At 45.4% G+C, this 573,146-nt stretch overlaps 4 protein-coding genes across 5 annotated transcripts; 3 read left to right on the plus strand and 1 right to left on the minus strand.

The window, feature by feature from the left end:
- Window positions 1–41,217: 41,217 nt before the first annotated feature.
- Window positions 41,218–77,890, plus strand: LOC128348981 (vomeronasal type-2 receptor 1-like). 2 transcript variants are annotated; one of them, XM_053304797.1, is made up of 6 exons: window positions 41,218–41,414; window positions 50,617–50,908; window positions 54,851–55,726; window positions 67,213–67,440; window positions 73,319–73,442; window positions 75,864–77,890. In XM_053304797.1, exons 1-6 carry the CDS (start codon window positions 41,335–41,337, stop codon window positions 76,853–76,855), a joined length of 2,592 nt encoding a protein of 863 aa, XP_053160772.1. In that variant the 5' UTR covers window positions 41,218–41,334; the 3' UTR covers window positions 76,856–77,890. The 2 variants fall into 2 exon arrangements, with proteins under 2 accessions (XP_053160772.1, XP_053160773.1); XM_053304798.1 differs by lacking the exons at window positions 41,218–41,414; window positions 50,617–50,908; window positions 54,851–55,726 and adding an exon at window positions 60,579–61,344.
- Window positions 77,891–186,978: 109,088 nt separating this feature from the next.
- Window positions 186,979–446,255, plus strand: KCNAB1 (potassium voltage-gated channel subfamily A regulatory beta subunit 1). The gene is made up of 14 exons (XM_053307497.1): window positions 186,979–188,088; window positions 322,211–322,254; window positions 349,232–349,269; window positions 365,437–365,516; window positions 372,230–372,274; window positions 375,319–375,363; window positions 387,237–387,280; window positions 398,892–398,978; window positions 420,798–420,883; window positions 424,001–424,121; window positions 426,883–426,977; window positions 432,697–432,817; window positions 440,470–440,558; window positions 441,503–446,255. Exons 1-14 carry the CDS (start codon window positions 187,868–187,870, stop codon window positions 441,590–441,592), a joined length of 1,206 nt encoding a protein of 401 aa, XP_053163472.1. The 5' UTR covers window positions 186,979–187,867; the 3' UTR covers window positions 441,593–446,255.
- Window positions 446,256–447,829: 1,574 nt separating this feature from the next.
- On the minus strand, window positions 447,830–455,829 carry SSR3 (signal sequence receptor subunit 3). The gene is made up of 5 exons (XM_053307498.1): window positions 455,601–455,829; window positions 451,839–451,965; window positions 450,977–451,075; window positions 449,738–449,869; window positions 447,830–448,277 (listed from the first exon to the last, which is right to left on the minus strand). The coding sequence occupies exons 1-5, from the start codon at window positions 455,746–455,748 to the stop codon at window positions 448,211–448,213; spliced, it is 573 nt and encodes a 190-aa protein (XP_053163473.1). The 5' UTR covers window positions 455,749–455,829; the 3' UTR covers window positions 447,830–448,210.
- A 57,038-nt stretch (window positions 455,830–512,867) lies between these two features.
- Window positions 512,868–546,882, plus strand: TIPARP (TCDD inducible poly(ADP-ribose) polymerase). The gene is made up of 6 exons (XM_053311146.1): window positions 512,868–513,368; window positions 516,100–517,085; window positions 539,691–539,865; window positions 540,827–541,008; window positions 543,703–543,978; window positions 546,156–546,882. Exons 2-6 carry the CDS (start codon window positions 516,175–516,177, stop codon window positions 546,601–546,603), a joined length of 1,992 nt encoding a protein of 663 aa, XP_053167121.1. The 5' UTR covers window positions 512,868–513,368; window positions 516,100–516,174; the 3' UTR covers window positions 546,604–546,882.
- Window positions 546,883–573,146: the final 26,264 nt, after the last annotated feature.

Here is a 573,146-nt window from a genome sequence, read left to right on the forward strand (position 1 = left end):
GGAGAGCGGCTTAACCCGCTCTCCCTTCTCACTCTTACGAACTGGGTCTCACTGATCGTGAGACCCAGCTCAGTATGTACTTACTCTGGTGGACTATGCCACTAGGTGGCCAGAGCTGGTGGCCCTAAGAAGGATAGATGCAAAGACCAATACACACCATTGCCAGGGTCGCCTGGCCTCTGGAAATCCTGACAGATGCAGGCATCAATTTCTTATCTGGGGTGATGGAGAAACTATGGAACACCCATGCAGTGAAGCATCTTGCTTCTGTGCCTTATCATCATGATCAGACAAATGGCTTAGTGGGAAAATTCCAAGGGACTTTGAGGACTATGATCCGGAAATTCATTAATGAACATTCCAATAACTGGGACTTGGTGCTCCCACAGTTACTGTTTGCCTACAGAGCTGTGCCACATCCGAGCCTGGGATATTCTCTCTTTGAGCTAATCTATGGGAGAGATGTCAGAGGGCCTCTGGAACTAGTTCGACACCAGTGGGAGGGAGAAGAAGCCACACGGGGGGGGGGACATATTGGACTTTGTAGACAAGCTCCAAAACACACTGAAAGAGACCCTATGCCTTGCAGAGGAGAATCTGCGGAAGGCCCCACCAAAGCAAAAGGCCTAGTATGACAAACATGCCAGGGAGCGAGTCTTTGAGCTCAGAGACCAGGTGTTGGTCATCAGACCGGTCAGAACCCACAAAACCCAAGCGGTGAGGACCCTTATCGTATTAAAGGTGGGCACGATGAACTATGTGATGGAGTTCCCGGGAACTGAGCTCTGACCCAGGGTGCATCATGTGAACATGCTAAAGCCATACCACTCCAGTTAGGCCTTCGTGTTCAACATCACCCTTGATCTCATGGAGGGGCTGGAGGTTGCTGAGGACACATGCCTAGAAGCTCAGCATGGGGGAGGGATAGAGGAAATACCTTGGGCACCTACCCTAACTCAGCAGTAGCGGGAGGAGGCCTGGAGGTTGTGCCATATGTTTGGGGGACTACTGCCCAGCCAGGGTGCTCCCAACTGGCTACCCACTCCATAGACACTGGGGGGAGTAGCCCGATCTGTTGCAGGTACTACTTGGCTGCCCCTTGGCAGAGGCAAGCTATTGAGAAGGAGATGCTGGCGATGGGAGCATCTGGGCCTCTCCTGTAGCCCTGGTCCCTAAGCCTGAAGGGGTAACCAGGTTTTGCGTGGATTACAGGGAGTTGAACAAGAAGACCATGCCCCACAGGTTCCCCATGCCGTGCACTGAGGACCTACTGGAGCAGTTGGGGGGCACCAAGTACATTACTACATTGGACCTGACAAAAGGGTACTGGCAGGTGCCTGTGACAGAACAGGACAAAGAAAAGTCAGCGTTCATTACCCACCATGGTCTGTATGAGTTTAATGTAGTGCCATTCGGGCTTTGCAATGCACCAGCTACCTTCCAGAGGCTGGTTAATGAGCTTCTTGGGGGCTTGAGTTGGTTTACCACTGCTTATCTGGTTGATGTGGCAATATACGCTGACACCTGGAACACTTGGAGGTGGTATTCCAGCATATCCAGGAGGCTGGGCTTACCATTAAGGCCAAAAAGTGTCAAATTGGCCTGAACTGGGTAACCTATTTGGGGCATCAGGCAGGCCAAAGTTCCATTTCACCCCTGGAGGCCGAGGTTCAGGCTATCCTGGAGTAGCCGGTACCAAAAAAGAAAGTGCAGGCTCGATCCTTCCTGGGGTTGGCAGGGTATTATCAAAAGTTTGTCCCAAACTATAGCAGCATCACCACCCCACTCTCGGACCTGACTAAGAAAAACTAACCCAATGTGGTGGTGTGGCCGTGGGAGTGTCAGATTGCTTTTGAGGAGCTAAAGGCAGCCCTCAGTAAGGGTCCCATCCTCCAAGCCCCAGACTTTGAGAAAACATTCACACTGATCACAGATGTTTCTGAGAGGGGCACTGGGGCAGTGATAACACAATTGAGCCCAGACCAGGTCCGTCAACCCATTGTGTTCCTGAGCAAGAAACTGTCAGAGAGGGTGGCCCACTGGTTGGTGTTGGAAAAATGATATGTTATTGTTTATGCCCTGGAGAAGTTGCATCACTATCTGTGGGGGCACATATTTGAACTCTGGACTGACCATGCTGCTCTAAATTGGTTACAGAAGGCTCAACACAAAAAGAAGAAGTTTGTGCATTGGAGTCTGGCCCTCCAAGAGTATGACTTCAACATAGAACATATCCAGGGGAAAACAAATATTGTGGCAGAGGCATTGTCATGAGGTCCCTTTGAAGACTCCATTGCAGTGTTCCCTCTAAGAGGGATTCCCAGATGTTGTTGACTACAACTCCCAGAATCCCCAGCTGCAATGGCTTTACTTGAGGATTATGGGAGTTGTAGTGAACAACATCTGGGAACCCCTGTAAGAGGGAACACTGCTCCACTGGACCCTAAAGGACCCTTGGGGAGGGTGGAGGAAACTAGACAAGAGACTGAAAATGTTGTTTTGACATGGAATTGTTTATTATTGTTTTGTATTTAGATAGTAAGTTAGGAAATTAAGCTTTGTGTTCCCAACCTGTTTGAGACAGGAGCTGTCAACTCCTGTTTCCAGCCACCTGTCTCAATTTAAGGGGGGGGGGGTTGTAGTTATCAGCTCCCCTCCCTCTAAAGAGTTAAGAGGGAGGGACCAAAAGTCCAACTTTTGGTCCGCAGAAGTTGTGGAACTACAACTTCCATTATGTCCAGCCACAATGGCCAAAGGCCATGGGAGCTGTAGTCCAACATCTGGAATCCTTGGGTTAACCAATGCAAAACATTCCATTCCAGTTCTGTTTAAACCAGGGGTTCCTAACCTGTGGTACTCCCGATGTTGCTGAAGTACAACTCCCATCATCCCTAGCTATAATTTAATATGGTTGAAGATGATGGGAGTTGTAGTTCAGCAGTGTCTGGAGTACCACAGGTTGGGAACTCCTGGTTTAAACCAAGTGAAATAATTATAAACGTTCAAATCCAATCTTTTACTGTGTAGAACTATTTCTCTTCCTCACTCCCTGCAAAGGCTAACCCCAAACAAAACAGTCAAAGGCAGTAGCCCTATTCAGATATTATGTTGTACCCAAGTTCAGATGTCTATACAGCCATACATGTTTTTGTGCAAATGACTGTACCCCTATTAATCGTAAACATGAACCTAGATACAGGCCCCCTGATATAAATAGGAAGTATACTGCTGTACCTGCGTTCAGCATAACATGTGTTTTTGTACAGCCAGGCACTGTACAGACTACTGTAATACCTGTGGTTTTGTTGTTTTAATGCAACTGTTTTAATAAAGATTTTTAAACCAACTTTAACTCTCCCCTTCCTACTCCCTGATTCACTTTCCCATTTCATAACTCTGCTCTGTTTTCTGTTTCACCAGCAACCTAAAATATTGATTTAGAAATCTATTGATTTAGAAATTTTTCTAAACTAAAGATTGATCAGTCTGGCAAAAGAAACAGAGAGAAAAGGAGGAAGCAGAAACAGCACATGCTTGCCCCAACTGGCAATTAGATCGCTCTTTTTCTAAAGCTGCACTGGAATGTTCCTGAGGGCCACATCCACCTGAAATGAGTCAAAATGAAGTTAACCCCAAAGAAATAATCTTTCACTTCAAATTAAAACTGTAATGAGAAAAGATCCAAGACTTCTGCCTTCGTTGGCTCAGTCCCCTGATACCTGCTATGGGTTTCATAACCTTCTGGGTTCAGGTGTTTTGCATTGCTAGAAGCTAAAGACAAGTAGTGACAAGTCATATAGTGTTTATATAGATTTTTAACAAACACTTCCCCAAAGGAAGTCAGGGCAACACACAGCATTGTCCCATTTTATCCTCAAAACAACCCAGTTATGCAGTGTAACCCATGTTGTTACTACCAGTTCTTATTATTAATGGTAGGGAATAAAGACAGAAAACCCATTATTAATTTTGTAAATAAAGGGTGTAATGCTTCCCCCTCCCCCTTTCCTTAACTAACAAGTGGAGCATGCTCTTTAGGGTCTTCAGAAGCTTATGGGAGCTTGTTACAAAAACAAGAAAGGAGCTACCCAGATCAGATGTAGAAGGAGGCCTACAAACATTTCATTTTAGGGGTCTGTCTCTATTTATTACAGGCAATAAAGAGAGTGGCCGGGTTCTGATATAACACCAAACTGGAGTTGAACAGGGCAGAGGTTGGAACTCCCATGTGTCTGAATGTGTGAAACTGTGGTTTTGGGCTGAAAGTAGCCTTGCCACCTGAAGAGCTGAAAAATAAAGAACACATTGAGATTGTTCACATGACCGGGTGGGAGGAGTGGCAGGTAGGCCAGTGGGTGGGTGGGGGGAAGGCTGCTTAAATTCACCTCCCCCCCCCAGACGAGCAACTTTATATTCCTGGGAGTGTGGAATGTGCTCCCAGACAAGCAGCACTGCGTGGTGTAGCATGCAGCTCTAGAGGCAGGGATGACACGTCCCAGCCTCTGGGAATCCCAAATTTCCCATTTTCCCCAATAATGTGGGGAAATGTAGTCGGGTGGTCCTAGAAGCCAAATTGAGGCCAATAGGTAGCATTTTGAAGTCCAGGACCCCCAAGGTAGCATTCTCAGAAATGCGACCTGTTCCACAAGCAGGTTCAGCAAGACAGGCAGAGCTGAGGGATCTCAATGTGTAGATGAGACGTTGGTGCCAGGAGGAAGGGTTTAGATTTGTTAGGCAGTGGGATACATTTTGGGGCAAGCAAGGCCTGTACAAAAGGGACAGGCTGCTCTTGAACCAAGATGGAACCAGACTGCTGGTGCTTAAAATAAAAAAAGGTCACAGAGCAGCTTTTAAAAGGACACCTGGGAAATAGCTGACAGGAGCTGGGCAGTATCTGGTTTGGCAAATGCCATCCCGTAAGGTTCTAGGGTGTAAACGATTCAGATAAAACAGAAGGGGCAGAGCAGAACCACATAAAGAACAGACAGGAGGCTATACTAGCTGGTCAAAGAGCCAAAAGAAAGATAGCATACACCAGGTAAAAGATTCAGCATAAAGGTGCTTATATGCCAATGCCAGAAGCCTCCAAGCCAAGATGGGTGAGCTGCAGTGCTTGGCTGCTAACGAAGAAATAGATATAGTGGGCATAACAGAAACATGGTGGAACAGTGAGAACCAGTGGGACACTGTTATTCCTGGATATAAATTCTATAGAGAGCACAGGGAGGGGTGCCTTGGAGGTGGAGTAGCACTGTCTGTTAAGGAAGGGATAGAATCTAACAAGGTAGAAAACCTAGGAGGACCAGAGTCCTCCACAGAAACCCTGTGGGTGACAATACAAGGCCTGAAAGAAAATGATCGCCTTCCAGATCAAAATGGATCAAAATGCTGACAGTAACTGGGAGTTGCAGAAGGAAATCAGGGAGACGTCAAGGAGAGGCAGGGCAGTAATAATGAGTGACTTCAATTACCCACACATAGACTGGGTAAATTCACAGTCAGGTCAGGACAAAGAGGTCAAATTTCTAGGTACATTGAATGACTGTGCCCTAGAACAGTTGGTCTTGGAACCAACCAGAGAGAAAATGACCTTGGATCCTGAGTGGCACCCAGGACCTGGTGTGTCATGTCAGTGTCATCGACCCCTTAAGGAACAGTGACCATAGTGTGATCAAATTTAGCATACATGCGGGGAGAGAATCACCAAGGAAGTCTAACATAGACATGTTTAATTTCTGAAGATAAAACTTCTCCAAAATGAGGAGTATGGTGAAAAGAAAACTGAAAGGGAAAATCAGGAGAGTCACTTCACTCCAGAATGCATGGAGTTTACCAAAAAACACAATACTAGAAGGACAGTTAGAATGTATACCCAAAAGGAGGAAAGGTATCACTAAGTCCAGGAGGATGCCAACATGGCTAACAGGTAAAGTCAAGAAAGCCATAAAGGAAAAGAAGACTTCCTTCTGAAATTGGAAGGCCTGTCCAAATGAAGAGAACAGAAAGGAACACAAACTCTGGCAAAAGAAATGACAATAAGGGAGGTGAAAAGAGAGTTTGAAGAACATTTAGCTAAAAGCATCAAGGGGAATAACAAAAACTTCTTTAAATATATAAGATTTTAAATATGCCAGGGAGGTGGTTGAACCATTAGACAATGGGGGAGTGAAAGGGATACTTTACTGTAGGAGGATATGGAGGTTGCATAGAAGTTAAATGAGTTCTTCGCATCTGTTTTCACGGCAGAGGATATTGAGCATATACCTGTTCTTGAACCAGGCTTTTGGGGATGGAGGCTAAAGAACTGAGTCAAATAGAAGTGACAGGAATTGATGTTCTAAACTGTCTGGAAAAATTGAAGACTAGCAAATCGCCAGGGTCAGATGGCATCCATCCAAGAGTCCTCAAAGTATTCAAATGTGAAATTGCCAACCTCCTTGCTAAAATATATAACTTATCCCTGCAACTGGGCTCTGTACCGGAGGACTGGAAAATAGCAAATGTAACACCGATTTTCAAAAAGGGATCCAGGGGCGGTCCAGGAAATTACAGGCCGGTTAGCTTAACATCCGTTCCAGGCAAATTGATGGAAAGCATTCTCAAGGATAAAATGGTTAAGCACAAAGAAAAGCACGCCCTGCTGGGGGAGAACCAGCATGGCTTCTGCAAAGGTAAATCTTTCCTCACAAACCTTTTGGAGTTCTTTGAGAGTGTTAACAAGTGTGTGGATAAAGGTGATCCAGTTGACATAATCTACCTAGACTTCCAAAAAGCTTTTGACAAAGTTCCTCATCAAAGACTCTTGAGGATAAGAGGACAAGTACATGTTTGGATTGCTAACTGATTGAAGGACAGGAAACAGAGGATAGGTATAAATGGAGAGTTTTCACAATGTAGGGAAGAAAGAAGTGGGGTCCCTCAGGGATCTGTACTGGGACTGGTGCTTTTCAATTTATTCATAAATGATCTAGAAGTAGGGGTAAGCAGCGAGGTGGCCAAATTAGCAGATGATACCAAACTCTTTTGGGTAGTGGAATCCAAAGCAGATTGTGAGGAGCTCCAAGAGGATCTCTCCAAACTGGGTGAGTAGGCGACAAAATGGCAAATGTGGTTCAGTGTTGGCAAGAGTAAAGTGATGCACATTGGGATGAAAAACCCCATATTATAATGCCCTTATACAAAACTATGGTGCATCCACACTTGGAATACTGAGTACAATTCTGGTCACCACATCTAAAGAAGGATACTGTAGAACTGGAAAAGGTGCAGAAGAGGGCAACCAAGATGATCAGGGGCCTAGAGCACCTTTCTTATGAGGCAAGGCTACAATACCTAGGGCTTTTTAGTTTAGAAAAAAAATGACTGTGGGGAGACATGAGAGAGGTCTATAAAATCATGTGTAGTGTTGAGAAAGAGGATAGAGAAAAATTCTTCTCCCTCTCACATAACACTAGAACCAGGGGTCATCCCATGAAATTGATTGCCATGAAAATTAGGATCAACAAATGGAAGTACTTTTTCACACAACACATAATCCACTTGTGGAATTCTCTGCCACAAGTTGTGGTGACAGCCAACAACCTGGATGGCTTTAAGAGGAGTTTGGATAACTTCATGGAGGAGAGGTCTATCAACGGCTACTAGTTGGAGGGCTATAGGCCACCGCCAGCCTCAGAGGCAGGATGCCTCTGAGTACCAGTTGCAAGGGAGTAACAGCAGGAGAGAGGGCATGCACTCAACTCCTGCCTGTAGGCTCCCAGTGGCATCTGGTGGGCCACAGGGTGAAACAGGATGCTGGACTAGATGGGCCATGGGCCTGATCCCGCAGAGCTGTTCTTATGTTTTTATGTTCAAATTGCACCACAATGCATTGGAGGATTCCTATGAGAGATGGACGTTCTAGGCAACCATCGGTGTGTGTGGTGGGCTGGAAGCAGCCCGTGTTTGTACACGAGCAGGAAGCTGGGGTTAACTCGCTTGATCCTGGCAGTTCTCACACGCAGCTTAACTCAAGCCGGGCATCCCTAGCCTGCGTTAGGTTGCATTAAGAACAGCTTCACTGTAAGACTTTAATAACATGACATTATGTCTGTCTGTCAGAACATGAAGAAGAATTTATTAGTAGTGCGATATATATCAACGTATTAAATTTATCTTATATATTTATATACTGTTTTTCTAAACAAGCTAGAATTCACGAATAGCATTCAGACTGTTAGCTACAACTAAGTCAGGAACATAGGAACATTGGTCTCTCTAGCTCAGTATTGTCTTCACAGATTGGCAGCGGCTTCTCCAAGGTTGCAGGCAGGAATCCCTCTCACCCCTATCTTGGAGAAGCCAGGGAGGGAACTTGAAACCTTCTGCTCTTCCCAGAGTGGCTCTATCCCCTGAGAGGAATATCTTACAGTGCTCACACTTCTAGTATCCCATTTACGCCTTATCAATGAAGCTTGTGGCTGTTGGTAGATATTCCCACGCCTTGAGGATATTTTATGATGGCACTGCTTAAAAGTATGTCTCAACGGGGAGGGGAAACCAAGGCCACAAGCCAGATGTCTTGAGAGTGTAAATGGGAAATATAACACTTGTAGGCAAATTGGAACCTTTGGGGTTAAAGTAACACTTCAGCTTGTAAACGATGCACAGGTGCGAAAGTTGTTTACTCAAGGGTATAAAAAAGGGAGTGGCCTGCCAGACTAGGCAGGTGGCTGTACCCCAAAGCTTTTGCTAGCACTGAAATAAAGCTTTGTTTGAAACTTTGATACTGGTGCAATACCTAACCAAGAGATGAGCGGGATACAGGGAGTAATCTCTCATCTGACAATATGCAACCAGGGCAGACCTTGCTTAGCTAAGAGGACAAGTCATGTTTGCTACCACAAGCCCAGCTCTTATGGGCCTTAAGGTAATAAAGATAATTCTCAGTGATTTCAGTGGTGCTTCTTATGAGTAACTTTTTCTGAATGCTACCCAATAATAAACAATAGCAATTTTGAAAAGCAGCATTATAAGAAAAACCATAGCTTCAAAAAATACAATCTCAACCTATTTAAACTAATCTCTTCTTTCCCATGCGTATTTTAGTTACTCCATATTTGTACAATTTTGGTATTGTAAGTTGCCTTGAATAACTTGCTAGAAAGCAAAGGTACACAAATTTTAACAGACAAATTAAATAAGGAAGTTTGTTGCAACCACCCAGACTCAGCAATATACACATTAGCAGTATAGAAGAAATACTAGTGTCCTTAACGTTTTTCATATAAAGTGAGAAAAGCTTTGTCACCAGAGAGAGCCCCTCAAATCTCTTTCACTCTATCATTTAACTGGTACAAGAGATGGTAAACAGAGATACCTTGTTGGCTTCTGATGAATTTGTATTAAATAGAAACTTGGCTTGATTTTGGCCCCTCATTCAAATGTGAACATGACCTTCTCCAGTTGCATGTTTCATCTCACACACTCAGCATAAGAAATTAACAAGTCTCTGTTGCTTATATTGCAATGAGCTTTCAAAGCATGGCCATGATCTTTAGACAACCAAAAAAACTCCTTTCCCCATTCTTCATGATATTCTTGCATTCACCAACCCTTTTTTGCTGGAGGTTGGGTGATCCAGAAGATGCCATGATGATAGACAGGCTGTTCAACTCCAGGGAGAGATTTTTGCAGAAGAGGCCACGCCTTCACAGGCCTGGCTGCTCTCTGCTCCACAAGGCTCCGCCTCCTCCCAGCGCCTGCAGGGGCAAAGGTGAATTTTTGTCTCCAAGAACAAGCTTCATCATGTGAGTTGTAGTACCAGAATGCAATCTGCTATCTAGCCTGCAGGGCTGAAGAAGACTGCTTTCTAGAGGCCTGCAACATGAAGCCAGCCTCTTCACTGTGTGTACTGCAGTAGGGATGTGTATGGTTCGGCGCCGGGGGGTGTGTGTCTCGCTTTAAGGGCAGGGGAGTTGTACTTACCCCTCCCACTGCTTTTCCCCCTACGGTGCTCTGTTTTACTACAAAGTATTGGGGGTGGCAACGTTCTTCCATGCCACCCCTGCCCCCATCGTTGGCAGGAAATGGCGGAAGTAGCTGCCGTCCATGTGCTCACCGCCATGCATGCATCTGCCGTGCACGTCGCACATAATGTACGAGGTGCGCAGGGGATGGTGGCTACTTCCACCATTTCCTGCCAACGACGGGGGCAGGGGCGGCAGGGAAGAATGCTGCCGCCCCCAAAACTTTGCAGTAAAATGGAGAGCCGGAGGGGAGAAAGCGGCAGGAGGGGTAAGTACAACCCCCTGCCCTTAAAGCGAGACTCCCCCCGGCACCAAACCGCTGGACCGGGCCACGTCCGAACCAGTTCGGAGGCCTCTAAAATGGCCTCTGGACCAGTTCGGGCACATCTCTACACTGCAGTCAGTGAGTGGCCTACTTCCGAGTGCTGAAAACACAGAACAAGCTGAGTTCTTTATTAACTTGGAAAAGAACAGCTACATGTTAATTCTAAATAAAGAACTGTTCTTTGAAATAAAGAACAGGTGGCAAGCTGTGTTCCCTCTAAGAGGGATTCTAGATGTTGTTAACTACAATTCCCATAACCCCCAAGCAAAAGCCATTGCAGATTCTGGAAGTTGTAGTCAACAATATCTGGGAATCTCTGTTAGAGGGAACACTGGTGGCAAGCCTAGCTGAAAATGACCTGCGGTTTGCCTTGCTAAACTCCAGTCTGAACCTTCGGTATGCGCAAAAGTTCACTGCCAAGACCTCTGGTTTGTCCACTGAAGGGTTATGTCTGAACCCGTGCGTTACCATGACTGTGGTTTTGTGCTGATTTTGAAACCACAATCATAGAGTTGGTGGTGTGGATGCACCCAGGATCACGTCTGCTCCATGCCTGTGGTTCTTCATGCTGGTTGCCTCTCTGAGTACCAGCCCCACCCCTCCTGTCACCTATCCAGCTAAGGAGTTGCCCGGCAACAGAGATGCCAGCCATCACGTCCTCTAACGGGCTTGTCAGCCTATCTAGTGGCACAGCTGCACAGGAGCATTCCCTCTTCCCACTCTCTCCCTTGCTCCCCCCACCTGGCAAGCAGGAGGGAAAGGGGGCGGGATGACAGGGTGGGCACTAAGTGCTTTGTTCCCCAAGAAGGAAGTGGCAACGATGTATGTTCACAAGCACAAACACACCAGGAGACAACGCAAGCAGGTTGTGTTTTTAAAGGTAAAAAACCTTTAAAGCAAATGGCTTGGGACTGGGTTACTTGAGAGAGCTCCTTGCCCCATATGTCCCTACCTGTGCCTGAAGATCTTCTTCAGAGGCCCTCCTCTGGGTGCTGCTGCCAAATGAGGTGAAGCGGATGGCTACCAGGGAGAGGGCCTTTTCAGTGGTTGCACCCCGTTTAAGGAATAGCCTCCCCAGTGAGTTTCGCCCGGCTTCATCACTTTGTTCTTTTAGACACCAGGTAAAGACCTTTTTGTTGACACAGGCATTTTAAATCCAGGTTTTTAAATCTGGGTTTTCAGATTTGTTCTGATTTTTAACTAATTTTAAAATGAGTTTTTAAGCTGTTTTAAATCTTTTTTTGTATTTTCTTTTACCTTTTTTTTTTTGGTCTTGTGGCTTAATGTGTGATGTGTTTTTATTGTATGTTTTAATCCTCTGTTGTGAGCTGCCCAGAGAACATGGGGCGGCTAACAAATTTGTTTTATTATTATTTCTTGTTTGCACAGTCAGACAGGTGTTATTGACTGGTTTGTTTTATCCAGACATCGAGTCCCTCCCAAGGACCTGGGATGGCTGAATTTTATTATCAATGTTGTTGCTGTTATTATAGATATTGTAGCAGAATATAGGCTGTTCCCAGTAAAGTTGCTTTTTGTAATTGGCTGATGGTGATTTCTGTGGCCCGTATGGTGTTGAGGTGCTTTTCAAGTTGTTTTGGAATGGCACCTAGGGCGCCAGTTACCACTAGGATTATTTTGGTCTTCTTCTGCCACAACCTTTCAATTTCAATTTGTAGATCTTTGTATATGGTGATTTTTTTCTATTTCTTTTTCTTCTATTCTGCTATCTCCTGGTATTGCTATGTTGATTATTTTCACTTGTTTTTCTTTCTTCTCGACTACAGTTATATCTGGTGTATTGTGTGGCAGATGTTTGTCTGTTTGTAGTCGGAAGTCCCATATTGTTGCTTCTTCTTTTTCTACCACTTTTCCAATTTTATGATCCCACCAATTTTTGGCTACAGGTAGCTTGTATTTTTTGAAGATGTTCCAGTGTATCATCCCTGCTACCTTGTCATGCCTTTCTTTGTAGTCAGTCTGTGCAATCTTTTTACAACAGCTGATTAGGTTGTCCACTGTTTCATCTGCTTCTTTACAAAGGCGGCACGTGCTGTTTGTTGTTGACTTTTCAACTTTTTCTCTTATTGCATTTGTTCTTAGTGCCTGTTCTTGTACAGCCAGTATTAAACCCTGTGTTTCTTTCTTCAAGTTGCCATTCTTAAGCCATTGCCAGGTCTTGGTGATGTCTGATTTTCCACTTATATTGTGCAAATATTGACCATGCAGTGGCTTATTTTTCCATTTTTCTGCTTTTGTTCCTTCTTGTAGGCCTGCTTTGTTTCATTGGTGTTGAATAGTTTCGCGTTCCTGACCATTTGAAGTGCATCTTCTTCACTGTCCTTGATATATTCTTCAAGGCCTCTTTTCTCCTCCTCTAATGTTTGATGGACTTGCAGCATTCCTCTTCCACCTGAGCTGCGGGGGAGGTATAGCCTATCTATATCACTGCGGGGGTGCAGAGCATGATTGATGGTCATTATTTTCCTGGTCTTACGATCTAGCGTCTCTAGCTCTGCCTGGGTCCAGTCTATTATTCCTGCACTGTATCTGATAACAGGTATAGCCCAGGTGTTTATGGCTTGTATGGTGTTCCCGCCATTGATTTTGGACTTTAGGATTTTTCTAACTCTCTTGATGTATTCATTTCCAATTTTTCTTTTAACTTCAGTGTGTGTAATGTTATCAGCCTAGAGAATGCCCAAGTATTTGTAATGTTCTTTCTCTTCCAGGTTCTTGATGTTGCTTCCATTGGGCAGTTCTATTCCTTCTGTTTTTCTTATTTTTCCTCTGTTCATTATTATTGCAGCACACGTCTAGTTAACTCCATTGCTATATCGCTACTGAATATACGGACAGTGTTTAGCAGTGATTCAATTTCTGACTGGGACTTTCCATACAACTTCAGATCGTCCATGTACAGCAGATGGTTGATTTTACTTGATGTTTTAGATGTTTGGTATCCGAGGCCTGTTTTGTTTAGTATTTGTGAAAGTGGAGTCATTGATTACAAACAACAGAGGGGATAGTGAGTCCCCTTGGAAAATGCCTCTTCTAATGCTGACCTGTCCAAGTATCTCGCCATTGATTGTTAACTGTGTACTCCACATGCTCATTGCTTTTTAATAAATATCTGAATGTTTTTGCTGACATCAGTTGTTTCTAAACATTTTAGTATCCAGTGTGAGGCAATGAGTCGAAGGCTTTCTTGTAGTCAATCCAGGCAACACTTAAATTTGTTTTTCTTCTCTTGCAATTTTCTAAAATCATTTTGTCAATCAGCAGCTGGTCTTTTGTGCCTCTGGTGTTCAGGCAATTTCCTTTCTGTCCAACTGGAAGCTGTTTGTTAGTTAATAAATGTTGCATCACTTCATCTGCTATTATTCCAGTTAATAATTTGAACATGGTTGGCAGGCAGGTTATTGGTCTATAATTACTTGGAACTGCGCCTTTTGCTGAGTCATTCATTATGAGATGAGTTTTCCCAGTTGTTAGCCATTGTTCAATATCACCTCCTTGCAAAATGTGATTGAACTGTTTTGATAGTTGTTTATGAAGGCTTGTTAGGTGTTTAAGCCAAAAGCCATGCAGTTCATCGTCACCTGGTGCAGTCCAATTTTTAATTTTCTTTGCTCTTTCACTTATTAATTCTGGTGTTATTATTAGATCTTGCATTTGTTGGTTACATTTTTCGACCTCTTTCACTCAGCCTGCTTTTTTATTATAATCTATTAGATTGTCCCATAATTTCCCCCAGAATTGCACTGTTTCTTCTTTATTTGGTGTTTCTATGTTTCTTGCAGTTTCTCCTTCTATGCTTTGGTAGAAACGTCTCTGATTCAACTGGAACTGGAGATTCTGCCTGTGTTGTGTAATTCTGGTTTCGTATCTGCTAATCTTCTTTGACAATGCTGTTATTTGCTGTTTTATTATTTCCAGGACTTCTCTAATTTTCCTTGAATCTAGGTGGTATTTTTGGATCAGATACTGTTTGGTGTTTTCATTCTTCAGCTTCTTGTATTTCATATCTTTCAATTTACTAGCATCTGATCTAAGCCTGGTGATTTTATTTTCTAATCTAATCTTCCATTTAGGTGATGTACTGCTTTCTTTTTTTACAGGTCCACCGACCTTATATCCGAGCTCTTGTGTTATTATTGTTGCTGCACTGTACATTAGTTGGTTTGTTTCTTGCAAATTATTCGTTGTTATTTCTGCAAGTGCAGCACTGACATCTTTTAATGCCTGAGCAAGTTGTTTTTTGGCAACTGTTTTTAGAACTGGAAGTCGAACCCTGGTGGGTTTTTGGTTCATGTGCTCCGTTATTTTTTGCTTTAGTTCTTGTTGCTTTTCTGTTAAATGGCATTCAGGTTTTTGAGGTGAAGGCAAAGGGGAGGTTGCCTGGTTTTGATTTTGAAACAGTTCATTAACAGTGGCATCCTCTATTTCCAACACCACCTCCACCTGCGCCCGAGCAACTTCTTCATTTGGTGGTAATTCTTCTTCCATATCTTGAGCCTGTGTTGCTCTTTGCAGTTCTTCCAGCTCAACTTCTGTGAATACGTTATTTCTTATTGTGAATCTTCTCTGGTCTGCCAGCCTTTGTTCTGTTATTTCTGTATCTGGATGCTTCTTTTCCCAAATCTGGTACATTCTTTTTAAATAACCTCTTCTGGTTGGACTAGACTTGTAATAGCAGATCATTATTTCCTTGTTGGCATTTTTCGTATATTTTTTCCAGTTATGCGACGTTTCTTCCAGTAACCTTGCAGTCTCCAGCCCTGGTTGCTCAACTGAAGATCCTGAGTCCTGTAGCCCACTTGCCACCAGATGTCCAGGGACTCCTGGACCTGGCGCTGTCCTTGTTGACCCGGGTGACAACCAATCCGGTATAGATTTATTAAAGTTACGTCTCACCATATTGTTGATGGGAGAGGCACTCTTCATCTGGCTCCTCTGGTGAGACCTGTCCAGTATGGTTGGACCTCTGGCATAGCTCTCACCTTCCTCAGAGCACGCAAGCCCCACAACCACGCCAAGGTAGTGCCTCACTGGGGGTTGTTGTTGTTGTTGTTGTTGTTGTTATGCTATCCACACACCAGATGTTATTGACTAGATTTGGTACTTAATTATTGAGCCCTTCCCAAGGGTCTATGATAACTAAAGAAGAATTAAAGATATTGTCATAATATTCGTGCTGTCCCGAGTAGCATGGCCTTCTGTAGCTGATGTGTTGTAATTTTATTGATGCCCAAGGTGTCAAGATGGTGTTCAAGTTCTTTTTGTACTGCACCAAGGGCACCAACAATCACTGGCACCACTATTGTTTTCTTTTTCCAGAGCTGCTCAGTTTCAATTGGAAGGTCCTTGTATTTGGTCATTTTCTCCAGTTGTTTTGTGTCGACTTGTCTATCTTCTGGGATTGCAATATCAATTATCAGAACCTGATTCTTCTTGATGACTGTCAGATCAGATATATTGTGTGCTAAATGCCTATCAGTTTGCATTGAAAATTCCAAAGGATTTTTACCTCTTCATTTTCTGTGACCTTCTCAATTGTATGGTTCCACCAGTTCTTGCTTGCTGAGCAGCAGGGGAGAGAGAAATTGGCAACTCTTAAGGGGTAAAAGCCCAAACGATGGGCAGAAACCCTTGGAAGCTAGCGGTTCTTCAGATATCCAGGGCCCTAATCATTAAAGGCTTTAAAGTTGATAACCAGTAGCTTAAATTGGATCCAGTACAACTCTTTCAAAATAGGTGTAATATGCTCTCAACAAGTGGTTCCAGAAAGGAGCCTAGTCACTGCATTCTGCACCAACTGAAATTTATGAGTATTATTCAAGGGCAGCCCCATGTAGAGCGAACTGCAGTAATCCAGCCATGACGTGACTAAGGCATGGGTAACTAAACTGTGATGTGACATTGTGGCAATCAGGGAAATGATTAAACACAACAACACAAAAAGGCAAGGAACAGAGATAAGGAGCAACCAAGTACAATTCAGGAAGCATATTGTTTTTGATAACGAAAAACACCACTATTCACACTCAGCAATAAGCAAGCTTTTGCAGATGTGCAATATTCTGTACACCCACATGAGCTTTTCTTGATATAATATTTGAATTGGATGTTTTTGATATTTCAAATAATTATAGTAAAATATGTTTTTTTTTTAAAAAAATAGCAAGCTTTGATATCACTTCGACTCAAGGAAAGAATTATTGACCCCTTTATTTGATCAGTTTCCAGGCAGGCCTGACTCATTTTATCTTAATTTATGTCTTGCTGATGTTAATGTGGGTATTACTAAACTGGTTGCTAAATTTTTATATGGGGCTTTGAAACTGACCTCTCGTCATGGGGTTTTATGAGGCTGATTGTGTATCTTTTAGTTATTTTATGCTGTATATTTATCCATGGTAACAATCTAAAGATTTTAATTTTGTTTGGCTTATGGCCGTAAATAAAATGATTGATTGATTGATTGATTGATTGATTGATATCACTAGAATAATGTTCATCTTCATGTTAAGTAGTCAGATGGTAATGCTGACACAATGACAACATTCAGGGCCTCTAGTGATTTATCAACACAAACAGCAAAAACTGGTGCGACTGGTTTCAAAAAAAGGACAACAAATCTACAAAGAATCCAATGATATTACTATCTTAATTCAATATACCTAAATACACAATTACATTGAACAATTACAGACCTGTTTCTAACCCTCCCTTTTTGGGCAAAGTGATAGTATGTGGTGACGTCTCAGCTGCAGAGGGTCTCAGATTATTTAAATTATCTAGATCTCTTTCAATCTGGTTTCTGTCCTAGCTATGGGGCTGAAACTGCCCTGGTCAACTAGTGGATTACCTATTCCGGGAGCTTGATGGGGAGTGTGTTCTTGCTGGTGCTGCTGGACCTCTCAGTGGCGTTCGATAGTATCGACCATGGTTTGATATCATTGACCGCTTCTCGAGTATGTGGACTGGAGGCACTGCTTTTGATTGGCTTTGGTGCTTTCTTGTGGGGAGGATCCAGAAGGTGGTGCTGGGGGACTAATACTCGACTCATTGGCCATTGGCTTGTGGGGCCCCGCAGGGTTTGGTCTTGTCCCCCATGCTGTTCAATGTCTACATGAAACCACTGGGAGAGGTCAACCGGGGACTTGGACTATATTGTCAGCAATGGGCTGGATGTCGGCTAGTAAACTAAGATTGAATCCAGACAAGACAGAGGTGCTGTCATTTGATCAGTAGGAGAGCCAATTGGGATGAAGGGATTCAACCAGTTCTGGATGGGGTTGCACTCCCCTTGAAATAGCAAGTGCATAGCTTGGGAGTACTGCTGGGTTCCGCTCTGCTTTTGGAAGCTCAGGTGGAGGCAGTGGACAGAGGTGCTTTTGCACAGCTTTGGCTGGTGTGCCAGCTGTGTCCCTTTCTCAAGAAGGCAGATCTGGCCACAGTTACCTGGTTAGAGTGTTGGACTAGGACTGAGAAGACCTGAGTTCGAATCCCCATTCAACCATGAAACTCACTGAGTGACTTTGGGCCAGTCATGTATTTCTCAGCCTAACTTACCTCACAAGGTTGTTGTGAGGATAAAAATAACCATGTACACCGCTCTGAGCTCCTCGGTGGAAAAGTGGGATATAAGTATGAAAATAAATAAATTACTGTAACACAATCTAAGTGGGTCTGCCCATGAAGGATATTTGGAAACTGGAGCTAGTGCTAAATGCAGCAGCTAGGATTTTACCTAGAGCTGCCTGTTGGGATAATATTATACCCGTTCTGAAAGAACGGCACTGGCTACCAGTTTGTGTTTCTAGGTCCAATTCAAGCAGGGGCGTAACTATAATAGGGCAAGGGGAGACAGTTGTCTGGGGGCCCACTGCCTTGGGGAGCCCCCCAGAGGCAAGTCACATGACTGACTCCGCCAGCCATGCACCCGCCCGGGCTTCCTTCAGTTGTATTCATCCTCCGAAATTGATGTGAGTGTTAAGACCTGCAGCAACCAGAACAGCATGTCTTTCTCTAGGACCATTAAATGACTTGCATTGTCCACAATTTACAAAACCTTTAAAACAATAATTTAGGATGATGTTCTATTGTGGCACATAGGAGATATAGATATAATTTTACTTCAGTGAGGGTGGGGTCTCTGGGCCCACTCTTGTCTCTGGGCCCACTCCAACCTTGCTATGCCCCTGAATTCAAGGTGCTGGTTTTGACCTTGAAAGACCTTAACGGTTTGGGCCCTGGATACCTTAGGGACTGCCCGCTCCCAAGGGTTTCTGCCCGCTTGACGAGGTCATTGGAGCAGGCTCTGCTCCATGGGCCGATGGTGAGAGAGGCTCAGCTGTCGAATATGTGGGACAGGGCCTTCTCAGTCATTGCCCCCAGGATTTGGAATGCTCTCCTGGCTGGCATCCACTGCTCAGTTTCCATGACAGTTTTTAGGAGGCATGTAAAGACGTGGCTCTTCACCCAAGCTTTTAAATGAAAGTAATGTTTTTTGCTGCTGCTGCTTTGTGTTTTATGTATTACTATTTTTATATGTTTTTAAATTTTTTAGAGATATTATTTTATATTATCTGTACTTTTGTATTTTAATTGTGCATTGTTTTAATTATATTGTAAACCTCTTTGAGATTATTTTAATAAAACTGGTATATAAATTGAACAATAAATAAACAAATAAATTTTGTAAATGGTTTTTAAAGTATTGTAATTAGTTTTAAATGGTTTTTAATTATTTTGTTTTTATATTGTTTTAGCACTGTGTTTTAAATGGTGTGCGTTTATATGTCTTTTTAAATTTGTTGTAGACTGCCCAGAGCCTTTGGATGGGGCGGTTTATAAATGTAATGAATAAAAATAATAAACAATAATAAACAAACAAACATATAAATAAATAAATGTGGTGGAGTCCTATAGTTTTTAGCGGGATGTGTCCAAAATCCAATCTCAGCAATATCCAGAATTGTATTAAGATTCCAAAAGGAAATGATTCATTTATGCAAGGAAGGCAATGGATATCCACAATGGATGTCCACTAGATCCAATTAATGAAGTTGTACTCAATAATTTCACCAATCCAGAGGAAAGAGATGGAGCCACGTAACTATCTTATTGCCATGGTACAATTCAAACTGGGCTCGGTGTGATTCAAACTCTGAGTGTCCCCCTCTTTTCAGGGGCTGGTCCAGTTCAAACTTGAACTGCTCGAACTAGGCCGACTGGAACCCTTTTTGCATGCTTCTGAAACAAATAGCATGCCAGACTATGAAGCTATTCACACAAGCTGGCAAAACTGGGCTGCGGAAGCCCAGCCTGGTTCTGCCTGCACGTGTGCACTGCTGGAATTGGGCCCGATCCTGGCAGCGCCTCGGTGGCAAACATGCCTAAGCAGCCACCCTCCAAAACGAGAGTAGGAGATTGAGTGCTTGTTATTGGAGCTCGGGGGGGTTGGGGTTGGGGCAACACGGGATGATGCCTCAAAGCACCCTGGCCCTCCAAGTCGTCTGGGCAGGCGATCCACCCACTGAAGAGGACACCCTCAATCATCTGTGGGGAGGTAAGCTCTTTAGGGCTTCCTCCCAGCTAACCCTCTTGTCCTTTCTCACTGCTCGTGAGAAAGGACTCTATATCTATGGCTGTCGTAAGCACTATAGAATGGAAACAGGAATAACAAATGAAACCTGTGACAAAAATGTTGTGTCAGATCTGAAATCTCCCCACATACTTCTAAGTTGTTGGCTCTGCCCTGTTGACTGACAGGAGGAGAAGAACCTCCTTTCAGAACCTTTGTTCAAGCATTCTCTGCAGCTGCAAAGCATATGTGTTCTCTGCTTCTTCAGGAGTGTTTTTGGTACTGGGGGAAGATCTGGTCTCCCAACCCAAAAGCAACAACAACAACAAAAACAATGGATGGAGCCAGCGTGGTGTAGTGGTTAGAGTGCTGGACTAGTACCAGGGAGACCCGAGTTCAAATCCCCATTCAGCCATGATACTTGCTGGGTGACTCTGGGCCAGTCACTTCTCTCTCAGCCTAACCTACTTCACAGGGTTGTTGTGAGGAGAAACCTAAGTATGTAGTACACTGCTCTGGGCTCCTTAGGAACATAGGAAGCTGCCATATACTGAGTCAGACCATTGGTCTATCTAGCTCAGTATTGAGCTAGATAGGACAGGCAGATAGGACAGGCAGCAGCAGATAGGACAGGAGCTAGATAGGACAGGCAGCAGCTTCTCCAAGGTTGAAGGCAGGAATCTGTCTCAACCCTATCTTGGAGAAGCCAGGGAGGGAACTTGAAACCTTCTGCTCTTCCCAGAGCTGCTCAATCCCCTGAGGGGAATATCTTACAGTGCTCACACTTTTAGTCTCCCTTTCATATGCAACCAGGGTAGACCCTGCTTAGCTAAAGGGACAAGTCATGCTTGCTACCACAAGACCAGCTCTCCTCTTCCTTGGAGGAAGAGTGGGATATAAAATGTAAACAACAGCAACAACAACAACAAAACATTTTTGGGTATGCCTTGTGGTCCTCACCAACACACCCCAATTCCTCCAGCCCTTAACTGGAGCATGCAGAGGTTCTGTGCCTGTCCACACATACTCAGCTGACAGTAATTTATATACTACAAATTGCAGAAATTTGAGATCCTTGTGGACGGAGAACCAAAGCGCTTGCGGGCAAGTGGGAGGTACTGGCAGAGTGCCTCAGATATGTCAGTGTTCAAACATATTGAAGGGGGAAAAACTTGAAGGAACTTCCAGCCCCCCAGCCCCCCCCCCCAACTGCCCACATGTTAGCCAATGGGATGGGATGTTTGTGAACTCAGACAATATGTGAGTGTAGGTGGGTAAATGTGATGGAACTGTGGTGAGAGGGAGGAAAGCTTGAAGAAAAACAGCAGGAAATGTATCAGCTTAAAGAGCATTCCCTCAAGACAGTCACAACCCATTCTACTTCTCAGGAGGAAAGGTGTATAAAACTCTTGTTTTCTCATTTTACCACTTTGTGTTTGTGAAGGGGAAAGTGTTTGAAAAGGAGCTGGGACTGACCTCCAGTGCCCCTCCCCATCAAAGCACCCAGAAAACAGTAAACGTTCTGAGGGGGAAAGATGTCTAAAACTCTTGTTTCCCCCCCACTAGCATTTCACAGCTTTGTGTTTCTGAAGGAGAAGGAATTTGAAAAGGAACTAGGTCTGAGCACCTAGTCTTGTACGCCATGGACATACTGCAACATTCTGTTGTGGATCCAACTTGTATATTAATAGATACATTCCTACATGGTTTTTCATCATGTGCTAGGTGTGCGGTGTTTGATCATGAGCTAGCAATATTCAACTAAAGCACGAAGCTCTTGCAGAAAATTCAGAGTTAGGTGATAAAGTTTCAATGATCCATATAGGAAACAAGTTTTTTTGTTTTTAAAAAAAGTTTATTCAATGACCCACAGGGCAAACAAGATGGTGTAGCAGGAATTCCTCTGGAACCTTGCCCTCCCTTCCTGATCCAGTACTGACCCAAAAAGGATTGACCAGGTTCCCGCAAAAAGGCTTGCTGTCCAACAACTGAAGCAAACAGCAAGGATGTGTGTGCTAAACATTAGTCTTTATTCACGTACCGTGAAGTCACAGCACACGTCAAGAATTTGGCACACACTGTGTACAGAAGTTTTCTTACTCTTCAGTTTTATAGGTTACAAACAAGCAAGCAGGCAAGTCAAAAACAAATCAGACAGGCTCTACATACATATTTTTGTCATAAAATAGATATATACATACATTGCCAGCCAATCTTGGCACATGCTATTATTTTTCTCTTTCTTATCAGTCTGGGTGAATAGACAGTGTATTCATAAGGTGCCAACTAGCCTTGGCTACATGAGCCTATGAGTTTGGCCTATCTGCCCTCCCTACTTCCTTATCGGTATTTTCTGGTATCTTCGTGTGCCAAAAATGTTTCTTCTGTTGCTGAGTGGAGTTTTCTCATACCCTCTGGCTACATTCAGTACTTCCTTTGTATTTACTATCTCTTTAGCTGAAAGCCTCACATTTTTAAAACTTGTACAGCAAACTTCATTCTGGCCTGTCAGCTTTTGCTAAAAACTTGAATCAACTTTTTTACATTTATTGATTATTGATGAGCTGAACTAGACAATTCCCTATCAATGGTACAGTTGCAGCGGAAGAATCCTTCATCCATATTATGAATGGGGCACACAACGATGAGACTCTACACCTGTGCATGCATCTCTAGAGAGGGGGAGTTATGTGTGTGAAGAGGCTGTCCTTGAAGCCAAAGTGAGTTCTGGAAGCCTATGTCCTGTGCTGTGTGTGAGGAGCGATTCTGAAGACAAGGCCTTTGATAATAAATATATAAATAACACTTTGTTTCTCTCAAACTGAATCACTCTTGAATAATCTGTCTGTCCGAGCTACTGGAGGAGACCACAAAGCAAAGCTACATAACACTCTGCATATCCAAAATCAATTGCTCGTGAGTAAATAGCAGGCCTCTTGCCTTCCTTCAGCTTAACCGCCAGCCTTGGCCAGCTGTGAGTTTATGCCGAAGCACTACTCTAATTCCCTGGCAGAAGAAATGAAGCATGGATGAGCAACTTAGTATTTGGGGTGTGGAAATTGTTGTATTCATAAAACTGCAGTTTTCTTGCATACCTCAAGGGTTTGTGAACCCCTCCTGGCCTTTCTTTTGTTTCCCCCCTATCCACCCCCAGCACAGTACCTCCAGTGACTGTTGCTGGTGTCTATCTTATGTTTCTTTTTAGTTTGTGAGCCCTTTGGGGACAGGGATCCATCTTATTTATTTATTATTTCTCTGTGTAAACTGCCCTGAGCCATTTTTTGGAAGGATGGTATAGAAATAAAATAAATACATACATACATACATACATACATACATACTGCATTCACATGCAGAATACCCGCTTTGGGGGAGGGGGGAAGAGGGCATAATAATAATAATTACAGGGTTGTATAAAGATTATGAAATAATGTGTGCAAAATACCCTTAGCACTTGGAAAAAATGTTATATAAATGGAGACTCTTATGTTGTCAGAACTTGGGATCACTCAATAAAATTGACTGGCAGGGTTGCCAACATTTCATTGCCAGAATGAGGGACACAAATTGAGGGGGGGCTGGCTGGGGCCCCCGGGAGGTGTATGCAGTGGTAATCAAGAGCCTGAGTGTCATTGACGTATATGTAATTGAATTAGATGCTATTGAATAATGCCAGCATTGTTGTTATTTAGAACATATTCAAGTTACACCACTTTTCAACCAAAAACTTCTCAAAATAAGAAGCTGCTTGCCCCGCCACCAATATGGTTAATAAAAGAAAAGCAGGTGAAATAGCATTTCTTTAACATATCAGGATAATATTTCTTGGCCTTTCAGTACTTTACAAATGAGACTGTCTCAACAGCTGTGCAGCAAGGAGAAGCACTTTGTATATCCCTCGGGAACTCACCTGCTCCTTCATAGGCTGGTGAATAATAAACATGCAAGAGCCTTATAAAAACCTCAGATCTTTTTTTGAAAGAGCTATTATTTCCTTCCAGCAGTTCGGAGTTAAAATGGCCTACATGAAGTTGTGGTTGCTCATAGGATTATCTGCATATGCTCTGGAGCATGTATCCACCGAAGAAGCAGAGGAGGAGGAGGAGGTTGGAGAAGAAGAATGCAGACTGCTTGGGAAATTTGATTTGCGTGGCTATGTGGAAGCAGAAAACCACATGCATGTTATAGGAGGGATGTTCCCAATACACTTCAGGACCATCCTTGAAGATGATCCAACTAGCACACCTCCTAATTCCCCTAAATGTGAAGGGTAAGCTCTTTTTCCTCTGACACTATTGGTTCTTGAAAAATAATGGTGACAATGGGTGTATTATAACTGGGATCTGGAAACCAAGCCCTGTGAGGAACTGTTGAAGCAACGGGGTATGTTTAGCCTGGAGCAGAGACGACTAAATGCGGGGTGGGTTAGTGGATGTATGGTAGCCATCTTAAATATGTGAAGAGCTGCCTCATTCATAAAAGAAAGAGCAGATCTGTTCTCTGTTGCTCCAGAGGGCAGCTCTCGAACCAAGGGGTTGAAATGGCAAGGAGGCAGATTTAGGCTAGACATTAGGAATAATGTCCTAACTGTAAGAGCTGTTCGACTGTGCAACCATATGCCTTGTTCAGTGGCATGCTGTCTTTCTCAAGAGGTTTTCAGACAGAGGTTGGACAATCATCTGTCAGGGATGCTGCATCCAACTCTAACATTCTATGATTCTACGATATACAAAAAGCATTTTTGTATACAAAAAGCAGACAGGCAATATTGTTTGAGAGACATAAGGCTAGGCAATATTGTTTGGTCCAATTTGGGCACCCCTGTTTTGTGGCCGACATGCGTTTGAGCCACTATCATCCCTGATCAAACAGATTTAGAAGGTTTTTGAAATCTTTTACAAAAGCTGTGGATAGGGCAAAGTGTGGGGTGAGTCTGTACATCGGAGGCAATACTACATCTCTTGTACTAACTTCAGCTCACTGGGGAAAAGGCTTATTTTTGGTCTCCAGCCTGAGAAGTACCAGTACTTCTCAAGTAAAATGAATATGAATCAAAATAAGCCAAGGAGGTGAACCAAGAGTAACAAAGGAAGAGGAATGGAGGAGATGGGTGAGATTCACTTTGTACAGCAATCCACCTTTGACTTGTCTGACAAGAGCAAATGCTTTGGACAGCATGGTTTATTATTTTTACTTGTTATCTGCACTTCCTCTAGGAAGCGCAAGGCAGCTTATATGGTCTCCTCTTTTATCCTCATAACAACCCTGTGTGGTGGGTTAGGCAGAGAGAAATCTATTGGCCAAAGGTCACCCAGTGGACTTCATGGCTGAGCAGCCGGGCTTTTTGAAGTATGCAGCCAGACACAAAATATGAAGCTCTTTTTTTAAAAAACTGCATTTGTAAAAGAGCATTTGTGCAGTTCAAAGATGCAAGTTGTACAAAAGTTGAAGTGTGTTAGATGATGCAAGAAGTGACTGATAACAACGAGAAAAGTAAAATGAGCAGTCTTGTCTCCTCTGGAACCCAGACCATGATCAAGCGTCAGGGGTGTAGCTACAATTGAAAAGGGGGTGGGGATGTCCCTGGGCCCCTGAGAAAGAAGGGACCTTGCATCTGAGCAATAGTTTGTTCTTTGCTTCTGCATCTCTGAAGAAGAAGGCGGGAAGGTGGAGAGGACAGAAGTCCATCTTCAATTTTTGTCCCAGGGTCCACTGCAATCTTGTTATACCCCTGTCGAGTGCAACAATTTCTCCTCCCTTTGCCAGGGATGCTTTCCAAAGACTCTACTGTTACTCCCCACCAGGCCTGTCCTTAGGGCAGGGCCACTGGGGTGATTGCCCTGGGCCCCATGCCTGGATGGGCCCCAGAGCGGTGGCAGGCCCGCCCCCACCATAGGTGTCATGATGGGAGCTGAGGCAGGGCACAAGGCTGCCAGTGCCGACCCAAGCGGAGAGGCAGGCTGCACGCCACAGTCCTCACAGAGTCTTCACCAATGAATATAGCATTCTTCTGCAACAGTGTGGTCAAATTCCCAGTTCTGAGGTAGACTTCTAAATGTCATGGAATGTGAATCAAGGTGACGAAAGATGTGTGCACTAAGGAAAAAGCACGATTGTGTGTTGTATGCTGGATGTACAAATTTACTCACACACCATTGTGCATTTCAACATTTTTGTTTTTTGTTTTAAAAAACACGCTACTGAGCAGGGATTTGAACCCAAGTCTAACCAGTCCTAGAAGCTATTCTCACAAGAAGCGAAAACCAGGGTAGGGAGGCCCAGCCCAGTTCTTCCGGCATGTGAGAACCTCTGGGAGTGGCGGTGGCATGGCAGCAAGCCCTCTAAAGTAGCCCGCCACTTAACCTGGGTTTTGGGTGAGAGCGTGCCCCCCAAACGGGCTAACTGATTGTGTGTCAGTCACAGCTTCCTGCAGCCATGGCTGGCACACTCGGGGAGGAAGGGGACTTCCAGTAATGCACTGTGCACTTACGTGGGGCATTATTGGGGCTCCGGGGGCGGGGCGCTTCCCTGCACAGGGGTGCAGTAAGTCTTTTGCTGCCCATAGGTGGCCAAGGATTTGCTGCCGCTGCAGCGATGGTAGGGTGGTGGGAGAAAGCCCCCCTTTTTTCTCCTTAAAAACTGGCTCTGTGTGCGGCGGGATTAGGTCAGCGAAGTCGGGGAGGGGCTGAGGGGAATGTCCCCCCTTTACCTTTAAAACACCGTGCAGGTGACGGGGCTTCAGCAGCTGCAGCAGGATGGGTGGTAGTAGACCCAGGAGAAAGTCTCCCTTTTTAGCAATGCCGCTGCATAATGCCGCTGCACGGGCGGCAAGGGCAGCGAGGGAGAGCTCCTTCCATGCCCCTCCTTCCCTCCCTCCCTCCCTTCCCAATGACTGCATGGCCTGTCTGCAGTCCCTTAGGGATGAGAAGTCTCCCAGTTTTTGATTGTATGTGAGCAAACAACTAGATAAGAGCAGGGGCATAGCTAGGGGAGAGGGGACCCATGTTCACCCCTCTCCCCTGGGGCCCCTTGGAGTGAGGTAGATAATGAAGAAAATAGGGAGGGGTGGAGCTGAGGGGCTGAGGCTCTTTGAACCCATTCGCTCAATTATAGCTACATCCCTCAGTAAGAGAAATGGGGAGTGATTGTGTGTGAGGCTGAAGCTGGGTAGAACAGAGCCATCCTATCCAGCTCTTGTACCCAGCACTTTAACAAGATAGGAGGAAAAGCCATCCTACCCAGCTCCTGCCTCACACATGATCACTCCTCTTATCTTGTCGTTTGCTCACACATGATTGGAAACCGGGAGTGCAAATAGCTCCCTAAGCTGGATAGGGCACTTGTTTACAATCATGTGAACCTGCCTAGTTTCTGAATAGGATTACAAATGCTGCCTTCCAACCAAATAATACTGGTTAGGATGCAGTAGCTATTATGATGACGAGGGTCATTGAATTACATTTTTGCTGACAAATTCTAGAAGAGTAGCTATGTTAGGTTGGATCTATCCATGCATCAGAATGAACTGGTAGAATGCACTGCACCACTTGAGATCACAGGTAGGAGAATCACATCACTGAATGGGTTCCAATGATAAGAAGTGAACTCCCCATAAATAGAGGGAACAGCACAGTAAGCAAAGGGCAGAAATGTTTTCCCTGATGTATTGGTTTTCTACATGTAGGGACTCTAACACTTCAGCTTTCTGCCATCTCCTTTCCACCTCATTCTACTGTATTTATTATTCTGCTGGGGATTAAGCTGCCCCAACCTCAATCCATAGCTAGGGATGTGCAAACAGGTTTGATGTTGAATGGATTCAATTTGACAGTTCGCGGTCGAAATGAACCACCGCCTGTTTGGACTGACCCTGGATTGACCCCACCACTGGCCGTTCAGGGGGATTGCAAGTCATTTTTAAAAAAAAGTACTTACCCCCGGGAGGGGGGTTTTCTGAGGCTGCAGTGGGGTCCACGGAGGTTCCCCCACCCCACGTCAACCTCCATTATGCAGCAAATAACCCGGTTCGGGCATTCTTCAGCCTGTTCAGGTCTCACCCCATTTTGGAGGCCACCGTGCATGCCCAATGGGACTCTGGGTCCTGGCCCAGGCCATGCAGAAGCCCATTGGGCATGCCCGATGGCCTACAAAATGGCCACCATGACAGGAGCGAGGCCCAGAACAGGCCGAAGACTGCCTGAACAGGGTGATTTGCTGCATAATGTAGGCCGGAGAGGGGAGGGGCAATCTCCGAAGACCCCTGCAGCCTCAGATAAGGCCCCCGTATGGGATGAGTACAATTTTTAAAAAATCTTTTAATTAATTTATTTTTAAAAATAAATAAATAAGTTTGTGTGTTTCGGTCTGATGCTGAACTGAACTGGGGTGGGTGGGGTTCAGTTCGATAACTGACCATTGAACCTGTTTGCACAAAGGGGGTGTGGCCTGATTGCCTGAAGGCCTTCTCCAGTCCTCCCCCCTTTAATTTCCAGGCAGCCTTTTCCTCTCCAGTGAGGGAGAGGAAGGGAAATAAATGCTGTCAGGCAGCAAACACTACTTGAAATGAGATGGGGAGAGCTTGCACACACGCACGGGGCAAAAATGGCAGGGCCACCGGGCGTGCCAAACATAGGCCGCCGTTTGCATCAATGATGCAGTGTACACTGTCACAAGATCTGGTGATGGCCACTAGCTCATAGTGTTAGAAAGGGAATTGATGTAAGATAGGGCTGTTAATGGCTACTGATCATGGTGACTGTGTGCTACCTCCAGGTTCAAAGGCACTATGTATACCAGTTGCTGGGGAGCAATTGTGGGAGAAGGCCTTTGCCTTCATCTCCTGCTTGTAGGCCTCCCAGAAGCATCTGGTTAGCCAGTTTGGGAAACAGGATGCCAGATTAGATGGGCCTTTGGTCTGATCCGGCAGGAGGACTCTTCTTCTGAGAAGAGTCTGCCAGTTTTGCATGCCAGAAGAAACAAATGACTTAGGCCATGAGGCTGCTTTGAAAAGAGGGATTGACTCCAAAAGGTACTACATACAAGAAGTCATGATTATAATTACCTCTCTTTGGAGAACGGTTTCAAATTAACGGATCCTGCACATTTCGAACCAAACAAAGAGCCTCCTTGTCAGGGAATTTCAATTCCTCTCAAGTGCCCTTGCAGGATTGCCCTGATTGTGTGGGAGCTGGTGCAGCAGGGAAATGACTTGACTAGCAAACCAGAGGTTGCCGGTTCGAATCCCCACTGGTATGTTTCCAGACTATGGGAATCACCTATATCAGGCAGCAACGACATAGGAAAGATGCTGAAAGGCATCATCTCATATTGCGTGTGAGATGGAAATGGTGAACCCCTCCTGTATGCTACCAAAGACAACCACATGGCTCTGTGGTTGCCAGAAGTTGACATTGACTTGACGACACACTTTACCTTTAATATAATGCATACATAAAGTATGCAGTACTTTTCGGATCAGTCCTTCTTGTTTGCCTGACAGCATAAATCCACAACTGCTGAAGGCACTAGAACTGAATGCCATCATTTGCTGCTTGGCCATCTCCTTTTGTTAAGCAGATTCCAAATGGATGTTTCTCAAGTGGTTTTCTAATGGCTCTCATCCTGGATGGAAGAAACTACAGATGGATAAAGAAAACCACAAATAATGAGATCTTATGAGGATTGGGTGGTTAGGTTCCTTGAGCTTAAAAAAAAAACACCACTAAAAAGCAGGGATGGCAGAAATAAGGGCATAGTACCTTGTTCTCCACGAATGCCCCCCACAATTCCCCAAATCTTATTTTTCTTTTTTTTTTAAGAGCCACAAAAAAAGAGCCGCTCTTTGCTTGGAGGAAAGAGCGGGATATAAATGTAATAACAAACAAACAAACAAACAATAAAATGGCTCTGTGCTTCGAAATTGCAGCCAGAAATGACATTGAAGTCATTTCTGTCCACTTAGGAAAGAAAAAATAGATGAAAATTGCCTATATTTCATGCCATGGATAAAGAAAATGGGTCTCTATGACCCATCTGCAGATATATGAAACTGCAATCCACGAAACTGCAGATAACAAGGTTCTCCTGTATGAAGAATCTTGTAAGATTCAGGTATCCAACCAGAGGGGAGGGACTGAAGATGACAACATCCTGTCCCCCTTGCCTTTCCACCCCCTGTGGAAGTTGTCTTTGTAAAGAAAGAACAGTTTGGAAACAGCTGCTGCGTGAAAGAGATGTATAGTCTGATTTTGGGGAAGAGTGTGGAATGCAGATGCCAGGAAGGAGGCTAGGAGGACCTTATAGGGTGCAGAGATGTCTTTCTGGGAACCTGATATAACATATTGCTGACACTTAGAAATGTTCTGCTCTCTTCCAACTTCATCCAGTGCTCAGCTTGTATATTTCTGTAAATAAACCAAATACTACATGATCTCTCCTTCATAGGAAGTCGGAATTTCAAGTAACTCCTGAAACCTCTCACTGCTCAGAGAAGTGGAGTTGGAGGGCATGTAATAATAGGTCTGTTCATACGACTGTTAAGTGGGTAGGACAAGCATCCTATCCAACTCCAGCTGCTGTGTGTGCTCCCAATTTTTGGTTGTGTGCAAGTGAAAATCAAGGTAGAAAAGTGGGGAGCATGATCGTCTGCTAAGCCCTAGCTGGATACCCATATTCTATCTCCAGCTTCTGAACAAGGTAGAAGAAAAAAACGTCCTACCCAAGTGAGGCTTAGCAGATGATAATGCTCCCCACCTTCTACCTTGATTTTTACTTGCACACAAGAGAAAATTTGGAGTGTCTGCAGCTCCTGAAGGTAAGTAGGACACTTGACCTACTTACTTAATGTATGAACAAGCCAGATATATGTATCATGGCTTCCAAGTTGCATGTGTCTGTCTCTCTGCTTGTCAGTGTGATGGGATGTCCTGATCACTGGTGGTTTACAACTTCTTATTTATTTATTTATTTATTTATTTTCTATACTGCCTAATATAGAAATCTCTAGGAGGCGTACAGATTAAAATATTAAAATATTATATAAAATATAAAACATTAAAAATTCATTAAAAAGATAAAAATCACAATAGATAACAACACCTTAAAATTATAATTTAAATTTCAGTTAAAAGCCTGGGGAAACATATCTATCTATCTGGTGTGGCAGTGAGCCCTCTTAAGTGGCTCACCACTTAACCTAGGTTTCAGGTGCAAGAGTGCCCGAAAACTGGGTCAACGGATTGTGTGTCAATGCTGCGCGGCTCCATGCTGCAGCAACTCACAAGTAGCCCCCCAATGGGGAGGCTACAACGAGACTCTTGGCTTTGGGAGGTTCCCCAGAATGCCTCGCACACTCACGTGGGGCATTCTGGGGTCGAGGAGGCCCTCAAACCCCACCGCCCCAACTGGCTCCGTCATGGAGATGGTAATAATCTGGGTGGCCATCCGATCCCGCCACCCAGAGCAGGCTAGCCAATCATCTGTGGGGAGAGAGGGTCAAACCCACTCTCCCTTCTAACTTCTTTTAGGCTCTCCACACTGCTCATGAGGAGAGCCTTTCTGTGTTTTCTGAAGCTTTAGGTTTTCTTTAAAGTAAAAGATTTTCAGAGCTCTCTCAATCTGTGATATATTTCCCCTCAGGCTAGAGAGGAAGTGAGAGTTGCCTCAGGTGCAGCCCTTCCATGAGGTGGGGTGGTAGCCTCAGGCAGGTGATTACTGGGGCACCAATAAAGCAGAAGATGCCCTCCCCCCTTTAAAAAAGAGAGAAATAAGGAGAGTGCATGCAGGGGGGAGTTTTGGCACCCTGGCTCATGCTCACAGATGTCTTGAGCTGCCACTGAATTGCCCTTAACTTGTTCTTGGTTCTTCCCAGGAAATATGACACAATCAGCCAGTAACAACCAGTGAGGCCGACTACAGGAGGACGGCGCGGGTGGTGGGATATAGTTTTAAGCGAAGGCAAGCTTAGCTGCTCTAAACCCAGCATCCCATGGAGAGGATGCTTCACCCCCACTGCTCAGCTAGCTTTGAGGCAAGTTTTTCTGACCCCTCAAATAGCCATCACAAACTAGCTGAGTGGTGGGATGGGACACCCGCACTGCAGGATGCTGGGTCAGTTGCCACCAGTTCCCATAGAATTTTGGGTGCTGGTGAGTTTGCCTTTACTTAAAGCTGTCAGCAATCTGGCCACCCGGAAGGGAAATCCAGGAAGATAGTCCACAATACAAACTGGGCTGCAGAAGCAAAACACAGCTTGGAATAGTTCTCTATATCTGGCTTGGGCTGAAAGCTGTCGATGCAAGGGTTGACAAATGTTGTCTTCCAGCAGCTAACAGAAAGCTGTTGACGTGCTTTATAGTCCAAGCTGATAACTCCCAGCTGGCAGGGATTCAATACTTATCAGCCCTCTGCAAGAGGCGTTTACTCCTCCTGATAGTTTCCAGCTGTGCTCTTTGCCTTGTAATATGCTTTTGCTGTGGAGTCAGTGGGGGTTGCCTGCACAGCTCATCTTCCAGTCTGTCCGTCGCTGTCTCTGCTGCCTCAGACTGCAGTGCCTGCTCTGAAACATCAGCTGGACCTTCCTCAGCCGTCTCTTGGGAACTGACAGCCAGGTGCTGCCCCTCAGGCACCCCTACATTGGCTGAAAGGCTGTCAGCTTCCCCTTCCTCCTCGCTATCTGAGATTGAGGGCATGACAAAAGCTGTATCCCACCACAGCCTCCCACCCCCATGGCAGGCCTTAGCAGCTTCTACTGTAATCAGCCAGCATCTAGTGGCTCTGTTCATATTGCTTCAGCTACTAGAGAGAGGGCCTTTTTCTTTGATAGCACCTAAATTGTGAAACTCCTCCTCCATTCATGTCCTCCTGGGACTTTTACACACAGCCGACTTTACCACGAGTTTACTAGGAGGCTTTACTGCGAACTCGAAGTTGTCCCCCAAAAGTGACACAAATAGTGGATTTTTTTTTACCCCGGATATAAATCAGGCTACATGTGCTGTGGAAAACTGAGATTGTGTGTGAACTCCTCCCCAATAACTCGCAGGGACTTCGGGGTAAATCTTCTTGATATGTGAATGCACCCTCTCCATTCTGGAGGAGATGAGAGTTAAAGGGCTTTAAAAGCCCTGTGTGAAAAACTTCCTGGCACCTTTGCTGTTAATTTTTAGGACCAGGCTAAGCCAATCTTGTTCTATTGGATGTTTAATGGCCCTTAAATGTATTTCTGTCATTTGGTTTTTGCTTTCTGTTATATTTGAAGTTTTCAGGCTGTGCCTATTATTATTATTTTTAATCTGCTTCTTTTGGTCTGTGTTTTACTGTGTTAAATACTGCATGTTCTCACATGCTGGCACAACCACGCAAAGGAAGCTTAGCCTGGTCTTGCCCACGCCTGATTCCTGTGGCACCTCGGCAGCAAACCCACCTGCTTAAACGAGGTGATGGTAGTGAGTGCTCTCTTAGCCCTGTTTTGCTAATTGTGTGGCAGCGTTGGCTGCTTCCAGCAGACGCGATGACCCTGATGGGTGGCTGCCCATTGTGAGGTGCATTGTGGGAATTCTGGGGCCTGACCTGGGCCCCGACCTTCTGCACTGCCAGGGGCAGCAGGCAATAGTCGGGGGGGGGGGATCTGCCCGCTGAGCAAAGACCAGGGGATCATCTGCAGGGGACGTAATCTTTTCAAGGCTTCTTCCCCTTGCCCCTTCAAGCCCTTTCTCACCGATTGTGAGAAAGGGCCCACTGATCGTCATGCCTTGAGATGCTTTGGTGAGAAGGTAGGATATAAATTTCTAAAGAACACAAACAAACAAAATGCGTTGTTCATGAAGTCGTCCCAAGGCACTGCAGAAGTGTTTGTCTCTTTGACATCTTGAGGGACCAGTTCCCACAGCCAGATTCCACAGTGTGGGGGGACATGGACAGCTGCCTCTTCTCTTTTTCTTCTGCCTTTGGGACTTATGCTACTTGGGGCTTGTCTTTTACCTCAGGCTTCACAGAAACGTTTCCCCTCCCCTGCTGGCCTCTAGGGCCTCGCAGGGACTATTTGAGCATGTGCGGTGGCCATTTTTAAAAATATCTTCTTCTTTTTTTAAATGGCTGCTGAAATCAAAATGGCCACCATGCATGCTCAAATGACCTCTGCAAGGCCTGGCATGGTCTAGGGCCTCACAGAGGCCATTTGACCATTTTGGCGGCCATTTATTAAAAAAAATTAATTTTAAAAAATGGCACCCCCCTTCAAATGGTGTCCGGGGCACATGCCCTGCCTGCACCACCATAGATACTCCCTGCCTTCAAGCCCTTTCTCATGGATCGTGAAAAAGGGCTCAGTGTCTTTGGTGCCCCCTCCAGTGGTTAAACCTTTGAATACACTGCTTAGATAATATGCAGCATTATGTCCTTCTTCTCTGGGGCTGCTGGAGATCTCCATCCTGGGGTTGCTGCAGATTCCTAAGCAGCCCTAATGCTGCTCTGAATGCGCAATTGTATAAACAGCACTATTTCAGTTTCCCCCATTTGCTGCAATGGGGAAATCTGTGGGAGGGCTGCACGCGCAACCACTTCTTAAGAGCAGTGTCAAGGCTGCTTAGGAGTCTGAAGCAGCCCCCGGGTGGAATGTTATGGAGACATAATGCCATGCATCATGTAAGCCATTTAAAAAATATCACCTACAGCTTCTTTCACTACTCTGATGCAGAATTTGCATGTATGATTTATCCCTTGCCCATACATTTATGATTTATCCTTTAGCCATATAAGATGATGAATTTGCAAGTCCGGATCTGAAAAGCTAAGTTTGTTCATGCCCTAAATAAACAAATAGAAACACATTTATTTCCTCTGATATTATAGAAGCATTTTAATTTCCATAATAATTGAAATGGCCAGTGATGTCCCAAACAGCCACCTTGGTTGTCCACTCTTAAATCTAGCCCATTCAGAGGTGGTCCACCTCTTGGTTGTCCACTCGTAAATCTAGCCCCATTCAGAGGGCAGCTTCAACATGGCTCTTTCCTGCACTATTGGATGCTGCCCAAAATCAAAATATAAGGAATTCCTCCTTATACCAGTTTCTGGGAGGGGTGATGCTGGGATGGGTAAGAGCCACAGCACAATGTCTTCCCCAAGTGGTTTCAGACTTCTGATGTTGCTGAGTATAGTGGAAAGAAGCCACTCCATGGCACAGCGGGGAAGTAACTTGCCTAGGGAGCAAGAGGTTGCTCGTTCAAATCCCCTCTGGGGATTTGTTTCCCAGACTATGGTAAACACCTATATCAGGCAGCAGCAATATAGGAAGATGCTGAAAGGCATCATCTCATACTGCATGGTAGATGGCAATGGTAAATCCCTCCTGTATTCTACCAAAGACAATCACAAGGCTCTGTGGGTGCCAGGAGTCAACACCGACTCCACGGCACAACTTTACTTTTAAAGATAACCCCAGAAAGACCCTTAGGCCAAATTAGCTGCAACATTAAATGCATCATCTTTAAATGCATCATCATTAAATGCATTACTGTTGTGAGCTGACCCGAGCAGTATTGTACCAGAGGAGTGGAATATTTTAAACAAATACATTTAAATAATCCTTGCCTAGTTCGGATTTTATTTTATTTTTTAAGCAAAAAGAGCAGCTGTGTGGTGGCCAAAGCTGGGTCAGGAATGTGTTGGGGAATACAAAATGTTTAACTCTTTACCCTTGTGCCATTTTCCTTCCTGCTGAAAATCTGCCCCTTGCTCCCCCCCAAAAAGATGCTATGGACCCTCAAATTTGCCATTGAAAGAAGTAGCATCTTTAAGGTTTAGTTACTCTGGGGGAGGATTTCTTGGTAGGAAGTCTCTGTACTTCAGTCTCATTCCAGATTGGGTCAGTGCACAGCTGCTCTTTTTATTTTACAGTTCCCACTGGTAGTATACCGGGCAGCAATGATACAGGAAGATGCTGAAAGGCATCATCTCATACTGCACGGGAGGAGGCAATGGTAAACCCCTCCTGTATACTACCAAAGAAAACCACAGGGCTCTGTGGGCACCAGGAGTCAAAATCGACTTGATGGCACACTTTACCTTTACCTTACAGCTACTCTTTTTATTTTACAGAATCACAAACTAGACAATTACATATCTTTCATCTCATCTAGCTTGACCTTTAGTGACTGCAAATAAAAAAGTGTGTGTATATGTGGTGGTGGGGCAACTAATCAAGAACAATTAATCCAGATTTGAAAGGAGTGATCGAGTTTGCATATCTGCAGAAATGTATTGTTTGTTGCAGAAATGTGAGGTGGCTGTTTGGACCACAATACTGCTGCTGTGCCTGCTAGAATCCTCTTATAGGAACAGAGATGGGAAAGGATGTGAATTAAACAGAAGGAATGGAAGCTACCATTATTCTCAAGCAACCCCTGAAAAAAAGGCATTAACAAATTATAGTGGCACAGTTGTGTAACCACTTTTTCAAGTTCCTTCCAGATAGAGCAAGCAGGAACCATATACGGCTCCTGTACCTTTAACAGATGTATAGAAGAGGAACACTCAGCAAGTATACCTTTTCTTATCCCTGCATGACAAGCTGCATCAGCAGCTGCCCAAGTCCCCTGTATTGCTCACCTGGTTACCCTACATCGGAATCTGTGATTTGATCAGACAGCTAACGAGAGGGGCAGAACCACTATTCTCTGCTGAGCTTTGCTAGTTGGGTTCCTTTCCCACCCTGTTTCATTGTATTTCAGTGCAGCTGTTCCTAATAAAGCTCATTTCATTAATTGTAATCACTGATTAGCATCTAGGGAGAATGGATTAGGAGGTAGAGACAAAACATTTAAAAATAGTTACAAGAAACTCATGACATTAAGAACGTTAAAGGTTTTAGGAAGCTTAATACTGTGTGTGTGTGTGTGTGTGTGTGTGTGTGTGTGTGTGTGTGTGTGTGTGTGAGAGAGAGAGAGAGAGAGAGAGAGAGAGAGAGAGAGAGAGAGAGAGAGAGATCTGTGTTGTGTACATGAGAGAAAGTACTTCCAGGGGAATTGCACAGCCATTGCTACATTTTCCCATCTGCCACACTTTAGCATATTCAAAGCAATGCAATACAATGAAGCAGCCTAACAGCACTTCCAAACTAACTGCTCCAATGCAGTGAGGAAGGTGCAATTTTTGATACCCTACCCTTCCCCAGGAAGCCTACTGTGCCACCCAAAAATATGTCCCTGAGGGCTGCGCAGCCGGTGGAGACATTTTTTCAGCTGACAAAGAGGGTTTCTTGGAAGTTTTGTTAATCTTCTCTCTCGCTGCACCAGCGCTTCATTGTTCTGGGTGTCAGTCAATAATTTATGCTCCAACGTCCTGCATTTACCAGGAATAGCACCCCTTTCCCGGCCTCACTTTTTGCTGAATTCTTGTCCCTATTTTTGTCTTCTGCCAAGCTTTTATTAGTGTAAGGAAGGCTCTGATGAGATTTGATGGTAATCAGTAATTGACTTGTGCATGTTTGGTTTTTCAACTAGAAAGAGTAAATACAGGATTGGAATCAAAATCAGGACTGGCAATGAGGGAAGACCTTTTAAAAAGTGTTATTGCCATGCCACAGTCCCAACAAAAAGCCTCAGCTTCCTTCCTGAGGAAAATAGCAGCTGTGTGAGGGGCATTTTTCTTGGGACTGTCATGCAGAAGTAAAGGTGAGAGGAGAAGGTGCTGTAATGGTTGAAAATAAAATCTAAAAATCATTTTTTTAAAAAAGACCATCCCCTCTCACCACATCCTGTGACTGATACTTCTGTTTGAGGAAAGAAACCTGCAAGGACCAATGACATAAGTAAGGCCACATCTACTTTGGCCCTTCGTTGCTACCAGATGCATCCACCCACCCAGCGATTTAACTTTTAGAGATTCTAGAGCTGGTCTGCAGAACTTCAGCCCTCCATCTGTGGTTGAACTACAACTCCCATTATCCCTGACTATTGAGCACTGAGGCTGTGGATAATGGGAGTTGTAGTGCAACAGCAGCTATAGGGCTAAAGTTGTGCTGTCCCGTGCTAGAGTCTCTAGAAGTTAAATCTCTGGGTGGATGGATGCATCTGGTCTCTAGTTCACATTTAAGTTAATGGCCTGGTCCTCCAGGATTTTTAACTATTTAAAATGTTTCAATTGTTAATTGGTTTTATGTTGTTTTTATAGTTTTTGTTTCTAACTGTTAATTGATTTTAATTGTTTTTATTTTTGATGTAAATCGCCCTGAGCCATTTTTGGAAGGGTGATATATAAATCGAATGAATGAATAAATGTGTACCCACAAAATGCAGGGTGCACAGCCTACCATATCACATGCTGGCAGCTGCTGGGGTACATTTCAAACAGTTGATAACATACTGCAGGACAGTAATGGTTTGCTTCCATATCTTTAACTCAAGGAACAAGCACACATCTGGCTTTTAAATCAGTGGAAAACAGGCTGAGGCTGCTGCAGAACAAAGAAATGCATCAGGCAAGATGAAACCTATAGCAATATATAATGATGGTGGTGGTGGTAAGGATGGGGTTCAGACAGTAGTCCAGTAGGTATGAGATCAGTATGGTCTGTACTAAGTATGCTGTCAAGTCAGTGTCGACTCCTGGCAACCCCAGAGCTCTGTGGTTGTCTTTGGTAGAATACAGGAGGGGCTTACAATTGCCTCCTCCCAAGCAGTGTGAAATGATGCCTTTCAGCATCTTCCTATATCGCTGCTGCCCAATACAGGTGTTTCTCATAGTCTGGGAAACATACTAGTGGGGATTCGAACTGGAAACCTCTGACTTGCTAGTCAAGTCATTTTCCCACTGTGCCATTAGGTGGCTGGCACAGTACTGTACTGGAGGACCCTAAAGGACCAGATAAGGAATCTGAATCTCTTGTTTGTATTTTAAAAAGCCTCTAGCATCGCATTTATTCCAAAGTCATTCCATAACCCATTCCAGCAATGGCTGCTTGTCTCCACTGTTAAAACATTGTAAACTGCCCAGAGACGCAAGTTTTGGGCAGTATAGAAATATTTTAAATAAATAACAAATTTTAAAAAACAAAAACAAAAAACAAAACCCTATATTTGGATACTCATGCATCCAAATATATCTGTCAACTAAGAATACCACTTCATGCATTTAATGAACAAAGCTGCTTTATACCAAGTCACAACCTTGGCCCATCTAGCTCAATACTCTGGCCACCTTCAGATATAACGGCAAACCAGAGACAAATGTGGCAGAGGTTCAGAACTGTGGTAGTCAGAAGGGTAAAAACCACGTTTTCGTCACCAAACTGCGGGTTGGTTAATGATGCCAAACCTGAATTTGTACCTTAGGTCTGCTTTGAGTTTTGAACCCGAGACCTCAGGTTTGAAGGTGGCATTGTGGCATCCGGATGCTGCTGCCATGTCCTCTAGTTCTTGCACAAACCAGAGTTAAGGGTAGGAAGCTCCTCCCTCTCGCCTACTCTATGGGCTGCCACAGCTTTCCTTCATGCGGAGGAGGGAGCCAACACAGCCATTTCCTCCCCCTTTGCTGGCTCCTAGACCACAGATTGTGATAATCAGGGAGTGCACCAGGGGAATGGAGGCAAACTGTGGGTCCATTGGACCTGCAATTTTCTGCTGTGTCTGAAGGGGGCCTATGTATACTGACTGGCAGTGGCTTTCCAAGTTTTCAGGCAGGAGTTTTTCCCAGCCCTACCTGGAGATGCCAGGGATTGAAGCTAGGACCTTCTGAATGGAAAGCAGATGTTGCAAGATATGGCCCCACCCCATTACAAAATGGGCTGAGGCAAACAGCCTGAAATTCTGGAGAACTGCTTCCAGTTGGTGTGGACAGTACTAAACTGGATGGACTAATGCCTTGACTCAGCATAAGGCAGCTTGAGCTTCCTATGTTCAAGCTTGTGCCACAATTGGTTTGTTTAAATGTGCAACAAGGCTCTTTTTTGTGTGAACTTTAGCAATGGCATCATTCCCATCCAACAGGACTACATCTCTACCCCCTTATTTCAATCTTCCTCTGAAGTAAAGGTGACTTTGGCACAATGCTGAAAACAAGGGTAACGTGTACCGTTGAGTCGGTGTTGACTCTTGGCACCCACAGAGCCCTGTGGTTGTCTTTGGTAGAATACAGGAGGGGTTTACCATTGCCTCCTCCCGCACAGTGTGAGATGATGCCTTTCAGCATCTTCCTATATCGCTGCTGCCCGATATAGGTGTTTCCCATGGTCTGGAAAACATACCAGCGGGGATTTGAACCAGCAACCTCTGGCTTGCTAGTCAAGTCATTTTCCCACTGTGCCATTAGGTGGCTGAAGACAAAGGTAGGATTAAGAAAACAACAGAAGTATCATAACAATGAGAGATGGTGCCCAAATATGTCCATTACAACAGCCATTTTCTTCTACTAATGTTTTAACTAATGGTGCATTTTAGCAGTATTTTCTGCAACAGGCAAGCAAACTTCACTTATACGCCACTTTCCTTCAATTCCTCGAGACTTTATGATCACAGTTTTAGAGAACGTTTTCATCTTCTTCTATTGCACTACATTTTTTCAGTCAATCAATCTTTCTGCTGGCCCACTGACCATGAAAGCATTGCATTTATTAGTTGGTCCAGGCCTGAAAAGTGTTGAGAGCGGGCAACTCGCAAATAATTCACTGTGGTTTAAATAACAATAAAGCATCTGGCACCAATGACTGTAAGAAACAGCAGCCGTCTTGCTGGGAATAATATCACATGATGGCATGTGTTGCTGGGAAGGGGCGTATGCACACTGAATGCAAAACAGGACACAGACATTATGCTGTTGGTCTTTCTACTGACTGCTGTGTAAACTGGGAGAGGAGTAGGTTTGCTCACTTCAGGGATTTCTTTGGCTGCTGTACAGTAAACAGAGGATATTTAAACAGTATGTTGCAATTACTGCCTCAGAGACAGGGACATTTATGTTCCGCTGCAATATGGTGAATAATTCATAGAACACTGTTTATATGTTTGAATTCATCGCACTCTTTTCTAGTGGCCAAACTGTCTCAAACATGGTTTTTTAAAATAATAATAATAATAATGATGATGATGATGATGATGATAATAATAATAATAATAATTATTATTATTATTATTACAGTATTCACTATGAATAGAAATTGGAAAATTGTGTATGAGAATATTCTTAGATGTGCTATTTCCAAACAAAGAAACAAACAATCTGTTTGCGCTGATTTCAAAGCACTGAGCTCATGGATTTTTGTTCCCAGTTTGTGTTGGCTGGCCTGGCAGAGAGGATTTGTGAGGGCCAGGGGACACATGACTTTAGATGCACTGTTTCAGCCTTCCGCGGTTTGATCCAGAAACCAAAATAGCATTTGTACCCTGTCCCAGTTCCAGATCAGAACTGCAGCACAAATGGAGAGAGGAACTTTAACTCGTCTTCTTCTGACCATTGTACATGCCTGTCCATGTGTGGAGGAAGTAATATATGAAAAGTAGGCATCTGCTCAATATCTGTGATCTTTTTTCACCCAAGGGGCGCAAATCAGGCAGGCCATTATATAGTCAGATATGCAGCTCTCATGTGGCTTCCTTTGTAGTTGGAGCCAATGTGATCCCAAGGTCCCTTTTCCCCATCCCACCCTGCATTGTAGATTATCATCCTAAATTATTTTTTAAAAGGTTTTGTAAATTGTGGACGATGCAAGTCATTTAATGGTACTAGAGAAAGACATGCTGTTAGCTCCAGGTCTTAACACTCACATCAATTTCGGAGGATGAATACAACTGAAGGAAGCCCGGGCAGGTGCGCGGCTGGGGGAGTCAGTCATGTGACTTGCCTCTGGGGGGCCCCCCAAAGGCAGTGGGCCCCCAGACAACTATCTCCCCTTGCCCAATTATAGTTATGCCCCTGGGAAGGAGCATGAGGCATATTCAAATATATTAGTTTTGGGGGAAGCCTGGATCTCTCCCCCAGGACAAATAATACCCCCAGAGAGCACATATGCTTTACAGCCACAGAATGCTTGAATAAAGGTTCTGAAAGGAGGTCCTTCTCCTCCTGTCAATCAGCAGGGCAGAGCCAACAACACTGTTAGTTTGTAGGGAGGAAGGTGAGAGAGAGAATTCCATTTCAACAAGACCCTCCCAACCCTGTATTTCACCTTCCTGTTGCCCATCAGCGACCTATTCTGTCTCTTCCTCATCAATATAAGGCATTTGATTTCAGATTTGCCATGACTTTTTTTGGTGTGGCTTCCACTTGCTAATATTTAAAATGATCCATACTCAAAGTGAATTCCTACTAACTCATTTAAAATTGTAAAGTATTCTCAAAATGTTTAGCTTCTAGTTCAGATGTTTATCAAAGGATCTGCATTTTCAAATATAATTAGTAAATGTGAAAAGTCTTATTAGCGTCAGCTACATTTGTGGCAAATCAAACTGACTACAGTATTCACTCCGGAGAATCCCTGTGTGCCAACAACCTATAATTAAATCCCAGTTAGATGGAATAACGATAAAATAGATCCTGATAATTTCTTTTAGGGACCTTAGCTGGTCCATATTTCCTTAGGGCTGAGAGCTGGACTGGTGGTAGCAAGCATGAATTGTCACCTTTTCTAAGCAGGGTCTGCCCTGGTTTGCATTTGAATGGGAGACTACATGTATGAGCACTGCAAGATATTCCCCTTAGGGGATGGGACCACTCTCAGAAGAGCATCTGCATGCTTGCATGTAGAAGGTTCCAAGTTCCCTGGCTGGCATCTCCAAGATAGGGCCGAGAGAGATTCCTGCCTGTAACCTTGGAGAAGATGCTGCCAGTCTGGGTAGACAAAACTGAGCTAGATGGACCAGTGGTCTGATTCAGTATAAGGCCTCTTCCTATGTTCCTATGTAGCTTAAGACCAACATGCTGTATATTCTCATGATGGCCATTATTTTTCAAGTGGATTTTTCACTTTGACAAAAACCAAAAACCAAAAACCACCCTTCAACATTAGAGCCATTTCCTATTGCGTTGACCACCTTGGAGTGCTGCACTTTCCTCAGAGCTGGGGAGGGTCCTCTAAGACAGGGATTCTCAACCCTGGGTCCCCAGATGTTATTGGACTTCAGCTCCCATAATCCCCAGCCCCAGTGACCCTTGGTCGGGGATTATGGGAGTTGAAGTTCAATAACATCTGGGGACCCAATGCTGAGAATCCCTGCTCTAAGAGAAACAGAGCCCTATTGAGCCCCAGTGCCGTTTTTGAAGGTGTGCAGGGAATGCTGGAAAGTATCACTTCACAGCTTCCTCCCTAGAACTCTGAGAAAGCATTCCACCTGTGTGTCCGGTGAGGCCGGCTGTCCTTACCTCTGAGGACGGAGTGGTGAGAGGCTCCAAGGCAACAGAGATGGGTGGCAGCTAGAGAGAGACAGAGGAAAGACTGCCAGCGGGTAGGGACTCAGCTCCAGTGGAGGAGAAGCAGAGCCCTGATAGGAACGAAGGGGAAAGAATGGGACAACTCGCTATGGCCAACTAAGGGGAGTTGTGCGAGGATAACATCAGCAGCAAGCCTCCCAAAGGGAGGCGGTCTGAGCAGGAGGAGGGAGAAGGGGAGAGGCATTGGCAACAGCTGTAAGGGGTAATCAATTACAGGTAATAAAGAGGGGCATTGGCCCCATAATTGGGGGAGGGTGAGGCATAGCCTGTGAGGAGGCACATAAAGAGCCAGCCAGGGATGAGAAGGAGGCTGGTGGAGAGTGTTAGGGGTCCCCAGAGAAGGGCAAACACAAGGAACAAGCAGGCTGGGACAGAGGAGGCACAGGGTGATGCTCAATCCCCTCCCTGTCTCTGCTCTGAGGCCTGTCCCGATAAGCCTAGCCAGGCCGGGTAAAGGAAACAAGAGGCGTGTAGCTGGACCCTGTGCCTTCCCTATAGAGTGCTGGGACATAGGGCTTTGTTCCCCTTCAAGGAACCCCGCTGGTGCAGCACTGCATGGTGGGAATGGCCTCCTCCACTCAGTGCCAAGCGGCTTGTGCAGAGTATTTTATTTTGTAATAAATAATTAGGGAGCTGCACTGCGGGTCAATGGGAGATACCACCGGCTCCTGGACCTGGCAATGGAGAGCACTGAGCTATGGACTGCAGCAGTGCCTTTGTTGTACAGCAGACGCTTGCTGTCTGAGGCTTTGACACCTGCAGATTTGCATATTCGTGGTCGGGTAATTGACACCCATCCTCAGCATCTGCAATTAGAAAAGGGCAAGAAAAGGGTTAATTCTGCATATCTGCGGGTCAGGGGTGGCCAGAAATGACCGTGGAGGTCATTTCTGGCTGCCAATTTAAGTGGGGGGAAACCATTTTGTGGCTCAATTTTCTGCAATTTTCCACAGAAAAATTGGGGACTGGGGCATTCCTGGACAGCTGGAAGACTAAAGAGCATGACCGGGCACTTCCCCCCTTTTGGTGGGGGGTGTTTTTGGTTGATTTGCCCTTTTCTCCACCTTCCTGGAACCAAAGCCCCCCCATTCCCACTGATTTAATGCCTCGGTACCTGGGGTTTCAGTATTTGTGGTAGTAGTGGAGAATGGATCCCATGTGGATACCGAGGTCCACCTTATTAAAGCAGGGCTGCACAACTTAAACGCTCCTGCAGATGTGGGCCTACAACTCACATCATTCATGTGGCGGCAGATTTGTCATGAGTCCGGTCCTCACAAGTGAATCTGTGCTGGATCCTGAAAAAGCTCACCAGATCCTGCCCTGGGCACTGAGAGTAGCCAAGAGCTGGAGTAAACCCCAGAGTATGGCCCCAAAGAGGCAAAGTCAGCACTGTCCCCAGCCCCAGTGATGTCCTCGAGCCTGAGAGAGCCCCCAAGGTTAACCCTGTGGAGGTAGGACCCACACTGGGCCTAGCCCATGACCCAACACCAGAATGGAGCTGGTGGGAGCTCCAGGAATGGGGCTCCTTAAAATGGCACCAATGGATCCTGGGGCCCCTGAGATGACATCTTTGGAGCCTAAGCCTGTGTGTGTGTGTGTGTGTGTGTGTGTGTGTGTGTGTGTGTGTGTGTGCACAAGAACTGGACAAAGCAGGATCAATTGGAGAAGAGGAGCAATGTCAGGCTTGGAGCCAGGAGGCTGGCCCTTTAAGAAAGTTGTTTGCTAGTCAGAGAGGCAAAGCCCAGCAGGGGCAGACTGGACTCAGGACTAGTTCAGGGCTTAGTCTGCCTCTGCTTGCTGTTGAGTCAACATGTCTCGTGGCTCTGGCAATGGTGCTACACGACTTGCTGCCTGAAACTTGCCATGTTTTCAGAGCTCTGCCATGCCATTTTGCTGCTTGACTACATTGGTTGGCCACCAGACCTTGTGGACCTTGCAATATGGGAGGGGACAATGGCAGGTGCTCTAGTCCAACACCAGTTGGAGGGCCAAAGTTGTGCAGCTCTGTATTAGAACCTTATCTGAAAGCCTCTAAATGTGAGGTACGAGAAATAACACAATATACGTTTCCCCTATGCTTTCTCATATTATGTCAGTGCTGAGCAGGAGGGCTTTGAACAAAGTGTGATTTCACTCGCAGTCCTCAATAAGTCATAGTATCTCGAAGACTGGAAAATAATGCACACATCCACAAAGGCAAAATTCACAATTTATAAGCTCAGAGCAAGTTCAAGCAAAGACAGTCAGCTACAGGAAGGCAAAAACACATGCTGCTGAGATGTGGCCACTGGACAGAAGAAAAGCCTTGCTGATTTCTTGTAGTTTACATTCAGATTCTCATTCTCCTATCAGTATCAAACCTCTCAGAATGAACACACACACACACCCATGTCACAGTTTTGCGATTATGGACTAGTGACATATTAAGATGCTTTATACTGTATCATCCTAATAGTCCATCTAGCCCAGTACTTTCTACTCTGCAGGTCAAACATGGAATTAAATGTCCCATTATCTTTCGAGTTTAACACTTCAAATAATCAAACAGCAACCACAATATAGGAGGATGAACACAGTGAGATGATTCTCACGATCGCCCAAAAGCGGGCTAAGGGAGCCCTCAAAAATACCCCTCCCCTAAGACGAGATTAATGGAACAAGTGCTCTGTTAACCGCAGCTTTTTGCTTGTGTGTTTTCGCTGCACACAGCAACACATGAGTAGACCCCTGACTGGGAGGCTGCAAGCAGCCTCCCGGGCTTAGGGGTCTCTCCAGGATGCCCCACACACTTGCGGGGGGGGGCACGGCTCCCCCATGATGGAGCCAGCAGTCTTGTGGGCGGCCGATCCATCCGCCCAGGGCTGCCTTCCGATAATCTGCGGGGAAAGCAGGCTAAGACCACAATCCCCACACAACCCCCTTCCGGCGAGTCTCACTGATCGCAAGACTCGCTTCAGTGTGTGGGGAAAGGGGGTTTAACTCTTTCCTCTCATGCCATAGTCACAATCTGGCCCAAAGTGTCCCTGGATGTGTCTATTACACTTATTCAGGTATATGTTTATATTTTATCTTATGATCATAGCTTTTAATAGACTCCTAACCTTAGGGTCTACATCCGCATCCCAAGTCCACTGCTAACTGAGCAAAGAGGTACCTTTTTAAAGTGGCAATTCTCTTTATTTAGCAGGGAGAAAGCAACTGGCCCTATCCAGCCCCAGCACAGCATCTCTCCAGTGGCTGTTGCTGGTGTCTATTTTATGCTTCTTTTTTAGATTGTGAGCCCTTTGGGGACAGGAAACCATTTTATTTATTGATATATATCTATGTAAATCACTTTGAGAACTTTTGTTGAAAAGCGGTATATAAATATTCTCTATATTCGTAAGCCCCAAAACTCAGTCACAAAACAACTGCCCTCAAATCCCAATGGATTTCCCAAACATCCCACCCTCCAAGCATTCTCCCCTCTCTCTCATTCAACATTCCATGCTCCAAACAATCCCCTCCATCCAGGCAAGCCTCAGACCAAAGGTCATTGCAGTACATTGCATTCATCCACATAAATGCATGCACGAGGACACTTAGACTGAAACGCTGGAGAGCCGTTGCCATTCTGTGTAGATAATACTGCACTAGATGGACCAATGATCTATCTGGTCCAATGATCTATCTGGTCCAATGATCTGTCTGAATGTATGAGGTACATTCACAAATTTATTTGTACAATTGATTTGGGCAATTTGCTTTACACAACAACATAAGAACAGCCCTGCTAGATCAGGCCCAAGGCCTATCTATCCCAGCATGCTCTTTCACACAGTAGTCCATCAGATGCTTCTGAGAATCCCACAGGCAAGAGGTGAGGGCATGCCCTCTCTCTTGCTATTGCTTCCCTGCAATTGGTATTGAGAGGCGTTGTGACTCTGAAGCTGGAGGTGGCCTATAGCCATCAGACTAGTAGCCATTGATAGACCTGTCCTCCATGAATTTGCTTAAGCCCCTTTCAAAGCCATCCAAGCTGGTGACCATCGCCACATCATCTGGCAGAGAATTCCATAGATTAATTATGTGCTGTGTGAAAAAGTACTTCCTTTTGTTGGTCCTAAATTTCCTGGCCTTCCGTTTCAAGGGATGGCCCCTGGATCTAGTGTTGTGAGAGAGGGAGAAAAATTTCTCTCTGTTCACTCTTTCTACTCCACACATAATTTTATACACCTCTATCATGTCTCCCCATAGTCACCTCTTTTCCAAACTAAAAAGCCCCAGATGCTGTAGCCTTGCCTCATAAGGAAGATGTACCAGGCTTCTGATCATCTTGGTTGCCTTCTTCTGTACCTTTTCCAGTTCTGCAATGTCTTTCTTAAGATAAAGTGACCAGAACTGTACACAATACTCCAAATGTGGCAGTACCATAGATTTGTATAAGGGCATTATGATATTAGCATTTTTGTTTTCGACCCGCTTCCTAATGATTCCTAGCATGGGATTTCCTTTTTTCACAGCTGTCATGCACTGAGTTGACACTTTCAATGAGCTGTCCACCATGACCACATAATCTCTCTCCTGGTCAGTCACTGACCTCATCAGTATATATATGAAGTTAGGTTTTTTGCGCCAATATGCACCACTTTGCACTTGCTTACATTGAAATGTATTAGCCATTTTGTCACCCAGTTTAGAGAGATCCTTTTGGAGCTCCTCAGAATCTGTTGTGGATTTCAATACCCTAAATTGTTTAGTGTCATCTGCAAATTTGGCCACTTCACTGCTTACCTCAACTTCTAGATCATTTCTGAACAAGTTAAATAGCACTGGTCCCAGGACAGATTTATTTTATTTATTGTTTTTATTTATTGTTAAATTTATATACCGCATTTCATTAAAAACAATCCCAAGGCGGTTTACAAAAGTGGGGGACCCCACTTCTTATTTCCCTCCATTGTGAAAACTGTCCATTTATTCCTACCCTCTGTTGCCTGTCCTTCAACCAGTTACCAATCCACATATGAACTTGTCCCCTTATACCGTGACTACTAAATTTACTCAAGAGCCTTTGGTGGGAGGCACCCAGGCCAGGGGAGAGCATAACATCGGGCCCCATAAAGACCAGCTCTGGCCTGTGAGGACTGTTGGGGAAGCCCCTCCCTCACCTTCCCAGGAGTACAGAAAGACCAGTGTGCCCTGAGAGGAAGGCATGAAAGGATGCACCCAGGCCAGGGAGCTCTTGTCCTCAGCTCTCCAAAAACCCAACAGCTGGAGATAACATTTTATTATGTTATTTGCTTCTTTTAATATTTTAAACTGCTTTAGGTGCCTTTGTCAAGGCAGAAAGGCTGTATATAAATATATAAAAGTAAATAAATATAAAAAGTTAATAATAATAATAATAATAATAATAAATATATAAACTTTGTCAAAAAAATTTTTTAAGTCTAAGTATACTTTATCGACTAGATCATCTTTATCCACATGCCTGCTGACACTCTCAAAGAACTCCAAAAGATTAATGAGGCAAGACTTGCCCCTGCAGGAGCCATGCTGGATGTCCTTCAGCAAGGACTGTTCTATATATTTAACAATGTTGTCCATAAGTATGCTTTCCATAAATTACCCAGCAGAGACGTTAAGATAACCAGCCTGTAGTTTCCCAGATCCTCGCTGGATCCCTTTTTGAAAATTAGAGTTACATTAGCTTTTTTCCAATCCTCTGGTACAAAGCCTGATTGTAGGGACAAGTGACATATTTTTTGCTAGGAAATCAGCAATTTCACATGTGAGTTCCTTCAGAACTCTTGGGTGGATGCCATCTTGCCTGGAGATTTGTTAATTTTTAGTTTTTAAAGACAGTTTAGAACATCACCTTAAACTGGCCTAGTTCTTCAGCCTCCAAGCCTGAGAAGCCCAGTTCCAGAGAGGGTATATGGTCAGTATCTTCCTCCATGAAGACAGATACAAAGAACTCATTCATCTTCTCTGCAATCTCCTTATCCTCCTTAATAATCCCTTTCACACCCTCATCATCTAAGACTCCAGCCACCTCCCTGTCAGGGAGATACTCCTGACATGTTTAAAGAGGTTTTTGTTATTCCCCTTGACACTTCTAGCTATATGCTCATCAAACTCTCTTTTTGTTTCTCTTATTGTCTCCTTGCATTTCTTTTGCCAGAGTTTATTTTATTCTCTTATTTATTTATTTATTTATTACATTTATATCCCACTCTTCTTCCAAGGAGCCCAGAGCCGTGTACTACATACTTGAGTTTCTTCTCACAACAACCCTGTGAAGTAGGTTAGGCTGAGAGAGAGGTGACTGGCCCAGAGTCACCCAGCTAGTATCATGGCTGAATGGGGATTTGAACTCAGATCTCCCCGGTCCTAGTCCAGCACTCTAACCACTACACCACGCTGGCTCTTCATTTGGGCAGGACTTCAATTTTCTGAAGGACGTCTTCTTCCCTTTTATAGCGTTCTTGATTCTACTTGTTGCCATGCTGGCGGCCTCCTTAATGTTGTGGTATCTTTCCTCCTTCTTGGTATACATTCCAACTGAGCTTCTGTTATTGTGATTTTAAATAGGTTCCATGCTTTGTAGAATGAGTGATCTGACCTTCCTGACTTTCCCTTTCAGCATCCTTTTTACCAGTCCCCTCATTTTTGAGAAGTTTCCTCTTCTGAAGTCTAATGCATCTGTGTTGGACCTTCTTGGCAATGTTCCACTCACATATAAGATGAATTGGATCACACTATGGGAATTGGATCATGCTTTGAGAATAGACTTTGAATTTTACCTGATGCAAATTTGGATTATTATTTTTGGTTCAGAATGTGAACATTCCTAGCTATATGCTTTATGTAATCCTAACCAATTTATGACGAAGCCAAGTTTCATGGGTCATTAATATGTTCAGATGATGGAGAAAGGTTCTCCTATATATGCACTGGCTGAGATACCATGCATTATTCTGTTAGCCTAAAGTGAGCATTTTCACAGTTCTGCAATTTCACACCTGCGCAAAACACTAAAATTGCACATCTGCAGTTGTGCAATAGAGGAGCATTATTTCCAATGTCCCTCTATTGCCTATATATGAAATTATAGCATCTTGCACAAGTCAGAAAGCTCTTGCGTAACTGCCAGACAGAGCATTGCATGGTACATCAGCCATTCACCTGTATGAATGAACACTGATGAATATGTAGAATGCCACTCTTCTTTTAGCCTTTTCTTAAATAAGTAACCATGCATCCCAATTCCTTTTTCTCTGCAGGTTTAATTTTCGGGGTTACCGCTGGGTCAAAGCCATGATACACGCCATACATGATGTTAACAAAAGAGATGATATCCTACCAAACATAACGCTGGGCTACCAAATCTATGACACGTGTTTTACAATGTCCAAAACAGTTGAGAATTCTTTGGCATTCCTTACTGGTCAGAATGAAACAACTCCTGTCTTTCGATGCAGTAGTGGTGCTCCTTTGGCAGCTATTGTCGGAGCTGGTGGATCGACCCTCTCCATTGCTTCCTCGAGAATCCTTGGTCTTTACTATTTTCCTCAGGTATTATAAATCCCATAACATTTTAGATTTAAGGAGCACATGCAATATGCCAGAAGGGTCCATATTACTTGTTAGGGATACATGCAGAAAACATGAGCAGTAGAACCAGGACAGGAATCTTTACTCTCCAACTATTAGCTATGCTCCCTCTCTTTGTGGTGGGTTTGAAAGGACTGCTGCAGGGCCCTGCCTGCCTTTGCTCTTCATGTGGTCTTCCATTAGAGTTCTATGGCATACTCCTTTAATAACATATGGCTGGGTATCCACTCGGGGGCAAGTGGGTTGGTTAGTTCTGGACCTATGACTTGAGTTGAGACAATGGGTGGGTTGTCATAATTCCAGATTCAGGAACCACCCCTCCAAAATTGGGAAATGATGCAGAAGGTTCAGGGGATGAGACAGGGTAGCTTGAACTTATGATCCAGACCAGTGTTCCTTCTGACAGGGATTCCCAGATGTTGTTGACTACAACTCCTAGCATCCCCAGCTGCAAAGGCCTTTGCTTGGGGATTGTGGGAGTTGTAGTCAACAAAATCTGGGAATAATCCAGACCCTAGGTAACCCTGTGCTACTATGACCCCCACACCAGGAGAATCAAGGGAATCTGAATCAGCACCCCCATCATGACCCATGCCTTCATTTTCCAACTCAGGGGAATCTCCATAGGACCTACCAGTCTTAGTAGAGGCCTCCCCCTTTTCTCTGGAGTGCACTTATGAAACCGGGCAACGCCCTTTAAAAACAGAGCCTTTCCTAGTGAAGGAGTGTGCACGCACACACAATTCAATCTGCCCGTGCAGCAGATATAAAAATTCGCCATTTACTGCAAGTGTTGCAGTACCCAGCTCTTGTTTCCCTGCTCAGTGCTGGTTGAGGTCCTGAATCTTGACCTCAGAGTTGTCCTAGTTCTGTTGCTTCCTGGATCCTTGCCTGACTCAGCCTGGAACAAAATAGAGTTTTAGGCATCGTGCAGAACCATGGATTATTTCATCTAACGGTGGTTAATTTGTATGTGTGGACCTGGGCCAGTCAACAAACCATGGTTTATTTCAGGCAGCCAAACCATGATCTGAACCCAGGCTTTGGTTTGTTAAAAAACCCTAACCCTAGCTTAACCCTCTCAGGGCTTTTAATAGAAAGAGACAAGCATGGATTTTGGGTAGTAAGGAGAAGGGATGAAGCCCAAACAAACCATGATAAGACAAAGCAAACCACGATTTCATGATTGTCTGTGGCACAGTCCAGGTTTGTTAAACCCTAGTTAAAATCAACCATGGCTCCATGTGATGTCTGAACCCACCCAATGTGATTTTTCTTTCCCCCCCCCCCCTCCTGCTACCCCCTCAGCTTCTGGCCCCTTGTCACATACAAAAAGCCAAGTTCCATCAGCTTTGTATATCTGTACTGCAAATCTGAGAGTATATCATAGTCTAAGGGAGCCACACACATTGTCACTGCCCCACTAACATTATTACTCAGCAGTAATAATCTGCCCAGTCCTGATGACATACTTCCTGCACCATCTGTAAACTTTCACCCCACCATCTGTGAACTCTGATGGTCATTTGCGCCACTCCAGGATGAAAATTACCACTTCTGAAATTACCTTACCTTTTTTTAAAAAAAAGTACAAAAGATGAAGTATGTCATCTGCATTGGGTGAGGATCAGCGAAAACAACTTCTATTTTCAAATGGAATATTTCTCCATTGGGAAACACCTGGACTTGCTAAGTCAAACCCTACAGTATTAGGGCTTTAACAAATGTAATAGTGGGCTAGTTCAGATGATACTGCTTGCATATCTATATAATCTATATCTATAACTATATCTGAGTTTGAAATATGATACACGAGATAAGGAATGTATGTGCGGCGCATATCCCACAGGTCCCATTCCTCCCATGTGTTCTGCTGTTGCATAATCCCTTGGAGACAGAATATCCAAACCGAGTACAATTTAAATCACATGGTGAGGGGCAGTTCAGTAGTTCTGTCCCCCATATAAATATAGAGTGGGGAGCAAAGTATGATTCAGCAAGATGGTTGGGTGGTATTTTCTGAACTAGTCCAGAAATCCCTCCTCACCTCCCCAAGAACATCTGGGTTTATCTCTCCCTCCTTCTCTCCCTCTCTTTCCACCCTTCCCTCTTTTGCTGTAGGCTATAGGGGTTCTGCGATAGAGAATTCTCATTAGCACCATCAAATTGAAATTCACAGGATGCTTTGGGAGAAGCCAGGAGAATTAAACTGAGATACATTTGCAGTGTAGAGATACTCTACAGATGCTCTGGGAGGTTTTGGTTGACACTGAAATACTTCAAACTGCTGCAAAATTATATATACTGTACCAAAGAGAAGCAATAATAGATAGGGCTTGTTATTTTGAATTACTATGGAGAAACCGGACAGGGCCTAAAGTATGAAATCTGAGAAGACTGGAGTCAGAATTGGGATGGAATACTGGTGCAGATCCCACCAGAGGGCTGAAGCACACCTTGGAAAGTGGGACCCAATCAGCAAAGCACTGGAGGCACAGCCAATCACAGGCTGGTATCTGAAGCAAGGATTCTGGCCAACAGAAACTGGAAACGTGGCTCTGGGGAGCCGAGGTAGATTGGCAGGCAGCTGGATGAGAAAGCTGGAAGGGAAGCGAAGCAAGCACACAGACAGGGAGACTAAAGGGAAATCAGCAAGCTGAGAATCAAAGCCATGGCTGGATTCTGGTTATGTCCCAGGGTTGACAGAAGCATTTGCAGCTAAGGCCAGGGCTAAGAAAGCATGTGGGCTGCTTGGGGAGGGTGTCATGCTGGAGTCTGGGAACAAGAATGACCTTCTTGCCTTTACTCTGCAGCAGATATCCCCAGTTTAGGCTCGCTGTGGGCCTTTAAGAGAGCCCTAAAAACTTGTTTGGCCTGGCCTTCCAAGGCTTGAAAATTGTTTTAAAGTATTTTAATTGGTTCTTAATGGTTTTGAATGGTTTTAAAATTGTTTTCAGCAGTGTGTTTTAAATGGTGTTTGTTTGTATGTCTTTTTAAACTTCTTGTGCCCTGCCCAGACCCTTTGGATGGGGTGGTCTAGAAATGTAATAAATACATATATAATAATAGATACGTTGCAGACTGGAGTCTCAGCACAGTGTAGATTCCTAGATGGCATCCTGGCAGAGCCTGACAAAATAAGTCCTCCTTTCCTCTCCACACCCCTTCCCACACCAAATGCACAGTCCCTCCTGTCCTGATGTGGGGGTTATTTCCCATCTCCCCATTGTTTTTTGCCACTTTGCCCCCCTTGGCTCCCTTGATATTATGCCCTAGCACTCAGTCGCTCCAGAGCCATCCTGTCCCAGGCCTTATCTTAGTTCTCCCCCACACCTGCCTCCTGCTGGGCCCACAGCTCCTGGCTCCTAGCCACCTCACCTTAGGAACACAGGAAACTGCTTTATACTGAGCCACACCATTGGTCCAACTAACTCAGTATTGTCTACAGAGACTGGCAGTGACTTCTCCAAGGTTTGTTTGTTTGATCATTCATTCATTCATTCATTGTTAAATGTATATACTGCTTTTCATTAAAACAATCCCAGGCTTGCAGAAAGGAGTCTCTCTCTGCCAAGTCTTGGAGACGCCAGGAAGGGAACATGGGACCTCCTGCAAGCAAACATGCAAGTGCACTTCCCAGAGCAGCCCCCTCCTTTGAGAGATATATCTTACAATGCTTTCATAAGTAGTCTCCCATTCAAATGTAAACCAGGGTGGACCCTACTTAGCAAAGGGGACAATTCATGCTGCTACCACAAGGCATGCACACTGTCTCCATTGCCTCTCTCTGCCAAGAGTGATGTCCAACTGTGGCAGACAACTGGCAGAAACAAACAAAGAGCACATGGGCTGGTGGAAATATTGTCTTCAATTCTGTACTGATATCTTCTTTCTTGATTTTAGGTTGGCTATGCCTCCTCTTCCTCGCTTCTCTCTGACAAATATCAGTTCCCTACCTATCTTCGCACCATCCCAAGTGATGCTGCACAGTCTTGGGGGATGGCACGCTTGGTTCACCATTTTGGTTGGAGATGGGTTGGAACCATAGCTGCAGATGATGATTATGGCAAATATGGCGTAAAAGCCTTTAAAGAGAGGGTTGAGAAACACAACCCAACCTGCATTGCTTTCTCAGAAACAATTCCAAAAATATATAACCGCGAAAAAATACAGAAAGTAGTTATGATTGTCAAACAGACCAATGCCACAGTCATTGTGGTCTATTCGGCTGATATCGACTTCCACCCTTTAGTGGAAGAGCTTATAATTAGCAACATCACTGGGAAAACCTGGATAGCAAGTGAGGCATGGGTCACATCAGCTTTAATGGCAAAGCCTGAATATTTTCCACTCCTTGGCGGGGCCATTGGTTTTGGAGTGAAAAGAGGGGAAATCCCAGGCCTCAAAGAATTTCTCCTAGACATCCATCCAGGTAAAGATCCTGAGGATGACCTGGCCATTGAATTTTGGCAAAGTGCCTTCAACTGTACTTGGCCTAATGCCAGCATACCTTACAATACAGACAACAGAAAAAATGTCACAGGCCACGAGAACATTGTTGATTTCGCTTCTGAAAACTTCTGCACTGGAGAGGAGAAACTTGAAGATCTTGATAACACCTACCTGGATGTTTCGGAACTTAGAATAACATATAATGTTTACAAGGCTGTATTTGCTGTTGCTTATGGTCTTGACCAATTACGCCTCTGTGAAGAAGGCAGCGGACCATTTGTTCCTGGGTCCTATTGTGCCCAAATAGATGAGTTTGAACCCTGGCAGGTATGTACCAATTTAGGAGTGATTACATATATTTTGACTGCGTGTATAGAAGTGACAGCATATTTTTCATATGGATGGACAATGAGGCACAAACTTCAAAACCAGAAGGAAGGGAAAGTGCCATTAAAGAGTTGCAGTAGGCAAATGCCCTCGTTCCCCAGACTCACTGTGCTACAGCTCATCACCCCATCAGGTTTAAGCCAGAGGTGCTTTTTATCGGCTTCAGCAGATACGCCAGCTGCATCCATTTCTTGAGATGAATGACCTCAATATGTCAGTACATATGCTGGTAACCTCTAGGTTGTATCACTGTAATGCACTCTATGTGGGGCTGCCATTGTACTGCAGTTGGTCCAGAATGTGGCAGCCAGGTTGCTCTCTGGGTCATCTAGGAGAGACCTGTGTTGAAAGAGCTACACTGGCTGCTGATATGTTTCCGGGCAAAATACAAGGTGCTGATTATTACCTATAAAGCCCTAAACAGCTTAGGCCCTAAGTATTTAAGAGAACGTCTTCTTTGCCATAAGCCAAACCGCCTGTTAAGATAATCTGAAGAGGTCCGTCTGCAGTTGCTGCCAACTCGTCTGGTGGCTATTTGGGAACGGGCCTTCTCCGTTGTAGACCCTGGACTTTGGAAAATGCTCCCTGTTGAAATAAGAGCCTCCCCATCTCTGGCAACTTTTAAAAAGGCACTGAAGACACATTTATTCACCCAGGCTTTTAATTAGATTTATAGTTTAAAATTTTTTAATACTGGGTTTTAATTTTTTTTAAGTTTTAAATGATTTTAATTGTTAATTGATTTAATGTTTTAAATGATTTTAATTGTAAACCGGCTAGAGATGTAAGTTTTGGGTGGTATAGAAATATTTTAAACAAATAAATTATCAGGGTTCACATAATCACTCTGATGTTGTTAACCCACATCAAATCTAGATTTGAATGGTTGTGTGAATCAGACCTAGATCTCAGATAAGAGACCTATCTGAAACAGATGGAATGGTGGATTGTAGCACAGTGAGTCAGGCCCTAGTCTAGCTTAGCAGGTTAGCTAGGAATCAGGAACTCTCTAACAATCTTGCCTGTGCTATCAGCTACTACATGGCTTTAGGCAAGTCATTAGGCTTGTTTAAAGACTTGTTTGAATCTAGGTTTAATATGGGTTACCAGCATTAGAGTGGTTGTGTGAACCCATGCCAAGGTGGGAATCTTGGGCCATAAATCACCTTGGCATGGGTTCACACACTAAGGTCATTTACACAACCGTTTCTGGAGTGGGGAGGGTGGAGAGGGGAAAGGCAGGGTTGAACCTACCTCCCCCCCCAGATGATTACCGATCTGCTGTGTGGCACATGGCTCACATGCCCACACGATCCATGCTGCTCTGAGCAGCGCAGATCTCTGGAGGCTGGGAAAATGAAGCCTGGCCTCCAGATATCCCTTAATGCACTGTACGATGAGGGATTTCCCCTCAAGCTGGGTGCTCTAGGCACCCAGCTCTGTGTCTGCTTGGGCTGCCTGCCTGTACTGGGTAAAACAGTACAACCACACCCTTTTACTCAGGTAAAATCCTGAGTAAAAACCTCCAGGCTACCCAGGGATCAGCCTCGATCCTTGTTCAGCCTCAGTGCTTCACACGAGCAGCCCTATCCAGGTAGGGCTGCCCAGGCCTTGGTAGGGTTGTTTGTGTGAATAGCCTCACTCGCTTCAGTGATGGTAACCCACAATGATGGTAAACCTAGATTAAAACAAATGTGTGAACAAGCCTATTATCTCTCAATCTCTGTCCCCACCTGCTATGACCAGCTATCCTTTTGTAAAGATTCCTGAGCAGAGGCGTATCTAGGGAAAATAGCACCTGGGGCAAGCACTGAAATTGCGCCCCTGTCCAAACATCTGAAACCCATCTTTCAGATAATTTTACCATACTATCAGCTCAAAAATACAAGTCAAGCTCATATTTCGCTTTCCTTTCACTGTCTCTACATCTGGACTAAATTTGGTGCAAATCGAGGTCCACAAGTTAGATCTCTTGCACCTCAAATGTTCATGTGTCCATCATCTTGAATTGGGGTGGATGTCATCATTACAAACTAAATCACTGAGTTATCCCTGTCGAGTGATCTCATAAGCCTACTGGAAAGTAGGCTAAAAAATAATAAAGTTAAAAATAGCAGCAGCTTAAGCACCCTGTTTAAAAAGCAGTTATTTAAATAAGCGCTTGCTGGAACAAAACAGTTTTCACTGTCCATGAAAGGAGAGCAGTAATGGTGCCAGGGGGGTTTCATACAACAGACTTTACTACAAGTTTGAAGTTGCCCAAAAAACCCAATGCAGAAAGTGGATTTTTTTTTTACCATGGATACCTATTGGGCTACACTCTGGACCAGGTCTCACGATCAGTGAGACCCAGTATGGGGCAGTGAGCGGGAAGAGCGGGCTAAGCCTGCTCTCCCCGCTCACGAGCAGGCAGGGAGCCCTGGGCAGCCGGATCAGCCGCCCACATGATGGCCAGCTCCGTGACGGAGCTGGTGGGGGGAGTGGGGGCCGCGTGGCCCCCGCAAGCCCCAGTATGCCATGCGCGAGTGCGCAGGGCATACTGGGGAGACCCCCCGAGCCAGGAGGCAGCTTTTCGCCTCCCGGCCTGGGGTCTACTCGTGAGTAGACGCGGCGCGAAGGCACGCCGTGGCTACTCATGATCCTAAAAAGCAGGTTTGCTGGAGCGCTCACTCTGCAAACCTGCTTTTTAGCAGGGGTTCTCGAGCGGGTTACCCGCTCGAGAACCACTGGGCTCGGCTGCGAGCCCAGTGGTTCTTACGGTCAACAAAAATCGGCTGATTTTTGTTGATCGTGAGAATTGCCCCTCTAACACACAATGAAAAACCTGAATCATTTGTGGAATAATAATAATAATAATAATAATAATAATAATAATAATAATTCAATTTCTATACCGCCCTTCCAAAAATGGCTCAGGGCGGTTTACAAAGAGAAATAACAAATAAGATGGCTCCCTGTCCCCAAAGGTCTCACATTCTAAAAAAGAAACATAAGACACACACCAGCAACAGTCACTGGAAGTACTGTGCTGGGGGTGGATAGGGCCAGTTACTCTCCCGCTGCTAAATAAAGAGAATCACCATGGTAAAAGGTGCCTCTTTGCCCAGTTAGCAGGGGTAATGCTCCCTGAGAGCTTGCAGGGACTTTGAGGTAAATCTAGCTAAGATGTGAACACACCCCCTCCATTCTGGAGGAGATGCGAGCTAAAAACCCTGTGTGAAAAACACGCTGGTGTTCTCAGGTTCATATGGGACGAGGTCGTTCTGGAAAGGAGAGCTGGTCTTGTGGTAGGGAGCATGGTAGTCATAGTGAGCACTACTTGTGGTAGTGACCTTTTGTTAAGCAGGGTCCATCTTGGTTTTCATTTGGATGGGCAAATGCTAGCTTGCCCATCTGCTATTTACTACTATTTACTACTATTTACTACTACTAGCTAGCTTGCCCATCTACTACTACTACTATTTATATACCACTTTTCAACAAAAGTTCCCAAAGTGATTTACATAGAGATATAATACAATCAAAGGAAGAAAGAGAGGTGGCATTAGCAGTGCACAGCTAGGGAGGCAATAAAGACAAGTAAGTGCATTGTGATTTGTACTCACTAATTATAATGACCTTACTCCAGGCCTCTACTCCATTACTAGCTATGGATACTAGCATTTATTATATTGCTCATCTGAAGTACACAAAGTGCTCCAGGTCCATGATCTAAGTACAATATTGTGGAGTAGCAGACTTGATACATGTTTGCAAGGCTCCCTTTATTTTAAAAAAACAAAACAACAAAACAGTAACTTTTCCTTCCTTCCCACACATACACACACCCACTTACTTTGCAAGGCAAATAGCATGTGTAAACAACAATTCTCTCTGGCAGGAAAAAAGGCAAGACGTGCTTAAAGATGCAAGAGGGTTTCCCATGGCTACAATTCAAGCTTAAAGATGCTTTCAGGCAGCAAGCCTGCCTGAAATGCATGCTTGCTTAGGCTCTTCGGAGCTTGAGGCCACACCCCTTTGACATCACATGTAAAGGGGAGTGGCCTCAAGCTCCGAAGGGCCTGAGCAAGCTCTTCGGAGTCATTTCAGGCAGGGCTTCCTGCCTGAAAGCAGGGGCATAACTACTATTAGGTAAGGGGATGCAGTTGCCTGGGGCCCCCACTGCCTTGGGGGCCCCCCAGAGATACCTCACATGACTCCCCATTGCCCCTGCCCAGCCCCAAGTCCCCTCAGCCACTTGCCCTGTTTGCCCTCTCTCCTGCTTTTTCTCCTGGCCGGCAATCCAGGCAGCAGACAAGCTGCCTGCAAAGAGCTTCTTTTCTCCCTGCCAATCAGCTGATTGGCGGGTGGGCGGGGCTTCCAGGGATGCCTCCATGTAGGCCTCAGTGAAGCCTGAACTGGAGTAGGCTTGTAGGGAGGCCCCAAGCAAGCAAGGAAGGAGGCAGGCAGGCAGGCAGGCAGAGTGGCCCCCACAGCTCTCTGCAGCAGACCCTCTGCCCAGCCGAGCATTTGCCAGGTAGAATGTGAACTCCTTTTTGTGGTCACCCCCCCCCCGCCCATATATAGGGATCTGCTTGCCATAGGGCTTTGATATGGGGGGGGGGGAGAGACTGATAAGTCTCTGAATATTTAATTTAAAACAGCTTGGAAAATTTGCTGGCTTAAAGAAAACCTATCTAAAAAGTCCTACAGGTGGCTTGTTTCATGGCAGAAAATCATAAAAACTTCTGGAACAAACAATATAATATTTTTTTATTCATTCATCCTATATAATAAGATGCTTGGTGTCTGCGTCCGTGTCTTTTTTGGGTGTTCTGCGCATGCAGAACACGGACGCAGGTGCCGGCCACCATGTTGGCCGGGTGGAGGAGAAGCGGCGGGCCGAGAAGAAGCGGCCACCACCGACGCCGGGTGTGGGGAGGAGCAGCGGCAGACCGAGGAGAAGCGGCCAACATGGCGGCCGGCTCCTCCACCCGGCCAACATGGCGGACGGCGCCTGCCGGTACTTGGCCCAGCCCTCTCTGCCTGCCTCCGTTGTCCCACCTTGCCCTCCTCAGCCGCCACCCGCTGGGCAGCGTGTGCTCCCTCCTCCCTTCTCCATCGGCTCCCCTCAGGCGGCAGCAGCGGCAGCAGCAGCGCCCAGACTCCGGAGGAAGGGCAGGCAGGGAGGGAGGGAAAGACGGAGGAGGGAGCCCGCCGGGTGGGCAGGAAAGGAAGGCGAGGGGGTGAAAGAATGCCGGGTGGTGGAGGAGGAGGGGGGAGTGCGCGCCAGAGGGGGAAGGAGAGGGAGCCGAGCCCCGAGTGTGCCTGAGAGGATGGGGGGATTCCCTGAGGAAGAGGGGAGTGGCCCCTGCCCTGCTCGGTGTCACCTTTCGCCGCCACACACGCACATGGAGGGGCTGGCTCAGGAGCTGCTTGGGCGGGCTGCTGCCTGCTCCGCCAGCGCCGGATCGAGCTGTCAAGCAGGCGAGAGCGAGGCATCCTCGCCTCAGATGCTGCCGCCGCCCCCCACTCGCGCGCGCAAGAGAGAGAGAGGAGCTGGCCTGCTGGCGGGGTCGGTGAGTAGTACGTGCGATGGCCGAAGGGCCAGGCCCTGCCCGACCAGGAGCCCACGTGGCCCCAGGTCCGCGGCTGTGGCTTCTGTGGCTGCTGCTGCTCCCCCCGCCCATCCCGCCTTGGCACACGAGGGCAAGGCGCCGCTCAGGCCTCTCTGGCACACCTGCCCTGGCTGGGTCGAGCTCTCTCTGGTTGCTGCTCCTGCCCTGCTGCACTCCTTCCTCCCCACCCTCCTCTCTCCCACCACCCCACCGTTTGCCTTGCATGCCCACCCACCCCTGCTGCACCAAGCATGGCCAGCCCAGAAGATATGTCAGGGCAGCCCTGGAAAGGGTGTGTTTGTGTGTGTCTCTCTCTCCCATGCCTCTTGATAGGGACATAACGGCCAAGCTGCTAGCCACAGGGAGTTAAGGACAATGGGGGTGCTGCTGAGGAGGGTGTGTGTGCAATGCATGTTCTCCATCTCTCTGAGACACAGACACACACATCCACACATTCAGGCTACCAGCTAGCCATTATTTGCGGTTGCCACCAATGCTCTCTCTTCCCTCACTGGGCCTTCCTCTCCTGGAGCCCCTCCATGCACGCCCGTGGGAGGCAAACAAAATGCCCCAGGACATGGAGGCTCCATTCCGCACAGAAGAGGGGAAAGGAAGGAAGGAGAGAGAGGGAGAAAGAGAGATAGAGAGAGAAAGAAGGAAGGAAGGAAAGAGGGAAAGAGAGAAATAAAAAAGAAAGAAGGGAGGGAGAAGAGGGAGAAGAAAGGAAGGAAGGAAAGGAGAGAGAGGGAGAGGGAGAGAGAAGGAAGGAAGGAAAGAGGGAGAGAGAGAAAGAAAAAAGAAAGAAGGGAGGGAGGGAGAAGAGGGAGAAGAAAGGAAGGAAGGAGGGAGAGGGAGAGAGAAGGAGGGAAGGAAAGAGGGAAAGAGAGAAATAAAAAAGAAGGGAGGGAGAAGAGGGAGAAGGAAGGAAGGAAGGAAAGGAGAGAGAGGGAGAGGGAGAGAGAAGGAAGGAAGGAAAGAGGGAGAGAGAAAGAAAGAAGGAAGGAAAGGAGGGCAAAAAGGAGGGAGAAGGAAGGAAGGAAGGAAAGAAAGAAAGAAAGAAAGAAAGAAAGAAAGAAAGAAAGAAAGAAAGAAAGAAAGAAAGAAAGAAACCCTTGAAGAAAGACTGTTCTTGCAAACAATTCTCCACAACTCTTCTAGCGCCCGTTAATGTAACGGGCTTAATGACTAGTTCATTTATAAATGCACTTATGCTCAAGTTGTTTTGCAACCCAGAAGGTCTGAGTGAGAACTATGAAGCATGTGTTGTGCTTTTATTTTATTTTATTTTTCTTGTGTGTGAACTGCTCCCCAGTAACTTGCAGGGACTTCAGGGTAAATCTGGCCAACATGTGAATGCAGCACCTCCATTCCAGAGGAGATGTGTGTTAAAGGGCTTTAAAAGCCTCCTGTGAAAAACCTCCTGCAATCAAACTTTACTGAATTTGTTCAGAATTCTGAGAAAACATACATAGGCTCACACTGCATGGTTGAAAGTCTCCTTTGCTAATCTGCAGTGAGGGGCCCATTTTAATAATTAGTGTTTCTAGTGTGTTCTAGGCATTAAAAGTAGCACAAATATATAATACTCAATGTATATCACGATATATTGTGAAGTGTGTGTGTGTGTATTCAGTGAAATGTATTTCTAGGCAGCATACTTATTTTGAAATATCAGACTTAAATCCTTGGGGGCCTGGGGTGCGCAGAGGCCCTGGACTTTGGGGGGGGGGGCATTTTAAAATCTCATCTCTGGGCCCACTCCAACCTTGCTACTCCCCTGCCTGAAAGCATCTTATTATTCCTTTCTCTCCCTCTCTGAAGGAAGAGAAAGGGGAATAGATGCTTCCAGGCAGCGAACGCTCGCTGGAGTCACCTCTCCAGATGGCAGTTGGGAGTTGGGGCGGGGCAGGCATGTTGCACCCCCCCTGGAATGGTGCCCAAGGCACGTGCCCTGCCTGCCCCACCCTCGTTACGCCCCTGTTCCTGAGACAATCTACATGAAACACACTAAATACTCTAAAATGCAATATAAACAATATAAACAATGAGGATGATCATAATCATCAACAAGATTCCTGGCCAGCTTACCAGTTCTACACACTACATTATTTTAAACTTCAGCCCTCCAGCTGTCGTTCGACTACAACTCCCATCATCGTCAGCCATGGTGGCTACTCCCTGGATGATCAGGGAACAGCCCTGTTTTAAACCATTACAGGTGGCCTATGTACCGAGCATGCATGCCAAAGACACACTTTGCTAAAAAATATATGCATAGCTAGGTTGCCACCTGTGGTGTGCCACCCACTGCCACCTGTGGTATGTCTTGAGGAGGGATTTTAAAAAATCACATCAAATGCTCTTAAAATATACTCCTTTTGCCATTTCACTTTGAATGTATCCAAGTGGCCCTTTGGACTTGCTGAATCTTGCTTCAGTCCTTTCCAATCTGGTTCTTGAAGCTGCATGTCTTATATTTAGCAGCAGCAGCACCAGGGCCACAGGGGGCTATGCTGTGGGGCTGGATGGCGTGTCCATGAGGAGTGACTGGGATGCTTGAGGGGTTCAGCCAGGGTGCTGAACACCTTATGGCTTGTGGGCTAGGCCGTGAGGCTGCTGGAAAGCTACTTCAGAGAAGCCTGGGAGCTGGCAGTCACTGCCATAGGAACATAGGAAACTGCCATATACTGAGTCAGACCATTGATCTATCTAGCTCAGTATTGTCTTCACAGACTGGCAGCGGCTTCCCCAAGGTTGCAGGCAGGAATCTCTCTCAGCCCTATCTTGGAGGAGCCAGGGAGGGAACTTGAAACCTTCTGCTCTTCCCAGAGGCAGCTCCATCCTCTGAGGGGAATATCTTACAGTGCTCACACATCAAGTCTCCCATTCATATGCAACCAGGGCAGACCCTGCTTAGCTATGGGGACAAGTCATGCTTGCTACCACAAGACCAGCTCTCCTCTCCTCTGCCGAGCTATATCGTGCCCATCCTTGTTCTAGAGCACATTCTCAATTCTCACGGGGTAATGGGGAGGCTCAACAGGGCCCTAGGTGAACTAAATGTGCCCACTAGAACATGAACTGGGATCCTTTGCAACATTCATGGATTTATTTATATATTTTAACCATAGGCCTTGGGATTGGAGGGCCCTGTGTTGGGGGACTGAGCTTGGCCCAGTAGCTTGCTCTTGCTGACACTGCTATGAGTGATGCACTGGATAAGAGGGATTAGAGAGGATGGCAGTCCTCGCCATGGCACCCAAGTGGTTTGGGTGTGCTGCTGGGGCAGGAATGCTACTTGCACCAGCACCCTGTCCTGCAGGGTGCTGGTGCTTGATGCTGCATCCCTTGTGGTCCTCCGCTACTGCTAGGTCCTCCTTGGTGGCTCTGCTGTGGGGGTGGAGGGCACACCTGTGAGGAGTGACTGGGATGCTTGAGGAGGACCAGTCTGAGTGCCAGAGACCTTATGCATGGCCAGCCGGTTGGCTGAGGTAGGTGCTTTGGCTGGAGCAGCGCCAGTGGGGGTGTCCTTGCCCATGGGTAGGGTCACCCGGTTGTTGTGCCTCTATTCCTGGTGGGGCCACTGCCACCTGTGTTGTGTCCAGATGTGACATGCCTGCAACGTAGGAGTCCTGCCACAAGCTTGTCGTAGTAGGCAGGCATGGTGTGAGGTCTCACACTTGGCAGTATGTTGTGCGACGTGACTTCCTTGACTGTCAAGGAAGCTGTGAGTGGAAAGATTCACTTCTTGCACTGCAGGCGTAGCCCCAGTGTGCCTTCTCCCTAGTGATGCCACGGTAGACAGTGCCACTATGATGTTGGGCCTTCAGCTTCTCTTGAGTCCCCCTCATCCACCCACAGCTTCCTCGGGGCAGCAGTTTTGACGTTGCTCCAGTCAGTGGCTCTGAGCTTCTTTGGGGGCAGTTGTCCAGGGCTCCGAGTGGCCCTCTGTGATTCTCCTAGCGTAGACATGCTGGCAGCATTTTGTAGGGAAGCCATGGGTTTGCTGTGTGCCAGGGACTGAGGGGGCTCTATTTGGCTGGCAGAAGCAGGGGTTGGAGTGGCGGGTGTGTGTGTGTGTGGGTGTCCCCATATTGCTGGACACCACAGCATTTATTTATTTATTATGACACTAGTATTTTCAGGCCCGTTGAAATAACGGGCGCTAGCACCTCCCCCCCCCGACTTGCCTCCGCGTCCGGCCCTGCAAGCACCAACTGTCGCCGCCGCTGGCAGCCTCCATGCCGCAGCCGGTCTCCCCGGCCAGGCAAGGGCCCCAAATTCTCCCTCCCGCCTGGCTCCGGCGGTGCCGCCAGGCCTCGGCGGCGGCTCCGCCACCACCTCAGCTGCCTTCCCCCGCCGCCTCTTCCCCCTGCCCGGCTTCAGCGGCGCAGCCAGGCCTTGGCCGCGCCTCGGCCAGTTTCCCCCGCTGCCGCATACCCGGCTTCTTCGGGACGGCCGCTTCTGGCCACCCAAGATGGCCGCTGGGTGCTGGCGGTCGTGTCTCCCTTGCTCTGTTCTGGTCGTGCTCCCTTGCTTCGCGCATGCCCAGAACAGCCCAGGGAGGCACGAACACACGCCTTGGTGTCCGTCCACGGACAGACATCAAGGCTTTTATTAGAGAGGATTTCTATATGGCCCGGTCCATCCAAAGGCTCTGTGGGAGCCATGAGGCCTGCACCTGGCTGTTGTTTTGTCCTAACAGTTATCTGCCTTGCCCGGTCCTTGAGGCCTTTGAGGGCAATAGGGAACGGCTCTTGGCAGCTGCAGAGTGCCAGGTTCCTGGCCAACTGTTGGCTGTAGGACTGATTGCATTGTGTTGATGCCCTTGGAGTGGGGTCATGCTGCTTTGAGGAGTGGGGTGGGAGTGAGGGCATGCCAAAGATGGTGTTGCTAGGTGGTGCAGGTGGCTGTGACATGTGTTGTCGCCAGGCCAAGTGGAGACAATGATGTTTGGGCTGTGATCATGGAGTGGGGAGACAGGCAACTGGCTGCTCCTTTTTAGCTGCAGGAGTCTATGGGCAGGTGAAAGCGCAGTGCCTGTAGGTATGTGTGATGGCGAGGTGCTTGAATACACAGGACGGGTGGACCGGGGATCAAAGCACCCATGACCTTGATGAGTTCTAAGATGATTGATGCTGGCTGGTGGCACAGGATTGATGGAGGATTGACACCACGGCGCAGGCCAACATGAGGAAGCCAGTTCCAGTAGTGGGCATTTAACCTGGATTGCAGTGAACAAGCCCAGGGAATATTTTATAGGGATGTAAAATATTCTGTGAATATTTGGCAAATATGCAAACATTCAGAGACTATCTTGAGAAAATTCGGCATCCAGTACACAAAGGAGAATTAGAGTTTAATTGTGTATTTTCTTCTGCACACAGGGGGCAGAATTACAGAGGAAGAATGTGGAATCACTGGGAGTGGAAGGAGTGCCCCCTTTCCACTTTTGTCACTCATTTGCACTCATATCTAATACACCCTTAGGTTTTCTCCATAAAGATCAATTTGTCTACCCCATCCTATTTCCTAGACAACTCTCCACCTAAGGCATTTGAGGATGGGGCTATAGCTCAGTGGTAGTGTGTCTGCTTTGCATGAGGAAGGCCCCAGTTTCAATCCCTGGCATCTCCAGGTAGGGCTGGGAAAGACTCCTTCCTGAAACCTTAGAGAGCTGCTGCCAATCCGTGTAGACAATACTGAACTAGATGGACCAAGGGTCTGACTCAGTACAAGGCAACTTCTGGTGTTCCTTTGCAAAAATAGATTTATATTATGCATGAATGATCTGCCTGACTTAACTTGTTTTTGCTTTCCGATTCATAGTTAATGTACTACATGAAGAATAAGATGCAATTCGATGTTCTTGATGAGTATGTAGACATAAACGATAAGGGAGATGTGTATACTCCGTATGACATAATAAATTGGCAGATGAATGACACCGGTGGGATCTCCTTTGTCAGAGTTGGACTCTATAATTGTACTTCAGAAACTGATGATGACTTTCGTATAAATAATGATTCCATATATTGGAACACTCCAACACAAACAGTAAGTGACCCATTACGTTAACAATCTGTGCTTTCATGACCACCAATTTTACATTTATCTCTGTTTTCCCAATGTGTGTGTATGGCTGCCACCCACTCATAGTTTTTATAGACTCTTCATATTGTGAAAGCATAGTTAAGTAAAATGCATGGACAGAAACTGATAATATTTTCCCGTAAGGAGCAAATTGCGTTGGTAAGTTTCAGATCATTGAAAAGATACTATAATAAAGGGTGCATTCACCCAGGGCCGGCTCATCCACCAAGTGGACCTAGGTGATCACCTAGGGCACCATTTCATGGGGTGCCACAGCTCCCTGGTTTAAGTGAGTGGGCAGCGTCTGCCTCCTGGCTGGTTCTGGCTTACTTCTTTCCTCTCCTCCCCTCTCAGCATGCTCTGTCCCGCCCCTCCCTGCCTTGCTCTACCCTGTTACTGCTGCAGCTGCTCCGGTGGGAGTCTCCATCCTGGTTTCTCAAGTGTCCAGATCCAAAATAAGAAGCGGTGTGCACGATGTTTGGCTTAGCTACAGTTGGGCCTGGTTGGTTGCAGAGGGAAGCTCCTTGCAGTGCTGTTAAATGCTGCCTCTCAGGGAGACAGAGAGGTTGGTGGGCGCTGAGGATTGCAGAGCCTGCACTGCTGAGGGAGGGAGGTGACAGCAATAGAGAAAGGGCAGGCATCAGGGAGGCCATATTTGCATGTAACACGAAACCCCAGTTAAAAGGGGCGGAGATTGGAAGCACCTGCCCTTGCCATGCAAATTAAAAGGCTGCTAGTTTATTGCTGTCATAGGAACATAGGAAGCTGCCATATCCTGAGCCAGACCATTCGTCTATCTAGCTCAGTACTGTCTTCACAGACTGGCAGCGGCTTCTCCAAGGTTGCAGGCAGGAATCTCTCTCTGCCCTATCTTGGAGATGTCAGGGAGGGAACTTGGAACCTATCTGCTCTTCCCAGAGCGGCTCCATCCGGGGAATATCTTACAGTGCTCACATGTAGCCTCCCATTCATATGCAACCAGGGTGGACCCTGCTTAGCTAAAGGGACAAAGTCATGCTTGCTACCACAAGACCAGCTCTCCTCTCCTAATGACCAGCTCTCAAATACAGTCAAAGGAGACTTAAATAAACCGCTGTGTTTCTTTCCAAATGTAAATGCACAATTCACCCCTAAGACCTGGCCAGTGGGAGGGAGGGCAGTGTGCAGTTTAGGTGGTTGGATGCAGCAGAGGAAGACATATTCCACCCCACCCCATCCATCCCACCCCTCTACTTGCTGCGTACTGAATGGATAGTGCTGGAAGTATATGGTGTGCATGGAGCCTTTCTTTTAATGAACCAGGAGGTGTGTCAGTTCATGGATCATTTGGGTCTGAAACTAGAGGCTGTGGTGGAAGGGTAGGCTGGATTAGTTGGCAACCATGTAGAGAGTGGTAAACAGGCTTCCGTGGGACCCCCACCCCAACGCTGCCTGCATCCAGGCAAATTCCTAGGGGTTTAAAGAATAAAGCTCCCCCGCCTCAGTAAGTGCCCCCCTAAACCCTCCAGCATGTGAATGTGCTCCTCTGCAGTTGCCCCTATCAAAAGGTTGGTGCATGATTCAATGCTGTGCTGCAGATTTATAGCAAGGACATAGCTGAGTACAGTGAAGAAGGGTTAAACTATCATCAGCAGGACAAAGCCGGCCTGCAAAGCCGGAACAAGCCACACGCTTGACATGGCCCATTGGGGATCGTGGCCAATGGTGGCTGTCTGGATGATGTGTTGATGCCCTGCCCTCAGTCTGGCAGTGTAAGTGGGGCACAGGTGGCTGGGACATGGCCTTGGCAGCTGAGGAGGAGGGAGGGGACACCCTGCCCTGAAACGGGAGGCTGCCGAACCACGATTGGATAAACGCCCGCGCTGCAATTCATGGTATCAAATATTTACCGCAGGTTCATCAACCTCCAGTTTGGGGTTCTGTGCGAATGAGGCCACAGGCGCTGAACTCCTCAGTTCTTTTCCCTCTCCTACTGCATCTGCAAACAAGCGTGGGCTAGTCATTCACTGGGGATCTGCAGGGGCTGGTCATGGTCATTCTGCTCAGTGAATGAGCAGCTTGTGAGGCTCTTTCTTGGGCGTGGTGGGAGGGACACCAAAGGAAAATGTTGCTCAGGGCACCAAAAACCCTAGGGCTGGCCTTGCATCCACTGCCTCATTGGAGGACTGAATTGAATGAAGCATCTTCTGTCAGAAGATCCCAGGTTTAGTTCCTGATCAAACAACATGTGGTGAGAGAAACTCCTTCCTGAGACGCTGAAGAACCGTTGCCAGTCAGAGCGGACAATAGTGGGCTAGCTGGACCAATGTTCTGACTTGGGATAAGGCAGCCTAATATTTTCATAAAAGATACAGGTTCATTCACATAACCACAAGGATTCCGAGGACTAGTGAGTCCAGTGGACCTGATGGTATGAATGCAGAATTTTAGGGCAGTCCTGGTCAAACTGCTCCGGCTTACCAGCATCTAACCAGGATTAAAAAAACCAGGATTGAACTGAATTGTATTGATTAATGACCTTTGATGGCTGGTGGCTACTTGAAGCTACTGGAATTTGCAGGTGGGATGAGGGCTGATGACAGTGGCTGACAGGATGCACAGTGTAACGGACCTGTAATGTGGCAGCCCATGGCTGCTATGGATTCCTCAGGCAGCTCCAATGCTGTTAAGTATGGGCAGTAGCCCAAGCAGCACTACTGCCATTTCCCACATTGTCACAAAATGGTGGTCGTTGCTTGCACCACCACTCATTCAGAGTGTCATCAGGGCTGTCTTTGGAGTCCACAGCAGCCTTGGGTGCAGCATCATAGCTCTATAAAGCTGTCTATCACGTGGGCCACTCTTCTGTTGGGGTGGGGGAGAGAAACAGCTTGAATTGGGCTGGGGGGGGAAACTAACACTTAGTATTTGTGTATCTATTTGCTGTCCCCACCCCCTGTTCAGTTTATATGTTTATTAACAGATTGCCATAAGCTTCCAGTTCTCTCTGCTAACAAGGGGATTGACTCTTGATGGATTATGATCTATACACCCTATGCAGTATCACACATACAGTAGCAATCTGTGGATGGATGCTTGCATCTGGTAATCAGGGCTGGGTGCATGGCGGCAGGGCGGGATAGAAGGGCCATTTCGTCCGGGCCTCAAGTTCGAAGGGGAGCTCAGATTGAGACACTTGTTAATTTTTTGGATGCCTTGTTTTGTTTTCACATATCTTCATTTTTTAATTTTGATTATGGGCAGGGGCCTCAAAAGCTGGTAGTGGCCTAAGTTGGCGGGGGGTGAGGTTCAGGGGTGCACAAAACCGAACATGCCCAGTCCGGTTCGAGTCCAGTCCAGACTCGAACCAAACCAGGCAAACCGGTTTTGTGCACACCCTAGCCTGAGCCTCTTTGGACCTCTGAGAGGGCCTGGTCCATGGTTCCCTTTTCTAGATCAGGAACCATGTATATATGCAAGAAATGGAGACTGGGATCAGATGTTGATCTGAATGTGATCTAGCTAGCTGATGCAATCTTTATATTGTCTGGATAGTAACGTGCCTTCCTATCTATTGTGGTACAAATGAGAACACACAACACTATTTGCATGTAGTTATTACTCTGTATATGCTTGCATTTGTTTAACATGGGCCCTCTTTCTGCAATCTTGCATTTAAGGCGGGGAGAAGAAATTTAAAAAAAAATGAGTGCGGAAATAAATAGCCACACCCAAATGCCACCACTATGGTCCTCCAATTTTTCACAGAAATTGAGAGAAGGAAGTGGCAGATAAACAAACCAATAGTGTACAATGAACAGGACAGATGAATAAAACAACTGAATAAAATGCATACCTGCACCCCATCCAAAAGCAGCATTTTTTCATCCATATTCTGTCCAATAGGTTTTGTTGATTTGTACCAGAACACAACAAACACATCCTGTTGCACAGAGTGTTTCTAGAGGTACACTTTTGATCCAGTTGATATCACTAGAAAAATAATTAAATCACGAGACAAAGCACTTTAAAAAAAATAGTTTCTTCTGGAAGACAGTGTGGCTAATAGTGAGTTTGCCACCTGCCTGTCTCTTTGAAATTGGTTTAGCTAGTTTTAAAAATACCAAACAGCTCTCTTAATTTAAAATACCCTCCTCTCCTAAGGATTGTTCTTCAAAGAACAAAAAGTGACTATCCTATCTAGCAGGAAAAAAGGTTCCAATCCCACCTTAGCTCTGGCTCACCAGATGCCTTTGGAAAAATCGCTACCAGATTTCCATGCTGCTCCCTGTCCATCAGCCATTAGTCTTCAGCTCACAAGCATGAATTGTCCCCTTTGCTGAGCAGGGCCCACCCTCCTTTGAATTTGAATGGAAGACTACATGTGTGACCACAGTAAGATATTCCAGTTAGGCAATGGGGCCACGCGGGGAAGAGTGTGCAACAGCTTTTCTTCATGTAGTACAGCTGGCCATAGAATCCAAGGGAAAGGGTTGTTGTACGCAAGGACAAGGCAGTGGAGTTGAATCAGGAATATTAACCGTTTAATGAAATACATATTATGTACAGAGAGGCAAGTGCAGACTGCTTTTCAGTGCTCTTACCTCTACTCCAGGTAAAGTTGGTGTTGACTCCTGGCAACCACAGAGCCCGGTAGTTTTCTTTGGTAGAATACAGGAGGGTTTTACCATTGCCTCCTCCTGCAAAGAATGAGTTGATGCCTTTCAGCATCTTCCTATATCGCTGCAACCCAATATAGGTGTTTCCCATAGTCTGGGAAACATACCAGAGGGGATTCGAACCAGCAACCTCTTGCTCCCTAGGCAAGTTACTACTTCCCCATTGCACCATTAGGTGGCTTACCTACTCCAGGTAGCAAGCATGAATTTGTCCCCTTTGCTAAGCAGAGCCTGCCCTGGTTTGCATTTGAATGGGAGACTACATGTGCAACCACTGTGAGATGTTCCCCTGAGGGGATAGGGCCGCTCTGGGGAGAGCATCTACATGCTTGCATGTAGAAGGTTCCAAGTTCACTCCCTGACATCTCCAAGGTAGGGCTGAGAGAGACTCCTGCCTGCAACCTTGAAGAAGCTACTGCCAGTCTGTGAAGACAATACTGAGCTAGATGGACCAATGGCCTGACTCGGGATAAGGCAGCCTCCTATGTTCTTAATCCATAGTCCAACAGCTGTGTAGTTTAATCCATAGTCAGCACTGGCTGTGTAGTTTTTGCCTGACTGACTGCCAAAGTTGCAGGTTCCAGGAGACAATCTATTCTATTCTATTCTATTCTATTCTATTCTATTCTATTCTATTCTATTCTATTTATTAGGAGATTTAATATACCACCCAATCCACAGACTCAGGGAGGTGTACAAACAACAACAGCATCTGCCGACAGCTGGAGCTCTGTAATAGAATGACCCAACTTTTTTAAAAAAATGTATATGGTACATATAAATATGGTACATACAAACTGCAGGAGCAAATGGCAGCTATGAGAAGGGATTTTTTTGCTGGGAAAACAGGATGGGGGAAGTGTTAACCCCCACTCCTCCACAGCAATGTGTTTATCTACCCCCATGGCTGCTAATCAGTTGCTTTAGGATATTCTGCCATGGATCTTCCACTGTCATGTATAATTGTGCCCTAAGGAAATCCACATTTTTGTCTGAAGAGCCCTTCACATGCTCTACCCTCCATTCAATTTAGCTCTACAGCACCAAAGATGGATGTTTTCTGGCTGCTTCCTTACACGTCTTCCAAGCACAAATCAGGGATTGTAATGTCGGGCTGGATCTCATTCTTATAGGAGTCCTGGCAGGTACTATAGAAATATAACAATATATTCTGTGCCTTTCAGCGCCCACGCTCTGCATGTAATGATAATTGCCAACCCGGTTATCGGAAAGGGATCCAGCAAGGAAAGCCCGCGTGCTGCTATGACTGCATAAAGTGTGCGGAGGGACAGATCAGTAACGAAACAGGTACAAATACCTCGGACCATTTTAGCCAATGCAAGAAAGAACAGACAGAGAATCGGGGCAACTTCTTTTTAACCAATCAAACTGTGGCTGGTGATGATGGGAAATGTAGACCAATAACATCTGGAGACCCACGTTGAGAACTCCTGTACTAGAGCATGGCTGAACTAAGTCTCCCAGATCCTCATGCAGACTGAACAAGAGATGGTAACATTAGATCACTAGCTTAGTAATCGGGAAATATTATAGCATCTTCTTTATGGCTTGGAGGCACTACACAGCAAGTCACCACACAAGTGAAAATTCGGCACACGGAGTCCTTTCTTTTGCATATATGTTAATGCAATATATTTTTGCATATATGTTAATTTTTGCACATATATACTTTGCATATATAATTTTTGCATATATGTTAATTTTTGCACATATGTTTTGCATATATGTTAATGTGCTAGCCAATGACACCTACCCCCCCCCAAATCATGTGCACATCATAGGAAGCTGCCTTATAGTGAGTCAGATCATCGGTCCATCTGGCTCAGTATTGTCTACACTGGCTAGCAGCAGCTCCCGAAGGTTTTAGGCAGGAGTTTTTCCCAGCCCTACCTGGAGATGCTGCCAGGAACTGAACCTGGGATCTTTTGCATGCAAAGCAGATGTTCTTCCACCGAGCAAGGCAGATATGTGCTTTGTACTTGGATATGCACACCAGAATACAAACATAAAATATCATTGCATCTCTGTAATTAGGAGCACTGGAAGCAATATACAGCAGCAGGCAAACCTGTTCCATTCTTAGACTGGAAACAGGCAATAATTTCAAAGAGAACTCGTGGTTGTATGAGAAAGGCAAAGATAGCCCGCCCCAAAGCACTATGGATCTGACACTGCCATCTTATGCATCAGCTTTGTTCATACTCCGCCCTTGTTTGGGAGTACCTGTAGCTCCGTGAAAGAGCTTCTGCCCTGGTTCAACCCCTGGCATCTCCAGGTAGGGCTGGGAAAGACTCCTGCCTAAAACCCTGGAGGGATGTAGCGAGTCAAAGTAGACAATCCTGGGCTAAATGGACCAACAGTCTGGCTTGATATGACAGCTTTGCAAGCCTGTTTACTCTGAAGTCAGGCTCACTGAATTCTTCAGAATTTACTCTTAAGTATATGTAGGATGGCAGCTTGAGACAAAAAAATTGTCACTCCCTTGGTGTTTAAAAACCGCCCTGAGCCTTTTTTGGAAGGGCGGTATATAAATAGAATAAATAAATAAATTTTAAAAAACATAATAGTAAACTAAATGATTGACTACTTGCTGCCTCTTAACATGGGAAACATAAGGAGCTTAAACAAAGAGGTCTAAAGAGGCTAGAAGACAGTCCTCCAGTTTTGCAAAAGAGACAGAGCATTTCTTTGTCAGACAAGGAATTGGGGAGCAAGTGTGTTATATGTGTGAACCAAGCCCAGAGAAATGATGCTTGGGCAATGAAGAGAGCTGGTCTTGTGGTAGCAAGTGTGACTTGTCCCCTTAGCTAAGCAGGGTCTGCCCTGGTTGCATTTGAATGGGAGACTACATGTGAGCACTGGAAGATATTCCCCTGAGGGGATAGAGCCGCTCTGGGAAGAGCAGAAGGTTTCAAGTTTCCTCCCTGGCAGCATCTCCAAGATAGGGCTGAAAAGATTCCTACCTGCAACCTTGGAGAAGCCGCTGCCAGTCTGTGTAGACAATACTGAGCTAGATAGACCAATGGTCTGACTCAGTATATGGCACATTCCTATGTTCTTATGCTGTCATAATATTTGACTATGATCATTTGTCTATGATTTCTAAGGAAAACAGGAGTCAAATCTGTCTGAAAACAATACCCTTTGATATGGAGCCTTTCCCTTGATCCCTGAGATGTGGGGACTCTCTGTAGTTATACAGTGGTGAGGGAAGTGCACTCTGCGCATGTTCGGGGACCCTTTATTCTATTCTTAGTGCACACATGCCAGGGCTGAGCCCTTTCATTGAAAACAGATGGCAGAGATAAGCCATGGCACCAGGGGCGTAGCAAGGTTGGTGTGGGCCCAAAGACAAGATTTTAAAATGGACCCCCCCTCACTGAAGCTCAATTATTTTTAGAAAGGTTTTGTAAATTGTGGACGATGCAAGTCATTTAATGGTACTAGAGAAAGACATGCTGTTCTGGTAGCTCCAGGTCTTAACACTCACATCTGTTTCGGAGGATGAATACAACTGAAGGAAGCCCGGGTGGGTGCACGGTTGGAGGAGTCAGTCATATGACTTGCCTTTGGGGGGTCCCCCAAGGCAGTGGGCCCCCAGACAATGATCTCCCCTTGCCCTATTATAGTTACGCCCCTGCATGGCACACCCTAGCACAATGGAAGATCTACGGCATTTAAAATGGTTTCTGGTTGTTTCTTCTCCAGATGCAAGAGAATGTACTTCATGTCAAGAGGATTACTGGTCCAATATACCTCGAAATGAATGTGTACACAAGGATGTGGAATTCCTGGCTTATGAAGATGCTTTGGGAATGACGCTGATTGCTCTGTCCGTATTTGGTGCTATGGTTGTCCTGGCAGTGACAGGCGTCTATATCAAGTTTAGGGGCACAGCTCTTGTGAAAGCAAATGACCGAGAGCTGAGCTTCCTCATTCAGTTTTCCCTTGTCACCACCTTATTGACTTCCATCCTCTTTGTTGGAAAGCCGGAAAACTGGTCGTGTCAGGCCCGGCAGGTGACACTTGCACTGGGATTTTCTGTTTGCCTGTCCTGTGTCTTGGGAAAGACTGTTATGCTTTTCCTGACACACCTGGCCAAAAACTCAAAGGTTGCAGAGAAAGTCCGAATGTCCATGAGGCCGATATTCCAGAAAATTATTGTCCTCAACTCTGTCCTAACAGAAGTGGGCATTTGTGCTGCCTATCTGGTCCTCGATCCTCCCAAAATGCTTAAAAACACCCAGTTTCTGAATGTGAAAATCATTTTTGAATGCGACGAGGGCTCCATATTGTTCTTGTGCGTCATGTTTGGCTTTGACGTGTTCCTCGCCATCCTGTGCTTCCTCACCGCTTTTGTTGCTCGCAAGCTCCCCAATAACTTTAACGAAGCAAAGTTTGTCACATTTGGAATGCTGGTCTTCTTCATCGTCTGGATATCGTTCGTCCCAGCTTACTTAAGCACAAAAGGGAAATTCAAAGTGGCTGTGGAGATATTTGCCATTTTGGCCTCCAGCTTCGGTTTGCTAGGGTGCATCTTTGTGCCTAAGTGTTACATTATCTTGCTGAAACCTCTCAGGAATACAGAAGAAATAGTGGGTGGCAAAGCAGCCATGAATGACAAGAGCGCACCACCGACCTCTGCCTCTTGCACCAGCGAAGTCGTCAACACCACGGTCTCCACGGTTCTTGAAGATTAGACCTTTTCAGCTCCTGCCTATCGCAATTCTACTAGTTTACTTACACCTTTTCCTCCACTGTCCTGAGAGAAAGCAGATACCTGGTTCCTATGGAAGTTGCACTTACTGCTTCTTGGGGAATAGCACAGATAAAGCATACCTAATTGCTTGCTGACTAGGGGTGTGCATGGAACTGGCTGGTCCAGTCCGGTTCGAGTCCGAACTGGACCCAAACTGGACTGGGCCAGTTCGGTTCAGCACCCTCTCCAACCCCCCTGGTCTGGTCCGGAGTGGTTCACGAACTTTAAAAAAAAATATTTTTTTAAATTTACCGCCTCTGGGGGTGTTCTCCAAGGTGGTAGGGGTCTGCACAGACCTCCACCGCTCTGCTACCTTGGAGAACACTCCCAAAGAGAGTAAGTTTAAAAACATTTTCATTTTTTTAAAAAAAGACTCAACACTTGCAAACCTCCCAAACGGGTCGAGGGTGGGGGTCAGTCTGGGGCTGGACCAAATGGGGTGGTTCAGTTTGACCACAAACTGTCGAACCAAACTGGTTTGACGTTGAACACATTCGACATCGAACCTGTTTGCACATCCCTATTGCTGATGAGATAATGAGAGGCACTCCTTGAGAAGCTTTTTATTTTCATTGTTTGACTTGTATCCAACAGCACCTTGTGTGAGCAGAAATGAACTCCTAATCACACAAGGGAGGGATTCCCTTTTCCCATCAACTCCTCCCTCTGCAACATCCCTCACCACCTCCAGAGTCATTCCAGAGAGTGCCTTAATCCTCAGTAATGGATTTCTGGGGTGTGTGTTCAGAGGATTGCAGCAGGAAGAAGGCAGGGAAGCCCCGCTTCCTTGAATGGAAGTCCACTGGTGGTTCATAGGACCCAGTTCTATGATTCTGGTTGTAATAAACCCACAGTTTAATGCAATAGAGTCAACTACACTTTTGTAAAAAAGTAATTATCTCATCATAACTCAGTGTCAACTAATTGCATGAGAGTGCCTGTAATATTTTCCAATAAATCAAATGATTTACAGCTGCTTCATGTATTGTTTTTGTATTGGTGCTTCAATGGAACATTATTTTTCAGCTGATGGTCTACTACTAATCTTTTGAACAAAATTTAATTTCAACCAGAACGATTGCTTTCTTTTGTAACCATCTCTTGAAGGGCTTCCTTTCATAAGGAAGAGCATCTAGGTTCCAGGTTTCCTCCCTGGCATCTCCAAGATGGGGCGGAGAGATTCCTGCCTGCAACCTTGGAGAAGCTGCTGCCAGTCTGTGCAGACAATACTGAACTAGATGGACCAATGGTCTGGCTCAGTATATGGCAGCTTTCTACGTTCCTATGATATATACTGACATATTTCAGCCTGTATGGATTGCTTAGTAGTGGGGAATGCAAAGATATAGGGCTGGTAGATAGCCCTGCCTTTGAGCAGCAGTTGAAGTAGATGCTCTTTGCCCCTTCCACCTTTATGAACTAAAGCATCCGTATCTTCTGGAAATGGATAGCCATCATGTTAGGACCAATATGCCACGCCAGGATGATTATGTAACATGGCAGTGCTGGCTCAAGGATTGGCACCCCGGGCAAAGCCTGGCTTTGGCACCCCCAGTCCCTTTGCCCACTTGTATCCTCAGTGCCTCTGCCTGCTGCTCCTGCCATTGCTGACTGCTTCTGCGACATTATAAGGATGTAGCTGCATGATGCGGCAACAGGATTATAGTGTGCTGCAGCAGGGACAGAAGCAGCCAGCAGCAGCAGGGACAGCAGGTGGAGTCAGCCAGGTGACGGGGATGGGGACAGCCCGCTCAGTTGCTCCCCACTTAATTTGGCAATGGGAGGTGCACATGCATGTTTGTGTGGGGTGGCACATGACCCAGACCATCGGCGCCCCTCCCCACTTGGCACCCTAGGCAACTGCCTAGTTTGCTTAAGGGATGCCAGAGAAGTGACAGGGAAGCTACAGGTTACTACAGCTGTGAACTCAGCCAAACAGTTGTGGCAGGGACCGGGTAGACCTGCCTCCTGAAGATGTGCACTAGACAAATGCTTGTTTGCAAACATCAGGACTGTATTTGAACTGTATGACAGGATATTTTATTTTTGGTATTCTGTGGAAAGGGCAAACATTCCAACAAGGGCTTTTATGTAGATTATTTTACTCGCACTCATGCTGTTGATTGCTAACTGTAATAGACTGATCATGATGCCTAACAAATGTGTCTTTTTAAGAAAGAAAGAAAGAAAAGCCCGTTCTCACAATTTGTGAGAAGGGCTCAAAAAGCTTACCTCCCCTGCAGACTACCCTTCCTTGTTGCTGGGCAGGCAGATCACCCACCCAGTCAATTGCCAACTTCTGCCTGCAGCAGTGAGGTTTGGGGGCCAGGAGCCCCCCGGAACTCCCATAATAGTGTGCAGTGCATTATAGGGAGCCCCCCGATGCCAGCTGGGAGGCTGTTGGTGTGTGGGTGCCACATGTGCGGCACCGACACATGGCCGGTTAGCCGCAGGATTGAGGATATGCCCTCACCTCCTGCTTGAGTCATTCCCAGAGGCATCTGGTGGGCTATTGTGTGAAAGAGGATGCTGGACTAGATAGGGCTTGGGTCTGATCCAGCAGGGCTGTTCTTATGTTCTATTCCCCCACCTCCAATAAGACTGAACAAAAACTGTAACTAATCTAGAACCTGGCCTGGATCAAGGAATGGATTCCCTATAAACGCAGCAGTAAATTTATACAGGAAAAAAGAGAGCAGTGAATTGCAATACCATTGCCTTTGCTAGAGTGAAGCATTCCATCACCTCCAGTGTTGCTTCTCCCATGTTATGGAGGCTGTATTCCCTGGCTGCTTTCCCAGTTCCATTTATTTCCGTTTCTGTTGATGTAATTACAAAGAAGAAAGACCGTGTTTCCTGAGATGCCTAGCAGCACTGGTGCGTGTCTTGTTTCTTATATGCTTTCCATTGTAGGCTCCTTTGCTCCTCGATGAGCCAAGTTATTTAGAGAGGTGGAAAGAAACAACTATTGATTTGCTTATAAAGAGATTTCCCCCCCACCTAGAATGGTTTAATCAGTAGTAGCAGATTGTCTGGCAGCTGGAATGATGCTCATGCCCACCTCACGTAGCTTCAGGAGCATTCTGTTTTCCAGAGCTGGACAAAAGTCAAGGAGGGTTGCACCCACCAAGAGAAAGGACCAAGATTTTCTTCTGTTTGGTTTACATTTTACATTTACATTTATATCCCACTCTTCCTGAAAGAAGAGGAGATGTAAATTGAAGATTAAAACAATTAAGATTAAAGATTTAAAACATACTGAAAACAGATAGAGAATAAAAAATGAAAAGCCTCCAAAGAGATATATGTTTAAGTAAATGACATGGGGTCTTGTGGCGGGCGCTTGCATTGAACCTCCTATCTCTGACTAGGGTTGCCAACTAGGGACATTTACAAATACGACTACAACAAATATTTATATAGAACAACAACAAATACTTATATACCACTTTTCAACAAAAGTTTCCCAAGTGGTTTACATAGAAGTAAAGTAAATAAATAAATAAAATGGCTAAAACGGCTCCCTGTCCCCAGAAGGCTCACAATCTTAAAAAACAAAATGCAACCCAAGATAGACACCAGCAACAGCCACTGGGGATGGATAGGGCCTGTTGCTCTCCCTCTGCTCAAAAAAGAGAATCACTTCTTTAAAAAGGTGCCTCTTTGCTCAGTTAAGAGTGGACAGGGTTAGGACGTGGTTATTTTGGAGGTCAAACAACTTCTTTTTTTTTGAATTTGTCGTGGTGTCCGCAGTTCTGGAACATTCTGTTGGCTCAGAACACTCTGCTCTCGTGGGCAGCTTCTCTTCCTTTGTCTCCCTCCCCTGCCAGCATCCTACTGACCATCCATCCAATGGGGAAGCCAGAGGGGAGGTTCTGCTTCAGTGGCACGTTGCAGAGCCATGGGATACAGGAGCACAGCTAGGTAGGCCCGGCAGGTGCAGCTTGCTTTCTTCATGTGGTGGTGTTGGTGTTGGCAGCAGTAGTGAGAAGTTAGCAGTTAGCTAGCTAACTTTACTCAATTATCAGATCCCCCTGTTAACTGAGTGAAAAGGTACCTTTTTAAGTGGTGAATCTCTTCTATTTATCATGGAGAGAGCAACTGGCCCTATCCAACCCCAGCAAAACATCCTTCAGTGGCTGATCATGCTGGTGTTACCTTGGGTTACCTTGCTACCACAAGACCAGAGGAGAGCTGGTCTTGTGGTAGCAAGCATGGCTTGTCCCCTTAGCTAAGCAGGGGCCACCTTGGTTGCAAATGAATGGGAGACTAGAAGTGTGAGCACTGTCAGATATTGCCCTCAGGGGATGAAGCCGCTCTGGGAAGAGCATCTAGGTTCCAAGTTCCCTCCCTGGCTTCTCCATGATAGGGCTGAGAGAGATTCCTGCCTGCAGCCTTGGAGAAGCTGCTGCCAGTCTGTGAAGACAATACTGAGCTAGATAGACCAATGGTCTGACTCAGTATATGGCAGCTTCCTATGTTCTTTGTAGATTGTGAGCCCTTTGAGGACAGGGGAACATCTTATTATTTATTGTTCTTTGAAAACCACTGTGAAGCCATCTGTTGGAGTGGTATATAATTGTTTGTAATTGTAGAGAACTGCAAGCGAGTGGGAGACTATTCACACACCATTGTGCCAGGATTCCAAGAGGATGACTCGGTGGCTAGCTGGCTGCCCTGCCTCAAGCCAAAGTTGCTGGCTTGGCTGGGGAGAGCAGGCTGGGTGACCCATGGGGGAGCACAGAAGACTGTGTGTGTGTCAGGGCTGCTCTTACAGGCCAATATGTAAACACTCCCCCCTCCATTCTGGAGGAGATGCAAGTTAAAGGGCTTTAAAGCCCCATGTGAAAACCTTCCAGGAGATGAATTTACAGTTAAGAAGCAGGGACCTTGAGAACTCTGGACCTAGAGAACGGACTGAGCAGACATACAGCTCACCTGGTCATCAGCTTCACAGTGTATTTAGTCTCAAATTATCCATTTTTAAAATCAAAATATTTATATATAATACCAATAAACATATGCAATTTTTTTTTGCAAAATAGAGATCTTTCTGGTGAAAAGCATCCTCTACTTCCATTTTTTTGGTGATGGATATCTTTTGGCTAACTTTTTTCACCATCTGGACCCGGCAACCCCATCTCTGTCTCAAAAAACCACATTCCATCAGTCCTGTGCAGCAATTATTCAAGCATGTACAGTCAGTGTATGGAGGGGGAAATCAGGATCACTGAACCTGCTCCACATGTCCGCTGGATCTTCTGCACAAAGTGTCCTATACATGCAAACTGTGCGTGCACAGGCTCTGTACACAGGATTGAGATCCTGCTAGATCTTGCATACAGACCCTCTATGCATGTCTGTGCACAAGGTCTGATCAAGAGTCTGGGAAAGCCTTCTGCCAGGAGCCCTGCTGCCAGCCAGAGTAGTCAGTACTGGGAAAGAAAGACCCACCATCGGACTCAATAGCTGTTTTCAGACATTTAGAGAACATGTACGTTTATGGAACTGTCATGACACTGGTCTCTCCATGGCCAGTTCTCTTGTTTACTTCTCCTTCTCACCTCCCCCCAGGCAGGGCCTCAGAGTTTTTGAGGAGAAGGGGTTTGGTTCACCTGAGTCCTCCTTGTCCAGGCTCCTCGGGGTCACTGTGGCAGTCTCTCTCCAGAGGCCTCCACCACTCACCCTCCAACTGCCCCTCGTCTCTGGCTGAGCCTGCCTTAAATCCCTCCTGACCACTGACACATCCCATGCCCCTGCTAACTGGACCTCCGCCCTGCTACTTCAGGCTGCCCTCACCCTTTTTACCCTCAGCTGTGCCTCTGTTTGCTGCTGCCTCCTCCCTCCCTCACCCCATCCTTCCCCCAGCCCCTCTAGCCCAGCTCCTTGGTCCCACAGTGTCTTGGCCGCCCGCTTGTGGGGCTGCTCTGCCTGGCCGCCCGCCCGGCCTGGGGTCTCTCTGGCCTCGGCTGCCGAGGGAATGTCGGAGCCAGTAAGGCCAGTGGGGGCCCCCGCCATACAGGGACGTAGAAATCAAGACTGTGCCCCCAACATATTGCTCACTGAATGAAGAATATGCCAGGATGTGGGGCGGGGAACAAACGGAGCTGCCAGGAACCAGAGGTCACTGTGCCTCATTTGGCAGCCCCCTTACTTATTAGGACAAGCCACTACTATCATTAGCAGAGACTTTCTGTGTGTGGGGAGGGAGGGGGTGACTTCAAACTGCTTCCCACATATTCCCAATTTCCTGCCTTCAAAGGGATAGCGCTGTGGTACTAGCAAGCAACTAGGATGGTCATGCACAACACACCAGGTCCCAGCATGGTTAATGTTTGCATAGCCAGTGTGAAATACACTCTTTGGTATGACTTTTTAAAAGCCATCGCCAATTTTTCTTCATCTTGCCCCTCACATGCTTTGTCATCCCACCAAAGAATCATGAAACAGAAAAGTAATAACCAAGTTTGCATTGAAAGCAGGTGGAAAATGTAGCCCTTGTTTGCAAAAGCATCATTAAAGAAAGCTGTTTGGCCAGTGAAAAGATGTTACAGGACCCATGGATGTACATCTGCTTTGGCTCTTTGCCTTCAGCATCCCCAGGGGAAATTTGCCAACAATACTGTGAAGCCTCATGAGGCCAAGATCTTTTTCTTGACCTCATATGCACCCAGCAACAAAATGCATCTTCTTCTTTCACTCAATTGAACCTTAACAAAGGACAGCGGTGACTCCGACCTGGAATTCTATTTCTTGGAGTTTTGGGGGGGGTGCAAACAGTGACACTTCAAGTCTTAAGCAGCATGCAAACCACTTTCTTTACAGACTTGCTTTAAATGGCTTCTGTGTCTGTTATTGTGTGCATGGAGGCATGCATTAAGATAGGGGTTCCCAATCTTGACTCTCCAGATGTTGTTGGACTACAACCTCCATCATCCCCAGGCCACAGGATATTGGGGTTTTTAGCCCAACAGCATCAGGAGAGCCAAGGTTGGGAACCCCTGATTTAAAGAAGTGTCACTCAGTGGCCCAGTTCAGATGACAGTTTTGCCACACCAGTTGCCAATGAACTATGGCTGCTCCACTTGATGCCTTATATGACTTATTCCCATTCCAACCTACACTGGATGATTCTAGCACTTTTCTGCATTGGGTGTATTCAATTACACCCGATGCAAAGATACTCAGAACTATCCATATCCAGAGGAGACGGCTAGCTTGCTGTGTCTACATGCAAAACACCACTATGCACTTGCCTCCTTCCAACCAGGAGGCATACTCAGCGAGCAGAAACACAGGGGCTGGCAGAAGTTTGGAACATAATAAGAATTGTAATATGAACTTGAAAGCCCTCCAAAAATCTACCAACATTCTCTACAAGCTGCACTGCCATAGCTCTGCATCTGAGAACCTCAGCTGGAGCTACTGAGAGGGCTAAGAAGAGACTCAGCTTGGTGTTGTCGATTAATCCTTGGTTACTGAATTCAGGCTCCACACAGGTGTTGGTAACATAACTGTGGTTATGTTAGCAAGGTTCTATACACACCTACCCTGCTACCAGGATCTTAACACAGGTCCACACAGCAGGGTTTCTCTTACGGCTTAACTGCATGTTACGTTCAGCCCATTATTAGAGCTGGTGGGCTTGTTTCTTACTCACTGAATAGGGATAGCAGCTGCCCTTTGATGAGGCAAGGTGAGGCAGTCACCTCAGGTGGCAGATTATTGGGGCACCATCAGAGTGGCGAGATGCCCCCTGCTGTAGCTGATATTGGAGCAACTCTTTGGGATCTAACCCTTGCAGACCTTGCAAGGAGAGCTTCTCCTTGCAAAGCTTGCAAGAAGCATGAGGGGCTGCTGGGAGAGGGTCTCCTCCCCATTCCCTGCTTGAAGTGATGGTTTTGAAATGGAGCTGGCCCACACCAGGGTTGTGGGGCAAGAGAGTATTTGGTGCCTTGCACTCCTGCTCAGGGGGCTGATGGGAGAGTATATCCTGATCTATAGTAGGCCCACAGCAGGGGTTACAAGTTGCCTTATGCCAAATCAGACCACTGGCTCATCTAGATCAGTAGTAACTACAGTCTACACTGACTAGGAGCAGATCTCCAGGGTAGAGATGTACGTGGACCCACGGCTGGGCAGTTTGGAAGTGGCGGGGTTGGCGCTTTAAGGGCAGGCGGAGGGTCCACATCTCCCCCTCCTGCTGCTTTCCCCCCGCCAGCGTCATTTTTTCATAAAATCCTTCAGGACGGCAGTGTACCTCCCTGCCGCCACATTGCCCTCCTCGGCCGGAAGGGGCCGGAAATACCTGGCACACGCACACCCAGTACTTCCGGCTGCTTCTGGCTGAGGAGGGCAACGGGGCAGCTGGGAGGTTTTTACGAAAAAAGGTTTTTACGAAAAAATGATGCCAGTGGGTAAGTGCACCTCACCCTCCCCTTAAAGCGCTAACCCCGGGGCCTTCGAACTTCGAACCAGCCCCATCTTCGAATCTGTTCGGAGGCCTGTAAAAGGGAGCACACCCCAGGAATGGAGGGGGTGCATTCACATATTGGGCAGATTTACCCCAAAGTCCCTGTGAGCTATCGGGGAGCACTTCACACACAATCCGGGTTTTTCACTGCATTACATTGTCGCCCGATTTATATCTGAGGTAAAAAAAAAAAATCCTCTTTTTGCATTGTTTTTTGGGGGACAACTTTGCATGTAAAGCTTTGCAGTAAACCCATGGTAAGACCTGCTGTGTGAAGAACACCCTGGGGAGTGACCAGGGAGTTTCTGCATGCAAAGCAGTTGCTCTAGCCCAGGGGTTCTCAACATTGGGTCTCCAGATGTTATTGGACTTTGACTCCCATAATTCCCTGCTCCAGTGGTCTTTGGCTGGGGGTTATGGGAGTTGAAGCCCAATAACATCTGGGGACTCAACGCTGAGAATCCCTGCTCTAGCCCTGAGCTACAACTCCATTGCCAATGTTGGGGGAGGGGGCCAAAACACATTGGATTGGGGTCCCCATAGCTGTTGTTTGCCCCAAAGGAAATCCTCCCAGGGCAAATAGCAACTGTGGGTGTTGAGATTGAGACTGAAACCATGGAAGTGGCAAATATCCCCTTTCCCCATATCATGGTCCTCATAAGGATCCCCCCTCCACAGCTACTAATCACTGAGTAGAAAAGCAAGCCCATCAGTCTCAAGAAAACAGTAGTTTGCCCGAGACCAAGGGAAGGGAGGGAAGCAGAAGACTGTCTTGTACTTAAGGGGACACTGCACAGTTAATTCACTGCACTTAAGAACATAAGAACAGCCCTGCCGGATTAGGCCCAAGGCCCATCTAGTCCAGCATCCTGTTTCACACAGTGGCCTACCAGACAGTGCATTTAAATGCACTACAACCCAGGGCCCATCAAAACCAAAAGTAAGTCAGATTTGAAGCACACCAGCATTAAACCCTAGCAGAGAAGAAAAGGGCTCAAACCATGCAGCCGGGCAAATAATTCTTACTGCAGTTTTTAAATGGAAACCTATTGATTTGTTTTCACTAGAGCACTGCACATCTGATCAACTTTACTGTGACAATCCAGATCTGGAAAAACGTTCCTGGATACAGCTTGCTGAATTTTCGGTTATGACGGCCCAACTTTACTTTACCTTTACAAACTGGTAGACCTGCAGTGATAGGCACATTGCTAATACACACAAGCGGCCTGTCTCGCCTTCACAAAGAAATCTGCTGCCGCTCCTTCTCCTTTTCTCTTTCTTTTTGTTCTCCTCTTGCTGCTGATTGCATGGGTCTTTCAGTAAGGCACAGCAACTCCCAATGGGAGCAACCACACAACAAATGGTAAATTGCTGTAATAAGCAACTGACTGGTTTTAATGAGCTTACTCTACTTCTCTAATTCCACAGGCCATCAAGAGATTCGTTTACTAGCAGTGCTGTTTGTTACACAGCGCAATGTTCAGCTAAGGATCTGTGTGCAGGATGTCACAACTGCGACAGCCTTTCTTCATGTAGTACACCTGGCTGTAGAATCCAAGGGAAAGAGTTGTGGTACGCAAGGACAAGGCAATGGAGTTGAATCAGGAATATTAACAGTTTAATGAAATACATATTATGTTCAGAGAGGCAAGTGCAGACTGCTTTTCGGTGCTCTTGCTGCTGGCTGTTTACTCCAGCTAGCAAGCATGAATTGTCCTCGTTGCTAAGCCCTGGTTTGCATGTTAATGGGAGACTACATGTGTGACCACTGTAAGATATTCCCCTTAGGGAATGGGGCCACTCTGGGAAGAGCATCTGTATGCTTGTGTGCAGAAGTCTCCAAGTTCCCTCCCTGTCTGTGTATGCAGTACTGAGCTAGATGGACCAATGGTCTGACTCGGTATAAGGCAACTTCCTATGTAAGTAACTAAAGTCCCATTCAAAAGCTGGCCTGGATCAAGGAACGGATTAACCAAAAATACCACACTGGCTACTTGCAATTACAAAATGCAAAAATACCACACAGGCTACTTGCAATTACATAGGACACCTGGGAACTTCCGCCGGAGGCCCGGTCTGGTAGACCGGGCCTCCGGCGGAAGTTCCCAGGTGTCCTATGCGGCGCGCGCGCGCCCAAGGCCCCAGTTGGGGCCGAGACTTTGCTGAGAGAGGAGCTCTGTTTGTGAGCTCCTCTCTTTTTTGGAACACCATGCGGTGAGGACTTGGGCGGGTGGCTGGGAGGGAGGGAGGGAGGGCGACGGTGGCAGTAGCTTACTTTTGGCCCTAATCCGCTCGCAGGGGGGGCGGCGGGGGCGGCTGGTTTCCAGCGCCCCAATTACACAGTGAAATACGGGCCCTGGAGGGGGCAAAAAGGCGGGAAGGGTAAGTAAGCCCTCCCGCCCTTAAAGGAAGACCCCCCACCCGGACCCGGACCTGCCAGGTCCGAACCGGTCCGGACAGTTCGGAGGCCTTTCGAATGGCCTCCAGACTGGTTCGGACACACCCCTAGGCAGAAGTTGAGGGCATGCCCTCTCTCCTGCTGTTACTCCCCTGCAACTGGTGCAGAGTTTAGTTGACACGCATGGAGATCACTATGGAGTCTAAACAAAATTGATTTATTGGTGAAGTACATTTGAGATAGGAGTGAAAACAGGGGTCACAGAGTAGAAAAAAGCAGGGACAGGTAAAGGAGACCTTCACTAGCTTCCTCTACTCCCAATGCCCCTCGTGGTCATTAGGGCAGTCGATTTAAAAGGTCAATGCACTGGAACTCCATATCCAACACCCCATTGTCATTGCCTGTCACACCGGCTCATGACTCCCATCTTCTCACGAAGCATCTGGAATCTGTCTCTGGGCAGTGGCTTAGTCAATCCATCTGCCACCATCTCTTCTGTTAGGCAGTACTCCAACTGGACTACCCTCCCTTTTTGCATGTCTCGAACTTAGTGATACTTTATGGAAATGTGCTTAGTTTGAGACTTCATCTTCTCCAGCTGGGAGATCTGGATACAACTTTGGTTATCCTCAGACATCACTGTGGGCTTTGGTTCCTCGATCCCAAAGTCCAATAGTAGTTGGTGTATCCAAACTATTTCTTTGCATGCTTCATTTGCAGAAATATACTCTGCTTCTGTAGATGACTGCGTGACCAGTGACTGCTTGCAGCTACTCCAGTTTATGGCTTCATCTCCATACAGGAACAGGTGTCCACTGGTGGACTTGCAGTCTGTTCTGTCTTCATCCCAGGCTAAATCCATGTATCCCACCAGTCTCAGATTTCTGCTTGCTGGAATCTCCAACATGTAGTGTGCAGTACCCTTTAGGTATCTACCCAGTCTTTTGACTGCAATCCAATCATTATTAGTTGGTGCACTTTTCTGCTCAGGATTCCCACTGCTGAAGCACTATCTGGCCTTGCCACTGTGGCTATATACAGAAGCTTTCCAACTGCCTTTCTGTATTGATTGGGAAGAGAAAGAGCAGGACAAAAATGTAAAAATAAATAGACATTATTCTGCTCTCAGGGAAGGCTCTTGAAGGCTGCTCCACATGTTAAGTTTTGAGTTCGCTCATGCAGTGAACTGAGAGGTCACTAATAGAGGCTTTGTATTTTCTAAGGAAGCAAGGAGAGAGGAAGCATGAACGATGAAGGGCACAACCCTATACTGAAAAAAGAGCCCTGGGTTGGACAGCAGAGGATCTGGGATAAGCCCCCTTCTGCCAGCAGAACTCACGAAACAGCTCTGTTGACTCTGCTGCACTGGCACAACTATGCAACTGTGCTGGCAGAATGACATGACCGCGGTTAGAGTGCTGGACTAGGACTGGGGAGACCCGAGTTCAAATCTCCATTCAGCCATGATACTAGCTGGGTGACTCTGGGCCAGTCACTTCTCTCTCAGCCTAACCTACTTCACAGGGTTGTTGTGAAAGAGAAACTTAAGTATGTAGTACACCACTCTGGGCTCCTTAGAGGAAGAGCGGGATATAAATGTAATAATAATAATAATAATAATAATAATAATACCTGCACCACTGGTTTAACTCCAGCTGACAGAAACCCCAAAGTGGGGCAGGGACATAGGCAGAATGGAGGTGACTTATGTTACACATGATACTAACTCAAAACATGCCCTCAACAATGGTTTAACATTATGCCAACTCTATAGGTGGAAGTTCAAAAACATCCACTGAAACAGATTCATACTAACCCTCCACGAACTAGGGTGGATGGCATCATCACAAACTATGCCACTGAGGTGTCCCTGTGTGTCACTCACTACAACTGTACCAAATTTGGTTCAAATTGGTTTGGCCGTCCACAAGTTAGCCCACTTGCACCTCAAACATTTACACATCTGCTATCTTGAATTGGGTTGGATGGCATCACCACAAACTATGCCATTGAAGTGTCCCTATGGGTCCCGACAACTGTATCTGATTTGGTTCATATTGTTCCAGGCATTGCGAAGTTGATGGGGATGGGGGAACACAGACGGACACGCACATGGAATGCCGGACAATCTCATAAACCTAATGGAAAGTAGGCCAAAAATACTCACAAACCTGAACAGGACCTTAACCCACAATTTTAATGGATTAACTGCTAGCATTAGGGGTTCCTTCCAAGTCTATTATTGATGCCAACACAAGAATACCTGTCTGGGTGATTTTAGATTGTTGCACTGAAAACATATGAATCAGCCTACCAGGGACAGCCTAAGAGATCTCGCTGCCTGTCCTGAGGCAGAGGAGAACACGATGCTCCCCGCACCTGTGGGTAGATCTTCAGCATTCCCAAGCTGTCCTGCTGAGGCACTGAGTGCCCATGAGCACTCTCGGAATATGGCACCAAACCAGGCAATGGGGACAGAGATGTTCCTAGCTCAAGTTGGCTGGGGTAGGTGAAGAGGCGTATCTCAGCAGGGCAAAGAAGGGAAAATGAACAGCGTGCCTCAGTGAGGTGAGGAAGCGCAGTGGTAGTGGGCAGAAGGGCGGCACCCATGGCGGCAGGGCCCTGGCCCTTCCCGTAGCTGTGCGCCCTTGCCTGCACCTGCACATGACACAGCCACTCCACACTGCCCCAGGGAAGTTCAGTTCAGTTTACTACGATCAAAGATCAGCACACAGATCGAATCCAGATACAAGAGTCCCCAAAAGCAAACATCAATAACAGTGCATGCATACACACACACACACACATACACACACAAAATATACAATTAAGAACGCTTACACGAAATATAAAAGGTATAAGATAACAAAATAAAAACAAAATGAATTAAGAGCCTGAATTAACCATCTCCGACACACCGTATGCGGGTCTTAATTGCAGCTGTACAGAATTTGGCCACCAGATTCGAGACATCGGTATACGTATCAAGAAGAAATAAGTTTATATAAAACTCATCAGAATTATTTCATCTAATACCACAGAGGGCAACACATCCATCCGGGCTAGTGTCAGGGCTCTTCTGTGGGTTGGATATGTCAGATTATACAGATAGTTGGCTGGTTTTTGCAAGGGCTTAACTGCTCCAAACCACCTGTAGCTTGATGCCCGACCTAAATCTATCTAGTGTCCCATATCGATAATACGCTGCTTAAGGATCACTTATCACTCACATTATCATAGCCCAGCGGGAACCCCAGGGAAGTGCTGCCCTTGTGCCCCACACCAATTGCCATAGTCTGAAACTTTGAATTGCTGCACCAAATAGGATGAGTGGCTGAGGAGATGAAGCACCCGGACTCTACGAAGCTTTAAAGATTTCAAATGAGAACTCTTTTAACCCCAAGCAAGAGATTACATTAGATAAAGGGCCGTGTGCCTTCTACCCACCATGCTCTAACACAGTTTTAGGGTTATTTGTAATGCTGCAAAGTGCAGATGCCCAGGACAAATGTTCAAATTTCAGACTGACTGGGCAAGTAAATCTCTCTTTGCATTCCAGAAAAATAAGTCCATGGGAGGTCAACTTGAGATATCAAGGCCTCTGCTTATAAATGTCTTGCCCTCTGCTAGGCTCTGAGAATTAAAGGAGGGGAGCTTATTTATGGCCCTGTGGGCACAAACAAAGTGATAAATAGTGCACTGGAGTGACTGCAGCAGCCGTGTGTGGTGGTCTGGCATCATTTTTCTCACTGTCACTTAGGCAAAACTTGGCACTTTCCAGATTAGCCCCTACAACAGTGTCACAACATATCTGCTAAGTGTGCTTTAGGGATGTGCAAACAGGTTCGGGGGTTTGCAGTTTTGGTTCGGGGGCTTGATGTTTGAGGGTTGAACCACACACACACACCCCGGTTCGGTCCAGACCCGAACCAAACCTCTCCCAAAGTTTGGGGGTTTGTGGACTGGAAATTGTTTTCTAAGAAAAATTTTTTTTAACCTTCTACTCCCCTCGGGGGAGTTCCTGGATATGGCAGCGATGGGGAGGGGGTATCCGCAGAGGTTCCCCCTCCTCTGCTGGCCTTCTAAATCACCCCCTTGCCCCATTCAGGAGCTCTTTGGCCAGTTTTTGGCCTTGGCCCGGCAGCCCGGTGGCCATGTTGGGGGCTGGGCACCTGTGCACATGGCCTAGGCACCCAGCCCCCAACATTGCCACCGCGTGAAAGTTGAAAACTGGCTGAAGGGTGCCCGAATGGGGCGAGGTGGTAATTTAGAAAGCTGGCAGGGGGAGGGGGAACCTCTGCAGACCCCCCCTCTCCCCCGCCTACAGGAACTCCCGAGGGGAGTAGAAGATAATTTTAAAAATACACACCCATTTTTGGTCCATGAACCCCCCAAACCCGAACCAAACCTGGAGGCGGTTGAGGGGCTGCTGGACCAAACCGGCGCAGTTGGGTTCAAGGCTGGTTTGGCCTCAAACCAAACCAGGCCAGCTGGTTTTGTGCACACCCCTAGTGTGCTTCCATACTTCCTGTGTTGTGACACCGCATTCCTACACTGTCAGCTGGGTGCCATTCACATTTTGGATGCCTTGTTTCAGATTTTATCACTGCGATTTAGTGCTATAACGTATGTCCATTGCAAAAAAGTAGCTGTATTATCCATTGTAGATTCTGGGGATCACTTTCAATTTGATCCTGCCAAGCCGAAGCATTTTACCACGGTTGTAGCAGCTAATCTAGAAAGCACCCTGCTCTCGTTGTTAGTGTTGGAGATTACTATCCATCCAGGAATAGGTTAATGCTTGCTCAGTGCCCGCAATCCTACAGATTTCATGTGGGTGGTAGAATATCCCACCCATTTATTTTGCTCAGTTGAGGCTTCTGGTGCATATTAACTAGCATTTTGTGTATTTGTATTTCTACCATGTTCAGCTCAATCCTAAACATGTTTATACAGAAGTAACTCCCACTAAGTTCAGTAGAGCTTACTTCTAGGTGAGGCTTACAGCCTTATTTCGGTTTTAGACATCCAAACACAAGTAGATTTTGTAGTTTTGCTGCCTGAATTCCACTCACTATAATGCCAATATGCTCTGCTGGTATACTTGTGGATATAACAAAGAGATGAGAATTCTCTGATGCTCTCTTGTTGGAAGAAATGGACCCAAGAAAGAGGCCTCCCTTGGAGCCTCCAAGCATTTGGGGAAGTGGAATGAGCCACACCTTTCTTGTAAAACTGAGTCAGAAACCCCAAACAAACACTGATTTGCCAAACCAGTGATGAGCACACCAATGGAATTCTAGCAAGGAGGGGTGATGATGGATGTGACAGGTCTCCTTGCTGCACTTGCTGGGTGATGCTGAGAGCCAGATGCTGTCTGTTTAATTTGTTCAGCACTGTTTGTGGCAAGAACAATACAGGAGTTGCTTTTCACAAGGGAGAAGGAAATGCTTGTTCAAGCTGTTACAGTTAATAGCCAGCACTCCTTTGGGACTGGGGTGCAACACCAATGAAACTGTTTGTTCTACCTTCACACACTCACCTTTCTTTCCTCTGTGCCTCACCTATATCTTTTCAGTCTATGCACTTACCTCTTTTCTGCTGGGATTGTGAAAATCATTGAGAAAAAAAGCAAGATATTAAAGAATATTGTCGAGGACTTTGACAGCAGTTAAGGAGTCTTCAGTCACATCTTTGGCTGGAGCGAATGGATTCAGCTGCATGCAGGACCCAGAGGCAGCAAGCGCCCACGCTTACCTTGTTTTCTCAGAGTAATTGCATAGGATCTTGTTGCCATGGTAACTACTTTGCTTTTGTTTTGTTTGACTGGTGCAATTCCAGGGCCGGCCCAAGTCATCTTGCTGCCCCAAGCGACTGCACGGCACAAAATGGCTCACAACGTTGCAGAGAACATGGTTGCCTCATTGGTGCCCTATATATTTATTTTTTAAAAATATATAGAAAACTTTTTGCACTAGCACCAGAGCAGCGTACAACATATGACAACATACAATACATGCGATAAAACAACAGAGTATTTAAAAAATACACTCCGTATCATGTTGCATACAATACATCACAGGAAGTTTGCCAGGTTGAAAATCATAGAATTTTATTGCTGGAAGGGACCTTGGAGGTCTTCTGATCCAACTCTCTTGCTCAGTGCACAAAGTTCCAGCATGGTAAACATTCCTCTCCCCTCCAGTCAGGTTGAGGGCCAAGAAAGCCCAAGAAGTGAAGTGGGCTAGCTGCAGGAGTGCTTGACAAAGGTTAGCAGCAGCAGCACCAATCTTATCTGAATACGACAAATATTTATATTCTGCTTTCCAATAAGTTCCCCAAACGGTCTACATAAACAAACAAACAGAAAGATGTTTGCTATTTTAATTTCCTTTTTTACAAAAAGGCATAAAGATATAAGTTGGGTTCAGAGGTCTAGTGCAAGATGCATTGCATATAGCTATCAATGTCAACAAGCATTAGCGACATTCAAGAAGGAATTATAGGTACATCCTTCACATGATTTTAGGCTATTAAGTTATATTTTAATACAACTGTGGCATGTTTATACACACACATTGGTTTCTGTCTCTTTAGTCTCTTTATTCCGCTGCTGCCCACAAAGTAGTATGTTTTAAAAGGTATTAATAGGGGGTAAGCCTCTGAGCATATACAGAATGCATTTATCTTAACTAGATCCTGTGAGGAACCGGGTACAAAGGCTGCTGCTTACTGATATCTATAGACAGTACAGAAATAAAGGCAGAAAGTACTATGTTGTAAAATGCTGTCAAAGGAAACATTCTCTGAGCACACACAGAGTATTTTTCTCTCCTTTAAAGTACAGGCTCTTGCTTAAGGATTACCACTTCTTTCTTGCTATAGAGTTTACCAAGTAGGAGGAGGATTCTTGGCATTCCTTTAAAAACAAACAAACTTCTAAATTCCATTCCCTTCATTCTTCAAAACTTGCTCCCTCCCACTCTGCTGTCAAATTCCTCCTGTGATCTCTGCCCTTAATTAAGCTACTATTACAAAGACTTCAGAGGTTAGTAACTCCACGAACACTAATTAGATTTTTTAAAAAATACAAAAGTCACCGCTAGAACATGGACCTGAATATGAAGAGTATCTTCATATAGTTTAATGTACAGTGGTGTTGGGTATATTCGGTATATTTTTGTGGTAGTATATTTTTACTGATCAATTTTCAGTCTTGAATTACACAGATATTTTCAAACAGCACTCTCTCAACCATTTCCCATTGGAACTGCATCAGATTTGGAGAGGTGGTGTTACTTGTCACTTAGCTGATGTGTGCAAATTTTCAGAAGGTTTGAGCTAATTGTGTAGATTTTAGGATCAATTGGACATTCTGGGCTTTATAATGGTTAGAATATTGACTGACATCCAGACTAAGTTACTCAATAGTGCTACTCTGGCATTACAGTACTCTAAAAGACTACTCAGTTTCAAGAAGACTTCTGTTGAATAATTTAGTCAGGATGTTAGCCACTGATTGGTATCCTCACCTTAAATATAGGAGCACTAGCAAGTCCTTACAATTTCAAATTCCAACACCATCTGCACTCACACTGTAGCAATCACAGCAATCAGCAATCAGAGCTGCCATTTAACTGCTCATACTGATGATGTAGCTTAACATGACTAGTTTAAGGCATTCCAGAGGAAAGAGGTGTAAAAAGATGTTGAAGATGATAATCCTGGACAGGTAACATTTGTCCAGGTCTCTACCACTTCAGGCTGCAAATTCAGTGTATGTTCGAAAACATCTTCATGGATAAACGCGCACTCTCTCTTTCTGTCTCTGTCTCTCATTTGTAGACCACCCCAAACTTTCATCTCTGGGTGATTTCCAACAACATAAAGCAAATTAAAGCAAAAATGAAAACCTCGAAACAATTAAAAACCACGGTCAACTTAAAGAGCTTGAGTGACAAATAAGTCTTTAGGGACTTTTTAAAAGTTGTCAGAGATGGGAAGGCTCTTCAGCAGGGAGCGCATTCCAGAGTCTCAGGACAGCAATAGAAAAGGCCCAGCCCTGCAGACAAACCTCTCTGGATGATCTCAGTGGGCAAAGGGGCTCATGGCGAAGAAGACGTTCTCTTAAATACCCAGGGCTGAAGTTATTTAGGGCTTTATATTGTTCATTTATTTAATTAATTTATATACTGCCTGACTCCCAAGGCTCCAGGTGGTTCACAAAAACAAACAAAACCAGTTATTAAAACAGGAATTAAAAAATTTAAAACATTCATAAATCATAGCAATTAAAAATTTAAGACAGTCAAAGATTACTAAAAGCCTGACTAAAAAAATTGTGTCTTAAGGGCTCTTTTGAAGGCTGGTAAAGAAAGATGTTAAACCACAAATGTCTATAGGGAGCACATTCCACAGCCCAGGAGCAACCACAGAGAAGGCCTGATCTTGAGTCACAACCAGATGAGCTGTCGTATATAGAGACTGACCTTTCTCGATGATCTTAATTTGTGGTGGGGATCATACAGAAGGAAGTGCTCTCCCAGGTAACCCGGTCCTAAGCTATTTAGGGCTTTAAAGGTAATTACAAGCATTTTGTATTTTCCCCAGAAACCTATTGGCAGCCAATGCAATTGCTTTAAAACAGGCATAATATATGGTATCTCTGAGACACCCTGGAGAGCAATCTAGCCACTGCATTGTGAACCAACTGAAGTTTCTGTACTACATAAAAAAGCAGCCCCAAGTAGAGCACATTGCAGTAGTCAAGCCTAGATATTACCACAGAGTGCACCACAGTTCTGAGATCACTATTTTCAAGGAACAGATACAGTTGTCGTATCAACCGAAGTTGATAGAAAGCACTCCCGGCCATAGCCTCAACCTGAGAAACCTGAGTGAGGCCTGGGTCCAGAAGCACTCCCAAGCTACATACCTGTTCCTTCAGGGGGAGTGCAACCCTATTGAGAACAGGGAGATCTATCACGTCTCTCAAAGTATGATCCTTTACTATGGGATCCTCAATCTTGCTTGGATTCAGCTTCAATTTATTATTCCTCATCCAGTTCATTACTGCCTGTAGGCAGGCATTTAGCAGGGCTATACCATTTCCTGATGATGATGATGTCATGGAGAAATAGCTTTGGGTGCCATCTGCATATTGATAACACCCTGCTCCAAATATCCTGATTATCTCACCAAGTGGTTTCATGTAGATGTTAAAAAGCATCAGAGATAGGATGGAGCCCTGAGGGACCAACCTTAACCAGTTGGTGGTCCATCCATGAAAGTGAAGACACTCTAGGAGTTTCCACCCATGGAACACTGCCCTGATCTGAGCAAAAAACCAAATCGAGAGTGTTACCAGTGTTGGCCCCATGACCAATTAGGATAGGCCCATAGTTGTCATGACCGCTATGAACTCCCGAGCTGCACTAGACAAGCAGGCCCCGAAGTGAACATTGAAGTCACCCAACACCAAAAGCTTCGGCGACCCCATCATCAACTCTGTGACTAGCTCCATCAGCTCAGTTAGGGACTCCATTGGGCAGCAGGGTGCGCGTTACAACAATAGAATCCCCAATCTATCTTGAGTCCCCAGGCCAAAATATACACAATATGGTCCAGTTGTCTCACAAGGATCCTGGTAAGGGAGATGTTATTCTAATGGATCACAGCCACTCCACCCTTCTTTCCCTTTCCCCTAACCTGCTCAACCACTGAGTACTGGGGTGTGCATGGAACCGTGGAGCTGTGGTCCGGCACTGGGGTGGGGGGTTCCATTAAGGGCGGGGGGGGGCTTTACTTACCCCTCCCGCGTTTTCCCAACTCCGGCGCCATATTTAGTGTAGGAATCCAGCAGCAGGATATCTCCTTGCCGCCCGCTTCAATCTCCACTTGGCTCCTCTGTGGTTAACAATCGAGCGGCAGGATACCTCCCTGCCGCCCCCTTCAATCCCGCTCCACTTGCTCATTAGAAATGGGCGGCAGGTTACCTCCCTGCCGCCCCTTTCCCTGCTGGGCTGCAAAAGGCTTTAAAAAGGGGGATTGAAGGGGGCGGCAGGGAGGTATCCTGCCGCCCGATTGTTAACCACAGAGGAGCCAAGCGGCGATTGATGCGGGCGGCAAGGAGGTATCCTGCCGCCGGATTTCTACACTAAATATGGCGCCGGAGTTGGGAAAACGTGGGAGGGGTAAGTAAAGCCCCCCCCTGCCCTTAATGGAACCCCTCACCCTAACCCTTCCAAATCGAACCACCCCGTGTCCGGACCGGTCCGGAGGCCAGTAGCATGGCCTCCGAACCGGTCCGTGCACATCCCTAATGAGTACCCAGTAGGGATGAGCCGAGCCCACTAGCCTCCCCCAACCAGGTCTCAGCGATACAAGCCAAGTCGGCTCCCTCATCCATGATCAAATAATGGATGATTTGGTCTTATTTTGAACTGACCTGGTATTGCAAAGGAGCAAGGTCAGATTCTGAGGGTGCTTTGAATTTCTCACTAGGCATGGGAGCTGACAGGACAGCCAGAAGGGGAAACAGCTATTAAATTTCTCATCCCACTTCCCCTGTAATGGCTTGCTGACCTGCCAACACCAAATCTTTATAGGTTATAACCAGCACATGGGCCACATGTACTGCTGGGACAGGGGTCATGGTCCAGGGTGACTGCGTATAGGCCCATGGAATGTTCGTTCCACCATTGGACTATCCATGGCTTACTTTTTCAAATGGGCCAAAGCAGAAAACAGCCCTAATTTAATTCCCATTAAAGGGTGTGTCCAGACGGCCAGGTTTTGTGGGAGATGTGGTCTATGAATCATCCATAACAATCCAGAACTACATGGAAGTAAGTGCCCTTGAATTCAGTGGGACTTACTTCTTGGTAGACATGCATAGGATTGAGCTGTTAGGGTTCCAATTCCAGATTGAACAGAAGGGTCATTGAGAGTTAGAGTTACCAAAGCAGAAACCTAAATTAAGGACTGGAGGACAAGGCAGATTTCAGTTGCCAGCTGCAATGTTTTTGAGTCTTCATGCCAGTAGAGGGCTGGATAACTCCAAAGAAATGATTAATATTCATCAGATGATTCAGATGGGACACCAGGAGGCATATTGCGAAGAAATATTTCGATGTTTACATTGTTACATTGTTATTATTATAATATATCAACTAGTATTTGTAAGCCCGTTGTAATAACGGGCTCTAGTGGGGGGGGGTGCTGCTCTTGGAGGCCAAGACCCAATGGGGAGAGTGGAGAAGGGGAGGCTGCCGCAGCTCACCGTGTACCGTATTGTTGCCGCCGCGGCGGCCGCCGCCATCGGGGCCAGTCGCCCCGCCGCGGCCACCGCCACCTAGGCCCGCACTCTCCTTTGGCGTTGGCGGCGGCCGCTTCTCCTCGGCCTGCCACTCCTCCTCCTCCTGGCCCTCTCGCCGTGGCGGCGGTGGCCGCCATCGGGGCCAGTCGCCCTGCCACCGCCTCGCCAACACTCTTTTCCCGTTGGTGGCGGCCGCTTCTCCTAGGCCGCCGCTTCCCCTGTTCCAACATGGCCACCCGTCTCTGGGCGGCCGTGTCTTTTTGGCCCAAAGAATGGCCCAAAAAGACACGGGCAGCACGGCTGCACACCTAACCATTTTATGGTATAGGATGAACAGTTGGGGCTTTTTATTTTTAGAAGGGCAACATCATGTATACCTGTTAGAGAATAATAAATCTCAGATGACAAAATTATTTCAAAAAAGGAACAGTGAATGCCATCAGCCTATTGGTTGGAAAGAGTGTATTAAAGCACCCATATAAGCTATTTCCTACAAGGTATAAGGATGGAAAAGCTAGCAATACCTCCTTAAGAGGGATTTTATGAGTTGTTTTATTTTTGCTTGAATGCCAAGAAACAAGTGGCACATGATCTGTTTGTTGAAAGGTTGTGCAGTCGAGTTGGTGTCAACTCCTGGTGACCACAGAGCCATGTGGTTGTCTTTGGTAGGCTACAGGAGAGGTTTACCATTGTCATCTCCTGAGCAGTATGGATTTGGGAAATCCATAGGTCAGCGGAGATTTGAACTGGCAAGCTCTGGCTTGGTAGTCAAGCCATTTCCCCCCTGCGCCATTAGGTGGCTTATAGTGCCATATACAGCCCACATATTATAGCAGAGTGGTAGGCCTGTGTGAACAGGCAAGTATTTAATTCAGATTTGGATATTTGGAGGATGTCTTATTTTATTTGGTGCTTTGGGGAGCCTTCCTTATTTTGACTTAAACATTTGGTTCATATGAATATTTATCCATAATGGAGCAACACTAAAATATCTATAATTTCTTCTTCTTCTTCTTCTTCTTCTTTTTGCAGAATGGGATAAAAGCAGCAGGGGATGTAGCCAAGGTGCTGGAGAGAAGAGCTGGTCTTGTGGTCGCAAGCATGACTTACTCTTAGCTAAGCAGGGTCTGCCTTGGTTACATAGGAATGGGAGACTAGAAGTGTGAGCTCTGTAAGATGGAGCCACTCTGGGAAGAGCAGAAGGTTTCAAGTTCCCTCCCTGGCTTCTCCAAGATAGGGCTGAGATTCCTGCCTGCAACTTTGGAGAAGCCGCTGCCAGTCTGTGAAGACAATACTGAGCTAGATAGACCAATGGTCTGACTCAGTATACGACAGCTTCCTATGTTCCTATGTTCCAGTTAAGTGGGCACAAAGCCTGCAAAATTTCAAGTAGACAAATACAGGGCTTTCCATTTAAAAAAAATTGTAGTGGTGGGAGGAATCTTATAATTCATTTTTGTTATTTACCAGTGGGATGAGAACAGTAGCAAAGGGTAGCCCCTTCTGAGGGTATTATGCCTGTAACATTCCAAGGTAATAGACACAATATTCTTCTATAGAAGTAAACTTTAACTTTTGAGGGGTTTTAATCTTTTTTTTTTAAATGGAGAAAGATGCAAGACAAAAAACAAAATCTTTGGCCAGCTTGAGATGTCAACTTCAAAGACTATTTCACCCCCTCCATGTTTCTAAGAATTGCCTCCCTCTTGTCAATTCAACAAGTTATAATATTTGCCATTGGAAAAATATATAGAAAAAAGGCTTCTGAATATACGGATAGGATCCCACTCTCTCCGAATATATTCAGACATTGCTGCTTCTCTTCAGAAGTCTTCTCTTCAGAAGTCAAATCAGATATAGATATTCAGTGGGATATTTGGACTGAAGATTTGCACCACCCTACTTGCTAGTAAATAACCATCACAGGAATATATCCAGCTATGAATGCACATAAAGCATCGGAAGAATATACTGTCTTGTGGTTGGTATCCATAATATATTTTGTTTCCTCAGAAAATAGGGCCTTGGCCATTTTTTTAAAATTTCAGCTTGACAGCAAAATTCCAAGTGTATAATGCCCTTATCCAAAACTATGGTGCAGCCACACCTGGAGTACTGCATACAATTCTGGTCACCACATCTGAAAAAAGACATTGTCAAACTGGAAAAGGTGCAGAAGAGGGCAACCAAGTTTATCAGGGGTGTAGAGCACCTTTCTTATGAGGCAAGGGTACAACACCTGGAGCTATTTAGTTTAGAAAAAAGATGACTGCGGGGAGACATGATAGAGGTCTATAAAATCATGCATGGTGTGGAGAAAGTGGATAGGGAGAAATTCTTCTCCCTCTCAGAACCGGGGGTCATCCCATGAAACTGATAGCACGGAAATCTAGGACCAACAAACGGAAGTACTTTTTCACACAACACACAATCAACTTGTGGAATTCTCTGCCACAAGATATGGTAACAGCCAACAACCAGGATGGCATTAAGAAGGGTTTGGATAACTTCATGGAGGAGAGTTCTATCAATGGCTACTAGTTGGAGGGCTGTGGGCCACCTCCAGCCTCAAAGGCAGGATGCTTCTGAGTACCAGTTGCAGGGGAGTAACAGAAGGAGAGAGGGCATGCCCTCAACTCCTGCCTGTAGGCTTTCAGCAGCATCTGGTGGGCCACTGTGTGAAACAGGATGCTGGACTAGATGGGCCTTGAGGCTGATCCAGCAGGGCTGTTCATATGTTCTTACTGTATGTTCTTATCTCTACACCAGGAGCTTTCCCAGACAGCAGGCTTTACTGTGGGTTTTCTGTGAGGAGTTGCCCCAAAAACCTGATGCAAAAAGTGGATTTTATTTTTAACCCCAGATATAAATCAGGCTACACTCTAATGCACGACGAAAAACCCAAATTGTGTGTGAAGTATTCCCCAATAGCTCAGAGGGACAGGTAAATTTTGGCCGATATGTGAGCACACACCTCAATTCTGGATGAGTTGCAAACTAAAAGCCGGATGTGAAAATCTTCCAGCAGAGGGCAATCCAAGCATTATTTTCTGCTCCAAGTGTTTGACAAATCACAGGACAAATGACTATGAAGGCAAGCACAGCTGTTGTTTGTTCTTGGTCACTACAAGACTTCACTCTGTTGTGTCAGATTGTACATAAACCCGGGGCTGATGAAACAGCATATCTCCACGAGAACAGAGAAAACACAGAAATTCATGTACTTGCTCTTGTGGCACTTTCTACACATATTGGACTAGGAATATATTGGAATCCCAAGTGAAGGACAGAGACTGCTAGCCTGCTCTCTTTCCCTCTAGGTTCAAACTAGTGGTCCTAGATCAGGGGTGAGAAACCTTGGCCCTCCAGCTGTTTTTAAACTACAACTCCCTAATTGTGGCTGGGGATGATGGGAGTTGTAGTTCAACAACAGCTGGAGAGCCAAGGTTCCCCACCCCTGTCCTAGATAATAGAGAGATATAAGACACAGGGCTATTCACACAATTGTAGAAAATCTGGCTAGCCTCCACTAGCCCGATTTTCTACAATTGTGAGAACCACCGGGCTCGGCTGCGAGCCCGGTGGTTCTTGAGCGGGTAACCCGCTCAAGTAGCCTGCCCCTTAAACTGGGTTTGCGGAGCGAGTGCTCCCCAAACCCAGTTTTTAAAAATCATGAGTAGCCATGGTGTGGCTCCGCGTCACGGTTACTCATGAGTAGATCCCTGGCGGAAGGCTGAAAAGCAGCCTCCCAGCTCAGGGGTCTCCCCAGTATGCCCTGCACACTCACTCAGGGCATACTGGTGCTTCCGAGGGCTGCATGGCCCCCGAACTCCCCAGCCCCTGCTGGCTCTGTCACGGAGCTGGCAATCAGCTCCCACCCTGATCGTCTGCTGATCGTCTGACTGATCATCTGACCCCACCCTGATTGGCTTAGCCCACTCTCCCCGCTGAGCTTCCCAAACCGGGTCTCACTGATCGTGATCAGCCCTGAACTCCAGGGATAAGAGTGCCACTGTTGGCACCAACAGCTACTGTTTCTTATATGTGGGCTTCTAGAGATAGTTCTTGGCGGGCAATTGAGTTGTTGAAATTATTGTTCACTTGGTCTTACTTAACAGAAAGATAATTATGCTTCTCTAGTCTTAACTACTTTTGAGGTACCAGAAAGAAAATAGATGGGCATTCTCAAAAGACCTTCAAAAGTATAGGATTCAGTATAGGATTATTTAGCTCCTCCAAGTTTTGAATTTAACATTTGATGTTTACAGGTGAAACTCAGAAAATTAGAATATTGTGCAAAAGTCCATTAATTTCAGTAATGCAAATTAAAAGGTGAAACTGATATATGAGACAGACGCATTACATGCAAAGCGAGATAAGTCAAGCCTTAATTTGTTATAATTGTGATGATCATGGCGTACAGCTCATGAAAACCCCAAATCCACAATCTCAGAAAATTAGAATATTGCATGGAACCAAGAAGACAAGGATTGTAGAATAGAACAATATCGGACCTCTGAAAAGTATAAGCATGCATATGTATTCAGTACTTGGTTTGGGCCCCTTTTGCAGCAATTACTGCCTCAATGCGGCGTGGCATGGATGCTATCAGCCTGTGGGACTGATGAGGTATTATGGAAGACCAGGATGCTTCATTAGCGGCCTTCAGCTCTTCTGCATTGTTTGGTCTCATGTCTCTCATCCTTCTCTTGGCAATGCCCCATAGATTCTCTATGGGGTCAGGTCAGGCGAGTTTGCTGGCCAATCAAGCACAGTACACTGCATACTTTTCAGAGGTCCGATATTGTTCTATTCTACAATCCTTGTCTTCTTGGTTCCATGTAATATTCTAATTTTCTGGGATTGTGGATTTGGGGTTTTCATGAGCTGTACGCCATGATCATCACAATGATAACAAATTAAGGCTTGACTTATCTCGCTTTGCATGTAATGCGTCTGTCTCATATATCAGTTTCACCTTTTAATTTGCATTACTGAAATTAATGGACTTTTGCACGATATTCTAATTTTCCGAGTTTCACCTGTATATGTATAATGTTTGCATATATACTATTTGCATATATGTGTGCTTTTAATAGATCTTTTGGAGTTTTTGCTGTAGGAACTATCATATGAAATTTGCAAAGCTTTATTGGTGCTGATATAGATAGATAGATAGATAGATAGATAGATAGATAGATAGATAGATATAGATATATTCATTCAAATTTTCTTATATACCACCTCCTCCAAAGAGTCTAGGCAGTGAACAACAATACCAATACCAATTAATTAAAATAATAATAACAATAACAACAATAATAATAATAATTAAAGGGCAAATGCCTGGAAACAGGTGGGTCCTACGAGGGGCCTTAAAAGCAGCCAAGGAGGAGGCTGAATGAATCTGGTGGGGAAGCGTGTTCTAAAGAAGAGGGATGGCCACAGAGAAGGCCAGGAGTGTAATGTGGCTGACAGTGGCCTGTGTGCAGCCTAGGCCACGGCTCCCTGGTCCCGCCCCCGTGTCTGATGTCAGACGCAAGGGCCCGGCTAGCCACACCCCCACAGCTGACGACAGACAGGGGTGTGTGGTCTCCCACCCAATGGGGCCACGCAGCCCCATTTGAAATGGAGATCATCCCGCGCTGTGTTGGGCAGGCAGGCCATGCGGCCCCATTTGGGAGGGAGATTGATCGGCCCCACTGCGTTGGCAGCGAGACCAGGAGCAGGTCTCCCAGCCTTTAAGGCAGGGAGAGTCACTCCGCCCACGCTGCCAATGCAGTACAAGCCAATTTCAGCTTGCAATGGGGCCACACAGCCCCATGTAGGACTGAAATAACACCCCCATGTCTGATGTCTGATTGGTGGCAGCCCGGGTTCTTTGAACCCATTCGCTCAATAGTGGCTCCACCCACGAGAAGGCCATCCTATAGGCCCAGGCACCACGCACTACATGTGGGCCTGGGACACTAAGGAGGGCCAGCTGAGAAGACCTCACAGGTCGGGATACAACTGGCTGAGAGAGGTGATCCTGGAGATATATAGATGCTAAGCCCATAAGGGTTTTGTAGGTGAGAACGAGCACTTTGGTATTATATACCAAACAACAGTATTATATACCATATTTTACAGAGTATAAGATGCACTTTTTCCCTTGAAAAACAACCGCCCAAATTCAGGTGTGTCTTGTACTCCGGGGAGAAGTTGGAAGTTGGGCTTGTCGGGAAAGAGAGGGGGGAGGAGGAGGAGGAGGAGGAAGGGAAAGCAGGGAGGATTCGCTTCCCACCTCCCTTCCTCTCTCACTGGGGCCTGCCGGGAGCGTCCTAGTCAGCCCGCCCACCGCCCCCTTCCCCAGGCTCCCTCCGGTTGCCGCTCCGATGCTTCTGCAGTGAGGGAGGCTGCTGCCCGCCGGCAGCCGCGATGAACAACAACCAGCGGCTGCCACCGCCGCGGGTCACCAACATGGGTTCGCTGCTGCTCACCCCGCAAGAGAACGAAAGCAAGAGGACAGAGCGGGGCGTGGTGGAAGGGCTTGGAGGGGAGATGGAGGCGAGAGGAGAAGGAAAGCTTAGAGAAGGAAAGCTCAGAGAAGGAAAGCTCAGAAGCAAAGCTCAGAGAAGGAAAACTCAGAAGGAAAGCTCAGAGAAGGAAAACTCAGAAGGAAAACTCAGAGAAGGAAAGCTCAGAGAAGGAAAACTCAGAAGGAAAGCTCAGAGAAGGAAAACTCTCAAAAACTGGATTAAATTTAAGGTGCGTCGTATAGTCTGTAGCGTCTTATAGTCCGTAAAATATGGTACTGTTTCTCTGTTTATATATACAGTTTCCCTGCTCATTTTAAATTGTTTTCTTTGACTTTAAAAATGTTAAGCTTGGGATTAGTAATTCTGGATGACTCCTGCTTTGTAAGGCTGATAGTTCAGGAGGCCAGCTGATGTTTCTTAATGTGAGTGCAAATTGAGAAATTGTCCTGGAATATCCTGAAAGGGGGTGGTTGAGAATTTGCCGACACCTCTCTCTATGGGGGAAGCCATCAAAGGCAACTCATCCCTGGAATCTCCCCAAAGGGGGTGATTTAATGGCTGAGAATTTGCAGAGATCTCTCTATATGGGGGAAGCCTCAGGGTGACGTCCAGGAGTGGATGTGTGTCAGTGTGAACAAAAACAGCAGCCTGGAAAAAATTAATCAGTTTATGAAACGCGCAGAAAGACTGAGATGAAAGCTGATGGGCGGAACCTTAGGGTGCCTCTCTAGGTATCTCATGTGACCTGTTGTTGCTTGTAGAAATGCACTACTATTTGCCTTCATCTGGGCGTTTTCTGGACTACAAGATTTGCAATGGGTAAAGTGTTGCAAAGTGTGATGGAATAGTGTAATGGTTTAAAACCGAGAGTAAAGTGTTGTTCACTGCTTCATTGTAGGCTGGTGGCCATTCATATTTTCTGTCCATTGCAACATGTTTTCAAGGCAGGGACTGTCCATATTCTCCTTGGAACGCGTTTATCTGCCCCTCCTCCTGCTCCATTTGGGCCAATGGAGTTGTGAGGGGTTGACATGAATTTTTTTTTTTTTGGTAACTTCTTGACAGCCTTGTGCAAATCTGCCATCGGGGGAAGCGCTGATCCAAAACAAAAATCTAACTGTGTCTTGCATCATTGCAGTTTCATGCAAGCAATAACCGAGGGGGAGTGGGGTGCATGAGGAGTTCCTTTGGAGTGACAAAACAAGGGAACGGCCTATTGCAGGGGGAGAGCGAAAGGGAATCCTGTGGCGAGCCAGGAAGGCGGAAAGGAACTGACATGCATCCAGAAAAATAAACAAACAAACAAATAAATAAAATAGGAGGGAGCAGGTAGAGAGTAGGCGAGTACTCCTCCAGTGAGGGCTGTGGGATTGCATGATTGAAATGAATCATGATTCAGTTCAATGGGCTTCCTTTTAAGTAAGTGACTGTTCTCTCCCGCTCCCCTTTGCCTTGTAGTAAGCAAGTGGGACTGCACAGAAGTAAATGATTTAGTTCAATGGGCTTCCTCTTCAGTAAAAGTGCATGAGAAAGGGTTGGATTCAGAAATCTGCTCAGCTGCACCAGTATGAGTCCCTGGCCAAAATAGCAAATAAAAGGGGAACACACAAAAGAACCCCAGTGGAAAATAATAATAATAATAATAATAATAATAATAATAATAATAATAATAATAATATTGAATAATATTATTGAAATAATATTATTGAATATTATTAATAATAAAACTGAAAGGCTGTGGCAGAAAAAGACCAAAATAATCCCAGTGGTAATTGGCGCCCTGGGTGCAGTCCCAAAAGACCTTGAAGAGCACCTCAACACCATAGGGGCCACAGAAATCACCATCAGCCAATTACAAAAGCAGCTTTACTGGGAACAGCCTATATTCTGCGGCGATATCTATAACAATTGACAATAAAATCCAGCCATCCCAGGAAGGACTCGATGTCTGGATAAAACAAACCAGTCAATAACACCTGTCTGACTGTGTAAACAAGAAATAATAATAATAATAATAATAATAATAATAAAATAATACTCCCCCTCTGTCTCTCCCCTCCCCTTCAGTGTTGACAAGCTCAAGTTATATTGGAAGCAAGTGGAGGAGGAGGGAGGTGTGGGGTTTGGGATCTGTGGAGAGGAAAGGAGGGAAAAGCTGAGATTTCTTCCTGCCGGTTTCTCTCCCCACGGTGAGGGGGCAGACGAAGCAAGCACGGGCAGCGAGAGGGGTGTGTGTGATGACAAAGAACTGTCCATACTGCCACACACTGCAATGCATAAACTTCTTTGCAAACCTCCCTACCACGGAAAAATACAGCTACTTTCCTGCAACACTATTACCATGTCATAGGGCCATAAAACATCATTAAAATTTGAAAAAAGGCATCGGAAATATGGACGGCACCCTGCTGACAGCGCAGTGAGCGTGATGTCAAAATACTGGCAATATAGAGGGGCACTCACGGGACACATGACAGCATGTAATCTGGAAAACACCCTGGTGTTCAACCTGTACATCTGTAACTAAATGAATTAATGAAATGTTCCAAAGACACTGTCCAGTAATCTGTCTTCTATCAATGGATGTTCTCACCACTCAGGGCATTAGAGCATGTGTAACTTTTTAATGTAAATGATGTAGATGTTCCCATGTGTGTTCATTCTCTCTCTCTCTCTCTCTCTCTCTCTCTCTCTCTCTCTCTCATAACACACACACACACACACACATCACACACACACACACACGGATTTTGTAATCTGCCAATTTAATATACCTGGTGAAGTGGGTTTTAGTCCAAAAAGATCTTAAAGGTGCCACAAGACTCATTGATGTGTTTGATCTGCTGATGGTGAGTAAACTAAACTGGTTATGGAAAGACGGTTGTAGAATTCTGCTATCAATATTTAAAGAACACTAGATCACTACTCTGTGTGCAAAGTAATCCACTGGGCCTCAATTCTACATTGTCATGGTCTGGTTTGAGATTACCTTTGGTAGCTGAGGAAGTATTGCAGACCTGTCAACCTGTCCCTATTTTCCCATTCAGGTGAATGGGAAAAGAGGGACATGTTGGCAGGTATGGCATTGCCACCTGAATGCTTATACATACTATGACATTACCTATCTAAATACATGCATTAAAGAAACCTCTGCTTTGACAATGGCCTGTTACAAACGGAATAATGACTGTTTTGGATTTAAACTAGCTGTAAGTGTGTTTACTTAATGTTTGAAGTACTGTTCACAGTCTTTTAAAGACTTCTCTGCGTTGGGAAGCTAACTCTATTCTGAATTTCAGAAAACAGAGTATGAAACCGAATACTAATTTTGTTTTGCATAAGTTCTCCTGAATTTGTACAAGCTGTATGCAACCACCTGACATACCTGTAAGCCGGGTGGTTGTGAGGATGGCATACCAAATCAGGTATTACTGCAGTGTTTCTGAAAATCTGGAAGCTTGGGGTGCTTCTTTCATTAAACTGGTTAGAAAAACCTACTTGCTTTAAGCAGAGTGGTTTGCAATTTCTTTTGGGGGAAGTATGCATTGCCAAAAATCCAATGGAAATTTATATTTCCATGAAAGACGTAAATGAAATAGTATTGACCCCTGTGACCTTATGTGCTGTGTGAAACAGTATTTCCTTTTGTTGGTCCTAAAATTCCCAGCCTTCAGTTTCATGGGATGACTCCTGGTTGTAGTGTGAAAGAGGGAGAAAAAATTATCTCTGTCCATTTTCTCTACTCCATGCATAATTTTATACACCTCTAGCATGTCTCCCTGTGGTCCCCTCTTTTCCAAACTAAAAAGCCCCAGACTGGATCCTTGCCTCAAAAGGAAGGTGCTCCAGGCCCCTGATTGTCTTGGTCTAGGAAAAATCCTGTCTGTGTTTAAGAACCCCAGCAGAGAACTCTATCTAAACACATTTAAACAACCTGTTAGGCATTCTCATCTATGCAGAGCCAGGATCGCTAGAGTAGGTTCAATAGTCACCACAGCATATGAGCATGCATGTGCACACACTTCCCTTCCCAATGAGTTAATGCTGTTGAGATTCCCCCTGAAGATAAACAGATTATCAAAATCAGTTTAAAGAGCCCAGTCTGGAAAATTACTCTTTACTAGCATAATGTTATTGCACTACTAGCATAAGAGTGTTCTTACATTAGCAACAGGAATGAGAGAAAATGGTTCCTAATCCTTAAGACACAATCTAAAGAGAAGCACAAGGAAGACACCAACAAGTCACTGTTTCTTCCCTGCTGAGTACAAGACAAATACTACTTTAAAAAGTGCCTCTTTGCTCAGTTGGCAGGACCTCAATGGTAGATCATTGGGTACTGTAGAAGTTAAGACAAAAGCAGAGAGAGCTAGAACAGTCAGCTCAGATATAAGGAGCAAGGAAAATGGTCCTTAAGATTGCAAAAAGACAGATCTTGCAAAGGACAACCAGAGAACTTTAAAATGTTCCCTTAAAGAGAACATTGGTAGGGGGTAAACACCACCCCAGGTTTCTTGGAGGAAGGGTGAGTTAAAAATGAAGTGGCTTCTTTTTAGGCAATGCCTGAATTAATGAATTTGTTCTTGAATTTTTTCCTATTTAACTGCTGTTGGTTAGAAACATGGAGGGTCTGTGATCTCCTGCAGTCCTGGACTTAATCTGTGTCAGGGATTACCACTTTTGGAATTCATTTTCAGTGCTAGCACTGAGTCCTGAAATACAGGAGAGTAACAAGTTTGGAGCGGCCCCTGGGACAACAAGTGAAGATGAGTCCTTGCCCCCCTTCTTCTTCATGGAGGCATGAGCAGGATAGCAGAAAGCAAGTGATTGCCCAGTAGGTGGGGCCCCTCCATTGGGGGTCCAGGGACATTTGTCCCCACTTTGTCCAATGCTGCGCTTCTGCTAAAATATGTTTCAGAGAAGTGATTCTGAGCATGTGCAGAATGCTCTCCAAATGTGAGAACCTACATCCTGTTTTCATTCAGAATTTAGGGACGAGACTTACAAGGCAGACAGGTTGGCTTAAGCCAGCCCAGCCTTCCCTCTCTTTCCTCTCAAGAAATTAAAGAACTGATGCACTACTTTGCAAGGTAGAAAGCTGCTACCAGATGTGCTTATGGAAAGGTTACGGCTCTGTTTTCTGGTTTAAGTCCTTAGACGTGTATCTGATTACAGCTTTCTGATCAGGATAAGGTTATAGAGGGATGAAAGTGCTGGCTGGGGGAAAAAAAAATCAGTTTATATGACTTCAGGCCAGCAGGACTTAAGTCCTAAGCAGTGGTTGGTTTTTTGTACAGGCGCATCGCCAGGATGTTTGCAGCCCGCTCTGGTGGGACAGTGAGGAAGAAAAATCCAGAGTCAAAGAAGCAATCGAACCTTCCAAAGGTCTCTCCAGAAAAGGAGAACAGGCGCAGTGCCTTTGTGCAGATGCAGCAAAGGGCTCAAAAGCTGCTCCTTCTGCGTGAACTGGAGATGAACTTGTACCTAAAGACGTGTGAATTATCCTATGAATATACTGTAGCTTATGCAAGTGGGATGCCACACAGGTAAGTTCATTAAGCATGCACTCTCTGAGAGACGGCTATCTGAAATGACTCCATTCAGATCTACAAATGAATAATAGTTATGTTCTAGGTGATATTCAGACATTTTTTGCAAGGTATTTGTTTTTTTTTGTTCACTCTCAGAAACATGAAATAAGTTTCCTTTTGCATTCAGTGCATTGTATGTTAGATTGGTGACAAGTTGATTGCTTTGTCAGTGAGATTTGTGGCTTGGTCAGAAGGGGCTTCTAAAAATGAAGGATATTTGCTAACGGAGCAAAGAGGCACCTTTTAAAAGTGGTGGTTCTTTTTATCGAGCAGGGGGAGAGCAACTGGCCCTATCGAGCCCCAGCACAACATCCCTTCAATGGCTGATGCTGGTCTCTCTATTATGTTTCTTTTTTAGATTGTGAGCCCTTTGGGGACAGGGATCCATTTTATTTATTTCTATCTATGTAAACTGCTTTGGGAACTAGGGAAGTCCTGTTGCTAAATTACTATATTGAAAACGACTGAACAGTTGAGAACAGCAGCATGCAGATACCACTTCCAATAACTTGGCTATTTATGGCTAGTAACTCATTTGAAAAAGCCCAGTGACTTGAGTGTCCTTAGATTGGGGTGGGAGGGCACAACCATATCTGCAGACTTTCTGCAGCAGCAGTTCTTGGCTTTGGATTCACAATTATTGCTAGACAACAACTCCCATCATACAATTCCCTTTGGCCACTGTGGCTGAGGATGAGGAGAGTTAGTCTAACAACTTCTGAGGGGCCAGAAAAGTGCAAGTAACTGAAGAAATCATGCAGGCCCAACCAGTCACATAGACTTCTGATGCAAAACTGCAAAGTCTCCCTCCACACCTGGTTTTCTTATGTGGTTTTCTCATCTTGAGGCTTTTTGGGCTTGTTTATTGCCTTGTTGTCGTGTCAGCTGCAATAGCAGCCTAGTTGCTGGAGCACTGGATATTTCCAGCTCTGCTTGTTAATGGATGGTGAAAAATACAGTCATTGCTTGCCAACCACGGTTTTACCAACCACGGTTTTGAGTATATGCAAATGGGAAATTGTGACAGGTCTTGCCAACCACGACTTGAGTATCAGTGTTTGGCAAGGTTTTTCAAGTGTTTCTGGAGAGGTTTCAGCTATTTTGTGGGGTTCAGAAGTTCGATCTGCTCATTCCTCTTGGTGACCCTTGCTAACCCTTGCTGAGCATGCTGTCCCTTGCCAATTTAAAATGCCTTTGAGTGATTTTGGGGGGTTCAAAATATGTCCAGAGGTTCCATCTGCACATTCTTCTTGGTGACTCTTGGCGATATTACAGGATTTTTTGTGATTTTTAACCATTTTTTCTGTATCCCTTCCCCTTTATTTTTAAATCTTTTTGCGGTCGTTGTCCCCCTAACCCCATTTCCCATAGACTTTAATGCCTCGCCAACCATGAATTTGCCAACAGCAAGATTTTGCCAGAATGGAACTCTAACAGTTGGCGAGGGATGACTGTACCTTCTGGACACTATGGAAATATGTATCAGATTTCCAAAGCAGATGTTAAAAATAGGTTTTGACCTTTTAAATTATAAGCGAGAATTGCTTGAATCTGGAGATAAGTCCCCGATGAAGCATTACAACAACTGGTGCTGGCAAGGTCACAGGAATTCCACAGGTCTACTGTTTGCAAGAGTAATCCAAACATCCCTGCCAGAAATTTCGTGCACACTCTCTTTCTGCAACACAGAATTATAACCTTTTCCAAAGCATGTTCTCTTTTGCAGATCAATCTTGGCTGATCTGCTTTTGAAAGATTTAAGGATTAGTTGAGCCTGTGAGACATCATCAAATGAGTTGATTATCTAATCGCATTCTACTTGATGGATTAGTGACGGGGAGAAAATGACTTGAGGTTAGGGATGGTTTGGTTATGACAACAGCTCTCCAAAAATGCAGTTTCCTGAGATGAACTTATAACTTCTGTGGCTGTTTAGGAACATAGGAAGCTGCCATATTCTGAGTCAGACCATTGGTCTATCTTGCTCAGTATTGTCTACACAGACTGGCAGTGGCTTCTCCAAGGTTGCAGGTAGGAGTCTCTCTCAGTCCTATCTTGGAGATACTGCCAGGGAGGAAACTTTGAACCTTCTGCTCTTCTCAGAGCGGCTCCACCCCATGAGGGAAATATCTTACAGTGCTCACACATCAAGTCGCCCATTCATATGCAACCAGGGTGGACCATGCTTGCTACCACAAGACCAGCTCTCCTCCTTATGCTAGGGAAGTGAGCACTCAGTCATAACGGAATGCTCTGCGAACTGGGCAAAGTGGCACTTTCTCAAGTGGTGGTTCTCTTATATTTAGCAGGAGGAGAGCAACCAGCCCTATTCAGCACAGCATAGTATCCAGTGTCTGTTGCTCATGTCTCTCTTTTGTTTCTGTTTAGATTGTGAGCCTCTTTGGGGCAGGGAACCATTTTCTCATTCTTCTTGCTAAGTAAACTACTTTGTGAACACCTCTGTTGAGAAGTGATATATACTAAATACTAACAGTACTTGACATATGTTAGAACACTTATTGAATGAGCAAAGTGCTTGTGCTTGACATATATTAAGCCTGTTCACACAACCATCAGCATCAGGGTAGAAGGCCTTGTATCCTGGTTTCCATGGTTGTGTGAACTCATGGAAATTCCGCCAACTCAGGTTGCTCAAAACGGTTGTCCAGTTTTTGTACCCTGCTCTTAACCAAGGTAATAGGGGAAGAGTGCTCTTCTACCTTGCTTTTCTGGTCATGTGGATGGCCCACAAGGGGATGGCCTTGTACTCCTTGGACACCGCTCTGGGCTCCTTGGAGAAAGAGAGGGATATAATTTTATTATTATTATTATTATTATTATTATTATTATTATTATTATTATTACTTGGTGGCTGGATATTATAAAAAATGACACTGGAATGACCATGGCAAAATTAAAGGAAGCTGTCTGAGATAGGACGGCATGGAGTGCAGTGATCCATAGAGTGATCGAGAGTCAGACATGACTGAATGGATAGAGAGAAAGAGAGGGATACACAGACCTTTTTATATCAGCAACAGGCCTAGAAACAATAGAGTTGTGAGCACAGGTGCTGCCATCTGTGAATGTGCCATGCTGCAAAGTGCACACTTTGATTCTATACTTGCAGTGGCTTCAGCAGGACTGGGTCAACTTCCTGCCCCTTCGTGGCCAATCAAAGGGCAGCTGCTGATGTAATTTATTTATTTATCAAATTTGTACACCGCCCCAAACTTTCATCTAATTAGGCTTTCGGTCCACTGGCAGCTCAAAACATGCATGATTTCAGCAATGGATGCCTCACCTGGCTTACTCATATGTTTCATATCAGGCTGCACAAGTTGTCCTCTCAGATGGCATAGAGGGGAAATGTCCAGCCCTTGCAGAATTAAAAAAAAACCCCAAACAAATCCTAGAAATAGGGATTGCTATAATGGCAAAATAATGTTAACGGATCACTAATGATGACACAGGTCCTGACTAATAGGTCTCTGTAATATACTTCAACAAATGCACTGTTGGCAATTAGAAATGCACTTTTTCCAGCAACAAAACTAATTTTTTGAGTACTGGAGAAAATGCCACATTGTCACAAGATAAGAGATACCTTGAGGAACAGACATCTCGTTTCTGTGCAACAAGGAACAACTGTGCATATATTTGAGAGAGAGAGAACGAACTTCTGGAATGGCCACAGTTCTGGAATGGCCACAGCCCATGGCTTTAAATAAACTCTGTGGGAGCACACAGATATTGGTCTTGGGCTGAATTCCAAACAAATATATTTTTCTTTACCTAAATATAATTGCATGAGAAACTGGTTTGGTATTCTGTCCCCGTGGTAGTGTCCAGCCCCTTTTATCCGTACATGGCCATGTGAGGTTTGAATGAAATGAAAACACTAAGTTCCGTCTGAGGAGTTAAAATGAGCCAGTAAGCTGAAGCAGTGGGGGTGTCTTGGTAGAAAAAACGAGGCTGTGTTCTCTAGTGGGTAAATAGTGTCTGCTGCTAATGGAAGCATAATTGGAAAAGGCTGCCAGAGAAGCCGAGAATATGGCAGTCTGAAATCTGAGAAGTGGATTTTAGTTCTTGGCTTTTACCCTGGAGAATGAATCTATATAAGCCAGTTTTTACAGATATCCCACCCCCCAGACCAAGTGTGCAAAAGACCAGTGAAGTGCCTTTGAAGGTCAAAGGACAAAGGATGGTTCCTAAAATCCACTTTCCAGTAAAGTGCTGCCCTGGAGGATTAAGCGGCCAAACGGAACAGAAGCTACTAGAGAAGTTTCTGCTTGTACACAGTCTGTCGATACAGGAAACTGTCAAAGCTGCAACAGGAATGAAGTACAGGTACTGAGAGATGCTGTCCATAGCAGTATGCGTGTGTGCTAACAACCTGATGAGATTGCTAGCTAATCAGTCATGTCTTGGTTTGCATATTCTTACATTGGACAGTTCGGCAGCTTTTATATTTGTGGCACATCACACCTTGGGAGTTTGTGACTCTTAGCTGGCCACAGAAGGACCATGGAACTCTTGCTGCATTCTGGCTTTGGAGCAAATATGTCAAATCACATCTTGATTGTTGCACCCTATCTAGTTTCCGTGTAAGGATTGTGGGAAGGCTAGTCTTGCTACAGAAGGGGTTAGTTTCATACTCTTTCTTCTTCTTTTTTTAAAAAAAAGTATTGCAGTGGCGGCAAGAGAGCAACTGGGTCTTGGAGCACCAGTTCTACAAATGGAATAGATGGGTTAGATTCCTCTAATCTGACTTTAAAAAAAAACTGATTCTTGTTTCTAGGGAATGGAATGTGAAGGCTCAAATGTAGCATTTTCCCCAACTTCTACTGGAACTTGTAAAACACTTCTGGGATGGGAACAGGACACGGGTTAAAAAACAAACTTGGATCTCTGAGGAAGGACTGGTACTTGGATGAATTCATGGCCTACCCAGATTTTGTCTATTTCGTACTCAGTCACTGAAAACCGCCGCCTCTTTGTTTTTCCTTCTACCATGAACATAGAAATATGCATTTTCAAAAAGGAAAGGTGTGAGTTGGGTAGGGGTGTGCACAAAACTGGTTAGCCCGGTTTGGTTTGAGTCTGAACTGGACTCGAACCGGAATGGACACGTTCAGTTTTGTGAACCACCAAACAGCCCCCCCTTCCGGTTTGGCTTGAGTTCAAACTGGTCCGGGGTTTGAAATTTAACTTTAAAAAAAACACCTCACTGCCAGGCCCAGGTCAATTTTGCTGCCTCCAGGGGGTGTTGCTGTGACCTCAGGGGGGTCTCTAAAGCTTCCCCCTCCCCCTGTTGACATCCCCCCAGTCTTTACGGAGCTGGTTCAGCCCATTTGGGGGCCTTTCCAGCCCTCCCCCAGCTTGCTGTGGCCATTTTGAAGGGTACCGCGCATGCATATAAGCTATTTACATGCCCAGGTCATGACTGACAGTGAGTTATAATACTTTTTAAAAAACATTTCAAACCCTGGACCGGCTCCAAGCTGGCCTGGGGGATTCGGCTCGAGGTCGAACCAAACTGGGCCCAGTCTGGCTTGTGGCGAACCCTCAAGCTGAGCCGGATCATACATCGCTAGCTTACTCTTCTGGTCAGCTGACATTCCCCCAGTGCTGAGTGTTCTGTCAGACTCTTTTATGAGGGCGTTGTGTGTGATTCCCCTACATGTTGAGCGCTATGCCTGCCAGCCCTGAATTTAGCCAGCCCATGCTGATTTCATCTCTCACCACAAGCTAAACTAGTGGTGCACATCATAACCACATGGTAAAGTTGGTCTAGATTGGCTTTTGGCATTCAACTGCAACTGACACAACCCCTCCCCACCACCACCTAGGACAGGGAGGTTGAGAGACAGAAGAGGAGGTTCGAACACAGTGCAATGTGCTAAAGTTACTTCTAAGGGATATGTTGGCCACTTTTGGATGCAGAATGCTGGACTAAATGGAGAGCAGGGCAGTTCACATCGACAGCCATAGAAAATCTGATGCAGCAAGGCAGTTCTTATGGACCAGTAATGTTTCTAAAGTCCCAGTGCCTGCAGATGATGGGGACTGGATGCATGGAATGCTCACATCTCTTCCCATTTATTTATTTTTGCATTTTTATACCGCCTTTCATTAAAAGAAAGCCCCAAGGCGGTTTAAAAAAGTTTAAAACATACAATAAAAACACAACAAAAACATCATGCTAAAAGTATAAAAACATATAAAAACAAGCATAAAAAATACAACAGATAAAAACACCCAGAAGCAGCAGTAAAAACGATTATGTAAAAGCCTGGGTAAAAAGCCAAGTCTTTACAAGCTTTCTAAAAGCCGTGATGGAGTCTGAGGAATGAATGGCCACCGGGAGAGCATTCCAGAGTATGGGGGCAGCAACAGAGAAGGCCCTGTCCCGAGTGCACGACAGCCGGGCCTCTCTCATTGTCGGCACCCGGAGCAGGGCCCCCTCAGATGTCCTCATCAAGCGGTCAGGAACCCTTGGTAGCAGGCGGTCCCTCAAATACCCCGGGCCCAAACCGTTTAGGGCTTTAAAGGTCAAAACCAGCACCTTGAATTGGACCCAGAAATGAACCGGTAGCCAGTGCAGCTCTTTCCAAATGGGGGTGATATGTTTCCAATGGGCAGCTCCGGATAAAACCCTCGCTGCTGCATTTTGCACTAGCTGCAGTTTCCGGATATTCTTCAAGGGCAGCCCCACGTAGAGCGCGTTACAGTAATCCAGCCGCGACGTGACTAAGGCGTGGGTAACCGTGGCCAGATCTGCCTTCTCGAGAAAGGGACGCAGCTGGTGCACCAGCCGAAGCCATGCAAAGGCACCCCTGGCCACCGCCTCCACCTGAGCTTCTAAAAGCAGAGCCGGGTCCAGTAGTACCCCCAAGCTGTGTACTTGCTCCTTCAAGGGGAGTGCAACCCCATCCAGAACCGGTAAAATCTCCTCATCCCGATTGGCTCTCCTACTGCCCAACAGTACCTCCGTCTTGTCCGGATTCAATTTCAGTTTGTTAGCCCACATCCAACCCATCACGGCCTCCAGCCCCCGATTCAGGACATCTACCGCCTCCATAGGATCAGATGACAAGGAGAGATAGAGCTGAGTGTCATCCGCATATTGCTGACAACTCAGTCCAAATCCCCGGATGACCTCTCCCAACGGCTTCATGTAGATGTTAAACAGCATGGGGGACAAGACCGAACCCTGCGGGACCCCACAGGCCAACAGCCACGGGGCCGAGCAGTAGTCCCCCAGCACCACCTTCTGGACCCTCCCCTCAAGAAATGACCAGAACCACTGCAACGCAGTGCCTCCGATTCCCATACTCGAGAGGCGGCCCAGAAGGATACCGTGGTCGATGGTATCGAATGCCGCCGAGAGGTCCAGCAGAACCAACAGGGACGTACTGCCCCTCGCTAGTTCCTGGCCTAGGTCATCCACTAGAGCGACCAAGGCAGTCTCAGTCCCATACCCGGGGCAGAAGCCAGATTGAAAAGGGTCCAGATAATCTGTATCATCCAAGACCCTCTGCAGCTGGGACGCCACCACACGCTTATCACCTTGCCCAAAAAGGGAAGGTTAGATACAGGTCTATAGTTGTCCAGGTTGGAGGGATCAAGGGAGGGCTTTTTTAATAGAGGTCTTACCACCGCCTCCTTGAGGCACGATGGCATCCTGCCCTCCCTTAATGAAGCATTAATGATCACCTCCAACCATCTGCCTGTCCCCTCCCTGGCAGCTTTTATTAGCCATGAAGGGCAAGGGTCAAGAGCGCACGAAGTTGCCCGCACACTGCCCAGGATCTTGTCCACATCCTCAGGCTGCACCAACCGAAAAGAATCCAACACAATGGGACCAGGTGGTACCAAAGGCACGTCTGCCGGAACTGCCAAAACTCTGGAGTCCAGGTCAGCACGGATGCAAGCGACTTTATCTGAAAAGCGACAGGCAAACCGATCACAAAGAGCTGTAGATGACTCCTCCCCCATTGTCTGGGGGGATGTGTGGAGCAAGGTTTTCACCACACGAAACAGCTCTGTTTGTCTGCACTGAGCAGATGCAATGGAGGCGGAGAAAAAGCATTTCTTTGCCGCCCCAACCGCCACGGCATAGTCCCTAAAATGGGCTCTCGCCCGTGTTTGGTCGGATTCGTGACGACTCTTCCTCCAGCGTCATTCCAGCCATCGTCTGAGTTGCTTCATCGCCCTAAGCTCCGAGGAAAACCAAGGAGCAGAACGGGCTCCACCAAGGCAGAGAGGGCGTTTGGGGGCAACCGTGTCAACAGCCCGGGCCATCTCTCCATTCCAGAGATCAACCAAGGCCTCTACAGGGTCACCAGCTCTGGACACTGGAAACTCCCCGAGGGCCGTCTGAAATCCAAGCGGATCCATAAGCCTCTGGGGGCAGACCATCTTAATCGGCCCACCACCCCTGCAGAGGGCAGACAGAGCAGTCAAACTAAACCCCACCAGGTGATGATCTGTCCATGACAAGGGAGTTGTCTCAAATTCCTCCACCTCCAGATCATTTATTTCCCAGTCGGCCAAAACCAGATCTAGAGTGTGTCCCGCCATGTGGGTAGGGCCCGATACCAATTGAGACAGGCCCATGGTTGCCATGGAGGCCATGAAATCCTGAGCCGCACCCACTAGGGGGGTCTCAGCGTGGACATTGAAATCCCCCAAAATAATAAGCCTGGGGGAACCCAAGGCCACCTCTGAGACCACCCCCGCCAGCTCAGGTAGGGAGACTGAAGTGCAGCGGGGTGGTCGGTACACCAACAGAATCCCCAGCCTATCTCGGAGGCCCACCCTCAAGGACTAACACTCGAAATTCTGAGATTGCCTGCCTGGGCACCTGGAAACGGGGAGGGTCTCTCGAAAGATGACTGCAATGCCTCCTCCCCGACCCTCGAGGCGGGGCTGCTGCACGATCTGGAAACCTGGAGGACAAAGCTGAGAGAGACCAACCCCGCCCAGCGCATCCAACCAGGTCTCCGTCACGCATACCAGGTCAGCACGCTCATCCACAATCAGATTGTGGATGAGAGATGTTTTTGCATTAACTGACCTGGCATTCAGCAGCAGCACCCTAATCCTTGAAGGAGTATTCTCAGAGCTCCCTAGGGTCAGAGGGTTGGGAGAAGGGCCGGAAAAAGGAACAGGCCTCAATTGCCTGGACCGTTTTCCACTGTAACGGCCTGCCCAACTCCCACCGCCATACCTCCCTCTGCCCGCTACCCCTGATATTGCTGCCCCCACTCCATACCCACTTTTTCGCTCTCCCAGACACATCTCCCCAGACTAACCCACCACGGCCTCTTGGCTTATTAAAAACCAGAACCAGACTCGCGTAAACTGCTGCTGACTTCTTAATTGAGGGAAGACGGATCTTCAAGGCAGAAAGGAGAGAAATCTTCTCGGCCCCCAGGCAGCTCACCCCATGGCAGCCCTTCGGCTCGCGCCAAGAGGCTCGCGCCCTTGGGCTAGTCTGCCCTATATAGCAGTAGCAGCAGCAGCAGCAGCCCAAGGAGATGTAGCACACACACCCGAGGAAAGGCGGGGCAGAGGCAAAGACAGCAGTCAGTCAGTGCCCCACCCAAACTGTTCCCCTTCTGTCTTCTTCCCCCAGGCCCTTGGGCTAGCCTGCCCTATATAGCAATAGCAGCAGCAGCAGCAGCAGCAGCCCAAGGAGATGTTGTAAACACAACACAAGCAGCCCAAGGAGATGTTGTAAACACTGTAAACATTGTAAACACTGCAGATGTTCACCAGAAATTAATTTGGAAAGTCTTTTGTCTAGGCAATTCAACAGTCCCTTCTGACTCTGTGCATGAAAATAAAATGGAAATAATATTTTCTCCCCCCCGTAAGAGGGCATATGATGATCATAAGCCAAAACTACTCCAAATCTTAGTGTGAATGTATGGAGACTCCAAGTTTTCCTTGTCATTTCCAGTTTAACCCATGCACACCACCAGTTAATATATGGAAATTCATGGAAACGCTTGGTTCTAAACTTGACAGAGTAGAACTTAAGCCTGAAGAAAGCAAACCTGGAAAACATCAGAGGCTTTTTGCCTAGGCTTGAATCCCAGCAGCCTTGCATAAAAACAAGCTATAGAGATGTAGTATATAAAGAACACTGGAGGGTTTTTATGAACAAAAGCTAGCCAAGAGGAATTAGCAGTAGCATTAATGTAATTTTCAGCTATTCAACAATAGCTGAATTAACAGCATCTGTTAATGTTACAAGAGGCATTTGTTAATGTTACAAGAGGAAAAAGCTAATCATTTATCGTATAAATTAACCACTACCAGCTTATGAATATTTAATTAGTGTTCCCTATTAACAATTCATTATTTTCCATACTAAATTAAACAGCATGTAATAATGCATGGCTTTTCTTACAACCTGTACTTAAACGAGATAAGCATTATCTTTAGTGTAAATATCTCAAAACTGATGTGATGGGTGAACAACCAGACATACTTGGGGGATCTGAACTCAGAAGGAGTTCAACCTTGAAGGCTTGGTTGTAAGTATCGATCAGTAAGGAATGGAAGTGTTTTAAAATACAGCAAAAGCAAGGTTCATTTTCAAAACATCTCTGCTGCCTGGCAGGTGTTTCTTCTTCATCCTAAGGAAGCAAATGTACAGGCCATTCCCCAGGGTATAAGTCTAATTTGTTTTGCATCCATGGTGAAGCTCAACAGCAACCATGTCTTCACTTAGTGGAGAGCCGGTCTTGCAGTAGTGAACATGAATGGTCCCCTTTGCTAAGCAGAGTCTACCTTGGTTTGCATTTGGATGTGATCACTGTCTGCTGTACGATATTCCCCTTAGGGTAGACTTCCTCAACCTGCGGCCCTCCAGATGTTGCTGAACTACAATTCCCATCACCCCCAGTTACAACTTATTGTGGCTGGGATGATGGGAATTGTAGTTCAGCAACATCTGGAGGGCCACAGGATGGAGAAGCCTGCCTTAGGGGACGGAGCTGTAGCGCAGTGGTAGAACATCTGCTTGCATGCAGAAGGTCCCAGGTTCAATCCTGGTGTGTCCAAGTAAGGCTGGGAAAGACTCCGGCCTGAACCCTTGAGGAGCTACTGCTAGTCGGTGAAAATACTGACCTAGATGGAGATAGGAACATAGGAAGCTGCCATATACTGATTCAGACCATAGGTCTGAGGAGAGGAGAGATGGTCTTGTGGTAGCAAGCATGACTTGTCCCCTTAACTAAGAAGTGTCTGCCCCGGTTGCTTATGAATGGGAGACTTCATGTGTGAGCACTGTAAGATATTCCCCTTAGGGGATGGAGCTGCTCTGGGAAGAGCAGAAAGTTCCAACTTCCCTCCCTGGCATCTCCAAGACAGGGCTGAGAGAGACTCCTGCCTGCAACCTTGGAGAAGCCACTGCCAGTGTGTGTAGACCATACTCTGTAGACCAATGGTCCGACAGCTGCTTCCTATGGCAGCTTCCTATGTTACTATGTCCATCCAGCTCAGTATTGTCTACACACACTGGCAGTGGCTTCTCCAAGGTTGCAAGCAGTCTAACCGCGTCATAAACACCATTGGTACTCTGAGAGATCCTCACCTCTTCTTCAATAGCATGTTGAGTACCATCTGACCTGAGGGGCCCGTTATCCAGCACTATATCGACAATCAGGGACATAACTACTATTAGGCAAGGGGAGGCAGCTGCCTGGAGGCCCCAACGCATCGAGGGCCCCCCCAGAGGCAAGTCACATGACTATATATTGTGAAGTGTGTGTGTGTGTGTGTGTGTGTGTGTGTGTGTGTGTGTGTGTGTGTATCAGTGAGGGGCCCATTTTAAAATTTTGTCTCCGGGCCCACTCCAGCCTTGTTACGCCCCTGTCGACAATCATTCCATTTTGTCTATCCATGTGGTTTTCTTGGTAAAATACTGGAGTGGTTTACCATTGCCATCTCCCAAACAGTATGAAATGATGCCTTTGTTGTTGTCACTGAACGGATCATCCGCCTCCAGCACCTTCCTATATCACTGCTGCCCGATATAGGTGCCTGCTTGTTTTAGCTGGGCAGCTGGGATGACCTTCGTGCTTTGGGTCACCCTGCTGGGAGTATACCTCCCGGCATACTTCACTCATCCTTCCCAGGAACACACACACCCCGCACCACAATGAGGCAGCATAGTAGGACTTGGGGAGGGGGGTCAAAAGCATGGGTAGAGTGGGTGGGAGGGGAGTAAGTTACTACTTACATTGGGGGGATGTGGCAGCTACCCCCGCCATCCACCAGAGTAGCTAGGGCAGGTGGCGGCATGGTTTGGGCCTTTGCACACATGCAGAGGCCATTTTAGTGACCTTCACTTATGCTCAGAGGCTATTTGCATGATCACAATTTGCATTACCGAACTGGGCCACTGCCAGCCCTGGCTACTTTGGGGGGAGCCAGTGGGGGTGGGTGGGGAAGCCACTGCTCCCCACTCCCTCTCACCATACCTCAAAGGCTAGAGGCATACATGACACAACCTCCTTGGAAGATTGTAAAAATTGGATGAGAGAAGGTGCTCCTTAAAGTTACTGGGGCCCAAAGCCTTTTTGCAAGCCTGGAGTCTCTTGTCCAACATTAGCACCATACTGCATGTTCTTTGTCCATGCGCACCTTCTCATTTCTTTATCCTTCACAAATCAGAAGCAAGGATGTGCCAGGACTAGTGCCCAGGAGTTCAGTAGGCTTAGGTAGGGCTTCCAAGAGGTCTGTAGCTTGGGAGAAGGCTCAGCAGGGACACATTCAAACGTACCACTGCCACAGGCAAACCAGAGGTTGGGACAATGAAACCTAAATATAACTGAAGGTGACAAATGGAGTTTGGGGAGGGAAAATGTGGGTCCATTTCCCCCTCTCACTGTAGTTCCCCAGGTTCGGACATTCAGTTAGTGAAACCAGAGGTAAAGGAATCTCTGGTTTAGTATTTTGTCTGAACCCAGCCTTTAATGCGTCTGCCTCCAGTGGCTCTTTTAATATTGCTACTATGTCCCATGTGGCCCACAGGTAGTCCCCGTGGTTTTGAAGCACTGCACTGTACTGCCTTGCCTTCAGGGACCTGAAGAGGCTCTTCTGGTCACGACTATTGAGAGAGTGGTATGGTGCAGATGTAATACAAGCCATGGCAGATCTAATTGATTTACTTGTTTATAAAGACGTTTTCTTGAAAAATAGCTTGACTCAAGACACACTGGAGGCAAATGGAAATAAAAGAGACCTGCTGCTGCTGTTGCTTTCTTGCACTTTTCGGCACCAATCCTGCACAGTTGGAAATGGCTCATCAGCTACCTTACTCCTTATGTTCTTAGGATAATGTTCTGCTTTGGAATTCAGTTTCAAAAATGCATCTCGCTTACTTCCCCCAACAAAAGAGCACCAGAACACATATGCATTATTGCTTTTATTCATGAGACCAATTAAACAAAAGCTTTTGTCTTGGTTAGCTAGCAGAACTAGATGAACAGTTTTGTACTATAATGTATAATTGCTTTATTAAAACAATGAACTTCATAGGTGCCCACACTGGGCATTTACTAGGAGTAAAAATATATATAAAATGATAATTATCTATTATTTTTCCAGAAAAAGACTTTAATTAGAGGATTTAATTAGTTCAGTGCAATTAACTCTAACACTAGGACCTAGCTCAGGGCTAGCCTTGCCATGTCCCCTGGAATTTAGGGTAACACCTGGATTTGGGATCCTTCACCCACCTGCTAAATTCCACCCTGATTTACACAGATTTCAAATGAGCTGCCTGGATTGCCCAGATTTTACTCTGGATCAGTCACATGGGAGGGCAGAGAAGTAGGGGAAAGTATACAAATCTGTCAAATAAATAAATAAAATGCAAATTAGTCGCTACATAATTTGCATTATATGCAAATTAGGCCACCTGGATTTGGGAAGTTTGAATATGGCAACCCTACTCAGGGCAGGTTTGCAGTGTGGGAGAGGGGGCAGAGCCAATCTCCAAGACCACCAAAGTGCCCACAGTATTTGTGCAGTTGTGGTGGAGCAATTCACAGAATCATAGATTTCTAGGATTGGAAGGGACCTTGGAAGTCTTCTGGTCCAGCCCCTGTTTGAAACCCTGCAGCAAGGGAGAGCCCCCCACTGCATGAGGCAGACTGTTCCATTGTCCAATAGCTCTTACAGTACATTCTTCTGAATGTCTAACTTCAATCTGCTTCCTTGCAACTTCCATCCATTGGTTCTCATCCTGCCATCAGGAGCAACAGAAAACAAGGCTGCTGCTGCTGCTCTTCCTCTGTGACATGCACATGTCAAGGATTAGGGGGAGGGCTTCAACATAAAATAAGCTCTACGTGGGGCTGCCCTTGAAGAGTATTCAGAAACTGTAGCTAGTGCAAAATGCAGCAGCTAGGATTTTATCTGGAGCTGCCCACTGGGATCACATCACACCCATTTTGAAAGAGCTGCACTCACTACCAGTTTGTTTCCGGGTCCATTTCAAGGTGCTGGTTTTGACCTTTAAAGCCCTTAATGGTTTGGGCCTGGGATACCTGCTCCCAAGGGTTGCTGCGTGCTTGACGAGGTCATCTGAGGGGGCTCTGTTCCAGGTGCCGACAATGAGGGAGGCTCGGCTGTCGTGCATTCGGAACAGGGCCTTCTCCCCAGACTCTGGAATGCTCTCCTGGTGGCTATTCATTCCTCTGTCTCCATCACAGTTTTTAGAAAGTGTGTTAAATCTTGGCTTTTTACCCAGGCATTTATATGATTGTCTCTACTGCTGCTTCTTTGTATTTAGTACAGTTCTTATGCTTGTATTTTAAATCTTTTTAGTCAAACTTGGTTTTATATTTTAGCTTAATATTTTAATTGTGTCATTTTCAGAGTCTTGTTTTTAATTTCCGCGTGAACCGCCTTGGGATTCTCTTAATGAAGGGCAGCATACAACTTTAACAATAAATAAATAAATAAAATGAGACGTGTGGGCTGCTTTCCAGAGGGGCTGGCACCCTGCCATGGATCCCACCAGGCTGCCACTCTGTGTCACGACCCAGTCTCAACCAGCTGCACGAACTCCAGCTTCACTGCTGCCACCAAGTAGACTTTTGTATTTTTTCTGGCTGTGTCTACTAAGGCAACCTTCCAAACTTCTGTCTCCTTCAAAGTTAGGTAGGGTGGAAAGGCTTCAAAGTGTGGGGTGGGGAAACAGACAGAAGGTACAAGTTTTTAAATTCAAAACAAGAAAACCTTACTTTAAAATAATTCAGTTCAAAACAATAGTTCTTTTGGAAAATTTAGTACCAAACAGCAACTACACGAGCACAAGGAAAAAATAAAATATGAGAAAAGCACACCCAACCAATCCTACACTAATACTGGGCCCTGACTCAGAGTCCTTACCAAGACCACCACCTCTTGCACTCATCCCGAGTCAGCTTCTGCAGCAAGCGGGGCCCGTTGCTTACTTAGCCTTGGGTCCTGCTCTTCCTTTCCAGTGCTGGGGGTTCAATCCCAGACTGTTCTTTCAGCTGCTTTGGGAGTGATTCAGTCCTCCAGAGAGCCACAACTCTCCCAGTGATTTCTCAGCTCTCTTTCCAGCACTAGCTCTGATTTTTGAGACTTGCGTTTATACAAATATGTTAAACAAACAAGATTTCTCTCTGCTTCTGACTCTGACTGTAACTTGCAATACCTTGAATTTCTTCACTTGAACTCTTCAGCTCTCCAACTTGCACTAAAACTCTGCGGAAGGTAAAGGTAAAGTGTGCTGTCGAGTTGGTGTTGACTCCTGGCAACCACAGAGCCCTGTGGTTTTCTTTGGTAGAATACAGGAGGGGTTTACCGTTGCCATCTCCCGCGCAGTATGAGATGATGCCTTTCAGCATCTTCCTGTATCGCTGCTGCCTGATATAGGTGTTTCCCATAGTCTGGGAAACATACTATTGGGGATTCAAATTGGCAACCTCTGGCTTGCTAGGCAAGTCATTTCCTGCTGTGCCATTAGGTAGGCTCTGTATATTCTACTTTTAGGGGTGTGCACGGAACTGGCTGGTCTGGTTTGGTTCGAGTCCAAACCAGACCCGAACCAGACCTGGCCACTTCGGCCCAGCACCCCCTCAAACCCGCCCTCCCCCCCAGTTCAGTTTGAGGTGTGTGTGTCATGAATGAATTTTTTTTAAAATTAACTTACCCCCTCTGGGGAGTTCTCGGAGGTTCCCCCCCATCAGCCTCCCCACCTTCAAAAATGGCCCAGTTCAACCATTCTTCAGCCCGTTTGGGCCTTTCCCCCAGTGCGGTGGCCATTTCGGAGGCTGCAGCACCTGCACGATTGGCCTCTGCAGTCCCACTGCACAGGCACAATGGCCTCCAAAATGTCCACAGCACCAGTGGGGGACAGACCCAAGCGGGCTGAAGAACGTCCGAACGAGGCCATTTTTTAAGGCAGGAATTCCGGAGGGGGGAGGGGGAACCTCTGCGGACCCCCCCCCACCTTGGAGAACCCCCCTGGAGGGAGTAAGTTTATTTTTTATTTCAAAACTAGCAGACCTGGCACAGAGCACCTACGGCCCTAGTTCTCCGGGTCTCTCCTCTCATTTCGTTCTCCCCCTTCAGCCCCATTTTGTCGTCCCCCCCACCAGCCCCAGTCCATTCTCCCTTGGCAGATGGTCTGACTGTTGCTTCTCCTCTGCGGCTGGCCAGTCAGGCTGCTGTTCCTCTGCGGCTGGGCGGCTGGCTGCTCGTCCCCATTGCTAATTGGCAGCTGCTTGCAAACTCTCACGAGAGCTGCCACACATAGGATTAGTGCCGGGAACCCCCCCAATGGGCCATGGGGGTTCGGTCCGGGGTCAAGCCAAACTGGGGATGGTTCGGCTTGACCCTGAGCCTTCGAACCAAACCGGTTCAACTTTGAACTGGTTCAGTTTCAAACTGTTTGCACATCCCTATCTACTTTCCCCATCTGGTTTTCCACCCTCAAACAAACCAGTCAAAACAACCCAGGTTACCTTCCCTTTTTAAAAACAACAACTACCCAATCAAATCAAACCCTCTCTTCCCTTCAGAATTAAACCAGTATCATTCTTCTCCCTCCAAAACCAAACTGTAGAACAGGAGCTGTGAATCTTTGACTCCTGCACAGCTTTTTAACATAGGGAATAAGCAAAGCAATTACAATACTCTTCTTCACACACCCTGATATCTCCCCCCGCACACATAATGTATCATGACATAACCATGTAGGTAATACAGAATAGCAATTATCCATGTTTTTGTTCCCTTGCTTACTGTACCAGGCCAGACCCATAGCCAGCTTAAGGTTTATTTTATTTTTTAATTATTTATTGCTGAATTTATATACCGCCTTTCATTAAAAACAATCTCAAGGCAGTTTACAAAAGTTAAAACACATACAATAAAATGACAATAAAAATATTAAGCTAAAAATATAAAAACAAACCAAATTTAAAATCTATAAAATACAAGCATAAAAACTATACATGGGTAAAAACACATAGAAGCAGCAATAAAAACAATCATGTAAAAGCCTGGATAAAAAGCCAAGACTTAACAAGCTTTCTAAAAACTGTGATGGAGTCTGAGGAGCAAATGGCCACTGGGAGAGCATTCCAGAGTCTGGGGGCAGCAACAGAGAAGGCCCTGTCCCGAGTGCACGACAGCTGAGCCTCCCTCATTGTCAGCACCCAGAGCAGAGCTCCCTCAGATGACCTCATCAAGCGGGCAGCAACCCTTGGGAGCAGGCGGTCCCTCAGGTACCCCGGGCCCAAACCATTAAGGGCTTTAAAGGTCAAACCCAGCACCTTGAATTGGACCCAGAAACGAACTGACAGCCAGTGCAACTCTTTCAGAATATGTGTGATGTGCTCCCACCGGGCAACTCCAGATAAAACCCTAGGTGCCGTGTTTTGCACTAGCTGCAGTTTCAGGATATTCTTCAAGGGCAGCCCCACATAAAGCATGTTACAGTAATCCAGCAATGACGTGACTAAGGCATGGGTAACCATGGCCAGATCTGCCTTCTTGAGAAAGGGAGGCAGCTGGCGCACTAGCTGAAGCTGTGCAAAGGCACCCCTGGCCACCGCCTCCACCTGAGCTTCTAAAAGCAGAGCCGGGTCCAGTAGTACCCCCAAGCTGTGTACTTGCTCCTTCAAGGGGAGTGCAACCCCATCCAGAACCGGTAAAATCTCCTCATCCCGACTGGCTCTCCTACTGACCAACAGTACCTCCATCTTGTCCGGATTCAATTTCAGTTTATTCGCCCACATCCACCTCATCACGGCCTCCAGCCCCCGATTCAGGACATCTACCGCCTCCCTAGGATCAGGTGACAAGGAGAGATAGAGCTGAGTGTCATCCGCATATTGCTGACAACTCAGTCCAAGTCCCTGGATGACCTCTCCCAGCGGCTTCATGTAGATGTTAAAAAGCATGGGGGACAAGACCGAAACCTGCGGGACCACACAGGCCAATGGCCACGGGGCCAAGCAGTAGTCCCCCAGCACCACCTTCTGGACCCTCCACCCAAGAAAGGACTGGAAACACTGCAACGTAGTACCTCTGATTCCCATACTCGAGAGGCAGCCCAGAAGGATACCATGGTCGATGGTATCAAACGCAGCCGAGAGGTCCAGCAGAACCAACAGGGACGTACTCCCCCTGTCTAGTTCCCGGCGTAGGTCATCGACTAGAGCGACCAAGGCAGTCTCAATCCCATATCTGGGGTGGAAGTCAGATTGAAAAGGGTCCAGATAATCCATATCATCCAAGACCCTCTGCAGCTGGTTTACCACACGCTTATCACCCTGCCCAAAAAGGGAAGGTTAGATACAGGTCTATAGTTGTCCAGGTTGGAGGGATCAAGGGAGGGCTTTTTTAATAGTGGTCTTACCACCACCTCCTTGAGGCACGATGGCATCCTGCCCTCCCTTAATGAAGCATTAATGATCACCTCCAACCATCTGCCTGTATCCTCCCTGGCAGCTTTTATTAGCCATTAAGGGCAAGGGCCAAGAGCACACAATGTCACCCATACACTGCCCAGGATCTTGTTCACATCCTCAGGACGCACCAACTGAAAAGAATCCAACACAACAGGACCAGATGGTACCAAAGGCACATCTGCCAGAACTGCCAAAACTCTGGAGTCCAGGTCAGCACGGATGCAAGCAAATTTATCTGCAAAGTGGCAGGCAAACTGATCACAGTGAGCTGTAGATGATTCCTCCCCCATTACCTGGGGGGATGTGTGGAGCAATGTTTTTACCACACGAAACAGCTCTGTTTGTCAGCACTGAGCAGATGCAATGGAGGCAGAGAAAAAACATTTCTTCGCCGCCCCCATCACTACAGAGTAGTCCGTAAAATGGACTCTAGCCCGTGTTCGGTCGGATTCATCACGACTCTTCCTCCAGCGTCATTCCAGCCATTGCCCGAGTTGCTTCATCATCCTAAGCTCAGAGGAAAACCAAGGAGCAGATCAGGCTCCACCAAGCCAGAGAGGGTGTTTAGGAGCAACTGTGTCGACGGCCTGGGCAGTCTCTCTATTCCAGAGATCAACCAGGGCCTCAACAGGGTCACCAGCTCTGGACACTGGAAACTCCCCTAGGGCCGACTGGAATCCAAGTGGATTCATAAGCCTCTGGGGGCAGACCATCCTAATCGGTCCACTACCCCTGCAGAGGGCAGATGTAGCAGTCAAAGTAAACACCACCAAATGATGATCTGTCCATGACAAGGGAGTTGTCTCAAATTTCCCCACTGCCAGATCATTTATTTCCCAGTCAGCAAAAACCAGATCCAGAGTATGTCCTGCCATGTGGGTAGGGCCCGATACTGAGACAGGCCCATGGTTGCCATGGAGGCCATGAAATCCTGAGCCGCACCCACTAGGGGGGCCTCAGCGTGGACATTGAAATCCCCCAAAACAATAAACTTGGGGGAACCCAAGTCCACCTCTGAGACCACTCCCACCAACTCAGGTAGGGAGACTGAAGTGCAGCGAGGTGGTCAGTACACCAGCAGAATCCCCAGCCTATCTCATAGGCCCACTCTCAAGGACAAACACTCAGAATTCTGAGAATGCCTGACCGGGCACCTAGAAATGGGGAAGATCTCTCGAAAGATGACTGCAGCGCCCCCTCCCCAACTCTTGAGGCGGGGCTGTTGCACAATCTGGAGGACAGATCTGAAAGAGACAAACCCCACCCAGCTCATCCAACCAGGTCTCTGTCACACATACTAGGTCAGCATGCTCATCCACAATCAATTCATAGATGAGAGAGGTTTTTGCATTGACTGACCTGGCATTCAGCAGCAGCACCCTAATCCTCGAGGGAGTGTTCTCAGAGCTCCCTGAGGTCAGAGGGTTGGGAGAAGAGCTGGGAAAAGGAACAGGCCTCAATTGCCTGGACTGTTTTCCCCTGTAATGGCCGGCCCAACTCCCACCCCCATACCTCCCTCTGCCCTCTACCTGTGATATTGCTGCCCCCACTCCATCCCGGCTTTTCTGCTCTTCCAGGCACATCTCCTCAGCCTAACCAACCACAGCTCCTGGGCTTGATAAAAAACCAAATCCAGACTTATGCAGTCTCTTGTTCAAACTCTTGCTGACTTTTTGGTAGCAGGAAGGAAGGTCTTCCGGGCCCCCAGCAGCTTGCCACAAGGACAAAAGCCCTTTGGCTCGTGCCCTTGGGCCAGCCTGCCCTATATAGGAGCAGAGCCCCAGCAGCAGCAGCCGCCCAGAGGAGATCCAACACACCTGGAGGAAAGGTGGGGCAGAGGCAAAAACAGCACAGTCAGTGCCCCACCCAAGCTGTTCCCCTCTTCCTTCTCTTTTATGGAGGAGGGGTGCCTCCATAAAAGGCGCCAAAAAACTAGCTTATCTGACTCCCCTCAGTCCTAACTGCAAGCAATATTCAGTTATTCAACAAGAAGTAAAAACTAATCTGCCTACTTTCATTTCACTAGAATCTTAATTGATAATTACCATCTTCACAGGTTAGCCCACTTCCGGCTCAAACATTCACACATCCCACATCTTGAATTGGAGTGGATGACATAATCACAAAATATGCCATTGAGGTGTCCTTACAACTGTACTGAATTTGATTCAAATTGGTCCAGGCATTGTGAAGTTGATAGGGAAACACACACACATGGACAAACATAGAAATATGGGTGCTCTCATAAGCTTATCTTCCTTAAGGAAAGTAGTCTAAAAAGTATTGGGGGGGGCAGAGAAAAAATAAGGGAGATCAGACTTACCCTAGCCTCCCCGGCAACAGATCTGCCCTTGGCTGTGACAATTTAAATTCAGAAAATTCAAACAAGCTGTCCCCTGACTAAGGCAAAGACAAGAACAGCAGTTAACAATTTGGCGCTAGATGGGGGAGGATGTCTTACATTTGTCTCAAGCAACAAAATGTCTGGCCCTGTCAAAGGAGAGCCATTTGGCCATTTTGAGAGCCATGCCCTCCCCCCCACCCCCATGATCATTCACTGTTTGTCTGCAGAGAGATGAGTGCACACAAGGTTAATCTGTGCAATTTGGAACTATGATTGGTCAGTAAGTATACCTAGTAGGGTAAAGGTAAAGTGTGCCATCGAGTCGACGTCGACTCCTGGTGACCACAGAGCCCCGTGGTTGTTTTTGGTAGAATATAGGAAGGGTTTACCATTGCCATCTCCCGTGCAGTATGAGATGATGCCTTTCAGCATCTTCCTATATCGCTGCTGTCCGATATAGGTGTTTCCCATAGTCTGGGAAACATACCAGCGGGAATTTTGAACCGGCAACCTCATGCTTGCTAGGCAAGTCATTTCCCCGCGGTGCAATTAGGTGGCTTATAACTAGTAGGGAGGGAAGTTTAAATATTTCCGACTCTTTTCTGCTAGCAAAATCAAGAGATGTGAACTATGGAAGCTTCCATGGCTCTGACAGAGAGTCAAGAAATCCAATTGGTCTGAAAGGGGGTTCTTCAATTACTTTTAAAGTTGCCAGCTCGTTTGCCAAGATGCTGTGTTGTCCTATGCTTCAGTATTTGCTGCCAGAGCGAGTGGGAAACTGCAGATATGTGCTTTTCTCCAACCCACCCACCCTACAAGATATTATGCCAATAGAAAGTGGAATTGCTGCCAAGGGAACGGCACCATAAGGAATCCAAAAGTCTGAGGGAATAATTGCTGCTTTTAATATGGTGTACTTTTAGGGTGTATTTTCCCCCTTAATGGCTTACATTAATTTAGTTAGCAATCTGTGTTAGACCGCTGGCTCTCTGAATGTAAATGGAAAATCAGCCCATATGTCTAAATGCCATGGACAGAACAAATTGCTGATGAGTTGCCAGGTCTATGGAAAATGTTATGTGGCTGGTTAGAGAGTGTTTCTGTGTACTAATGATAATAGAACTTTAATCAAGACAAATACAGGCACCAGGGACAATAACATAATCGGCGGGGGGAGGGGAGCAGTAATCGGCAACAAACTGCAGAGCATTCTGTATACTTGAGTGGTAAATATAATCTAAGCAGATGACTAGAGGTCTGCAGCTGAATACTGTCTTTGGCTAGCGATTGGAAATGGGTATGTAAACTTTAGCCTTGCACACCTCCACATAGGGTGGCCAACATTTCATTGCCAGAATGAGGGACACAAGTTTGGGGGACGGGAGGGGCTGGCTGGGTTGTGTGTGTATGCAGGGGTAATCAAGAGCCTGAGTATAATCGACGTATATGTAATTGAATTATATGCTATTGAATAATGCCAGCATTGTTATTATTTAGAACATATTCGAGTTATGCAACTTTTCAACCAAAAACTTCTCAAAAGAAGAAGCTGCTCTTCCCTCCACCGAAATGAGGGACAAATGCTGTGCCTGTAGGGACCAACATTTCATCCCTGAAATGAGGGATAATGAGGGACAGTTGGCAATGGCAACCCTACCTCCACAGCTCCTGGCCACACATTCACTTCACCCTCTCTGCTCCCCCACTCGCAGTCTCCCTTCTCCAATGACTCCTCCCTTTTTAGCTTTCGCCTCTTTCTCCCTCATTCCTCTGGGCCGCTCCCAGATCCTCCTTCCAGTGGCTTATTGCCTTGACTGCTGCCTTCTTTTCTAGGTCTCTGTTCCTTCTTCTTCCCTGGGCCCTTCTGCTTGGTGGCAGGTGGCAGGAGGCCCTGGAACAAAGCCCTGCACTGAACCCCCAATGGCATTCTCCCCAGCATGTCCCCCAGCTTACCAGAGAATCGAAAATGGGGCTTGACAGACTGGTGACGGTTCCTTCTACCCACCTCCTCAGCTAACATTGGGGGTGTTGTGGTGGCAGCAGCGGAAGCATTTTCTCTTCTAACTCTAAGGATGGGAGGTGAAAGTTGTCACTGTCACTCAGAGGTGCTCTTACCCCTGGACTTCGGGGCCAAAGTCCAGGGCCTCCACACCCCCTGGGGCCCCCCAAATTCTCTTTAGTCTGTTCTGAGTGGTGTGGCTTGTGCCCTCAAGAAACTACCTGTTTAAAAATGATGTGTAACTTCCAGTGGAGGGAGGCCTCCTACGGTCCCAATGGGGGTGGGGGGTGCCAAAGGACCTTTTAGGTCCAGGCTCCAAAATTACCTAGGTGCACCTCTGCCCTCACTTGCGTGCGCACCCCCCCCCTAAAAACCACATCTTTGCTAGAAGAGTTGCTGCTGTGTGTATTAGAGGCTTCTTCCCAAATTGGCTTTCATTCTAGAGGCCTCTGCATCATCACAAGGGGCTTTGGGAGAACGTTAATTTGCCAGGAAAGGGGTGGGAGGAAGCCGTGTGGTGTTGTATGCTGCAGAAGCACATGGTAAGATCAAAAACATGATTTAGCAGCAGGGCCAGTGATGTATATGCGATCTTACAATGCACTTCCAGAGCATGGGCAGTGCTCCAGACTCTTAGGGCTCTGGCGCAATGCCGTGCATGCAGGGGGAGTTGTGTGGGTGCTCACAGTCTCTTGAAGCACACACACTTTGTTAGGAGATCAACCACTGATTGGTATACTGAATGAATGAGCTTTTAAACTTGGGGGTATAACTTGTAACATTCAGTCTCCTGATTCAATCTTTTTCTTTCCTGGAATCATTTCTTTCTCTGGTTCTCCTGTTTCACCCACCTGCTCCCTCCCGTTTAGGTATAAAAGGTTTCAGATGGATTCCAAGTTATTCTAAAAGGCGGTGTTTATATTCCTTCTAGACCTGTGATTCTCTAGGCATATGTGTATAAAAATTGTTGAGTATTTGTTCTTTAAGCACCCTGACCCCTAATATGCATCAATATACTGCCAGTCATAAATAAAATACTGTAATTGTGTTTAAAGTAAGACAGTTACACACTGCTAGGTATCAGTTATTTCAAGTGTATGGTTAAGCTTGCAGTAGGAGGAGCTCTTTAGCTGTGTGCACTGTGCTTGGTTAAAAGCTGGGCCCTACAGTGACAGTTCTATGAGTATTGAAGCCAGGATATACCCCAGTCACATAGAAAGCAAAAGAGGAGGGTCTGATTTAAAAACCAAAAGGATGTGTGGGCAGTTCTTCTGCTACTTTTCTCCTAGTGAAACATAACTTGCCAAATCTCAGTGGGTAATGCCATGACCAGATTTCATTGATATTAATGGGACTTAAGTTAGTCATGGCTAACCTGTCTTGTTGGTTTCTGTGGTGCTTAGCCATGACTAACTTAGTCTGGAAGCTACCCATAAATTCTTGGGCTTCCATAAAATGGACATTCTCCAACTGCCCTCTTCAGAGTTGAAATCCTACTTTCGGCATGTTTTATATGGGAGTGAACACAATCAAATCTAACCTAGATAAAGTATTTGCCAGTTTCTTGGAAGCGACTTGGCTAAGTGAAGCAATCATATTAATTGAGCCATTACATTTTAGGCTGACAAGAATTGAAGGAATTTAAATGAAGGTATCATTTTAAGCTGGTTTGGTTAATTAAATGTAAGCCCTCAAACGTATACTGCTCTTTCTACTCGGGTAAGTCATGATTATGAAACCATGACTTAGCATGTCATGCATGAGCCATGGCAGACCTTTCTGGTTAGTGAGACCGCACCCCCGCAATTGATGCATGAGAAGAGAAGATTTAAAGCTTCTTTTTGCAGTTTGCAACAAGCTGCAGTTTCTTTTGTATCCAGTATTGGGTAACTGTGGCTTGTTCAGAGGAGGGAGGAAGAGGGTGATAGAATGAGCCTAAGTCGCCAGACACACAACATTAATTAGTTTTGCATTATGTTAGAACCAGGCTTAAGATTTCTTTCATTTTAGGGCCTTTTGTAGCTACTGAGGCATTGCTTTACTTCAGTCAGCTAGAGCTGGAGTTAAAGTGCCCCACTAATGTTCAATTGGGCTTAAAATTTCATGCAGCACAAGATAGTGCCGTATTATTTGGTAATGTCCATCCCTGTGACCAAGATACTATAAGATACCCCTGCTAACGGAGCAAAGAGAACCCTTTTAAAACGGTGATTCTCTTATATTTATCAGGTGGAGAGCAACAGGCCCTATCCAACCCCTGCACAGCATCCCTCCAGTGACTATTGCTGGTATCTGCCTTATAGATTGTAAGTCCTTTGGGGAAGGGGACTTCTTATTTATGTATTATTTATTTTTCTATGTAAACTACTTTGGGAACTTTGGTTGAAGAGTGGTATATACATAGCCATAGTAGTTTACTCAGAAGTAAAGCCTGATAGGAGAAGCTCCTCTGCAACTTTAATTAGAAGATCCCTTTTTGTGGCTTCTGCTTCCAATTGTTTCTTGTTCAGCAGGCCCACAGCATTCCTGATGAACTGCCCCCAACCCCAAATTAACCAGTTCTTGTGCCATATGGGATGTGTGTGGGTTAATTGTTGGTTTCTTCTCTCCTTTTATTGTGATACAGTGCTACTTTGCTATAAAAACTTCTGACAAGAAAACAGAAGTTAAAGTTCTCCCTGCCCTCCAGAGAACAGAAAACTAACTGTGCTGCAATCCTCCTGAACAGGGAGCAGTTAAAGGGAACAGAAGCTGTTCCTTCCAGAGGAGGACGCTTCTAATTAAAAGGACATTCTTGTGCTGTGCCATTACACCAGCACAACAGCATTTACATTGGTGCAAGATTAGTCTGAATGTTGCCCATTATATTTGGCTGTCCCAGAAAATCTTTAGTAGCACTTTGGCATTGCCCACTGGACATTTTAAAGCCATCAAATTGCTGCATCAGTCTGACTAGAGACAGGAGGGCAATACAGAAAATACAGAGATGTAACAAGCTGGCAACAGTGATACAAGGAGACTTGTGCAAGGACTTGTTGTGATGCTCTGCAATGTTTCAGTACCCCTAGCAGAGCGGGAAGCGTCTCGGGGACAACGTACAAACTTATGCAGCAGGTAGCTGAGCAATATGTTGCACACAACAGTGCACTTGCCTGTTGCACTACTGCTAGTGCAATATTTCCTGCTAGCTCAAGAACTAGTCTGGAACAGCGATTACTTTCTTCATGCAACAACCTTGCACGTTTTTATGCTTGCACAGGACTGATCTCATGGTGCATTTTTCTATGTAATAAGTGTACGGATTTATATCAACGGTACATGGAGAAATTCAGCAGCTTGATCTGGCCCTCAGAGAATTCCTTTGTTTAGCTGAATAATGTTTGAGTGTGGAAGCAAGCTTTTGAGCTAGAAAAATAAAATATAGTGTGCGATGTACTGGCTGATGCTAGAGCTGAATGATCTTTGAAAGAAAGAAGCTGAAAGGTTTAAGCAAGCCAAGGTCATTTGGCTATCTGTTGCTGCGCTTGCCTCTCCCTTGTGACTCCCCCCACCTCAATTATTGTTTTATTATTTTTTGTTTTATGAGGAGTGTTGAAGATTGGAACTTTTAATTTCATATATATGCTGGAAAGTTCATACAACTTAGGAACATAGGAAGCTGTCATATACTGAGACAGAACATTGGTCTATCTAGCTCAGTATTGCCTACACAGAGTGGCAGCGGCTTTTCCAAGGTTGCAGATCGGAATCTCACATTCAAATGTGGTCTCCCATTCAAATGCAACCAGGGTGGACCCTGCTTAGCTAATGGGATAAGTCATGCTTGCTACCACAAGACCAGCTCTCCTCTTAGAGTCTTGAGGTTTCACTGGGGCTTCGGAAACACACCCAGGTAGTTTCTATTCCATCACAGCAGTGTCACTGCAATGTAGAAAGGGATCTGGAATGGTCTTCGGTTCTCGAGCTGATGTTGGACTTCAGTTCTCATCACCCCTACCCACAGTGGCCAGTAATCAAGGATAATGGTCAAACAATAGCTGGGGGGCGTAGGTCAAGGTTGTGCAGTCCTGCTTTAGGGATGAGAGATCAAAAGTTGCTGGGAGAATGAGGGCCACCAGAAAAATTAATACTTACAGTAGGTTGGTGGGATGTCAATGTTAGTATATATAAATACTATAAATCTGAATTCATCATTCAAGACTGGTTGACTGGGATTACCAATAGTCCACTTTTGCCAGTGGGTTACAAAACTCTGATCTTCTCGCATTTTCAACAAGATAAAAGGGTAAAATTTAATACATAATTTAATAGAGATAACATCCAGTTCTGAGACAGAAATATATGGCTTAACCACAGGAAATGGTTACTAGCTAAGTTGTAAACATCAAGGTGTAAGCAGATAATATACATTTAGCTAAATGTGTCTTTCCAAAAAGATTGATGTACTCAGGTCTGGGGTCTGGGAACAGGTGAGTCATGCTTAACATACATTGTAAAAGGGTACCAAATAGCATAGAAGTTAGCCAGTTTGACTAAGCCTCTGGTAGCTGAGTCTGGTTGGTCAGTTTCTCCAGTAGAGCTAGGCACCTGCTTTAAGGTAAACATAAAAGCATCAGAAGATCTCATTGTCATTCTTTCGCATTGCACTTAATTTGGCCCTGAGAGGATTAACCAGGACTGTGGGAAAGATGCTTCTCCCCTTTGGACTATGCTTTAAATTAAAGATGACTTGGTCATAATGGAAAGTGTCTAGATCTAATTGCTGAAGAGCAAAGCCTGATAATCTCTGTTCATTGAGTTGATTCTTGCAAGCTTGTGTATGTAATTTGCATATGGAATTTTAAAGATGCCTCATATTCTAAATTTGTATCTAAATGGGTGCCAAAATATGGAAATGAATTGCTTTGATTAAGACACCCAGATACAAGTTTGCCTGCCTGCCTCTTTCTATGGAGGTTTAGGAATATGCAGACTCTTTGGAATCTCTATTCATGAGGCTGGAAGCCCTTAAGAGGCTGGTTTCAGGTGTCTCCCAGAATATGAACCATTATTGACTGGAAGACAATTGACCATAGTTGACATCTTGTCAAGATCAGCACATGCCATATCCATTCCCAGATGAGATTTCTTCTGAAGAACGCTTTGCCACACTCTTTAGCACATCCTAGGACAGGGGTGGGCAAACTTGGCCCTCCAACTATTTTTGAACTACAATTCCCATCATCCCCAGCCATTGTGTCTGGGGATGATGGGAGCTGTAGTTCAACAACAGCTGGGGGGCTGTTTACCCACCCCTCTCCTAGAACCAAGGGAAGCCTGCATACTCTGAACACCCCAGGGCTGCTACTCTGAAAAATGTCCTGCCTGGGGGAGTCTACAAAGCTGGGGGACTCAGAGCCTCCAATAGATCATATATCCAGGCCCAGACCCTCCACATTCACCCTGAGATCCCCAGGAGCTGAGACAGCAGTGCACCGGTCGAAGCACACAGACCAGGAGGTGTAGTGAATGTCTGGTAGCTGGTGGTTTGTGAACCGCCTTGAGACTTATGTAATAGCTGGTATATAAATGTATTAAATAAAATAAATACTTGGGAGGAGGAAGCAGGAACCTAAGCATATCCTGGACCAGAGCCCCTTTTGATGCTCAAGAGAAAGCTATGAAACCTTTTGCTTGCTGCCTAGCTGCTGCAAGTGCAACACCTCCTTCTGCCCAGCTACTTGTGCAGCTGCTTCGGCACACCTTGAGCCTCTTCTCACTATTGGTGAGAAGGGCTAGAGGGCGGTCGTCAGGGAAGGTAGGTTAAACTTACCTTCCCTGCAGATGAACACAACGGCGTTACTGGGTGTGCTCCCCATGTGCCCAGGCAATTACCCGCACACCGGGGCAGCAGGGAGGGTCAGGGACCAGGATGTGTCATCCTGGCCCTCAGTAGTACCGTGATGCACCAAGCGAGTGTGCGGTACATCATGGGGATCACCCCTCCCCCGCCCAGGCTCCCTGCAGTATGGTGGCTGCAAGCAGCCACAGCTGCCACACTCTTAAAAAAAAAAAGAGGTTAAGGGAGCGCTCATTCCCTTAACCTCATTTTGAAGGGTGGCTATTTGGGTGGGTTTGCTGCTGTGGAGCTGCCAGGATCGGCCTGATCCTGGCGGTCCACACGTGTGTGCAAAAACTAGGCTCCCTAGCCCGGGTTTGCATGTGCATGTGAATAGCCTCCTTGTCTTGCTTCTACTCTTGCCTAGCTGGACAAGCTCCCAAGCTTCCCTGGTACAATGGGGAATCAAGCTATGTCACTTGAGTGGTGCCAATGGTGTACCTGTGAATCACTGGCCAGTTTTCCAGTGGCCCTCATAGTAGGGATGTGCAAGCTCCTGTGTTTGGTCAGTTCGGCAGCAGAGGGTTACCTTTTTAAGGAGCAGAGAGGGTATCCTTACCCCGCCACCAAGTTCCCCGCCCCCCAGCACTCTCATCAAAATAGCTGGCGTGGGGTGACAGTGTACCTCCTTGCCTCCCAGGTCAGCTTCAAACCAGAAGTGCCGGTAACCCCTGGCACTTAAAGTTAACCCCTGCCCCCCGGGCTGAATCCTGGACTGCTTTGGAGGTTCAGAAAAGGACATCCGAACTGGTTTATGCACATCCCTACCTCATAGTACCTGCTGGTTGTGATTTTAACAAAGAATGCTGAACTAGGTAGCCTCTGGATCAGACTAAAATCACTTACGTTCTTAAACCTAAGATCTTGAGTATATATGCTCAACCTGGATTACTTATGCCTTAACTGTGAAGCAATCTTGATATACAGATTTGCTTTCAAAGTTTAAAATGCATTGGTAGAATCCACGAATATTCTAGTAAATGAAGTGTAGCATGCAAGACTGAAATCAGTCCACCTCTTGTGTTGATCATTCAATCACCTAGTGAATTTACAAGCAGTTCTATGCAATATAAATATATATTGCATTCAATGTAAATGTACACGCATTCAAAGTAAATTGAATCCTTATACAGCCCAGCTGAAGTTTTAAAACACATGCGTTGCTTTGGTTTGGCACGGCACAAATTTACTGTTAATCTTTCTCTGTTTCTCAGAATTAAATCACATAGACATTTTAAAAGCTGAATATCTGTCACTGGAAAGTCAGGCCAGTTACACACTCCAATTCTAGGTTTGAAAACGGAGTATGTGAAACTCTTTTTAACAAGGTCTCTGTACAGTATCATTTGAAAACATTGCCTTTTTAAAGGCCGCCTTTCTCTGCTCATCCTTTGAGAAGCCTGGTAAGGAACTGTTCCTTGTAGATAAGGTTTGTCACGGTTTTGCCTTTGGATCACACCCGTTTCATATTATCCTCAAGCAAACGTGACCTCCACGTTTGGAGACTATTTCAGGAATCTGTGTGATTCGAATAACACAGATGGTGTTTCTTAAGGCTTCCTTGTACTATTGTAATGAGTCTTTGAGGTTCTTCTATACTCTCTCTCCAGTGGTGGGGATGCAAGAGGCTTCCTCTCTGAGACAGGTCTTGCATTGGTTTCTGTTTTAATCCTGGTGTTTTGTATTTGCTTCTTACTGCTTGGCTCAGCTTGACCCTTGACTTGTCACTGAACAACGGCTTTCTGCCTCATCCCTGGCTTCCAGTTCATCTGCTTGGCTTGAACCCTTGACTTGTTCTTGACATCTGGCTTGCTGATTTTCTCATCTTTGAGCCCTGTGCCATGTACAGGTACATAGGAACATAGGAAGCTGCCATATACTGAGTCAGACCATTGGTCTATCTAGCTCAATATTGTCTTCACAGACTGGCAGCGGCTTCTCCAAGGTTGCAGGCAGGAATCTCTCTCAGCCCTCTCCTGGAGATGCCAGGGAAGGAACTTGGAGCCTAGATGCTCTTCCCAGAGCGGCTCCATCCTCTGAGGGGAATATCTTGCAGTGCTCACACATCAAGTCTCCCATTCATATGCAACCAGGGCAGACCCTGCTTAGCTAAGGGGACAAGTCATGCTTGCGACCACAAGACCAGCTCTCCTCCTTAGGTAGCTTGCCCACAGCTCAGCTTCACAGAAAGCAAGCAACTTTCCCCAGCCCTTTTGACATTATATTTACTAATGCACACTTTGTGGAATCTATGTAAGGTAGGGCAGGCCACCCATTAACAGGTTTGGCATCAGAGTGAATGGAGAGCTACTAGAGAAAGGAAGTAGATGCACTCAAGGGCACAACTTCTGGTGAAGGTCACAACCACTCCCTACCCTTGAGTGACCCCAGCCATTGAGAATCCGGGAAGGACCTAACACCCCTCCCTCTATAGACAGCAGCAGTGCTGTTAAACCTAGGGATGGTATTTTCCTATCCCCGCAGTGGAAAATCAGTGTCGAGTGGAAGAACATCACGTGATTCAGAAAGTGCCAGATCTTATTGTTTCAGGAACAGTTTCTGGGGTTTTGTTTTGTTTTTATTCCCAACATGCAAGCTGTGTGAACAGAACTGTAGCACCCCAATTTTCCAAATGCAGTATCTCAAAATTAATGTTGAATTAATAAGTAGATGTACATTCTTTGGGAGTTTCTGCTTTCCTCCCTATTAATGATTTACCTTGATGGCAGGCAAGCAACATTAAAAACTGATTCCATCACTGTGCAAGGGGATTCAGTTACCTGTATGTTCACTTTTCTTCTGATTAGATTAAAATATGAAGAGAGGAACTGTGGAAAACTTTGAACACAGAGTGTTTATAAGGAAAACTAATCACCTGTCCAAGATAGTGCAGTTATATACAAATATAGCCTAGTGCAGAAATGGCTGACCAAAAATGATGATTTTGTTACCAATGCATTTTAAACATTCCAAACACTATATGTAAGGGATTTTTAATTTATCTGTATCAAGGGTGCACAACTCAAAAACCCCAGTGGGCTGAAACTTCCCCTGACTTGGTGTGTGGAGGCTGAGATCAATTTTTAAGGCACTGATTATTAAATTAACACTTAATATTAATTAATTAAATCAAATTTATTAAAATGAATTTAATTAAAATTAAACTTTTAAAGTTTTGGCAGGCCAAGATTAATTACATTAAATTGAATTGAATCAAAATGCATTCTAATAAAATAGGATTTTGTACAAAATGCATACAATAAATACATTGCTCTTTCTCCGCCGCTGCCACACACCTCCCATGGGTGGCAGGAACAGTGGCGAGGTGGGGTGCTGCAACTGGGCCAGCCCTGCCAGTCACCTGCTCCTGGCTCTTGAGCCCCTCTGCCGCCACTGTGGCCAGTTGCTTCCTGGAAATTGAGATCATCAGGAGAGGTCTGTCTGCAGTTGCCACCGGCTTGTCTGGTGGGTACTTGGGGAGGGCCTTCTCCGTGGCTGCCTCAAGGCTTTGGAACGTGCTCCCTGCTGAAACAAGAGCCTCCCTATCTCTTGACAATTTTTTTAAAAAAATCTTTAAAGACACATTTGTTCACCCAGGCTTTTAATTAAATACCGTTTGAATAGTTTTAACATTGCTTTAAACTATTGTTTTAAGGTTTTAAATCATTGTAATGTTTTTAACTTTTTGCTGTCATTTATTTTAACCAATGTTTTAATTTCTTGATTGTCATTTATCTGTTTTTAAACTGTTTTAACTCTGCTGTTTTTGTTGTAAACCGCCCAGAGATGTAAGTTTTGGGTGGTCTAAAAATATATTTAAATAAACACACAAACACAAACAAACAAACAAACAAAGGCACGTTGTTTGGCTTACAGCCGTAAATAAAAGATTGCTTGCTTGCTTGCTTGAAATAAGGGCACACATGCACCCTGATGGAGATACGGGGCACATGTGTGTCTTCATTCCGAGCACTCTGCCAGCCCTTATGGAGTTGGAGGGCCTGGGAGCCCAAGCGGGGGCAGCAGGAGGAGACAAGCAGCATGCTTTGCCACCGTTCCTGCTGCCCACCCTTGCTCCCATGCCCTCCGCCTCTATCGGGGCCAGGAGCGTGCTCAGAGATGACGACACACATATACCCTGTATCTGCATCAGGGTGCACGCGTGCCCTCATTTCTCGGGCCGGGCCCAATGTCAGCAGAGGAACTGGGGAGCCAGCGGGAGGCAAGCAGGGAGAAGTGAGTGGGGAGAAGTGGAGGGAGCCAGGAACAGGCGAGCAGCAGCCTTGCCACCGCTCCTGCTGCCAGCCCACGGGAGGTGGGTGGCAGCAGCCTGCATCCCACCATGGGTCAGCAAAAACGTGCCTGTGGGTTGGGTTTGCTCCACGGGCCAGATGTTGTGCAGCCCTTTATCTATCGATCTGGTCTAATCTATCTATCCATCCTTCATAGTAGGAGATGTCCTCTTGCTTGTGGGTATATACAATATCAACTAAAAAATTTGCTCATGGCTACAGTTACCCTTGAAAATGTCCAAGTGCCCCCCAAATTCAACATTTTCCTTTGCTCAGTAGAACTGAATGGTTGTCATTCTCTTTAAATGTAAGAAAGTAAAGGGGACGTGGGTTGAAGTATGGGCATCTGCAGGGGGGCAAGGGACCAGTTACCCACCTGGATTCATGACTGGATTAATGTGAAGCAGCAGATGCTTTTATTTAAATGTATATGCTTCCTGCTCCCCAAAAGAAGATTCTGTGAACTATCATGGGGTTGAAGGCGAAACTTTGGCCACTGCGATTGCAGCCTTCTCTTTGCATATCCCTGCCCTTCCACCTGCATTCTGGTTCTGTTTCTTGGTCATGATCTTTGAAACCCTACAGGGAAACAGGGAGAGGAGAGCTGGTCTTGTAGTAACAGGCATGAATTGTTCTCTTTGCTAACCAGGTTCTGCCCTGTTTTGCATTTGAATGGGAGGCTACATGTGAGCACTGTAAGATATTCCCCTCAGGGGATGAGGCGCTCTGGGAAGAACACCTGCCTACTTGCATGCAGAAGGTTCCAAGTTCCCTCCCTGGCAGCTCCAAGATATGACTGAGAGAGACTCCTGTCTGTAACCTTGGAGAAGCCGCTACCAGTCTGTGTAGACAATACTGAGCTAGATGGACCAATGGTCTCTCACAGAGTATAAGGCACTATGTTTCTAAACAGAAAGTGGAGGAACGGGCCTCTCTCCTGCCCCTTTTATGTTTTCCATCACACCCTCTTGGAATAGCTTTTAAAGCAAAGCCGGGGGTGAGTGGGAGCTGTTGGGCTGCAATTTTATTGCATATTAGCTTGCAATGTGCAGTTTGGCCCATTTTATACAGAGATAAGCAGACAGTGATGCTTGAATCAGTTATAACTGTGCTGCAGCAGGAGAAGTATTATCCATGGGGCATTTTAGATGATTCTTTTCTACAATAGTCTATTCTAGGAACACTAGGATTCTTTTATTATATTGCTGGCCTTGTATTCGTGCAGCGAAGCTTTATCATCTTGGCAGCATGAGTTCTGCTTTGAACACTGAAGTGCTTGCTCAGCAGGAAATGAAGAATTAGGTTATGACACTTGTTCCTTGGGCTGCAGTGCTTGAACTACCCTGGCTCTTTTCATAGGTTTTCTCTATGCAAGCCTATGAATTAGCTATTATCGTGAGATAATGAGGTTTATTTTAAAACTGTGTAACCCAGGACGAAAGGATATACTATCAAGCATTTTTTTCCCCTGTGGGGGGTAGGACCTTTGAAATGTTTCCATGTCCACGTGTTTGATATTCCTGATCTTCAAAAACTGCTCTTTGGACTTTTGTTGTAGAACACTGTTTTCATTTGCAGAGACCTAGGCAAGGTGTCTCATTTGATTTGTGTGCAGACTTTGTAATATACAACTGGCGCACACGACTAGTAGGAGAAATGGGATGAACCCTGATGTATGTTGGATGTGTAATGACTGCCTGGGGAAGTTTAGTAACTTGTTTTGAATCCCATGCAGGGGTGTTGCCACCATTGAGCAAGGGTGGACAAACGTCTCCAGGCCACTAGTGTTTGGGGACCACCTAAGAGCCCCCCTCGCCTCCCTAGATTGAAGGCAGGGGCGGAGCCACCATTGGATGAACGGGTTCAAAGAACCCGCACCACAACCAATCAGGGGCTGCGCCTCCCGGCCCCAACATGCCTCCCACTTCTGATGTCAGATGCGTGGCCCTTTATTTCACTCCCAAATGGGGCCATGCAGCTTTGGGAATGAAATTGGCCCATGCTGCATTGGCAGCATGGACGGGAGCAACTCTCTCTGCCTTTAAAGGCAGCGAGAGCCGCTCCTGGCCTCGCTGCCAACGCAGCGGGGCCAATCTCCCCCCCCAATGGAGTCACACATCCCTGTTTGGGAGGGAGGGAGGGAGATCGGCCCATCCTGCATTGGCCGCGCATCCAGAATAGCTCTCCCTGCCTTTAAAGCCAGGGAGAGTTGCTCCGGCCCACACAACCCAGGCCAGTCTCCCTTCTAAATGGGGCTGGGTGACCCTGTTTGGGAGGGAGGACACGCCCACGCATCTGACACAGGGGCATGGCTAGCCAGCCCCATGCATCTGACGTCAGATTGCAAGGTGGGTCCAGGGGGCCACGGTGGCGGACCAACACAGGCCGCCGCCAGCCTTGCTCCGTAGCTGATTGGAGGTCTTTTGCACCGCCTGCATCAGAAACCTCATCCATTGCTGCCCAATCTATTTGTTTCCCTCCCCAGCGCACCCCCTTATATCTGTCCTCTTCCTTACTATTATTGTGGCCACACCCCTCCTAGGCTTCTATCCAATCACAGCCGGAGGATTCTCTTCCCCACTCTCACACATGTTTCTCCCCCTTTAGTCCCAGCAAGAAGGGACTGGAGCAGCAAGTATTTCAAGCCTTTCTGTGATAGAAGCAGAGCAGTGCCTGGCATGGCTTTGCCCCGTCGAGAACTGCCTCCCCGAGAGCCCCCAGTTCTTCTCCCAGAGCTGCCTCCTAGCAGATTTCAGAACAGGGGAGGACTGCTGCTGGTGATTTGTTTTTTGCTTCAGAAGTGAGGCAGGAGGGCTGTGAGTCACTCCGTAGACGCAGGGGAGGGGGCGTTGGAGCTCTCCTTGAGCAGATTAAAAGTGCGGCTGGTGGCAGTGCCAAATGCTGTCTTTTACAAGCATTTCACTGCATTGTACTGTAAAGTTCCCCCCTGAATGCACTTCTCCCCCTCCCCTCCTTCCACTGAGCTAACTCCCAGCCTCCTCCCAGCCTCCTGTTCTCACATTCAGAGGTGGAAAACAATGGGCAGTCCTCAACCTAGGAGAGGAGAGCTGGTCTTGTGGTAGCAAGCATGACTTGTCCCCATAGCTAAGCAGAGTCTGCCCTGGTTGCATCTGAATGGGAGACTTGATGTGTGAGCACTGCAAGATATTCCCCTCATGGGATGGAGCCGCTCTGGGAAGAGCAGAAGGTTTCAAGTTCCCTCCCTGGCTTCTCCAGGATAGGGCTGAGAGAGATTCCTGCCTGCAACCTTGGAGAAGCTGCTGCCAGTCTGTGTAGACAATACTGAGCTAGATAGACCAATGGTCTGACTCAGTATATGGCAGTTTCCTGTGTTCCTAACCTCCTCTTCCATAACCAGCTAGGAGAGGGATGAGAGCTCAACAGCAAATTCCAGCTCTGGGAGAGGAACTGGGGGCTTGCTATGTCTTGGAGGTGTATTTGGGGGAGGACGGCTTTGGAGAAGACCCAGGAACCCTATCTGGCTTTTCTGGCTTCACTTTTTCTCTCTTCTCCACCCCTTCTTATATCAATTTCCCTGTGATTTCCTCCACTCCCCATTCATACTTAGCTCCTGCATTGGGGCTCTAAGGGGAGAAGGAAGCTGGGCTGTTGCTTTGGCGGGTGTGTTGTTCTAGCACTACCTCCTCCAACTATTCTTACCCCTGGACTTTGAGGCCGAAGTCCAGGGCCTCCACACCCCCTGGGGGTCCCCAACTCCTCCTTAGTCTGTCCTGGATGGTGTGGTCACTGCTGGCTCACACTGCTCAAGGCAGCCAGGGGTGATTATGACCTGTGCCGAGTGCTTTAGAGACAGAGCGGGGAGTGGGGCAAGAAATATTTATTATTTATTTACTTATTTATGCGGGATGGGAATATGTTAAGTTGCATGTTGAAATGTTTCTGCTAATTCATATTTGCATTAATATACCTGTTGTATATTCTTACATGCTTGTGAGTTCAGTTGCTGTTTGTGCCCTCAAGAACCCATGTGTTAAAAATACTGCATGTGTCATGGTGTGTGTGTGTGTGCATGTGTGTGTGTGTGTGTAGCGGGATGATGTTCAACTTGCAGTGGGAGGTGTGGGGCTCCAGTGGGGAGGTGGGCTCCAAAGGCCTTTAGGTCCAGGCTCCAAAATTCTCTAAGGGCACCTCTGCCCCGACCCTTTGCTTTGGCTTCCCTTTACACATTTCTCTCTCTCTTCTCTTGCTCTCTTACTTCTCCCTCAGTGATTTGGAACAGGTGGGATGAGAGACTAAGGTATTTGGGACTGGGGAGACAGTTTTGAAGCAAAAAAAGGATGCTTGTCAGCTCTTTGCTGAAGAGTGGTCTTTGCTGAAGAAGGGAAATGATCAAACTTTCTTTCCTTCACTCCTGGCTGCTGTGCACTGAATTAGCTAGTGAAGCTGCATTCCAAGCATAGGTTGATCATCTGCTTGGTATTATTACTCACAGGCTTAAGTAGCCTGTTGGGAGTCTGCAGGGAAATTAAAATTCTCTTTTTTTGCGTAAGGGGTAGCCTTGGTTACGACTGTTGAGTTCTACTTGCAAACCAGGGTTATATTCATACACTAATCAACTCAAAATCTATGGTTATTCCTCAATCATCCCAGCAGGCAGGGCTGTGAGAGTACATAACGAGGCCATTTGCACGACCTGCCGGGTGGGCCGGGTGGGTTGAGGCTTTGCAAACCTTTCCTTCCCTCCAGATGATTGTCCGTCCTTTGTGGGGAGCGTGGAGCATACTCCCACACAATCAGCACTGTTCCGTGCAGTGTGGAGCTACGTGGATCACTCTGAGGCTGGAACCCGTTATCCTGGCCTCTGATATCTCACAGTCAAGCACAAGCACAGTGCACTGGGAAATTTCCCCATTTGCCCGTCTCACACACAATCCCGGGAACCAGGTTAAGGGCACATTTGCACCCTTAAACTTGGCTAAGAGCCGGGCTTCAGCACTGGATTTCACACCATGGGACTGACAGGAACTGCACGGATCCTGGCAGTTCTCATGGGCAGCCAAGCTCAGGCTGTCCACTTTAAAAGGTGCCTCTTTGCATGGGTTATGCAGGGGTTGTGGGAGAAGGAAATATATGGGGAGCAAGGATATACTGTTGTAGTCTATTATATGGTCTCAGACTGTATAACCAAGGTATTTAACGTTTTGCTGGATAATGCAAAATGAATCTTAAAGGCTTTCATTGGGTGGACTGCGCTATGATTGTCTGTGTGGTTTTATTTGTATGTTGAACGTTTTGAGTGCTTGGAAAAGAACTACTATAAAATAGTGCCAAATCAATAGTTGGGAGTCTAAAAAGTAGAGGAAACACTTGAATGAATGAAATGCTCACCCTCCTGAGAGTCCACTTATGCAAACAAAAGTTCAAAATTTTACACATTCAGTAGGAAATGTTAGTTATTCACATCTAATTAATCATTTACTATAAGCCTCTTGAACTCCTGGTCAAAGGGATACCTCTGGTGATGGGGCTTTCTTTCTTTACTGAGTTTCACAGTTCAGGGCTAGTTAATTTTTTTAAAAGAGTGTGTGTATATAATATCTTTGATCTACCATTTTTGTTGGTCATTCATGCCAAACGTGGCTGGAATAATTGAGACAACATAGTCGTAACACGAATTGCTGATGAGAAAAGGTTCCAGAGGGCAGCTTAGTACACATCGAGCATTACAACAGATCATTATGTTTTGGCATATATTGTAATTCAGTGATTAATTTTGTCAAATTGATGCTTTTAATTGGTGCTAAACATCTGGTATACTTGTTTGATTGATCTGGTATCCTCCTTGAAGCTATAGAATACTAGCTGAGCAGAATACTAGGCGCTGTTGAATATTACTCTTGTATCTGACTGATTGGATTCTGAATTAATTTTTGCATAGAGTCATTGCTGCAAGTGATTTCATTCCTTTACAGAATGCGGCTGAGAAGACTGACAGATCAAATGTATTGAGGCAGGATCTATACAGGGGCGTAGCTATAATTGAGCGAAAGGGTTCAAAGAACACGGGCCCCCAGCTCCTGAGGGACCTCCAGTTCCACCCCTCCCTATTTTCCTCATTATCTCCCACACTCTGGGAGGCCGCCAGAGAGAGGGATGAACACAGGGCCCCTCTGCCCTAGCTACACCCCTGGATCTATATATCAGAGCAAGAGTGGTGTTATCCAAAAGTATTTTTACACATGGTTTTGAAACATGGTCATCCGATTTGGGTACACATGTAACTGTTGTTAATACAGAATAGACCACAGGAGAGTGCCATTTTTGTTATTTTGTAGTAACAACTGGAGGCTGTGGGCCAAGCTACATGGTATGTGCATCAGTGTGTACCTTTTTTTCAGTGTTCTGTTTTCAGTTAAAAGTAATCTCTGAGGCTGTGAGTTTCAGCAAAGGAATAACGGTGGCAGGCAGGGGAACGACTAAGGCCTTTCTCTAGTAGATTATCAGGGGCACCATTAGGGCACCCAGATGCCCCCTGCTGTCGCTGCCATTGGAGCCACACTTGAAGACCAATCTGACCAGGCAGATAGCGAGGTTCCTTCTCGATGGCTTGCTGCTCAGGGCTTTGGCATCTACTCCCTGCCCAAATAAGAGCTTCTCCATCTCTGGCTGCTTTTTAAAAGACCGTTAAGAAAACACCTGTTTTCTCAGGCTTTTACTTTAAAATATTTTAAACCATTTTAACTGTTGTTTTTATTCTGCAAAATTGTTTTGATCGTTTTTATTCTGTTGTATTTTAAAACCATGTACACCACTAGAAGCCACCTAATGGCACAGCAGGGAAGTAACTTGCCTAAGGAGCAAGAGGTTGCTGGTTAGAATCCCTGCTGGTGTGCTTCCCAGACTATAGGAAACACCTATATCGGGCAGCAGCAATATAGGAAGATGCTGAAAGGCATCATCTCATACTGGGTGGGAGATGGCAATGGTAACGCCCTCCTGTATTCTACCAAAGAAAACCACATGGCCGACAGGAGTAGACACCCATTTGAAGGCACAACTTTACCTTTACACCACCTAGAGATGTGTGTGTTAGGTGGTCTATAAATGTGATACATTGGGTTGGTGTGAACCCTGGGGCAAAAAGTGAATATGGGCCTGTTGAAACTGGCTAATAAACACAGTCAATCAAGAGGAATTTAAACTTAAGAACCTCCTCTGGAGAGAATTCCTAGGGGAGGATCTTTGGAGTAGAGTGGCCATGTAGTTCAGTTGGAGCTTTTTCACAGGTGGCTTTCAGCTCTGGGAGTATCCGATGAGCAAAGCCACTTTGAATAAGAATCGTGGCATTATGCTCCCTCTTTTAAGTTGAAGTGAAACAAGGGAAGAAGCAGCAACGGGGTGAGGGCAGTGGTGCAACAGCTGCAAACTCTCTGGTCCAGCTCTCTACTCCATGCAGCAGGGTCAGATCTGTAAGGAGGGACTTTGGAGCCGGGATCCCTCTGAGGGTGTGTGTGTGTGTGTGTGCGCGTGCTCATGCAAAGCAATCCCATCAGAGGGCTCTTTATTATGTTAATGTGATTGCTGGCAGCCGCTCCTGGTTTATCCAGAAAAAACCTCACTAAACTGCAGGAGGATGATGATGATTACATTTATATCCCGCTCTTCCTCCAAGGAGCCCAGAGCAGTGTACTACATACTTGAGTTTCATCTCACAACAACCCTGTGAAGTAGGTTAGACTGAGAGAGAAGTGACTGGCCCAGAGTCCAGCACTCTAACCACTACACCACGCTGGACAGAAACCTTGCACTGACTTTGGCAGAAATCTGGCTGCTGTGTGAATACACACACTCCTGGGGGAGATTCGGGGTAAAAGTACAGTGCGAAAAACCTCCTGGAGTTAATCGACAGATTCAGATAGGGACAGTTAGGGCTAGGGCTAGGATCTCTGGTTAGGGTCTCTAGGGCTGGACTGAGGATGGAATTGGGAGGTTGGTGGGTAGGCTTTACACACCAGGCAAGACCTCTGAAGAGCAAGCTGGATTGCAAAATGTAAATGCTGGGAGTGTATGGTTGATTACACAGGATATACAGCCAGGGAAGTTGTATCCCAGTAAAGGTGCTGAAACCTTTACTTCCTGTAAAGGTACGGAGGGGCTGCTCTCTTTCTCCACCCCTGCTGCTCCCACACCTTTAGCTTCAAGATTAGGGATTCTCCCTTTACTTTACTTACAAGTATACCCAAGCTGGTGTGCAAACTGGTTCTTAGAACTGAGGTGTGGTCTGGTTCAAACTCAGACTGCCCAAACAAGGCTGGTTTGATGTTGAGCCTGGCTTGAATTGAGCCAGCTCCCACATCCCTTCTTGGGCCACCCCTGGAGAAAAGGCTGGAGAGAAAATTCTGATGACCATAAGCACTATAACTGAAAATGCTTTCTCTCTCTCTCAACAAGCAACAACAAGCCTAATTTAATCTAATATACCACCCTGTACTGCAGACTCTCATATTCTAGCACAGCTATTGTACAATATATCACAGTACAGTTCTGAATTGCTTATGATATGCCATCCAAAATTGTACAAAGAGACCCAAAGTCAAATAAAAGTGTGTGTGTGTGTGTGTGTGTGTGTGTGTGTGTGTGTGTGTGTGTGTAACCATTCTTATTGGTTGACTTTTTTTTATTTTATTTTATGAATTGAATTTGTGCCATAGATCCTGTGCATTGTGACTTTTAAAATATAATTGATAACATGCATGGTGTTTTATCATATCGGTATTGTAATGTCTGTGATGGTTGGAATGATAAAAACTACATTTACTAATGAACTGTGTGCAGTTACTAAGGGATCATTCCACGAACCCACTTAAGATTAAGTACTCACATTTAAGAGGATTGAATTCCTTGGCTTAAATTCAAGCCTGTCAGCTTAACTGGTTTATAATTTGGGCTGTAAATAACTTCCAGCACAACGTCAACACTAAGAACTTGTCTACATGAATGCCTTGTTTGCATTTAAAGCTAATTTTGTCTGTGCCTTTGGTGTGACACAGAGACCAGACTCCACGGACTAGCTAAATTACTAGTTTAACCCCCTGCAACAGATGAGGCTCTAAAATTTAATGAAGCACTTGTTTCTCTAGAGAAGCCTTCTCTACATGTCAAAGTCTGGTTAAAAACTTCAGTTCCCTGAGACGGTTGGGTGTGACTCATGGTAGTGTAAGCCCAGAAGACAATGGATAAAAAGGCCATAAGAGTGAACTGTGTCAGTTTAGCAGCAGAAGCCAGTGTCATCTCCTCAGGGGCCTAAACAGTCCTCGATCAGATGTACAAGAAACAGTTCTCTGTTGGCTGTGTTGGTTTTTTGTTTTTAAGTGTACTTTTCCCCCGTCCCTTCTAAAACTCTATGCACTGGACTTTTCCAGTAAGTTGTTAACAATAAATGGTTGAGTTCTTAGAAGTGGAATGCTATGTGCTTCTTGCAGTAACTAGTGCTACTTGTTCTTAATGGTTTCATATTTTGTGATTTGTTATGGGCCTTTTAATGGAAATGTGATTTTATAAATACAAAAAAAAGCTGCTCCAAAGAGGATTATATCTTGCATTTATATTTAACCACTGTGTGTTATAATCGTGGTTGTTCCACAGGAGTGTGGAGCACTGTTTCCTCTAAGTTTTTGGATGTCTGCTCAGTTCATTTTAGATACCGCTCAGGTTGAATCAGGAAGGCCCCATTCTGAGTGCACATGTGTGAACACTTCCTTGATACTGCCGCCCAGAACAAAATTCATTCCACACAGAGATGGGGGGGGGGGGAAGAGGGACCACTGGTGCGGAGTGGGGTGTGGGCAGTGGGAGTTTGATGAGGGGCCAAAGGGGTGAAATCAGAGTGGTGTAGTGGTTAGAGTGCCTGACTAGGAGCAGGGAGATCCATGTTTGAATCTACACTTCGCCATGAAGGTCACTGGGTAATCCGGAGGCAGTCCCACTATCTCAGCCTAACCTACCTCACAAGCAGGGCTTGGGCCAGGTTGCACTGTGCTCTGGAACAGGCCTTCCTCACTGGGTGGCAGTGAATGAAGGGGGAAGAACTGCTGTTGGAATTCCTTGGCAGTGGTAGCTCTTCTGGTTGGAAAAAGAGAAGCTACCGCCACCATCTTGGGGAGTAATGGTGGTAGCCTCTCTGTCTTTTCCCACCATAAAAGAAAGTCCTGCTTCTTCTCCCAAGTTCTTCAGCAACTCTTTCTTCTTCCATGGGCCTATGGATTTAGGCAGTACTTCCATGAGGCAGGGTGAGGTGGTCCCTTCAGTCATGTGCAGAGAGCAGCGGTGCTCCTGCCACCATAAGCACCACCCCACAGGCCTCCCTGACACCTGCTGGCATTTGCCTTCCTTACTTCACTGGGCCACACCTCATCTTTTCCCTTCCCCATCTTCACTAGGAACACTATTCTGTGACTGCTGGCTTGGTGCCATAGGGGGAAGAGGGGACAGAAGAGGTGTGCACCAGTGGGGCAAAGAAGGGCAGTGCCAGGATGTGTAGCAGGGTGGCCAGTGGGCAAAATGTCTTCGACGGCCCCTGCTTTCTCCCTAAAAGCTTCTGTGAAGAGGCACAGATTCAAGGCACAGCCAAGGAACTCCACTTCCGGCTTCCCAGCAGCTTCTTCCTACTGCTTTTCAGAGGAGCTGCTGGGAGGCTGGAGCCAAAGAAAGCAGGGAAGCTAAAGAGGACTCAGGTGAGTTTGAATCCAAAGGCAAGATGTGACTGACAAGCTATTCCTGCCACTTGCATCAACCTTGCTGCATCAGTCAACCTGGTTTCTCCTCTCTTCCTCCCACCAGTCATAGCTTTTCTTCCTCTTCCTTTACTGTAAAGGGGTATGTAATTGCAGAGGTGTATCTAGGGAAAATAGCGCCTAGGACAAGCACTGAAATTGTGCCCCTGTCCAAACATCTGACACCCATCTTTCAGATAACCTTACCATAATATCAAATGAAAAATACAAGTCAAGTTTGTTCATCTTTTAATATTTCAAAAACTATTTAGCCGTGGATGTAGCCAGAACAAAAAAATGCTGGAAAACTACAAATTTCAGTATGCTGGGGCTCATGAAATACCCAAATACTATGTAGAGGTGTACACAGTACTAAACAGAACTAAACAGAAGTGCCTGTCTAATTCTCTACTGTGTATTGTAGCATCACTATTACATAAGTTTTAAAAATAAATGGAGAATTTGACTTTCCCATATACTCTGAAAATTAAAAGATATGCAGAGTAAATTGTGTCACTGCTTGGAATATATTCTAGTATTTCAGAAAGACAGTTAAAATGAGAGAAAGAGGAAGAAATTTCCAGTGGGCCTTAATAATAAGGATTTCACACTAATTCAAAGACAAACTCACCATTACGAGTCATATTCTTTAGACATCACATTTAACTCACTTATCACAAGAAGCAAAGTAAGAGCAAATGAATACAATCCTTGCTCATCAGTTCACTAATCACAAGCCCTGATTCTCTGTACATAGTGCCAAACTGAATATGTGTACAGTGACATATATATATATATATATATATATATATATATATATATATATATATATATATATAAACCTGTAGCCCCTTTGGGGTGCTTCCTAAAGGCTGTGGGGGTGGGTTTGCAAAGGTTCCCTCTCCCCCCACCAGCCTCTTAATTCACCACCACAGCCCATCCAGGGCTTATTTTTGGGCCTGTTAGGGCCTACAAAGATCAAAGTGGTAGCCATTTTGGAGGCTGATACACATGCTCAAATGGCCTTTGCAAGGCCTGGAAAGGCCTAGGGCCTCGCAGGGACCATTTGAGCATGTGTGGTGGCTGTATAATAATATTTAATAAAATAATAATAATTTTTTTTAAAGGGGGCAAAAAAGGGCCATCGCGCATGCTCAAATGGCCTCTGTGAGGTCTGACATGGCCTAGGGGCTTGCAGAGGCCACTTGAGCATGCGTGGTGGCCATCTTGTTTTCTGTGGCCATTTAAAAAAAAAATTAAAAATGGTGCCCCCCTTTCAGGTGGTGCCCGGGGACGTGCCCTGCCTGCCCCACCATAGATACGCCTCTATGTATTGTATAGTTTTCAAGAGACTTAAAAGTGCAAACTGAGATTGAAGTCGAGCAATCCTTGCCTAATATTTATGCGGGTAAGCTTCCCCTGACACAAATGAATGTGTGACGAGTGAGGCAGGGTGCGTAGATGCAGGAACACATAAGAAAGTTGATGGTGCTAGATAGGAAAGTGTGCTGTAAGCAATACAAAGCAAAACCACACAAAATGGAACTGGGACATTTTGCAGGGTTGATAGGAACTGAGGAGGGTGCCAATTGTTTTGCTGTTATCCATCTTCCCCATATTTGCCTCTTGTCAACAGAATGCCATTGTACTTGTTTGGAAATGCAAGTCTGTGGTATGTGTCAAATAGTCAGGGTAATTTGACATAATGGAAACACCACTTCAATATCAAGACAACAGTATAACTATGCAAGAGTGAGTCAGATGGAGCGATAATATGCTATCGCCAGTTTCTAGAGATGTGATATCTCTGTTAAATATGACAACAAAATGGATGTGAAACGGTAGAAATCTGTTCTTTTCTTTTCTTGACAACACATTATTTTTAGGGGGGAAATACTTGATGGAATATGCTGTATAACATCATTGTCCTTTTGCTAGTGGAAGACACCACTGAAGTCTGCATTGATAATGTCTGCTTTCCCCAGCATTTGGGGTTGTGAATTGTATGTCTTGCTCTGTGTAGCAGTGGTTAGCTAGCTACTTCTAATCACCTGGCCAGAAGGTTGATACCTGATTGATGAATATGGTGAGATGAGTGGTTTGTGTGGCATAGGTACCAGTGCAGGGGTGGCTTGCTCATGAAGCAGGGTGAGACGACAGCCTTAGGCGACACTTGCACTATGGGATGGTGAGTGCGGGCAGGGCTGTCCTTAGGGCATGGCAAACAGGGTGACCTCCCCAGGCCCCACTCTTTTAACTCCCATTAGAATTAACTGGAAGGGGGCCCTGCACTGGCTGATTTGCCCTGGGCTCCGCACCCCACCAGGGCTCTCTAAGAGGGCATCCTGCCCCTCATGGGTGTCTCCTCACCTGCCTGTCACTGCTGCCTCCGACTCCTTGCCACCCTCACTTGTGTCCTGGCCCAGCCTCCTGATGCTGACACCTGCATCAGGAAGCGGTGCCAAGCCAACCACTTCTCATAGGACCATAGGAAGTTGCTTTTATACTGAGTCCGACTCTTGGTCCATCTAGCTCAGCATTGTCTACACAGACTAGCAGTGGCTTCTTCAAGGTTACAGGCAGGAGTCTCTCCCAGCCCTATCTGTAGATGGCAGGGAGGGAACCCGAAACCTACTGCATGCAGATGTTCTTCCCAGAGCAGCCCCATCCCCTAAAGGGAATATCTTACAGTGCACACATGTCTCCCATTCAAATGCAAACCAGGGTAGACCCTGCTTAGCAAAGCAGACCATTCATGCTTGCAACCACAAGACCAGACATCCTTCTGCCCTTCCCTATCTCCCAGCCGCCTTACCACTCTGTGCTAGAATTGTCTTCCTTGCTCCACCTCCATCGCTGACTCCTTGCTCAAAATCCCAGCCTGTCCAGAAAGCCAGGCAGTTAGGAAGCTGGGAAAGGAGGTGGGGCTAGTCTGCCTATCTGTCTTTGGCATTTGGCTCAGCGTTGGGCAAGGGGGACATTGTTGGAGATGGAGTTCCAGTGCATCGACCTTTTTGCACCAACTATCCTAATGACCACTAGGGGCACTGGGAGTAGAGGCAGTGAGTGAGGGTCTCCTTACCTGTCTCTAATCTGTGACCCCAGGACTGACTCTTCAGCACTTCCTGTGCTGAGTTGTAATCCTTCCCTTCCTCCTAGAGAGCAGATGGAAACATCTCTCTCTCTCTCCTTACCTATCCACTATGTAGTCCTTTAGATTAGTTTCGGGTCTTTCCTATTCAAGTGTACTTAACCAATAATTACTTAGTATTTAGTTCTATAAGGATCTCCCTGTGTATTTTCTCTAAAAAGTTGCAACAACTAAACCATCCTCTGCTACCCACTCTGTAACTGGAGTGTGTGCCCATTCCTCAATGCTTTGCTGTTTTACCCACTGAGGTAAAAATTAATAACCTCTAACAGACATAGCCAGTAGTGTTCTGGTGTCAGCCAGTGCTGAACTAGTGCACTCAAAGAGCAGGATGAACTTTACTTTAGTATTTAGTAAGATGCCCAAGGTTACACACTCTAGATGCATCTCATGGATTGTTAAAGTTTCCTTTGCAGGAGAGAACTTAATGCTTCTGCATGCTGAATACAGCTTATGGTAGATAGTGTTCTGAAAGATTGTTGTTAGGTGGTGTCGCATAATGGGGTGCACAGCCAGGGCTGGATTATGTCATGCTGTAGCCCTAAGCGAATGTCAAGCTTAAAAGGCCCCATTGCGCTACAGAAAATTATTGTTCTAAGAAAATGTACAATGAAAATAAAGCTTGGGAAAGATGCAATGGAAAACTAATAATCTAAGTGTTGTTCTTCAGCTCAGTGCCAGGAGGGAGCAAGAGGGGAGAGGGATTGAATCCCCTTCCCTCCATATCTGAAGCCATAGCAGAAGCTATGAGGGTGGACCATGGATGGGTTCAGTGCCTCTTCCGTTGCAGTTATGCGGATGCCCAAAGCACCTCCATTCCATTTCTGTCTTCTACCAGTTCTCTGCTCACCCACCCTCACAAAAAAGAATTGCAGGATGCATTTGTCATTAGGTTTGGGTTGATGATAGTATCCTTTGAGACTGGGGGCTCCTGCTAAAAGTGTGTGGATTTACTCCTTCAGCATGTCTGAATAATGAGAGCCTGTTAATGTAAACATCATGAAAACTAGAAATTGCTTCATCATTTTGCAGAAACCGCTGCCACCTAGTTCTAATCCATTTTTACTGGATTACCAGGGATCAAGAAAATAGGCCATACAGAGACACACTATGAAACAAATTAGGAGTGCCAGCAGTAGTTATTGTTATGTTCCGTCAGAGCAGAGAAGATGTGTTCAGTTTGCAACAATTTATTGGGCATTCTTCTGGCCATAAGCCTACAGTGTACTATAGGCCAAATCATACTTGATGTGAGAGATCCATTATCAGACCTCCCATACTTTTCAAGCATAAAAGCAGCTGTGGGGTGGGGGAGTGTGCTTGGGACAGCTGGAAGAGGGTGTGTGTCAGGATCGGACCTCCAAGAGGTCAGGCTTATGTACTAAAGGTAGGGATTTTTGACTATGAAGTGCTCCTGAGAACAGATAGCAGATCCAAAAGTGGTTTTATTGCCAGGTAAATGAGGTTATAGCGCTACCTTGCTACCAACATGCAACAGCTTCTGACCACTAAGTGTTCTCATTTGATACAGACTCTGGTCAAAAGAGCTTGCTGGCCTCTGACTCACAGGGATGCTCTTCATCCCAGCCAGAGGTGCTCTTACCCCTGGACTTCCAGGCTAAAGTCCAGGGCCTCCACCCCCTGGGCCCCCCCCAAATCCTCTTTAGTCTGTCCTGGGTGGTGTTGCTGTGCCGTGCCACGTTGCCATGCGGCCAAGCATGACCTCTGCTTTAGAGACAGAGGGGGGAGTGGGGAAAGAAATATGTGGGATGGAAATATGTTAAGTTGCATATTGAAAGGTTTCTGCTAATGCATATTTGCATAAATGTAGCTGTTTTATTTTCTTACATTCATGTGAGTCCAGTTGCTGTTTCTGCCCTCAAGAACCTACATGTTAAAAATATTGTGTGTGTGTGTGTGTGTGTGTGTGTGTGTGTGTGTGTGTGTGTAGGGGGGTGACACTTAACTTGCAGTGGGGCATGGGGCGGGGGCTCCAAAGGCCTTTAGGCCCAGGCTACAAAATTACCTAGGTGCATCTCTGATCCCAGCCATGGTTCCTCCAGGAGATGCCCTTCAGACGTCTCACAATCTCCCACTGAATCTCTTCTGGCCCAAGGACTTTCTAGTCCAGCATCCTGTTTCACACAGTGGCCCACCAGATACCTCTGGGAAGCCCACAAGCAAGAGGCAATTGGTGAGGGCATGCCCTCTCTCCTGCTGTTGCTCCCCTGTAACTGGTATTTAGAGGCATCTTGCCTCTGAGGCTGGAGGTGACCTATAACCCCGAGACCTATAATAACCCCCATTGAATCTCATAGGGATTCCTAGGAGATAGGGATTCCCAGCCCTGGAATCTCATAAGGGCAGGCCCCTGACCAGGTGCAAGATAGCCATGACTGCCCCCCACAACTCCACCTCTGGTTCCAAGCATAGACCCAACTGATGCATTGACACTGGGCCAGCCATTAGCTCTGCTAAAGTGGCTAACTCTGTGTGTGTTCTACAAACACATTTTAGCACAGAGCAACAAAATAAAACTCATCCACATAACAGCAGGCAGAAACAACATTATCAGCAATTAGATCATTAAAAGCATCATAAAACCATCTGTGCAAAAATATTCTCTGCATTTGGTTTGCTTTAAAAAAGCCACCCAAAGCTCTAGGCAAATTAAAAGATTTTAACTTGGTGCCTAATGATAACAGGAAGTACCAAGTGGGCCTTCCTGGGGAGCACATCCATAAATGAGGTGCCACCACAAGAAGGCCCTCTTTCCCCACCGCCATCACCTCTTATATTGGGGTCATTCAGAACAGGACTTCTGAGGAAGATCTCTGAGCAGGTTGGTCTGGGAATATTACACTGTGTCAAATGATTCTGCTAGTAATGTGGAGATGAAGTCAACATTAAATCTATAGTTGCAAATGGAGACAGAAACCATTGGATGCAACCAACCGATTCCTGATATTTCAGAATTCAAGTTCTTTCTTGGGATGGGGTATTAACCTGGTTTGAAGGGTTGTCGCTTTTCTAATCAGCAAATTATCTAGCAGGATGCAGTGTTCATATGTGTTCTGCTGTTGAATAAGTGATTTTTCTATGTTGGAGTAACTTGGAGAATAACAATTTAATGATGATGTTATTGGATCTTTTTAGATTATTCCTTCCCATCACCAAAAAAGCAAAACTCTCTGTTGGATTATATGTTGGCAATCTGTTTGGCATTGAAACTACAGCTTTTCATCCTGTAGTGTCTGCCATCTGCATACTGAAATTAGTAATCGGAGACGAACGTTTCAGCACATAAATTCAAGCCATGTCCAGAAACTGCTGTCAAGAAGTGCAAAAGTTATCATGTGAAACTGCCCATAGCTCAGCCCAGGGGCATAGCAAGGTTGGAGTGGGCCCAGAGACAAGATTTTAAAATTGTCCCCCCACCCGCACTGAAGCTCAGCTCATGAAGTAAAGAAATCTTAAATGAGGCTGAATAGTGGTAACAAAAAGCATAGTAAAATGATAGATAGATAGATAGAGATAAACACCTATGTGCCACAATAGAACATCATCCTACATTATTTTTTAAAAGGTTTTGTAAATTGTGGATGATGCAAGTCATTTAATGGTACTAGAGAAAGACATGCTGTTCTGGTAGCTCCAGGTCTTAACACTCACATCAGTTTTGGAGGATGAATACAACTGAAGGAAGCCCAAGCAGGTGCGCAGCTGGGGGAGTCAGTCATGTGACTTGCCTCGGGGTCAGTCATGTGACTTGCCTCGGGGTCAGTCATGTGACTTGCCTCGGGGTCAGTCATGTGACTTGCCAAGGCAGTGGGCCCCCGGGCAACTGTCTCCCCTTGCCCTATCATAGTTATGCCCCTGGCTCAGCCAAACCAATAGCTTTTCACACTGTTCAGTTAGAAGTTGAACTCACAGGACAGACTACAGTCTTCAGGAATATGCAACTGGTCCAGAAAAATTAATCTTTATGTCCTAGAACAGAGTACTGTTTGGTTGTGTTGCAGGTCATGGCTATGGCTATTGTATTTTTGAGTGAATCTGCAGTATATTGTTCATTATCTTGAGTGCAATTAACAAAGGCCTCCAATCTATAACTGGGTGAACGGAGTAACAGTAAACTACTGAATTTAATTGGTCTCTGTGCATAGTTCATTTCAATTGATTATATTTTATTCTATCATGGTTCTGAGATGTGAATTCTTTGTACTGTTATTGCATGTTGTACTGTTGTATCTATGGTCTGTGCGTCCTACTGTTGCCTCACATCTGGTGTTGTATTATCACTTTGTTGCTTTGCATCTGGTCAGAGACCATAATAAAGGATTTACTTACTTACTTAGAGTGCTCTTTTTGAATTGGAAAGATAGGAGAGGAATTGCTTAAATAAAACAATAAAATGTCCTTTCTGAAAAGGTAGATGGCATCAGAGATATAAAGTGAATCTAAGTTAGTTCTGACCCAAATACATTTGTGAAAAATGCTTGTGGTGAATATATTGATCTTTGGTAGAGTGTGAAGGCAGGAAGCAGGTTGAAGCAAGGTGGTTTTGTGGGCTGCCCATAAGACTACCTCAGTCTTCAAAGCATGAGGTGTGCAGAGGGCTTACCAATAAATATCTTCTTGCTTGACACAGGAACTTAGGAAGCTGCCTTATACAGAGTCAGACCATTGGTCAATCTGGGTCAGTATTGTCTACACCAGGGATTCTCAACATTGGGTCCCCAGATGTTATTGGACTTCGACTCCCATGATCCCCAGTCCCATTGGCCTTTGGTTGGGAATTATGGGAGTTGAAGTCCAATAACATCTGGGGACCCAACGTTGAGAATCCCTGGTCTATACAGACAGTAGCGGCTTCTCCAAGGTTGCAGGCAAGAGTCGCTCTCAGCCTTATCTTGGAGATGCCAGGGAGGGAACCTGGAACCTTTTTGCATGCTAGCAAGCAGATGCTCTTCCCAGAGTAGCCCCCATCCCCTGAAGGGGATATCTTATAGGGCTTGCACATGTTTCCCATTCAAATGCAAACCAGGGTGGACCCTGCTTAGCAAAGGGGACAATTCATGCTTGCTACCACAAGACCAGCTCTCCTCCCATAGACCAGCTCTCATCTCCTCTCCTGACCAAGTGGCACCTCAGTAGTGGTTGCTCTTTGCTGTGGGCATCTCTTGCTATGCACCATTTTCCCCCCTTCCCAAAAATGCATTCATGAAAAATGGGGAGCCCCTTGGCCTCTCAGGGGACCACCAGAAAGCACCAGGGGAGGATGTGGTGTCCATCACTCCCCAGTACTCTTTTAGGGTGGTTAAAAATGGTGCCCAGCAAGAGCTGAGTGCTCCAAAGTGTGGCAGCACTTGTAAAACTGGTGCCACTGCCCACAGAGGCATGACTTTGCCAAGCAGGAGTTCTTGCATTTGTAAGGCCTTTCATGCCTTTTAGGGTAGCTTTTGAAGTACTTTCATGGGCTTTCCACAAAAACTACTTCAATTCCATTTTTGTTGCTGACAAAAAAAGTCTTGCAAGAATTGGGCAGGGGATGAGTTTTGGAATAGCACCAATCAAAAAGGAATGGATATTTTGACAGCATTTAAAGAGTAGAATTGATCAGAGCTGATGCATGCCAGAAGAGAGATTCCCATTCATTTGATAGTTCTTGGTGCGAAGTCAAGCTGTGCAGTTTGCTATGAGCGTTAGAAGAATTTCAGGAATCAGACAAGGCAACAAACCACATTAGCAGTATCTGGCAGTCCAGCACATATGAATAAGATCTTAACAGACAAAATGAGGCCCCGTGTGATGTACTTGTTTCCGTGCTGCGTAATTTCAGACCACAGGTGGGAAGTCAAGTGTTTTGAACGCTCCCCTATGTAATGCACAGGCTTTCTGAGCATATTGGACAAAAAGCTAGTCTTGAACTTTGTCACTGATGTGCTAACTTATTATGTGTAGAGAGTGCATTATGCAGGGGAGCACTGAAATGTTTAAGCTCTCCACTGTTGGCTGATATGGTATAGCCAGGCAGTGGGTACATCATGTAGGGCTTCTGTTTGCCTGTTCAGCTCTTATTCATATGTGCTGGATAGGAACATAGGAACATAGGAAGCTGAGTCAGACCATTGGAATACTGATTCAGACCATTGGTCTATCTAGCTCAGTATTGTCTTCACAGACTGGCAGCAGCTTCTCCAAGGTTGCAGGCAGGCGTCTCTCTCAGCCCTATCTTGGAGAAGCCAGGGAGGGAACTTGGAACCTTCTGCTCTTCCTAGAGTGGCTCCATCCCCTAAGGGGAATATCTTACAGTGCTCACACTTCTAGTCTCCCATTCATATGCAACCAGGGTGGACCTTGCTTAGTTAAGGGGACAAGTCATGCTTGCTACCACAAGACCAGCTTTCCTCTCCTCTTGCACATGAATTATCTGTTTGTTAGCCCACCTTAAGTGGCTCAGCAGGGAAATGCTTGACTAACAAGCAGAAAGTTGCTGGTTCAAATCCCCACTGGTACTATATCGGGCAGCAGCAATATAGGAAAATGCTGAAAGGCATCATCTCATACTGCATGGGAGGAGGCAATGGTAAACACCTCCTCTATTCTACCAAAGAAAACCACAGGGCTCTGTGGGTGCCAGGAGTCGAAATCAACCCAATGAAACAGTTTACCTTTACTTTTAAGGAATGATAAATGTGATTCATGAATGCATGATGCTGCATTTGGTACTGGTAGCTGCTGCCAGCACAATAGCACTTATCCATGCCATTTTCTGATCCTGGAATGGCAGAGCCGACGGGCAATCAGGGCTTCAGAAAGCCCAGTAAGTGGGATGGATGTAGAGGTGTTCTTACCCTTGGACTTCTGGGCTGAAGTCCAAGGCCTCCACCCCCTGGGGCCTTCCCCAAATCCTCTTTAGTCTGTCCTGGGTGGTGTTACTGCATCACACCATGCTGCCAGGTGGCCAGATGTGACCTCTGCTTTAGAGACAGAGGGGGGAGTGGGGAAAGAAATATGTGGGATGGGAATATGTTAAGTGGTATGTTGAAATGTTTCTGCTAATGCATATTTGCTAGGGATGTACAAAATGTTTCGGATACAAAATGTTTTGTACCCAAAACAGCCTTTTTCGGGTGTTTTGTAGACAAAACAAAACACCCATTTTCCAGATCCCAAAGTTTTGTATACAAAACAAAACAGCCCTGTTTCGGCTAAAAAACGTTTTGTTGTTTCGGACCTCCATTTTGTAGTGATCTCTGAGTCAGTCTCTATTTTGTGTTTGACATCTCTTTGAATTTCCCACCCTTCCAGCCTTCTGATCGGTGACCTAAATCATGGGCTGACCTGCTGACAATTCCCTCCTTGTTCCCCATTGGCTCTTTTGCTTCTTCCCACGCTTTACTGACCCCACATTGGCCAGGGGAAGGGTTGCTAACCCATGGGGTGCTGGGTTCTGTTGTTTCTGTGGTGTTCTGAGTGTAGATTCTCTGGTAGCATATGAGAGTGGATACTTGTTTTTCACTGAAAATCTCATATGCTACCAGAGAATCTATAATGAACACCTCAGAAACACAAAACCCAGTACCCCAAGGGCTTGTGGGTATGGAGGTGGTTGGCACCCTATGTGCACTACACAACCCCTCGCTCTGGGAAACCCCAGTGCCCCCCAAGTGGAATTATGGGGCTGCTGAAACCTCCATTATTCCCTATGGGAGAAATCTTAAAAGACACGTAAACTTCAACAATTCACAAAAGATCAGCCCTTTGCCCAATGGAGAAGAGAACTGGTCTTGTGGCTGAGCATGACTTGTCTCCATAGCTAAGCAGGATCTGCCCAGGTTGCATATGAATGGGAGACTTGATGTGTGAGCACTGCAAGATATTCCCCTCAGGGGATGAAGCCGCTCTGGGAAGAGCAGATGGTTTCAAGTTCCCTCCCTGGCTTCTCCAAGATAGGGCTGAGAGAGATTCCTGCCTGCAACCTTGGAGAAGCTGCTGCCAGTCTGTGAAGACAATACTGAGCTAGATAGACCAATGGTCTGACTCAATATATGGCAGTTTCCTATGTTCCTAATTCTTTTGAGATAATTCTGGAAGTTTCCTTGCCCCCATTGGGCACTACCACCCACCACACTCCGCTCTGGGTCATTCCTTTCCCCTTGATTTGAAGTGATACATTTGCTGGAATCCCCATTATTCCCTATGGGAAAATTCTTAAAGATGTGTAAACTTAAAAAATTCACAAAAAATCAGCCCTTTGCCTAATTCCATTGAAATTTGGGTGGTAGCTTCCACCCATTGGACACTACCACCACAACCCACTCTTTTTGCCCTTGGACCCTTTTTAAAAATCCAAATCGATTCAGATTCGGAAAATTCAGCTACAAAACAAAACAGGGCTGATCTGGTTTCAGAAAATTTGGGTACAAAACAAAACGGGGGTGTTTCAATTCGGATACAAATCGAAACAAGAAAATTCCAAAATGCACACCCCTAATATTTGCATAAATATAGCTGTTTTATATTCTTACATTCTTGTGAGTCCAGTTGCTGTTTGTGCCCTCAAGAACCTACCTGTTAAAAATATTCAGTATATCACAGTGTATGTATGTAGGGGGATGACACTGAACTTGCAGTGGGGCATGTGGCATGGGGTGGGGTGGCTCCAAAGGCCTTTAGGTTCAGGCTCCAAAATTACCTGGGTGCACCTCTGGGTGGATGGTGAGGACAGCAACCAGTGAGGCAGGTAGTCCAAGCTGCAGAGTCTAGAGCAGGGGTTCTCAACATTGGGTCCCCAGATATTATTGGACTTCAACTCCCATAATTCCCAGCCCCAGTGGTCTTTGGTTGGTGATTATGGGAGTTGAAGTGCAACAACATCTGGGGACCCAACGTTGAGAACCCCTGGTCTAGAGAACCAGGAAGGCCAGTTGCACGGCTTTCAGAAACCTTGTCTATCTAGATCAGGGGTAGGCAACTATGGCTCTCCAGCTGTTGTTGAACTACAACTCCCATCATCCTCAGCCACAATAAATTGCAGCTGGGGATGATGGGAGTTGTAGTTCAACAAAAGTTGGAGAGCCAAGGTTTCCTGCCTCTGGTCCAAAAGGGAACTTATTCTAGCTTCAACACAAATTCCATTGGAAGATGTTATGGGGTGGCTACTCAGCTTTTAAACATGTCTTGTAGCTTCTTAGCACCATCATCTGATAATCCACGAAAAAGACATGTCTTTTCAATACTACTTTCATTCTGACTTGAAAAAGAAATGACTTTTTCATAGATTGTCAACAGACAGCATTAGGAAGTTACACAACACATTTAAACGTCATGTACTGTAGATGTCCTCTAACTTCTCCCATCAAAATTTGTGTTGAAGTTGGAAAAATTACCCTCTAGATGAACTCCAGATGGCTCACTGGAAACGTGTTCAAACAGAAGCCCTATTCAGTCATGTATCTCCCCAGAAATATGGGGAGAGGGAAATGGGAGTGTGAAGCCTATGCAGAAGTGATTGCTGGTCACACCTCCAGTCTTTTGAACATTTGGTACTTGTCTGCAGAAGACAGCATCAAATGCAGCAATGGTTTTGCCATGCAGTGAGAACCTGGAAACCCCAGAGTTTTACATCATAGGGAGGAACCTTCCCTTTGTTTGGTGCTGCCCGCTAGAGACAAGTGCTGAATGTACAGAGACTTGGGAGCTTGGCCAATGAGTGTGACATGAGCATGGCTGGTCCACACCAGTAGCATGGAACAGGGATGTAAGAAAAATATAAAAGCACCTTTAAAAAGCTTACAGAGTCTTCTGCAACACCCTGGCTGGATGGGTGCAGGCTATTGTCCCTATTATCCCCTGCTAACTTGGCAAAGAGGCACCTTTTAATGTGGTGATTCTCTTTATTTAGCAGTGGGAGAGCAACTGGCCCTATCCACTCCCAGCACAGTACTTTCAGTGACCGTTGCTGGTGTCTATCTTATGTTTATTTTTAGATTGTGAGCCCTTTGAGGACAGAGATCCATTTTATTTATCTTATTTATTTGTTATTTCTCTGTGTGAATCACCCTGAGCCATTTTTGGAAGGGCGGCATAGAAATCGAATAAATAAATAAATGAATAATTAATAAGTAAGTAAATAAATAAATAAATAAAATATTGTTTCTTAGTGTAGTTACAGGTAAGCAATAATAGACCAGTATCAGGAATATGCAAAACACACAAAAGAAAACAAAAGTCTAATGCAAAATCTAACTAAACAAACTTTCCCTAGACTAAACTTCCAAAAGCCAAAAGCCCTGACTTCCTTCTTGAACTCACCAAACCATGGTAGAGGATGCAAGTTTCCTGCCCTCCTGGCTTTCCTTGGACTTGCAGCGGCATTTTACTGCAGCCAGACCTCATGGCCACATTTCCCTCCTCTCTGCCCTCCCACCCACCTAGTGTGCTGACTGGCTGAGTCCTGGAGTTCACCAGCCTGTCAGTCAGGACAGTGTTCACTTCCGGTTAACTTTTTAGGGGAGGGGTGGCTGGTCACTACATAGCCCTTATATTCTTCTTGGGCAACAATACCTCTTGTAAACATTCCTCCATTAAGTAGAGAGCCCTAAAGAGACAACCCTCAGGTGTAGGACTCGGCCCTTAGTCATATCTGTCAGTTCCTGCCCAATGTGTTGTCTACAGCAAGCAAGTCCTGAGGAGTAACATTTTTTGCTAGGACACTCAGGGTGAGGGTCAGGACACTTGGGGTAAGGGCTGTTTCTGAGAGACCCAGTCTGGGGGATCCGAGACATTTTACTACCTATGGCAAAGGACAATATGATGGCTTCTCATCACAAACTCCAGGTCAGTGCTCAGCATCTCGGGCCATGCTGATGAGGCAGTGGTGGTGACATGTGGGCACTGAGACTGTGCCACCAAGCCAGGCAGTGATGCCAGGGGCGTTCCTAGCTCAGGTTGTGGAGGGAACAAAGAAGAAGTGCCACCTCATCAGGGCAAGGAGAAGAAATGAACAGTGTCCCAGCAGAGTGAGGATGAGCAGCAGATGGCAGGATGGCACCCATCGTGGTGAGGGCTCAGCCTTTGCCATCTCCTCACCCTGCCTCATGGAAGGACCACCCCTGGTCCCAGTTAAGCTGTTTAGAGTTTCAAGGGCTGCTGGTTCATGGATTCAGGCTTGGTGTTGGGTCTTGAGTCCAGCGCCTTCGGCAGTGGTGCTGACTCTTCCACCTGGTTGGCTGCTCTGTATTTGTGTCTGGCTGCTATTTGAGGTCCAGATCATGATGTATGACCTGTGTGATATCCTGTGTTGCTCCTGTGTGATATCCTTGCCATGCTGGAGCAGTGGCTCAACTTGTGACTTTGCCTTTGTGGCACATCGCTTACTGTGACCCATTTTAAACATAGGTGTGGCTGATCAAGGGATCAAATGATAACACCCATTTGCCATGGCAGTTGTTTATAATCAGCTTATAGAAAAGGAACTTAGATATTCATTATAAGAAGAAGCCAGTTACCTTCTCCTTCAGGACAAAATCACTGCTTGATAGATTTGGGGGAAGTTTATACTGTACAATGTTTAGAAAATGTATTTAAGAATCCTTTTGAAATGTAAAATGCTAGATCTCTGTGATCTGTGTAGCTTTAGTCATCAAGGTATCTCAGTTGAAAACACGTACAAAATACATAAATTACTATACTATTTTCAGGCCTTCCTTCAAGGTGTAGGAAGCATAGCCAATTCAATTAAATTGTAGCTGAAACCATGCCAAGTTCCTCCTGTGTTTTGTAGTTTTAAGCTATAGTTCAATATGGAACTCAAAAGAGGAGAACCTCATTAATTGTGGGTCTAGCACCTATGATTTCACGTATCCACAGTTGGGTAATGGACACCTGACCTTGGTGTATGCAATAAAAACATCCCACCCCAGCATAAAAGGGTTAAATTTGCATATCCTTGGGTCGGGTTGCCTTGAGGGGGCCCCCAGAGGCAAGTCCCAGCTCCCCATCTATCTAGCTCATGATATCTTAGCATCTATCTAGCTAAGCAGCATAAATACTCTTACCTCTAGTGTTTCTAGTGTGTTCTAGGCATTAAAAGTAGCACAAATATATAGTATTCAATGTATATCGCTATATATTGTGAAGTGTGCATTTGTGTATTCAGTGAAATGTATTTCCAGGCAGCATACTTATTTTGAAATATCAGACTTAAATCCTTGTATTAGTTGGTTCTTCTGTTATTTACACCTTGTAACTAGTTGGGATAGTCAGCAGAGACATTGGGCCAGGAGAAGGAGAGGAAAGTAGTGGGGGGGGACATTTAAAAAACTTGTGTCTGGGCCCACTCCAACCTTGCTACGCCCCTGATTAGGACTGCCAATTATGTGTAATTAAAGAGCCTAGAAGGCGGCACTGCAGGAAAACAAGGAAATCTTCAGTAGATCTGGCTGTTCAATTGGTCTCTAGTAGTTTTAATCAAAATACATGTTACATGAGATTGTAAGAAGTGGCACCGAGCTTGAGGAGAAGATGCTCATGCTGCCTCCTGTTCCAATCAAGAGCCACAAAACCCAAGAGGTGTCTGGGAGAAATCTCTTTGTGGTGTCTCCTAGTCAACATTTTCAGAACTATGGATCTGGACCAGGACTGTACAACTTCAGCCCTCCAGCTGTTGTTGGACTACAACTCCCATTACTCCGCCACAGTGGCAAATTGCCAGGGACAATGGAAGCAGTAGTCCAACAACAGTTGAAGCGCCAAAGTTGTGCAGCCCTGATCTAAACTTGCTCACTGCCTAAGCCAAACAAGTTTCCTTCCTGACCTGCATCTCTGACACAAGATATGGTGATGATGGCCACCAGGGTTGATGGCTTTGAAACTTGATCAGCATGGTTACAGAATTTATAATCCAGTTTTCCACTTTATATTCAGATTTCCAAAGCATTTTTCCAAAACAGCTAAGGCTGCAGACCTAAGCACATCTATTTGGAAGAAAGCCCCGTTGAGTTCAATACGACATGCATCCAAAGTATACTTGCACAGGATCAGACTGAAAAATAAACCAAAATGTAACGAACTTTAAAAGCAAAAGCAGTAAAGGATAAAAAATACCAGCTAAAACAGCAAGTGCACCTAATGGCGCAGGGAAGGGGGGAATGATTTGACTAACAAGCCAGAGGTTGCTGGTTCAAATCCCTTCTGGTATGTTTCCCAGACTATGGGAAAGACCTATATCAGGCAGTAGCAATATAGGAAGGTGCTGAAAGGCATCTTCTCATACTGCGTGGGGGATGGAGATGGTAAACCCCTCCTGTATCTACCAAAAATAACCACAGGGCTCTGTGGGTGCCAGGAGTTGACACTAACTCGACAGCACACTTTACCTTTGCATGATCTATATAAAAGTCCTCTGTGGGGGGGGGGGGAGTAAGTTACTGTTGTTTTTCAAAAATTGGTTAAATAAACAACTTAACCTGTTGCCTATAACTTATTGGGGTGGGGGGCTGGAAGAGCCAGCCAGACATGTCTAGTAACAAATTCATGGAAGACAGTCGCAATAGCTAGAACCTTCACATTCAGAGGCAGTATACCATTAACTGTTTGTTAGATTCTAGGAATAAGCAAAGAGGTCTATGTCTGTCATGCCTTCCTGAGGGTTTCCTAGAGGTATTTGACTGGCCCTTGTGGGACATAGAATACTGGATCTGCATCACATTTAAGCCCAATCCAGACATTATGCTGTATGAGTGTACATATGTCTGTACACTTTTACATGTGTCTGTGTGATTGACTGTACCTGTTTCATGTTAAAAATGAACCTGCATGATACAGATAGGAAGTGTATTGTTGTACCTGTGCTCAACATAAAGTGTGAATGACTGCACCTATGTACAGATCTGTACCTGTCCTGTTGAACATAACGTGTGAATGGGTCTTCTGTCTAGCCAATCAAGTCTCTTTTTGTATTGTGATTTGTTTTTAATGTCGGAATTCTGAAATGTGGAAGATAGCTGGAATACTGCTGAAACTATTGCATGTCTTCCATCCCAATAATTATTTTGTATTCATATACAAACCTCTCATGTAAAACAAAAGCCAAATGAATGATAAATAGAGCTGACAACATAGGTTGAGGAAGGATGTGTGTCACCCTTACTCCTGTCAAATGGATTGTGAATTACAGTTGGAATCCCGAGCTTGTCATCGTGCAATGTGGCAGCTGATTTACAAACTCTGGCAGGACTGTGTGCATGTATCTTTATGCATCTAAGATGAAGTGATATCCAATCCAGTATGATTTCAGATTGCATACCACTGATGTGAAATGATCCTTCAAAAACTGCTTCCTGCGATGTTCCCTTGGACATGCTATTTAAGCTTACAAATATGTTACTAAACCTCACTGTGGAAACAGGAAATTGTCTTTGAGTCAATCAAGGAAGTGGTTCAAGCATCTTATTTAAAGTTATGTGTACTTAATGCAGCAGTTGTGTGCATATAAGATTATAATGAGAGCCAGCGTGCTTAGAGTGGAGCTATTCAGTTTTGGCCTTCCTGTAGAAGTTGGCTCACAACTCCCATAATCTCTGAATATTGGCCATTGTGGCTGAAGATTATGGGAGTTGTAGTTGAAGAACAGCTGGGGGACTGAATTTGACATGCATCCAACTGCCCTGGATTGGAGTGTTGGACTAGAACTGGGGAGATCTTGGTTCAAATCCCCATTCAGCCATGAAACTCACTAGGTGTCTCTGGGCCAGTTACATCTCTCAGCCTAACCTACCTCTCACAGGATTATTGTTGGGGACAGATATAACCTTGTAGAATGCTCTGGGCTCCTTGGAGGAAGAGTGAGATGTAAATGTAAAAATAAATAAATAGCACAGGAGTACAGACTTCAATTGCATGATGAATTTCCAAATTGGAATAGCTGTATTTGTATGATTGGCATGCCTACAGTAGTGCAATATGGTTACGTAATCATTCAAACCCAATGGTGGCTTGTGAGCTTTTGCTTTGTATTGACAGGCAAGGAGAGCTTCTTTTCTATCACTTTGACCTGTTTGTGTAACCCTGCCTTCCCTTCTGCCCAGATATTGCAAGGGGTCAGTTCAAGGGAGGTCGTGTTTCAGCAGCAAGCAGGTTCTATGAAAAGCTTCCAGCCACAACTCTGAGATGCCGTGACATTAAATGTGTGCATTTTGGTTGGGGAGTGTGTGAGGAATAGAGTGTGACTAGCTGTCTATACACTATTATTGAGTGAAGAGATGTAATGGCAGGTCATTTATTGCAGAGTATCTCAACCTCTTATATAACAATTACCCCCTAACCTCTGAAAGATTTAAGCACCACCTCCATTTTTCCAGAGGATTTCATATTTACAGTAAAGTTTTGCATGCATTAGAAGAAAGGCTGTGTATATAGGACTGTGATGTGACAGATATTCAGTCTAGTGTGGATGGGGTTGCCACTTGGTATATCAGAGGTGCAAAACTCAAGTATATACGAGAGAGAGAGAGAGAGAGAGAGAGATTGAGATTGAGAGAGAGGAGAATGGTTGGAAAAAATCTAAGAGGGCTCAACCCAAGGCCATGAAAGGCACAGCACTATGATTGCTGGGAAATATAAAGTGCTACAGATTGTGAGGTAAACCAGATTTTTTTGCCACTGTTTTGAGAGGAGAAAGTGGCTAGAGTGGAACAGGGAGAGAAGCTGCACTCACCTGTAACGCGAAACTGGAGTTAGAGGTGCCAAACCTGTATGTCTTAATGCAGGAAACTCCGGTTCTGCATGGAGAGCAAGCCGAGGTTTTGTTCTCCAAACTCCAACTTGAACCCTCCGGTTATACCGGGTTTTGCCGCCCCAACCCAAGGGTAATAGTGGCCTGTGTTACATGTGAATTCTGAACTGTGGGCTCGGCTGTCTCTGGCTGTGATTGGCTGTGCGGGCTGTCCTTCATGCAAGCAGAAAGCCCGCACAGCCAGGTCCCTCTCCTATATGCCGTCTTCCTGACTGCAGAGAGACTGCTCTCTATTATGTCTGAATTCGGACAAGAGAGCAGGGGTGAGGCAGGGAGCAGAGCGGAGTGGGACCACGGGCCCATTTGACCTGCAGTTCTGCGTTACGTGTGAATGCAGCCATTAAGACAGACAAATTCTAGTCAGTAACTAGAAGCAAAGGCAAGCAGACCCTCTTCTCTCCATCTTCTTGGCTAGGCTCTTTTCCCTTCTCCCCCATGTCCTGTATCCCCTGCTTGTGTCTCACATACCCCCAGGGGTCCACATACCAAATGTTGAGAAGTTATTACTTAGTGGAGCGATGTATGTATGGCCAATGGCTTCAAGGAAAACACTCTGTATTTAGTTGTGCTGAAAACTGAGATGGAAGAAAGAAGGAAATGCCTTAACTGAAAATTCAATGCATGTATACTGTGACCCAGAGGATTCGGCTGATGCAGTTCTGTCTTATTAGGGGAATTCTCACTCCTCTCCCCAGCTGTAGCTATCCAGGGTTGACATGCATGGTGTTTCTGGGTGTGTTTTTCTGGCTCAGTAAAAATTAGTTTTTCCCACTGGGGAAAAACTACTTATTTCCACTTTGAGGCTTTATTACTGTTCTGTCAATGCATGCCATCTTGTTTTATGTTACAGTTCAGCTTTAGTTACATGTTTACATTGTGACAGTATAAAACAAGAGCTTCATAACAAGGTGCAGGTCTCCTCCCCCAAGCATTTGAGTACCCCGCCCCTCATTTTACTGAACTACCCCCACCACCAATCCTTATAACCCATATCTCCCCCCACCAAACACACAATTAAGTGAGGAGTTACTCCTCAAGCTCCCCTCTGTCTGCACCCCTGCTTCTTAGATTAAGGTGTGGACATAAAAAAATGAAATGGGTCAAAATATTTACATGTAGTTTACATGCTGAACTCTTAACATCTGCCAGTCTATATTAATTTGGTGCTTTTAAAATAATAATAATAATAATAAAACTTCTGCACTTTGCTGTCTTTGTCATACTCTGTGTGTAAATGCTTAACACGTTATCTGTGCTTCTTGTGTGTGTCTTTCTTTTGCATCCTGCAGAACTTTCCCTTCTACGATCGATGCCCCTACTCTTTATTTTTCCATATCTAAGGATGTGCTGACACAATGGCTAGTTCATGGCTGCTGCTACCTAATTACACCAATGCATGAACATTCCACTAGGATGCAGATCAAGAGATCTTGCTCAAGTCCCCTCACCTAATATCAAAACTATTCTACGGATTTGGCTAAAATTATTTATTTCATCCAAAATGGATACCTAGAGTATCTAATTAAGCTTTTTATGCCAACAGAAAGTAACAGACATTTTTGAGGTAAAGTGATGGCAGAACTGTTATCACTTTTTATGAAAGAGTGGCTGACGTCCAGACCCCCCTTCCCTCTGCAGCCCTCTGTGCCTTCCAAGAATATGTCCCTGAGGTGCAAGTGAGTATAGGTAGGGGATGGAAAGCTGGACACATGTGGCCTTCTCTTGCCACCATTGCTGCACCAGCTACTGACTTGTTCTCTTCTGGTATGCCTGAGTTGTGTTTACAAGTTTTAATAGATTGATAAGTGTCTTGTGTGCACAGTCTGAATGAGCATTTGAAAGAGCAGAAGGAAGCAAAGAAGCAGCAATGCTCAGGTATGTCACCCTCAATGAAGAATGCATTCCACTCTTTGTGAATGCAAGCTGAAATGAAATTAACCATCCTCACTATACTAGATATTTCAGGAAATAATGTGAGAAATCACTGTTTGTTCCCGCTCACAAACAAAGGGGGAGTTCAGTCTCTTCGAATAATTGATTGTTTGCTCATATGACCGAGGAGCCACATTAGTCACAGTTGGATCCTGGCCTTTCTTTTGATGGTACATGGATATGCATTTCCCTTGACTCAGGTGGAACTGACAGATAAAAGAAGTGCAGCCCATGGAGAAGGGTAACTCCAGAGGCTTAAAGGTTGGCATCTGAGCATTTCTTGGAGATTAAATGAAGCCTTTTCTATTCAGGTCCTCATCCCATCACTGTAGCTACCTTTAGTGCCTTCTGCTAGAGCAGCTGTTATCACACTGAGGGGGCACATTGTCTGGAAAGATCACAGGACCATTATCCGAGTACCCAGGGGACCTGAATGGTTAAGACCAGCTTTATTCTTTCTCAGTAACTTCATTGGGGGGCCTTTAAAATCTCTTCACATAGTGTGGCACTGTGGGCTGCCAGCATGTAGAAAAAGAAATATACGAGCTTCCTGGTGGTGACTTGTACAAACAGAATTGGAGAAAGAATGTGCTGTTGTGCTCATGTGCACAGCCACTGGGCATAGGCGTGTGGTCCTGTTGGCTCAGAACAGTACTTCCTTCATGCCACTGTCAGCACAGGACCATTCAGTGGTGGGCCATATTGAGTGCATATGAACTGAGCCTTAGCAGCTTGTTTTAATTCCTTAATCTTGACCAACCAAAATGACAAAGTCATGATGACCAGCATGCTTCTCAGTTCTCCAGAACTCTTCAGCCTTGTTCAGGCATTCTGTGATATGAGCTGTGCAAATGACTATACCTGTGTTCATTTAAAAAGTCAGCCTGGGAACAGCCCCGCAAGTGGATGGCACAAATAGGAAGGAAGCTGCTCAGTGGCGGCCAGTGAGGGCAGTGAAGGGAACGGTGAGAGATACCTCTTTAAAAAGTCTTTTAAATACCTTTAAAAGTCTTTAAACAGGTGATACTACTGGCACCTGCATGCTGCAGGAAGCAGCGGCACCCTGCCCGAAACCCTGCCTGGTGGCTGCCCTGCCTACAGTACTCCCATGGCCTCTGGCGCATGTGCAGCAGCCATTTGAGTGGTCAGCATGGTATCGCCCATTAAGACTTTTCAAGGTGTCTCTCACTGTTGCCCTCACTGGCCATCACTGGTACTGCTGTACCTGCAGAGATGTGGGTTTTCTGGAAATGTTTAACTGGAAAATTTCCTGGAAAGTTTCCCCATGCAAGTTTCCTTCAGTATTCATTCCTGATGCCATAAATAGTTTGTGATCTGATGTGGCATGTTGTTTGACCTATGTATAGTGTTTTTGTTTTGTTTTGTTTTTTAAACCCAAACACCTCCACCCTATTAATTTCCCCTCATTATATCTGAAAAGCTTTTCAAGTAGCCAGGTAGAAATTTTAGAAGTGGAAACTTTTCTGTGGAAAAATTTAAGTATGGGCAAAATTTCCACTGAAAAATTTCCAGTACACATCACTGTGTACCTGTGTTCAACCTGAGCCTTTGGAGTCAGGCGCTATATTTATTAAATTAAGTGTGAATAACTGTATCTGTGTACAATAAACACTCTATTGTAGCGTGTTGAACATAACGTGTGAATAGGACTTCTATCAGGCTGGATGTTCAGCAAAGCAAAATGTGAGGAGAGGGAACTGGACATGCAATAGCTGTAAAGGCCTGCAGTTTATAATAATGTGAAGATGGAATATAGGAGGAAGGTTATAGGCAGAAGGTTAAGCAGCTGCGAGAAGAACATGGAAGGGAGACAACAGAGAATGGAGCTGGGCACTTTTTCTCTCCTCTTCCCAGCCTTAGGACATCGGCAGATGGAAGGAACCGGAAGAGAGCGAGAGTGAAGGTGTCCAGCTTTGCGCCTTCCATTGCCTCCCTCATGTGAGTGGCAGCCCTGCCTCTGTCGCACCACCCTTCTGCATCCTCCAGCTGCCTAACCTTCTGGGCAGCTGGGCTGCTAAAACTGCAGATTGGTTCCCTGCTGCCAATTTCCATTTTAAGAGCCCAACTGCCCAGAAGGTTAGGCAGTTGGGAGTTGTGGAGGCGGGCCTGACGCCACTTGCTGGTGGGTGGGGTGGGAATGGGAAGAGAACAGCAGCAGCAAGCAGGTGAGGTGTTGCTCAGAGGGGTGGGTGGGGGCAGGATGCCTGCGATTGCTGCTCCGGGGCACAGGCACCACCGGAGGCCCTCCCCTCATGGATGAGCCACCCCTGCCATCAGGAGAAGCCGGGGTGGTTTCTTCCAACAGCCTGGATGGCTCTAAGTGAGGTTTAGGTAAATTCATGGAGGACAGGTCTATCAATGGCTACTAGTCTGAGGGCTATAGGCCACCTCCAGCCTCAGAGGCAGGATGCCTCTAAAATACCAGTTGTAGGGGAGTAGCAGTAGGAGAGAGGGCATGCCCTCAGCTCTTGCCTGTGAGCTTCCCAGAGGCATCTGGTGGCCCACTGTGTGAAGCAGGATGATGGACTAGATGGGCCTTGGGCTGGATCCAGCAGGGCTGTTCTTATGCTCTCTTGAGAAGGGCTTGTGAAGCAATGGCCCCCTCTTGCTGTAGAGACAAGGAGCATCTGTGAAGGTTCGAAAGCTCAGGCACTGTCTGGAGCAAGCCTCTGCCCTAAGTGCTTCTCCTATTGCCTGTGCTCACCTCCATTAACTGCAGCCTGGAGGCTGTTCATTTATACAGAGTTGCCCAGTCCTTGCAAAGTATCCTCCTCCTTGGGATGAGGATTTCCAGCCTGCACAGGTCAGCTTTCCAGCCTGCACAGGTGGAATTGGGTTGCAACCGGCCTACAGGAGGCAAAGCAGGCACTGGTGAATCCAAGAGTACCAAGTCCGACTGGCACTTCTGTTGTTGAATTCTGTCCAGCCACTTGGGTGGTGTAAGGTGCCAGAAGGCTTGAATGAGGGACTCAAGCAGCAGGAAGGTTTACATGCACCACCAGGACAGCTATTGGGATGAAATGACTATTGACCTGATTTTTGCTGTGCTGCAGTGCCACCCAGATAATGGCCAGAGGCAGGTACTGCAGCTCTTCAATCCAGCTGGACTAAGTGATGTGGGGAACCAACAGCCAGTGTGTGTCCATTGCTTCAAGCTGGGCAACTCAGTCTCAGCAACTTGTTGTTTAGAGGACTCCTCTGCCTCTCCTTCTGCCTTCTGGGCCCTGGCCATCTGCCGGAACTTTTACGATGTTCTTGCCTCTGATTTTCGTTTGCTGCTCTGAACATTGACTAGCCTAACTCAGACTACACATTTGCCTCTGACTCTTCAAGCTGCCAGACTCATCCTGCAAGGCTCTGAGAAGTGGCAGCTAAATGCTATACAAATAGGACATGCATCATAGAGATGTGGGGGGTAGAGTAACTCCCCTGATGTGTGCTATGGTCCTACCATGCTATTGAAGTTTTTCAATTTGGTGTTGATTGTTCAGAGCTGTGTGTTACTCTGTGGCAAAGCTGGAAACCAGGGATTTAGTTGGTTCTGGGAAAAGTTTATCCACTACACTTTTCTCTACAGGGAAAATGACCTTTTCTGTCCAGTACGGTGCTGAGACTGTGTTCAAATTACTCTTGCATTTGTAGCTCCTTCTGCATCCTCTCTTTTTGACTCTGTGCATTCCTGTCTTCAGTGTGATAAGCACAGCATCATGTGTAACAAAAGATACATAATTATAGCAGCTGCAGGAATGGAAGATGGAACAAGAACACAGGGAGATATATTTATCTTGTGGACAACTTATGGATGTATCCTTCTGAACTTGCAGCTTGGTCGATGGTTGGCTTTCCCCCAGGAACACTGTGCCCAAATTGTGTCCTTTTCCCTATCCACCCCACCCACCCACCCCCCGCAAAAGAAAGAAAGAAAGAATGTCAAGTATACACAATTAAGCTGAACCTGGGTGTTTGAAGCTCCATCCTTGGATGAGCTCTTTGTGTCTTAAGTACTGCAGAAGAATTTGGCACTGCGCTTCGACAGAACACAAAGAGCTTTTTAAAGCAACTGTGGACTCTTGCTGCTGTCAATGCAGCAGTTCCGCTGGCTTATTTTGAGACAGTCTTGCTCTGGTGAGCGTGAATGAGATTCTTAAAGGACTTGTGCATGTGACAAGTTTGAGGGACTGTTTGGAGAGGAGGGATTAGCTTGCTTTATTTGTAGTGCAGAGAGACTTTAGGGAAATGAGGACTGCATTTCATGTTACCCTTAAAAGAGGCACACAGGTTCCTGAAAATATCACATCAGAGTACACGCCTCCTATACTTTGGGGGCTCGTTACCGCTGTCTGCCACAGGATCAGATTGGGAACTGCTGTCTGATTGCAAATCTGCTGGTTATATATGCTCCATGGTGGATACACTGAATTTGTGCGTGAGCAGTATGCTGTTATAATTGCATTCATCCCCGATACGTTTGGTCTCATCCCTCTAGGATTGTACTGTCCTCTTCTGAATAGAAAATGATTACAGATGCAAGTATTCTCCGTCCTTCTGAAATCCTATTAAAAATGGAATATCTGGGTGCCATAATTTTGGCTATTGTATTTTTAGAGAGGATTCAGGGCCAGGCTATACTTTATGTCTATTGTGTGAATGCAGTCTGCATGTTTGACTTTCCTGTCGCATATAGTATGCAAGGGGGTCTTACCCAGATGAGGACTGTGGGGAAACAAAGAGTTAAAGCCCTTCTTAGTGCTAATCCAGATTTGCCCCCTCCCAGTGCTATCTGTGTTAGGAAAATCAAGCACACAGTCCCCAGTTGCTGAATAGGTTGTCTATTTTGACCTTTAGAAGCCTGATACCTTGCTAGTAATGCAATATCTGAGCCAGTCCTTTGTGTTGGTAGCTCTTGTTGGAGAAGCAGCTCCTGATGGCATCAACTCTTAGCACCAACAACCATATTGACCACTAGGGACATTACTAGGGTAGAGACAGCCAGTAGTGGCATTCCCTCTCTGACTACTCTACTCTACTCCCCCTTTGTTAGACTGATTTCATTCTCAGATTTCATTCTGTCACACCCTCGATCTCCGACAGCGAGGAGGAAGCCGGCTGTCAGCGTTCATGAAACGGCTGTGGTAGATCCAACTAATGATTTAGAGCAGGCACAACAACCTGAGTCAGCAGAAAGTGTGAGGGACCAATCCGAAGAAGAGCTATGCAATGAAACACCACTGACTCCACAACAGCGCAGGCTCACGAGACGTAGAACCCAATTAGAGGCCGTTAGGAGGAGCAAACGCCTCTTGCTGAGGGCTGACAAGCCTTGAATTCCTACCAGCTGGGAGCTCTCGGCTTGCTCTATAAATCACATCACCAGCCTCCTACTCATTGCTGAGAATCAACGTTCGTCAAACATCCTTGTCGACAGCGTTCAGCCAAGCCGTATCCGATTTCAGCAGCTCCGCTTGCCTCATGAACTTCCCTAGCAGCTGGCCAGAACTTGACACATTCTCTCACTTGGAGAGAGAGAGACTTCCTTCTTCCCCCGCTTCCTGTATGTAGCTAGCAGCAAGGCATGTAGGCCTTATCTATCTCCCTGATGGATTTCCTAAATAAACTACTTTATTTAGTACTTTAACTCCATGTCTCCAGGCAATATTAATTAGCAGTGCTTCTTCCTTACCTCTGTACTTCTGCTGCAGCTGGGGTAGATAAAGAAATCTTCCCTCCAAGTTCTTTAACATATCTTAGCATTACTGTACGGCAGGGTTCTCAGCGTTGGCCCTCCTGCAGATGTTATCCTACAATGCCCATAATCCCTGGCTATTGGCCACTGTGGCTGGGGATTATGGGAGGAGTAGTCCAAAAACAGCTGGGGTGGGGCAAAGTTGAGCAGGCCTGCTCTACAGAAATATTATAGCCAGGCATTATTCTGTGCAAGCTCAGAAAAAGCTAAGAATTTGGTCATGCATACAGAAGTCGGAATCCTGGTAACGCTTTTTTTAAAATGAAGTTTCTCGCCCTGAGGGCTGTGATGATGGGCTTCAATGCATGTGAGCATTGAAGCCAGAGCATTCTCAGTAAGATTTGCTGTGGCTGAGGGCAGGGCTTCAGTGCCTTTGGCCATTTCTGCAGCTTGCACAGGGCAAATAAATTATATTAAATGCAGGGCTGCTGAATTTGCATAAGGCTGCAGAACCTTTTTTTCTCTGGTGCAGAATTTGAGGTTTTAAGGTTGAATTTGGTTTGGAAAGGGCACTGCATATGTCTACAACTCTGATGTATTCATCAAGGTGAAGCTATGGCATCTTGTCATTCACCCACACCTATTGCCCTTCCAAACGTTCTGCAGCACTGTGTACTTGTTGTCATCACTCCCCTCAAAGATTCTGCTGCTAGATCTTCCCATTCTTCAGCACTCAGCAAGCCTTCACTTTCCTCTGTTGTTATATGCCTGGGCTTATCACTGGGAACCCCTCCCCCCCGGCTTTACTTTATTCTTTCGGGAGCTGTTTTGTAGAGATGTGCACAGAACCGGCGGGGGCTGGTTCGATGCTGGGTGGGGGGATAACTTTAAAGGCAGGGGAGGGTGCACTTCTCCCTGCCACCGTGTTTTCCCCACACCACATTTTTCCCACTGGTGCTCGCTGAAAAACCGGTCTAGCGTACCTCCCTGTTGCCCTGTCTGCTCCTTGGACCGCAAGTGACAGGACGTAGTGCATGTGCACACCTGATGTGCACACGAGCGAGTGCAACATGTGCATGCATGCGCTGACATACACTCGTGTGCACGCTTCTTCCTGTCACTTCCGCTCCAAGGGGCGGCAGGGAGGTATGCTGTCGCCCCGCCGGACCGGTTTTCCATCAAGTGCCAGCAGGGGGAATGTGGCGGGGGAGGGGGCTAAGTGCATCTTCCCCTGCCCTTAAAGTTACCCCCCTGCCGCCATTGAATCATCGAACCTCCCAGTGTTCGAACCTGTTTGGAGGTCCGTAAAAGGAGCTCCAAACAGGTTCATGCAAATCTCTACAGTTTTGCTTATGTTGCTGGATGCGTGATGGTATTGGAGGTGTTTGGCTGACTGGCCCTTTTATATCTCTGCGATAGTGCTGCAGCCACAAATCCATATTCTGAGCTCACTGCTATTGCAAAGCCTCCTGCCACCTTTGAGATGTTGCCTCCCTTTTTGCATGTGGAGCTGCTTGGAAAGTCCTTCTTTCAGCCTTTTATTCAACAGCAACAAAAATTCCCCTTTCATCTGCATTTGGGGGAAAGCATCTGCACTTCTGACACAGAGCGTTGGTGAAGGACATGGCCCCCCTCCCACACTTTTATTTTGGGTACTTCACCTGTGACGAAGCTCAGTCAGGGCTGGCCTTGCTCCAGGCTCCTAGGTTGTATTTTATATGTGAACTCAAGCAAGCTAGAGGCTGGTTTCTGAGGAGGCAACAGAACTCACACTGTTCTCTGGAAGACAACCATCCCCCTCCTTGCTAAACAGAAGCGTCTCTCTGTGTTTCTTGAATTCATATGGTACAAAATTGATGTCAACACCAATTATGGTGTGTAAGTCCAATGACACCCATGAAAGTACCAGGGCTGGATTAATGACTGTGCTCAGTAAGTGGGAAGGTGTCACCATTCAGTGGGTAGAGCACATGTTTTGCATGCAGAAGATCACAGGTTGACTCTCTGGCATCTCCAGGTCTGCGAAAGACTCCTGTCTGAAGTGCTGGAGAGCTGCTGCCAGTCCGTGAAGACAGTACTGTGGGCCAATGGTCTGACTCTCTATAAGGCAGGATCATAAGTGGAACTAAATGAATAAATGGTTTTTCAGACCAAACGTGGCAGCTGCTGCAAGTTAGAGTGGTTTTTAAAAAGTACTTAGCACTCTCTAACATCTTAAATGCTCACACTAAGCCCAATTCCTACATTGCCACACCAGTCATGACAGATAAACCAATTTTCCATGCTCAGTCTCCATTCCTGTGGAATTTCCAGTTGCTTAGGTTATTGAAATAATGCAGTTCATTTCTATTACAGGTGGACCCTCACTATACACAGTTCTATTTACGGTTTCACATATTTGTGGTCCACAAATAGCCACCCAACCTCAGCATATGTGGGTATACAAAGGGTTAATATCCACATGTTGCAGTTGCTAGGTGGCCGGAAATGACCTCTGAGGTCATTTCTGGCCGCCATTTTGTACAAAGAAGGAGCCATTCGGGGGCTTGTCCATTGGGGGCAGGAAATGATTTTGCTGAAAAATGGCCAGACTCATGGTTTTGTGGGGCAGTGCTGGACAAGATGGAGACCTGCGGAAGATGGTACAGTACCGTCTTTCAAGAAATTTTACCATTTTTCACTCTTTACTCATAGCTGTAGGCGAGGAACAGGACCCCTGCAAATAATGAAGTGCACCTGTATTGTCCTTAGACCCCCATGACCACCACTGAAGTGGGAATTAATCATGCGATGGCAGCTTCCCTTAGAGGCTGCAAAGAGAAAACGTTATGGGTAATCATGATTGGGTCTCTCTCTCTTTTTTTTTAAGGGCAGATACAGATATGAAGGAGAAGGGACAATTTGGACCAGTGTCATTGTGGGTAACTCTTCCCTCTCCCCTCAGCATCATTTTCCCAACCTAAATCCTACCCCTGGAGCTGTGATGTGCCCCAATAGGGGAAATTTATGTATAGACCTGAGCAAATGGGGGAAGAATTTGAATTGAGAAAAACAATCAGGAAGAAAGGGTTTAGCCCTTTTTTCCAGCACAGGGCCTTGATCCCGCCTCTCCTCTTATGATGGCATTTGCCCTTTCAAAAAGCTGTGGGAGAGCCAGGCACAGATCTCTTGTCATCGCATCTAGTTTGGTCCTGATTATGACAAGGTACCCCAAGCAGCTTCATCACTGACTGCCACGTTCTTACCAGTGGCAGTGGTGGTTCAAGAGCTCTGTGCACCTGAGGCAGGGCAACAAATGCTGCTCCCTGTGTGTGCACCTTCTATTTCTCCCCCTTAAAAAAAATTAGGTTCAAGAGGGCACCTTGCCACTTCATTGATGCCCCAGTAATCTGCTGCCTGAGGCGACCAACTCACCTTGCCTCATGGAAGGGCCACCAGCCATTGGTAAGGTGTAGAATTGGCTTCACCAACAGTCCACGTCCAGAAGAAGCAGAGGTGTGGGTTCCTCGTTAAAGAGAAATAATAACATCTTGACTCCTGCACACTTTCCTCTCATGAACGTTGCAAGAATAGCACAGGTAATGTGGGGCAACATTGCCCCTCTGAAATGCACTTTGCCCCTCCTTTGCTCCCCCAATATATATTTTTTTTCTGGTGCCACCTCTGAAAAGTAGGACAAGCAGCCCAGCGGCTTCCTTTCAAAATTAGAGCCCCCACCCCCTAACACAGGGATTCCCAGTTTGGGGAGATTACAACTCCAATCATCCTCAGCAACAGTGGCCTTTGACCCTGACAATCTCTCTACAGTGCCAGGAAGTTGTTTTTCCTCAGGCCCAAAACCTGATTGAAAGCATTTCCTTCCTTTGCCTTGTCCCTCTTTGCCCCCAGCACCCAGTTTGCGACTAACCCACCAACTTAAGGGTGCACGTTTGAACTGTAGCGCCTTAAATAATCCTTCTGATGCTTGAGCAGAATATATTACTGTAGCCTCCCTTTCCTTCCCTTCCCTTGGCTTTTATCCCAAACTCGAATGCACAGCCTACCAGAGTGACCTGTGCATTGCGGAACAGAGTCTGGAATACTGCAGCTGAGGGATCTACCAGGAAGGAACCAATTGTATGCATCCGTTCAGTTATGCTGTGTTTGTGTCTTTTAGTTTGAATGTTGGCATCCAGTGCTTGCTTTGCTATCAACTTGAGCCGTTCTTTTAGGCAGCGAATACTGGAGGGAGGAGGGTTTTCCTGCCATAGCCCATCTTGACATTTTAATGAGAACACCAACCCAGTCCAGGGAGCTGTTTATCCAAACTTTTTGTTTTGTTTTGCAAAGATGTGCCCCAGCCTATTTGCAACCCCCCCCCCAAAAAAAAACCGTAATGGCAATTCACACCATTATTGGAACTAAGAATCTTGCTCATGGGGAGTTGTTTGCCTTTGGTCAGCCACTGTTGTGTGCACAATGACACTTTTTATGCACCTCAGCAGGCATTTTTAGATTTTGGAGCATTTGCAGTGGCATTCTGAAAGCTTAACCCTACACACAGTGGCTGCTGCATGTGAGCGAAAAGAAGCCAGTGCATGCAGTGTGTGTGTGTGTGTGTGTGTGTGTGTGTGTGTGTGGCTTTCTCCGTAGCCCCCGTGCGCCCAGCAGCCATGTGGATCACTGCCCATTCACCACTTCTGAGTCTCCACAGTCCTTGGGTATAATCTGATTTTACAGCAAGTTTTGAGACGCAAATCAAAGGGCAGGCACAGGGTATCTATTTTACCTGGGAAGTGTGTGGATCCGGAGAAGAGATTAACCCTGGCACTACTGACAACACATGGGTTTAAGGCTGGGTCTTAGCATGCCAGATGCAAGGGATTAATGAGTTAATACGGCAGCGCGCAAGAGCAGAGTAGGAATTCTTCCTCCCACATCACTTAAAGTCATTGGCACGCTTTAACCATCAGTTTGTCCAGTCAGTCTGAGGGATCTTCGACTCGTTTAGCCGGGCTGCCAATTATTGGGACAGCCAGCATCCACTGAAAGTGCCTGTCTCTATGCTGCTGCTGCACACAAAGGAAGCCAGCCAGCCTCTCTCGCGCTTTCTGCAAGCTCCTTAAAGGGAGTGCTGCACGTTCCACCGTACAGCTGCTGCATCGCTGGTATCTCGGCGCAGAGTCGCCTCCACCGGGCTTTCGAGCTGTCGGGGAAAGAGAACGAGGGGGATCCTGATGAGGCGTCGCGTTTTGCAGGTGATGGCTCGATGGAGCTCCTCCTCGGTCTTTTGAGACTTGCGCCTGAGATTCAACGCTTCCTGGGCTGGCAAGCTTTGCGTGCTCAGCATTTCATGGTCCGGAGGGTGTTCGAGACGCATCTTGCAGTCTGCCTGCATTGATTTAAATCCAGCAAGCAGAGGCAAGCCAGCCTTAAGCCAGAGTGGATGCTCCTCGTTGGGCTTCACCAGGGAGATGCAGGCGTCTCTTTCGGAAAGCAATTGACCAAGTGGAGGGGTCTCTCTCGAAGTGCTGGGGGTCAAAAACCTCTCCTCAAATCACGGAGAAGCATGTGGTCTGCTCTCTTCTTTCCCGGTGTGTTTTAGCAAGTTGGGGGTCTGCCTCCTTGTATCTCGGGGAGAGTCTCGCTCGCTTCTGTCCTGCACCAGACCCCGGGACTTGAGTTGGAGGAGCGCATCTCTTGAAGGCTCCTAAGCAGCATCGGCAGACGGGTCTCTTCCGCTCACCGCACAGGCCTGCCGTGCCGCCTCTGATCTCGAGGAAGTTCTCTCTCTCTCTCTCTCTCTCTCCTGCGCGCAAAAGCTGGGAGGGGGACAAAATGCAAGTCTCCATCGCGTGCACGGAGCACAACCTCAAGAACCGGAATGGGGAAGACAGACTAATCAGCAAGCAGAACACCACCACGCCAAATGCAGTCAATGCAGCCCGGGCAAAATTCCGGACGGTGGCAATTATCGCACGCAGTTTGGGCACCTTTACTCCACAGCACCACATATCTTTAAAAGAGTCCACTGCCAAGCAGACTGGCATGAAATATAGGTATGGGCAAAATCTTCCTTCTCCATAGTGTTAAGATGTCGCTTCTCAATGTCTTCTTTAAAAGATGCCCCCCCCCCCAAACCCCACGCCTTATTCTCCTTTTCTAGAAATGGAACAATCAGGGAAAGTGTGAAGGCTCTGGAAAGTTAACTTGGATGCTATTTTGGTTGCAGCCTTTCTGGAACCCTATATATTTGGTATTGCACTTTTTTAGAAAAATCCTTTTGAATTCTAGAGAATAAGTATTTGTGTGAGTCTCCCTGTAGCGAACGTCTGATGTAGATCTAGTAGAATTCAGAACTTTGAATTAGCACATGTCACTCTAATCTCTGCTCAGGAGAAAGTTTTTCCTCTCAAAGCACCTGCTGGGCAGTACAAAAAAAGCTGCATCTGTTCAATCAAGTTGGGTGCTCTTTCATGTTCTAATTGCCACTCATAGGCCTGTAATCTGAGACTGTCTAAGGACAGGGAGGGATTTGCCTCAAGTGAAATGCTGGCAAAGTAATAAGTGTGTTCTTAGAAAATGTCATTTGTTATACTCCATTATCTCCTTCACAAAAGAAGCGAAGAGAGTGAAAAGGAGACTGTAGCTAATGTCTCCTTTGCAGACTGGACACTCATCGTGATAAAGGACTTATTAAGAGGGGCTTTTGGCTCGATTAATCAATCTGTTGCAAGTAATCTTGTGCTTGATTCTCAAATGCTGCCTTTCTACCAAATCTTGGACACTTCATTCCTTTGAAGTCAGAATGGCTGCTTTCCATTAAAAGGTGATGGCAAGAGGAACGTTCTGGTACCCGCTTATGAGCAGAGTTCAGAATTGCTAGTCAAGTAACCCCTTAAACTTAACTGCATTGATGTAGTGAGAGTGGGCTGGACTTTGCATCCCAGGGTCAGGGTTTCAGTCGGATGCCAGGGCCAGCTGGGTGTTTTTAGCAAAGTCCCTTGTACAGCATAATCTGCATGTGCAGCTATTTTTTCTGAAAGCTGTGACTTGTCCAGCTTTTGTTTAAAGAGATAAACTCTAGAACTATGATGCTATTTTAACAGATGTGGCAGGAGTGGAATATTAGTGAGTTAAAGTAAAGTTGCGCTATTGAGTTGATGTCAACTCCTGGCAACCACAGAGCCCTGTGGTTGTCTATGGTAGAATACAGGAGGAGTTTACCATTGCCTCCTCCTACGCTGTATGAGATGATGGCCTTTCAGCATCTTCCTATATCACTGCTGCCCAATATAGGTGTTTATACCAGTGGAGATTTGAACCGGCAACCTCTTGCTCACTAGGCAAGTTACTTCCCCGCTACGCCAATAGGTGGCTGGGATATTAGTAGGTATTCCTTAGTGGAATGGGACCTAACCCTCCCCTTCTGTTATGATCCCAGTGTCTAAAACAAAGGAACACACACACCCCAATAGTTTATTTGACTCTTCATCTCTGTTCCCCCACTTTCTTATTTGTCCTCTGCATTTGCTGTCTAAATCACTTCCCTATGCTGGCCATGGACCGTAATAAAGATGATTAATGGAAATCACTTCCCCAGCATTGGTTGCAATTGGGAGAACATCCTGGGTGCCATGAATAACATTCTGGTTAGTGAATAACAGGTTAGCAGGACATCCAGTCCTTCCGTCAGCATGGATGTTGGATGTTGCAGTGTCCTGCCTCGATTCCCCACAAAGGAGATGGAATCACATCGAAGTGGGAGCAGGGCTGCCATAGTGAGAGGCAGGTGGTGTGAGGCCAGGGAGCAGGCTGTAGACTCACTGCAGCCGGAAGACACATGGAAGCAAAAGGAGAAGGCCTAAATCAGCAGTGTGGAGGTTCGTTCGGGATTGTGCATGGAACCAGTTTCCCCAGAATCCCAGACCAGATTTGAGCCACCCCAGGAGACTCGGGCATGATCCAGCCCGGCCGTTGAGTTGCCTTGCAAGCTGGCTCAATGGGTATACTTGTAAAGAGGAATCTGGCAAGGGCTTTTCTGATAGTAAATGTGGGCAGCGGGAGTGGGGAGGTAGTCTTTACCTATAAATACAAGCTGCTACCAGCGGGGACAGGGGAGGCTCCCACCGCCCTACCACCGGCCTCCCAAATACAGGCCAGGCAGGCTGTGGTTTGTTCCAGGCCTCTGCACATGTGCAGACACCATTAGAGTGACTGCGCGTGTGCAGGCGCTATTTGCATGCATGGTGACACAAATGACCTCTACGCATGCACAGAAGTCACTCTAATTGTGGCCGCACATGCACAGAGACCCGAAACAGGCCGCAGCCTGCCTGGCCTGTCATTTGGGAGACTAGCAGGGGGAGGAGCCATGGCTATCACAGCCGTCCCCGGCACCAGTGACAGCTTGTTTGTAAAGGTAAAGACTCACACACACCCTGCATTTATTATCGGGAAAACCCTTTACTTGTAAAGGGGAATCCTTGCCGTGTTTCCCTTTACAAGTATACCCGTCAAGCCCCTTGAGCCAACTCGCAAGGTGGGTTTTTGAGCTGGGCTTGGCTTGTCTCGGACTTGGACCGGCTCCTCTTTCTATGGGGCCAGTTCAGTTCGAGTGCAAGCCTTCGAGCTGAACCGACTTGATTCTGAGCCTGCCCGAACACCTCCAAGGTTCATCCAGATGGCAATAAACTGAGGGACATTGAAAGCTTTTGCACCAGTTCCAAATAAGATCTTATGCCTCATAAACATGTTGCAGCGAGTTTCCATGCTACTTCCTAGTGTGATCTTATTCTCTGTACACATGCCAAGTTGGGACCTCACACATTGTTCACAGCGCCACCTGCTGGCCAGCTCTAGCATTCCAAGAAGAATCCAGCACTTTGCCCAGTTAAAAAAGTAATAATGAAAAATGGTGGATTCTCCCCAAAATATAGGAGCTGGCCAGCAAGCAGCACTGCAAAAATTGTGCAGGGTCCCTGCTTTACAATGCAATCATGCTAGGAAGTAGCGTTGAAATTTGCTGCAACATATGTATGGGGAGTAAGATCATGCTTGGAACTTGCACAAACTTTGCACATCCCACAGTTTGTTGCTGTCTGGAATAGCTCTTGGTGAGGTGGGATAGTAAGTTTTTGAGAAACTTCTTCTCAGAGGCTGCATAACACCACTTCCCCCTGTTTGAGCCTGGTCACTATTTGCATTGGTCGGTGCTCTTTGTTCAATAATTGTCATTTTGTGAAGAAGAAAGAGCATCTTCAGCTAAGAACAGCACTCACTGGGGAATAATCTCCATGACAATGTTAATGTTTTTCTTCCCTGCTTGCCTTTCAAAAGGGGTGTAATATGCACCTCTTTTGAAATGCATTTTCAAGCGTATTCTGGTGAAATTATTATTATTATTATTATTATTAATAATAATAATAATAATAATAATAATAAAATTTAAATTTATATCCCGCTCTTCCAAGGAGCCCAGAGCAGTGTACTACATACTTGTTTTCTTTCACAACAACCCTGTGAAGTAGGTTAGGCTGAGAGAGAAGTGACTGGCCCAGAGTCACCCAGCTAGTTTCATGGCTGAATGGAGATTTGAACTCGGGTCTCCTCGGTCCTAGTCCAGCACTCTAACCACTATACCATGCTGGCTCTCAAGTGGTTGCTAGTGCTGCTCATTTTAGAGTCCTATTGTAACAGGCATGTATTTCCTAGAACATAATCTTATTTAGAACTGATTTATTTTTGTAAAATTCTTTCAAAGTTTTGAGATGAGGTTAAAAAAAATGTTAATATAAATATCCAGAAAAGTGCCTGAGATCACAGAGGTGCAGGGAAAATGTGTTTAGTACAGTGGGGTGTTTGATATGTTCTTGGTCTCTTTTAAAATGGCATATTATTCTAGAACTAGTTAATTTAGGGGGTCACCATAAGTGGCACAGTGGGGAAATGTTTGTCTAACAAGCAGAAGGTTGCCGGTTTGAATCCCCACTGGTATGTTTCCCAGACTATGGGAAACACCTATTTTGGGCAGCAGCGATACAGGAAGATGCTGAAAGGCATCATCTCATACTGTGTGGGAGGAGGCAATGGTAAACCCATCCTGTATTCTGCCAAAAGAAAATCACAGGGCTCTGTGGGCACCAGGAGTCGAAATCGACTTGACAGCACACTTTACCTTAACTTTAGTTAATCTAGACTGTTACTAGTCTAATATAAGAGTGTTGTGCACTAGAGCAATCTTTACAGTCTTGTATAAAGTTCCTTGTAAATCGGCTGGGTGACTCCACTGAATTCATGCACAGCCACTTGGCAAAAAATTAATCACTTCTGTGCATTTGGATTTTTATTATACATCATTCTGATTGTACAGTTGCAGGCTTCTGATATTAAAGTTGTAGAGGCTCCAAAGGCATCTAAGTCCAGGCTCCAAAATTATCTAGATGCACCTCTGACTGAGGATAAACTCTTCCACTTTCTCAGACCAAATTGAAAGTGATTATGACAAGATATTAGAGTGAAGTTAATAAGGAGTCTATACCCATATGACTCCTGCCTATCTTCATTCAGACTGTAACCCTATGTTTATTTACTAGGTTAGTAAGTTCCCATTCAGTGAGACTTCTGAGAAAACATGTTTGGGATTGCTCTGTGATTTGTTTACAGTCCAAATGGAGTAAAGTCTCATCATAATCTGAATCTCCAATGCTCAATGGTACTTGGTTGGCTTCTGTCCTCTTTCTTGAGGATCTCTGTTATAAATGTGGTTTTCGACCCTATCCAAGCTCCTTCAACTTGGTAGAATTTGGGGAAGCAGCCATTGATGCAATACAAGCACCTGCATTTGGGGAAGGGAGGATTCTGGTACATACATAAGAGCTGTTTGCACAACCTTAAGAGGCCCTTTAGAGCTGTGCCCTTCATCAGCTCATATCAATAGCCCTATTCAGACATTATGTTGGACATTTTTTGAATGAGTGTACAGCATGTACAGGTACATATCTGTACACCAGTACAGTTATTCACACATTATGTTGAACACAGGTATAGCAGAACCCTTCCTAAAATTAACCCAAGTACAATCATCCACACAAAAACATGTACAAGTGTACAGACATCTGTACACTCATCCAGTATAATGCCTCAATAGGGTTCCTTTCTTTTTATTGTGATGTTTGATCATTTGAATGTTTTAGGTCTCCTTTGAATATTGGTGATATATTGGTGATATATTGGTGATATATTGGTGATATATTGGCTTGGTGGTGGCTTGGTTAAAAGAGTGGGGAGTGTGCTTAGAGTGGCCAGTGGCGGCGCCGGCAGTCACATAGGGACGTAGAAAACTGCCATATACTGAGTCAGACCCTTGTTCTATCTAGCTCAGTATTGTCTTCACAGACTGGCAGCGGCTTCTCCAAGGTTGCAGGCAGGAATCTCTCTCAGCCCTATCTTGGAGAAGTCAGGAAGGGAACTTGAAACCTTCTGCTCTTCCCAGAGCGGCTTCATCCCCTGAGGGGAATATCTTGCAGTCCTCACACATCAAGTCTCCTATTCATATGCAACCAGGGCAGACCCTGCTTAGCTATGGGGACAATTCATGTTTGCTACCACAAGACCAGCTCTCAGCAAAGTAAGCATATCTTTGCATCTCTTGCTACTTCTTGCCTTTCAGAACTGGTTTGCCCGAACCGGGCTTGGTTCAGTTCGGTCATGGACCAAACCGCCCCCAGTTCAGTCAACGACTGAACCTTTGAATCGGCCCTGGTTCGAGGCGAGCCAGTTCTGCACGAACTGTTTATGCACACCCCTAATGGAAACAGCAAAACATAGCCCTGTCTGTAGTGTGGGAAGTTGAGAGACAGAACTGACTGGTCATAAAACATTCTTCTCAATCTCATTCAGGAGAGTAAATGTACAGTTTTGGTTTATCTCAACCCCACGGGTGGTATGCTTCTGGCTACAGTAGGTCTTCCAATTGTCCCCATAGGTGATAAGGACCACCAGGCAACACAGTATATGCACACAGTGTAATCTGCAGTTGTACAGAGCTTTGTACTGACTACATCATTCAGAATATGAGGATCTCGACTCTTTCAGTTCTTTAAAAAGCAAGTTTTTAGTCCTTAACACTTTGATAAGCTATGCTGTGTGAAATATTTAGACAATAGCTAGGAGACAGAGACTGTACAGACTTTTGGTAGTTAGAGGCCAGCGTTTCCATATACTGTGTAAGTTTTTTGCATCTCTCCATGACCAATAAAAATAGACTAGGATCATAGGAAGCTGCCTTATTCTAAGTCAGACCATTGGTCCATCTTGCTCAGTAGTGTCTACACAGAATGGCAATGACTTTCCAAGGTTTCAGGCTGGAGTCTTTCCCAGACCTACCTGGAGATGCCAGTGATTGAACCTGGGACCTTCTGCACACAAAACAGATACTCTATCACTGAGCTACGACTCCATTGCTGGATTAGATATATACAAAATAAGCAAATATGTCATGGAGCCATGGAGTGGATGTAGATTCACACAAGTAGAATTATCAAATACTCAGAGTTTGGGTTAGGGAGCTCTACAGTCCTTTGAAGCTTCTTGTTCCTCCTCCTTCCTTTTTAGTTATGTCAGAAAATTTAGATGTGATTTAGAATAACTTAGTAGGAATAATGCCCTTTCGTTCTTGCTGAAGATGGAACACCTCCACTCTTTTAAGTCTTTCTAAGATCTGATATCTAGGCATGGATGTTTTTCAGCATACTTTTGTAATGCTTCATTTTAATGTTTTATTCTTTTTCTCAGTACTTTGCCTCCTACGTTTGGTAGGCAGCTTTTGAAGGATACAGCTGAAGAGAGTAGTCCTGTCAGTGGTTTATATAAAGGCAAAGTGAACGAAAGAAAACGAATGTGCATGATGCAAAACTGAGCAGATAGGGAAGAGAAAGTGTGTTGCGCACGTAACAAGGTTTTGTCATTCATTCCAGATCATAGACTAGCTTTACATTTAAAAGGAAAAATATACCACATTTAAGAAGGGATGCAATTAATATCCAGCTGCAATCAATGACAAAATGCATGCAGATCTTAATAAATTTGAACTCCATTTTGCTCAAGCTTTAATATTTTTTTATAGTATATCCCACCCTTCAACATAAACATTTCCAAGACTGTCAACAATAAAATCTAAAAACAACCAATAATAATACACATATACAAATAACAAGGAATAAAACAGCAGGATCAACAAAGCAGTAATTTAAAACACTCCATCACAGATTTAAAAGCTTGGGATAAAAATAGCCTTTGCCTGGCAAAGGCTATTTTTGCCAGGTACAATGGAAGCACATCAGAGTAGGTGCTAGTTGAGTCTCTTGGGACACCACAGCTGGGAGGACCCACTTTTCAGTCACAGATGGTGGTGTCAACTGATAAAGCAACACGTACCATCTTGTACGGTGGGAAGGTTTTGGAAGTTGACCATGAAAGCTGATTCCCAACTTGGAGGTTCCAGATGCACATGTGCTTTTTGTAAACACATCTGGAGCTTCAAGAGGGCAAGGAGAAGCAGTCTGGGGAAATGATTCTCAGCAGAAAAATTGCCAGTAGGGAAAGGGTTAAAGGCTGTGTACGTGTGCGTATGCATGCACTCATACCACCACTATCATCAACAACAACACCATTTGTTCATTGTAAATAGCTTCCCCTCCCAAAATTCCTTAAAAAATTTCCATCAGGGCACAGCTGCACATATTAGTATCCACCATTTAATTGGTTCCTTAGTCTTTAGGAGAAGGGGTGGCCCCAGACATTCTGCTGCTGGAGGTGAATAACAGTATGACACCCCCAGGGGCGTAGTGAGCTTCCTGGGGGCTGGGGGACAAAGTATAGCCAAGGAGGCTCCATCACATGTGTGAAGCATGCACATGTCCCAAAGCACGCCCTAAGGCACACCCTCGGAGTCTGACATCAGATGCAAGGGGGCGGGCAACCTAACCCACCCAAGCCAAGGGATGCTGCCTCTGGGGCCAGCAGCAGCACCGGCTCAATGGTGCAGAGCGGAGCCGGGCATGGGGCCACCGAGTGTCGCCATCCTTTGCCGGGGGCAGTGGTGGCAGAGAGGGGCCGGGCAGCCCTCCTCTAGTAGCTCCTGCATGGCTGTGGCGGCCTCTCTCTGCCTCTCTTCCCAGCTTGGTTCAGCTGTCCGCCCCATCCCCCTCAGCACCTCGTGCCTTGCACCCTCTCTCTTTTGGGCGGATGCAGGCACAGAAGGCAGAAGCAGCTGCTCGGCAGGCAGGAGGAAGCGCTGCAGCAGGCTCCTAGCTCGCGGTTTGCCCAGGCAAGCAAGAGAAGAGGGCAACTCATGAGGGCAAGGGGGGACTGGCCTTGGGGGCCCCTCAGACTCTGTGAGCCAGGGGACATTTGTCCCCCCATCCAATGGATGCTACACCTATGGACACCCCATCTGCGGATGGCTGCACCGGTGTTGGTGGGGCAATGCTTGGACCACTCATCACACCAGCGCCTGAGGCAACTGCCTTACCCTGCTTCATGGAAGGGCCGCCTCGCTTTCAGAACCATCAAAATAAATGCTCCCATAGGCAGGGGTGGCCCGACTGCTCATACAACCATGTCGTTGCCCGGAGCAGCCGGTGATCTGAGGGGTTCTGCATTCCACAAGTCCTAGCGGTATTGCAGAGGAACCTAGGCACAATTCTTACATGCTGAGTGTGATGGTTGCAGCTGAGCATGCCCTGTGACATTGCAAAGGGGTCCTGGGTTCTGCCGCTCAGCTCATGCACGCAGCCACCTGCAGCAGCAAAATGTCTTGCATGGCCCTCCTCACAGAATCAAAAGGACAGGTGCTTCTACTTCTTGACTGCGCCGACAGATGGAACTTGATCATACATCAGGCCTGTGGCAATGCCTTCTCTAAGAACACACCATGTTACCTTGTCTAAAGGGGCATTAAAGCCTGCAGGAGTCTCCCATTTCACTCTGTGTGAAATGGCAGCAATCTGACAAGCTAGTAAAAATATTTTCATTCCTCCTAACTCCATTCATATTATGATTCATTAACTCTGTGGCCCAGAAACAGTCCATATGCTCCAATGTTGTTCTACCGGGTGCTGCAAATCTTTGAAAAAGATTTAGGCAAAATGCCTGGCTGGGGAAAAAACCCTGTCACCTCCTATTTTATGTGTCCCTTAAAAAACAAAAACAAAAACAACTCATGAAATAACTCTTCTCCCATTCAGAGACTCTCTCATTAGGAAGGAACCTTCCGTAAAGCAAGGCTTGACAAACTTTGGACACCAGCTCACTGCTGCACCTAGAAATGTAATCCTGGCACCAAGAGAAAACTATCTCGGTGATTGCTTCACAGTAACTCTGCTCCTAGGCCTGATCCCTCTCCTTCTCTTTACTGTTGTGCTTGGCCCCCTTTCCCTGCTCCTCTTTCTTTCTCCTGGGTGTGCCACCCTCCTCCCCCAGCTTCATCATGTAGGCAAGCAGTCCCTCCTCCTTGTTTGCCTGGAACGGTATTTCAAGAAGAGGCAGGATTGTTAGAGGGACAGCTGCTGCTTGGTGTAGGCAAGGAAGGTTCTGTGCTGAAGGAGACAATGGCAGGTGAGAGGCACTGAATGCCGCAGCTCTGGAGGGGTTGTCTACCATGTGCATGCTGGCCAAGAAGGAAGTAAGGAGGCTGACCGTATGGACAGCTGGGCTTACAGGTTCTGTGTGGACAAAAGCACATTCTGGGTTGTGTATTCCTTCCCCACTGGGAGGCGGCCCATTGCCTGCTTGCTCATGGATACATCCATCGCTGCCATTTTCTCCCCAGCACCACGCTTCCTTGGTTTTTTCTCTTAGGAAAGTACAGTGCTGGGAGAAAATGGTGGTGATGGATGGGCCAGTGAGTGAATGAGATGGTTGCTGCTGATTGGGCCAGCACTGATGGATCATGGAATGCACAAAGCTGGATCAGTAGCAGCCATGGCGGTGGTAGCAGCAGCAATTGTTAAGGCACACTTGGGAATAGGAGGCAGAAGGGAGAAAGCGGGGACTTCTCACCCAATATCATGTGTTTACCAGCACTTCAAGCAATAATTTTTTGTTGGAGCTAAGACAGAGATGTGAACAGTTTCCCTATGGACAGAAGATGCCTCTCTCCCACCATTCCCACAGTGGTGGTCTCCCAGCATTCCCTCTCTCCCACCATTCCCACACTGGCGAGCTGGTCTTGTGGTAGCAAGCATGACTTGCCCCCTGAGCTAAGCAGGGTCCACCCTGGTTGCATATGAATGGGAGAATAGAAGTGTGAGCACTGTGAGATATTCCCCTCAGGGGATGGAGCTGCTCTGGGAAGAGCAGAAGGTTCCAAGTTCCCTCTCTGGCTTCTCCAAGATAGGGCTAAGAGAGATTCCTGCCTGCAATCTTGGAGAAGACGCTGCCATACTTATAAAGGGGACAAAGAGAAACCCATTATCCTTCCCTCCCCCCGCCCCCACCGGTTATCAGTAAATCAGTTACTTTTGCCTTTTGTCCATTGGCTGACTCTTAGAGCCAAGTAAAATTTGTCAAGGTGTCCCCAATATATGTGTCCAAGGAGTTGCCCATTTAATAGCTTCTATGCTAAGCAGGTCCTTTTTTGTTCTGGACTCTCCTCTCTAGTGACCAAAATTTACCATCCCCACTGAGCCCATTCTAGGTGACAGGTTCTACTGTATCATGTTTATGCCTTTTGTTGAGTTTGATGTAGAATACAGAAAGGCAGAGGTTTTCACTGTTGCTGAAGTAAACTGGAAACTCAGATAACAAGCCTGTAGAATACAAGTGGATCATTCAACCAGCATTTGCTCCTAGCCTCAAGGCTCTTTCTGTGCTCCACTTAAAATAATATAGACATGCTCTCAGGAGTTGAGCTGCGCCTCAAGATTGTGAAAGTATAATCTTGGATGGGTAAAGATGTTTTTCTTAAGATGTGCTTTGATCTTAAGAACAGTCCAGTGAGTACATTTCCATGGCAGCTTTGAAGGGAGTTGGGTGTGCCTAATGGGTTTTTTTTAATGGTGCTAGTTCAAGTGGTTTTCACAAATGCTGGGGAAACCCAGAATCCCTGGACGCCAAATTACACACACACACACACACACACACACACACACACACACACACACACACACCCTTTGGAGCCTGGTTCAGTTACAGCATAAAGAGCCTCCATCCTCCTCCTCCTCCAGCACCACCACCACCACCATCTCCTCCTCCTCCTCCTCCTCCGCATGCTGTATATTGAAATGGAGAAGCAGAAGAGGAGAATGGTGGGGAGATGCTGTAGTCACCTCTCCTCTTCACTTCTCCTCTTGCTCAGTCTCCACCAGCCTTTACAAACCAAATGCACAGAGGACGAGGAGGAACAACAACACAACTTCACACTGCTGCCAACTCTGGCACCCTTTGACCCTTCATAACCCTTCATAACCATCACCTGAGGCAGCTAACTCGGTTCACCTCAATATGAGGCTGGCTCTGACAAGTTCTGGGGGATGGATTTTTTAAATTTTATTTACTTATTAATTACATTTGTGTATCACCACTCAGTGACTCTTGTGGCAGTTCATAACAAAATGATATAAATAAAACAGCTAAAAGCAATTATGGACAACTTTTAAAATAGCATTTCTCATGTCTGCAACTAGAGTACAAAAATCTGTATTGACTAAAATGTGCATTTGTTTTAAAGCTAGCTCTTTTACATTCTATTCCATATTAACAGTGGCTGATATAATGCAATGTGTACTGTGGGTGTCTAAAACAACACCAGCACTGTTGTGTATGAATGTGCTTGCACTGCGTCAAATTGTGCAACTGCACTTGTGTGATACTACAACCATTGGAAATAATGGCTGTAGTGTTGAAAAATAATGTGAGACATGGCCTATGTTTAATGTAGGTTATTGCTATTGCCATCAGAGTCAATCCACATGATTCTGGCTTCTTTACTGGCTTCTCCTCCACTGCTGAAGTCTGAGTAGAGTGAAAACAAAAGTAATTTGAAGCTGTTCCAGACTAGCAACATGAGTGTGTGGAGAGGGGATTTGAAAAGGGCAGATATGATTGTGCATACTCTGAGGGGGAACCTTTTTTGGTATTGCAGATATTCCAGAGTTGGAAACATCTTCTGTTCCCTGAGGTGTCTGTAAACCTGCTATTCTGCTGTATGGAACAACATAACCTGTCCCCTTTCTAGTCTTACTTCAACATTTTATATACAAACAGATTTGAGCAAAACATAAAGCCAGAGCTGGACAGTGTGGTGTAGTGGTTAGAGTGCTGGACTAGGACCGGGGAGACCCGAGTTCAAATCCCCATTCAACCATGGTACTAGCTGGGTGACTCTGGGCCAGTCACTTCTCTCTCAGCCTAACCTACTTCACAGGGTTGTTGTGAGGAGAAACTCAAGTATGTAGTACACCACTCTGGGCTCCTTGGAGGACGAGCGGGATATAAAATGTAATAATAATAATAATAATAATAATAATTTACCAGACAACTTTCTCTTTAAAACCTGAAAAATGTTTCTGTTTAGGGATGTGCAGAACATTCCAAGCTCAGAAATGTTCCAACTTGAAATGGGCTGTTTTGAATATGCTGAGCTCGAAACAGAATGCCCTTCAAATGAAGGGCCTGTTTTGAGCTCAGAATGGAACAACCCCATTCTGAGTCAGAATGTTCTGAGCATTCCAAGCACCATTTGGGTGGGCAGTTTCCCCCTTGCTTCTTGTTTTGGGTAGTGGCTTCCGATTGGCTTGCAATCTCCTTGCTTCTTGGTTGGCTTGTTATCATACAAATCAAGTAGATTTGTATGATAACAAGCCAACTAAAGAGCAAGGAGATTGCAAGTCGATGATAAAAAGCAACAATCAAGCAAAAAAAGCCCACCAAAATGTTGGAGTTTGTAATTATTTAGCAAAGCACCAAAAGAAGCTACCCACTCCAGTTACAGAGCAGAGAGCTGAGTTTAGTTGCAGTTATTTAAAGAACATGCGTGGAGATTGTTGTACAATGGAAGCGAAATAGATTTATTGAAGTACATTTGAGATAAGAAAGACCTAGTCCTGTCTATAACCTACATAATGAATAGGTAAGGAGAGAGAGATGTTTCCATCTACTCTTTAAGAGGAAAGGGAGAGGACTGACTCATTAAAGGAAGTACCTGAGGAGTCAAGGCAGGGGTCATAGAGTAGAGGCAAGCAGGGAGAGGTAAGGAGACCCTCACTAACTACCTTTACTCCCAATGCTACCTAGTGGCCATTAGGATAGTCGGAGCAAAAGGTCAATGCACTGTAACTCCATCTCCAAAATGGTGCTCGGAACACTCGAAACGTTCTGAGCTTGTTCTGTTGTTCTGACCGAATGTTCTGGGGATTTTCATTCCATTCTGAGCTTGAAATGGAACTCAAATCATGTTCTGTACGCATCCTGTTAGAAGAGAGGATATTGCATTAAATAAATAAATAAATAAATAAATAAATAATATTTATGTCTTTATCAACACACAGAGAGAAATGAAAAAGGAAACATTAATAGTTTGGGAATCTGTGGTTTTCTTTTAAAAATAACATCAGTATAGCTGTGTGTAATGTTTAAGGTTATCTGATCTGACTGAAATGTTCAGCATGAAAGCATGTGCTGATATTTTTGGGCTCATTTTCTGACATCATCCCTGTGGCTGCAGGCATAGGCCTGTTAGCCTTTCTGAAATGTTCTCTAGCAAGATGAAATTCTGAATGAAACCTGACATTAAATGCCTATTCCAAACAGTTAGATTTCCTCATAGCAACTGCATAAACCCATCATTTCTCCTACTTCCACTTCTTGGCTGTGCTTTCTTTTAAGGTTTCAGGATCTTCTCTATAAAATGTTCTGAGGTATATTAGAACATAAGAACAGCCCTGCTGGATCAGGCCCAAGGCCTATCTAGTCCAGCATCCTATTTCACACAGTGGCCCACCAGATGCCTCTGAGGAGCCCACAGGCAAGAAGTGAGGGCATGAACTCTCTGCTGCTGTTGCTCCTTTCATGTACACTCATGAAAAGATAAATATTTCATTCAAGGGATTAAATTAGACCAATTCATTTGTATTTTGAGTCTTCCCAAACTCAAGACATTGAGGGCTTTGCAGAATTTGATTGGGTTCCAGTAGTGGCTTAGTAGAGAGGATATTTGTAGGAAAGGGGAACTAACATTACTGAGAGGTGAGGAGGGGTTCAGGAGATTCATTGTGGAGAAAGAATGACTTATCTGATGCTTTTAGTTTATGAAAAAGATTTGAGGTGTTAGCAATATGATATTAACAAATTATTGTGTACTAGTATTTTTAAGCCCATTAAAATAACGGGCGCTAGTACCTTTTTGTTGTTGTTGTTTCCTTGTTCCTCCCCCTCCCCCACTCCCTCTTGCCTTTCAGGCTTTTCACTCTCAAAAGTCACTTCCAGAAAGTAGAAATAGTTAACTTTTGTTGTTTTGCTCCCTTTACTCCTGGTCGCTTAGTACTTAACTCTTTGTCGTTCTTGTTGTTGCAAGTGATTATTCTGCTCACCAGTCATTGCTTTAGTAAAGCGGGATAGAATTTTGCTCTTTACTTAGCTGGTTCAGCTTCCGGTTCCTTTCCCTTACTGTTCTCCGAGCTACCCTCCCATGCCACAGGCTAGTTTTGAAGACATAAAATACGCACTGCCAGCCAAACAGCAGTAGAAAAGGTGGTGGTGGAGGAGGAGGAGACTACCCGAGAGATCCCCACGGCGTGATGCAAGAACTCCACATGCGCAATGCAAAAGTTACACAACCCGGCAAAGCTGCCCTCATGACGGGGACCTAAAGCTGCCTGGCAAACAGGGGCATGATGTCATACAGGGTAGCGACGGAGGGGTTTGACGGGGATCTCGACCCAGTTCCCCCAACCCATATTTATCCCTGGCTCTCAAGAGCCGGAGGCACGTGGGCAAGGGAGTGAGCACTGAGAAGAAGGCGACCGAAGCAGCCCGAGAAGCAAAGGGAAGTGCTTCCTCCGCTCCCGGCGATAACAGCTGACACAGACATAGACCTCTCTCTCTCTCCCCACCTCCCATCTCCCCCCCGCACGCGTGGCGGGGACAGGCTGGAGGAGCCCTGCCCTCAGAAAGCCAAGCTAACCCGCGCCCTCTTCCCGCCGACTTACACACGATCTTACGGGAACTCAAACCCACCACCAACTGCCCACACCAGCACGCGAGATGCTCCCGGCCGTTAATCTGCGAAGCCTCCGCTGCCAGCCTGTCGTGTTGAAGCTACTACCGCCGCCGTCACCACAGCCTGCGAGGATGACAGTGTTAAAGGGAGGCGGAGGATTTGAAAGCCGGCAGTTTTGTTTCCTGGGCTATGATTCGTTCCTTAGCCTCTTGGTCTTTTGCGCTTGCGCAAGCGGCTCCCTCTCACACAGCCCGGCAAGGGCCCTAAGGTTTCTCAGCCGCCCGGCTTTGGCGGCGGCGCCAGGCCTCGGCGGCGGCTCTGCCACCACCTCGGCCGGCTTTCCCTGCCTCCTCCTCCCCCCGCCCGGCTTCGGCGGTGCGGCCAGGCCTCGGCCATGGCTCCGCCGCCGCCTCAGCCGCGCCTCGGCCAGTGTCCCCCACTGCCACTTACCTGGCTTCTTCGGGACGGCCGCTTCTGGCCGCCCAAGGTGGCCGCCGGGTGCTGGCGGTCGTGTCTCCCTGGCTCTGTTCTGGGCATGCGCTTCGCGCATGCCCAGAACAGGGAGGCACGAACGCACGCTTGGTGTCCATCCACGGACGGACACCAAGCGTTTTATTAGAGAGGATAAGTACAGTAAAGAAGTCTTTCTCCGTCTTTCGTAATGCTAGAATAGGGTTGGCTAATACAGGGTTTGACAAATCCCAGGCACCAGAGAACCATGGTGCCTAGAAATTTAACTGTGGTACCCAGATTAGGATTTTTTATTTTTATTTTTTATATCCGGCTCTTCCTCCAAGGAGCCCAGAGCGGTGTACTACCTACTTAAGTGTCTCCTCACAACAACTCTGTGTAGTAGGTTAGGCTGAGAGAGAAATGACTGGCCCAGAGTCACCCAGCAAGTATCATGGCTGAATGGGGATTTGAACTCGGGTCTCCCTGGTCCTAGTCCAGCACTCTAGCCACTACACCACACTGGCTCTATTTAGAGGCAAAGTTGTGAAGTAAAAGCTTTGCTTGTCCCAGGCAGCCCTGTTTCTCTTCTAAGAATGTTACTTGTAAAGGCGATAAAGAGAAGCCCATTTATGCCTCAAGTCTGGTAATGTTATCAAGTGTCCATTGTTTGGCTCCTGGATTTTGTGGCTGGCTCCTAGAGCCAAAGAAAAACGGTCAAGGCCTGGCTTAATGAATTTTATTGGCAGTAGATTTGCCACACGGTTCCATTTTTGAGACGCTTCAGCCAGTGCTGGGTTCCCGGTCTGGCTGGGAATGCATTTCTCTGCCTTTGCAAGCAGGAAGAGGCAATCCCGGCCGTGCTGCAAATGCGGCGCTGGCCGAAGTTTACTTGCAAATGGGGCGTGTGGCCCCTTTTGCAAATGTTGCCACACCCTTGTTCATCTGATGTCAGGCGCAGGGGGCATAGCTGGGGCACCAGCCATGCCCCTGGAATGTGGTGGCCCGGGTTCTCTGAACCGCCCTGCACAATGGTGGCTGTGCCCCTGAGCTCAGTGTCTTTTGTCTCTAATGCCCATCTGAATATCAATGTAGTATATTTCTTTCTCAGATCCTGTGGCTTTTTTCACCTCCTTAGGACCATTTCCTTCTTCTTTGGCTCCTTGAGAGAACTACAGGGCACCAGGAGAAAAATTCTCTTTGCTGGTCTGTTCTCATATCTTTAGATTTCATCTGTTCCAAACAGCTTGCATCCAGAGTTTTCTTCTCTACATTGCTCAGGGCATCTGGGAAATTGCTGCATCATATGTTAATGCCAGAGGTGGTAGCATGGAGCATGACCCAGTGTGCAGCATCTGCTCCAGCCTTTCTTTAGTTTATTGAATGGGAATTGCAATATACTAGAGAAAATTGCTGGCAATACTTTGAGAAATCCCATAAGAAGCCAAATAAGCAGTTCAGATAACCTGGTATGAGGAACGTATATGTTTTTATGAAACATGCACTTTTGTTGTTGTTGTTAAAAGCACATCTACAATTGCAGGAGTTAGAGTCTGTCCTAAGAGCCAGAGAATCCCCACCCCCGCCCCAAGAATGTTTCCTGTGTGAGGAATTTCATAACGCAACATGCAGCAATGAAAACAGATGATAAAGGGTTTTTTGAATGGTCCGTCACAATTCTGTGTTCACTCAACTCATAATAAATATATGTATTTTGAGCCAGTGAGTAGGTTCTGTTAACATTTTGCAACCACACATACACACACACACAAATTAGAAATGGGGATGAAATTGGAGCTAGTTATGCAATAAAACATGTATCGGTCCTGGAACTGTGTATGAATGCAAAATAGGACTGCTGTTTTTCTTTTTGAGGGAAGTTCTTTAACCCCCTCTATCGTGGGTGGGAATCCTTGAAATGTGTGGGCAATATCTGGTGAAGGCGCAGAAACCAGAGCCACTGCTCCACAATTTCTCATTGGCAGGGAGTGGGATCTTATACTGTATAAGGTTAGAAGGAGCTGCCTTTATGGGGATTCAGCCCGAGTTCAGAACTGTCGAGTGAGAAATATGAACTTCTTGAGTCTGGAACTTTTGGTACAATTGCGACCTAAGCCCAAACCCCTTCAAATTCAGGGTTCAGCTCATTATAAACCAGCGTGGTGTAGTGGTTAGAGTGCTGGACTAGGACCGGGGAGACCCGAGTTCAAATCCCCATTCAGCCATGAAACTAGCTGGGTGACCCTGGGCCAGTCACTTCTCTCTCAGCCTAACCTACTTCACAGGGTTGTTGTGAAAGAGAAACTTAAGTATGTAGTACACCGCTCTGGGCTCCTTGGAGAAAGAGTGGGATATAAATGTAAAAATAAATAAATAAATAAATAAAAATAATAATACAAACCAGTCAATAACACCTGTCTGACTGTGTAAATAAATAATAATAATATAAGACAGTCCTAGCTGCAACACCAGCCTTTCTACTGCCACAGCCATGCCCTCTTTTACTGCTGAAGGCTTCTTGTCAGCAAGTATTGCTGCTTTAGCTTCATAGGCAATGATGGCAGCAGTGAAGAGCATCTGGTGTGCGTGCAGAAGGTCTCAGGTAAAATCCCTGGCATCTCCAGGTAAGGATGAGAAATATCTGTCTGAATTTCTTGCTGCGTAGTCTGACTTGGTATAAGGCAGCTTCCTATGTAATTCCACACTGTCAAGAAACCTACCCCTCTGAGGAGAGCTGGTCTTGTGGTAGCAAGCATGACTTGACCCCTTAGCTAAGCAGGGTCCACCCTGTTTGCATATGAATGGGAGACTTGATGTGTTAGCACTGTGAGATATTTCCCTCAAGGGATGGAGCCGCACTAGGAAGAGCAGAAGGTTCCAAGTTCCCTCCCTGGCTTCTCCAAGAGAGGGTTGAGAGAGATTCCTGCCTGCAACCTTGGAGAAGCCGCTGCCAGTCTGTGAAGACAATACTGAGCTAGATGGACCTATGGTCTGATTCAGTATATGGCAGCTTCCTATGTACAAAATTTGGTCTTCTATAGTTTCTGATTCCTTTCTGAGGGGTCCTAGGATACTACAATTCCAAGAGATCCCAGGGTATTTCTGTAAGAATGCTACAACAGCACAATAGACATCAGAATTCCTGGGAATTGTGGCTAGTTGGGACCCAAAGCCCCAAGAAACTACACTTTCTAGAAGTCTTGGCACTGACAGTGCTGCTGCTGCTATCTAACAAAGGCCACAGAAGCAGTCCTTTTCACTGCCCATATGTTTTGGAGGGCAGCAATTAGAGGGTCTGCAAGGGGAGAAGGCCTGGACCTTGAAGGGAAGATTTTAAACTGTATGCAGCAAATGGAAATTACATGTACACCTCATCCTTACATGTCTCTGCCAAATGTTAGGTCAACATGCCTGATGCATTTGTAGCAGTGATCATTTTGTATGTGTCTGAGGAAAATGAGAAGGCCATGAGATTGGCAGTTAATGATAGAGATGCCCCCTCTCCCTTCTTGCTTTATAGTATTTCATTTGGAGTTGGCTTCTTACTTTTAACACCTAACCTGCATTCACAAAGCTTGTGTTGTGGAATATGGCATAAAAAGCTTCTACAAGCACAGTTAAGGGCAACTGCTGTTTTGAGTCTATATTTGCAGGCAGCTCTGGAACTGTGGTCTAGCCTGGATATGTGCCAATGAAGCTGAACATTGACAGGGCCTCTTGTGATGTTGCATCATAAACAAACCCAACTTAACCCCAAGGGTGTGCTACGGAGCAGGCCTTGTTTTCCCTAGAGACACAAGAGCAGCTGGCTTCAAGTAGCACCTCTGTAAAGTAAAGTATGCAGCCGAGTCAGTGTCGACTCCTGGCGCCCACAGAGCCCTGTGGTTGTCTTTGGTAGAATACAGGAGGGGTTTACCATTGCCATCTCTCACACAGTGTGAGGTGATGCCTTTCAGCATCTTCCTATGTCACTGCTGCCCGATATAGGTGTTTCCCATAGTCTGGGCAACATAACAGCGGGGATTCAAACTGGCAACCTCTGGTTTGCTAGTCAAGTCATTTCCTATGCACCATTAGGTGGCTAGCACCTCATTTTTATTATTATTTCTTGTTTACACAGTCAGACAGGTGTTATTGACTGGTTTGTTTTATCCACACATCAAGTCCTTCCCAAGGACCTAGGATGGCTGAATTTTATCATCAATGCTGTTGGTTATTATACAGTGTAGATATCGTCGCAGAATATAGGCTGTTCCCAGTAAAGTTGCTTTTTGTAATTGGCTGGTGGTGATTTCTGTGGCCTCTATGGTGTTGAGGTGTTCTTCAAGGTCTTTTGGAACTACACCCAGGGTGCCAATTACCACTGGGATTATTTGGGTCTTCTTCTGCCACAGCCTTTCAATTTCAATTTGTAGATCTTTGTATTTGGTGATTTTTTCTATTTCTTTTTCTTCTATTCTGCTATCCCCTAGTATTGCTATGTCGATTATTTTGACTTGTTTTTCTTTCTTCTTGACTACAGTTATATCTGGTGTATTGTGTGGCAGATGTTTGTCTGTAGTCGGAAGTCCCATAATATTTTTACATCTTCATTTTCTTCAACTTTTTCAATTTGATGGTCCCAGTGTATCATCCTTGCGACCACCTTGTCATGCCTTTGTTTGTAGTCAGTGTGTGCGATCATTTTACAACAGCTGATTAGGTGGTCCACGGTTTCATCTGCTTTTTTACAAAGGCAGCACTTGCTGTTTGTTGTGGATTTCTTGGCTTTTGCTCTTATTGCATTTGTTCTTAGTGCCTGTTCTTGTGCAGCCAGTATTAAACCCTCTCTTTCTTTCTTCAAGTTGCCATTCTTAAGCCATTGCCAGGTCTTGGTGATGTCTGATTTCCCCCTTATATTGTGCAAATATTGACCATGCAATGGCTTATTTTTCCATTTTTTGCTCGGTTCTTGACTTGTTCTTTCTTGTAGGCCTGCTTTATTTCATTGGTGTTGAATAGTTTCGCGTTCTTGACCATTTTAAGTGCATCTTCTTCACTGTCCTTTATATGTTCTTCAAGGCCTCTTTTCTCTTCCTCTGCTGTTTGATGGACTTGCAGCATTCCTCTTCCACCTGAGCTGTGAGGGAGGTATAGCCTATCGACATCACTGCGGGGGTGCAGAGCATGATTGATGGTCATGATTTTCCTGGTCTTACGATCTAGCGTCTCTAGCTCTGCCTGGGTCCAGACTATTATTCCTGCAGTGTATCTGATAACAGGTATAGCCCAGGTGTTTATGGCTTGTATGGTGTTCCCGCCATTGAGTTTGGACTTGAGGATTTTTCTAACTCTCCTGATGTATTCACTTCCAATTTTTCTTTTAACTTCAGTGTGTGCAATGTTATCAGCCTGGAGACTGCCCAAGTATTTGTAATGTTCTTTCTCTTCCAGGTTCTTGATCTTGCTTCCATTGGGCAGTTCTATTCCTTCTGTTTTTCTTATTTTCCCTCTGTTCATTATTAATGCAGCACACTTGTCTAGTCCAAACTCCCTTGCTATATCGCTACTGAATATATGGACAGTGTTTAACAGTGATTCAGTTTCTGACTGGGACTTTCCATACAACTTCAGATCGTCTATGTACAGCAGATGGTTGATTTGACTTGATGTTTTAGGTGTTTGGTATCCGAGGCCTGTTTTGTTTAGCATTTGTTAAAGTGGGGTCATGGCAATTACAAACAACAGAGGGGATAGTGAGTCCCCTTGGAAAATGCCTCTTCTAAGGCTAACCTGTCCAAGTGTCTCGCCATTGATTGTTAACTGTGTACTCCACATGCTCATTGCTTTTTGAATAAATATCTGAATGTTTTTGCTGACACCAGTTGTTTCTAAACATTTTAGTATCCATGTGTGAGGCAATGAGTCGAAGGCTTTCTTATAGTTAATCCATGCAACACTTAGACTTGTTTTTCTTCTCTTGCAATTTTCTAAAATCATTTTGTCAATCAGCAGCTGGTCTTTTGTGCCTCTGGTGTTTGGGCAATTTCCTTTCTGTTCAACTGGAAGCTGTTTGTTAGTTGATAAGTGTTGCATTACTTCATCTGCTATTATTCCAGTTAATAATTTGAACATGATTGGCAGGCAGGTTATCGGTCTATAATTACTTGGAACTGCACCTTTTGCTGGGTCATTCATTATGAGATGATTTTCCCCAGTTGTTAGCCATTGTTCAATATCACCTCCTTGCAAAATGTGATTGAACTGTTGCTTTCAGCTCTACTGCAATCCATCTCCAGCCATAATTTCACAACATTAAAATCCCAAGGCCTTAGAAAGGGTGCTTGTAATAAAATAATAATCCTATATAATAAGAACCCAGGGTGTGCACCCATGTCTCTGGTGTCTGCACAGAGCGCATGCCCAGAACGCGCCGAGGGAGACACGACCGCAGGCACCAGGCGGCCATGTTGGCCAGTTGGCCACCCGGCTGCGGGGAGGCCGGAGGCAGTGACGTGGGACCGGCCAGGCTGTGGGGAGGGCAGAGGCGGCGGCGGTGGGACCAGCCCTGCCGCAGGGAAAGCCAAGGCAGCGGCAGCGAGTCTGGGCCGGCCGCGGGGAGGGGAGAAACGGCGGCAGCGTGTCCGGCCCGACCGCAGGAAAGGGAAAGGCGACGGCGGCAGGATCGGACCGGCCGCGGGGAGGGGAACTGCGGCAGCAGCGGGACCGGACCTGACCTGGAAGGGAGAGAAACGGCGGCGGCAGGACCGGCCTACTAGCGCCCATTATTTTAACGGGCTTAAAAATACTAGTAATAATAATAATAGTCCTTTCAATTTATTAGATCAGATGCTAGTAATTTGAAAGGACTATTATTATTATTTTATTACAAGCACCCTTTCTAAGGCCTTGGGATTTTAATGTTGTGAAATTATGGCTGGAGATGGATTGCAGTAGAGCTGAAAGCAGTATTGTTTCGCACTCTCTGATCTTCTTGGGCAACAGAAAGTTTCAGGAGCAGCCTCTTATCACCTTCCTTGTGAGGCAAGAGTAGAGGAGACTTAGGGTGGTTACTGCAATATCTGTTTGTTTACAAATATACAAGCTGGGTGAATGGCTGTCCCCCATGCTTAGACAGATGGTGCTACATTTTAAAGACTCGTCATCTCCCTCAAAGCAACAGCATGACCTTAGTGTCCACAAGGCTCCTTCTTGCCAACTTGCTGCAAAATAACAGTCTTCCATTTGCTTTCTTGGCTACGTTCCATCTGCCAAAGAGTTCTTCTCCCAAGTAGGTGGAGTGCGCCCAGTAAGCAGCCATTGGTTAGCAATGTAATTTTAAGCAAGCATCTTCTAGCCATCTGGTCTCTTTGAAGAAGCATCTTCAGCTTGTAAGCTAAGTAAAAGCCTAGAGAAAAGCTTGTCTTCCCCATTCAAAGAGGAAATATATGTACAATGTTATGAAAGAAGCAGGGGCGTAGCTATAATTGAACGAAAGGGTTCAAAGAACATGGGCCCCAGCTCCTGAGGGCCCTCCAGCTCCATCCCTCCCTATTTTCTTCATTGTCTCCCTCACTCTGGGGGCCGCCCGAGAGAGGGATGAACCCGGGCCCCCTCTCCCCTAGCTACGCCCCTGGAAAGGAGCATTCATAGGAACAAAGGAAACTGCCTTGTACTGAGTCACACTGTTGGACCATCTAGCTCAACATTGTCCTTTCTGCCTGGCAGTGGCTCTCCAGGATTTCAGGCAGGAGTCTTTCCCAGCTCAGCTGGAGATGCCAGGGATTGAACCTGTGTATAAAAAATCTGTTTGGCCAGAGATGATAGCATTACACACACATTATGTGAGACCATGAACAATGATGGCGCTTTCCACTTTCCCAAAAGACCATCAAAGTTCTGCTTCGTTGGCTGATATCCAGCCTAGGCCATGATTCCAAAGCTGCCAGCAAATATGGGCTTGATCTGTGCTTTAGGTCTTCACCAAAACCCAGCTTTTTCAACTGGCATCCTTTAGCACATGTGTCCTTGAGCAGCATGTAATGCATATGCAGTTTAGTGCACAGGGTTAACTGGTAGGCTGTTGAGCCTTTCATCCTGAACTGGCATGCCATCTTGTCTTTGAAGGCCACAGCCAGTTTGCATCATTGCCTGCTACTTACACAATGAGGCTGGTTCAATATTAGATGGTGAAACAAGCGATAGAGAGGTTACACCAGACAAGGCAAGTAATGGCTCCACATATAAAGAGGATGCTTTGCTGCTGCCTTCCAGATGAGATGCAAAAGAGAGGTCCTGACCAGCTGCAATATTGAATTCTCCCCAGGGACACACCTTTTTTGTGCCAGCAAAGGTGTAAACGCTGATGGCCAGTGGCCAGATTCCAACCTGGATAATTACATTTTTGTGTACTTCAATTCCATCGACACTTTAAGTGGCTGTGGTGATTTCCTTCTTCTTCACTGCTTGCCCTTAACTGCTGGCTAATTCTGCTGTGAATTTCTAAACAGATGCTATGTTCCACCTTGCTGTCAGCAGCCTCTCCCTGGTGGTTAGAGTGATTTCTCTGTTAGGTTTACAAAATGTTTTAGTTTCATTGGTTTTGTAAAGGCGTCGGTGCCCCTGCTCTATATTCTGGATTCCTATTACATACCACGATAAGACATCACAAAAGGGAGGAGGGGAAGCCAGATTGTGGGGAAATACGTTTATTCCACTGTAAGGAAATATTGATGCGGAAGCATTGTTAGCATAATATAGTAAATCAGACTCTTGAGTTACTCTGAAAATGGAGCAAGCAGAAGTGTGGGCCCTGCTAGTATGACAGATGATTCTAAGAATTGAGGGATGGCTCAGACATCACATGGAACCATGAGTAAAGAGGAGTGCACCGTTGTGCAAACCTGGGGAGTGTGCACTCCTCTTGTCATAACCCTGAGTCCAAAAAACCCTCAGGGGCAGGCTGGGGGTGAAACAGAGTGGGAAGCTTCAGTGCCAATGAACCCTCCCACCTCCACTACACTCAGAAGAAGCAGCCCTATCTCAAGGGATTCAAGGGACTGCTCTGATAAACAGCCTGCCAGGGTAGAGGCCCCCCCCAACCTTGTTGAAGCCAGTGCCTAAGGAGCAGGGCTTTGCCCCTTTAAGTTCTGACAACTCAGAGTGGGTGGAACTAGAGGGCGGCATTTGGGGGCAGGTTTGTGTCAAGACTCAGTTGTGAACTGTTTCTCACAGAAACAACATCCTCCTGTACCTGTGTGGATTAGGGATGTGCAAATTGATTCGGATACAAATCAATTTGTACCCGAATCTAGTTGTTTTGGGTGGTTCAGAGACAAAACGAATCACCCCTGTGGTCCATTGGCTATTTTCGGGTACAAATAGAATCGTGGCTGATTCAATTTGAATCAGTTCGGGTTTCGGATCTGTCCTATTAATTCCCCCAGATTCCCAGCTTTCATTTTTTAAAAAAAAGCTAAGCTCTAGCCCTTATAGAAGTGGAGTTATGGAGCAAAATGTGTGGCCACTGTTTTTCAAGTGTTCTGATTCTTTGGTGTATAATAACTTTCACTCAATGAATCCTTATGTGGATTCATTACACACCTTCATTTCTTCTATCCATGTTTTCGACAGCGTCAGCTGTCAACTGCCATGTGCCAACTACACCCCACTCCCACCCACAAGACAGTGGGGTACTACTCAGTTTAAGTTAAGTGCCTTATGGGTAGAGGCTACCACCCAAACTGCAGAGGAATTGGGCAAAGGGCTGATTTTTGGTGAATTGTTGAAGGTTTAGTGTCTTTGGGGCAGATTTGGGGCATAAAGCAGGATCTGTGGTGGTAAAGTGGGGTGAGGTGGTGGTGCCTAATGGGTAGAGGCTACCACCCAAATTGCAGAGGAATTGGGCAAAGGGCTGATTTTTGGGGAATTGATGGAGTTTATGCATCTTTAAGGTTTTTCCCCATAAGGTATAATGGAGGTGTATTGCTTCACATCGGGGGTAAAGGTGTGGCCTAGAGCGGCATGGGGTTGGTGGTAGTGCCCAAGGGGGGCAAGGAAGCTACCAGAATTTTTTCAAAGGATTTGGGCAGAGGGCTGATTTTTGGTGATTTGTTGAAGTTTATGCATCTTTAAGGTTTTTCTCCATAGGAAATCATGTAGGTTTCAGCAGGCCCATAAATGCACTTGGGGGGTGCTTCTGTGGCCCAGAGTGAGTGGTGGTGTAGTGAACAGAGGGTTCCAACCAATCCCATGGGTTGCTAACCCATGGGGTTCAGGGTTCTGTTGTTTCTGAGGTGTTCTGAGTGTAGATTCTCTGGTAGCAAATGAGATTTTCAATACAAACCATGAATCCACTCTCATTTGCTACCATAGACTCTACACTCAAACCACCTCAGAAACAACAGAACCCTGTACCTCATGGGTTAGCAACCCATGGGAGTGGCTGGAACCCTATGTGCACTACACCACCACTAGCTCTGGGCCACCCCAGTGCACCTCAAGTGCACTTCTGGGGCTGCTGAAACCACCATTATACCTTATAGAGAAAAACCTTAAAGATGCGTAAACTTCAACAATTCACCAAAAATCAAATGAAAGTTGGGAATCTGGGAGAATTAATAGGACAGATCTGAAACCTGAATTGATTCGAATTGAATCAGCTGCGATTCAGATCCGAATCAAATCAGGGGTGATTCGGATGGGTTAGATTTGGATCCAAATCGAATCGGGGCTGTTTTGATTCGGTTACAAATCGAAACACAGAAAATCCAAATTGCACACCCCTAGTGTGGATGCCCTGTATTCAGCCACATAGCTGCTATACTGGGAGCTCTCCAAATCCTGAAATCTGAGATATAGTCCTTGGTACTGTTTAGGGGAGTGCAGAACCTTTTTGAATCAAACTGGGTTCAATTCAAACTGGACCAGTTCAACCAGTTAGAGCTCAGACTGCCCTCCCCCAAAGGCAGCTGTTCTGAGTTTGAAGCAGACTGGGCCCAGTCCAATATGGACTGGTTCAACCCGTTTCAAGGGCTATGCTTGTAAAGGGGAATCCAGTGAGGATCCCTGTTTACAAGTAAAAGGGTGGGGGAATCCTTTAAAAGTGTTTTAAGGATGGCCAGAGTGGTGGCAAGAGGACACCTTACCAGCTTTTGTGGTAGCGGCTCCCCTAAGTAGCTGGCATTGACCTGGTTCTGGCCTCCACGGATGCATGGAGGTCAAGCAAATGGCCTCTGTGTCTACCCAGTTCAAAATGGACCAGAGTGCTGGCTGGTTCAACTGAACCGGCTCACTGACCGGAAGTTCAGTTCGAATGTGAACCAAACTGCCTGAACCAGTTCCATGCACACCTTTAGTGCTCTTTCCTGCTGGCGTCCTGCTTGGGCCTCATCTCCTGGCACCTCTGTCCCTGGGCTCCTTGGAATCTAGTCAGCCTCAGTTTGGAATGTAACGTGTGAAAAACATACCTGAAACCAGTTCTGTACCTCTGCGCACTGTGCACAGATTGTACAAGTGTTGAACATCATGTGCGAATAAGGCTTATAACACAGCTTCATATGTTCATTATGAAGAATATTTTGTAGAAGCTCTAGATCAGGGTTCCCAACCTGTGGTCCTCTAGATGTTGCTGAACTACAACTCCCATCATCCCCAGTCACAATAAATGCTCTAGATCATTTTAGTGCTCCATTTTAAGGACTGCTATTGAATATATAGATTGCATGTGGAAAGTCCATCTCAAGTACCCTAACTGCAAAGTGCAACCTACACATAAAAACCAGATATTCCAGAATTTTCATGTAATAACCTCCTAATAAGAAAGTGCAATCTGCTTCAATTTCTAACTAGTCTTGCTGAGGGGTAAACAAATGTTGGACCATGCAAATGCCAATGTTACTTGCTTGCATGTAGAAACTCCAATAATGGTCATTCTTATTCACCAGGTGCTGATCAAAAAGTATTCCTGTCCTGTCCAAAAAATGTTCCTCTCCAAAACTATCAACTATCAACTGATTGATTGATTGATGCCATCAAGTCGGTGCCAACTCTTAGCAACCACATAGATAGATTCTCTCCAGGATGATCTGTCCTCAACATGGCCTTTAAGGTCTCTCAGCGGTACATTCATTGCTGTTGTAATCAAGTCTACCTTGCTGCTAGTCATCATCTTCTTCCCTTGACATTTCCCAGCATTATGGACTTCTCAAGAGAGCTTAAGTCTTATGGGAAATAATCTGGAATTTAGCAAATACCACCATTTTTGACATAAGGGTATAATGTGGGAATGGCTGCACAAAGATTTGATATGCTTCCAAATCACCAGTATCCTGCTTTGGGTGAAGTTGCTTGCGTGGATGGTTGTTGCCCAACTCCAGGCACTTCTGGGTACAACTGATTGTCTGGATTTATCAATTTATTCCTGTCTGGTTTCAGGCCTGACTTTGGCAGAAATTGTCTTGATTGCCCTGATGGATGCCCTATGCAGGAAAGAAGAACAGGGGGGAAACAACTCTTCTGATTTTCTTAACCTTTGCTACTCAGACCTGGTTCATGCAATCACTTGAATCTAGGTTCAATATGTGTTACCAACATTAGCATGATTGTGTGAACCCACCCCAAAGTGGTTTGTGGCCAGATATGGATCTGAAATTCCCACCTTGGTGTGAATGCTGGGACTGCACATTAAACCTTAGCATAAATGATTGTGTGAAACAAGCCTCCATAGCCTTTAGTATCATCAACCATGGTGTCCTTCTGGATAGGCTTTCTGAGATGGAAATTAAAGGCATCGTATTCAGAGGGTTCAATTCCTGTGCAGAATGGACAGAATAACTGTCTGGCCAGAATATCCAGTCTGGTTGAGATAGAGGAGGCTTCTTCCATATATTTTTAAAGCATATTCAGATATTAATATCATACAGCACTTTTCATTGATTTGCTTCAGACTTTAGTTTTTAAGATGCTTACTGAAATAATATACAAATCACTTTGTTTTTTAGGAGTAAGTTGAAAAAACATGAGCAAAAAGCTCATAAATTAAAAAAAAATCTTTTTATTGTGAGAAAAGAGAAGTGTATGAATATATAAATATTTTAGAAACGAATATTATTAAAAAACTATTTAAAATCACCACCTTACAATAAATGAATCAAATCATAGAAAATAACAGAAGGTCATGTAAAATTTTAAATGTTTCCCCTGCCAAACTCCTGGAGGTGGACTATAAACTGGCTTGTCTTCAGTAATTAAGGACAGATGCCATCTGTCTACATAATTTGAAATCTGGGGGAATGAAATTAAATGAAACTGCTGAATTTTTTTAGCTTCTCTGCAAACATCAGATTTATTTACAGTTTGTTTTCTAAGAAGGCCAGTATGGAAAGTATGTGTGCTCTCCAATACATTTTATAGGCATGAGGGGGGAAAGATCAGGGTGCTTGTCCAAGGAAAATTTGGTATTTTATGTTGAAATTATAAACATGATTTGGGCACAATCCACCTGGAAGTTTTGCTAGCCTCTTTCCTGTGACACATCTCCCATTTGTGTCAAAAAGTCTTGTGCATACTTTCCCAGTTAATTGTGTGCTTAGCATTTTTTAGAGTGGGTTCAGATGACCCTCTGCAAGTAAGTAGGAAGGAAGGAGCAGTTCCTGGGGAGGCCACCACTTGCCAGTACTTCTACCACTTTCCATGTCATCTGAACCTGCCAATGGTGGGTGAACAGTGTGAGGTCCATTTCCACCTACTGACATTCTCTGCCCAACTTAAGATGTTGGTTACAAATGCCTGAAGCAGAAGGAGTTCAGGAGTTCAGAAGGAGTTCAATGTTGAGTTCAAAACTCAACATTGGCGGGTTCAGATACGAAAAGTGATGGAAGTACTGGCAAGCAGGAGAGAACTAGGGTTGGGCACGGCATGGATTTAGTGTTCCATTCTGAGCTCGGAACAGAAAGCAACTGCCCCGGATCATTCAGCTGGAACAACCAGTCGAACCGGTTATTCTGATGGAACAAGCTCAGAACACTCGAAACATTCTGAGCACTATTTTGGACTCCAAAACAGCACTCTTCAGGCCTCTGCACATGTGCTGCAGCCATTTGCGTGATGGTGCTGATCACACAAATGTCTTCCATGCATGTGCAGAGGCCAGAAGAGCACCATTTTTGAGTCCAAAATTGTGCTCAAGATGTTTAGAGGGTATTCTGTTCTGAGCTTGGTACACTTGAAATGGCTCAGTTCATGGTCAGAATCATCATCATCATCATCATACTTTATTTACGGTCTTTGACCAAAAGAGAAATAAAAATCTTTACATAGTTAAAAAGAAAAATGTAAATAGAAAATCAATTACACATAAATGGAAAACGGCTTTGGAATAATTATATTCCGACCATGAACCATTTTGCATATTCATAGTGCAATATTTGTGGCTCAGCTTGTTCCAGCAATATCTAGCAGGGTGTGGTTATGCTGTGGTGGTGAATAACATTCACATACCAATTACATAATGATTATCCTGCAGTTTGGTTTAGCACTCGGATGTAAGTACCTTCTTCAGGATGAAGGTATTAATTGACATTTAATCATCTGAGTTATATTTTAAAACAGAGTAAAGTCAGTGAAGCCAATTACTTTACATGAAATCACTACAATGATGGCATCGTTAGAGGCGAGATGATAAATGTGTGTCAGGCTAGGGCAAGCAGAGGTATTTTATTTTACAGTAGAAAAAGTTATTCTAAAACCAATTCTGCCTAATCACTCCAAATCCCTTGATTTGGATACGGAAGGGTTCAGAGTGGATTTATATTACCATTTGCTTCCATGAGGACTGCTGCTGTCACAGCATTACTTGAAACTAACATTGCATGTCCTGCAGCCTTTTCATCATGACTTGCGTGACCTTGCAGACTTTTCCTCATGTGCAAGACATTACTCCTGTGGGGCTTTTGGAATGATGGCAACTGTATGGACTAAATTATGAACCCAGCTTTCATTGATTAAGACAGTTGCCTTGGTCCTCCTTCCCCATCACTCACTGGCTATGCAGGTGCCTCAGACATCCTTAAGAATCCTAGATTGTCCTCCTAACAGTTGCATTGCCCCACTTGGCTATGTGTAAAGTCTGTTCTCATGCCTGGAGTTTATGCCAGTCTCTCTGTGATGTTCAATGAGATTGGTTTCATTAAATCCCTATGCTTTAAATGTGTCAAAACTATGAAAAGCCTTAATATCTGCTTCTCTTTATTTTCCAAATGTATTTCCACTTTTTGAATAATATCATTATTGTTATCATTACTGTTCTTATTAATAAGAGAAGTTTACATCAAGCCCTACAAAAGAATATGCACACCATGGACCGGGTCTCACGATCCATGAGACCCGGTTTTGGGAAGTGAGCGGGAAGAGCGGGCTAAGCCTGCTCTCCCCGCTCACGAGCGGGCAGGGAGCCCTGGGCAGCCGGATCATCCGCCCACACGATGGCCAGCTCCGTGACGGAGCTGGCGGGGGGTGTGGGAGCGGGGGCCACACGGCCACTGCAAGCCCCAGTATGCCCTGCGTGAGCGCGCAGGGCATAATGGGGAGACCCCTGAGCTGGGAGGCAACTTTTCGCCTCCCAGCCGGGCGTCTACTCATAAGTAGGCGTGGCACGAAGCCACGCACGGCTACTCACAAGCCTAAAAAGCAGGTTTGCTGGAGCGCTCGCTCTGCAAACCTGCTTTTTAGCAGGAGTTCCAGAGCGGGTTTGCCGCTCCAGAACCACCGGGCTCGTTCTAACGATCAGGAAAATCGGGCTAGCAGAGGCTAGCCTGATTTTTGCTGATCGTCAGAATCGCCCTGATCTCTGGGACCAAACATCCTTTTCCATCAATATGCCAAACACATTCTAACTGCAACTAACACATTCTGAACCTACCTTTCATCATTAATAGGGATCCATGTGTGAATACAACTGCCACAAGGATGCTCATGGGTGCAAGTCGCTTCACAAGTCTTACACCCATCTTGCGGCAGCTTGATTGGCTACTGGTTCGCTTCTGGGCTAGATTCAAGGTGTTGGTCCTGACCTTTAAAGCTCTGCATGGCTTGGGGCCGGGGCACCTTCAGACTGCATTCACCCATATGAACCTGCCAGGGCTCTCCGCTCATCTTCTCAGGCCCTGCTCATGGCCCCACCACTGACAGAGATCCAGTTGGCGGGAACTGGGGCCTTTTTGGTTGTGGCCCCTCTGTTCTGGAACACCCTCCCTATAGAGCTTCGTCATGCTCTCTCCCTCCGTGTTTTTTAAAAAACAACTAAAACATCTTTTTAAAGAGGCCTTTTAATGTTTCACCTGTTGCTTATATCTGATAGGTTCTTTAGTTTTTACAATTCTTAGTTTTTAATTTGAAATTTTAAAACCTGTAATTCTGATTGTGGTGTTAGCTTGGATTTTTAACTGGTTTAGCTTAATTTGGTTAATTTTATTAGTCTGATTTTACATGGTAACTATTTTATAAATATTGTGATCCGCCCCGAGCAGTAGTGTACAGGAGGGGTGGGGGTATAAATATTTTAAATAAATAAATACTGCAGCTTTTATCAGTTGGAAGAAAACACTTGTGGCAGTGCCATCCCATAATGCATTGCTTCCTGAAGCAGAGCACCAACTGGTACGCCTTCCCTTCTCTTCCCCCCCCCCCCAGTTAAAATTGCAAACTCGGGGCCAGCTCATTGTGTTTCACCACTAGTAGGAAAGGCAATGGGCTGGCCTGCCCTCCCTTGCTGACCCTCGCCTGGGTCAGAGCCTCCCTGCCTCTCCTGGCCCCTGCTGCCTGCCACACCAACACTGCTCCTCTTCGCTCCTCACTGGCCTTACCTTCAGGGGGCACACCACTGCTTGCAGTTGCAGGCCAACCAGCTGGGCAGCATGCATCCAGCTTCACCTGCCAGCCCCACGGTCTCTCAGGACTGTACTGCTGATCCAGCACCAGCTCACACTCTCTCTTGCTGTGTCTCCTCTCCAGCACCAAACTTGTCTGTTTTGTCTCCTCTCAGAATGGAAGAGACAAGGAAAACCTTGGTGCTAGAGGGGAGAGACACCAGAAGAGAGCAAGCTGGTGCTGGAGCAGCGGCAATGAGGAGAGGACAGTGGGCAAAGTAGCTGCTGGATGTAGAGGTGCACCTAGGTCATTTTGGAGCCTGGACCTAAAGGCCTTTGGAGGCCCCTCTCTCCTGAAAATGAAGCATCATCGTGTTCCGCCGGGTGACCACACCACCCGGGACAGACTAAAGAGGATTTGTGGGGGCCCAGGGGCTGTGGAGGCCCTGGACTTCAGCCCTAAAGTCCAGGGGTAAGAGCACCTCTGGCTGCATGTGTGCTGCCTGGCTTGTTAACTGAGCAAAGAGGCATCTTTTTAAAGTGGTGATTCTCTTTATTTAGCAGGGGAAGAGCAACTGGCCCTATCCAACCCCAGCACAGCATCCCCTCCAGTGGGCAGACAAAAATAATTCTTTGTAAATTTGAAAATCTAAAAATTCTGAATGTATTTACATGATTTCCCTAGGATCCTTTCTAACCTTTCAGCCAGAACCTATATATGGTTACTTGGAAATACAGTCATCCCTTGCCAACCATGGTTTTACCAACTGCGGTGTTGAGTATTTGCGAATGGGAAATTCTTATAGGTCTTTCCAACTGTGACCTGAGTCTCCATGTTTGACGAGGTTTTTTTAGTGATTTTGGAGAGGTTTCAGCAATTTGGGGGGGGAGTGTCAGAGGTTCATGCTGCTCATTTTTCTTGGTGTCTCTTGGCGATATTACAGGAGTTTTTGTGATTTCTAGTAAAAATAATTGGTATTTTCTCCTTTATTTTTTAGATCTTTTTATGGTTGTGGTCCCCCTAACCCCCTGTTAGCCATAGACTTTAATGCCTTGCCAACTGTGAATTTGCCAACAGCGAGGTTTTGCCAGAACAGAACTCTAGTGTTTGGCGAGGGACTGCTGTGCTCAATTGGACTTAAATCCAAGAAAAGGTGCTTAGGATTGCAGCCCTAGAGCTCTCAAAAATAATAAGTTTTGTAGCATATTGTAACAGGCTCTCAGTTTATTGTGGCAGAAGCATTCATGGATTGCACCCCACTTCATCAGGTGCCTGAAGCATTTCAGAGATGCAAAAGGGAATTCTTGGATGTGTACAATCTGCCATATGTTTTCTGACTGAGCTGAATATAGGTATCTGTGTGGCACTCATCCTTCAGCAAATAAAGTATTTACAACTGACAACACAGCTGGGTACTGGGGAGCACACTGCAATGTATCTTCCTGCATGTCTCTCATTACTAAAAAGGAATTATAAGATGAAGGTCTTGGGAAAGATGGCATGGTTGATGTCTCAACTGTCTTATTTAAATTCAAGGGGCAAATTAAGGCACCTTGTTTTGGATATTCAAAAAGGTTTCAGATTGCAATCTAGGCACAGCTACCCTTCTGCTGTGCCTACCTGACATGGCTTGGTTTACATAGCTATGTTTAGAATATTCTGAGATGAAAGAATTCCAGCTCTTGAAATATATCTATCACACTAACCTAATTGTATTGTCTCAGAATAGGATCTAGTCAGTGCATAGTGCAGGTGTCAGTTGGGATGGTTGGTACCATCCAGGGGGAAGAATGCTCATTGTGATTTTTGACAAAGCCAGCACCCCTAGATGGGAAATAGGTGATAGCATTGCAATCCTATCAGCTTTCAGTGTGAATCATGCTTTCATTGTCCTGAACTTCAGACCTGCAAAGGCCAAATTTGCACTGGTGTGCTAAAAGCTTGTAAAAGTTTTTAAAACACAAAACTACTATAAAATTTTATCAGTGTTGTCGGAGGAATGGGAATGAAAATTGACAGGAATGTCCTCCAAAGATTACTCTATTGAAAGAGTACAACAATTTGTTTGTTATCCTGATCCTGACCTTAACCTTTTCCTCTGTGCAAAAATGACTGTACTTTCACCCTAATTATTTAGGAGTGAGGATAAAAAGGGGGTGATAACACAGAGAAAGCTGTGGGCCCTGTGGTCGCTACGAGTCAACACTGACTCGACAGCACACTTTACCTTTACATGCTGTAATGACTATATTACCGTAGTAGACAAGATCAGATTTTCATATCTGCCACAGCACCCACATGCTTGATATTTCAGTTACAGAAACTGGAAGACACCATCATGAGTGAAATGTTCTGGTGTCTTTGACTGACTAATGGCTTAGTGATTTTTTTCTTCTTCCTTTGGTTGTATTAGGACTGAAAGTCTCAATGCATTTCCTAGGCAAAAAGTTCCATGGAATACAGTGCAACTTACTTCTAAATAAACTTGCTGTAAGTGTTGTGATTTTTGTTCCATTAAAGAATCTCACTTGTAAAATGCAGAGAGATAAATGAGTGTCCAGCTGCACAAAAGATGAACCCTTTTAAACCAGGGGTTCTTAATGCTTTTGCACCTATGGACCTCTACACCAGTGTTTCTCAACCACCGGTCCCTGGACCGCTGCCGGTCCCCGAAGGCTTGAGTGCCGGTCCCTGACTGGGAGTCAACCCCCCCCCCCAAACTGAAATCAAGGCACTCACTTCCTCAATTTTGCACATGGCACGGAAGAGGAAGAGTATCACGGAGGCATGGGACCCTTCTTGTGCCTTGCCTCCATGTGCTGCTGAGATCTTCCTACAGCTATCTTATTCCCTATCTTTACAGCTTCAAACTGTATGCGGTGCGGGGGCATGGAGGAAAAAGTATGGCAGTGGGCACCACTTGAAGGGCTGCTGGTTCTTGCATGCTCATTATTTGCAGCCAAAGGTTGGTTGATTGAAACCCAGCTGCCTGTTGTGGTCAAGGCGCCTTGAGAGGGAACGCTGTTTCCCTCTTGCATCAGTGGGGCTTGCTTGTATGTTGTTTTCATTGGCCCCATGTAGCTTTTGAATTTTTCTAATGGCCCAACATACCCTCTCCACTGAGTAATCAGAAGCACCTCCACCCCCACCCCGCACATACTGAAGACATACTGGAGACAAATTTGTTCACCCAGGCTTTTAGATTCAGGGGTTCTCAACCTTGGGTACCCAGACATTGGTGGACTTCTACTCCCATAATCCCCAGCCATAATGGCCAAATGCCATTGTTGTTGGGGGTTATGGGAGTTTAACTGAGAGACCCAAGGTTAAGAACCCCTAATATTCCATGTTTGCAAAAGATTCCAAATTTAATTATTTTAATGCTTATATTATTTTCATTCTAAACTGCCCAGAGATGCATGTTTGGGGCAGTATAGAAGTCTGATAGAGAGATAGATAGACAGACTTGAAACCCCTTTACTAACTGCTGGTCCGGGAAACTGCGCATGAAGAATGTAGCGGTCCTTGAAACTCTGCACGAAGAATTTAGCGGTCCTTGACTCCAAAAAGTTTGAGAAACACTGCTCTACACCATTTATATATTTTCATAAGGCTCCAAAAAAATTAGAGGGGAAAATAGCTACTCAGGATACTTATTTTCAACAGTGCAATTCATTCTCAGTAGGAAGTAAGTTAAATTCCATGCAGAAAAGATTTTCCATGAATAACCTGGACCTATCCCATTCACCCCAAGTTAAGAACCCCTGATATAAACAGCCAGAGGGTGGAAAAGCGTAGGTTATTCTTTGAGCTACAGTAGTGCCCAGTAGCCACCTAATGGCACAGCAGGGAAATGACTTGACAAGCAAGCCAGAGGTTGCTGGTTCAAATCCCCACTGGTATGTTTCTCAGACTATGGGAAGCACCTATATCGAGGAGTAGCAATATAGGAAGATGCTGAAAGGCATCATCATCTCATACTGTGGGAGACTGAAATGGTAAAGCCCTCCTGGATTCTACCAAAGACAACCACAGGGCTCTGTGGTCGCCAGGAATCAACATCGACTCGATGGCGCACTTTAACTTTAGTGGCCAGTACCTTTACTTAATATGTTTTGCTTCAAGTGTCTGAACTGGGATCCAGTTTTGTTTAGACAGAGAATACTCAGGGATTTCTCAGCATGAATGGGTGTGGCGGGGGGCGATATGGGTCTGGTAAACTGGGCAGGGACATAGCTATAATTAATAAGGAGAGGACACAAATGTTCCTGGGTCCATGAGGGAGGGGTCCCCTCTGGCTGAGAAACAGGCTGGCTGCTCTTTGCTCTTCCCTCCCACCTTCCTGACTTATTGGCAAGCTGTTGACTCCTGAATGGAGTGTGAGATGTGTGTGGTATTATTTGCATTGGAGAGGGAGGGAGGGAGGCATGCTGAGAATGTTTTGTTTTTCACCATGATCATATAGTTCTTCTGAAGCACAGACACATGGGGAGGAGGAGAGAAGAAGGCAGGGGGTCCAGGAGCCCAATTTGACTTCTTGTCCCAGAGTCCATATTAACCTTGCTTTGCCCCTGACACTGGGAGCTGGAAAGTTCCCAGTTCAAACCTCAGCCATGAGCTGAATAGGTCACCCTCAAGGCTCAGCTTCCTCAGGGCTCTGCTTCCCCCCACCCACCCCCACCCACCCACAATCTATGGCATGAGACAGGAGCAGTGGCCTTCCTTGTATGCAGTAGGATTGTAGGAATTATTAAGGGTCTGCTTTGGGCACTTTGGGAAAGCAATGTGTTGTGAGTCATAGAGTTGGAGGCTTGGAGATGGGCAGCGGGGGCCTCTGAAAGGGATTGGAAGCGTCTGCTGAATGAAAAGGTTCCACCTGAAGCCTTTCTGGGCTTTATGGTTTTATCAGCAGTTGCCCACACATTTTCTCAGTGTTTCCTTGCAGGCAGCATAAGTGTGGGGGAAAGTGCAATTTTTCCTTTATTATGTAGCGTCATTCTGATTGACTTGGAAACAGCACAGGGAGTAGCAACCTGAGGAACCACAAAGCCTAGCACAAAAAGACCCTTGAATTGCACGAAACCTCTTCTCACTCATGATCCACTCAGAGCTGGGGCTGGCATCTTTTGCCTGTACAACCAGCCTCAGGAATCCAAGGGCCAAACTAGCTGATGTATGATTGGAGCCTGCATGCTTAATTCTTGAAAAATGTAATTAACAGTCGCACAAGGGTCTCGGTCTAGATCAGGACCATGTTGAGGGGAGAGGAGTTCGACCACTTGCCCCCACCATCATCCAGGTCTAGATCTCCCACCCTTGTGCCTCTTTGGCCTAGGAGAGATGCTTCCATTGTTGACACCATTGGGAGTTGTTTTCCTGGGACAAACAGCAGCTGTGGGGGTGATCTGTCTTGGGACCACAGGGAAGACAGAGTTATAGTCCTCCAGATATATAGTCCTCCAGATATGGTCCCAGTCTGGATCAGGGCCCTCTGCACTTGGGGGGAAACAAACACTTGGGCCCCAATAATGAAATAGGGATATCATCTAGTTTGGCTTACCATGTGGGCCTCTCTTTCTCACCAGGTCCGTATCACTAAATCATTTGAATGTCTTTGCTTGCTGCAGGGTTTTGCCTTGGTTTCCATGGTGGTTTCTGCTACTGCTGCTTGAGTCCTGAGTAGACATTCTGAAGCCTACACGGCTTGGGGCTGGGGTACCTGTCAGACCACATTCACCCATATGAATCTGCCAGGTCCCTCGGCTCAGCATCTCAGGCCCTGCTCATGACCCCGCCACTAACAGAGATCCAGCTGGTGGAGACTTTTCAGTTGTGGCCCCTCAGCTTTGGAACACCTGCCCTGAAGAGCTTCACCATGCTCCCTCCCTCAGTGTTTTTAAAAAACATCTCAAAACGTGCCTTTTTAAGGAGGCTTTTTAATGCTCCATTATTGTTTTGTTATATCTGGTAGGTTCTTTCGCTTCTTTAGCTTTTTATAATTTTCAGTTTTAATTTGAACCTAATAATTGTGGTTTTTAATTTGACTTTTTCGAAATAAAAAAAATTAGTTAATTTTATTACTTTTATTGTATCTGTGTCTATCTTATTGTTGTGAGCCACCCCGTGGGGCGGGGCATATCTATAAACAAACAAACAAGCAAGCAACTTGGGCACTCCCCTTTCCCTCCCCAAGCAACCAGGGACTTGCTGGGGTTGCCAGTTCGCTCTCCTTTGTGCAGGGGGAGTGGGGTGTGTGTGGATAAAGAGCAGGTGAGCCAAGCCAACTTCGCCTTATTTCACTCTCTCTCTCCTTTCACTGAGCCATGCAGGCTGTTTCTTTCAAGCAAATGAGCAGCCTGTGCTGCTCAAGTGAAAGGCGGGGTTCTGACTTCTGGCTGGTGGGAGGCAGGGGCAGGCCGTCCAAGTCAGACTTTGCCTAGGGCACCCCAAACCCTAGGGCTGGCCCTGTTCCTCTTACTAGCTACATAAACAGAAATGTGTGAGGTGACATCTTTGTGCTGTGTATTATCCCTCCCAATAGTGTTGCCAGATGGTGACATTTACCCCGGATTCCCGACTATTGTCAACCCCCTCCGACTAGTTCCGTGTGATGGTTGGCAGCAGCTCCAGGCCTGTCAATCACCTTTTGAAGCCCAAGGAACCACCCTCCAGATGGGATTCCTAAGGGAGGGGCTTTAGAATGGAGCAGAGAGTGGCAGTTAAACTGTCTTACCATAAGCTCAGATAGGGTTTAGAGAAGCCAGGAGTGACGAGGACTGATGTGGCTAGACACATAGGGTCTGTTCTGGGTGTTGGAAATTCTCTGTGGTGAGAGAATCCCTTTTTCATTATAGCAGAGTGCACAGAGGCACAACACAGCGGAATTTGCTTAGGCATGCGTGCATGCTGAGAGTAAAGTAACTTGGAGCCAATTCATAGTTTCGAATCAATATATAAGGCATTTATTAAGGAACTCCATTCTAGATAGGAAAGTGAGGAGTTAGGATCTCTAATCTATCTATCTAGCTGGATGCAGATGGATTCTGTGTCTTCTCTGCACACATGGTGCAGGGAGAGGAGCTTGCCATGTTGCAAGGTAGAAGGACAGGTAGCGAAGAGAGAGAGGAAGGAAGTTAATCCCTGAGATTAGCAATCTACATATCCAAAGGGATAATGTCAGAGCAGTGGAGAAGGGATGACCAATGTCTTGACCCTCTAGCCCTTAGACTCACTAGTCTGTCCTCCACTGTCTGAGACAAGAGACAGCGCAAAGTCCTTTAACTTCCAACACTGGGACTGGTGGAGATTCCAGGGAGGAACTGGGTAGGACAGGATCTGTGCCTATAGGCGACAGGTGATCCAACTGTGGCCACCTCAGTCAGATTGTTATATATCTGTCTATGCACACAGTGCAGAATGTCTGCCAGTGGGTGAAATCTATGTGTCATAAATCTTAACATCATACTATCTATACACTGTAGCCAAGCCTTGTTATTTTTGTTATAGAAACCATTATGCTTGTGTAGCCCTACTTTGGCAGATAGAAACTTATAAGATGCTTGTACCTAAATAAACTTGTGGTTTTTTTATTTAAAAGTTTATCTTGTGTCCAGCACATTATACTTTCTTCTCACGCAGCCTTCAGCTTCTCTGCTAGTTGTTGTCAGGATAAAAACCGAAGCAGGAAGAGCTAGGGGTGTGCACGGAACCGCACAGCTGCGGTCCGCCACTGTGGAGGGGGTTCCTTTAAGGGTGGGGAGGGTTTACTTACCCCTCCCGCCGCTTTGCCCCCTCCAGCACTCGTATTTACTGTAGAAATTGGGGCAGCAGGATACCTCCCTGCCACCCCTTGCCCCTCCGCAATGCAAAAGGCTCTGGCAAGCCTTTTGCGCACGCGCACGTCGCGCGCAAGCTTCACGTCTCTCCGACGCCGGAGGCCCGGTCTACCCACCGGGTTGGGTAGCTGGCGCACGATGTGTGCATGTGCAAAAGGCTTGCCAGAGCCTTTTGCATTGCGGAGGGGAAAGGGGCGGCAGGGAGGTATCCTGCCGCCCCAATTTCTACAGTAAATACGAGCGCTGGAGGGGGCAAAGCGGCGGGAGGGGTAAGTAAACCCTCCCCGCCCTTAAAGGAACCCCCTCCACCCGGACCGGACCGGCCAGGTTCGAACCGGTCCGGACGGTCCAGATGGCCTCCGGACCGGTCCGGACCCATCCCTAGGAAGAGCTTGGTGGTGGCTAGGGGTATGTACAAAACCATCTGGCCCAGTTCAGTTCGAGTTTGAACCAGACCCGAACCAGACCAGGCCAGTTTGGTTTTGCCCCTCATCAAACCCCACCCTTGTTTGGTTAGGTTCGGGGGGGGGCGTTGATTGAGCCTTAAAAGTTTTTTTTTCTTTTTTCTTTTTAACTTACCCCCTCCAGGGGGCTTCTCTGAGGGGGTGGTGGGGTCCTCGGAGATTGGACCTTCCTTTTTGTCATGACCCAGCCCTGCAGGGTCCCACTGTGCAGGTGTGGCAGCCTCCAAAATGGCCACTACATTCGGGAATAGGCCCGGAAAGGGCTGAAGACACCCGAACTGGGTGATTTTTACAAAAAGGAAGGCTGGTGGGGGGAGAGGGAACCTCCGTGTACCCCACCACCACCTCCAAGATTCCCGGGGGGGGTAAGTTAAAAAAAAATTTTAAGGCTCAAAGAGCCGTGTGTGTGTGTGTGTGTGTGTGTGTGTGTGTTCGATCCAGGGTTGAGCTGAACCGGGGATGGTTTGGCTTGATCCTGAACATTCGAACCAAAACAGTTCGACATCGAACTGGTTCGGAATCTAACCTGTTTGCACACCCCTAGTAGTGGTAGCAAAGATTAGATAATGAGAAGTTGAAATAAACACACATTTCCTGATAATATTGGTCCATATCGGTATAAAGTTGTTAACCTATCCAGTTTTGAGTACAGGTGCCCCTCACTAGCAGTGTCTCAGGTTGATGAACAAGGTGCCACTTATCACAGAGAGGGTGTCCAGAGTCTGGGCCATCCTGCCACCAGATAGCTGAGCTGTAATTTAACTTTTATGGTGGTGCAGACCGCCAGTGGAGGCTCTCCCATGTGTGTACACGGGAAGCCCCGCTCCTTCTCTGACCCAGCTGAACCAGCAGCTTCAGGGCCATGGCCAATGGTGTGCACTTGTGTGCTGAGCAGCCAGCCAGCAGCCTGCCTGCCATACCATGCCACCGTGCTGCCACCACCAATCAGAAGCACTCCTGCCCTGATGTGACAGCAAGGGAAGCTGCCTCTGTTAGGGTGTGGTGGGTGGATTGGCTGGTTAAGAGAGAGCATGTGCTCTCGCCCTGAGAGCATGTGCAACCGCCCTGAGCCATTTTTGAAGGGCAGTATACAAGTCAAATAAACAAATACAAATCAAATAAATAAATAAATAAAATGTGCGTGGCCGGCAGCAGGAGGCAGTGAGCCGTCCATGACTACTAAGTGACTGCTCACTTAGTCAACCAAGTGTTTTGTAGCAGGCAGCAGCAGCAACAGCAGCTTCATCCTCTCAACCTCTCCTCTCTGATTCAGTCTCACTGGCCCCAGCCAGTGGCCCAATGAAAGACTTTTCCTCTTTTCTGCCTGCCTCCCTCTTCCAGGTCAGGACTCATGAAACTTGTCTCCCCCACCCACCCCTATATTCACTACTGTGGAGGGGAGTGTTGTATTCTATCCAGAAGTCTTTTGTATTTTGTTGTTTGGACATTTGTCCCAGTGGGGACTTAGGGATCCTGTAGAGAGTGGGGCGGGGGCGAGAGTCAGAAAGAAAAGGGAGGGGAAAGGGAGAAGGGGGAAATGGAGTTGTTTCTGGGCTCCTTGGAGAAAGAGCGGGATATAAATGCAAAATAATAATAATAATAATAATAATAATAATAATAATAATAATAATTAATAATAATAATAAAGCAGAAAAAGACCAAAATAATCCCAAGAACAGGCACTACAAACAAATGCAATAAGAGCAAAAGTCGAAAAATCAACCACAAACAGCAAGTGCTGCCTTTGTAAAGAAGCAGATGAAACCGTGGACCACCTAATCAGCTGTTGTAAAAAGATCACACAGACTGACTACAAACAAAGGCATGACAAGGTAGCAGGGATGATACACTGGAACATCTGCAAAAAATACAAGCTACCTGTAGCCAAACATTGGTGGGACCATAAAATTGAAAAAGCTGAAGAAAAGGAAGATATAAAAATATTATGGGACTTCCGATTACAAACAGACAAACATCTGCCACACAATACACCAGATATAACTGTAGTCGAGAAGAAAGAAAAACAAGTCAAAATAATCGACATAGCAATACTAGGGGATAGCAGAATGGAAGAAAAAGAAATAGAAAAAATCACCAAATACAAAGATCTACAAATTGAAATTGAAAGGCTGTGGCAGAAGAAGACCAAAATAATCCCAGTGGTAATTGGTGCCCTTGGTGCAATTCCAAAATAACTTGAAGAGCACCTCAACACCATAGGGGCCACAGAAATCACCATCAGCCAATTACAAAAAGCAGCTTTACTGGGAACAGCCTATATTCTGCGACGATATCTATAACCATTGACAATAAAATTCTGGCATCCCAGGCCCTTGGGAAGGACTCGATGTCTGGATAAAACAAACCAGTCAATAACACCTGTCTGACTGTGTAAACAAGAAATAATAATAAAGCTTAGTTAAACAAACAAGATTGCTTTGAGTTTATGAGGGAAGCAGCTATAAAACAGGGAGGCTGGTGTTTCAACTGTCTGTGTGGAGAAGGGGTTCATTGCTCCCCGCCGCAATACACACACTGAAAAGAAGATGCACCATTTGTCCCATGGGATTCTGTGATCTGGAGGAGGTTGGTGTTCGAACTGTGTGGAGAAGGGATTCAGTGGTGGTTTCCTTCCCCCCTCAAATTATCCTATTTTAGCAAAGCATGCATATATTATATAAATTAGCATATGCAATTTTTTATGCAAAGTGGAGACTTTTTGGAGACTTTTTTTAGTGATCAAAACAAACTATTTTCACTTTTTTGGTGATGTATTTTGACTGTTTTCACCATTTGGACCTGGCAGCCCTACCACCCAGCCTTGTGGCTAACTGTCAGTGACATGAAGGGGTGAGACAATATGGATGTACACGGACATTATGGGGAAGAGGGGACATGGAGTGGCAGCAGCTCTGTGTCTTTGGATACATCTAGTTAAGCCCTTAGAAAAGACGACTAGAAGGAGTGTTGCAATGCAGCAGAACAAACTCAACAAAACGTGAAGGGGCTGCGGCTGTAGCACCTAGTGCAAGAACATCATTAGTATATCACACTAAAACTTCCTCAGATTCTGTTCTGGCAGTCATGGCTGGCAGAAACAAGTATGTGGCAGCAGTGCTCTGTGAATGTACCACACCACCCTGCCCCTTCAAGCTAGTTCCATAAGGCTGCATCCTCAGTAGCTAGGCCCAGCTTGCTCCTGCTGTTTTAACAAAAGGTAAGATCTCTGAATATTATTCCATCACTTGGTTAAGGTTGTTAAATTAAAGTACTGTTTTAAATTAGCTCTTAATCTCAGTTTAGAGGTCAACGCAGAACTGTACATCTCCTGTTCCCTCTTTGCTCTGCCTTCCTCCTCCTATGGCTCTCGGGCAAGAAATCCTTAATTTCACACTACACTGCAAAGGACCTTTTGTTAATTCCTTGCCCTTCCATCCAGAGAGCTCACACGAGCATATTTGGACCCTTCTAAACAACGGCAGTCTTTCCATGAGGCGAGGCGAGCCAGTTGCCTCAAGCAGATTACTGAGGCATGGCAGCAAGAGGTCTTCCTGCCCCCACTCTAAAAAAAAGGAGGCCTCTTGCTGCCTTGCTAATGCCTCAGTGATCTTCTGCTGATTACTGCTGAAACAAGGATGAGGGAGAAGGGTATGCACAAGGGAATGGCATTTGGCACCCTGCCTCAGGTACACAGGGGACCTGAGCCACCATTGCTTCTAAGCAATACCCATCAATCAATACCCATTAGCCCCAGTTCAGCTTCAGAAATAGAACTACTTGAAGCACCTTCAGAATCTGCAGTTCTAGCAGATTAGCAGCTGTGGGGAGGGAGATATCAGTCCGAGTTCACTTGAGAGGCAATTGGGTGGCAGATGGCAAGTTAGTCCACGAACAGTCTACCTGATGAAGGCATTTTTTGAAAGGCCAACCTGCAAAGATCAAGAAGCAGAGCAAGGTTTGGGTGCACAGAACCAAGGACAGCTCCCAGGTAGCAGACGACGTACTCTAATGAGTTGTGGATCTGAACTGAGCCCTTCTCTCTCCATAGCAGCCTGTCCATAGCCTGGCTGTCCTAGGTTCTGCCTCCTCCATGAGTCTTGGGAATTTTAAAGTATTAACACCCTATTCTGGAATCTTATACTTAGTAATTATTCAGAAGTTTTCTCACAGATCGGTTGGCATTTTTGGTGAAATGGAGGGGAGATTGTGAAGCTCTGGTTAGTGACATGGCAGTTTCTTGGAGGGTTCAGGAGGCCTGCGTACAGGTTCTCGACTACTCTTCCTGGATCAGTAAGCCAAAAGATCTCTTCAGTCATTTCCTGGCCTCTTTACAGACAGAATTGTGAGACTATAATCTTTCAAGAATCCCAACATTCCCTCTTTGGAGTCTGGGTCATAATACACACTGTTCCCTAGATTAATAATATTTTCTTACCAATTTTCATGACAACTGAGGTAAGTGAAAATTACTTTCATTTCACAAGTACAGTCCTGCGAGTTTGTGTTTAGCCTGTTGCTTGTCAGGGAAATTTTATGTCTCAACTGTGATTTCCATTCTGCCAGCCCAAGCCTCACCCTCCCTATTGAACACACTGGTATATTAAATCCAGTATAGTGATTAGACCTCTTATGGGTCCAATAATAAAGATAATTTTTGCCACAACCTTCTGGTATGTGGTAGTAAACTCCAGCACTCTTTGTTTAGCTGTCAACATTTTCTGAAATTTCTTTTTTGTTCAATCAGGGGATTGTTTGTTTGATTGATTGATTAGAAAATATGCCTTTTGTGTTGGTCTGTGTGTGTGTGTGTGTGTGTGTGTGTGTGTGTGTGTGTGTGTGTGTGGTGGGAAGCTGCTAGTCTGGGTTCAGTTTTGGATGCCAGATGGGGGGGGTCTCTTGCTTGGATCCTCAAGGCTACAGCTATGGGGTGGGAAATTTATGATTTCCCCTATCTAAATTGCCACACCCTACTTGGGCAGCTATTCCCCTGTATCATTGTTTTGGGGAACTATTTTAGCTTGGAAAATAACATGGTAGGAAAGGTTAAAGAGTCCTCCCCTAACAGTGCTGTTCCAATCAAAATCAGGGTCCCCAATGACAACTTTAAAGTTTTTTTTAAAAAGTTCAGGAGAGCCATTCTGGGATCTCCCACGTCACATCTGTTTTGGCCCAAGACTCTTCCAATTTGCTTTAATTACTCAGAAGCACACTCCTCTCTGAGCGTGATCCCTGCCAGGAGAGAACCATCAAAGCCTTCTCAACTCCTTTGAATTAAACTCCTCTCTGAGCATGTTTATCTATCCCTCCTGAGATCCAAGGCCAGCTCAAACTGCTCTTTAATACTCAGACTCCCCTCAACCAATCAGCACATGATCACACAATGTTGCTGGTTCAGACAAAGATGAAGATGCAATTGTCAACAAGAATTTATTCTCTTATATGGAACTACATTAAAACCCAATTGTGCAAAACAGAACTATTGTGCCTGCATGAGGGATGCTTGAGCATCCTTTGGCTCTCCCTGCTTGAGGATTTGTGAGCTCTCAGTGTGATTGTTCGGAAAGCATCCACCTCCACTGTCTTCTCTTCTCCTTGCCCCATAAGCATCCAGGAGCTTACCTTGGAGCAGGAGAACGGCAGTGTAGCAGAGGAGGCTGCAGACACACCAGCCCACCTTCCCTTCCCCGAGAAACTTACCTTGGGAAAGGGAGACAGTAGTTGCAGGTATTTCAGGCCTAATTGGAGCATCTGCTTCTTTTTCTGAAACTGGGGGGACCAGGGGCGTAGCAAGGTTGGAGTGGGCCCAGAGACAAGATTTTAAAATGGGCCCCTCACTGCCTTCCTTCTTGTCCTGGCCCAATGTCTCTGCTAACTATCCCAACTAGTTACAAGGTGTAAATAACAGCAGAACTAACTAATACAACAGAATCAGGGATGTAGGATCATAACCATGCCCATGCCCAGTATGTTTAGAAAGGGTTAATCTCCTTTGTGATTAGAAACACACTGAAGCTAGTGCTTATGTAACAGCATCCCTGGGGGAGTTAATCAGAATACTGGTCATAGTAATCACATATCCATTAAGTGAATCCCATTTTGGCACTGCCTTCATCAACTTCCAAGACATCTCACAGTGTCAAAATATAATGCAGCTTCTAGCCTACCTTACTTAAGCAATGAGCCCACCATATCAAATAGTAGCCATATGGGACTTCTCATCACCAAACGACATGGCTTTGAGATTTTTGCAACATTAAACTGTTTCACCAACCTTGATGAGAGCTTGGAGGCACTATTTACATCAAACTCAAAAGTTGCACTTGCTATTTAAGCCTTTAGCATAAAGCAGCCCACCCCCTCATTCTGAGCAAAGACCCTTCTTGTAACACTTATTTTGGGACTACAGTACAAATATCAAGCTCAACTCAATAGAAAATAAAGGCAAAATTGCAGGGCTCCCAGCTGGAGCCTAGTGGAAAGTCCACTAAGGGGAACACAATCTCCCTCACTTGAAGGTCCTTGAAAAACCCTGAAGATAATAATAAATAATAATTATAACAGCAACAGTAGTAGTGATATAATGATAGTGTTCTTTGCCCAGCATTAGACATTAACATTCCTACAATAGTATAAAAGAAGCTGAAATCAAGACAATCTCTGCATTAAGAATGCATTTTTGTGTGGGAGGAGGAGGGTGCTGGGGAAGAAAAAAATTAGGGAGCGCATGTACTGTAACAAAAAGCACTTGAGGGAATAGCCTCCTCCCGTCTGTTTGCAGGACGCCTCCGCCAGTTAATTAATGGGGGTGGGGGGGACTATTCTGGTCATCTCAATGCAAGTCTGCAGCAGAAGAGCAGCCCCTCTTTCCTGGAGCCAGCTATTTGTAATTTCACTACCAAGTTGCAGGGAGTGAAGGAGAGGGGCGAGTGGCTTTGAAGGAGAAGGGCGAATGTCTCAACAAGCCGGCTGCCTCTGCGCTGGGTAGCTGCTTACCTTGGTCCCCGGCCACAACCTGCCTTTCCTTGGTTCTCCCTTCAGCAGTGGCGCCAGGCTGAGGCAGGACAGGGCAGAAGTTGGCAACAAAGGAGAAAATTCTTAGTCTTAGACTAAGGTGTCTGACTCACAATTCCCCATACTGAGAGTGCGAGTTTATTCTCCGAGGAGTCTCTGGACAGATTTACTTGTATATAAATGTCACACTTCCCCATGGCGCTTATTTCGATGCAAGGCTGCAAAATCTTCGACGCACTTCTTGGAAGTCTATTGAGTTTCCCTAACAAAAGCAGGTACGTTACACACCATGTTAGGGCAGGAAGTGACAGTGGGCAAATGGGAAGCCTGGATCTACCAGTAGACAGGGAAATACAAACTCTCTTTAGACCATGCAGTTTATAACCACTTGTTCTCAGACTGGAGACCAATACAAGTACTTTTGCAGCTCTCCCAACTGCACTCGAGAATCGGGCTGGGACTTTGAAAATTGCGATTGCTCAGCAGAATTCTTTGGAAGCAAACCCCTCACCGATTGGTGACGGGACAAGGCTTCCTCCCTCGCCCCTTGCAGAAATTGTGCTTAAGTTAGGAGTGCAGTGTTAACTCACAATCCACCATGTACTTCAGTGGAGTCCAAGGGTGCAGTGGAGTGGGGCGGCAGTGGTTGTGCTTGGGTGGGCAGCTGGCAGCAAGCACGCCAGCACAGTGAGCAGCTGGCTGGGGCGGGGAGGCTGCGCGGGCGCCCAATGGGAAAGTTTGACTACTGCAAAGCACTGCAGAGGAGGGGGGTGGGGAAGCCTTTGCTTTAGAAGGGAAGGACGATCAGCAGCCCACAAGTAAATGTTTTACTTACTGCGCCCTACCCTCATCAACATACAAACTCTGGCGCCAAATCTCACCAACACACACACGCTGCTCTGTCCTTCTGCTTTGTCCGATCCCTTGCCTCCCCCGCCCCAATTCTTCTCTCAATGAGTAGTTCAAGACACGCAGCAGCACACACCAGCAAGTGCGTTGGGCGCACCGTGCCCACCACCCATTCCCACTCGAGTCATTCAAGACAGTAGCAGCAGCACTGCAGGGGAGATTTGCAGGCATTTGGGGAGAAATGGCGCTTGCCGCTGGCTGGGTTGAGTTGCTTCCGTGGGTGGCTGCGGCAGCAGTGGGGTGGAGTGGACAAACACTGGCCTTAGGACAGCAGCAGGAGGAATTAGCAGTTGGCCCTCGTCTCGGTGGTCCCTCCCCTGTTGTTATAATATAATATAAGGCTACCGGTAGCCTAGCCCCTACTCAGCGGCGGCGGGAATGCCAACTACCTGAGGAGGAGGAGGACTCCATGTGTTCTTTTGTGTTGTCTGTGTCATATCGTCGCGCTCTCACTGTCTCCCTCATAGTTTAGCAGGCTGCGGCAGCAGCAAGGCAGGGAAGGAACAAACAACGAAGTGCAAAGACTAAGAGAGCAGCCTCGAAATTTTTCTCTGTGTTGCTCGCTGGCTTCCCGCCTTCCTGCACTGAGGATGGGATCATATGCCACTCACGTGCAGCACCCAACCAATGAAAGGGAAGGGGAAGGAGGAGGAGGCCCCTTCGGCAATGAAGTGAAAGGGTGTGGAGGAAGGAGGAGGGAAGGTCAGATATGGCGGCATGGCCACGCGGCACAAAAAGAACCCCCACCAATTAAACAGTAAATAACGAAATGAAGCCCGGGTGGGCAGGGGAGTCATGTGACTTGCCTCTGGGGTGCCCCCCAAGGCAGTGGGCCCCCAGACGACTGTCTCCCCTTGCCCGATTATAGTTACGCCCCTGGGGGGGACTACAGCTTCCAGAATCCCCAGCAGGAAAATGATGCTTTGAGTGTGATTCTCAGCAACAAGAAGGCCCTGGCTGGGAACAGTGCATAGAGCATACTGTTTCCAGTAGGATGATGGGACTTGAAGTCACTGTCCATTCCTGGGTGGGTTAAAGATGCTCTGCTGAGACATGGAGCTCTTCTAACCCCTGCCCCAAGGCATGTTTCTTAGGGCAAGGGAAGGGGAAGCAGCAGCTGTCTCAACTGTGGCAGAAACAGGCCTATTTGCCCAAATTCTGATTGCAAGCATTCCAGCTGGAGTGTTTGCTTTCTTGAGTGCCCCAGATGAATATTTGTGACTCCACTACTCCAAGCTCCTGGAGAACTGAAGCACCTTTCTGTACTGATAGGACTCAGCACTCTACCACTGGTTTGGACCCAAAGGTATTTTGTGAGTGTAACGCACTTCGGCTCCTGCAGGCGGGCCCCCCAGTTTCCCCAAAGGCATGGGGCGGGGGGGGGGGGTCTTGCCTCTGGCCTCATGCTTCCAGCTGAAACGTGATACATTTGTATAGGATAGTTAGCTAAGAGGCAGTGTTATCCTAAACATTTATTTTATTTGTTATTTATTTATTTAACATGTTTCTATACCACCCCAAACCTGCATCTCTGGGTGGTTTACAACGAAATCATTTAGTCATTAATCATTTAAACATTAAAATCATTAACATTAAAATCATTTAAAACCCAACATTAAAAGTATTAAAACTATAAATCTAATTAATGATTTATTGGATGAATAAATATGCCTTCAGTGCCTTTTAAAAAGTTGTCAGAGACAGGGAGGCTCTTATATCAACAGGGAGCACCTTCCAAAGCCCAGGGGCAGCAACAGAGAAGGCCCATCCCCAAATAGCCACCAAATGAGCTGGTGGCAACTGCAAATGATCTTAACACACTATGGGGTTCATGGTAAAGAAGACATTTTCTTAAATACACAAGGCCTAAACTGTTTAGAGATGGGGATGAAATGAAACATGGGAATGAAATGTGATGCTGATATTATAATCTTACTGGATTATATTTTATTCAGTGAGAGGAGAAGAGAGCTGGTCTTGTGGTAGCAAGCATGACTTGTCCCCTTAGCTAAGCAGGGTCTGCCCTGGTTACATCTGAATGGGAGACTAGGAGCACTGTAAGGTATTCCTCTCGGGATGGAGCTGCTTGAGGAAGAGCAGAAGGTTTCAAGTTCCCTTCCCTGGGTTCTCCAAGATAGGGCTGAGAGAGATTCCTGCCTGCAATCTTGGAGAAGCTGCTGCCAGTCTGTGAAGACAATACTGAGCTAGATAGACCAATGGTCTGACTCAGTATATGGCAGCTTCCTATGTTCCTATGACCCAATGCAGCTGAAAGTAACTAAATGCAAATTACCATTTCTGTTTCTCAACTTGGGCATAAGCTGGAAAATATGCCAATCTCCCCTAAATTTTATCTTTATCTTGCCTTTCTTTCATGATGGAATGCAAGGAGCCATTTGAATTCCCAGGTAGTCTACTATGCGGACACCAGTCAGACCCAGACCTGCTTAGCTTCAGCAAGATTGTTGCCTCTTGATGTCCTAGGTCATGGTCTCTAAAGGCACTTGATGCTGCAGCTTTGTTAAAGTGAAGAACTGCATGTCTGGGGCTGGTCAGCGCTTCATAGAAACGTTATGTGTGATGCCTTGAGTCTATCATAGGAGAAAGATGGGCTATATATAATTTTGCCTTCAGACCATCCCCAGGACCCAAGTTGTTAGTAAGAATCACTTTGGATTGACTACTAGAGAAACACACAGCACATCTGGTGTAACTCTAGCCTGTGGGACATCCAAAACATTTGGGTGCCCAGCAGGGACAAATCTATAATAGAGCAAATGTGTGCTTATGCCATTGCCCTCTGTGTCCCCTGCTTGCTGCTGCTGTCACTGGTTTGCCTCCCTTTGCCAGCCAAGACTTGGTAAAATGGTACCACTGCCCCAGCATCTGTTATTGGTGGGGTGGGCTTGTGCCAGGCCAGTGATGTCATTATACCACATTGCAGCTGGCAAAGGGAGGCAAGCTGTTGGAGACAGCTGGTGAGTGGAGATCATGGAAGTGTGTGGGAGATGGGTCACAGAGGCCAGCAGTGGGTGGGGGGGCAGCAGATGAGCAGGGCCTACAGAGGTCAGTGGGGCGGAGCAGTGAGGTGGCACCATAAAATCTAGCTATGAGTGACCACCAGTGTCGCTGCACCGCCAGTGCCCAGTGAAGTGGTTCTTTCCACTTGGAGAAGCCTGGGAGAGGCTGAGCTTGCATAGGGAAGCCTAATTGATGAGAGATGCACCATATTCTCTAAGAGCCACAACCACTTGGAAAACAGCAACAAGAAAGAGAGAGTCAGTTTTTTCCCCCTCAGAAAGTGACTGCAGAGCCTTGTTTATTGTGCTTTCAGAGCAGAGCTTGGCTGTGGGGAGAGGAGCTGAGCAACAGAGCTAATATGTGGGGAGGAAAGGGGGAGAGAGAGAGAGAGAGAGAGAGAGAGAGAGAGAGAGAGAGAGAGAGAGAGAGAGGAGATGGTTGAAATTCAGAGTAAAGATATGACAGTGGGTGCCTCTGGACGTAACTTCAAACTGCTGGTTCAACCTTACTCCTTTCCTGCCAACATGTCCCTATTTTCCCATTCAGGTGAATGGGGAAATAGGGACATGTTGGCAAGTATGTTACTCCCAGGTAAAGTGTGCAAAGGCCACACTGGAACACTCCATAACTGAATTCCATGTGTTCGGTAAATTTTATCATGCTCAACTATTGGCTCTTAGATTTTGTTTCCTTTATTTAATTCAGCTGTATGTACAATTGTGATAAGTTTATTTTAATGAATGTGATAGATGATAACCTTATTGTTTGCTCATTAAATAAGCAAATGTTTAAATGTGCCTGAAAAACTAGGGAATGTTCCTCATGTCCTGACCCCAGTACAAATATGTTTTCAGAGCTCCTGAGTACTTTTCATAGTGAATCCCCTATTAAATTCTCTGTTTTGTGCCCAATTATCTTTCCTCAAAAGTTCATAGCTAAAATACAACATATGAATATGTGGAAATGGTGCAAATTTAATTATTGGAGCAGTAATAGTTTTCAGTGTATATCAGATGTATCTTGCTAGATTAGAATGTCTGCTTGTGCCTCCATTTTGAACACATTAACTTTTCTACTGCTGATTTGTGATATTACATTTTTAAAAAGCAATTTTGGGAAGATAAAATTAATACTTCCATTGAGAAGGCAAAATAGGCCAACATGAAACTTCAATTTGGATCTCAGTTAATAATAATAATAATAATAATAATAATAATAATAATAGGACTCGATGTCTGGATAAAACAAACCAGTCAATAACACCTGTCTGACTGTGTAAACAAGAAATAATAATAACAACAACAATAATAATTCAATTTCAGTTATTCAGTTTGTAGAGGCAAAGCTAATTTAAACTATATATGCAGTCTTTGTGTTGTAAGAAGATCACACAGACTGACTACAAACAAAGGCATGACAAGGTAGCAGGGATGATACACTGGAACATCTGCAAAAAATACAAGCTACCTGTAGCCAAGAATTGGTGGGACCATAAAATTGAAAAAGTTGAAGAAAATGAAGATGTAAAAATATTATGGGACTTCCGATTACAAACAGACAAACATCTGCCACACAATACACCAGGTATCACTGTAGTCAAGAAGAAAGAAAAACAAGTTAAAATAATCGACATAGCAATACCCGGGGATAGCAGAATAGAAGAAAAAGAAATAGAAAAAATCACCAAATACAAAGATCTACAAATTGAAATTGAAAGGCTGTGGCAGAAGAAGACCAAAATAATCCCAGTGGTAACTGGCGCCCTGGGTGCAGTTCCAAAAGACCTTGAAGAGCACCTCAACACCATAGGGGCCACAGAAATCACCATCAGCCAATTACAAAAAGCAGCTTTACTGGGAACAGCCTATATTCTGCGACGATATCTATAACCATTGACAATAAAATTCTGGCATCCCAGGTCCTTGGGAAGGACTCAATGTCTGGATAAAACAAACCAGTCAATAACACCTGTCTGACTGTGTAAACAAGAAATAATTCGATTTGAGTTGTTCAGTCTGTAGAGGCAAAGCTAATTTAAACTATATATGCAGTCTTTGTGGTGATAGCCAATATCCTGATTAGATGTAAAATAGACTCCCATTCAGTTTATATTTGTTGATGAAGTGAGATTCGTTAGTTCTTTCTCTTTACAAACACTGATCTGTTACCTAATTGGTACTGCTTATATACATGAGGGTATTGTTTCATCGTAATAAGAGTGAAGAAGAAGAGGTCTTTGGCCTCTAACCATAGCCATGAACTGACTACGTAGCCTTATGGAAGCCACTGTTGCTTAGCTTCATATTCTGTTTTACATTTAGTAACGATAATACAGGCCTACCTGAGAGGGCTGTTTGTGAGAATTACTGAAATAATACATGTGAAGTGCTTTAAATGCTTTAAATATGCTATATATATGCTAATTGGTGTTGCATTACAATACCTTTAAACTATAAAAGCATGAGAACTCTCTCCTTTGTTGTTTTTACACAGCAGGCACTAGGGATGTGCACAAAACCGGTTCGCCCGGTTCGGTTCGGATCCGAACCGGGTCCGAACCAGGAGGGGGTGGTTTGGTTTTGGTTTTGTCCGAACCACCCTCTGGTTCGGTTCGGATCCGAACCGAACTGGTTCAGATCTCGAAAAGTAGCTAGGATGGTAGATGACATGCAGGGGTACCTGTCACCCAAACCCCAAAGCGATCGGACACTCATACGATTTTTTTTATGAATTTTTGGAAAATATTTTTATTTTTTTCTCATAGGATATAATGGGATTCGAACCAGACCATTATTCCTTATTGTGTAGCACCCATGGGTGCCAACAACCATGCAAACCCTGAAGCAATCAGACACCCCTATGATTTTTTATGAATATTTGAAATATTTTTAATTATTTTTCTCATCGAGTATAATGGGACCCGAACCAGTCCATATCCCATATTGTGGAGCACCTAGGGGCACAAAAGCGGGGTGGGTGGTAGACAGATAGGGGTGCCTACCACCCAAAAAATCCAAAGGCAATTGGACACTCCTCTGATTATTGGTGAATTGTTAAAGTATTTTTGAATTCCTCATAGAGAATAATGAGGATTGCAGCAAATGTATCACTTCACGTCGGGGGGAAAGGGGTGTCGTAGAGTGCAGTGTGGTGGCTGGTAGTTCCTAGGGTGGGCAAGGAAGCTACCTGAATTATTTGAAAGGAATTGGGCAAAGGGGTGATTTTTAAGTGATTTTTGAAGTTTACGCGTCTTTAAGGTTTTTCTCCATAAAGAAGCATGGAGGTGTCAGCAAATGTATAGCTTCACGTTGGGGGAAAATAGCACTTACATTTATATACCGCTCTATAGCTGGAAGCTCTCTAAGCGGTTTACAATGATTTAGCATATTGCCCCCCAACATTCTGGGTACTCATTTTACCGACCTCAGAAGGATGGAAGGCTGAGTCAACCTTGAGCCCCTTCGTCAGGATCGAACTTGCAACCTTCTGGTTACAGGGCGGCAGTTTTACCACTGCGCCACCAGGGGCTCTGGAAAGGGGTGGCCTAGAGCGGTGTGGGGTTGGTGGTAGTGCCGGTTAGGGGCAGGGAAGCTACCTGAATTTTTTCAATTCAGACGGATCCGGATAAATTGGTCACTATGTAGTGTCCCATGTAGTGACCAAGACCCACAGTGCACAGCACCTAGTGGGTGAAATCCAGTCTTCAGTAGTGTACAATAGTTGGTAGAGGGCTTGGGCAGTCATCCTTAGTACGAGAATTGCTTGTTACACGTGTCACCTTCGCTTCACCCTTGAAATGGAGGGTATGTCACCATAATGGCCTTCCCTTTGGGGGCAAGGTGATAGAGTGTGTGGTGGTGTCCCGGCTGCAGTGGGTCTTGAATGATACAGATTATCTAGACTCCTTTCATTCTGGCTTCCATCCTGGATATGGGACTGAAACTGCTTTGGTCACTCTAGCGGATGACCTACATTGGGAACTTGACAGGGGGAGTCCATCCCTGTTGGTTTTGCTGGACCTCTCAGCAGTGTTCAGTACCATCAACCATGGTATCCTTCTGGGCCGCCTCTCGAGTCTAGTGATTGGAGGTAATGCTTTTCAGTAATTTCAGTCCTTTCTGAGGGGGAGGATCCAGAGGGTGCTGGGGGACTATTGCTCGACTCCTTGGCCATTGGCCTGTGGGGTCCCAAAGGGTTTGGTTTTGTCCCCCATGCTGTTTAACATCTACATGAAACTGCTGGGAGAGGTTATCCGGGAACTTGGACTGAGTTGTGAGCAATATGCAGATGACACTCAGCTCTATCTCTCCGTTTCACCTGATCCTATGGAGGCAGTAGATGTCCTGAGTTGGGGGCTTGGAAACAGTGATGTGTTGGATGTGGGCTAATAAGCTGAGGTTGAATCCAGGCAAGATGGAGGTGCTGATGGTCAGTAGGAGAGCCAATCAGGATGAGGGGATTCAACTGGTTCTGCTCTGGAAAGAGCAGGTGCACAGCTTGAGGGTATTGCTGGATCCAGCTCTGCTTTTGGAAGCTCAGGTGGCCTTTCTCAAGAAGGCAGATCTGGCCACAGTTACCCATGCCTTAGTAATGTCACAGCTGGATTACTGTAATGTGCTCTATGTGGGGCATCCCTTGAAGAATATTCAGAAATTGTAGCTAGTTCAAAATGCAGCAGCTAGGATTTTATTTGGAGCTCCCCGCTGGGATCATATTACATCCATGAAAGAGCTACATTGGCTGCCAGTTTGTTTCTGGGTACAATTCAAGGTGCTGCTCTTGATCTTTAAAGCCTTTAATGGTTTGGGCCCTGGATACCTGAGAGAGCGCCTGTTCCCAAGGGTTTCTGCCCACTTGATGAGATCATCAGAAGAGGCTCTGCTTTGCATGTTGACAATAAGGGAGGCTCAGATGTTGTGCATGCAGGTCAGGACCTTCTCAGTAATTGCCCCCAGACTTTGGAATCTCCCAGTGGGCATCCGCTCCTCAGTCTCCAACACAGTTTTTAGAAAGCAAGTGAAATCTGGGCTTTTTACCCAGGCCTTTATATGAGTGTTGTTTTTGTTGCTGCTGCTCTATATTTTATGGCCATATTGTGTATGTTCTTTAAACTTTTAATTTAGATTTATATTTTTATATTCCAATTTAATATTTTATTGTGTAACTTTTATAGTCTTATATTGTTAAACATTTTGTAAACCGCCTTGAGACTGTTTTAATGAAAGATAGTATAGAAATTTAACAATAAAATAAATAAATAAAATTAGTCACAGCTGACATACAATTATCTGCTCTCTTTAGGCCTTTCCTCATGAACATTCAAAGCCACATTAATTTAATCTCTTCTAAGAGACTTCTGAAAGTTCATTTTCAATTAGAACAGTACAAGATCTTTCCTACATTTAATAGATGAGAGAAGGGGATGTTTGTATCTGTTTACCATTTGTGTGAGTGTTTAAGTTTGGCTAAATGTGCACTCAAAAAGGAGAGAAAGAGTGCACAACCTGCAAAAATCTAGAACTAAAATGTAAAAAGCTCACCAATTAATGGGTCTTGGTTATTAGGAACATAGGAAGCTGCCTTATACTAAGTCAGACCAGTGGTCCATCTAGCTCCGTATTGTCTACACAGACTGACAGTGGCTTTGCCGTAGGCAGCAGGAGTTAGGGAAGTGCAAGCTAGCTAGGAACATCCCTAACACACTTGAGCTGGCTCGACCCGAAGCTTGTTCTTGAGCCGAAGGCTCACTCTCAATCCAAGATGACCACCATCTTGGATCGGCGTGCATGACATCATCACAAACCATGCTGTTCAGGTGTCCTTATGTGGCCCAACATCTGTACCAAATTTGGTGCAGGCATTGTGAAGTTGTTAGTGGGGAGTGGGGCACACACACAGACAGCAAGGTGATGAAGGGTAGGTTCCATGAGAAAAGAGGGCTAAAAAAAAATCTGTGGGCTTACACTGAACTTGTGCAATGTGGGCGTACTTAAAACCCTAAAATAAAAAGATTTACAACATTTTGTAAGCATAAAGAGTTTTAGAATTGTTAGCTTGCCACTAATTGTATTACAAAAATGTCAGGTAGGTAATCTCACATTGCTGTATTGCACACAGCCATCAGAATAGCTGTGAATGTGGTACCTGGGAGAAGTAGCTCATTTCCCCAGGTACGACACTTTTACACACTTTGAACATGCATAGAAAAGAATAATTGCAAACAAAAGCACATGGCCAGCTAAAGCAAGATGTGGGAGGATTTCCACTTCTGTTTCTGAACAAGTACAAAGAAAGGTAGTAATAAAAGAGGATCTTTTGGAAATGATATTGACTATATGCCAGTGCTAATGCATGAGGGCCATCTCCCATAAGACTCTTTTGGACAACATGATAAAAGATAACTTCCTGTGAATGCAGAGGTTGGTTTGTTTTTACGGCAGTGGAACACCTATATCGGGCAGTAGCGATATCGGAAGATGCTGAAATGCATCATCTCATACCACACAGGAGATGGCAATGGTCAACCCCTCCTGTATTCTACCAAAGAAAATCACATGGCTCTGTGGTCACCAGGAGTTGACACCAACTCAACAGCACAACTTTACTTTAGGCCAAAATATGTTGAAGTGAGAAAAATAATGAGGTGGTTCAGTTGATACTTTCCTTCACAAAACTGGCCCATGCAGTTAAGAACGGAGGTATGCCAAGAGCATGCTTGTCTTGATGTCTTCCCTAGACATCATGATGCCCTATTGGCGTGTTTGTTCATGGTGTGTGCAGTTCTTCTGAATATAAGCTAGTTTAAATGGGGCGAATCCTCTTCCATGTGATAAAGCAGTGCTCTTCCCTATTTTTCAAGTGGGAGCCACTTTGGCTCACCAAAACAAAACAAAACAACCCCCCCCCCAAAAAAAAACCCAATGAAACCAAAACCTTTCAATGTGAGAACCAGCTATGTTTTTCTCAGTGCTGGGAAGGTCCCTCAAGAGAGATGAAGTGCTCTTCAAGAACTCTAGGAGGAAAGCACTGGGAAGTGCTACACTTTCCAGAACTCTGTGCATGCCTTCCAAGATGGTGGAGGGGCTCAAGAGGACCCCTTAAATGACACCCCCTTGTTGGGCAAAGGGCAGTACTGCACAGTGGGAACAGTCACCTCCACATGGAGCCAGGGGGACAGTGCAGAGTATTCCACTTTGACCAGAGCTTTATACAGGCCCAACAAACAAGCGTTAGGGAGCCACACTTAAACTTGCTGGGCCCTGGGTCTATGCACTTGGCCCCCGGGCATTGGGACCTCCTAGAAAGATTTCAGGATGGGTGGCTCTCAGTGTGTCCCCCTTCTCAATCACATGCGCTGGTCTGGCAGAGCGAAAAGTATAATCTGAACTGGCACTTAGTGACACTTCTAGAAATCACTGCCTTGCGTGCAAAGAGTTGCTGTTCCTCCACCACCTCCTCCTCATGCGGCATTTGAAAAGGAAGAGAGGGATAGAGGAGAAGTATAAATGGAGAGGAGAGTGCTCAACGATGTAAATGGAGAGGAGGAGCTCTTAACGATGCTACTGAGTGGTGGTGGCAGCAGGCAGGAGGCCAGCTATGGTGGAGATGGTGGGTGCAGGTGTGGCAGGGGCTGCAACCACTGTGGCCAACCCATGATAATCTGTTGCCTGAGGTGAGCAGTTCACCTCATGAAGAGGCTGGCCCTGAAAACCTCACAGGATGCACATGTCCCTCCCATGGAACTTATGAAGCCATAAATATCTATTTGTTTCCATGGGAACAAAACTAACAATTTGATTTGGAGTTGCTTTCTTAGAAGCCACACTTAAAATATGCATGCATCCTACTGTGCGAGGTGTCATTTTATAGATTATTTCACAGTTTTCTTTTGTATTAAAGTGGCAGAACCATTGATTAAAAACTAAAGAATGGTAATTTGCCTGCTATTTAACCAAAATGCAGGGCCAGTTTTATGCTGGAAAGTGTTGCTGTAAAAAATTGCACATATTTCAGCTCTCTTTTAACAAAGGCATTTATGCAGAACCAGGAATCTGAGTGTTGTGATAATTCTCACTTCCAGAAATTTGGATATCTGGGGATGCCATTTCCTTACTTCTCTGTCTTGATTTCAGAACTGAGTATGAGATTATTGAAAGTTTTGAATAAGCGGAATAGACTAAATTTCCATAGCTTTTGCTGTGCTTTGAATGGTAAGAGGTAGGGATGTGCACGGAACTGGCGTTGACCGGTTCGATGGGGGGGTACCTTAAAGGAGCAGAAAGGGTACTCTTCCCCCTCCCCCACCACATTTCCCCCACTGGCGCTGTGCTTAAAAATGGTCCAGCAGGGCAGCAGCGTACCTCCTTGTCGTTCCTTGTCGCTTCGGACCAGAAGTGCCCAGTGCACGTGTGTATGCGTGATGTGTATGCGACGTGCACTTCCGGTCCAACGTGCCAATTGGGGAGAGCAAAGCAGAACTACTTCTCCATTTTGCCTGATGTGGCCACCTCAACTTGCCACCTGGTTGAAGAAAAAGTTGGAGGGGAGGGGGAGCAGAGTGTCTTGTTCTCCTAGGCCTTTTACCATTGGAGACATATCTGTCCATTTTTTTTCTGAGTCTTTTTTTGTACTTGGGGGCCTACCTTACTTTATTTTTGTTGTTTGGGGACCTACTTTACTTCCCTCCCATGTGCAGACACAGCACAATTGACCCAGAAATGACTCGGGGGGGGGGGGGCTGCATAGCAGCTACTTAATGACCTGCAATCCTATGCACTTACCCAGGAGGAAGCCCCACTGAACTCATTAGCACTTCTAAGTAAATATGCACACAGTCAGTCAGATTAGGTACAGCCTGCACAGGTTGTAAATGGGTCCAATTAGATTAAAAAAGATGAATTCAAAGGGGATCTCTGCTGAACCAAAAAGACACTGTGGACTTGTGAATGTTAATGCGATAGTATAACTAGTTTGGTACCTTACTCTTCAGGACCCTTTGGCCTCTGCTCTCAACCTCGTCTCTCCCACATACATACACTCTCTCTCTCTCTCTGCACACACTGAGCTTGGCTCAACTAGGCTCCTCCCTCCACAGCAAAGCTTTGCTCTGTTCCCAGACAGAGCAAGCAAGGCTCTGCAGTTGCCTGCTGGGTCCTAGAAAATTGACTGCGCATCTCCTTTATCAATACGCCTGTCATCTTTGACTATAGATTAACTACATGACTACTGATGTTTTTAATTTATGTTTTTCGGGTGTGTGTGTATTGATCCCTGTAGGCTCAGCACCCACTGGCTAGTCTTTGATGAGCCTCTAGACCCCACTTTCCCCACAATTCCAGGGTGGACTCTTTTTAAGTCACTCAGAGGCCCAGGAGCTAAATAGCCATTTGAGCCCCCACCCCTTCCTTCTCTTCAGAGTGTTCTGTTAAAGTTGATGCAGTCCCTCCATGTATGAGGCCTTCATGAATGCCATGATTTGTATTCTGTGTGGTGCGTTCTGCAGCCACATTGCACATATCGCCAGCTTCAAGGTGGCTTCACCCATAAGATTCATAGGAGCATTGTCTTAGATTTGGTTACACATGCACAACCTATACCTGGAATCACCTTGAATTTAATTTCTATAAGAATACTACAGCTGCAAATTGACAGAAAAATTCCAAGATGTGCCACTTGCTGTGACAAGGAGTTTGAGAGCCAGCCAGCTGAACCAGGAATTATGATGGGATTTCTGACATTTCTTTTGTATGATGATGATCAATGCAGAGCGGCTTTAAGGACTCACTGAATGATCTTAAACCATTGCCTACAATCCCCCCAAAACCATGTTAGATAACGGCAGCATTAAGCTTTCTTGGAAATGCCAAGGTGTGCTATGGATATCTTCTTGGCAGATCCTCAAAATCCCAGTTGCAAATTTGTTGAAGGATTGCTTCTGAAAAGCAAAGGTCAGTGTCTGTGAAATGCCATTTTTCTTGGCTATTCTTGGAAAACATACCATACTTACATTCTGAGCTGTCTGTTCCCAAGAAACACTCTGCTTAGTCTTTTTAACCACAACTGTGGACTTTTTAAAAACTTTTATTTAGCACTGAAGGTGTTGTGCATGCTACATAGAAGATAGTGGTGATTTACAGCCCCATTCTGTGTTTACTCAGAAGTCCCACTGTGTTTGATGAGGCTTGCGCTGAAGTAGCTGTGCATAAGATTGCAGTACAATCTTAAACATCTTTTATTCACAAGTAAAGTCCTATTCACATATTCAATGCGGGTATAACTTGTGTACAGTGTATAGATGTACAGATATGTACACATGTGCATTCACACATTACACTCAATGAACTACAGTAGCACCCTTTTTCCTCTCTGTATCCTGCATTTGAGGGGGCCAATACCCAGTGTGTTCTCTCTAAGGTGTGTGCACATGTGTGCACTCACAAGTTTTTTTGATATCCCCTTAGTTAATTTTAGATCCCTCTCAGGTTGAATCAGGAAGGCCCCACTCTGAATGCACATGCACACACACTGCCTTGATACTGGCACCCAGAACAAAACTAATTTTGCACATAGATGAAATAAATTAGAGAGAACACTGCCTGTACCCAGATTCGCTTCTAAAATGAGCACATGTAGAATCATTCACTTAAACCCTATTCAGACATTATGTAATGTGTGCCCAGGTGTCTGTATACACATACACGTTTTTGTGTCAATGCGTTCATTTTTAAAATGAACCTGGTTTCCTTGAAATGCATCATATAGATAGAAAGTAAACTACATAACATGTGTATACCTGTGAATATATAAGAACAGCCCTACTGGATCAGGCCCAAGACCTATCTAGTCCAGCATCCTGTTTTGCACAATGGCTCACCAGATGCCCCTGAGAAGCCCACAGGCAAGAGGTGAGGGCATGCCCCTCCCTCTTGATATTGCTCTCCTGCCACTGGTATTTAGAGGCATCTTGTCTCTGAGGCTGGAGGAGGCCTATAGCCACCAGACAATACCTGTATGTGCATACAGATTTGTACATATGTACACTCTATAGAGATTGTATGTGCATTGAACATAACATGTGAATAGGGCTACAAAAACACATACGTGTGGTACAGACATCTGTATTTATGTATAATGAATAGGGCTTGAGTCTCATGTAGCTGAATAGAATTTAAGAATGGAGCTTGGGATAGCAGCCAAAGTTTCTGCACAGGGAAGGCTCCTTGGATTTTCCAGACAATATTCCCAAAATGTTCTTTTCTCTTTGTGCCGGCTGCAATAATATGCTGTAATATAAGTGTGGTAAATTTTTGGATTGGAGGATTGCGTGTGAGCAATATTCACATGCATGCTTGTATCTTGTATGGTTCTTTATATGGAGTGTTCTTTGTTAATTTGTGTGTGCATTTCTAAGAAAAAAATTAAAATTAGAAACTGCAAAACCTTGCAAAATGTTATTTATGTAGAAGATTTCTAGTAAAAGATGAAAGTAATCCTTATGTTGATTATTTTCATGAAAGGTGGTTACCGTTTCTTAGGTTGATTCTGCAAAAGCATTGCGTAAGAGACCGTTCAGTTCAATATTTATTTTGTGAAATGAAAATGTGAAGTTCAATGTAATTGAATATCAATGTAATGAGAAACGGGTTGCTTTGGGGACATTTAAAAAAAAGAACACTTCATAAAATGTATTTAAAACTGCAATAATGGGGAAAAAATCTATATTAAGCAGGAAAAAGGTTACAGAGGAGAGCAGGATTTGGCTTTTTAAAAGTCTCAGGAATGTGGTAGGGGACAGAAAGCTCAGAATAGTGAAAGTTATAATATTTTGGGAAAGGTTTTATTGAAAAAATGGTTTGGAGAACCCATGCTAACTGAGCAAAGAGGCACCTTTTTAAAATGCTTGTTCTATTTATTAAGCAGGGGGAGAGCAACTGGCCCTATCCAGCCCCAGCACAGCATCCCTCCAGTGGCTGTTGCTGTGCTGTTTCTTTTTAGATTGTGAGCCCTTTGGGGGACAGGGATCCATCCTTATTTATTTTTCTCTATGTAAACTGTTTTGGGAACTTTTGTTGAAAAGCAGTATTTAAATAAACATCATCGTCATCATTGGAAAACAAAGGAGATATGAGGAATGGAAAGGGAGGGCTATTTGCATGACAGAAGAGATAAAGGCAAGTATAGAAGAAGAGGGGAAAGATACAGCACAGTAGGTACAGGATATAGGATCCAGCATTCCCGAATATAAATATTCATCGTAGTCGTTGTAGGCTTGACCTGATGCCATAATCAGATGGGTGGGCCTACCTATTGCTTTCTAGGGGTGCCATTAGTGTAGAAGAGGTTTCCACCCAGGCCAGACATACAACCTGCTTAGCTTCACCAGGTTGCTGGGACATTTGGCCTCAGACCATGCCCAGGACCCTTCTGTGCATAGAGTCGGGTGGGGTGGGGTGTAGATTGCATTCACATTTCTGAAAATTCTAATTGTGTTAGGCTTTCCAGTCAAACCATTGATACTGATGTTTTTGATTGATATGTTGGGGTAATGGTCCAGCTGCTACAGCAGCGTATGCCACATATGGCTAAGTTCTCCCTGAAGTGGTAAATCTGAGTCTGGGCTGTACCACTTCAGTTTGCAGATGGGGACTTAACATGACTGAATGCTCATCTGCAAACAAAAATGTCTTGCGTATAAAAAAACTAACATGGCAGGAAAAAGGCTGGGCTAGATTGCTTCTCCCTGACAGCTAGTTATCTATGATGGAGAAGCATTCAGTCATGTTGGGTAAGCACTCACCTACAGTCTGAAATGATACAGCCCAGACACAGGCTTACCATTTCGGAGAAAACTAGACCTTCATTTGTGGTGATATAATAGTGCAGTTACCAATATGCCTAGTTCTACACACTATGGTGACTTCAGCCATGATTCAGTAGCAAGTCACATTTTGCCATCAAGTCCATTTTTACCTGGGAATCATGGCCAATCTCAGATTTTTGATGAGTGTACCATCACCTTAAGTGGTGCAGCATGAAAATGCTTGACTAACAAGCAGAGGGTTGCCAGTTTGAATCCCCATTGGTACTATATTGGGCAGCAGTGATATAGGAAGATGCTGAAAGGCATCATCTCATACTGCGCGGGAGGAGGCAATGGTAAACCCCTTCTGTATTCTACCAAAGAAAACCACAGGGCTTTGTGGGCGCCAGGAGTTGAAATTGACTTGGTGGCACATTTAACCTTTACCACCATTATTACATCAGTTTGTCTTATCCATATGTCTCATGTGTGTGCAGGGGCATATCTAGGGTAGGGCAGGCAGGGCACATGCCCTGGGCGCTACTTGAAGGGGGGCGCAAATCCCTAAAACTATTTTTTTTAAATGGCCACCAAAAACAAAATGGCAACTGCACATGCTCAAATGGCCTCTGTGAGGCCCTAGGCCATGCCAGGCCTCACAGAGGCCATTTGAGCATGCTCGGTGGCCATGTTGTTTTCAGCGGCCATTAAATTTTTTTTTTTTAAATGGCCACTGCACATGCTCAAATGGTCTCTGCGAGGCCCTAGAGGCCAGCAGTGGGAGGGGTAACCTTTGCACATGCCCCCCTCCCATGGCCTATAGGAAGCGCCCCGAAGGGGCTACAGGTTAAAATTAATAATTTAATATAATATGTCACTGTACACATTTTCAGTTTAGCACTATGTACAGAGAATCAGGGCTTGTGAATACTGAGCTGAAGTTTATGAGCTAAGACTGTATTCATTTGCTCTTACTTTGCTTCTTCTGATAAGTGAGTTAAATGTGATGTCTTAATAATATGGCTATTAATGGTGAGTTTGTCTTTGAATCAGTGTGAAATCCTTAGGATTAAGGCCCACTGGGAATTTCTTGCTCTCTTTCTCTCATTTTAACTATCTTTCTGAAATACTAGAATAAATTCCAAGCAGTGACACAGTCTACTCTGAATAGCCTTTAATTATTTTCAGAGTATCTGGGAAAAGCCAAATTCTCCATTTATTTTTAAAACTTATGTAATAGTGATGCTACAATGCATAGTAAAGAATTAGACAGGCACTTCTGTTTACTTTTCCAAGTACACCTCCAGATAGTATTTGGGTATTTCATGAGCCCCAGAATACTGAAATTTGTAGTTTTCCAGCATTTTTTGGTCTGGCTACATCCACTGCTAATTAGTTTTTGAAATTTTAAAAGATTAACGAGCTTGACTTATATTTTTCAGCTGATATTATGGTAAAGTTATCTGAAAGATGGGTGTCAGATGTTTGGACAGGGGGCGCAATTTCAGTGCTTGCCCTAGGCGCTATTTTCCCTAGATACTCTCTCTGTGTGTGTAGCATTATATGGGTACATCTTAAAAGGGTTATATGTGAAATTGCTCCTTCTGGGTGGCACATCACAAATTTCTATTCGGGTCACAAGATCATAGCTCTCCCCCTCCCCTCCAGACTTGATGTTCTTGTTTTCTGTTGCCTTATCCAAGAATTTCAGTGATCACATACAAACTTTTGTGTCCTCTGTTCCATTCCATGACCCAAATACTTGACAGCCAGCAAACTTCTTCATGGCGTTTCTCTCTGACAATCCAGCTGTGGCTGCCCATAAGCTCTTGTTTTTGCTCTTATTTCCTATATGTACAGTTTCCTCAGTTTCATTTGCGGTAGTTTCAGGCATCCACAAAATCTTTGTTCCCTAGAACCTTCTCAGACTGATTCTTACTGTGCTACTGGGATTGTGCATTGCAATGGCTCTTTATTTCCTGCAAAAGCTCCAGTGCAAATATTTAGCTGTCTCATTACATCTATGTGGGGTTTGTGCATGCGTATGTGTTGCATAACATACCAACGTCCCCAGCTTTTCCAGCTTGTTCCATGTCTTACAAGCAAACCTGTCCAAAATCTTCAGAGAGAAGTCCAAAGACTGCTTATGAGGTTCGGCAATATTTGCCTTTGCACTGAGCAAATGTCTAAAGGTCAAACTGTCTGAATGAGTCACTGTCGAAGGAAGGCAACTAGTAGTTTGTATGTTGCTGCGGCTGCTACTAGTTTGCATACCTTCACAAAAATAGAAAATACAGTTGCCCCAGCAACCAAGCTAATCATCAGTCTCCACTAAAAATCTAGTGATCTGATTATTCTTTCATGAATAACCACTTTTCAAGGCAGCCCTACAACACCCACAAAAGGCCCCTCTTGGAAGCCACTGCCTGGATAAAAGTTCTCACACTGAGAACTGAGCTCCTCTGCAGATATTAGGGCTGTTTTTTGTATTTCCTTAATCAGAGTGCCCATTATGGAAGGTAGGAAGGTTTTACTCAAAAGGCCATGGAGATTGACCTTAAGCAATCTGGAGGCAGTGCCAGCTTCATGTAGACAGACCAGGAAGTCTTAGTTTTCACTTAACTGCCAAAGTGCCGATCAGTCTCTGGGCTGTCTTTCCTTGCTCCTCATAAAAGTAGCTTCTGTGTGAGAAACTGTAATTGGGCTGCAACTGGCAACATTATTCAGGCAGGTATCAACTTTAAAAATGAAATTTCAAAAGCAGGATTTGAAGTGAATTTGGGGATTGTTTCTCAAGTGAAGCATCCAAATAAGGTTGAAGGAAGCCCAAAGCATTTTGCTAGTAGATGAGTAGCAACCAGAAAGAGGTCTCTTTCAGGGGTGGCACACAACTATGGAATATTCTTCTTTAGACATGATTCTATTTTTATGTTTTTATTTTTTGGCTTTTAAGTGTCTGGTTAAATCATCCTACACTCTTGTGCCTTTAATTATATTTGAGAGCCTTTTAATTGCTTTAGCTGTTATGCTTGTTTACTGGTTTGCCATTTATCTCTATGGTTTTACTGTTAACTGGTTTTTTTATTGTATGCTGTGGTCAGTTTTATAAGCTGCTCTGATATGTTTTACACAGAGAATAACAAGATATAAATCCCACATATAAATAAAAGCATGCAAGCATGAAATGAAAGGATTCCAGAAATCCAAATTTCGAAGGGAATTTGGGTTTACATCTAAAGACTTCTGAGTTAAGTCAAAAGGCTTTCAGTGAGATTAATGACACTTTTGCACCCCACATGGCAGGGGCAAAAGTGCTAAGCTTGGGGTCAAGAATGTCCAAGGAAGGGATTATGTTTTGTTCTCACCTCCATCATTACTTCCTCCCATAATATTGAGCGTGTCTCCCATTGACCAGTATAAGACATAAGATCTGCCTTTCTGGATTGTCCAACATTCACAAGTAATAAGTTTACAAGTAGGGCACGCAGGTGAGGGTTGGAAGAAGGAGCTGCAATGGAGAGGCATGACTGAAAAGATAACTGAAGTGAGAATCCATGTTGATGAAGTAAGAAAGTCTTTAGGAACATAGGAACATAGGAAGCTGCCATGTACTGAGTCAGACCACTGGTCTATCTAGCTCAGTATTGTCTTCACAGACTGGCAGCGGCTTCTCCAAGGTTACAGGCAGGAATCTCTCTCAGCCCTTTCTTGGAGATGCCAGGGAGGGAACTTGAAACCTTCTGCTCTTCCCAGAGCGGCTCCATCCCCTGAGGGGAATATCTTGCAGTGCTCACACATCAAGTCTCCCATTCATATGCAACCAGGGCGGACCCTGCTTAGCTATGGGGACAAGTCATGCTTGCTACCACAAGACCAGCTCTCCTCTCCAGCTTCAAAAACAGCTATTTGATGATTATGGGAGAAGAAGAGGGTGGCGGATGAAAAGTATGAGGGCCTCACACTAGGGCTGGAATGGAGGCAATGGTGTACTCTATTTCTACCTCCCTTTCCCCAAATCCTGGTTATGCTGGTCATCCAATGTGGACAGAGGAAATGCAATGCATTCCACTGGCAATCAAGTGAGACAAAGAGACAGAATCTGGGAACTAAGAAAGCACTGGCCCTATCCAAAGAAGCTAGTGATGAACAAACCAAAGAACAATTAGGCCATTGTGGGCAGTGTTGAATGCAAGACCCAGCATTTTTGTGAGAACACAGAACTATATGAATATTAAACCTATGCTCCTCAAAATATGGTGCAGCTGGTGTGGAGAATTGAAAGGAGGAGGCACAAGCCTTGCTCTGATCCTTCCTCTGGCAGGAGCCTTCTTTCTGCCTGCCTGTCTTGATTAGATGGCAGTTTTATACCTTGCTTGTTGACAAGATAGCTCAGCAACAGCTGAAGAGACCCCTGTTACGTTAGGCTTTTGCACTAGCCAAATCTGTCTGCCTTTGTCAAGCATAATTAGATATACAGGTATTGATTTGCATGTAATCCAGCTAAGTGACTTCTTAGTGTTCTTAGTGACTTCTTATAATACTTTATAAATAAAATTGGCCAGCAACCTTTTTGGAGATTGTGACTACATGGAGTTGGCAGCAAACTGGACTCAATCGCATACAGAGACATTGGGCAGAATGCAATGGACTTTAGAAAGCTGTGCATATGACTGCTTCGCCTTTTTAATGCTATGTTTTGCAGAAAATCAGTTGGCTCTCTTGACCCCTTTGGCTTTAGAATATATATACAGTATAAAATGATTCTAGGGAAAGCAGTGTTTTGTTTTCTTTCCTGCAAAAAGCAAACAGCCCAATTTAGAAAGGGGAAAATGACTTCTCCATTTATATTCCATGTTCTGGTCTCCTGCCAAAATAAGAAACCTGCCATCATCAAGGCTAGAAATCCATCTTACCCCTGTCGGCACCCACCCTGAAACTTTGCAACACTCACAGCATGGTATCACAGAGTATTCCAATACGACTGAGATCTAATATTCCAGCCTGGATCATCCTGGGCATTAATCTTGTGCTGACATAAAATGCTGCTGAGAGAGAACTGGCAGATAAGCAAAGCAGTTCTTCATTCTTCTGCCTGCTGTTGGTTCTAGCTCATTTATGCCACTTCCTCTGCATTTTAGTGTCACCTGTGACCTTCCTGAGAATAAAGCCAAAAAAAATCTAAGTGGAGATTAGGTGGATCTTCATACAAACTACCTACCCATGTAGGTATGAAGAAGGAGGGTAGCCCCACCCCTGACATATGCAGATTCAGTGGAATGTCAGGAAGGATTTATACACATACCTCTGTGTGTACATAGATTCTCTGCCCTCTTGGGAGCCCTGCCTGATTGGGGTTCCCAGCTGCATAGATGTACAGATGTACAATGTCCTTTGCAATGTATCCCAGAGGGCTAGTATGGACGATACCATCCCTACTGGTATTTGTAGCATTTAAAATGCTCCACTTCTCTAACCCAATTCTCTGGAACTCCCTTCCCCTTCAGATTCATTTAGCTCCTTCCTTATTGATTTTTAAATCTCTATTGAAGACTTTTCTTTTTCGCCAGGCATTTGCCCTGTAGTTTACCTATTTGGTTTTTTTCTTTTGTTAGTTACTTTAGTTTTTAATTTAGAATGTAATTTTAATGCTGTCTTGCTTTGCATGTTTTTGTACACCGCCCAGCGTCTTCGGAGTGGGCGGTATATTAAATGTTTCAAATAAATAAATAAATAGGACCCATTTGTCTAAGCAGTCCCACCACCTGATAAAGGGACATGCCAGGAGGACATCACAATGGCACACCTCGTGCATCCTCTAATCACGTGAGAGAAAAACTATTGTCAGAACTGGCCCAGAATGAGCAGATGTTATGAGCAGCAGGGCTGGGAGACCTGGGCCTGGGTCAGTGCAGGGGCGTAGCAAGGTTGGAGTGGGCCCAGAGACAAGATTTTAAAATGCCCCCCCCCCCACTGAAGCTCAGCTCATGAAGTAAAGAAATCTTAAATGAGGTTGAATTGTGGTAACAAAAAGCATAGCAAATAAATAAATATAGATAGATAGATAGATAGATATAGATAGATATAGATATAGATATAGATATAGATATAGATATAGATATAGATATAGATATAGATATCTCCTATGTGCCACAATAGAACATCATCCTAAATTATTTTTTAAAAGGTTTTGTAAATGGTGGATGATGCAAGTCATTTAATGGTACTAGAGAAAGACATGCTGTTCTGGTAGCTCCAGGCCTTAACACTCAATTTCAGAGGATGAATACAACTCAAGGAAGCCTGGGTGGGTGCACAACTGGGGGAGTCAGTCATGTGACTTCCCTCTGAGGGGGCCCCCAAGGCAGTGGGCCCCCAGACAACTGTCTCCCCTTGCCCTATTATAGTTACACCCCTGGGTCAGTGAGTGTATCTTTGTACTTTGTACTTGTCGTTGTACAAGTTGAGTATATACATGGAGCACCAGTTGTTCTGGAAAGGGCTGAGGAGGAAGCCAGTTCTGTGTCTCAGAGGCAGAAGCCCGCTCTGTGCTGTACTGATAGGCTAAGGGCTTGTGACATCACAATACTAAAAGTAAAGTTTCAGCTACTTTAACGGCGGTGCTGCTGATGCATGGAGTGAGAGAGTGCATGAGAGACGTGGTGATAGCCAATAGACAAATGGGTGAATAGGGTCTATCACTAGCTATTCATGCTGGCTGTGTGGAACCTCCATGCTGTGAGGCAGTATGCCTCTGAATCCCAGTTGCTGGTGGGGCAACAGCAGGAGAGGGCTAATACCTTCATGCCACTTGTGGGTTTTCCAAAAGTATCTGGTTGGCCATGTAAAAAACTGGATGTTAGACATCATGAACATCTGATCTGATCCAGCAGGGCTACTCTTACATTTTTTGGAATGTTCCTTGCATTGCTAGTTGGGTGCCATTTGCTGAACTAGGGATATATCTGTGCAGAAGAGTCTCTATAGAATTCTACTGATTCACTGGAAACTAAGAGAGTTACATCATATTGGGCACATTGATACTATAATCCTAAAATGGTTAATGCTGCTGCTCCCTTCCCAGAAAACCCTGGGAACTGTAGTTCTGTGCTAGAGACAGGGATCTTGGCACCCTCACCAAAGTATATTTCTCAGAGTTGTTTGGGATAAACCATGGCAGTTAAACTGGTGCAAAACATTAGTGGTGTTGATCTGGCCATGTGTTCTGAAATGAAAGCAGGGATTCACCAAAATCTGTAGCCCTATTCAGACATAATGTGTATGAATGTACAGATCTCTGTACAATCATATGTTTTTGTGTGAATGTGTGAACCTACAAAAGTAGGTTTTGTGTGAACCTACATTTGTTTTAACAGTGAACCTGGGTGCAGGCCCCTCAGTAGCATTATAGAGATAGAAAGTGTTCTGTTGTACCTGTGTTCAACGTAAGCTGTGAAAAACTGTCTATATATGTGTACACTGTACACTCATACAATAGTTCAACATAATGAGCCAGTTCATACGTAACATGGAACTGTGGGTCCGATTGACACACCCCTCACTCTCCCATCTGCCTTCAGATGTTGGAGGGAGCATCTCTCTTCAGTCAGCAAAACTGCAGAGATGTGGGGAAGCTGGCTGTGCAGGCTTCCTTCTTCACAGGACAGCCTGCACAGCCAATCGGGCCAGAGTGAGGGAGGAGCTTCCTCCTTAACTCCAGCTCTGTGGGATCTAAATTGCGGTGCCAGTGTTTGTACGTAACGCTGGCACTGCAGAAATGGAGTTTGCGGTAGTGAAACTTCACTCTGACCGAAGGTTCAGAGTGGAGTTTGGCAAGGAAAACCATGGCTCGCTTTCCCCCGCAAACTCCCTTTCCCCAGGTTCAGACGTTCAGGTTTGGAAACCAGAGGTGAAGGGACCATGTGAGCCGGGCCAGAGACTGAATAGGGCTTGTGTACTGCAGGAATTGTATGCTTTAAAAATAATCCAAATATCTTTAAAACTCAGGACTTGCCAAGAAATTACTGAAAGCCTCTAACACTGTTTCCTGGCACTCCTCATTATGCCATTTGTCACATTTCTCATTGCATCAGTTAGTTACTGAAGCAACTATTAATTTTAAAATGTAATGTTGTCAGTACATGGAATGATGCTGGAATGCATTATGGATGATGAAAGGGGCTCTTGCACTAGAACCAAAGCTGCAATTCATGGTAAGCTAAGGGTGAAGCTCTGAGGATGAGGGCAGCCTTTTTGACCATAAATTACAGCTACACAGATCTTTGCAAACTAACTTAGTTCTTCTAAGTAGGTTTTGTTTTAGTTGTAAGGAAGAGTTCTTGACTGCTTTCTGGGTGAAAGGGCCACCCTGTTATCAGTGTCATGAGTGCAGTGAACTACATGAATCCAAGACTAGGTTTTTACCAAGTTCTTTGATATTATATATTTGGAGGTTGTCTTAAATTCAGAGTCCTGTTCTTTTTGTGTAAATGCAGATATAAACTGAATTTAACCACCTATTTTTAAAAGGGGACCGTCAAATTCAGGATCACCTTCTATTTGGTAAATATGGGAAGCACCATTTTGCTATAAAAGGAAGGAAGAGGAAAGCAGCAATTAAAGCCACTCCTTCTCTGTGCGAACAGGAACTGAGATTGGGCTGGTTTGGACAATACTGTCTGACTGGCCCACTGAATCGCATGGGGAGAAGAACATTTTTATTTACTTTATTAGCTGCATTTATATAATGCTCTATATAAAATCTCAGGGCGGTTTACAATCCAGTCAAATAAAACCTACAAATCATATAAACAGATTAAAATCACCATAAATAAAACTGTAAAACATCATAAACTAAAAGCGTGATAAAGCAAGTGTGTTTTCAAAAGTTGTTTAAAAACAACCAGAGATGGGGAGATTCTTATTTCATTTGGGAGTGTGTTCCAGAGCCTCGGCTCCACCCATCAAGTGAGCCGGTGGTAACTGCAACCAGACCTCCCCCAATGATCTTAATAGGCGGTGGGGTTCACAAAGAAGAAGGCGCTCTCTTAAAAACCCTGGGCCCAAGCCATTCAGGGCTTTACAGGTAATAGCCAGCACTTCGTATGTGGTACGTCTCTCCTCCCTACCCAACCACCATATAATTGCATGGGTGATGGAACATCCAAAATGCCCCACACTGTGCAATCTAATGCCGGCACCAAGATACACTACCAATTATATGGTACATCTGATGGGTAGGAGATGCAAGTCTCCAAAAGAATTCTGGGAAGTATCCTTTGGTGAAGAGGCCAAGATCCCTACCACTATTCACAGAACTGCAGTGCCTTCTCACTTGGTGGAGAGAAGGAATTGGTTGGAAATATTGTCCGAACTGGTTGAGGGTTGTTGTTTTTTTAATGGAAGATTCCGAATTGCACAATGTAATGTGAATGTCATTCATATCCATAGCATGCACCACCACAACACATACTTGTGCATTTTCCTTGTACTATGCATGAATATTTTGTTTAACTAGTCACACTCCATGACTCCTATGTTAGAAGCCTACATAGGTTGGGGAAATCCTCAGAACTAGGAATTTGACAACACTATTGCAGAAGAGTATTACATTCCATGATGAAGACTCTGTGGGGAGTAGCAGTGGAGTCTAAAGGAAGCATCTTTAGCAGGGGCAGGAGAAATGGATATGCTTGATCAGGGTCTCGGTTCTTGAGGAGCCTGGACTATTCACCTTATTTTCTCATTGTTCTCAGTCACTTTTTACATCATTTTGCATAATACAACATGACTTGAGTGTCTGGTTGCACATTTTGATAAAATTGGCCCATTAGGGGACAGCAAAGAGAGGCTATTCTAAGGTCGATTAGCACACTATTCACCAGTAACCCCCTAGCTGTGCTGGACAACAACCAATAAAAGGGCCAGAAGCTGACAGCTTTCCGTGTATGTCATATGGGACCTTTTCTTTAGTTTTTAGTTTTTATAATTCTCAGTCTTTAGTTTTTAAAAGAGCTTTGAATTTGAAACTTAATTCTGATTGTGGTTTTAGCCTGGACTTTTAACTTGTTTACTTAATTGGGTTAATTTTATTAGTTTTATTTTACATTGTATCTATTTTATTATTGTGAGTCGCCTCGAGCAATAGTGTACTGGAGGGGGCAGAGTATAAATATTTTAAATAAATAAATAAATCCTGAATGGGAGCTCATAGGAGATTCTTGTCAATGGGGAAGGACATTGCTGGATACAACAGTGTTGTATGAAGTTGGGTGGAGACACCCTTTTAATTCTACTTCCAGCAGACTGCAAATAAGCAGTGTCACAGCAGCACTGGAGGGCCCTAATGTAGAAGCCCCTTAAGTGTAAAGCAGCTCCCTGTATGTTTGAAGATGAAATAGGTGACGATCATGACTTATCTCACAGAATCGGCTTGTTTGCAAATGAGAAATGGGGCTCAAGCTCCGTCTCAGAGGAATCTTCTATGCAGCACAGCTGTTATGGGGAGGCTGCTTGAACTATGTGGGACCGAACAAATGCTTAGAATTAATTTGTTCATTGAAATAAATCCATGGAAAGGGAATAAACCCAGGTGTGGTATTTCAGACTTCAGGAGGTATTGTGGTGGCAGCAAAGAGATTTTAGTAGCAGGGGACAAAGCCCAAGGCCCCACACTTGGCTAATCTCAGATGAAATTGCAAAAAAGCAGTGTTTTGTTTAAAAGGGCATTTGCTGGAATTTCTTTGTCATAATTTGTCAGAGGGGGCTCTTTGTCAGAGCCCCTGGTGGCGCAGTGGTAAAACTGCCGCCCTGTAACCAGAAGGTTACAAGTTCGATCCTGACCAGGGGCTCAAGGTTGACTCAGCCTTTCATCCTTCCGAGGTCGGTAAAATGAGTACCCAGAATGTTGGGGGCAATATGCTAAAATCATTGTAAGCCGCTTAAAGAGCCCCGGCTATAAAGCGGTATATAAATGTAAGTGCTATTGCTATTGCTATAATGACTATAAGCTATACAGGTGGACCTCATTATCCGCGGGGGTTTTGTTCTCACAGATTACTACAGGTAACGAAACAATGGATAATGAGTAATTGAGTCCATGGGAACGTGGGGTTTGGACTCCCAGACTCAACCCCCCCCACCAAAAAACCATCAAAACAGGCCAAATAAAGTGCCCTACCATGCTCTGTGGGTCTCCAGGAATCCAACAATGTCCCCCAAATGTCCCCCCGAAGTCCAAAAAGGTCCCCCAAATCATGGATATTTTCTATTTTTTGCTGAAATGAGCCACAAAATGGCTCCCACAAAATGGTGGCTAGAAGTGACCTCTGCAGTCCCTACTGGCCCTCTAGGAACCATGATACATGGGTTTTCACCCTTTCATATTTACAGATACTGAAATCAGGTGTCAATTAGACACCCATGAATACGTGGAACTGTGGATGTAGAATCCACATATAATGAGGTTCTCCTGTATTATCCTTAACAGTATAGCACAGTCCCCCTTTTTATGTTGCTAAAGGATTTATGCTATTGTAACACTAGTTACTTGGTCCAGTTTAATTGTTTTATAATAATAAGAGTCATAATAAGTTATAAGAAGTCACCTGTGTTTCAGACCACGTTCACTTAATCCTCAGGAGCAAATCACTCCAGTGTAAAATGGGCAGTGCAGACCCTCCTGCACTGCTGCGGGGCTCTAAATCATCCAGCAACAGTGCAACACAAGGGGGCAGTACGATACTGCTGGCCCTTGCAGAATCACACATTGCACGCTGCTTCCATGTGCCCTCTTGTGCAGCGCCATCTCTGGGTCATGATTTAGAGCCTTGCAGTGGCATGGGCAGATCTATATCGCCCGCGCTATGCTGCAAAACATGTTGGCCACAGGTTCTGTATAGAGGTCTGGTTCAGATGAAACATTACTTATTTCTAAGCCGTGGTTTGGCATTTGGAAACATGCTGCAGGCTTGTGTATGTTTGCTCAACATCTAGCTTGCACAAGAATACCCCCCTCCATTCCAGGATTTGCTGTAGATGAGCATTATATTCTCATCAAGACTGATTGTGGTTAGGATTAACCAGTATTGCCAAAACCATGGTTTGCAGACCTACAAAGGGGCCTACTAATGAGACCAGGGTTGCCCACCAGCCACCTCCACTGGTCTGCCACCTCTGGTCACCAGGTTCAGACTGGCCCACAGGGCATATTCCCGGTGCGCCCCACCCGCAGAGCGCCCCTATGCCCCGCTGCACTCAGCAGCAGTGAATACTCTCACCCTTAAGTACCCATTCTGCTCAAAACCTGGCACCCTCCCCACATACATTCCACTGCCCTCTCATTGCCCCCAGTCTGGCCCTGCTGATCACCACAATTGCTCTGTAACAGGCAAACCTCGCCATTCACTTACCCGACACCTGCGGTTCCACATATCTACAGTCAGGTACTTGACACCCAACCTTGAAATACACAGGAAAAAAGGGTTAAGGGGGTCTAATTTCTGCATATCTATGATTTTGGGGTGGCTGGAAATTACCTCCACCATTTTAAGGAAAGGAGCCATTTTGTGGCTAATTTGTTGTTTAAAAAACAACTTTTTCCATGGGGGAAAAATATTTATTTATTTATTTGAAACATTTAATATACCGCCCACTCCGAAGACTCTGGGCGGTGTACAAAAACATGCACAGCAAGACAGCATTAAAAATTACATTCTAAATTAAAAACTAAAGTAACTATAACAAAAAAGGGGGGGAAACCAAATAGGTAAACTACAGGGCAAAAACCTGGCGAAAAAGAAAAGTCTTCGACAGATGACAGAAAATGACAGATTTTGGGGGAGCATTGTGGGACAGCTGCAGCCCCATGAAGTGTGGATACAGCACTTCATTTCCATTATTTTCTACTTTTTTCTCTGTTTTTTTCTTTATTTTTTTGCAGCCTCTGGGAACCTACCCCCACCAATTCCAATTGACTTAATGCCCCATTATCCATGGTTCCATTATCCACAATTGTAGCAGAGAATGGAACCCCTGTGGATAACTGGGTTCGCCTGTACTTCCAAACTTTACTTGGTGCCTGCCTGCCTCCCTCCCTTCCTTCCTCACTGAAAGCAAAAAGCTAGAGCATGGGCTAATAATGTCACTGCCCAGTGCACAGGCAACTGGTCATTAGCTCGTGTACTGACCCTTTGCTGGAGGAGGGAAGGAGGTAGATGAGCGGCTGCAGAAGCAGGCATGTCACCAGACAGTGGTGCCATTAGCTCACATGCTGATTCTTTGCCAGCAGGAATGAGGGTGGAGGGAGGGAGCAGGCAGGCAGGTGGAGGGTGGCAGAAGCTGCCAAAAAGTCTGTCCACGAGCCCCTGCCCACATTGTATGCTAGGGTCCAGTTAATTTTCTCAATGCATCTTTAAGGTCTTGAGATCCATTTAAGGTCTTGAGATGCATTTCTCAATGCATCTTTGGAGAGGAGAGCTGGTCTTGTGGTAGCAAGCATGACTTGTCCCCTTAGCTAAGTAGGGTCCACCCTGGTTGCATATGAATGGGAGACTAGTAGTGTGAGCACTGTAAGATATTCCCCTCAGGGAATGGAGCAGCTGCTCTGGGAAGAACAGAAGGTTTCAAGTTCCCTCCCTGGCTTCTCCAAGATAGGGCTGAGAGAGATTCCTGCCTGCAACCTTGGAGAAGCCACTGCCAGTCTGTGAAGACAATACTGAGCTAGATCGACCAATGGTCTGACTCAGTATATGGCAGCTTCCTATGTTCCTGTGTTCCTATGTATGGTCTTTGTTGTTCTTCTGCTGGTGCCTTCCCTTCTTTCTGTCCATGTTAGTTAATTCTCAAAATATCAGGACTTTTTGTGCCAAACTTATTTTCTACACAACATGAGCTTTCAAGAAGAAAGCAGGGGGAATTATATGGCTTGCTATTCAGACTAAGCAAGGCCCATACTATTCCTAGACAAATGTTTCACCAAGGAATGGATTGCGTAGATATCAGGTGTAATAAATCTGAAAATTGTAGCAGTTTCAAGAGTGTTTGAATAAAACTGTGATATTCTGGTATAAATAACTTCCAGTTTCTCTGTTATGAAATGAACAAAACGTTAACTATTTATATAGTTGAAGAGTCCATGTTATACCTAGAGGGAAATATTAGGTCTGCACTGGTTGCCAGTTCAACGCTAACTGAGGGGTTGTGGAGTCACTTGTCAAATAATCTTTCAAGTCCAATCCTCTTAAAGAGAGAGTATCCTCACAACAACTATAATCTGAAAGTTGAGGTAACAGTGCCCTAGACATGATTGCTAGATCAGATTTCAAAGAACAACTCTCAGCAAAAATTTCCTTTTGAAGTAATCTGTTTGAACATATTCCAGCAAAAGGAAACACCGCTGTACAAATAATCTTAGGAGAGCTGGTGGGAGATGGAGGGCAAAACCCACTTCTATAAGTGTACAGATGGCTGAATCACAGCTAAGAGTATTAAAAGCAGATGGTGCAATTCTCCTCGATTCATAAATGGGTTACAGTAAATTGCCACCTTGAGATCCCACTACTGGTTTGCTGTCCTGACCTGTAATAAAAACGTGTTCATAGCTGTGATTTAAAAATAAAATGTAACAAATAAAAAGAGTTGTGTTTGCTACAGTGCAGACACAGTTTTATTAAAAGAAAAATTGGCAGGCATCTAATTCCCTGCTTTCTAGATAGCAACTTGTTGCAAACATGTTTAGTCGAAGAGTAAAGCCAGCTCAGAAAAGGCTACTCCAATAAATGGATTTATAATGGGAGACTGGTTTTAAAAGCACTACCTGAACTGAAGCCATACCAATGTGGCACAGTGGAGAGATGCTTGACTAACAAGCAGAAGGTTGCCGGTTCGAATCCCTGCTGGTATGTTTCCCAGACTATGGAAAACACCTATATCGGGCAGCAGCAATATAGGAAGATGCTGAAAGGCATCATCTCATACTGCGCAGCAGGAGGCAATAGTAAACCCCTCCTGTATTCTACCAAAGAAAACCGCAGGGCTCTATGGTCGCCAGGAGTCTAAATCAACTTGACGGCACATTTTACTTTACCTGAAGCCATAGAGCTGTGTGGCTAGTTCAAATCAATGTATGAAAATCAGCTCCATCCCACTGCTTCTCAGCACTACCAGCCCTCTCCAATGGTTTCAAAAAGAGATTAGACAAATTCATGGAGCCTGGGTGTATCTGTGACTTTGAGCCATGGTAGCTAAATGTGTTCAGAGGCAGTATATCTCTGAATGCTTATCACTAGGGTGGGGGCAACTGCAGAGGATAGCTGTTGCCTTCAAGACACAATTGTGGGCTTCTTTGCAACATCTGGTTGGCTACTGTGGAAAACAAGATGCTAGATTAGATGGAAGCTGCTTTTGGTCCTGAAGAACTATTATGATTGGCAGCAGAGCCATCCTTAGTGGGGGTGGAGCTGAGGGCAATGGAAGAGGAGTGGCAACAGCAGCATGGAGTTACGAGTCTCCGGTGGCGGTGGAGAGTGGGGCTGGCGGGGGCCGGTGATTGCAGCAAGCCGCTTGAGCAGAAGTGAGCTGCCTCAAGCAGTACTGTAGTGGAGAGGTGTTATACAAATATTTTAAATCCAAGGCTGGAAACACCTGTCTACATGCATGCTCTGTGCCAATTTCTACACAAGTGTAGAAATATATAGGAAGCATATAAGAATTTTGTCTTGTATTGATTAAGTAGCTTCACATGATGGGAACCCAGTAGAGCTGCTTTGTTTGAAACAGGAAGAACCACTAGCCCTATTATCCAATGGTGCCATTTTAGTAGATAACAGTCTGTTGATTCATCTTTTGCATCTGAATAATCTTGTCAAAGCCACCTCTCCCCACATCATAGTCTGTACAATATTTATCTTGTACCTGGCCAACTGTCCTTCCACTGCCAAATTGGCACCCTTCCTTGAACCCTGCATCCTGGTCTGTTTGGATGATGCGATCATCCAGGTGGGTGCCACTGATGAACCACATAGAATACAACTTTTGACAGCCCTTCCCCTTCCCCAGGAAGCCCTCTGTGGCACTTGAAAATATGTCCCTGATGGCTTTTCAGCTTCCTGGGGAAGGGGAAGTGGTCAGAAATTGCTCCTTCCCTGGTGCACCAGTGCAGTTATGTATTGCATTTTTATCCTGCCCTTCTTCTAAAGAACTCAAAATGGCATAGGTGGTCCCTCTCATTTTATCCTGATCACAATTCTATAAGGTAGGCAAGCTAGAGAGAGCGATTGACCCAAGGTCAGTGAGTTTCATGGCTGAGTGGGGATTTGAACCTGGGTCTCACAAGTCCTAATCAGACACTCTAACCATTATACCTCACTGGTTCCTGCACCCCAACATAAGCATTGGCCTATCCCACACTATACACCTCAATCACCAGGAGAAGTTTCCTTTGATATGCACCACCATGTTCTCCAGCCCAAAGTGTTGTTTTTCTCTAGCTTTTTTAAACAGAGGATTATCTTGCTAAGGCAACAATACTGGGGTGTTTGTGGAAGGCTCTTTCCTGGTGGTGTGTGTGTATCAGTTGTTGAGGCATGCCCTCAGCTCCTGCTGTAGGCTTCCAGTGGTATCTGGTGGGCCACTGTGTGAAACAGGATGCTGGAGTAGATGGGCCTTGGGTCTGATCCAGCAGGGCTGTTCTTATGTTCTTAGAGGCTCACCTAGGTAATTTTGGAGCCTGGATGTAAAGACTTTTGGAGGGGAGGGCATCCCCACACACAGTATTTAAATTTTTATTGGCTTTTATAATAACTTTTACATTCAAATTACATTCATTTATTTGATTCTACACATAAGTAAATATTGACTTCCCGCTTACCTATCTGCGCGGTTCACAATAACTATACATATAAACCATTGCTATAATAATTCAAAACATACATACTCCACAATACTACTCAATTTTACCCAACGCAACCTGCTGTTATTACTATATTTCAAACCCTGCTGAAAAGTCCGTATTAGGAAAATAATTCTTTAAGTAAAGCAAAAATGGTTCCCAATCTTCTTTAAAACATTCCACATTTTTGTCTCTTATAAGTGCTGTAAGCTTTGCCATCTCAGCATATTCCAAAACATAAAAAATGTTAAATTTCTTCTGGAGAACTCTCTTTCAGTTATTCCCAGCAGGAAGGATTCTGGCCTCTTAGGAAATGTAACTTTAAAATTTTTCTTCAACTCATTGTATATCATATCCCAAAAAACCTTTGCCTTCCTGCATGACCACCACATATGGAAAAAGGTTCCTTCACATTGTCCACATTTCCAACATTTGTTTGAAACATTTTTATACATTATATATACCACCTATACATCATCTTATAGTAATTTTCTTTTAAAGTATAACATGCCGTAAACTTTAAGTCAGTTTTCCATATCTATATTATGACCCACATCTTGAGCCCATTTTATCATAGTCGTTTTAATCACTTCATCTCTTGTCTCCTCCAAAAGCAACAACTTATACATCTTAGAGACTAATCTTTCCCTACACATAGTATTTCTAACACATTTTTAACATGGCGGCTAGAAGTGACCTCTGCAGTCCCACATTTTTAACATGACCACACCACCCAGGACAGACTAAAAAGGATTTGTGGTGTGTGTGTGGAGGCCCTGGACTTTGACCCGGAAGTCCAGGGATAAGAACGCCTCCGGTATCAGTTGGGGTGTTCCTGCACATTTAGTCAAACACCTTCTTGCTACTTGCTTTAGTATTTATTGTGTGGGTAGAATTCAATTTGCCTATTGAAATCCATCCAAGGAGAGTATGAACAAGTCGAGGAAGATTTCTCAGCTGGCTTTTTAGAGCAGGTCATTAGAGTTCCATTTATGCTCCCACCTCTCCATCTTAATTGTTAAGGTACATTTCCCTCCTGTGGCTCTTTTCTCTCTGCCTGCCTGTTGTCTCTCTTTGAAAGTCACACACATCAAAATCTGACTCTGAATCTGTTTATACCTCCCCAAAACATTGCCTTCTATTGAGCTGTCATCAGCCTAGCTTCTCTCACATACTTGGTGTGCATTTGCAATGCAGATGTGGTGTTGTCATTTTGAGGCAAACAGTGCCTTCCATTTTGGTAGCCCCTCGGGCCCCTTCACTGTGGTGTCTTCCGTACAAGGGTATTATCTCCCTGTGGCTAAATGTTGTTGAGGTTCATTACACATGGCAATTTATTTATAATGCAATTCTTGCGATTCAAACTGAGACTCCCCATAAAGCAAGGGATTGTGGGTTTAGGTTTGGTGGTGTTGGTGGCAGAATTTGCACCCATCCAGTTGGAGTTCTATAGAGAATATTTAACCCTCAATATGTGTCATGAAATGGAAATTATTCTTGCGGCCGTGGGATATTTATGTATCCACATCATGGGAGGAGAGCTGTGCTTGTGGTGGCAAGCATGATTTGTACCCTTTTGCTGAGCAGGGTCTGCTTCGCTTTGCATTTAGATGGCAGTCTACATATGAGCACTGTAATATAGAGCCACAGAAGGTTCCAGGTTCACTACCTGGCATCTCCAGGTAGGACTGGGAGAGACTCCTGCCTCTTACCTTGGAGAGCCACTACCAGTCAGTGTAGACAATACTGAGCTAGATGAACCAATGGTTTGACTTGGTAAGGCAGTATCCTTTGTTCTTAATCTGCTCTGCTGATCCTTCTGTGTTCCTTATGTGTTGTGCCTTGTACCAAAGGAACCACAAAAGCTCATATTTATATGCCAAGGGCAGAGGGGGCCATGGGGCATCCCAGCCCCCCCCCCCAAAAGAACAAAAGGGAACAGGGATGCAGATCTCTCCCCTCTCAAGTATTTGAGGAGTCATCTCCTTGTTTTGCTGAATGCTCCCTGCAAAACTTAATAGTATGGTAATCTGTACACCGCCTAGATAATCTGTAGATAATCTGTATACCGCCTAGATAATCTGTACACCGCCTAGAGGTTTCTATACTAGGTGGTATAGAATTGCAATGAATGAATGAATGAAAGCCCATATCTTCATTCCTGAAAATGTATTTTTACTCTCTCCAGAAAACATTTAAGTGAAGAGTTGCTCCTCAAGGTTTCCTTCTGTGTGCACCCCTGAAGGTGAAGCAGGCAGGTGAGATGTCATGACATGCTGGAAACAAAAAGGTCACCAAAGGCATACGTTGCAAAAGCAGGATGTGAGATGGGGCCATCTAGATGATACCAAGGGCACCAGAACAGGTGTGGATGAATTTTGAATGCACTCTGCAAGGCCAGCCAGCGGGGAGGAGGGCAAGAGGGATATTTGGTCCGTCCCTAAAGCTCAAAGGGGGACTCAAATATAAATATTCACTATAGGCCTCACTCTTTTGTGTGTGTGTGTGTGTGTGTGTGCTTTTATTTTGTTTTCATGTGTTGTCATTTATTATGGCTAGGAGTCTCAAAATCTGGAAGTGGCCCAGGCCTGGTACCCGAAGTTACATTTTCAAACATTGGTCAAACTTGTCCAGGCAGGTCCTGTAAGCAGATATTAGTCCATTTATTACAGTGGGACAGGGATACCTCTGTATCCAAATCGGGGAAAGCCATTATACATTGTAGTCCAACTGCAGCTGGAGGGCCAGGTTGGACATCCCTGGTTTGGGCTCTCTTTAGCTTCCTCAAAAAGGATAACAAAGAAATTCTGTTCCAAAGGCAGAAATTTGCAAAACAGATATTATTAAATCTGAATCTTTCCTGAAGGGACGTAATTGTGGTATTCATTTGTTCTTAGGATATTTATACATTCCATTTTCAAAAACTTTTTCTAATATACTTGGTAACCCATTTACATATACTTCAGTGTAGATTAGCTGTAACAACTGCGTTTTCCAGCCAAAAGGTTAATTCCAACCCTACATCATCTCCTGGTTGTCATAGAAACCGTATATTACCAACCTTTCACATGAACGGCTGGAGTTAACTTCCAGTTTTGTCCTAGTTACCATAGTACTGCCTCACCTCATTAGTTGATTTAATGTATGGTTTTCTGTTTTCTTTTTTAAAATTATATATATTATGCTATTATTTTCTTGTATGTTTTGTTACCTTCTCCAGTTTTGCTTTCTCTTGGTATCAGCCAAGGATAACAATTGAAGCATAACAATTAAACAAATGTAGCGTGTCCTTCCTTCTGGGCAGCTTCCTGAAAATTCAAAGCTGCAACTTTGTTTTCCTTCTTCATTAAGATAGGGCATCTTATATATATTGTAATATCAAATACCTGTAACAGTATTGAAAGTTAGCCATTTGATTGGTTTGTACTGTGCAGTTGGAACAAAAAGAATGCAACACTTCTACTTTTTATACAAAAACTAACACAACTCATTGAGGAATGTCAGTGACATTCCCTGGCAGAACCTTGATTGAATTTGATTCATTGCAGTTTTTCCCCAAAAGACGCAGAATACTTGTGATGTGTTTAAAGGAGTTTGCATTGCATTTATATTTGACCATGTGTGTTTAAACCATTTAAATTCCCACACAAATGGAAGATAGCCACTGTCCAAGTCATGTCTGAATTGTGAGAGATCTTTAAAAAAACAACGTGGCTAAAGAGGCAGGGTATACAGCATGCTTTCTGAACAGAGCCATTCTCCAGGTGCATATGAAGCTACCTTATACCAAGTCAGACCATTGGTATATCTAGCCCAGAATTGTCTACTCTGACCGGCAGCGGCTTGCGAACGTTTTCCTGTCTTGCTACCTTAAGATCCTTAACTGCAGTTGCTGGGGACTGAACCTATGGCCTAATGCAGGGCTGTACAACGCTGTCCCCCCAACTGTTGTCAGACTACAACTCCCAGAATCCCCAGCTACAGTGATCAATAGTCAGAGACTATGGGAGTTGTTGTCCAACATCTGCAAGAGGGCCAAAGTTGTGCAGCCCTGGCCTAGTGTATCCAAAACATATGCCTTGCTGTGAGCCGTGGGTGTAGAGTACAGGATGGGCACCTCCTTTGGCTGGGACCCCCCCCACTCTATAGCACAGGGGTGGGCAAACTTGGCCCTCCAGCTGTTTTTGCACGACAATTCCCATCTTCCCCAGCCACAATTTATTGAGAGCCAGCGTGGTGTAGTGGTTAGAGTGCTGGACTAGGACCGGGAAGACCCGAGTTCAAATCCTCATTCAGCCATGATACTAGCTGGGTGACTCTGGGCCAGTCACTTTTCTCTCAGCCTAACCTACTTCTTATTTATTTATTTATTTATTTATTTATTTGATTTTTATACCGCTCTTCCAAAAATGGCTCAGGGTGGTTTATAAAGAGAAATAATAAATAAATAAATAAGATGGATCCCTGTCCCCATAAGGCTCACAATCTGAAAAGAAACACAAGACAGACACCAGCAACAGTCACTGGAGGTACTGTGCTGGGGGTAGAGAGGGCCAATTACTCTCTCCCTGCTAAATAAAGAGAATCACCATGTTCAAAGGTGCCTCTTTGTCAAGTTAGCAGGGGTAACTTCACAGGGTTGTTGAGAGGAGAAACTCAAGTATGTAGTACACCGCTCTGGGCTCCTTGGAGGAAGAGTGGGATATAAATGTAAAAATAAAAATAAATAAATAAAATAAATAGTTCAACATCATCTGGAGGGCCAGGTTTGCCCACCCCTGCTATAGCATCTTTAGCCTTGCTGTTAAGTTTCGCCTCTCGTATGCTAGCTGCAGAGTTGAGCTCATATCTGCATGACTAAGTCTGGTGCCCCTTTGTTTCTGTGTAAGTGGAGGGGGCAACATTTTCTCTTGTGCATTTCATATATGACTAATACATTTTAGTTATATTCATTATTGCTGACAAGTACCTCCAATTCACGCGTTCACTGTGTCACCTATGTTAACTTACACAGACATCATACCCTTAAAATAACTCTACTATCTAGCAACAGGATTCAGTGCATTGCTGTTACCTGGAGACGGCTCTAAATTTAAGTTCCCGTCATTTGCAAGTTGTTTTACGGATTCAAATATTGTAGAATTAATTAAAAAGGAATAATTATCACAATTTCCTAACCCGGCATCTGTGGGGACAATTATGTGCCATCTCTGCCATATAGTGCAAAATTGCACCCTCCTTTGGCACATGCACAGTTGGCTTACTTGTTATGCTAATTCCTCTAACCAACCACACAGAGCTTTGGGAGGATAAACTTGGATCATGACCTCCACGAATTCCCAGGATAGAAGTCTTCCCTCAGCATTCCATGGAGTTCTACAAGATAAGGTCCACATTTGATGCAGTGCTATGATATGATTTCTCTGTGTGTGTAGGAAATGCAAATGTACATCATTCTAACTGCTGGCTGACATTCAGGGTAGATGTGTTCAAAGGACATGAGCCGCCCACATCCTGGGAGCCACCTGGCTTGCCCCTCTCCCCTCTCCCCAACCTCATTTCCCAGACAGCTTTGTTGTCACTATTTGTTGTCTTCATTCTCTCCATGAACTGGACTGAGAATGAAGTTAAAATGTAGCCAGTGCTTCGTTGCTGGCTGAGAAATGAGCTCCAGAGGGCTGCACAGACCCTTGCAGGTGTGTGTAGGTGATATTACCTGCAGGGGCATGGCTGGTGCGCATGAGAGGCCACCAGGGAGAGGGGCAACACAAGGCCACCCTCCCCTAGCTATGTGCCTCGCTGATATAACAGAGCAAGGAAGTACTGGTGCAGCAAGGAGCAGGCTAACAGTACTTTCCAACTAACCGCATCGGTGCAGCAGGGAAGCAGCAACTTTTGACAGCCCTTCCCCTTCCCGAGGAAGCCCTCTGTGGCACCTGAGAATATGTCCCTGAGGGCTGCTTCCTCAAATATGTCCAGCTTCCTGGGGAAGGGGAAGTAATCAGAAATTGCTCCTTCCCTGGTGCACCGGTGCAGTTTGTTGGAAAGTGCTGTTAGCCTGCTCCTCTTGCTGCACTGGTGCTGCCTTGCTCTGTATGTCACTCACTTCTCATGATCAAAGTGAAGCGCCTAGAGGTGGTTTGCGGGGAGAGTAAGCTTAGCCTCCTCTCCCGGCACACGAGCAGGGAGCTGTCCCTGGGCGGCCAGATCAGCCACCCACATGACTACTGGCTCCATCATGGAGCCAGTAGGGGCGGCGGGGATTGGGGGCCACCCCAGAAGTCCAAGGATGCCCCGCACAAGTGAACGGGGCATTCTGGGGAGACCCCCAAGGCAGGGAGGCTTTTTGGAGCCTCCCAGCAGGGGGTCTACTCGTGTGTCGCCGTGCCGCAGAGCCACAGCAACTCATGATCGCCAAAATGAGGTTTGCAGAGCACTCACTCAGCTAATCTCGTTTAAGAGGGGGATTAAGTGGGCTAGCCACCGGGAACTGCACAGCTCCCAGCAGTTTTCATAGCCACTCAAAAATGGGCTGGGCTCCCTTAGCCCACTTTTGAGTGGTCATGTGAATAGCCTCACTAACTACTCACCCACAGTAGTGGATGCAGATCTACATCACTCTAACTACTAACCACCTCTGAGTTTTTAAAAACAACAGCAGCTAAAGATCAATCTTTTCAGAGTGGCTAGTGGATTTAAACTTTTTAACTCTCTAACTTGCAACTTTTAAATTGGGGTTTAACTGGTTCTTGTTTTTAGTTAATTTCTTTTAATCTTAAATTGTTTTATCTGTTTTACTAATTTTGTGAGCCACCCTGAGCAGCAGTGCTCTGAAGGGGCAGGAGTTAAATATTTTAAATAAAAAAAACTACTTACCACTAAATCACCAGATCTCCTCAACCCTATTCAGACATTGATTGATTGATTGATTGATTGATTTAAAACATTTATACCCCACCCCTCCAGTACATTACTGCTCAGGGCGGCTCACAACATTTATAAAACAGTTACAATATAAAATCAGACTAATACAATTAACCCAATTAAACAAGTTAAAAATCCAAGCATCCACAATCAAAGTTAGCTTTTAAAATTCCAAGAACTAAGAATTATAAAAACTAAAGAACACATTGTGTTGTACAAGTGTACAGATGTCTATACACTCATATTTCTGTTTGTGTGAATGAGTGAATCTGTATTCATTTTAAAAGTGAACCTGAGTAGAGGCCCCTCAAAGGTATGATACAGATAGGAAGTGCACTGCTGTACCTGTGTTCAGCAACCTGATGTGTAAATCATTGTCCCTGTGTGCACTGTACACTCATTGTATAAGTGTTCAACATAGTGTCTGAATAGGGCTCCTCTCTCATGACATTAGAACCAGTGGTCATCCCATGAAACTGATTGCCAGGAAATTTAGGAATGACAAAAAGAAGTGCTTTTTTACACAGTGCATGACTAATCAATGGAATTCTCTGCCAAGGAATGTGATGATGGCCACCAGCATGGATGGCTTTAAAAGGGGTTTAGACAATTCATGGAGGACAGGTGTATCTACTAATCTGAGGGTGGTGGGCCTCTTTCAAGTGGTATTTGGAGGCATCTTGCCCCTAAGACTGGAGGAGAGCACCAGCAGGAGAAGGGCCTGCCTTTATCTCTTACCTGTGGGCTTCCCTGAGGTATCTGGTGGGCTGCTGTGAGAAGAAGGATGCTGGACTAGGTAAGCCTTAGGACTGATCCAGCAGGGGCTGTTCTTGTGTTCTTAGCAATGCATCAGCCAATCCATCTGTGGGAGTTCTCTTTCACAGTCCAACTTTTCCATTTATGACTTGATTCTGAATGTAATGCAAGTGGAACTATATTAACCTCAATAACACTATTCTTGATTTACCTGTGGTGTAATTGAGAGTGGTGTCATACAGTCTGATTCAAGGCAATGAACTCTCACTGCATCCCTTGACATTTCATTCAGCCATTTCTGCTTTGTTAGCACTTTGCCTAACCACTTAAGCCATCATTTAAATGATAGCAATCGTTTCAAATGCTAGACTGCGATTAGTTGTATGCACATGGCATTGTCATTTTTCAGACCTTAACATAATCCAGGATGATAAATGACGTTTATGTCGTTGCCAGGCTAAAAAGTATTTCATTCGCACTAACAGCAGCACATTTTTCATGTCACGTAGTTTTTTCTTCTACTTAGAAAGCTTTTTCTTACCACAAACGAGGTGAACCTTTTTAATGGGCTGCAGATTAAACTCAGCTATACGTGGTAGACATCATGAGTTAATTGGGGGAACAGTGAAAAGACAGTTCGTCTGAAGCAAAAGCAATTCAGGAATGTTCCTGATCAGATATAAGAGCACTGGTAAAAAAATTGCTTTGGCCTAAGTGTCTTTTGACATCTTATCAAAAATAGCAGAATGATATTGGAATGGCAGAAAAACTGCAGATACACACCTATGATCCATGTTTTCAGAATCAGTATATTTTTCAGGCACTTACCATAAAGCAGAGACACTTTGTGGATTCACCACAGGGCCCATGATTGCCCCACAATTACATGACAATGATTGACATATACTGGCTGCCAATATGTTTCTGGGCAAAATACAAAGTGCTGGTTATTACCTTTAAAGCCCTGAACAGCTTAGGTCCAGGTTACCTTAGAGAGCACCTTCTTCTGCTTGAACCCCACAGCACATTAAGGTCATCTGAGGAGGTCCGTATCCAGTTACCACCGATACATCCGGTGGTGACCCAGAGGTGGGCCTTCTCTGTAGCTGCTCCTGGGCTGTGGAATGTACTCCCAGCAGAAATCTGTAGCTTGAATTCCTTGTTGGCCTTCAGGAGAGTCCTTAAAAGCTCTCTGTTTGGCCTGGCCTTCTGGGGTTTTTAAACTGTTTTAAAATGTTTTAATTGTTATGGTTTTAAACCATTTTTAAATTGTTTTGGAATGATTGTTTCTGAATGTCTGATTCATGGGTTTTATTTTTGTTACTGTGCACTGCCCAGAGCCGTTTGGATGGAGCAGTATATAAATGTAATAAATAATAAAATAAAAAATTATCCACAGCCATGGAGAGGAGGACTGCAGGTCCACAAGGCATCTCCTTCCACTGATCTGTGGGAATTTGTGGATCAGGCAAAAGCCTAGAGGAACAGCCACTGCTTAATAGTAATTCTAAATTAGTTCAGGGTCAGTCAATTGCAGGATATCCTCCAGCTGTTGTTGGAATACAGCTCCCATCATCCCCAGTGGCAATTTATTGCGGCAGGGATGATGGGAGCTGTAATCCAACAACCACTGGAGAGTTTCAGGCTGGCCACCCCTGAAGTAACTGAACTACAACTACAACTACCTAGAAAGTGGTTTTAACTATTAGTTGATCACATTTTAGTAAAAGTTTAGTCGTTAAAACTTCTTCTTTTGTACTACTTTGAAGCAATTAAGTAATTTCAAGTACTTTCCCCCTCTCTAAAACTACTCTCCCCCCCGCCTCTGGGTTGAACTTTTAAAACAATTTTAGATGTTCTTTAGCTATTTATTTTGCCCATGTAATTTTAACTTCAGGCATTTACAGTACTTTATCCCCCCAATTTTTACTCAATCTTATTCACTCAGATGACAACCTTCTTTCTTGGACATTTGAGATTTGTAAATAGCCAAAGCAGACCTTTAAACTGCCAGCCATACAAGCCTTCCTCTCCCCTTTAGCTCTCTTCCTGGGCTAGGCTGAACTGCTAGAATGCTCCAAGTGCAGCCAGTCCCCTTAGAAATGCTTCACACTGAGCACGGTGCAATCTAGTTGTAGGAATGGAAGGAGGTTGCTATGCCCTCTGCTTGTAACTGAAGACATTCCCATCTTCTTCTTAGTATGCTTGTTGGTATCTCTATGAAATTTTCCAAATATTAAAGAATCATTTAAATAGTTGTTTTCCTATTGGCTGAAAACTATTAACTATTAGCTAACTTGGCAAAGAGGCACCTTTTAACATGGTGATCCTTTTTATTTAGCAGGGGGAGAGCAACTGGCCCTATCCACCCCCAGCACAGTACCTCTAGTGACTGTTGCTGGTGTCTATCATGTTTCTTTTCAGATTGTGAGCCCTTTGGGGACAGGGATCCATCTTATTTATTTATTATTTCTCTGTGTAAACTGCCCTGAGACATTTTTGGAAGGGCGGTATAGAAATTGAATTATTATTATTATTATTATTATTATTATTATTATTATTTAATATGGGACCATAAAATTGAAAAAGTTGTAGAAAATGAAGATGCAAATATATTATGGGACTTCTGACTACAAACAGACAAACGTCTGCCACACAATACACCAGATATAACTGTAGGCGAGAAGAAAGAAAAACAAGTGAAAATAATCGACATAGCAATACCAGGGGATAGCAGAATAGAAGAAAAAGAAATAGAAAAAATCACCAAATACAAAGATCTACAAATTGAAATTGAAGGCTGTGGCAGAAAAAGACCAAAATAATCCCAGTGGTAATTGGCGCCCTAGGTGCAATTCCAAAACAACTTGAAGTGCACCTCAACACCATAGGGGCCACAGAAATCACCATCAGCCAATTACAAAAAACAACATTACTGGGAACAGCCTATATTCTGCGATGATATCTATTATAATAACAGCAGCAACACTGATAATAAAATTCAGCCATCCCAGGTCCTTGGGAAGGACTCAATGTCTGGATAAAACAAGCCAGTCAATAACACCTGTCTGACTGTGTAAACAATAATGATAATACTAACTATGGGACACACCTATATCGGGCAGCAGCGATATAGGAAGAAAGGCATCATATCATACTGCGCGGGAGATGACAATGGTAAACCCCTCCTGTATGCTACCAAAGACAACCACATGTCTCTGTGGTCACCAGGAGTCGAAACCGTCTCGATGGCACAATAAATAGTTAACTATGTAGTTAACTGATACTTAACTATGTAGTTTGAACTACATTTTTCATACCGTTAAACTATGAAAAGTTGCTGCATATAAAGGCTGCTCTCACGAGCATCCTAGCCCAGGCTAGGGCAGCCTTGCCTGGGCTAGGCTGCTTGTGTGGAGCTCTGAGCTGCACATGGATCTCGGTGCTCCCACCCAGCCAAACCTTACTCTTAAGCCCAGCTCTTAGCTGAGATTAAGGGAGCGAGGGCTCCCTTAACCCAGCTGCCAGAATCATGTGTTTCCTCGGGTTGCACACAGCCCAAGGAGACACAAAGATGGGTGCCTAGAGCACCCGTCTAATGGGGGAATCCCCCAATGCCCTGCACTTGGCACATGGTGCATTGTGGGATACCTGAAGGCCAGGATGCTTCATTCTGGCCTCCAGAGCTCCGCACTGCCTGGCATAGTGGTGCTCATCTGGGTGTGTGGTCCACACTCCCAGCAAAGTTTGAAGGATTGTCTGGGAGGAAAGGTAAGGTTTTGCAGCTTTCCCCCTGCCTGCCCGCCCGTACGGTCGTGTGCATAACTCCATAGTTTAACTATGGTCTTCAGTGCTTGACAGATTTGAAGAAGAATTAACAAGTAAAAGATGCAAATCTACTGAAGGGAAGCCAGAAAAGAAATTGGCACATAGACCTAACCTGGTTTACCAGTCATTCTTAAGGAACCCAACAGTGGTCAGGAGTTAAAAAGACTGCCCATTTGCTTCTTTACTTAAAATGGCATTATCTAGAAGCCCAAGCAAACAGGACCATTGTGAACCACATGAAACATGTCAGCTCAAACAACGCTTTCTTTCTGCTGCATGCAACAGTAATTTCAGTTAGATTGAGCTGTTGATGAACAAGCATCCCCCATGCAGTGATCCATGCCTCTTCATGTGAGTGACAAGCTGGCATTCCAACCTGGCAAAGATCACAATATGGCTGTTACTTCTACCATGTGCTCTGTGGGATGTGTCCGTGTGGTTTGTGTGCCTTTAGAATGCAAAGCGGTCGTTCGGGGATGGATTTTCTAGGTGATGATGTGATTTGTAAAGTGCATGTGGTAGTCTGATGTTTCCGTAGGGAAAGTCATCTAATTAGAAGGCAGGCTACTGATTCTTCTTGAGTTATTTTTGTTTCTACTATGTAATTTAGGGAGAAAAAAGTAATACAACTAATGAACATTAGCTGGAAATGTGAACATTTCATTCAATCTACTCCTGTTTGGCATGAAAGCTGGGTTTGCTAAATGATACAGGATAGATCATTCATAATCCTGGAAGAGCAAGCTTGTGGAATGAAGCCAACATTACTTCAAATGGGAATCCGACCCTTAGAGCGTATTTAACTAGGGATGTGCAAACAGGTTCGACATTGAACGTGTTCAACGTCGAACCTGTTTGGTTCAATGGTTTGGGGTCAAACCAAACCATCCCCTGTTTGGTCCGACCCTGGACCAAACACTCCCCAACTGTTTGGGGGTTTGCGGACCTTAAATTTTTTAAAATTACCTTATCCCCTTTGGGGGAGTTGTTGGGGGCAGTGGCGGGGGACTATGGAGGTTCCCCCTCCGCCTGCCGGCACCCCTTGCAGCCCATACCGGCCTGTTTGGCTGGTTCAGGCCTTCCCCCTCTGGCGCGGTGGCCATTTTGGAGGCTGCCATGCCTGTGCAATTGGCCGCTGCATGATCTGGGTCACACAGAGGCCAATTGCAGGCGTGGCGACCTCCAAAATGCCCACTGTGCCAGAGGGGGATGGCCCGAACAGGCCGAATGGGCCAGCTGAATGGGCCAATTTGCGCTGCAAGGGAGGCCTGCGGCGGGAGGGGGAATCTCTGTGGACCTTTGCTGCCTCCAAAAACCCAAAGAGGGTAAGGTAAAAAAAATTTTTTAATGTCCACAACCCGCCCCCCACCGAACCAAACCCGGGGGGGGGGTCGAGGGGGTGCCAGACCAAACTGGCCTGAGCCAGCTGGATCCATGCACACCCCTATGTTTAACCAAAGAGAACATCTTCCACATGCCTGATGAACAATGCACCATTGTTTGAGCTACTTGCAAATCCATACCTTTTGAATGTGCAAGTGTTTGAAGGCAAAAAATGTCCCTCACATTGTGCAATGAGAGAGGAGTGGCATAGTTTTGTGGGGATGCTGTGCATTCAGATGGCCCCTGCTTCAATCCCTGGAGTGTCCAGTTAAATGATCCAGTTAAATGTGTTGGGTTCTGGGAAGACCTTTGCCAGAGGTCCTGGAGGCTTTACACACAGGACTTCTGCTCTGAATCTCCTTCGGGAGATAGTGTGTGTGTTCACACACCACCCAAACTTACCCCGAAGTCCATCAAGGTCACTCATGGCATTGAGGGATGCAGCCCCTCAATGCCACGAGTGTAGTTCGAAGTGGCTTTGCTCAACATTTACCCCCTAAGCCTGAAGCCAAGTGCGAATAACTCCTTGGAGAGCCAGTGCCTCTAGAGCAGGCAATCCAGGGCAAGGTGGGCCAGTATAAGACCAGTAAGGGTCAGTGTTATATATTTAAATGTCACTTGATGCTTTGGAGTAGCAAGTGGGGACTGACTGACTGTAAGGATTCCCTTTGGTTTGACTGCAGGGCAATAGTTGGGGAGACCTAGTGGATCTCCTAGTACACTGAAGCAGAACAATGAGGCTCAGGAAGAGGGGTGAGGAAGGAGGATTCCAGGGACTTGTGGGATTTCCCTACTTATGGAGGGAAATTGATAACATTGCAACTGAGCATTCTTGTCCACTTGCTATTTTTCCATAATCCATGCAATGGCATAAAGCACAGCAGCAGTTGGACATGCTGCCACATGCAATATAGACTAGCAGTCTCCCCACCTGTTGTGTTCCGGTAGGAGAGAGTTCAGACACCATTTCTTTGGCCATTCACCTTATCCCCTGACAGCCTATTCTGGCACTATATATTTATTTATTTATTTTTATTTCTTAAATTTATATACTGCCTGATTCCAAAGGCTCCAGGTGGTTATATTCTTAGATATATACACATAAAAATATGAAGCTTGAATGTGACAAACACAGCTTTGCAAGCATGCTTATCTTTACGGGTTTGCTCATGAAGCAGTTGAGATTGGCTCAAGCTCCCAGCTGAGCGGACACTAACTTGATTGCACAAGTTTCCCCTGGAGAATGAGTGAAAGAGCATAAAGATTATCAAGAGGCAAAAAAAAGAAAAATTAAAAATGTCATGATGATATTTTAAATTTGATACTTATAAGCTCTTAAGTGGCTGGAGACTGGACGGGAACTCTCCACTCACTTTAAGCAAAGGTTACCAAAGGCTACAGGCAGATGGCGAAGATCTGGTACACATTCTTTTGTAGTTTGGGCCTTAAGCCTTGTTCTCAAATGAATTTAGAACTCATTTGCATAACCTAAATCTGATGACAAGTCATTGGTGGGGAAAAGTCATCTGATTAGTCCATCTTGCAGCCAGATCAGTTTTCAGCATGTGAGAAGGGTTGTAATTGTTTCCTACTCTTTGCATTGCTCACTTGAAAATTGATCTGGCCACAAGATGACTCGTGATCAAATGACTTCATCACTGTGAGGGCAGTTGCAACACTCTTTGAGTTCACACACACCCAGGGCTGATTTTGGGGTCATCTGAATGGGTCCTTAAGGTTGCCATTTCTTCCAGGGAGAGGGGAAAGAAATCTCACTGTACAGGAATGTAGCAAGGTTGGAGAGGGCCCCAGGACAAAGGGCCCCTGCCCTCCCACGCTACTTCTCCTTCCCGCAACCCCTGACTTAGCTGCAGAAGAAGTGTAAGAACATGGTGGGAAACAGAATGTTTTCAGCAGACCCTTTCTCTCACTCGTATGCAAATATCACACACTCCCCACGTGCACACTTTCACGCGCATGTTCCTGGCTCAGAAACTTTTTTAATTAAAAAAAAAAACATATATACCTACTATCTAAATATATAGCTCCTGGAGAGAGTCCGTCATTTTTTAAGCAAAGGTGAATCCTCAGATGGGAGGGGAAGAATGGAGAGTCATCTGTCACCCTCAGGGGCCCAGGGACAAATGTGGCACACCAGGTAGTCCGACATGAGCTTGAGCTTGACAAACAGCCCACCCCCACTCATTTTTAACTTCACAGGGGTTACAAACAGGAGGCTTATCATGTCTCCCCCTTGTTTGGTTAGGGTTAACCCTTGCCATTGTATGTGGAATACGAGCAGCTCTGCATGATGGTTTGCCAGGCACATGACAAACCTCCTGTTTGCAGCCCCTGTGAAGTTAGGAAAAAAGAGTGAGGGCTGTTTGTCAAGCTCATGGCAGACTACCCGGTATGCCACTTTTGGACTGGACCCCACAAGTTTATAAAAATATTAAGTGAAATCAAACGGAGGCAAATGCCGAGTAGGGATGTGCATGAGGGATGTGTTCCTCTGGGACAGAGGCGTAACTAGGGAAAATGGCGCCCGGGGCAAGCACTGAAATGGCGCCCCCCCATTGCCCCCCCCAACATACTACATTATACTTAGGTTTTTCCTCACAAGCGCCTGCCGCTGCCGCAAAGCCAGGCCACTGACTGGCCGCCAGGCGCCAGCAAAGCAATGGGGGGGGGCGCAGGCAGCGCAGAAGGGACCGCTCGTGGGGAAGGGGGCACTGACGTGCTCCCTTGACTGCTGCAGCGCTGCTGCACTGAGCAGGAAACATTTGTATTAACAAAAATTTAAAAAAAAATTTTAAAAATTGGTCATGGCGGCGCCCCCCATGTGACCAGAAAAGATGGCGCCCGGGGCACGTGCCCCCCCTGCCCCCCCTATAGTTACGCCTCTGTCTGGGAAGCGCCAAACCAGCTCAGGCCTTGGCGACTGAGCCGGCTCAACAGGGTGGGGAGAAGTTCCCTTAAGGAGCTGGCAAGGAGCTCCTTACCTGCTCCTCCCCACCCCACTGCTTTTCCAGGCACGGCACCCAGTCCCCAAACTGCTGTGTGGGGCTGCAGCGCTGTTCTTGCAGCCTCCGCGTGGTGTCGGCACGCACATGGCTGCCATGCATGCGCGTTGGCCATTTGCATGAGCAGCATAGTGTTCCTGACCATGCAAATGGCCAGCGCGTGTGCGGCGCCATGTGCAGGGATCCGTGTCACAGCCCCGCATGGCTATTTGGAGACCGGCGCCATGCCTGGAAAAGTGGCGGGGTGGGGAAGAGCAGGTAAGGAGCTCCTTACCAGCTCCTTAAGGGAACCTCTCCCCACCCCACCAGCCTGTGCATGAACAGCTCGTGCACATCTCTAATGCCTAGTTAAACATTTCAGTTCATGTCTATTCTCACTTTTCCTAACCAGCTTGAGCTTGACAGGAGTCTTCTACATAGGGATGCATTCTATACCTCTAATAACCACAGTAAAGATTAGGAATTATGTAATTCTAGGCCTGTAGCCAGCTGGTGGCATGGTGTGTACATGCTACACCACAAGATTCTCTTTCCTCCCCAGCCCTCACTGACTGTCTTCACTGAACATTTTATAAGCTGCCTCCCCTGACTTCTGCAATCCCCCCCCCCCATTTTTTTTTAGGCTGGTTACAGGCCTGGTTGGATCAGGGTTTCCCCCCTTAAGGTTCACACTGCAGTATGCTTTAATAACTCTACTTGTTTCATTAAGATTTGTGCATTGAAATCCTGCAAAGACAGCTAAAAAAAAAAAAAAAGAAGTAGAGAAAATACAGTGTCGGAGGGTTTTTTTTAACATGAGATGCATAACAATTTTAATTCACCATTGTTTCAGAGTTACTATATAATATAGCACAGTGCACACGCATCTTGACATCTGATGACAAAGTGCATGTATTATTTCAAAGTATTATTGAGTTCTTTCCTGCCTAATGGTGAGACTACAATAATAGTTGAAACTTCATTTAAATGCCTAACAGAATTGTTTTAATTTTTCTTTTCTTTTCCCTAACGGTGTGGGTGTATAATGTACCAAGTCAGAACTTCATCTCATCAGCTGAGAATTTGGCCCATTAAGCTCTGGTTAAAAGAAATATTAAGGGGAGCTTCTTGCAAACAAAGGAGAGCAAGAATCATTAGTGTCTAAATAAATACATCAGTTTCAAGTTCAAGCAAACACATAATTGACTTGCAACATTTCCGTTAATAGCTGTAGTTCCGCTCTTACAGAATTGAAGTCCAGCACTACAACTAGGGACCAATTTCAGGAGCTAATGCAACTGACCAATCCATCCAGAGCGTCATCAGATTTTAAAGCAATCAACCCCGAGCAGTTTTGCTCGCCACCCCCTCCCCCTACTGCTGATTCGTTGCCCAGTTTGGCTGTTGAGCTGACAGGGGGTGGGCAAACATGAGGCTTCTGGGAAGCTACCTTTTAATTATTTTGCCAATGCATGAGAGCTACCAGCAGGAAATAGCAGTTTGGGGAGGCAAAGCCAGTCACAACATGGCAGAAGTTTTAACCGCAAAACTCCAGGAGAATTTTGCTGTAAGGGGAGCAAGAGAAGTTGCTTGGTGGGAGCAGAAACTGGAGATAAATTAATGGCAGCTAAAGTAAAGGCAAACTGAGGGGGGGGGGTTACAGCCAGGCCCACACGTATCCAGCCAATCAGACTTGTGGCAGTGGCTGGAAAGGAAAGAAAGGAGAAGCAGGCCCAAAAGCCCAGAGAGCTTCTTCAGATATGCCCAGCAGCTACCAGTAGCTCCTGAGCTCCCTAATGCCCACCCCTAACGTATCATACAGGAGACAAGTTTCACCCAAGCCTGTAAAGCATAGGAACATAGGAAGCTGCCATATACTGAGTCAGACCATAGGTCCATCTAGCTCAGTATTGTCTTCACAGACTGGCAGAGGCTTCTTCCAGGTTGCAGGCAGGAATCTCTCTCAGCCCTCTCTTGGAGAAGCCAGGGAGGGAACTTGGAACCTTCTGCTTTTCCCAGAGTAGGGTTAGGGTTAGGGGACAAGTCATGCTTGCTACAACAAGACCAGCGAAAGGTAACATCTCAGCCTAAGATGTTCTCGAGGAGTGCCTCAGCTGACCACCACCACCACTGTCTGTGATCTTACAGCGTATTTGGTGCAATAGCTAGCTTTGTTGGCTCTCCCTGTCCTGATGCAAATGCCTCAGCCATGTGTTTTCTGCATTATGGCAACAGAAGCCCAAAGTGCTGGCATCCTACGGCACATATCCTTGCTGCCATTCTTATCCTTGATGACAATATGATAGCAAAATACAGGTTGTGATAACTGTAGAAGAAACTGCATGGTGGGAAAATACCCTAAGGTGACAGGAAAATACCAGAAACAAAGTCAAATCATAGGGTGAAATGTCTTAGTAGGACACTACAATCATTTTGCCTGAAGGAGTTTGTCACCAAAGATTTCCTTGGCCGAAGAGATCTTCCTCAGGTACTATCAGTGCCTTGTTCTCTTCTCACTCACATCAGTGGAAATTGAGAGTAACTGTCTGGCGGTCACTGACACAGCACTAATGGGGAACCAGCGTGACAGGAGACATGGGCACTGAATTTGTCCAATCTTCTGCTGGAGCTTTCCCAGATGGGCAGCTGTAGCATGGCAGGAAGTGCCTAAAGTTAAGGTGCTTTGAGCACTGCATCAAAGTGCTACTTTTTTAGGACACATATAATGTGCAGTAACCACGAATCATTAGGAGCAAAGCTGGATAATTCCATTGACTGAATGAATGGCATCTTCTGTCGCCATCCTGACATCTCTGTAAATGGTTCCCTCGTATGAACTCCCCCCCCCCCAAGCCTAAGTGTTGTAAAGGTGCATTAAATCCCTGTTTGGAAAAGCTCCTGTTGATAGGATGTTAACAGTAGTTAGAACAACAAGGACAAAGGTTGCCTTTCCACCAGTGCCTCTGAGATTGTGTCGGTGGTGTTGTGCTCCCTCTTTGAGTTTATCCAAATGACACTAGCTTTGAGGGTCAGAAGCTGATAGGGTCTGGCACTGGTTCTGCAGTCTGCATTGCTTATTGACTTCCACTGCTGTCAACAGGACAATCCTAGGGGGAAAGCTATCTATCTGTGTACAACAGTGTTTAATCCCAGCGGTGTACTACAATGTTAATCAGGAGCCTGAGAATCCAAATGCCTTCTGTTTTCCACACTGTCAGTTTTGATGTTCAGATCCTTGGGGTCCTGGGGTCGGTCTGTTTTCTGCTTATGAAACCCCGTAAAGTGTCATTTACACTGATGGCCCTGTGATAAACAAACAAATTACAACCCTCAAATTGTTCTTCCCACTTCAGCTGTGTACATTTTTCACTGGGGCATCTTGGAACACTTTAGCAATCCGATCACATCTCTCCAACTCTGAACTCTCTGAGCTCTCCAGTGGAACACAAATCTTTCATTGCTGTCAATACATTTTAAAATAAACAACATATAACACCACAGTTTTTCGGAGGAAGCTGTCCATTCCCAAGGAAGTGTAAGAATCAGAGTTAGCAAGAACAAGCAAAAATAAAATCCATTCTTTTTTGCCATGAGGAGCAGGGTCCCCCCACTCCTGGCTGCTTTTGGAGATAAGAAGCTGACCTGTGCAGAGTTCCTACTGAGCTCAATAGGAACTCTGCACAGGTCAGCTTCTTATCCCCAAAAGCAGCCAGGAGTGGGGTCAGTCTCTGGTGCGTATCAAGCTAAATGATGCCACCCTGAATCTAATTTATTTAATGAGCTGGGCTTCCCCCCACCCCTCTGAGATGCAGTTGTTGTGCAAGAATGTTGTTAATTAGTCCATTTAGCACCTTTATCCACAAAATGAATGACCCAAGCAGAAACATGCAGGAGCTGTTGTCAGCCAACTTCACTCTATGCAGCCAAAGTGCAAAAAAAAAAAAAAAAGATCTCATCAAGGGACATGTGAAATCATCTTGATTGTTGCCATATTTAAACTATAAACTTGGGTAGGTCTTGAAACCTTTTGTGCTGATCAACAAGGATGCCTTGGTTGAGAAACCTTCAGGTATTTTAAACCTTTGGCATTGGGGGGCTCAAAACATGCAATATGGAAACTGGAGAATGCTTAAAATGAATTGCCCCAATTTCTTGCCCTGGTCTACTAAACCCATCCCCTCTTGTGCCCCAAACAGTCAGACTCCATCCCATGATGTAGCAAGAGCTTCCCAGTTCCATTACCTGCCATGCCAAAAGACCCACCAAGTTCTGGCCCCCAAACCAGTCAAACCCAACTGACTCTGCAGTGGGTCTTGCTCCACAAGAGGACTGCTGGAGATGGCGAAAATGTAGGTCTGATGGTGCTGTCACTACACTGCACACTTCTATTACCATTTACCACCCTGCGGCCGCTTGCTCTCATTCCCACCTTGGCTGGCAACTGGCAACTAAACCAGGTAAGATCTGTGATGGGAGTTCTGGACTGATCTTCACTGAGCCCAAAACTCTCTCCCACTTTCCCACCTGGCTTGCCTCCCCAGCAGGAGATGGAAACATTAGTGTCAAGCCACAGTATAAGCACGCTTGTGAAATTCAGTCCTTCTAAGATTGCCAGGTTAAGGGGATCCCAACCCCTGAGGTTCAAGGGTGGGGCTGATGATGGTACATGGTCACCATCTCATGAAAGACAAAATAAAATCTGGTCCTGGGCCCTGTGGGAAAGGGGCAGGGATGGACCCATGAAGACTAGGGGAAAGTTGGAACAATTAAAATATTTTCCTAATTTGAAGAAGATTTTTTTTCACTTTTATTTGGGGAAGTGGAAATTTTGCTGCACTTACTAACAATGGCAGGGAACCCTTTGGGCTTCCCATAGGAATCTGGTGGGCCTCTATAAGAAACAGGATGCTGATAAGGATGTGCAGAACCAGTTCAGGGGTTCGCGGTTCGCAGTTTTGGTTTTGGGGGTTCAGTGGTTCGGGGTTGAACCCAACCCCCTTCCCACATCTGTCTAGACCAGAACCGAACCCCACTGCTGCGTTCGCAAACTTTTTTTTTGAAAATTTTAAAAAACCTTTTAGCCCCTTTGGGGGGCTTCATCGGGGGGTGGGGGGTCTGTGAAGGTTCCCCCTCCCCCGCCAGCCTACCTCATCACCGCCGCGGCCTGTTCAGACGCTTTATTAGGCCCATTCGGGCCTCCGTAGACTTGCACGGTGGCCATTTTGGATGCTACCACGCATGCGCAAATGGCCACCAAAACAACTGAACCGAACCAGGGGGGTTCGAGGGGGTGCAGAACCAAACCAGGCCAGCCGGTTCCATGCACACCCCTAGATGCTGGACTAGATGGGCCTTGGGCCTGATCCAGCAAGGCTGTTCTTACACAAAGAGTGCATAATTAATCTATGGAATTCCTTGCCATGGGATGCAGTGATGACCTCCAGCTTGGATGGCTTTAAAAGGGGTTTAGAAAGATTCATGAAAGACAGGTCTATCAATGGCTACTAGTCTGATGGCTCTAAGCCATCTCCAGCCTCAGAGGCACGATGCTTCTCAATACTAGTTGCAGGGGAGCAGCAGCAGGAGAGAGGGCATGCACATATCTCTTGCCTGTGGGCTCCCCAGAGGCATCTGGTGGGCCACTGTGTGAATCAGGATGCTGGACTAGATGGGCCTTGTGCCTGATCCAGCAGGGCTGTTCTTATGTTCTTATGTTCTTGTATAGGGTGTGTGAGAGAATGAAGCCATATTCACACATGTTCAGCACATGTACAATTTGGGAACAGTATATGCATGTATGGATACAGTTATTCACACACTATGTTCAGTGCATGTACAGTAGTACGTTTCTTATCTGTGCCTACATTTGAGGAGCCTGTACTTTTATGCATGCAGTCATTCACACGAAAACATCTACATGTTTCTAGACACCTGTATACACATCAAACATAATGTCTGAATAAGGCCAGAGTGAGTGAATGAAATGTGTCTATGTGGCTCTGTGTGTGGGCAGGCTCGTTTATGTTTAGCATCATATGTTCAGTTTAATTCACTGCCCTTTATTTGTCAGCTTCTATCCTCCTCCACTGTGAAAGAGTAGTGATTAAAGGATGCTTTTGTTTCTGTTTGAGTTCTCTTTCATGAATGTGTTGCTTTGTCCTTGGGACTAGTATGTGTTTTCTAGAATGTCTTCTATATCAGATCTTCTCAAATTGTGGGCCGGGACTCTCCAGAGATCCCAAACTTTAAAGGGGTCCCAAACAGCTCGGGAGAGAGCTATCAGGAGGACAGGAACATTATCTCCACGAGCAAATTTGCATGGTCATGCAAATGGCCTCTGTGGAGGCTGGAAGCCGGCCGCTGCCACCCTGTGCTGCTGGGGGTTGCGCCCGTGGGGCTTAGAGAAGCCACTGCCACCTTTCTGCTGCTTCAGAAGAGAGCGTGTGTGAACACACACACCAGCCAAACTTACCCCAAAGTCCCTTCGAGATCCTTGGACCCACTCCGCACACAAATTGGGCTTTGTCTTGCGAATTCTAGCTTATCTCGAGTTATTTCCAGTTTTTTTAAATGCTGGTTTTAAGTGACTTTTTTTGAAAACAATGGAGCAAATAGGGAGAGGCACTGTCATAGAATCATTAGCATGATAAGAGGGATACTCTCTTTAGAAATGCAGAAATAGCTCTTTAGAAACCTCCCTGCCCCCATTGGCCAGAAGGAAAACACAGAGGCATGCCATGTGAACTTGCAAAAACAAAACCCGAGAGCAGAGGGGAGGGGCTGCTTCCCTCAATGCTGCGAGTGTAATTCGAAGTGGCTTCACTCAACATTTACCCCGCAGCATGAAGCCATGTGTGAATAACTCCCTGGCCGCCTTTAGAGCACTTAAAAAGTATTGCCCCACCCCTTTGCTTGTAAAGGGAATCCTCACTGGACCCCCCCTTACGAGCATAGCTCTCGAACTGGGTTGAACCAGTTCAACCCAATGGAATGGACAGCTGGCTGGTTCAATCAAACTGGCTCGCGGACCAGCAGTTTGGTTCAAATTCAGTTTGAATTCAAACCAAACTGCTTGAACTAGTTCCATGCACACCCCTGGATAGGGCTGTATACAACTATAATAAATTCTCCAACCAACTCAGTAAAATTATGTGGACCATTTTGGAGAAAATGACTGGGAAATTATAGCTTCATCCCTTCCTCCCATCCCCAAGAACTGTTTAGTCTTCCAAAGATGCATTGCAGTTCCATATTTGCACCCCAAATGAGGCACTAAAGTTCTGCACTTTACCATCTTCTTGTATTTATTTTTGCCTCGTTCACACAACACAATCCTGATTAATTCCTAGACATTGCAAGAACAGAACTGGACTGAAGGGTAGTGGAGATGATGAGCATTGGGAAGGGAAGTGTGCTTCAGGGATATGACAGAGGCTGTGGCATTCAAAGCATTTGTGCCCAAATTATGTATTTTATTTTATTTATTATTTTTCTGTGCTGCCCCATCTGTCTGCTCTGGGTGGTTCACGACAGATAAAACACCAACATAATCCATTAAAAACAATGAACAATTAAAAAAAAGTAAAGCAATATAAAACAGATTAGCAGGATTTGGAAGCAACAGTGATAGAATTAAGCCCTTTCTGTTTAACAATAAGGGCCACATTTTCGAATCTTTCCTGCAAATCATTATCTGCAGCCCCAGAGGGAAAACTCCCGTTTGAATGGAATTTATCACACTTGATTAATTTCTTGGAGAATTGTGGTGTGACATTGTGTGACTTCTTGCTGGTATTTTCAGCTCACTAGTACTTGCAGCTGAAAAAAATCCTTCCTTCCTTGTGATTCTTTATTTGGACATTTCAGTTCTATTGTTGGGCCATTTCACTCAGACATTGAAAGGCACCAGGGGGCTTGAACCAGGGAATCTGGCAGCAGAGCCCAGTTACCCAACTCCCTGTGCCATCAGGGCACTTTTCGGGCAGAAGAAATGATTAGTTTGTCCCTTGCTGTCCTGCAGCACTGCTTAGATAAAGGTGTGCAGAAAGGTCAGCGGGAGCTCATCAGCCCAGCTAGACCAGATGATCGGGGGAGCCAGATCTTATATAACTGCTGCTCTAGGCAGAGCAATTTGTCAGACAGAATAGCTACTCTACAGCCTACTTGCTCTCTTTCAGAACCTGACCATCTGCCTGTCTGTCTTGGACATGCTACCTGCCCCGGCCCCCTTGACTGTGGTTCCTTCCAGACAGCAATAAGAAGCACTATGTGAGAAGCTTTGGTGCAAGATCCAGTTGTGAGTTTACTCACCCACCACACATTAGTGCTGGCTTCCATCTTTATTCCTAGTGCGAATTCACATGGTGTTCAAAGAGCAGGGCCCTTTCACAGTTTTTGCAGTGCCATCTGCTGGCCAGCTCTTGCTTTCCATGGAATACCAATTACTGCTTTTCTGAAAAAAATGGTTCTTCTTGGAAAGCAAGAGCTGGTCAGCAGGTGGCCCTGCAAAATTCACGTGAGGACCCTTTTCTATGTCTGAACACAGTGTGTATTGGCACTAGGAAGAAAGATGGAAGCCAGTGTTTGTGTGTGGAAAGTGAGTAAACCTGGAGCTTGGGTGAAAGTTTATCATGTGGTGCTTCTTATTGCCTTTGGAAAAACCCTGTGTTAATTCCCCCCATGAACATGCTACCTGACTGCTTGCCCTGACACTCATTTCATATGTGGTGCTTGGCTGTTTGTTTATATAAATGAACATGAAAACTTTAGCATTGGTGTTTTGTGAATTTGTGCAGTGGTGCAGTATGTTTTGCACCACTGGCAAAGTGCAGGCATTCAAACAGCATCAAATGTGGTCCCATGCACATCCGACTAGCCATTTGCATCATCTGTGGTGGTGGTTATGTGCCATGTGCCTGCTGACACATCCTTTGAATGCTCCAGTGTGTGCTGTGATCCTGTTTCATAGCCTCCTAGTTCAACCCATCTGTGGCTGGGGATTATGGGAGTTGTAGTTCAAAAACATCTGGGGGGCCTAAATTGAGCAGGCCTGCGGCTGTTGCTGGTACGTCCCTTATACTTCTTTTTCAATTGCCAGCCCTTTAGGACAGGGAACCATTTTCTCATTCTCTTTCTAATTGGTTTTGTGACGTAAGCCACTCTGGGCATTTATTTATTTTTGTCGAAAAGCAGCATATAAATAGTAATACATATTTATAAAATTAAGAATACTATAGACCACTTTGAGGGTTGGGGTGTTGTTGTTGTTGTTTGGTTTTTTGCTGAAAAGCAGCATATAAATATAAATATTAATGATGCCATAGTCATAATGTAGGAATGTATTGAGCCACATAATGGTGTAGCAGGGAAATGGCTTGACTACCAAGCCAGAGGTTGCCAGTTCGAATCCCCTCTGGTACTTATATCAGGCAGCAGTGATACAGGAAGATGCTGAAAGGCATCCTGATACTGCGCAGGAGATGGCAATGGTCAACCCCTCCTGTATTCTACCAAGTACAACCACAGGGCTCTATGGTCGCCAGGCATCGACACCAACTCGATGGCACACTTTACCTTTTACTCACAACTAGAGATGCTTACTGGCAAGGCTCTTGCTGAACTGAATGTTTACTGAAGGCCCCTAAATCACAAAAACATGCTTATGTATATTGCTAGATTCATTCTATGACAATTGTTCTGGGAGTGTTAGCTCAAGGGCCCAATCCAGCAAGGGGTTAGTTGTATGCTCAAACACATGCAAAGGGGGCCTAATCCAGGAATCTGCACCTGCGGCCACACTTGCAGAGGCTTTTATTCCCCGCCCCATGAGAAAAAGAAGTGCAGTCTCCTTTATCTTCTTTCTCCTCTTTATCCTTCGGCCAATGTTGCCTGTTTGATAGGAGTGGAAGGGAAGAGATCTATGAGCCCAATTGTGTACTGTGGATTAGGGTGAGAACTGTGAATGTGCTCAGAGAAAAAGTGAGAGTTACAATAAGTGTGAGGTTTTTTGTATGGATGTCATGAATGGTCTCTTAATAATTTGCACTCCTATGACACCTTTTGCTCAGGGGTGCCCATGTGCCTTATTATTCATCCATGTGCTGGCATATATTTAACAGCTGTACCATGAATGGCAGCTGAGCTGCCAGGGATTTTTATTTTTATTTTTATTTTAAAAAAAACATTTTTATTGTTTTTCAACAGAATAACAGGAATAAACAAGAAACAAAAAACAGTAGAAGAGAAAGAGAAAGAAAAGAAAAGTAATTCTACAATTAGCAGTTCTTAGACATCTCATGATTACATACATCATTCGGGAGGTCCAGCAGCCCTCTGTTCTCCACCTTGCAAAGAAACACCCACCCACACAAATCCACCCTTGCCAAGAATTATTAGACAATAAGAGAAACACACAAAAAAAAACCCAACAACACTGAGATAACAATGTATTCTAGAAAGAAAAACCAAATCTTGGATGAGGGTATTGACCCTGTGCTAAATTGTAAATTATGAAAGGCTCCCACGTAGAAATAAATGTTTCATCTGAAGTATTCTGTAAATAAGCAGCAGTAAATATGCCTCTTGGCCATAGAGGCATATTTCCATAATTTGAATAACCACTCATCTTCTGTCGGGGTTATTTGTTGTCTCCATTTAGTTGCATTTAAGATCCTGGCTGCAGTAATTGTATACAAAGACAGCCCAGAATAGCCTCCAGGGATTTTCATGTTTCTGGAGACTTTTCAGTAACTTTTTTGTTGGTTGGGCTGGCCTGATGAATTGATTCCCAGATCCACGGCTTACCGTATATTCTGAAAAGTGGATTTGAGTGACACTGTGACAGGTGTTTGAGGCATTCACAAAACCAGCACTGCTTACCAAAATCCATTGAAAAAGCCAAAATCCATTGAAAAAGCCAAGCTGTGTTGATGTTATCAGAAAAATGTCTCTGAATCTACCGCAATGCAGGGGTGGCCTGAGTATTGCAGTGCCTGAGGCGGGGCGCCAAATGCTGCCTTGCCCCACAGCTCTGGTGGGGTCAGCCCCCTTTCAAACCCAATCCTTGTAAGCATTGAAAGTGACAGGATCGAGGGGGAGAGAAGTTTGGCTGCAGCCTCATTTTCTCTCCTTCTGCTTCAAACATCTGTATACTCATAGAACACAGTTTCTGAATAGGACTTGTGTTATTTATATAACACTTTTCAATGAGAAAGTTCTTAAAGCACTTTGCATAGCAAAAGAATCATAAGAAGGAGATAGTTCCCTGTCCTCAAAGGAATGACAGTCTTTTGTCACTGAGAAAAGAAACACAGAGGCAGTGGGAACTGCCGAAATGGGGTCTGTGGGTCCCCGCAGACGAGCAGTCAGTCTGCTCTGGGCAGCTGAACCAGCCGCCTACACGACTGTCGGCTCTGTTATGGAGCCGGCAGGGACTGGGGGGATCGGGGGCTGTGTGGCCCCCGGAAGCTCAAGCAGGCCCTGTGCGAGTGCACAGGGCATGCTGGAGAGAACCCCAAGCCGGGAGGCTGCTTTTAAGCCTCCCAGTCGGGGGTCTACTTGTGAATTGCCGCGGTGCGGAGTCGCGCCACGGCAACACACAATTTTAAAAACCGGGTCTGCGGAGCACTCGCTCCACAAACCTGGTTTAAGCACCGGGCAACTTAAGCGGGCGACCCACTTAAGAACCACTGGGCTTGCAGCCGGGCCCGGTGGTTCTCACGATGGGAGAAAATTGGGCTAGCCTCCGCTAGCCCGATTTTCTCCCATCATGTGAATAGCCTCATAAAATAGACACCAGCAAAGGCCACTGGAGGGAAGCTATGCTGGAGTTTCATAGGGACAATGGAATATATTCAAGACTATATTATTATTATTATTATTATTGCATTTATATCCCACTCTTCCTTCAAGGAGCCTAGATCAGTGTACTACATACTTAGGTTTCTCCTCACAACAACCCTGTGAAGTAGGTTGGCCTGAGAGAGAAGTGACTGGCCCAGAATCACCCAGCTAGTATCATGGCTGAATGGGGATTTGAACTCAGGTCTCCCCGGTCCAGCACTCTAACCACTACACCACACTGGCTCTCATTGCAAATTGCAAAAAAGCAGAGAATTAAGAGTGTGTGTTGTAGCTACTCTTTATATCTACTGTAATGTTTAATTCCTCTGAACAATTCCTGTTCAAATAGAGAATTTCCAAACTAAGTGTGGTACCATTCTCAGCTAGGGTCGAGAAGAAAAGAAAATTCAGTGGGAGTTGGAAAGATCTCAGCAAGGTTAAGCCTCAATCTGAAATATATTTGACTAAATTGCAAAAAACAAACAAAAAACCCAGAGAATTTTATGAATGTTGTAGCTACTCATTCCATCTCATCATATGAACAGCAAGACAAACGCACACACCATTTTAAAAGCCAAGTGGATGCCCTGGAACCATTGTCTCAGGTTTGAGCTGGATGTTACAGAGCAGGGATTCCCATCCTTGAGTCTCCAGATGATGTTGGACTATAGCTCCCCTTATCTCAGCCACAATGGCCTTCAGTGATGGAGCTGTAGATAAACAATATCTGGGGACCCAAGACAGGAAACCCTTATATACAGAATATGTGGCTGCCCCTTGCGTTGCCTGTTGAATTCGAATACTAATTTTGGGCTCCAAAAGGTTGTCTGTAATGTTACAAGTTTATTAACATGGGCCATATGCAGCTCGGTGGTGCGACCCTTAGTGCAGGCTAGCAGTAGGGTTCCCTTTTAACCCTAGAGACCAGAGGCAGGGCAAGTCAGAGTGCTGGAGGTACTTAAGAGGACAGTGGGCAGTTCATTCCTTGAGCCTGAATACAGCAAACCTCTGACTTGAATCTCCCATGCACATTTCCTTGGTAACAGCTAGGGAAAGTAAAACATGTGATGCCCTCATATGTAGTGTTGCCTGGCCTCCTACAAAACATTAGCCAGTGAACTGAAGTGAGGGCAGAAAAGCACGGAGTCCGATAACGTCTAGTAAATGAAACATATGATTTGACATTCCTGAGGTAAGGCGTAGGAGAGAGTTGAGTCATCAGCTGGCCTGCATGCCTCATAAAGTCTAGTTAGACCCTCAGGCCTATATTTGCCACCCAAGATTATGTCTTTGATCCCAACAAAATAGTGCTCTGTACAATATATACAGTAAACATTACCAAATTTTAGTCAGAAGGGAGTTTTTCCCCCTTTACGTTGTGATCTCAGGCTTTAGAGCCCCGAAATATCAGTAGTGTTGATGCCGCAGAGCGGCCAGATGGATTTTTAATCATAATGTATGTTTCTAAACTGAAGTATAATAGACTAGGCAATGCAGGCAACATGTTAAGATTAAATAACAAATTTCATCAGCCCTCTAATGTTGTTACACAAGAATAAGTCACCCAAGACCATCCTGTGTGTGAGTAAATAGACTGTCTAAAAGACAACAGGATGCCAAATTTCATTCAGTTTCACAAATGCCACTTAAGCTAAATATATCTGCATTTTTAGCCTACTTTCGTTGAGGAAAGTAAACATATGAGATCAGCTAATGTGTGTGTGTGTGTGTGTGTGTGTGTGTGTGTGTGTGTGTGTGTGTGTGTGTGTGTGTCCCTATCAACTTGGCAATGTCTGGACCAATATGAACCAAATTGGGTACAATTGTAGGGACATATAGGGACACCTCAACTCAGAGTTTGTAATGATGTCATCCACCCCAATTCAAGATGATGGCCGCTTAAAGGTTCGAGCACAATTGGGCTAAATTGTGGACCATCTAACTGATTCGAACCAAAATTGGTACAATTGCAATAAGTGACGCATAGTGACTCCTCAACAGAGTAGTTTTTGATGATGTCATCAACCCCAATTCAAGATGGCAGATGCGTAAATGTTTGAGGCACAAGTGGGCTAACTTGTGAACTGCCTAACCAATTTGAACCAAATTCGGTACAGTTGTAGTGAGTAACATAGGGACACCTCAATGGTGTTTGTGATGATGACATCCACCCCAATTCAAGATGGCGGAGATCTGTGAATGTTTAAGACTGCAGTGGACTAAATTGTGAAGATGCTCATTATCAATTAAGATTATAATGAAATGAAATCAGGCAGATTAGTTCTTTACCAAGACAACTTGATAAATATAGCTACTATATTTCCAGTGTACTTGTGACTCAAGCATGTTGTAGACATGGTTTGTATTTCCACCCTCTTAATTAGGACAGGTAGCTGAGTGATGTAAGCCCTGTGCAGATGGTCAAAGTGGATAGAAAGGTATGCAGATGGGGTGGGGCTCCGTACCATGCCTGCTGGTTACACCCCCAACCTCCAGGATAGCAACTTCTTTCAGCGGCCTATGCATGTACATGCATGTACATGTGTGTAGGCACGGAACATACTGCTTGTTCTAGGGGTGGGCAAACTTGGCCCTCCAGCTGTTGTTAAGCTACAACTCCCATCATTCCCAGCAGCAATTTCAATAGCAGCTGGAGGACCAAGCTTGCCCACCCTGGGTCTACACCCTCAGTTTTTGCAGAGTACCAATCATGTGTTCAAAGCTTATCAGAACTGGGGTGTAGACATGTAGACCCCTGCACAAAGAATTACAATTAGCACACAGTGGTTTATAGGTGGGGCCAACAGGCATGATCTCAATCTCCTGGGACACACAAAAACAAAGGGACTGCGCAAGCTGAGAACCAGAAGAAGAGTGCAGGGGCATACCCTTGGAGTCAACCCTCCCATATGTCACCACCTGTGCAGGTATATCTGTCCACACCTTTTCCTCCTTGCACAATATTTTGCACTGCACATTCATGTGAAAGAGAAATAGTATTGAAAAAGTACTCTTTCTCCACCTGCCCTGACCCCATAAATTGGATGGCTAATCGTTACCCAAAACCCCAGCAGGTGTGCAATGACTGCTGATCTTGTGATATTTGTGCTGCCTCAACAGCATCACGGGTTTAAATGACTTGCTGCTTTGTAAAGGTAAAGTGTGCCCTCGATTCGGTGTCGACTCCTGGCGACCACAGAGCCCAGTGATTGTTTTTGGTAGAATACAGGAGGGGTTTACCATTGCCTCCTCCCACGCAGTATGAGATTATGCTTTTCAGCATCTTCCTATATTGCTGTTGCCCGATATAGGTGTTTCCCATAGTCTGGGAAACATACCAACGGGGGTTTTAACCGGCAGCCTCTGGCTTGCTAATCAAGTCATTTCTCCTCTGCACCATTAGGTGATGTGCATACTAAATCCTCTACTAGACATTCTCTGTTTACTACTACTGCTACTGCTGCTGCTGCTCTTCAACCCAAGTTCTCAAAGTGGTTTACATAGAAGAATAAATAATACATAAATAAGATGGCTCCTTATCACCAAAGGGCTCATAATCTAAAAAGAAACTTAAGGCAGTTACCAGCAACAGCCACTGGAGGGATGCTGTGCTTGGGTTGGATAGGGCCAGTTGCTCTCCCCCTGCTAAATATAACACCACTTTAAAAGGTGTCTCTTTGCTCAGTTAGCAGGGGTAGTTAGCAGGGTTTACAGGATCAGAGTAGCTTCTAGTTAATTCTATGACACACAGACCAAGTAATTCTAGAGTTACAGAAACCAAAAGGAAGACTAACTGTATTAACATAGCTTGCTGCTTTGCATGCATACCAAACCGATGATGCTGTTGAGGTAGCATGATATTTGCTGGCTATATTTATGCCTTCATAGTGTGTGTGTGTGTGTGCGTGCGCGTGCGCGCATGCCACAAATGGTTCTTGTGCTTCTTATCTTCAGATAATAAAGACTATCCTATTATTATTTGTAAACAGGCAATGTTTTATTCATTTTTCAAACACTGTGGACGTAAGTTACACAGCTCTGGGATTCTTAAACTGTTTCTTCTGATCAGAGGGTTGGCCCATTAAGTATTTTATACAGCAGCAACCTACTGCAGAGTCTGGGCATTACCAAAGTCCTTTGCCACCTTTATCTCTGCCTTGTGTATTCTGACTTATGCTGCTCTCAGTTGTTCTCTGCTCTCACATCCAGCAAACTGCTTTACTATAAGCAGCTGGAGTAAAGCTTACGACAGCATTTTGTTTAAAAATGTCAACTCTGCAAAGAAGCTCAGTCACACAGTGAATATGCATTAGCTTTAGCTCTGCAAATGCGTTTAGTGCAACATGGGTAGAAAAAAAGGGAGGCTATAATAGTCACCTTGCTTTCTCCCTCTTATTTGTTCATTTCAGCCCTCTTGTACAGAGACAATGATGCAGTCCTAGGGGATGGGCTGGGAGCACATGATGCAGGAACCTTGCTAAAGCTAAGCAGGTTTGGGGCCAGTCAGTTCCTGGATGGGAGACTGCCTAGGAACCCACGTGTGAAACAGGATGCTGGACTAGATAGGCCTTGGGCCTGATCCAGCAGGGCTGTTCTTATGTTCTTATGAAGTCGAGTGGGTAGCACCTGACTCCTGGCTGGTCTCTTGCTTGCTTTCCTCCTCCTCCCTCCTCAGCATGCTCTGACCTTGTCCGCACTCCCTGCCTCATTCTGCTCTGTTACTGCTATGAACGCTCAGGCAGGAGCCTCCATCTTGGTTTCTCAAAGTGCCCAGACTGGGGCGGAGCTATCATTAGGCGGATAGGTTCAAGGAGCCGCTCAGCTCCCATGAGCGGCCTAATCGGTGCTCCCTGCCCCCCTCCCCCCGTTAGTGCCCTAGAAGGGCTATGCAAGCCCTCCAGAGCTCATTCCCTGATGGCATTTGCTCGCTGGGTGCACATTTTGTTTGTTCTCTGCATGAGGGAGAGAAAGAACAAAACATCCACTCAGGCAGCAAATGCTGGCTGAGAATGAGCCCTGTGGGGGCTCGCGTGGCCCTCTTGGGGCTCTAGCCACACCCCCTTCCATGTGACATCATGGGCAAGGGGGCGTGACATGAGCTCCAGAGGGAGAGAAAGGAAAATAAATGCACCCAGCCAGCAAATGCTGGCTAGGAATGAGCCCTGGAAGGCTTGCGCGGCCCCTCTGGGGCACTAGCCACACCCCCTTGTGCATAACATGTGCAAGAGGCATCACTGGTGCACACCAGGTGGGGCCACCAGGGATGGGGGAGAGCCAGGGCCCCCATTTCCCTGGCTCTGCCACTGGCCCGAAACTAAAAGGAGAATTAAGTGGTTTGCATGATGTTTGGCTTGGCTGCAGTCAGGCCTGGTTAGCTGTGGAGGGAATCTCTTCACAGCACCATTATAAGCTGCCTGCCTCTCAGGGATACACAAAGTTTGGTGGCTCTGAGGACTGCAGGGTCTGCTCTGCTGAGGGGAGGGAGGTGGCAGCAATAAAGGAAAGCCACCTAATGGCGCAGTGGGGAAATGACTTGGCTAGCAAGCCAAAGGTTGCTGGTACAAATCCCTGCTGGAATGTTTCTCAGACTATGGGAAACACCTGTTATGAGCAGCAGCAATATAGGAAGATGCTGAAAAGCATCATCTCATACTGTGTGGGAGGAGGCAATGGTAAACCCCTCCTATATCCTACCAAAGACAACCACAGGGCTCTATGGTTGCCAGGAGTCGACACCAACTCAACACTACAGCACACTTTACCTTTAGGCACTGGGCAGGCTCTGAGCTCTTCAGCTCTTTCCCCTCTCTCACGGCATCCACAAATCAGCATGGGCTAGTCATTCACTGGTCATCCACATGGGCCGGTCGTTTGACCAAGAAGTCTGGTCTTCTCAGAGTGAGTGTGTGTGTGCCAAAGTGAAATGTCACCGGGGGTGCAAAAAGCCCTAGGAACCCCATGTATGCTGCCTTGAGTTCAGTGATGGAAGAAAGGCTTGGCTATAAATACATATTTATGTATTTATATCCAAGGGAGGGAGGGAGGCCCCCAAACATTGGGGGCCTCCCTCCCCCAATGCTTCCATTATAGGGGGAATTGTAAGGAGGACCCTTAATAAAATTCACATGCCCCAAGCCCTCACAATTGCAACCAAATCAAATCTCCAATTTTAGCCTTATACAAACAGTAGCTAATAGGACCATCACAAAATATAAGGGAACACCGCCCCCGCCCCCCAGTCCTTTTGTAACATGAGCACTGCCCCTCTCCCTGTCCTTCATGTAAATTACTCAGGATCACCTTTACCTCCGGTTATTATGAGGAATTTTAAAAAAGTAACCCATACTCCTAAAATATACTCTCTCTCTCTTTGCTGTTTTGCAGTGCTAAGAAGCTAGCTGTGAATGTTGTCTCCCTCCTCTCACATACATGCATACTTCATGCACACACAGTGAAACCTGAGGAGCCTTTTCCGCTAGCTAAGGCACATATAATCTTGTAGCCCAGCTGAGAGAAAAATGGCAGAAGGAGGGATGGGGTGGGTGAAGCAGAGCTGAACTCCACTATCTCCTTCACTTGAAATTACCCCCTCTCACCAGTTTACACCTATTCAGCAGAACCCATTTTCTAAGGCATGTGATGTCTCTCTTGCTCAGCTCTCAGAGTGGCGTTTTTGAGCTCATAAGCATGTGGGAAAGGCAGAGTTCTTTGAGCTCAGAGGGCCCCCAAACTGTGAATCAGCCTGGCTTGGCCCCCGTGCCTGGAATGATTGACTTGGTTAAGTATGTGGTGAACCATTGTAGTGACTCATTCTCAGGGAGTTGGAGATTTCCTGACAGGATTCACTGTACAAAATTCCTGCACTTTGCTTAATTTTTAATATATGGGGGAATCTTTTGAAGTTTAGTTTGTGTTTTGTGTTTAAAATGAGAACAGATGAGTTTTTCTGGGCTGCCAAGGCAACACTAATCTTCACCTGCAAAAATAAAATAAAAATATGCCACTTGCAATGCAATCATCCTATAGCTGATGATAAAGTCTTTATTAGGAGTATATGATCTGTCAAATGTTCTCTCGATAGCATGCTAAGTGAAAAGCAAGAGAGCCTGGCAAAAAGAAGAAATCAAACATGTCTTTTCTCCTTTGGGGTTTCTATGAGGTGAATCTAAATTCTTAACAGCTGTTTTGTGGCTTGGAAGAAATGTTATTCCATTAAAACAATGACATAGAAACATTAAAGGTGGCATTGCTTGTCAGATTCATGGTTCAAAAGAAGGTTGGTGCATCTCCACTTTCCCAGGCAGATATTTTGTTAAGAGAGCAGTGTTGTAGTTTAGACCAGGGATTCAAAATCTCTTTTTGCAAATCTCTCATGTAGAGGGTCAATATCTTAATGCTTCCAGCACATGAAGGGTAGAAGCCCAACACTTTCTAAAGAAGCATTTTACAACTGATTGCCATACTGACATATGGGTACATACTCCCCATACTCATATATGGGGAGAGGTAGTCATTTCATGGAAGAGCATCTCCTTTGTATTTAGAAGGACCCAGGCGTACCCTGGTATCTCCTGGTAGGGCTAGGAAAGACCCCTGTCTGAGCCCTAGTGCTTTTCCAGTAGGCCATTTGTCTCAGGTTTTATTTTTCTTTAATGCCTGCATTACTTACTCACCAACTCTTGTGCAGGATCCAGATGCTAAGTAGTGGAACATAGGAACATAGGAAGCTGCCATGTACTGAGTCAGACCATAGGTCCATCTTGCTCAGTATTGTCTTCACAGACTGGTAGTGGCTTCTCCAAGGTTGCAAGTCTCTCTCAGCCCTATCTTGGAGAACCCAGTGAGGGAACTTGGAACCTTCTGCTCTTCCCAGAGCAGCTCCATCCCCTGAGGGGAATATCTTACAGTTCTCACACTTCGAGTCTCCCTTTCATATGCAACCAGGGCGGATTTGTCATGCTTGCTACCCCGAGACCAGCTCTCCTCTCCTCTAGTGCCTTAGCACTATTTTTACAGTGCCACCTGCTGGCAGGGGCATATCTAGGGTGGGGCAGGCAGGGCACATGCCCTGGGCGCCACTTAAAGGGGGCGCCATTATAAAAATTTTTTAAAATTTTTAAAAATGGCCACCAAAAACAAAATGGCCACTGTGCATGCTCAAATGGCCCCTGTGAGGCCCTAGGGCATGCCAGGCCTCACAGAGGCCATTTGAGCATGCACGGTGGCCATTTTGTTTGCAGTGGCCATTTTTTAAAAAAAACACTCTTAAAAATGGCCACTGCACATGCTCAAATGGTCCCTGCGAGGCCCTAGAGGCCAGTGGGGGAGGGGGAACCTTTGAAGACCCCCCCACGGCCATTGGAAAGCCCCCCAAAGGGGCTACAGGTTAAAAAAATAAAAAAAATATATATAATATAAGACACTGTACACATATTGGCACTATGGCACTATGTACAGAGAATCAGGTCTTCTGAATACTGAGCTGAAGCTTATGAGCTAGGATTGTATTCATTTGCACTTACTTTGCTTCTTGTGATAAGTGAGTTAAATGTGATGTCTTAATAATATGACTATTAATGGTGAGCTTGTCTTTGAATCAGTGTGAAATCCTTAGTATTAAGGCCCACTGGGAGTTTTTTGCTCTCTTTCTCTCATTTTAACTGTCTTTCTGGAATACTAGAATATATTCCAAGCAGTGACACAGTTTACTCTGCACATCCTTTAATTATTTTCAGAGTATCTGGGAAAAGTCAAATTCTCCATTTATTTTTAAAACTTATGTAATAGTGATGCTACAATGCATAGTAGAGAATTAGACAGGCACTTCTGTTTAGTTTTCCAAGTACACCTCCACATAGTATTTGGGTATTTCATGAGCCCCAGCATACTGGAATTTGTAGTTTTCCAGCAATTTTTGGTCTGGCTACATCCCCTGCTATATAGTTTTTGAAATATTAAAAGATGATATTAAAAGATTAACGAGCTTGAGTTGTATTTATTCATACTGGGTGTCAAATCCTCCCTGAAAGTGTTCCTGCAGAAGGTTCACAATGCACTCCACTCCACCAGGATCCTTGCAATTTACGAGCCTTCCCTCCACACACACCCCACCCATCACAATGCAAGTTCCTCTTTACCTCTTGGCACCAACTGAATCTCTTCTTGTTTATTGCTTCCACATTTAGGAGCTAAGAAGGGAGCTGTAAAGTTAAATTACTATTTAAGGAAGTTCTAAGTGGTAACGGAAGATGATCATCCTCTGGTCTAGGCAGCATTTCAAATTATTTATAAGCAAGTGGATTATGCATTTATGAAGACAAACAAGCTATGGGAAGGATCTTTGTGTCTCTCTGCAATGCAACAGGATGAAGAGCATCAGTGCCAACTGGCAAAATGCCCACCAAACAGTGGGAACGTTTATGGAGTATCTGCTGCTGCTTGCTTACCTCTGTATACTCATGTGTAATCTTTTAGGCCATTCCAGGTCTTCACTGCAAGGCCTGGGAGCCAGTGGTAGCTTCCACCCACCCCAAGTGTGCTCCCCCAGCTAATTGCTTGTTAGGCCCATGAGAAACTTTGGCTGAAGCGGAAAACTTCCTCTGGAAGTTTTACACACTGAGCTTTTAAAGCCCTTTAACTGGCATCTCCTCCAGAATGGAGTGGGTGCGTTCACGTATCGGCAAGATTTACCTCAAAGTCCCTGTGAGTTATCGGGGAGCAGTTCACACACACAATTCAGGTTTTTTACTGCGCATTAGAGTGTAGCCCAATTTATATCCAGGGTTTAAAAAATCCACTATTTCTGTCGGTTTTTTGAGACAACTTCGAGTTCATAGTAAAGCCTCCAGCACAATAAAGCCTGCTGTGTGTAAAAGTCCCTGGCACCACTCGAGGGGTTCCCAGCATGCAGTGCTGCACTTTGTCCAACACCAGTGGGGCTCCTTTAAAGAAAAATGGAGCTCTGTTAAGCCCCTGTGCCATCTTGGAAAGCACACAGAGGCCGCCTTCAGACATCACGCCAAACTGGAGGCAAACTGACCTCTTGTTCAGCTCCCAAGTTGTCCGAATTATCAGTACTGTGGTTCCCACAGTCACTTTAACTAGAAGAAGGCGGTCACTGGAGGAAGGCACTGGACGAAGGCAGGAACTGGACGAAGGCAGTCCCACGGTCATTTTAACTGGAGGAAGGCAAGTTTTACTTGCCCCTCCATTGCTCCTCCACCGCCCCTATCTGCTCCAGCGTGGTGCTGTTTGTATTAAGCAGTGGGCTGTCTGTCTGAAAAAGCCATGCTGCTCCTGCTGCATCAGTTCCCTGTTCCCAGCAGCCTTTGGGCGGCGTCTGGAAGGAAATGGTGTCTGAGCATGTGCAGATGCCATCTTGAGTGGTCTGCATGGTGTTGCAGACCACTGCTCTCTGCCTCCCCCGCCCCGCTTCGTGCATATCCCTATTGGGTTTCCCCCTTTCCCGGAGTGTCACTAGGCATTCCTTTTTAAAGTGACTATACATTAACAATCAATACCAGCCAAGCCTTAACCAGACTGGATTGCATTTCTGGGTTCCAGGGGAAGGTCTTTCCCAGCCCAGCCTAGAGATGCCAGGAATTGAACCTTAAACTGTTTGTGTAAAAAGCAGATGCTCTTCTACTGAACTGTGGCCTTTCCTTCCCCGCTACAGAGCTGTGCAATTTATAAGCCCTCTCTCCAGTACATAGTTGTCCTGTCATAATGGCAGGCATTTACTTCACTAGAAAATAATGAATCAAATTTAGCCCTCTGTTTTATGATTATTGTAATGAAGGGTTTTTTTAAAAAGTCACAACAGCATCTATACATGTTTTAAAAGGCAAACTGAATTTGAGTTCCCTAAAGAACACGTTGTAGTGGGTGGAACATTTTCATGAAGAAACGTAGGATTCTGTTATCATCCCATGAGATCAATCCTGATGATGTCTCTTGCCAGAAATGTTTCGTCATTGATTTGAATCCATGTAGACAGTTGTAAGATTGCTGCACTTAAATGTTTTAAACATTATGCATGATAATGGATGAATAATGGGTGTGAGAGGCTTCCTTCATTTCTAGAGTTCATTGTAATTCTGGGTTTGGGTTTGTATAGTTTCAGAATCTCTCCTGATCACCTTGCCTTAAGAAATGTTATGTATAATGTTATGTATAAATGCTGATTTTCCTGTACATGGGCTCAGCTTTTAGCAAGGAAAATTGATATAGCTGAGGAATAAAGAAAAGTGAGTGCTTTTATGACTCTCACACACAATAAAAATACTCAGTATATATTAAATACTTCAGGTGGACAAGACATAATAGTGAGCCCCTTGTGGAAGTATACTCACAGTATATTTAAAGAGTGAGCCCCTTGTGGAAGTATACTTACAGATATACAGCCTTTTTGACAGGATTGGGCTCAAAGGAATCTACTCTGGTTTTCTGTAGAAACCCTGTTTGTACAGCACTGATTGGCCAGCTCTTGACCACCACAACACTACTCCCCCCCCCATTCCACATATTAGAGGAGGGCTGTCTGTGCCAATGCCATTTGGCCAGCCCTTGTGTCAACCACTAAGCCAACTTCTTCCCCACTGCAGACAATTTTTAAAACAAGGTGAAAAAATGTTTAAAATTAGGAAGTGCCAGACTACGATCTGATGCCAAGCACTTAAAGAAAAGAGCTGGCAGCTCACCTAAAACATGGGAGCAGGATTGGGGAGGTGAAAAAGAAGTAAATTCAATTCACAGGCTGTGCATGCATCTTTTCAAGAGTAAGGGTTAGAAGCGGAAAGCAAAGCTCACATTTGCTGCCAAAAAATCTGCATCTACTTCTATTCATGTCTGTCTTCCTCCTTAGTGTATTCAAACCACTTCACGTACATTAGCTCAGTAATCCTCATAACAACCAATAAAGTGTAGAATTCTCTATATGTTGCCTATTGGCTGGAGCCGACAGGGTGATGTCTTGTCTAAGGCCACCAAGAAAATTCATGGCAGAAACAAAATCTGAAGTGCACAGGAGGAGAAAGCATCATGCCACCAAACAGAAAGGAAGGAAATGGGAATGGTGCAGTAGCAGTTTATTAAAGACTAGATCCCAATGCGTTTCGAGTAGAACCCTTCTTCAGGGGAAGTACTTTACAGAGCAGAATACCCAGCCTCTAAGCAGCTGAGAAGCTGCTTTATGCTTTGTAAATCACTTCCCCTGAAGAAGAGTTCTATTCGAAACGCATCGGGATCTACCCTTTAATAAACCACTCCTGCACCATTCCAGAAACAAAATCCAGACCAGACGTTCTTCAACAGCTCAGCCCCTTGACTCTTCTTGGTGGTGTGAGAGATAATGGCAAGTGTGGCATGTTGCTTCATTCACATCATTTACACAAGCCACAGAATTTGGCTCAGAGTTCAGGTTTTCTTGGCACAGAATGAAGACCCCTAGTACAGAAAACACACAAGCCTGACTCAGTCTGTTTCAGTAACAGGACGTGAATCCAGGATGGGAATTGGCCTGGGTCTAGCTGATAACTAGCACCATTTCTGTCCCAAAGCAGAACTGTGGGCCAAGACCCCAGCATCCCTTCTGTATTAGCAGCCTGTGTTCCGGTGAAGGCTAATCTTCTACACAGTGCAGCAGACCAATAATACATTTCTAAGCCCTGGAAACAAATGCCTTCTTGACACCGGCTACAGTCAGCCTTGCATTCAAAAGCCGTGAGAGGATGCCAAATAATTCCTTGTTGGAGTGCCAGCTTTGCATGAAATCCCTCTGACATGATTCTGACCAAGATTCTTGATCCTAGCCAAGAATTCTTTGGCTAGTCTCTGAAAATGCAGTGCTTGAGCAGATTGAAAGAGCTTCTCCTGTACTGAACAAAACTGAAGCAAGCTGACACTCACAAATTTGATGAAGCATGTCAGAGGCACTCTTACCCCTGGACTTTGGGGCCAAAGTCCAGGGCCTCCATAACCCCTGGGGGGGGGCAAATCCTCTTTAGTCTGCCCTGGGTGCTGTGGTCACCCAGTGGAGCATGATGATGCTTAATTTGCAAGGGAAGCGGGGCCTCCAAAGGCCTTTAGGGCCCGACTCCAAAATTACCTAGGTGCACCTCTGATCATGATTGCCTCTTACTGTTACCATAGATGCTTTCTCGGGAGCAGCATGTAGTTAGGTTCTGAAGAGAGAAGTTGGGTGGCCAGAGGCGACTCCAGAACAACTCATTTGAGGGAGCAAATCGGTGACAAAGAACATAAGAACAGGCCTGCTGGATCAAGCCCTGACTAGTCCAGCTTCCTATTACACACAGTGGTCCACCAGATGCCTCTGGGAAGCCCACAGACAAGAGGTCAGGGTATGCCCTCTCTCCTGCTATTGCTCCCTTGCAGCTGGTATTTGGAGGCATCTTGCCTCTGAGGCTGGAGGTGGCCTATAGCCACCAGGCTAGTAGCCATTGATAAACCTGTCCTCCGTTAATTTGTATAAGCCTCTTTTAAAGTCATCCAAGCTCGTGGCCATCACTGCCATATCCTGTGGCAGAGAATTCCATCGACTAATTATGTGCTGTATGAAGAAGTACTTCCTTTGTCAGTCCTAAATTTCCCGGGGATTTATTATTAGGGGAGTGAGGATTGTGCTATACATTAAATATATAAATGTGCTATACATTAAATATTTACAGGGGTAAGGTAATTAATGCTATTGGTTTATTTATCTTATTAATGCAGCGTGCTTACATTTTCAAACTTATTCAGAAAACTGGCCAGATTCCTCTTAGAAAATATTGTCTTTTTGGATTAAGCCAGAGTGGGGGATTCTCTTTTTCATCAGACACAGGTGAGGGGTTAACTGTCCTGAATCAGTGCCTAGATGCAATGGACTGGATGAGGGTGAATAAGCTGAGACGCAGTCCAGACAAGATAGAAGTACAGTTGGTCGGTGGTTCCTCCGCCCCGGTGAATGGTGTTCAGCCTGTTCTAGATAGGGTTGCACTCCCACTGAAGGACCAAGTCTGCAGTCTGGGGGTGCTTATTGATCCAGCACTGCAGCTAGAGGGTCGTGACCTCCATGGCTCAGAGTACCTTTTATCAGCTTCGGCTGATACTCCAACTGCGACTGTACCTGGACAGAGATAGCTTGGCCACAGTTACTCATGTTCTGGTAACCTCTAGCTTAGATTACTGCAATGTATTGTACATGGGGCTACCTTTGAAAATGGTCCGGAAACTGCAGTTGGTACAAAATAGGGCTGCATGATTATTAACTGGGACTGGGCACTTTGATCATATTACCCTAACAGTTTGGGCCCTGGATACCAGAAGGACCACCTGCTCCCAAGGGTTTCTTCCCACCCAACAAGGTCGTCAAGGGGGCCTTTGCTCCACGTGCCGACGTTGAGAGAGGCTAAATTGGCATGCCGACATTGAGAGAGGTTAAATTGTCGTGGGACAGGTCTGGTTTTGCCCCCAGGTTCTGGAATGCTCTCCCAGTGAACATCCCCTCCGTGGATGTTCCACATCTGTGGCTGCTTTTTTTTTTTTTTAACTAAAGAGCTTTTTATTTGTTCAAGGTTTTATCCCTTAGAGGCTGCCCCCACCCCCCACCCAGGGAGTTATAATTAAGGCTGGTGAAATCCCCATTATTCCCTATGGGGAAAAGCTTAAAGACACGTGGACTTCAAAAATATTTTAAAAATCACCCCTTTGCCCAATTTCTTTGAAGTATGGTAGTAGCTTCCTTGAACCCATTGGGCATTACCACCCACCACAACCCTCTCTGGGCCACACTGGTGCCCTCCACATGGAGCTATAAGGTTGCTGAAATCCCCATTATTCCCTATGGGAAAAAGCATAAAGATGCACCAACTTCAACAATTATTTAAAAATCACCCCTTTGCCCAATTTCTTGGAAAATTGGGTGGTAGCTTCCATCCATTGGGCACTACCACCCACTCCACTCTTTTGTACCCAGAACCCCATTTTTTGCCCTGAATTGATTCAGATTCAGACAATTCAGGTACAAATTGAATCTGGGGTGATTCAGAGGAGCAGATTTAGACCCCAAACAAATTGGGGGTAATTCAATTGGGGTACAAATCAAATTTTAAAAACCGATTATTGGACATCCCTATAGTTGCTGTTATCTTAAGGACTAACAGATTTATTGCAGCAATACATTCATTAGCCTTTAAAGCCCCTGCTAACTAAGCAAAGAGGCATCTTTCAAAGTGGTGATTCTCTTATATTTAGCAGGGGGAGAGAAACTGGCCCTATCCAACATGAGCACAGCATCCCTCCAGTGGCTGTTGCTGGTATCTGCTTTATATTTCTTTTTAGATTGTGAGCCCTTTGGGGACAGGGGACCATCTTCTTGATGTATTATTTATTTTTCTATGTAAACTGCTTTGAGAACTTTGGTTGACGAGCAGTATATAAATATTGTAGTAGTAGTGGTAGTAGTAGTAAAGTGTCACATGCAGGGGCATTGCTAGGTACTTAAAATATCCGGGCCCTGGGCTCACAGCCCCCCTTTTGACAATTAAGTTCAGTCATATTCCACCAATAGTAATTACATATTTTAAGAGTCTCTGATATTATAACATAGCACCTATGAAGGTGGAAGAAGCAGAGAGCTAGGTGAGGCTCTCTCCCCCCTGCTCTGGGCAGGTGCCTCCTCCACTGCTGACTTCCCTTCTGGAAGATGTCATGGAGGAAGAAGGTGGCTGAGGAGATTCAGGGCTCTAAGCCATTCCTGAGGGGCCCACTTCTCATGGGCCACTCCCTAATGAGACGCCTAGTCACAGACTCTTAGCTATTTTTATAAACACATGTGAGGATCAAGACTGTAGGGAGAAGGAACTCTGATATTAGGTTACATGATTCCATGCCTGTCTCTCCATTTTAAAAAAAGACGGTGCCAGTTGCATAGCAAGCATTAATGCACTTTGCTTATTGATGTAATTAGCAGTTGCTGAAAGAAGCACCATTGTTTTAAAAACAGAGAGTTGCCATCTGCTAACATGGAATCAACTCTTGTTCTTTTTAGAGCTCCGATGCATGGAGGCATTGTACATTTGCTGTAAGATTGCCATAATTTTTAGCCTACTTTCCAAAAGGAGGATATCACCAAATCTGTGCATGTCTATCCATGTGCATCTGTCCCCCTCTAATAATATTTGAGTATTAAGTGGCATAGTGGGGAAATGCTTGACTAAGAAGCAGAAGGTTGCCGGTTTGAATCCCTGCTGATTTGAATCCCTGCTGGTGCTATATTGAGCAGCAGCGATACAGGAAGATGCTGAAAGGCATCATCTCATACTGTGTGTGCGGGAGGAGGCAATGGTGTATTCTCCTGTATTCTACCAAAGAAAACCACAGGGCTCTGTGGTCTCTGTCAAAATCAGCTTCACGGCACACTTTACGACAGAAACAAGTCCACAGCACATGGGAGGGGGTCCTAGGAGATCCTGATAGGGTATATTTTTGTTGGTATGCCATCTTGTTTCAAGATGTAGCCACTCAAAGTATAGTCAACATGCTTCAGTGGTGTTCACAGTTGGATACCATCAGGACTTTTTAAAATGTGCAACCAGACACAAAACATGTACAGGTGGCCCTCAATATTTGCAGGTGTTCCGTTCTTGCCTATAGGCATGAATACAGAAATAGTGAAGTGCCTATCAGCATGAATGAGTGAAGTGCCTATAAGCATTTCTGTATTCATGCCTATAGGCATGAATACAGAAATAGTGCTAGGTTCCTAACAAAAAAGGGGCGGGGGGGGGCCAAAAAAGCAAGCAGGGCAGAAATACGAGGAGAGACGCACAATACCTCCAGGTCTCCAGCAATGCCCAACAAACCCCTCAAAATGGTTGAATTTGGGCAAATATTCACCAAAAAATTAAGAACCACAAAATGATGTTCTGCTATAAAATGGCAGCCAAAAATGACATCAGAAGTAATTTCTGCGTCATTTCCGGCCACTAAAAACCATGGAAAGGCGAATTTTGCCTATTTTTCTACCCGTGGATAAAGAAACTGGGTCTCTAAGAGCCAACTGTGGGTATGGTGAAATGGTGATTAATGAGTTCGCAGATAAGAATGGCTGCATGTAGTTCTTAAAACTGAAAAAAGAGTGCAGTGCTAAAAGATTTGTCTATTCAAATATTCAAGTCATGCAAAAGTTGTGTTATGATAGATGATGTAAAAAGTGACTGATAACAAGGAGAAAAGTAAAGTGAGTGGTCCAGCCTCCTCTAGAACCTTGATCCTGATCAAGTGTACCCATTTCTCCCACGACCCTGTCAAAGAAGCTTTCCACATATTCTAGTGCTACTTCTCAAATAGTCTTCATTAGTGAATATCTTCTGTAATAGTGCTGTCAGATTCCCTGTGTAGGATTCTCAGTGTCATGGAATCTGATTCTAGGCAACAGCGTGGTGTAGTGGTTAGAGTGCTGGACTAGGACTGGGGAGACCTGAGTTCAAATCCTCATTCAGCCATGATACTTGCTGGGTGACTCTGGACCAGTCACTTCTCTCTCAGCCTAATCTACAGGGTTGTTGTGAGGAGAAACCTAAATATGCAGTACACTGCTCTGGGCTCCTTGGAGGAGGAGCAAGATATAAAATGTAATAATAATAATAATAATAAATAAATAATAGGCAACAAAGCATGTGTGCACAGACAAGGAAAATGCACACGTGTGTGTTTTAGTGGTGAAGTTTCTCAGTTAGTGGAAGCAGAAGGTGAATTACTAGACCGCTGTGGTTCCAATATGTCAATGTTCCATTGACACTTGTAGAGTCTCTTTTTCTCTTGCTATTCTAGAACTCTGAAAAAGAAAGGGACCATTCTAGATAAGGAGATGCCAACCCTACCATCACGCAATATGATCACAGAAATTTAGAGTTGGATGGGACCGTGGACATCTTCTAGTCCAATCCTCTGCTTGATGAAATAAACTGCTACAGCATCCCCCAAAAGATGGCTGTCCAGTCTTTGTTTGAAAACCTCCAGGGAAGGAGAGCCTGCCACAGCACAAAGCAGACAGTTCCACTATCACACAGCCCTTACTGTTAAGAATTTCTTCCTAACATCAAGCCTAAATCATCTGCTTCCTTGTAATTCCAACCCATTGATTCTAGTCCAGCCCTCAAGAGCAACAGGGAACAAATTAGCTTCTGCTTCTATTATATGCGACAACCCTTCAGATATTTGGCTGTCATATTCCCTCTCAGTCTTCTCTTATCCAGGCTAAGCAGATAACAGATTCATGAATGCCAAGTGGCTTAGGAGTATGAGCAGCAGTAGTCTGATTTCCTCAGCTTGGTCTGCAGTGGAAGAAAGAGGGACAATTTGGGGCTGTTTAAAAATATATATTATATCTGTCCAGGTTAAAGCTGCCTGTGTTGTCATCTACAGACTGTGAAGAATCCTCAGTAGTTCACCTCAAGCAGAATGTCCCTTCATGCCTATACAGTCATTCCTAGCCAACCACAGTTTTGAGTATCCGCAAATGGGAAATTGTGTCTGGTCTCGCCAACCATGACCCAAGTATCCACAGATGGTGAGGTTTCTTGGTGATTTGGGGGGGGGGGGTAGCCATTTTCAGAGGTTCAATCCACTCATGCCTCTTGCTGACCCTTGTGGTGATCCTTGCTGACCCTTGCCCACTCCTCACGATTTATAGTGCCTTTGAGTGATTTGGGGGGGGTTCAAAAAATTTCCTGAGGATCAATCTGCTCATTCCTCTGGGTGACTCATGGTGACAAGGGATTGTAGGGGTGGGGGGGAGTTTAGCTGATTTTTTTTAAAAAAAATTCCTTTATTTTTTGTTCTTTTCATGATCTCCGTTCCGCTAACCCCATTTCCCATTCATTTCAGAGGCTCGCCACCCATTAATTTGCCAGTCGTGTGGCTTCATGGTTGGCAAGGGATGACTGTACTGAACTCTGTGTCTCTGTTACACCTTAGCCATGTTGATAGCTATGGGGGTTGATGGCTAAGGTTGGTTTCCAAAGGAAATGAACCATGTTAGACAACAACCTTTAGGGGTGTGCACAAAACCGGAAAACCCGGTATGGCTCGAATTGAACCAGACTCAAGCCAAACTGGGTCAGTTTTGTGCACAGTGGGCTAGGCCCCATTTTGGCTTGAGTATGAACTGGTTCTGGCCCAGCATGAGGGGAGCAGGGGGCCAATTAAAAAAAACCCCAAACTTACTGCTTCAGCAGCCCTGTAGGGTGTTGCTGTGGGGATGTCTCCAGTGGCTTCCCCTTCCCCTGCCAGCCAGTCTCCGAAGGGCTGTTTTGACCCATTTGGGGGCTGATTCAGCCTTTTGAGTATTTGTGGCAGCCATTTAAGAGGTCACCATGCATGCACCCTGGCGATTCGCATGGCCAGTTCATGCAAATGGCTGCCGCACAAACTCAAAGGGCCAAATTGGCACTGAACTGGCCCGAACCAGCCCCTTAGACTGCGTAAGGCCAGCGGGGGAGAGGAAGCAGTCAGAGACCTCCCCCGGGCCACCAAGGTGGTAAGTTTAAAAACATCATCATCATCATCATCATCATCATCATCATCATCATCATTATTTTAATGTAGAACCCCCAAACCGGCCCTTAGCAGGTTCAGCTCATCCTCGAGTGGAACCAGACCGGTTTGATGTCGAACTGGCTCAAGGTTGAGCCAGTTCACACATTCCTAACAACTTTACTGCTTTACTTTTAAAATTACTCATGCTTACAGCTGCGTATAAATGTTCAGAGTAATTGTTTAAAGACCAGAGCTGCTGGAAGATTCTTAAGCAAAAGGTGGAGAGATGGTTAGCAAATTATACCTTTTAACTTAGCAAAACAGGGAGAAAAAAGCACAATTGCTATTGATAAAGTTGATAATGTAAGTGCTCATGTAGAAAGGTATAATTAAAAGGGAGTTATATGCTACAACCATCACTTTGAGGAGGGATCCATGTTTAATGTAGCCTGCGCATTAGCCCTACAGATAACTATCTTTCCTGACATCTTGCTGTATTCATTCTGCTGTCATTCCATTGTAGCCACTCACAATAAGAGAAATCACACTGTATCCCAGATACATCCAGGCTAGTTTATTCTAAAGGATTGTACACAATGTTTCCTTTAATCCCAAAGCTTCAACTGGTGCAGAAAGCAGTGGCCAGATCCTTCTTCATTGGTACTGACCACTACAGGCATATTATGACCAGTATTGGAAGATCTTCACTGCTTGCCAGTTGGCTTCTGGTTGGTGGCCCTGCCTTCAGGATTTCCATGGATGGTTGCTTACTGTTGTTCTTCCAGAGGGCAGCAAGCAGAACTTCGAAAAGAGCTTGTGAGAGAGTTGGATTGCTTACTCCATATACACCTGCACTCATAGTCTTCTCACAGTCTTCTGCCAGATTTTCCAGCAGACTCTGAGGTGCAGGTCTGCAGGGACCTTGTACTATTCCCGCAGTTCCACCTGCTGGCCAGCTCTTGCTTTCTATGATAAGCCACCACTTTTCAGTACTACTTTTCTGACAAGAAGGGGAAGGGGTGGGTTAATAACAGAAAGCAAGAACTGGATGGCAGTTAGTGCTGTGGAAATTGTGTGAGGCCTCTGCTGCACGCCCCGCCCCCAAAGCAGCCCGTCCAAAAATGGGCTGCTTCCAGGTGTGCACTCATTTGAGAGGGAGGAGGGGAGCTGGAAGGATCTCTCCCTTGCTGCTGCAGTTCATTCCTCCACGCAGCAGTGGAAGCCCAAGATGCAGGTCATCACATGTCTTTAATAGTTCTTACTGGTATTGGAATCTTTCCTATTTGCCTTTTATCTGCTATTTTCTTCTGGTTTTACAGCTCGCTTTATTGGCCTTCCTTATTGTATTGCTTTTTATCCTCTGTGTTTATTTTTTCTCTTTTATATTTTATGCTATTTCTGTGGTTTTTATTGTAAACCGTCATGGGTCATCTTTCTGAAAGGTGGGGTAACAATATCCTAAATAAATGTATGCTCTGCTATTCCTATATGGTTCAGAATCTTTGATCCAAAAAAGGATTTCCCAAAGAGAAACTTGGTGTTACCATGTTGCTATCCCACATGTAGACATCATAATTTGACATCACAGTCAGCATTAAGGAATGGTTAATGAACTCACCTTCAGACTATGAGAAACTAAGGGACAAGGTCTGAAATAAGAGGACAGGACCAAGGAGAATTACGGAGAATTGCAGTCTTTCCCGACTGCACCTTGTCCAATAAATGGTGAAGGATGACTCCCACAACCACATTTCTTGTGTTCCTAGGAGATCATGTACAATTCACATATCTAGAAGAACACGTTCCTCATGGCTAAATTCCAAGCTCATGAATAACTGCTAGAAGTGGCAGGAAGATAATATGGATGGAACGTAACCATGTTGGCCTCACTGTCCCCCAGTGTACTATTGCTATAGATGATGAGTGGTGTCTTGTCTTGGTTGCCTGCTGGCCAGGCCAGTCTGTAAAAGGTCAGAAAGCTCCAAAGGAACAAATTGATCCAACAGCAGTCAGAGGTAGGCTGCATTCTTAAATACCTCTGAGCTCCAGTATAGGGAGCTCCACCTTCCTGCCTGGACAGTGGAAGCCTTAAAGGGGCGGCCATCAGGATTCTCACACTCCTTCTCCACTTGATCTGATCCTGCCAAGCTTGTTGCCAGTGCCAGTGTGTAGATATTGGGGCATGCAATGGTGTGGAAGGTGCCAATTCTTCAGGGGTTCGTTCCAGAGGGTGCCATTTCAGGAATGTCAGGCTCTGAGGGTGCTGTTTGGACTCCTATTCTGGGGCTCTTTCAGGCCTTAGTCCAGCGTCAAGGCCTGGGGGTGAATCAAGAGTCTGCCTCCTCAAGGGGAAATTGGAGTCACTTCCCCAGGCAGTGCTTCTGTCAGTCTGGATCATTTCTAGTCCAGTCACCCCATTACTAGGGGTTACTGACAGTCTACACTAGGGTTTCCTAACCTTGGGCCCCTAGAAGCTGTTGGACTACAACTCCCATCATTCCCAGACATGGGTGCCAGCTACCACCCCACCCACTTTTGGAGTGCTAAACCGAACCAGAGGGTGGTCCGAGCAAAACCAAAACTGAACCACCCCCTCCTGGTTCGAACCCAGTTTGAATTCGAACTGAATCAGGCAAACCGGTTTTATGCATATCCCTAATTACTGGCTAAGATTCTTCTGATAAATAGCTTGCCCTTTAGACTTTGCTCAGGGAAGTGAGGCGCACTCAATAAAAATCTAGTTATAGGTCTGGGCACAAGTACTGAAAAACCAGCAGAAAAGGATGTAACAGACTGTAGTACGTCAGCAACTGCTCCTATGCCTGAAAGTATGTTTTTTAAAAAAGAAAAAAGAGAGAAAAGCTACCACTGCTCAGCATCACAGTGTGTACCTTTTCTTTTCAGAAAAAAACATTAGATGATGCTGTTTGTTGTTGTGATGGATCCATCTCTTTTGATAAATGCTGAGGTGATTGCACCAAGCGAAGGCATTTTGTTACGAATATTGCTAATGCATTAATCAGTGTTACTACAGCACATGCTAAATGATCGCTGAACTAGCTCAAAACCAAGATGGGCTGTGCACCACACTTCCTGATGCATGCCTCTAAATATATCCTCTTTATTTTTATGCCAGCTACAAAATGTGAGTTCTTGAGAAGCTTCTCTTATGTTGAGTGATAATATATCCTTGCTGAAAGTGTCCAAGTTAGCAGATCTGTGCAACAGCATGCCATTACAACGTCATCCCAAAAGCATGGAGAAGATCTCATGCCTCTTCTGCTTCACACATTCCAGTGTTCCCATTTCTACAGAAATGAAGGAGTCATCCATGATTGCCTGCTGAGTAGTATTTAGCACTACAGACGCTCACAGAAATTAGCATATCTGGCTGTATAAGGAGGAGCCCATGCAAAAGACTGCAGGCTTTGAAGTAAAAAAAAAAAAGCTCTGTGACGATCAAAAGTCTCACCTGGTTCTCAGAGTAGCATGAAAAAATATGCATAAAATAGGTGAGCTTGGAGCCCAGAAAGAATGGAGAGTTTTCTATATTTTCAGCCTGACTTCTTCCTAGTGCAGGGCATTTCTACCTTTCTAAGTGGGCAAAGAGGACCCTTTTAAAATGATGGCTCTCTTCTATTTAGCAGGAGCGGAGAGCAACCCTCCCTGTTGGGAGGAGAGCAACCCTCCTTAGGCCCAGCATAGCTTCCCTCCCAGTGGCTGTTCCTGGCATCTCCCTTGTATTTTGTCTTAAATTGCGAGCTCTTTGGGGGCAAGGAACCATTTTCTCATTCCATTTCCCATGTAAGCCACTTTGAGCTGAATCGTGTGTGTAAAGCAGGATACAGATATTTTCAAGAATAATGCATTTTCCTGTAGTAATACTCTTAGCCCCAACCAAATGTGTCACCAACAGTTCTGTGTGTTTAAAACCGGTGGCTGGCTCCTATTTGACAGCAAAAGGGACATGTCAAGGAGGGATCCTACATTGCACCCTCCCTGGGCTTGCTGCTTCCTTTGCTACAGTCCTTTCCCCCAAGAGCATTTCACCCAGCAAATTACACTTCCAGTATTGACCTTTAACTCGGGAGAACAGTGTTTGGTAACTTAGAAAGGGTTGAATGATACCAAGGCAGCTGCCTTAAACTGAATCAGACCCTTGGTCCATCTAATCCAATATTGTCTACAGCTAGCAGCAGTTCTCCAGTCTCATGCAGGAATCTTTCCCCAGCATTAGAGATGCCAGGGAATGAATCTGGGCCTTTTGCATGCAGCGCATATACTCTTCCACTGAGCTATGGCCCCATCCTTATGCATGAGCCTCATGTAGGTAAAATAAGCCATGAATGAGGATCAGGTTCTGCACTCCTCACACCCATGGCCCATTTGCTGTTAAGAGTAGACCCCTGTGACTCTGGGCCATCCATGTATCTCTCAGCCTAACCTACCTCACAGGGTTGTTGTGAGGAAAAACATAAAAGCATGGACACCCACTCCGAGCTCCTCAGAGAAAGAGCGGGATATAAGTATTAAAATAAATAAAATGATTGGGACTGTTCCATGTTCAAACACATAGTATTGCTGCCATTATGTCTAGTTTGGCTCTCTCAGAAGTCTTGAGGGGGCCAGTTCACACATCACCAAATCCCTCCATGGAAGGCACTAATGTGAAAAGACTGTGTGGATCATATGACGAACCTACATATTGTAGTGGTGTGCTTTTTTCACTTCGTACACATGGCATGCATGCATGCATCACGCAGCTGTCCAGAAAGGTGTAAGAAGGCAAAAAGGCCATGTACAAGACAGGCATGTAGGGAGCCTGCCGGCAGCCATGGAATTAAGGTCCTGCCAGCAGCTCCCTTCTTCAGTGACTACTGTGCACAGATTAGTGTGTGTGCGCCCAAGCCGTGGCCCCTGAGTCCATATCAGGTGGTGTGGTCTGTGCAAGGACAGGGCTATTCAGCCACGTTGCAAAGTTTTCCCTCCTCAGTCAGTAGTTCGTTGAATCGGAACTCCTTTTTCTGCCTCGCCGAGAGAATTGCTCCCAGTCAGCAATTCAACAAACTGATGACGGGGGTGGGGAAACTTTACAATGAGGCTGGATAGCCACTAGGGCTGCTTCCCATACAGCGTTTCATTGAAACTCTGGCTGGCTCAGTTTCCCTCGTCTCTGCCTCACTGAGAGTATGGGAGGGAGGAAAGCCCTGAAGGAGAGGGCCGTGCCTCACACTCCCAGCCGGCGAACTCACCAGCTGGGTGCCAGAGGGTCAGAAACATGGGTGATTGGCGGCTCCCCCAGACACCTGAGGGATACTCATCCCCCCCCCGCTCCATTGTCCCCACCCCAATATAAGTTTAGTACACATTACAATCTCCTCACAGGTGAATGTAATAAGTTGGGATATCAGTTTTATTTATCTGATTGATTTGTATTTGATAATAATTGTGCTCTTATTTTAATTCTAGAAACCTTGGGAAATCTGGATTAAGAGTTTCATGTTTGGGGCTGGGTAAGTACTTTCTGTTGCTTGTCGGGGGGAATATACTTGCCAGATTCATTTGCATTGCATTTTTGATATTGGTAAAGAGATGAATAATGGTGTATTTTCTTTGTTGCAAATATGATGTTTGTATGACTACATGGCATGTACAGGCGGATGAATGTCTTTGACTTCACTTTATGTATTAGGCTGCATTTATATTGTAGTCAACTCATCGTTAATCCACAGAGATCTATAAAAATACTGCTTTGTGTGCAATTTTGTTCATGTTTGCCCTCTAGATACTGCAACAGTAAGAGCAAATTCTGCATCATGCACTCTGGATATTCATATCGTAGCTGAAGATTGATCATGCTGTTAAATATTTCACAGTTTAGGAGTCATGTGTATGTTTAATGCAAACATGGTTTGATTTTGGCACACTATCAAATAAGTTATCTCAAGTGAAATAAGATTCACAGTTCTGCAAAAATGATTCTGGGCAGTTCCAGATGGTAATACACTTTTGGACGTGCAAGTTCCAAGTTCACTCTTATTCTCCGTACACACACTGCTGCAGGCCTAGGAACATAGGAATATAGGAAGCTGCCATATACTGAGTCAGACCATAGGTCCATCTTGTTCAGTATTGTCTACACAGACTGGCAGCGGCTTCTCCAAGGTTGCAGGCAGGAATCTCTCTCAGCCCTATCTTGGAGATACCAGGGAAGGAATTTGGAACCTAAATGCTTTTCCCAGAACGGCTCCATCCCCTAAAAGGAAGATCTTACAGTCCTCACACTTCTCGTCTCCCATTTCTTTACTTCATGAGCTGAGCTTCAGTCGGGGGGTGGGGGTGGAGGGGCATTTTAAAATCTTGTCTCTGGGTCCACTCCAACCTTGCTATGCCCCTGAACCAGGTTAGACCCTGCTTAGCTAAGGTGACAAGTCATGCTTGCTATCACAAGACCAGCTCTCTTCTTCAAGTGCTACTTCCTAGCATGATCTCACCTTATGTACACAAACCGAGCAGGGACGTTGTGCAATTTCCGCACTGCCACCTGCCCGCCAACTCTTATCTTCTATGAAGAATCTGTCTCTTTTCACTACCACTTTTGTGGTGAGTGGGGGGAAAGATGAATTCTTCTCAGAGCGCAAGTGCTGGCCAGCAGGTGGGACTATGAAAATCGCACAAGATCCCTTCTGTCAAGCTCGAATGTGGCACAAAAGCCTCCATTAGTGTGTGTGTCTGTACGAGAAATAAGATTGTGCTCAGAACATTTGTGATAGCTTTGAACATCTCAGTTTATTGCCATCTGCAAATGACCTCTGTGGACAGAAACTGGACAGAATGAACTGTGATGGACATGAAAGTTGCAGTAATTTCCTGTTCGGGGGATGAGCATAGTTTTACCCTATGATTCAGTATATAAGCATTCTTCACAGTGCTCTTCTCCACAGCTGCCAATTGTCTCAACTTACACACATACCCTACCATGATTGGCCTCCAACTTGCATAATTCATTCACAATTTTCATGTTTTGTCTAAATTTGATACCACTTTGGAATTCATACCTCCAGAATTTGACTTTAATGTGGCCTATTTATGAAAATCTTCACTGTGTGGATTCCAGCACGTCTTACATGCCAAACTGTGTTGCTATGAGACGCAAGCTTTTGAACACTGTGGGATCCATAGATGAGACTGAACATGTAATAATCAAAGCTGGCTGTTCCCAAGGCTTTGCGCAACCTGGAATCATACGAATCCTTAGAAAATGCATCACTTTTTAGATAAATGGAGATATCTAGCCATCTTCCAGGCTGTAATTTTGCAACAAAACACACAGAGGCTATTTTCACGATGGGGGAATCCAGGCTAAGGGAGCCCAGCCCTGTTTCCCCCCATCGTGAGAACTACCGGGCTCAGAGGCGAGCCCGGTGGTTCAATGGCGGCTAACCCGCCAAAGCAGCCCTCCTCTTAAACAAGGTTAGCAGAGCAAACGCTCCCCTAACCCCATTTGCAAGATGGTGAGACACCATGGAGAGACTCCACGCTGCGGTGATTCAAGCCTCCTGGCCTCGGAGGTCTCCCCAGAATGCCCCCTGTACTTGCACAGGGCATCCTGGGACTTTCGGGGGCTGGACAGTCCCCAAACTCCCCACCCCTACAAGCTCCATGATGGATCTGGTAATCGAGTGGGTGGCCGATCAAGCCACCCAGGGCTGAGCACCTGTTCAGCCTGCTCGTGTGCAGGGAGAGCACGCTAAGCCTGCTCTCCCCACAGAGCCCGGTTGGGCTCTACACACGGGTCGTGTGTAAAGTCTCACAGTTGAACTTGAGTTGAGCCCTATTCAGACATTGAGAACATTCTCACAATCAAGAACTGTGTTCCACCCAGGTTTGGGAGCTGTGTGTACTCCCAATTTTTGGTAGTGTTGAAGCAAGGCTGGGGGAAAAATTGGGTAGAACTGGATTAAACTCTTCTCATGATCGGTGAGAAGAGCTACTTCCGGGCGTGCAGGGAGTGCCACTCTCCCCACAGACGAGCAAAAGGCAGCCCTGGGTAGCTGGATTGGCCACCCACACGACTGCCGGCTCCATCATGGAGCCGGTGGAGGCTGCAGGGATCGAGGGCTGCATGGCCTCTGGAAGTTCCAGGATGCCCCGCGCCCTGCAGTGACACACGAGTAACAAAATGAGGTTAACGGAACACTCACTCCATTAACCTCATTTAAGGGGAGGGGGAATTAGGCGGGCTAGCCACCTTGGGAGGTTCCCACGATCCCTGGAAAGTGGGCTAAGCTCCCTTAGCCCTCTTTCCAGTGATTGTGGGAATAGCCTCATTGTGTGGAAGCAAGGTAGGAGGAAAAGCTCCCCAAGTTTTCCTCCTACCTTGCTTCCACACAATCACTTCAACCCAGGTCTTCTAAGTTCCTACCTTGCTTCCACATAACTGAAAATTGGGAGCACATACAGTTCCCAAACCTGGATAGAACACAGTTTTTGATTGTGTGAATGACCTCATTATGTTGTGCATGCATGTAGGTGGCTGTACAAATGTACATGTATTTGTGTGTATGATTGTACATGTATTCACTTTAAAAGGAAACCTGAATACAGGTCCCTTAGATTCACAGCCCAGTCCTTGATGATGATGATTTTAAAAAAATTTAAAGTAAATTTATTTAAAGATGCAAAATGACCTGTTCTGGCATATCCAGAATCTGGGCTTTCCAGGAAGGGCCTCTTTAAAACTCTGAGAGGCCCAGGGGCAGAATGTTCATTTCAGTCCCCTGCCCACCACTTTATTATCTCTTGTGGGCATAATGTGAAATGTTAGGCATATGGAGAACATTATGTTTGTGCAGTTGCACAAGCACAAACATGGTGTAAATGGAGTTGTGCGACAGTGTGGACATTATAGATAACGGTGTCACAGTCGTGCAACTTCATTTGCACTATTTTTGCACTTTCACAACAGCGCTCTTGTGCAATAGCACAAATGTTATGTTCCACCACATATAACACTGTGCAGGATGTCAGCAACTGCATCCTTTGTCAATGTAATAACCCCAATACTGAAATAACTCTTGATCCTGGGGTTATATTTTAACTTATTAGTTTTACTGCCTTGAATGAAAAAGATTGATCTGAGCATTTCAAATACTGAACCATGCTTGGGATGTGGGGGTGGGATCTATCATGGCAACTGCCACCCTTTATGGCCTCTAAGAAACACCCAGTTTCCAGGTGAAAGATTTGGGGATGTTTTACTAGAGCTTTTGATTCTCTGTGCATAGCCAATGTGGTGTATACTAATGATAATATTAGGAAAAACTGCCTTATACTGAGTCAGTCCATTAGTCCGCATAGCTCAGTGTTTTCTGCACTTGATGGCTTCTGACATCACATGGAACCATGATTTATTTTAACTAAGGTTTATTTATTGTGAACCAGCCAGGGACATTTTTTGTATGGGGCGGTATATAAATGTACTAAATAAATACCATGACAATCTAGCTAAATATTTGCTGCTTTCACGGTATTGTGGATTGTTCAGAATCTGCCCCTTCTCCTTACCTCCCATGACCTAAGCTTGCCTCTCCCTGTGTGAGAGCCCTGTGAGGGTGGAGCTACTGAAACAAACCAAGATTAAACCACAATTCAGACTAGAGACCATGGTTAGAACAAACAAACAAACCTCAAACCTTGGGTTCAGATTGTAGTTTGACTGCTGAAAATAAACCACAGTTTGTTGACTGACCCAGATTCAAACATACAAACTAACCGCAGTTAGACAAAATAGGGGGTTAGTTAGACAAAATAGTTGGGGATAGGGGGCACTGCCTTGCAGTAGTTCCGTTCCTATCTCTCAGGTAGATTCCAGATGGTGGAGATTGGTGACAGTTGCTCCTCAAAACAGGAGCTGCTATATGGAGTCCCTCAGGGCTTCATTCTATCACCAATGCTTTTTAACATCTACATGAAACCGCTGGGTGAGGTCATCAGGAGGTTTGGTGCTGGGTGTTATCAGTATGCTGATGACGCCCAAATCTACTTCTCCTTTTCATCTTCAGGAAATGGCACTCATTCTCTAAATGCCTGCCTATGGGCAGTAATGGGCTGGATGAGGGATAACAAATTGAAACTGAATCCAAGCAAGACGGAGGTGCTCATTGTGGGGGCTCAGAATCTGAGGGGTGAGTTAGATCTCCCTGTGCTGGATGGGGTTACACTCCCCCAGAAGGAGCAGGTGCGCAGCTTGGGAGTACTCCTGGACCCAGGCCTCACCCTGGTATCTCAGGTGGAGGCCATGGCCAGGAGTGCTTTCTGTCAGCTTTGGCTGATTTGACAGCTGCACCCATTCCTTGAAGAGGATGACCTCAAAACAGTGGTGCAGCAGCTGGTAACCTCCCAGCTTGACTATTGCAATGTGCTCTACATGGGGCTGTCTTTGTACGTAGTCCGGAAACTTCAGTTAGTTCAGAATGCGGCAGCCAGATTGGTCTCTGGGGCAACCTGGAGAGACCATATTATGCCTATCTTGAAACAATTACACTGGCTGCCGATATGTTTCCGGGCAAAATACAAAGTGCTGGTTATTACCTTTAAAGCCCTGAATGGCTTGGGTCCGAGGTATCTTAGAGAGCGCCTTCTTTTACATGATCCCCACCGCATGTTAAGGTCATCTGAGGAGGTCCGTCTCCGGTTACCACCAGTTCGTTTGGTGGCGACTCAGAGGCAGGCCTTCTCTGTGGCTGCTCCCGGGCTGTGGAAGGCACTCCCAGCAGAAATTCATAATCTTAATTCCTTACTGACATTCAAGAGAGCCCTAAAAACCCATCTGTTTGGCCTGGCCTTTTAGGGTTTTAATTAGTTTTGATTGTTTTAATGCTAACCTGATTTTCAGGGTTTTAATTGTTCTGATAGTTTAATTGTTTTTTAAGATGTTTTTAATTGGTGTTAATATTTATATCTGTTTTAATTGTTATTGGTTTTAATAGTTTCTGTTTTTAATTGTAAACCGTCCTGAGCCTTTTTGGAAGGGCAGTATAAAAATCAAATAAATAAATAAATAAATAAAATAAGCCATGGCTCCAAATATTGTCTGGCGAAGAAGAGCTGTTTCCTTTGCAACATCAAAATAGAAGATGAAGCCCCTCAGCAAACCCTCCCCTCCCCCGAAATCTGGCAGAGAACAGTTGCCATTTTCATTTGGGGCGTAGAAGTAGACAAGCATGTATCCTCTACAACAAAACTAATTTCAGGTTGATCTCCAGTTATTCACAGAAATGGAGCTATGATGCTTGACATTAGTACTCAGAATAGAGCAGGGTCAAAATGTCTGCCATTTGAATCACTCCCCCAAAGAAACGCACAAGATGATTTTGCCATCTGCACAGTCCTTCTTATGTGGTGTTTCATATACTCATTTTTTTTCTTAATTTAACAGCATACACCTATTCAAAATCCCTCGTGTCAAAAGGATTATATTTCCTTGCCCATTCATAACAACATGTTTACAAATATGTGAATTAGGAATCCTTGATTGAAATTTTAAATATGCCAGTGTTCATATACATGAACAAGAGAACTGGAGATCAACCTGAAACTGTTCTTCAGCAACTGCTCTCTGCCAGATTTGCAGGGGTGGCGGGGGGTTGCTGGGAGGCTTCATCTTCTATTTTGATGTTGTGAAGGAAACTGCTCTTCTTCGGCAACTGCTCTCTGCCAGATTCAGGTGGGGGGAGAATCGCCTCGCCCCCCTCTTGCTTGTGTTACAACTGCTCTCTGCCAGATTCAGGAGGTGGGGGTTGCTGGGAGGCTTCCTCTTCTGTTTTGATGTTGTAAAGGAAACTTCACTATTGGGAGAATGATGGCAACTGCTCGGTGCATTGAGTTGTCCTGCATTGAGTTGTCCCACACTGAGTTGGCCATGTCAACTTGGCCGTGTTGAGTTGGCTGCATTGAGTTGTCCCACAGTGAGTTGTCCTAGACCCCACTGACTAGCGGTATCTCTTCAGAGTTCTAGGCGGAGATCTTTCTCAACCCTACCTGGAGATGCTGGAAATTGAACCTGGGACATTTTGCATCCAAAGCATGTGCTCTGCGACTGAGTGATGGCTACTCCTCAATAGCTTTCTCTTCTTTTTAAAGATCCAGAACCAGGGAGCCACAGGATTTTTTTTTTGTTTGTTTACTACTATTACAGCTATGTAAAGTAAGAGAACTTTGCTTAACATCAGCTTTGGCAATAGTGGTTATTGTTTTTTATTATTGTTGTTATTGATTGATTATGTGCCGTCAGGTTGGTGTCGACTCTTAGCGACCACATAGATAGATTCTCTCCAGGATGATCTGTCACCTGGGACAACTCAATGCACTGAGCAGTTGCAGTCATTCTCGCAATAGTGACGTTTCCTTTGGCGTTTAAGGTCTCTCAGTGGTGCATTCATTGCTGGCGTAATCAAGTCCATCCACCTTGCTCCTGGCCGTTCTCTTATTCTCTTTCCTTCAACTTTTCCCAGCATTATGGACCTCTTGAGAGAGCTGGGTTTTTGCATAATGTATCTGAAGTATGATAGTTTGAGCCTGGTTATTTGTGCCTCGAGTGAAAATTCTGGATTGATTTGTTCTATGATCCATTAGTTTGTTTTCCTGGTTGTCCAGGGTATCCTCAAAGTCTTCTCCAGCATCCAAGTCCACAAGCATCAACACTTTCTATCTTGCTTCTTCAGAGTCCAGCTTTCACATCCATAGAGTGTCACAGGGAAAACCATGGTCTGAACGATTCTAATCTTTGTAGGTATAGACACATCATGAAATCTAAATATCCTTTCCAAGGCCTACCAAGTGCTAGTCTGAGGCTTATTTCTTGACTGCTGGATCCTTTATTCTTGATGGTCGATCCTAAAAGGCAGAAGCTCTCCACCACTTCAATTTCTTCATTATCAATTCTGAGGCTGGTTGCTGTACCCATTTTCATTAGTTTATTCTTCTTTACTTTGTAGTCCAATTTTTTCACTGTGCTCCTTCCATTACTAGAGCTTGCAGATCATCCGCATTCTCAACTATCAGAGTGGTGTCATCAGTGTAGTGCAGGTTATTGATGTTTCTTCCTCCAACTTTAAAACCATGCTCACCTTCTTCCAATCCAGCTTCTCTCAGCATATGTTCAGTAAGATAACTTTGTTTAACATGAGCTTTGAAAATGAAACATGGGTACCTGCCATGCAATTACTCAAAACAAGAATTGGGGGTGGTTGGGGTGAGAATTGGAAAACGGTTTACTGGACAACAAGAAGGCTTGGATACATACCAAGAACAAACCAGTAAGGTGTACTTGCAATTGTCTGAGTGAAGGTGTGCTGGCTTCAAAATGATCTTCCTTTATTTTCCCATCTATTGCCCCATTACACTTTCTAGTAATTTTAATGGCTTGAGGGCGGGGGGTTCCCTTTTGCTAGTGATCAGTTGGCAGTGTCAAATATTTATGGTTAGCATCTAATCCCAGGGGTGTTTCAGTAACAACATATTTAGCAGCAAGCCTGCAACCGTCTGATATTTGGAAACAGTTTGCTACACTTGCCTCTCAGAGATGGAAATGCTTAATCCATTAGTTGTTCCAAATAAGCTCGCAGTATATGCATTGCTCTTATCGTGTTCTCCACCCCCAGAGCCTGAGTCACACGCTTTGGTTGCTTTGGCTGCAATTACATGGGCATATGCAGAGCATGTGACAAACAACACAGGACCTCTTTTTGAATAGTACTGATGTTGTGTACCTGGCACCAGACTGCATAAGTGAATCAATCTGAGCAAACAATTTTCTTAAATCATTTATGATATTTTCTACTGGAACATTGCTGCAGAATATATAACCCATAATAGGACTGTGCACAGTGCTTTATTTTTCATGTGGGACTTCGTTGTGTTTGTAGTTTTGCTGTAGGAATAATCCTACAGCTCTTCTGATCTGAGAACCCCAGAGGAAGAGAAAACTATCACTGCAGTTAAATCTGCTGCTAAGCTTGCTCCCAGTGTTACAACCAATGCAAGAAACTAAATCTTAGAAGTAAATTTAGTTTATTTGCGTGTTCATAACAAGATTAGCAACCATTTTAATACCAGTAGTTTGCTTTCCCAGAGATCTCTTAAATGAGCAGACATATTATTATATTTCTTCATGACATTTTGCTCCTCTGTGCAAAGTCTTGGGAATAAATTAAGAACACACAAGTTTGTTAACCCAGCATTTGGCTGTGCAATGTGTAACAGAATTAACAACCATTCTAAGAGCAGTGGTTTGCTTTCCCATGGTCTTGTTAAACTAGCAGGGGCACCTACATGGCCTATTGGTAAAGTTGTGCTGTTGAGCCAGTGTCGACTCCTGGCAACCACAGAGCCCTGTGGTTTTCTTTGGTAGAATACAGGAGGAGTTTGCCATTGCCATCTCCTGCACAGTATGAAATGTTGCCTTTCAGCATCTTCCTATATCACTGCTGCCCAATATACCAGTGGGGATTAGAACCAGCAACCTCTTGCTCCCTAGGCAAGTTACTTCCCCACTGTTCCATTAGGTAGCTTATTACTTGGCACTAAATCATTGAAATAAATTAAAACATACACACCCATGTGAAATCCTCATAAACTGTAGATACTGAGACCAGAAAGTAAACTTTTAGTTAAACAGAAACTGTCTGGCAGAGGAAGAAAATATTAACTCAGATCATTGAACATTATTGACGGGAAGTATTCTTACTCTGTTGTCTTGAGGCTTTCAAATATAGAGGGGAGATTGCTCTTGTTTGGAGAAATTTGTGTCAATAAGAGGTAATGCTCTAATTAATGTAGGAACCAGGAGACAAGATTAGAGGAGACCGCCCCCACTGGGTGGTCTCCTCCACTGTGCCTGTGGTGTGTGCCTGCTGATTATCAAGCTTAGTTTAAATGACCTCTTGGTGTTTCCCTGGCACCACCACCCTTAGGAGAGCCTAGGGTATGGAAAAGAATATCCGTAATCCATTAACACTTCTAGCTTTTCCTTTGATTTTTAAATTGCTCTTTTATCTATTGCCCTGCTTTATAGAGCAGACTGTTTTCCGTTTGTGGCATAATTCTGGGGTAGCTCTGTGTTGTTGTTTCCTGTGAATCCATGCTGGTGTAAATTAGTTGAGTCCTTAGCCCTGAATCATGCAGACTGCATGAAAAGTCCTTGCACCCACACAGGCAATGCAAAAGCCACAATATGGCAATACATTTATTACAAAGTAACCACAAAGTCATAAGAAAGGTCAAGTTCTCCGGAACTTTTCTGTAGGCTGTATGTTGAGCAAAACAAGGTAAGGTGGGACTTAAAAGATTCCAGGCACCAGGGAGCTATAGTGCCAAGAACTTTAACCATGGCGCCTAAACTAAGATATTCAGAGGTAAAGTTATTTAATAAAATCTTTTTTGTCCCAGGCAAGTATGTTACTTGTAAAGGTGATAAAGAGAATCCAAGTTATGCTCCCCTTCCACAATGTCCATCGTTACGTTCAGTAATTTTGTCAGTTTTCCAGTCTGGCTCCTAAATTTTTGGCCTGGTTCCTAAATTTTTTTTTTTTAAGTGTCAAGGCTTGAGTTAGGGAGAGATAAAAATGATAAAGAAGCCTTAAAGTAGGGTAGGCGTCAATCTGAGGGAGCCCTCAACACATGGGAAGGACAACGGGAAAATGGCATACAGATTAAAGATCATAATAACATACAGTGTGAATAAGATGAACATTCAATGTTTGAAGACAAATGTGTCATATAGCTACACATGTCAATGATCTATGGTTGACTACAACTCCCTGCTGAGTTCATTCCATGTTTGCCGCTGCATAATGTAGGAAATAGTCTTAAATAGGCCAGGTGATGGCAACCACATTACTTTGCACTTTTCAGGCTTAATCACAATAATAACTCATATTTATATAGCACTTTGAGGGATTCATGGTGCCATTCACAAGCATTATCTAAGTAATCAACCTAATCTTGAAAAGTACTTCAATAGTGTCCTCCCCTGTCCTGTTGACAAGAGGCCCTGAAGGCAAGGCAAGGCAAGGCAAGGCAAGGCAAGGCAAGGCAAGGCGGGGTGTGCAGTACCACGGACAGCTCTGTGAATGCAGTTGATCCTGCAGCAATCCAGAGCTCTTCAGTACCACCTGGGCTCCGTCTCCCTGTTTGGAGAGTGGAAACCTTAAAGGGGCAGCTTTCGGGAGCCTGGCACTCTTCTTCCTCTAGGCTATTTGATCAAATCATCTTTATTACGGTAGTAGACCAGCATAGATTACACTGGAAGAGATGAATTGCAAGCTGTAAAAGGCATAAAAGGTATAAGGGATAAAAATGCAAAACTATACTATTCTGCAGTCTATTAAACTATAAAACTGTAAAATTGTACTGTGAAGACTGTAAGACAGTAAAAGTATGGGACCATAAAACTGTACAACTGCAAGGATGCAAGACCTTCGTGTGGTGCACTGTGGTAGAGAGTGATGAGCATGTTGGAACTGTTCTATAAAGTTGGGCTCTGTGCTCGATCTAGCAGGACCTGCTACTTGTCAACATCTGATGAACTTTAGACACTGCCGTGCAGAACCTGACAACATTATGTGATAGTGAGATCATGCCAGAGAGCAGCAGAGAGGTGTAAAATTGACTTGTACATCCTGGATACTTGTGTAGTACCAGTAGGATGAAGGTGGAGCAAATGTCTCTATAGTATGGGCAATGGAGGAGGACATGCACTGTTGTTTCAACCTGCCTGGAGTCGCAGGGACACGGACTCTCTGTGAGTGGGATCTTTCTGTAATGGCCATCAGGCATAGCTGTGGGGAATCTATTTGATTCAACCTAGCTTGATGCCTGTGCTGACATGGAGATATCAGGGAGTGCAATGGTGTGGGAGGGGGCAGTTCTTCACAGAGCTGAGACTCCAAGGGCTTCAGTTCTGGGACTCTTTCAGGCTCTGTCCTAGTATAAGGGCCCTGGACTGGGTCTAGTGCTAGTCCTGTCTGCTTAAGGTCAGACTCAGAGTCACTATTCTGATTAGTGCTCATGACAGGTTCAGTCAGTCGTCCCTCGTCAATCATGGTTTTTCCAATCGCAGATTTGAGTATCCATGATTGGGAAAATGAGACCTCCCTTGCCAACTGCAACTTGAGTATTCACGGCTTGATGAGGGTTTTTTTTTAATTTGGCCAGTTTTTTGTGGGTTATTGGGGGGCATTTCCAGGGTCAGGGGGTCATTTCTGGGCTCAAGGCATTTCCAGGGGTCAGGGGCACTTTCAGATGTTTGGGGGATCAGTTTCTTACTTCTAGAACTGCTGCTGTGTGGTGGTGGCGGCATAGTGAGGATGGTGGCAAGTGCTCTGCTCTGCTCACCTCCCAAACGGATGCTGGAGGCAGCAGAGAGTCGGGCGCTGGAGAGTCGAGCACTGGAGAGCCAGGCATTGGCAGATTGAGAGACAGCATGAAAGAGCTCCTTACACAGGCCCGCCTTCCTCCTAAATGATACAGATTGTGTCAATTCTGGCCCATTTGGGGCCTCTGCATGCATGCACAGAGGCCCAAAACGTGTCAAAATTGGCCTGATCTGTATCATTTGGGGGGAAGGCAGGCCCATGTAAGGAGCTCTTTTGCCACCATCTCTGCTGCCTCCCAATTCTCCGATACCCAGTACTTGCCTAAGACACAACTTTCTGTAAATGTTCAATACCTGCCTCTCCGCCACTTCCAGCACCCGTTTAGGAGGCGGGTGGAGCATTTGAAACCTTTGGCACATTTGTGGCATGCTTCTCCTCATAGCAGGGCAGGTTATGAGTTCTTTTGCTGCCTCCCACTGCTGTCCCCGCTGTGCGACCACTGCACAGTGGCAGTTTTACAAGTAAGAACAAAAGGATTTGACTCCCCACCTCACAAGCCCTTTAAATCCTAATTCACCCCTATCAGGGGGTAATTTTGAGGGGCTAGGGGGGAATTTGTTGCTTTTTACCTTGTTTTTTGGTCACGATTCTCGTAACCCCTTGTTTCCAATTGTTTTCTATGTTGCCCCAACCATGATTTCGCCAACCATGAGGTTTTCCCAGAATTGAACCCTTGCGGTTGGTGAGGGACAACTGTTTTATTATCCCAATATTACAGATAAGGGGCAGAAGCTGACTGTGGCTTGCCTAAGGTCACCTGTTCTGTTCATGGTACAAGTGACCTTTGTACCAGAAATGTCCTGATTCACATCTTAGGTTCTTAGTCACTATGTTCCAGTAGCTAGCACTTGCCTAAGACACAACTTATAAATGTTTAGTGTGGGGTTTTTTTAAGTATAGACATAGAATTTAAGTAAAACTCAACTGAATAATTAATTGGTTTGTAGAGGGGAAATAGGTGAGTGGAAGTCTTTAGGAGTGTGCACAAAACCGGTTGGCCCAGTTCAGTTTGAGTCCAAACCACCAGTTCAGTTTTGCACCCCCTTTAAACCCACCCACCCCCAGTTCAGTTCTGGGGGTAGTTCATGATTTTTTAAAATAAAAAATTAATTAACTTACCCCCTCTGGAAGCACTGCCAGAGCAGCGGGGGAAGGTATCCGGAGGTTCTCCCTCGCTGGCCTCCATTACAGTCCCAAATCACCCAGTTTGGGTGGTCTTTGGTCCGTTCCGGGCCTGTCCTCCATCATGGTGGCCATTGTGGAGGCAGACACACATGCCCAATGGGTCTCTGTATGTCTGGGTCACCATATGCCTTGGTATTCTAACATTTGGTTTTCTTCCCCTCCTATCCTCAGTGGAGCATGTATGCTTTTGAATATGCATTATTATGTTAAAACTCAGGGGTGGGGATCTAGAATTGACCAGGTACATCCATTATAGCTTGGACCCACCATCCTCACCCCTGCCCGCTCACCCACCCACCAGCCCTGTAACGTAGACATGCTAAAGTGGATGTGGCATTAAAGATGTTGTCATGATCTTTGGGAGAGGTTTTTTTAAATCTTAAAATAGCAGTTGCACAGGGCCCTGATTCAGATCAGGATCACAGTATGTAAGTAGAGAGTGTTTAACTCTTTGATTTTGCTCTGTTTTCTCACTGAACCCCCAAATGTGCCAGCTGCCACAATCATTAGCATCTACAAGGGTGAACCACACAGGAACATTTTAAAGCTGTAAAGATTTATTTATTTATTTATTTATTTATTTATTAGTTCATTTATTTATTTTACATTTTATATCCCGCTTTTCCTCCAAGGAGCCCAGAGCGGTGTACTACATACTTAGGTTTCTCCTCACAACAACCCTGTGAAGTAGGTTAGGCTGAGAGAGAAGTGACTGGCCCAGAGTCACCCAGCAAGTATCATGGCTGAATGGGGATTTGAACTCGGGTCTCCCCGGTCCTAGTCCAGCACTCTAGCCACTACACCACGCTGGCTCCTGGGTGATTTTCATTCAACCATGCGAATGAGTTTGGTTCCTGAACTAATACCACTGCTATTTTCTTTGAGGGTCAGCAACATGTTCCCTCTCTTACAGATCGCTTCCATACTGTGGTCAGAGCTGGGGAGTTTTGCCTACTTGTGCAACAGCATGGACATAGAGGGACTGGAGGAGTGGCACATGGGCCCCCATCACATCCCCACAGTCCCTCCTTATTCCTCTTCTTCATTAGTTAGGAAGACAGCCAGTGCAATTAAGCAGCTGTTCACACAGTATGCAGCCTGTGAGAATTGACCATAGAACAGGTGCAACCAGTTTCGGCCTTTGGTTTCTGTTGCATGTTTGTACTTAGTAGTATAGGAGACCCTCATTATCTGTGGTTTTGCAGATTGCGGTTTCATGTAGCACTTAGCAATAGCACTTACATTTATATACCGCTCTATAGCCGGAGCTCTCTAAGCGGTTTACAATGATGTAGCATATTGCCCCCAACATTCTGGGTACTCATTTTACCGACCTCGGAAGGATGGAAGGCTGAGTCAACCTTGAGCCCCTGGTCAGGATCGAACTTATAACCTTCTGGTTACAGGGCGGCAGTTTTACCACTGCGCCACCAGGGGCTCATATGTATCCACATATAGGTCTTAGAGACCCAGTTTCTTTACCTGCTGCATTAAATATTGGCAATTTTTTCATCTATCCACAGTTCCTGAGTGGCTGCAGTGACTTCTGATGTCATTTCTGGCCATTTTGAAACACAAACCTATTTAGGGCTCTTTTTGGTTTAAAAAATTTAAAACAAACAAACAAACAAAGGATTTGAGGGGCATTTCTGGAAACCTGGAGAACAAGGTACTATACTTTTCTACCCTTATTTCTGCCTCTCCCTGCTCCTTTAGTGTTTTTTTTTAAAGCTCAAGGAATCTAACCCCCCAGTCTCCGTAGGTAACTTTATTAGTGGTTTCGTTATCTGTTGAAATTGGCAGGAACGGCCACCTGTATTCAGACCTCTCCATGAGACAATATATGTCTTTACTTGGCCATAGTTAAGAATAACTATCCCTATGATGCATAGTTCCCTCCAGGCATTTACAGTTTCTCTGTCTAAATGTCTGCAAGTAATGAACTCTGTAATATGAACATTAAAGCTATCACTTGGATTATTTAAGGGTCGGGCTCAATATAATTTGGTAGGAAATTGAATATGGGCAGTGTAAGCTGCAGCGTGAGCTTCAGTTTGTTTCTTGTCAATTGTCTTCTTGACAATTTCTTGTCTTGCATGGATCAAATGTTCAGCTGCAGCAGATTCTTTGCAAATTGCATTCATAAATGAATGTGTAATGGGTATAAACTAAGGCAATGCTTTCAGGCACTAAATCTCTTCTCTCCAAAAGTGTGTTACATAGTGAAGGAGCAAATGATAAGAAATGTTGGTTCTGTACTGTGGTACAGTATTAGGGTATCGTTTTCTTGAAAATCTTTCCCCAGAGTTTCCCCCAAGAAAACTGGGCTGTTAGCAAAAACATTGGCAAGTCAGAGAGCAGGCTATGTTAGAGGCATCTTTAGTTTAGAGGGAAAAGATGACTGAAGGGAGACATTACAGAGGTTTATAAAATAATGCATGGTGTGGAGAGAGCGAACAGGAGGTTCTTCTCCCTCTCTCACAGCACTACAACCAGGGGTCATCACATGAAAGTGTTTGCCAGGAAATTTAGGACTAACAAAAGGAAGTACTTTTTCATTCAGTGTGTAATTAATCTATGGAACATTCTGCCATGGGATGTTGTGATCGTCACCACATTCTGTGGTGGCTTTTAAAGCAAGACTTAGACAAATTCATGGAGGACAGGTTTATCGATAGCTATTAGTTTTGATGGCTATAGATTATGTCCAGGTGCCGAGGCAGGATGCCTCTGAATACCAGTTGCAGGGGAGCAACAGCAGGAGAAGGGGCATGCCTTCATCTAGTTGTGGGCTTCCCAGAGTCATCTGGTGGGCCACTATGGGAAACAGGATGCTGGGCTAGATAGACCTTGGACTTGATCCAGTAAAGCTGAGGAGGCTCAGAGCCTCCTCCTCCTCTGCCATCCACCTCCACCCTCGCGAGAGCTGTTCTTGTGGTAGAAAGCATGACTTGCCCCATTAGCTAAGCAGGGTCCACCCTGGTTGCAAATGGATGGGAGACTTGATGTGTGAGCACTATAAGTTATTTTCTTTAGGGGATGGTGCTGTTCTGGGAAGAGCAGAAGGTTCCAAGTTCCCTCCCTGGCATCTCCAAGAAAGGGCTGAGAGAGATTTCTGCCTGCAACCTTGGGGAAGCTGCTGCCAGTCTGTGTAGACAATACTGAGCTAGATGGACCTATGGTCTGACTCAGTATATGGCAGCTTCCTATGTTCCTATGTAAAGCACTTCTTATCTTCTCTTGACTCAGCAGTTTACTTCTGGAGCAAAGCCCATTGGACATCCCCAGCTTTAATTTTTGTGGCGTTGGGCAAGTAGAGCTTGCAAACAGGATATTCTAATGCAGTGATTGTAACATCTGATGGTGTTCCATCCAGTCCAAGTTCAGGAAAAGCATTTAAAAAGTATTTAATCTGACTGCTAGATTAATAATTTAATCTCACTGGTAATCTCACTGATAATTTAATCTCACTGGATTAATAATTTAATCTCACCACTTCGGCCACCCATAGCAGACCGTCTGCTTGTGTGTGGGGAGAGCGGGCTAAGCCCGCTTTCTCCGCCCACCCTCCCCAGGCAGGTCTCTGTGATCATGAGACCCACCTCACTATCTTGTTATCTGCAGTTATAGGTGAGAACGGAACCACCACAGATGATGAAGGTCACCTGTCCCGACATGTATTTGCAGTGTTCATCTAGAATAGCCAGAGCGGATAAAAGTAAGAAGAATCGTGTGCAGGCTGTTAAAATCCTTGCCAGATCTATTAAACCACTGCTCACTTTCATGCTTTGGTTTACATGTTCCAGAGTGTGATCCACTACTACTGCACAGGAGGATACTATGTTTTCATTGAGAATATTCTGCAAATAACTCTGGACTTGACAGTGACATACTCTTCACTTCTGCCAGATACAGGGGTGTTATAATGCTTATCATGAGAAAAGTATTTCACAAGTGCACCAAGGGAGGACAGATGGAGATGCCAATGGCCTGTTCTCACTCTTTCATGAACAATCATAAATCTGACACCTTTGGTATGTATAGCACCATGGCCTTGGCACTGGGACAATTTCCAAAATTGGATCATAGGCATTCATGTTTCAATACATCATGTAACTAAGTAACTTGTAAAAGTTGCTCATTAGCAACCTTCAAACATTTCTTTCTCTTTTCTATTTATACTGCTTGTAGGCTTATAACTGTTTCTTGGACATTATTTCTCATATCTTTGTTAAGCGCAGTCATATCATCCATATTCAGAATGAACAGAGCTTGAGTGGTGGTTGTAAATATACATCTGTTGCTCTTCGCACATGTTTACTGTAGCATCTGTTGTTGCAAATCTGTACAAATGACTTTGTCTATGCAATATCAGCTCCACTGTTCCACTGAAAACACCTATGCAACCGCATCATTGTTATATCCAGTTCACCTGGTTGAAGTACAATATAATCATAGGAACACAAGAAGCTGCCATATACCGAGTCAGACCATGACTGGTCCATCTAGCTCAGTACTGTCTACACAGACTGGCAGCAGCTTCTCCAAGGTCACAGGAAGGAGGCTTTCTCAGTCCTATCTGGAGATGCCAGAGAGGAAACCTGAAACCTTCTGCATGCATATGCTCTTCCCAGAACAGCCTCAACCCCTAAGAAGACTATCTTATTGTGCTCACATATGGGACCAGGTCTCACGATCAGTGAGACCTGGTTTCTTCCAGTGAGCGGGGAGAGCGGGCTAAGCCTGCTCTCCCCACACATGAGCACGGAGGAAGCCCTGGGCGGCCGGATCGGCTGCCCACACAATTGCCGGCTCCATGACGGAGCCAGCAGGAGCTGGGGAGCTCAGGGGCACGCAGGGCATAATGGGGAGACCCTTGGAGCCAGGAGGCGGCTTTTGTGAGCGCGCCGCGGCTACTCACATCAGAAAGCCCGGTTTTGCGGAGTGCTCGCTCCACAAATCTGGGCTAAGGGCAGGGGTACTTGAGCAGGTTAACCACTCGAGAACCACCGGGCTCGCAGCTGAGCCTGGTGGTTCTTACGATCGGCAAAAATCGGGCTAGGCTCTCCTAGCCCGACTTTTGCCGATCATCAGAACAGCCCCACAGTTTCCTTTTGAAATGCAAACCAGGGCAGACCCTGCTTAGCAAAGAGGACAATTCATGCTTGCTACCACAAGACCAGATCTCCAGGGTCCTTTCAACTCATTTGCAGCTGTTTTGCTGGGATCTACCGAACCCACATCTAAAGTAATGACAGTGATCCTTTCAGGACCACTGAATACAAGTCCTTTCAGAATACAGTATAATCAATCCTCTGTGCTTGCAGTAAGATTATTAGCAATGTTGACCATGCTGAATTATATGCAGATGATGACAAATATTTATATACTGCTTTTCAACAAAAGTTCCCAAAGCAGGAGAGAGAGAGAGAGAGAGAGAAAGAGAGAGAATGGCTCCTTGTCCCCAAAGGGCTCACGATGTAAAAAAGAAACATGATAGACACCAGCAACAGCCACTGGAGGGATGCTGTGCTGGGAATGGATAGGGCCAGTTCCTCTCTCCCTGCTCAGTAGAGAGAATCACCACCTTTAAAAGGTGCCTCTTTGCTCAGTTAGCTGGAGACCATGTAGGGATGTTTCCAATCATGTAAATTCAACTACTATCTCCTAGAGAGACCTTCATTTTCAGTAGCAAGTTGCCTTGCTCTTCCTCATCGGGGCAGAGCCATCACTGCGCAAGGGGGTTCAAAGAACCCGGGCTGCTGTACTCAGGGGCTGCACCTGGCACCCCAGCCATTCCCCCTGCATCTGACATCAGACGCAGGGTGTGTGGCCATGTTAGCAAACGGGGCTGGATGCCCCATTTGCAAGTAAACTTCAGCCGGCTCCACATTTGCAGCATGGCCGGTAACACCCCTCCCTGCTTGCAAAAGCAGAGATGCATTCTTGGCTGGGCTGGGAGCCCAGCACGGTCTGAAATCTTTCAAAAATGCAGCCGCTGGGCTTGGGCGGCAGGGGATGCCACTGGTGGGATGGACAGGGGCTGCCGACGCCCTCACTCCTCCACGTCTGCTAATTGTCTCTGCTAGACACCAAATCTTCATATCATTGTTATAACCAACAGTGGCTGTGGATGGGCTAACATCTAGATTAACCGGACAGTTGGGGATTGATTTTTCTGGCATGGTGCTGTCTTTTATTGATGCCGCAGTGTCTGGTGAATCTATCAGCACACAAACGTTAAATGGCTTTATCAGGTGTAAGCCTGGTGGGCTGCCATCTAGTTTTTGTTGTTGATAAACTGTAAGTGCAATTGCATGTGTGATATGTTTTCCTTAGGTGCCACCTTCACGGAATCCAGAAGTGTCTGTCCTTGACAATATGTGGGGGCACATAGAGATGAGCACCATGGGTTTCCATGCACTGACATGTGCAGCTGCTTGGATGTGGGTGGTGATGACACCTAAGGCAGCTTCATGCATTATAAAAATGGCCCACTGTAGCCATGTACAACAAGGCAAAGGGAGAGGAAATCTCACCCCTGCTGCGCACCCTGCTGATCATGTCTACAGCAGGGCTCATCTGAAGAGGGCAGAGCCCTGCCCATGATGGTGGATGCTCTTGTGCTTACAGGGATGGATCGATCCAGTCTTGCATTCACAGAGCACCTGCCATCATGGGTAGGGCTCTTCAGATGAGCCCCGCTGTAAGTGTGAGCTGTAAGACATGTGGGGGGACTGGCATGGCAGAGCAGGACTTCCTCCCCTTCACCCCCTGTACACACCTACAGCGTGAATTAGATATGAGACTCATGCAAGTCAGATGATGAGAGTGAGACAATTGACTTACACCATGGCAGACAAATAATAATGTTTAGCATCATATAACTTGTGAAAAGATCTCCCCGCCCGCCCCACCGCCCCATTTCTTCTCAATATTGTTTAGATTGTTTGAGCTGCATTGTATTAATTTACTGCACGGAGTAGGTAGTAAAATATAAGTGATTGATACCCTGATGAATAAAGTTCTGGTGCTCCTAGAGGCTGTGGGAGGTCCTGATGGGAGCCCTCACGCAACTCCCCTGCCCCCCTACTCTGCAAGAGCGGGGCAATCACTGGCATTTCAAGCTCTTACAGAGCCCTTGCGGAGCACAGCGAGCACTCCAGTGTCCTAAGGCTCTTGCGCACCTGCGCTCATGCAGGCCGATGGGGGAGTTGCACAGGGGTTCCCATTGCACCCCTGCAGTCCCTAGAAACATGCACACTTTTTAAGTCAGCCAGTGTGTCCTTAGTGGATTTATATCAGTTGACACCTTATAGCAAACTGTAAGAGCATAAAAGCACCTTTAATTTGAGCTATGAATGGTTGCTGTATAATCATTAATAACGGAGACATAGCCAAATTCATTTCCTGAATAAAGGTCATTCGCCATTTTGATCCCTGTAGCACTTCTGTAGCTGGCAACAAATGAATTCAACACTGGAGGGAAAGATCTTGAAGAAAAAGCAAACCCCAATATTATACCATCAAATTCCCATGAAAAACCACTTGTTTTTGACTAACATCTTTAAGGCCATAGAAGTGTGCACGCACGCATGGACACACACAGAGATTTCTGATTTAAGTAGGGACTTACTTTGTAACTGTGGCTAAATCAAAACGACATGGTGACTAAGTAACAGAGAGCAAAGGATCTTTTTAATATAATTCTTATTTTTCACACTTCAACACTCGCTTCTCACAGCAGGATGTGTAAGGTCAAGGGCTGATGACAGAAACAAAGGTTGTTCAGATTTTTATTTGTGAATCAACAGGCTTTGATACTTTTCAGTCCTATGGAATTTAACAAATAAGGCAGCATATTTCTCCTCCTTGGCAGCAAAGTGCAAGTTAATAAGGAAGGTGTGTCCTCTAACAAATGACTAGGATTTTGTTTTGCTAACCTTAGTACCAGAACTCACAACCTCAAAAATGTGCCCAGCACAAACGTCCAGAAATATTTGCTCCTGGAGAAAGAGATTTTGTATGACACAATAACAAAATATAGCTATCTATATATACAAGTAGTTTTTCAATATTGTAGGTATGTGGTGATTTTGTAAAGGCTGTGTTTTAAAAAGTCAAGCATGTAGCTAGTACTGAGAGAATAGCTTGTTTGCCCAGAGGCACTCTTACCCCTGGATTTCTGGGATGAAGTCCAGGGACTCCACACACCCTCCCTCCATGGATTTCACACCACACCCTCCACGCGAGGGTTTCATACCACACCTTCCAAGCAAGGGTTTCACACCACACGAGGGTTCCACACGAGGGTTTCACACCACACCCTCCACACCCTCCATGTGAGGATTTCACACCACAGGCTCCACACACCCTCCCTAGTACTTAGAGAATAGCTTGTTTGCCCAGAGGCACTCTTACCCCTGGATTTCTGGGATGAAGTCCAGGGACTCCACACACCCTCCCTCCATGGATTTCACACCACACCCTCTGCGCGAGGGTTTCATACCACACCCTCCAAGCAAGGGTTTCACACCACAAGAGGGTTCCACACGAGAGTTTCACACCACACCCTCCACACCCTCCATGTGAGAATTTCACACCACACGCTCCACAAACCCTCCCTCCCTGGATTTCACACCACACCCTCCCTGGATTTCTGGGATGAAGTCCAGGGTCTCCACACACCCTGGGGGCCTCCAAATCCTTTTTAGTCTGTCCTGGGTAGTGTGGTTGCTTTAAAAATGTGTTTAAAATACTGGGGACTCCAAAGGCCTTTAGGTCCAGGTTCCAAAATTACCTAGGTGCACCACTGTGTTCGCCACACAATGGCCACATTCGCATGTAACGTGAAACTGGAGGTTGATGAACCTGCAGTTTCGGTTTCAAACTGTAAATCATATCACAGATGTTCAACGGTGGTCCAGTCACTTCCAGTTTCAGGAGGTTGCATCGCAAAGCGTCAGCACATCACCAGAGCAGCTGCGATTGTCCACTTTGTTGAAGGGGGCGCGCCAAGCACGATCATGCCTTTTCAGAAAGGTTCGCCTGCCCTCAGCAGGGAAAGGGCTTTTAATTCCCCTTAAATGCCTTGAGATTGTTTTTAATGAAAGGCGGTATATAAATTCAACAATAAAATAAATAACTGCCATGCCATGCCAGCGCTCCCTCTGACAGTGATTGCATCGCCCGCCTCCTAAGAGCCCCACAACAAAACTGTCCCACAAAAGCACAATTCCGGGGGGGGGGATCTTGGGGGACACTATTTTCCTGTTACTCAGGGAAGGGAAGTGAACATGATGATTTCCTAAGGGGGATATGTATATGAGGGAGGGCAAAGGATCCCGGCGGAGTCAGTCCCACTGGGGCCTAGGATGCTCTTGCGAGGGCTCACCCCAGCAAAGCAGTCCATGCAGACCAAACCACACTCCTGCTCCCCTGGCAGCTTGATGTTGGGGGACTACTACTCTCATGAGAAGGCCATTGGGAAGGACCATTGCGGTAAACACCCTCAGTTTTCCATCAGACTGTGCACTCATGAGTTGAGCTAACCCAACAAAAGGGGCCCTGCTTGTGTGGGGGCCCCACTCTCTCTAGTTGATGACAGAACTTTTGCACTCAACCCCCTCTACCACTGGGAAGCCTTGCATGGACCCCAAGGAGATTGTGACACTCCATGTGTCAAAGCCTAGTCTCGTGGCAGGGGGAACATTGGGTGTGGGGACAGATCTTTACTCCCATTAAAAATTCCTGGGTTTGGGCCGGCGTTACACCGTATGCAGATCTGTCACCGTGGGGGATTGTGGGAGAGGGGAGCCCAGCAGCCCCAGGAAAGCAGGGTTGCCATTTCAGGGCACAAGTGAGGGTGCACATGTCCACATGGGCAGATGGGCTGGCAGAGAGGAAGCTTTGACAGCTGCTTGGCGGCAGTTGCCAAGACGGGGAGAGCCGTTGCCAGGCTACCCATCCCTGCGGCTTTCCTGAATAGAGCAACCTGGCTCGATATAGAGCCCTCATGGCCTGACACTCTGTTGAGAGAGCAGTCTGTGGGAGAAGGGGTTGTTTTGTCATCTCACATGATTAGCAATTCTGTTTATTATTATTTATTTATTTTATTTATTCGTTCGATTTTTAGACCGCCCTTACAAAATAGCTCAGGGCAGTTCACAAACATCAAAGACCCTTTAAAACAATTTAAGAGCACTGGAAGGCCAGGCCGAACAAGTAGGTCTTTAGGGCCCTCCTAAATTCCAAAAAAAATTCAAATTATGGATGTCTGCAGGGAGCTCTTTCCACAGTCCAGGAGTGGCTACAGAGATGGCCCGCCTCTGGGTCGCCACCAGGTTTGACACCCCTGTCCCCACAGATGGTTCTTCTCATGAGTTGTGAGGGGGTGTCCCCATGGCATCCGTCATCATTGCACATGTCAAATCGTTCCTTTCACTGGAGCTGCCCGAGCCTCCTCATGAGTAAGCCTAGGGGCCACACAATTACCCCCAGGAGGAGGAGGCTGGGCCCCCTTCCCCAACTTATTTGTTCAAAAAATAGAAAGTGGCTGTTCAATAATACCTGGTTGGGACTGCCTTTTAAACCTGACTCCCCTCCAATGCCATGTGTTTCCATCCCAGGAGTAGTGGGGTACCCAGGTTGGGTTTAAAAGGCAGCCCCAAACAGGAATTCTTGAACAGCCAGTTTCTAATCAGCCCTGCTTATGTTGCCACATGGAGTGTTTGTGCTTGTGAACATACATCACTGTTGCTTCATTCTCAGGGAGCAAAGCACTTAGTGCCCATCCTGTCATCCCATTCCCTTTCCCTCATGCTTGCCAGGTGGGGGGAGCAAGGGACAAAGTAGGAAGAGGGAATGCCGCCCTGTGTGACTTTGCTTCTTGACAGGCTGAGAAGCTTGGGATGGGACATGGCAGTGTCCCTGTTGCCGGGCAACTGTTTTATTGGATCGGAGATAGGGGGTGGGGCTGCTGCTTGGGTAGGCGGCCAGTGAGATGAGCCGCAGGAGTGGGCACGATCCTGGGTGGGTCTACACCACAGTCTCGATTACTGGGGTTCCAAAAACTGCACAGAGCCGTGGTTATGGCACCTTCCATGTTTGGACGTAACGCTTTGGCAGCCAAACTTCAGGTCTTGGTGGTGAACTTTACTGCAAACTGAAAGTTAAAATTGGGGTTTGGTGAGGCAAACCACAGGTTACTTTTGCAGCAAAACTGTGGTTGCATGCATTCAGATGTAATGGAGTTCCAACCTCTGCCCCGAGTAACTCCGGTTTCTCAGTCCGGCCACTCAGTTCTTATTGCCAGAGAGGTAGCTGTGTTCATGCCCAGCTCCAGGTTTCAAAGAGCTCTTGGCAAACTGTCCTTTACAGAACCTCTCCTACCTAAAGAGATGATGGAACTTACCTTGGCAAATGGAATGGGAATGAAAAGGAGACAATGGAGTTACACTCTTGGATGAGTTGTTCTCTCACATCACTGCAAAAAGGCCATGGGCTATTAGTCCTGGGGATCAGCAGTCGAGCCTTCTGAGCACTCTGGGCCCATGGCAACTACCTGCTAGCCTCCCCACTCTGGCCCTGTCTGCAGCAAAAGCCACAAAGAGTAGTGTGGTACCTTAAAGACTAACAGAATTATTGTGTCCTTTTTTTGTTGTTGACTTCGTGCAGTCTTGTGTAACTCCCACTCATTTATGGGGCTTATATGGGAGAATTTCCCAATATTCTTAATGTTGGGAAAGAGTTTTTAGAAATATTTAAATGGCCCGTAAAGCATAAAATTGCAAGAAGCCTGCCTTATACAGAGTCAGAACATTGTTCTGTCTAACTCAATATTGTCTACACTGACTGGTAGCAGTTCTCCAAGGTTCCAGGCAGGAGTTTCTACCAGCCCTATGTGGACAGCTGGTCTTGTGGTAGCAAGCATGACTTGTCCCCGTAGCTAAGCAGGTTCTGCCCTGGTTACATCTGAATGGGAGATGATGTGTGAGCACTTCAAGATCTTCCCCTCAGGGGATGGAGCTGCTTGGGGAAGAGCAGAAGGTTCCAAGTTCCCTCCCTGGCTTCTCCAAGATAGGGCTGAGAGAGATTCCTGCCTGCAACCTTGGAGAAGCCGCTGCCAGTCTGTGAAGACAACACTGAGCTAGATAGACCAATGGTCTGACTCAGTATATGGCAGTTTCCTATGTCCCTATGAGACACCAGGGAGTGAACCTGGGGCCTTCAGCATACAAAGCATATGTTCTAACACTCAACTGCAGCCCCATCCCCTAAAGGGAATATCTTACAGTGCTCACGTGTAGTCTCCCATCCAAATGCAAACCAGGGCAGACCCTGCTTAGCAAAGGGGGCAATTCATGCTCACTACTGCAAGACCAGTTCTCCTTCCTTCGTGAAACATAATCCATAGTAGAAGTGGTAATAACCCTCTTTGGAATACACACACACACAAACACGGTAGCTTCAGTGAAGAGGAACTAACAATTTCCCAATAAGTGAAAAAGCAGAGGAGCACAAGATAATATTTGGGATCAAGTACCAGCACAGAGCAGCAGGGATTATAAAGCAAGCTGAAATCCAATCTGATTGCCCATTGGGGGAATACCCAAGGGCCTCTGACATGAATATCATATTGTAAACCATCCAGAGACAGAAGTTTTGGGCAGTATAAAAATATGTTAGTTAGTTAGTTAATTAATTAATTCCACTCTTGGTCAGTGTGAGGTATGCCACTTGCTGTTTCTTTGGAGTCAGCAGGTTTGAAAGAGTTTCAGCTGCATCTAAGAGATCCATAGTTGTGTATTATATAGACGATGTCTGTTTTTCCTAAGAGAGGAGTGAGCGTATCAGTGAACCATTTCAGGTTACCACCTTGATTGCTGGTTATGAGAACTTAAGATTACCTTCGTATTGTGCTTAAGATACCCACCTTTTGATTAGACCTCTCAATTTCTAGGGTATTATTCCCCTTCAGTTAGTGCAGTCAATGCTGGAAACAAAAATTCTCATGGATGACATTCTGTTCTCTGCACTAGCGGCATTATTGGTTTGCACGTGTGAATTCCTGCTCTGTTTCTACTGAGTAAAATGAATTTATAACAACTCTTGTGGCTGGGTCTGTGCTCATTTGGTCTGTGCTGAGTTCCAGATGTGGCAGCACAAACTGAAAGGGATTCTGTGGCTGCCCTAAGCCGTGAACTGAATGTTCTTCAGCAACATGCTGACAGGGTCCTGGGACTCAGCGCTGAGCCTGACACATACCGAAAACCCTGCTGTGTCAACATGCATTCCACAAGAGGAGAAAGATCTCTGCCACTCTTTAATTACCCTGACTGTATGTACAAAAGGCCAATTACAGTGTTTTAAAGGGCAACTAAACTGGATTAAGTGATCTTGGTTATGCCCCTAAGATACTTCACATGGAGCAATTAATGTGGGAATTGTCATTGATGGGTTGTGTTTGCTTTTGCCTTGTCCACTCAAATCTAGCTTCAAGAGCATCCAGTGTGCACCAGGCTATTTTCATACTGATTTAACCATGGCTAATTGGTAACAAGAGCAGTGTATTCACTGACAATAATCTCTTCCTATCAAGGAATTCCATCCATGTCCTATTCAGAAGAGAGAAGTCGCTACCTAGTTATGACAAAGCTTTTAAAGCAATGAAAGCATGGCCGCTGTAGCTTGTCAGCACATTAAACTGAGAGCAATCGGAGTCCTTGGAGCACATTCTCATTAGAAAAGGGTTCATCGAGCACATCAGCTTCAGAGGATTCCCTAAGGGAAAATATCCTAATTAGAATGAGCTTTGTATATCAAAGGAAAACCTTAAAGAGTAACAAATCATTGTGTTTCTTTCTAGGGACCTGGGTCACATTTGGAGGTCAGATTTCAGATGAGGTAAGTGATGTTTCATTTAATGACAATTTATAAAACAGGATTTGTGTGCATTCTGTGAGTCTGTGTGCCTGTGTAAAATTAGAAGTCAAGCCACAGATTGTCATTTATTGAGCTGGGTCTCATGATCAGTGAGACCCGGTTTGGGAAACTCGGTGAGGAGAGCGGGCTAAGCCCACTCTCCCCACAGACAATCAGGGTGGGAGCCCTGGGCAGCCAGATCAGCCGCCCACATGAATGCCGGCTCTGTGACGGAGCTGGTGGGGGCTGGGAAGTTTGGGGGCCACATGGCCCCCGGAAGCTCCAGTATGCCCTCCGCAAGCACACAGGGCATACTGGGGAGACCTCCAAGCTGGGAGGCTGCTTTTCAGCCTCCCGCCGGGGGTCTACTCGTGAGTAACCATGCTGCAGCTACTCACGATAAAAAAAACCCCAGGTTTGCAGAGTGCTCACTCCGTAAACCCGGTTTAAGGGGGGGGGGCTACTTGAGCCGGTTACCCGCTCAAGAACCACTGGGCTTGCAGCTGAGCCCCGTGGTTCTCACGATTGTAGAAAACCGGGCTAGCGGAGGCTAGCCCAATTTTCTACAACCGTGTGAATAGCCTCATTCTTTTCCTATGAATCTGTTCCTGTCACAGGAAAATGGCAAGAAAAGTTTGTAAATGGGAGCAGAGAGTTCCAACTTCTCTACTACATTTCAGAATCTTGTCACTTTGTTCAGAGCTTGGAATTCAGTGTATACCCTCTCCTGTGTCAGTATGATGCTGTAGTCCAAGAAGAATACTTTCAAAAGAGGCAAAAATGATCGTTGAAAGATACACATGTGTTACTGACTACCAAGAATATATTTGAAAACTAGCATAGTGTGGTGGTAAAGAAAAAGAGTTATACATCAGGCAGTCCTTGGTTCAGTTTCAGCACTCTGCCATGGGCTGGATTCAGGATCAGCCCAAAGTACTGCAGTGCTTGAGGTGAGGTGCAAAATGTTGCCTTGCCCAATTAATTATTATTATTACTACTACATTTATATCCCACTCTTCCTCCAAGGAGCCCAGAGCAGTGTACTACATACTTGAGTTTCTCTTTCACAACAACCCTGTGAAGTAGGTTAGGCTGAGAGAGAAGTGACTGGCCCAGAGTCACCCAGCTAGTTTTATGGCTGAATGGGGATTTGAACTCGGGTCTCCCTGGTCCTAGTCCAGCACTCTAACCACTACACCACGCTGGCTCTCATCTGCCCCTGGTGGGGGCAGCCCCCTTTCAAAATCAACTCTTGCAAGCTTTGAAAGTGCATGGGAGGGCAGGGAGGAGGGGAAGTTTCCAGCAGCTAGGGATGTGTGAGCCTGCTCGGATGGTCTGAGCTTGAACTGGACCGGCCCCGGTTCCAAGAACAGGTTCGAGGGCCGGTTCGAGGGTATACTTGTGAAGGAGAATCCGGCAAGGATTTGCCTTTACAAATAAAAGGCATTCTCTATAGAAGAGGGGGCGGGTGAGAGAAAGGGTACTTTTTACATTGAATTTGGAGGTTAAAAATCGAACGGGGCCAGTTCAAACCAAACCAGCCAAATGGGTGGCTCGCACATGCCTACCAGTAGCCTCCTCTTCTCTCCTAGTGCTTCTTGCAAGGAATATGAGGAGAGACATTCGTAGCATAATTTGCAAGTGTCCGATCGGTCCCAAAGCGTTGCTCCAGTAATGACGGCATGGGGCATCTTGCTGCCCTACTGGTGCCTTAGTAATCTGTCACCGGAGGTGACTACCTCATCTTGCCTCATGAAAGAGCTGCCTCTGGCGGCTGAATTGGTGGCTTTAGGTTTAAACCAAGTAGGCCACTACTGCTTGCCTTTTCCCAGTGAAGTTTAGCAAAATGTATAACTTGTAGTAGCGGTAACTGCATAGCATCAATGCAGTTGCATAATAGTTCAAGGAAGTCATTGATCAAATGAATTTTAACTGAGGGATCATTCGAGTAAATCTGCATCAATGTGAGTATGACTGAATAGTTTTGAAGAATAGCATCCCATTTTCACTTTTAGAAGGTCCGTGTCTGTGCCACAGCAGGGGCAATCACAGGAGGGCAAATAAGTAATCCCTCTTCTGAGATGGTGCCTTATCCATCTGCAGTTTTTATATTAAAAATAATTAAACACTTTTAATAGATGTGCTGCCCAATTAATTGAGATGTCTTTTTAATTAGGGGGTTTTAACTGATTGACAGATTACTCAATTAAAAGCCCTGATGATGTGACGTAACCATGCTTGGCATTTTCCAGGCCTTCACAAGCAGTAGCCAATGGAGTAGAGTGGGGGGTGGCAGGGAAACAGTGAGTGTGATGGTGCCACAGCACACCTTAGCTGACGTCCAGGGCAAGGAAGTGCCCATATGGCAAGAGGAGAAGGCTCGTATCAACCCATCAGTTTTACTGTGTATGGCTAAAAGTCTTTACAAAGTACTATACAAAGAGGTCATTCACACCATCAAAAACTGTGTTCTACATGCTTTGGGAGGTGTGTGCACTCCCACTTTTCAGTTGTGTGGAAGCAAGGTAGGAGGAAAGCCTGGGTAGAAGTGACTGTATGGAAGCAAGGTAGGAGGAAAAGCTACCTAGGTTTCCCCCCTACCTTGCTTCCACTCAGCCGAAAATTCGGAGTACACACACCTCCCAAACCCAGGTAAAACACAGTTTTTGATTGTGCAAATGACCATATGTACAGTACAGAACTGAATAAAAATTAGGGGGGGTGATGGATTCAAGTAAATGTGGCATTACAGCTTATGGTCGGGTGTGAGCACGCATCGCCAACGGTGCCAGGGAGGACATCTACTCCTCAGTCTTATTCTGCAGGCTTGCACTTCACAAATGCTACTCTCTTTTCCCCTGGGAGCACTCATGCACAGCTACAGAGGCATATTCACATATCCCCTGAGGAAGGCTGTTTACTTTCCCTGCCATTTGCATCTCTGAAATCTGCTACCCTTTACAGAGCAGAACAGTTCTTCATGCTAGACCGGTTACTGGTACTTTGAAATCTGTCAGGCCTGAGAACACCACCAGTACTCTCTCCCCAGCTGCCATAGACATAACCCTTGATCTAAACTGTAAAGAATTCTAAAGCAGCAAATGAGGGTAAGGACTTCACCATAGTCATTTTGCCCTATGATGGGAGCTCCTTTTGACTGAGGCCTTTCACTGGAATCTCCTCAGCGGCTTTTCTCCCTGACTGTGTGTGATCTTGGGAGGGGGAGGGTCTCCTCCTTATGGAGCACCAGGAATTAGCACTACATACAGTTGTGAATATGTTGGGAACCTGAAAAATATTATCCTTGGAGGATTTGGCAGATGAACTTGCTTCCTTCTCAGGATCAAGCAGTATGTCCTATTAAAAGCCAAGACGAAACTGCCTTCAAGTTGCTTGTATGTGCCTTAGCTCATATGAATGAGTGGTCTGGAGGAAATTTGCTCTGTGGCTACCTTTCCACAGAGCATCTGCTCTCTGCTTCCAGGACACTGTCCAACATCCAGACTAACAAAGCATTTGTGCTGTTGATGCAGCACACTGCAAGCAAGAGATATTTTTGTCAATTTCCCTTTCCCTCTGATGCATTGGAGAAGCAGCCATCTCCAACATGAAGCCCACTGTAACATATTTTCAGAACATGAACATATTTTTAGGAGTCATGGTGAGCTTCAAAGGGAATGGAAGATCTACGAAAATCACCCCATCCCATAGTGTACATAGTGTTGTTACACCAACACTTTATTAGTCGGTATGTTGGTCATTGTGGTCTGGCTGTGTACGTTGATAGTGGAGGAGATCCATGGATGGCCTTTTGAACTTTTTCAGCTATGATTCTTATGATGAATGTAGCTGAACACTTTCCTTCTAGGACCCACAGCATTGCTAGGTAAAAACTGGAAGCAGTCGGCTGTGCATTCCAAATATCTTTAGTGGGAAAATGCACTTGTGTAAACAAGGATGTACAAGTAGCCCTTGTCACCCACAGTTCCGGCAGCTGCAGTATTGCATATCCATGGATGGGTCATAGAGACTTGATTTCTTTATCCATGGTGCAAAAACAGACTAAAACCCGCCTATTTGGGGTTGTAGGGTGGCCAAAATGACTATCGGTGTCATTTCCGACTGCCATTATAGAGACTGGAGCCATTTTGAGGCTCTTTCTTTAAAACAAACAGACTTTTTTTTTTTTTGCTAAAAATTGGGCTGATTTGGTGGGGGTGGTTCTGGAGCCTAATAGCCCTGGAAAGCAAGGTACTGTGCACTTCTACTCTTATTTACCCCCCTTCCCAAATTTTAGGCATTTAAAGGCTCTTTCCCCCCGGAACCTAACTCCCAAATCCTCACAGAGTTAAGGTTTCATTATCCATGGTTTCTATGTTTGCACTAATTGCAGTTCTACTCTCATTTATCTTATTTAATTGCAGTTCTACTCTTATTTAACCCACTTTTTAGGCATTCTAAGGCTCTCTTTTTCCTCAGAACCTAACCCCCCAGTCCTCATAGGGTTAAGTTTTTGTTATCCACAGTTTCTGTATTTGTGCTAACAAATAATGAGAACCACCTGTATTCACAGGTGATGTTAAGATCCATCTCACAAACCACAACCAAAGGAAGACAGGCACCCAAGTTCTGCCTTTGTCAATCTGAGATCCAGCTAAACCCAATAGTTATAGCAGCAGCAGCAGCAGCAGCACAGCATATTATAATCAGTGCTGCAAAAACCACAAAAGCAAACCTTCCTTCCATCCTGCCTGCCACAGAGAGACAGGATGACAGTTATGGCCTGGGCAGCTCAGCTGTCTGAAGACTCTGAACAGGATGGAAGAAGCAGGAAGAAATGTGAGCAGCACTCTAAGATATTCTGCCTGGGAGACGGGGCTGCTCTAGGAAGAGCATCTGCATGCTTACCTTCCAGGGCCTTCCGCTGGAGACTGGCCAGGACTCAGGAGCTGCTCTCAGAGGCACTAAGACCAAGCAAACACTGGGACTCGACAGCTGGAGGTATGGATGGTGAGCGCCAGGCAGGCACCCACCTATCCACCCCAAAAAGAAAATGCTGTGAGGGTGGGGACAAAAAACACCAGGGAAACAAAGAGAGCCTGACAGGCTGGGCACCAGACAGAAGTCACAGAACACACCAGCCTTAAAAATATATATTAAAAAAATGAAATCCAATCCAGGCACACAGTTGCAGCAAAGGTGCATTTTGGGACTCCAAAACAAACAAAGAAAAACAGTAAACACAGCACCCCCGTTATTAAGCCACTGGTGGCTGGCTCCACAGAGAAGAAATCCACAGAAGAAGAGAAATCCAGAGCTGCATCCAGTTAAAGCCACTGGGACTGCTGGTACAATTTAAAAGCGGGGAGGGGAGTGCAGTTGGTTGGCATTATAAAAGGGGGAAGAGAGAGACAGAGACAGATAAGCTAGCAGGCACTCTCTGTTTCTTTCTCCACTGGGCCAGGTCACCACCACCAGTCTGCTCACTGCTGATGCAGTCTCTGATCCATCCTCCTCTCCTAGGCACTTTCCAGACTAGACCCTACAACGGGGTCAGGACATATCTCAGAAGTGTGCTTCCACACTTCCTGCGTCGTGACAACGCAGTCCCTACGGGGACAGCAGGGTGCTGTTCACATTCCCAACGCCTTGTTGCGAATGTAATAGCTGCGATGTAGAGCAAGGACATTGTACATCTGGTGCAAAAAAGTTGCTGTTTTTTCTGGTTGTTAGTTGCTGCGAGACTGCTCCCCCTGCTGTTTACATTCTGAATGTGACTTGCCCGGAGGCATTTTACTGCTGTTCCAGCAGGTAGTCTAGAAAATGCCCCAATGTATCCTCTTCAAGAGAGGCACACTATAAGGGTTCTCTGTGCTTCCCAGTTCCTTTAAATTCATTTTGAAACTCCCTCCTTTGGTCTCCCTCCTCCCTCCCCTCAGCCAATGGGGGCACAGTTGCCCATGACAACACTTGTTTGTGTGATAAGCCAACCAAGAAGCAAGGGGATCACAAGCCAATTGGAAGCCAGTGCCATAAAACCAATCAGCAAGGGGGAAACAGGTCTCCAAAAATGGCCCTCAAAACATTCAAATTGGGTTGTTTTGTTCCAAGCTTAAAACAGACCCTTTATTTAAATGGCTCGTTTTGAGTCGAAACATTTTGACATCGATACATTCTGCACACACCTAACTGAGACGTAACAATTGCAAAAGACTGCAGCAGTACATTAGTGATTTGGATGGGGCAGGGGGGGGGCGCTGTGTTTTGCATGGTCAGTTTGCGCGGCTGCTAAAATGAAACACCACACAGCTAGCTGAATAAACTATTCCCTTACTGTACTGCTGAATAAACTATTTAGCACAGCTGCAACCCTTCCTTGGGCTCATGAAGCAACCAAAACAAAGTAGTCAGCATTAGGGTAATTTTAATCTGCATTTTTAGCAGAGTGCCTGGATTTCTAAGACCGTGGTCGTGTGAGACTGCCTAGGAATAAGCCCCATTGAAAACAGTAGGATCTACTTCTGTGTATAATACCCAAAGGATTGGGCTTGCTAAACGAGGACCTATTACTCCTAATCAGCTTCCTGAAATCCTTCTTCATTATTGCAAGTCAGCCTTTTAAAATCTGTGCACCAGGGCTGTAGCTATAATTCAAACAACCCAGGCCCCCAAATTCCTGAGGGCCCCCCTAGCTCCACCTCTCCCTATCTTCTTCATTATCTCCCTCACCCCAAGGGGCTGCCGAGGAGAGGGTGAACACGGGTCCCCTCTCCTCTAGCTACGCCCCTGCTGTGCACTGCTATTTCTTCTACAACCACCACCAGTGGCCTAAAATAGCACTTCCTAGATCCCTGTAACAGAATGGCAGATTTCTAAAACTGTATCTCACAACAAATGATTTCCAGATAGCAGAAATATTGCACTCAGCTGGATTGCTTACCCCACTACTAGTTCTCCCAGAATCCCATGCCATTTGCCAGAACAAAGCTGCCCAGCAATAGAAATGAGGAGAAGTAGGGCATTGTGGAGCAAGGGAGATAGGAAACCGCTTCCAGAGACCTAATGAAACAAACAGTGCAGGTGTAAAGTATCTGCAGTGATTTCCACTAATAGCAACAAGAGGTTAAAGAAATTAAGAAAGAAATTAATGTTAAATGAGACGGTCCTAGGAGCAGTAACAGTGCTCAGCAATATTGCCTCCACCTTGTTTTTGCAATCCCAAGCAGGTAGCAAAAACAGGTTGAGTGAGCCCCTGGAGGGCAGCAGCAGCAACAGGAAGGCACATTGTATAATAACCTTTCTTGGTCTCTCAACTTTCCAGTTTGTTTCGAGCTGAGCCCACCGTAGTGTTGCACCTGGCAAATTAACAAAGGAATTGTATCTTGATAAATTGGGAATAGCTGCAATGATTGCAAATTCATTAATTTGTTAAAAATTGTGCATTATGTTGAGCTAATTTTGTGATATGTTGAACTTTACCTTATTATTCCAGCCAACCAATATTTTACTGGCCCAACTCAATAAAACCAAGTTCTGTCAGGTGACCAGAGGTCTGAATAACTCATCATTCCAGCTTGGCTGCAGTCCACAACATCTGGCCAGATTGTATCTATGACCCAGGAAGTTTCACTCTAGCTCCAGCACAGACTTATCACATTCTGCCACTCTTCACCTATGACCCTCTAGGTCTTGTGACTTCATTCCTGACCAAACAGATTTTGTCCTGACTCCATTCTTGACTGTGTTCTTCATTAGCCCTGCCTGTCCTAGCTCTGTCTCTGTTCCTTTATTGTATTACTGAAATAAAAAGTATTGGAATTAAAAGGTGGCAACCCAGTCTAAGTCTAGAAGGGTGGGTGTGGTCAACTGTCACATTACATTAGGGTCATTCCCAGGGCCGTCCCTAGGGGGGGTGCGGGGCTGGGGGCAAATCAGTATGTGCGGGGTCTCCTTAACATTGCATATTATTACAGAATCATACTGATTGATGACATACAGTGTAAATAGTGTGAATGAGGTTTTTGGACATGTCCAACCAGCTTGGACATATACTGCATTTCTAAAGAAGTTAAAATAAAAAGCACAACACATGCGTCACAGTTCTCAGACCTTCTGGGCTGCAAATCAACTTGAGCATAGTGCATTCATAAACAAACAAACAAGATATATTGTTTGTTCCAAACGTTTTTGTAATTTTCTGCCATGAAACAAGGAACTTATAGGACTTTTTGGATGGTTTGTTTTTTAAAAAACCAACAATTTGTCCAATCCACTTCAATTTAGAGATACATATTCCGCCCACCCTGCCCTACATCTCTGCTCAATACCAAAGCCCTATGCCATTGCCAAGTCTTTCCAGGACAGGTGATCTAAAGGCTGGGGCAGAAAGGGGGGTGTTTTACCCTTTTTTATGAAGGCAAAGGGCAGATTCTTCCATTTGGGGGTGGAATGATGGTCTGGGGGGGGGGCTTCAGTTCCAGACATTTTTGTAATTTTCTGCCATGAAACAAGCCACTTATAGGACTTTTTGGATGGGTTTTTTTTAATTAAAGGAAAAAATTAAAAACCAACAATTTGTCCAATCCACTTCAATTTAGAGATACATATTCCTCCCACCCTGCCCTACATCTCTGCTCAGTATCAAAGCCCTATGGCAAGCCAATCCCTAAATATTCAAGGTGGTGGGGGGATGACCACAAAAAGGAAATCACATCATACCTCCATTATTAAGGCTAGGCTGGGGAGAGGGTCTGCAAAGAGTTCTGGTGCTGGACACTCTCTGCCTGCCTGCCTGTTTGCTTCTTTCCTGAGCTTCAGGCTTCAAGGAGGCCCCACCCACCTGTCAAACAGCTGAGAGGCAGGAGAGGCGGAGCTCTAGCAGTTTGCCTGGGAGCCTTTCAAGCTGCACACAGACACAAAAGATGTGCTCCGGTTGGGCTGCGGGGAAATATCAGCATGGCATTTCCTTATGTCAATGCATAGTCATTTTTGTTTCCATTTAGAGTCTTCAGAAAGGCACCTGCATTAAAGTTTGCTAATATGCAGATTTATTTAAGTTAATTAATGGCCTGACAGTAAAAGTTAATTAAGTTAATTAAAGGCTTGACAATCTTAAAAAGTCATTTGTTCTTGAAGCTTTTCTCAGGATCAGTCTGTGATCGGCTTAGCCTACTCTCCCCGCAGATGATCAAAAGGCAGCCCTGGGCAGCCGGATCAGCCTCCCACACAACTGCCAGCTCCACCATGGATTCAGCGGGGGCTGTGGGGATCGGGGGCTGCTCGGCTCCTAGAAGTTCCCGGAAGCAAGTGCGCAGAGCATCCTGCAGAGACCCCTGAGCCCAGGAGGCTGCTTGCAGCCTCCCTGTTGGGGGTCTACTCGTGTGTTGCCATGCGCTGCCAAAAAAAGAGGTTAACAGAGCACTTGCTCCATTAACCTCATTTAAGGGGAGGGGGAATTAGATGGGTTAGCTGTCTTGGGAGCACCTGGCTCGCCTGCGAGCCGGGTGGTTCCCACAATCCCCTGAAAGCAGGCTAAGCTCTCTTAGGCCGCTTTCCAGGGATCGTGGGAATAGCCTCCTTCTTTTAAACACTAATTTGAGTGAGGAAAAGTCTCCACATGGTGAGTTTTCCCTGTCATCCTTCTGGGTTTAAACTGCCTTGTGGTTTCATGATGTTAACAATCTTTTATATTATGTTAAAGAGGTTATGAATATGAAACTGACAACAAGGAATCACTTTTAGGAAAAAGAAAAATCTGGAACCCAGGAAAACAACCAGAGGGGGGAAAATCACTACATGGAGAGTTCATTTTCCTTCAGAACTGTACAAGGTCACACATTTTATTCACTGGTGTCATGGAATGTGGTTGGAGAGGTTATCAGCCATGGCTGAGTGACACAGTGGAGGAAAACAATTACTGATTAAAGGGCTAATCCAGTAAGCTAGAGTGTATGACCAAAACAAAACAAACAAACAAAACCCAACCCTCTCCAGGGTATGAAATAAGTGCCCAAATTCTGGGCAACCACAGATGTCTTGCATAAGTGCTCTGTAGCCTACAGCCAGTTATTTCTGAATTATAGGAGCTGGGCTTTGATAATGAGCACTTGCTTTCTCCATGGCTTTTGCCTTCTGGAAGATCATCTACTCCCTAGACTGAGGCACAAATCACTCAAGTAAAAAAAACATCCCTAAGAGATACACAAAGACAGCCCAGGACTGTCTCATATGTTGATGCTTGAGACAGAAAATCAAAATGCCCCTCTTCCAATAGTCAAAATATAATAATAAACTAGCAAGTCTCCTCTCTTTCTTTTCCTCTCTTTTAAGTTTCCTCCCCCAAATCCACCTCCTGAGGCGGGCTGTCTCCTTCTGCCTCCGGTAGTGCTGGCCCTTTCGATAGATCCACACAGCCTGTGACCCACCAAGACAATTGCAGCCCATCAGCCATGTATTGTGGCTTGCCCAGTGCTCAGCAATGTTGCCCCTACCATGTTTTTGCAGTCCCAAACAGGTAGCAAAAGCAGGTTGAGTGAGCCCCTCCTGGGCAGCTGGAAAGCTGCCTTCGGCTTCGTAAGTCAGAAGTTGTGCAAGCCAGAGATCTACTATAACAACAGAGATAGATGGTGCCAGTCCCCAAAAATAGCATATTTATCTTGGAATAAGTGCTGCAAAAACATTACTATGTGTGCACGTCTTACGTTCTTCACCCACAATGAAGATCATTTTAATAATCTTCAACAGTCATTTCTTTCCGATGTTCCTACTGCTAAAGCAAGACATAGTTTTTGCAACTATAAAATACACAGTTCAGTTTTCTGAATTCCCTTCTGGCCAAATCCTTTTCTGCGCTACTAAAACGACAGCCAGTTTATTGCAATCCCCTGAGCATTGTATTTCATAAAATAGTGACGCTGATTCAGCAGTGCTAGCTGGCATCATAGCCCAGCAATAAATCCTCTTGCAAAATGAATCATATACTGTTTGTGACATCTGTAATCATCACTATAGCCCAAAAGGGTTGATTATTTTCCCCAAATGTGTAGGTCATTCAGGATTGCTGGCTGACTATCAAGGCATTGTGCCAATAGACATGGCTTATACTGAGCTATTTTTGTTTTACTGCAGAAGACAAATTTGCCATTTCTGTGGATACTCGGTCTCATATGATCAAAATGGCCGATTGGTTCTTAGATCTGGTGTTCCAAAGAACAGCCCTGCTGGATCAGGTCCAAGGCCTCATTTGTCCAGCACCATCCTGTTTCACACAGTGGTCCACCAGATGCTTCTGGGAAGCCTACAGGCAAGAGAAGAAAGTGTGCCCTCTCTTTGCTGTTGCTCCCCTGCCAAACCTGCACTAATAAAACAAATTTCAGATAGCATGATCTGCTCTTTAATAATTTTATAATGATGTAATAATATTCCACCAATACAGTATTTTAGGGAGAACCCTTGGGCATCTCGCTCCTCATTGATATTCTACAAAAAGATAATTCAAATTCTTCACTAAGAAAAGCTGGCTTCTGGGGTCTGACTAAGGCTGCACTTCTGTGTGCAGTTACTCAGCAGTAAGTCCCATTGAACTGAGTGGAAAGGATCCAGACTGAGTTAATCATGACCAAGCATTGAAATCATGACTAACTTGTCTCCTTTATTTCAGTAGTGCTTGGTCACCATTGAAATAAATGAGACAGATTTTGTCATGGCTAACTTTCTATGGATTTCATTGTGACTGACTTAGTTTGGATCCTGCCCAGTAAAAACATCAAAGAGTCATCATGTGGCAGCTTAAAGATTAATGAATGTGTTGTGGCACAGGCTTTAAAGGGCTGGAGCCCACTTCATTGAATTAATGAGTGTTATCGTCAGCTGGCAACAGATGAAGCCACTGGATCAGCTACAGTTTGGAAGGAGGAGTGCAATGCACCCTCAAGTATTTGTATTGTCACCAGTGATCACAGCAGAGAAGAAGAGGGACTATCTGAGGCCCAAAGAGAGGTGCTGCCCATGGTAGCAAGCATGAACTGTGGTGGCAAGCATGAATGGTCCCCTTTGCTAAGCAGGATCCACCCTGGTTTGCATTTGAAAGAGAGACTACGGGGCTATTCTTACGATCACAAAAATCAGGCTGGGAAAATCCTAGCCCGATTTTTGTGATCATAAGAAGCACCAGGCTCGCAGCCGGGCCCGGCGGTTCTGGAGCGGCTAACCTGCTCCTGTAGCCCACCCCTTAGCCCGGGTTTGCGGAGCAAGTGCTCCGCAAACCCGGGCTATCTACTCGTGAGTAGCCACAGCGTGGTTCTGCACCGCAGCTACTCGTGAGTAGACCCCCGGCCAGAAAGCTTAAAAGCAACCTCCTGGCTCGGGGGTCTCCCCAGTATGCCCTGCGCGCTTGCTTCCGGCTACACGGCCCCCGAGCTCCCCAGCCCCGGCCGGCTCTGCGTTGGAGCCGGCCATCGGCTCGGGGCTCCCTTCCCACTCACTTCCCAAAACTGGGTCTCACGGATCGTGAGCACTGTAAGATTCCCCCCCTAGAGGATGGAGACACGCTGGGAAGAGCATCTGCATGCTTACATATAGACATTTCCAAGTTGGCATCTCAAGGTAGGGCTGAGACTGACTCCTGCCTGTAACCTTGGAGAAGCCGCTGCCAGTCTAGGCAGACAATACTGAGCTACCCTGTCTGGGGTTTTTTCTCCTGCATTGGGAGCGGAGAGCTGGTCTTGTGGTAGCAAGCATGACCTGTCCCCTTAGCAAAGCAGGGTCCACCCTGGTTGCATATGAATGGGAGACTTGATGTGTGAGCTCTGTAAGATATTCCCCTCATGGGATGGGGCCACTCTGGGAAGAGCAGAAGGTTCCAAGTTCCCTCTCTGGCTTCTCCAAGATAGGGCTGAGAGAGATTCCTGCCTGCAGCCTTGGAGAAGCTGCTGCCAGTCTGTGAAGACAACACTGAGCTAGATAGACCAATGGTCTGACTCAGTATATGGCAGCTTCCTATGTTCCTATGTACATGGACCAATGGTCTGACTCCACATAAGGCAGCGATCTGGCCATTTGGATGGCTGCTTCTGGGTCTGGGGGTTTTCTTTTGGCATCTCCCATAGGAGCCAGAAGCAGTTGCAGCAGCCAGCTCACCTAAGGCAGTGTTCTTCATCTTAAGGCCTTGGGGCCAGTGGTGGCCCCATCAACTCTAAGTGTGACCCCCCTGACTAATTGTTTATTGGGCCTGAGTGAAGATTCAGCCAAAATGGAATACTCTGCACTGACCCCTGGCACCATGCAGAGACTACCATTCTCACTGTGCAGTGTTGCGCTTTGCCCAGTGCTGGGGAAGGCACCTGTCTGGGAAACGGAGCCCCCTTGAGCCCCTGCCTGCATCCTCTTGGAAGGCATGTGCACAGAGTGCTGGGAAGTGTCGTCCTTCCCAGTGCTTTTCTCCTAGCGCTCTTCAGAGAAGGCTCCATCTCTCTTAAAGGCTCTTCCGGCACTGAGGAAAGCACAATGGCATGCAGAGGTCAGCACAGTGGGAGATGGCTCTCACACTGAAGTTTCTTTGCCATAGTGGCCCCTGCTTAAAAAATAGTGAAGATCGCTGACCTGGGGAGAAGTGAGTCGTCAGAGGTAGAGGCGTTGCAAGTATTCAGTCACAGGCTCTTGAAAAATTGAGCACCCCTGCTTGAAATGCTCGTAATAAGGCTTGTTTGCAGCCTACTTTAAGAAGCTCTGTGCCGAACGGCTGTTAGCTCCCCTTCCCCTTCTGCCAAAGTCATGTACTTGAGACTAGGGAAGAGGGAAGTGTCAGCAGACATGCTCAGACTCTGACAGAGTACCTCTCAGAATCTCTGGCAGGGAACGGACACGATTGATATCATTTCCACCAGGGAGAAAGCCTTCAGAGGACCCTCTCTCCAACAGAAATGACATTGATAGTATCAGTTTCCTGCTGGGGATTCTGGGATGGACAGTTACATCCCCAGGCACCAACGGGGAAAGGCTCTGGGAGCATATGCCATCACCTTTCCCAGTCCCAAAGTAAGTACTTGGTTTTGGGGGATGGGGGAGGTAGCAGTAGAGAGGAGTGCTTTGTGAATGCCTTCAGCCCTTTTGCAATCAATCATACTAAGCTTGAGGTTTTGTGGGAAATCTCTTGGCAAGTGCACAAAAGCTCAACCCCTTGGGATGTGCCTGTAGCCAATCATCAGGGAGTGGTTCGATCACTATAGAAAGTATTTGCCCCTTCTGAGGGATCCATGTGTACTATTATCTTGCTTTGCCAATTCATTACCAGATGGGAATGATTTGATCAGACCCGGTTAGAACTTTTACCCTTTGCACTGGACTCTGCAAGAGGACATCCTTTTGCACTGCTGAACTTTTTGGCCACACCTTCCGAGAGAGAGAGAGAGAGAGTGTGTGTGTGTGTGTGTGTGTGTCCGTCCCCTCCATCCTGTTTAAAATGGTATGATGCAATGGCACACCTAGAGGCACTCCATAATATAAAATCTGCCAGCTGGGGATAGCACATGATGCATCTGACAAGTGGACTCTCTGGCCCACAAAAAGTTATGGCACAACGACTCTGTTAGCTTTTAAAGTGCCACAAGACTGGTGTTTTTGCTGCAACAGACTAACACAGCTATGTGTCACTGTTGAACGAGGTGGGTCTAACCTTCTGAATTCATATGCATAGGATCGGGCTATACATTGTGCAAATTTGCATGTTTTCCCTACTTCTGTTCACTTTGGGAGGATCATGTGCACGACAGAAGCCCTGCCACTGATCAGTGCAAGTCCTGCTTAGCCCCTGTTTGGATTCGTAAAGATTTCACCAGGCATCTGTGTCTTTCACAGCCATGAGGGCTATAAACTGGCTCTCTATTTTTAGCAGAAAGCTGACATTCTCACAGTGCGGCCTTTCGCTTTCAGTACTGTTCCTGCTGCCTTGTGATCATGGAAGTATGGAATAAGCACAGAGCCAGGAGGAAGGGTCTCAAGTGCCATCCACTGGATTCCCTAAGCCTTGTACACTCGGATTGTTACTACTGGGATGCCACTTTGCTCCTGCAAAGGCAAGGCTGCTGCTGAAAATGGCATCCCTGTGCCCCATCCTCCCCCCCCCGTCCCTTTTCAGAAGTAGTTTCACTTCTCTGCCCTCACTTCTCATTATTAGCTGCTGATGGCAGAGGGCAGGAGGTACACAGTGTGATAATATGTCACAGAGAAGTGAAATTGCACATTGCAAGGAGCAGATAGAATGCGACACCAAGTTGCTTTATTTTTTGGCAGTGGCCCCATCTCTCCCGCAACGTGATTTCACCATTCCACTGTGTCATCTGTACAGGAAAACCTTGTGAATCAGTGTAGGTAGTGCAACGTTACCTTGTCAAATTGTATGGTTAACTGAGAGGAGTGTTGCTCTATATCAGCTTACACAGTGTCCGCAGACTGGACAATCAGAACTGCTGCTTGTGTCTGTCCTTTCATTCTTATCATAAAGCACTCTTGCTGATCAATTAAATGTAAAGTGATAATAGCATTAGAAAACCTCTTTTCCATACTTGTAACTTCTTTTCCCACTCCCCATGGTTTGGAACTGCCTTGAGACATTGGTTGTAGGCAGTATGCAAATATGCAAAGTAAATCAATAAAATAAATAAAACATGAGCTTGAGTGGCTCCAGATGGTTGATTCTACAACTCTGTGCAACTTTTTAATTACAAGTCAGCCTCTGATAGTACGGTGCATGCAGGGGCGTAGCAAGGTTGGAGTGGGCCCAGAGACAAGATTTTAACATGCCCCCCCTCACTGAAGCTCAGATCATGAAGTAAAGAAATCTTAAATGAGGCTGAATAGTGGTCACAATCAGCCATTTAATGGTTCTAGAGAAAGACCTGCTGCTCTGGTAGCTCCAGGTCTTAACACTCACATCAGTTTCGGAGGATGAATACAACTGAAGGAAGCCCGGGCGGGTGCATGGCTGGCGGAGTCAGTCATGTGACTTGCCTCTGGGGGGCTCCCCAAGGCAGTGGGCCCCCAGACAACTGTCTCCCCTTGCTCTATTATAGTTATGCCCTTGAGTGCATGCCAGGTTGTGGTGGTAGAACCTTCCTATTTCTGAGACTTATTCAAAGTTTCTGTTTCCCAAAGGTTGCAGAACAACTGATGACTATTGCATATGAGAGTGGAGTGAATCTGTTTGACACAGCAGAGGTGTATGCGGCTGGAAAGTAAGTATCTGTACTCATTGTGAGCCAAATCACACATTACTTTAAACACATAGTTTGGCCTTGCTGTGCTTATGGTTTATTTGTTTTAAAAGTAACAGCCACCGAAGAGGCCAATCCAGATCAAGGCTGTGGTGTAGGGAGAAGGGGCCTTAACCCTTTGCCCCCACCATGGCCCCAATCTGTACCAGACCCCCATGGCTGCTATTTGCCCCAGGGGGAAGCTCCCATGGCAGTATACATTATAAAGCAGAATAGAGGAATTCTTTTCTTTTCCGTGGCAGACTCGTGTTTTGTAGAATGGGTAGTTCCACCCTTACCTGTTGTGTGTCAAACGTCAAAGCTATCCCCACCAAAACAAAAATAAATCATCAACACCAAGTCCTCCTCAGGATGGCACATTGACTGTCCTAAAACCCCCGCTAAATGGTCATAACTGCTGCTTAGGCACCATTTAAAGTTTGCTCGCTTCTATTTAGAGTGGCTGTCTCTTTTCTGTCCAGCATAGCATCCTTCCCTTTGGTTTTGGTAGTGAATCCCTTGTGCTTCTTTTTAGGTTTGAACCTCTATGGGACAGGGAACCATCTTCTCCTTGCTTTCCTCCCTCTTTTCATTCCTTCTCCTATGTAAACTGCTCGGTGAACTCTCTATTGAAATGTGGTATATTAATATTCTTCATAATGATATAATATAAGAGGTGTGGATTTCAGGTGGAGGGACCCTTGGGTTGTATTGTAAGCTGTACCTTTTTGCATTGGATTCGTCCCAAGTGACTTTGCACAACCAGTCTCATCATCAAAGTTATTGAACTTGGTTCTGCTAGTTTTATCAGTGGTGTTAGAATTCTTCTGTGTGTCCATCTGCCAAGATGATTTTGCACAGCCAATATAATGGGGTGAAGATTCATGTAGTTTTATTCATAGAATAAAAAGTCAATCTTTTTCAAAGCCTGCTCTTATGACAGTAGAATCCTAGCGACATATGTACCTCAGGAGCAGAAGTGGCTAACAAAATATCTCCAAAATTAGGCAATAACTTTGAATGTTCTCTCCAGGCTCACTGACAGATGGTTGCAACAGCTGGACCATTGTACTAGGCCTGGAGCTCAAGGACTGGAGAGAAGCAACAACCATCCAGGCCAAAGAAGCTCATGACAGACTCCCCACACACAAGGGAAATTGTGTCCCAGAATTTTCTACAATAGCTCAGTGGCTTCTGAGGCACCCTCTCAGTTTCCATACCTCAGTCCCATCCATGTCCTTCCCCAGGGGTAGAGCTATAATTGAGCAAAGTGGGACAAATGTCCCTGCGCCCTGAGAGAGGGCAGCCCACCAGCTGAGTGACAGCTTGTGCTTTGCTGTGAAGAAGGTGATAGATATGTGCTGATTGCCGCAGGTATATATTTTAAAAATGTTTCTGATCCAGGGGAATGTGTGCATGCAAGTGTATGTGTGAAAGTGTCTGCATATGTGGGAAGTATGTGGTATTATTTGTCTAGGAGTGAGAGAGAGGTCATGCTGAGAATGTCCCCCCCCCCCATGTCCTTACAGTTCTTCTGCAGCAAAGACATGTGTGGGGGAGAAGAAGGTGGAGGGTGCAGGAGCCCATCTTCACTTCTTGTCCCAGGGCCCACTTGGACATTGCTGTGCTCCTGTCCCTCCCCTCAGCTCTTCCTCCCCTTTAGGCCAGTTCTGGGCCTAGAAAATCCGTTGTTGTTGTTGTTGTTGTTGTTGTTGTTGTTGTTGTTGTTGTTGTTGTTGTTGTTCTTCTTCTTCTTCTTCTTCTTCTTCTTCTTCTTCTTCTTCTTCTTCTTCTTCCTCCTCCTCCTCCTCCTCTTCTTCCTCTGCTTCTTCTTCTTCCTCCTCCTCTTCTTCCTCTGCTTCTTCTTCCTCCTCCTCTTCTTCTTCTACTTCTTCTTCTTCTTCTACTACTACTACTACTACTACTATTTCCTCTCTCTATATATATCTATATATCTACACACACACACACTTTTTAACCACAGTTTTCAAGGTGGTTTACTAAATACATAAATGAATGAATGAATGAGATGGTTTCCTGTTCCAGGGCCACAGTCTTAAAAACATAACATACCAATAAAAGGAAGTACTTTTGTTTTGAATCACCCACTACTAGGAGGCCCCCAACCTCTGGAGGGGTATCCTCTGTGCGGGAGGATATGGGTACCTCACCCACGGAAGGGGCCCCTTCTAAGGGAGCATTCCCCTCTTCCTCAGATTGATGTCCTCTTTCCCTGAGAACTTCATTATCCATGACAGTAGAGGAGCTGTCAGCTTGGGAGTGAGATGCCTCTATTACATCCCTGAGGGTCTCATCCACTTATCTCTCTCCCTCTCTGAGCTTCTCTGCCTCTGTGTCTCTCTGAAGCTTCTCTGAAGCCAACTTGGTTTTGAGAGAACAAACTTGTTCCCTGAGAATCAGGAGCCATTTGCACTGAGTGCACACCCAGGACTTCTGCCCTTCAGGCAGATAATCATACATGCAACACTCCGTGTAATACACTGGGAAGCACTCCCTCCCCTGCTGGCATTCTATCTTTATAACTAGTTCTGTTAGCTATATCGATAACTTCTGCCTTTTAGGATCGACCATCAACAGTAAAGGATCAAGCAGTCAAGAAATACGCCGCAGACTAGTACTTTGTAGGGTTACAAGAAGAATATTTAGATGTTGTGATGTGTCTACACCTACAAAGATTAGAATCGTTCAGACAATGTTTTTCCCCATGACACTCTATGGATGTGAAAGCTGGACTTTGAAGAAGCAAGATAGAAAAAGCATTGACACTTTTGAACCTTGGTGCTGGAAAAGACTTTGGTGCTGGAAAAGACTTTTGAGGATACCATGGACAGCCAGGAAAACAAACACATGGATCATAGAACAAATCAATCCAGAATTTTCACTCAAGGTACAAATGACCAAGCCCAAACTATCATACTTTGGACACATTGTGCGAGGACCCTGCTCCTTTGAGAAGTCTATAGTGCTGGGAAAAGTTGAAGGAAAGAGAAGAAGAGGACAACCAGCAGCAAGGTGGATGGACTCGATTACGATAGCTGTGAATGCACCACTGAGAGTCCTTAAAGGCCTAGCTGAAGACAGATCATCCTGGAGAGAATCTATTTATGTGATTATGTGGTTGCTAAGAGTCGACACCGACTTGACGGCACTTAATTAATCAAATCAATCAATTAGCTATTTAGAATATACAGAGCTTGTTTACTTGAAAGCTAGGTCTTAGCTGCAGTTGTCAGCTAATTAAAGGTTTTAAGTTCTGCCTTCCAAGAAAATTACAGAAGTGGGGTAGTACTAACTTTCTTCTCATGCTGGGTTTCTCCCTTGTGATAAAGGGGAGCTGCTTGAGTGCCTCCCCATACAACTCCCTGCTAAACTCCACACAAAACTACTTTGATAGCCTGGTTTTAGCCTCATCAAGATTTCTCTTGAGTGATATCAGAGCTTGGAGGGGTGTGTGTGTGTGTGTGAGAGAGAGAGAGAGAGAGAGAGAGAGAGAGAGAGAGAGAGAGAGAGGCAGGCAGAGGGAGGGAGGGAGGGAGGGAGGGAGAGAAAACGCAGTTTGCAACAAACAGAAAGTGAGAGAAAATCTGAAAAGCAGAAAGCGAGAGATTGCTGAGAGTTGGAGTCGGCTTGAAGGCATCTTGATGTAATGTGGTACTCCAGCCGTATCCACACCTTATATTGAGCACATGTACAATCAGTGTACAGTGAAGACACATTCAGATCCGTACGCATGTATGATTATTCATTATGTTACATGCACATGGAGCAGTACATTTCCTATCTGTATCCTGTATTTCAGGGGACCTGTACCCAGGTTTGTTTTTGAAGTAAATGCAGGTGCAGTCATTTGAACACATGTACAACATAATAGGCTTGTTCACATGACAGTTTTGAAATGGGTAGGAGGGCAGCTGAGATGTTACCCTCTATGTAACACATGGGTACAGGGGCGTAGCAAGGTTGGAGTGGGCCCTGAGACGAGATTTTAAAATGCCCCCCCACTCAAAGTCCAGGGCCTCTGCACACCCCAGGCCCCCAAGGATTCAAGTCTGATATTTCAAAAAAGTATGCTGCCTAGAAATACATTTCACTGAATACACACATGCACACTTCACAATATATAGTGATATACATTGAGTACTATATATTTGTGCTACTTTTAATGCCTAGAACACACTAGAAAGACGAATTATTAAAATGGCCGCCTCGCTGCAGATTAGCAAAGGAGACTTTCAACCATGCAGGGTGAGCCTATGTCTGTTTTCTCAGAATTCTGAACGAATTCAGTAAAGTTTGATTCCAGGAGGTTTTTCACAAGAGGCTTTTAAAGCCCTTTAACACACCTCTCCTCCTCTGGAATGGAGGTGCTGCATTCACAGGTGGGCCAGATTGACCCTAAGGGGAAAAAATAAATAAAAGCACAACACATGCATCACAGTTCTAACTCATGTCTCAGTTCTCACTCAGATCTTCTGGGTTGCAAAACAACTTGAACATAAGTGTATTTATGTTAATTAATTAATTAATTAATTAATTAATTAATACATAAATAAATTTGTTCCAGAAGTTTTTGTAATTTCCTGCCATGAAACAAGCCACTTATAGGACTTTATAGATAGTTTTTTTTAAGCCAGCAAATTTTCCAATCAGTTTTAAATTAAATATTCAGAGACTTCTCAGTCTCCCCCCCCCATCAAAGCCCTATGGCAAGCAGATCCCTATATAGGGGGTGGGGGGGTGTAACCACAAAAAGGAATTCACATTCTACCTGGCAAAGGCTGAGCTGTCTGGCCTGAGCAGAGGGTCTGCTGCAGAGAACTGTAGTGGCCACTCTGACTGCCAGCCTCCTTCCTGGGGCTTGCCAGCCTACTTGAGTTCCGGCTTCACTGCCTCCCTGGAAGCCCCGCCCACCCGCCGATCAGCTGAGAGGCGCCAGGGAGAAAAGCCGCTGGCCTGCTGCTTTGATTGCCAAACAGGATGACAAGCAGGAGAGAGGAGGGCGAACAGGGCAAGTGGGTGAAGGGCCTTGGGGCTGGGCAGGGTGAGTCATGTGAGGTGTCTCTGGGGGGCAAGTGGCTGAAGGGCCTTGGGGCTGGGCAGGGGTCAATGGTGAGTCATGTGAGGTGTCTCTGGGGGGCCCCTCCAAGCAGTGGGGCCCCAAGACGACTGCCTCCCCCTGCCTAATGGTAGTTATGCCCCTGCATGGGTATTGCCTCGACTTGGCCCTGAAAACCCAGCAAATACACAATCACAGTTGCTGAGAGTCCCATTGCTGAAACCGGCAGCTGGAAGCCCCACCCCCATGGAAAGTCCTCTCAGGGCATGTATGCCTTCCCAGCATGCTTTGCACTGCCAACAGACTGGAAAAACCTCAGGACCTCAGCGGCTGCTCTCCCATTGGCCACAAAGGAGCAAGAGGTGGACACAGCCCTGCTGAAGCAGCTCCAGCTTCAGTATTATAGAGTGTGCTTTGCAGCGTAGCACATCCATTGATGGTGGCCATTGTATGCATGGCTTTCTGTGGTTTCTGGGGGGGGGGGAGAACCTGGCAACTGCATAGAAGAGTGCAAAGGCACTCTCCCCTCCTCCGCCCTTAGTTAAAAGCTGAGTACAAAAGCTGGGTAGCCCTGCTAGAAGCAACCTGGGCTGAAGAGGAAAGCATGCGTTCTGACAATCATGCAAATCTGGGTAACCCACCTCCTACCCTGATTTTAATGGTTGTGTAAACCAGCCTACTATCTGAATAGGGCTAGTATCTTTCTGGGGATCTGATAAGAGGTAGCAGATCTGCTGACATGTAGGCTGCTCACCTCCACCTGTGCTCTTTATTTTTAATGAAGCAAATACTATTAAAACACCCTAAGTTTCCAACTCTCTCCTCTAAGGGAAACCAAACCCAAGAAGTGCTACAGCTACGCTTGAATTTTTCATCACATGGGATATGGGGAGCATACAACAATAGTCTAGAGCTCCAATCCGAGGCATCTTAAGCCATTTAGTTTATGCTTTGTAGCCAGATGATTTAGGTGACATTTTCTAACTAAATTGAAATGGCAACATTTTGCTCTCCACGGACACAATTTTTTTGCCGACGTATGTAGGGAGGAAATGGCATGATCAAAAAGAAGAAGCCATTGACTTGTAATTGACTTAACAAGTATGACATTTATGTTGCCTTTCTTTTCTGGACACAATGAATTGCTAAATTACAGCCCACTGCTTCATAAATTCAAAATGGAAAAGTCATAATCTGGTCATAAAAGATGCATTTAAGTGTGTTCAGTGGGGAAAGCATATCAAAAAATGGTGGGCTATCATCTGTTGGTGGTGTTTTAAGTTTAGGGTTCCTATGCATCAGGGGTTCTCAAACAATGGCCTGTGGGGATGTGGCTGGGGATTATGGGCACTGTAGTCCAGCAGCATCTGGGGACCCAGGTTTGAGAATCCCTGCTCTAAATGCCATGGGATGGGAGTAGATGACCCATTAAAGTAACCTTTCAACACTGTCTCCCTATGAAGTTATGCAAATGAGTAAAAACTGTTGTTGTGAATGAATGAATGAATGAATGAATGAATGGAACAGATGCTATAACTGTGAATCTTGATGATAAACTATTTTGGTTCCTTGTTTTTATGCTCAAAACATTTATCTTGTTTCTTTCTCCTTCCAACAGGGCCGAGGTGATTTTGGGAAACATAATCAAAAAGAAAGGTTGGAGGTAATGTAACAATTTAGCATCTAGTCCATGGTAGGCAATTTGTGTGGATGTTAGATTTGAGAGAACTAAATTCAGACCCACAGAACTATCCTGAATCTTTGGCTTGTGCTCATAAAGGTTTTGGAAAATTGACCTTAAATCTAGGCCTACTGCTAGGCAGGGGTGTAACGAGGCTGGAGTGGGCCCAGAGACAAAATTTTAAAATAGGCCCCTCGCTGATACATGCACACTCACTTCACATGTGACTTGCCTCTGGGGGGCCCCTCGAGGTGTGGGGGCCCCCAGGCAACCACCTCCCCTTGCCTAATGGTAGTTATGCCCCTGCTGCCAGGGTAGTGTTGAGATTCTTCTGATTTCCTGACCACAAGCAATAGCAGCTGTTTAGCTTCAGCCAAGCAGTTATTTGCTGATGCCATGTGGCAAAGGCTGACCTGGGGTTTTGAGGCCCTGCCTGTTCAGTGCCTACATTTTGCTCCAGTGTCTGCTGCTAAAGGTGCCATTGTTTTGGACAGGGCTATAGCTTAGTGACTGAGCACATGCTTTGCAAGCAGAAAGTCCCAGGTTTCATCCTTGGTATCTCCAGGTAGGGCTGGGAAGAGTCTGTCCAAATTCCTAAAGGGCTGTTGTTAGTTAGAGTAGATCAGGGCTGCACAACTTTGGCCTTCCTAAAGATGTTGAACTATGGCTCCCATCATCTCTGACTATTGGCCACTATGGCTGGGGATGATTTTATTTATTTTTATTTATTGTTACATTTATATACCGCCTTTCATTGAAACAATGATGAGAGTTGTAGTCCAGAAACAGCTGGAGGGCTCAATTTGTGCAGCCCTAGTTTAGATAATACGTGCAATACGTGTGGCAAAGAGGCACTTCTCTTCTGCCCGTATTGCCTCTGGGAGTTCACGTCCAGCTGAGTTGTTCGGGGTTGTGAGGGGACTAGTATCTGCTCCCCCTCCCTTGAACCAGAATTTGGAGTCATCAGTTACCCACTGTGATGTGTTTAAAGAGGGTTTTTTTCAGATAAAATCTCTCAGATTAGGGCCGACCTAGATAGGGACACCACAATTAATTTGATGTCTGAGCTAGAGGTGCCCAACATCTCCTCTTATGTGATTCAACTGGATCAGTTTCAGTTTGTGACACCTGAGGATGTGGACAAGCTGCTTCAAGCGGTGAGGCCTACCACTTGTTCGCTTGACCCTTGACCAACATGGCTTGTTCGATCTAGCAGGGAGGTTGTTGTAGACAGCCTGGTGGAAATCATAAATGCTTCTCTGAGGGAGGGCAGGATGCCGCCTTGTCTTAAGGAGGCAATCATTAGACCTCTTCAAGCCTGCATTAGATCCCTCGGAGTTGAGCAATTATAGGCCTGTTTCCAACCTCCCATGACTGGGCAAGGTAATTGAGAGGGTGGTGGCCTCTCAGCTCCAGGCGGTCTTGGAGGAAACAGATTATCTAGACCCATTTCAAACTGGTTTTTGGGCGGGCTATGGGGTGGAGACTGCCTTGGTCAGCCTGATGGATTATCTCCAACTGGGAATTGACAGAAGAAGTGTGACTCTGTTGGTCCTTTTGGATCTCTCGGCGGCTTTCGATACTATTGACCACAGTATCATTCTGGAACATCTGAGGGTGTTGGGGATGGGAGGCACTGTTTTACAGTGGTTCCACTCCTACCTCTCAGATAGATTCCAGATGGTGTCGATTGGAGACTGTTACTCTTCAGAATCTGAGCTTAAGTATGGTGTCCCTCAAGGCTCCGTACTTTCTCCAATGCTTTTTAACATCTACATGATCTGCTGGGAGAGATCATCAGGGGATTTGGAGCTGGGTATTACCAGTATGCTGATGACACCCAGATCTACTTCTCCGTGTCAACTTCTTCAGGAGCTGGCATATCTTCCCTAAATGCCTGCCTGGAAGCAGTATTGGGCTGGATGAGGGAGAATGAACTGCAGCTGAATCCTGAATCTATTGTGTGGTGTCAGAACTCTAGAGACGATTTTGATCTGCCTGTTCTAGATGGGGTCACACTTCCCCAAAAGGAACAAGTTCTCAGTCTGGGACTACTTCTGGATCCACACCTCTCCCTGGTTCCTCAGGTTGAGGCGGTGGCCAGGGGTGCTTTCTATCAGCTCCGGCTGATACGCCAGCTGCGCCCGTTTCTCAAGATCAATGACCTCAAAACAGTGGTACATCTGTTGGTGACCTCCAGACTTGACTTCTGAAATGCGCTCTACATGGGGCTGTCTTTGTATGTAGTCCAGAAACTTCAGTTGGTTCAGAATGCGGCAGCCAGGTTGGTCTCTGGGTCATCTCGGAGAGACCATGTTACTCCTTTACTGATAGAGCTACACTGGCTGCCAATAGGTTTCCGGACAAAATACAAAGTGCTAGTTATAACTGAGAAAGCCCTAAACAGCTTAGGCCCTGGGTATCTAGGAGAGCGTTTTCTTCACTACAAGCCCCACCGCCCGTTGAGGTCATCTGAGGAGGTCCGTCTCCAGTTACCGCCAACTCATTTGGTAGCTACACAGAGACGGGCCTTCTCGGTTGCTGCCCCAAGATTGTGGAATGCGCTCCCTGCTGAGATACAATCCTCCCCATCTCTGGCAATTTTCAAAAAACACCTGAAAACCCATCTTTTCACCCAAGCTTTCTCAGCTTCCTAAAAAAAAGGGGGGTTTTAATCTCTGGTTTTCTTTTACATTGTTTTTAAGTTTTTTGTATATGTTTTTAACTGGTTTTATGTTATTGTTATCCACCCAGAGATGAAAGTTTGGGGCGGTGGACAAATTTGATAAAATAAAATAAATGAAATAATACAGAGCTAGATGGTCCAAGGGTCTGACTAAGTATAAAGTTGTGCAGGTGAAGAGGTAGTTCCCCCACAGCCGCCCCCATTTTGTCTGCTTTGTGGATAAATTAAAATAGCTGCTACTTTAGGAAAGATGTAGGTTCTTTAAAGGTAGGCTGGGGAAACTTACTCCGTAACCTGTTTTGAAACAGTATTGAAATAGTAATATATTTTGTTTATTTAGGAGATCAAGTCTCGTCATTACAACAAAACTCTACTGGGGAGGAAAGTAAGTTTATTTTTTATTATTGTATTGAAAGCCGTATATCTGTGTCCGTATCTATAGAAAGATATAGATCTAAACACACACACACATTTATCTATAGATATATGCACATATATATTACATGATTTTGTACCCTCGAGGCAACTGTGTTACAGACAGTATCATTTGGTGAAATCTCAAGGATAATTTGTTGTCTTCTAAAAGAGCATGTTCTCAAACCCACATTTGCTAACAGAACAGGAATGTGGGGTGAACGGCACTTATAGATGAAGATCGGCAAGTAGGCAGGAGGGATGCTTCACCCATCCATGCCATGAATTCTTCCTTAAAATGCTCCCTGAGGCTGTATTTCCCCAGCTGTGCTTACTTTGCCCTCCGAGCTCAACTGGATAAAATAAATCTAAAACTGTCTGGGTGACATTTGCAGGGGAAATGTTATGCCCCCACCTCTTAATAGTCAGTCTTTCCCTTCCAGCCCCCACTGCATTATCATTATAAGGGGACATTGGGGTTGAGCCTCCTATTTTGATCATAATGCCTAGTTTCACCCAGAGGTGATCTGGAAATTTTCATTTTCTGGCTGAGGAAAGCAAAGCTCAGTTTAATTCTCCCACATTCTGCTAGTTTGTTTGTAATATAATGTGTCTGTTAAATATTGAGATATCTGAATGAAACTGTGATTTCACACAGTCACGACATGGGTCTGTGTTTTGTTTTAAAATGGAGAGGGAAATGCAAGAGATAATTGAATTGCAATTGAGAGCCAGTGTGGTGTAGTGGCTAGAGTGCTGGACTAGGACCGGGGAGACCCGAGTTCAAATCCCCATTCAGCCATGAAATTAGCTGGGTGACTCTGGGCCAGTCACCTCTCTCTCAGCCTAACCTACTTCACAGGGTAGTTGTGAAGACAAACCTAAGTATGTAGTACACCGCTCTGGGCTCCTTGGAGGAAGAGCGGGATATAACAATGTTAAATAAATAAATAAATAAATAAATAAATAAAATAATATCTACTGTGAAGACTGAAATATCAGAGCTTCTGAGTTGTATTCAGATCCAAATAAAAGCAGCATGCTTTTGACAGCTTTGCTTCATTTCCAGTCCAAAATGGGAGCCCTCCAAAACAGATTTATTTTTATTTTTATTTTATTTAACATATTTTTATACCACCCAAAACTTACGTATCTGGGCGGTTACTACAAGATAAAAACAAAATTAAAACATTAGTTAAAAACAAAAACAAGAAATTTAAAACACAACAATTTAAATTTTTTAAAACAATATTCTAAAAACAACATTAAAACAATCAAAACAATATCAGTTAATCAGATTGAAGTGAAGCAAAGCTATCTGAAGCTTCAACAAGCTTTAGGTCAGCTTTGACCTTCTTCAGATCCTGAGACAAGGAACAGAGATTTTCCTGCTGCATCTGCCAGTATTGAGGTACTGCAACCAGGAAATCAGGCAGTGGCGAGACCCTCTGACTCTGTGGGTCCCTTGTCAGGGGTTACCCTTCCTCATTCCTCACTCGACTTTTCAAGTTGCAGCTCTTTAGTCTGGTTGTTTTAAATGGCCAAAGCTACTTCAAAGAGAAGCAGCATTTTGAAGTGAGTAAGCAAATCACAATGTGCCATCAAACCACATCGGGGAGCCTTCCAGAGCACCAAAGGAGCCTCCAGTTGAAATCCTTGCTCTGTTGTACAGTCTTACTAGTTAACTTCTGTTTTGTAGTCTAAGAGAGGAAATTTCTCTTTATTTTTCATAATAGTAATATTTTTGGCAATCATATGCCAACTGAGGGAACATAACATTTTCTTTATTTAGCAGGGGGAGAGTAACTGGCCCTATCCACCCCCAGCTCAGTACTTCCAGTGACTGTTGCTGGTGTGTGTCTTATGTTTCTTTTTAGAATGTGAGCCCTTTGGGGACAGGGAGCCATCTTATTTGTTTGTTATTTCTCTTTGTAAACCGCCCTGAGCCATTTCTGGAAGGGCGGTATAGAAATCAAATTAATAATAACAACAACAACAACAACAACAACAACATGTGTATCAATTAAGAAGTGCCATTTAAGCCAACTACATAGATCTGGTAAACTGAAGAATTCTGTTTGCTTATGTGAACCAAGCCAACCTGGACCATGCAATTGGTTTCTCAAGCCCTGATCTCTGGGCCACCTCTATCATATATTCACTTAGCAGTGACATAGCAAGGTCTTCTCAGTGGTGGTGATTCATAATTGGAATTCCATCTCTGGGAATATCCATCGAGAGACTACTTTAAGCAGGCATTAAATACTTTCTTGTCAGAATTAGGTGGTGGCCACCCCCTAATTATTCTCTGTTCTCCTCCCACCCCCCACTACATATTTTACAAATGAGTAAAGTGCAAGGCTCCAGGATGCAAACTGTCTGGAACCCCTACTCTCCCACCCACCCACAACTTTCAGATTGGCTACTGGCTAATCTCTTGTTCCATAAAGCTTTTTACTGTTGTTTTCTGATGGTATTTTGATTGTTTGCTGTTTTACTTTTGATTTTTTAATGTTTTAATTTTATCTGTCTGATTGTTTTATTCTGTTTTGGTAGCTGCCCTGGGGAGGACTTGGTCTTGAAGGGCAGGGTATAATTATTTTAAGTAAATAAATACGCAGCTTAATTGGAAACAGTTAATGGCTTACTTGACCAAAGAATGATCTGCTTTTTATGACAACTGAAAACGGTACATGAACAATGTCAACCTTCTTATGTCTTTGAGCTTCGCTTCTAACATTATCCTGAAAAGTTGCAAACAGGTTTTGTTCTCTGGTATTGATATCAGCTTAATTGCAGAGCCATATGTTTATATTTTATTTAAAACCTATGAATAACGGATAAAAAGAGGAGACTTGGAAAACTATCAGCATTCAAGTAATCTGTCAACATCCTATTAGATCATAAATAAGCCCGTTGCCCAGGTGCAATGCATTTAAATGTAAAATCATTCATTTGCAGCATGTCTCTAATATGCAAAAAGCAGTTTGCAAAAATAGATCATTAAAACAGGCAATTCAAGATAAGAGAACAACATCCACAGACTGGCAAAAGTTGCCTGACAAAGTTCTTATTGCTTAACCAGTTAAGTCCCATTGGAGGTGCTTATTGTAGTGGCTTAGAATTTGAGGGATGCGTTAGAGCTTCCTGCGCTGGATGGGGCTGCACTTCCCTGGAAGGAGCAGGTACGCAGCTTGGGAGTACTCCTGGACCCAGGCCTCATCCTGGTATCTCAGGTGGAGGCTATGGCCAGGAGCGCTTTCTATCAGCTTCAGCTGATTCAATAGCTGCGTTCATTCCTTGAAGAGGACAACCTCAAAACACTGGTGCATCAGCTGTTAACCTCCCAACTTGACTATGGCAATGCACTCTATGTGGGGCTGCCTTTGTATGTAGTTCGGAAACTTCAGTTGGTTCAGAATGCGGGAGCCAGATTGGTCTCTGGGGCAACCCGGAGAGACCATATTATGCCTGTCTTGCAACAGTTACACTGGCTGCCAATATGTTTCTGGGCAAAATACAAAGTGCTGGTACCTTTAAAGCCTTGAACGGCTTAGGTCTGAGTTATCTTAGAGAGCGCCTTCTTCTGCACGATCCCCACCGCACATTAAGGTCATTTGAGGAGGTCCGTCTTCAGTTACCACCAGCATGTCTGGTGGCAGCTCAGAGCCGCTCTGAGTCTCTGTAGCTGCTCCTGGGCTGTGAAATGCACTCCCCGCAGAAATCCGTAACCTGAGTTCATTATTGGCCTTCAAGAGAGCCCTTAAAACCTATCTGTTTGGCCTGGGTGCTTTCCAGATTAGACCTTGCAATGGGGTCACTTCGGATCTCGGAAGTGTGCTTTCACACTTCCTGCATTGTGACACCGCAGTCCCTACAGGGACAGCAGGGTGCTGTTCACATTGCCAATGCCTCGTCTTGATTTTAATCACTGCGATATAGAGCTAGGACGTCGCATATCCCACTTAAGGAAGTTGCTGTTTTGCGGGGTTGTTAGTTGCTGCAAGACTGCTCCCCCTGCTGTTTACGTTTTCAATGCAACTTGCCTGAATGGAGGCATTTTGCTGCTGTTGAGCAGCTAGGCTGGAAATGCCCTGGCCTTCCAAGGTTTTTTAACTGTCAAGTTTTTAAACTGTCAAGGTTTGGCCTGATTTTCCAGGGTTTAAAAAACTGTTTTAATTGTTTTAATAATGGTTTTATGTGGTGTAACACTTTCAGAGGGATGTAATCACACAGCCTTGGCGCCACTGCTCTAAAGGTCCTGCTTCTGGAAGCTCCAGTTCTAATTTTCAGCACTGATGGAAGGAAAAGGAGGGTGTGGTTTCAAGAGCACAGCAAGTGTAGGGGTTGATCAAAGGGGACATAGGCTCATATCCTGATTAGATTTATTCAAGGAAGTCCCATTGAAACTAAATGGGCAAGTTAGACTTCCCCGAGTAAATTTAGTCAGGATGTCGATCACTGTCCTTAGCTGTGTGTGTTCCTAGCTGTGAGGGTATTTAAACTTATAAAAACAGCACTTAGAATTGATCCAAGAAGCATCTTAGCAGCCAGTGTAGTGTTATATTCAGCTTAACACAGGCTGAATATGTTTGTGCCTCCCCCAGAATTCATAAGTGGCAAGCCATCTATTGATTTCAGGGGAACAAAACAAACATGCATTCAAACCAAATGTAGCCATTTTCTCCCTACCATGAGATTTATTTTTGGCTATTTGGGGCGGATTTGTGGATCCCTGCTTCACATTTACAAGCTGCTCCCATAAGGTTCATGTGGGACTACAGCTGGTCAGCACACATGTGGAAGCACCATTCATACCACCACATGGAGTCTCTCCATGAGGCCACTGTGGTTAATCAGATGTCAGTGCTCTCTCTTCCCTTTTTGTGCCATGCTTTCTCCATACATGCTAAGGGAGGGAAACAGATTCTCGATTCTCAAGTGGAAGAGGACAGCCACAAGATTAAGGATGTGTGTGCAGGATGATGCACATATAAAGATATGCCTCTCGAAGTAATGAGCACTTCTAGTAAATTCACATAACAGCATTTTCCCAGATTCTTCCCTCCTTACCATTGTCCCTCCCTCTATTGTTTCTCACTGGCTATTATAGATAGTAAGTTTCTTGGGAACAGGGACCTGGCTGGGTTGCCTACATAAGTCTGTCAAGCGGGGGTTCCCAAATCAGCGTACCAAGATGTTGTTGGACCGTTCCCATCATCCCTACCACAATGCTCAAAAGTTTGGGCCAATGACCAAAGGGTTCTCAAATATGGGTCCCTGATGATGTTGGTCTACAGTTCCCATCATCCCCAGTCACAATGGTGAAAGACCATTGGGGGCTGGGTATGATTGGAATTGTTGTCCGACATCTGGGAACTCAAGTTGGAGATCCCCTGCTGTAAGAAGCCATGTAAATGGGTGGTGCAGTGCTCCTACTAATAGTAGTTGTAGTTGTAAATCAGAATTGACGTCGATCCTGCACTCTGTTAAGCTGTTTGGGAGCAGGGGCCCATCCGTATTTCCTAAGTAATTCTTTAAAGAGCTATGTACAGAGATGATAAAGTCATAAGCAGGAGTAAATCAGAATTGGCTGCACTCAGTTAAGCTGCTTACATTCCATTGATTTCAATGAGAGTTAAGCAGCCTGACTGGATGTAGGATTGTTGACACAATGAAACTCAGTTCCCTTGAATTAACGCTCCCCCAAACTCAGCCAAAGTAATGCATATTAGGGATGTCCAAAAGGTTTTGACATCAAAATGTTTTGACTCAAAACAGGCCATTTGGAGTGTCTTGAGCATGGAACAAAATGCCCTTTAGTTAAGGACCTGTTTCAAGCTTGGAACAAAACAACCCCTTTTCAATTCAAAATCTTTTGATGTTTTGAGCACCATTTTGGAGGCCTGCTTTTCCCTTGCTGATTGTTTTTCTGGCACTGGTTTACAACTGGCTTGCAATCTCCTTGCTTCTTTGTAGGCTTCAAATCAAGTGTTGTCATGAGCAACTGTGCCCTCATTGGCTGGTGGGAGGGAGTGGACAGCCCAATGGAGTGAATTTCGAAATGTATTTTAAGAGACTGGGAGGCAGAGAGGGAAAGGTTTAAAAATTGTTTTAAATCACCTGCTTGCCCATTTCTTTTATGAGTTGGGTGATAGGTAGCACCCATCACGCCCTACAAGCCAACCCACTTTGGTGTCCTCCCTAGGAGCTACCCATGGGGAATAATGGGGTGTTTCAAGTTTCTCCATTGTTCCCTATGGCCGAAAAACTCAAAGCGTTTTGAGGTTTGTTCCATCAAAACAACTAGGTCAACCGCTGTTTTGACTAGACGTTTCGGCCGTCTGTGTTGTGTTTTAAGCTAGAAACAAAACACAAAATCTGTTCCGTGCACATCCCTAGTGCATATGCATCCTCTGTAATACTCAGCAGGAAGAGGGGACGGGATGATACTCAGCCTTTTCCAAAATGACTGCTTTTTATTTAATGTGGAGAGTTTAAAATATCTGTCTGACCCATGGGCATGAGCTCACATCGCTCCCTGCAGTGAGGCCAGATCAAAAAGACCATCTTGTTTAAAATAAAATGGGGCCACCTCTGCCTCCGTGTTGAACTAAGTGAAAGAGAATTCATTCTGTCTTTCGCCCTGTCATAGGTATGCTGTACAAATTTTGCTGGCTAAAAATTACCTCTGATGTGCTGAAACCAGCCTTTGAACTAGAGCCTAAATTATTCAAAGTTGTCTAGGGTGTGCTTTAAAAATTCTTCCTCACACACACAAGCAGTACAAAGGAAATGAATTCCTATTGTTGTGAAGACACTGAGCATGAATCGCAGGAGACAAGCGAGCTTCTGTAGTGTATGTTTTAGGTTTTGGACTGGTACAGTTATGGCCCTCAGTTATTTTAATTCATTTCTTACAACAAATAAGAAATTATTTTATTTTAGCTGCTGGAGATACAGGCAAAGCCAAGGTATGAAAAGTCTAAATGCAACTTAGAGGGCGAGGAACAGAGCCAGGATTGAATCTGAAGGATAAAAAGAGGAGTCAGGGTAGAATTGAGGGAAGTATTAGGGAAGGAAAGCTGGTCTTGTAGGAAGCATGAATTGTCCCCTTTGCTAAGCAGGGTCTTCCTTGGTTTGCATTCAGAGAGTGGCTACGGGAAGAGGTGTCATTAGGCCCAGATTCCCAGATGCAAGTCCAGCCTCCTCACTCCCCTGGAGGGCCCCAGCAGCATGCTGGCCAGTGGGCAGTGCCAGGAATCTCCTCCTCGTGGCAGGCAGTGACACGGGCTCCACGATGCCTCCCTACCCAGCACACTGACACACTGATTCTGGCCATTGGGAGACTCTCTCCCTGCATGAGGGCAGGATGTTGCTCCTCTCTTTTCCTCCCCAACCCAACCATCAGCTGTTTGGTGGGTGAGTGGGGCTAGCATGGAGGACTTGAAAAGCTGGTGTGCCATGTGGAAGTGATAACTTTGTCACCCTCCACACACTCCCATAGGTTTGAGTCTTTTCCCCTGCAAGATCTCACTGGCTGCTCACATGCCCAACAGGCACCTTGCACAATGTCCACAGTGCCACCTTCTGGCTAGCTTTTGCTTTCCATGAATAAACTTTTTGCCGATTCATCAGAAAAGTACTAATGAAAAGGAATGGTTATTCATGGAAAGCAAGAGCTGGCCAGCACATGGCATTGTAGAAATTGTGAAAGGTCCCCGCTGGGCATATGAACCGCAAGTGAGATCCTTCAGGGGGGAAACCCACAAGCTATGATACCTCATAGATATACAAAATGCCTAGAGTCACAGAATACCATGCTCTGCCATGCTGACCACTCAAATGGCAGCCACACATGCCCAGAGGTTGGCTGAGCAGTGGGGGCAGAGCAGTCTCCCTACAGGATGCTGCTTAGCCCTGCCAGGCTTCCCGCAGGATGCCGGGTGCCAGAGGTGGCATTCACCCCACCCTCACCACCAACCACCCCCATAACTGCTGTCACCAGGGGAATGCTTGCAAACTGCAATCCCGTTTTACTCCTAAAACATATTTTACTATATTTTACTACTAAAATATAACATTACTTTTTTTTTGTATTTGAATATAAGAATGTAGGTATGATGGTAGAACCTTATGTTTGTCCTCTTACTATCTATTTTTTTATCTTTTGTTTGTTTTAGCTCTAACTATTTCCTTGTTTATGTATAGATGTCTCTGAAGCTGAAACTTTAGCCGCAGAAGCGACAAACAAAATAGGGGAGGGAACCATTGACCCATGCTGAATAGGCATAAGAAAAAAGGAATGTCTGCCACATATCTGCTCCCTCCCTCCTGTACTCACACCCTGTAGGCATCTGGCAAAGCAAAAATAATCCAAATTATACTTCTGCTTGCAGTGCCGTGCACAAAGTAGACTGTTCCTGTCTGTCTTTCAGCTGCAGCATTTATACTGTGGAAGAAAATTAGCACAAACAAAAAGCAAAGGGAAGCTCTTCAGAAATGCATGCTAATGAAGGTGGGGGGAAGGCCCTTTCAAATACACAGGATTTTTTTAGAATGGCATTTGGGGAGCTGGTTACCCTCCTCGGGAAAGGGTAGGCATCCCCCTCTTTTCTGGTCAGGTGAGAGTTTCACCAGGATGCAGCTTATTTTCATAGCAACCTCTTGATATACTTACTGTACAGGGGTTAAAGTGGTTTCTTTGATACTCAGGACCCAATCTCAGCTAATTATCTGGAAGCTCTTTCTTCTGAAAGGAAGCGAAGCCAAGCTTTGAACATGGCCTACATGGAAAGATTTTTGAAATGTTCCTGGCTAAAATGTATGTCTCTGTGCCTTGATTTGTAACTTTGGTTGCAATTTAACTTTCCATATACCTCACTTCCAAAAATTAGGGGTTGTTTTCCCCCCTCAGAAACCCCTCACTCACACATCAAAGAAAAAGAAATGCATTTGTGTCTTATCAATGTTCAGTCACTGACAACAGAAGAGAAGAAACAGGTCCCTGGAAGCCTGTAAAATGTTGAAATTAACCTGGTACAAAAAGGGACTTGTTTTAGCTGCTCCAGTCCCTCTAAGGACCATATCCCTATGGAAGCAGGCTTCCCCTCACATGGATGTGCACAGGTGCTGCCCACACGATTCCTTGGCCTAGTCCATCAACCAGAGCTGCATGCACAAGGCCTTTGGGGAAAGCTGCCATCCTGCCAGTCTTTTGTTTAAGAGATGGAGCCAGGGTCAGGGCTTGGCTTAGTCTCCTCTCCCAACACCTTCTCCCCAAAGAGGGAACCAATGACTTTTCCTTTTTGAAAAGGCCTATAAGCACACAGCCCAGGCTGCTCTGCATATGATCCATTGGGTCAAAGCCAAAGCAAGTCACATTTAAAGAGAGTTGCAGATAGCTGGCTCTTGTGGCAGCAAGCATGAATTTTTTTGCTAAGCAGGGTATGTCCTGGTCTGTTTTTGAATAGGAGAACACATGTGAGCACTATAAGATATTCATCTCAGGGGACAGGGCTGCTCTGGGAAGAGCATCTACATGCTTGCATGAAAAAGGTTCCAAGTTCCCTCCCTGGCATCTCTAAGATAGGGCTGAGAAAGACTCCTGCCTGCAACCTTGGAGAAGCTGCTGCCAGTCTGTATAAACAATACTGAGGTAAATGGACCAATGGTCTGACTCGGTATATGGCAGCTTCCTATGTTCCTAGTATGGCCAGTTGAGTTGGAAATGGGAGTTTGTTATGGTACAATTTATTTTTTGTTTTGAAGGATATTGCAATGTAGTGAATTGCAACTTGAAAAAGAAATATATTCTTTTTCAGCCAAGAGGTTTGTGGTCTCCATACACACACATACACCTCTGATAGCAGACTACATTTTAACACAAACATTTTCTGTATTAGTGGTTTTTTTTAGCTTGGATGTTATTCTAAGTACTGTATATGATTTTTGCATGTGGACTACCACTGAAGAGTTTTGTTTGGGGTTCAAAAATATTCAAGTCTCTAGGACCAAGGGTGCAGACTGAAGGGAAGCTTGAGGAACAGCTCCCCACTTAAATCTTTGGCAGGGAGAGGAAAGGCACTTTGTGGGGGCAGGGGAAATATGTTCCGAAGATTGAAGATATGATTGATTAAGTTTGGTGAGGGAAATTCAGTAAAATGAGGAGGAAGCTCCTCAGATGCTTAGTGGGGATCTTCACCCCTGGAGAGGACAGTCTGCTTTGAGCACAGCTGAATTTGGGTTCAGGATGTTGGAGATGGAGTTCCAATGCATCAATCTTTTGCACCAACTATCCTAATGACCACCAGGAGCACTGGGAGTAGAGACAGTGAGTAAGGGTCTCCCTATCTATCCCTATTCTATGACCCCTGATCTGACTCTTCAGCACTTCCTGTGCTGAGTCACAATTCTTCCTTTCCTCTTAGAGGGTAGATGGGAACATATCTCCCTCTCCTGACCTATTCATTATGTAGTCCTTTAGATTAGAATTAGGTCTTTCCTATCCAAGTGTACTTAACCAATAAATACTTAGTATTTAGTTCTACAAGAATCTCCATGTGTCATCTCTAAATAGCTGCAACAACTAAATCATCCTTTGCTACCTACTCTGTAACTGGAGTGTGTGCTCTCTTCCTTAGTGCTCTGCTATTTACCTACTGGGGGTAAAATTAACAACCCCCAAGACAGGCGGCCCTTGAAAAACCACCCTCCATTGGCACTGGCTCTGAGCAAGATGGTTTTGAACCATTGTCGGGATTCCCCTTCCCCCCACCCAAGATGGCTCCTTGAGTAGCCTCCTGTTTTTACTCTCCTCTTATTTTCTCCTTTTTTCTTTATATTTACTTGTTTCTTTTCTGTTTTTTTTTCCTTTGTTATTTGCAGCTTATCTTTTGTTATTTTCAGTCCTCAATTATTTATAGCCCTTTTACTGGCCTCCGAACCAGTTCGAACCCTGGCCGGCCCAAGGGTTTGACAGCAAGGGGGTGACTTTAAGGGTGGGGGAGGATGCACTTCCTCCCCCGCCGCATTTCCCCCGCTGGTGCATGATTTCCTAAAAGCCTGTCGGGGCAGCAGCATACCTCCCTGCCACCCATTCCAATGTCCAGAGCGAACCTGAAGTAGTAGCTGCGACTGCGCACTCTGCACTCGGGCACGTCAGGTGCATATGCATGACGTGCATTCGCACAATGTGTGAAGTCGCAGCTACTACTTCCAATTAGTTCTGAACAACATTGGAACAGGGTGGCAGGGTGGTATTCTGCCTCCCCAACGGGCTTTTGGGGAATCATGTGCCAGCAGGGGAAACGTGGCGCAGGGGGAGTACATCCTCCCCCGCCCTGAAAGCCATCACCACCACCCTTCTGTTGAACCAGCCCCTGCCGGTTCTGTGCACATCCCTACTGTTCAGCAACTGCTACTGGGATAATCCATTCCAATGGTGTAATAACGGTGGATAATCCATTCCAACAGTTCATATTCTCTACCCAGCTGGCCTTTGTAATGATACAACTGATTAACCATGAATGATCAATATCTGCTTAGTTTCCCTAACTGATAATTTTGAAGTAATAGTTCATCACTTAAAAGTAATAGACATTTATAATGGAAAAAAGAAAAAGGCTATGTTTGAAAAGCATTGATATACCAATAAATAAACTTGGTTTTGGATATTTGCCCATTATATCTGGCTGCCTGCATTAACCAAGAGCATTAGCTGTTAATGAAATGACCTAGAAAGACCATTTTTGACAAGCTACAAAAGTTGTGAAACCCAAGAACATAAAACCAGAATCTAATAATGTCCACATGAATAATGATGTGCACTTTTTATCTTTGCAGAGCTGAAACGGAAAGAGGACTTTCAAGAAAGCACATTATTGAAGGTATGTCCTGTATATGGAACTGCATTAACCAGTCCTAAATATTGTAACAGTACCTGCAACTAGGGGTGTTCACAAAACCGGCTGGTTCGGTTCAAGTCTGAATTTGATCCAAACTGGACTGAGCCAGTTCAGTTCTGCACTCCCTTGAACTCCTCTGGTCTGGTTTGGTTCGGGAGAGGGGGTGTGAGATATTTTTTATAATTTTTTGCTTCTCCAAGACCACCGGTGGGGGGGTGGTCTCTGGAGTTCTCTCTTTCCCCCATCGGCCTCCATTATGGTAAAAATTGCTGGGCAATTTTCAATTTTTAAAAATAAGATCATGAAACACACACCCCAAATGGCCAGGGGGGTTCAGTTAGATATTGGACCGTTGGACCAAACAGGTTCAATGTTGAACTTTTTTGACATCGAACCTCTTTACACATCCCTACCTGCAACCAGGGTTTTTGAAGGACTAACTACTTCTGTACAAACCTGTCCAGGTATTAAGTTTATTACTGCAGGTTTTTAGAGACCTCTGAAAGATTACTTTCAGAAGCAGTGCAGATAGCAACCAGAGATCGAGCCTTTTTGGTTATAGCATCTCATTATCGAATGCCCTCTTGGAAAAACCCTTCTGGTGCCAATTGTTGCTAAGTTTTAGGCACCAGATCAATTTTTTTTTTAACTTGTCCATGAATTTTAATGAGTATTTTAATAAATGGCTGGTAAGCCAGATTGACTTATTTGCTCTTTTTCTTTTTTCTTGTTCTGATTTGCTTTTCCAGCGTTTAATTTTTCCCCCATTACAGCTTGAACTGCAGTTTTATTATTTTATGCTATTTTAAGAATCTGCTGCTATTTCAATTTTATTTTCTTGTAGTTTAATTGTGGTTATATTTTTGACTTTGTTGTATGTCATAGTGGGAACATTTAAATTGAAAGGAGGACAAGTCTATCAATGGCTCCTAGTCTGGTGGCTATAGGCCACCTCGAGCCTCAGAGGCAAGATGCCTCTAAATACCAGTTGCTGGGGAGCAACAACAGGAGCAAGGGCAAGCCCTCAGCTCTTGCCTGTGGGCTTCTCAGAGGCATCTGGTGGGCCACTGTATGAAAAAGGATGCTGGACTGGATGGGCCTTGGGCCTGATCCAGCAGGGCTGATCTTACGTTCATATGAAAAGTGGATTATACCATTCTTAAACAGAAAGATGCACCAAATAGTTCCTTATAAGTGTTTAAAGTGCTTCACTATGATACAGTATTGCAAAAACCCTATAGTCAGTAGTGTTGGCCTTCTATTACAAGTGAAGGGTGGAGGCTAAGATATAGTAGCTTAAAACCACCTACTGAGTTTATAGTTACAAGATTTGAATGAAGGATTTTGCAGCTAACAGTCTTGGCTGCTCGGCCAGGAAATGAATCACCTGTAGTAAGAGAGGGATTCCTCTCTTGAGTGGACTTCTGGTGCCAGGGGCAGACCTACAATAGGGTGGACAGGTCCAAAGAATCCACACCACCCTGCCTCCAGAGCCGCCTTGCCCTGCCAAAGAGCTGCTTCGCTTGCCTTCCCCCACACCTCCCCTCCCCTGCTGGCCAGCTCGCCAGCTGGAAGTTTTTCACACCCAGCTTTTCTTTTCCAGCTCCTCTAGAATGGAGGTGGGATGTTCACACATTGGCCAAATTTACCCCAAAGCCCCTGTGAGTTATCAGGGAGCACTTCACACACAATTCGGGTTTTTCATTGTGCATTAGAGTATAGCCCAATTTATATCCAGGGTTTTTTTTAAAAATCCACTTTTTGCATCGTTTGGCGGGGGGGCAACTTCGAACTCACAGGAAAGCCTCACAGAAAACCCACGGTGAAGCCTGCTCTCTGAGGAAGCTTCTGCCCCCCACCGTGCTGTTCTCCACTGTGGCATTAGTGAGCCGTGGTGACTGACGCTTCAGGGATGTGAGGGCCAGAAGTGATACCTTTAACAAAACACTGTTGAAATAAGAGCACCTCCTTCTCCGTTTGCTTTTAGGAAGACCCTCAAGACGCACCTGTTTCTTCAGGCTTTTAACTGAAATTAATGTTAAACTAGCTGACCCGTGTGGCCGCCGCCGCCCTGCGGAGGCCGAGTGCGGCCGCCGCCACCTCGCCTCCGCAGCCGGGCCCAGCCTGGCCAGTCCTGCCGCCTCGCCTCCGCGGCCCGGCCAGTTCCGCCGCCTCGCTTCCGCGGCCCAGCCCTGCCCAGCCGCCTCGCTGGGCCCCGCCGCCTTGCCCCGCCTCGCTGGGCCCGCCGCTCGCTGGGCCCCGCCACCATGGCCTGGCCTGCCGCCACCTTGCTGGGCCCACCATCTTGCTGGGCTCCGCCGCGGCCCTGGGCCCGCCGCCTTGCCTCCGCAGCCGCCCAGCAAGCGAATTCTCCTGGGTGTGCTGCCAGCCAATCAGGCGCCCCCTGCAGCCCAGCCAATCAGCTGGGCTGCTGGGACGCATTTCTCCTGGGCACACCCAGGAGAATTATATATATAGATGGTTTAATTTATGAGACTGTTTTTATTTTTATTTTGTGTCACTTTTAACTGTTTTCACTGTGTTTTGATTATGTACACCGCCTAGAGATGCAGTGTAGTATAAAAGTATGATAAATAAATAAAAGACCTTGCCACCGCTGGTACCCGGCAGCCTCTGGGAGGCATGGCAGCTGACCCAGCAGCCCATGGGGAGGCAGCTCTGCCCCTGCTGAGCAGTGAGGTGAGCATTTTGTTAAAAGTAATGCTTCCCACCCTCACCATCCCCCCGGGAGCAGCACTCAGCAGCCACTGTTGCTGGGTGTGGAGAGGTTTCCCCCTCCACGTCTCCACCATCATCACCACTGGGTAAAAGAGCCTCCTGCCACTACAGGAGGGCTGCCCATGAACACAGGCCATCCCTACACTATTGTTTGGTGTGTTATGAGCATAGGTGAGTTGTAGAGCAGCAGCAGCCTCTGGTGACTTTAGAACAGGGATTCTCAGACTTGGGTCCTCAGGTGTTATTGGACTTCAACTCCCATAATCCCCAGCCTCAGTGGCCTTTGGTTGGGGATTATGGGAGTTGAAGTCCAATAACATCTGGGGACCCAACTTTGAGAATCACTGCTTTAGAACAACTAGTCTGGGGGAGGAAAGGGGTAAGAAGGATATTATTAGTGGAGTGAGGATTTTGCTATATATTAAATACTTATAGAGGTAAGGTGACTACATATGAGTGCTATAAGATATTTCTTTTAGGGGATGGGGCCGTATTTCAGTGGAAGAGCATCTGCATGCTGGCATGCAGAAGGTCCAAGGTTCAATCCCTGGCAGCATCTCCAGGTAGGGCTGAGAGAGACTCCTGCCTGAAACCTCAGAGCACTGCTGCCAGTCAGTGTAGACCAGGGATCCTCAATGTCAGGTCCCCAGATGTTATTGGATTTCAACTCCCATAATCCCCAACCAAAGGCCACTGGGGCTGGGGATTATGGGAGCTGAAGTCCAATAACATCTGGGGACCCAACATTGAGAATCCCTGGTGTAGACAATACTGAGCTAGATGGACCAACGGTCTGACTCGGTATAAGGCAACTTCCTATGTTCCTATCACATTTTGCATGTCTCCACCCCATCACCCACATTCTACATCATTGTCTGACACTGGCAAGGGCAGGAAAATGCACAATGTGATGATGTCATGATAAATGCAATCACAGGAGATTATGCAACACAGGAATGCCCTTTTCCTATGCCAGGTATAACATGTAGTTCTGCCCTTCAATTTCTAGAGTGCAGGTGAGCTGTTCCTGAAGAGAAGGAGTGTCATTCTGGTTTTTGTGCTCGGATGCTTGCCTTTTAAAACAGCAGTCATTTACTCCCACATGAACCTTGACAACAAAATGTTCCACTTCTGTACTGGAAATATGGCCTTTTGAACTGGCATTAAAGGATTTGTACTCCTCTCTGCTTGTCCCCCATTCTGAGAAAAGTCATCCCTCGCCAACTGCTAGAGTTACGTTCCTGCAAAGCCTCGTGATTGGCAAACTTGTGGTTGGCGAGACATAGGAATGAATGGGAAACAGAGGGCTAGGGGAACTGCAATTGCAAAAACATCTCAAAATAAAGGGGAAAGTGCCCCCAAATCACCAAATATCACCAAATATCACCAAGAGTCACAAGAGGAATGAGCAGATTGTACAACTGGAAATTTTTTGAACACCCCCAAATCACTCAAATGCACTTTAAATCACCAGGAAATTTTCCACACATGGCTTTTAGCTCGCAACTCCTCCAGAATAGAGGGTACGAGTTCACATAGCCGGATTTACCCAAAGTTGCAGCAAGCTATCAGGGACCAATTCACACATGATTCTGGTTTTTCCTGAATGAGGGCTGCACATTCTAGCTTAGCCCAAATTATGTCCATGGTTTTTTAAAAACCCTCTATTTCCAGCGGCTTTTTGGGGAGGTGGGAACACGAGGTTTATGGTATGCCCCGACTCTTCTCTGCGATGTCTGGAAGGGCCATTGCCAATAATTCAGCTTTTTTCAAAACTCCAACTTTTGTGGGTTTGTTTGTTGGTTGGTTGGTTGGTTGGTTGGTTTGAAAAAAAATTGCTGGGTGGACTTGCCAAACAGCAAATATCAGCAGAGGGCGCTGCTTGGCAACTTTTCTCGCCGATCTTCCGCAAGGCTAAATGAAGAGGAATTTGACAGTTGCGTTCCTTATTGTCTGCTCTTTTGAATGATTTGCAATTGTGAGCACTTGGGGTAAAAAAATTGTGAGCGTGGGGGTGGGGGAGGGGGAGAGTTGTGACAGATGGGTAAAATTCTGTGGAGTTTTTCTAATTCTTTTTTCCACTCACACACATTCCTGAGTTAAAGCAAGCATGAATGGGAATGCAAAATGTGGGCTTTTTCTGCTGTTCCAAGACTTCATGCTTTCCGGCCCTCTAACTAATGTCGGGGGGGGGGGGGCCGCTAAGGTGATGAAGGAGGCAAGTTCTTTATAAAAATCAGCAAAGATTTGGGTCAGAGTTGGCAGATTCGGGTTAAGCGTTCTGTTGTTTTGCCTCGTCAATCTTGCAGAATGCCAGCTGTCAAACTAACAAAAAATAATGATGATGAAGGAGGCATCTCTTGCTTCCACCTCTAGGATGTGACTGGTTGGAGAAAAAACCCAGAGCAAGCTGTGGGAACACACACAGGAGAAAGATCCATAGGGAATGCGGAGAGGAGCTGACCCTATGTGAACGGTCCATTTAATCCCCTGGATTAAGCAGCTGCGAAGCAGATTTGCTCTTCGGATACCCCGCGGCATGAAGCCATGTCTGGTTAACTCCCAGGAATCAGCAAGGATCAGAATGAGCAGATTAAACCTTTGAACCCAAACCCAACCTTTGAACCCAAATAATGAAAATGCCCCCCAAATTGTGAAAATGCCCCCCCCAATCACTAAAATGCCTTGCCAACCATGGATACTCGGGTCATGGTTGACAGTTTCCCATTCATGGATACTTAAAACCATGGTTGGCAAAACCGTGGTTGGTGAAGGATGGCTATCCCACATTCTCTTGCGTTGAGTGAGAGGGTCTGAAATATGCTGCATTTAAAAAGGGCAACTTTCCCAACTATTGCTGCCAAGGAGGAGCAAAATTAATTACATCCAGAGCAGATCACATCGTCTCTTTCAAGCATCCCAGGGGCGAGAGAGCAATAACTCTGCAGAAGCTTAATACCAAGCTGCTTCTAGTCAAATGTGAATCCGACAGTAGCTGAGGCACATTCAATGGTACCTTCCTCAGTAATCCAGTATTAACAAGCATTTCCTATGCTACCCACTTGCCCTGTTCATGAGGTAGTAAAACATCAAGAGAACCCAGAGATTTGACAAACTGCAAATGAAAATCTGCATTGGGTAGGTTTCTAAGCTGAATGCACTTCCTAGTATCTAGGGCAAGTGATGGGGGAGAAACTTCTTTTAAAAATACCTCTACCATTGGAGTTTTTAACCATAAGTACTGTACAGGAATAGTTGCCGGGGGGGGGGGCAGAGGAAGAAACCAGATTTAGGATTAAACTAGATGCAACCCAAGAGTTCTGTGGTTGGACTTCCCAACATCTTTTTTCTGTTTTCAAAAAGTAGCAATGGGATGGAGGGGGAGGGTGCTGAAGTGGTTGGTGTGGGAGGGGCCTAATCCTCCCCCCATATCACAGCTAAGGTAAAATGTGCCATCAAGTCAATTTCGACTCCTAGCAACCACAGAGCCCTGTGGTTGTCTTTAGTAGAATATAGGAGGGGTTCACCATTGCCATCTCCCGCACAGTATGACATGATGCTTTTCAGTATCTTCTTATATCACTGCTGCCCGATATAGGAGTTTCCCATAGTCTGGGAAACATACCAGCGGGGATTTGAACTGGCAACCTTCTGCTTGTTAGTCAAGCATTTCCCGCTGCGCCACTTACGGTGACTCTATATCACAGTTAGTCTAATCTAAATACCACCACCTACTGTATCTGTGCTCAGCCACCCAACTATTTTTCCTTCATATGCATGCACACAAGTGGTGTCAGAGGCTGAGAGGCATGCTGATCCTATGCATATTTACACAGGAGTAAGTCCTATTCATTCCTATTCATACACTGCCATGTATGTATACTTAGGTGCCCTCTTCACACAGTATATTTACTGTAACTCTCATACAATGAATATACAGTATGCATGGATACAGATCTGTACACAGGTACAGTTATTCACATGTTGTGTTGTTGAACACAGATACAGCAGTGCACTTCCTATCTGCAACATGCATTTGAGGAGCCTGTACTCAGATTTACTTTTTAAATGACTGCAGGAAGAGTCATGCAATCTATCTATCTCTGTGTGTGCGTGTGTGTATCTGTACATCTAGTCCTAGGCCTAGAATTGCAGCCTTTTCCTCAGCACATTAGCCTCTGCTATTTCTCCAGCACAGCAGGTTCTCCTCATGTACCCACCTCTTGGCAATCCTGCATCTAATGTGGCCCCTTAGTCTGAGGGCTAACTGGCTTGCTGGATCAGACCAATGTCTAGCTAGTCTGGTCTTCTGTTTCCAACAGCCAACCAGATCCCTCTGGAAGCTCAGAAACTGGACATATGAGGATGCCTGGGTAGTTTGTGGAGATTGCACTCAAGTGGTAGGAAGTTGCACTTGACCATGTGTAAAGGAAAGGAAAAATTGTGCTGCCGAGTTGCTGTCGACTCCTGGCAACCACAGAGCCATGTGATTTTCTTGGTAGAATACAGGAGTGGTTTACCATTGCCTTCCTCCCGCACAGTATGAGATGATGTCTTTGCTGTTGTCACTGAAGTGAGCATCCGCCTGCAATCCCTTCCTATATCGCTGCTGCCCGATATAAGTGACTACAAATATATATTTACTAGGCACAGTCTGGGAAGCACACCAGCAGGGATTCAAACTAACAGCCTCTTGCTCCCTAGGCAAGCTGCTTCCCCCACTGCACCACATGGAGCAAAATATAGCTATCACATGTGGTTGTTGCACAGACAATATGCACATTTTCCAAGGAAAACTTCACATGCAAAGCGTCCCTGATCCTCTGAGCAAGACGTCCCCTTTACAACCTCGGAATAAGGATGCTAGAATTACTAATCTAGGGCCACTTTCTGATTCAGTGCAACAGCTGGAACCAATCCATCTTTCCCATAATCTCTCCTCAAATCACTTTTCATTTTATGCTCTCTTCTCTTAACTAATGTCTTCTGCCCCTTTATTATCTGTTACTGCTGTTACCTTCTGCTCAATGTCTTGTTATCTCTGACTAACATGGCACTGCCTTGTTCACTCATAGCAGCTTCTTTTCTAATACGTCACATGCTGCCTCTTGAAATGTGGTAATTTCCCCCTATATCTTATCAATTTCATTAAGTGCTTCATATATTGTACTCTCCCCCCCCCAAAAAAGGGGGGAGATGTTTGCGGATATTGCTTTGAAACCCTGATCTTGGAGAACTAGATGATCAGCAATAATGGAGTGTCTATTCTTTGAGGGCTCCCTAGAATTAAGGATTTCATTTGCAAGGAATTGGAATGTTCTTAAACAGAGGCACACTCATAGATACATAGGAACATAGGAAGCTGCCTCATAGCAAGTCAGAACATTGGTCCATCTAGCTCAGTATTGTCTACACAGACTAGCAGTGGCGTCTCCAAGGTTGCAGGCAGGAGTCTCTTTCAGCCCCATCTTAGAGATGCTAGCAGAGGCGTATTTAGGGAAAATAGTGCCTAGGGCAAACACTGAAATTGCAACCCCTGTCCAAACATCTGACACCCATCTTTCAGGTAACTTCTGTTGGAGATTAACTTCCAGTGCATCGACCTTTTGCACCAACTGTCCTAATGACCACTAGGGGCATTGGGAGTAGATACAGTGAGTCAGGGTCTCCCTATCTGTCCCTACACTATGACCCCTGAACTGACTCTGCAGCACTTCCTGTGCTGAGTCACAATCCTTCCTTTCCTCCTAAAGAGCAGATGAAAACATCTCTCTCTCTCTCCTTACCTATTCATTATGTAGTCCTTTAGATTAGATAGCAATAGCAATAGCACTTACATTTATATACCGCTTTATAGCCGGAGCTCTCTAAGTGGTTTACAATGATTTAGCATATTGCCCCCCAACATTCTGGGTACTCATTTTACCGACCTCGGAAGGATGGAAGGCTGAGTCAACCTTGAGCCCTTGGTCAGGATCGAACTTGCAACCTTCTGGTTACAGGGCGGCAGTTTTACCACTGCGCCACCAGATATAGGTCTTTCCTGTCTAAGTGTATTTAGCCAATAAATGTTTAGTGTTTAGTCATACAAGGATCTCCCTGTGTTTTCTCTAAATAGCTGCAATATCCAAACCATCCTCTGCTACCTGCTCTGTAACTGGAGTGTGTGCTCATTCCTTAGTGCTCTGCTGTTTTACCTATTGTGGGTAAAAATCAACAACCTCTAACAACTTCACCATAATATCAGCTCAAAAATACAAGTCAAGCCCGTTAATCTTTTAAGATTTCAAAAACGATTTAGCAGTGGACGTAGCCAGACCAAAACATGCCGGGAAACTACAAATTTCAGTATTCTGGGGCTCATGAAATACCCAAATCCTTTGTGGAGGTGTACTTGGAAAACTAAACAGAAGTGCCTGTCTAATTCTCTACTATGCGCTGTAGCATCACCATTACATAAGTTTTAAAAATCAATGGAGAATTTTACTTTTCCCAGATACTCTGAAAATAATTAAAGGATATGCAGAGTAAACTGTGTCACTGCTTGAAATATATTCTAGTCTTTCAGAAAGACAGTTGAAACGAGAGCAAAAGAGCAAGAAACTCCCAGTGGGCCTTAATACTAAGGATTTCACACTGATTCAAAGGCAAACTTACCATTAATAGCCATATTATTAAGACATCACATTTAACTCACTTATCACAAGAAGCAAAGTAGAAGCAAGTGAATACAATCCTAGCTCTTAAGCGTCAGCTCAGTAATCACAAGCCCTGATTCTCTGTACATAGTGCAAAACTGAATATGTGTATAGTGTCTTATATTATATTAACTTTTTTTTTTAAAAAAAAATTGCCTGTAGCTCCTTGGGGGGCTTCCTAAATGCCCTGTGTGTATGTGTGCAAAGGTTCCCCCTCCCCCCACTGGTCTCTAGGGCCTCGCAGGGACCATTTGAGCATATGCGGTAGCCGTTTTTAATAATAATTTTTTTTTTAAAAAAAATGGCCACTGTGCATGCTCAGATGGCCTCTGCAAGGCCTGGCATGGCCTAGGGCCTCACAGAGGCTATTTGAGCATGCACGGTGTCCATTTTGTTTTCGGCAGCCATTTTTTAAAATTTTTACATTTTACAAAATGGCACCCCCCCTTCAAGTGGCGCCCGGGGCATGTGCCTTGCCTGCCCCACCATAGATATCCCCCTAGATGCTAGGGAGGGAACTTATAATCCTCTGCATGCAATCATGCAGATGCTCATCCCAGAGCAGCCTCATCCCCTAAGGGAAATATCTTACAGCAGGGGCGGAGCCACCATTGGACAAATGGGTTCAAAGAACCTGGGCTGTTGCCCCCAGGGGCTGCGCCTCGTGGCCCCAGGCACGCCCTCCCCCCAACGTCTGATGTCAGCGTCGACAGGGAGAGGCGCTCCGGCCCTGATCTCCCTCCAAAACGGGTCCATGCAGCGCCGTTTGGGAGGGAGACCAGGCCCCCACATCTGACTTCAGACACGCAGGAGTGGCTAGCTGGGCCTCTGCGACTGAGGTCAGATGTGGGGGTCAGGGCCAGGGGGCTGCAGTGGCGGCCAAATACAGGCTGCCGCCAGCCTCCCTCTGCCACCGTCTTACAGTGCTCACACATGTTGTCTCCTTGCTTAGCAACGGGGACAATGCATGCTTGCTAGCACAAGGCCAGCTCTCCTCAAGTCCTCATTGGCTACCTGGTCCAGCAGCAAACTTACCTGTAGCAGGTGAAATCACATCTGGTAAATGTACCCGTTTTCCAATACAGCCTGAACACGCTTGAACAGCAGGATACAAGCCTGATGGTTCCCAGTTTGTCTCCAGGTATGATTCAAGGTGCTGATTTTAACCTTGAAAGCCTTAAATGGCTTGGGGCCATGGTACCTGAAGGATCACACTCTCCCTCAGTTGTGTGAACAATCAGTGAGAACATCTCAAGAGACCTTCTTGCATGTGCCTCCTCCCGCAGAAGTGAATTGGGGTGGGCACACAAGAGAGGGCCTTCTCAGTGGCTGCCCCATCCTATGAAGTTCCCTGCCCCAGAAGTCTTTGGGAGTGGTTCAACAGCAAGCAAACCCTCACCCTTTCCAGCTGGCTTTCCCTGAATTGGTCTGATGTTTGCTTTTGTTTTTCTCCCTGTGTTGTTGTCTGGTAGAACTCTCTTCTTGGGTGTTATATCATTGTATGGTAATCCTGCCCACCCCACAGCCCAGGGTTTCACTATTGTAAGCCTCCTTAAGTTTCTAGAAAGGAAAGCACAGGCAAACCTCATTATCCACAGATCCGTTATCTGTGGGTCCCTCTTAACCAGGCTAACTACACCAGTATTTATTAAACTTCTGCTACCAAGGCACACTATTTTTCTGAATTAAAATGGGAGCCACTTTTCCCTCAGACACCTTATAAGACTGAAAGGGCTTTTCTGCAGAGGCCAAAAAGATATTACTGAGACACATCTGACTGGCACTTCTGGATGGGTTCTAGCAAATGTGCGCCATGTTCTATTTTTTGCTGTGTTGAACCATCTTGGGAATCATAACTGTATAACAAACTGCTATGTCCCCCTTCTCTGGGTTTTCCCTTCTAGTGGCTCCCTGAGCGGCTGGGTTGATTTTATTGAGCAATACCCATGTGGCATACCATGAGGGGTTATGCCAAAAAATTCACTCTGAGATGTTTTTGATTAGGTGTACTCTGAAATAAAAATTCAGCTCTGAATTGTGTCCCCTCGGGAGGCTGCAATTTGACAGGTTCACTGGGATACCGTTGGTGCTCTGCACCTCATTTTGAGTCTTTCTAATGCTGTGGGGTTTCTTTTTCTTTTCTCTTTAACTTCTAGGATTAAAGGCTTCTCTCCAGAGGCTGCAGCTTGAATATGTGGACGTTGTCTTTGCAAATCGACCAGACAATAATACCCCGATGGAAGGTTTGTGAGAAATTTAATAAAAGCTTTTTGCTCGATTGATCCTGGCTCATAAGCTTATGCCAATCATGGCAGGATATAGAAACGATTCTGCTTCAGTATTTAGCTGGGACCAATTACATGGTTGGCGGGGGGGGGGACAGCTCAGTCTTGATTTCTTTGAGTTCTTCATACTTCCATTCCCAAGTAAATGTGTGTGTGTGTGCTCATTACTTGAAAGGAGGTGTATGTATATAACCCCAGGGCCATGATTATAAGTATCCCTGAAGCAGCTTTGATACTGCTTGCTCCCAGTGTGTAAATAGATTTAGTCAGACAAATTTAAATTAGCTTTAAGCGCTAAGAACCTGGTATCACCGTCTCGGATGCATTTCAGTCAGCTTAGAGTTCCCATGTATGGACAGACACAGAAGCTGAAACTAGAGGTTATGGAGATCGTGTGTCAGCCAGTTAAGATAGCCCCATCAGGGGCACATCGAGGTAATTGGGGCACTCAGACTGCCCCCACTGCAAGGCCCCCTGCCACAAGGCCCCCCAAAACCTGCTTTTGGGGGGGTCTCCTACAGTCACTCCATGCTCGCCATGCCATGCCGAATCTCTGGTATTTTGTGGGGGGTTTGCATAATTTAAGCATCCATGTGCGTGACCAAGGGGTGGCAGCCAGAGGGTGAGATGAGCAGGCCTCACCTCCCCCCATCCCGGCGGTGGCCAGAGCGACCACTGGGCCTGTCCGTTCAGCCCAGTGGCTCTTGATAACTGTGAGGTGCTCCAGCATGCCTGCACAGTTGAAATAGATCGCCGCGAGCCCGTGACATCATGGGCTTGTGATGATCTATTTCAACTGCGTGGGAGTGCTGGAATGCCTCACAGTTATCAAGAGCCGCTGGGCTGAATGGACAGGTCCAGCGGTTGCTCCATCTGTAGCCTTCTCCAGGGAGGGAGGCAAGGCCTGCTCAGCTCACACATATCCCAGGCCCACCCACCCCCAGCCGCCACCCCTCAGCTGCACACATGGAGGTTTAAATTATGCAAAAAAAACCCACCAACCCTGGAGGTTCAGTGTGGCCGTGTAGCCGCATAGCAGGTGCAGGGTGGCTACTGGAGGCTCCCCTGGCCATTTGGAGGCCTCCCTTACCCCGAAGGCCATGGACCAGGGCCCCAAGGTCTTGGGGTAAGAGCGCCACTGAGCCCCATGTCTCCTCCACACCATCTAGTACAGCTGTTGTTAGACTACAACTCCCATCATCCCCAGCTGCAATTTATTGAGTTGTATATTCCACCAATAGCTGAAGAGCCTCAAGTTGGCCACTCCTGTTCTAGTAAATCAAAGGATGTGATGCAACTTCATTGTGTTGCAATTTTCTCCACCTTCGTTCACCAAAGGAAGTGGCATCAAGTTATTTATGTATCTGTTTTATTTTTATTCTGCTTTCCAGCCAAGATTGGCTTCCAAAGTGGCTTCCAGTCAAAACCCACACACAACATGATGCGTGGGGAGGCTCTCTCTTCTGGTCCCTGGTGCTGGGTGGTGCAGTCCAGGTTCAAGCAGTCTCTTCCCTGCAGAGCCAGAGAGGCCTATCCACCCTCAGATTTCTCTCCTAAGTCATCATCACCACTTTAGACTCCATTAGTGTATATGCGAAGCTTATTTTTGGCTCAGTGTGCATCATTTTCACTGGCTTATGCTGAGTCTCATTTGCCATTTTGTTGCCCACTCCCCCAGCTTGGAAAGACCTTTTTGGGGTTCTTGGATTTTCAAAAAATATGAATCGTTTTGTGTCATCCACAAGCTGAACTTCCCCACTGCTCATCCCCTGAGTTCAGATCATTCATGAATTTTAAATGGCACTGGTCTTAATACATAGCCATGGGAGATCCCAGTGCTTACTCCCCTCCATTGTAAGAACTGGCCAAAACTGAAAGTTGTTATGCACCCACTGGTAGCTGCCACTCATGCCTGACATCAGGGGGGTTAGCCAAGTTGGGAACTTGCCCGGGGATCTAGGACATTTTTGATCAAATGGAAAAGCCTACTTACAACATTTGCATAACTGGCAACTGTGTGCAGACAACTCTCCAATTACTGCTTTTGTTGGCATCTGTCCTGAAAAAATGAAACATGGATTTGGCCCAAGCAGTGTCAGGCCCAGCTCCTCTTAGGCAAAGACAACAAGACAGATGCTCAGACCGGCAAGCAAGCCTGATGTGGAAGTCCTTTAAGGGTCATCTGCCCTGCAATCTTCTGCCCTGCCCACCCATTCACATCATAGGGGCCTCTAAAGGAAGCCCATTAGTGGGTGGGAAGGGCAGGAGGAGAAACCCATATGTCAAATATGTAAAATCTCCCTGAGATCTGGATTTGGCCTTACTGCCATGTCTAGCGAAGTCATAGAGACTGAATACCAGTATGATGAAATGGTAAGCACTTCTAAATGTTGCAGCTGAGGCAGCAACTCAAGGCAGCCCTTCCATGGGGCAAGGTGAGGTGGCTGCCTCAGGCAGAAGATTGTGGGGGCATGCAAGGTGGGCCAGAACTTGGAGCTTGAGACCTTGACTGCAGCAACTATTCATGATATGGAGGCTGTTTTCAGTAGCAGCCCTTTAGCAAGTATCTATATTGCCAAAGCTGGCTCAGGATTTGAATAGGTCCTTGGCAAGATGTCCTCTGGTGGGCCCCCTCCTCTGTGAGTGGACACTCTAAAGCCTGGAGGGATTGCCTGACTAGTAATTAATATAAAACAATAATTACTAGCTGAACCAGGTGCAGACTATCTGCGCCTCTGGTCCCCACCCCCGGCTTTCTCCCCCACCCCAAGCCCACCCACCAGTCTCTGCTTTCTCTTTCCCGCCTGCCACCGCTTGCTTCCCCCTCCCCCGCCAGCCGCTGATTTCTCCCGCCTGCCCCCCTGCGGCGCTCCCCCATCTGCCCACCACCGCCCACCCGCCCGTCACTGCTGCTGCTTTCTTCCCCCTCTCCTCCTCCCTCAGCCGGGCCAGGCCGGGCCGCCTCCATTATTAATGCCGGAACTCTTACAGCATGTCACGAGAGTTCTGCCACCAAATCCTGGGCATGCATGCCGGCTAAGAGAATTAAATATATAGATAATAATATAGTAAATTACCATCACAGCAAAAAAACACCCCACCCAGCAACATAAAAATCCAACAGCACTTAACAGCAAAGAAGCACAAAACAGTACAGCAGCTTAATACCCAACCGATCAGCACAAGTGTGTGGCTAAGGGAGAGGGGGCTCGTGTTCACCCCTCTTCCTCGCAGCCCCTCATGCATGCCAGCCCCATCCCCTGCATATGTTGTCACACATAGGGGGTGTGGCCAGCACCCAGAAGGGACAGTGTGGCCCTCCAGAGGCTATGACCTAGTCAGCTTTGTTGTTGGCTGGGGGTATTATACTTTCCCTCCCTGGCTTGGCAGAGAATGATAAAAATACCCAGCTGATAACGAAGCTGGCTGGGAATGAGGCTGGCCAGGCAGCTCCCAGGAGCGAGGAGGCTCGGGTTCTTTTAACCCATCTGCCCAATTATAGCTCCACTCCTGCATCAGCATAACTCAAAAGCCTGATGAGACATTTGCTTTATTTATTTTGAACAAGTGCTCCTCCAATTAACAGCCCCATCACCGTTCCCAAGGAAGAGCTCTGCGAAATGAAAAGCTTGCAAACCTTTTTGTGATTTTTTTGCTCATATTATTTGGGACTGTGACCACCATGACAATAAGACCAAGCAATTGTGCATTCATTGAAGTTTTCTGAAGCAAATGGGGATATTTGTGTATTAAGACTGCTTTATGTATCATCATTTCCTACCTGGAGAGTATTCTCTGCTAAGAGATTACATACTTAAGAAAAGGTGTGTAGGCTATAACATAATGAGGCACTTCACACAACACATATGAAGCGCCTGACAGGGTTCTGTGGGGAGAACGGGCTTAGCCCACACGACGGATTGGCCGCCCACATGACTGCTGGCTCCGTTATGGAGCCGGTGGGGGCTGTGGGGATTGCAGGCCGCGTGGTACACGAGCACAAAAAGAAGGTTAATGGAGTGATTGCTCCGTTAACCTCATTTAAGGGGAGGGGGATTTAACGTGGCTAACTGCCGGGAGCCATGTGACTCCCATTGCAGCACACAATCACCAAAAAGTGGGCTGGGCTTTCTTGACCCACTTTTTGGCGATCGTGGGAATAGCCTCTGCAGTGAGTACAAAGATCAATCACATTTTCCCTACATAAATATCTGTAGGTTAACCTGTGTAGGTTAATCCTCATGTACGAAATTAAGTATGATGCATCCCTTTAGTGTTAAATAGAACAAACCCCAATATCAGTTTCTGAAATACTGTGTTGATGTGATATTCACTGACAATCCCCTGCAGTTACATGCTTGAGAGCTTTTGCTGCAGATAGAAACTTGTGCGAATTTGCCCGCAGTTGATGAGGTCACAGAACATGATATGTCTTGTATCTTGGAGGGAGACATAGCCATTTTGCCCAGTCAATTGTAACATAAAGATAAAACAGGCCTGCAATCCTGTACTAAAGATTATGTTTAGCACAATCCTGTGCTAACATAAAGATAAAACAGGCCTGCAATCCTGTGCTTCATTAATGGTTCCTTAAATTTAATAACAATAATAATAACCTTTCTCGGGATTACAGCCTTAACACATATATCTCTAAGATCCCTATCCAACCCCAACACAGCATCTCTGCAAGGGTTGTTGCTGGTGTCTACCATGTGTTTCTTTTTAGACTGTGAATCCCTTTGGGGACAGGGAAGCTTCTTCTCCTTCTCAATCTCCTCCTCCTCCTCCTCCCTTTGTAAATTGCTTTGAGAACTTTTGTTGAAAAGAGATATATAAACAGTGGTAGTGGTAGTATGTGTGCATTCACAGATCCCTCGTACAACTGGCATTCCCGTCCAAAGCTTGAGGTTTCTGAGGCAGGACTTGGTGATGCCGCAGGACTCTTGAAAATTGAGGGAAACATCTGATACAGGGGTGGAGCTCAGCTGTAAAAAGGTGGAGCCCAGCAGTGGCCCCAAAACGACCCGAAATGAACCTTTGCTGCCCATCTACCTGAGAAAAAGAGGAAACCACTGGAGAAACATCTTTGGCAAACTGGAAACCCTACTTACATTTACATAACTGGCAACTGCTCGCAGACAGCTTGCTGGCTACCGTTTCTCTTGGCATCTGTACTGAATCAAGAAATATGGATTTGGCCCAAGCAGTGTAAGGCCCTGCTCCTGTTAGAAAAAGGCAACAAGACAGTTGCTCAGACCAGCAAACAAGCCTGATGTGGAAGCTCTTTCTTTTGCAGAGGCGGTCCCACCCGCATTAGTTATTGGGTGTAAAGAAACCAGTACCGGTGGGCTGATCTCCTTGCACTTTCCCTCTTTTGACCAGAAGTGGAAGATGACCACTATCACCAGGTTGGATCCCTGCAGGGGCGTAACTATAATAGGGCAAGGGGAGACAGTTGTCTGGGGGCCCACTGCCTTGGGGGGCCCCCAGAGGCAAGTCACATGACTGACTCCCCCAGCCGTGTACGCACCCAGACTTCTTTCAGTTGTATTCATCCTCCGAAATTGATGTGAGTGTTAAGACCTGGAGTTACCAGAAGAGCATATCTTTCTCTAGTACCATTAAATGACTTGCATCGTCTACAATTTACAGAACCTTTTAAAAAATAATTTAGGATGATGTTCTATAGTGGCACATGAGAGATAGATAGATAGATAGATAGATAGATAGATAGATAGATAGATAGACAGACAGACAGACAGACAGATAGATAGATAGATAGATAGATAGATAGATAGATAGATAGATAGATAGATAAATTTTACTATGCTTTTTGTTTCCACTATTCAGCCTCATTTAAGATTTCATGAGCTGAGCTTCAATGGGGGGGCATTTTAAAATCTTGTCTCTGGGCCCACTCCAACCTTGCTACGCCCCTGGATCCCTGGCTGGCATTTAGTACTCTGCTTTGAGAAATTTTAGCTCCTCATTAGTGTCATACTTCTTTGCAATCTTCCTTTGAGTGTGGGGAAAGTTGCTTGTCTGTTAACTATGCTGTTTTAAATCTTCAATGCAGCACCTTGCCATCTTTTTTCCCTGGGGCAAAAGACTGCCCACAAGTAAACAAAGTGAAATGTTAAAAGCGGCAAGAGAGCTCTGAGTATAAGTACTCTTCCTTGGAGCAAATTCTCCTCATCAGGACTGTGTGTTATCCAAAAATAATTAAAATTATGCACACTGGGAAAATTCTTCCTCTCTTGAGGGGAGAGCTGGTCTTGCGGTAAAGGTAAAAGGTAAAGTGTGCTGTTGAGTCGATTTCGACTCCTGGCACCCACAGAGCCCTGTGGTTGTCTTTGGTAGAATACAGGAGGAGTTTACCTTTGCCTCCTCCCATGCAGTATGAGATGATGCCTTTCAGCATCTTCCTATATCGCTGCTGCCCGATATAGGTGTTTCCCATAGTCTGGGAAACATACCAGCGGGGATTCGAACCGGCAACCTCTGACTTGCTAGTCAAGCATTTCCCTGCTGTGCCACTTAAGGTCTTGTGATAGCAAGCATGAATTATCCCCTTTGCTAAGCAGGGTCCATCTGGTTTGCATTTGGATGAGTACAGTATTGTCTGCTGTAAGCAGAGGTGCTCTTACCCCTGGACTTCAGGGCCCAAGTCCAGGGCCTCCATAGCACCTCCCCCCACCAAATCCTCTTTAGTTTGTCCTGGGTGATGTGGTTTGTGCCCTCAAAAACCTACGTGTTAAAAAATGATGCTTAACTTGCAGCGGGGGGGGGGGTGGCGGGGTGGGCCTCCACAGGCCTTTAGGTCCAGGCTCCAAAATTACCTAGGTGCACCTCTGGCTGTAAGATACTCCTCTTAGGGGATGAGGCCGTAGCTCTGTGGTAGAGCAACTGCTTGAATGCAGAAGGCCCCGATCCACTCTCTGGCATCTCCAGGTAGTCTGGGAAAGACTCCTGCCTGCAACCTTGGAGAATCAGTGTAGGCAATACTTAGCTAGATGGACCAAGGGTGTGACTCGCTGTAAGGCAGCTCCCCATGTTGCCAAAAAAAAAAGTAATTCCCAAACGCCTCTACCCATCGCTGTTGTAGGATATGCATAGCCTTGCTTATAACGCAGACACAGCATTACTTATGCACAGAGATGTGAGCTCCTGCCTCTGAGGAAGAGCATTCTTTCTACTCAGAAAGAATGGGAAACCCTGTGAACACTTTTCTGTCATCTACAGTTTTATAGGCCCGTTTTGAAGTCTGCCTCCTGTTGGCTCTCTACACCAACATGCATGCATTAAAAGTCCTCCCTGCCTCATCACTTTAATCCTCTGGAGGGATAAATGCACACCAGAGAAGGAATATTTGTCAGCACAGCCTACACACATTTCTGCATCTCTCCCTTTGGGTTATAGCGATGATGACTATTCATGCTTCTGTGTGTGGAAGACTTAAGCGCTCCCACTTGAATCACTGAAGACAAGTTGAAATATTACCAGCAAAACTGGCCATGCCTTCCTGTAAACCCAAAAGTTATAAGGTGAGAGAATAATTCAAAGAGACACTGAGGAATATTTCCCACCTCCCACCCCCTCTTCACAGTTTATCTAGTAAGCTGCTCCTACTGTTGTGCCATCTGTGCCGTTCTGCAAAATATGGCAGCAGGAAAGCATGTGCTACATTTTCCTGAGAAAACAGCCACTGCTTGTCGGCTCCTCTGTTCTTCCTCCTTGGGTGAGGGTGTCTTTTCCCAGCAGCCTGAGTGGCTGCTCCACAAGTAAACACCAGACATCTTTGCTTGTCAGTTTTGACAAAGCATAAAGCAACCCTTTGAACACGCCATGGATCCCAAAGAGAGACCTTTTTATGTTGCACAGTTTCTGAAGATTTTGCATGGATGGCAATGATGTGCAGTGCTCAATTCATGCTATTTTGTCAGGTGATCAGTGCCTTCACACTCTCCTTTGCAATCTTCCGCAAAGCAACACACTCATTACCATTGTAAGATTGTTGTTTCTTCCAGAGTTCAGAGTGGGTGTACAGCCTGCAGAAGTGTGAGAGTGCACTATTAAATAAAGGCGGCCAGGCGAAGTCAGTGTCCACAGGGCATTCATTATTTTTATAATAAGCAGCGGCCAACATTTGGGAAGTACACACTGTGAATAAACGATGTAGTTACTTTAGGGATAGTCAGTTCAGGTGGGGGTGGAACATAGGAAGCTGCCATATATTGAGTCAGACCATTGGTTTATCTAGCTCAGTATTGTCTTCACAGACTGGCAGCGACTTTTCCAAGGTTGCAGTCAGTATTCTCTCTCAGCCCTATATTGGAGATGCCAGGGAGGGAACCTGGAAACTTCTGCTCTTCCCAGAGCGGCTCCATCCCCTGAGGGGAATATCTTCCAGTGCTCACATTGTCTCCCATTCATATGCATCCAGGGTGGACCCTGCTTAGCTAAGGGGACAAGTCTTGCTTGCAACCACAAGAATAGCTCTCCTCTGGTAGGACTGTATCGGTCAGTACCCATATCAGTTAATAAATCAAGCTAGTAGCATCTTTTGCTCCTGACTGTTTGGAAGTTCCATGCAGAAAATCAAGTGGTTGTACTCATCGGAGTTTGTCTACCTTAATTGCAGTGAATGGGCCTGTGATGAACATCTCACATTTGTTCACCATGATTTGAACAGAGGGACTGACATGACACTGCTGTGCAGCACATGAGGACTGTTGTCGCAGTGGGAGTAACTGCAGTAGTACTGATTATGCAACCCCCACTTCCTGTAGAATCAGGGTCTCTTTATGGGTCCACAGCATACCTGATGAGGTGCACAGCGGTGCCGTACCACTGATCATCACGTCAGCGAATGTGTTTATTAACAAACCATAAAACGTACATGTTCACTGCAATCAAAGCAGCCAAAGTCTTATGGGTATCGGCACCCTCGCAGTTCTGCAGGCTGTATTCCCACTCTGGACTCTGGAAAAAACAACAATTGTGCAATGGCAATGTGCAATGTATCTTGCTCTCCCCCAAGACTGCAAAAGAGTGCTAACAGTGGGCCACAGGGACCTGATGGAGCAGAGAACAAGTGCTGGACTCCAGGCCTGAGGGTATTTCTGTTCTCCAGGCAAGAAGACGGAGCCTAGGAGGGGCAGTCTGAGCTAGGGATGTGCACAAAACCTACTGGCCCAGTTCGGTTTGAGTCTGAACCTAACTCAAACCGCACTGGGCCAGTTTGGTTTTGGCCCTCTTTGGGAAACTCCTCCCCCGTTTTGGTTCAGGGTGGGGTTCAACGAACATTTTTTTAAAAACAAAATTCCTTTTTTAAAAACCTACCCCCTCTGGGGGCGCTTCTCCAAGGTGGTGGTAGGGTGTCCATGGAGGTTTGCCCTACCCCCAGCAGCCTTCCTGCTATTAGAAATCACCCAGTTTGGGCATCTTCAGCCCTTTCTGGGCCTGTTCCCTGGCACGGTGGCCATTTTCTTAGTTAAAAAATAAATAATTGTTTTACAAAAATATCTGTCGAACCCCCAATCTGGGTGTGTGTGTTCGGTTTGGGGTCAAGCCCAACTGGGGTTGGTTCGGCTCGACACTGAACCTTCATACTGAACCAGTTCGATGTTAAATAGGTTCGGATTCAAGCCAGTTTGTACACCCCTAGTCTGAGCCTAGAGGAATTTAAGGCCTCATTCCAGCTCTGGGTCTTTTCAAAGCAAGTTGCTTATGGGGAGCTCTCCAGGTGAGAGCTGCAGCCTCACCAGCTCCTGATTTCAGGCCAGGAAGCAGGTTTCCTTCACTGATTGTTCTACGGAGCCTATTACTGGGCACCAAATGGGTGTTCGTGGACTTATTAATGTTTCTTGATAGACTGATATCTTTTCCACCTGTGTCCATCAGCGGGCAGAGCCTTTCTCTTCTCTCCTTACAAATACCCCAGTATGGAGGGCAGGGGATTTATTCACACCCTTGTCCTCCCCCTGTACACTCATCTCATCTCATCACCTCTCTCTGGGCATCAAGCAGTCACTTCCTCTCATCCTTTTTTCTCTTCCTTGACTCTTTCCTAATCTCTTTGTATAATGCTGTGTATCTCAGGTAGTCACACAAAGGACTTCCGGCTTCCTCCATGACTGATCTTGCAAGAGCCCTCTCAGGCAACACCCTTCTCCTTCCTCTTTCCCTCTGCCATCTTCCCCGATGACAACATGGCTTGGCCAGCAATCTCTAATTTCAGCATCTCCTTCCTGATAGACCGTGCTGCCACTTTTAAACAGAGAAGCTCTTTTGGTGGGCCCACCCTTTGCAGCTGAGCACCAGATCTCTGTCCTGCTCTGGCTGCTCAGAGCCCAGACACCCTACTTTTGTATCCCTAACGCAGGATGCTCCTGTACATCAACTCCCCTTGCCATGGCTGTAATGTCTGCCACACAGATCCTCATGACTGCTTGAAGAGTTTCCATGCTGGTGATGGAAGCCTCCAGAAATATCTGACACTGACATGGATTTTCATGTGACTGCAGCCCAGGCCAGCAAACAGGAAGTCCATTTGCAGGCTTTGCTTTAATCTTCTGTTGAAGATCAGAACATGCTGTTAGGTACTTCCCACTTCCCAAAGTGGCAAAATGTCTAGGGGCAGCACTACAGGATTTAATTTCCTTTGGATGAGAGAGCATGAGAGTCTTATGGTGTTCTGCTCGTATCTATTTCTGTTTATTTGCAAGTATACAAGGAGAGCCTGTGGAAAGCAAGTGGCCTCCTTAAATTTAAAAAAAAAAAGTCAGCACAATCATTAACCACTCATACTCCTGGCAAAGAGGCATCTTTTAGAGCAATGGCTCTCTTATATGTAACAAGGGGTGAGCAACTGTCCCTATCCGGCCCCACCGGTGGCTGTCACTGGCATAAATCTTGTATGTGTCCTTTGGAGACAGGGAACAACCTCCTTCCTATTTCTCTTTTTTTCTATGAAAACTGCTCTGAGAAATTTCCTGTTGAAAAGCAGCATAATAATATGGGGAACATGCAGAAGAGAAAACAAAGAACTCCGTGTGATGTTTGTTATAATTACAGCCCTTCTGCCACTGTCTTTTGGAAATGCTCTTACTCTGGCACTGCTCATGCGATCCGAGTGTCGTGCAGAGAGCAGTGTTGCTATGATTCACTGGCAGTGGAGTGGAGCTTCTCCACAACCTCTTATTTTCTATTGTGCAAAGGAAATGTTCGTGGAGCCATAATTAATACTCGATGTGTGTGATGTTGTTTTTAACCCCTCTTCAACAGCATCCATGTCAACATGCCAGAACTGATGTTAACTAAGCTCGGAAGAATCACATTTGAATTTCTGGATAATCTATGCAAAATGCAAACCATCAAGAATAACAGTCTAGCATTCCCTCCTCTTGTGAGCTGTTGCATTCGTAAAGTGGCTCATGGGACTGGATTTAAAGTCTCTAGCGCTGGTGCAAAGAGTACAGCAGTTGTTCTTGTACTGCTGCTGGCTGGACTTGATTGTAGTGAATATCAGCCTCAACCTCTATGCATGGCTGTGGTGGGTTCTGTTCACACTAACTTTCTCTGAACCTCAGTGCATTGTGGGTAAAGGAGGATCCCTTTGTATATGTGTTATTTATTTTTCTGTGTGAACCACTTTGAGAACTTTGGTTGAAGAGTGGTATATAAACAGTAGTACTCAGTATTGGATGTGCCTGTTCAAAATATGAAATTTATGCAGTTGGAGAAGTAGATGCATGTGGCCATGTGCATGCAAACACAGCCTGTGCAATGTAGTCAGTTGTAGAATTCATGAAATAGATACATGCTTTCAAGTATATGGTTTCTTCCTTTATGTTCTGGGCAAAACCAAATAACCCTTTGATGTGCCTATTCTGTGCAGCTGGGCCACCCTAAGTGCCTCTGCTAGGTGTTTTCTGGGATCCTTTGCAAGGGATTATAGAATCCAGAGAACTAAGGGTTAAGTACATAAGATCCTTAGGCTGGATCAGGACTATGGCCTATCTAGTCCAGCGCCCTTTTTCACACATTGGCCCACCAGATGCCTCCAGAAAGCCCACAGGCAAGAAATGAAGACATGCACCCTCTCTGGCTGCTTCTTCTCTGCAACTGGTTGTTACATACAAGGACCAGCCACAGTAAATTAAAATCAGTATATCAGGAATTTAGTCAAGAGAGCCATTTAGTTTTTTACACAGCAGCGATATAGGAAGATGCTGAAAGGCATCATCTCATACAGTGTGGGAGATGGCAACGGCAAACCCCTCCTGGATTCTACCAAAGACAACCACAGGGCTCTGTGGTCGCCAGGAGTCAACACCGACTCGACAGCACATTTTACTTTTACCTTTAGTTTTTCACAATCCAGCCTGCTTTCCTGATTTCCTGCTTGTTCTCTTTCTGCCCCACCCGCAGTCTAGGACTGGACTAGGCTGTAGCTAGCCTAAAGCATTCTTCAAAAGCTGGCCTCCATCGAGGAGCGGATTTCTTACAACCACCACAGGGATGCTGGAGCATAATTTATGGATTGTACACAGCTGTGTGAAGTTGCTGTAGCCCTAGGCCACACTACCACACAGAATGACGCATGCAGAAATCAGTGGGCTTAAACATTCCTCTCTATGAGAGCATGGCTCTGATGTGCAAATCCATCTGGAGACTTCCCTTGGTTCTTCTGTTTTGCCATGGCGTGCCTACTGGCTGCCAAAAGCTTCTAGCAGCTCCACAAATTTCAATACAATCTACCTCCTGCTGCACCTGTTAGCTTGATCCCATCACCAAGAAAACAATTGCCTTCAAGAGAGAGCGGATCTTCCCAGAACTGCTTTTTACGACTGTGATATGTCTGCATTTAATCTGTTTCTTTCCCTTCCTTTAAAAGTCTCAACATGCATTAGACTTTCCCGCTTTATGCTCAGAATACCTCTGTAGGGAGTGTGCAGTGCCCCCAGTGAACCTGGCTGAACATGAAATAAAATAAGGATTATTGCCCTCTATCTTGCCATTTTCCAGCAAGGGGCAGGCAGTGAGATCTGTATTCACTTATGTATCCCCGCCCCGCCCTTTCCACTCACATTAAATTCAAAGTCCTGCTTCTTACCTTCAAAGCCTTGCAGGGCTTGGCGCCCGCCTGTTTACCTACAGAACCACCTCTCCCATCAAGTTACATCCCATCCTGTTAGATCGTTTCAGATGGCTCTTTTGTCAGTCCCTGGTTTTCAAGAGGTTCAGAGTTCTAGGACCCGTGAAAGGGCTTTTTCGGTTGCTGCTCCACTTCTTTGGAATTCTCTTCCCTTTCAGATTTATCTAGCCCCCTCTTTACTGGTCTTTAAATCCTTACTGAAGACCTTTCTTTTCCACCAGGCATTTGCCCTGTGGTTTACTCTATTTCCTTTTCGTTATCTTAGTTTGCAATTTTTAATGTAATTTTTGATTGTAATTTTAATGTTTCCTTATTTACATGTCGTTGTACACCACCCGGAGTCTTTGGAGTGGGCGGTATATGAAATGCTTCAAATAAATAAATAAATAAATAAATCTTGATTAGATATGCTGAAGATGGCTGGTGCAAGAAAAATAGGGAAAATTTAAAACAATTTTTAAAAATCAGACAAAACCAACAAATTGCAACAAAACCAACACGCTGGAGATGCAGATAAAAATAGAAGAACACAGGGAGCCTGGTAGATTGGGGACATGGTACATGGGGAAGGGTTGAAAACCCTCCCTGTTAGTCTCCTGCTGTGGCTCCATTGAAATTCAGGGGCCCCTGCAACTACTTCTAAGAAAAAGATCTACTTCTACTTCTACCCTACTTCTACTTCTTCTAGATTCTTCTATTTCCATTTTCTTCTAGATCTACGTCTACTTCTGCAATCCAATCATGGGTCTTCTGAAACTCATCCAATTTGCCCCTCTCTGGGCCAAACTATTCATGATAGATATTTCTGTATGTAGTTCTTCTGCTGGACTTACTTGGTCATTTGTTTATGCATGCACACTCCTCGTTTTAGAGATCTTCCATGGCTCTTTGAATATGTTTTATATTGCTGGTAGCTTCTCTTTTTTATTTGATTCAGTTAGCGTAGACACACTATTTGGTTTTCATGATGCTGCTTGCTCTGAGACTTTGTTACTAGTATTGATATTAATTTTGTCGTGTATATTTATTCTAGTTTTTCACCCTTGTAAGCCTCCTTGCACATTTCTCAGAAATGGAGAGACGAGATAGACATGTACAAAACAACAACAACAATCTTTTTTAATGAAAAGCTGCCCAAGACTGAGATGAGGAGTGCCAGGACTGCACTGCACAGCCACAATCCTGTGCACACTTACTGAGGAGTCAGTTCTGTAGAAATCCGTAGAATAGACTTCTGAGAAAATGTCTATGAATGGAATTCATAGGTTGAGGTTATAATGCTGCTGTCTTATACATGTTTACTTGGGAATAAATCCCACTATATTCAGTGACAACAATGCCAAGTGAGGCGACCCTTCCGTGAGGCAAAGTGAGGTGGTCGCCTCAGGTTTCAACTTGTTGGAACACCAGCAAGGTAGCAAGATAGCCTTCTGCCCCCTGTTTTAAATAGTAGGGGGGAAGGAGACAGCATTTGGCACTCTGCCCCAGCTGCACAGAGGCCTTGAGCTGCCACTGATGCTCATGGAACATGCATTAGGAGTGTCATTGGCATCCCTTCGATGCATGAAGTTTCCATGACAACAAAGCACTTTGTGCCATTCTGAACTCATTTGTACACACACACACAGAGTTCTGAAGTTGCAGCCTGAGGAATGAAACTGCCTTTTGGCTTGTTCTTTTTTCCTTTCCTCTAAACTCAAGCTTTGCAATTAAGACCGAATGATACATTTCAGCCCAAAGTGCTACTGTGCCCAAGTGCAGTAACGGACATAATCATTTATGGCATCCAGATGCTGAGTTTGCAGATATGGTTATATAGAAAAATCAGCAGGATCTCATGGGTCTACAAGGGAACAGGGTGGAAATGGCAAGAGACCAAGTGCCAATAATGGTGTGGGGAAATAGCAGCTGGGTGTGTGTGCAATTTTTAGGGTAAGGTTACCTAGCCCTTTGTACATTGTTTGGAAACTTCAGTTAGTTCAAAATGCGGCCGCCAGACTGGTCTCTGGGCAACCCGGAGAGACCATATTATGCCTGTCTTGAAACAGTTACACTGATTGCCGATACGTTTCCGGGCAAAATACAAAGTGCTAGTTATTACCTTTAAAGCCCTGAATGGCTTAGGTCCGAGTTATCTTAAAGAGTGCCTTCTTCTGCATGATCCCCATGGCATGTTAAGGTCATCTGAGGAGGTCCATCTCCAGTTACCACCTGTTCATCTGGTGGCAACTTAGAGGCGGGCCTTCACTGTAGCTGCCCCGGGCTTGGAATGCACTCCTGGCAGAAATCCTTAATTTGAGTTCATTATTATCTTCCAGGAGAGCCCTTAAAACCTACCTATTTGGCCTGGCCTTCCAGAATTTTTAAACTGTTGTAAACTGTTTTAAATTGTTTTAAATGTTTGCCCTGGTTTTCCAGGGTTTTTAATCTGTTTGAATCTTTAATTGGTTTTATTCTGTTTATATAGTTTTTATTTTAATTGTTAACTGGTTTAAATTGTTTTTTTTTTAATTTTGTTGTAAACTGCCCTGAGCCATTTTTGGAAGGGCGGTATATAAATCTCATAAATAAACGAACGAACAAACAAACAAAGTGTACCAAAAAATGGAGCAGAGCCCCTCGAGAATTCTAGGGGTTGCCTTTCAACTCAAACCCTGGGAGGCATGTTTTGTCTTTGTTGAGAAACAACCGGGTTGCTCAGTTTGTGGTGTCACTGGGATTCCATGTGCTTGTGCAAATACTTCTTCATTACTTGATATATGGAGACCTAACCACAAAGTGCCCATCTTGTCATCCCATCCCCTTTTTCTGCAGATTGCCAAAGGGGGGAACATGAGACACATTGGAAAGTGGGCATCCCCCAGTGTGACTTTTCTCTTTGACATGCTTTGAAGCTTGGAAAGTGACAACAGAACAATGTGGCATCCCTGTTGCTGGGCAATAGCTGGAGGAGTGCAGACACAGCAAGGGGTGGGGCAAGTGTTTGGAGAGGCAAGAAGCGTTGTAGGCATAGAGCTGGATCGTCTCTGGGCTGGTCTGAGCCACCATCTCTATGGCTTTGGCAGCAGCCACAGCACAAAACCCAGGTTATGGTGGTGGCAGAATTTGGATGACATGATGCCACTTTCAAACCTCAGCTTGGAGCAACTAAACTCATTACAGACTGGCGATCCAGATTATGGTTTTGGCTTGAAAGCCTTGGATTATTTTTGTGATGGAACTGCGGTTTCACACATTTGGACAACCATGAAATGGAACCTCTGGCTTATTAGCCTCCCGTTTGGCATTACGTGTAAAGGCAGCCAATGCAGCTAGTGGGAAAGCAAACCTATGTTGCAGACTTTCAGGGCCACATGTTATCTTTGACAGTTAGTTCTCAAAATGGTTGCTAGAAGTTGTTAATGTTCCATGTTGCATTTGAATTCATTGGCATGATGCAAGTAAGAATTCCGCATGTGTGTGTATAGGGAGGGTCCCATAAGGCCATTAAGTCCAGGTGGTAAAATTACCTAGCTGCACCGCTGGGCAACTCTGTTTTGTTTCCTGTGCCTTTCCTCATTTAAGGAAGAGATTTTTATGGACTGACAAAAAGGGATTAATTTCCCAAAGCAACAATGCCTTATGTAAGAGCTAAATGGATGGGGCAAGGGAGAGAGTCAAGTCTACAGTGAAAAATTTGTGGAGGCGTTAAGAAGTTCTAATGTAATGATCCTTGTGCTGTCACCAACGGATTGATGACTAAGCTATGCAGCTAAGGAACTGACACAGTTTACCCATTTCGGGTTATTTAAAAAAAAAATGAAAAGGGTTTTCTGGTTACTGCTTGGGACTGCTTTGGACAAGACCCTAACTGGTCCCTTTAAATCTCATGGGGCAGGAACATGGGTGTGTGCACATCTCGCATCCACTATGCTGGCACTTTGCCACATGGGGAGCAGTTCAAATGAACTACCTTCAAAGCACTGTTCAAATACTACTTTAAAGTCATTTTTAATTGCCCTTGCACAATTAGGCTACAGTGTGCTGGAGCACTAGGTGCTGGCAGAGAGGGGGAACTCCTGCTCCATGCATCCCAGTTTTCAAGAGTATTGCTAACTTTGCCCACCTAGCAGTGCCCCTATTAAGTGGGCAAAGGGGCACCTTTCAAAGTGGTGATGCTTTTTATATTAAGCAGAGGGAGAAAAACTGGAGATACAGGTGAAACTCGGAAAATTAGAATATCGTGCAAAAGTCCATTAATTTCAGTAATGCAAATTAAAAGGTGAAACTGATATATGAGACAGACGCATTACATGCAAAGCGAGATAAGTCAAGCCTTAATTTGTTATCATTGTGATGATCATGGCGTACAGCTCATGAAAACCCCAAATCCACAATCCCAGAAAATTAGAATATTACATGGAAACAAGAAGACAAGGATTGTAGAATAGAACAATATTGGACCTCTGAAAAGTATAAGCATGCATATGTATTCAGTACTTGGTTTGGGCCCCTTTTGCAGCAATTACTGCCTCAATGTGGCGTGGCATGGATGCTATCAGCCTGTGGCACTGATGAGGTGTTATGGAAGACCAGGATGCTTCATTAGCGGCCTTCAGCTCTTCTGCATTGTTTGGTCTCATGTCTCTCATCCTTCTCTTGGCAATGCTCCATAGATTCTCTATGGGGTCAGGTCAGGCGAGTTTGCTGGCCAATCAAGCACAGTACACTGTATACTTTTTGGAGGTCCGATATTGTTCTATTCTACAATCCTTGTCTTCTTGGTTCCATGTAATATTCTAATTTTCTGGGATTGTGGATTTGGGGTTCTCATGAGCTGTACACCATGATCATCACAATTATAACAAATTAAGGCTTGACTTATCTCACTTTGCATGTAATGCGTCTGTCTCATATATCAGTTTCACCTTTTAATTTGCATTACTGAAATTAATGGACTTTTGCACGATATTCTAATTTTCTGAGTTTCACCTGTATTCAACCCCAGCAAAGCATCCCTCCAGTGGCTGTCGCAGCCGGTGCCTACCTCGTATTTCTTTTTAGACTGTGAACCCTTTGGGGACAGGGAACCATCTTCTCCTTATTGTTATTCTTCTAAGCAAACTGCTTTGGGATCTTTTGTGTTGAAATGCAGTATATAAATAATGGTAACAGTAATAATACTCCACATGATTAAAGGGACCAGTTGAAGTTTTATCCAAATTGGTCCTTGGTTGGCTTTTCTAATCTCTTTGAGCTTACAGTAAATTAGGCTCTTGTTTATACATTTATTTTTAAAATAAAGAACAATTAAGATCAATAGGTAATTTTTTAAAAGCTCAGATCTTACAGGCCAAACTAGACATGATGTTCCTATGTCTGCGCCAGAGTGGGGCCATGGTCTGTTTTTGACATGAAATGGAATATGTGGATGAGACCAGCTGAATTCTTCCCTCTCCTGCACTTCTTGGCTCCAAGCAATGGTTGTTCAGCCCAGCTCCAATACAGGAAGTCAGCCAGGCTGTGGAGAGAGTGAGGCTCTTCACACGATCAGTGCAAAGAGCCTGAACAGGGTTTGCGGGGAGAGCAGGCTTAGCCCACTCTCCCCGCAGACGATCAAGGCAGCAGCCCTGGGTGGCCAGATCGGCCGCCCACATGACTGCCGGCCCACATGACTGCCATCACGGAGCTGGCAGGGGCTGCGGGGATTGGGGGCCGCACAGCCCCCGGAAGTTCCAGGATGCCCCACTCATGTGCGGGGGGCATGCTGGAGAGAACCACAAGCCTGGGAATCTCCTTGTGTGTTGCCATGATGTGGAGCCACGCCAATGATTTAAAAAAACGCAGTTAACGGAGCACTCACTCCATTAACCTCATTTTAGGTGAGGGCTATTTAAGCAGGTTACCCAGTCTGAGGAAACCAGGCCCGCCTGCGAGCCCAATGGTTCTCATGCTTGCCCAAAAGCAGGGTAGGCTGCCTTAGCCCACTTTTGGCCGATCGTGAGAATCTCCTCAGTGTCTTGAAGCACCGAGAGGTAAGGCACCTTTCTGTGCAGAGGAGGAACAGAGGTTAGGTGCTCACCCATGCACTCCATTTCATGTCAGAAACAGGCCCACTCCCATCCCACTTTATGGGTGAAAAGGGCATACACATGTGCTATAAGACATGGCTGATGCATTATGTTCAGTTTGAGCAGGAGTGTTTTTGGTTTTTGTATGTGAGCAAACAACTAAGTAGGAAGGTATAAATATTTTAAAATCAAATGATTCTTTTAAAAAATAGTAATAACGAACTCATTGCTCAAAGACTTTCCTAAAGAGCCAAGTCTTAAGACTCATGCCAGAAAACCAAGAGTGGGGTGATCCTGGGAACCTCTTTGCAGAGAGCATTTCAGAAGCTTGCACTAGAGAAGCTGCTTCAGTGCACATTTAGACCACCCTTTTAAGGGACACCCATATGTCTCTTTCTACAATGCTGCCCTCTTGTGTTTACAAACTTAAAACACTTCATGCCATGAACTGGGAGTTTTTCACATGGGGCTTTTAAAGTCCTTTAGCATGCATCTCCTCCAGAATGGAGGGTGTGTGTTCACATATTGGGCAGATTTACCCCAAAGTCCCTGCGAGCTATCGGGGAGCACTTCACACACAATTTGGATTTTTCACTGCACGTTAGAGTGCAGTCCGATTTATATTGAAGGTTAAAAAAACCCCACTTTTTGCAGTTTTTGGGGGACAACTTTGAGTTCGCAGTAAAGCTTCGCAGAAAACTCACGATAAAGCCTGCTGTGTGAAGAACTCCCAGGGGCTGGCGTGTGTGTGTTTTGCTTAGTAGAAAAGTATTCAACTCACAAAATCTTGTGTTGATTCCATTTAAATATTCATAAATTACACAAACCAATTTTGTTCTCATCAAATAAGAGAAGATACTGTTTTGTCATAATAGTTATTGGCAACTCTCCATGGTCATGGTGATGAGTTTGCAGCATTTTTTTTAACCTGAAAGGAAGAATGGCGTGTCCATTCTAGAGTCTATTGCAAAAGCCTGAACAGCAATATGGAGATCAAACTTTCAGTCCTTGCAGGCTGAATCCATAGCCTGCCCAGCAACATCTGAAGATGGGAGTTGCAGGGTTATTTATGGTGGCCATGTCACAAAGCCATCCCAGGATTATCACATTGATATTTCATGAAGATAGGGATGCCGATTGTCTAACTCCAACTCCTCTTTCAGATACTCCAGCAGATGTTCATCTCCTCTGCTTGCTTATTTCTCTGGATGCCATTGCACTGTCCACTGCCTGTGGATAAGCTTGGTGGTTGTTATCAAGTGGCACACTGCAATTTTTTATTTAGGTATTTGAAATGTTTGTATCATCCCTTTTCAACACACTCAAGGTGGAGAATATTTTGGACACAATGGGTTGAGGCACGGAACTGGACCAGATGTCTTCATCAGTATACAATCTACCTTCAGTACAACCCCACCTTGAATTGTGAAATGACATGTATTTTCAGATGCTGTGAATTCATGTTGAAATTTTCACATTTCTGTCATCCATCCCAGAGAAGGATATCTGCCTTTCATCATTTCTCTCTTTTTTTCTCTCAGGGCCAAAGTACATCTGATATTTAAAGTGGTGTTAGTTCTGACCGGCCTTGTTTTTCTTCAGCAAATAACAGCTGGATAGGGACCACAGTGGGTATAGGGGAACATTAACTCTACCTCCTGCCACAGTCCTGGACCACGGATCTGTCTGCTATTTACCTTGAAAAACAACTCCCTTTGGTACACCAATGAGAGATTTATTGTAGGGTAAATGGCAGCCAGATCATAACCTCCCATGAGTCAGGACTATGATGAGGGTAGGGTTAAAGGCCTAACCCCATAATCTCAATGTTGGAAGTGAAGGACTCTGTGCTGTCTCATGTCTCAATGACAGAGGGGGACAGATTAGTGAGTCAGAGGGCTAGAGGGGTCAAGACATTGGTAATCCCTTCTCTACTGCTTTGACACTATCCCTTTGATATATAGAATGCTACTCTTAGGGACTTACTTACTTGCTTACTTCCTGCCTTCCACTTCCTTCTTCCCTTTCTTTGCCCTTGCAACACCCATGCTCCTCTCTCCCTGCACCATGTGTGCAGAGATGCAGAATCCATCCCTCTGCATTCAGCTAGCTAGCTAGATTAGAGATCTTATCTCTCCATTTTACTATCTAGAATGGAGTTCACTAATTAAGATTCCTTATATTGATTGGAAACTATGAACTGGCTCCAAGTTTCTTTTACTCTCCACATACACGCATGCCTGGGCAGACTCCGCTGTGTTTTGCCTCTGTGCACTCTGCTGTAATAGAAGGGTATCTCTTACCAGAGAGAATTCCCAACACTCAATACATGGTGGGGGGCTGATCTGACTACTCTTAACGAGAGAAAACCTAACCCCTTCAAGACTAACACCGCTTTAAATGTCACCCCCATATCAGTGTCTTTTAGTACACAGCCCATGAGTGCTCCTATACACTCTCTAAAGCATACCACTACTTTGCAATGCATACCATTGATTGGCACCTTTTGGACTTAAGATTGCCTGCAGTCACCTATAGTAAAGTTCTGTTTTTTTCTCCCCAATTTAGAAATTGTCCGAGCAATGACGCACGTGATAAACCAGGGCATGTCAATGTACTGGGGAACTTCCCGCTGGAGTGCCATGGAGATAATGGTAATGTCACTTTTCAAAAAGCATCCATAACTATAGAATTGGTTTGAAAGCAGAGGTTTGCACTGCAGATACAGAGGGGAATTTTCCTATCTGGTTCCAAAGACATTTAAGGATTGGGTATACTTTATGCAGGGTGAGGGCCAGGGGTCAAAACTCACACCAAAGAGAGCCAAATTCTGCATCAAGAAAAGATGAATTGTATAAATTATGTGCATTAAGCAGATTTATTATGTTGCATAATTCATTCTGCTTCTCTAGGTATTGAGGAGGGGCATATAACTATTTTGGGGGCCTTTTTGCTTGTGATCCCTTAACTCTGAAATGTCCTCCAAGATGAACTTCACCATGCTCTCTTCCTCAGCATTTAAAGAAACATTTAAAGGCCTTAATGTCCTTAACTAGAGAGAAGTGATGCTTCTGTATGATTAATTGTGAATGAAAGACAGCTAGCAAAATTTGTCCAAATATTACACTTCTCAGGAATTCTTGCTCTGTCCTCCAAGACATAAAGATGAGGGGGCTGGTGAAGCATCAATAATGTTATCAGTGAGTGAGACACAAAATCACTTGACTTAATGTTTGAGTCTGACCTAGGAGCATGTTTGTGCATCCTGAGATGTCCTCCTCTGATGGATCTGAATTTACACGGCCTGCCGGCTTACTTGTAGTCAAAGGTTTGGTCCACATAGTCTCAGAGCCAGCTGATAACTAGCACAGTCACGTTTCACGAGAGAGATCTCCTCTCATCAATAATGTAAGATTGGGGAAGGTACTCTCTGAAGATTTCAACGGATTGTTTGGGGAATGAGGAAAACAAGAAATCTCTTCTCAGAGAAGCAGCTGCTGGAATCTTCAATGAGTTCCTTCTCTAAAATTGCACAGCACACACTTCTGGACCCTGCTGATCAGGCAGCTCTTGCTACATGGGAACTGGTTCTCGAAGTTCGTGTTTTTCAAATGAATCTCTTATCAGGAATTTCTTAAAAAGAAGATCAATATGGCTGACAAACATCCATGAAAGACAAGAGAACTTGGATAGTGTCCCATAAGTCATATCTGTCTAGTGCTGAGTAGCACTGGAGAACTTTTCACTTAAAATTGAGGGCTTAGGAGAAATTCAGGGAGATTTCAAGGAACATACAAAGTTCTATGAAAGTTTCAGAAATTGGCTTACTGCTATTTTGTGTCAGTAGCTGTCATCCAGCCCACCCCTAAAATTGCTCTTGCTCTCTTTTGGCAGCAGAGGCACTGGTAGAACTCTTCCCATCACCATATTGGCCCATTAAGTCATTCTTTCAAACCTCTGTGTACACGCAGCATGCAATGGGAGTTTGGGAGTCCCACCCCTGGTGTTTCTCCAGCACATCAATCACCTCCCCATCCTCAGTCTTCACACTTAGGGCCTTTGCTTCTTCAGATGAATGCCTGAAACATGAAGACTGAGGGTGGGAGGCACACCAGGGGCAGGATCACTACTGCACGATGTAAGCCTGTAAAGTAGAGGTTTGGAAGAATGACTGGACAGGGCTATTGTGTCATTCCCAAGGCATTCTGGGAGGAAAAAAACACCAGCTGACAAAGAGAGCTTGACAGTACCTCCACTGCTACTGTCAAAAAAAAGTGGCAAAAACAAGGTTAAAGTGGGAAAAGGGCAGCTACTGCCAACTGTGGTAAACTCTCTCTGAAACTTTTCTAGCATTTCTAATCCCCCTCACCACATTTTTGCATCCCTAGATCTGTTTTTCTTGCCACTTGTCAAAATGCTCTTGCCCCATCACTCCAAATAGCTTGCTGCTAAGTCTCATCACTGCCGACATTGCTTAGTGGCACACAGATTGCACTGCGCTGGAAGCCAGGTTTGGTTCAGGAACAGCAGTTGCTGATCACTAACAGATATGATCGGTATGTACCCCTGCTAACTGGGCAATTACCTTTTAACGTGGTGACTCTCTTTATTTAGCAGGGGGAGAGTAACAGACCCTGTCCATCCCCAGCACAGTACCTCCAGTGACTGTTGCTGGTGTCTATCTTATGTTTCTTTTTAGATTGTGAGCCCTTTGGGGACAGGGATCCATCTTATTTATTTATTTATTTATGTGTTATTTCTCTATGTAAACCGCTTTGGGAACGTTTGTTGAAAAGTGGTATATAAATATTTGTTTTTGCTGCTGCTGCTGGGTTGCTATTATACATATATACTTAACATATTGTTGTAAAGTGAACAGAATCTAGAACTGGATTTTCCATGCTCAGTTCAGAGCAGTTATCGACTTCGTTATTAAGTACAATAGCAGTCTGGAATATTTTTTTATAAAGACAAAAGAAAAGTGTTACAAAATCTGAGATATTTGCAAGTCTGTTTCTTTGGGGGAAATGATAGAAATCATACTTAATCGGATTCCTGTACTAAAAGAGACGGGTTGTCACACGATTAAAGAAATCAATTGAGTTTTTGTGAGTTAAAGAATCATATATTTGCACATGGGAACAAACAGTTGTAGAGAAGAAAGCCTATTTTAATTTTTGTGCTCGAGAGCCAGTTCCCATGTAGCTATAGCTGGCTGATCAGCAGGGTCCAGAAGTGTGTGCTGTGTAATTTTGGAGAAGGAACTTACTGAAGATTTCAGCAGCCGCTTCTCTGAGAAGAGATTTCTTGTTTCCCTCATTCCCCAAATAAGCTGCTGAAGTCTTCAGTGTGTACCTTCCCCGATCTTACCTTATTGCTGTGAGGAGACCTCTCTCTTGTGAGAAGTGAACTGTTCTGGTGTTGCCGCTGGCTTCTGGAAAGAAGCATCCCATTTGCTCAACTACAGAGAAAAGGATGCATCTTCCAAGATGTTCTTGGCATCTATACTTTTTCTAATTTCCTGTATTAACAATTATTTAATTTCTAAAATATACGTTGCCCAATTAACTGGGGGAACCTTTTTAGTTAATCACAATCTTTTGTCAGTTAATCAAACTGATGAATTGATTGAATGTTGCAACTGTAATAAAAGGAGCCGAATTGTGCACTGATTTCATGGGAAGCGGGGATGGTTGATTTGATTAACGTGTTATATTTCCCAGGATAACTCTCCACTAATGAGCTATTCTTTTGCTGTTGACTCTCGACAGGAAGCCTATTCTGTAGCAAGACAGTTTAATATGATTCCTCCTGTGTGTGAACAAGCGGAATATCACCTTTTCCAAAGAGAGAAAGTGGAGGTCCAGTTGCCAGAACTATACCATAAGATAGGTAATGTCTGAAGATGGGATTGTTCACAAGGGAATGAGAAACAAATCATTTTTATGCAAAGGGTGTTTGCGCAGGAATATTTCATAGCCACTGCTGTTCAACAATTATCAGAGGTACAATTAGTCTCTTGCCTAGAACAATTATCCTTGTGCAAAGAGGCAAGTGACAGCGTGTCGCCCTGGGTGCTATAATGGCCTTGCCCTGAAATTTATATTATTATTTATACTGGTCCATCTGTGTCAATGAAAAATGCAGCAGATCCTTCTTGCTGGTCCAGAGCAAAACCATAGACATGCTATAATGCAAAACAAGCAGCATACACAAATACATGTGCTTGACTCCAAAACACCACCAACAGAAGAAGAAAACATATTAATGCTGTTCTGTGAATTTTTGCGCAAGCACTAATGGAAGACTGCTTGCAGTACAGCTTCACAGTTTATTGGATTGTGTTATAAGAGACAGTGGTTCATATACTAACTAATGTTGCATGTACGTAAAAATGTTGCGTGTGCACAAGAGAGCAGGGATGATTTTTGCTGATTCCTCCCTTCCCTCGGCGGATCCTGATGTCTGAAAATATGTCCCTGAAGGTCCCCCAACCCTCAGGGACATATTATTTGAGGCAGCAGAGGGAAGAGGGGATCAGCAAAGATCGCCCCTCCCCTTTACACACTTGAAATGTTCTTGTGCATGTGCAACTTCAGTATGTCAGCCATGGTAGAAAAGGAAGATACAGGGGTAGCAGTTGCACATAATGTAGAACTGGAGTTGAAGGGGCCAGAGGTTTCTGGACTGTTACGTCTGAATGCAGGCCTGACCCCTGGAACTCCGGTTCCATTCGGAAAGCGACCCGAGGTTCTGCTCTCCGAACTGTAATTTGTACCCTCAGGTTGTAGTGAGTTTTGCCACTCCAATGCAAGTTTTTCCTCAGCTGTGTTATGTATAAATGCAGAAACATAAGCTGCATTAACTCCATCCGAAGTGGAGGGAGGAAGCTCCTCCATTGTCATTGGCTGTGCAGGCTGTCCATGAAAGAAGGAAGCCTGCATAGCCAGTCTGCCTTCTCTCTGCACTTAGTGAGACTGCAGAGAAAGAGATCTCCATTACGTCCAAATTCAGACAGGAAAGCGGGGACGGGAGGAGCAGAACCATGGTTCCACTGGACCCATGGTTCTGCGTTACATGCGAATGTGGCCAGGCTATAGCAGATACATTCTAGTGGGCCATAAAAATGCCTTGGAAGATGCCTGTGCAAATGAAAGGACTTCTCTAAATGTGGAGTCACTTGGTTTACGCAATACTTTTCCCCTGGTTAAAACAGCCCTTCTGTGAGCATAAGGGCAGCTCTGGATCTTAGCCAATATTTCTGTGACCGTCATTTTCCCATACCCAAAAGCTCCTTAGACTGCAATACTAAACACATTTATTAGCAAGTAAGCCATGTTGAACTCAGACTTACTTTGGGGTATGCAAGCTTAGGATTGCTCTATCAGAATGCTACCATAGTTGCCTCTTCCAGTCCTACCGTGCTGGGAATGTGATCATCGCACCACCATCATGAGCAAACAGCCTTATGTTCTAAGCTGTGTGTATGAAGGAGCCCAGAACAGGAAGGAGACCTACTGTGACTAGGAACAGTTATAGTCTGCTTTTCAACAAAAGCTCTCAAAGTGGTTTGCACAGAAAGTAAATAAGTTAATTAATTAATTAATTAATTAATTATTTGATTTCTATACCACCCTTCCAAAAATGGCTCAGGGTGGTTTACATAGAGAAATAATAAATAAATCAGATAGATCCCTGTCCCCAAAGGACTCACAATCTAAAAAGAAACATAAGATAGACACCAGCAACAGTTACTGGAGGTACTGTGCTGGGGGTGGATAGGGCCAGTTACTCTCCTCCTGCTAAATAAAAGAGAATCACCATGTTAAAAGGTAATTGCCAAGTTAGCAGGGGTTAAATAAGACGTCTTAAATAAATAAGATGGTTCCCTGTGCCAGAAGGGCTAACAACCTAAAAGGGCATATATGGTAGACACCAGCTATGCGGGTGTTGGACAGGGATAGTTGCACTCCCCCTGATTGACAAAAGAAAGCCGCCACTTTAAAATGTGCCTCTGCTCAGTTAGCAGGGGTCAGACTAGGCCATTTTCCAAACAGAGACACTTGGAGATCATTGTGCTGCAGCTGGAACTCTGCTCTATAGCATACTTACTGTGATGGTTAATCCAGCCTTGTATGGGAGCTATCAGATGTATGTATTAATTTTTGCTTTCTAACTCACCCAATTCCCCTGACTCAGGGGTATACACTATATAAGCATGCTGTAATATGCAAATAAAATTAATTGAAATTCAAATACTAGTTAATTTAAATACTGAGTAATTAAAATACTATAATTAAAATATGCTGCTGCAAGCTTATATTCAGTTACAGTTTTCACACTGACTATTCAAAGCCAAATGGGAAGATTTTGCAGTGCTTTGATCTCCAGGCTGTAGCCCTCTCCAGAAAGCTAAGGATTAAAAGACCACAAATTCAGTTGTATTCCTCCCCAAATTGTGTATGAAAACAATTGTGACTTTTAAAAAACTGAAGCATTCCTACCATTGCAGTGGCAGTCATGATAAGAACAATGGTTCACAGCAGACTTGAGTTGTTTGTATAATACAGGGTTTCTGTGTGTGTAGGCAATGATGTTTGTAGTATATTGATTAGCACCATCTCAGTACCATTTTTGATTGCTTGTTCTGTAGGAGTTGGAGCAATGACATGGTCCCCACTCGCCTGTGGGATTATCTCAGGGAAATATGCCAATGGGATTCCTGAAAGCTCAAGGGCTTCACTGAAGGTACTTTGCTACGCTCAAGAGAAAAAGATGTTATCAGCTAAGGGAGGTCTCAAGCAACTGTATTTTATCATGCATTAATTTCTTGTTTGTCTTTTTGGTCAACCACCATAATAAACTTTACTACTACTATCATACATTAAGACATGTTCAATATGCGGATATAATTGCTATGGCTGACCTGAATCCCCATGATTCACTTAGGAACATAGAAAGCTGCCTTATACCGAGTCAGGATACTGGTCCATCTAGCTCAGTATTGTCTACCCAGACAGGCAGCTGCTTCTCCAAGGAATCTCTCTCAGCCCTATCTTGGAGACACCAGGAAGGGAACTTGGAACCATGCAGGTGCTCTTCCCAGAGCAGCCCCATCCCCTGAGGGGAATATCTTAGAGTGCTCACACATGTCTCCTATTCAAATGCAAACCAGAGTGGACTCTGCTTAGCAAAGGGGACAATTCATGCGTGCTACCACCAAATCTTTAGACACATCAGAATTGGCAGAATTCATTGGAACTGAGTGCATGTGGCAGCCCGTTGCTTGTGGTAAGCAGGCTGCCTTGCACATCACATGCAGGAGTCAACACAAACACCAGGATGTGATACCCAAGTACAAGATAAATACATTACCTGTTACTGGGGCAGCAAGCGCATCTTGTACTTAGGTATCACATTCTGAGGGGTCTGTATATGTTTTCACTGCATGTTCTCAAGACCAACTTCAGTCTTCAGGGGTCTGTATCTTTGGGCCCAGGGCCCTCAGATGCAGCTTGTTGAGGGCCACATGAAAGCCGGAAGCCAGCTCTGTGTACTCCACTTTAAAATATATGCAAGAGCTGGTCAAAACAGAATGGGACCCCCACTTCTTAAAATGGGAATATGCTGAAAGATACACAAATATATGCTCTTCATTCTTGATGGGTACCACAAATCTTTGGCTCAGGGGTGGGGCCATCCCTCAATGGCAGAGCATCTGCTTTGCATGCAGAAGGTCCCAGGTTCAATCCCTGGCAGCATCTCCAGGTAGGGCTGGGAAAGATTCCTGCCTGAAGCCTTGGAGAGCCGTGGCTGGTCAGTGTAGTCCGGCAATCCATCATCAGGTATCCATAGCTGGGCACACAGGATCCCATAAGAAGCTCCTCTGCATGTGGCAAACTGGAACTAGGGAGTCAGGGAAGGCAGCTGTTACAAGCAAGATGATCATATGAGGCCTCAGTATGGCTGAAGAAGAAAGCGGAGAAGCCTACATCCTGTGTACAATATTTGGCGCAAGAAGTTGCTTTGCCCTATAGTTGCCTATAGGAAAATTGATGGCACAGGGTGGATGTAATTGCAGGATTTTTCTCAAGTACCCCTGATAGATGCTTTTCAGATAGCCTCAAAGGCACAAGTAGCATTGCTTGGGAAATGCTAGGTGAAGGGATGTGCTTTCTTTGTTAGAGAAAAAAGCACTTTCAGGTAATAGATTTCAAATTTATTACAGGCTTATGGGCAAAACTGCCTTTTTCTTAGGAGAAAACGTCCAGACTTACTTGTAACTGAAAAGCAATTTGTCTTGTAGTAAATTTACGTTGCTTTGATAACAGAATTCTAAGGTTACCAAGGGGAGAAAGTTGACTTTTTGCTTTCCTTTGCAAAAAGAGGGTTCTGTATATCCTAAAGTAGTTAATGTGTGCAATGAATGCTAGCCAGAAAGTAACACTGAAGCATTTGAATGGATTAAGATTTTATAAACTGAATTTTAAAAAGGAAAAAGAGTCCTCTACTGCCAGTCTTAACTTCAAATATGTAGTTGGTATTGTTAGAACATTCAGCAGCCTGGCTCCCATGCAGAGATTATCCAAATGAAAGGAAAATGTCAATGTGCTCCTTCTTACTATGGAAGTCAAAAGAATACCTTTATGGTAACATTTGGATGTGTGAGTAAAGTGGGTTCAGATTCTGCTTTCATTAAATGCTCGTAGAACATTCAAATTTTTATTTAAAATATTGATATCTGCCTTGTTTCTTGACAACAGGCCTCCAAGGCAGATGACAGTACGACACAATTAATACACTGTGGGGAGCATCCAGACTAGTTAATCATGACTGAGCAACATTGACTAACTTTGTATGTTACAAATAAACATAAACATCGTCATCATCATCATCTTCATCATCATTGTCATCATCAAAAAATAATAGCAGCTACTACTGCTGATGGCTGACATGATAAGAAAAATTACCCAAAGTAGTCCCGTTGAAATTAAAAGGACTTATCTTAACTTGTTAGCCAGTAGTAGTTGATATCAGCTTAATATGTTGTGGGATGGGGGTGGGTTGTTTTCAAACCCTCATTTTTTTTCCTTGCGCCTCCATCAGTTTAAGGTGATTTAAGGTGTTAGACTGAATTATGTGATGGGCTTTTGCAAATGAAGAGGTATAGGTATAGGAAGGGCCTCGAGAGATATTAAACATAATTATGCAGAAGTGCATCATTGCACCAGATCTTGATGCAAGTCAACCATTGGCTAATTGGATGCCATTGATAATTACGAGTAATCGATTACTGAATTAGTTATCAAGGAGAGTTGCTAACCATGTTGTTTCTCAAACTAACAGTTCCATGTTTTCTTCTGCCACATGGTTTCTGAGAGACTTAGAGAAACCCAAGTCCCATTTCATTTATTTGGGAAAGACTTGACTATCTGTTTTATTATTTAAGAAATACTTAACTATTTGGAACTTCACTTGGCAAAGCATGCTCTGACTTTATTTGGTTTCATAAAAGAGTACCCAAGCAGCTCAACCTCAGCCTGTCACAAAGTCTATTTTATTTCTTTTCTGAACCACTATATCTGATGATACTTATGCCATAGATTCTTTCTAACCAATCACATGCAAAGGAGCTGACCTAGGCCACCACTGACATAAGTTCTGCCCTCTCCTTTTTCTAGTAACAAATAGAGCTCTACTCACCAGCAACAAGAATAGACGGACCAGATGCCAACCTTTAATAGTTGTGTAGAAGAGGAAATGTTGGTAGATCAGCCAGAAGCTGCATCTCCTAAAATTAACTTCACATCTGTTAAAATAACCCCATCTTCCTGTGCATCTGGTCATCCTAAGCAAAAGATTGAGCCTACGGCTCTCTCTCCTAGGTTAGAGAATCTCTTTGATGGCCAGTGAAGGCCTTGCAAACGGCAGTGTGGATTGGGTCTAAAGGGCAACAGATGCCCCCTTGTCTGCTTTTGGCCTGCTCTGAAACACCCAGATCAGTGTTCCCTTTTCTTGCCTCATTGGCTGAATCACGCTGCTATGCCAAGCACAACTTGTATGCAGAGTTACTTTTAGGCATTTACAAAAGACATTTAACAAGGACATATTGACATGCACAGCCCAGATGCCTTCCCTTCTTGCTGCTACCGTCTGCTTAGCACCACCTGTTATCTGTGGCATATTGCCACAGTTACACACCCTTTCACAGCAACCCTGTTTGACATTTTGAAGGATGGCAAAGCACTCAATCTCTCTGGTATATTTGAAAGCAACCTTACAAGCTCAATGTGTTCATTTCAGAAAAATACATTTGTCCTGTCTCGGAGATCCTGAGAGCTGGTCTAGGGAGAACTGGTCTTGTGCTAGCAAGCATGACTTGTCCCCTTAGCTAAGCAGGGTCAGCCTTGGTAGCATATGAATGGGAGACTACATGTGTGAGCACTATAAGATATATTCCCCTTAGGGGTTGGAGAAGCGCATGTAGATTACAAGTTCCTCCCTGGCATCTCCAAGATAGGGCTGAGTGAGATTTCTGCCTACAGTGTTGGAGAAAGTCTGTGTAGACAATATAGAACTAGATAGACCAATGATCTGACTTTGTTCCTATCTACAGACAAAAATTTTGCTGGTTAGTTGAAATGGAGACCTGTGAGTTAGATCTATTGGCCATAGTCCAACATAGAGTTAGACATGTGTTAAATCTATTGGATCAATGGACTGAGAAGTATCAAACTCTGTGCTGGAAAGTCCCTATTGAATGTCATATTAAACAGCCCCCACAAAAGAATAACCACCCCTGCCTTCGGAGGTTGCTTAATCAGGGAAGAGAAGCCCTCCTGTCCGTAGGCCCTGTGCTGGATAGTAAAGAAGTTATGAACTAAGTGTGGTCCTTCCTTCAATCGCTAGACACTGAGCACTTACCGAAAGTAATCCCAAAATGTGCCTCCTGTGCTGACTTAGAAAGAAACATGCATGCTAGAACATTGCAATAACCACAATCCCTTTATTCAGTAGGGCCGATTCAAATGACCTTTCCAGCTAGCCCCATTCCCATGTGATTAAGACATGAGCCAGCATGTCTCCCCCACCAGTGTGCAGTTCCTTAATTATGTAGGGTGGTGTGGTTCATCTGAATTATCCCTTGCCCGTGCTGCAAATACTAGGGATATAGGAAGCTGCCTTCTACCAAAGCAGACCCCTTCAGTATAGTCCATTTAGCTCAGAATTGTCTTCACTGGCTGGCAGAGGTTTCAGGCAGGAGTCTTTCCCAGCCCTACCTGGAGATGCCAGGGAGTGAACTTGGGACCTTCTACATGCAAGCAGTTGCTCTTCCACTGAGTTACGGCCCCATACTCTAAGGGGGATATCCCCTGGTGGCGCAGTGGTAAAACTGCCGCCCTGTAACCAGAAGGTTACAAGTTCGATCCTGACCAAGGGGCTCAAGGTTGACTCAGCCTTCCATCCTTCCGAGGTCGGTAAAATGAGTACCCAGAATGTTGGGGGGCAATATGCTAAATCATTGTAAACCGCTTAGAGAGCTTCCAGCTATAGACCGGTATATAAATGTAAGTGCTATTTCTATTTCTATTGCTATTGCTATTAGAGCAGACGGTGTTTGCAGGTAGTCACCCATCCGAGTGCAAAGCTGGGGACAGACTCTGCTTAGCAAAGGGGACAATTCATTTTCACTACCACAAGAGCAGCTCTCCTCCCCTCCTTTAAAGCAGTATTTGGAGCACATGTAGAGTGGCGGTTCAAATGAACCACCTCTCATCGAACGAAGAAACGGTTTTGCTGGAGAGAAGCATGTATGCTTAATCACATGGGATCGGAGCCATTCGGAAAGTATTGTCCGAATTGGCCCATAAGTTCTTACTGTCTTTGGTGTGTACAGCAGCACTTAGGTCTTGGGTTGGTTTGGGGTTGGTTTTTGAAAAGGGTGCTTTTTAGAGTCCCATAAGGACTGCATCCTTTATAAGGATAGTTTGTACAGCTAAGGTTGTGTTCTCTTGTGTTAGCTTCTTAGCTGACTTTAATTCCCTCTTGGCAGCTTTACAGTATCTGTTAAATCACAGTGTTGAAAAGCAAATACTGTCCAGAGAAGACACTCTCCTGAGCGGCCCTATATGTCATACTCACCATAGGAGCCTGCAGAACGTGGCCACCCCTTCCCCATCCATTTTGTTGAGTTTAATACAGCGCCACTACATAGGCTCAGGCTTTCATGGAGTGAATATTGCCTCCCCTGCTGATGCTTGCAGTGAAATGCTATGCGATGGCCTCAGTTCACACAGTGAGTTGCTCATCCCCACCGTGAATATAACATGCAGACTTCTCGAATAAGGCTCTAAAACTGCAGCGCTCCTCTCTGAGGGCAAGAGTTGAGGGCTACAATCTGGGTCTGATTTAATGTCCTCCCTTTTGTGCTGGCTCGCTTTAACATACTTTTGTGTTTGCTTACCAGTGCTACCAGTGGCTCAAGGAGAAAATTGTGAGCGAAGAAGGAAGGAAACAGCAGGCGAAGCTGAAAGACCTCTTCCCGATTGCAGAACGCCTGGGATGCACACTACCTCAGCTAGCAGTTGGTGAGAAGTTCTAGACGTTTTGTATTTCCCCATTCCTTAGTTGTCAGCACTCTTTACTTGGTAATTAGCAGTCCCTGCTAAGTGAGCAAAGAGGCACCTTTAAAAAGTAGTTATTCTCTTTATTTAGCAGGGGGAGAGCAACTGGCCCTCTCCAACCCCAGCACAGCATCCCTCCAGTGGCTGTTGCTGGCGTCTATCTTATCTTTCATTTTAGACTGTGAGCCCTTTGGGGACAGGGAGCCATTTTATTTACTTATATCTATGTAAACCACTTTCAGAATTTTTGTTGAAAAGCGGTATAGAAATATTCATTGTATTAATACTCACAGTTGGGTTGGCATTGTGAGCTTGTGGTGCAAGGGCATGGGGCATCCTGGAGATACCCCCGAGCCCAGGAGGCTGCAGCCTTGCAGCCTCCGGGTCGGGGTCTACTCATGTGTCGCTGCTCGCCGTGGCAACCTGGAGAGACCCCCGAGCCCGGGAAGCTGCAGCCTTGCAGCCTCCCAGTCGGGGGTCTACTCATGTGTTGCTGCTCACTGTGGCAACACACGAGCAAAACACTGAGGTTAACAGAGCATTCACTCCGTTAACCTTGACTAAGGGGAGGGGGAATTAGCGGGGTTTGCTGCCGGGAGCCGTGTGGCTCCCGTTGCCACACACAATTGCCAAAAAGCAGGCTAGGCTCCCTTAGCCTACTTTTTGGCGATTGTGAGAATCGCCTCAGTCTCTGCTCCCATTACTAGGCCCCAAGAAACATCACAAGTACTTTTTTTTCCTATTTAAGTCCCCAAATGAAGCATACCTTAAAAGCATATTCCCTTGGGGGAACATGTGTGTTGCAAAAGCTACATCTAAAGTACCCCTGCTAACTTGGCAAAGAGACACCTTTTAATGTGGTGATTCTCTTTATTTAGCAGGGGGAGAGTAACTGGCCCTATCCACCCCCAGCACAGTACCTCCAGTGACTATCGCTGGTGTCTATTTTGTGTTTCTTTTAGATTGTGAGCCCATTGGGGACAGGGTTCCATCTTATTTGTTTGTTATTTCTCTCTGTAAACCTCCCTGAGCCATTTTTGGAAGGGCGGTATAGAAACCGAATTAAATGATGATGATGATGATGATGATGATGATGATGACACCAGAATTAATATGTGAAAGAGCAAAGAAAATTAAAAATTGGACTGCACCAGGCAACAATGAACTGCATGGCTTTTGGCTTAAACACCTAACAAGCCTTCATAAACAACTATCAAAACAGTTCAATCACATTTTGCAAGGAGGTGATATTGAACAATGGTTAACCACTGGGAAAACTCATCTCATCATGAAAGACCCAGCAAAAGGTGCAGTTCCAAGTAATTATAGACCGATAACCTGCCTGCCAACCATGTTCAAATTATTAACTGGAATAATAGCAGATGAAGTCATGCAACACTTATTAACTAACAAACAGCTTCCAGTTGAACAGAAAGGAAATTGCCCAAACACCAGAGGCACAAAAGACCAGCTGCTGATTGACAAAATGATTTTAGAAAATTGCAAGAGAAGAAAAAGCAATCTAAATTTTGCATGGATTGACTACAAGAAAGCCTTCGACTCATTGCCTCACACATGGATACTAAAATGTTTAGAAACAACTGGTGTCAGCAAAAACATTCAGATATTTATAAAAAAAATCAATGAGCATGTGGAGTACACAGTTAACAATCAATGGCAAGACACTTGGGCAGGTTAGCATTAGAAGAGGTATTTTCCAAGGGGACTCACTTTCCCCTCTGTTGTTTGTAATCGCCATGACTCCACTTTCACAAATACTAAACAAAACAGGCCTCAGAAACAAACATCTAAAACATCAAGTCAAATCAACCATCTGCTGTACATGGACGATCTGAAGTTGTATGGAAAGTCCCAGTCAGAAATCGAATCACTGCTAAACACTGTCCGTATATTCAGTAGCGATATAGCAATGGAGTTTGGACTAGACAAGTGTGCTGCATTAATAATGAACAGAGGGAAAATAACAAAAACAGAAGGAATAGAACTGCCCAATGGAAGCAAGATCAAGAACCTGGAAGAGAAAGAACATTACAAATACTTGGGCATTCTCCAGGCTGATAACATTGCATACACTGAAATTAAAAGAAAAATTGGAAGTGAATACATTAGGAGAGTTAGAAAAATCCTCAAGTCCAAACTCAATGGCAGGAACACCATACAAGCCATAAACACCTGGGCTATACCTGTTATCAGATACAGTGCAGGAATAATAGACTGGACCCAGGCAGAGCTAGAGACGCTAGATCGTAAGACCAGGAAAAGAATGACCATCAATCATGCTCTGTACTCCCTCAGTGATGTCGATAGGCTATACCTCCCTCGCAGCTCAGGTGGAAGAGGAATGCTGCACGTCCATCAAACAGTAGAGGAGGAGAAAAGAGGCCTTGAAGAAAATATCAAGGACAGTGAAGAAGATGCACTTCAAATGGTCAAGAACGCAAAACTATTCAACACCAATGAAACAAAGCAGGCCTACAAGAAAGAACAAGTCAAGAACCGAGCAGAAAAATGGAGAAATAAGCCACTGCATGGTCAATATTTGCACAATATAAGTGGAAAATCAGACATCACCAAGACCTGGCAATGGCTTAAGAATGGCAACTTGAAGAAAGAAAGAGAGGGTTTAATACTGGCTGTACAAGAACAGGCACTAAGAACAAATGCAATAAGAGCAAAAGTCGAAAAGTCAACAACAAACAGCAAGTGCTGCCTTTGTAAAGAAGCAGATGAAACCGTGGACCACCTAATCAGCTGTTATAAAAAGATTGCACAGACTGACTACAAACAAAGGCATGACAAAGTAGCAGGGATGATACACTGGAACATCTGCAAAAAATACAAGCTACCTGTAGCCAAACATTGGTGGGAATATACAATTGAAAAAGTTGTAGAAAATGAAGATGCAAAAATATTATGGGACTTCCGACTACAAACAGACAAACATTTGCCACACAATACACCAGATATAACTGTAGTCGAGAAGAAAGAAAAACAAGTCAAAATAATCAACATAGCAATACCAGGGGATAGCAGAATAGAAGAAAAAGAAATAGAAAAAATCACCAAATACAAAGATCTACAAATTGAAATTGAAGGGCTGTGGCAGAAAAAGACCAAAATAATCCCAGTGGTAATTGGTGCCCTTGGTGCAATTCCAAAAGACCTTGAAGAGCACCTCAACACCATAGGGGCCACAGAAATCACCACCAGCCAATTACAAAAAGCAACTTTACTGGGAACAACCTATGTTTTGCGACAATATCTATAATAACCAACAGTATTGCTGATAAAATTCAGCCATCCCAGGTCCTTGGGAAGGACTCGATGTCTGGATAAAACAAACCAGTCAATAACACCTGTCTGACTGTGTAAACAAGAAATAATAATAATAATAAATTGACAAAAAGCTAGAGTCCCTTTTTTCTTCAGGGAATTGTGACTCAAACTAAGTGATTGCCTAGGTGAAGTCAAGGTAATCAGCAAGATAAACAGCAGCTTGTAAGCACAGGTTTCTAGGGCCGCAGACAATCTGAAATTTGGGGCTTATGGAGAAACCTGCCTCTGAAAAGAACACACGGCATGGATGGGACAAGTTATAAATAGTTCAGGTGCTCAGCATTTTTGAGCCCTGAGCAATGTATTTAAAAGCCTTTCCTGACCTCTGGTGGCTTTTCTTCTACTATCCTGTTGTTATCTGTATCTGAGTCAGTTCACATGCTTGGTTATACCTAGGATAAGAACAGTCCTGCTGGATCTGGCCCAAGGTCCATCTAGTTCAGCATCCTGTTTCACATAGTGGCCCACCTGATGCCTCTGAGAAGCCCACAGGCAAGAGGTCAGGGTGTGCCCTCTCTCCTGCTGTTGCTCCCTTGCAACTGGTACTCCGAGGCATCTTGCCTCTGAGGCTGGAGGTGGCCTATAGCCATCAGACTAGTAGCCATTGATAGACCTGTCCTCCATGAATTTGTCTGCCCCTTGTAATAAGGAGCCCCAAATTTTTAATAAGGAGCCTCAAACTTACAGTCTCTGGCCAAGACCCTATTCTGGCCTCCAAGAGGTGCCATCTGACCATCAACTGCCAAGCACAAAGGCAAAAATAGGTGTGGAGTAGAAAAGGGCAGGCCATGGGCTATCACCCCATACTCCCTTCACAAACTAGTTCTTGACAGCATCCTTGAACTTGTTTTAACTTCTGAATTGTTTGCACACTTAATTGATTTGAAATGATTGAAGTGAACTGAAAGAGAAGTAACTGTTCAAAACTGTCGGTTCTTGATTCTCTTCTTCCTCATCCTGGGGTAAGTGAATATGTACAGAGGAACAAAGTTGCTATCCTTGGTGGCTGGAGTTCATAGTTCAATAGAATAGAAAAAATCCTTTCTGCTCCCACGTTTTGAGCAAACAAGGGGAGTTGCTCCTCAGATGCCTCACAGGCATTTCTTTTGTTCCAATATACATTTTTCCTTGATGGTGCCACGCTCCTTTTTCTTCTGGTTATCTGTTGGGAATTCTCTCCGGTAAAGAAACCCTTTTTCATTATAGCAGAGTGCACAGAGGCACAACACAGCGGATTTGGTTAGACATGCGTGTATGCTGAGAGTAAAGTAACTCGGAGCCAGTTCATAGTTTCAAATCAATATATATGGCATTTATTAGAGAACTCTATTCTAGACAGGAAAGTGAGGAGTTAGGCTCTCTAATCTATCTATCTAGCTGGATGCAGATGGATTCTGCATCTCTGCACACATGGTGCAGGGGAAGGAGCTTGCTTGCATGTTGCGAGGTAGAAGGAACAGGAAGAGAAGGGAAGAAGGAAGTGGCTGGAAGGAAGGAACTCCCTAAGATTAGCAATCTACATACCAAAGGGATAGTGTCAGAGCAGTAGAGAAGGGATGACCAATGTCTTGATCCTCTAGCCCTCTGACTCACTAGTCTGTCCTCCTATGTCACTGAGGCAAGGGACAGAGCAAAGTCCTTCACTTCCAACATTATCAAAGCTTTGAGCATCAGAAATGCATGTACAAAGTGGCTCAAATGTTAACACATGAACATGTAAAGTTGCCAGATACCAAATTAGACCATTTGGGCAATTCAGCCTAGTACGGTCTCCTTTGAGTGGCAGCATCTCTGGCAGGCATGCTTCCCAGCCTTTCTACCTGAGTTTTGTTGTTGTTTGTTTTTAAACTGGAGATGCTAGGAATGCAATTTGGGATCTTCTGCGTACAACACATATATGCTCTACCATTGATCTATGGCCCCTTGACTAATTTCCATCCACCAGCTGCTGCAGCAAAAGTGCTATCCTTTCCAGAATGCCTTGCACTTTACCCAGCAGTAACACAAGCCTGTCTATAGAGTGCAGATATCAAAGCCCGATTCACATGTTATGGTGAACACTCATACATTCTGTGTACAATGTACACAGGTACAGATATTCACATGTTATATTGAATGCAGGTATAGCAGTACGCTTCCTATATGTATCCTGCATTTCAGGGGTCTGTACCCAGGTTTACTTTTTTAAATTAACACAGGAACAGTCTACACAAAAAACATGTATGTGTGCACAGACATCAGAATGCAGGCCCAAAATAATATCTGAATGCTTGAATACAGAGTCATCGGACTATCATACTGCATCTTAAACATAGTACCTGCTGCATAATCTTTAAGCAAAAACAAAATCTGTTATGGACAGCAGCAGCACAGCTGAATGGGCGAATATTATAAAATTATCATGAGCTGGACTTTTTTCCTTTACTGCCTCCTCTTGTAGCATAGCTCCCTCGTAACAGCTGTGTGGTCCTGATTGACGCAAGCTGCTAAAATATAGTTAACACAGCACAGGGATTTGAGAGAGGCCATTAATCATTTTTAACTGTGTGTCTTTTCTGTGCCTTGCCAAAAACGCAATTTAAATGTTTCAAGCTGATGATGGGGTAGGAGATAAATGAGCCTATGAAGTTCGAATAGCCCTAGAGACATCACTCCTTGCTGGATTTTTTTTTTTTTAAACCCACTAATGCAGTCAGGTGAGGAATAAGCTAGGGAATCAGATGACTTCAGCTGGAAATCCGATTTTGCTGGGTTCAGGGTTCTGATTGGGCTTTCTTTGCTTGCTTGCTTGCTTGCTTGCTTGCTTTCTCAAACCATTGAAGGAAGAAACTTATGATCTGCAATCTGAAAGTAAGCAAAAAACAGTTCTTGATGACAACGGAAGTTTCACCAAAACTAGCTACATATTATGACTCCATTCATCTTTCATCATTGCCTGCATTCTAACAAGTGCAGATGTTCTTTGGTTGCGGTTATTTAATTTGTTTAGATTCAAAAATATATTTATTGTTTAGATTAATCACTAACTTAAGGCACGTTTTCTGCCCTCCAAAAAGTTGTTGGTAATTGATTAGCCAGCATGGCAGCTCTAATGGGCACTTCATATAGATAGAAACCTCTTAGTTGAAAATGCTCAGGCTCAAACTGTCTCAAAGTATCTGGAGGAAGTTAAGAACATAGGAAGCTGCCTTATACCGAGTCAGACCATTAGTCCATCTAGTTCAGTATTGTCTACCCTGACTGGCAGTGACCCTCCTAGGTTTCAGGAAGGATTCTTTCCCCACCATACGTGGAGATACCAGAGACTGAACCTGAGATCTTCTGCATGCAAATGTTTAGGCCCTGTTGGGAATTCTCTCTGGTAAGAGATACCCTTCTATTACAGCAGAGTGCACAGAGGCAAAACACAGCAGAGTCTGCCAAGGCATGCATGTATGCTGAGAGTAAAAGAAACTTGGAGCCAGTTCATAGTTTCCAGTCAATATAAGGAGTCTTTATTGGTGAACTCTATTCTAGATAGTAAAGTGGAGAGATAAGATCTCTAATCTAGCTAGCTAGCTGAATGCAGAGGGATTGTTTCTGCATCTCTGCACACATGGTGCAGGGAGAGAGAAGCGTGTGTGTTGCAAGGGAGAAGAAAGGATAGAGGAAGAGGCAAGGCAGGCAGGAAGCAAGTCCCTGAGAGTAGCAATCTACATATCAAAGGGATAGTGTCAGAGCAGTAGAGAAGGGATGACCTATGTCTTGACCCCTCTAGCCCTCTGACTCACTAATCTGTTCCCCTCTGTCATTGAGACACGAGACAGCGCAGAGTCCTTCACTTCCAACAGGCCCCACCCCTAAACTTCTCCAAAAGTGGGGAGCAATTACCTGAGCTAGATGGACCAAGTGTCTGATTCAGAATTAAGCCACTTCAGGTGTTCATATGCCTTCCTTTGAAGACTCACTGTTCTAACTTGCCACACAGGGTACCATTAGGAGCTTCTCTCAGAAAATGTTAGGGAATGCCATAGGGCATGCCCTAGTTTTTCAGTAGCATTTCTTTAACATGTGAAGTGCTATATAGGCTGGTTTGACATCACAGCAGTGCTGAAAGCCTTTGTATGTTGTTTGGGTGTCAGGCACGCTGATTCAGACAAAACCCTCCATCCAGAAGCATCCTTGATCAACAGGTCTTGGGCCATCATGAGAGATGGGACTGCATTCTTCACTGACAGCAAGCAATGCCTTCAACAGCTGTATGTTTTCTATGTTTCCAGCATGGTGTCTACGCAATGAGGGTGTGAGTTCTGTTCTCCTAGGATCTTCCAATCCAGAACAACTCATAGAAAACCTCGGTGCCATACAGGCAAGTACAACACTTCTCTCTGTGACTCGTGGAAGCAGCATTAGTGATCTTCAAACCATGCTCAAATGAGCTTCATTTGTAGGATATTCATTCATTCATTCATTCATTCATATTTACGTCCTCTTATCATGGTACTCATCAGCTGCGGTGGCGCAGTGGGGAAGCAGTTTGCTTGGACTGCAAGAGGCTGTTAGTCCAAATCCTCACTGGTGTGCTTCCCAGACTGAGCCTAGTAAATATATTTGTAGTCACCTCTAGCTCATCTCATACTTCATGGGAGATGGCACAGGTAAACCCCTCCTGTATTCTACCAAAGACAACCACAGGGTTCTGTGGTCACCAGGAGTTGACACCGACTCGACGGCACACTTTTACTATACTATAATGTTTACTATAATAAAGCAGCAATATAGAGAGGTGCTGAAAGGCATCATCTCATACTGCACAGGAGGCGGCACCGGTAAACCACTCCTGTATCCTACCAAGAAAATCACATGGAATGTGATCACTAGGAGTCGACACCGACTCAACGGCACAATCTTTTTAATCATGGCACTCAGAGTGGAATATGCAGGGTTTCTAGGAATAGACTAGCTTAGCTTCAGCAAGGTGGCTGTATCATGCACCTTTAGACCATACCCCTGGACTTTCAGATACAGCACAGAATTCAGCGTTTGTGGGCAAATGCTGGGGTTCCTTTGGAGCAGAATCATGGGCACTGGGTGGGGGGCAGCTGCCCATCCATCTTTAAACACACACACCCTGGACTGAGCCCATTGAATTCAGTGGGGCATTCTCCCAGGGATGGGGGTATTGGTTTGCTGGCTTTGCCCCTTGCCCTGGAAAAAGTCATGTGAACACCCATGAGCAGAAGTTTAACCTTTTTAAAGACACAGAGTAACCCTGGGTAATGTACATGTGTGTTTCATATTTTATGTCCACAGGTTCTTCCGAAGATGACATCCCACATTGTGAATGAAATTGATAATATTTTGGGGAACAAACCTTTCAGCAAGAAGGACTACAGATCCTAATGCATTGCATGATTAAACCGGACTGCATGGCTAAAATAGCATCTGTACATAGTACAGTAATGAAACCATACTATCCAGTTATAAGTAGATTTATGCAGCAGTTTCTATTGTTTACTGGATCCTTCAAGGCGGTGTGCTCTGCCCAGATTCAGAAGCACAGCTGATCTCTCTGAAGAACTGAGGTTGTCTTTGCTCTTTCTTGGTTTTGACTCAACTGCTCCTGGACTAAATGGAAACCTTCCAATGGGAAGTTCTCCTGAGCAAGCCCCATTGAAATGAGACATGCACAGCAGTGCAGTGCCATTCATGTTGATGGGGCTTGCGCCGGAGAACCTCCTTCTGGATTGTGCCCTGTTACTTTCATCTTAGTACTCCCTATTTACGGAGTGAAAATACACTTGTAAAGAAACAATAAAGATTTCTAAGCTTTAGGTACTTGGAAATCAAAAGAAGGATGTACAGATATATTTTTTCAATGAACAAAAGCCAGATACAGGTAAAAGCTTTAGGATAAAGATGCAAAACAGACTATTTCAAGTGTAAAGATTCTCAAAGCTTTCTCAAGGATGAATACGTTCCAGATTTTTTTTCCAGCTGCATTTTTTAATGCAGAATTTTGCTCTAGGTTAGTCCAGTTTGGGCTCTGGCTGAAAAAGGGCTTTCCATTCAAAGTCATAGAATTAACTACCAAATTATTAGGGCTGTGCGAAGCAGTAGACTTGACTCAGGATTTGTCTCAATGCTCTGGAGGAATCTCCAATTCGATCCAGAGCTTCAGGGAGGTTCCTGCTTGGTTTCAACTCAGTTCAAAGTTGCTGCTTCAATTTGTAGCCAATAGCAGCTCATCCTCACAAGCCGGGGGGGGGGGGCGGGAGGCACCAAACGAGGCACAGCGACTTCTGGTTCCCACCGCTCTCTTTCCCATCCCACTCCACTCCAGCGTTAATTAGAGCCATTCTGCCTGCAAGCTGGCCAAGTAGAGCTCTGCAGGCTGGTTAATTATTGACCCGCCCACACAGCTCTACCTGATGAATGGCCAACCTTCAGGCTTCCAGGAACTAGAGGCAGCTTATTTGGTGCCCTCTGGCTCATTGGAACGAGCCACTACTGCTTGGAGTTGAAGCTCACCCTTCTCCACTGCCCCATCACTCCCTTCACCCATGCACTACTTACCAGGCACAGGCAAGTCACAGGCTGGCTCTATTTTAACTTCCTGCCAACACAGGAAGTTGTGGTTGCGCAGCTTGAGTTTGGAAAAGACGCTCCCAGAAAACTTCCCCCCTCCTTTCCCCCTGAAGTCCTGGGAAAGGCATCTTGGGAACTGCAGTGGCAGTAGCCTCTGAAAGACTGCCGCTCCCAACCTATCCTGTGCCTTTTCCAGGACTGCAGGGGAAGGAAGGAAAAACCATCTTTCAAGAGCATCTTTTTCAAAGGCAAGCTCTGCAGCTGCTGCTTCCTCACTGCATTGGGAAGAAAATACCTGCTAAGTCGTGCAGGGGCTGGGGGAATAGTGAGGGGGCAGGGAAGAAATCCAAGTAGGCCAAATCGATCCTGGTTCAGCAGGGTTCAACCCAAGCCAGACGATGGTTAGATTTGTTTCTGTTCACATCGATGGTTAGACCATTGGTTTCTGTTCAAGGTGCCCATTGAATCATAGGTAAGTCAAGCTGATATAAAAATGATGATTGCTACAGAAATGGAAAATCAGAAGCCCATAATTAATTGCTTTCTTTTATTGAAACCGGCTTTGCCTTTTTTGGCAGCTTGTAGACATGGCTATTACAACTTTTATTACTTAAACTGAATTGATATAATGTACAATAAATGTATATAATGTGCAGAAGTGCTGTGCAATTTTCTGAAGACCAGATATCCTTGTAGGTCAGGGGTTCTTTATCGTGGGTCCCGACATGTTGTTGGACTACAACACCCAACATCCCCAGCTACAATGACATTTTGGCCATTGTGGCTGAGGATGATGGGATTTGTCATCTGACGACATCTGGAAACCGAGGTTAAGAACCCCTGATGTAAATAAAAACTCTTCATTTTTCCTCCCTCGTAATGTTATCAGTTATCGAACTTGATTGTGTGGGGGTTTGGACAGTAAGACTGTGTCTGTGAGCTTCATCATAATTTAACAAAATCCCAGTAAACATTTTAGTCCACTGGATCCTCCAATTTTGTTTGTAGACTGCACTTATCAGCATGGAGCTGTACGTACAAACCTCTACGGATGCTGGCAAAATTCTCCCAAGTGAGGCTCGGAAGTGCACTTCAGAGACTCATAAATGCCTCCCTCCAAGGAGCGGCAAACTTTATGAGTCCCCAAAGTTTTCAACTTGAGAGAGAATTGCTGGTTCCTTATTAAATGTAATGGAGCTCCATTATATTAAATGGGAGTCAAATGGGGGCTTTTGAAAGGCTGCACCTTGCGGGGAAAGGGGGCAGAGAAGGAACGTCATAAGAACATCAGAAGCTGCCTTATGATGAGTCAGGCCATTGGTGCATCTAGCTCAGTACTGCTACACTGACAGCAGCTCTCTGTGGTTCAGATGGGGTCTCCACACATCTTACCTGGAGATGCTGCCAGGGACTGAACCTGGGACCTTCTGCAGGCAAAACAGATGCTCTGCCTGCCACTGAACTAGAATCTGAGCGTACCCACGGGGCATTGTTTTTCCTCTCCTCACCCCATTTTCCAGGGCTCACCCCTTAAACCAAGCTTCTTAACTAAACAAGATATGTAGTACTCTCCCTCTGCCCCCCCCCGCACTTTGCACAGGCGCCATCTTTTAAAGCCTCAGATTGGCTCGCATGAGGAACCTTTCCTCTTTGGGGGGAAACTGACTTGGTTCATTTCCATGACTCCTGGGGAAGCTCACTCATCTCTGCCAAGCTCTCAGCATGTGACTACCACACTCATCATCAGCCCCAATTGTCAAGCACTGAGGCCAATGTGCACACCACAGTGGTGCTTGATTCTTCCCCCCACTTCCTCATGCTATGATGCATGTAGCTTTCTGAGCACCCATGGTGGCACACCAAAATCTGTGTGCTTCAGTTTGCATGCGCGTGTCAAGGTGTGACTTTACATCAGCATCAGCTGCCTCAAAATTGCAGCTGCCACATGCTGAGGGATCACCCAGATAGGTCCATGTCAACAACGTGTGTCTTAGAGATAGGAATAAACGAGAGCTGCACACAGCTCTGCATTTCCAGATCCTGAATGAAAGCAGCCATATGCAGACAGGGAAATCTTCTCATGGCTATGGTAGCCTGCCACATTTGCCTAGCACTGGTTACACAGCTGTATTGAATTGCTATGTGACTCTTACTCTTTGCTTTATCCCTATGAGGTATAGTTGAAAAGTTCTTCCCAGCCCTGGGTTTGAGAACATCATTTGGGCCCAGAAGCAAAGCACCATCCTAGCTTCTAGTCTGTTGAGATGAAATGACTTCATCTGTTGGTGAAATATGTTGAGATGAAATGTGGGTGACACAGAACACATCATGGTCTTTTCCTTTGGTTGGGTTGATCTCACAGTTCTCCTTATTTTGTCTGTCTTACGTTTGTGGAAAGAATCAATATGTGTGACATATGGAAACTTGCTGTGATCGTTTAAGAACTGTTGTTCTAAAGAAGGATGCAGTTCTCTTTGCCTGGAGAACCATCCCGTGGTACAAAATGTAAATGCCTTTGTTTCAGCAAGTCCAAGTTTATACATTTACTGTAGAGCAAGTCACACTGAACTCCACAGGTCTTACTTCTGAGTAAATATATAAATATGCTTAGGATTGTACCATAAGATCCTGATCCAGAATATTGAAGTGCTAGAGCAAGCCGATGACCCATTGCTAAGTATAAGAATGCCTCTGCTGCTGCTGAACAGATTTACAGTGATGTCTGCTGATTACCCACTGATCATGACCCCCAACCAGGTGATTGGCACAACCCTCCTACTAACTAGGCAAAGTTTGAAAGTAGTGGCTTGCTTGTATTTAGTCAGAGGAGAACAAGTGTCCCTTGTCATAAAGCATCCCTCCCCATGTCTGTAGCTGGTGTCTCCCTTATGTTCCTTTTTAAGCTGTGAGTCCCTTTGGGACCACATTCACATTCCCTTTGCTATGTAAACCACTTTGGAAACCTTTTACTGCTGTTGCAAAGTGGTATATAAATATTTTTTTAAACAAGTCTTTTGCATAGGAGACTGGATCTGGAAGAATGATCCACACTGATCCGTCTGTACTTTCATGAACACATACCCTTGCTGGTTAAGGGTGAATGGCTGCAGTGCCCCATATGTTCAAAAGCTTCCAGTTCTCTTTTGCAACAAACATTCCACACCTAGAAAGGTATTCTCACAAGAGGAAACCGGGAAGCTCCTGCTTATATGGGGCTCCCGCTATGCAACCAAAGTTTCCGTATCATAATTCCAACATCCAGCAAATCTCGTTTTGAAATTTTCATCCGAGAGTCCTGTGAGTAGAGCTTAACTACAGAAGGCAATGGGATCTTAAAAATGAATATACCTTTTATTTTAACATGTTTCATGAAGTCAATAGTCTGTGTAAATGAATTCCGCTGCTGTATACTAGGATCTGCTATCCGCCTTCTTTTTCTGCTTGGACACAATAAAAGCATTTTGTGCACCAAACTCAATTATGACTTTGGATTCATTAATCTGCAGCAAGGGTGAAGAACCTACATTATTGGGATTAAAACAGCACTGTGCTTTTATGACTCACTACTTTCAATGGACTTTTTCCCCCAGTAGAAGCAATCCTGTTAATCAGAATGCATGTGGCAAAAGAAACAGCTGCTTACCCTTGAGAGCACTGGGGTTACTAAAGCCAGGTTCCAAAAGCTTGTATTGCCTTATGAGGCAGCACATGGCATTTCATCGCCATTAAAATACTTCTTCTGAAAGTATCCAACAGCAGGGTGGAGGCAGGGCGTGAATGATATTTAATTCAGTTCCTTTATAGAGGTACATTTTCCCTGAAGTTTTATTTGAGGCATTTTAGATCTTACAGAAGATATAGACACAGACCAATGCTTAAGGTTTCCCCGTTTCTTCATCTGAAATGAAGTTGTGCCATCGGGCTGGTGTCGACTACTGGCGCCCAGAGCCCTGTGGTTGTCTTTGGTAGAATACAGGAGGGCTTTACCATTGCCTCCTCCCACGCAGTATGAGATGATGCCTTTCAGCATCTTCCTATATCACTGCTGCCCGATATAGGTGTTTCCCATAGTCTGGGAAACATACGAGTCGGGATTCAAACCGGTAACCTCTGGCTTGCTAGGCAAATCATTTCCCACTGAACCATTAGGTGGTACTACTCTTGTTATATTTAAGGTTTTTAGAGCTCATTAGTGCAAGTAATGAGGACTAAATTAACCCATTACCACTCTTCCAGGGGAGCAGCAGCTATTTGTAGCTAGGCTTCATCGGAAAAGTGAGGATAGGAAGGAAAAGAAACCTATGGGACTTTTGCTGTGGCCCCAAAAGATGTCTCAACCTGTTTTCCAGAGCAAAGTTACAGCATCACCATACAATGTGAGCAGAGCTTATTTCAAACAGTAATGAGCAAACAGATCAGCCTAAAGGCAGTGGTGGTTAGGAAGAAGGGAGCAGATGCTGCCAGCGGAATAGGAGTTAATCCTTAATTTCATCCAGTGAAGCAGTTTTAACTTTAAAGTATTGTGCTGCAAGTACTGCAGGAAACTACTGCAGGCATACAATTGAAAGGCGGGGTGGGTGGGTGGGTGAGTGTAGGCATTACATGACTGCAGCATAATAGATTCTGCTTCAAAGACTGCTTGTTTCTTCAACTGCTGGAGGCAGGGGGGAAGCCACAGTCTAACTTTTGGACAAGCCCGTTCAACATCAGTTTCATATTCATTTCTTTTAATTTAGAGGTTTGTACTTCTGCATATGCAAGGCTGTAGATGCCACTATCTAGTTTGTGGGCACCCTTATTTTACTTCCAATATGACAGCCACCCAACCACCTGCACTTGCTATCTGTGTATATAATATTTCAAGCTTGATCACTGCTACAAATTTAATAGGCTTGAGCTCCTGACATGAAATCCACATTTTCAGTAGTTTTCACACCATGAAGAGGAAATCACGTTCAGTAATGACAACCACAAGGCATACCTTTCCAGGAAAACTGTAAACAGGACTAGGAGTGGATACATATCAAAGCGTGTATGTGTAAGGCCGTTGGGCTTGTTTTAAATCTTTTATTCAAACATGGTTACAAAATTATAAGGGATACGGTCACTGCTTGCAGCAAACAAGGTTGATTTCACTGACTGATAAAAAGGACATAAAATATGTCCCTTGCAGAACTTCATACAGTTCGCATGCCTCTCAACTGATATTCTTTGAATTCAAGGTCCACATAAGTTTTAAATCTCCAAAGTTAAAATACAAGGAGCATTTTGTGGGCCTAAATTAGAATATCTGATTTACTCAATTTTGTTACATTTTATAGACCCTCTGTTAACTTCAGTTTTGTAAAAAAAAACCCACCATGTTTTCAAACTATAAAAAGGCAACACCCCCCACCCTCCTTCTGTCTGCTAGACCCAGCCAAACAATTCCAGCTACTTAGAGCCCGTAGATAGCAGAGCAATCAATCCAGACGAAGCACTGATGGAGAGGATATAGTTTCTGAAAAAGCAATACGTCAAGGATGAAATACAAGCAATAAGAACTTAAGTACATTTTTGCAAAGACTCACTAACTATAATAGCTGCTAAAAGAACAGAATACCTCACAAGTGGCAGCCAGATCTGAGGAACACTATGCACCCCACATTTCTAGAGGCAAAAGGGTGTGTGTGAATTGTTTGGGGGGTGCGTGTACGTACACACACAAGTACACATTTCTAGAGGCAAAAGGGTGTGTGTGTGTGTGGTGTGTGTGTGAATTGTTTGGGGGGGTGCGTGTACGTACACACACACACACACACACACTAGGGGTGTGCACGGAACCGGATGGTCCGGTTCAAGTCTGAACTGGACCTGAACAAAACTGGGCCAGTTCGGTCCGACACCCACTTGAACCCCCACCCACCCACCCCCGTCCGGTTCGGTCCGGGGGGCGGTTCCATGATTTGATTTTATTTTAATTATTTTTACAAACACACACACATATATACTCCCTCCGGGGGAATTGCTCAAGGCAGTAGGGGGTCTGCCAAGGTTCCCCCTTCCCCTGCCAGCCTCCTTTACTGCCCAAACCAGCCCATTCAGCTGGCTCTTCGGGCCACACAGATGCCAACTGCACAGGCACGGCAGCCTCCAAAATGGCTACTGCGCCAGAGGGGGAAGACCGAGCCAGCCAAATGGACAGTTTCAGGCAGTAAAGGAGGCCGTGGGGGAAGGGAGAACCTCCTTGCCCCGCTCCCCCAGCCGCCACCTTGAGCAACCCCCCCAGAAGGGGCATGTTTTAAAAAATTAAAATTGGGGGGGTCACGAACCCCCAAACAGCTGAGTGGGTTCAGTCCGGGGTCAGACCGAACAGGGGATGGTTCAGTTCGATCCCTAACAATCGAACCTGTTTGCACATCCCTAGTACACACACTTATGGACATGGGACTAGTAGTTAGCAACTCATCTTAGGGGAATGAGCTGGCACTCCGTCTTCACAGGCCTCAAGGAAACTTGTGGCAACGAGAAACATTTCTTAGAATGGTTCTGAAAAAATGAGTTCTACAAACTGGTTTCAAAGAGAGAGAATCTTGAATTTCCCAAATACTTTGATTGCAATTAATGCTTTTAGGTTCCAATACTGTAGCCTATTACTAGCAAAAGCCCCTGAATGACAATACTAACCATCTACAGAGTTCTGCTGTGGCAAGGTTCATACCAACAGGCTGTTCTGTTACTGATGGGTTTAGTGGATTGAAGATCTTTGCTTCTGCCTTCCATAGTAGAGGGAAGTTTAACTCACCAGAGTTATCTATTCTAGAATCAACTGCTTGTGCCTGCTCCAATTGTGTCAGATTGAGTCTGGATTATATGGGCCATCAGCCCTGCAATTCTACCCCTTAAGAGTGTCTACAGATACCACCAGGGGCATGTGTGGCCCTTCTGTCTAGAACTCTGTGACATGCTGAAAGAGGATACACGGTGGGGTTGAAGTTCTTCAGTAAAAAAAATGAGGCAATGATGACCAAGACCAGGAAAAGGGTGTTGTTGTAGAAGATAGAGAATGTTGTTGCTTCATAGTCCGCCACTTCGTTCTTCTTCCACAAAATTCTGCAAATACAGACAAAAGTGGTGTTCGAGTTTCTAAGTTAATAGCAAATTAGGTGCGCGGCAATACTTCTCTGCCAGGAAACTGGCTCGCCTCCAAGTTCCAGTTAAAAAAAGAGAGAGGAGGGGGAATACTAAAGTCATCTCCACTATTAAAATGCAGAATACATGCATTTGGATTTTCTCTGCAACTCAACCCAGTCCCAATTAAGCAGGGCTTAAATAAATAGAAGGGGCTTGCTCCAAGAATGGAGAGACAAGGCTGCAAGCCTACAAATCAAGGAGCTGTTCCCAACGTCCAGACCAGGGGCTCTCAGATTATGTTAAGACTCTCTCCTTTGGCTGGGCCACTGTTGTTAGGGATTAGGAAAATGATCAACAACATCTGGGTAACCCAAGGTTGAGAGCCCCTGATCTAGACAACCTCACACAGCTTGTAATTTTTTACCAGTTTTAATGCAGCAAGAGACAGCCTCACACTACCGATTACTGACATTATGAAGAATGAGGATCTTGGTCTGAGAGGCAAGACTCAAGAGTCAGTGAATCCTGCCAAGCATTCAAAATACACAGAGAGAGCATTTCTAATGCACAGATAGATAAACAAGTGTCTCCCTCACAATACTACCTTAAACTCCTTGGAGCAGTTATCCAAGTTAGGCCCCCATATGCTGTTGAACTACAGTTCCCATCATCCCCACCCACAATGGCCTTGGCAGGGGATGACGGAAGTCATAGTCCAATGACATCTGAGGACTCCAGCTCTCTAAGGAGTTTACAGTAGTGTACGTGATCTTTGTGCAGCAGTATTTCAGGTGTCATTTGGGCAATAATTTGTGCTAAAATTAATGTTTTTAAGGAGCCTGGTATTTATTTATTGAGAGAGAACTTGGAGATACTACCTGCCTTAGAAGAAACGAACATGTTTTTATCATCATCATCGAGTCACAGGTTTCTAGACCCAAGCCAAGTAGGCATAACAGAATCAGAATCAAGCTGGTTTCAAACAAACTCAAAGCCACAGAGATAAATCCCCACTCATGCAGAGAGGTACCGTAAATCTTGTGCAAGCAGGAGTGTTTGACGCATTTGACAGTCAAATGGCATTACCTCTCATCTTTTTCCTTACGGGACATCTTCCTATTGTCTGCTTCAGACAGCTTGCGAGTTACTTCTTTGGAAACAGCATCCTCCCTCTTCTGGGCTACCCTGAAAAGGAACGTGTTCAATTTCAGATTTTATGTAAGAGAGAAGAACCAGTCCAAGAGTTGAAAGACATACAAAATGCTTCCCCACTGTAACAAAATCACTATAACGGTCACAATAGATGTGCCGTGCCATGCCAGTAGGTGTAGATGGTATGAAAGCCCCATTGTACAGGCACAAAGCCAGTGAGTCCAGCCAGACAGTTCATGAATTCAAACAGGAGCAAACAGTATACTCCAACTGTTAGGTGACAATTATTGGGATCACTTCAGTGACAGCAGAATGCACCAACTGTACTTAAAAAGATGTACGTGTTTTGATCAAAGTCAGTGTACCAGTCCTCTTCTAATCAAGGAAAGCCACAAAAGGTATTTTGATCCCCAATTAAAGGAAATTTACAAGATTGTCCTTAGTGACTTCTGCCTGAACTCTTTTGTATCAATGAACCACTAAACTGCAAGCCAGAAGATCATTAAGAAGTACAGCAAGACTGATCTGAAATAGTTTAGTTTCTTGATGTCCACTCAGTTAATTAAGTTTAGATCCCACTCAAATTGAAGCAGGAAGGCCCCACTCTGAATGCATGTGTACACACACTGCCTTGATACTGCCACCCAGAACAAAATTCAATTCGCACACAGATGAGAAAAGTAAGAGAGAACACTGAATACCAGCACAATGTTTTCTTTTTTAGTTAATTTTTTTAAGAGGAACCACATCATTACCTGCTGAAAATGCTTAAAAAGTGAACCATCTAAATGCTTACTTGTGTTTAAGAACAAACTTTACATTCTTGTAGGCAAACGCAACCAGATATGTACTGACAAGGGTCATTACGCTGTAGAGGACCGCAGACTGAACAAGATCCATATGCCATATCCGCCAGTAGAGCCCTAAGGAAAGATTTTCAAGATGGTTAAGATTCTGGTAGCCTCTATGGTCAGTTCAGCATTGTTAAAGATTGGTTTAAGAGTTACTTAATACTGCGACACTGACAAATATTTAACTTGACTTTACTACTAACCTGATGCCTTGTCTTATTTTTATTCACTTTTCCCATTCATTCAAAATAGAAAAAACTAGCAAAACCATACATCTACCATACATTTATGGTTGTGTAACAGCTAGTCTGAGAATGTAGTTAAGTACTCTATCGTGTTCATATTTCTTCACTTCAACAACAGTGAAGTAAGGGACATCTGAAGTTGAAAGAAATGAGTGGTGGTTAGCCTCAATAAGGAACATAATGCCCTATTCACAGCAAGCTAATCCATAATTTTGTTGTCGTGTGGGATAGTTCCCCCACTGTTCCCTCTAAGGCAGGGATTCTCAACCTGTGGGTCCCCAGATGTTATTGGACTTCAACTCCCATAATCCCCAGTGGCCTTTGGTTGGGAATTATGGGAGTTGAAGTCCAATTACATCTGGGGACCCACACGTTGAGAATCCCTGCTCTAAGGTGTACTCATGTGCACACGCTCACAAGTTTTCTGATGTCTGCTCAGTTAATTTTAGATCCCGCTCAGGTTGTATTAGGAAGGCCCCACTCTGAATGCATGTGTGCACACAGTTCCTTGACACTGCCGCCCAGAACAAAACTCATTTTGCACAGAGATTTAAAAAATTAGAGGGACCACAGGTCAGAACTGGTTTCCTTTGCATGCTGTCCCTGCAGGAAATGTGTGAATTGGACCTTCACCAGACTGATGGCTGATTTGTTGCAGTTCTTTTTTTTTAACACAACAAGAACTAAAAACAAAACACACTGCTGATTATGGAAACCACTGCTGGATCATGGGAGCTACAGGGATTAGATTTTCCACACAATCATGGGCATGCATATGGCCAGGAGTGGTTCCAGAAGCATTGCACAGAACTGATTTGGAGTGTTTGGGTTTTGCTTTGGTTTTAAAATATACTCTAATCACAGACAACCAACATAGTGAAACCTAACAAAGAGACAGCATTGCCACCTAGTGGTCTGCTAAGTTTTATAAACTGGTATGAATTCTTTTTTGTTTTTTCCATATGTTATGATTACCATACTGTACACACGCACACACCCTAGTCCAATTTTGTTTGAGTCACATCAATCCCTGATTGAGTCACATCAAGCCCCTGCTAACTGGGCAAAGAGGCACCTTTTACCATGGTGATTCTCTTTATTGAGCAGGGGGAGAGTAACTGGCCCTATCCACCCCCAGCACAGGACCTCCAGTGACTGTTGCTGGTGTCTATCTTGTGTTTCTTTTTAGAATGTGAGCCCTTTGGGAACAGGGAGCCATCTTATTTATTTATTATTTCTCTGTGGAAACCGCCCTGAGCCATTTTTGGAAGGGCGGTATAGAAATTGAATTATTAATATTAATAATAATAATAATAATAATCCACTGTCACCTCTTGCCAACCACAAAATCACTGGTCTTCAGCCACTCTTATAATCTTACATGGGGTCAACTAATATTTCATCAGTTTCATCTCATTCTGCCACTCTTAAATCATCATTGAGCTGGAAAAATGCCTACAGCGCAACATAAAGTACCACTTTCCAGACTAAATATTTGTAAAGGCTTTTTTTTTTCAAAGCCCCAGGTCAACAAAATTTCTATGATGAACCTGGAAAATGTACATCTGTGGGGTCCTACCAGACTGCAGCATTTCTGCTATCCTGGGGATATCACACATTCCACTATCAATTAAAAGCAGAAAGCTCCCAGTGCAACACACACTCAAAATTAATCCCCTCCCCTGCAAATGAGGAAGCCCCATTGCTCAGTGGAAGACCATGTATTTTGCATGCACGTGGCCCTAGATTCAATTCCTAGCATCTGTAGTTAGGAATCTCAGGAAGCAGGACTGGGAAAAGCCTCCACCTTGGAGTCTGGGGAGGTGCAGCCAGTCAGCATGGGCACATCAGGGCTAGATGAATTAGCAATCTGATTCCATATGAAACAGTTACATTAGTAAATGCAAGATTATTGGTTGACTGAATGATTGATTGAAGTGCCATCAAGTTGGTGTCAACTCTTAGGATACAATGGAAAGCCAGGAAAACAAACAAATGGATCATAGAACAAATCAATCCAGAATTTTCACTCGAAGCACAAATGACCAGGCTTAAACTATCATACTTCAGACACATTATGTGAAGATCCAGCTCCCTTGAGAAGTCCATAATGCTGGGGAAAGTTGAAGGAAAGAGGATGACCAGCAGCAAGATTGTTGATTATGACAGCAATGAATGCACCACTGAGAGACCTTAAAGGCCGCTAGAAAAGAAAGATTATACATACAACATATAGTTCACTGCTATGTGAGCAGCATAATGTACAGATGGGACACTGCAACACAGCTTCCTAGAAGGAGGATGTAGTGCCATCCTGAACCCACATATTATTCCTTCTTCTTCCCAAAAAATATTTTGCTATGCAAAGGCAGGGTTGGCAATAGTCCCCTCCAAATATTCACAGAGAAAAATGGAATGTGTTCCCAATCTAGACTGTAGCAGAAAGTCCATAACTCCGTGGTAGAGCATGTGTTCTGCATGCACAAGGGCCCAGGTTCAATCCCTGGCACTGCTCACAGAAGGCTTCAGCCTAAACTTTGGAGAGCTGCTGTCAAGTGGCTGACAAGAAGAGACTTACTCAAAGCAATTGAAAGGACAAGTTTGGCAATGCCTAACTTGTTCTTTTAATTGCATTAAGACTACTTGGAGTAATTTTCCTCATCATATTCAGCCAGTCGGTGTAATCAATAATAACCTAGGATGAAACACAAACCTTTTGAAAGGCTTGCTTTGGTGCTGCATTAGAAACTTACCTAACTGGGCAAAGGCTTGTCACATTGTATAGGAGTTTACCTTCTACAGTGTCAGACCAGTGGATCCATCTGACAACTTCCTACACAGCTGCCATGAGTATTTCTCTCCAACCCAACCCTGACTTGCCCCCAAGGTCACTGCCTTTTGTTTTTTCTGGGCTCTTATGCCTTTGATTGATTGATTGATTGATCAATTAAGTACCATCAAGTCAGTGTTGACTCTTAATGACCACACAGATAGATTCTCTCTAGGATGATCTGTCTTCAACTTGGCCTTTAAGCTCTCTCAGTGGTGCATTCATTGCTGTCATAATCAACAATTTTGCTGCTGGTCGTCCTCTTCTTCCCTTTCCTTCCACTTTCCCCAGCATTATGGACTTCTCAAGGAAGCTCGGTTTTCACATAATGTGTCCGAAGTATGATAGTTTGAGCCTGGTCATTTCTGCCTCGAGTGAAAATTCTGGATTGATTTGTTCTATGAGCCATTTATGACCCTTATGCCTTTAGCTGCTGTATAAAGAGCAGGGTGGTGAAGCCACCACCCCTGATAGCATCACACCTCCACAAGCGGAGAAGCATCGCCTGTTGAATTCCTGTCTGCCTGGCAGCTGAGAAAGGCAGAGAAGCCTCACCAGGGAAAGAGGAGCGACCCAATCAGTCGCCCAGCACTGCCTACCGCCGCCCCCACTTCACCAGCCTCCCCACTCACAGATGGGGATAGCAGAGACGATGAACGCATTGCCGAAGAAGAGTGCCGAAGACTTGGCCGAGAGATTGCGGCTAAAATCCTGCAGAAGCAGCTCTTCTTCCGACTGCTGCCGAGCCCCGCCGCTGCCACTGCCGCCCTTGGGAGCCATCGCTGTCTCTCACTCTGAAAGAAAGACCAGAAATGACCCGGCGCGGCTACCGTAGCCGCCAGCTAGTGCACACGCAGCACAGAACGGGAGGCGGGACTTCCTCTGACCAACACCCGCGTCTTTACGAGTATTTCCGGTGTTGTGTGTCGTTTTGTTTTCCCTCTACTTTCTTTACGCACTGATTGTCATTTTGTATACAGAGTGGCTATTATTGGAGCAAGGGCAATATGAAGGAAATACAGGATTTTATTATTTTTAAAAATAACAACTTTGCCGGAAGGAGCTCTTCCGCCGAACCAATAAAACGTCCGGATCAACTGGGCTCCGATGATGTGTCCTTTATGGTAGAGGAAGCAAAGAGTTAGAAACGGCTAGAGTGAAGCAGCCTGAACTTTAGGGGATTGGGTTGTTTCTCCGCTCGCCTGTGCCCGTGAAACAAATAGAAATATTCAGAATTTTAGTCTAGATAAGTAGTGTGTTTCCACCGGCCTCCCAAACGGCAACCTTAAACTTCATGCTTTTTCCTATTCGGGTCTTATTTTGGGCTGCCTACTCTGCCTGGAACTATTGCTGATTATTTTTTTTTAATCTCAATATTGTTTCAAATCGTTTTCATAATAATACCACGTCATTAAAGCCTCCAGTATTGCTTTCAGCAGTCATCTGGAGACTTGTGCTAATTTCTGGAGGTTTAGCAGCAGCTGGGGTGGACCGTTGTGTTTTTAAAGTTTTTAATCATTTACAATTAAAAATGCCATGTGTCTACATGCAGCCGGAAGGAAAGCTGTAGCGCCAGTTCATAGGGATGTGGAAAATGGAAGAAGTGCAGTCTGGAAGGTTGTGACTTGGAACTTCACCCATTCAGGCAACCCATCATCATACGGAGACACACAAACACACACACGCAGTGGTGATGCCCCCCTGTGCCAAGAGGAAGTGCTAGATAAAGAGGTCGGAATTGCCTGGACTGGACATACAGATACTGGGTTTTCATGTTGGTTTTAAAAGAGGAAGTTGTTTTTTTAACAGTGCAGGAGGTGGTTTTCAAAATATTATTATTCCTGCTTATTTTGATTTACATTTTCTCTTATTTTTATATCAAACCTCAATAAATAATTATTGAAAAGAATAACTATTGGCTGAGGAGTGCTGTGTGCTCTAAACTAATGGGAAATGTCAAACTGCTAATGTTGTTGTTAATAATAATAATAATATTTATATTTATAGCCCGCTCTTCATCCAAGGAGCCCAGAGCGGTGTACTACATGCTTAAGTTTCTCCTCACAACAACCCTGTGAAGTAGGTTAGGCTGAGAGAGAAGTGACTGGCCCAGAGTCACCCAGCAAGTATCATGGCTGAATGGGGATTTGAACTCGGGTCTCCCCAGTCCTAGTCCAGTGCTCTAACCACTACACCACGCTGGCTCCTTTAAAAAAAACACACACAACCTATTATTAGATTTTCATCAATTTAATGTCCAGTCTTTCAGTTTGCTGTTCCTTCCAATGTTTTATGGCATGCCATTTTGCAAACAGGCCATAATGCTTTGCATACGGTTCAGATCAGAGAGCAAGGGAGAGAAAGAAGAGGTTGTATTCCTCGCCTCCACAAAGAAGCCAGCAAAAGCTTCTACAACCAGCTCTCTAACCAAAATGGTGATTGGATTCTTTTGAGTAGCTAAAAGAAAAAAGACTTCCCCAGCCTCTGGGCACTCTGACCCCTGGTTCCAGTGTGAGAAAGGGAGAAAAATTTCTCTGTCCACACTCTCTACTCCATGCATAATTTTATACACCTCGATCATGTCTCCCCTTAGTCGCCTCTTTTCCAAAGTAAAGAGCCCCAGATGCTATAGCCTAGGCTCAAAAGGAAAGTGCTCCAGGCCCCTGATCATCTTGATTGCCCTCTGCTGCATCTTTTCCAGTGCTACAATATCCTTCTTGAGATACGGTGATCAAAGCTGTATGCAGTACTCCAGATGTGGCCACACCATAGTTTTGTATAAGGGCATTATAATATTAGCATTTTTATTTTCAATCCCCCTCCTAATGAGGGGAACTTGGTCAAAAGCTTTTTGGAAGTCTAAGTATACTATGTCAACTGGATCACCTTTATCCACATGCCTGTTGACACTTTCAAAGCACTCCAAAAAGTTAGTGAGGCAAGACTTTCCCTTGCATCAGCCATGCTGGTTCTCCTTCAGCAAGACTTTTTCTTCCATATGTTTGACAATTTTGTCCTTAAGAATGCTTTCCATCAATTTACCCAGCACCGAAGTTAAGCTGACTGGCCTGTAATTTCCCAGATCACCCCTGGATTCCTTCTTGAAAACTGAAGTCACGTTGACTACTTTCCAGTCTCCTGGGACAAAGCCTGATTGTAGGGAAAAGTTACATATTTTTTGCTAGGAGATCTGTAATTTCACATTTGAGTTCCTTCAGAACTCTTGGGTGGGGGGTGAGTGCAATCTGGCCCAGGAGATTTGTTAATTTTTAATTTTTCAAGACAGTTTAGAACATCTTCCCTTGTCACCTCAAATTGGCCCAGTTCTTCAGCCTTAATCCTGAGAAGCTCAATTCTGGAGAGGATATATGGTCAGTATCGTCTGTTGTAAGAACTCATTCAGCTTCTCTGCAGTTGCCTTATCCTGCTTAATCCCTTTCACACCCTCATCATCTAAGGGGCCAACCGCCTCCCTGGCGGGTTTTCTATTTCTGATATATTTAAAGAAGGTTTTGTTATTCCCCTTGACACTTCTAGTTCCTCAAACTCTCTTTTTGTATCCCTTGTTGTTTCCTTGCATTGCTTTTGCCAAAGTTTATCTTTCTTCCTGTTCTCTTCATTTGGGCAGGACTTCCATTTTCTGAAGGAAGTCTTCTTCTCTTTTATAGCTTCCCTGACTCTACTTGTTAGCCATCCTGAACTTGGTGGTTCCTTTCCTCTTTCTTGGTATACATTCCAACTGAGCTTCTAGTATTGTGGTTTTAAATCCATGCTTTCTGGAGTGATTTGAACCTCCTGACTTTCCTTTTCAACTCCTTCTTACCAGTCCCCTTATTTTTGAGAAGTTTCCTCTTCTGATGTCAAATGCAACTGTGCTAGATTTCCTTGACAATTCTCCATTTGCATATATGTTGAATTGGATCACACTATGGTCACTGCTCCCCAATGGTTCTGCAACTCTGACATCTTGTACCAGGTCCTGGATACCACTCAAGACTAAGTCCAAGGTCGCCATCTCTCTGGTCAGCTCCACGACTAACTGTTCTAAGGCACAATCATTTAGCATGTCTAGAAATTGGGCCTTTCTTTCATTGTCTTGTGAATTTACCCAGTCTGTGTGTGAGTAGTTGAAGTCACCCATTATTACAGCCTTGTCTCTCTTTGATGCCTCTCTGATTTGCTTCTCCAACTCCAGGTCACTCTCAGCAATTTGATCTGGAGGGTGATAGCACATGCCTAGTAACACATTTCCTTTCAGTCCTCATATTGTCCCCCACAATGATTCTGTGGAAGACTCTGGTTCTCCTAGGTTTTCTAGCTTGTTGTAATCTATCCCTTCTATAACGTACAGTGCTTCCCCACCCCCAGTCTTCCCTTCCCTGTCCTTTCTGTGGAATTTGTATCCAGGAATAACAGTGTCCCACTGGTTCTTACTGTTCCACCAGGTTTCCATTATGCCCACTATATCTATGTTTTCATTAGCAATCAAGCACTCCATCTCACCCATCTTGGCTTGGAGGCTTCTGGCATTGGTCTTTAGACACCTATACGCCGAGTCCCTCATCTGGTGTTGTCGTGTGCTATCTCCCCTACCGATATTTGACCTATTGGGCCAGCTCTCTACTCTGCCCCGTTCTGGTTTATCTGAAATGTGTGCACCCTCACCCCTAAGGGGATTTTGCTTGCCAAACCAGATGCCACCCAGTTCCTGCCGGCAGTCCCCCAGGCATCATTTTAAAAGCTGCTCTGCAACCTTTTTAATTTTAAGCGCCAGCAGTCTGGTTCCATCTTGGTTCAGGTAGAGCCCATCCCTTTTGTACAAATGCTCCACTTCCCCAAAATGTATCCCGGTGCCTAACAAAACTAAACCCCTCCTCCTGGCACCACCATCTCATCCACGCATTGAGACCCCTCATTCCACTTGTGTCGCTGGCCCTGTGTGTGGAACAGGTAGCACTTCAGAGAACACTACCCTGGGGGTCCTGGACTTCAGTATTCTACCTAGCAGCCTAAATTTGGCTTCCAGGACCTCCCATCTGCATTTCCCAACATCATTGGTGCCAATGTGCAGCACGAGAGCTGACTACTCCCCAGCACTCCGTAACAGCCTATCTTAGATGTAGCATGATGTTCGCAACCTTCACACCAGGCAGGCAAGTCACTGTGCAGTCTACATATGAGTTACAAGTATGAAGGTGTTCTTCCCAGAGCGGCCCCATCCCTTAAGGGGAATATCTTACAGTGCTCACACATGTAGACCCCATTTAAATTCACCCCAGGCCAGACCTTGCTTAGCTAAGGGAACAATATATGCTTGGTACCACAAGACCAGCACTCCTCCATCACTGTGCCAATGAAAGGGCAATTGTGAAAACTAATTGGGCTCCATCATCACCTGGAAACTTTCTTTCTGGGGACTGCAATCACCAACTCACACTTGTTCATATTTAGGTGATCGCTACCATTTTGTTTTTCAATCGCAATAAAATTTCAGACCAGTTTTTTCACTGCAATAAAATTTCACCCACTAATGGAGTGCAAGGAACAAGCATTATGTTTATAAATGGTCTTTTAACCTGTGGTTTACAAGTTACATGTGTTTTGCTTGAGCTATATCAGACCGAACTTTCCATGGTTGGCATTTTGTTTTGTCTGAACATATTTCAGGCAGGGGCAGAGTTATACACGTCCTGATGTGTTCTAAAACCATGAGCCACGCAGCTGCCTCACTTGTCCCCCGCCCCCCCTCCTCCTCCTCCTCTTGCTAACTGGCCACTACTGCTGCCCGTCCGGCTGCTCCTACTGCTGCTATCACTTTTGCCGCCTGCCAGTCAGCTCAGAGGCCAGTCAGAAACAGGAAGGCCCTGTTCCTCTTTGGCAAACACCAAAGCTTCTGACCAGGCTGCCAACCAGCTGGAAAGTGGTGGCAGGCGGCAATAATAACAGCACGGGTGGCAGGAACAGGACAGAAGCGAATGGCAGAGCTACAGCAATGCCCCCCCTGGTAGCCTGCGTTCCTCATAGGGCAAAACACTGCCCCTGAGAAAAAGGAATCCATTGTATAGGTGAATTTTGGCTGTTTGTTTTAATTTACTATTATTTCTTTGACTACTGTGATAAAAGTTGTTTAAAGCTGAAATGTTTGACTTGGGTGCTGTCCTTCCTTACAGATTAGTATTCAGGCAAGCTGTGGTTTTTCTTTGTCACACTGGTACAAATTAGGGGTGTGCATGGAACCAACTGGTCCGGTTCAATTGGAGTCCAAACCGGACCCAAACCAGACCAGGCCAGTTTGGTCTGGCACCCCCTCGAACCCCGCTCCTCTGTTTGGTCAGTGGGGGAGGGGGTTGGCGAACTTTTTGTTTTTAAAGTATTTTTTTAAAAAATTGGCATGACCCAGACCATGCAGAGGTCCATTGTGCAGGTGCGGTGGCCTCCCAAATGGCCGCCACACTGGGGGGAAAGGCCCAAACAGGCCGAAGAATGGCCAAATGGACTGGTTTTGGACTGAAGGGTGGCTGGTGGAGGGAAATTGAAACTCCATGGACACCCCCACCCTCCGCTGCGTTGAAGAACATCCCCGGGGTGGTTAAGTTTAATAATTTTTTAAAAAACTCACAAACCCCCCAACGGGCTGCGGGCGGCGGTTCAGTCTGAGGTCGGACCAAATGGGGTGGTTCGGTTCAACCCCAAACCATTGAACCAAAACCTGTTGGATGTCAAACACATTCACAAATAGGACTGTGGGAATGAGTGTTCTTGCCTTTGGAAGGTCCCAGGCATTCCAGACAGTTTGCTATGATAGTAACCATGTTCTCAGAAATATGCCATTAAATAGGCCACCAAAGAAGGCCATGAGATATAGAAAAAAGAGCTCTTCAGGCTACCTGGAGCTTTTCCAAACAGTGATTGGAAAAGACTGGGGGGTCGGTCATATGAGGGAGCCATTTACAGTGACGTCAGGACAGCGACAGAAGGTGCCATTCATATAGCCAATGGCATTAATCAGCTTTGCTTTTGATAGTTCACAGTTACTGTGCATTATATGCATCCTTTAAAAGTAGCACTTTGGTGCACTGCTCAAAACAACTGAACTTAAAGCACTTCCTTCCTGCTATATTAAAGCCACCCATCTGAGAAAGCTCCTGGTGACCAATCATACATACCTCGTGCTGGAATTTGTCCTTAAACCCAGCCTTTAGAAATAATGCCTAAAAAATGACTCTCATTTATCATGATTCATTTTTCTCTTCTCCAGTAGGTGGTTCCTGCCAGACAAAGTTCTGAGGAACTATTTCATACTGAGCATCAATAGCTCTGACAGCTGTATAATGAACCATCAGCTGCTAAACAAATGCAAATGCAAATAAACTTGCTTTTCCTAAGAGTTTGCTGGAAGCAACATGTTCCTTGGAAATGGCCAGCAGCTGACCCAACCTCTCAATATAGCTGAAATGTTGTGGTTACTTAAAAGCAGTGTGCACAGCCCAAGGGGTTCTGTTTCACTCTGTAAATGGTATCAGCTGCTTCAAAACCCAAGCATGACTTGTCCCCGTAGCTAAGCAGGGTCTGCCCTGGTTGCATCTGAATGAGAGACTTGATGTGTGAGCACTGCAAGATATTCCCCTCAGGGGATGAAGCCACTCTGGGAAAAGCAGGTTTCAAGTTCCCTCCCTGGCTTCTCCAAGATAGGGCTGAGAGAGATTCCTGCCTGCAGCCTTGGAGAAGTTGCTGCCAGTCTGTGAAGACAATACTGAGCTAGATAGACCAATGGTCTGACTCAGTATATGGCAGTTCCCTATGTTCCTATGTTCTAAGTTGGCCATTGCTTAAGTGAGTAACTAGCAATCATGGGGCATGTTTCATAAAACACATGCACATTTAGTGGTTGGTGATTGTTCTGATCTGGGACCAGATGCACAGTTTCATTTGTCCAGGGTTGCACTCTACCTAAAAAATCAGGTCTGAAGCTTGGCTCCACATGTCCCAGAGCTGTTTTTGGATGCTCAGGAGGTGGCAATTTGTAGGAGTGCTTTTTTACCAGCTTTGGCAGTGCAGCATCTGGAAAAGTCAAACCCAGCCATGATCATTCATGTCCCAGTAAACTCCAGACTTGACTATTGTCATAAACTCTAGTGGGGTTGCCCTTGAAAAGATCCAAAATTTCTGATTGGTATAGAATACAGACACTCCAAATGGATGACTCCAAACAACAGCCTTGTGTGAAAAGAGTATCCACCATTCTTGCCAGCCCCTGCCCAATTCTCTCACCAAACATATCCCTCCCTGTCTCTCTTGCTTGAATGTTGCTCTTGTACTTCTGCTGCTTGCCAGTAGATAGCACTGGCTCCTGATCTTCTTTCCAAATTCCTTTGTAAAACCATATCCTCTCTTTTTAGGTTGTTCAGTGGTATCCATTGTCCTCAAATAAAGTAATTATGTGGCAGCTACGCACAAGTAGCCTACCAACCAGTGTCAGGAGGCCCCCACATAATGCTCTGCACACTCGATGGAAGCTCCCAGCCCCCAAACCACCCTGTTCCCTCCCTGCTAGCGGTGGAAGCTGACAATCGACTGGGCGGCCTAATCCTGCTGCCCAACATCATGGATGGGTCCATCTGCAGGAAAGGTAAGCTTTTCGCTGCTTCCTGCCCGAGCCCATTCTCCGATCGTGAGAATGGACTCACCGTCAGCCTCAGAGTAGGCCAGGGGAGGAGATTACTTCATCACCTCAGCCCTCCTCATGGCTTGCTGCATCCAGCCATTTCCCTCTCCAGGAGAACTTCTGACTCGCATGTTCAGCCCTCATCATTGGCCGCCTCAGCAATAAATGCCCCAGTACAGAGTAGGGGTGTGCATACAGGTTTGAGGTTGAACAGATTCGACCTCAAACCTGTTTGGTTTGACGGTCCGGCACCAGACCATAAACCCCCTAGTCCAATTTGGTGCCTGATCAAACACCCCCCGGTTCAGTTCAGCACCGTTCGGGGGTGTTCGCGAATTTTAAAAAATTGTTTTAGTCACTTACTCCCTCCAGGGACCACTAGTGCAGCCGCAGGGGGCCTCCAGAGGCACCTCCCCTGCTAGCCTCCGAAATTACCCCCCTTGCCCAATTCGGATGCTCTTTGGCCCATTCTGGGCCTCACCCCCATTGTCGTGGCCATTTTGGAGGCTGCCGCCCATTAGGCATGCATGGCAGCCTCCAAAATGGCTGCCGCAATGGGAGTGAAGCCTAGAACGGGCCAATGAGCACCCAGAACGGGCTGAAGAGTACCCGAACTGGGTGATGGGTGCAATTTTAGAGGCTGTCGGTGGGAAGAAGCACCTCCAGAGGGCCCCCGCAGCCACACTAACAACCTCCGGAGGGGGTAAGTGACTACATTTTTAAAAAAATTCTATTTGTGAACACCTGCAAACAGCACAGAATGGGCGGGAGGTTCGAGGGGGTGCCAGACCAAACTGCCCAGTCCGGTTCGGGTCCAGTTCAGACTTGAACCAAATTGAGCCAGCCAGTTTTGTGCACACCCCTCTTACAGAGCTGACAGGGCTTAAAGCCTACTCCAAGCCCTGCCCCTCCCTGGCGTCACTTCCTGCTTCCTGTCGTGCCCAACATGGCTGCCCCACTGACTCTGTTCCCTGCAGCTCTCCCTGCTTCGCCTGCTTCATCACACCAGGACCCAACCAGCCTGGAACCATTTCACCCCCGCTTCCTTCAGGGGAAGACAGAAGCTCCAAAGGAGGTATGCCGCACTCTCTGCTTGGCTCCACAGGGCTATGCACACAGGCTAGAGACATGCAGGAATGGCTCATGCCCGGGCTGGCCGGGTGGGCCCTGACACTTTTCCAGGCACAGCACCCACTCCCTGCTCTGTGCGCACTGGCCGTGTACATGCCGATGCTGCGCGGAGGCTGCAGGGAACAGCGCCACAGCCCTGCGCAGCCGGAAAAGCAGTGGGGCAGGAAGGGGCAGGTAAAGAGCCCCTTACCAGCTCCTTGAGGGAACCGCTCCCCACCCCACCAGGTTGGCTTAAACGCCGGTGCCCGAGCCAGTTGAGCACTTCCAAGAGGCGGCACTGAACCAGCTTGCGCACATCCCTACTTCAGGCAGCGAGAGTTGCGGAAGATCAGCGAGATAAGTTGGTGAGCAACTCCGTCTTCTGTCAACTGGTGTTCTGCAAGATCACCCAGTCATTTTTGTTTAATGGGGGGAGGGAGCTAGGGTTAGGAAAAAGTGCTCTGTCACTATGGCCCTTCCATACATCTAAGAAGAAATGTCGGGGTACTTCAAAGTATCCCAGAAAGCCGCTGTAAAAAAAAGGAACTTTTTAGCATGGGCATAATTCGGGCTAAGCTCTAATGTGCAGGGGAAAACCCGAATCATGTATGGAGTTTACCTCGATATCTCGCAGGGACTTTGAGGTAAATCACACCCACCATTCCCATGGTGAAGCAAAGTAAATTTGCTGTCTGGGAACAGCCCTGGAAATCACACAGTGACAACAGGATAAATACTCATTTCTTTGGCATGTTGTACCCAGCATCGTGTGCCAGCTTTTGCAGTGGTGTTTTATTGTTTCAGATGTACTCAAACGATTGTGTTCTTTCTTTGTAGGTGGATAACAGGTTCGTCCGTCTTTCTAGCTTAATTCAAAGCACACAATAGCCTCACTTGAGTTTCCAGCAGCCATAGAGAAGTCCTTGAGACAAGCAGCTTCTACAGAAGAGTTGGTGTTTTTTTTTAAAAAAAAATTGATCACAATAAGTAGGGTGATTTCTTCAAGCACACAATGTTCATGCTATGTTCGTGCCTCTTTTGGTCCTCTTCTGAGTCTGTTGTACTGCATTTACTCAGTAAGAACTAGTACTTTGTACTAAAATCATATTTAGAGAGCTATTAGATAAGGTGGTACTTGCCACATTTTAACAGTGTTTCACAAGTGACATTAAATGCATAACAACAAAAGAACAGCTGTGCAGGAACAAGCCCAAGGCCCATCTTTTCCAACATCCTGTTTCACACAGTATTGTGAAATCCAGCATATTGAAGTCCAGGACCCCCAAGGTAGCATTCTCAGAAATGATACCTGTTCCACGTGCAGGTACAGTGAGACAGGCAGAGCTGAGGGGTTTCAATGGGTAGATGAGACATTGGTGCCAGGAGGAGGGGTTTAGATTTGTTAGGCAGTGGGATACATTTTGGGGCAAGCAAGACCTATACAAAAGGGACGGGCTGCACTTGAACCAAGATGGAACCAGACTGCTGGCATTTAAAATCAAAATTGCAGAGCAGCTTTTAAAATGACTCCTAGGGAATAGCTGACAGGAGCTAGACAGTATCTGGTTTGGCAAATGCCATCCTTTAAAGTGCAAGGGTGCAAAGGATTCAGATAAAACAGAAGAGCAGACAGAGGGCTGTGCCAGCTGGTCAAAGAGTCAAAAGAAAGAGAGCAAACACCAGGTAGATATTTAGTGTATAGGTGCTTATATGCCAATGCCAGAAGCCTCCAAGCCAAGATGGGTGAGCTGGAGTGCTTTGTTGCTAATGCAGAAATAGATATAGTGGACATAACAGAAACATGGTGGAACAGTGAGAACCAGTGGGACACTGTTATCCCTGGATATAAACTCTATAGAAAGGACACGGAGGGGCGCCTTGGAGGTGGAGTAGCATCGTATGTTAAAGAAAGGATAGAATCTAACAATGTAGAAAACCTAGGTGGACTGGACGCTGGAGTCCTCCACAGAAACCCTGTGGGTGACAATACAAGGTCCGGAAGGAAATGTGCTACTGGGGACGTGCTATCACCCTGTGGATCAAAACGCTGGCAGTGACTGGGAGTTGCAGAAGGAAATCAGGGAGGCATCAAGGAGAGACAGGGCAATAATAATGGGTGACTTCAATTACCCACACATAGACTGGGTAAATTCACGGTCAGGTAATGACAAAGAGGTCAAATTTCTAGATAGGCAGAATGACTGTGCCCTAGAACAGTTGGTCTTGGAACCAACCATAGAGAAGGTGTCCTTGGACTTAATCCTGAGTGGCACCTAGGACCTGGTGTGTGATGTCAGTGTCATCAACCCTTTAGGGAACAGTGACCATAGTGCAATCAAATTTAGCATACATGTGGAGAGAGAATCACCAAGGAAGTCTAGCACAGACAAACTGAATTTCAGAAGAGGAAACTTTTCCAAAATGAGGAGTGTGGTGAAAAGGACGTTGAAAGGGGAAATCAGGAGAGCCACTTCAGAGTGTATGGAGTTACTCAAAATCACAATACTAGAAGCCTAGTTAAATTGTATACCCCAAAGGAGGAAAGGTACCACTAAGTTCAGGAGGATGCCAGAATGGCTAACAGGTAACGTCAAGAAAGCCATAAAAAGGAAGAAGACTTCCTTCCAAAATTGGAAGGCCTGTCCAAATGAAGAGAACAGAAAGGAACACAAACTCTGGCAAAAGAAATGCAAGGTGACAATAAGGGAGGTGAAAAGAGAGTTTGAGGAACATTCGCTAAAACCATCAAGGGGAATAACAAAAACTTCTTTAAATACATCAGATGCAGGAAACCTGCCAGGGAGGCGGTTGGACCATTAGACAATGAGGGAGTGAAAGGGATTATTAAGGAGGATATGGAGGTTGCAGAGAAGCTAAATGACGGTCTTCATGGCAGAGGATACTGAGCATATACCTGAACCAGGCTTTTTGGAGATGGAGGCTAAAGAACTGAGTCAGATAGAAGTGACAAGAGATGATGTTCTAAACTGTCTGGAAAAGCTGAAAACTAGCAAATCGCCAGGGCCAGATGGCATCCATCCAAGAGTCCTTAAAAACTCAAATGTGAAATTGCCGAACTCCTTGCTAAAATATATAACGTATCCCTGCAATCAGGCTCTGTACCGGAGGACTGGCAAGTAGTAAATGTAACACCAATTTTCTAAAAGGGATCTAGGGGCAATCCGTGAAATTGCAGGCCGGTTAGCTTAACATCCGTTCCAGGCAAATTGATGGAAAGCATACTCAAGGATAAAATTGTAAAGCACATAGAGGAACAGGCCCTGCTGGGGGAAAACCAGCATGGGTTCTGCAAAGGTAAATCTTGCCACGCAAACCTTTTGGAGTTCTTTGAGAGTGTCAGCAAGTTTGTGGAACAAGGTGAACCAGTTGACATAGTATACCTGGACTTCCAAAAAGCTTTCGACAATGTTCCTCATCAAAGACTCCTGAGAAAACTTAGCAGTCATGGGATAAGAGGACAAGAACATGTGTGGCTTGCTAACTGGTTAAAAGACAGGAAACAGAGGGTAGGTATAAATGGAGAGTTTTCACAATGGAGGGAAGTAAGAAGTGGGGTCCCTCAGGGATCTGTACTGGGACCGGAGCTTTTTAATAGCAATAGCAATAGCACTTACATTTATATACCGCTTTATAGCCGGAGCTCTCTAAGCGGTTTACAATGATTTAGCATATTGCCCCCAACATTCTGGGTACTCATTTTACCAACCTCAGAAGGATGGAAGGCTGAGTCAACCTTGAGCCCCTGGTCAGGATCGAACTTGTAACCTCCTGGTTACAGGGCGGCAGTTTTACCACTGCGCCACCAGGGGCTCCTTAATGTATTCATAAATGATCTAGAAGCAGGGGTAAGCAGCGAGGTGGCCAAATTTGCAGATGATACCAAACTTTCAGGTAGTGAAATCCAAAAGAGATTGTGAGGAGCTCCAAAAGGATCTCTCCAAACTGGCTGAGTGGGTGACAAAATGGCAAATGCGGTTCAATGTAGGCAAGTGTAAAGTGATGCACTTTGGGATGAAAAACCCCAACTTCAAGTATACGCTGATGGGATCTGAGTTGTCGGTGAATGACCAGGAGAGGGATCTTGGGGTCATGGTGGACAGCCCGTTGAAAGTGTCGACTCAATGTGCGGCAGCTGTGAAAAAGGCCAATTCCATGCTAGGGATCTTTAGGAAGGGGATTGAAAATAAAACTGTTCATATTATAATGCCCTTATACAAAACTGTGGTGCGACCACACTTGGAGTACTGCGTACAATTCTGGTCACCACATCTAAAAAAGGACATTGTAGAACTGGAAAAGGTGCAGAAGAGGGCAACCAAGATGATCAGGGGCCTAGAGCACCTTTCTTATGAGGCAAGACTACAACACCTGGGGCTTTTTAGTTTAGAAAAAAGACAACTGTGGGGAGACATGATAGAGGTCTATAAAATCATGCATGTTGTGGAGAAAGTGGAGAAAGAGACATTCTTCTTCCTCTCACATAACACTAGAACCAGGGGTCATCCCATGAAATTGATTGCCAGGATTTTTAGGACCAACAAATGGAAGTACTTTTTCACAAAACGCATCATCAGCTTGTGGAATTCTCTACCACAAGATGTGGTGACAGCCAACAACCTGGATGACTTTAAGAGGGGTTTGGATAACTTCATGGAGGAGAGGTCTATCATCGGCTACTAGTCAGAGGGCTATAGACCACCTCCAGCCTCAAAGGCAGGATGCCTCTGAGTACCAGTTGCAGGGGAGTAACAGCAGGAGAGAGGCATGCCCTCAGCTCCTGCCTGTGGCTTCCAGTGGCATCTGGTGGGCCTCTGTGTGAAACAGGATGCTGGACTAGATGGGCCTTGGACCTGATCCAGTAAGGCTGTTCTTATGTAAAACATTGGTCCATCTAACTCGATATTGTCTACACTGACAGGCATTGGCTTTCCAAGTTCCAGGCAAGAGTCTTCCCCAGCCCTATCTGGAGATTCCAGGGTCTGAACCTGGGACCTTCAGAATGCAAGGCAAATGATCTTCCACTGAGCCACGGCTCCATCTCTAAATTATGCAGCCTCCCCATCGGGAAATTGAACCCTGGTCTCCCATGGATATTTTACCACTATACTAATGAGAAAGTGATGTAACTCTGACAATTGAAAACTATCCCTTCCACATGCTCCTAGTTCTTTGATCCTCCATAGTTTTGGAGTGTGGGTGTATGAGATAATTTTGAACCAACTGGAGAGAGGCTATAGCTCAATGGTACAAGTTCACATCCCCATCTAAAAATGTTCTCAGGTAATTGACCAGGAAAGACCTCTATCAGGATCCCTGGGAGAACTGCTGCCAGTAGCTAGTTCTAGAATAGATGGAACAGTGGTATGATAGACCTAGTATAAAGTAGCTGTATGTGTTTGGAATGTCAAATCTTGTGCATATTGCCACAATAAATTTCCATTTTTTGAGTATCAGTTTGATGTCATTTTGGAATGATCTGCTGCTGGGAGAAAGCCTGATCAATGTACCCTCCCATCTTCTCCTTTGCCCATGAGGATTATACTGTCCAGCTACAACATTTATCAAATTGCTTTGGGCTGCTTTAGGGTGTTTTTTGTAATGACTGTTTGAAAGTGTGAGAGGATGTGCCGCGCTTTGGTTGATAACAAAGGAGTTACTTGCTTCAGTGACAGTGTAGATATTCAGATGTTCTCTTTGACTGATCAGACACGCACTTGAAGATCTCATCTTGCATCCTGATGACATTCCTGTCCCTTAGGCGGCAGAGAGTTGCTGAGTGCTGAACAATGTTTCAAGTATCTCTCTGACTCATGACGGAGCCCTGCAAGAGGCCAAGGCTGTAACATGTTTAGGAAACATAATCAGGTCACAGATCGGCCTGCATCTCTAAGATGTTTCAGGCGTGTCAGAAGATTGCCATGCTCCTCATCAAAGAGAGAAGCATCTCTGGAGCACGTACTTCATGTGAGAGTCTTAACCTTCTGTGGACAGTGCGGAATTCACAAGGGGGGAAATGTTAATCTTAGATGTGGCTACAAAGTTACTCAAGGACTAAAACTCTTAGAAGTGAAGATCAGGGGTCGTTCACAATACTTGCCCCCTCATGCAAGTTTTACAGTGGGAGGGGGTATGCAAATTTAACATGTGGGGTACCTTTGCTGCTCTAGGATACAACTGTATCCCATTGGGATACAGTATGTATGGGATGCTGTATCCCATGTCAGAGCTGACTTGAAACCAAGTGGATTTATTTACAGGTCCCATGTACATTTGAAAATGTGCTTTTATGTATGCAATATCTTCCATTATATTCCCTCTTTGTGCAAACTCTCTCTCACACCCACCCACTGGCACTATTCACATGCAGTACTCACACTATTCACACACACACACCATTCACATACTGCTCCCATACACCCAGTTAACTGATACTGTAATATACAGTAGTGCGACCTGTTATCTTCCTTGCTGAACTCATTCCCGACAGCACACAACCCCATCTGTCCATCAGAATTGTGTGACACGTCTTTTTAAATGTCTGATCAGTTGAGATGTTCATGAATATCCCTAACACCACAACAGCTGGGCCAATGACTAGGTAGAGTTCACTTCACGAAATGAATCTTAGACCAGAGTTCTCACATTTTGTGCTTGCGCAACTGGGAAAATAGCACTATAGCAATAGCACTTACATTTATATACCGCTCTATAGCCAGAGCTCTCTAAGCGGTTTACAATGATTTTTAGCATATTGCCCCCAACATTCTGGGTACTCGTTTTACCGACCTCGGAAGGATGGAAGGCTGAGTCAACCTTGAGCCCCTGGTCAGGATTGAACTTGTAACCTTCTGGTTACAGGGCGGCAGTTTTACCACTGCGCCACCAGGGGCTCCTGGAAATGTGGAAATGCAGAATGGGCACAGGCCTGGGGGAAACAGTGCCTGTGGTAACTGTGATATCTTCCAGCTTGACCTGAAAAATTGTTAATGTATCCCTACAGAGGTGTTTAACCATGCCCCTATAAGCCTCTCTCATTTGTGTAGAGATATTAAACTGCTTGAATGCAGTTTTGAATGCACAGGAATCCAATTTTAATTGGCGTTAACAGAGGTGCACCTAGGTAATTTTGGGGGCTTGGCCTAAAGGCCTTTGGAGCCCCCCTCCACCCCCCACCACAGCAAGTTAGCATCATTCCCTTACACACACACACACACACACACACACACACACACACGACACATGCAGTATTTTTTAACAGGTGGGTTCTTAGGGGCACAAACAGCAACTGAACTCCCAAGAATGTAAGAGTATACAAAAGGTATATTTATGCAAATATGCCTTAGCAGAAACATTTCAACAGCAACTTAACATACTCCCATCCCACGTATTTCTTTCCCCACTCCCCGCTCTGTCTCTAAAGCAGAGGTCATACTTGGCCGCCCAGCGCAGGTCATGGTTACGCCTGGCCAGTGGCGTGGCATGGTCACCACACCACCCAGGATAAATTTGGGGGCTCCCAGGGGGTGTGGAGGCCCTGGACTTCTGCCCAGAAGTCCAAGGATAAGCACCCCCAGGAGTGAAGGCTGTTTAAGACAAAGGTGCACTATTAGAGTCACGTGTGAGTGGATGTGCTCTTCCAGTAGCAGATTATTAGTCCTCCATCCAACACTGTTAGCAGAATGTTGACTAAAATGACCAGACAGATGGGGGAGTGTTCTCTCTCCCCGCCTATAGGGAGAGGGCATGGAGTGATTTAAAGTGGGAGGCTTCACTTTCAAATGAAAGAAATGTGAGCAAGCAGAAGTGGTGATGATGGCTGTTGAAACAACCTTTCAGGCATGAATAAAAATGTACATACCACTGAGGCAGAATGGGAAAACAATGCTCTTTTATTTCTGTTTTACTTATATCCCGCTGTTCCTTTGAAAGCTCAGAGGCACTTACATTAAGCTCCCTGTGATGGTCTCCCAATCAAGCTCTGGTCAGAGCTGCACCTTCCTAGCTTCACCAGCAGAGGCGTAACTAGGGAAAATGGTGCCCGGGGCAAGCACTGAAATGGCGCCCCCCTGCCGCCCCCCCCCCAACATACTACATTATACTTAGGTTTTTCCTCACAAGCGCCCGCCACCGCTGCCAAGCCAGGCCACTGACTGGCCACCAGGCGCCAGCAAAGCAATAGGGGAGGGGGCGCAGGCGGCGCGGAAGGGACCGCTCGTGGGGAAGGGGGCACCGACGCGCTCCCTTGACTGCTGCAGCGCTGCTGCACTGAGCAGGAAACATTTGTATTAACAAAAAATTAAAAAAAAAATTTAAAAAAATTGGTCATGGCGGCGCCCCCCACGTGACCAGAAAAGATGGCGCCCGGGGCACATGCCCCCCCTGCCCCCCTATAGTTACGCCTCTGTTCACCAGTGCTATTGAATGGCTCCCCCTAACCATTCACACACATACGGTTTACATTTACAGAGACTGCAATGTTCTGCCCCCTCTGGTGAACAATGCCATGTAAGAAATAAAATCCTAGTAAATCTATCGCTATATTTAAGCATGAAAGTGGTGATGGTGTGTAGCGGGGAGGACTTAGCTGCCTGTGGACAATTCCACCACTTACACAATTTTATAAAAGACTGGATAATGTCCTGCTTTATTTTAAGGGCTATACCTAGAAATGGCCATCTGACATCCCTTTTTCAGTGACATAAGTTTACTTATACTGTGAGCCCTTTGGGAAGGCGAACCTCCTTATTATTACATAGGAACATATTAATTATTATTATTATTATTAGATTTGATTTCTATACCACCCTTCCAAAAATGGCTCAGGGCGGTTTATACAGAGAAATAACAAATAATTAAGATGGATCCCTGTCCCCAAAGGGCTCACAATCTAAAAAGGCACATAAGATGGACACCAGCAACAGTCACTGGAGGTACTGTGCTGGGGATGGATAGGGCCAGTTACTCTCCCTCTGCTAAATAAAGAATCACCACATTAAAAGGTGCCTCTTTGCCAAGTGGCTTCAGAAGTTTAGGGCACGAGAAAGTGTATTAGTCAGACTTTGCATTAGAAATTTACATTTCTCTGTGTGTGTGCTTTGCATTCCCTAAATATCTGTTATCTGCAACTAAGTAACTAAATTTTAAAGTGTGCAACCCCAGCATCATTTGGGGTGCCTTTGAAGTATACTTTTAAACCATTAAGTATTTTGAAGAGTATCTAAAAGACGGAACTAACGCCTCAGATGGAACTAGTCTGTAGTAATTGAATAAAAAAAATTTCTTTGTTCTTTACCTTTTTCAAGCCTCCAAGAGTGGTTATTGACCCAGCAGAAGGAGGGAGGATTTCTCTGGTGCAAAATACATCTCAGTGAGAACTTGATCAAATTAACAATTAATAATTAGCTCCATGTGCAGGCAAAACACACAGGAGGGAAAGGTTTCAATCTCATCTATTAGCAAGGGGGAGCAGATTTTTGTATTTACCTAATACCCAGTTACAGAGGGACCTTGGACTATAGCACTCAATCTAATAGTCTAGTTCTAGGCAACTCTTAGAGAGTTCTTGGTGGCAGCAGGAACCTACCAGAGCTTCTGGGTTTCCCCAGGATCTTTTTCTTAACTTTCGATCTTGAAAGTTACAGAGTTTTAAAGCAGCCAGTCTGCATCTCAGAGCACAAGGCAAGGATAACTCAGCACTAAAGTCTTCCACATGCTGCAGAACTGGTTTAGACCATTCAGGAAATGAATGTTCCACTACCCACAATCTGCTACATGTGCTTTGTGGAGGAAAAACCTGATTTCTTCTCTTTCAGCTCCATTTATGAATTTCATTCCAGCACTTGAGGATGTTTTTTGGACTTGCGTTGCCTACAACCAGATCATTTAGTTTTAATATATTTAATTTTAATTCAGTCTGCTCCCAACTTCACCTCATCCCATCTTCCTTACAGTCTCAAATTATTCTAAGTTTGTACTGTTTGTACTGCGTTTAGCTCAATTTAGTTCCATTTACTCCATTCTGTTTGTACTCCTTTGAAATCTGCTTTCCCAAACATGGACCCACCATCCCACCCCACCTCTTTCTCAGTTTCCCAGCATCTTATTCAGAAAGTGGATGTGTGAGATTGTTGGGACAGGGGGTCCCTTTAGTAGGGGCTGTTAGTTCATTTGAAATATCCTCTCCTGTACCGATTCCATAAACTTCACTTATCTATTCTCTCTTTTGTGACATTATTCAGAGCCTGTCTCTTTCATTTTGCCCTCATGCTATTTATGTTTTCCAGGCACACACGCACACAGATTTTAAGACAAGCGAGAACGTGTCTGTTCTCAATCTGTCCAGGTCTCTGCTTGGTCCTTCTACTATGCCTATATATATATTTATCTCTATGTACAACTTGTCTAGATAGCAGTAGGCTGTATCTGTATGCCCTTTTTAATGGCCTCTAAAACAGAATCTCTTTTTTCCGGTATGTCTGAAATGTAGCACTCAGTGAGGCTATTCACACGATTATCAAAATGAAGGTAAGAGGCATGCAGTCCAGGTTTGCAGGCTCACAAGAACCCACACAAATCCCTCCAGCCCAGCTCACTCAAATGTGAGTAGGCCAGCTTCTGTACCTCATTCTTTACCAAGGTAGGAGGGAAAGAGAGCTCCTCTATCTTGATGTATTGTGGGTGGTGTGGGTCCATTTCCCTTTTGTAGCAGGTCCTGGGAACTGACAGCCATGATTGTCATAGAGCACTGTGGCTACAAGGGCTGCCATCCATGAATGTGCCGCTCTGCAAAGCACACCCTATGGTCCTTTGCTTGCAATACAGTCAGTAGGGCTGGTCCCACCTCCTACCCCTTCATGCTCAATCATGGGACAGCTGATGGTGTAATGAGGGTTGCCATTCTACTGGCAGCACTATTATTATTATTATTATTATTATTATTAATAATAATTCGATTTCTATACTGCCCTTCCAAAAATGGCTCAGGGCGGTTTACACAGAGAAATAATAAATAAATAAGATGGATCCCTGTCCCCAAAGGGCTCACATTCTAAAAACTAAAAACAGGATAGACACCAGCAACAGTCACTGGAAGTACTATGCTGGGGGTGGATAGGGCCAGTTACTCTCCCCCTGCTAAATAAAGGTAAAAGGTGCCTCTTTGCCCAGTTCGCAGTAGGGATGGGCCCGGACCTGTCCGGAGGCCATTAAAAAGGCCTCCGGACCGGTCTGAACTGGTCCAGACCTGGGTGGTTTGGTTCGGGGTGGGGGGTACCTTTAAGGGCGGCGAGAGGGTTTACTTACCCCTCCCGCCGCTTTCCCGCTCTCTTGCCGTAATGTTCAAAGTAATTGGGGCGGCAGGATACCTCCCTGCCTCCCCTTCCCCGACGTTGCTGGGGAAACCTCCCAGCAGTCCTTTGCGCGCGCACACGCATGTCACAAAGACGTGAAGTGTGCGCTCATCTCTGTGACATGCATGTGCGCGTGCAAAGGACTGCTGGGAGGTTTCCCCAGCAACGTCGGGGAAGGGGAGGCAGGGAGGTATCCTGCCGCCCCAATTACTTTGAACATTACGGCAAGAGAGCGGGAAAGCGGTAGGAGGGGTAAGTAAATCCTCCCGCCGCTCTTAAAGGTACCCCCCACCCTAGTGCCAGACCGCAGTTGGTGGTTCCGTGCACACCCCTAGTTCGCAGGGGCAATGCATGAGGGGAAGCCTGACTCAACCTTTGGAGGACCCCGCTCCTGATTTCTGCAATAAAATCTGCAGCTGCCTCAATTGTATGCGTCCTGAGTTTGCAGATCCAAACTGCTTGCCTGTGGCTACTAGGGTAGGAGCTCTTTACCCTCCACAAACCACCCCCATATAGTAATGTGAAATGACTCATTATATGTCTGAAATGTAGAAAGCCAGTGTGGCATAGTGGATAGAGTGTTGGAGTAAGACTGGGGAAACTGAACTCGGGTTTAGCCACAATACTGACTGAGTGACTCTGGACCAGTCAGTTATCTCTCAGCCTAACCTACCTCACAAGGTTGTTGTGAAGATAAACATAACCATCCACACTGCTATGGACTCCTTGGAGGAAGAGCGGGATAGAAATGTAAAACTAAATAAAAATAAGCAGTCTATCCCTTGGGGGGATTTTAAGATGCCTTTCATGCTGATGGGGCAGGAGAAGTGCAGCTGGTTCTCCCACTGAAATCAACTGGGGACAAATTAAACGGCAAATTTCATGATTAAAAAACATAATTTTAATTCATCAGTACCACAACAAATGAGGCTTCCAGTAACAAATACAAATGGAGAAACAAAATGAAAACAGTTTCTCAGAACAAAAGGTTCTTGCACACCTCTTCTTCACACTGACCCCTGATACAATTTCTGTGGTTGTAGTTCTTGATAATAATCAAAGTCAAAGCAGTCTTTTCACAGTGTCATGACCATCACCTGATATCCCTTCTAACTCAATAATTCTATGACTACCACTTAAAGCTGACCCCTGGCATAATTCCTACTGTGGTTCTTGATAAGAACCCAAGTTAAGGCAAACACAATTTCATGCATATTCAAACTTTTGTTGAATGCTACCGAGGAAGAATTTGGGGACATTTCCGTATGCGGCAAACCCACATTTGTGCCACCAGGTGGAGCCAGAGCTACAGTTCAGCACAATGGCAATTGCAGTTACAGTAGCTGAACATTTTCTTTTTCCTTTTATGAATCTTTGTATCATACAAAATAATCACGCCCCTTTATTGCCCCGTGACTGTCACTGTGCAAGAGCATGCACACAGTATGACTGGAAGGAAGTCCACATGCGGAATGAGAATGGAAAATAGGTTTCAGGAAAAGACATCTAGAAACTGGGAAGTTACAGAAACTATTCATAAATGGTGGAATGGTATATAAAGAGGAGACGACAACGACGACGGCGACTATTTATATACCGCTTTTCAAAGGATGTTCTCAAAGCGGTTTACATAAATATAAATAATTAAATAAAACATAAGATAGACACCAGCAACAGCCCCTGGAGGGGTGCTGTGCTGGGGTTGGATAGGGCCGGTTGGTCTTCCCCTGCTAAATATAAGAGAATCACCACTTTAAAAGGGGCCTCTTTGCCCAGTTAGCAGGGGGAAGAGACCTCTATACACCTATTTATTTATATATTTGTATATTCCTATCCCGCTCTTCCTCCAAGGAGCCCAGAGTGGTCAGCAAGCATATCCTAACCTAGAATGGAAGTAGGCCCCAGGTCTGTAACTAGGTGGTGTCCTTGCCGGACCAGGCCTGATCTAAATTAGAGATGTGCACGGAACCTTTTCTGGCATGCCCAACTGGTCCAATCAGCCAGCATTCTAGCCAGTTCGTAGGGCGGGGGGTCGCTTTAAAGGACAGGGAAGGTTCTTCCTACCTGTCCCTCCTTGCCCCGCTGCTTTCCCCACTCTGGCGCTCGCTTAAACCACATGAGCCCAAGCCTGCAGCTCCCTGCTTGCAGCCCTGTTGATCATCACCCAGCATGGCCACCCTATTGAGGTTGTGTTCTGTCTTCCTCATCTCCCTATGGTGTTGAATAAAGACACTGCTGAACTATTCCTTCCTCTTTTTAGGACTTTAGGTTTAAAAAGTTGCATTCATTTCACATGGTCTCTGGTCTACTTCAGGATAAGAAGTGCAAGTTGTATTCAGAAGGCCACATAAGCTGGCCCCACCCATCGAAGATGGACTCGACCCCCCTCTTCTTTTTGTCAGGGCCCACTCTACATTTTCAGGCTGGCACTCACCTGGGAAGGGGGAAGGGGTGCACACGTTCCCGGAGGCTGAGGCAGGTTGTGCAGAACTCCGCTTCAACCAAGGTTCTGCATGTTGTCTGAAGCCGCCTGTGCTTAATTCCCAAAACTGTTGACAATCTCAAGGGCATTTCCTGTGACTGTCAAGATGTTCAACGTTCTTTGTAATGTAACAGCCCATTCCAAACATTCTTTGGGGCATGTGCAGTGCAAGTCAAAGAGGCAGGATGCTGGGAAAGGCTTGGTATAGTGGTAACTAGGACGGGGGGTACCAAGGTAACATGCTTTCCGTGTTTTGCTCCCTGCCCAGGAACAAGCTTTGGGAAGAAGAGGGAGCTTTCTCTTCCCTCTCAAAGCCCTTTCCTGGGCTGGGGCACATGAAGGTCAGCAGGATGGAGGAGCTATTGATGTGAGCACATGATAGCTTGAGAATAAGAGGAGATAGGGGCTGAAATAAGGAAGTTGCCTAGGAACAGTGTACCCTCCAATAGGGATTCCCAGATGCTGTTGACTACAACTCCCAGAATCCCCAGCAGCAATAGCCTTTGCTTGGGGATTATGGGAGTTGTAGTCAACAACATCTGGGAATCCCTGCTAGAGGGAACACTGCATAGAAAGCTGCTTGATATGAGTCAGACCATTGGTCTATCCAACATCCACTGACTGGCAGCAGCCCTCCAAGGTTCCAGACAGGAGTCTTTCCCAGCCCTATTGGGAGATGCCAGAGACTGAACCTGGGGCCTTCTGCATGCAAAGCAGATGCTCTACCACTGAGTGCGGCCCTTCCCCAAAACAAACTGAGGTCATCTTGATGGAATGGATGGAGATGGGGAGAAAGGCAATGGGAAGGAGAAGAGGTAGAGTTCCCCTCTAAACAAGCCCTCAACCCAAATTCCACAAGCCTTTTTATCAGAGAATGTTGAGTGTTAAAGAGTTACAAAAGCAAATAGCAGTGGAAACCTTATTCCCATGAGAAACTGTGGTTACCTGCACAGGAAGGTGGGGTTGCAGTAACTCTAAGCACATATTGTGGTCTGTGAGTCCTTACTAATATGGGAAAGAGAGTCCAAAAGTCCAAGACAGCACAGACCCTGGCCTTTTCCTTACACAGAACAGGCAACTAATACACTATATAAAGTCTTGTGAAATTTGAGGAGGGGGCGGTGTTTGAAGAAACTGCTTCTTTCTCTCTCCACTGTTGTTTCTCCTGCTCCCAGGCAGAATGTTCAAAACTAGCTGTTATGTTATAGAGTATGTTAGAAGTAATGACAGTCGTAAGGAAATGTTGAGAATCCCTCAGGTATCTGATGTGTGTCCAACAAGTTGTTCTGATAAGAAATAATCTGCCGACTTTCCTTTCACTATCCCTGCAACTGGACTAAATTTTGTCCAAATTGGTTAGGCAGTTCACAAGTTAGCCCACTTGTACCTCATATGTTCACACGTTCACCATCTTGAATCAGGGTGGATAACATCATCGCAGACTATGCCTTTGAGGTGTCCACATGTGTCCCTACAACTGTAAGAAATTTGGTTCCAATTGGCACCTCAAATGTTCACGCATCTGCCATCTTGAATTGGGGTGGATGACATCATCACAAACTATGCCCTTGAGTTGACCCTGTGTCCCCACACCTGTAGGAAATTTGGTTCAAATTGATTAGGCAATAGGCGGTCCACAAGTTAGCCCACTTGTGCCTCAAACGTTCACGCATCTGCCAACTTGAATCGGGGTGGATTACATCATTATAATCTATGACCTTGGGCCGTCCCTATGTGTCCCTACAGCTGTAGCAAATTTGGTTCAAATTGATTGGGCAATAGGTGGTCCACAAGTTAGCCAACCTGAGGATCAAATGTTCACCAAATGCCCACCATCTTGAATTGGGGTGGATGACATCATCACAAACTACACCATTGGGGTGTCCCTATGCATAGCGGGGAAATGACTTGATTATCAAGCCAGAGGTTGCCGGTTCGAATCCCCGCTGTTATGTTTGCCAGACTATGGGAAACACCTATATCGGGCAGCAGTGATACAGGAAGATGTTGAAAGGCATCATCTCATACTGCACGGAAGATGGCAATGGTAAACCCCTCCTGTATTCTACCAAAGACAACCACAGGGTTCTGAGGTCGCCAGGAGTTGAAACCGACTCGACAGCACTCTTTACTTTATGTGTCACTCACTACAACTGTACCAAATTTGTTCAAATCAGTTAGCTGGTCCACAAGTTAGCTCACATGTGCCTCAAATGTTCACATGTACACCATCTTGAATTGGGGTGGATGACAGCATTGCAAACGATGGCATTGAGGTGTCCCTATGTGTCCCTGCAGCTGTAGCAAATATGGTTCAAATTGGTTAGGCCACTTGCGCCTCAAATGTTTACACATCCACCATCTTGAATGGGGTGGATGACATCATCACAAATGACACCATTGAGGTGTCTCTATGTGTCCCTACAGTTGTACCCAATTTGGTTCATATAGGTCCAGGCACTGTGCAGTTGATAGTGGGGACACACACACACACACACACACACACACTGCCAGGTGATCTCATTAGCTTACTTTCCTTAAGGAACGTAGGCTAAAAATGTGTTGATATAGCAGTGAATGTGGGCAGTTGCCTAATGTTCATTGCCAACATTCAGTAGCATAACTCCACAATTGTGGCTCTTCACCAGACGCATGAGGGAATGTTGACAATCCCTTCTGATGGCCACCATTTGGAAAATATGTAACTTGAGGACTGCACCATTTTAAGGACCTTCCCCACCAAGAAGCAGGGGCAGAGCTTCAACAGAGTGGATGGGTCTGAGGAACCTGAGTTGCCCAGCTTTCCGGAGCCGCCTGGCCCTGGGAAGGGCTGCCTCACTCGCCTCCCCAACCGCACTGCCCAGCCCCAGCAAAGTGCGCCACCTGGAGGACAGCAGGGGAGTGACGTGGACAGTAAATGGGCAGAGCGCAGGGGCGGTGCTGCCCACCCCACCCCCAGCACTGTGCATGGTGCTCTTGCTGTTTGTTGCCACTTCCCAAACCCAGCTGTTCACCGGGCTGGAGTGCGGTGCGGGGCTGGAGCTGGCGGAAGTGCGGGCATGCTTCTGCCATGCTGTCACTGGGGTGGGAGGAAGCGAAGGGGCAGCAGAGAGAGTGAAGGGATGGCAGGGTGCTTTAAGGTAGACACTCAGGCTGCCTTCAACTTCCCTACGCCACTGCAAATAAGCTATGTGGGCACAACTCTTCTCACCCGCTGTATATACGGCTATAGCTAAACATTCATTTCATGTCTGCACCACAACATTACTTTATCCCAGGAATTTCTATAACTTGACTTGGTGGCACATATTCATGTCAGCACAGGGCCAGGGTTTTCAAATTATAGTCAGTTGTACAGAGAGCACGCCAAAAAAGAGGGCCATCCATTTAATTACATCCTGCAGATAAAATAGCTTTGTAAAAATATTATACAAAAGAAATTACTCGCTTCTGATCTCATTATCTGAAATGGTTGTAACTGTTTTTAAATAGCAGTTGCAAACTTCTGGAGCAACTGAATAATGTCCTGGAGAAAGTACAGGTTGGAATCAGTACAGGTTGGAATCTGGATTAACTGATGTGCAAAAGACGCTACGGAGAAGAGATCCAGCCATCTTCACAGCCATGTTTGCCATAATTATCTGGAGAGGAGGCCTGCGTTATTGTGGTGCCTGAGGGAAAGCACCAAATGCTGGTGGGGAGGCAGCCCCCTTTCAAGACTGACCCTTGCAAGCTTTGAGAGTGGTGTGAGGGACGAGGAGGGAAGGTTCAGGGGTGGAGCCACCATTGTACGAACGGGTTCAAAGAACCTGGGCCACCACCAAAATCGCGGCCCCAGACACACACCCTTCCAAGTGGGGTCACACAGCCCCATTTGGGAGACCACACCCCCGCGTCTGACATCAGACATGGGGGCATGGCTAGCCAAGTCCCGGCGTCTGATGTCAGACATGGGGGGCGAGATCAGGGGGCTGCCACCGCGGCCGCATACGGGCTGATGCCAGCCTCCCTACGCTTCTGGGAAGGTTGCCACCAGCCCTCTTTTCTTGCAAGCTTTGGAAGGGGTATCAAGCAAGGCACTCCTTGCAAAACTTGCAAGGGTCAGCTCAGTCCCAGAGAGCTGCTCTGATGATGACAATGGGGGCATCTCGCCACCCTGCTGGTGCCCCCAAAATCTGCTGCCTGAGGCACTGGCTTCACCTTGCCTCATGAAAGGGCCGCCCTGATTATCAGGGAGTTTTACAAAGTGGAGACTATGCTCCTTCCTGACACCCGGCTTCTTTAAAATTCCCTGCTGCTAGAACTCCGGGGCCTCTCCCTTGTCACCAAGTTTGCACCCAGTGGTGGGGGGTGTTAGACTCCTGAATTCCCAGCCAGCATGAGAAGCCAATGACCGTTCGTTTGAAATAAAATTTCAAGTTGCATGTAGGGTGATGTGGAGAGAAATTATAACATGCCCTCTATATTTCTGTCTGCTGCAGGGAGAGAGAATTATCATCTCATATGATCAGTTCCCATTTTTACTTAGTAGATTCCAGTCTGGTTCTAAATTGATTCATTATGCTGTGTGACCAAGCTTTTCACGAGGTGGTTCCTGTCCAATTTGCAAGTCTTTGGGCCTTTCAACAAATGCACATTTGTTCTCCAGAATCCACGTGTTGTTTTTCCTCCAGATTGTGCTTTTATTGTGAGGATAATGCTCTGTCATTCTATATTACCCTGCTAAATATACGAGAGAAGCCACTTTAAAAGGTCTCTCTTCTCCTGTTAGCAGGGGTTAAGTTGTTCATTCTTCTTTCCTTTCTAACAAAGAAAGAGTATCTCCAACATGGCTAGGAGATCAGGCAATGTTATATCTGCACGGAGCCATTATTACTTATTCCCAAACTGTAGAATAGGGTGTGCTATAAATAAGAGTAAATAACTAAATAAACATCCCCATTTCCACCTTCAAAGAAATCTAACGCCTGTAATATAGCAAACATTCGGTATCTTCTAATAGAGGGCCTAAATGTAAGTGATGAGATGCAGGGGTATAAGAAACAGAATCTTCACTAGGTTCCCTCCCCCCCCCCACGCACACACACACCATTAACCAACAACATAAATATAGATGTATTATACAACGAATGAGTATTCCCTCTGTAAAACAGGAGAAAGAGAAAGGAAAACTTATTTTCTTTTTACAAGGTGCAATATAGCATAAGACATGATTCATAAATGGACTGAATCCACAGATGAAAGACCTTGCTCAAGTGACAACGCACATCAGTATGTGGGTCAATCTCATGCACATTTCCTTAGAATGAAATCCCAAGGAGTTCAGTGTGACTTGCTAGGCGCACAGAATTGCAGGTATAATCTCACAATGATTTTTCCTAGTTTCTCCAGTGCCCCATAAGCCACAGTCGGACTCTGGAATGTATCCAGTACTAAGAACCTGAATCTTCAGAATATGGGTTGGCTGTGATTTCTAGTCCCGGCAACTACGTTAGCTGAGACGAGTGTGTCTCTGATCACATGCAGAGTGCTCCTTCCTCATGTGAATCACCACAGGTCGCAACCCCTGTGCTTCTCAAACTAAGGAAGGAAGCAGGGCTCACTAGCTTTGTGGGGGAGGGGCCAAGCCTCCCCATCTGCTTCCTGTCATCAGCACCTCTTTCTCCTCCTCCTCCTCCTGCTCCCCTCCGTGTCCAGTCTGTTGCTGGAACGAGCTGGCAGGTGTCAGCAGCTTCTGTTCCTTGCAGCTGTCGCTGGTTGTTTGCTTGTCTGCCGGCCCGCCCACCCGTGCGCCCAAACAGCAAGTTGTGACGGGACAAAAGGACAGCACTCACTGCCACTGTCTGCCTCTTCTCCTGGGTGGTGGCCTCAGGGCTGGCCCCAGTTCTTGCCATGCCTGAGGCAAAGTACCAAAGACTGCCTCTATCAAAAAACGACCCTTGCATTTTAAAAGTGGAAGTGTCAAGGAGGAGGTCAGGTTGCTAGCAACCCCCTCCCTGTTTAGTTTTAAACAAAATGTGAAGACTTTTTTTATTCCAGCAGGCTGCCCCTAACTCAATACACATTTGTTTTTGACTGCCCTGTTTTAATGACTGCTTTCTCCCCTGCCTTTTCATGAGGCAGAGCCGTTGTTTTTATCCTGCCTTTAGTGTGTGTGTGTGTGTGTGTGTGTGTGTGTGTGTGTGTGTGTGTGAATGAATTTTGTTGTAAGCCACCATGAATTCATATGAAGAATGGGGGCATATACATCTTTTAAATCAATAAAACTCCTGTTCTCTCCTCAGGCTGCTTGCAAACGTTGCAAGCAGTGTGAGAAGAAGGGGCAGGATCAGATCAGTCCCAAAGAGTTGCTCCAATGGCAGCAGTGGGGAACATCTTGCAACCTTGCTGGAAGCCCTGAGGCAACTGCCTCGCCGCGCCTCAAGAAAAGGCCTGACCAGAAAGCAGGCCAGTGAGGAGGCTGTGGGGGCTGCAGTTTTTCCTCAGCAGCAGCAGCCGGTTGGGGTCAGTGTGGTGGGGCCCGCCAGGGCACCCGGGCCTCTGCATTGCCTGAGGATGAGGACCCCAGTGGAGGAAACACCTGGCAAGGGGATGTCTTCCACCACCACCCCTCCTTTAAAAAAAACAAAAACAAAATAAACAGCAATTGAGACCAGCTTTCAAGCAGCCTCTAACGAATCTTAACTAATCTCTTGAAAGAACTAAACAGCAGTGTTTCAGCCCCTCCTGGTCACATAGTGGTTTCACAAGGGGTGGTGGCCTTCCTGTAGAAACTGGTTTGCATAGCAGTGGCCTTGCTCCACCTTTATCTGAAGGAGGACTTGGCTTGAGTGAATGTACCGAAATCTATACCATACACAACAGCCTGAGTCATTTAGAACCTTTCCTTTTAGTCGTCTCAAAGTTCAGCTATCAGCGTTTGAGAAAATGAAAATGCAAACACACTTAAGTTTCAGTTAGCTGACTAGAGAGGCTGATGCAGCTGGGTAGAGCCCTCCGTTAACCGGAATGTTCTTCTAAGTGTATACTTATAAATACAACTGTAGTGGGAAAGGGCCTCTTCTTCACCTCAGAGTTGTTGTTGTTGTTTTCCCCTTTGGGCTGTTAAGAAACCAGTAGGTATAAAGTTAGAAAACAAAGCTACTTAAAACTAGCCAGGTTCTTCTCTGCCCTCAAACCATGAAAATATTAGCAAAACTTGCTCTGCACAGAGGACACTCACTGAAACATTTCAGGGATAACTAAAACTGGAATCTTCATGTTCAGAAGCCGTGGCTGGCATACTGCAGAAAATCTCTTTTCCTCAGTATGGTCTCTCTGTTCTCCTGCTCATCTGTCTCTGCATTTTATGGTTGCTGCTCTGTGTGTATTTTTATGGTTTTTATCCTCTCTAATAAAACGCTTGGTGTCCGTCCGTGGACGGACACCAAGCGTGCGTTCGTGCCTGGCCTGTTCTGGGCATGCGCGAAGCGCATGCCCAGAACAGAGCCAGGGAGACACGACCGCCAGCACCCGGCGGCCATCTTGGGCGGCCAGAAGCAGCCGCCCCGAAGAAGCCCGGTAAGCGGCGGCAGGGGACACTGACCGAGGCGGCGGCAAAGCCGCCGCCTCGGCCAGAGGACGCGGTGCAGCCAAGGTGGCGTCGGAGCCATGGCCGCGGCCTGGCTGCACCGCCGAAGCCGGGCAGGGGGGAACTTTGGGGCCCGACTTCCCCGCACTACAGCCCGACTTCCCTGCACCCCCCCCCACATGAACAAGGGCCAACATGGCCCAGGAAAATGCCTCCGCGGCCGCCGCCGCCAACCACCCACCCAGCTGCCTGAGACCTCCTTACCCGAAGAAGAACCAACCCAGACGAGCGAGGAAAAAGGAGCTCACGAAAAGAGCTCCTCTCTCGACAAAGACACTGCCCAGACTGCCGCTATGGACGCAATAGGCGTCATTTACACCCAATGCAACAGTCCGGGAAGAGGCTTGGCCGAGAAAGGAGCTCTGCTTGCGAGCTCCTTTCTCCTTCACATTCAAAACAGTAAGTAAAGTTGCCGGGTGGGGGGTGGAGCGCAAGACTCTTCTGGGCAGGGGAGAGGGGGAAGGGGGGAGGGCAAGTGGGGGAGGGGGGAGGGCAAGAGGGAGGGTTGGAGGGGGGAGGGCAAGAGGGACTGGGGCAGGGAGGAGAGCAAGAGGGAGTGGGGGGAGGGGGGAGGACAAGAGGGAGGGGGCAGGGAGGAGGAGGGAGGGTCAAGAGGGAGTGGGGCAGGGTGGAGGGGCAAGAGGGAGTGGGGGACGGCAGGAGGGAGTGGGCCAAGAGGGAGTGGGTCAGGGGGGAGGGTGAGGGCAAGAGGGAATGGGGCAGGGAGGAGGGCAATAGGGAGTCGGGGAGGGGGGAGGGCAAGAGGGAGTAGGGCAGGGGGGAGGGCAAGAAGGAGTGGGGCAGGGTGGAAGAGGGAGGCCCAGACCCATTTCAAACTGATTTTCGGGTGGGCTGTGCGATTGAGACTGCCTTGGTCACTCTGATGGATGATCTCCTGTTGGCTATAGACAGAGGGCATGTGACTTTGCTGATCCTTTTGGATCTCTCAGTGGCTTTTGATACCATCGACCATGGTATCCTTCTGGCTTGCTTGAGGGAGGTGGGATAGGGTGGAACTGTTTTGCAGTGGTTCCATTGTCCATTCCTACTTCTCTGGCAGATTCCAGATGGTGTCGCTTGGAGATTGTCGCTCTGCAAAGTGTGAACTAAAGTGTGGAGTTCCACAAGGCTCCATACTGTCTCCAATGTTGTTTAACATCTACATGAAACTGCTGGGAGAGATCATCAGAGGATTTGGTGCAGGGTGTTATCAATATGCTGATGACACCCAGATCTATTTCTCCACACCAACTTCATCAGGAAATGGCATAACTTCCCTAAATGCCTGCCTGGAGGTGGTAATGGGCTGGATGAGGGATAACAAATTGAGGTTGAATCCAAATAAGATGGAGATACTGTTAATGATACTGCTCCTGGGGAACTGGCCTATAAAGTTTTGGAAGCAGGATACCAAAAGGGCCATTTCCAGACATATAGTCCATGCTATGGTCAGCCAAGAAGGCTCTTCCAAGAATCCTTCTGCTGACAGAAACTGGACTTTGTCTGGCAGGGACAGGGCTGTCTTGGCAGCAACCCTTAGACTGTGGAACTCCCTCTCCAGTATTGCCCTCTCCTTGTTTTTTGGTGAAGCTTTTTTTGTTGTTGAGGCAGGCATTTAGTCTATCTGACATTTTGTGTTTTGGAGTCAAGATTTAGTTTATTAAGGTTTGGTTTGGCTTTTGTGGTGTTGATGTGAAATTTTATTGTGGGCTGGTGGTTTGGGTTTTTTAATTTTTCTTTTCCTGGTTTGGGATTCCTTTTACACTGTGTTTGGTTATTTTGTGTGCACCTGCTGTTTTAGTAGAGTATATGTATTCTTTTTCATCCTTGTTAGTGGCTGTGAGCTTTTGTAAAAAAATGTGAAAAGCAAGATATATACGTATGAAAGAAAAATAATAAATCATAACTTTTGCTTTTTAAGCAGGTCAAATATACTGCCATACCAGTTTCCACACCAGCTACTACACTATTCATACATTAGAGTTTCTTGCAAAAAAAATCAAAGAAACCCTCTTAATAAAAGTAGTACTAATAGTAATAGTAAAGGTAGTAATAATAAACTTTATTAGTTAGCCGCTCCATAACAAGTTGTTCTCCGGGCATCTCACAACAACACCACATTTTTAAAAATCCAGTAAAAACACATAAAAGCCAACAAACAAATTACAACACAGAATTTTTAAACAATACAATACAAAACATTTTTATTTTAAAAAAACAAAACCAAACCTGAGTGAACAGAAAGATCTTCACCTGGCATTTAACAGGACAAAGTGAGGATGCCAGGCGAGACTCACTGGAGAGACTATTCCATAGACAGGGTGCTTAGTTCTGATTTTCCTATTTATACCAAACAATAGGAGGCTATCAAATAGCCGCTGGAAAATCAGAAGACAAAAGGGATTCTTTTGCCTCGCATTTCTATCCTGGAGTTTAAAACAACAAAGAGAGATGGAGACAGAGATATGTACAGCTTATCCTGAAAATTGTTTTTTAAAAAACAATTAAATGCATATCTTTTTAAAGAGGCTTTTTAATGTTTTATCTGCTGCTTATATCTGGTAGGTTCTTTAGTTTTTATAGTTCTCAGTTTTTAGCTTTTTATTAATAACTTTTAATTTGAAACTTTTAAAACATTTGAAATTTTAAATGTGGTTTTAGCCTGGTCTTTTAACTAGTTTAATTTTATTAATCTTTTGTTTTACATTGTATCTGTTTTATTAATGTTGTGAGCCACCCTGAACAGTACTGTTCTGGAGGGGCAGGGTATAAAGAGAGGGAGTGGGAGTGGGAGAGAGAGAGAGAGAGAGGACAATGGTTAAGAAAGAACTCACAAAATATCTATTATCACAACTGTAAAACAAGCCACTTTTCTGTGTAAAATCCTGATAACTTATACAGTGGGAAAATCCACATGACCAGCAGCAAGTCCAATTGGCATAAACCATCAGTTCCTGGAGAGCATGTGCTGCTGATGCAAACCAGTACTTCCGCCCCTTTTGTGCCACATGACATGAACTCACCAATGCTGAGTTGCTAAACTGCAGTTCCTCCCACCACCCAATATCTGCCATCTAACTTCAAATCTGGGAAATGTCGGGTAGCCGAGGAAAGTGCATCTCGACAACCTGACATTGTTAGTTTTGCACAACACAAAAGGGAGAGAAGTACCAGCTTGTGCCAGGAGTGTGCATTCTCTGGGAACCAGCAATTCACACCAATAAGACTTGCTGCTGGTTGTATGTATCCATCCAGTGTGACTTTGGGGTGTAGTTCAGTGAAAAACATAGGTGTGAATTTATTTATTCGTTTATCATTAGAAAACACGCTGGAACCAGGGTTTCCCCTGCCCCCCCCCTTAGAAGTCCCAAATGATCAAACAGAAAAGCATCTTGTATAACCCAGTATGGGCAGGAAGGCTCCATACTGACTACTTCTTACCTCAATGCCTGAATTGTTAATGACTGCACACCCTCTGGTGCAGTTTGCCTTTGGAAAAGAATTAATTGAAGCTCATGCTCTATTGCTGAGGGCACAGAAACGTGTATTTAGAAATGAGATCATGCCTTCCTGGTGGTCACGGCTGTTGCCTGTATGTGTGGCATAGCCTCAGAAATCTCTTTGTAATCCTTTGGCTTGTGTCACAACTTAACGTCTTAAATTACATGGCAGCCTAATGAAAACACAAACACTCACATTTTGATTCTGCAAGCTATATATAGCCACTGGGAATTGGGTCTGCTCTGTGTGAGTGTAATAATTTGGTGCAATTACCTCTCCCCTCAGAAGTGTCCTTTCTTCGCTAGCCCCATTCTCTGCTCTAGCTGAGCAGCTGAAGATCAAGGCTACTGAGGTTTATATATCTGGACTATCATGGAGTGATGTAGACACCAATTCAGAAGGGCCGGCACTCTCCATGACAGTCACCATAGCCTTACCCATCCTGACAGCCACACCCATGGCCATGCCCATCCCAATGGCCACACCCCTCACATAGATAGATGCAATGGTTTTTTTTGTGGCGGGGGGTGCGGGAGCATTGTGTTACAGGAAGTCAAGGATCATATAGACCAGGGCTGCTCAACTTCGGCCCTTCTGCAGATGTTGGCCTACAGTTCCCATAATCCTTGGCTATTGGCCACTGTAGTTGGGGATTATGGGAGTTGTAGTCCAAAAACAGCTGGGGGGCCTAAATTGAGCAGGCCTGATATAGACTCTAGTGAATGTCAATGTACTAGAATGAAAGTCAAGGAATGCCCACTGAAATGCACGGGTTCCTTCCAGATGTCCATGGAATGCATTGAATTTCAGTGGGTATTCCCTGTCATTTGTTTTAGGATGTCCTCCTGAGACACTAGTCCACCATAGAAATTGCATGCTGATGGTCCCAGGTTCAGTCCCTAGCAGCATCTTCAGCAAAGGCTGGGAAAAGCTTCTGCTTGAAACCATGGAGAGCTTCTGCCGGTCAGTGTAGCCAATACTGATAGATGAACCAATGGTCTGACTCAGTATAAGGCAACTTCCTATGTTCCTAAAACAGGAAGAATAGTAATAATGCTCATCACAAAATAGATTCCATATTTTCACTTACTACATTGAATGTCAGGGTTTGTTCAACACCCATCGTGCTCACCAGCAACACGTAAAATATCTCAAGATTAATTCTTACAAAGTACTCATGCTGGAGTTCTGCCCTTGCACTGGAGCTTTCTGTACTATTCATATGTTCCCTCTGACTTCAGGGGAATTCCCCTGCAGTACATGCAATGAAGCACTGGCACGTGTCTTTACAAATGTGACTGCAGAGTAGGTGAGGCACAATCCTATCTAATCCAAGGGCCTAGATCAATCTTTAGTTTCGAACATTGAGCAATCTCAGAGCAGGAAGGAACATTATGTGTTCGTTTTGCTGAGTTCAGACTCAAGACTTCAATTAATAAATAATAAAGAAAGTTGGATTGTGATGTAATTTCATATATGTGATTTCCTCCCCTCCTAGTTTTCATATTTTATTCGTACAAACACAGATCCTTCTGAGTGCATTATGTTTACAAATGATCCCACCCTCCCATATTAATCCAGGGAGAAGTTTAATAGCCAAACTTACATATTACATGAATTTCTGTGCATTCCACCCCTCACCCCCCATCCTTCAAATTCAGCTGCAGTGGTGGGAATCCAGGTTGGACCTCACCTGCAGCATGGCAGAGGAAGGGAGAAGTTTAATTTTTTGCCCCCAAACAAATTCTCCTATTTGACCCCCTGAAACTGCTATTTGACCCATGAGGCTAAAATAGCTGGACCAGGAGCAGAGCAGAGCATCTGCACCTCCGGCCTGCCCACCCATCACCGCTGCTTTCCCCCCTCCACACCCGGCTTTCTGGCCGACCGTCTGCTTTTCCCCTACCTGCTTCTCTCCCCTGCCCATGCACTTTCTGGTGGGCCCGCTTCTTCCCCGCCCCAACCCCATGATTTCTGGCTGATGGGCGGTCAGAAAGCCGGCCTGCCACCTCCTCCCGCCCACTCCCGGTAGCAGCCGCCTCCTACGGCCGACCGGCTACCACCGCCATTGTCTCCTCGTCCCCGTTGCTATCCCCAAGGCAGCTGCTCACAAACTCTCACGAGAACTGCCACGCATGGGATTAGCGGTGGGTACGTTTAGGAGAATTTTATATATATATATACACTAGCTGGGCCAGGCGCAGAGCATCTGCGTCTCCGGCCGGCCCACCAACCACCACTGTCCCCCACTTCCACTACCCCGGCATGCCCGGCTTTCTGGCTGGCCAGCTGGCTGCTTCCCCTCCCCCAGCCGCCCATTTCTCTCCCCCCCCCCCACGCTTTCTGCCTTGTGGGCTGGCCGGAAAGCCGGCCCACCACCTCCTCCTATAAAAATTGAACAACTGAAAACAAATAAATAAAAGGGATCAAAATCCAAACACACACACACCGACACCAGCATCATCCAGTGGAGAGAAACTGTGCTGAGTTGACTAGGTCCAGTTGCTCTCCCTCTGCTAAATATATGAGAGCCACCATTTTAAAGCGGCTCTTTGCCCAGTGAGCAGTTAGTCCTGCGGATCCTAGCAGACCCCATCTGAACAGGCCTCAGCTGCCTTTAACTCTTCCACTGCTGGGAGGAACTGATAACATCTTCCAGGCATGTGGCCACTGTCTGGAACAGGAGACAAGATGTAATAAGTTCCCCCCAGAGGGCAAAGGTAAATGCATCTGGAGCCAGTTTATAGATGCAAGACCTATGTTTATGCACGTGTCCTTCCCCTTTCAACTGGTTCTAGCGTAATACTTTGAGGATACTTCCTCAAAGAATGTAGTCAAGAAGTACCTGCCCTCTGCCTCCTCTGTTTTATCTGGTGCCAAGGGCCAGTCTGTACATTTTTAGGTGCATACCTCACGTATTTGTACACCTACAAATTTGAAGTGTAACTGTGAGAAAAATGTCTCTGCAAATGTGTGTCATAAATGAGTGAGATAATGTACGTAAAGAAATTTGAACATTGGCTGTCATTCCCTGCAGTGCTGGACAATGAAAGGATCCCTATATCAGTGCCCAACCACTGCCCAATGGGAACGCAAAGAGATTGGAAACTAGCTGCGCCTTTTCCGTCTTCTGCATTGGCGGGGAGGCGTAATTTTTGCTGCTCTCTCCTCCCTCCTAAAGGACTATTCACTTGCAAGAATATCCCTGAGGGCTGCCCCCAGGACGTATTACTGCAAATGACTAGTCATTTAGGAGGGAGGAGAGGGCAGTGGAAATGGCCCCCTCCACGGCTGCTGGGCTGCGAAACAAGTGCAGCTAGTTTCCAAACTCCTTGTGTTCCTGCAGAGCTTCTTCTGTTTCTTTAAACACTCTGCTTGGAGCAGACTCTCTCCCTTATATTATGCACCAGGAGGGACACAGCTTCCCGGTGCGTTATGGGGAGAGTCAGCTCCAGGAGGGGGCAGATGGGGAATGCCGCTATGAAAAGAATAAAAATTATATCAGAATAAAGAGGAGGGAGGAAGGAAACAAACCGACATTGTGTCTGTATTGGGGAGGGCAGTGTGCCCCAGTTTGTAAATATGTCAATGAAGCTATTCACACGGACACCAAAAACCAGGCTAAAGAAGCCCAGCCCAGTTCTTGGGATGCGTGTGTGTGTACCGCTGGGACTACACAGCTCCCGGCATCGGCACAGCGGCAAGCCCACTTAGACACCCCACCACTTAGCCCGGGTTTTGGGTGTGAGGGTGCCCCAAAAGTGGGCTAAATGCTCGTGTGTCAGTGCAGCGTGGTTTCACATGGCACAAGTAGCCTCCCGAACAGCATCAGGAGGCTCCCCATAATGCAATGCACACTTGCGCAGTGCATTATGGGAGCTCCGGGGGCCTCCCAGCCCCAAACCTCCCGGCTTCCTCCCTGCTACCGGCAGAAGCCGGCAATCGTCTGGGCGGCCGAGCTGGCTGCCCAGCAAAATGGACGGGAATGTCTGTGGGGCAGGCAAGCTTTTTGCGGCTTCCTCCCCTCGCCCCATCTGAGCCCATTCTCCAGTCGTGAGAATGGGCTCAATGTGTCTCCGAATGAAAGAGGTTAGGGGGAACTGGCCTACATGATGGTTTTCCACCCTGTTGCTTGATTTTGAAAAACAAAGTTTTACACAGAATGCAATTGGCATTTTTGAGTGTACAGATTGCTGCCAGACACACCATGTAAACTGGGCTTTTGCCCTTCTCTTCAGTAGCAATGTGGCAGTTTCAGCCTGACACACGGAGAATCCTTGTGGACCATGCGTGGAAAGGGGAAAGTATTTTGCAGATACTGCAAGGATCTTGCTTGTTTTCTTATCTTATCTCTTTGTGTTATTTCATGGTTCATTGTCACCGGTACTAACAATGAAAACAATTGTGGTGGAACTGGGGCCTGGTGAACCTGTATAGGGTTGCCAGATGGATTCTCACCAGGAAATAGTGGCTACACCTTTAAATGCCCTAAGGCACCATCGAGCTGCTGCATATCCTTGTCCTTTGGTCCTCCTGTTGCCCATCCTTCTCCCACTCCTGTTTGGGTGACAATTAGAGTCCAGATGGCTACAGCAGGTGAGGTAAGATGGATGACCAAAGTAAACTTTGGAGAAACTGAGCAGAGGGACAGCGACTACATTCCTTGGTGACTTGAAGAACTGAATATTAATGCTTCGCATTTTTGAGGGTTCAAAGTGCTTCATGCTATGTATCTTCTTGTATTCCTTACAACAACCCTGTATGGTATGCCCACATTGTCATACTGAAAATGTAGGGCTGAGGCAGAAAGGAAGTAACTTGCCTAAGAGGGCCACCCAGAGGTACACCTAGGTAATTTTGGAGCTGGACCTAAAGGCCTTTGGACCCCGCCTCCCCCTCCCACACATGTTAAGCATAATCCCCCTACACACACACACACACACACACACACACACACACACACACAGGGGCAGAGCCACCATTGAGCAGACGGGTTCAAAGAACCCGGGCCACCGCCAATTAGGGGCCATGCCTGGCGCCCCAGCCACACCCCTTGCATCTGAAGTCTGACGCAGGGGGCATGGTGGTGGTGGGGCACCGGCTGGCTTTCTCCGCCAGTACACACGCAGTATTTTAACACATGGGTTCCTGAGGGCACAAACAGCAATGGAACTCACAAGAATGTAAGAATATACAACAGGTATATTTATGCAAATTTGCATTAGCAGAAACATTTCAACACACCACTTAACATATTCCCATCCCACATATTTCTTTCCCCACTCCCCTCTCTATCTCTAAAGCAGAGGTCATGCTCAGCCTCCCGGCACATGTCACAGTCACGCTCAGCCACCTGGCGCAGCGCAAGCTGGCAGCATGGCGACCACACCACCCAGGGCAGACTAAAGAGGATTTGGGAGGCCCCAGGGGGTGTGGAGGCCCTGGACTTCTACCCGGAGGTCCAGGAGTAAGAGCACCTCTGAGGCCACCTAGTGAATTCCTGGCAGAGGAATAGGAAACCCTAACGGCTCAAATGCAACATATTTATATACTGTTCCAAACTCACATCTCTGAGGGGTTTACAATAAAATAACAAAATTAAAACCCAAAAAACCTTTAAAACTTTTGTAATTTGAAATATTGTAAATTTTTTCATTTTAAGCAGGTTTTTTTGGAGTTTTAATTGATTTTAATGTTTTATTTATTTGTATTGTTTTATGATTGTGAACCGCCCCGAGACTTGGGTTTGGGGCGGTAGATAAATGTATTAAATAAATAAATAAAACAATCTCCTGTTCCTACAAATCCAATTAAAATTCTGGATGAACACATGTGTCTTGAGGGTCCTTTTGTCAGAGATGGGGAGGATCTTATTTCTTCAGGGAGTGCATTCCAAAGCCTCGGGGCAGCAACTGAGATGAGCTGGTGGCAACTGCGGACCCTGTATAGTTGTTTACAGTATAGAGCACCAGACTGGGCGGCTCACCGATGAGATGAAGTGAGGCATCCCACCCTGCCCCACGGCCCTCAGGTGTTAACTCTCCTGCCTTGCTGCTCCTTCTTGCCCCTAAATTTCCCCTCTCCCCTCCTCACGTTCTGACCTGGCCATGCCCCCTGACGCCAGAGTGTCGGCATCAGAGGCATGGCCAGCCGATCAGGTCCGCATCTACTGAGCTTCAGATGTTCTCAGATAATTCACTGAGGTCATAAAAATTTAAGGCTTTATGAGCTAGAGTGGTATAGTGATTAGTGCTGGACAAAGACGGAGGAGATCAGAATGCGAATCCCCTTTAAGCCATGAAACTCACTGGGTGACTCTGGGGCCCATCACGCCTCTCTCAGCCTAACCTGCCTACCTCACAGTGTTGTTGTAAGGATAAGCATAATTATGTACACCTCTCTGGGCTCCTTGGAAGAAGAGCAGGATATAAATGTAAAAATAAAATTAAATGAGGCTGTAAAAAACAATCACCACCATATACTATTTTCATGGTGTGCTAGGAACATAGGAACATAGGCAGCTGCCATATACTGAGTCAGATCTTCACAGACTGGCAGCGGCTTCTCCAAGGTTGCAGGCAGGAATCTCTCTCAGCCCTAACTGGAAGGTTGAACCGGATCTATTTAAAGGATCCTCCTCAGTTAAGCAGCTAAGGAAAACAATTTATGGAGAGATTCTAGAAGTGGGTTTCTTAAAACCTGATTTAGAACGTAAACACTACAAACACCGCACTTCACAGTACTTGTTGCAACCCGATCACCCTATCGCTCTCTTTAAGGAGAAAAAAGTCCCTTTCCATTTATGGGAAACAAGGTGGCGCTTATACCACCAAGTACTACTACTTAATGCGACTAAGCCATGGCTCCCAGAGGACCAGCAAGAGTGTCCTAAAATCACCTGCAAACAGAAAGCTAGTGAGCTAGGCAAAACATTCAGGGAAACCCACTCACATTTCTTAAAAGAGTGTGTGGTAGCCAAAAGAGTGTGGCAGGGAGTAAGCAAGCTGTTAGAGTGGCCTGATTTGGAAAAACAGACTTGGGAAGAACTAACTTCAGGTTTGAGCGACAGAACCTCTTTTCGAGGTCCCAGAAAGAAACCTTCAAGGAAACAGGACGGTACGGGTGCCCTCATACTAGGGAATTGGAATGTTCCCCTTCTTGTAATCAGGTTAGTAAACCTGTATGTCATTTATGCAATGCTCCTGCATAGGAATAGGGAAGGAAGACGTGACCAAGAGGTTCACGCAGATGAGACAGTAAATCTCTTCTGGAAAAGTTTGTATGGTTATGTGCAAAAAGTCAAGAGTATCTCTTCTAAACAGCAATGAGACAAATTATGGAAATGGACTTTGGATGTACCCCACCCCCTGATTACCTGGTGTGCCTTGTAATCCCCCATCCCCAAGTTACAGTACTACCCGCATATACTTCATAACCTTGTGGGTTTCCAAATCCTTGTGTGTAAATCTTTGTAGATATATGATGTACAAACAACCACTTTGCATATAATTGTGCTTTGGCAACATACTGTATGCTTTGGTAGTTTGTTGGTTCAATAAAAACATCTTGTCCTATAAAAAAAAAATCTTGTCCTATCTTGGAGATGCTAGGGAGGGAACTTGGAACCTAGATGCTCTTCTCAGAGTGGCTCCAGCCCCTAAGGGGAATATCTTATGGTGCTCACACTTCTAGTCTCCCATTCATATGCAGTCAGGGTGGACACTGCTTAGCTAAGGGGACAAGTCATGTTTGCTACCACAAGACCAGCTCAAAAATTAAAAAGACAAAAAAGATTTATTCCCTTTTGGTGCATTTCTTTGCAGCTAAATTTCCTGTTGAAATAAGTGCAATTGGGTGTGTCATGTGACCAGTTGTCTTATTTATTTTATTAGTCAGCTCAGCACAACTGACTCATTTGAGGGTGTTAATTACCAAGATGAACAAAAATGTGCTCCTCGCAGCTTACTTAAAATTGATGGACATGGAGCCTCACCTTCCGCTGAAACCCAGTAATCAAACGTAAGAATGTGACTCACACGCAGAAACATCTCCGCGCCAATGGCATCAACATGCTTAATTAACCCGCCATGTTCTGGCACGCACACACAGACACACGCAGAGTGCAGCAGCAAAGATGACAGAGTGGTTTAGAAGCAGCTGCTGCACCAAAGCAAAATTAATAACAGTTCCTGTAAAACCACACACATCTATAAGTTTATGCATATGTATAGGCACAGTGTGTGGGAAAATTTCTTTCCGAGACATGCCAAAAAGGGAATAAACTGAATCTGTTTTAGAATAAATACAACTTACATAGTATTAGTTGTGAAGTGTTTTGCAGTTGTGGTTCCATGTTCAAGAGGAGTACATGGGACACTTTGCTGGGAACTGAAAGTCCAGGGAGGGCTGGTCTGCAAGCCATTTATTTATTTTATTTTATTTTATTTTCGTTTCGTTTTGTTTAGATATATTCCATTCTTAAAGGGGCCCAGAGGAGTGTACATGGTTTGTGTTTATCCTCACAACAACCTTGTGAGGTAGGCCAGGCTGATAGATAAGCGACTGGCCCAGAGTCACCCACGGAGTTCCATGGCTGAATGGGAATTTGAACTTGGGTCTCCCAAGTCCCATTCCAACAGTCTAAACCAGGTCAGACAACCTTGATTCTCCAGCTGTTGTTGAACTACAACTTCCATCATCCCTAGCTACCATTTATGGTGGGTGGGAATTATGGGAGTGGTAGTTCAACAACTAATGGAGAGCCAAGGTTGCCTATCTCTGGACTCTCGGCCATTAGCATGAGGGGAGGGGGAAACTACGGCTAAGTTGATTGGTGCAAGTTATGCAAACCTATTTCCTTGTCTCTGTCTTTAGAGAGTCCTAGAACTTGTAACATTATTTGAAGCCAATCGGAAGCTCTGCTAGAACACAGTAAGCAACATTCTGAATGGTGTGCGGCTATCCCAGGCCCATTTCTAGAACAGAGAGCGCTTACATTAGGCTTTACAGTTTCCGAGTCAGAAAGAAGTGTTCAGCACTATGTGAGGTGCTTGCTCTAGAACAGCGGTTCCCAGCCTTGGGACCCCATATGATGGTGGACAGGCTACAACTCCCATCACCTTGGCCATTATGACTAGGGATGCTGGAAGTTGGAGGCCAACAACAAAAACATCTGGGGACCCAAGGCTCTTTCATTCCTGCTGACATTTCCCGTACACCAGCAGGAGGAAGCAACAGGGTGTGGCAGCAAAAAGGAGGGACAAGCACCATAATAACAGAGGCCATTGATCCTGTTTCAATTTCAGGTCTATTGGAGGAGAGCTGGTCTTGTGATTGCAAACCACAAGAATTGTCCCCTTTGCTAAGCAGAGTCTTCCCTGGTTTGCATTTGAATGGGAGGCTACATATCTGAACATTGTAAGATATTCCCCTCCGATGATGGGGCCGCTCTGGGAAGAACACCTGCATGCTTACATGCAGAAGGTTCCAAGTCCCCTCCCTGGCATCACAAAGGACTCCTACCTGCAAACTTGGAGAAGCCGCTGCCAGTCTGTATAGACATTACTGAGCTCGATGGACCAGTGGCCTGACTCAGGATAAGGCAGCTTCCTATGTTCCTATTCCAGTGGCAACATGTGCTGCCGGTAGGATTTTCAAGATCTGAAACAAATGTGGGTTAATGACTTAGGCCTCTAGCCTCCAGAGTTCATAGAACAGATCTCAGATTCAGGGAACGGGGTTTGAAGGACATTTGTCACAGGTAATATACTTAATATACATACATGCCATACATAGCATTGCCAACTCTGACAAGCTATTCCTGGAGCTTCCTCCCCATCCCAATATTTTTTCCAGGCTTGTTCAAAATATTAAGTCCTAAAATCCCCAGGATTTCAGCTGCCACCTGGAAACCAAGACCATATTCAGGTTTGCCATATTCAGGCTCTCCAAATCCGGGTGCCTAATTTGCATATTATGTAAGCTGGCTTGCAAATAATTTGCATATTCAAATTAGCAGCTGCACTTTCCAGTTGACTTGTTTTTGCTCTGGATCTCTACCAACAATAGTTGGGGAAGATATCTTTGCCTGACCATTTTCCCTGACATATTAACAGCAGCAACAGAACAAAAAAAATGCAGAGCTTTTTAATTAAAGCTACAATTCTGTACCCACTTATTTGAGAGAAGATCTGATTGAAACCAATTGGTTTCAGTTTCAACCAATTGAAACCAATCCCCCAATAAGTGGGCATGCATTGAATGTAAAGCCAAGAAAGTCCTTAAACATTGCAATACACAGCCTGGTAGGCAGGTAGTGGTTAACATCAAAAGCAAGTTTCTCTCAACTGCCCCTCATGCCTGATAGAGATCCCCTGCTGATAACAAACAAGGCAACATTCCTCAGGGGATTACTGTACTTGTGAAAATGAAACCCTCCCAGCTAACCTTATGTGCTCTTCCTCTCTTAATCCAAGTCCAGCAGTTGAGCAGAATAGTGACTGCACGTTTTGCTCCATAACTCCGCTTCTATAAGGGCCAGAGCTTAGCGTTTTCCTTTTTTGTTTTAAATCAAAGCTGAAATCTAGGCAAATCTGGGTGGGCTAAGCAATCCGGGTGAGATGCTTAAAATCTGGGCGATACCCAGAATTCGGTGGGGGGGGGGCATGGCAACCCTAGCCTGGAGACTGCTGACCAGTCCTGGAAGCCTGCCAGCTCCAGCCATGCTGCCATCTCTGCCTAGAAGAACAAATCAAACATAAAGCACTTCAGCAACAACAAAGAGACCAGAAGAAACTAAAGGCTATCAGTCTACCAGGTTTTTCATTTTGTGGGGGAGCGAGGGCATGTTATAGGTTTTCTTGCCCACTGGTGCGGGTGGGGCGGGGGGAAGCGACAACAAGAGCTAAGCAGCAGTGCTTTCGCTCCTGGAGCATGGGCGGCCAAAAGGCCCCGTGGCATCTGAGCTGAGACAACAAATGCTGCCTTGCAGAAGAGGTTGCCTTGGTGGGGACCGGCCCCCTCCCAAGATCAACCTTTGCAAGTTTTGGAAGTGGCATGTTGGGGCAGGGAAGGTGGCCTGCAGCCTCCTCTTCTCTCCACCTGCTTCTTGCGAGTTTTTCAGGGAGCGCGAGGAGTAGAGATGCTCCTCGAAAGGTTTGCAAGGGTCAGGCCAGTCCCAAAGAGCTGCTTTGATGGCAGGGGGAAGAGATCTTGGCGCCCCAGTCATCTGCCACCTGAGGGGACCACCTCACCTCATGCAAAGGTCACCTTCGCGGTTGGTCACTGTGGAGACAGAATACTAGACCGACGTCCACAAAGGAGGTTCTTAGGAAGTCTCATCACCCGTTTTAGCAGAAGCAACAACAGGGGAGCCCTCCCCTCCTCTTAGGACTGCCAGCTTTCCTAACCAACCCCTTCTGCAGCTGTATCTTCTAAGATCAGTTTCATACACAGACCTGTGCAGGTGATCATGTTTTAACTACTGACTTTCAGATGGAGGGTGACTCCAACCGTCTCTCCAGCTCCCCAACGCGGCAGAGAGGCCTGCAGCGAGCCACCCAGCCTGGGTATGCCCTGTGTGGGATTGTGCTGCTGCTTGGGTGTTCTTGGAAAAATAAGTTTCTAGGGTGGGGGGGGGCGGGGAAGGTTGGGAGCAACTCAGTAAATGACACATCAATGCACGGTGCTTATGCTGTGTTTGTGAAGTGGGGCAGGGCAGGTCCCCTGGAAGGATGGGATGCATGTCCTGAGAGATGGACCATAAAAGAAAGATGCATTGAGGCACATTATGCTGTTGCATTGAGCTGGTCAGTGCCCCAATGGGAGACCTGCCATATCAAGCTTGGCAATAGAAATGTCATAATCATCGCAATTAGAGCATCAGACTAGGACTCAGGAGATCTAAGCTCAAATCTCTTCCCTGCCACTTGGTGGTCCTGGGCTGGTCACCCTCTCTCCACCTAACCTACATCACAGGGTTGTTGTGAGGATACAGTGGTCCCGAGAACCATTTATGCCACCCTGAGCTTCTTCGATGAAGCTAGGATTAAAATGTACTAAATAAAAATAAGCAATGAATGAGTGTCATGTGCAAACCCATTAACAGAAATGTACATTCCTGCGTATGTGCTGTGCTTGCTAACATCAAAAGGTTGCAGATATCGAGCACCCTTGGCTTTGTGGGATTTCATATACAATCTCAGTGGCCTTTGCAGATCTGGGGTGTAGTTTATGCTCTACGCACATGTTTCCCTAAGCATGATCTTTCCACCATGTAGTCATCCTCTTTTGTTTTGTTTTTAAGGCGTTGACAAGCTTATTACCCCTTCCTTTTGTGTGCTTCTAACCACCCTCAATATGAATGTTGTACTCGACACAGGGAGATTTGAATGAGTATGTCAGGTTTGCTCCACATTCCACCCTCATGAGAATATCACACTGACATGATCTGTGAAGTCTCTCTCTCCTCCTGTCCCTCCCAATCAATCCCTGTGGGGCAGAACAACCAGATCTGCGTGCAGGCATTTCACACTCCTAGGCAGATATGAGAGGGCTGTTAATCTTTTTATGCTTTTGTTCTGTCCTGTATTTTGGAGGGCTGCCTTTTATGAATCGTGGGTGGCATGAAATATTCTTGCTCAAATTAAAGGTAAAGTGCGCCATCAAGTCAGTGTCGACTCCTGGCAACCACAGAGCCCTGTGGTTGTCCTTTGTAGAATACAGGAGGGGTTTACCGTTGCCATCTCCTGCACAATATGAGATAATGCCTTTCAGCATCTTCCTATATCGCTGCTGTCCGATATAGGGTGTTTCCCATAGTCTGGAAAACATACCAGTGGGGATTTGAACCGGCAACCTCTGGCTTACTAATCAAGTCATTTCCCTGATGCACCATTAGGTGGCCCTTGCTCAAATTGCCCATCTCTAAATGGTCGTGTGCAGTAATGCAGCCTTTTATGAAAGAGGGTGTGGCAGAAAGAAGTTGAGACCTGCAATTCAAAGCCCCTATCACTGTGCTAGAATGATGGGGTGCAGCTGTTATCTCCCTCATGCCATTCCACAGACCGGCATCTTCTCCAAGCCCAATCAGGAGTTCTCAAACTTGGGTTGACAGTAACTGCTGGACTACAACTCCCATAATCCCCAACCACACATGTGGCTGGGGATGGTAGGAATTGTAGTCCAACATCATCGAGGGGCCCAATTTTGAGAACTCCTGGATTACACCAAGGTAATGGCGCAGTGGGGAAATGACTTGCCTAGAGAGCAAGAGGTTACTGGTTCAAATCCCCACTGGTATGTTTCCCAGACTATGGGAAACACGTATATTGGGCAGCAGCGATATAGGAAGATGCTGAAAGGCATCATCTCATACTGCACGGTAGATGGCAATGGTAACCCCCTCCTGTATTCTACCAAAGAAAAACCACAGGGCTCTGTGGACGCCAGAGTTGACACCGACTCTACGGCACACCTTTACTTTTAATTACAATCATCCCAAGAGCCCCTTTAGATTCCTCACTGTTCTAGACCAGGACACCTGTGCCTGTAATTATTATTAATCAAGGCAGATGTAGTGGAAGTTTTAAAACATACTTGTTCCCCATACCAGTTAACAGAGCATGTGCAAAGACATATAAATTCACACTCACCATTCCTTCCCCAAGAATGTGAAGAAACAAATGATGGAATTTTTCCGAACAGGCCTGCTACTCCTGCAATATTCTTTGCAACCTTTAGATGGTATTTGTTGTATTAATCTGAAAATTCAGGTTTTAAAATGGCAGCGGTTGTTCCTTCTGTCATGCAGAAATGTGCCGCTTCTGCTAAAAGCTAGTTTCCTTTTACTCACGCAGTAACTCACACAAACAATACTCACACAGAAAAGCGGTTCCTAAAAGCCTCTCATTAGCTGACACACTCATCTGTGGTCTGTGGAAGCCATTTAGAATTGGGATGTAGCCTTCTGCAATATAGGTACTTTTCCGTCTCTGACACACAAATATACTGCATGGTTATCCTGCCCTTCTTCCAGGGAGCCCAAAGCAGTGCAATGGTTCTCCTCCACCATGGTTCCCCTCACAACAATCCTGTGAGGTAGGCTTGGCTGAGAGAAAGTGCCTGGTCCAAGACCACCCAGTGAGCTTTATGGCTGAGAGGGAATTTGAACTGAAGTCTCCCTGGCATCAGTTTAAAACAGTAACTACTACACTATACTGATTCTTATACAGCAACAGCAAAACCAGGCTTAATATTTCTATAGTACCTTTTGAATGTTCAGAGCACTTTTTGGGAATCCTGGCAATTATACCAGGATTCTCTCTATTATACCAGGATTCTATCAATATCTAGAAGAGGTTGGTAAAATATTATTTTATATTTTATATTTGTAGTCATAGTAGTCTTATCTCCATATTGCAGATGGGCTGTTGAGGCTGAGAGAGAAGGGTTTGCCTGCTGAGTTTCTGGCAGAGGAAAGGCTGGTTTTAGGCACTGCTCACAGCTGATAGCTCACACACTTACAGCCTGACCCAACGCATGTTTGCTCAGAGTTAAATCCTACTGACTCTAATGTAGGGTTACTGTGTCCCCCGGAATTTAGGGTAGCCCCCAGATTTTGGCTCCTCCATCTGGCTGCTAAATTCCACCCAGATTTGCACGGATTTTAAATGTGCTGCCCGGATTGCCCAGATTTTACTCTGGATCTGAGCACTTGGGAGGGCAGAGAAGGAGGGGGAAGTACACAAATCTGTCCAAAAAAGAATTCAATAAATAAAATGCAAATTAGTTGCCACATAATTTGCATAATATGCAAATTAGGCCACACAGATTTGGGAAGCTTGAATATGGAACCCTACTCTAATGGGACTTACTCCCAAGTAAGTGTGTCTAGGACTGCAAGCTTAGGGCCAAAGCAGACACTTTAATCATGTCATTAGTCCTGGTGTGTGCTTGCTCTATTTTTTTTAAACAGAGATTCAACATCCCTGGCAGCCTTCAGAGAAAAACTTCAAGATGCACTTTATTTAAACAGGCTTCACATTATTTTTAAAAAACTTGTTCTAAGATGTCCATATTGTTTTGGTTTTTCTGTTTTAAATTTTTTATTTCTGAATGTTAACTTTTCTAAAATACCTTGATACATACGTTTAGGAAAGGGAAGGTTGTACCGTTGAGTCAGTATTGACTCCTGGCAACCACTGAGCCATGTGGTTTTCTTGGTAGAATACAGGAGGGGTTTACCATTGCCATCTCCCGTGCAGTATGAGATGATGCCTTTCGGCACCTTCCCATATCACTGCTGCCCGACAAAAGAGTTTTCCATATTCTGGGAAACACACCAGTGGGGATTTGAACCAACAGCCTCCTGCTCTCTAGACAGGTTGCTTCCTTGCTCTGCCATCTCTCGGTGGCTTTTGATACTATCGACCATAGTATCTTTCTGGAATGTCTGAGAGTGTTAGCGGTGGGAGACACTGTCTTACAGTGGTTCCGCTCCTACCTCTCAGATAGATTCCAGATGGTGTTGATCGATTTGAGACTGTTGTTCTTCAAAATCTGAGCTTATGTGTGGTGCCTCTCGGGGCTCTATACTGTCTCCAAGGCTCTTTAACATCTGCATGAAACCGCTGGGAGAGATCATCAGGGGATTTGGTGCAGGGTGTTATCAGTATGCTGATGACACCCAAATCTACTTCTCCATATCAATATCATCAGGAGATGGCACAACCTCCCTAAATGCCTGCCTGGAAGCAGTAATGGGCTGGATGAGGGAAAATAAACTGAGACTGAATCCAGATAAAATGAAAGTACTTATTGTGAGGAGTCGGAACTCTAGAGATGATTTTGATCTGCCTGTTCTAGATGGGTTCACACTTCCCCAAAAGGAACAGGTACGCAGTCTGGGAGTGCTTCTGGATCCACACCTCTCCCTGGTATCTGCAGTTGAGGCAGTGGCCAGAGGAGCTTTCTATCAGCTTTGGCTGAGACACCAGCTGCCCCCCGTTTTTTGAGAGGAATGACTTCAAAACATTGGTACATATGTTGGTAACCTCCAGACTTGACTCTATGTGAGGCTGCCTTTGTATGTAGTCCGGAAACTCTAGTTGGTACAGAATGCAACAGCCAGGTTTGTCTCTGGATCATCTCGGAGAGAGCACATCACCCCTTTGTTGATAGAACTACACTGGCTGCCCATAGGTTTCCAGGCAAAATACAAAGTGCTGTTTATAACCTATAAAGCCCTAAAAGGCTTAGGCCCTGGGTATTTAAGAGAACGCCTTGAGGTTGTCTGGAGAGGACCGTCTCCAGTTGCCGCCGGCTTGGCTGGTGGCCACACGGGGACAGGCCTTCTCGGTTGCTGCCCCGAGACTGTGGAATGCGCTCCCTACTGTGATACAATCCTCCCCATCTCTGGCATTTTTTAAAAAGCACTTGAAAACCTACCTCTTCACCCAAGCTTTTTCCACATTTTAAATTTTTAAGTTTTAATCTGTTTTTGATTTTTAGATTGTTTAAATTGTTTTAAGATCTTTGTGTATGTTTTAACTTGTTTTATGTTATTGTTGTTAACTGCCCAGAGATGAAAGTTTGGGGTGGTGTACAAATTTGACAAATAAATAAATAAATAAATACACAAATAAATAAAATTAGGTGGCGGGGTACATATGTTTAGGTGGTATAGAGATATGTCAAATAAATGAAATAATATTCATTATAACAATGCTGGGAGCCCAATATGAATCAGAAGAACCATGGGGTTAGGAGGTTTTAATGGTAACCCTACCCTGCTGTGGTCCCAATCCAGATCAGGCTCTCCATATGTGCTACAGTATTTACCCAAGGGAAAAGCTCCCATTCGTCCCCAACTCTACTACACCACCTCAAGTTTTATGAACAGCTGCTATTTTTAAAAAAAGTTTCTGCAAGCTCATTTCCTCACAGAGAAAACTAGTGTGTTGTTTTCCTAAGACCAGAAGGTGTGTGTGTGTGTGTGTGTGTGTGTGTGTGTGTGTGTGTAAGCAAATCAAATTTTCTCTCCCTGTATGGTCTGGTCATCTCATATCCACAAGTAAGATGGGGCAGATATTTCTTGCATGGTGGTTGAGGAAGCTGTTTACTCACACGTAACTAAGCCAAAAGGCAGTTTTTCCACTGGCTGAGCATTTTGCTAGGAAATCAGCACAAGGGAGACTGGATGAGTTGACAGGTCTCCTAAAATGTTTGAGAAGGCTGTACATGGTGCTTCCAGGGCCCTTGACATACAACTCTTGTTCTCTCTCTCTCTCTCTCTCTCTCTCTCTCTCTCTCACACACACACACACACACACACACACAGGCTATTCTCACGAGTAGCCAGGCCCAGGACCATAGATCCTGGCGGATTCATGTGGATCTCGATGGTGCCTTGACATCAGACCCTGCGCCAAAGCCCAGCTACAAACAGGGGCATAGCTAGGGGAGTGGGGCCCCATATCCACCCCTCTCTCCAGCAGCCCCTGAGGGAGATAATGAAGAAAATAGGGAGGGGTAGAGCTGAGGGGCCCTCTGGAGCTTGGGCGCCCGGGTTCTTTGAACCCATCCGCTCAATTATAGCTACTCCCATGCTTTCAAATGTGCCCTTTACCCGGCTGCTGGGGTTGTGTGTCAGTGCGAGTGGCTTGCAGCTTGTGCTGACACAGAGACAGGTGCCTAGAGCAACCCGTACCCTGCTCAGCACATGGTGCACTGTGGGATACCCGGAGACCGAGACGACGAGTCCTGGCCTCAGAGCGATCCGCCCTGCTCTGTGATGCATGGAGCAGCCGGGATCTTGTGGGTGCACGGAGCACACTCCCACCAAGCAAAGAATCATCGTCCAGAGGGGGGGAGGCAAGGTTTGCAAAGCCTTCCCGCCCCTTGTCCACTCACCCACTCGGTAGGTCGTGTGAATGGCCCCACTGCCTTTGCTAGATGGCTATTGCTCTGTCAAGCTTACAGGTGAATCGCTCTTTCTTTCTTTCTTTCTTTCTTTCTTTCTTTCTTTCTTTCTTTCTTTCTTTCTTTTTTTGCAAGAGTTGAACAGCTATCTTTCCGCCGCCAAGCATCCAGCCGTGTGCTTGACAGGGATATTTGAATGAACGTGTCAGGTCTCCTCGCTTCCCACCTTTTCAGACTGTCAGCATGCAAGTGTGAAATTCAAAGCCGGCCTGGCATGTTCAGTCAAACATCACTGTCAAGTACATTGTTTCGAATAGAAGCACCCAGAAGTGAGGAGCGCAAAAGACCACAGGAAGCTGCTGTAGACCATGGGCCCATCTAGCTCCGTATTGTCTTATGCGACCGGCAGCATCACCAGGGTTTCAGAAAGGGGTCTTTCCAGCTTTCCTGCCTGAAGATGCCAGGGACCGAACCTGCAACCTTCTACATGCAAATCATGTGCTCTGTCACTGAGCAATGTCCCTTTCCAAGCTCATCAGCATGCACAGGGAACATGACAGATCGGTAGCAGCAGCTAAGGGAAAAGATAGTACAGTATCCTAAAAGACGTAACGTCAGTATTAAAACATGTACTTCCAAATACGATTTTAAAGTCAAGAAAGTATAGTTTCACATTTAGATAAATATAACCCCAGTAACTGGGCAAAAAGGCACCTTTTAAAATGCGGGCTGGCTCTCTTACGTTTAGCAAGGGAGCCAGCATGTTGTAATGGTAAGGTGTTGGACTAGGACTGGGGAGACCTGAGTTCAAATCCCCATCCGGCTATGAAACACTGGGTGACTCTGAGCCAGTCACTTAGCTTTCAGCCTAACCTCACAGGGTTGTTGTGAGGCTAAGCATTATTAAGCATGTACACTGCTCTAGGGTCCTTGGAGGAAGAGCGGGATATCAAAGTAAAAATAAACAAACCAGCCCAGCACAATTTCCCTCTCAGAGACTATTACTGGCATCTCTCTGGTCTTCCTTTCTTCTCATTCCTCTTGCAATATAAACCGTTCTGAGAACTGTTTGTGAAAAAGCAGAAGGTACATGTAACACTGGTTGGAGATGTAGCTCCTGATGGCATCGACTCTTAGCACGAGCAACCCTATTGACCACTACCGGCATTAGGGGTAGAGAAAGTGAGCAAGGGCATTCCCTCTCTGACCATGCATTCTCCACTCTACTTCGCCTTTGTTAGACTGATGGGTTTCATTCTCTCACCTGGAGAGAGAGACTTCTGTCTCCTCCCTTCCCCTCTTCCTGTAATGTAGCTAGCAGCAAGGCAGATGGGTCTTATTTATCTCCCTGATAGATTTCCTAAATAAACTGCTTTATTTAGATCTACCCCACTAGGGTAAAGAAATCTCCCCTCTAAGCTCTCTAACAACAATAACAATTATTTGTTTGTTTGATTGATTGATTTTTAGACCGCCCTCACAAAATAGCTCAGGGCGGTTCACAAACATCAAAGACCCTTTAAAACAATTTACATTTACATTATTTACATTTTATATCCCGCTCTTCCTCCAAGGAGTCCAGAGCCCATACTTAAAGTTTCCCCTCACAACAACCCTGTGAAGTAGGTTAGGCTGAGAGAGAAGTGACTGGCCCAGAGTCACCCAGCAAGTATCATGGCTGAATGGGGATTTGAACTCGGGTCTCCCCGGTCCGAGTCCAGCATTCTAACCACTATACCACGCTGGCTACAACAGAACTGTTTTTATATAATTAAGCAACGCTCAGACAATACTACGATCTTCAGAATTTCAAGATTGAGTCCACACCACTAGGGGTGTGCCTGAACCACGGTTCAACTACTGTTTGGGAGCAGGGAGTGGGAGCTTTAAGAAAGAGAGCATGCAGCTTCCTGCTGGAGCGGCACTCAGCCCAAGTACCCCCACACAGTGCCAGCATGGACATGGTGCTGGGCATGCACAGGCACCATTTGTGTGGTCAGCAACAGCCTCCTCTTTCTCAAAGCTTTCGCTCCCCACTCACACACGGTGCTCGAATCGGTGCTTAAACTGATTCAGATCAGGCACACCCCTACACACCAGCAGAAGTTTTACAAGGAAGGTAAGACCAGCAAGATACCATTGATAGAGAAAGTTGGGAGGTAAGGACTATCCTGAGTTCAAGTTCAATACAAAGCAGCAGCGTGTATGGCAGGGGTTCTCATACTTGGGTTCCCAGATGTTGATGGACTCCCACCATCCTCAGCCACAATGGCCAACAACATCTGGAGAACTAAGTTTGGTGACCCCGGTGTATGGAATTGTGAGGGGGGAAAGGATGCTGAACCTATTCAGTAGTTTGCTTGCCACCAGGGGCATAAGGCAAAGGGAGACAAATGTCTCCTGGCCCACAGGCCCTGAGGAGCCCCCAACAGGGCCGACTCAGGGGCCAAAATAGCTCTGGCCAGGGGCATACTCAGTCACTCTAGGGGTGCCCTGCAACCGCCAGCCAACCCGCACCCATCGCTGCTTCTCACCATCATGATCCCGCCGTCAGAGTCAGAGAGAGAGAGACTGGGCGCTCAGCCCACCATGAGAGGAGGAAGAGGAGGAAGCAGAGCAATCTAAGCCTGCTGTGGCTAAGCAAGCCACCAGATAGGCGGTGGAGGGAAGGGAAGGCGGGAAGGAGAGTAGGCACATCCACTGCGGGAGTGGGGAGAGCAGCCTGCACCAGGAACTTGCTGCACACAGCAAGCAGCCTTGCCACCATTTCTCCTAGCAGGGCTCTTGTGTTTTGAAGAGTTATATCGAGGACAGAAATGCAGCAAGTGACACAATTCCATCCTTGCAGTATCACAGCAGAAAAGGCTGCTGCCCCGGCCAAATTTCTGAGTTTGTGACAGCTGCTAAAGACAAGATAATAACAGACAGGGAAAGGTAACAATAACAACCCTATTTCCAGCAGTTCCCAAATGTGCAATTATCTCAGAAGTGAGGCAAAACTATTTGATGGGCAAGTTTCAGTTTTCAGTTTCATTTGTTTATTTATTCATTATTTATTTAACATATTTTTATACCGCCCAAAACTTACATCTCTGGGCAGTTTACAACAAGAAAAAAACAAAGGTAAAACATTAGTTAAAAACAAAAACAATAAATTTAAAACACAATTTAATTTAATATATATATATATTCTAAAAACAACATTAAAACAATCAAAACAATATCAGTTAAAAGCCTGGGTGAACAGATGTGTCTTTAAAGACTTTTAAAAAATATTCAGAGATGCGGAGGCTCTTGTTTCACTAGGGAGCGCATTCCAAAGCCTCAGAGCAGCAATGGAGAAGGCCCATCCCTGAGTATCTCAGGATGTTGTTGGCTTTTAAATTTCTAGAATATTTATAATATGTTTTCCATAGGCTAGTGAGCATACAGAGCAGCTTTATGCATGGGTATTCAGAAATGTGTTCAGTGGGGCTTACTCCTAGCATGTGTGGGGCTTATTCCTACTGATGTCTAGGTTTGAAACCTTATTATGCTTCCAAACTCCGCTTGACTCAGCCACGTGCACTTCTCCATCTGTAAAATGTACCATGTACCAAATGTGCATGGTTATGTTTACCTCACAACAACCCTGTGAGGTAAGTTAGGCTGAGAGAGAAACGACTGGCCCAAAGTTACCCAGTGAGTTTCGTGGCTGAACGGGGATTTGAACTCAGTTCTCCTTGGTCCTAGTCCAGTACCATGCATTGCTATTACCTCTCCATCTCACACATTTTTGTGAGAAAAAATAGAAATAAAAGTTGTAGAGTACTTTGCAACTATATATTTGCTCTGAGGCAGGATGACTCTAAATACCAGTTGCAGGGGAGCAACGTGGGAGAGAGGGCATGCCTTAATCTTTTGCCTGTGGGCTTCCCAGGGGCATATGGTGGGCCATTGTGGGAAAAAGTATGCTGGACTAAATAGGCCATGGGCCTGATCCAACAAGGCTGTTCTTATTTAAAAGCAAAAAATAAAAATAAATCAAAACCCCACCAAACACAGTTGTGTACACGTAAATGCTTGAGATACAAAAGCTGGATGCTCCCTAAATAGGAGCTAGTATGGTGTAGTGGTTAGAGTGTTGGACAAGGACCAGGGAGACATGAGTTCAAATCCTATTTCAGCCATGAAACTCTGATTTGCACGACTCTGGGCCAGTCACTTATGCCTAAGCCTACCTCACAGGGTTGTTGTGAGCGTAAACATAACCACGTGCACTGCTCTGGGCTCTTTGGATTAGGGATATATATGTAAATAATAATAATGCTGAAATTGCCAGTTTCGTGTTTGTAACCGAGACTTCCCAACAGAAGACGCTAGTCATCATTCTCCCCATAGGCTTTCTTGTGGCGTGTGTACCAAAAGTCAATATGAAAAGGCCTATTTCTCACGAACAACTTCCTCACACGAAACCAATATGGTTGAAGTTGTTTCGCGGCCTTGATTCCCCTTCCCGCCCCCGTTGTGATCGGCTCTTCCTTATTTATGTTTGTGTTAAATTAAATTAAAGCCCTCAAGAGGGAGGGGAGGGAGTTCGCTTTCTGCTCAGCCACCTCAGACGACCGGCTAACACGAATAGCCAATCGCTCTCCCCTCCCTCTCTAACTCTCTGTTTCCCATTTCCCCGAGTGTGCGGTTTCCTCCCTGTTCGCTCAAGACAGAAACTGACGTGACTCTCGTTTTACCCGAAATTCTACCCGGGGCTGCTCTGGCTGGTTGGCTTGCTCAATCGCCGTGCAAGACCAGTCAGATCGACCCCGTTTCCTGGCTTATATATTTGCTTTGAAGGGCGCCACGGATTACTGTAAAACTCCGCCGAGCAAATGGTGAGAAGAGAGCGAGCGAGAGCGCACTGAGTGGGTTTGCACGGGGCGGCGGGAGGGAGTGTATCTTTCCGTGCAATAACTTTACTTTCTCTGCCTGGCGCTGGAACAAACTGACCCTTTGCAAGCAGCAGTTCCTGCAGCGGGGTGCTTCCCGCCTCCCCCCGACCGGCTCGCACGCAGAGTACAGAATCTAAGCTATGCAAACAAAAAAGCTGGAGCGCGCCGCCAAGTCCCTGCCCGGCGCCCGCCCTGCTTGGGTGGGATCAGGGACGAGGCAGCGAAGGGGGAGGCGGAGCTTCGCTTGGAATGCCGCTCCCCGCCTGAGCGAGCTTGCAAACGAGAGCGAGAGCGAGGCAGGCAATAAACAGTCGAGCCCGGGCTCTTTTTTTTTCCTTTTCCCCTTCCCTGCAGAGGCTCCGCCCCGAATCGTGCAGCTGCTGGCTTTTCAGGAAGCGGTATTTAAAACGGCTGCAAGGGAACATGTGAGAAGTGGCAACAGTGCTTTTCGCTGCAGCCGGCGGAGTGAGTGGAGTCTTGGAGCAGCCCGCCGCCACCGCTAGAATGGGTGCTTGGTCACGTAGCGAGAGGCCAGCGGGAAAGGCTGGCCGAGCCTGAGGGGCGCCACCGGCCTCTGCAGAGAGCACGCAAGGCGCTCACGCCAAGCGGGCGCCTGCCTGAGTTGCGGCTGCTGGTGGCTGGCGCCGGACTTTGCGTTTCTCCAGCTTGCTCCGAGGACAAGGGACCCCCTTTTCGGACTCTGCTGCCTGGTATTGTGTTAACTGCTGGTGTCGGCCGCAGAGCAGGAGGGAAGCGGAGCGGTCTCCTTGCTGCAGCAGCAGCAGCAGCAGCAGACGGGGTAACTTCCCATGGGGCTTTAGCTCGAGTTCTCTTGCTTTGAGAGACACTCGTTTTGAAGGGCACTTAAAGGAAAGGAGGCTGGGACTTCGAGGTCTCTCCTGGCTGGCTCAGGCGGCTGCAGCGCTTACTCGGGAGCAAGTTCCTCTGAAAGCGGTGGGGCTGGACAAACCTGCCGAGCGGGGGTCGGGTTGCAAAGCAAACGAGCGCGGAGGGTCCAGGGGGCTGCTCCTGAACCCGGATTCCCATCGAGGGGAGCTGCACTTCTGCAGATGTCCAGCAAAGCTGCTGCTTTGTGGGACGCTTGTACGAGCCGGCTGGCTACGCATAAATTAAAAAACGGGCTCCCTCCGACTCCTAAGGAAATGTGCCTTCGGACTGCTGCCCTGGCTCGCTATCCGGAGCGGGTTTACGTGGAAGCAAGCCTCCCGGGAGTTCGAGGAGGCTTGCTTCCAAGTAAGCGTACGCTGCTGCAGCCTTTTGTGAGCTTCGCTGCTGTTCTTTGAGTGCGCAGCTGGCGGGTGGCAAACGGCCGCCCGCCCAAAGGAGGGGAAAGTAGCCCGCGGATCCAGCTTTAGGACTCGGACCTGCTCAGAAGCGGTGGCTTTTTTTAGGAATAGAATGCATGTCTTTGAACTCTGAAGGATGGCAGCGTAGCCTTTCGGAGCTCAAGGGCTCCGTTCGTAGCGGGCACATTCAGATTTTCCCGTTGCCCTCTGCATGAATTATTCTAGGAAGGTCTCTGCCGTTGTGTTGTCGGTTGTCGCACCTACTAAAGTGGAGTAGAATCCCCGCTACCGCCTGTGATAACTCTCGGAAAGAAGGTTACATCCCTACGACCGACCGCCCTTCGGATGTATGGCCCCGGGACAAAGGGGCGACTAATCTGTGCTGAAGGCAATTGAGCCAGTGCCCTAAAAGTAGTGGCTGACACGAGGGAAATTACTAAAAGTAGTCCCATTGAAATTAAAGGACGAAATAGGCATGAATAATTTTTCTCATATCTGCTACTTTTGGATCTTTTCGGAATGAAATACACCCCCCCCCAAGACTCCTAGTTTAGTTTTGTTTTAAATGGATAAATCTCTTTGGCCACACTTAATTTTAGCATTGTAGAGTTCCTGGAAGCTGATGAATGCTGGTTGCAGTATCTACTCCTTCTCCTTCCTGGGAATTGGAGTTGCCCTTGAATCTGACTGATTTTGCATGCCATACAGATTGCTAAAGTCTCTTGCACAGAGGAGGAAATGCTGATTAGTTGGCAGCCTATCGGCTGTCTTGCTCCAGGATACAACTTTATGGCTCATTTGAGAGCTCATTTGATCTCTCCTGTATGCCCTATAACTTTTTCCCTTTATCAGAATTGTCTCCTTATGACCAGAGAGAGAATTTAGCAGTTCAGCTGGCAGAATGTCCAGTAATGGACTAGCTTCATGATGAAAACCTAAAGTAGAACTCACCCTGATACTTGAGATAAGATGTTTTTAGACATGATGTACTATTGAACATATGTTTGTAGTGTCTCAGTTTTGAAAAGACATGGCTTTTGGAGTAATATTTCAGCTTTTTTTCTTGTAGAAGCAAGACTAACACTGAGCCCAATAGACCATATTTATGCAATTATTTAATTTTTGATACAGAATGCTGCTCTGTAGAATTGCCCCTTCCTGGTGCACGTGTGTGTGTGTGTGTGTGTGTGTGTGTGTGTGAACGCGCATGTGTGCATACACAAAGAACTTTTAAACTGGATGAACATTCCAAATCAGAACTGAGCTGTGTACATGCAGCTGTGAAAACACCCGCAGCGTGGAGCAGATCTGGCTGCATGTTTCCCCTGAATTATAACCCATGGCAAACTGTTCATTTGCCCATTTCTTTTGAGTGCTGCAATAACAGCATAGGCCTGCAGGCGGCAGGCAAGCTTGTCTGCTGTGTCACTCAGAAGCGCCTGAGCTTGGCTTGTGATTCAGACTGAATGACTGGTAGCAAGTGGGAATGTGAAACTGTTGGGAGAGGTAGTGACTAGGCAGTTCTGAAGCCACAACTAGTGTGGCTTGAGTGATGGATGGATTCCGGCTTCTCTCCGAGGAATCCATCCATCTAAGGAAGTGTCTTTTTCTGCAGTTTCACGTGCTCTTAGTCATCTGGCTGGAACTGCTTCTGAGGTCAATTGGAGATCACCCTGTGAGTGAGGACGGTCACATACACACTGGGTGTGTGAGTGAAAGAATATTGGGGTGAGGGAATGACTGTGGTGAGGCATGTGTCTGCTGAACTACGTGGATCTCCCAGTAAGGGAGGGGTGTTTGAAAAGTAACTTGGTGCATGTATATCTCTGAATAATTGGGAACCAAGATTGTATGGAAATGGAGGGAGAAGAAAAGGGTGGGCCCCAGCTCCATCCCTTTCTGTTTTCTTCATTATCTCCCTCCGAGGGGGCACCGGGAAGTGGGGTGAACACTTGCCCCCTCTCCCCTAGCTATACGCCTGCGGCCCTCAACCTTTCTCCGGGATCTGTGGATGAGAGAGACAAGGAAGCATGTATTTGGTTTGGGGGCTTAATGCACCTGAGTTTAGCTGGTTTCATGCTTCGTGTGCCTCAGGGCTACCCGCAGACACTGTAAGGGAGAGGGCAGGTTGTGTTTGGAAATCCCCTGTGGGGGGTGATCTTGTTCACATCAGCCCTGAGCAGTTGGAGATTAACTCCCATGTTTTCCCCCCTCTTGCCCTAGGTTGGCTCTTGCAAGGCTCTGGGAATCTGGAAAGTGATCTGAAGCAGGGTGGGGTGAAGGGAGCATCTGAAGCAGATGGAGACTGGACTGGAAACCCCATGTGCAGTGCAGCAGGCTCACTGCCAGGAAATGCAGCACTCTCCTCCTTCAGAGGTCTTTGCTTCGCCAGTGAGGATTCCCGACAAGATCCCGCCAATCAAGTCTTGCTTTAAGAAGAAGCAGCAAATGCAGAAGAGGCTGGACACGGAAGCGTTGAGGGCTTTGCGGCCAATCTTCACCAGCTTGCTGGGCTCTGGGACGCTGGATGGCATCTTTGTACCCAGGGGACAGAGTAGCGGCCATGGTAACTTGTGCGAACCTGTTGCAAAAAAACCTTTAGGCATTGCTGTCCCATGTCCACAACCGGACAACAGCGTAGCTGTCTTGGTGCCAGGAACTCCCGAGGTTCAGGGTAAAATTTCAGCTGGGTCTCCCATGCAGGAGGCCCAGCCTGGGGAACAGGCCTTCCCCGCTGCTACCTCTCCTGCTAATGAGCCATTCCAGGACCGCTCTTTACATGCTGCCTCCACTGATGCTGCTGCTTTCTTTTCATGCGCTGACAAGATACTTGAAGGTTACTCTCCCGGGGTGCTCCAGGACAGCAGCAACTGCCTGGCGCAGTGTAACTTGAACCCGGGCGATAAGTTTGGAGCTGGCCTCTTCCAGAACAAAAGCGAGGAGGCATCCCTCGACCTCGTGTTTGAACTCTTGAACCAGCTGCAGTACCACACGCACCAGAAGGACGGGATTGACATCTGTGTGGATTTTCTGCAGGGCGTGTGCGTGTACGGCAGCGATTGCCCCAGACATCACACGGTCCTGCCGTATCACTGGCAGGTCAGGAGGACTGCTACTCAGGCGTGGCAGAGTGTGACCAACGACTCACAGGAGCATCTGGAAAGACTTTACTGCAGCCCAGACAATGACAAGGTCAAACTGAGATATCAGTAAGTGATGAGCCTTTGGCTTACTGTGCTTGATATGGAGCTAAACAAAAGTGTGTGTGAGAGAGAGAGAGAATGGGTAGGCAGCTATCTGATTAAGCATTTCCTGGATTCCCATAGAGGTAAGGCTTTGTTGTTCACAGTTTGTAATTCGCGCCTATAGGCAAGAACTGAACCCACGGGAATGAGGGCCACCTGTATATGAAGGGTTAAGTGATCCATGTAGATGGTTATCCTAGCTATTTGGTTGCTTTTAAGGAATGCATGGAAATCTTCAAAAGCACAGGTGGTTCTCCAGTTGAGAGCTGAGACCTGAGAAAATAGCTCACTGCAAATACAGTGGGTTCTAAGAGCATCCATGCAGGGGTTTGCTTGGGCTGTTATCGTATTGTCCAGGTTGTCCCATAAGTCTCTGATTATATCTGTGCCTGGCACTGGTATTGGCAACCAAACAACCCATAAAACTTTGCTGAATATTCGCTAGGGGCAGCCGTGTCATCCGTTGGGAGTGGCTGGCACGGCAGTGTTTAGAAACGGAAGATAAACATTGCTCAGATTCCTCTCTTTGTGCCAGTTGCTGGATAGGATGGGAGAAAATGTCAACAGAGCAGTTGTTTTCTTATCTTGCATAGCTGAAAGAAGCATAGAATGTCTTTCTAGCCAATCCACAAAGGATGCCAAAAGAAACTCCTTGGAGCTCAGCAAATGCTTAATAAGCTGGAGTTCTGTCTTCCCAAATCTATTCGCTTGTGTCCTGTCCCTATGTTGTCAATACACTCCCTGTCAGGGCTACCTTGCTCCTCCTAGATTCAGGCCGGGGCTCTTCTGCAGAAAACAGCTTGCTGGATTTGATCTGTACCTGCAGTACACAGTTCTCTGAGGGGGTCTGACACTTTGTTTGCACTTGAACACTGTTAAGTAGCAACTTGGGAAGCATCACTTAGACTTGGTGTTGGCCCAGGGCATCTTGCCACACCAACCATGACCCCGTAGCATGTGCCCTGCCCTAATCTGACATGATGAGACCCAGGGAAACTGGAATGCATGCTGCCTTGCTGAGGCCTCTGGGGATGGGGCCGTAGCTCAAGTGGTAGAGCATCTGCTTTGCATGCAGAAAGTCCCAGGTTCAATCCCTAGCTCCTCCAGGTAGGACTAAGACTCCTATCTAAAAACTTTGAAAAGCCACTGTCAGTCAGTGCAGACCATACTGAGCTAGAGGGACTAATGGTCTGGCTTGGTATAAGGCCTCACTCTTTGTAAGCTGCTATTGTACCCAGGGCAGGTGTTTCAGTTGCTTGTGCGACTGGGCTGGTCCTGCAGGCGCCGGGTCAGAATTCAGAGCTCTGAGCTCTGCTGCTAAGGTAGCAGAAGAGAGCCTGTCGTGCTTGTGCTAATGGGGGCAGAGCAAGTGGTGAATGTTGAGTTGCAGCAGTGCAGAGTTCAGAGAGGGGAGGCTGGGCAAGGAGGCATATCTAATAGCAGGAACAGCTGGGTGACTGAACAGTTGCCTGGGGATGTTGCAGAATCGCTTTCTGGCATTAAGGAGATGTTGAGTGAACATCTGTTGGAGATGGCTCGGATCTGGGGAAATCTACCAGTGTGCACGTTGTAAATAACAAGCCTGATGGTGGTCCCTTCTGTGTCTCTTTGGTCTTGAGGCTGAAAACTCTGCAGTGCTGACGCCAGTGAGTAGTTAAAAAGGCACTTTTGATAGTGCTATCAAAAGCCCCCTTCACCCGCTTTTTGATAGAAAGGGGTGAAGGAATAGATCTAAAATCTGTGTGTTTTGTAACCACCTAGATAAGCACTTCCCTTCAAGTAAATATCTAATCTGATGCTAATTCACATTCATACCTGGGATCTTATCTTGCATCAATGTGAGCATTATCGCTTTAAAAGAGTATGTTTTGTTTAATTTACACAACTGTGTAGATTCTTGGACTACATCTTGGTCCCCTGTGGCTTGGGCACTCAAAGTGTTGCTTCATAAGTTGTATTTTTCTGCAGAATAAAGCAAGAAAGAAACATGTGGGAGTGCACAGCCAATTCATAGTGTCCCGGGACATCTCCGTATAGTAGTACAGCAGTGTCTTGTGGTAATGATGTATAAAAATCCAAAAACAGTTAGTGTAGCCATGCATAGTGTTTCCTTGTAGGAACATCGTAATATGTTTAAAGAGCCTTAAAATACAGCAGGTTGCAAATGCAAATTGTGTACTACACAAATACTTATACTGTTTTCCAACAAAAATTCTGGTTTACATAGATATAAATAGTGGCTCCCTGTCCCTAAAGGGCTCACAATCTAAAAAGAAACATAAGGTAAACACCAGCAACAACCACCGGAGAGATGCTGTGCTGGAGATCTTTACTATCCTTACACTCAAATTTTTTCAACTCTATAAATGTCTGTCTTGGTACCAGGAGTTCATTTCTGGTTGTACTTGTTAAAAGTTGCTGGAGTTCTTATTCAAAAGATGTTGCTAAATAAAAATGTGATCCCAATAAAAATCTCCACTGGTCTAAGTGTCATCTTAGTTTGCAAAAACCCATATTGAACAAATTCCTAGATATGTGGTGTAGGAGATGAACAATCTTCTTAACCTAGTAGATGTTTTCCTTGTGGAAGACAAATGGCTCTTGCAGGAGTAGGCAACTCTGGCTCTCCAGCTGTTGAATTAAAATGCCTATCATTCCCAACCATAACGTGTTTGTTTGTGGTTCAGCAGCTAGAAGGTCAAGGTTGCCAGGGTTATCGGTACAGCTGTATTTTCTTAAGAAAAACTGCATCAAGAAGAGCTGAACAGAACAGACCATGCATTAATGGTGCTGGGGTTTTGCATCTTGTGCATGTATTTAGCATAGATTTTCGAATTGTGGTTGCAGGGGGTAGTGTGAAGACAAGGGGATATGGACAATAATTAAAACGGCTGCTTTCTTGCCTAGCCCTAGAAGTTCCGCTGGTCTCGCTCTGGGCATCTTAGCAAGGATTTCCCCCACATAAGCCGTTCTTAGTAGCCACATAGGCTGTAAGCAGTGTTCCCTCTAACAGGAATTCCCAGATGCCATTGCAACTGGGGATTCTGGGAGTTGTAGTCAACATCATCTGGGCATCCCTGTTAGAGGGAACACTGGCTGTTAAGTGTGTTGGAGGAAGCAAGAGTCTTGGGGTGCTGAACAACTGCCCAGTGCAACATTTCTGGGGGAGGGGGGATGGTATCTGTCCTTGGTTAGAGTTTCAGGCTTTCAAGATACACACAACTCTGACCGCAGGCAAGATGGCAGGCAACCTGATGAAACCTGGCCCTGTTGCACAATTTCTCCTCTAGTTAATTAAAACAGTAAAGTTCTAAAGTAAAGCTGAAGGAGGAAAACCCGCAGTACTACCTGATTGACAAACCTCAGACTGCAGGAATCCTTGTATATCAAATGGAGTGCAGGGATTATCAACTGGCACATCTGACCTGGAAGGTACTCGGCCTCCTGTAAAATGAGGTGTACCTACTGGGGTGCTGAACCTATGGAGCTGCGTATCCTGAGTCAGGCCATTAGTCCTTCTAGTCTGGTATTGTCTGCGCTGACAGGTTTCAACAGTAACTTTTCCCAGTTCCAGCTGGAGAGGCCAGAGATTACATTGGAAACCTGCATGTGCTCTAATGCTGACCTAGAGCCCTATGCTAGGACACACATGGGGCATGTGGGAGGACGTAGGGGTGAACTATTTGAGCCTGCAAACAAGCCGCAGGAGGGGATGAGTGGGGGAACACTCTTTAACAGCTTTGTGGGAAGCCCTGTGAATTTTGCCCCAGCAATCAGTGGTCCAGGTGGCCAGTGATCACACTTTTTGGTGCGGGCCTTCAGAGTACTTGCTTTGGATCTTGGAGCCAGACAGTGAGCATGTAACAGTTTTGCTGAATTATAGTTATTGGGGGCGGTAATTGAGCTCAACATACTTGGAACAGAAACAGGGCTATCTTGGCCCAATACAGACTTTATTAAATAATGCTACCTATGAATTTCCTGGTGCTTGGGATTTGTCAAGCTCTGCTTTAGTGCTGTGCCCAGAGTAGTCATGTTGATGTTAGGATGGGGTGAGGCTCCAGCCTCATAGCAGCTCCTTTGTCACCACAAAGTAGCCTGCTCCTACTTTCCCCCCTCCTCTCTTCCCCACCACCAAGCCAAAAACCTTTGGCCTATCATAGCCTTATGAGTTTGCAAACTCCTTTTGGAGCAAGCCCTATTCAACTCCAGCACAGTACCTCCAGTGACTGTTGCTGGTGTCGGACATGTTTCGTTTTTAGATTATGAGCCCTTTGGGGACAAGGATCCATCTCCACCCCACCCCACCCCCCCATGTAAACCACTTTGGAAACTTTTGTTGAAAAGCGGGGTATAAATACTTGCTTGGGGAAAGTGCTTAATCTCCCTGTTCACTTGCCTGTATGTATCTAATGCTGGTGTGACATGTTCAGAACATTGGGATCCAAGTTACGGGGTCTGCTTGTGGTCACTACAACCTGTCTTTCTCCTTCCTCCTAAAGCGATGCTGTCTTTCCTGGCAACTCGATGGAGACAGCAGCATGTTGGGCCTGACTGCCATGTGCTTGTTTGTGAGCCTCCTGGTTAACATGGTTACCACTTCTATTTGGCTAAAGCTATTAATCTCTTGGTCAGCCTAGCTTTAAAGGCCTGTCTATAAAGCATGCATGCAACAAGGAAACGTCTGTGTTCAGCAGTTTGAGTGTCCGAGACAGGACAGGCAGAAGCCAGCCTCGGGTAGTAAGCAGCAGGGGGTGGTTGCTTGTTTCTCCTTTGTTTTGAATACAGCTTACATGGCACAGTGACCCATCATTATGCTCTGTGTCCATAATATCTTCATTGTTGAGCACTTCCCAGTAAGTTCATAGTTCTAGGCCATTGGCTCAACTGGGGACTAAGGAACTTGAACGATGTGGTCTAAGAAACAGTTCAGGTTGAAATAAATCCTGCTCCCTGTGTGTTCTAACATTATGCGTGGGTGGGTGTATATGAGAACACCTCTCCCTTGAGTTCAGAATTCCACTCCTGCTTTCTATCAAGCCCCATGGAAACATAGATCTGAGTAGAAGTACACATGCCTCGATCTAGGTTCTTGTGCAACTGCTCCCCATTTCTATGGGGCTTTTACAGGAGAAATTCTTGTTTAAACTGTGTTCTTCACTTCTCTGTTAGTTCATAACAATAGGGATACCTTCAATTACTGCCATTTGGCCTCCAGCCAACTAAAGTGCACGCTGTTGTTCTTCCCTTGTGTCTGTGTATGGTTAGCTCCGTGACTGCACAGATGCAGGGAATAAGACCTTAAGTGGGATCCAGAGTGTCTTGGACAACTGCATGTTAAGAGCCCCTAGAAAATACCCAGTTAACAGTGAGTGGCACTTGAACATTCTTCCTTAGAGTGCGAGAACTCAATCAAGCCAAGGCATTTTGGCCTGATTCTACCTAAACAATAATGGCTTGACTGCAGTGCTAATTGGTCCTCTCTAAAGCCAGATCTGGAGTAGAATGCGGTAGCAGAACAGACTGCACCACTCCAGAATGAAGGTACAGGCTAGAATTTTTGAATGTGTGCATGCATTGGAACAGCTTGGTGCAGGTAGGAAGCTGGCACTTGTATAGTAACAATAGTAGGAGTTCAGTTAGAATGGTACCTCATCCAGGAGGAGGCCAGTGTGGAAGTGAAGCTGAGGAAGCTATACAAAAACAAGACTCCTTTTAGAAAATGGAAGTCCTGCCCAAATGAAGAAAACATAAAGGAACACAAACCCTGGCAAAAGAAATGCAAGGAGACAATAAGGGATGTGAAAAGAGTTTGAGGAACATGTAGCTAAAAGTGTTAAGGGGAATAATAAAAACCAATTTAAATACTAGGGGTGTGCACAGAACACATTTTGCATTCTGTTCCAAGCTCAAAACAGAACTCAGAGCGCTGGGATGGACCATCAGAACAATTCTCCAAGCTAGTTGTTCAAATGAAACAACGTACATGTGTGAGAGAGAGAATGCATGCATGCAGAGCAGCTATTTGCATGTTGCAGGAGGGGCCTCTGCTGGGTGGGATGCCAGCATAGTGCTGCTCCTCACTGCTTCTTGCAAGTATTGGCAGTAAGAACAATTTTTAAAGGTAACACCCACCCCACCACACGGCGCTCAGGCCCCTCTCCAGCTGGAATGGCGGAATGTTCTGGTTGGGAACTGGGTTGTTCCGTTCCCACAGCCTGGAATAGGCCCTTTATTCAAAGGACATTCTGTTTTGGGCTTGGAACACTCGGAATGGCCTGTTCCGAGTCAGAACATTCCACCCTTGGAATGTTCTGCACATCCCTATATCCATTAGAAGCAGGAAATCTGTCAGGGTAGTGATTGGACCATTAGATGATGAGGTAGCAAAAGGCATTATTAAGAGGATATGGAGATTGCAGAGAAACTGAATGAGTTCCTTGCATCTGCCTTCACAGCAGAGGATACTGAGTGTATACCTGCTCCTGAACTGAACTCAGGGATAGAGGCTGAAGAACTGAGTCAAATAGAAGGGACAGGATGATGTTCTAAATTGTCTTGAAAAATTAAAAATTAACAGATTGCCAGGACCAAATGGCATCCATTCAAGAGTTCTACAAACTCATGTGAAATTGCTCATCTCTTAGCAAAAAATATGTAACCTGTCCCTACCATCAGGCTCTTTACCAGAGCACTGGGAAGTAGCCAATGTTACACTGATTTTCAAAAAGGGATCCAGGAAATTACAGGCTGGTTAGCTTAGCTTCTGTCCCAAGTACAGTAAGTTGATAGAAAGCATATTTAAGATACATTTGTTAAACACATAGAAGAACAGGCCTTGTCAAAGGAGAACCAGCATAGCTTGTGGAAGGGTAAGTCTTGCCTCACTAATCTCTTGGAGTTCTTTTGAGAGTGTCAACACAGGCATGTGGATAAAGGTGATCCTGTTCACATAGTATACTTGGTCTTTCAAAAGGTATTTGATAAAGTTCTTCATCAAAGGCTCTTGAGCTAACTTAATAATCATAAGATAATGGGACAGGTTTAATTGTAGATTGGTCACTGATTAAAGGGTAGGAAAAGGAGGGTAGGAATAAATGGACAGTTTCCACAATGGAGGGAAGTAAGAAGTGGGGTCTCCCAGGGATCTGTACTAGAAGTTGTTTTATAATTCATAAATGATCTAGAAGTTGGGGTAAGCAGCAAGGTAGCCAGATTTGCACATGACGCTAAACTATTCAGGGTAGTGAAATCCAAAACAGATTGTGAGGAGCTCCAAAATGATCTCTCCAAATCTGGGGTGAGGGTGGCAAAATGGCAAATACAGTTCAATGTAAGTGTAAAGTAATGTACACTGGGGTAAAAATCCCCAATTTCATATCTACACTGATGGGGACTGGGCTGTTAGGAACTGACCAGGTGAGGGATGTTGGGGTCAGGGTGGAGAACTAACTGAAACTGTTAACTCGAGGTGTGGCAACTGTGAAATAAGCAAACTCAACATTTGGGATCCTAAGGAAGGGGATTAAAAATAACTCTCATTATAGTACCCTTACACAAACCTGTGGTGCGGCCACACTCTGAGTACTGTGTACAGTTCTAGTCACCATATCTCAAAGAATAATAGAGCTAGAGAAAGTGCAGAAGAGGGCAACCAAGATTATTGGGGGCCCAAAGCATCTTCCTTAAGAGGCAAGGCTACATCATCTGAGGCTTTTTAGTTTAGAAAAACCGTGACATTAGAGACATGATAGTGGTCTATAAAACTCTGCATGGTGTGGAGAGAGTAGATACAGATAATTTTTTCTCCCTCTTACAACACTAGAACCAGGGGTCATGCTATGAAACTGGCCAGGATTTAGAACCAACAGAAGGAAGTACTTTTTCACACTGTGCATAATGAATCAATGGAATTCTCTGCCACAGGATGTGGTAATGGCCACCAGCTTGGGTGGCTTTTAAAAAGGGCTCAGACAAATTCATGGAGGACAGGTCTATTGCTGGCTACTAGTAAATAACTATGGGCCACCTCCAGGCTCAGAGGCAGGATGCCAATACCAGTTGCAGGGCAGCATAGCAGGAGAGAGGGCATAACTTCACCTACTTGCTTTTGTGGGCTTCCTAGAGGCATCTGATGGGCCACTTTGGGAAATAGGATGCTGGACTAGATTTGCCTTGGGCCTGATTCAGTAAGGCTGTTCTTGCATTATGCGCGCATGCACAGACACACGTACGTGTAATCATCCTTTAGCCACCTAATGGCACAGCGGGGAAATGCTTGACTAGCAAGCCAAATGGGCGTAACTACCATTAGGCAAGGGGAGGTGGCTGCCTGGGGGCCCCCACACCTCGAGGGGCCCCCCCACCTCGAGGGGCCCCCCAGAGGCAAGTCACATGACTCCCCAACACCCACAGAGCTTCGGTGCTGCGGAAAAGCCAACCCCAAGTTCGGAGCAAAGTCGGCATGCATGCAGCAAAGTCCTTATCTGCAGAAGCAACTCTGAGCCGGGAGTGCTCTTCCCCATGGGAGGGTGGAGGGACGGGGTTAAAGCGAGCGAGTGGAGTTTTCTAGAGAAGTTGGCATAATGGGGATGTGAGTGTGAGTGCACTATATATTGTGGTGTGTGTGTGTGCGTGTGTGTGCATCAGCATCAGCGTGGGGCCCATTTTAAAATTTTGTCTCTGGGCCCACTCCAGCCTTGTTACGCCCCTGAAGCCAGAGGTTGCCGGTTTGAATCCCTGCTGGTATGTTTCCCAGACTATGGGAAACACCTGTATCAGGCAGCAGCGATATAGGAAGATGCTGAAAGGCATCATCTCATACTGCACGGGAGATGACAAAACCCCCTCCTGTATTCTACCAAAGAAAAACCACAGGGCTCTGTGGTTGCCAGGAGTCAACATCAACTTGCCGGCACACTTTACCTTTATGTGTAATCGTATTAAAAGTACTAGTCTTCTGCTTGCACCAAATTGTTTGCGCATACATTAAAAATGCTGGTCTTGCCTGCAGTATGTTCTACCATCTTGGATGGACTCCTCACCTCATTCTGCAACATACATTGATGCATGTGTTGCTCCAGCTTAAGTGCCTGTGTAAATCATTTTTCTTGTACTGTAAGAGGAAGTTCAAAGGTTTTTTGCTAATCAGCGTTTCAAAGCTAAATGTAGTAATTGCGTTTCTGGCAGCATAAAACCACTCCTGGTGAGATGAGTTTGCTACTTTAGAGACAGGTGTCCTAATAGTCCGCTTGGAAAGATTTCCTTGTGCATAATGGAGTTCTTCTTGATCTGCTGCACAGCAGTGTCTGATTTGAAGCTGTTGTGGGTGGAACTATTGCTCTGTTCTCATTATCCAGACCGTGTTGGAAACTAGACAGTGCTATACCTTGAATGTTTCAGATGTGAGGGAAAGGTGTATAGAGCTTAATACTGTATGGTGGAATTCTAATCTAGACACTTGTGTTTAGTTTGCTACAAATTCTGCTGTTCCCAACCTGACTTCAGATAAAAAGTTGTATCTAGTGATCTGTGCAGCTGTTATGGTGGAGACAACCCCATTATGAATAAGAACAGATGAATTTTGCTTCAGCCTTGTGGTTTCTCCAAATCCATTCAGCTGTGCTCTTTTTGTCTCCTGAGAAGTTAAAAGAAGAAAAGATCTTAGCAAGAATCATATGAAATGACTGCTGATGGATGTTGAATGTGATGTGTTCCAGCAAATACTTAGTCCCTTTCATATGCTGCATTTACATATGAAACAAAACTAATTGGTTTTTATCTATGCAGATCTTAAAGTTGAAAGGCATGTGTAGAGGAGTTTCAGCAATTGTCAGCAGTCTCCTATTTATTCCAGTTACTCTGCTGATAAGATTGGGAAAGCAGCTGTCACCTGGTTTCAGGTCTTGGTCAGCCTGTTCTCTTACTGGTAATAAAGGCCTGCCATTCTAACAGGAAGAGAAACCATAGGTAAATCCCAGCCATCTGGCTTAAGCCTTTCCCAGTAGTTCTTCCAAGCAGTCTTGGAGGTTTCCCAGTCTGGGGGCTTTACTGCACAAGGAAGTGATATGAATTAGGGCGAGAGCTAAGAGAGAGTGCTCATAAGCATAAATGAGCATAAGTCGGAGTAAATTGGGGCCGTTCACAGTGCTGCTTTTTATTATGGTTCATTAGGTTTCCTTATGGTTTTTCAGAGGTTGGTTTGTTCACACAGCAGGCTTCCCCCAATCCATCCCATCCCCTTCTGGCTAATAGGGCTGCAGAGGAGGCAGGTGTGCTCTGCCTCCTACTTCTTATTTGCGCATTCACCTGTAGGCAAGACATGCATGCATGCATGCATGTATGTGTGATGCACAGTGTCTTTAAAAAAAAAATTATCCCGGTGTACTTGTGCAAGCATATCTGCATGCAAGAGCACCCACAGGCTAGCTAATTGGGATGCTCAAGCTACTGCCATGGCGGCCGTCTGTGGTGGGGAGGCATGTCTGCTTCCAGGCAGAGGCTTGGATCAGATAAGCAGCACCTCCTAACTGTAGGTTTCCTGTTAGAAAGCAGGCATGGAGTTGCCCTTCGCACTGCAGCCTGCTTGGGCCAGCCACTGGCATCTGGGTTTGGAAGCTGTATTCCCAGCACAGCGCACAACTTGCTCTGCAGCTCATGCTTGAGCTCATTGTGGTCCACAGGGCCAAAGAGGTTCCTACAGATTCCAGTGCAAGCCTGTAGGGGGTAAATCTGGTGAGCTGCAGCAAGAAGCAAAGATGTTCCTTGCGGGGGTGGGGAGGGAGAGAAAAAGAGTGCCTCTGGGCACACTAGCATGTCCCAACCACAGTGCTGCAGAGAAGGGCTGGACTGCACTGTCCTTCACATTTTAAGGGCTAGTCATCATATAGTCAATGGCTTTCCCCCATGATATTCATGAATGACATCTTGCTGTTACCATACTGAAGTTCCTGTAAGTCCCTCCCTAGTATTAGCTCACCCCTACCGTAAATGTAGTGAAGCCAAAATAAATTGCCATATGGAAAATCTCCTGGTGTAACAGTCAACTCCATTATACTACTTGAACCTTCCCTTTTCATCCAGCTAACATCTCTTCTGTTGTTGGAGCTTAGTTGAGGAGGAAAAATACTCGGGAGGGATGGAGAAGAGGTAGTGGTGAGAGGGGAGTGTTCTCCCCACTGCCACTTGTACCATAGTTCTGTTAAAACTGAAGCTTGCTGAAGATGGAAGTGAAAGACTGAAGAAACAGAAGTTAGGAGACATCGCATACTACCCAGGGTAGAGAGATCTGCTTGCTGACCACTAAGACCATCCATTCTGACTGGCTGCAGTTGGTCTCAACCAGTGTTCCCTTTAAAAGGGATTCCCAGATGTTGTTGACTACAGCTCCCAGAATCCCCGCTGCAATGGCTTTTGCTTGGAGATTATGGGAGTTGTAGTCAACAACATCTGGCAATCCCTTTTAAAGGGAGCACTGGTCTCAACCTGGGCATCTGTTCTGGTCTTCCACTTCCCAATCAAACTGGGGTTCTTCATGAAGTCTTGGGCTGCAGAAAAAGTATACAGGAGATGGTGAGCTGTGTAATGCTTAAATGAGATTCTGTACCAAAACATGTGGAGGTAAACACTGCAGCCTAAACTGGAATAGCTCGCTGAAGTAACCACCTCAGTCATCTGATCCTCTTATGCCATTGCTACTTAACCTCTCACGGAAGTTGAAAAGCGGTATATAAATATTTGTTGTCGGCTTTCTCTTTTTTGGCTTGATATCCAACTTAAGTATTGACCAGTAACTTTTTTTTTTTTAAAAGCCTTGCTTGAATGACTTGTTTTCATTCTTTATTGTGCAAACATTCCGTATAAGTTGGTATGTCAGCGATGCAGTGCACATAACTCTCAACAAAAGACCTTTATTGCGCAAAAAGAAACTAAAGATGGTATACAAGAAATCAAATAGGACGTTTTGTTGTATCAGACGTGCACAGATAAAATGTGGAAATTATAAATGGCAGTAACTGAGAATACCTACCCAAAACAGATCTTGAATGACTGAAATATATTTCAATGCCTTTGTGGGTGTAGGTGGTGATGGAACTTCAAATTAAAATTCCAGACTTGTTTAACCTAGTATTTAGTGCACTTATTTTGTACAGGGAGTCCAGAACTTTGGGGAGCTATTGCTTTTCAGTGCCTTGTGATCAGCACTATGCAGATCAGTTAGTTGGTATTTTTTTAAAGTAAAGACTTCTGAATGTCTTGTATAAGTGATGTATATTTGCATGGCCTCTTCAGAAATTCTGCTTCTGCAGCAGCATTGACCTTAGACGTTTTACAGAGCACTCCTCTGATATTGACGAGCTTTTCAAACTCATTGCAAGGGCTAGAAATTTTCATGTTAAACACATACCAGAGGTTCTTGGTAGGTTTCTCTGTCCAACACCAGATTCTATGCCACTTTTGGGTAAAATGACAGAATACATGCTACCCTGCCCATGAAGCTTACTTTTTGGAAAGCAGAGGCCAATAATGGAATATGTTCCTTGACTGACTAGCACATACATAATCTTGGCAGGTATGTTGGCACCAAGTCTGCTTGTTTTTCACTGGGGAATGGGCGTTCTGCCAGTGTCCTGGAAGGTAAAGTTGTGCTGTTGAGTCAGTGTCGACTCCTGGTGACCACAGAGCACAGTGGACTTCTAACCCATTCTGGCATGTTCTCAATCTTTGCTTCAACATCAGACCACTAGTTAATAGCTGGGAATTGCACTAGATGAGAATGCTGTTTGTATTGTCTGCATACATAGTTACTGTTGCCAGGGCACCAATAGATGGGCACAAGGAGAACAAAGGGCTTTGTCTACAAGTTACCAGGAGTGATTAAGCAAAACCATGCAGTGGGTGTGGTTTTTCCTCCCTTGAAACTGCAGCTTGTTTACTAGGCACACATCACTTGACCAATGCTGATGAATCAATGCATAGTCATTGGAGTCAGAGGTCAGTCAGACTATAAACAGTAGGGCAAGATGCCCTTCTGTCCTGCAGGAACCAATGAGTCGGGAGCATTCTGACCAGTTGACGGAGGTTAATGTTGTACATGGAAAAGACTTATTTGATGGTGGGCTGATTCTGCAGTCTACCCTGACTGTGGCTTGGTTATTAACTCTGTTTCAGCAAGGCCTTAAGGAGTACAAACATGCAGACTAAGGATACTTTTCAAAACCTTTCCATTACCTAAATTGCATTCAAAATTCACCTTTATGGCTAGACGTTTCATTTCCACTTGCATAAAGTCCATACAGATAATATAGGGTGTCAAAGCACATTTGGCAAAATCGTTGCTTTTACTAGGAATAAAATGGTCTAATACGATCTCTTTAACAGTTGAGTGGACAAATATCCAAAGAACTTTGCACCTCCTAATTGAGCTGACTGTTACAGCAATAGGCCTTTAAACACAGCCAACAATTGGCTCTCTTGTTTCTAAAATATTCATACACTCAAAGAGGCAAATGTTTTTTCCTAATAACCTTTTCCTATTGTTTGATCTAAGATCGTAAATAAACTAACTTTTCCTGTTGACTGGAGGTCATACTGCAGTTCATGTTTAACTATGTAGTATATAATAAATGGAAACACCATAGACGTGTGACTTTGAATACTCAAAGTATTGCCTACATGTGTTTGGTAATACTTTTTACAACAGGCCTATGAGTAGGCCTGCATATCCCCATATGACAGCAGAAGGGGTGCATGCTGATGTTTCAAGAATAGTAGTTTGCCTAAGGTGACCTAGTGAGTTAATAGCTTGCGGACTTCTGGATCACAGTTCACTCGCGTACTATAGACTAAAACTGCTCTATAGCTGAATGTGGGGTTTAGCTTATGTGCCGTGGGCTATAAATGTGGATATAAAGCTACCAGACATGCGGCATCAGGCAGGTTTTTGCCTCCATGTGGTTTCGAATAATAATGTCTGAAACAGGCTATTAAAACTGAACTGAGCTCAACTAAATGCTTAACTTATTGATTCTTAGTGAGTTTCCAACAGAAGGGAATTGCATACCAGCAGGAGAGTTGCTGTAAATGCCTCTCCTATATTCAGAGTGCCTTTTGAGGGACAGATGTTGTAACCAAATGGGTGGTGTTGACTGATTGTAACACAGCTTGGGGAAGGAAGTCATCTAAGTGTGTTGGATAGAGATGCCAAGGTCCAATCCACTCCTTTATTTTTTAATACAGGAGAACCTTGCTATCTGCAGGGTCATGTATCTGCAGTCAGGTAATTGACACCCGACCTTGGCATACACTGGCAAAAACTGGCCAAAGGGGGGTTAATTTCACATATCTGGGGGGCGGGGGGGGCTGGAAATGACCTCAGAGATGTTGTGGCTTATTTTGATTAAAAATAGGGACTTTGGGCCTGGGGAAGCAGTATCATTGGACTGCTGAAGGCACACAGAGCATAGTAGGGCACTTTATTTTGATTTTGTGGTGTGTGTTTGTGTGTGTTTTGCAGTCTGCAGGAACCTACCTCCCCAATCCCATTGACTTTAATGCCTCATTATCCATAGTTTCATTACTCATGGAGAACAGAACCTACATGGATAACTAGGTTCTCTTGTATTGAGACAGCTACTCCAGGAGAATTTCTCTTGATATTCTGGAGTTGGGAGTCAGCAGCCTTTATTAAATAATAGATGTGTGCTGTTTGACAAGGGCCTAGTGAGTTTTGACAGCACAAAAGCTGCTGCAATAACACACTGGGCTTAAGCCTGTTTTGTGTCTTGTGAGAATGGCATCACTTTTCTGCTTACTGATCCTCCTCTGTGGAATGTGAGCTGATAAAACCAGCTGGAGGCTTTTGTAGTAACCAAAAAAGCAAGCTTGCTTGAAAGTCCAAGAGGTGGCTCTTGTGGTGATGTGGGTTTTGGTAAGCCTACTTGCTTTGACAGATTGCTCTTCCTAGTTGACTTGTTCTCAAACAAGTCTTCAGTGCCAAGAAATGCATCATTTAGCCTATTTTGTATGATTCTGCTAGTCATTTAGAGAAGTGGTGCAAGGAGCTATGCAAGCACTGGAACCTTGTCAGTTGGCTAGTAGAAATGTTAGGGGGGAAGTTCATATAAGGCAATCATTCATTGATGGGGATTAACCAAGAAAGGGACCAGGAGCAGTCCTAGATGTAAAAAGACAGAAAACCAGCTTCTAGAGGTGATCTAGCCTAAGGTTCCCCACTCTAGCAGCAGGCTGTTAATTGCTGACTGAGCATGTGGATAGGTACAGAGCCTCTGTAAGTAGCCTGTAAGGGATGGGGTACCATCTGGAGGTGCTGGGAAGGACCACAAGACATGCTCAGAAATGTTTGGGGGGAGGCAGGCCTCTCTAGAAGCAAAAGCACCCCTGAAGAAGCCGAGAGCACACATGCTTTGTAGCTTGAGTGAAGGTTTCAAAAGGAGGATTTTCTTCTCTGGTCAATCAGCAAGGCACAGCCAATACCAATGGAAGCTTGGGGAAAGGATTATTTTTATTTATTTATTTACATTTATATCCCACTTTTCCTCCAAGGAGCCCAGAGTGGTATACTACATACTTCAGTTTCTCCTCACAACAACTCTGTGAAGTAGGTTAGGTTGAGAGAGAAGTGAATGGCCCAGAGTCACCCAGCAAGTCTCATGGCTGACTGGGGATTTGAACTCGGGTCTTCCCGGTCCTAGTCCAGCACTCTAACCACTATACCACGCTGGCTCTCTTTTGAGATGAGATGAGAGAGTCCCATGACAAGAATGGAGTGTTCCACCTGGTGGCACCATTTTGCATTGGTTGTAGTGTTTGAATCCCATTCAAGGGCAACCCCACCCAGAGCATGTTGCAGTAATCTAAATGAAATGTGGCTAAGGCATGATTGATAGGGTCCAGATGTGCCTGATAGCTTACTTGGTTTTCATGTATTAACTTTTCTTTTATTGTGTATGCTGGAGAAACTGGATCTAGATGTATAGACTAGGAAATGTCTAGTTTCAGATGGTGAACTTGAGATGCTCTGTCTCCTGTTTCATCATTGCAGCTGCTCTGATGAACCTGCTTCTAAACTGTGGCACATTCACTCATGCATTCCTAAACTTCAGAGATGTTTGACACATGTATACATCTCTTCTCTCCCCACTCTGAACTTCTTTATGCAAAGAGCTATCTTTTTTTTAAACTTTTGGTTTGCACATAGGACCTGTAATATTAGAGTTCTGCTGAAAGCGGTTAATGCATGGACTGTCTAATTAAACTTCAGGAGGAAATGGAAAGTTCACTCCGATAATAGAGTTCATCATACCCACTAAGCTCTCTCTCTTTTCTTCCTCTAAAAAAAAAAAGTGTGAACTGCCTTTTTTCAAAACTACTTGTGGGTTTTGTATATTAAACTGCTAGACTTCATTTCATTAGGTTGCTTTGGAGTGATAATTCCAAAGTTTCACGCACACGAAACAAAACACAGGCAGCAGAAACATTTCATCGAAACAGCGGCTGAACCAGTTGTATAAATTGAACAAAACTCAATGTTTCGGGCATAAGAGACAATAAGGAAACTCGGAATACCCATTGTTGCCCATGGGTAGCTCCTAGAGTCACCCAAGTAGGTGAGCTTTAGGGTATGTGCTGTCTACCACCCAACCCACAAAAGAAATGAAACAAAAAGTCTTCATGTGTATCCCTATATAAGATATAGGGATAAGATAAGGCTCTCTCTGCCTCCTAGTCCCTTAAAATGAATTTTGAAACTTTTGCCTTTTGGGTCCCTCCCTCCCCCAAGCCAGTGGGGGCACAGTTGCCCATGACCACATTTGATTTATATGATAACAAGCCAACCAAGAAGCACAGAGATCACAAGCCAATTGGAAGCCAGTACCAGAAAATTAATCAGCAAAGTGGAAAACAGGCCTCCAAAATGGCGCTCGAAACTTTTTGAATCACAATGTGGTTTTGTTCCAAGATCTAAACAGGTCCTTTATTCAAATGGCATTTTGTTTCACACTCAAAATGACCCATTTCTAGTTAAAATGTCTTGTACATCTCTGTCATCTACCCCACTGGGTGAGGATAAAATAGGGGGTGGGTGGGAGGTAGAATCATGTATGCCAGCTTGAGCTCCTTGGAAGAAGAGTGGAATAGAAGTCTAACTAACACCAGTATATATTAAGAATACCATCTTGTTTCCTGTGGAGAGCTGAAGTAGAGTCGCCGTGTGTGGGCCTTGACCAATTCAAGTTAGTCACTTATGCTTTTCAAGGTTCTTCTATATTTTCTTTTTAATTGGCAGCTGCCCCAAGGGCTTTGGGGCGATAAGGTGTGTGTGTGTGTGTGTGTGTGTGTGTGTGTGTGTGTGTGAGAGAGAGAGAGAGAGAGAGAGACATAAATAAACCAGGTATTTAAATAGGTGCTTTAACTCCATATTGATTCTAGTGCAACTTTCATGTATAAAACTGAAGTTCTTCCTAGTGTAGAAATTGCCTCACTACTACAGGTGGCCCTCATTATTCACAGAGGTTCTGTTCTGACTTACAGCTGCAGATAATGAAACCTTAAGTCAGTGGGGGCGGGGGGAGGTTAGATTCCGGAGCCCAGGGAAATGACCGGAAAATCACACAGACAGGGTAGACGCAGAAATAAGAATGGAGCACAGCACTGTCACTTGGTCACCTCAGCTCTCCTGCTCTCCCACTCTCCAGCAGCGTCCCCCAGCTTCTCCAGTAATGCGTGATCGTTACTTTTCTTCACCCCACTGTTGAAGTTCAGCACTTCACAGCACAAGCCTGGCTGGTTGGTGGGTTGGCCAAAGAAGCTGCACAAAAATAAATCCAGTTCAAGTAAACATGCAGAGAAGAGTGTGAGAGAATCGAGGACTGAGAGGAGAATCAGTTTTCAATGGATAACTAACAATTTTTAATTTAGACTGAACTTTTAATTGCAGTTTAAATGAAATACAGTACTGTAGTTATGAAAACTTAAATTTCTTTTTAATTTGAAATTTTTAACTGAAAATAAAATATCACTAGAATCTTATAGAAGTGATAACTAGCATCTTATGAGGGCAAGACAATGCTGCAAGAGGCTGCAGAAAGTGGCTCAAAGAAGCTCCACAGGAATGACTCAAAAGAGGCTCCAGAGAAATGGTTCCTGAAAGCTCCCTAAGGATACCAAATGCTACCCCAAACGGCTTTTAAAAAGCACAAACCTGCATGCAGATGAAAGCACTCCTCTCGCAACCCATGAGCACGTGCAGCAAGAGCATGACCATGTAAGAGCAGAACTGCGCAGTTGAAAACTGCAGATATGCAAAGCCACGTACCACAGATAACAGTCAGGTATATTTTGCCTGACTGCAGACATGTGAAACCGCAGATGAGGGCCACCTGTCCATCTTATCGAAGACTCAACTGCCTAGAAAGTACATAGAGTTTTGCTGCAGCAAAATAAAATAGCCAAAACTCCTGAAGGCTGGAATTATCAGGGAGCTGCCAGAGAGGTTGCTGTATTCACTGTAATATACCAAGAGAAATCAAATTTAAACCTTCCAGGGATTTGTAACATACGTTGTAAGAGTACAATACAAGCTGCAGTAGTTCCCTTGGAATCTGCAAGCAAATCAATATTAAGTCTCACTAATGCAGCTGTCAGATTAAATTCTTGAATAATCTGTCCAGCATGCAGTTCTTTTATAAAATATGTAAACTGAAGACTTCTCCATCTCTTCTGATTGTCGTCAAATAGGGGATATGAAAGCCTTCGTATGCTTTCTGTTTGTACTGCTCCAAGCTGCTTTGCTATGGTTGCGAGCACTTCGTATTGAAGCAAGCATAGAAGTAACCTTCAAAGGCAAAATAAAAAATAAAAATACTACAACATAATGCTATTGATGTAATACTAAGTTTTTACCCGTTGGATTACTCAGAATGGTTGAAGTAACTTTGTAGAGTTTGTGGGGTGGCATCTGATAGTGATGGGAGGCCAGTGTTTGCTGTTGTCCACCTGTGCCTGTGGAGACTGCCTCACCCTGCCTCATGGAAAGGCTGCCCCTGCAGGGACATTACAGGAAAAAACATATACTAGAAGAGCTCTCTTCTGGGAGGTGGATGTGGCATAGATGACACGCGGTTGGACATATACTGGTAAGCTAGTAACAAACATGTAGACCAGGGCCGCTCAACTTCAGCCCTTCTGCAGATGTTGGCCTACAACTCCCACCATCCCTGGGTATTGGCCACTGTGGCTGGGAATTATGGGAATTGTAGTCCAAAAACAGCTGGAGGGCTGAAGTTGAGCAGTCCTGGTGAAGACTGACATCTTCAGTAGTCTTATTTGCATGAAATACTGCAACATCTTCCTAATTCCATTATTTCTGGCATTGAAATCTTACTTGGTTGTAATTTGAAAGACGACAGATTTTATTCAGTTTAGAAGACTTGTGAGTTGGAAGATACTCCTGCTAATTAAGCCAGTGTGAGTACAATAAACTTTCAGGCAATTTTATAACAGATAGGCACAGATGTGAATTAATTGGAATTTGATGGTGAAGTGATAACACTTCTGTTTAAACCAGCTATGAGCTGATGTAGAGCAATGCCGACTTCTATGAAGAAAACAGTGTCAAGGCAAACCCTCTGCTTACCTTCTAACAAAAATAAACTTGCATTATGAGTTGAGTTGATGACATTACGGAAAGTAGCTGTAAGCTTCATTAGTAAATAACAAGGCAGCCTTTTGTCTATTTGGGTAAAACTGCAAATGCAGAATTATGATACAACTTAAACCAAATATTGGGTGAGAAGATGATAGTGTTGAGAAGAAATGAAGTTGCACACTGATACATATTACTGAAATGTACTCTCCTGGCTCTGTTCTTCTGGCAGAGATCTGAAAGGTATATTATATGTGTATACTATGGATTGCTTTTACTACTCTTCAGTGAGACACTACATTTCAGATTTCATACTGTGGGGGCCATGTACTCTCATAGTGATAATACTTACACCTGGGGTAAATCTTGAAAGGGAATCTCCATAAAACTATTATAAACATATGTGGAAGCAGTTTAGCTGGCTTGAATTTGATGATAGCCCTCTTCAAAGTTAAGCTCCCATGTTTGCTTCAGGGAATTTACAAAAAATTTCAACATGTTCCATATCTTTAGGGTGACTTTTTAGAATGATTCTTGTTTTTTTATAAATGATGTGGTTGTCCATACTTTCTTCAAAAGTTGTCCTATAACTGGGATCTGAATTTGAAGGAGAAAACCCTACCCCATGTAATCCTCCTAAAGGTCACCCCATGGATTGCAAAATGTGTTCACTATTGAGATGTAAGCTTAAAACAATGAACCCAACACCCTATGTACCCTGGAAAACGTTGGCTTGGAAAACTCTTCTTTCCACAGTATAAAATTGGTATGAAACTCCTGTTCAACCAGTCAGATGACACTTGTTCAGCAATCTAGAAATGATCACAAGTGGATTGTATATCATAATACTTGAAACAAAATTAAAACTTGGTTGGTTTGAAAAAAAAAATTCCCTCCACTGAAGCTGCTTCCATTCAATTTGTTCCTTAGCCAATATATCCCAGAAGTCCTGTGAATCTGGCATTTATTTCAAAACCTTCAAATAACTTGCAAAAGTGTTGCCTGGGGGAGGGGATGTTGTCTAGCAACACAAACAGTCCTCTGTAGTTTTAAGCCTCATCACTGGAGAAAATCAATAGTTCTCTTGAACTATCTACACAGGTGGCAAAAGATAAGCTTCAACAGGTGAACAGACAACACATCCATTGCCAAATCTAGATACGCTTCTTCTTTTACAAAAGACCAACTCTTGCAAAACATTTTTTTCCAGTAAGGTTAAGTTACCTTATCAAGCACTTCCTTACTGGGAAGTAAGGTTAACAAATGGTTCTGTGTTATATATTAGTGTGTGTTGGCTTGGAATGGACAAATGATGATCTCTGGCTGTCAAAGTGGGTGGATATCTGCATGTACCATCTTTATGTAGTGACACAAATGATTGGATCGGCTTTGTCTTGGAAGTCTTTGCTGGAGTCTTTGGTTCTGTGCAGCTAAAGTCTGCTGTTGACTGGCAGAAAGGCTTATGTGATGACAAGCTACACTCAAAGGTTTCACATCACTTCTTCCTGGACTCAGGACAGATATCCCCTCTACTTGCTTTTTGCTTTTTTTCCTGGACTTTGAATTCATGGATTATATGAACAGTTGCTACTCTCATCTCCTGTCCACACTCTGCTGTCCTATTGGATAACAATCAGCTTTAAGTCGAATCTGTCTTCAGCTTTAGCAGTTCTAAATGAGTCAAGGTTTGCCTTGTATTGAATGGAGCTTGAGCACTTACAGTAGAAGTAGGGTAAAGGGCTTGCAGCTCTGTCCATTTTTCTAAAGCTGAGGATGATACTCTGACTGGACCTGGGAACCGCACAGATGACAAGTCTAATGTGCTTTCTTTGCCTCTGCTGCATAACAGAACACTGGTCTGTTAACTCTTAGAATTCTCCCTCATTTGGAGATAGTGAAGCTATTCTCACGATCCACAGAAATCGGACTAAGGAAGCCCAGCCTGGTTTCTGTGGGTCATGAGAACCGCCAGGCTCGCAGGCAAGCTTGGTGGATCCATGGTGACTAGCCTGTCTAATTTTCCCCTCCCCTTAAACCAGGTTAACAGAGCAAGTGCTCCGTTAACCTGTTTTTGTTTTTGGTTGTGAGATGCCGCGGTGCATCTCTGTGCCATGGTGAGACACGAGGAGACCCCCGGCTGGAAGGCTACCACAAGCCTCCCGGGCTCAGAGATGTGTGTGTGTGTGTGTGTCCCCAGGATGCACGGGGTATCCTGGGATTTCCGGGGGCCAGGCGGGCCCCCGATCTCCACCACCCCTACCAGCTCTATGACACTGCCAGCAGTCGTGTGAATTCGTGATGGCTCCCTGAAGAGCCCGGTAAGGCTCTACATACCGATCGTGTGAAGAGCCTCAGGGGATTAATACCTTGTAGCCATTTGCTCAGTTAGATTGATGGAGGCAGGATCATGTACTTCTGGTTCCTGTCTGATCAGAGTGACTCGTGTTTACCTGCAACTGATAACTCGTCAGCCCATCAGCAGTTGAGTATTTGAGCAGAATTCCTGCATGACTGCAGTGCAGGGCAAGAGGAAGGTAATGCAATCCAGTAAGAGAATATGCATAAAAAGAACTAAAGGGAAGCACACTAACCTAGGATCGTGTTCTCTGGTGTGCTTTCTAGAGTGGTGGAAGCAGCTGTTAGCAGGGATGGGGCCTCTTGTGGATTGTGGCAAGGACAGGTGAATTCTACACAGCCTTGCTATTCTAGGGTAGCCTGCATTCATCAGTCCCAATAATCTCTTGTTTTTAGCTTTTCTTGTCTATCGCCCCACCCAAAACTTGATTGGCTTTAGACTCCTGAAGATGGAATTAATAAACTTGGTACTTCTGACAAGATAAAACTTCAACCAGTTTTTGAGCAGATAGGAAAACTGATTCTTTTTTTAACTTTCCCCCCCACAGAGGTCATGAGTTTCTAGTTGACCTGAATGCATTGACTCTCTATGATACAACTGAATTTGATCAACTGAGGAGGCTGTCCACACCTTTGTGTACAAGTGCTAGTGCCAACTCCAACTACTACACAATCTGGAAATACTTCTGCAGGGATCATTTTGGCTGGAGAGAATATTCGGAGGTATGTATTCCTGCTGTTTGGGGGGTATAATGTTGGGAATCAAATCCCCACCATGAAGTCTACTGGGTGATCTTGAATGTGTTGCTGTTAATCTGCTTAACCCACCTTGCAGAGGTTCTTGTGAGGACAAAGGAAAAGGCTTATTGTGTTGTACAGTGCAAACTGCTACAGAAATGGATAATTTTCACATTATATGAAAAATGTATATGCTCAAAAAGGACAGTGTGTTCCGTATCCTCTATCTTAAAGAAATGGAAATGCTATTCTATGTAGGCTAGAAGCCTGCAGCAAAAGATTTGTTGGTTGGTTCAAATGGTCTATGAATACCAATCTGCCATGCTCTTCTACAACATGATCTGGAGTTTTAGAAGAGCATGGCAGACTGGTATTCATAGACCATTTGAATTAAAAAACAATCTTTTGCTTGGTATTCTCTCTCCTCCCCCACCTTTGCTGGTCTTTCAACTTGCCTCTCTAGACTCTGAGCAGATGAGCCAGTGGCAGTCAGAACTCTTTTTCAGCATGATTCTCCCCTTCTGTGACATGAGTGGCTTGTGCAATTGCTGCCAAAGGCTTCATCACTCTCTCTACAAAATCTTTTGATGTGTTGCATGTTCACAGAAATGAACACTTGCTTGTGCTTGCAAAACATAGATCAGTGCTAAATCTCAAGCTTTCATAACAAATTTAAATATGCATGTATCTCTTCCAGCATTTAGAAGCTGAAGACTACAGTGACCTCTTGATTCGATCATTTTCGCTTCCTTATGCTAGAATTCATTTGAAACAAAACTGCAGATCCTAATCTTGTAGGGTTAGGTGTGTGGTAGTGCCTAGCACTAACTTTTTAAGTAAAATTGGTAGTATTTTTTAAAATATGGGAATCATGTGAAAAGCAGTAGGAAAACAAAGCATGTTGGCATGTGGTCAATTAGACCTCTTTCCCCTTCCTTTAAAACAGCCTGTTGTAAGATTGATAGAAGAAGCCAACTGCCGAGGTCTGGCTGAAGTTAGATTTATTACATGGCACAATCGCTACGTCTTGAACATTAAAGATGGCTTCCAGCAAAATGCATGTTTTCGAAGAGAAATCAAGAGGAGACCTCTCTTCCGCTCCTGTGTTATCCTTATGTCATGCTTACAGTAAGTAATGGGGATTTTTTCTTGTTAAAAAAAGGGGGGGGGTCCCTACAAATGACCATGGGGTAGTAATTGAATGTGAATACAGGCTTCCTTTCATGTGTTAAAGTACCACAGTCATACAAGTTCATCATGTGACTTCATTGGGAGTTCTTGGCTTGCCCTGTTCAATTAACGAGCTTTGGTGCACCTAATTGCATAAGAGTGCACTGTAAATATTAAGAACTTGTCTTTTAGTCTCCTTCAAATGTCTCCCTGTCACCTAGCCCAGGGATTCTCAATATTGAGTCCCCAGATGTTGTTGGATTTCAACTCCCATAATCCCCAGCCTCAGTGGCCTTTGGTTGGAGATTATGGGAGTTGAAGTCCAATAACACCTGGGGGCCCAACATTGAGAATTGCTGGCCTAGCTGATATCCTGGCATCTACTGTGTGGACTTTCTGTTTGGGGAACATTTGTTTCAGCAGCATGTTGAATATATTCACCTTCAGTGCTTATCATGCCTTCTGTTTTGGATGTTGGACTTCTGTTCCTTTTAATCCACAGTTAAACACAGAACATCCTGTTTTGTATTTCCCAGCACTGCATAGGGGATGACTCTTTTAATGTTAAAACCAAAGGCAACGCAAACAATACTTAGGTATATGGAACTTCATAAAAGGGCCTCTTTTTTTCTTTCCTCTTTTTGTTGTTGGTTGGAGTGCTAGCACAGCTGGAAATTTCAGAGTCAAGTACAGCAGTTGGGGAATACATTGTCCTCTTCAGCAGCAGGGTTGAAATAATTAGTCTGCACAGCTGTTCTTAGGCCAGTTGGAGGAGGCTAAGCCTTGTGTATATCGGGGCTAAATTGCCCATTTCAAAGCTGTAATAACCTTTTAAGCAGTGTTTGTCTTCAAGCAAATGTTATAAAGAGGAGGTCGGGGGATTCCAACAAAAGTATAGATGGAAAACCAAAGACTTGGGAGTGCAGGATCCTTCATGCTGAACTTTCATGAGCTCCAGTTTAAAGATTACGTTCTCACAATTGTGTTTGCTTTACTGGACTCGCTGGTGCAGAAAACAGGATAACTACATAATTATAAAAGCTTAAACTGGATTGGAGGAGTGAGAAGATGGAGAAGAGAATGCTTATTTGGGGACTTGTGTTTTCATAGGAAGCTGCCATATACTGAGTCAGACCATTGGTTCATCTAGCTCAGTATTGTCTACACAGGCTGGCAGTGGCTTCTCCAAGGTTGCAGGCAGGAATCTCTTTCCTATCTTGGAGATGCCAGGGAGGGAACTTAGAACCTAGATGCTCTTCCCAGAGTGGCTCCATCCCTTAAGGGGAATATCTTACAGTGCTCACACTTCTAGTCTCCCATTCACATGCAACCAGGGCAGACCCAGCTTAGCTAAGGGGACAGGTCATGGTTGCTACCACAAGACCAGCTCTCCTCCATTTCACTGATAAGTCAGTTTCATTTCTGCAAGTTAGGCAGCCCTGATTCTAAACATTTTGCATACATGTTTAATGAATTTGCAAGTGTGCTGGGGTACTACTCTGCACACCTGTTACTAAATGTGTTAATGTGCTGGTGCAGCAAAGCTTACTAAGAGGGTTGTGTCACATTCAACCATTGTATTCTATCTCTTGGTAACTGCCTGGGTTGACAACAGTTAAAGTCCAATGCGGAGAGGAGCTCTGCAATATTTAGACAAATGTGCAATATTCCCAGCCCCTGTGTGAATCATGTAATGTCAGCTGACCCCTAGACTTAGTTAATTTCCAAGCCTGATGGATTGGGCTCCTGTGCTTTACAGTGCTTACAAGGGGAAACCTAACCAGATACAGCTTATCCCATCAGTGTATCACTATGTCTGGTGAAACGTCCACTTCTGCACAGATTTGAGAAGTAAAGGGTGTCTCTCGGGTCCCTCTTGGCATCTTATAGCGCAAACCATTTACTGGTTTTCACAGTTGCCTCCTCAGATTAGTTGTTAGTTGTAAAGGAATGGCTGTTAACACACAAGAGTCTTCTTGCATCTCCAACTAGCAGATTTATTGTGGCTTGAGCTCTTATGGGTTTGAGTGAGCTTGGGCTCTAGTTGCCAATAAGACCTCTTGCCCTTGGGGTATTGTGCAGATCTTTGCAATTTGAAATGACTATCAGTTCAGCAAAATTCTGACTGAAAAGAGTTCACTGTTGCTGCTGGCCAACTGTTCTCTAGCTTGAACACCCAGTATTCACATGTTCAGTACAGACTCTAGCTTCTGCTTGCATGCTACATGTGTTTGACTGCAGCATAAAGCTTGGAAGTGTCCCTCCTCCTGAGGGCACTCTCCTCCAGCAGGGAAGAAAGTATTCTGCACCTGGGATGCATTTGAGTAGATACAGGAGTAACCAGGAGCCACTAGGAGAGATGAGTTGCTTAGCCTATTCATAGGGGAGAGGTCATGATATAAAAGTGTGCTCTTATTCGTCACTCTTATTCCAAGTAATATCGAACCCCCTGTGATTAGATGTCTGAAGCCAGTAGTATTCTTGTATTGAGCTGGCCTTATTTAGCCCACTGGCTTCATTATTAACAAATTTATAATTCACATTATATCAAACTGCTGTTCCCATAAGCCACAAAGTTAACAATACTGATAATATTGCTTAAATGCATATTCACATTGGTTTTGTCATTGACCTGCTCTTTTCCCCAAATAGGACACTTGGGGGTAGCCTTTCAGTACCTTTGGTACCAACGGAATCCATCTCCTCACAAGTCTTATCGCCAACTGCTGTTACCTCTGCAAATTTCTATCCTGAAACTTGGATTGGCATGGATCCAGCTCAAGACTTCATTCAAGTGCCTGTTTTAAAGGAAGATAAAAGTTACAAAACCATTTATAATCTCTTTCATAAGACTGTGCCAGAGACCAAATACAGAATTCTGAAAATCCTACGAGTTCAAAACCAATTTTTGTGGGAGAAATACAAAAGGTGAGACAACACTTGTTAGTATCCTCTGAATTAATTGCATGGCTTCCCTTTGGGAAGAGAAACTGCTTAGACACATGACTAAACAAGGCGGACAACACATCAAATCCTTCATTAAAAATCAGGGGCTATTGCATCAAGTTAGAACACATCTAAAAAATCAATGTATGAAACTGGTAGTCTGGTCTTAACCTGACTACCGGGTCTGGAATACTCGTACAAGCCCAGAACCACACAAAGAGATGTAACGCACGTTCAGTTCTTGATCTTCCCCCATAACATTGGTTGGAGCTGGTTTTATGGAGCATATTGACATCTCTGGCTACCAGTCCATTTCTGGGTGTAATTCAGAGTGCTGCAACTGCCTTTCTAAAGGCCATAATTTGGAGCCAGAGTACCTAGAAGGCCCAGTGCCTTGTGTAAAAATCACCAAATGGGAGAGGTCCTTGTGCATGCCCCATCATTATCTGAAGTTGATGGAAACACAGGAACAGCCTTGGTATGGTGGAGCCCAGAACATGGAACTCCCTTCCCAAGAGATCTCTCTTGCTCCTTTATTGGTCTTCCTCCACAGGCTGAAGACCACCTTGTTTCAGTAAGCCTTTGATCTGACTTCTGTGGTGGGTAATGCTCCCTCTGGGGTAAAACTCCATTGCTGTGGCTACTATCATTTTTATTGCTGTTCTGTATTGTGGCTTGTGCTAAATTTTTATATGAGCAGCTCATGAAGATGCTTGCACATGTCCTGTGCAAAACTATGTGTTTGATCTAAAAGCTAAAAAACTAAGTGGCCAATCTGAACTGAGTTTACTCTCATTTGTTGAATAGATGCTTCCCCCTCCCCCCATTACAAAGAACAATGAAAGTAAAAATTGAGGCAAGGATGGCTTTTTGCAAGTCCAAAGGCAAGGCTTGCACGTGGCCTGTGTGGAGCAGGAGCAGCTAAGCAAATTCCCCAGTGACTTATCTGTTGCTGGACTTGCTGACTTGTTGCTGGAAGGTGGGAGATTGAGCATTAATAGGCGGAGCCAGAATCCGCCACCTCCATCTGCAAGTGATGAGACAGGAGGGGATTTGGGTGGCTCTCTTGCTTGCAGGGGGAGTGAAATCTTGGTCATGGCACCAAATCTTCTGGTTGGCCACCATCAATTCTTTCCCCTGCCTCTTTGTAGCCCTGCTACCTAATGACAGTATATAAGAACAGCCCTGCTGGATCAGGCACGAGGCCCATCTAGTCCAGCATCCTGTTTCACACAGTAGCCCACCAGATGCCTCTGGGGAGCCCACAGGTTAGAGGTATGTGCATGCCCTCTCTCCTGCTGTTGCTTGCCTGCAAATGGTATTGAGAGGCATCATGCCTCCGAGGCTGGAGATGGCCCACAGCCACTAGACTAGCCATTGATAGACCTGACCACCATGAGTCTGTCTAAGCCCCTTTTAAAGCCTTCCGAGCTGGTGGCCATTGCCACATCCCATGGCAAAGAAATAGGAACATAAGTGAAGTGGCTTCTGGGAAATAAACATAGCAACCACCAGAAGGAACATCACAACTGTAAAAGGTTAGTGGTGTGAGTGGGGACTTCCCCCACAAAATAAGTCACATTGGAGAATTTTCAGTTGGGCATCAGTTTGAATTCTCCTCCACATAATTCTCCCAGCAAACGTTAGAAAGAAGCAGACGTTAGAAAGATAGACTGATAAGGGTAAACTCCTAGATAAGCCTGATTTCTTTTGACATGTCAGGAGGCTTCTTAAAACAAAACATGTGGGGGAACTTTGAAACAGCCCTAGTCTCTCCCTACTTCATCTGAAATGGCACAGTCTCAGCAACAGATGCATTATGCAAAGTGCTTCTGTTTATCTGTTTTAGTTCTCTGGTTCTGGTCTGAAAACCCCTGAAGTGGGGCTGAGTGTATTCTCAGGCCATTACTGTTCCTTTTGAGCAGAGCAGAGTGGCAGTCTGGAAGGAGAGAGAGGTAGAAACCTTTGCAAGGCTGCTTAGGTCTGTTGTATTGCCATTAACTTGCCCTGCAAATTCACCAAGAGACTTAAAGATGTGCAAGCTTGTCCGGAACGGAAGAACAACTTGCAAGCTCTGAGACTTGTGCCCGTTATCTTCTTCTTCTTCTTCTGCTCGACAAAACTTAACGTTTCGGGGTTTCCATGTTCTTTCCTTCCAGAAAAAAGGAATACATGTCTAAAAAAATGACAGGACTTGACAGGATAATGAATGAACGCCACTTGTTCCACGGGACTTCGCAGGATGTTGTGGACGGGATCTGCAAGCACAACTTTGACCCTCGAGTGTGTGGAAAGCACGCCACCATGTTTGGGCAAGGCAGTTACTTTGCCCGGAAAGCAAGCTATTCGCACAACTTCTCCAAGCGATCATCCAAAGGGATCCATTACATGTTTCTGGCCAAAGTACTGACGGGAAGATACACAGTAGGGAACCACTCCATGAGGAGGCCTCCACCCGTGAACCCCAGCAGCATCACCAGCGACCTCTATGACTCCTGCGTGGACAACTACTTCGAGCCCCAGATCTTTGTCATTTTCAATGATGATCAGAGCTACCCTTATTTTGTTATCCAGTATGAAGAAGTTAGTAACACTGTTGTGATCTGAAAAATGTCTCATGTTCCTGTTGTAATACACTTTGACCTGACCTTTGTAGAACGGACCTCATTACGAGGGGAGGAAAAAAGTGGAACTTTTAATAAAGATACTGGGGGCTGGGAGGGAAACACAAATTTAACTTCTGAAAAGACCAATTGTGCACTTCCTATTTTAATGTGCAAACTGTAAATATTTTCCATTGTTTATAGCTGAGAAAAACCTGTGCCTTTTGTTATAAACACTATTTATGTTAGTAAATGTGATGTTCAAAAAAAAATCTGAGGTGTCTATAGTCTTTGGCTGTTTCATTTCATTCTACTGCATGTCCTACAAATACTTGTATACCACTCTTCCACAAGTGCTCAAAGCAGTTTACACAGAAAAATAATAAAGACGAATTCCTTGTTCTCAAAGGGCTCACAATCTAAAAATAAACTAGGTAGATACCAGCAACTGGAAGGATGCTGTTCTAGAGTTAGAGAGGGGTTGCCTGTCCCTGCATTGGTGGAAAAGCTTTGCTTGCTTAATTTCTCCAACACAGGAAGCTACCATATACGGAGTCAGATCATAGGTCCATCTAGCTTAGTATTGTCTACACAGACTGGCAGCGGCTTCTCCAAGGTTGCAGGCAGGAATCTCTCTCAGTCCTGTCTTAGAACCTTCTGCTCTTCCCAGAGCGGCTTCATCCCCTGTGGGGAATATCTTACAGTGCTCACACTTCTAGTTTTCCATTCATATGCAACCAGGACAGACTCTGCTTAGCTAAAGGGACAAGTCATGCTTGCTACCATAAGACCAGCTCTCCTCCCTTAAACATCAAGCTGCTGTTTAAAGTGCAAAAGCAGATCAGGTTTGTCTGGTCAGTTGGCAGCCCTACTTCATACAGCTGGTCCCTTACCTTCTTAAAGGGGCAGCACTTAATTAGGGTGGGGAACGTTCTTGCTGTTTCCCTACAAATACTAGAAGTACAAATGTCCTGCCAAAATAGCATTTCCCAGTGATCCAAGCATAGATATGATATTTTGCACCACTTGATGCCTGTTTCCAAGCCTCTTCTACTACTTAATGCACTTGTTCTCAAATATTTATATTTAGTTGCACCTATGGAATGAATCCCAACAGCTGTATCAAAGTCCTTGCTGGATGCCAGAGATGGTAGTAACTACATGGTGCACTGAGAGCAGAAGGGTGAAGAAGCTACACTTCCCATAATGCCCCAAGTAGTTCGTGCCAGAAGCGGCTAATTTTGGATTGTGCGAGAGAGGGGGGCAATGGCAACAAGGCAAAGGCAGCAAAATTTGCATGCTTGGAAAGAGTCCCAATTTATCTCAGCCCTAAGCTGTTGAATGCCAGCATACACAGAACTCTAGAGCTTTTGGGATAAGGATAGCCACTAGCAGATGGCTGATGTCAGTGATAAGTCCAGAAATGAACTCTGTGCCTATTTTGCTTGAGGTACACCCTGCCATGAGCATTACAGGGATATTAATTTCTGGTAATTAGCCCCTTTACTTTCCCACAAAACAAAACAAAACACCCCAACTTTGAAGTGGATCCTTAAGCACTTGAAACTACATTGGCTCTCCAGTCCATCCTGAGGCATATCCTGGGATAATGGCTGTTGTGCAAATATTCAATCCTATTTGCTAATTTGGGATTTTTACTGTTTCAAGTATCTTCTAGAGTGGTGCTCATTGCAGAATGCTCTCTGACAGCTACATGAAAATGTGATGCTATGAAACTAACAGGCAAACTGATTATGGCTCTCTATCTCACTGAAAGTTGTATAACAAAACTTTGAACGCTTTTTCCAGATCTAATTAATCCCACACTTGTCCCACCCTAAAAAGCTATTGAGGCAGGATTTCCCACCTTAGCTTAACATGTAAGTACATTTAGCTGAAACTATTAGAACTTGGATGTTCAACTATTTCAGCTTTCAACCCCAATTTTTTAGCCTATTTTCCAGGAGGCGCGCGTGTGTGTGTGTGTGTGTGTACACACACACACACACACACACACACACACACACACACCTCTCTCACCCCCACCCCCTTCAACCTCTCAAAGCCTGGACCATTATGAACCAATTGGGTACAGTTGTAGGGACACCTCAAAGGCATAGTTTGTGATGATGTCATCCACCACAATTCAAGATGGCAGACACATGAACATTTGAGGCCCAAGTGGGCTAACTTGTGAACTGCCTGATTTGAACCAAATTTAGTCCACTTGTAGGTATAGTGGAAGGAAGGTAGGAGATTAGTTCTTATTAGAACAACTTGGGTGTTGGGCTACATGACCTCCAAGATGTTTTGCAACTCTACAATTCAATTATTCTGGCCAAAGTATATTCTTTGATGGAAAAGGAGACAGCTTGTACAGCTTTCAGCATTATGGAAACTTGTGCGTGTTCACAAATTCTGTTGGTGTCCTCAACTGTGTAATGCATTTCCAGCTATATATTAATGAGCACTGCTACACCCCTCCCGTGTCATTGCTTCGTGGATCAATCCCATTTCAGTAATGTAGGTGTTGGTTGAAGATTACAAAATGTAATGTACCAAAAGGCCTGACCAAGCATGTACTTGGTTGTACCCCTGCTAACTGAGCAAAGAGGCACATTTTAAAGTGGTGGTTCTTCCATTTAGCATGAAAAGAGTAACTGTCCCTATTCAGCCCAACATAACATCCCTTCCAGTGGCTCTTGCTAGTGTTTCCTTTGTGCTGGTTTTGAAATAGGGAGCCCTTTTGGAACAGAACCATTTTCTCATTCCTTTTTCTAGGTAAACTCTGTTGAGAACTTTGGTTGTTGTTGAAAAGCAATATACAATTATTCTTGTACGTCAGACAGTTTGAAGTGCAGGTCTTGGAATCTTGAATGGAATCTCCATATGTAGCAATATGTTTTCCATCACAGACAATGATTCTTTGGTCTAAGGTAAGGCTGCACAGCTTCGGCCCTCCTACAGATGTTGGCCTACAACCCCCATTGTACCTGACTACTGTCTACTGGCTGGGGGTGATGAGAGCTGTAGTCCAGAACCAGCTAGTGGTTAAAAGCATGAGCCTTCAACAAGCTGCTCTCAGCTTCACCTCTCCCCACAATCTTTAATAGCGGCATCCATGTGGCAAGTTACCCTATCTGTTAGAACAAAGTGTGAGCAGAATTGTATCACACAGATGATGTAATCTCTAAACATCTGGAAGTCCCCAGCTGAAATATCACTATGGTTGCCATCTAGGGATTTATATAGAGGACATGTGACTATTTGGGGGAATCAAACAACTTTTTCTTTTGCATTTGTTGTGTCCGAAGTTCTGGGGAGCACCTAGAACATTTTGTTGGCTCAGAACATTTTACTCTCATGAGCAGCTTCTCTTCCTTTGTCTCCTTCCCCTGCCAGCAGACTACTGAGCATCCATCCAGTGGGGAAGCCAGAGGGGAGGTTCTGCTTCAGTGGCAGGTCGCGCAGAGTACATGATGCAGGAGCACAGCTAGGTAGGCCCTGCGGGTGCAGCTTACATCTGGTTGCAATGGTGGTGACAGTGAGAAGTTAGCAGTTAGCTAACTAACTCTACTTAGCAATTAACCCTGTAATTGCTTTAAAGGGCACCTTTTAAAGTGGTGAATCTCTTCTATGTATCATAGGAGAGCAACTGGCCCTATCCAGTCCCAGCAAAACATCCCTTCAATGGCTTGTGCTGGTTTTACCTTGCATTTATGTTTAGATTATGAGCCCTTGCGGGACAGGGGAGCAACTTACTATTTATTTTTCTTTTAAAACCACTGTGAAACCTTCTGTTGAAAAGCAGCATATAAATGTCTGTAGTCATAGAGAACAGCAAGCGAGTGGGAGGCCATGTATGCACTGCTGTGCCAGCATGCAAAGAGGCTGGCTTGGTAGCTAGCTAGCTGGCTGACCTGCCTCAAGGCAAGAAGTGAGGTTGCTGGCCGGGTTGGGGAGAGCTGGCTGGGTGACCCATGGAGGAGGAGGACAGAGGACTCTGGGTGTGGCAAACCTCACCAGGAGATGAATATACAGTTAAGAAACGGGCCTTGAGAACTCTGCAGCTAAACAGACTGAGCAGACATACCTGGTCATCAGCTTCACAGTGGTGAGCTGTATTTATTCTCAGATTATCCAATTTTTATCAGAATATGTATATATAATACCACTAAACATATTCAGAGAGAGAGAGAGAGAGAGAGAGAGAGAGAGAGTGTGTGTGTGTGTGTGTGTGTGTGTGTGTGTGTGTGTGTGTAAAGCGTCGTCTATTTCCACTTCCTTGATTATGATGATTGATGCTGGATATCAACTTTTTTCACCATCTAGACCAGGGCTGGGGAGCCTTGGCCCTCCAGCTGTTTTTGGACTACAACTCCCATAATCCCCAGCCACAGAGGCCAATAGCTAGGGATTATGGGAATTGTAGGCCAACATCTGCAGGAGGGCCAAGGTTCCCCACCCTTGATCTAGACCCTCCCTGTGACTGCCTCTGTCCTGTCACCTGGAATGCCAGCCTACTTTAGAGGTGTGTTATAAGGATTTGAGATAATATCCATGATGCGCTTTGAGAATTTTCAATGACAATCACAGCAACAGTATCCTACCAGAGTAGTCCACATTTTTGACATCTGAGATCCACTCAGAGCAAGCATGTAACACAGGACACACTTTGTTATTGTATGTACTTTTCTTTCTCCTCTCTGTCTTTCTCTGTTGCTTTTTCTGTTTCCCCATCCCTCTCTCTTTCCCCTAGTCTGTTCTTTATTACTTCTGCTAAAAGGGACAGGGCCGTAGCTCAGTAAAATAGCGCTTCCTTTATATTCAGAAGGTCCCAGTTTCAATCCCTAGTTTCTCAACGTAGGGTTGGAAAAGGCCCTATACGGGGGGGACGGGACCTGGGGAGCCATTGCCAGTAAGCATATACAATATTGGGCTTGATGAATCAATGGCCAGACTCAGTATAAGTCAGCTTCATCATCAACATCATCATCATCTAAAAAATAATAATAAACTTTTTTTGTTAGTTTCCCCATAAAAAATTGTTCTCTGGGTGGCTTACAACACAGCATTAAAAAATGAGATTAAAAACACACATCACAGACAAAAAAGGAGGGGGGGTACAAAATACAACACAAAAACAAATTTAAAAACATTTTTAAATCAGTTACAATCAGATCACAATTTGTAAAAATTTAAATTTAACAGGCTTGAGTGAACAAAAAGGTCTTTACCTGGCATCAAAAAGAACAAAGCCAGATGAACTTCACTGGGGAGACTATTCCATAAATGGGATGCAGCCACCAAAAAGGCCCTCTCCCTAGTAGCCACCCACCTCACCTTGTTTGGCAGGGGCACCCAGAAAAGGGCCTCTGAAGAAGTTCTTAAGAACTTTGGGACATATGGGGCAAGGTGCTCCCTCAGGCATCCCAGTCCCAAGCATTTAGGGTGTTAAAGGTTAAAACTAGCATCTTGAACTGGGCCCAGAAATGGAGGAGCCAGTTATATGTAGGTCTCATAAGAAACCTATACATAAATACAAGGGGATCAAAATGAAAATGAGTGGTGCTTTTGTATGGCCCATCTTAGGGTGGGGTGCACTCGAGTTGTGATTCACAACCCACCAGTTGAGTGGGTTCTGCTTTCATGTCATACTGCAAGGGGAAATAAACCAAATTCTTGCCACTAGCAAATTCTTGGTTGACAATGTTTCATGGTAGTGGTCTTTTATTTATTTTTTTTAACCCATGCTCCCCCTAGACTAAGCTGCATCACAGGGCAGTATGGGTATTCAATATGGCACCTGTCATGAGATGGCTGTATTGTAATTCCTGCCACTGCTAATGCAAGTGGTGGCCAAAAAAAATAATGTATAAATAGTAATAATTTCTGAATCAAATGGGGATCATCTGACTTAGTCCTAAAACAAAGGACTAAAGCACAAGATCTTTGTGAGGGATCTGATTAGTCCTGAACCAAATGAAAATGCAGCTAAAAGAAAATGAATAAGTTTCTAAAATGAAGTCTTTATTTACTTACTTACTACATGTATATACCGCCTCACCCAAATGGCTCTGGGTAGTGCACAACAACAACAAAACTCCTCTGAGTCACCACCAGACGTACTGGTGGTAACTGGAGACTGACCTCCTCAGATGACCTTAAGGTGCGGTGGGGATCATGCAGAAGAAGGTGCTCCCTAAGGTAACCCGGACCTAAGCCATTCAGGGCTTTAAAGGTAATAACCAGCACTTTGTATTTTGCCCGAAAGCATATCGGCAGCCAGTGCAACTGTTTTAAAACAGGCATAATATGGTCTCTCTGGGTTACCCCAGAGATCAATCTGGCTGCCACATTTTGAACCAAGTGAAGTTTCCAAATTACGTACAAGGCAGCCCCACATAGAGCGCATTGCAATAGTCAAGCCTGGAGGTTACCAGCTGATGCACCACTGTTTTGAGGTCGTTCTCTTCAAGGAATGGACACAGCTGTCGGATCAGCCAAAGCTGATAGAAAGCACTCCCGAGATACCAGGGTGAGGCCTGGATCCAAGAGAACTCCCAAGCTGCATATCTGTTCCTTCCTGCGTACCTGTTTTAACATGCACACCCATACAACCCATCTGTTAAACACTCTGTGGAGCCGCTTGAAATTACCGTGTTTCCCCGAAAATAAGACAGTGTCTTATATTAATTTTAGCCCCCAAAAATGCACTAGGGCAATTAGCGGTACATCAGAAATTACTGCTAGGTCTTACTTTTGGGGTAGGTCTTACTTTCAGGGAAACAGGGTAGTAAAGCTACACCAAAACTGGCTAGATGTTTGTGTCTGTTTTGGAAGTGAGCTAATGCTCTCCCTACCCCATCCTATCAGTTTGAGAGGATGGCCATAGAAGCAAACCAGCTTTGAGTTAGCTTCATTTATAGAAACCCATTCTTAAATGCGTATGAGATCAGTAGGGGGCCCTGTGATGACTGTGATTTCTGGATGGGTAGCCAGAATCAGGGGAGGATAAACCAGCATAGTGTTGTTTAGCCTAGGGATCTAATAATACTTCTTGGAATGGAGAGTCAGGCTTGTGGTAGCACACATGAATTGGCCCATTTGCTAGGCAGGTTTGCCTTAGATTGCATTTCAATGGGTAACTACATCTGAGCAGTGTCTGCTGTAAGATATTCCCCTAGGGCAGTGGTTCCCAAACTGGCTTCCTCCAGATATTGCTGAACTACATCTTCCAGCTACAATTTGTGGCTGGGGATGCTGGGAGTTGTAGTTCAGCAACATCTGGAGGAACCCAGGTTGGGAACCTAGGACAGGGCTGCTCAACTTTGGCCCTTCAGCTGTTTTTGGACTACAACTCCCTAACCCTAACCCTAACCCTAACCGGGACTATGGGAGCTGTAGGACAACATCTGCAGGAGGGCCGAAGTTGAACAGGCCTGCCCTAGGGGATGGGGCCATAGCCCAGTGGTAGAGCATCTGCCTTGCGTGCAGACGGCCCCAGGTTCAGTCCCTGGCATCTCCAGTAGGGCTGGGAAAGACTCCTGTCTGAAATCACTGCCAATCAGTACATATCATCAATACTGAGTTAGATGGACCAATGGCCTGACTCAGTACAAGGCAGCTTTCTAAGTTTCTATGTTCCTAAATTTAGGTCACCAGATGTTGTTGGGCTAAAAGCCACTGTGGCTGGGAATGATGGGAGTGGAGATGTAAGTTTGAAAATCCCTGCATTAGCCATGTCACCCATTTTAAATAACAAAATCAATATAAATCACGACTTTTAAGGCAGAACTACTTTGGCTAGTTCAGCCCATCTCTTACATTTTAAGGCAGTTTAGGAGATGGATTCAATTACCCAAATGAAGAGCAGGTGTGAATATCAATGTGGTGGGAGCCACTTAACTTTCAAGTTTTGCTTGCAGCAGAGGGATGGAGCAATACTTTATTGACTTCCAAAAAAACAGCCCTAACAGGATCTTGCTCTATTTATTTTGCTTTATCAGCACATACCACAATCACATTTTCCTAGCAGACTTGGCCTTAATAATAGGAAATTCTAGGTAGCTTCCCAGAGCAGTATTTTCACTACAGCTGCAAATGAAAGGGCTGTTCTCTCCGAGGCACTGTTTTGAAGCGTGTGCTTCAATGGCTCAGGAACAAGCAGGGGCAAATGGAGGACAGAGAGCCTGAGGCAAGAAAGCACCAGGCAAGAGAAGGGCCTGCGTGAAGAGTCCACTTGCCCTGGGGCAGCATGTGTGCTAAAACACTAGGCCTCCCCAGGAGCTCACTAAGAGGTAGGAGTTGTGTGTGGACCTGTGGTGGCACCAGGGGGTGGGGTGGGGGGGAAGCGAGGGAAGGCACAGAAAGGGCAAAGTGCATTTATAGGTGAGTTGTATCCCACATATTAGATTTCTGAAGCAGAAAGTAGGGGGCAAACTACTTGTCTGAGGGGATGCTTGCCCCTCACTCTGGAACTGCCCTTGGTGTGGGCAGACTTGGAGGTCCTAGCTGGCTACCTCAGTGGAAACAGCACTGTGAAGGGTTTCAGTGGGCCACAGGTCCAGGCAGGATAGATGAAAGAACAACGCCAGGCCCAGGAGTTCTATGATCTGATGGGGAGAATACAGTGGCTTAGAATCCCAAAGTGATAATCAAGAGGCCTTACTTAGAATTGTCAGCTGAAGTTTAATTGATTTATTGATTTTAACTGTTTTAATGTGTTTGTATTTGTTCACAAACTGCCTTGAGGTCTAATAATTGGCAGTATATAAATGTAATAAATAAAACTACTGAATTTAAAAAACACACTACTGAAATTAATTTTTTAAAAAACAAAACACCTGGCCTATGGCTGTGCCCCTGAGTCAGGACACTTGCAGAACCCAGAACTGGTTTCAAGTGAGGCCTAGAGTGGCATTTTGCTGAGACTGTGACAAAGTCCAGGTCAAAAATTGCCTATTTGCCAAAGGCGTATACCATAAAAACAAAGCAGGTGTTTTGTTGGGGCAACTGAAAAGCCCCAATCACTCCATGTACTTTTTTTAGCAACTGGCCCCAAAGCAAAAAACCTAGCCCAGTCCCCTGGCAACCTCAACTCCCAATTAGGTTTAATAATTAACACTTCCTGTTTCCAGCTCAGCACAACCATTTGGGTGCCAGGCCTGGAGGGCATGTACCATAGAGGTGAGGGGCTAGAGCGGCAACACACTTTACCAGCTTCATGGTCCAGCCACCCAAATGGGACTAGGTAGGAAAGAAGGGCTGTGCATGCCACTGACATCAAATCTTGTCAGAGCTCTTCAGCAGGGTTCCCAAGTCTTGGCTCTGTAGATATTGTTGGACTGAAACTCCCATCATCCCATTGTGACTGGGGATGGTGGGAGTTGTAGTCCATCAACATCTGGGGACCCAAGGCTGAGCACCACTGCTCTGTGGTGTTAATTGCTCACCAGCCTCTTAGCTATAGTCTGGCTCATATCATCAAGCACATGAGCATCTATCAGCCATTCATATTACTTGACTCTTTGTCTCTTATGACAGAATCCAATGTTCGCTTGCCTTGGAGTAAACCCCATTGAACATGCTGGCCCACATGATGTGCAGCATCATGAAGCTGTGACGATGTACCCTGGGACTGCAGCAGACTTCAAAGGCAGCCCTGATGCTGTTAAGAGGCGTCAGTAGAGCAAGTAGCGCTGCTGCCGTTCCCCTGCACCATTGTTGCTACCACCAGATCTTAACAGCGTTGCGGCTGCTTTTGAAATCTGCAGCAGTACCAGGATGCAATGTTACAACTCCATAATACTGTGCAGAATGTGGGCTAGTGGGACTTAATTCTAGGTAAACATGCATTACATGGGTGTGTTATGACAGCCATTCCCAGCATTGCTGGTTGCATGACAAAGCTAATATGCATGAAGCAATAACCGGAAGAAGAAATACCATGACAAATTTGTGTAGGTTTTTGAAGAACAATCTCTAAGTTGAACCACCCATGTTGATCCCACTAATCATCTAGCCTATCATTTGGGATCAGTACAGACTCTGTGTGGCATGCCAGAATCAGGCATGAACTGCACTTATCCTGCCCTCCCAATTCTCTTCTCGCAGGCACTGGGAATGAATGGATCCTTCTGCCCTTGTACTCACTCTATCATTCTCTGAGGCTATTCCCACGATCATTGGAAATCAGGCTAAGGGAGGTTAGCCCACTTTCCAGTGGCTGTTGGAACCACCAGGCGTGCCCGCGAGCCCAGTGCTTCCGTGGCAGCTAGCCCACCTAGGAACCCCTGCCCTTAAATGAGGTTAACGGAGTGCTTGTTCTGTTAACCATGTTTTTGTGGTCACGAGATGCCTTGGTGCGGTTTCATGCCGCAACGACCCTTGAGGAGAACCCCAGGGAGGCTCCTCCCTGCCCATGTGTGGGGAGAGCGGGCTAAGCCCGCTATACCCGCACAAGCCTTAACAGCGCTTCACACTAATCATGTGAAGTGCCTCCCTGACTGAGATTTTGAGAGCCAGGATACATGATCAGCAGAATGAAGCAGTACAGATTGTACCATTTCAAACTGCAGGGGAGCCATTGCATATTCGAACAATCTCACAGGTAAAATATTCCCTGTATATTAAAACAAAAATTTAAAAAAAAATTAGTATGTCAAGGAAGAAGAAGAAGAAGAAGGATTCTACGTGAGGGGTGTGTGTGTGTGTGTGTGTGTGTGTGTGTGTGTGTGTGTGTGTGTGAGTGTGTGTGTGTGAGAGAGAGAGAGAGAGAGAGAGTGAATTCAATCTGTGACACTCCTCCACCGCTTGCATTTTGAAGTGATGCACTCCAGCAAAAGCTGAGCCATGTAATTCTGTAGATTGTGAAGCCCAGCATATGTTCAGACCTGTAGGGGTGCTCCACCAGATAGCTTCCATGACAGCCTGCTAAGCTGTAGCACCCAAAGACCACCGAGGACATGCATTTTCAAAAATAATAGCGCTAATACACAAAAATAATAGTCAATACTTGAAGTATATGCTTAAGGACAGTACAATTGTCCTTAAGCATATACTTCAAGTACTACATCAATAAGCTTCTGAATCTTCTGGACTCAATTGCAAATTGATGTTCCACATCGGGGCCACTAGCTGCCTAAAGCTGGATCAAGGCCCATTTCCCACAAGTTCTTCAGATTCTTACCTCCTCTCGTGTGCCTGCACACTGTTAATGTTATCATATTTGCTACAACCCATATTCTTTCATGCCATTCCCTTACTTTTAGAGCTCTCTCCCTCCCTCCCCACACACAGACAATACCCAACCTACCAGGGGCGGCCCAAGGTATTGTGCACCTGGGGCAAGTTGCCAAAGGCTGCCTTGCTTCTCACCCCTGGTGGGGGCCACTCTCCTTTCAAAATAACCTCTGCAAGCTTCGAAAGTGGGGCAGGTGTGGGGAGGAGGGGAGAGGAGGTTGCCAACAGCCTTCCTTTTTCCATTTTTTGCTTCTTGCCAGCTTTGTAAGAAGTGTGAGGAGAGGCACTCCTTGCAAAGCTTACAAGGGTCAGATCAGTCTCAAAGAACTGCTCCAATGGCAGAGGTGTGTGTGGGGGGGAGTATCTTGCCACCCTGCTGGTGTCCCAGTAATCTACTGCCTGAGGTGACTGTCTCACCTCACCTCATGAAAGGGCTGCCCCTGCAGCTCAGACTTGTTGGTTGTTGCCACTTTTTGCTGTTGCTGTTAACGAGTTCTGTACTAGTGCTTTATCTAACAATTGTACTTGTTCCTTATTATTGGGGAAATTGACTTCTAATGACTTTCCTGGGAACACTACCAGGCATGTTGTGTGAGTCCTACTCTGTGCAGAACACCTGGCTGATTTTTTATTGCTTTCCTTTTCAGTTCATTTCACTGTTCTGTGCTTTGCTCAAATGATAGGCCTCAATTTCCTCCGCACAGAAAACAGATTGTGTGATAGATGGGTAAACCACCATTCCGTAATGATCCTTATCTTCATTTCCCGCACACAAAGGGCACACTCTACACCTAGGAGAGGAAACACTTACCTTTCATCGCAAGAATAAGCCGTTTCTCAATGTTCACAGGACGTGATTTCTGCAAAAGTTAGAGATAAGGGGAGAGATCAGTACTTCTGCGGGAAAATGTTTCTTGTTGCTAGGGTTGTTGAAAGTTTAAGGTAAATTTTAACCAGGTGGCCTGTAAAAACTCTCTCTTTTTATTGAATAAGGTCTGTGTGGAATCTGTTTGTGCAAGAACATAACCCCATCAGTCCAGAAGAATCTTAAGGAGTTCTTAATGCCTCTGGACAGTTTGTCCACTCCAGACTTGTAAAACCATCATGATGTAGTGCAAAACTCAAATTCCTGCCCAGACTTGAGCTTCATCATGGGTGACTTTTGGCCAGTCCCTACCTCTCAGCCTAACCCACATCAGGGAGCTATTTTGAGCAGGAAAAAAAATGAGGAAATCCCATGGGAAACCCAAGATTACAGGAAGAATGTGATACACGTGTAATAGGGAGCTTTGGGCTACTTGCTTATTAGTAGATCTGCTAGCTGGGAGGGTGCTAGCCTCTTGCTTAAAACTGGGCCCCACATACTTGTCACCCCCTGCAAATCTGTAGTCAGAAGGTAGGGCTCCATTTCAAGCCGAAGATTCTTTGCCAGGCAAAGAATCAAGCAGAAAGGTCTTTACCAGGATTACATAAGGCAGTGTTCTTCCTTGTAAGGCCCTGGGGCCAGTGGCAGCACCTATCAATCCTAAATGTGACCCCTTGACAAATTGCTTATTGGGCCTGTGTGAAGCTTTGGCTGAAGCTGCATAGTCCTCCTGGCCCCATGCTGAGGCAACCATTCACACTCTACAGTGCTGAGCTTTGCCCAATGCCAGGAGGAGGCTCCTTCGAGGGAAACGGTGCCCACTTGAGCCTCTGCACCATCTTGGAAGGCATGCACAGAGAGCTGGGAAGTGTAGCTTTTCCCAGTGCTTTCCTCCTAGAGCATTTAAGAGAGAGCTCCGTCTCTCTTAAAGGGTCTCCCCGCACTGAGAAAAGTGCAGTATTTTGCGGAGGCCAGCACGGTGGGAAATGGCTCTCCCACTGAAGGTGTTTTTTGCCCAAGTGGCCCCTGCTTGAAAACAGTGAAGCTCACTGGCATAAGATCTACCAGAGAGGGAGGGCTCCATTACCAATGACAAGTTGAAGCCCACCCACCCTGCATATCTGATGTTTCTTGCAGAGGCATTGACAACAATGAGTCACCTGGGCCCATAACCTGGATCAATCCTTTGATGCCCCGGCCCTCCGTGCTGCCTGATGTGGGTGCATTGGTGGTTAATGGCTTCAGAAATGGAAAGAGAGTGCTGGATTCCTTTAGAGAGCATGAAAAAAGTCAATTGTCAAAATGGGGTAGGGGGCTTTGGGCCTACGCCAGGCTCTGTGGACCTGGCCTCTAGATCCTTTTAGTAATGCACTTGGTTCCTTCCAATGGCAGTTTAGGCATTAGGCCAAAAACACATGTTTTGCTCCTCTTTAAAGAAGGACAAGTGTACTTCTCTCTGCACCAATATGTAGAATCCAAGGGGGAAAGTTGTGGCATGCAAGGACAAAGCAGTGGAGTGGAGGAATATTAACACTTTAATGGAATAGATATTCTGTACAGAGAGGCAAGTGCAGTCTGCTTTCCGGAGCTGTTGCTGCTGGCTGTTTGTTAGCCCTGCCTCTACTCTGGGACTGGAATACAAGGAACTCAAGCCCCATTCCAAAGCTGGCTTGGATCTAGGAATGGATTAACCAAAAAAGAGCACTTCATGGGTGAGAGCACCTCTGCCTGGGACAGAAGCTTAGGGCAAATACATCCCAAAGCTACAGTTGCACTTGGGTCAGAAGAGCTCTTTCTACATGTTCGTTCCCTGCAAACCACATGCACTGGACCCTGAGTTGATCTCATGATGGCCTTGCATGGCAGATGGTGATAGTCAGTGCAGGCCCTCCTGTCTCTGCAAACCTACATAGAGTGGGTGTCTCCCCATACATTTCAGTTAGCACAGCTTTCCCAGTGACAAAATGGTAAATACCACTGAAGAGGATGCTGCAGGATTACGTGGCAAATCAATGTGCTATAGATGGCTAAGAACAGAGGGACAGAGGAAGCTGCCTTATACTGAGTCCGACCATTGGTCCATCTAGCTCAGTATTGTCTACACTGACTGGCAGCAGCTCTCCAAGGTTTCAGAGAGAAGCCTTTCCCAGCCCTACCTGGAGATGCCAGGGATTGTGCCTGGGACCTTCTGCATGCAAAGCAGATGCTCTTTCACTAAGCCCTTCCCTGTATTTACTACTACTACTACTACAAATATGTACAAACTGCTTTTCAACAAAAGTTCTCAAAGCAGTTTACATAGAAAAATAAATACATAAGAGCGTACCCTACCCCCAAAGGGCTCATAATCGAAAAAGAAACATAAGGGAGACACCAGCAACAGCCACTGAAGGGATGCTGTGCTGGGAATTGATAGGGCCAGTTGCTCTCCCCCTGCTAAATATATGAGAATTACTACTTCAAAAGGTGCCTCTTTGCTTAGTTATCAGGAGTGCTAACTGTAGCTGTTTCTGTAATATAGGAACATAGGAAGCTGCCATATACTGAGTCAGACCACTGATCCATCTAGTTCACTATTATCTACACAGACTGGCAGCAGCTTTTCCAGGCAGGAATCTTTCTCAGCCCTATCTTGAAGATGCCAGGAAGGGAACTTGGAACCTAGATGCTCTTCCCAGAGTGGCTCCATCCCTTAAGGGGAATATCTTACAGTGCTCACACACATGTAGTCTCCCATTCATATGCAGCCAGGGTGGACCCTGCTTAGCAAAGGGGACAGGCCATGTTTGCTACCACAAGACCAGCTCTCCCTCCCCCCCCCCCATGTCACAATGGTTAGAGACACAAGCAACAGCAGAAGCAGCTTCACACAAGACTCTGCTATAACATAAGGTCATTTCTTCCTCATAGGCCCCTTGGGGCATGCCACATCCTGGCAATGCACACACTGCAACTACTGTGCAGTGATTGACCAAGACAGTTTTCTGAAGAGCCATTAATTCATTTACAGAGAGAAACTGCAGTCTCCTTCCCAGTCACTTGTTTCTTATCTCTGCCTGGAGCCCCAGCCCAATTCTTTCACTCAAGGTAGGAGACGGTATTTCAAACGTCTAGGTGCCAAGAGCAAATGTGTAGGTATTTGGATGACCCAGGAGCCTTGGGATTTCTCCAGGGCTGGAAGTGACCCCTTGTGACAATTGTTCCTGTCAGAAACAATCATGAAAACATTTGTAATCCCTTGGGCTCATCTTATTAAATTAATAGCTCTGAACATCCCACAGATTATTCCTTTAACACTCTTCTTTCTGCTTTGAGCCCTATACTTCAGGGTCATAAGGGTCCAGTTTACCTTAGAGAGTGCCTTCTTTGGTATGATCCCCATCGCTCGTTGAGGTCATCTGGAGAGGTCCGTCTCCAGTTACCACCAGTACATCTGGTGGTGACTCAGAACCGGGCCTTTTCTGTAGCTGCTCCTGGTCTATGGAATGCACTCCCGGCAGATATCCGCAGTTTAGGCTCGCTGTCGGCCTTTAAGAGAGCCCTAAAAACCTATTTGTTTGGCCTGGCCTTCCAAGGCTTGTAAAGTGTTGTTGTTTTTAAAAAGTATTTTAATTGGTTTTAATCGTTTTTGAATTGTTTTTATATTGTTTTTAGCATTGTGTTTGAATTGTGGGTTTTATGTCTTTTTAAAAAGTTGTTGTATACCGCCCAGAGCCTCTGGATGGGGCAGTTTATAAATGTAATAAATAAATAAATAATAAAATAATACATAACCTACCAGTAGGGATGCGCCTGAACCAGTTCGGCGCCTCAGGATGGAAGAACCAAACTGGTTCGGGTGGGTGCACCCCAGCAGGTCTAGTGGGATCGCTTCCTTTATAAAGGAGGAACACAGGTGCTTACCTGCTCATCTTCCACCCCACTGCTCTACCGACCCACCACATCAGCCATGTGCGTGTCAAAGCCACACACAGGCTGCTGGGGGAAAGGAAGCAGCCACGTGCAGTCTTTTGCATGCCAGTGCCAGTCCCGGAGGAGTTGTGGGAGCAGCGAAGGAGCAGGTAAGCACCTGCACTCCTCTTTTTCAAAGGAACCAATCCCAATCCCTGCCCTGCCTATGGCTGCTGAGCCGGCTCATGCACATCCCTGCCTACAACCTCCTGTATAGTTTGATTATTTATCCTCTTCTCTCATCTTGAGTTTGGGGACTCAGTAAAACTGCTCCACCATTCCGCTGCCCTCATAAGCTGGCATATCACACTGATTTTAAAAGAACTGCACTGGCTACCGATATGTTTCCAGAAATACAAAGTGCTGCTTATCACCTAAAAAGCTCCTAATGGCTTGGGCCCAGGTTATTTAGGAGGCTGCCTTCTTTGTCATGAACTCAGTCACCTGTTACCATCTTCTGGAGAGGTCTGGTTACAGTTGCTGCTGGCTCGTTTGGTGGTGACTCAGGACCAGCCCATCCCTAGGCTTTGGAATATTCTCCCTGTTGAAAAAAGAGCATCTCCTTCTCTGTTTGCTTTTGGGAAGACCCTCAAGACCCATCTGTTTTCGCAGGCTTTTAACTGAAATTAATTTTAAACTGCTTAATTTATTTATTTTTTAAATCCTCAGACTTTTTTTTTACTGTATTTTGTGAAATTTTAAGTGCTTTTACTCTGTTTTATATTGTGTTTTAAATTTTGTACAACGCTTAGAGATGTAAAAGTATGTATAAAAATATGATAAATAAATAAGACTTGATCTGTAGGATGCACAGCCCACATAGGGACAAGCTGCATAAAGTTCTGAGCAACATGGTACCTCTTCTTCTGCAGAGGCGGAACATCCAGTTTAGCCATAGAACCTTAAGCTAGCTAGCTAGCTTGCTTCATTTCTTCCTGAAATCTACAAGCTAGGATTTCCTGTAGATCCAAGGCTATATAAGCAGAGAGGGGGGTGTTATTGGGGAGAGAGTTCTAGATTGCACTTTGATGTTATTACCTACAAGAACAAAAAGCTGTGGGGAAACAAGAGTTATTATTTGCTCATGCTTTTTTAGTCAGGTGGGCCAGACAAAGGGAAGAACGGAGGACAGGACTTGATATATGTTGTAACTGTACAGTCCTACCAGTTCTGCTAGTCCTCACAGTTGAATAGAACTTGCTTCTTCAGAGTTGCATTTGACAGAGTTTATTCAGCAGACTCAAGAATTAACAAATTCAACATCCAAGAGCTTCTGATACTATCAGCCATCTTTTAGTTAAGACACACTAACAGCAAGAAGGAGGTTCTTCTCAGGCACCTCTGGTGGTAAAAGGTCCTCCTACAACTATTAACCTTTCAGTTCCCACAGTACTGTTAAATATACTTTACTATGCTGCCTCCTCCCTAACAAATTACTGACTCCGCATGCACAAATTAAGCAGCGAGGCGCCCATCTATTTGGGGTGGACTGGCGTAAGATTGGTTGCAGAGTTGGCCACTGCTGGTCTGGTCCTGTTCATTCAGCCGGAAAATCACTCCTGTGTTGCAATGGCTGTGGTGCTCCCATAACACAGAATAAGATGTACTTTCTGGATGCCACAATATCAAGTAGGTAGTCAGGAGAGAATGGGGTGGATTAATGGGTAATAGCAGGTTCAGGGGAAGTGTCACGGACATCATTTGACTGGAGTGAATACACAATTACGGGATTGAATGGCAGATGCATGTCTTGTCCTTTATTATTTATTTATTTTACATTTCTATACCGCCCCATCCAAAGGCTCTGGGTGGTTCACAACAAGTAAAATACAAGAACAAACACCATTTTAAAAAACAGGTTAAAACGATATAAAAACAGTGAGTGATTTAGAAATAGTTTAAAACTATGTAAAAACCTTGGAAGGCCAGGCCAAACAAGTCAGTCTTTAGGGCTCTCTTGAAGGCCAACAATGAGCTCAGACTACGGATATCCGCTGGGTGTGCATTCCACAGGCCAGGAGAAGCTACAGAGAAGGCCCAGTTCCGAGTCGACACCAGACATGCTGGCAGTAACTGGAGACAGACCTCTCCAGAGGACCTTAACGTGCAGTGGGGATCGTGCAGAAGAAGGTGCTCTCTAAGATAACTTGGACCTAAGCCATTCACGGCTTTAAAGGTAATAACCAGCACTTTTTATTTTGCCAGGAGTATATTGAAACATATTGGCAGCCAGTGCAACTGTTTAAGAACAGGCATAATATTGTATCATAATATTGTAGAGCCAGTGTGGTGTAGTCGTTAGAGTGCTGGACTAGGACCGGGGAGACCCGAGTTCAAATCCCCATTCAGCCATGAAACTAGCTGGGTGACTCTGGGCCAGTCACTTCTCTCTCAGCCTAACCTATTTCACAGGGTTGTTGTGAGGAGAAATTTAAGTATATAGTACACCGTTCTGGGCTCCTTGGAGGAAGAGCGGGATATAAATGTAAATAATAATAATAATTATTATTATTATTATTATTATCATCATCATCATCATCTCCAGATTACCCCAGAGATCAGTCTGGCTGCCGCATTTTGAACTAACTGAAGTTATGTCCAAAGGCAGCCCCACATAGAGCACATTACAATAGTCAAACCTGGAGGTTACCAGCTGATGCACCACTGCTTTGAGATCGTTCTGTTCAAGGAATGGACACAGCTGTCCGATCAGCCAAAGTTGATAGAAAGTACTCCTGGCCATAGCCTCCACCTGAGATACCAGGGTGAGGCCTGGATCCAAGAGCACTTCCAAGCTGTATACCTGTTCCTTCTGGGGGAGTGTAACCACATCCAGTATCAGAAGATCTAACGTATCCCTCAAATTCCGATCCCCCACAATGAGCACCTCCTTCTTGCTTGTATTCAGCTTCAATTGTTATCTCTCATCCAGCCAATTGTTGTCCGTAGGCAGGCATTTAGGGAAGTTATGCCATTGCCTGATGAAGCTGACATGGAGGAGTAGATTTGGGTGTCATCAGCATACAGATAACACCCTGCACCAAATCTTCTGATGACCTCACCCAGCGGTTACATATAGATGTTAAAAAGCATTGGTGACAAAATGGAGTCTGCTGAGGGACTCCATATAATAGTTCCCATTTTGAAGAGCAACCATCACCAAGCTCCACCATCTGGAATCTGGCTGAGAGATAGGAGCAAAACCACTGCAAAGCAGTGCCTCCTATCCCCAACTCCTTCAGGCAACCCAGAAGGATACCATTGTCAATTGTATCGAAATGCCACTGAGAGATCCAAAAGAACCAACAGAGTCACACTCCCTCTGTCAATTCCCTGCTAAAAGGCCAACCAAGGCAGGCCAACCAAGGCAGACTCAACCCCATAGCCTGTTCTAAAGCCAGTTTGAAATGGGTCCAGATAATTGGTTTCCTCCAGAACTGCCTGAAGCTGGTCAGGTACCACTCTCTCAATCCCCTTGCCCAACCATGGGAGATTGGAGAATGGCCTATAACTATCCATCGCTGAGGGATCTAGGGAAGTCTTCTTAAGAAGTGAACATAAGAACAGCCCTGCTGGATCAGGCCCAAGGCCCATCTCGCCCAGCATCCTGTTTTGCACAGTGGCCCACCAGATGCCACTGGGAACCTACAGGCAGGAGTCGAGGGCATGCCCTTTCTCCTGCTGTTACTCCCCTGCAACTGGTATTCAAAGGCATCCTGCCTTTGAGGCTGGAGGTGGTCCTCCGACTAGTAGCCATTGATAGACCTCTCCTTCATGGGTTGGATCGCATCAATCTAATCATTGTCTAATCAGTCTAATCATTGCTTCCTTCGAACAAGAAAGCATCCTACCTTCCCTCAGTGATGAGTTAATGATATTAACTAGGCCATTTCTAACAATTTCCCTGCTAAATAGAAGCAGCCAAGTCAGGCAAGGATCCAGAGAACAAGTGGTAAGCCGCACCGCCCCACGCAGCTTGTCCACGTCATCAGGCATCACAGATTGAAACTGATCCAATCAGAAGTGTACCTAGGTAATTGTGGAGCCTGGATCTAAAGGCCTTTGGAGCCCCTGCTCCCTGCCCCGCTGCAAGTTAAGCATCATTTTTTTAACACATAGGTTCTTGAGGGCACAAACCACACCACCCAAGACAGACTAAAGAGAATTTGGGTGGCTACAGAGGGTGTGGAGGCCCTGGACTTCGGCCCCAAAGTCCAGGAGTAAGAACGCCTCTGGATCCAATTTAATACTGCAAGAGGGATTGCTGGATGCCACCTTAATAGACTCTGTAAAAACAGTGGAATCCAAGTCAGCCCGAATACAAGAGATTTTGTCTGCAAAGAACGCATTAAAAGCATTACAGCAGAACATAGTCTCCGGGGACTGGTTCTAACTGGAAGGAGCCTGAATCAAACTCTTCACCGGGGACAACTCTTCTGAACGTGAACCCGCAGAAGCCACATGCGCAGGCCAGATATTTTTTTTCCTGCACGCACCACTTCCACATAAACCTTCAAATGGGCTCTATGTTGTCATTAGCTTCAGCTTTCCTTGGAAACCCAAAGCAGGGGGGAAAGGCATAGTTAACACCAGAGTTCTATATTCGGTGTTGTTGATGACTTCCTTATGCAATTCTGTTTGTTCCAAATAGTATCCATAAAAATCTCAAGTGTATAGAAAATTTCTTAATTTATTCTGAGGCACAAATAATTTACAGTTCTCCAACTGTGGTTTTGCTTTCTTCTTAGAATTCCCTTTTTAGTTAACATAGCAGCAACAACCACTCCAGTGAACTTCAAAATAGTGACAGTGTTTGTGTTGTTTCCATATCAACAGCTTGGGAATGCACAGGGCATCTTGCAAACTGTTATCAAATTAGCCACTCCATACCATATGGCAACCCGGTCCCACGCCTCGGGATGAATTTGCCTCTCACACTGGTATACAGCATTAAAAGTACTGGGCTGTGAACTGGGGCCTGAACAATTGCAGCCCAAAATATTTGGGCCTTCTGATCTCATTAGAAAAATCTGATTTAGAAAAACATTATATACCCCAAATTGTGGGGAGTATTGAACTGCACTGGAATGATGGAAGTTCATTGAGGAGGCAGCATTCAGTCGCTAGCATTGCACTAAGGGGGGCTGCAGAACCCTGCAGTGCCCTAGTTGTGATCTGGATTGAGGGATGCTCCTCCCAAAGGAACCAGTGCAATCTGGGGCAGGTGTCTGGACTAAATGCACTCAACAAGATTGCATTGCAGTACTTGCTGGCCAGCAGTTGCTAATGACGGACTCACAGGGACCTCTAGCACATCAAAGTCTCTTATGTGCACACGGTGCCTTCCACCGCACACCCAGGCATGCAGGCTGATACTAAGAGAGGCATAGCTGCAATTCAGGGGATTTATTCAGAGAACATGGGCCACCCCAGGCTTCCCTGACAAGAGGGGCCGCTGAGAGCTCCTCACTGCTCACCTGCCACTTTTTATTATTTATTATTATTATTAATTATTATTATTATTATTATTATTATTATTATTATTATTAATAAATAATATTTATTATTATTTATATTCCGCTCTTCCTCCAAGGAGCCCAGAGCGGTGTACTACATACTTAAGTTTCTCCTCACAACAACCCTGTGAAGTAGGTTAGGCTGAGAGAGAAGTGACTGGCCCAGAGTCACCCAGCTAGTATCATGGCTGAATGGGGATTTGAACTCGGGTCTCCCTGGTCCTAGTACAGCACTCTAGCCACTAAACCACACTGGCTCAGTCACCTCACTCTTGCCGGCCTTGCTGTTCTTCCTGCTGCTGCTGCTTCTCTTGCTGCTGCCATCGCCGCCACTTCCCAGCTAGCTGATGGGATGAACGGGCTCCTTCCTCTCTCACACAGCTAACAAAAGAACCCACCCAGCCAATTACCACCACATGAGCTGGCTGAGAAATGGCAACAGCAGTGGCAGGAGGAGGAGGAGCAGCAGCAGCAAGTGGCAAGGCAACATGAGAGCCAGCGTGGTGTAGTGGTTAGAGTGCCGGACTAGGACTGGGGAGACCTGAGTTCAAATCCCCATTCAGCCATGAAACTAGCTGGGTGACTCTGGGCCAGTCACTTCTCTCTCAGCCTAACCTACTTCACAGGGTTGTTGTGAAAGAGAAACTCAAGTATGTAGTACACCGCTCTGGGCTCCTTGGAGGAAGAGCAGGATATAAATGTAATAACAACAATAACAACAACAACGGGCAGCGCTGAGGGGCCTAATGCTGGCCCACCTGCGTGGGAATTGTGGTGGCAGGGACGTAGGCCTTGGCAGAGTGGGGGGCGGGGGGATGGCAGCAGATGAGTGGTGGCAGGGCGTCCCCCCTAAAGAAAAAGGAGGGAGGCCCTTCTTCCATCTTGGACACAGGCCGCTTCAGGGCTTCTTACACCACTGGATACTAACATCCCCCGGCATTGTTTCCATAAATTACAGAGAACTCCTGCTAACTTGGCAAAGAGGCACCTTTTAATGTGGTGATTCTCTTTATTTATCAGGGGGAGAGTAACTGGCCCTATCCACCCCCAGCACAGTACTTCCAGTGACTGTTGCTGGTGCCTATCTTATGTTTCTTTATAGATTGTGAGCTCTTTGGGGACAGGGATCCATCTTATTTATTTGTTATTTCTCAGTGTAAACCACACTGAGCCATTTTTGGAAGGGCGGTATAGAAATCAAATAAACAAACTCCTTCACAGATATGTATGCACTCTGGGTATACCACACATAAGAAAGACTGTGGACTTTGGCATGGCAAATCTACCCCGAGGCCCATGAAACTTAATATTACAACAAACCTTAACGACAATGCAGTCAGTATATGATATAAGGCCCTTTATACAACTGAGCAAGACTGATTCCAGCTAAATCGTAACCATCAGAGCAAACCTTTATATTGCAGCAATGAAATGCTGGCAGAGGTGACATGGATAAGAAAGGTAAAAGGGACTACCAAAGCTTATAAGATGGTCAGTGTGCCATTCAGGGCAAATAGCCAGTGCAGAGCAGTTTCTATGTCATCTGTTCTATTCTGTTTTGCTGTTTATCTGACGTGGTATTTTGTTCTTTCTGTCTTGAAAAAAGGGGTAAATGGTCTTACACTCTAGAAAAGAGGAAAGGGGAAATGAATGAGAAGCAAAGGATGAGGAAACGATTGAATGACCCTTGTGTTTACACAGCAGCAAATGATGTTTGCCTTCATTTATTGATAAAAAACAAATTAATAGATTGCTTTTCTTCAGAAACGAACTCAGAGCAATCCATAATAATAAAATGGAACACAATACAATGTTGTTACAATATAGTTTAAATAAAGGAGAGGCTCAATCACTAATAGTTCTCTGGGGCAGAGGGTGGGGAGAGACCACTCCTTTTTTAGAATCCTGTTCCTAGTTGGCACCCAGAAATCTGTTTAAACTATATGGGTCTTAGCACTTGGTACCGATGTTATTGTCATAATATTCAAGTTTTGTGGTCACAACAGTGCATCATTATCAAATGCATCTTTAACTCCATCAGTATGAGGGATGGACTGTTGCTCAGTGGCGGAGCATCTCATCTGCTTCACCAGGTCTTAGGTTCAATCCCTGGCAGCATCTCCAGGTAGGGCTGGGAGAGACTCCTGCCTGAAACCTTGGAGAGCTTCCACCAATCAGTGTGTAGACAATTCTGAGCTAGATGGACCAATGGTCTGACTTGGTATAAGGCAGCTTCCTAGGTTTCTATGTTTCTAATATGGATACAATTGTGTGTTGTGTGGCCATACATCTGATCTTATCCTTGCCAGTTCCCTCCTCACATCTGAAAGAGCCAGCATAGACTGAATGTCTGCCATCAGGAGTAGTATCCTCACAACAACTGATATCCTAATGAGGGATTTCTCACCTTGTGAGAGGGAGGGAGAGCTGGTCTTGTGGTAGCAAGCATGACTTGTCCCCTTTGCTAAGCAGGGTCTGCTCTGGTTGCATATGAATGGGAGACTAGAAGTGTGAGCACTGTAAGATAGTCTCCTAGGGAATGGAGCCGCTCTGGGAAGAGCATCTAGGTTCCAAGTTCCCTCCCTGGCAGCATCTCCAAGATAGGGCTGAGAGAGATTCCTGCCTGCAACCTTGGAGAAGCCACTGCCAGTCTGTGAAGACAATACTGAGCTGGCTAGACCAATGGTCTGACTCAGTATATGGCAGCTTCCTATGTTCCTGCTTGACATCTCTTAAAATTCACTGTATGAGTCAAGGTCTCTATGTAGTGCAGGGGTCCTCAAACCTGTGTCTCCAGATGTTGCTGAACTCCGACACCTATCATCCACAGCTACAATGTAGTGAGTTTCCTAACGCACAATGGGAGTTGTCAGAAACATGTTCTCTGGGGGTCTCCAACTCCCATGGTGAGAACTGCTTCTAAATACATCTGTGGTAGCAGGTGGGAAATTACACATGGTGAAGGTTTTGTGTAGACGTTTCTGACTTATGCAAGGTCTAACACAATGTAGCTGTGCCAGTGGAACTGCAGCACCCTGACCTAGGAGGAGAGTTGGTCTTGTGATAGCAAGCATGAATGGTCCCTTTTGCTAAGCAGGGTCTGCCAGGCTGCCCTGGTGTGCCTTTGAGTGGGAAACTACATGTGAGCACTGTAAGATATTCCCCTTAGTTGATAGGGCTGATCTGGGAAGAGCATCTCCATGCTTGCATGCAGAATGCTCCAAGTTCCCTCCCTGGGATCTCCAGATAGGGCTGAGAGAGACTCCTGCCTGTACCCTTAGAGAAGACGCTGCCAGTCTGTTAGAGTTGCCATGCCCCCCGAAATGCCGAGTTTCACCCAGGTTTTAAGCATTTTACCCATATTGCTTACCCCACCCAGATTCACCCAGATTTCAGATTTCTTTTTCTTTTTCTTTAAACAGCTAAGCTCTAGCCTTTGTAGAAGCAGAGTTATGGAGCAAAACGTGCAGTCACTATTCTGCTCAAAAATTATTTTCAAGCCAATTTACATAATATGCAAATTAGGCACCCAGATTTGGAAAGCCAGAATAGGGCAACCCTAGTCTGTGTAGATAATACTGAGCTAGCTAGACCAATGGTCTGACTCAGTATAAGGCAGCTTCCTATGTTCCTATCACCCCCCTGGACCAGTGTAACATCCTGATATTCCACTCCATCTTAACAATATTACAACTAATCATGCTGCAATGAAGCAGAGGCTTTTGCGCTTGAGACTGTCTGCCTTGTGCCTCACATGGCTGACTGCTAAAAAGAGGATTTGGAGGTTGCATAGGTGAAATTGGGAACAGTGAAGTCAAGATATCCACAACTGCCAAAATCATTGTTTCCAGCAGGAGTACCTTTCACTAACTGAGATAGCCAGAGCAATTATCAGATTCAACACAATTATTAGTCTACTTGATGCACAGAAGAGGTTGTCCTTGTTGACTGCAGTTATAAGCATGCGTTCATCAAGAGGGTGTCTCAGTCAGATTGGGCAGTGGGCTAGACTTCAATAGCTATTTCCAGCGTTGTGGGAAACTTTGTAGGAACTGAAGGGCTCTGTGTGTACTTGGCAGCGGCTTGGTCCCTTGAGAACTAGAGTGAATTGCAGCTTGGAGGGCTGTCCTGTGTATCCAAGAGCTGGGGATCCTGCCATTGGCTGGGCGTTTTGGCTTTGCCCTTTTGGAAACCAAGACTGAAAGTCTAATTTAAGGTCACAAGTAAATAGTCATCTGACAGTCAGTGCTGGCATATCTGTACAAACACCGCAAAATTGCTACCATGTTCCTGGTCATTTAAATCAAAGGCACAGCCCACCTAGAATGTTTCCGTTGCAATTCCATTGAAGTGGGCATACAAAAGGGTCAGGGACATTCTTAGGAACTCAGTGAGGAAGACATAAAGATGGGAAGGATGAGTGCATTTTTCTTGAGTTCGGAAATGCAAGAGACTACCAGCCACTAAAGGCAACAGCATGACTAAACTTCATGCTAAGCATAAACTCGAACAATTTGACAAGCTGGGGTTTGGCAACCTTTCCCAGGATTGCCAGAGGTTGTTGGACTACAACTCCCATTATCACCAGCTACAATGATCTATTCCAGGACTGCACAATTCAGCCCTCCAACTGTTTTTGGAGGCCACAGTGGTCAACAGTCAGGGATGATGGGAGTTGTAGTTCAGCATCTGCAGGAGGGCTGATGTTGTGCACCTCTGGCCTAGTCCAACAACCTCTGGGGATCCAAGGCTGGATGTTCCCCGTAACAGGAATTCCCAGAAGTTGTTGACTACAACTCCCACCACCCCCAGCTGCAATGGCCTTTGCCTGGGGATTATGGGAGTTGCAGTTAACAACATTTAGGAATCCCTGTTATAGGAAACACTGGTTGAGAATCCCTGTTATAAAGTATTAACCAAATAATTCTAACTTTTTCTTTTGTTCCACCATATTAAGCATCTCTACACAGC

The sequence above is a fragment of the Hemicordylus capensis genome, chromosome 3 (genome assembly GCF_027244095.1).
Source record: "Hemicordylus capensis ecotype Gifberg chromosome 3, rHemCap1.1.pri, whole genome shotgun sequence".
NCBI classification, from domain to species: Eukaryota; Metazoa; Chordata; class Lepidosauria; order Squamata; family Cordylidae; genus Hemicordylus; species Hemicordylus capensis.

Excerpts from the sequence above, each read along its gene's own strand:
- LOC128348981 (XM_053304797.1), top strand. The coding sequence starts at position 41,335 with ATGGAGAGAGGAACTTTAACTCGTCTTCTTCTGACCATTGTACATGCC. Across the intron at positions 50,909-54,850 it reads GTCTTTACTATTTTCCTCAG|GTTGGCTATGCCTCCTCTTC; the intron begins GTATTATAAATC and ends TCTTGATTTTAG. Across the intron at positions 55,727-67,212 it reads ATGAGTTTGAACCCTGGCAG|TTAATGTACTACATGAAGAA; the intron begins GTATGTACCAAT and ends TCCGATTCATAG.
- KCNAB1 (XM_053307497.1), top strand. The coding sequence starts at position 187,868 with ATGCAAGTCTCCATCGCGTGCACGGAGCACAACCTCAAGAACCGGAAT. Across the intron at positions 375,364-387,236 it reads AAACTCTACTGGGGAGGAAA|AGCTGAAACGGAAAGAGGAC; the intron begins GTAAGTTTATTT and ends TTATCTTTGCAG. Across the intron at positions 387,281-398,891 it reads AAGAAAGCACATTATTGAAG|GATTAAAGGCTTCTCTCCAG; the intron begins GTATGTCCTGTA and ends TTTAACTTCTAG.
- SSR3 (XM_053307498.1), bottom strand. The coding sequence starts at position 455,748 with ATGGCTCCCAAGGGCGGCAGTGGCAGCGGCGGGGCTCGGCAGCAGTCG. Across the intron at positions 451,966-455,600 it reads CGTCTCTGCTATCCCCATCT|GGCTCTACTGGCGGATATGG; the intron begins GTGAGTGGGGAG and ends ATCTTTCCTTAG. Across the intron at positions 451,076-451,838 it reads AAGTTTGTTCTTAAACACAA|GGTAGCCCAGAAGAGGGAGG; the intron begins GTAAGCATTTAG and ends GTTCCTTTTCAG.
- TIPARP (XM_053311146.1), top strand. The coding sequence starts at position 516,175 with ATGGAGACTGGACTGGAAACCCCATGTGCAGTGCAGCAGGCTCACTGC. Across the intron at positions 539,866-540,826 it reads GCTGGAGAGAATATTCGGAG|CCTGTTGTAAGATTGATAGA; the intron begins GTATGTATTCCT and ends CCTTTAAAACAG. Across the intron at positions 541,009-543,702 it reads ATCCTTATGTCATGCTTACA|GACACTTGGGGGTAGCCTTT; the intron begins GTAAGTAATGGG and ends TTCCCCAAATAG.